Genomic DNA, 554,774 nt, shown 5'->3' with positions numbered 1-554,774 from the left:
GAAGGAATGTGATGGGAAGAGAGCCTGGGGGGAGCTTGCAAATCTCCAACTGCTTTGTAAAGACAAGAAGGGCCAGCACCACTTGGGAGCTCAGAGGAGCAAGATTGGTTGAACAAAAGGATACACAGAATAGATGCTATCAGCCAAACAAGCCAAATAAGACACACCTATCAGCATCCCTCCACTGCTGGCTCCAGCTCCCCACCCTGAAGTAGATTCAGCCTTCACACATCATCTTGGATACAGCATTCAGTGTCTGTCAGCACATATTTATTAAACACCTGCTATAGGCCCAGTACTGTGATGCTGGGAATGTAAACATGAAAAGAACACAAGCTAGTGAGGAAGGAAGACATATGAATATATGATCCCAACGGAATTAGCACTGATCTGAGAGCAGAGGCAAAATTACCTGGAAATGTCAGGCTAGTCTTCCTGTGGGCCTCATTTAGGCTAATTCTTGAAGTGTTCTAGAAAGAGGGAACAGCAAGTGAAAAGGTGTTGAGAGGAAGCATTTAGGGTGCTTAGTGACATGACTGGACATTAAGAGGTGGGCGTGTGTGTATGTGTGTGTTTGAGTGTGAGCATGTGTGCAGGCATGCATGTAGATTTATCTATGTGTTGGGACATGAGCCAGGACAAGCATATGGGCTGTCCTGTGAGGAGCCCTGATGCCATGTTGAAGCATTTATACTTGAGCTGTCCATTTACCCACATCCACAGATGAGCTACACTGTTGGGGTAAGTATCTGCTGTTTATGAAATCTTCCTTTACAAGATCACAGTGGTAATCTGTCTCATATCATAAAAAATTGGAAATGTGTGACTTGTCAGTGGTCTTTTTTCTTAAAAGCATCATTTGTGTGATCAACATAAAAACTCTAGCTCCCTTGAGCACAAGGGTTGCAGGCCTATTTGGTTTGCTTGCCGGTAGCAGAACACTCTAGAGAAGGCAATGGCAACCCACTCCAGTACTCTTGCCTGGCAAATCCCATGGATGGAGGAGCCTTGTAGGCTGCAGTCCATGGGGTCGCTAAGAGTCGGACACGACTGAGTGACTTCACTTTCACTTTTCACTTTCATGCGTTGGAGAAGGAAATGGCAACCCACTCCAGTGTTCTTGCCTTGAGAATCCCAGGGACGGGGGAGCCTGGTGGGCTGCCATCTATGGGGTCACACAGAGTCAGACACGACTGAAGCGACTTAGCAGCAGCAGCAGAACATTCACAGGTGGAACAATCTAAGTTTCCAAACTTACAAGTCCTCAGAAGGCAAGAAAAAAGAAATACAATTAGCATGTACTGTCAACATACTAAGTACTTGGTGGACTTCAGGCAGGCAAGAAAAAGGGAATCAACAGTCTGCCATGAAGCTTGAAGCCTTGTGACTTATCCTGAAGAAAAATTTCACACTCTGCAGTAGCAGCTGTGACTCCCAACCAAGCTGATAGTATGTGTGAGGTTTGGAGCAGCTTACATTTACACAAAGGGGACTTCCTGAATTACAGAGAAAATTCTAGGAAGCACTGTGGCATTAATGTACAGACTTGTAATGACTAGTTTATGCTCCCCCTGTGAACAAGATACAACATTCCTAACCATCCAGGCTTGAGGATTTACATACCAACCTTGAGGACTCCAAATTTATGTCTCTAGACCTGACTGCTTCCTTGAATTCCAGATCTATACATCTGGCTGCCTGCCCCCATCACCATCCAGATTTTTAATGAGCACCATTTTCTTGCCTCTCAATACATTCAAATCCAAACTCCTGATTTTTCCCTCTGAGCCTGCACCTCAGAACCCTGAAATTTCACTTTCATATAATTTTTATGTGTCACAAATATTTTTCTTTTGATTTTTTTCAACCATCTAAAAATTTAAAAGCAATTCTTAGTTCATAAGTTGTACAAAAATGGTAATGGGCTGAATTTGGTCTATGATGTAGTTTGCTGACTCCTAATGTTAGTCCGGAAGTTAATGATTTTTTATAGCTGTATTGAAATGTTTCATATTATTTCTAATGTGAATAAATTTCATATTATATGGGCTTCCCAGGTGGTGGTAGTCATAAAGAATCTGCCTGCCAATGCAGGAGTGTAATGTGAATAAATTTCATATTATATATATAGATGAAAAAATTTACTCACCTAAATTATACAATTCAGTAATTTTTAGCATATTCACAGAATTGTGCAGCCATCATCACAATCTATTTTAATATCATAAAAAGAAACCCTATGGTCATTTAAGAGTCCATTGCCCATTTTTGCTCACTCTATCCTTCTTACCCTGTACCTTGGCCTTAGGCAACTACTGATCTACTTTATGTCTCTGTAACTTTGCCTGTTTCTGCACATTTTATATAAATGGAATCATACAATATATGGTCTTTTGAATCTGATTCTTTAACTTTGCATAACATTTCAAAGTTCATTTTCATTGTTACATGTATCAGTACTTCATTCCTTTTATTGACAAATAATATTTCATTGTATAAATATACCATTTTGTTTGTCTATTCATCAGCTGATGAACATACAGGTTGTTTTCACTTTTTGGCTTTTATGAATAAGTCTGCTATGAACATTTGTCTACAAGTGTCCGTGTGGACATTCTGTAGGTTTTAATTTGGATATATACCTAGGAGTGGAACTGCTGGGTCATATGGTAACACCATGTTTAACTTTTTGAGGAACTGCCAGACTGCTTGCCAAAGAGGTTGTACAAATTTACATTCCTATCAGCAGTGTATGAGGGTTCTAATTTCACCCTATCTTTGCCAACACCTGTTATTGTCTTTTTGATGAGAGGCATCCTAGTGGGTATGAAGTGGTAACTTAATCGTGATTTTGATTTGCATTTCCTTGATGGCTAGTGATATTGAGCACCTTTTCATGTGCTTATTGCCCATTTGTATATCTTCTCTGGAGAAATGTCTATTCAAATACTTTTTAAATTTATTTATTTTGGCTGCCCTGGATCTTTGTAGCTGAGTGCAGACTTTTTTTAGTTGTGGTGAGCAGGGGCTACTCTTTAGTTGTGGTGAGCAGTGTGCAGGCTTCTCATTGTGGTGGTTATGCTTGCTGGCAGAGTACAGGCTCTAGGCACTCAGGCTTCAGTAGTTGCAACATGTGGGCTCATTATTGTCATTCATGGGCTCTAGAACTTGGGCTCAGTAGTTGTGGCAGATGGGCCCACTTGCTCTGTGGCATGTGGGATCATCCTGGACCAGGGATCAAATCCGTGTCCCCTGCATTGGAGGGTGGACTCACAACCCTCCAATGGACTTTCACTGGACCAGCAGGGAAATCCCCTTTGCTCATTTTAAATTTGATTGTCTTTTTGTTGTTTAGTTGTAAGAGTTCTTTATATATTTTGGATACATGTCCCTTATCAGATATGTGATTTGCAAATATTTCATTCCATTCTGTGTGTTGTCTTTTCACTTTCTCAATGGTGCCCTTTGAAGCACAAAATTTTAGAATTTTGATGAAATTCAAAATTCATTTAATTCTTTTGTTTCTCATCTTTCTGACATTGTACCTGACAACCATGTTTAACCCAAGGTATAATGATCTTTTAAAATTTTAAATTTTATAATTTTATTTCTTTCTTTAAACATCTCCAAAAGCTACCTAAATAGATCCTGTATAGTCGCCTATACAACTCGGCAAGATCTGATCTGTAACATCCTCTGACCTCATCTACTTTTGACATCTCTTTACTCCCCACCACCACACTGTGTGGCATGTGGGATCTTTGTTCCCTGACAAGGGGTTGAATCTTCGTCCCCTGCAGTGGAAGCGTGGAGTCTTAACCACTGGACCACCAGGGAAATCCTGGCATCTCCCTGCTTCTCACTGCACCTGACATTGGCCGCTGAGTTTGCCTCTTCCAAGCCATTCTAACCTCAGGGCATTTGTGTTTGTTGTTCTTATACCTCAAAGATTTTTCCTAGACATCTCCATATTTTATCCCTTTTGCATTCAGTCTTCTGTTCAAATATTGCCTTCAATAAATCCAGCCCTGACCACTCTTTCTAAAGGAGTAGCTGACCTCAGTCACTTGCTATCTCCTTATGACATACTACACAACTGTATATTAAAAAGCAGATTAGATATAAATGCTTTATTCTTTCAACATATTCCAGTACTATAAAGGTAGTGGATAGAATACCACTAGATAGAATAAATAAAAGCTACACATGAAAAAAAGAAAATCAGAGACTTCCTTGGTAGTCCAGGGGTTAAGACTCTGCCCTTTCAATACAGGGAGCATGGGTTCAATCCCTGGTTGGCGAACTAAGATTCCACATGCCATGCAATGTGGCCAAGAAATAAACAAAGAACAAGTGAATCAAAAAAAAATTTTTTTTAAGAGAAAATCCTATAAACACATTCTGAAGCCCCAAGAAGTTCTAGAATACAGAAATGTCCTCCTCTTTCACTAATACACAGGAAACACTGCTCTATTCTTCATAGCACACACCTCTATCTGACCTTATATGACTATATAGTTCATTCTGTATCTCCAGTACTTGGCCTGTGATTGGTGCTCTATACATGTTAATGCTACACTTAGAATCAACAATAATAGGTATTGAGTGTGCCCTTTGAAGGCAAAGCTATAGGCCAGAAGGAGGTAGGATGGGCAGGTAGATGGCAAGGAGGAATGGGAGAGATAAAGGGTAGGGATGTGAGGGAATGAGGGAAGGGTAGAGACAGAGCAGGACTGTGAGCTCAACCACCTGTCCTCTAGAGGCTTCCCATCTCATTCTACTAGTTGGTTCCTGTATGGTTTTTCAACAAAACTTACTATGTTATAGATAATCCTGAGTAGGATATGCCACATATTGAGATCATGGGAACTTTAGTTAGTGGGAGGCAAAGTCCCATTTTTATTGTTAGGGTCTAAATCTGAAGGACTCTACGGTGAGCAGCACTAACAGGTTAGAACAATTTAGAATAGTGTTGTCCAATATGTGGCTATTGAGTACTTGAAATGTGATAGCCTGAATCTGAGATGTGCTGTAAGTGTAAAATACACATCAGATTTTGAAGACTTGGTACATGAAAAGAAAGTAAAATATATTAATTTTAAAATACTGATTACATGGAATTCCCTGGTGGTCCAGTGATTAAGAACCTGCCTGCCAATGCAGGGGATACAGGTTCGACCTCTGGTCTGGGATGATTCCACATGGGCAGAGTAACTAAGCCCATGCCCCACAACTTCTGAAGCCTGAGTGTCCTAGAGCCTGTGCTCCATAGAGCCCATGCTCCACAACAAGAGAAGTCACCACAATGAGAAGACCATGCACCACAGATAGAGTAACCCCCATTCACTGCAACTAGAGAAAGCCCGTGTGCAGCAATGAAGACACAGAACAGCCAAAAATAAATGAATTAAAAATAAATACTTTATAAAAAAGAAAATATCGATTATATATCAAAATGATAACATTTAAAAATATTGGGTTAAATAAAATATATTGTTAATTTCACTTGCTATTTTTTTTAATGTGGCTACTAGAAAAATTAAGTTACACATATGGCACAAATATGTAACACAAAATGTGGTTAACATTATATTTTTATTGGATCATCCTATAATCCCATAGGAATAATGTCTGATACCTAGAAAGTTTTCAGTAAATACTGCCTAAATGCATTAAAGTCGGCTGTCTGAGAAGGGTCTTTAGACTAAGAATTGGCAGACTCTGTTTTCTCCAAGCAAACTGTACATTTAGGCAAGAACCTGAGTACGTGGACAGGGCTTAACAGTGAGGAAAATGATGGAAATGTGTGAGGCTGTTGATTTGCTTGAGATTGCTGTCTTTTTCTCCAGCTGTATTTATACTCTACTTCAGTGAATAAATACCACTTAAGCTGGGTTGGCCTAAATGTTTATTTCTTTGAGAGCACCATTTCTGAAACATAAGCACTTGTTTTATGGTCTGTTTTGAGAGGCAGATCCATATGATTCTTTTTTTTTTTTTTCATATGATTCTTCAAATACTGCTACTGCTCACACAACTTGCAACTTTGGAATTGGACCAATTCATTGGCTGCTGAGTTACCACCTCCCATTTAGAAATTGCTTCCCAAATATATTTTGTCTCAATTTGGGGAATAAGGACATCAAAGGAATTAAAGGGCTTGATAAATTGTATAATAGCCTTGTGCCCTTTAAAATAGTTCTTCAAAAAGTTGCATAGATCTCTTTGATTTTCTGCAATGAACAACTGACTCCCTCCTTTCTCCCATTAAATGGTGCTTGGGAATTCCCTGACAGTTCAGTATAAGGACTCTCCATTTCCACTGCTAAGAGCCTGGGTTTGATCCCTGGTTGGGGAAGAAGTCATATGGTGCAGCCAAAAAAAAAAAAAAAAAAAGTCAAAAAAAAGACAAAAAAAAAAAAAAAAGTCAACAGCTATCTTGACATTCCAGGTCCTTTAAGTGAATTTGAAGCACTTGTAAGCAATTCTAGTGCTCAGTTCCTGGGATAGTTGAAAAAATTTTTATTTCAGGTGGGTGACTTAAAAAAAAAAGAATATACAACAATTTGCACTGGAGTATGTGGATGTTGATTTCCAAATATATAATACCTTTTAAATATTAAATACTGATTTAGTAAAGTGTCCATAAAACATGCATTGTGAAATGTCCCCGATTCTATATGACCCAGATATGCAGGGACTACATCAGTTCTCCTCTTTGAGGTGTTGGGGAGGCATAGTTGGTAGCACACCGAGCTGCACTGTGGCTTGTTGAGCCAGTGCTTCTGAAGACAGAGTAAACAACACCCTGTCCAGACAGTGCGGTTAATATGGAGCAAGATCAATGGTCCTTCCCAGTTATAATATTTAGCTCTTCCAGGTTAAAAAAAGTCATTGTTCAAAAACTAAAAATAAACTACTTAAGATTAACCATAGAAATGATTTCTGTAGTTGGGAGAAAAATTAGGAAAGAAGGTAATGTTCTCTGGTGATACTATAATGGTTTCAAAGTAAAGGTATTTAAAGCTCTTACACCAAGAAAAGAATAGTCTTGGAAAACAGAGAAGTGAGACAAAGGAAAGATTCTGCAGTTTGCAGGACTTTTTGCTTTGCTGTAAGTGAACACTGTGTACCTAACAGGCACAATGAGAAGTAATGTTGTCTGACACATCTTTCAGATTTTAAATCTCAGACACAGTGCATGTAGCAAATCCTATAATTTCTAGTGTTTACCTTTCAAAATTCAACAACAAAAATAAGTAGAAGCTTAAATTAGGATTTCCAAGAGTTAAGAATACCCTCTCGGGGGATGGAAAGTTCTATCCGGGGGTCTGTGGTAACTGCTGGTATAGACAAGGCAGAGTTAGAATGAAATCCTTTATTTAGAACATGCATTTCCAGTGTACTATTTATTACTTTAACTCTCTCATCATACTTTCTCATTAGAGGATCATCTCAGCAACCAATATATAAAAGGACACAAATTTTTAGTGATGTAAAGCCTATATTATTGAGCACCACTCTTGGAAGATAAGCGTATCTTACCTGCAGCAAAGGCATCAGCTGCAAACCCAGTGCTTGCTCATAGAGCAAGTTCAGCTCTGCACAACTGGAGAAGGAGAGTTTGGAGGTGTAGAGGTAATAGTGCACATGTCTGAATGTGGAACCATCTCTGTCGATGAACAACCTCTGGTTTTCTGAAGAGGTCAGTGCTGAAGCCTCTTTCCATAGCAGGGAGTCTGGGAACTGAGCGAGTTTGCTTCTGGGAACCGAGAAATGCCAGCCCCCAACATTGAAATGAAACAAATCCTCTGCTGACTCATGAGGCATACCAGGCTCCTCCTAAAGGGAAAATGAAGAGATCTATGCAATAAAATGAAATAAAAAGCACCCATATTGGAAAGGAAGAAGTAAAATTATCTCTATTTGTAGATGATGTGATCTTGCAATAGAAAATCCTGAGGAATTCACTAGGAAATTACTAGAAATAAGTCCAAGAAGGTTGAAGGGTGCAGATCAATATAAAAAATCAACTGTATTTTTATATGCTAGCAATGAACAATACAAAAATGAAATTAAGAAAACAATTCCACTCACAACAGTATAAAAATGAACAAAGTATTTAGGAATAAATTTAACAAAAGAAGTATAATACTTGTACTCTGAAAACCCCAAAAACATTATTGAAAGATAATTTAAAATACCTAAATAAATGGAAAATCTTTCCATGTTCATGGATCAGAAGACAATATTGTTATGGTAGCAATACTCTTGGAATTGATCCCTATGAAACACAATCCCTATGAAAATTCCAACTGATTTTTTTCTTTTGCAAAAACTGACAAGCTGATGTTAAAATTCATACCCTACTATTGGCCAACAGAGGAAGAATGATTTTCTCCTTGCCTGGAACAGCTCAACCAATGAGACACTGTCACAACTCAGCCAATGAAAAGTCACTAAACTTCAAACTCCCAGGTTCCTCCAGTGTATTTTTTTTTTTTTTAATTACAGCCCTTCCCAACTTCCCCTTCTCCTCTACAAAAGTTTCCTCTCTTCCACTTTACCAGACTTGCATGTGGTTCACCATAATTGCATGTCCTAAAGCAGTTCTTTACTGTTCCCCAATGAACCTGTTTTACTGGTTAAAAACAAAACCTAATTGTTTCAGGTTAACAAATTCTAGGTAAAAATTATGCATGCTGAAATGATTGGGGTGCAATGTACCAATATTTCTAATTTATTTTTAAATTTATCAAAAGATAAGATGAATGGATAGAGGATGAATGGTTAAACAACTACAGCGAAATGTTCGTTGTAGAATCTAGGTGGTGGCTATATAGTTTCACTGTAAAATTCTTTCAAACTTTCTAAATGTTTCAAAATCTGCATTAAAATACTGGGAGGTGGGGGAGATTGTTAAAATAAGGTGGTTGCTCAAGGGAGGAAAAGTCCATTTCTCCAACAAAAACCTGCCATCTCCAATTTTGACATCTGGGTAAAGAAAATAAATGCATGCAATGAAGAAGGGAGTGAGGTTCTTTTCTCTCATAAGAAGCCTGGTGTAAATGTTCAGATATAAAGAACAATTATACATGTCATGTTTGAGGCTAGAAGAATTAAAGGGGACATGAAGAGAAGGATTATAAATTGTAAAATGGTGACAATACTCTCAGAAGCAGAGGTGGAAAAACCAATCTAATAAGCTAATCTAAACTTTTAAGTCATGGCCTTTCTAAACATGGCTAAGGCTGAATATGACAAGCTGAGAGAAAGGATCCCACCTAGACCAGAAAGCATAAATATGCACACAAACACGATTTTGCTTTCTATTCTCTTTAAAGGTGATGAGCTGGCCCTACAGGGGCTTGTAGTTCTTCAAAGACAAAAGGCTTCTTGTCAGATTGACTGCAGGAAACAGAGTAGCCCGTAGTCATCACTACTCCGTCCCAAAGAGTGTCTCTCTCTTCCCCACACTGATCCCTCACCCCTAAAGAAGATCAATCAGTTGATCCCGCTTCCAAATCAATTTCTAGAACTAGAACTACCTCATGATCTACAGACAGGACCTCAACTCCTCAGAGCCAGGGTTTCGTATCTGGAGCTTCCCATCATGCCTCAGAGAGCTGCCCTCCAACCCAATCTTTCAGATCCCCCCACCCGCCATTACGTTCACCCACCAGGCCACCGCCTTGCCTCAGAGTCAACGTTCCCCAAGAACTGAGATTGAAGACTTTTACCCCGTCCGAGGCACAGCCTCACCTTTCAAACCTGGAGTCCCACACCCCATCCTCAGAGTTAGAACACTTCAACCGTCAAAGCAGGCACATTCTTCTGACTCCTCAGAACTAGCCCCCAGACCCTTCAAAGCTGGGGCTATATCCGCCCTGTGTCCCAGAGTCAGGTCCCTAGCCCTACAGCCCTAATCCTCGACCACATCGCACCCATTCGCTGTTTTGGTGCTTTTGGCGCCCCCGCCAGGGCGGGCTCCATACCATGGTCCAGGCTCCAGAAGCGGGTGGATAGGCACGTGACCACGACAATAACGGACCTCGGGAGTGCGGCGGCGCGCGGGGCAGGGCGGGGCCTGGCGGCGCTGGGCGGGGCTTGGCGCGCGGCAGGCGGTCTCGAGGGCCGCGACAGGTGAGCGACGCCGCGGGGCAGGCGGGCAGGGATGGCGGAGCAGTGGGAGCTGGACGAGGAGGGCATCCGCCGCCTGGGGGCGCTGACCATGGAACAGCCCGGTAGGGCCCTGCTGGCAGGGTCTGGGTCGGGAGCACGGGGTTCGAAGCTGAGGGGAGCAAACTGAGGGCGAGGCAGAGGAACCTGAGGTAGTCACGGGGGAACGGCGGCGGAGGAGCGGTCTCTGAGGTAGAGGAGCGCTCCCTGAGGTAGAGGGGGCCCCCCTAAGTTAGAGGAGCGGTCCCTGAGGCGAAGGAGGGGTTACGCTGAGGTAGCGGTGAAGGAACTGCAGTTACCGGGGAATCTGGGGCAGAGGGCGAGAAATTGAGGGAGGGGAGCGGAGTCTAAAAGAGAGGAGAAACTAGGTTAAGCGGACTCTGAGGCCAGGAACAGAGAATTGGACTAAGTGGAAGGAAACTGAGCCCCAGGAGGGGCTACTAATGGGAGAAGGGAAGCGCTGTGAGAAGTACGTTTGAAGTTGGGGTGCTATTGGAGGAGACACGAAAGGTTGATTTTGGCAGTTCTGGAAACTTCCACCCCAACTTGCTTGATTAGGGTGAAATAGGAAAGGATGTTCCTTGATCAGCCAGCCCTCTCTTCGTCCAGTCTTCTGCTCTAGAACTTGGCCATTTCCTTGATCCATCTGTATGTGTCGCCTCATGAGACTCAGAAAGGGGCCTGAGGTAAAAGGAATAGTAGCTGATAGATCGAAGCGTTAAGATCGCTTCGTCCTGGAGGTGAACCTGGCGGAGTGACTGCTGACCCCACCTTTGACCTGGGGTTTGATTCATGCAGCTTGCTTTTCTAAGTTTTTATGGAGTAGAAATGTTGTTAAAGTTATCAGTGTTCCTGATTCAATTTTGTTCCTTTTCTTTCTTTCTTTTTTTACAGTTGAGTAAAATTAGGTTTAGACTCATGCTCCAAGTCAAACAGCCCTAAGTAATGCAGCAATGGTTTATTAACCTAGACTCTGATTCCAGAGCCTGTCCTCTAACCACAACAAAATGTTGCCTTTCTTGCTTTCTCTAGTACTTTTAATTGGGGGAATATGCAATAATTTGGTTTTATTTTAATTTATTTAAAATGTATCAAAATTAGTATATGCTGGTAACAAACACTACATGATGGTTTGGTGTGCATATCAATAGGTTCATGTAGATAGTTCAGGTTTTTCTTTTCCAAACCACTTTGTGCTCCCCTAATTTGTAAAGCTTCATTGGCTTGACATACTGGTGTACCTTTCTTTCTTTCTTCCTCTCCTTTGTTTTAAAGAATTTATTCAATTTGATTGGGGGGGCACATATGCCTTCCATTATCCAGCTAGAATAATATGTGGCAGGATTTTTTTTTTTTGGCTTGTTTGCTTGTTTTTATAATATGTGAATAACAAAATTAATTTTGCTCATTCTGACAATTCAAACAATACAAAAGTATCTGAAGTAAAAAAATATTCTTCCCTCTCCCTCCTTCTATAACTTTTCCATTGTTTTTACAAACATATTCCTTTTTTTCTTAAGGGATAGAGCATATATATCAATATGATTTGGCAATTTGCTTTTTTACTACCAATAAAACATAGATATCTTTTTTCTTTCTTTCTTTTGGCTGCCACTTGGCTTGTGCGATATTAGTTCTCCAACCAGGGAATGAATCCAGGCCTGGGGCTGTGAGAACATGGAGTCCTAACCAGTGGACCGCCAGGGAAGTCCCATAAATGGTGTTTAAAGCCATGGGGCTGGATAATGTAGATAGATAATAGAAGGTTTAAGACTCAGCCCTAGGGCATTTCAATGTTTAAAGCTTAAATAGAGGAGAAGGAAAGTGATGTTTTGGAATTTACTAAAGGGTACTGTGTCAAGTAATTCCCTGGTGGCTCAGTCAGTAAAGGACCCACCTGCAATGCAGGAGACTGCGTGCAGCACAGGAGACCCAGGTTTGATCCCTGGGTCTGGAAGATTCCTTGGAGAAGAAAATGGCAATCCACTCCAGTATTCTTGCCTGGAAAATCCCGTGGACAGAGGAGCCTGGTGGGCTACAGTCCCTGGGGTAGCAAGACTTAGCAACTAAACCACCAGAGGAGTCTGTGGGCTGCAGTCTATGGGATCACAACAGTTGGGACAGGACTTAGCGACTAAACCACAACCACTGTAATCAAGGAGGGAGTGGTCAGAAGTGTCAAATGCTATTGACAGGCTGAGCAACCTAATGCAGAGAAGTGTCTGTTAGATTTGGCAACATGGAACTCATTGGTAACTAACTAGGGAAGAGTAGGGAGGAAGCAAGCCAGGTCAGGTTGGGATGAAAAGGGATTAATATGTGAGGGAAAAGAAATAGAGAAGATAAGAACCTTTGCCGAGAAATTTGGCTATAAAGGAGAATGCATAAGTGGAACATTAGCTAGAGGATATGAAGTGGAATTAACAAGTTTTTAAAGACATGATATACTAGAGCATATTTGCAGGCTAATGATAATTACTAGGAAGAAAGATAAAATATGCAATTATGTACTTTTTGGTTCCTAAAAATAATTCTGTTAATTAACTTATTATATGGGTACTATAATAACTGTACTATGAAAAGTAAGTCTTGAGCCCCTACCCCCCTCCTTGGCCCCACCCAGTTTTCCTTCCTGACAGTGATCATTGTTACTAATATTTTGGATAGCTCTCTCTACATATTCTCTACGTATATGAGCATTTGTACTTTATAATTTTTTATTATGGCAATTCATAAGTATATCCAAGAGTAGAGATGACAGAATAGTGAACTGCCATCAACCTAATATCAATAGTTATCATCAGTTCATGGCCAATCTTCTCTCATCTATACCCTGCCTATCATCTATCTACCCTCAGTCCCCTGAGATTTTTTTTTACTGTGTTGAGTCTTTGATGCTGCTTGTGGGCTTTCTGTAGTTGCAGAAATTGTAGGTTACTCTTTAGTTGTGATGCAAGGGCTCCTGATTGTGGTGGCTTCTCTTGTTGCAGAGCATGGCTCTAGGAGCACAGGCTTCAGTAGTTGTGGCACATGGGTTTAGTTGCCACGAGGCGTGTGGGCTCTTCCAGGAGCAGGGATGGAATCTGTGTCCCATGCATTGGCAGGTGGATTCTCAACCACTAGACCACCAGGAGAGTTCTGTGCACTGTCTAGTTTGAAACAAGTCCTAGTCATGTGACTTAACCCATGAATATTTTAGTATTTGTCTTCAAAAGATTAGAACTCTTTTAAAAGTCGCATATAAAACCTAAAAATATTTTACAGTAATTAAAAAAAATAACTTATTTTATTTTTGACTCTGCTGGATCTTCGTTGCTGTGTGCTGGGTTTTTCTAGTTGCAGTGAGCAGGGGCAACTCTCCAGTTGCAGTGCATGGGCTTCTCATTATGGTGGCTTCTTTTGTTGTGAAGCTTGGGGTCTAGGTGAGTGGGCTTCACTAGTTGTAGCATTGTTTTCTTAATATAATTATAAACTTATGGATTTAAATAGTTTGGTATGTTCCAGTCCCTTGCAGTTATTATAACTGATGCTGAGTTTGTCCAGAATTTAGCAGTGGGAGATCTTTCATGTAGATTCCTGAGGCCTTTTTTATTTGTTTTATTTATTTGAAACTCTTTCATCATTATTATAAATAAGCTTTATTGAAGATTATTAATTCAGTTTATAAGTGAACTATATAAATGGTTTTCTATAAAGGGATTACTTGTTACTATCAATAAAACATGTTTTTGCCCACTGGAGTTATTATAGCCTATGGAGTAAAATTGGAAGATCATTCTGTTATTCTTGACATCTATAACGTGCAATGTTTGATTTGCTCTACAGTCTATTTGTCTTCACTCTATAACTGTTGAAACTGAGTGCATAATCTCTTAAGACCTGTGTGTGTTAGTCACTAAGTCGTGTCTGACCCTTTGTGACCCCATGGACTGTAGCCCACCAGGTTCCTCTGTCCTTGGAATTCTCCAGGCAAGAATACTGGAGTGGGTAGCCATTCCCTTCTCCAGGGAATCTTCCTGAGCCAGGGACAGAACCCAGGTCTCCTGAATTGCAGTTGGATTCTTTACCATCTGAGCCACCAGGAAAGCCTAAGACCTGTACTTCAATGTAAATCATCAAAGAACATCTGTCCCAGTGGCAGTTTAGCATTTGATTGATAATCCTAGTTCCCTTTAAAAATGCTAAAATGTCTGCTTTTTGAAATAGAATACAGTGAAAGGCATGTGAAATGCAGCAGGGCAGTGAATGAAATCATAACTGACTTTAGCTTTTGCCCCATGGTAACAAGATTCTCAGTGTATTAGGTCATTGCATACTACAGAGCTACCAATATGGTGCTCTTAAAGTTAGGATTTTTTTTTCTTGAGATATAATTCATATCCTGTAAAACTTAAAGTATGCATTTCAGTATCACTTAGTACATTGTATAACCATCACCACTGTCTAGTTCCACAGCCTAAAAGGAGACCTCATATTCTTTAGACAGTCAGTCCTTATTTCCAACTCCTGGCAATAAGTGGTCCCAAGCAATCACAAATCTGCTTTCTGTCTCCATGGATTTGTTTGTTCTAGATATTTCATATAAGTGGAATCATACAATATGTTGCCTTTTGTGTCTGGCTTCTTTCTCTGAGCATGTTTTTATTAAGGTTCATCCATATTTTAGCAAAGTGCTTGATTCCTTTTAAAAATTATTTATTATTAATAGACTTTAATTCTTAAAGCAGTTTTAGGTTTATAGAAAAATTGAGCAGAAAGTACAGAGTTCCCATAACTCTTCCTTCATCACACTTTCTCTATATCCCCTTCCAGTTTTCCTGTTATTAGTATCTTGCATTCACGCAGTACATTTGTTATGGTTGTTGAACCAATGATAATACATTATTATTAACTAAGATCTGTAGTTTACGTTAGGATTCACACTTTGTGTTGTACAGTTCTGTGTGTTTTGACAAATATATAGTCATGTGTATGCCATTACAGTATCAACAGAACAGTTTCACTGCCTGAAGGGTCCTCAGTGTTCCATCTGTTCATCCCTCCCTCACCAGTGAACCTCTGGAAACCACTGACCTTTATCCTGTTGCCTTTTTCAGAATGTCATGTAATCATGTAATCATACAGTATATAATCCCTGGGAACCAATGATTCTTTAAAAATAAAAAAAAATTCTTTTCACTGATGTATAATTGATATATAATATTAACTTAGTTTCAGGTGTACAACATAATGGTTGATGTTTGTATACATTGCAAAATGATCACACCAATAAATCTATGTAACATTTATCATTTTACATAGTAACAAAATTTTTTTTTCTTAGAATGACAACTTTTAAGATCCAGTCTTAGCAACTTTCAAATATGCAATGCAGTATTAGTAACTAGTCATCATTACTGTATATCACTGATATTTTTAGTGTTACCTTTTTCAGAATATTATGCAGAATATTTTCAACCTGATTTCTTTCATTTAGTGATGGGGAAACAGTGGAAACAGTGTCAGACTTTATTTTTTTGGGCTCCAAAATCAGTGCAGATGGTGATTGCAGTCATGAAATTAAAAGACACTTACTCCTTGGAAGGAAAGTTATGACCAACCTGGATAGCATATTTAAAAGCAGAGACATTACTTTGCCAACAAAGGTCCATCTAGTCAAGGCTATGGTTTTTCCAGTAGTCATGTATGGATGTGAGAGTTGGACTATAAAAGAAAGCTGAGCGCCGAAGAATTGATGCTTTTGAACTGTGGTGTTGGAGAAGACTCTTGAGAGTCCCTTGGACTGCAAGGAGATCCAACCAGTCCATCCTAAAGGAGATCAGTCCTGGGTGTTCATTGGAAGGACTGATGATGAAGCTGAAACTCCAATACTTTGGCCACCTCATGCGAAGAGTTGACTCATTGGAAAAGACCCTAATGCTGGGAAGGATTGGGGGCAGGAGGAGAAGGGGACGACAGAGGATGAGATGGCTGGATGGCATCACCGACTGGATGGGCATGAGTTTGAGTAAACTCCGGGAGTTTGTGATGGACAGGGAGGCCTGGCGTGCTGCGATTCATGGGGTTGCAAAGAGTCAGACACGACTGAGCAACTGAACTGAACTGAATGTGTATTTAAGGGTGCTCTATGTCTTTCCATGGCTTGGTCCATAAGTGATTTTATTGCTGGGTAATATTCTACTATATGAATGTACCATAGTTTTGTTTATTCATTTACTTATTGAAGGATATCTTGGTTGCTTCTGAGTTGTGGCAATTATGAATAAAGTTGCCATAAACATTTACATTCAGGTTTCTGTGGGGAAGTAAACTTTCAACTTACTTGAGTAAATACCAAAGAGCTATATAATTGCTAGATCTTACAGTAAAAGTCATGTTTCAGTTCAGTTGTGGCTCTGACTCTTTGCGACACCATGGACTGCAACACTGCAGCATGCCATCTTTAGCTTTGTAAAAAACTTCCAAACTATCTTTTTTTTTTTTCAAACTATCTTTTAAAGTAGCTATTCCTTTGCATTTAACTAGCAGTGAATGAGAGTTCCTATTGCCCTCATGCTCTAGTCTGAATATTTGTGTCTCCCCCCGAACTATTCATGTGTTGAAATTCTAATGCCTAATATGATGGTATTAAGAGGTGTGTCCTCTGGGAGGTGGTTAGGTCTTGAAAGTGAAAGAAAGTGTTAGTCACTCAGTTGTGTCCAACTTTTTGCAACTCCATGGACTGTAACCCACCAGGCTCCTCTGTCCATGGAATTTTCCAGGCAAGAATAATGGAATGGGTTGCCATTCCCTTCTCCGGGGGATCTTCCTGACGCAGAAACTGAACCCAGGTCTCCCGCACTGTGGGCAGATTCTTTACCATCTGAACCACCAGGGAGAGAAGAGAGAGAAGTCGCTCAGTCGTGTCTGACTCTTTGCTACCCGATGGACTGTAGCCTACCAGACTCCTCCGACCATGGGATTCTCCAGGCAAGAATACTGGAGTGGGCTGCCATTTCCTTCTCCAGGGGATCTTCCCAACCCAAAGATCGAACCCGCGTCTCCCGCATTGGAGGCAGACACTTGAACCTCTGAGCCACCAGGGAAGCCCTCATAAAAGAGTTTAATGACTTTATAACAGAGACCAAAGAGAAAGTTCCCTTGCCCTCTTCCACTGTGTGAGGAAACACGGAGAAGTAGGCAGTCTGGAACCTGGAAGAAGGCTTTCACCAGAATCCAGTCATGCCAGCACCCTGATCTTGGACTTCCAGTCTCCAGAACTGTGAGAAATAATTGTTTGTTGTTTATAAGCCACTCAGTCTAATTTACATTTTTCAACAATTCTCAAAATTTTTGGTCTCAGGATTCCATTACACTCTTATTTAAATATTATTCAAAGAGCTTTGGTTAATGTGGATTACATCTGCTTATATTTACCATATTTGATGCTGAAACAAAATTTTTAAATATTTATTTGTAAGTCATTAAAAGATAACCATAACATACCCATTACGTGTTAACATATATAATGTCTTTTTAATGTCTTAATTGAAGACATCCATATTCTCATATCTTCCTCTGTGTTAAATATGAGGTTGTTTGATTGAAATATATATATATATATATATATATATATATATATACACACACACACATACATGAAGTCATGCCTTATATAGATATATAGTTGAAAAAGGGGAATATTTATTTAGGGTATGTCAGCTCTTCACTGCTGCGCACAGGCTTTCTCTACTTGCAGAGAATGGAGGCTACTCTCCAGTTGCAGTTTGTGGCTTCTCATTGCAGTGGCTTCTCTTGTGGAGCACACGCTCTGGAGTGCACAGGCTTCAGCAGTTGCTGCACAGAATCAGTAGTCATGGCTGGTGGGCTCCAAAGCACAGGCTCCATTGTTGTGGTGCACAGGTTTGGTTGCCCTGTGTCATGTGGGATCTTTCAGACTAGGGATCCAATTGGTGTCTCCTGCATTGCAAGATGGATTCTTAACCCTGGACCACCAGGGAAGCCCTCCCAAAAGGAAGAAGTATTTAAATATCCTTTTCGGTGAATTTTCTTCTTTGCTATGACACGATAACTGAGCAAATGGTAGTTTCTTAAAGGTTAGTTGTATCTGAAATATAAAACCATATCATGGCTTTTCCTGTGGGAGCCGCCGGGTTGAGAGGAGCGTGGCCTTCTCCTCTCCCCGCCATGGCGTGTGCTCGTCCACTGATATCAGTGTACTCCGAAAAGGGGGAGTCCTCTGGCAAAAATCTCACTTTGCCTGCTGTATTCAAGGCTCCCATTCGACCCGATATTGTTAACTTTGTTCACACCAACTTGCGCAAAAACAACAGACAGCCCTATGCTGTCAGTGAATTAGCAGGTCATCAAACCAGTGCTGAGTCTTGGGGTACCGGCAGAGCTGTGGCTCGAATTCCCAGGGTTCGAGGTGGCGGGACTCACCGTTCTGGTCAGGGTGCTTTTGGAAATATGTGTCGTGGGGGCCGCATGTTTGCACCAACCAAGACCTGGCGACGTTGGCACCGCAGAGTGAATACAACGCAGAAGCGATACGCCATCTGCTCTGCACTGGCTGCCTCAGCCTTACCAGCGCTGGTCATGTCTAAAGGTCATCGTATAGAGGAAGTTCCTGAACTTCCTTTGGTGGTTGAAGATAAAGTTGAAGGCTACAAGAAGACCAAGGAGGCTGTTTTGCTTCTGAAGAAACTTAAGGCCTGGAATGATATCAAAAAGGTTTACGCCTCTCAGCGAATGAGAGCTGGCAAAGGCAAAATGAGAAACCGTCGCCGTATCCAGCGCAGGGGACCCTGCATCATCTATAATGAAGACAATGGTATCATCAAGGCCTTCAGAAACATTCCTGGAATTACTCTGCTTAATGTAAGCAAGCTGAACATTTTGAAACTTGCTCCTGGTGGTCAAGTGGGACGTTTCTGCATTTGGACTGAAAGTGCTTTCCGAAAGTTAGATGAGCTGTACGGCACTTGGCGTAAAGCAGCCTCCCTCAAGAGTAACTACAACCTCCCCATGCACAAGATGCTCAATACAGACCTTAGCAGAATCTTGAAAAGCCCAGAAATCCAAAGGGCACTCCGAGCACCATGCAAGAAGATTCATCGCAGAGTCCTGAAGAAGAATCCACTGAAAAACCTGAGAATCATGTTGAAGCTTAACCCATACGCAAAGACCATGCGCCGGAACACCATTCTTCGACAGGCCAAGAACCACAAAATCCGCATGGATAAGGCAGCAGCAGCACTAGAAGCCAAATCAGATCAGAAGGGGGTTGAGGGCAAGAAGCCTGTGGTGGGAAACAAAGAAAAGAAGGCTGTTGGCGATAAGAAGCTGAAGAAGCCTGTGGTGGGAAAAAAGGCTGCAGGGACCAAGAAACCAGCAGCTGAGAAGAAGCCCACAGAAAAGAAACCCACCTCAGAGGAAAAGAAGGCTGCTGCATAAACTTAAAATTTGTTTATACCATAAATGCCAAATCATTTTGGACAGCTAATTTTGAATAAAGACCTGAACAAAGAGGCAATGAGAACATGAAAAAAAAAAAAAAACCATATCATGAACTTTTTGTACTCTGTTACATTAAAATCCATTGGTACATTAACATCATGCATCCATCATTTGAAAGATATTAACTCACTGACTTATGTAGATCTTCCAAATATTGACAAATTTCATTATATAACATTAAAAAATCATATTTGTTAATATCATCACAAATTTCACTAGGGAGAGCTTTAGGTTTTGGAATCTGTCAAGTTTATGGTGGCAAATACAAGTTTATCAAAATTCTAATTTCAGCTTGGAAGCTCATATGTTGACAACAGTTACTATTACTTGCTTTGACTGAAGTGACAGTCTCACTTTCTTTATTTTTAAGAAAATGTCTCACAGCCATTCAAGTATGTCAGAATTTTATAGTAACAGTAGTTACCTCCCCCCAAAAAAATGGCTAGTTAAGCTGGCATCTCAAAACCCACACAAGTGTTTTCCTGCTAGGCATCTAGCATACATCAGTATGCAGCAGAAATACTTCATGCATACCTCCCATTTAGGAACACAATATAAAAGAGATGTACTCAAGGGTCAAGATTTACTAAAATTAACCATTTTTACTGCTTTTTCAAGGGCATTCTTAAGAAAAAATGGCTCTTTTTTTAAACTGCATGCATATAATGGTGAAGAATACAATACTATGACTAAGTAAAGTTTGATGCCACTGCCTCAAGTCATTCTAAGGCCTCAGTAGTTTTTGCTGTTATACCCTACGTGCAAATATCAGCACAGTAAAAATAGTTGTTAATGTTTTAATATTATTATGAAAATAATTTTTTAAAATAGTTTTGATTTTGTGGACCCCTGTGCATGTCTCAGGGATCTCCAGGGATCTAGGGACGATGTTTTGAGAACTGCTACACTTTGTTATGGAGAAGGCAATGGCACCCCACTCCAGTACTCTTGCCTAGAAAATCCCATGGATGGAGGAGCCTGGTGGGCTGCCATCTATGTTGTCGCACAGAGTCGGGCACGACTGAAGTGACTTAGCAGCAGCAGCACACTTTGTTATGACGTCTTTTAGCTTTTGAAATTTGTTTTGAAATACTAAGTTAAAGGTTTCCTTTGTTTTGTGGATGTATCTTTTTGGAGTGCTTTCATTCTTTAGGGATGCTATTCTGTTTTTGTTCTTTTTTGTTTTAATAACCTCATATTCAATTTGACTATAAACCTTTTCTGTGTCTTTGTTAAAGTGCTTTAGGTTTTCTATACTTTTAGCTGGGCCAGAATAACTTTTCTAGTTTCAGGGTTTGGAGCTCCCTCTTCTGTTGTGTTCACAAAGTACGAAAAATAGGGCTTTAAGCTTCCTGAGATCTGCAGTTTCTGCTTTCCTCCCGGACTTGTATCTAGACCTTCTCTTTCTTTTGAACTTCTTGTCTGTATTCCATTCAATGTGGATTCTGTTCTGATTATTTCTCTCAGGGATGAGTCTTATCTTGAAAAGGATCTTGTTTCATGTTTTTTTATAATTTATAGGGCCTAGACTGCTCCAGTACCTAAGAACTTATTTCGGTGCAGTTCCTTGGCAGTCACCTGCAAATGGGATTCTGCAGAACCTCCTTCCAGTTTTTGTTCCTGTTCTCATTTTGGCCCACCACACTTGCCAGTGAGCTCCTATTGGCAGTTTAGAGATTCTCCTCTTTTCAGTGCTGTCAGAAGTCTAGTTTGACATACATGTATGTATGTATGTATATATACACACACACACACATATACACACATAAGTACACACACACATATATTCTTTAAAAGCAAAAATAAACAAATGGGACCTAATTAAACTTAAAAGCTTTTGCACAGCAAAGGAAACTATAAGCAAGGTGAAAAGACAGCCTTCAGAATGGGAGAAAATAGTAGCAAACAAAGCAACTGACAAAGAATTAATCTCAAAAATATACAAGCAACTCCTAAAGCTCAATTCCAGAAAAATAAACAACCCAATCAAAAAATGGGCCAAAGAACTAAACAAACATTTCTCCAAAGAAGACATACAGATGGCTAACAAACACATGAAAAGATGCTCAACATCACTCATTATCAGAGAAATGAAAATCAAAGCCACAATGAGGTACCATTTCACACCAGTTAGAATGGCTGCTATCCAAAAGTTTACAAGCAATAAATGCTGGAGAGGGTGTGCAGAAAAGGGAACCCTCTTACACTGTTGGTGGGAATGCAAACTAGTACAGCCACTATGGAGAAGAGTGTGGAGATTTCTTTAAAAACTGGAAATAGAACTGCCATATCACCCAGCAATCCCACTTCTGGGCATACACACCAAGGAAACCAGATCTGAAAGAGACACGTGCACCCCAATGTTCATCGCAGCACTGTTTATAATAGCCAGGACAGGGAAGCAACCTAGATGCCCATCAGCAGATGAATGGATAAGAAAGCTATGGTACATATACACAATGGAATATTACTCAGCCATTAAAAAGAATTCATTTGAATCAGTTCTAATGAGGTGGATGAAACTGGAGCCTATTATACAGAGTGAAGTAAGCCAGAAAGAAAAACACCAATACAGTATACTAACGCATATATATGGAATTTAGAAAGATGGTAACAATAACCCTATATGTGAGACAGCAAAAGAGACACAGATATATAGAACAGTCTTTTAGACTCTGTGGGAGAGGGTGAGGGTGGGATGATTTGGGAGAATGGCACTGAAACATGTATATTATCATATGTGAAACAGATCGCCAGTCCAGGTTTGATGCATGAGACAGGGTGCTTGGGGCTGGTGCACTGGGATGACCCAGAGGGATGGGATGGGGAGGGAGGTGGGAGGGGGGTTCAGGATAGGGAACACATGTACACCCATGGTGGATTCATGTCAATGTATGACAAAATCACTACAATATTGTAATTAGCCTCCAATTAAAATAAATAAATTTATATTAAAAATATAAATAAATAAATAAAACACAGTCACACATATACAGACACAAAGTCACACTTTTTTTCAGTGTCTTTGAGATCTTTCCATACAAGCATCTACAAATCTACCTCATTCTTTTAAATGATTATATAATAATAATTAGCATGTATATAGCACCATGTGTCAGGCACTATTCTAAGTTTTGTATACTCTCTCTCTCACACACACATACATATATATATGCGTATATGTTTATGGGCTTTCCTGGTGGCTCAGCAGTAAAGAACTCACCTGCCAATGAAGGAGATGCGGATTCAATCCTTGGGTCGGGAAGATTCCCTGGAGAAGAAAATGGCAATCCATTCCAGTATTCTTGCCTAGGAAATCCCATGGACAGAGGAGCCTGGTGGGCTACAGTCCATGGGGTCGCAAAAGAGTTGAACATGACTTAGAGACTAAACAACAGCAACAACTATATATATACAATACATATAGTCATTAAATCCTTACAACATCTTATGAGATAAGTAATGTTGTAATCTTCATTTATCACATAATGAAATGGATGCACAGAGAAGTTAAGTGACTTTTACAAGGTCACAGATCTAGTACATTGTTCAGTGCACTGCTACTTAGGCCATCTAGTTCTGCTCTTCTACTGATGAGCCCTTTGATGATTTTCTTTTTCTCCTTTTGCTTCCTCTTTCTCTCCCTTTCTTCTTCCCTCCTTCCCTCTCTTTCTTTCTTTCACTATCCTAAAACTTTACTGCAATTGACATCCTTCTGGTCTATATCATATATCCTGGCAAAATGCTGTACTGTCTATAGGGCTAAATCCTAGCAGTGGGATTGCTGAATTTGTTGTTTGTTTTGAGAACTTTGGGAGACTCTTACTACGTCATTCAGGGTACTTAAAGAAACTCAAGGTTTCTGTAAAACCAAGTCTTGATGTCATTGCATTAGACCATATTGCTAATTTTAAAAGGAAGATCTGCTCTTCTTATGAGCCTTGAATGTAGGACTTTTCACAGATGAGATGTGGGAGAAAGGAAGGCCTGTTTTCAATGACTCTGCTCTTTTTCCAAACAGAGATCATAATATATCTACTGATGATCTCTTTTCAGAACTGGTGGAGTCTCTTTCATTGCAGGGATCTTATGCTGGAAAAATCCATTCCATCGGCGATGCCTTCAGAAATTTTAAAAGTCTCCGATCCTTAGATTTATCAAGAAATTTGATCACTAGCCTGAAGGTAAGTTCTGTGTTTTATGACCAGACAGTTTTTTGTTTTTTTTGATGGGAAGAAGTAAAAGAATATCAGCTTGGGGAATATCCTTTTAAATGTTTCCAAACTAAATTTTGTTATTCACCATAAAATTCTTTCAATTTTGCTTTATGTTTGACATTTAAATTATAAGATAGTGGGAAAAAATTTCTTTTATACTAAAAGAAAACTGTCACTTCCTAGGGAAATAGTTATGATTCTTAATGTGTGTTAAAAAATTATGAGGAGCATTGTTAAAAGTACAGATTCTTGGAGATTTTCTGGCAGCTAGGGATTAGGACTCATGTTTTCACTGCTGAGGGTATAGGTTCAATCCCTGATTGGGGAACTAAGATCCCCTGTGTGGCATGGCAAAATAAATAATAAAAACTAATAAATAAAAAAATATTAATAAAAATACAGAGTCTTAGTCCTTATTCTGAGAGAGAGAGAGTCTGAGTTAATAAATATGCAGTGGGTCCAGGACATTTCCCAAGGGATTCTGATGATGTTGATGCATGGAACATATATGGAGAAACACTGGCCTAGTTTGCTACTGTGAGTTTTTTTCAGGAGGGGGAGAAAATGATGGTCTTGAAAACAAAGAAAAACTTCCAGGCCAGGAGATGGTGGAGCAGAGGACAGTTCAGGAAAGTAGGTGCTTAAGCAGAAAGTGTGAGGATTAGCAAACACAAAGCAAGAGCTCTACAAACATAAACACCCTCACACACAGAAATGGAAATTTTCTTTTCTTTGTGTAGACCCCCAGATAGTATTTCTTCCACCGTTCCCTTTTTGCCCAGCTACAAGTCTGTCTTGATAAAGCCCTTCTTTGCAAGACTGAAGGTGAAAGACTTACAGATGCTGTCTAAGATTGGTTACTGATCGGGATTATTCTGCTAGTTTTGCATTTTTTAGGGGAAACTTTTCAACAACACAAATCAGACCTGATCTCAAGATCTGAAACTAAGGGCCCTGAAAGAAGAAATCCAAGCTAGATCAAATTTCCAACTAGGATTCTAAGAGCAGAAATTCCAAGTTAAACTAGGTCTTTAGAATCTTAGATAAGAGCCCTTTGTATCTGGCTCACCTATTTCAGAAAGTATTAGTACAGAGTTATTTAGGCCTCCTCTTCTCATATGTATTTTTACTGTTTGTTTTTTCAGACTAAAAAGACTGAGTGAACATTGCTATCATTTGCTTTTGCACTCCCTTTTTTTCTACTTCTGTAAATTGCCTGAAAAACTGTTGTGAAGATTAATCAAATTAGTACAACTAATCAAAAATTACATATATAAGACTCCTGGTAGTGTTTGGCATATAGAAAGCACTTAGTAAATGCCAGTTTTCTAGATTTTTTTTTTTTTTACTTCTGTGATTTTTCTGCAGGTATTCATCTCTAGCAGCTCCAAATCATTTTGCTTGCTTTTTTCAAGGGGGAAATCTTTTGTGTTTATTTCTAATGTAGCATTGAGAATACATGAATTTATGCCAGTGGGGAAATGTGAGAGGAGGATTGGAATCGCTCCCTTGACTATTATACTGAGACATTAAAAGATTACTTGAGCTGGGACATTAGATACATTTAAAGATGGCCCTAATGGTGTGCTACCCTGAGAGTGATGCCAAAAGCATTGATAAATATCCCTAACCATTTATCCTTTCACAATGTAGCAGTTAGTGGAACTGAAAATAGCCAGAAAGAAATGCGTTAAACTGTAGGCAGGGTTCAGTTCAGAAATGTTTTGAATATATCCTTGAGTTTTCTAAACTTCCTGCAATTAAAAAAGGTTAATTTTAAATGAGAAAAGAATATAAACATTATTTTATAAATAGGTGATGGAAAATAATTTTACCTTTCTGAAATAACTCTCAATGACAGAGTTCCTTTTATGGTAAGCATTTTTAATATTAAAAGTGTGTGACTATACATATATGTACATGTTTTGAAATATTGTCCTGTAATTTAGTGTTGGGCCAAAGCACCTAACTAGCTAAATACATGAAAATTAAACAATTAGTTTCAATAGTAGGTTTTAGTAAAGGAGAAAAACTGTGGCTTTTCCTCTCAAGTGTCCCAGTTCTGATTGCACTGTTGCTAGAGAAGTGGAGGGGGTGGGGTTGCTAAGTCCACAGAGAGAAGAGAAGAAGGAAGAGCATTTCTACCAAGAGGAACTGACTGATCGGAGGATGCGGCGCTTGTGTGGTGGCAGTAACCCTGAAGGGGAAAAAGGGGGCTCCAGGTTGGTCCAGGAGTGAAGACTTGGAGATTGCATTGTTTGGTTTTGCCATGTAGTTCTTTCATCCTAAAAGTGAGGTCTTGAGATATTAATATAAGAACTTATACATAGAATACTTTGGCCTCCTGATGTGATGAGTCGACTCATTGGAAAAGACCCTGATGCTGGGAAGGATTGAAGGCAAAAGGAGAAGGGGGCAGTAGAGGATGAGATGGTTAGACAGCATCACCAACTCAATGGATATGAATCTGAGCAAACTCTGGGAGATAGTGAAGCACAGGGGAGCCTGGAGTGCTGCAGTCCATAGGGTCACAATGAGTCAGACATGACTTAGTGACAGAGCAACAACAAAATACATACACACTTAATTTTTTTTCCATACCCTTTCCTTAGAACCATCTCTCTTTTGCCTCCCTCCCTCTTGAGGGCTTTTTGGGTCAGGAGAGTGGTTGTAGCAAGGGTGAGAGAAGTGCAAAAGTGACTTGGCTTGGCTACTACCGGGAAGGATTAGATTGGAAGAGTGACGAGAGGCAACAGAAGTATAAAACTGACTGCAGATATTTGAATGTCAGAGCTTATAGAGGAGGAAATGTATGATATCAGTGAACTATTTAATGTATAGCTACACCCAGTGCCCATGGGCTGCAGCATTCTTATTCTCAGGCAACTAAATGGGAATTTCAACCCTGCCTTTCTCATGGGTGACTCAGGTAACTGTTTAAGGATGGAAAGTAATATTTGTATTTCTACCTTTATCTGTGAGATTCCTAGTCCTTCCCAACGTGCACTTTCATAATGTGGTCTTTTCCTTGCAGGGCATCCAGTATTTATGTTCACTCCAAGACCTGAATTTATATTATAACAACATTCCTTCATTAGTGGAGGTGTCCCGCCTACAGCCTTTACCCTTCCTCAAAGAACTAGATTTGAGACTCAATCCTGTTGTCAGGAAAGATACAGATTATAGGCTCTTTGCTGTCTATACGCTACAAACTCTGGAGAAACTGGGTGAGACCCTCCTCCCTTGTTCTTTGTCCCAAAATCTTACTTTAAACCAGCTGCCTCCTAACCTTTTGGATGTTGGCCCAGAGTGTGCACTGGCAGGATATATTTGTTTATTAGTCAATATTTATGTAACTTTTGTGTTGGCAGGATGTATGACGAGTCCTTTTATTGTTTATTGAATGACAGTCTATGATTTTATCAGTTACTTCCAGCTTTAGTTTTCTTCAGTTGATGGTTTCACCACCACTTCCTCCCCAACAAAAAGTTTCCAGTTTGACATTTATTTTTCCAGGTGCCCCAACTTTGTAACTACATTAGCAGTAGAAAATGAATATAGCAACTTTTTGAGGCTTAGTTGGCAAGGAACAATACGTAGTCCTTCAAATGAGTTAGTCTGTATTTCTTTATAATTTTATTCTCATTGATATAAACTTCTATGTTACATGCTCCTGGGAAAGTTATAGGGAAGTTAAGTAAAGTCTTTTAGAAATGGTGTGACTTTCAGCCTTTAAGATTAGGCCATTTGAAAAAAAAAAAGATTAGGCCATTTGGATTGTTTGCTGCCCAAACTGTACTTTCCTGTAGCGATAGTTACACTTAGGTGACAGTTGTTGCTATGGTGTCCCTGTAGTCTCCCTGAGTTACTACTTACTCCAATGACAACATAATAGCATTATTCTGTGACCCGTCTACACAAAAGATGAGATTGATCTTTAGTTTTTACTCTGTGAATATGCTTTTCTGACCCACTACTATTTACTCCAAAAAAAGAAATATGCTCAGACCACGGTTTTTTCCTCCAGATGACCGAGCTGTACGAGAAAGTGAGAGAAAAGCTGCCAAGCTGCATTTTAGTCAGTTGGGCAACAGTGAAAATTTTCTTTTAGAGGTGGAAAAAAGGTAAGATTTTTACCAAAAATTTTTTTAGTTTGGTTCTGGACAGAGAGTAGTGAATTCCTGCTTAACTTTCTTCGTTATCCAGCAGAAATCTCTACAAGTTATAAGAATCCTCAGATCAGAAATCAAAGTATCTATGCAAAATTTTCAGATTTATCTGAGGTGAGAATCTGGCCCTCAGTGGTACATTTCTGCTTTCTTGAACCACTGGGTCTTCTTTGGATATAATTGTACCTTCTCTAAAGTTATTGTTCAGAGTTTATAGATAGGGATTTTATGGAATTACTTATTCCCATAAATGTTTGCCAGCCCTTTCTTGGTAGAGTTATAAATCAGTACATGGTCTTTTCCTATTGAATTAGGAGGATTACATTACCATGGGCAGGCTCGTTAGAGATAAATTTGTTAAAGAATGATAAGGGAAGCATTTTTGCACAAAACCAAAAGTAAATGGCCCTTTAAGCTCTAAAGTATCTGAATGGTAGATTTTTCCATTTTTTATTATTAAAATTTTGTCAAAATAAGGTACCATATCTTCTACCCCCAAATTCATGCTTTTTAAAAAAAGTTGTTTTATTATTTTTGAAAAATAGAAGTTTATGATAAACAAATAACACAGAAGTGCAGGAGAAAAAGTCAGAATCACCCTATATTTTGCTATTAAGTTAACTACTAGTAATGTTTGGTATACATCCTTTCAGACATCTGTGTACCTATATACATATGTAGATATATTATTAGTACTTTTTTCCTGATGATAGAAGGAATGTGTATTTATTGTGAAAATATGGAAAGTAGAAAAAAAACAATGTTAGCCACTTTTAATCACACTACCCAGAAAGAAACACTAATTATATTATGGTAAATATCTTCTTAGTTTTAGGTATATGTATATGTGTCTGTGTATTTTGTCTGTGCATGTTTATATATTATAGCAACATAAGACCTTATATATCATACAATCAATATATAAATATATTAATAATAAAATAATAAATATATTTATTTTATAGCAGTTTGCTTCCTATACATACCATTTTAAATTTGATAAGATATGAAAATGTCCACACAACACTAAATATTCTTCCTCAGAATGTTTTTTCTTTACTTCTTTTTTATCTTTCCCCTCCACTAGAATATAAGCTCCCTGAGAACAAAAACCTTGCTTGTCTTGTTTACTGCAGTATCCCTAGTGCCTAGAACAACGTCTGGCCCATGAGCGGTGCTAAGAAATAGTTTGCTGAATGATGATTAAGTGAAGTCCATGCCTGTTGGCCTGGGATCCTGCTCTTTCCTGGTGACTCTGCCTGTCTCTGTTCTCATCATTATATGTTTTGTAATTTTACCCTCAGAGAGCAGCCTTATTTCTCTATTTTTTTAAGTTCCCTATTTTTAAAAATATTTGTTTATTTTTGGCTATGCTCAGTCTTCATTGAGCATTCAGTCTTCATTGCTGCTCGGACTTTTCTCTAGTTGCAGCAAGCAAGGGCTACTCTATAGTTGTACTGTGCAGGCTTCTCGTTAAGATTGCTTCTCTTGTTGCACAGCATGGACTCCACACACAAGGGATTCAGTAGCTGTGGCTCTAGAGCACAGGCTCAATAGTTGTGGTGCATGGGCTTAGTTGCTCTTTGACATGTGGGATCTTTCTGGATTAGGGGTCAAACCTGTGGCTTCTGCGGCAGGTGGATTCTTTACTCCTGAGCCACAATGGAAGCCCGTAAGTTCCCTATATTTTAAAGTCCAGGTTAATTTGTTGTTGTATATTCGCTAAGTCTGACTCTTTTGCGACCCCATGAACTGTAGCCTGCTAGGCTTCCCTGCCCATGGAATTTCCCAAGCAAGAATACTGGGGTGGGTTGCCATTTACTTCTCCAGGGAATCTTCCTGACCCAGGGATTGAACCCAGGTCTCCTTCCTTGCTAGTGGATTCTTTACCACTGGGCCAAGTGGGAAGCCCTGAGGTTAATGAGATTAAAATTTACATAGACTAAAATTCACCTTGCTGTAGAAAGAAATGGAATAGTTCTTAAAAATTATTTGTATATATACTTTGTAAATTAATTCCTATTTTAAATGCATTGGAGTACCTTGTTCCTACAGAAATCCAGAGGTGAGTTAATATATAACTGAATAAACTTCCTAGTGAGGCAATTATCACCACTATATTTCTGTTTAGTTACCTTATAGTGATTGCAAAAACAGAAGTAAAATGTTGCTCAAGTGTCCAGAATTAACATTAATACTCTATAAGCTCTCCAACCTTGGGTGACGAATTTTTCTTTTAAGCCTTTCTGAGTCCCAAGTCCCCCAACCTATAAAATGGTGATTATAGATTAATGAGAGAGCTTTTATGATTAAATGAAATGATGAGAGTAAAGTGCTTGGCTCATAGTTTAGGCTGTCTTTACTTAATGTATTTTCTAATCTGTACACACCAGTCTTAACATACTATATCAATCAAGTGCAAACACTCACCTTTCTTATTTCTTTTTCAAACTAATGGTTATAGTTGTCTGCATTGTAATTCTTGGTAGAAGAACCATCCTTTTTGTATCCTATGAAATTTTTAATTCAAAAGAAAATATTTTAATTTTATAATATAAAATATTACTCCCTGAGTCATCTAAGTTTATGTCAAGAAAACAGAGTATCTAAGTTCGGAATTTTCTGGCTTTCATGCTTTCAAGGGTGAACTGTAGTGTCTTTCTTTCTCATTTCCCAATGAAAATACTATGACTTTTTAAAAAATAGTTTTAACTGAAATATTTATGAAAATAATATGTTCTGGAGCATTTGGAAAAAAAAAATGATCACCCTGAAATGTTTTTTTTCTAAATAACCTTTACTCATGATCTCAGAAGCTTCTTTCAGTTTTAAATAAATTATTTGATGTGACAGCTCTAGGGAGAAGACAGTAAAAAACTGTGTAACAAATGAGAGCACTGCATCAAAAGTCAGCACTGATAGTAATAACAGAATTGAAACTGGTAAGTTTTCCCTTTCTGACCACAAAACAATTAAAACATTAATTGTTTCTGTTTTTATGGCCAATCTTGAGTAGGATGAAGACACAATAGTTGAGAAATAACATAGATTTGAAGCAAGCATAAGATTTACCAGTTTGTGTTTTTCCTTCTTTCTCTCACTGCCAGAGAAGCCCTATTTACTAAGCAGGCCTAAGCCAGAACCCATCAAAGTGTACAAGCTGTACTCAGAGAGTTCAATTTCACTTACATCACTTTATATCATTAGTACATCCTGAAAATTGCATTGCCAATCCCCACAGGATTCATTAGCCAGAGACTCAGGACTCATCTGCATCAGTGCAGCTCACACCCTTAGCCTCTTGGCGTCTCCCCCTTGAAACTTTGCAGCTGCAGAATCTATTTGTGCTATATTCTTGGGAATTGTTGCCTGTAAGCTGTATTGGTAATCCAACATGAATAAAGTGGTTATGCTACATTCATGGTCATGCCACAGGCTAGAAGAAAGCTTTCCAATAGAGAACTTGCATGCAGTGGGCCCATATGGATTAATTTGGCACTCATCAGATGACCTTTCACTTGAGAAAATTTTTTCTGGCTTGAGGTGTCTGTCCCTTTTTGAAGAGTCTATTGAATTATATACAAACTCTAAAAATTAATCCTTAAAATCTCAACAATAATTAATAGATTAATGATGTAGTTTAGACACGAAGGGTTTTCAGTTTGTAATATACAGTATTTTATTTCCTGACTTTGTATCTATCCATGTAGACATTAGTTGACAAGTTATTTTCATGCAGTATTTCGTGGTGAAATAAGCCATAGTGAGGTATGATTTTTATTTTTCTTTCTTAGAGATCTCAGCACATGTAAGTCATGGACCATAGATTGCTCTATTTCATTTTAAATAGCATTTTTTATATTTCAAAATTGATGAAATTCTATTGTAGTTATTTTGGAAAGTACTGAAAAGCCCAAAGAACATTTTAATCATTCAGAAGACTGTCCCCTAAAGAGAATCTCAGTTAATTTGATAGACAACTTTCCTATCTTTTTTATAAGTATAAGCATTTATGTATCCATTTCCGGAAAGACAAAGATACACTGAAGCATAATTTGATTACATTTTTTGTATGAGCTGAATTAAATGTCATTTATATCATTACATGTCATAAGCACACACAGTCACTCTAGAATTAAAATGTTTGAAAGTACACAGCCTTTACTGAGAACAAACTGCTTTACTAGACACGGGTCCCATTTCTAAAGGTGCTCAGAAGCTCCAGCTGTTGCTGGAATTTTTTTTTTAATATTAAATTTATTTTGCTGCTTTGAAACATTAAAGATCTTTGCTTTCTGCTGAAAATAATGTTTTGTGCTAGATCCCTGGGGAGTGTTGCTTGTAAGCACTGTTGGTAATCCAGTATGACTAAAGTGGTTATACCACATTAATGTTTGTGCCACAGGCTAGGACAAAACTTTCTAGAAAATATTTCCCACTAGCGCAGCTGTTCAAACAGTGTTTCCCACCAGTCATTTAGGATGGCAGGGAATCTTCACTGTCTTGGATCCTCATCCTGGTCTCTTCACTGCATAATTTTCGACTGTTTCAAAGTTCCCTCTCTCTTTTCCCATACCCCTAAAATAAGCATACCTAGGCTGTGCCTTCAGATTCTCTTCTTTCTCTACTCTCTGCCCTATTAAGCTCATCTGTTTCCACAGCTAGCTTTATTTCCTCCCTGTTGATGACTCTTAAACATATTGGTCTAGCTTTGACAACTTGTACAGTTTCTCTGCATCAGTTCCCCATTTCTTTTTTTTTTTTCATTTATTTTTATTAGTTGGAGGCTAATTACTTTACAGTATTGTAGTGGTTTTTGTCATACATTGACATGAATCAGCCATGGATTTACATGTGTTCCCCATCCCAATCCCCCCTCCCACCTCCCTCTCCACTAGACCCCTCTGGGTCTTCCCAGTGCACCAGGCCCGAGCACTTGTCTCATGCATCCAACTTGGGCTGGCGATCTGTTTCACCCTAGATAATATACATGTTTCGATGCTGTTCTCGAAACATCCCACCCTTGCCTTCTCCCATAGAGTCCAAAAGTCTGTTCTGTACATCTGTGTCTCTTTTTCTGTTTTGCATATAGGGTTATCGTTACCATCTTTATAAATTCCATATATATGTGTTAGTATACTGTATTGGTCTTTATCTTTCTGTATTACTTCACTCTGTATACTGGGCTCCAGTTTCATTCATCTCATTAGAACTGATTCAAATGAATTCTTTTTAATGGCTGAGTAATATTCCATGGTGTATATGTACCATGGCTTCCTTATCCATTTGTCTGCTGATGGGCATCTAGGTTGCTTCCCTGTCCTGGCTATTATAAACAGTGCTGCGATGAACATTGGGGTGCACGTGTCTCTTTCAGATCTGGTTTCCTTGGTGTGTATGCCCAGAAGTGGGATTGCTGGGTGATATGGCAGTTCTATTTCCAGTTTTTTAAGGAATCTCCACACTCTTCTCCATAGTGGCTGTACTAGTTTGCATTCCCACCAACAGTGTAAGAGGGTTCCCTTTTCTGCACACCCTCTCCAGCATTTATTGCTTGTAGACTTTTGGATAGCAGCCATCCTGACTGGCATGTAATGGTACCTCATTTTTTTTTGATTTGCATTTCTCTGATAATGAGTGATGTTGAGCATCTTTTCATGTGTTTGTTAGCCATCTGTATGTCTTCTTTGGAGAAATGTCTGTTTAGTTCTTTGGCCCATTTTTTGACTGGGTCATTTATTTTTCTGGAATTGAGCTTTAGGAGTTGCTTGTATATTTTTGAGATTAATTCTTTGTATGTTGCTTCATTTGCTATTATTTTCTCCCAATCTGAGGGCTGTCTTTTCACCTTGCTTATAGATTCCTTTGCTGTGCAAAAGCTTTTAAGTTTAATTAGGTCCCATTTGTTTATTTTTTCTTTTATTTCCAGTATTCTGGGAGGTGGGTCATAGAGGATCCTGCTGTGATTTATGTCACAGAGTGTTTTGCCTATGTTCTCCTCTAGGAGTTTTATAGTTTCTGGTCTTACATTTAGATCTTTAATCCATTTTGAGTTTATTTTTGTGTATGGTGTTAGAAAGTGTTCTAGTTTCATTCTTTTACAAGTGGTTGACCAGTTTTCCCAGCACCACTTGTTAAAAGGTTGTTTTTTCCATTGTATATTCTTGCCTCCTTTGTCAAAGATAAGGTGTGCATAGGTTCATGGATTTATCTCTGGGCTTTCTATTCTGTCCATGATGATTATATTCTGTCTTTGTGCCAATATTGTCTTGATGACTGTGGCTTTGTAGTAGAGTCTGAAGTCAGGCAGTGTTGATTCCTCCAGTTCCATTCTTCTTTCTCAAGATTACTTTGGCTATTTGATTTTTTGTATTCCATACAAATTGTGAAATTATTTGTTCTAGTTCTGTGAAAAATACCGTGGTAGCTTGATAGGGATTGCATTGAATCTATAGATTGCTTTGGTTAGTATACTCATTTTACATATTGATTCTTCAATCCATGAACACGGTATATTTCTCCATCTGTTTGTGTCCTCTTTGATTTCTTTCATCAGTGTTTTATAGTTTTCTATGTATAGGTCTTTTGTTTCTTTAGGTAGATATACTCCTAAGTATTTTATTCTTTTTGTTGCAATGGTGAATGGTATTGTTTCCTTAATTTCTCTTTCTGTTTTTCTCATTGTTAGTGTATAGGAATGCAAGGGATTTCTGTGTGTTAATTTTATATCCTGCAACTTTACTATATTCATTGATTAGCTCTAGTAATTTTCTGGTAGAGTCTTTAGGGTTTTCTATGTAGAGGATCATGTCATCTGCAAACAGTGAGAGTTTCACTTCTTCTTTTCCTATCTGGATTCCTTTTACTTCTTTTTCTGCTCTGATTGCTGTGGCCAAAACTTCCAAAACTATGTTGAATAGTAGTGGTGAGAGTGGGCACCCTTGTCTTGTTCCTGATTTCAGGGGAAATGCTTTCAATTTTTCACCATTGAGGGTAATGCTTGCTGTGGGTTTGTCATATATAGCTTTTATTATGTTGAGGTATGTTCCTTCTATTCCTGCTTTTGGAGAGTTTTAATCATAAATGGATGTTGAATTTTGTCAAAGACTTTTTCTGCATCTATTGAGATAATCATGTGGTTTTTATCTTTCAATTTGTTAATGTGGTGTATTACATTGATTGATTTGTGGATATTAAAGAATCCTTGCATTACTGGGATAAAGCCCTCAGTTCCCCATTTCTGTTGACCAACTATTAACATATACTTGGAATCACCACTGAATAATTTTCCAGCCTCTCACACTAACCATGTTAAAAACTCAAACGAAAAAAAAAAAAAAAAAAAAACTCAAACGAACCCCATTTCCTCCAGCCCTAAACAGCTCTCAGGGTTTCCTTAGTGTTACCACCACTTTCCCATTACCCAGGCTCAGAATCAGAGCAGGGTATAATTCTCTCCCTCCCCAAAATCCAGTTTGAATGTTCATACCATAGAGTATGATTCACAATTGACAAGCTTTCTTTTCCCTTTCCTGTCTCATAACAGCCATGTTTAATATCTGTCATTCACTGAGTATAAACTCTAGGCCAGGCTATGTATATAATTTCATTAAATCCTCACAACAACCTTGAAGGTGATTATAATTAAACTTGTTTCATGTGTGAGGAAACCAGGCCCAAAAGAGGTGAAATAATTTGCTCTAATTATACAGTAAGTGGCAAAGATGTGATGCAAACTCTGGTCTGTCAGTCATCAAAGTCCTCTTAAATATTATACTGTGCTGCCTCCTAGTTTCTTCTTTATTCAGTTCGTTTTGTATTTCCTGTCAGATTAATTCTCTTAAAACTCAGCTGTGATTATTATATTTGCCTGCTCAAAAACTTGCATGGCTCCCACTCATAGCTGAAGTTAGAGTCCTCAATCTGACATACAAGGCTCCTCTAAGTTGTAGCTGCGGGATTTCCCTGGTGGCTAAGACTCTGCACACCCAATGCAGGGGGCCTGGGTTCAATCCTTGGTCAGGGTGCTAGATCCCACTTGCTGCAACTAAAGTTTCCATGTGCTGCAACGAAAATCAAAGATCCCATGTGCAGCAGCTAAGACACAGCACAGCCAAATAATTAATTAAAAAAAAAAAAAAAAACTGCTGGAGCTTATCTCTTCAGCCTACCCTGAAACCTTATCTCCTGTTTCTCAACTACAATATACGATGCTTCAATCAAGTCAAACTACTCTCTCCCTTTTCTCCCTTCTGCCCCTAAACTAATGCTGTCCCTTCTGCCCTCAGTGCTTGAATTAAAATCCTTCTCTTTATGACCCAAATCAAAGTCCATTTTTGATTCTCATCCAACTTTTTTTTCCTTTTTTCTTTTTGTAAACTCACAGAAGTTATCTTCTGAAACATATACTCTGGAAATAGAAAATTCAATCATTTCCTGAATCACTTGCAATATAAGATAATGAGACAAACATGAAAAAGCTAAATAACACAATTTGAGGCAGTGCATGTGAAAACGTTAAATAAATGATACAGATCAGTATTCCTCAAACTCAGTGTTGTGAACGCCTAGAGCAGGGATAATCTCAGAGGTCCACAGGCAGTGTGAGACCCTTTAATTCATGTTTTTGTTTGATGCAGTTATGGAAAACATTTAAAAGATGTAAGAGCAAAAATACTCCTTTGCAGTATTAGCCTGCTATTTGAAAAAATACTGTTTTTTTTAGAATAGTTTTAGATCCACAGCAAAACTGAACAGGAAATACAGGGTTCCTATATACCTCCTGCCTCTACACATGCATAGCCTCTCTCACTACCAACAACAGGCATTAGAGTGGTGCTTTTGTTACAACTGTTGAACCTACATTTGACACATTATTATCACCTGAAGTCCTTAGTTTACATTAGGGTTCCTTCTTGGTAGTGTACATTCTATGGGTTTGGCAAATGTATTAATATAATCACATGTATTCACCATTTTAGTATCATACAGAATAGTTTCACTGGCCTAAACTCTGTGCTCACATAGTCATCCCTTTCTCCCCTCTTACCCCTGGCAACTACTGATCTTTTTACCATCTTTTTTTTTTTTTTTCAGAAATTTTTATTGTGGTAAAATGTGTGTAAGATTTACCATCTTAACCATTTTTAAGTGAACAGTTCACTGGTATTAAATGCATTCATAACATTGTGCAACCGTCACCACCAGCCCTCTGGAACTCTTTTCATCTTGTAAAACTGAACTACACCCATTAAATTATATATCCCCATCTTACCCTCCCTGTAGCCCCTAGAAATCACCATTCTATTTTCTCTCTCTCTGATACTGACTGCTCTGGGTCTCTTATAGAAGAGAAATCATACAGTATTTGTCTTTTTGTGACTGGTTTATTTCACTTAGCATAGTGTCCTCAATGTTGTTACCCTCTTCCAACAACACAAGAGATGACTCTACACATGGACATCACCAGATGGTCAATACCAAAATCAGATTGATTATATTCTTTGCAGCCAAAGATGGAGAAGCTCTATACTACAGTCAGCAAAAACAAGAATTAGAGCTGAGTATGACTTAGATCATGAGCTCCTTAGGGCAAAATTTAGACTTAAATTGCAGAAAGTAGGGAAAACCACTAGACCATTCAGGTGTGATTGAAATCAAATTCCTTATGATTATACAGTGGAGATGACAAGTAGATTCAAGGGATTAGATCTGGTAAACAGAATGCCTGAAGAACTGTGGATGGATGTTTGTAACATTGTACAGGAGGCAGTGACCAAAACCATCCCAAAGAAAAAGAAATGCAAGAAGGCAAAATGGTTGTCTGAAGAGGCCTTACAGATAGCTGAGAAGAGAAGCAAAAGGCAAAATAGAAAGGGAAAGATATACCAAACTGAATGTAGAGTTCCAGAGAATAGCAAGAAGAGATAAGAAAGCTGTAAGAGAACAATGCAAAGAAATAGAGGAAAACAATAGAATGGGAAAGACTAGAGACCTCTTCAAGAAAACTGGATGGGCGCAATCAAGTAAACGGCAAGGACCTAACAGAAGCAAAAGAGATTTAGAAGAGGCAGCAATAATACACAGAAGAACTGTACAAAAAAGGTCTTAATGACCCAGATAATCACAGTGATGTGATCACTCAGCTAGAGCCAGACATCCTGGAATGTGAAGTCAAGTGGGCCTTAGGAAGCATTACTATGGACAAAGCTGATGGAGGTGATGAAATTCCAGCTGAGCTATTGCTAATCCTAAAAGATGAATCTGTTAAAGTGCTGCACTCATTATGCCAGCAAATTTAGAAAACTCAGCAATGGCCACAGGACTGGAAAAGGTCAGTTTTCATTCCAATCACAAGGAAAGGCAATGCTAAGGAACATTCAAGCTACTGCACTATTTTGCTCATTTCACATGATAACAAGGTAATGCTCAAAATCCTTCTGGCTAGGCTTCAGCAGTATATGAACCGAGAACTTTCAGATGTACAAACTGGATTTAGAAAAGGCAAAGGAACCAGAGATCAAATTGCCAACATCTGTTGGATCATAGAAAAAGCAAGGGAATTCCAAAAAAAAAATCTGTTTCACTGACTACACTAAAGGCTTTGACTGTGTGGATCACAACAAACTGGAAAATTCTGAAAGAGGTAGGGATACCAGACTACCTTACCTACCTCCTGAGAAACTTGTATGCAGGTCAAGAAGCAATTAGAACCAGACATGGAACAACAGACTGGTTCCAAATTGGGAAAGGAGTATGTCAAGGCTGTATATTGTCACTCTTATTTAACCTATATGCAGAGTACATTATGTGAAATAACGAGCTGGATGAATCACAGACTGGAATCAAGATTGCCAGGAGAAGTATCAGCAACCTCAGATATGCAGATAATACCAGCCAAAAGCAAAGAGGAACTAAAGTGCCTCTTGATGAGGGTGAAAGAGGTGAATGAAAAAGATGGCTTAAAACTCAACATTCAGAAAACTAAGATCCATGGCTTCCAGTCCTATCACTTTATGCAAATAGATGGGGAAAAGTGGAAACAGTGACAGATTTTATTTTCCTGGGCTCCAAAATCACTGTGGAAGGTGACTGCTGCCATGAAATTAAAAGATGCTTGCTCTTTGGAAGAAAAGTTATGACAAACCTAGACAGCATAGTAAAAAGCAGAGACATTACTTTGCTGACAAAGATCCATATAGTGAAAACTGTGGTTTTTCCAGTAATCATCTATGGATGTGAGAGTTGGACCACAAAAAGTGCTGAGCACCGAAGAATTGATGCTTTTGAATTGTGATGCTGGAGAAGACTCTTGAGAGTCCCTTGGACAGCAAGGAGAACAAACCAGTCAATCCTAAAGGAAATCAACCCTGAATATTCATTGGAAGGACTGATGCTGAAGCTGAAGCTCCAATACTTCTGCCACTTGATGCAAAGAGCCAACTCATTGGTAAAGATCTGATACTGGGAAAGATTGATAGCAGGAGGAGAAAGGGGGGACAGAGGATGAGATGGTTGGATGGCATCATTGACTCAATGGACATTAATTTGAGCAAACTCTAGGAGCTAGTAAAGGACACAGAAGCCTGGTATGCTGCAGTCCTTGGAGTTGTGAAGAGTTGTACTTGACTTAGTGACTGAACAACAACAGCAGCGTCCTCAAAGTTTATCCACGTGGTAGCATTTGTCAGAATTTCCTTCCTTTTTAAGGGTGAATAATATTCCATTGTATGTATAGAGCACATTTTGTTTATCCGTTCATTTGTCGATGGACACTTGGGTTGCTCCCATGTTTTAGCTATTGTGAATAATGCTGCTATGAACAGGGGTATACAACTATCTCTTCAAGACCCTGCTTTTACTTCTTTAGGGTATGTACCCAGAAGTGAAATCACTGGATAATGTAGTAATTTTATTTTTAATTTTTTTCAGGAACTGCCATGCTGTTGTCTATAGCCACTGTACCATTTTACACGCCCAGCAACAGTGTACAAGAGTTCTGACTTATCTACATCCTTACCAACACTTGTTATTTTCTGATTTTTTGATAGTAGCCATCCTACTGGGTGTGAGGTGGTATCTCATGTCTTTAATTTGTGTCTCCCTGATGATCAGTGATGTTGAGTATTTTTGTGTGTGTGCTTATTGGCCATTTGTAAATCTTCGTTTGGAGAAATGTCTATTCAAGTCCTTTGCCCACTTTTGAACCAAGTTGCTTTTTTGTTGTTGTTGAGTATTAGGAGTTCTATATATACTCTAAATATTAATTCTGTATCAGACATGTGATTTGCAAATATTTTTCCCATTCTGTGGGCTGCCTTGTTACTCTGTGTGTATTGTTTTTAGATGCACAAAATTTTTAATTTTTCATGAAGTTCAGTTTGTCTGTTTTTTCTTTTATTGCTTTGCCTTTGGTGTCACAGTGCCAAATCCAGTAAGTATTTTCTTTATGTTTTCTTCTAAGAGTTTTATAGTTTTTAAAATATATTTATTTATTTTTTATTTATTTGGATGCCCCCGGTCTTAGTTGGGCCATGTGAGATCTAGTTCCCTGACCAGGGTTCTAACCCTAGCCCCCTGCATTGGACGACTAGAGAAATCCTGAGTTTTGTAGTTTAATATATTACATTTAAGTCTTTGATCCATTAATCCATCCAGTTAATTTTTGTGTTTATGTTAGGTAAGGGTCCAGCTTAAATTTTTTGCATGAGGGGTAAGGGACGGGTAGCTGCTTCTTTGCTGAAAGTGAAAGTCGCTCAGTTGTGTCCGACTCACTGTGACCCCATGGACTGTAGCGCACCAGGTTCCTCGCCATGGAATTCTTCAGGCAAAAATACTGGAGTGTGTAGCCTATCCCTTCTCCAGGGAATCTTCCCTACCCAGGGATCAAACCCATGTCTCCCACATTGCAGGCAGATTCTTTACCATCTGAGCCACTAGGGAAGTCCAAGAATACTGGAGTGGGTAGCCTATCCCTCTCCAGGAGATATTCCTGACCCAGGAATCAAACCTGGGTCTCCTGCATTGCAGGTGGATTCTTTACCAGCTGAGCTACCAGGGAAGCCTTAGCTACTTTGCTAAGAACTGAAATTAACCAAAATTAACCCTAATTTACCTTCCATGTCTTCTCCCCAGAAGTTGCAAGCCTTCAGTAGACTCCAGAATTCTAAAATAGTTATATCAGAGAATTCTGCCAGTGCAGTTGCTGTCTAGGGGGGAAACAGATGCAAGATGCTTCTCACTGCCATTTTCAGCTGTCGCCACAGTTTTGCCTTTTCCAGAATGTCATTTAACTGGAGTCATACCGTATGTAGCCTTTTCAGATTGACTTTGTCTGCTTAGTGATATGCAGTGGTTTCCTCCATATCTTTTCATGGCTAAATAGCTACTTTCTTTTTAGGGCTTAATGGTGCTGTGGTCCATGGGGTTGCAAAGAGTCGGACATGACAGAGTGACTGAACTAAACTGAATATTCTATTATTATTATCTGGATTATTTATTTATCCACTCACCTATTGAAGAACATTTTGGTTGCTCTCAGGTTTTGGCAATTATGAAAAAAGTTGCTATAAACATCTATGTGCAGGTGTTTGTATGGATATAAGCTTTCAACTCCTTTGGGTAAATACCTAGTTTTTAGTTTTGTAAGAAATTGCCAAACTGTCACCTAATATAATCTGCTTTTTAAAATATCTTTTTACACACTGAGTTTCTTAAACTGAAATTTCTCAAACTAGATTGATAGTCTCAGGGTTTATGAGAATGTTGAGTTTGAGAAACACTAATGTAGATGGGCATATGCTATAGAGGCTCAGAGTGTACTAGGAGCAAATGGGGAAAGATTTTGTGACAGAAATTCATTTCTCTCTCATATAGAAATCCAGATGTTGGCAATCTAGGGCTGTTATTGGGGGTTCTAACAGATGAATAAGCATATAGTGGGAGGCGACTAGCTTTCTCTGGTGCAATGGATGTAAGAGCGATTCAGCAAACAGGTGTCTATCTCCTGGAAAATTCCTGTGTTAGAGGCTAGGCATATTAGGAAATGACACAACAATGTCAGAGCTTCAGTTACTCCCACACCAGAGAGATTTATCATAGCTGATTAGGTTACAAGTCAGGCTGAGACATGAGTTGGACTTTGGCAGAGATAAAGAACTGTGGGGGAGAGACACTAGCAGTTGACCTGGGTAAAGCCTTCCCAAAAAGGATACATTTAAGTTGGGCATTCAAGTAGAATTCATTGGGCATAGTTGGGCATTCAATGCATAGAAAACAGAAGTAGAAAAAACAGGTGTGACAGATTAGGAAATTGACTCAGTTTGTGACTCAGCTTGTGACTGGGGGCTTCTCAGGTGGTGCTAATGGAAAAGAACCTGCCTGCCAGTGCAGGAAACATAAGAGATGTGAGTTTGATCCCTGATTAGGGAAGATCCCCTGGAGAAGAAAATGGCAACTCACTCCAGTATTCTTGCCTGCAGAATCCCATGGACAGAGGAGCCTGGCAGGATACAGTCCATTGGGTCGCAGAGAGTTGACACGACTGAAGCGCCTTGGCACGCATGCATGCACGTGACTGGAGCTAAGGTGCTTGATTAAAGCCAAGTTGCAAACGGTCTCTTTATGAAACATTTTCATTTTATTCTCTTGAAAATGGGTGACAAAGATGTTTTAGGTCGTAAGCATGATTAAATGTGTAATTTAGAGCAATAACTCAAGATTGATTTAGTTAGATGGGCAGCAACTAAAGACAGCAGTCCAAGTGGGAGATAATAAGGACCTGTCCTGACATAGGACAATAATAGTGTGAATACAAATAAGAAGGTACAGATTAATTAAATCCTTGAGAACTGGGACTTCCTTGGTGGTCCAGGGGCTAAGACTCAGCACTCCCCATGCAGGGACCCTGGTCAGGGAACTAGATCCTGCATGCTACTACTTAAAAAAAAGGTCCCAAATGCCAGAGCTTAAAGAGCCCATGTGCTGCAACTCAGACTCCACACAACCAAATAAATAAAAATAAATATTAAAAAAAACTTTGTACTTCAAAGGACACTATCAAGAAGGTAAAAAAGCTAGGAAATTCCCTGGCAGTCCAGTGGTTAGGACTCTGTGCTTTCACTGCTGTGGGGGGATGGGTTCAATCCCTGGTGGGGGAGCTAAAATCCCAAATGCTGCATTGTATGACCACAATAATAATTAATTAATTTTTTTTTAAAAAGTAAAAAAAACAACCCACAGAATAGGAGAAAATATTTGCAAATCATATGTCTGACAAGGGTCTGATATCCATTGTATATATATACACATATATATGTGTGTGTGTGTGTATATATATGTATATATATATATATATATATGTAGACTCTTAAAAAATCAACAGCAGAAAGGCAAACAACCCAATTAGAAAATGGGCAAAAGATTGAACAAACATTTCTCCAAAGAAGATATGCAACTAGCCAACAAGCACATGAAAGATGTTCAATATCACTAGCCATAAGGGAAATGCAAGTCCAAACCACAAGGAGGATAACATTTCATATCCACTAGGATGGCTAGAATCAAAAGGACAGATAACAAGTAACAACAAAGATATGGAGAAATTGGAACCCTCATACATTTCTGGTGGGAAAATAAAATGGTGTAGCTTCTTTGGAAAACAATTTGGAAGTTCCTCAGAAAGTTAGAGTTACCATTTGACCCAGCAATTCCACTTCTAGATATATACCCAAGAGACATGAAAACATATGTCCACACAAAGACTTGTGCAGGAATGAAAGCAGCATTATTCATAATAGCCAAAAAATCTATCAACTCATGAATGGAGAAACAAAATAAATGGCATATCCATATAAGGCATATTTTTCAGCCTAAAAAGGATTGAAGTACTGATACATGCTACAATGTTTGTCCTGAAAATATACTAATTGACAGAAACTAGATACAAAAGGTTAAATATTGTATTATTCCATCTTCATGAAATGTCCAGAATAGGCAAACCCTATTTGATGTTTGCTAGGGGCTGATGAAGAAGAGAGAATTAAGAATCACAGTTAATTTGGCCTGTTTTGGGGTGATGAAAGTAGAAGGTGGTGATGATTGTACAACTTTGTGAATGCACTGAAAATCACTGAATTGCATACTGTAAAATGATGACTTATATGGCATGTACATTATACCTCAATTAAAGATTCCCCCCTCCAAAAAAAGTAATTCTATAGAATTTGATAATTGACATTTGAGATAAGTGAGAGAAAGCCAAAGAACAAGTTTCTATCTTGAGGGATTAGGTGCATAGTAATGCCAGTATTAAAATGAGGGTTAGGGTTGGAGGTGGGACATCAGCAGAAGTAGGCCTGGAAGTAAAGATTATGAGTTTAATTTAGAAAATGTTTAGGGTACTTCCCTGTTAGTCCAGTGGTTAAGACATTGCCTTCCAATGCTGGGGTTTTGGGTTTGATCCTCGGTGAGGGAGCTAAGATCCCACATGCCCCTTGGACAAAAAGACGAAACATAAAACAGAAACAATAGTGTAGCAAATTCAATAAAAGACATTTTTTGAAAAGAAAATATTTGGGATTTCCCTAGTGGTCCTTTGGTTAGGACTCGGCACTTTCACTGCCGGTGCCCAGGTTCAGTCCCTGGTCGGGGAATTAAGATCCCACAAGCCACGCAGCACAGCAAAAAGAAAAAAGAGGGAGAGAAAATACTGACTTTTCAGTTGTCTGTAGAGGACTCTTTGGGGAGCAGTTCAAAAAACTTAAGTCTAGACATGAAAAGACAGATAAGAGTTAAGAGATTTAGACTTAGGGTCATCCAGATTTGAGTGATAGCTGAAACCAGAGAGAAGTTATGGTAGCATTCAGCAAAGAGTTGGGACCTCGGGAGATTTGTTTGAACCAAGAAGTAGGTTGAATTAAAAAATACAAAACAAAAACCTGTGAATCTAGAAAAGAGCATTAGAAAGATAGAAGGAAAACCAAGATGGAACAAGGTCTCAGATACCTGGGAAGTTTGTGGTATTCTGTAGGAAAGGGGTAAGAGGAGCCCTGAACCCAAAGTCACAGCTTACTAACTGCTCTAATTTCCCACTAAGAATCAGATTTTAAAACAGCGATTTCTGCTTCACCTTTTTTTTTTCTGTGTTGCAACTGCAAAGGAACCAAAGAACATAAACTTTGAGAGCTATGTCACTTTGAGAAATAAAATTATGTCAAGTACAAGGGTAGAAGGACATTTTGTACTGAAATAGCAGGACGTTTCATTCCCAGAAGGCAACTCAGAAGTAAGAAGCATTGTAGAGCCCCAAATGGACTGAGGGGCTGGATTTTAGAAAGGCTGGCTTTATTTTCATTCTGGGTTCTCTGTTGCCCTGCCTTATGGTAGTTTTCTACTGCCAGAGCCTACACATGGGAACTAGGTGAAGAGCACATTGTTTGACTAAGGCACAAATGTTTGAAACTATTAATATCTTAATTCTTATATACAATCCTACTAAAGAAAAAAGCCTCTCTAAACAAAAATCTCTTATTTTTATCCATGAGTCTCCCAGAAGACTCCAAATCCCAGAATTCTGCAATTAATGTTTTGATCAAGGATGTGCAAAACTTTTTGTACAAGTGTTACAATCTAATAGAAATCTTAACTAGCTCCTATTGAGGTGGCCAGGACTAGGGTATAGTTTTTATTTGCTTTTCCTTTCTATTTTTAAAGTTGCTTCTCTAATAATAGGCCCCCCAAAAAATACTAAAGAGAGACCTAAAGATTTGGTATTCTTCTTTATGAAATAGGTCTTGATTAGTCTTTTTCTTTCTATAAATGAGGAAATCAAGGCAGAAAGAAGCTGGTTAGAAATTATAAAGCTGGGGCTTCCCTGGTGGCTCAGTGGTAAAGAATCCACCTGCCAATGTAGGAGACTTGAGTTTGATCCCTGATCTGGGAAGATCCCATATGCCATGGAGCAGCTAAGTCCATACGCCGCAACTACTGAGCCTGTGCTCTAAAGCCCAGGAGCGGCAACTACTGAGCCTGCATGCTGCAGCTACTGAAGCCTACCTGCCCTAGAGCCAGTACTCTGCAACAAGAGAAGTCACTGCAATAAGAAGCCTGTGCACCATGACTAGAGAGTAGCCCCTGCTCACCACAACTAGAGAAAAAAAGCCCTTGCAGCAAAGAAGACCCAGCACAGCTTAAATAAATAAATGAACAAAATTTAAAAAAAGAAATGACGAAGCTGATTTGAAATGATGAATCACTGCAGACTGCTGATTAAAGCCCTGGAGATGCCTGATGTCAGGAGTCTATTTTCAGCCATCTCCCCCTGTAGCTGGAGATTGTTGAAATGATGTCAACGTTTATTGTATGTTCATTTCAGAAGTGTGCAAAAATATTTGACTTTTTAATTTTTCTTGAGCATTTCATGATTTATGAAACCTTTCATATGCATTATCTTATTTTAACCTTACCTCCACTCTGAGAGATGGAAAATTTAGATTTTATCATCACTGTTTTATAAGTGGAGGGATTGAGAGAGGTGTAGCAGTTTGCCCAAATTCACATTTTTTCCAAGTGGTGACATAGTACTAACTCTCAATCTTGTGACTTCTAGTATCTTTCCATAAGACACGTTGCCTTTAAAGTCTGGTCAGTGCTTCATTGTATGCCTTTTCTTTTAAAACAGACTCAAACAAAGGACTTTTTATTCCCTTCCCTAACCGGGAAATAAAGGACTCCCTAACAAGTTCTTCTGCAACCCAGGGCAGTGTTATACCAGATGAGAAATTAGACCCTTTCCTATTGGGAACACAGGTAATGTATTCACCCTCCTGCTAGATCTATTGACTAGTCAATGATTAATGCTAATAATCCAGTAGATTCTCAGTTACTTGTGAAATTCTAAGAGGACTTTAAGGTTTTTTTCTCTTTTTTAAAAAAATTTTATTTGGGGAAAATTGCTTTACAATGTTGTGTTAGTCTCTGTTGTACAACAACGCAAATCAACCATAATTATACATGTATTACCTCCCTCTCAAGCCTCCCTCCCCTCCCCTCACTCCCCCCTCTAGGTCATCACAGAGTGCCAGGCTGGGCTCCCTGTGTTACACAGCAGCTTCTTACCAGCCGTCTGTTTTACACATGGTAGTGTATATATGTCAATGCTACTTTCTCTGTTCGTCCCCCTCTCTCCTTTCCCCACTGTGTTCACAAGTCCATCCTCTATATCTGAGTCTCCATTCCTTCCCTGCAAATAGGTTTATCAATGCCATTTTTCTAGATTCCATATATATGTGTTAATATATATTTGTTTTTCTCTTTCTGCTTGCTTCACTATGTATAACAGGCTCTAGTGTCATCTACCTCACTCAAACAGACTCAAGTTTGTTCTTTTTTATGGCTGAGAAATACTCCATTGTATATATGTACCACATCTTATTTATCCTTTCAACTGTTGATGGACATGTAGATTGCTTCCAATGTCCTAGCTATTGTAAATCGTGCTGCTATAAACATTGGGGTACATGTGTCTTTTTCAGTTATGGTTTTCTCAGGGTATATGCCCAGCAGTAGAATTGCTGGATCATATGGTAGTTTTATTCTAAGGTTTTTTTTTTAAGGACTCTCCATACTGTTCTCCATAGCGGGTGTTTCAATTTACATTCCCACCAGCAGTGTAGGAGGTGGAGTGTAGTTGATTTATAATGTTGTTAGTTTCTGCTGTACAGCAAAGTGAATCAGTTATACATATATCCACTCTTTTCTCAGATTTTTTTCCCATATAGGTCATTATAGAGTGTCAAGTAGAATTCCCTGTGGTATAAAGTGAAAGTCACCCAGGCATGTCTGACTCTCTTCGACTCCATGGACTATATAGTCCTTGGAATTCTCTAGGCCAGAATACTAGAGTGGGTATCCTTTCCCTTCTCCAGGGGATCTTCCCAACCCAGGGATCAAACCCAGGTCTCCTGCATTGCAGACAGACTCTTTACCAGCGGAGACACAAGGGAAGCCCAAGAATACTGGAGTAGATAGCCTATCCCTTCTCCAGCAGATATTCCCAACCCAGGAATCGAACCAGGGTCTCCTGCATTACAGGTGGATTCTTTACCAACTGAGCTATCAGGGAAGCCCCTTTATTTACAAGACAGAGTCACAAATGTAAAAAACAATTTTATGGTTACCACGGGGGAAAGGAGGGGAGGGATAAATTGGGAGATTGGAATTGACATATACACACTAAGTAGTGTGACTCTGTCTTGTAAATAAGTTCATTTGTACTTTTTTTTTTTTTAAGATTCCACATGTAAGTGGTATCATATGATATTTGTCTTTGTCTGACCTAAGAGGATTTTTTGATGAAAGCATGTTAGACACTTAAAAAGGAAAGCACAAGACAGGATGCAAAGAGGCTTCTCCATTAATTTTAGCCTCCCCTTTCCCTCTCGCCTAGTACCTGATCAAATGTACATATAATTTTAGCACATTGTGTGCCAGGCATTTTGGCACTCAAGCAGGAATACAGCTGTTACAGATTTGGGCTGATTTTCAGTTTTCTCCTCTCTTCCCAGTGTCTCCATTTCCTGTTACCTGGCTTCTTTACATTTTCTACGTCTTAGCCTTTTAATTACTGGATTCTTAACATCTCAGGGATGGCTCTCCTGCTTCTTGGGCAATGAAGAGGCAGAGATCATGCAAGATGGGGGAAGAATTCAAAAAGTTTTTAGAGAAAAAATTGGTGGGAGTCCATTACTTATTTATATGAATGAATATGATGCAGGAAGCAGAATCAATGACTTTATATTCAACTTCTTTTGTTTGCATTTTGTTTGATAAGTTATTGAGCAGTAAATTTGCTGAAAATATCCAGAAGGAGAAAGAAAAGAAGGAAAGACTGATTAATCCACAATTTGGATAATCAATGCTATATACAAGGAAAAAGTAAGATTTCCTTTCAGGTTGAATTTTTATAATGCCTTCATTTTATAAAAGGACAGATTAGCATTTAGTTGGTTTCTTTGTTTTTGGAGATTCTCCTTGGGTAATTTAGGAACTACTTCAATTACCATTTTTTAAAAAACTTGGTATTGTTTTAAAGAAAATGGAGACAAAAGTATACTCTATATCTACATGCATGTGTGTGCTCAGTCGTGTCTGATTCTTTGTGACCTCAGGGACTGTAGCTTGCTTGCCAGGCTCCTCTGTCCTTGCCACTTCTTCCTTCAGGGGACCTTCACAACCCAGGAATCAAACATGTGTCTCCTGCATTGGCAGGCAGATTCTTTACCGATGAGCCATTGGGAAAGCCTTACTCTAATTTACAGTTAACATTAAATAGCACTTTTTATATTAAAAAAAAAAAACAGCCTTTTACTTCGTTGCAGCCGAGAAAGCAACATGGGTCACCAGCAGCTCTACTGGAGCCATCCGAGAAAATTCGGCCAGGGTTCTCGCTCTTGCCGGGTCTGCTCAAACCGGCACGGTCTGATCTGGAAATACAGCCTTAATATGTGCTGCCAGTGTTTCCGCCAGTATGCGAAGGACATCGGCTTCATTAAGTTGGACTAACCGAACTTCCTTAGATGGCTCATCCAGCACATCAACCTTAGGTGGAAATGATACTAGCTATTTGTATACAAAATAAAAGTTTTCAAAAAAAAAAAAAGTTTTCAAAACTTCAAAAAAAATAAAATAAAATAAAATTTAAATAAATAAATAAATAAAACCCCAAAACTTTGAAATAACTTCTTGAAGTGAGTGGCAAGAGGAAATTGAATAAATAGCCTGCTTTATGTCCTCTTAGTTTAAGAAATAGGAAGTAGGATTTCTTTCTCTGTGTAACTACCGAAAAGATACTGAATACTTGAAGATGGTTTTTTAAAAAGCAAACTCTAGATGGCTTTCTAGATGCAAAAATAGGAAGTCAAGAGATACCTGGAGTAACAGGCAAATTTGGCCTTGGAGTACAAAACGAAGCAGGTCAAAGGCTAACAGAGTTTTGCCAAGAGAATGCACTGGTCATAGCAAACACCCTCTTCCAACAACAAAAGAGAAGACTCTACACATGGATATCACCAGATGGTCAATACCAAAATCAGATTGACTGTATTCTTTGCAGCCAAAGATGGAGAAGCTCTATACAGTCGAGAAAAACAAGACCGGGAGCTGACTGTGGCTCAGATCATGAACTCCTTATTGCCAAATTCAGACTTAAAATGAAAAAAGTAGGGAAAACCACCACACCATTCAGGTATGACCTAAATCACATCCCTCACGATTATACAGCGGAAGTGACAAATAGATTCAGGGGATTAGATCTGATAGACAGAGTGCCTGAAGAACTGTGGAGGTTCGTGACATTGTATAAGAGGCAGTGATCAAGACCATCCCCAAGATAAATGCGAAAAGGCAAAATAGTTGTCTGAGGAGGTCTTACAAATAGCTGTGTAAAGAAGAGAAGTTAAAGGCAAAAGAGAAAAGGAAAGATACACCCATTTGAATCCAGAGTTCCAAAGAATAGCAAGGAGAGATAAGAAAGCCTTCCTCAGTGATCAATGCAAAGAAATAGAGGAAAACAATAGAATGGGAAAGACTAGCGGTCTCTTCAAGAAAATTAGAGATACCAGGGGAACATTTCATGCAAAGATGAGTGCAATAAAGGACAGAAATGTATGGACCTAACAGAAGCAGAAAATATTAAGAAGAGGTGGCAAGAATACACAGAACTATACAAAAAAGATCTTCATGACTCAGATAACCACAATGGTGTGATCACTCACCTAGAGCCAGACATCGTGGAATGCGAAGTCAAGTGGGTCTTAAGAAGCGTCACTACAAACAAAGCTTGTGGAGGTGATGGAATTCCAGTTGAGCTATTTCAAATCCTAGAAGATGATGCTTTGAAAGTGCTGCACTCAATATGCCAGCAAATTTGGAAAACTCAGCAGTGGCCCTGGGACTGGAAAAGGTGAGTTTTCATTCCAATCCCAAAGAAAGGCAATGCCAAAGAATGTTCAAACTACCACACAATTGCACTCATCTCACATGCTAGCAAAGTAATGCTCAAGATTCTCCAAGCCAGGCTTCAACAGTATGTGAACTGTGAACTTCCAGATGTTCAAACTGGATTTAGAAAAGGCAGAGGAACCAGAGATCAAATTGCCAACATCCATTGGATCATCGAAAAAGCAAGAGAGTTCCAGAAAACATCTACTTCTGTTTTATTGACTACGCCAAAGCCTTTGTGTAGATCACAATAAACTGTGCAAAATTCTTAAAGAGATGGGAATACCAGACACCTGACCTGCCTCCTGCCAAATCTGTATGCAGGTCAGGAAGCAACAGTTAGAACTGGACATGGAACAGCAGACTGGTTGCAAATCGGGAAAGAAGTACATCAAGGCTGTATATTGTCACCCTGCTTATTTAACATATGCAGAGTACATCATGTGAAATGCCGGAATGGATGGAGCACAAACTGGAATCAAGATCACTGGGAGAAATATCAATAACCTCAGATATGCAGATGACACCACCCTTATGGCAGAAAGCGAAGAACTAAAGAGCCTCTTGATGAAAGTGAAAGGAGAGTGAAAAACTTGGCTTAAAACTCAACATTCAGGAAACTAAGATCACGGCATCTGGTCCCATCACTTCATGGCAAATAGATGGGGAAACAGTGGAAACAGTGACAGACTTTATTTTTGGGGGCTCCAAAATCACTGCAGATGGTGACTGCAGACATGAAATTAAAAGACACTTATTCCTTGTAAGAAAAGCTATGACCAACCTAGACAGCATATTAAAAAGCAGAGACATTACTTTGCCAACAAGTAATGTCTATCTAGTCAAAGCTATGGTTTTTCCAGTAGTCATGTCTGGATGTGAGAGTTGGACTATGAAGAAAGCTGAGCAATCAAAGAATTGATGCTTTTGAACTGTGGTGTTAGAGAAGACTCTTGAGAGTATCTTGGACTGCAAGGAGATCCAACCAGTCAATCCTAAAGGAAATCAGTCCTGAATGAATATTCACTGGAAGGCCTGATGCTGAAGCTGAAGCTCCAATACTTTGGCCACCTGATGCAAAGAACTGACTCATTGGAAAAGACCCTGATGCTGGGAAAGACTGAAGGCGGGAGGAGAAGGGGACGACAGAGGGCGACAGAGAATGAGATGGTTGGATAGCATCACCGACTCAGTGGACATGAGTTTTGAGTAAGTTTCGGGAGTTGGTGATGGACAGGGAAGCCTGGCATGCTGCAGTCCATGGGGTCACAAAGAGTTGGACACAACTGAGCTACTAACTGAATTGAGATGGCTTTCTACTTTGTATAAATCCTTGCTTAATTATGCCTTAGATTAATTTTCAGCCTATTATAAGTCCCAGTAGCTCCTGTGCTTGATGCTTAGCTTTACCAGAGGTAATATAAATATGTGAGTTCTTTAAACAGAAATAAGTTGGGAAAGGTGGTACCATCTAAACTCTATGCTGAGTTATCAAAAACAGAGAAAATAGAATATCTCACTGTTTAGTGTGAGATATCTAAAGAGTATTTTATCTTTGCAAGGCATCTCTTTATCTGCTCCAAAACAACTCTAGAAACTCTTTGCATTGTGGCTAGTTTAAAGAATTTTTTTTCCCCAATTTTATTTAGTTTTTTTATTTTGGTCCCTAGTTTGCAAGGATGGACTTGCTTACTAACAGGGAAGTGTTCTGAACCCTTCCCCCTCTCTGTTCTAGTTAAACTCATGTCTGAATGCCCACTGACACTTTTCTAACCTTTAAACCTTTTCTTTTTAGATGCAGGAAGTGGCAAGAAGAGAGATGACAAGTGAGAATAACCAGGAAGATGGTAAATATTTTGCTTACAATATTTTTCTTCATGCCAGTCAGAGAAATCTAAATGTGATGGGATTTGAGAGAAGATGGAGGGAGATGTCTCTGTCCGGGGGCACTACACGATGAATTCTTTTCTGCTGTCATAAAGGGCTGCCCTGAATGCTTAGTGACCTCTGAGGTTTTTCTAGTTGAAGAGACGATAGTCTTGACTTCCTTTATTCTTGACTTTTTGTATTGACTATTACTTGTTTCTTTTACCTTTCTTGACTTCTTTTGGATTTATTATGTTTTTATTCACCAATTTTTCTTTCTGCTAATTTATAAGTTATACACTTTTTCTGTGCTTTTGATCTTATTATGCCCCAAATTATAATATGTGTCCTTAACTTGTTCAATTTTAAAATTAATCAACACCTTAACACTTCTCTTGGAAAATTCAAAGAACTTAAAGTACTTTACTCCTTTTAATCCCTCCTGATTAGTGTATTATTATTATGGATTTTAATTATATTTTTAAAAACTCACTAGATACTATTTTTATAAAGTCAATGTTTATTTAAGCTTATCCATATATTTACTACTTTGTTTTGCTTTTTATTTCTTCTTCTTCTTTTTTTTTCTTCTTCTTTTTTTAATCCTAGACTTCCCTTCTGAGATAATTTTCCTGTAGTTCATAGTACATCTTTTAGAATTTTCTTTAGTGTATGTCTACTGGTAATGAATTCTTTCAGCTTTTGATTGTCTGAAAATGCCCCTATCTCACTATAATTCTTAAAGGGTATTTTGGTTGGGTATAAATTTCTATGTTGGCAGTTATTTCTTTCAAAATATTGAAGGTATTCCACTGTAGTCTGTCTTTTATGGTTGCTTTTGAGATGTTAGCTAGAAATTTGTCACTCCTGCAAGGATAATGTTTTTTTCTTCTGGCTGCTTTTAAGATTTTCCAATTGTGTTTGATTTTTTTGTGATTTCACTATGATGTGTGAATTTCTTTTTATTTATCTTGTTTGGTATTTATTGCACTTGAATTGGTACATTCTGTCTCATTATTTCTGCAGAGTGCTTCAAAAATAATGTGTCCTGTTTTTTCTGTCTTGTCCCTCTATAACTCTTGATTAAGTGAATATATGTCAGAGACTTTTACATTGTCCTCTTTGCCTCTTATTCTTTCACATAATTCATCTTTTTTGTTTGATCTACATTCTGGATAATTCCTTCTGACCCATACTTTAAATTCATTCTTTTCAGCTGTGTCTAATCTGCTGTTAAGCTTGTTTGCTGAATTCTTAATTTCACTAGTTTTATTTTCAGTTTTATAAATTTGATTTGGTTCTTTTTCAAATCTTCTGGGCCACTTTTTTTTTTTTAATTAATTAATTTATTTATTTATTCAGTGGGTTTTGTCATACATTGACACGAACTGGGCCACTTTTTATAAGCAGAAATTTCCCAGATGTTTTATATCTTTAAACATAGTAAAAATAGCCATTGTGTAAGCTGCATCTATTAATTCCAATTTTTGTGTGCCTGTGTTGTCTGTTTTTTCCTACTCATTCTCACTTGTCTTATTTCCTTTTTTGTTTGCTTTGGCTAATTGCTGGATATTATATTTTAAAAACTATTTGTAGGAATGGTTTAAAGTCTTACAAGGTATCTTTTCCAGATTAGACTTTCATTTGCTTCTACCAGTTAGCTAGGGGACTATCAATCTGGGATCATCTTAATCCATGCTCAAAATTTGAGGTTCCCTGGATCACCCAGATAATGCAAACCTGGATTACCAGTGTATAAGGGCTAGTTTATTCCAAGTTTACCTTCATTCTGAAAATTGTATCCTGCTTAGGTTCCCATCTTAATGTTGGATAGGTGGTGAGGAGGTGGTTTCTCATACTCTTTACCTTGGATGAATCCTGGACTAGGATTTTATACCTTTTACCCTAAATCTCCTTAGAGAAAAAGTGACTTTAAGTGCTAGTGTCATCTATAAGAGTTATTGCTGTTTTCTAGATTTTGGCCTAGAAACTCCTCACTAGCTTGTTAGCTCTTTAATGCTTTTAAGGCTATATATATGATCCCCCTTTTTAGATATCTTCAACAGGAGGGATAGTCTGAATTATTTAATCTCATTACATGTTCTTAGATTCTTTTTCTTACATAAAAATATTGTTCTCTAACATTTCTTCCACTGTATGGACTGGTGCTTAGTAAAAACATTGATATTCTTAAAGATTCTATAGAGATAGAAAGTTCCACTGTTCTAAGTTAATGTGACTAACTCAGGAAGGCCTTCAAACATATGAATATCTGAAAACCCCAAAGAACACAGAGACTTCTCTCTTTGTCTGATGCTTTAGTTGCCCCACTCTGAAGCTTTTCAGCTTTCAGCTGTATCAGATTCTGATACAGCTGGCTGAGAGAAATGTTTTGGAATTGGTTTAGGGGTTTTCATAGGTTTTGCATTTCCTGTCATTTAATTGGCTTATGATAGTGGTTCCCATGGAGAAGGCAATGGCAACCCACTCCAGTACTCTTGCCTGGAGAATCCCATGGAGGGAGAAGCCTGGTGGGCTGCCGTCTATGGGGTCTCACAGAGTTGGATACGACTGAAATGACTTAGCAGCAGCAGCAGCAGTAGTTCCCAGTGTGTGAACCTGTATCCTCTGGGTGGAGATTCGGAGTGGGAATGGGTTTAGCTTTATTGTGAGGAGTCTGTGAAATGAGAGACCTACCAACTGTTGTCCATAGACTGAATACATAAGACCCCAACTTTTGTCATGTGGGGGTGCACCAAAATAGTAGAAGTGTAAATATAGAAAACTCTGACACTACAGTTTTTGAAGGAAATTCCTAGGAAATTAGGTTGACATAAAATTTATCTCCAGAATGTTATAGTCTTTACTGTTTACACAATGTCCAGCATGTTTTGTTGTTCTTTGTTGTAGGAATCCCTCCATAATTTTATGCTACCACTTATAAAAATTATAAACCATCTCTTCCTGAGAACTGTTTTTTTTTTTTTTTTTGTAGACAAGAGTTTATCTAGTGAACAAGGCTACTCTAAAAATTCTCACTGTCTTTTTTTTCCCCCGCTTGGTGATGGTTAGAAATCAGACGCTACTCACCTCATCAGTTGACAGTTCGATCCCCAGAGAAGATGGCTAAAGAAGGGTACCGAATATCTTTTTTGGACAAGTCTTCAGGTTCTTCTCCAGAAAAGGACTTGATACCAAAACCTGATACTTATCAGCTTACCCATGATGCCTCATTGGGTAAACGCCTGGATGTGGGTGATTCTAGCCAGATTCATCCCTATCAGTTACCTTCAGATGTTGGTCTAGAAAATTATGATAGTCACTATTCTCAAAATCTGTCCCTTCACGGAAGTATTGGTAAAAGGCCTCAGAGAAACAAGAACTACCGAGAATATAGCACAAAGCCTTCAAATAACATGAAAGCCACCACATCCCACTCCTGTGGAGACTTACTGACTTCTCTGTCAAACCCTGACTCCAGCACTGGAAGGCTTTTGAAGCTTAGTTCAGGTAATAGCTTCCTATCAGTTTGTAGGCCTCTTTTCTTTAATAGGTGTAAAGATTGAAGTTTAACTGCATATTTTGGAATAAATATTTCTTACATTGGGGAATTCCCTGTCAGTCCAATGGTTAGGATTCTGTGCTTTCACTGCTGAGGGTGTGGGTTCAGTTCCTGGCTGGGGAACTAAAATATCCTGCAAACTTCATGGTGTGGCCAAAAGTAAATAAATAAATCGTGACCAGTAGTCAGAGCCTCGAGAAATCTACAGGGTATGAGTTTAACAAGATAGATATATTAGAGAAAATTCGTATAAATGCAAACTTGATAACTATGTGTTATTTCAGTTAAATAGCATCCTGGGATATATTTCTGGTAACATTTAGTCTTCTCTGGTCTCAATCACTTCTATTCAGAGTTACTTTTTCAGAAAAAGCTAGTTTTAAGAAAGTAAGTGTTGGAGACCACTCTTTAGTTGTGTATTTATTCAACAAAATGTGTTAAATACCTACTATATGCCAAATGCTATTCTAGCTCTGTAGATAACATAGCAAACAAAAGTGAAATTCCATGTGTATTTTTGCATTAGTAAAAAAGGTCCCTACTTTCATGGAAATTCTAAAGAGGTAAGACAGATGATAAAATAAATTATAAATATAGAAGCCAGCTTATGATAAGTGTTGTGAAGAAAAATAACATAAGGGTATTAGAGAATGGCTTCCCAGGTGGCTCCAGCAGTAAAGAACCCTCCTGCCAATGTAGGAGACATAAGAGACATGGGTTTGACCCCTGGGTCAGGAAGATCCCCTGGAGGAGGGCCTGGCAGCCCACTCCAGTATTCTTACCTGGAGAATCCCATGGACAGAGGAGCTTGGTGGGCTATAGTGCATAAGGTCACAAAGAGTCGGACACGACTGAAGCAACTTAGCACGCACACGTGCACATAGCACTTATTAGAGAGCAATATGAAGGAGGTAAAGCTTTAGATGGAATGATCAGGGAAAGCTTCTCAAATGAGAAGTAAAAGTACAGGCTTGAATAAAATGCATGTGAGTCATGTGGATAACTTGCGGGGGGGTGGGGGGAGAGAAGTTTTAGACAGTGGAAATATTAAGTGCAAAGTTCCTGAAACTGGAACATGCTTCGCATGTTCAAGGAACAATGAGGAAGCAGGGCTGCTACAGCAGAGTGAGGTAGATGAGGTGTATAGATAAAGTCAGATAATCAGACATTCATTCTGGGTCAGATCAGGAGCTGTTGGAGAGTTTGTAGCAGACAAGTGACAACTAACTTAAAAATTACTCTTGCTGCTTAGTTGAGAATAGACAATGGGGAGCAAGGACAGAAGTTTCTAAAATTCTAAAAGATCAGAATCTGGATAAGAGATGATGGTAAAAAAAAAAAAAGAGAGAGAGATATGATGGTAACTTGAACTAGAGAGAAAGCAGTATAGGTGGTAAGAAATAGATTCTGAATATGTTCCAAAGATAACACTCCATGATTTGCTGCTGGGTTGAGGATGAAGTATGAGAGAAAGCAAGTCAAGTGTAACTCTCAGGTTTCAAGTCTGAATAAATGGAAGGATGGAGTTACCATTTACTCAGATGGAAAAGAGTATGAGGAACAGGTTTTAGGATAGACACCAAGAGTTGGTCTTAGACATGTTGAGTTTGAGGTGCCTATTAAAACTTCTCAGAGATGCCAATTTGATAATTAGATATATTAGTCTGGAGTTCAGGGAAGAAGGTGGGGCTGGGAATTAAAAGTGTGTGGATGGCCTTAAAACAGATTGGGTATAATCTCCCCAAGGGGGTAAATATAGATAGAAAAGATATCTGAGGACTAACTTGAGTCCTCCAACAATTAGAAATCTCGTTAATGAAGAGAAACCATCATGGAGAGCAAGAAAGTGGCAGCCACTAAGTAAGAGAAAAGAAAAAAGCCAAAGAGGGAGTGGTAACCTAGAAGCCACATGAAAAATGTGTTTCAGGAAGGAGAGAGTGATAAATACAGTGTCAGATGTTTTTAATAGATGCCTTTAACACTTCTGGGACTGAGAAATGATCATGGTATTTGGCAATGCATTGGTGGTGGTGGTTTGGTCACTAAGTTGTGTCTGACTCTTGCAACCCCATGGACTGTAGCCCCTGCCAGATTCCTCTGTCCATGGGATTTCACAGGCAAGAATATTGGAGTAGGTTGTCATTTCCTTCTCCAGGGGATCTTCCCAACCCAGGCATTGAACCCATGTAGTGAGCAGCTCCAGGAGATGTGTGATTAGTAAAAGGCTTGTTGAGGTCAATTAAAGAAAGAATCAAAGGAGAAGCAATAGAATTACCAAATATATACACCTTCAAGGAGTTTTGCAGTGAAGGGGAGCAAAGATGTGGAAATGTAGCTGGAAGGGGGATTGGATCAAAGAGAACATGGTGGAAATGACCTAGTAGAGGGAAAATTGTTGATGCAGGAGAGAAAAGGGACAATTAGAAAAAACAAAATAGGGGGGTGGTCTAGAGGAGATGGAATTTAGTCTACCAGTGGAGAGTTGGCCTTGGATTGAAGCACAGACAGTTCATATATTACAATAAGAAGGAAGGCAGATAATTTATAGACCCAAATACAGGTAGAATTGGTAAATTTAGTGGTGAGATCACATAAATGTTTTCTTTGATTGCCTCTGATTTACTCAGAGAAATAAAGCACCTGAGAGCGAGGAGGGAGGAGAAAGTGTTGGAAGTTTGAGGAGAAGAGATGTGAAATAGTGATCTCAAAGAATAGGAGAGTAAATTGATTAGGGTAATGTAGTAAAATAGCTGGGCCCAGTTAAGATAGTGGTTATGAACTTAAAGTGAAGATGGTAGAAAGAGATGCATATTGTTCTCCAGTCACTTCCCACTGCTCTGCTGTAGGTTTGGAGTATGTACACAGAGTATTTAACCAGATTTGGGGTTTTGTGAGGTGGATAGGAAGGGAGAATCCATACAGTTGAGAGTATATACTAGGGAGAGGCCATTGTGATCCTTGGACTTCAGACAGGGTAAGGAAGGAAGGGAGACATGAAAGAGTTGAAGAGCAGGTTCATCTCCTGGCCTGTTTCCTTCACAGATCTGTATGCTGCAACCCATTTCAACAGTGATCCTGCTCTGGTGGTGAATGTAGAGCAACAATTAGCCACCAGCATCAGTGATTTAACACAAGCACGTGGTTCTTTTCCAAACAACTCCGTCCTGGGAGACTCTCTGAAGACACTGCTATTGCCTACTGGGACATCAGAAAACAGAGAGAATTTGACCAAGAGGTCATTAAGCCCATCAAGAAGAGGATTCAGACGGAAAGAAAATATCCTTGCCGCCCTGAATACAAAGCATGGTTTCAAAGATGCTACAGGCAGTGAGGCAAGTGATGACTTGTTTATGCTTGTATAAAAACACATCAGGTCCAAGATTAGAATCGGGTTCTGTTTTGGTGGTGGTAGTTTCGATCAAGAGTGATAGAAATTCAAAGGGATTTTCAGAGGTCAGTGGGTAATACTGCCAGGCCAAAGCCTGTGATTCTTTTGCCTTTGGGAAAGTCATTTCCCTTCTGCTGCATTTGTCACAGGAAGAATGGTCCCTAATCTACTTCTAGAACATAAACATGGGGGCGAAGTACTTCGATAATAAGTGGACAGAGTTTACAATAGGAAAGAATACACAAGTTGCCAGGGGCTCAGGGTTGGTTGAAGAGTGATTTCTGTTTCATTGTGGCTTATAATCTTACCATGTTTACACATTTGCTTTGGCTACAAATGACTAACTTGCTAGGGACCTTTCTTCTGAAAGCATTGCTTTCCTGTCCAGAAATTAAAATTATTCCAGTTTTTCCCCACAATGAATTAGATTAAGATGATGAATTAGATAATCCAAAAGATTTTTAGCTGAGAGTTGGCTCAGGGAATGAATAACAAATCAAAAACCATTCCCACATATATTATTTAATTCATTTTATAAAATTATAGTTTGATAGTATTGTTCTTACTCATTAACTAAGTTTTGTCACTGCTTTTGTATATATCCCTCCATGGAGAATGCTGTCTTTCCCCTCTCATCTATCTGAATATTAATTTTTCTCCAGGCTTTAATTCCATCATGAAGCCTTCTTCTCATTAGTTAAAAGAACTATAGCTCTCAGGACATTCTCTTCCCTTGAACCCATAGTCTTAGTCATACAAATCTTTTGTCATTTAATGACTTACTGCCTTGTGAGAAAGCAAGTTATTTGGTCAAAACAACTATTTCTAGTTATTTTTGTTTCAGTTGCTGGAAATCTTTCCACATCGACATGGGCTTATAAAGGGATTTTGTTGTTATTTGGTTGGTTGGGTTTTTTTAGCTTTTAAATACTTTCTATTCAGTTTTTGAAACTTTGGAATTGGTTATAATTTTTATGTACCAAAGGGGGCAGTCTTGTAATACTTTTTTGACTTTTTTGTTTTCCATCTTCAGTCACTGATGCCTATTGTTCTAGACAAGAGCACTAGTGTTAATGTATTTAGGGTAAAGCCATAGCAACATTTAGGATACTTGGGTGCTATATTAATAAGATATGTTCTAGGAAATTTTCTCACCTCTATTTCATGTTATATTGTTAAAACAGCAATTAAAATCTCAATGCACTTTTCTGGACTGTCCTAAAAATTCCCATTTCTTTTTTCCTGTTACATACTGTATTTCTTTATATGAAAAGTTATAAAAGAGCTGCTTGAATATAAATATAAAAGAAATACACCGTTTAGTTTCTAGAAAGGTATAAATCAGAAGAGCGCTTAAAAGTTGTTTAAAAAATAATCCCATATTTAAAAAAACACAAAATTAAATCAAATATGAATTCTTGATTAAAAAATTTATTTCTAACCAGCTGACTTTAGAATCACAAATTATAAAAATTAAATTTTAAAAAATAAGGCAAAATTTGCTGAAAATTAAAAGTAACAGAATTATCCCAAAGTTCATAAAAAATTATCCCACTCTCACCACATTATGAAAAGTGAAAGAAAATACATAAGGCATATGTGTGTTTCTAAGTTGCTTCATGATGCACACACAGTATTGCCAATACATGAAAAACCAATGACAGTTAATATCCATTTTTCACAAGATCCTCTAAAGTGGCTTGTAGTGTAACCAGTCTTTCTATGACTTTTCTTCCTAATAAGATTAACTTCTTAAGGACTTCATCTTTTACTTTATATGTTCACAGACCTTATATAGAACTCTCAATGCACATGATCAGTGTTCAGTACAGATCTGCTTAATAAATGTTTATCTCATTTATAATGCTTTCCCTTATTAATCATAGGCCACATGTGTGACTCAAGTCATAAATATCACTGTCTGGTGTTCTGTTTCATGGTTGTCAGATATGACAGCATAAGCTAATTAATCATTTATATATTTTTAATATCAAAAGAGCCAAAGGTTGAGAAATAATTTGGGTGTTTTTAATATGTAACAGCTTCCTTGAAGTCCCTTGAGAACTCACAGAAAAGATTGATCTGTCCAGTAAAATTCACAATTTTTTTTTTAATTTTTGAGAATTTTAATTAATTTATTTACTGGCTGCACTGGGTCTTCGGTGCCGCTCATGAGCTTGTTGCAGTGTTTGGGCTTCTCATTGCAGTGGCTTCTCTTGTTGCAGAGCACAAGCTCTAGGGCATGCTGGCTCAGTAGTTGTGGTACATGGGCTTAGTTGCCCTGTGGAATGTGGGATCTTCCTGGACCAGTGATTGAACCTATGTTTCCTGCATTGGCAGGTGGATTCTTAACCACTGGACCACCAGGGAAGTCCCCAGTTGTTTTTTAATTCATTCAGACATGGCTAAATATATAGACATATACATCATATCTGAATGAATTAAAAACAATTTGAAGTTCCACTGGAGAGAGAGCTCTACCTATGCATCTGTATACATAAGATTCTTACTGAATAAAAAGTATCTTTAGTACTGGGTCCAACAATAGCATTTAACATAACACTTAAAATGTTATAGTACAGTTAAGTTTATTATATATTAATATACTAAATATAAGCTTATGAGTTATAACTTTTATTAAATTACTCCCCATTTTATTTTATAATGTAATACCTTAAAAAATGTTCTGCAGTTTAATCTTTGCATATTACATAACATAATACATTGAGCCATAGACATAGGTGTTAAAACATTTTTTGTTCTCTTCTGAAAATCTCCATAGAAAATTATGATAGAAGATACTGTTTGCTTTGAAATTATCCTTGTATATATTATTGTATTTGTCTTAGACATAAATAATATTCTATTCAAATCTGAACTGAAAAATGAAGTCAACTTTCTCTTTTGCTTAATGTTAACCCTTTAAATGTCTGGGTTTTTACTTCCCTTATTGTGTAAGAATGACAAATGGTTGGGTGTTTGTTTTTTTTTTTTTTCTTGAGCCTCTCTCTAGTGACCTGGGCAGTTTGCATGGTTTGCCAGGAAACCACAGTCCCCCGGTCTCTGCCAGAACCTCCCATGTGGCCACTGTCCTCAGACAGCTCCTGGAGCTTGTGGATAAGCACTGGAATGGCTCCGGCTCCCTCCTCCTCAACAAGAAGTTTCTCGGTAAAGCGAATTCATTCTCAGTTCTCAGAGAAGAGCTCAGCCTTGCTTCTGCTCTACATTCTGATAAAAGCCACTCAGCCCCCTTTACTTGCAGGGGAAATTGTTCTCAGGATCACTTACCAAAATTTGTCAGCCACACAGTGATTGACAAATATGCATTTTTCTTACAATCATCTTTCCTGTTTTTCCTTTTTTGGTTGCACCGTGCAGCTTGCCAACTCTATGCAGGCTCTTAGTTCCCTCACCAGGGATTGAACCTGGGCCCACAGCAGTGAAAACACCAAGTCCTAACCACTCTACTGCCTGGGAATTCCATTCTCTGTTTTCATAAGCACTCTTCTGTCCTGTACCAGTTGTCTTGTTTTCCTGTAACTTTTTTTTTTGGTAGTCTTTAAGTGATGATGTACAAAATAAAGTGTGGTCATGTTAATGATTACCAAAGGATTTTACGATCCTTGGGGAAAAATAATAAATACAATAGAAACTGAGTTTAATCATCAGAGGTCTGAGATGCCTATGGAAATGTTATGATTTGTAAAACTCTAATGACTAAATGACCTGGACTCTTTTTCAGGACTTTGTTTTTAGGAACTTGGGGGGAAACAGTTTTGCAAATATTGTCCCCATGTGCCTATTTGTTGCTTAATAGTGGTGATAAGAGTTTAAGTAAAAACTAGGAACTTTAAGGGCTTCCCTATTGGCTGAGAAAGTAAAGAATCCTTCTGCAATGCAGGAGACCCAGGTTTGATCCCTGGATCAGGAAGGTCCTCTGGAGAAAGACATGGCAACCCACTCCAGTATTCTTGCCTGAAGAGCTCCATGGACAGAAGAGCCCTGCAGGCTGTCCATGGGGTCATAAAAGAGTCAGATATGACTTTAAAGTTGAAATACAGATGGCTAACAAACACATGAAAAGATGCTCAACATCACTCATTATCAGAGAAATGCAAATCAAAACCACAATGAGGTACCATTACACGCCAGTCAGGATGGCTGCTATCCAAAAGTCTACAAGCAATAAATGCTGGAGAGGGTGTGCAGAAAAGGGAACCCTCTTACACTGTTGGTGGGAATGCAAACTAGTACAGCCGTTATGGAAAACAGTGTGGAGATTTCTTTAAAAACTGGAAATAGAACTGCCATATGACCCATCAATCCCACTCCTGGGCATACACACCGAGGAAACCCGATCTGAAAGAGACACGTGCACCCCAGTGTTCATTGCAGCAGCACTGTTTATAATAGCCAGGACATGGAAGCAACCTAGATACCCATCAGCAGACGAATGGATAAGGAAGCTGTGGTACATATATACCATGGAATATTACTCAGCCATTAAAAAGAATTCATTTGAATCAGTTCTAATGAGATGAATGAAACTGGAGCCCATTTGAAGTAAGCCAGAAAGATAAAGACCAATACAGTATACACATATATATGGAATTTAGAAAGATGGTAACGATAACCCTAATATGCAAAACAGAAAAAGAGACACAGATGTACAGAACAGAATTTTGGACTCTGTGGGAGAAGGCGAGGGTGGGATGTTTTGAGAGAACAGCATTGAAACATGTATACCATCAAGGGTGAAACAGATCACCAGCCCAGGTTGGATGCATGAGACAAGTGCTCGGGGCTGGTGCACTGGGAAGACCCAGAGGGATGGGGTGGGGAGGGAGGCGGGAGGGGGGATCGGGATGGGGAACACATGTAAATCCATGGCTGATTCATGTCAATGTATGGCAAAAACCACTACAATATTGTAAAGTAATTAGCCTCCAACTAGTAAAAATAAATGGAAAAAAAAAAGAAAGTTAACAGTCACAAATTGCATAAAAATAAATTAAAATAAAATAAAGTTGTTTAGGCTTAGCCTTTTTTTTTTAATATCTAAAGTGACATACAGAAGAAAAGTCTTAGCCCAGTTACTTTCCTTCCCACATTGATCCTTTGCTCTTGTTTTGTAGGAAATTATCCCCAGGAGCCACTCATCAGTGATTAGAGAATAGCACAGAGCATGCACTCATGAGAGTCTACTGTTGTTTGTCCATAGATGTGGGATATAGTTTTTTAATCTCCATCATGAAACATCTCTTACAGTTACTTACTAAATTCTTGTAAAAAGGAGACATTAGATTACCCTATTTGTCTGACAGAGCTGGTAGTTATTGACTAGGAATTCTCTGCTTTAGCTTTTAAGACTGGCCCGTGTGCCCAACCTGAATTTTTGGCAGGTCCTGCCCGAGATCTGCTTCTGACCTTGGTAGTCCCTGCACCTTCTCAGCAGTGGTGTCGCTCGCATCCGGAAGATACATCAAAAACCTTCCACAGGAGGGAGATGGAACTGAAGGAGACAGGACAGCTGGTCCCTAATGACATGGTATGCTGCTCTCATCTTCTTTTCCTACTCTTCCTTTATTAGAAAAGGAAGAAGCAGCAAGGCTAGAACAGCTCTGTGCCATAAAGACCATCATCACCTGAACACCTAGATGCTTATGAACTGAAATGTAGAAAAGTCAGTCTGTGCAAATCAGGAACACAAGACTTGCAGGGACAGCTTGGAGGTTCTTCAGGGTTGACTCCCTAATCCAGAAATTCTAAGGAAAGACTTGAAATGGAGGGAAAAAAAAGACTTAGAGTGAAAACATTTAGGACTGTGTTCTTGAAGGTTATGATTTGATTCAGATGAGGGAATTAGATGTCTCTGGGATTGTCTTTCCTCCCTTCTGATGGAGAATCCTAAACCAGGGGCCACTCCCTAGAGCATTAGGCTTCTGGCTCTGGGAGGGAAAGAAGGGATTCATTTTCTTAGACTTCCCCCCAACCTTTTCTTAACATTAGAGGATTTTCAGACATCAAGTTTATTTTCTAGAAACTTTAAATAGGTGAACTCATAATGCTGGCCACTTGTCAAAACAGCCACTTGTTTTGTAATAGTAGTGGATAATTCACATGTGGTAAAATGCATGTGGTAAGGTTCTTTGCTGCACTTGAACTATGTTTACCAATGAATTAAAATTCTAGTGAGAAAGAGAGAGGCTGACCTCCATTCGGTTTATCACTAAAAAGAGCAAAAATTCTTTCAATCTTCTAAAAACACTTTCCAGAATTTCAGGTTCTTAATGTGTTTGTATTTTGTTTTCTAATCTAAAGGAAAGTTTGAAGCAAAAACTAGTCAGAGTGCTGGAGGAAAACCTCATTTTGTCAGAAAAAATCCAGCGTTTGGAGGAAGGTGCTACCACTTCGACTGTCAGTGGGCACCCGTCCCACACTTATGGTAAGTCCAGGAAAGCAATGTGTGGTGCATCTCAAGACAACATTTTGTTTATAGATGACCCATTTAATAAGTTTTGTCATTCAGAGCTCATATGGCTTCCTAAATGGAAACAATCATTTTGCCTCAGAGTTGTAATGCAGGTGACTTGAGTTACCAGAAGAAGAGAGTTTACTCTTTTATAAGTGTAAAGTATTTACAAATGTTATTATTGTCATTATTTTTTGCGAATGACACTTGTTTTTTTTTTCTGATTATAGCAGATCATGTTCCTTACAGAACGTTTGAAAAATATAAGGAAAATAAAATCTCACTACCCAGAAATAACTACCATTAGTGTTTTGGGTATATTTTCTTTCACCTATATCCCTATACATATATTTTTAACTCAGAATTAAAATTTGTGTTTTGATTTTTCAAAACGAATTTACATACAACAAAATGCACACATTCTAAGTTTGATGAGTTTCAACGTAAATGTATACTCATTTAATTCCATCCAATCAAAATACAGACCACTTCTCTACTCTAAAAAGTTCAACTCTGAAAAAAAAAAAAAAAAAGTTCAACTCTGGTGCATTTAGGTTCCTCTACTATTGGCCCTCGGCAGTCTACAAGCTAATGTTATTCTACAAGCTAACGTTATTAATTTAATAGCATAGGCATTTCCTCTAATATCACATTAATATACCATATTTATCTATTTAGTCCTCTATATAGTTGTTTTTAATGTTAGTTATTATAAATAAAGCTGTCATTATTTATATTATAAATAATTAAAAGAATTTCCAAACATTCAAAGACTTGAAATAGAAGAAAAGACCCTGGAGTGAAAATGCTTCTCTAAGATCATCTTCTCTCCTGATGGAGCTGAGAGTCCTAATATTTATGCTGTTATAAATAATGCAGCTATTAATATCTGTGTATATAAATCTTTGTTAAAAAAAAAATCTTTGTGTACACTTTCTACCAGTTTTCCTAGGAGACATTCCTTGAAGTAGAATTAGTGGGTCCAAGGATGTGGACATTTTTGAGGTTTTTGTTACATGTTGCCAAATCATTCCTAAAAAGGTGGTTTCAGTTTATACACACATCAGCAACAAGTATGTATTTGAATGCCTTTTCATTTCACCCTTGCCAACACTGAGTATTATATATTTTTCTTCATTATGACAGGTGAAAAATAATATCCTATTGAATTTGTGATTTGTTCTACTTTATTCTTAGTATAGTTTAGGTAGATAAAAGTCTACCCTTGACTTTAAACTTCTAGTTCAGCACACCAAAACAAACATTATGGGTATTTGGATATTTGTATGAGAAATTTGATTTGGAAATCAGCATTGAATTTCCAGAGATGAATCTCATCTCTCTAATATTTATAAGCCTGAATAATCAAGACATCAGTCTCCACTTACCTACACTGAAAATAAATAGGTGTTTATTCACTAGATACTTATTTTCAACCAGCCGTGAGGCCCACTACTCTCTTTGGATTACTGGTGATAAATACAGCTGTTGCAGCCCTGATTTCTACCTTCCAGAACCTTGCTACTCAAAGTGTGAACCAGAGATCGGCAACATTACCATCACTCAGGGATTTGTTACATATATAGAATACTTGGCCTCACCTCAGACCTACTGAATCAGAGTCTGTTTTTTAATAAGATTCCCCAGGCAATTTGTAAGCATATGAAAATTTAAGTACTGTTCTAGAAGACTGACTTCCTTAAGATCCATAGTTCTTGTGCTTTCACTACCTTATTATTGCAAGCCTTGGTAACATATTTGGAAAGCTAAGTATGAATACCTTGGCCACAAATTCAGTTTCTGCAAGATCAAGTGGTTGAATTTTAATTCAGATATGTCTTCTGCTAAACTGTATATTCTTGTCACTATATCTGCTGTCTTCAAGAGAAGGAATGGTGAATGGAGTGTGGAGGTGGGTGCAGTGGGGCCTCCAATTCTTCAAGATGCCCACCTGTTCACTCAAACTCTGCTCAAAGACTAGCCGCTTGGAATCCTCTCACCCCCATACACTGTAACCTTTGTAGATGATCTTCTGCGCAAAAACCAACAGCTGAACATGCAGGTGTCTTGCCTGAACCAGGAGCTTGCCCAGCTGAAAAAGCTAGAGGAGACCGTGACTCTTCTCCACGAAAGTCAGAGGTAGGATTGGATCCTTCAAGCTGGCTTCTGGAAGCAGATATTTACTTTCCTTTATCTCCTTTGTTTTACTTGGCAAGTTAATATCTATATACTTTCAAAATTAACTATATTCTGCATGTAAACAACCTGTATCCAGGCCAGTTAGCTCAGGGGTCAAAATACTGCTTTCCAGAACACACCAGGGACTAAATATCGTTGCTGGCACTGCTGGGTTACATCACCTCAATAATAAGTAGTTTCTCACTGGATCCAACAGGACCCTTGTTTGGGTCAGCTAGCTTTCCTCAGTCACAATGTACCCCTAAAACCAAGCCATCTTGCTATTCTGAAAAATGTCTACCTGTTCTTGGTCCTAGAAGAAAGGTCAAGCACACTCAGAGTGATAGGGAAAGAATCCAATGTATGTGTTCTCTTCAGAGGAGTTCAATAGCATGAGGCTCTTCAAAGAACAGTTTCCCCAGGCTACAGGCTAGACAAATCAGAAGAAACCTCAAGACTATTGCTATATTTAGAGAAGCCCTTGAAATTTTGATTTGCCAAACACCTTTGCTAAGACCATCAGTGAAGCTTAAATAGAAGAACTCTATTCCCCAAGCCTTCAGTCCCTAACTTCACTTCCTAATTTTCCTTGGAATAGCTTAATATAAGGAGGATTCAACCCAGATCCATTCTGGCTGACTTTTTAAAAAACTTCTTTTCTAATTATTGCAAACATATACAGAAGCATGTGTGTGTGTGTGTGTTAGTGGCTCAGTCATGTCCGACTTGTTTCAACCTCATGAACTGTAGCCCATCAGGCTCCTCTGTTCATGGAATTCTCCAGGCAAGAATACTGGAGTGGGGAGTTATTCTTTTCTCCAGGGGATCTTCCTGACCGACCCATGGATTGAACCCGGGTCTTCCGTGTTGCAGGCAGATGCTTTGCCATCTGACTATATAGGGGTATAGGTATACACCCCATACCCCTATACTATAGGAGTATAGTATATACCCCTATACTCTGTATAGGGTTAGCCCATACAAGAGTATCAGTCAGTTCAGTTCAGTTCAGTCGCTCAGTTGTGTCCGACTCTTTGCGACCCCATGAATCGCAGCACGCCAGGCCTCCCTGTCCATCACCAACTCCTGGAGTTTACTCAAACTCATGCCCATCGAGTCGGTGATGCCATCCAGCCATCTCATCCTCTGTTGTCCCCTTCTCCTCCTGCCCCCAATCCCTCCCAGCATCAGGGTCTTTTCCAATGAGTCAACTCTTCGCATGAGGTGGCCAAAGTATTGGAGTTTCAGCTTCAGCATCAGTCCATCCAATGAACACCCAGGACTGATCTCCTTTAGGATGGACTGGTTGGATCTCCTTGCAGTCCAAGGGACTCTCAAGAGTCTTCTCCAACACCACAGTTCAAAAGCATCAATTTTTTGGCGCTCAGCTTTCTAGTGAATAGCATAAATTCATGTTTATCACACTTGGGTATGTACAGAATCACCTGAAAACTTGTTGAACTACAGAGTGCTGGGACTCACCCCCAGAGTTTCTCATTCTGCAGATCTGGGCTGGGAACTGAGAATTTGCATTTCTAGTAAGTTTTCGGGTGATGCTGTTGCTCCTGGCCTGGGGACCACACTTTGAGAACATTAAGGTTTATCTCTTTAGTGATGTACAAATGGCTATATTTTAGAGTAACTTGAATTAATTCTTCTCTGTGTTGTTAAACCATCACTTCAATATATAAGTTCAATTTGTTTCATTTTTCTATAAGGAATATTTTTATTATTTTGATTTAATCCTGAGTACAATTATGTTAAACTTACATGATCCCAAAGTCAGATCTACAAAATCAGATAAATTCAAACAAATTTAGCTTCCTTACCTGTCTTCTCTATCCTTTCCTTCCCTCCCACTAGCCTTCCATTGCAGGTGTGGGTGTGTATTTGTATTCCCTCTCTATTAAATAAAAAGAGGCATAATGTTGCTTTAACATTTTACCTTAGAAATCATTTTATAGTGATGTTTAGAGTAAGTTCTCACTCCTTTTTATACATACATAGGACTCCATGGTGTATGTAATTAATCCTGTGCTGATGGACGTTTAGGTTGATGGTATCTTGCTGTTACAAATAGTGCTGCAGTGAATAGCATTGTGCATACATCTTTTTTGGCAGGGAGGGGAAGTCTCTGATAGCTTCTAACATTACATGGTAATGCAGAGTCCAAGAATACAATTATGACTAGCACCATTAGTTTAATTGCTGAGGCAGTATAGGTTAGAAGATCTGGGAATAGGAATAGAAATTGCAGGCCTGGTCAGGGGCCAGTCTCCTTGTGTTTCTACTTATTTCATCACGAAAAGTGCTTTGGAAAGAATAGAACAGTCACTATGTAAAATGTGTACTGTGTTATTGCTACAGTCAACCTGGAACATAATCAAACAGGACTGTAATAAAGAAACTGTTGGCCCACTTTTAAAATAACCCACTCATAAGTCGGATAGTTCTTTCTATTTAAAGATGTTACTTCATTTTACATTTATCTTTAGCAAACATTTCAGGTCTGAATGACATCTACTTTGCTTTTATGACTCCACAACTGTCTTTTTCCCCCGTGTCTCAGATCCCTGGTGGTAACTAATGAGTATCTGCTGCAGCAGCTGAATAAAGAGCAAAAAGGTTATTCTGGGAAAGCACTCCTGCCTCCTGAGAAGAGTCATCATTTGGGGAGATCATCACCCTTTGGGAAAAGCATGCTGTCTTCCTCCTCACCAGTAGCACATGATATGGGTCAGTATTTAATACAGACTGTTTCAGACTCTGTCCCAGAGCCTAGTCTATGGAGCTAACACTGTACACCTTTTTTGCAGCTTGTCTCTCAGCCCCAGGGGGCTCTCAATGTCATTACCACTAGTATGGTGGTATTTTCCCACAAGATTAAGAAAAAAATCTTAATTACACTGTATTGGTCTTTCTTTTTATTTCTCTTTTTATCTCCTCCCATCAAGTCATTCTTTCCTTCTGCCCACATAAATAGTTGGCACTTAGTCCTAGGCATCATATCACATAGGAACACTTGACTGAAAATGTCAAAAAGGAAAAAAACACTAGATATTTTTCCCAAGTGTCAGTTGAAACTGTGTAGTAGGAAGTTAGAAAAGAATATCCATGGCCAGGTATGTTTTGTGTTAGAAGAAATTTCAGAGAATCTCTATTGATCAGTTCATCAAATGTGTTTTGGGTTTCCTCCCATCATAGTTAAAGGTGACAAGGTCTTATGTTTTCCCTGGAGCAGCCAACAGTTTAGTTTTAGTTGTGTGATGGAGTTCAAAGCTTCCATTGGTACCAAACAGGCCTAAATAAAAGCCTAGAGAGACCCTGGAAGGACAGAGAGTAGGTAATTCCTACTCTGGAGAATTGGAGGTGTCATTGAGGACTTGTTTGAGTGGAAGATGCAAAATGAATATAATGGTACCAGGTACAGAGGGGTGCAGAGCCTCCTAGACCAAGGGTACAGGGTAGAAATGTCTGGGCCCCCAGGGATCACTGGGCAGGGAAAATGTAGGTCATGGTGCCATGAAGTGTGTAACTGGGAAACTTCCTAGCTTTGGAGGGAGGTATGATGTCAGGAATATGTCCCCTAAAGAAACAGTCTTTCAACCAAAATCTTAAAAATTGGAATGGAAGATCACCAGGCAAACATAGGGTTGAAGGCAGAGGCAGTGGGGAGAACTGCAGAGAGAAATAGCGTAAGTCAAGGCCATGAAATGGGAAGAAAGTCCAATCAGGGGACAGAAGGCCCGAGAAGAAATACATACCATCTGTGTTGCATGGCTCCTTAAGGATTTTAGATTGGGAAGGCAGAGGGGTAGTAGATTTGTGTTTGAGACGCTTTCTCTGTAGAAACAGTGGATTGATGTCTGGCCATGTGGAGTGGGCTGGATCAGAGAGGAGCTAGAAAGATGAAAGAGAAGGCTGGCTCAGTCCAGACCAGAGGTGCAGCCTCTGACAGTTAGCTCTGAACTCAGCATCCACTTTATACATGAATACCTGGTATTTCAGACTGAGGATCAATCTTTTCTTTAATCCTGATTGATTAGGCATCAATGGGAAAGGATAATGAAAGTGATTCTTGTCTTTCTGCTTCAAAGTTGCCCAAGTAGCTCATGTTGCCAGAGAGCTCTAGAGAGTGAAGGACTGTCACCCTAACATCATATTGTACTTTTCTTCATCTTCAGGGTCATGTCAGAGAGAGAGGAAGGTGGAAAGATTAGACACTTACTTGCTCCCCTTATCCAGGTGCTGTGCAGGGAAGGAGAGCTATGCTGTAATAATGAGACATGAAAGTCACAACTAAGATCACACATCTCTAAGTTAAAATTTACAGACCTTTTGACTTCATGTGGGTTCCCAAAAGGAGCATATGCAGTGGAGCCGTAAGTTTGTTTGTGCAGCATGACTCTGAGGGAGCTAAGAGTGAGCTCGTTTTCTGTGGAAGTGTCAGTAAGGACAGCCCCCCAACCCTGCTTTGCTGGTCCTGTCCTGGCTCCATTGAGAGGCCTCCAAAGAGCCTCAGTCTTGCCCAGGTGGTGTAGCCTTAGGCAATAGCCTGATGGCCCTGTGTTGTCCTGTTTCATGGTCCCAACCCCGTGCACAGGCCAACTTACTTGACAGCCAATAAGGTTTAGGGGAGGTGGGGACAGGGATAATGTGCTTCTTTCTACAACCCAGGCTCACTTCCTTCTCCTATCTGATGATGCCAACCTGGAGCCTGTTCAGAGTACCTCTAAGGAGAAGCAAAGAGCCTGACCAAGACTAAATCACCTTCCATCCTATTTTCTATTATCACCTAAAATGGCCATTTACTGTGCTAGGCCAGGCTCCTCTCTAGGTTTGCTGGTCATTCCTGCAGAAGTCAATTATGGTTCTGATTTTCCCTGTGTGGCTTTGGTCCAGAGGGCAGCAGTAGATTGGTGGCATCAAGGGAAGGGCCAAAGTGTATTGCCCTATGGGGCTAAGTGGGCTCAACATGAAGCAGGGGAAGTCCCCTGAAGCAAGTATCAAATAGAAAATAAGTGGAGAAGAATTCCTCACCCTGGACCTGGGACTGTTGGCAGAAAGACAGAAACAAGGCTGGCATGGAAAACAGGTCCTCAGGGAGGTTCTATGCCCAAAAGGAGAGGCAGGGCCCCCCTGACAGGTTTCAACTTCCTATGAGCTATACATAGTGGGTTCTGACAGCTCCATCCCACAGATCCTAACCTTTCTTCCTTGCCCAACTGAGTTTGCTAGCAAGGATATCCAAACCTGTCCACCATGAGGAGCTGTGGGGAGTAGAGCAGTGATAACCAAAGGGCTGCAGTGGCATTGTTTGGTCAGTTGCTGCCAGGAACCAGATTCTATTAGACTAAAGGTTTTCTGGCTCTGGGTTGGCCTTGATTTCTTCCAAGTTCCATAACCACTTTTCAAGAAGAGGAGACTTTACTCCTACAAGGTGGAGTTTCAGGACTCAGCCAATTCACTTTCTGGGCTCCCCTAAGCCACACTGCCAATCACAGGAGGGGCCAGCATGCTGCTCCCATACATACTAGACAGTCATCTCACCTGCAGCTTAATGGCCTGGACCAGGCCAATTTGCAGGATTTGGGTTTCACTCCTGTTAGGCTCATTTAAGTAAACTTGCAATTTAAACCAATTCCCCAAGGCTGGAGGAAGCATTCCTCTTACTACTTGCTGGTGGGAGAGGGAGAGCTCTCTGAAACTCTTCTCTGAGCAAGGCAAGGTCAGCTGAGTCAGGAGATCCCACAGCTGTCAGCCATTAGGCAAGGCTCTGCTGTGATCAGGTGATGGTCTCTGCTCTCTAATTTTCACTTAATCCCCAGAGTCTCTGTTTCAAGTTTCACTACCCCTCTAAACCCCTGCTCCAAGTGACTTTGGGCTCAAGGGACTCTGGGGCCACCTGGGGCAGAAACATCCAGAACAGCTCAAGGGATGAGGAAATAAATAGTTGTGCTGCTTTGCTTTGTTATCTGAGTCAGGAAAGAAAATATTTGTGAATATGTGCTTTTTAAGCCTTTTCTAGCACCATTGCTAGAAATGGACAGTCCCTAAGTTCATCGAGTCTACTTGTCAGCAGAAAGGAAGGAGAGTTTGCCCCAAAGCCTTAGACTAGGGAGTAACTCTGTTCTAACATTGAGAACCTAGAGGGGAGAAAAGGTTGATCTGGAAGCTCCCAGGGTTTCTCAGGACCAGAGAAAGACACCCCTTCCCACCCAGCCTGGGGTGGTTAGCAGATGGGAGGGGATCAGCAAGAAGAGGCCCTTTCACTGTTGGACACCCTGCTTGCCTGTCAAAGGCTGATGTTGAGTGCCAAGTTCTATCACTGGGCCTCCAGCATCATTTTTGGAAATCAGTGTTGGGGCTTGCTGTGTTAGAGCCTAGCCAGGGAGACAGAGACATGCTTCTGGCCTCTATACTGCAGAAGCTCCTTCACTCTTAGGGCCTGAGTTTCTTCCACTATAAAATTGGGTGTTGAACATCTACTGCCTAAGGGTCTTTCTGGTCTTGCATTTTCTGAACTTCTGAGATGCAGCCCAAAGTGACTCACCTTGGTGGCCCCCTGAAGTGGAGGCCTGTCAGCAAGCTTAGAGCTGAGGCCTGGCACTGGGCCCCAGTAGTGCTTAGCCCAGGCTGAGTTTGCTGTCTCATCCCTCCCCCTGCTGCGAAAGCAGAGAGGCCAAGACTGAGGCCCTAACTGCGGGAAAGCAGGCATGCTGTCAGAGCTCTGGGTCAGGGCTGAGGTAAAGGCTTTTGATTTCCCTCTGGAGCATCCCCAGGCAGCCTGGCTTGGTGCTAATGGAAGGGGTCTGGTGTGTGTCTCTTTCTGGGCAGGGCTGCCAGTGGAAGAATCAGCAGTGTGTGACATGGAGGGGGTTGATGACACTGAGAGGTCGTCGGGATGTGAATGTCATTACCCTTGTTGTCATATACCTGAACAGTCCATATTGGTACAAAAGGTGTCTTTATTGAGGTTCGGGAAAGAATTAGGCACTTGGCCAGAGCAGCAGCTTAAATATGAGGCAAGCAGGCAGGGGGTTAGCCATGCCCGGGGCTAGGTTGGGTTGGTGAGGCTATAGGTATAGACTCTCCTCAGACAGAGAGGCTGAGGAGGAAAGAAAAGGGGGAAGGGGACGCAGAGCAGTCTGGGTCAGAGGCCTGGTGGGCTGGCCCTGAAGGGCTAGGCAGGAAGCGCTGGGTGGCAGATCCAGCAAGGAGGGGACCGGGCTCTCTTGCTCCACGTGCCCCTTAGGCCAGCCAGGCCTGAGCCTCTGGCAGGGGCAGTCGCGCTGGGGAGGGCCTTCCTAGGCCTCACTTCTTCACCTTGGCATCATAGGTACCTGCATTCTTGTAGGCACTCACGTAGCCACTGTCATCCAGGATGTCCTGCCGCCCAGCAATACCCTTGCCCTTGCCGCTCTCATCAAAGCGTTCCTTGTGGGAGCCCGTGTACTTGCTGGTGTCAGTCAGCCGTTCCACAGCACCCCCTGTTTTTGCTTTCTGTTTGAACAGAGATCCCCCCAGGGGTACCTGGTTAGAGAGCCCAGCCCTTCCAACCCCAGCCAAGATTCCTACCCCCGCCACCCGTCAGTGGTCACTCAAGATCATCAGGGCACTTACAGTAACGCCTACGTTGGCTGGTTCCTTGCCTGCCACCAGCTGGCAGATGGCATCAAAGGCCTCTTCCTTGCTCTTCCCCTTAAATCGCTTGGGTGCCAGCTCTTCTAGGGCCTTCTTGAACTCCTCGTAGTTGATGACCCGGGCAGACTTCGCCCTGCCAGATATGTGGACACCATGAGTTTGCCCCCTGCTCCACAATCTCCCTGGTTCCAGCCCCCCAATTCCCCTTCTGGTAACATCAGAAGCAGGAAATTCCTGGGGCTCACTTGACTTTGGAGAAGACGATGTCGACATCGGTCCCTGTCACAGCCTTTCCGTCAGCCACCTTGCAGTCCTTGCACAGCTTGGCCCAGTTCTTGCCATTCATCTCGTGCCCACTGGCCTTGGGGTCACCATGGATGGCAAACTTGCGGAAGCTTTCCTCCAGCCCAGCCACATCTGTGCTCGCTGCCATGCCACCCTGTAGGGACCCATCTCGGTTACCTCCCAGCCAAGTTCTTCCCCCTTCCCCCAAGGTTCAGAGTATCACTGCCTCTAGCTCAAAACCTGCAAGGTTGAAGTTTCAGGCACTGTGCCACACACTCTCAGAGCTGGAGATGGAGCTGCCTGAGAGGGGCCGGTATTCAGTGTCTGACTGGGCCCCAGAGCCATGAGGAAGAGCACTGAGAGGAAAGGTCCTGTCACTTAATGCCAGCCTTGGCTCAGAGTGGAGTTCAGAAGATGAAATCATGATCCTTGCACCAGGCTGGGAACAGAGTGGCACTGTCCAGAAAAACTATGAGGGCAGCAGCTGGGGCTATGGCTTTGTCTGGCCCTGGCACAAGGCCTGCTTGAGTGGAAGTGAGGGTGGCAGATCAGGCCCCCTCCCTGGGAGTTTCATGCCAAGCTGGGTCAGGCCCTGGCCAGACTGCTGGTTGGGCAGGTATTTAGTGAGGACGGTGTCTCTGTCAGGGTCATGAGGACTCAGCCCAGGCTGAGAAGGGAACCAGAGCACAGTCAGGGGTGCATGCCCCAGGCAGGGGTGCAGCTGGCCCAGCTGGGACCTTGTTACTATTTGCTGTTAAACAAAAACATGAGGGAAGGGGGAACTTGGGGCTGGCCTGGCCACAGTTTGTGAAGCCTGGAGACAGTTGCTAAGGGAGGGTGGTGCTGCTTGGAGAATGTTGCTAAGGGCAGGATGGTGTAAGGGCGGCTTAGGGAGAAGCTCCCAGTGCTGCTGGGCTGGGCTGGGCTGGGCTGGAGAATGGGCTTACGGGTGGGGCACACCAGCACTCCCAGCACCTGGGGCACAACCATGGCTTCCTGGCCCCTTGCCAGCCACTGGGGTTGTAACCTCACAGTTTGTGGAGTTTAGGAGGAGCAGGAGATTGTGGGGGGCTAAGCTGAGTGGGGGTTGTATTGTTATGAGCCCTGGTCCTGTTATCTTCACACCTACCCTCTGCATTGAAGCACACTTCCCGCATGTCTACACTTTCACACCTTCAGCCCTCCATGGAGGCCTCCTGGCCACACCCTGAGCACCACCACACCAGTCCACACTCCACAGCTGAGAGCACTCAGCCCTGGCCCTCCATGCCCTCGGCCTTGTCCCCACTGACCACACCCTTAACCTGGTACTCAGACTTCCCTGACCACACCAGCCCTGCACTCAAGTGTCCCCCACAGCCCTCACTGCAGTCCCCTGACCACACCCACAACCCCGGGACTGAGGGCCTGGACCATTCCCTCAGCATTCAGCCCCCACACATACACTAATAGCCCTGTATCAAGGTCCCCCAATAATACCCTCAGCCCTGCACTGAAGGGTCTTCCCTACACTTGCCCACAGCCCCCACTGCATTCCCCGACCACACCCTCAGCTCTGCACTGAAACTCCCTCCATGTAACAGCCTGGTACAGAAGCCTCCCTGACCACACCCTCAACGCAGCCCACCTTTGTCCATACCCCGGAAGCCCTGGAACTGGGTCCCCCCGTCCACACACCCAGAGCCTCACAGCTCACCCTCTCTCCATACACCTGCAGCCCCTGACCACACCCTCTATAACCCCCTTGTCCACACACCCACAGACTTGCGTTTCCAGACTCCCAGGTACTATGCTGTGACACCCCTGTGTTGAGACTCCCATCTCCTCCACTGCAGTCTCCTGACCACACCCTCAATTGTGTCCTCAGCAACTATCTTCCACCTCTCCCCTTTATACTAGAGCCTCGGGTGACCACAGCCTGGACTCCTGCCTGCCTAGCTCCCTTCCACTACCACTGGCCTTAACACTGAAAACCCTCTCCCGATCAGCCCACTCACCCATCCCTAAGTTGTGGCTTTGGGAACTGAGAGCACCCACAGCTCCTACATTGCAGCGACTCTGTGGGCCCAGGCTCCCCTTCAAACAGCACTCCCCTTCCCCGTCCCTGCACTGCAGTCTCCCACCAGGGACCTGGAGGAGACCGGCACTTTGTTCATTAAGGGGAAAGTCTGAGGGAGTTTGAGCGCCATGGGATGCTTGTCCCAGGGATCTTAGCAGGACCCTGCACCCGTGCTCTCGCTCCTGTCTGTGGGAAGATGGATTCTTGGTAATGGCAGGCTGATCAGGTGGCACCAACTCACATTCCCTAGTCCCAGGGGTCTGCAGGCTCCTCTGGGACAGCTGGAGTCATCAATCAGCAAGCAGTTGGGGGTGGGGGTGGGGTGGAACACTTGGGCCCAGGGCAGGGCCGCTCAGTTGGTGTCCTCAGCTCAGGACCGGGGTTGGGACCGCTCCCAAGCCGCTCCCACCCCAACCCCTTCTTATCGTGCTGGATACTAACTAGAGTGGCTGGCGCCGGGATTTCCTACCGTTTTCTACCTCGTGGCTGCTCCTACAGTGCGCGTTCGATGGACAGGACGCAGAATGAACCGATGGTCGCAGGAGACTTAGGCGACTCCGCAGCTCTGCTCCCTGCCGGCTCTGGGGCGGGACTGCAGCCCGGGCGGTTCCGCCGTATTATCCCTTGTTTCTTGGTCTCCATAGAGACGGCGAGCCCCACCTTCGGGGCTGTCTCGGCTCGAGAGTGACCAAGGTCACACTGGCTCCACCTACCCGACCCCGCCTTCTCCCGGCTCCGCGGGGGGCGGAGCTGCTGCAACAGTCTCATCCCGCTGCTCCCCGGGCAGCTCTGTGGCGGGGGAAGCCAGACCTTTGTAGTTCTGGCGGTCCTCGGAAGACCCACATCCTGGCCTCCGCCCGAAGTTCAGAGCTGGTCCCCACCTTCAGGGGAGATCCAGCTTTCCAGAGCAGCAACCAAAAAGGCCTTTGGTGGGGGGCTGGGCGGGGGCAGGAGGGGGACGGGCCGGGCCGGGGCGGGGGAGACGTGCAGAGGAGTGAGGAGGTCCCTTCCCTTAGTGACATGGGGTCTAGAGCTGGCTCAAGACCACAACTCTCCAATGAACGTGTAGCATCCCAGGTCACAACTCTGGGTCACTGGGGGCGGGAGGGGACAGTGAACGAATCCTGAGTGCTGCGGGATCTACACTGACGTCGGTCTTGCGGCCGGGGAAAAGCTCCTGGACCTCCTGGGTCCGCGTCCTCATTCATTCCGACCCCACCCCGGTATTAGCCTCGGCATCTCTGCTTCCGCTGCTGCCTTCCTAACACAAAGGCTGCTTTCCTCTTCTCTCCAAGTGCAAACCCTATCTTCAAGAAAAACAACCTCCACTAGGGAGCTTCTAGGGCCTTTCCCAACCAGGAGCCTGGTACTTGAGTTTCTCCATATGACAATCTGGATGGCCACCCAATGTGGGGGACCCACCTCACCCTCTGCTCCTAGGCCAACAGGCAATGATGCGGCTCCAGGAGGGCCCGTGACCCCTGTCATTAAGAAAGTGTGCACCAAGTCCGCAAAAGCATAAAAAAGTTTATTGGAGCATCACAGCTGGTTGGGCGGGTATTGCTGAGTAGTGGAGTGGGGAGTGGGGCCGATCCCGCCGGCCCTTAGGGGCCCCTAAAGTGCACTCGGTGCGGCGGGGGTGAGGGTTTTGCATAGAGAGTCGGTCCCGCCGCTCCTCCGCCATCCCTGCTTCTCCGCCCAGCTAAGCCAGATCAGCCTCGGGGCCGCCCCGCACGCGGGGCTCGCCGCTGCTCGGGCTCACGAAAACAGCGGGCGCACGTGCCTGCAGCGCCAGCCCGGGCTCTCGGGGCCTACCCACCCGGGCGGCCAGAGCGGCGCTGCCTAGGCGCGTCTGAGCCACTGGGATCTCGTCCAGGGACTCGGCAGACGCCGAGTGATAGGCTCCTGCAGGGCTGGCGTCCGCGGAATCCGACGACGAGCTGGAGCGGCGGCCGGGGGTCCGGGGCCCTATGGGGTTGGAAAAGAACGTAAGACTAGGAGCTGCCACTCACTAAGGGCCCTACCTTTCCCTCCCTTGGAGCTCCCCGAGCAGATTCCCGTCAGAAAGGGGCGCTCACCCGGCAGCCTGGGCAACTGGGGCTCTCGGTCCAAGGTCCCAGAGGTCGGTACCTTATACATGCGCCGCTTCCTCTTTTTCTGCAGAGACAGGGGGAAGCCTGAATAACCCTTCCCCAGACGTCACCTCGCCAAAAGACGCGGAGGAGTGGAAAGGGGTAGAGGCTTCTTTCCCATCCCCTTCCACCTGGGCAGGAGCCCAGCACAGCCCCCCCTACCTGGGGTCGTATCCGAGGGGGCAGAGCGAGAGTCTCTGGGGAGGAGGGCGGTGGAGGCTCCACTTGGCCGCGGGTGGCAAGGAATCGGGAGGGACTGAAGGGGAAGTGCGAGGGTAAGTGCTGGATGCTGTTGTTCCTTCAAATACCACCCTGTTGGAGGTTCTAAAATAAGCCTCCCTTCCTAACTGGAAGGAGGTATTGATCTGTCCAAGGCCACATTGGGCTGGACAAAGACCCATACCTTGGCTTTGGCCTAACTCCTTTCTCCCACCTCATTGCCACGCCAGTGGGAGATGTGAGGTGGCCTTTGCCCAAGTTGCACTCACTTGGCATTCACTTCGGCAGGCCTGGCCTGGCCAGAGGGCTCTGGGCGCACATGGCTGAAGGTCCGCATGTAGAGCTCCATCTCCTGGGGAAGGTGGAGGTGAGGGAGGCTGGGAGGCCAGATATGGGTCCAGGGCCTCCTGGGTCCTTAGGCCCACTCTGTGTAGGACACACACCCCCTTACTGTTCTCTCTGGGAGGTGTGGGCGAAGAGGTCTAGGGCTGTTCTCTAGGCTTCCCAGTTATGCTGGGAAAACCCCAATGCAGAATGAGGCTTAAAACACCTGTGTTTGTACCTTATCCCATCCCCATTGTTTTCCTCACTTCAGTCAAATTCCACCTCCTCCGGGAAGCCTCCAGCCTCATAGGTCCAATGTACCTGGTCTAGAGCTGCTCTGGCCAAGTGGGGGCGGGGCAAAGAAGGACTCAGAGAGGCCTCCTCCTGCTCCGGGCTCCTTCTAGCTCTTCAATCTCTGAACCAACTTTTTTCCCTGGTTGGGAGACCTGGCACTTCACACACTCACATATGCACCCGCGGCTGCAAGGCTACATGCAGAGATCTATGGCTCCCTGAGAGCTGAGTCCTCAGCGTACCAGACACAATCTCAGCTGCTGGAGGGAAGTGGGGGGATGAGTGGTCTCCCCAACTTCTGTTGGTAAAGGTAAAGTGGTGGAAAAAACAGCGCCATGATCCCACCTGGGACCAGGCTTATAGGTGAGTTCTCTGTCTTGTTTAGTTGCTGATCCTCGCCCTGACCGTTGGAGCAGCAGATCCAACGCCTGAAAGTGAGGCCAGGAGGTAGCAGGAGTGGCCTGGGCTTGCACCCTAGCACGCAGCATGCGCCCCTCCCGCGCCCAAGAGGACTGCAGGTGAGGAAACAAAAGCCAGAAAAAACGGCCAGAGATGGGAACCTAGTGAGGGATGTGGGGCGGAGCCAGTACGAGGCCCCGCCCCCATCGGGCTGGGGGCAGGGAACCGGACAGCTGTCGCTGGCTCGACAGTTGTTTCCATGGAGACCCAGGCGTCCTGACTAATGCAGAGAAGACACTATAACAGCAACGCCGTCTCTAAAACAAGCCTATGTTTGGGGGCAACGGCTTCAGAGTGAGGCCCCTCCCGCATTCCAGCTCAGGGTGGGGGTGGGGAGGCTGCCTGCAGGACAGCCCTAGCAGGTCTGGGGGACGAGCCCAGCCAGTCATGGGTTGGCTACACAGATGCGGAGAAGGAAGCCCCAGGCAAGCCCTGTGTGCAACATCTGCTCAGGCTGGCCCTTTGGAGTGGAGTGTGGGGGTGCCAGCCTGAGAAGAGGAGCCTTGGGAAAGGGGAAGGGGTCAAAGCCCAGTCGCAAGGACTGGGACATCAAGGTAATCCTTCCCCTCTTCACCAGTGTGGACTTAGCACCCCTCCAGGGCCCAGGAGAGAGGAGGCAAAGCCTACCCTGGTGCTCCTGGGTTCCAGAAGGGGAGGACTGAGGGCAGCAGTTGTAGAGGATCATCTCAGAAGCCTGATGGGTCATAATGGGACAGGAGCCAGGCCCTAGCCAGTTGGGGAGGTTTGAAGGTGCCACACCAGGGTGTCCCCATTCAAACTCCCCTCCTCACAGCTGTCCCTACAATCCTCCCTGAGACCTTCAAAACATGCCCATTCCTGAATGGTATCATACATGGCACCTCTCCACCTCAGCTCTCCTCTGTTCAGTGGGACAAGCACACCCCTGCTCCCTCTGCGAAGGTCTCCCTCAGGTCATTTTCAGATGATATTAAGTGCCCTGGCTGCTGGCACATCTAGCCTCAAAGCCTAAGCAGGCAGTAACTGCAGAGCCAAGGCCCTGAGCCTTTGAGTTTGGGGATCCCAAGACCAGCCCAAATGGGCACGGTTGTGAAGCTTGAAGTCTCCTGCCTACCTCTCTGAGCTTGTCTCCTCTGTGAAGTGGGGTGATGCCCACTCCCAGGATGGCTGCCACTGTGCTTACACGGGTTCAGGGCCCAGCACTAGGGCAGGTACACCGCAGTGTGGGAGGAGTTGGGGGAGGTTTCTCCACTAACAGCCATCACTCCCCCAGGCCTTCCCACCCCGTGGCAATGGGAAGAGGAGAGGTGGGGTCCTAAACCCTTCCTCAGTCCACCCACCAGGCTGTGTTTGTGTACAGTTGCCATGAGGACTTTGGATCCAGAACTCAGCCTTCCCAACAAGGCCTGCCTGGGCCCCCTGCCTTCCCAGTCCCTAGGGGCTCCAAGGACAGGACCACCCCACCCCCAGCTGTTGACCTCAGGAAGCCAAGGGGCGTGGGAATGGGGATAGGCTGATCAGCAGCTGGGCTGGCCAGGCCCCGAGCCTGGGCTGGAGGATTCCTGCTTCAGAGTGTGGAGACCTTAACTCTTCCTAGACCCAGCTTTTTTAATCTTTCTTGGCCTCAATTTGTTCATCTGCAACATCGGGATAGTAGCATGATCTGCCTCATGGGCTGTTTCAAGATTTAAATGGGGTAATGGGTATAAAGGCTCAGGGTCACAGGTGGAGAGAACTAATGGCTCCATCCTGGTGACCCAGTCCTTGGTCCATCCCTCTCCTCCTTCAACCCCACCCTGCCCACTTCCAGGCTCCCACTTTCTGTACCCTCCAGCGCATGCTTGGAGCCTTTCCCCTGGGGTCAGGGAAATTCAGGGCTCCCTCTGTCTGTGCCCACACTTGAACAAGCAGGCACATACTTGGTACATACTTGCCCTCACCCCTGCTGCCTCCAGCACCCCCTCCCCCAGCTGCTATTCCAGGCCTGCTTCCCTCTGCCCTGTCTTGTCATTGACTACTTGCTGTGTAGCCCACCGCCCCTCCCACCCCCCTTTTCCCACTCCCTCAGCATTCTGGGACACTTCTATACCTGAATGGGCCGCATCTTCAGGGGACATGACTCGAGCTCCCTGTGGGCCCCCTTTGCCTCCTGTGGTGGACGATGCTGCACAATGTACTCATAGGTGGTGAGCTTGTGCCACACTGAGGGGTGAAGATAGGGCTCAGTGTAATGGAAGAGGAACCCTGGGGTTAAGAAGGTGAGGGAGGGTACCCAGCCACAGGCTAAAACCCATTGTGTCCATATACACTAAACCACAGAGTGAGACGCGTCACCATTAGAGAGCCAGCACCAGGAAGGGGCATAGTTTCAGGGCTCCATAGCCCAAACTGGGTAACTTCCTCCAGCCTAGGGACCCCATCCCCTGCAAGGCAGGTGTGGGTGTGTATGTGAGGCGGGGTGGCACTTACTGAGATAAATGTGGAAGCAGAGAAGGTGGCCGAGCAGGGCTGTGGAGAGCAGGCCCAGAAGGATGAGTAGGGCAGCCAGAGCCAGGATGGCAGGAGCCTGCGTCTCCACAGGGGCGGCAGGCAGGAACACGAACCACACATCTGTGTGATTCTTCAGGACTGCAAGGCACGAGCAGACTGTGCTCAGCCAGGGCTGTGACCAGTGACCAGAGCAGGCTAGGGGGTGGGAGTGGGCCTGGAACCCAGACTGACCTTCAAAGTGGCGGTTGGTACGCAGCCGCATGGGGTTGACAAAGAACTCCACAAAGACATAAGTGGCCACCAGCACGAGGAGCAGGACGCCCAGTAAGGCGGATGCCACACTGTGTAGAAAGAGCCTGGGCCCAGCCACCGGCAGCTGTCAGCACCCAGGTGCTCCAGCTGGGCAAGGGCCCAGAGCTCAGAAGGGCCAGAGGTTGGGAGGGGGAGCTGGGCCTCTAACCCCACAGCCCTAACTCCTCAGGAAGCCGAAGGCTTCGGGCAAAGGTGAAGACAGGCAGCCACCCCCAATAGGCTCCCCACCTTTCCCTGGGCTAGGAGGAGAAAGATTCCAAACCTACCCTCAGCCCTGTCAGGAGGAAACCATGGAGAGCCTCACCCTCAGACCAGCGCACAGGTCCCCCAAGTACCTCCCATCCTCGACAGGCCCCGTGTGAAGGGTCAAGGGCCCTGGTTCACACACTTCAACACGCATCCCCAGGCAACCCTGTGGCCCGGATCTGGCTCTCACCGGTAGTTCCTCTCGCCCACACAGTTGTTGAGCCACTTGCAGTGGTGGTCAAAGCCGCACACGCATTTGTTGCAGGCGCTGCAGTGCTTGGAACGCGCACTCCTGCGGTGGGAGGGGGCACAGAGCGATCGCGGGCTTACCCCACCCTTTGTTGACCATCCTGGCCTGGGGGTTGCCGGTTCTGTGCCTGGAGCGGGTCACTCACCCGCGCCTAAGCGGAGAGCAGAGCGCGTCTATAGGGAGCGCGCGCGCCCTCTGGTGTCGAGCACGGTGGGGCGGGACACCTAGAGCAGGCAGCGCCTCTGAAGAGGTGGGGAGGCGCGGGAGGGAAGGGAGGTGTACCCAGGGGTGAGAAGAGTAGACAGCGTTATACTGTCCCCCTCTGGAACTATGCATATGGGTGATGGTGGTGTGAAATGCAAATGGAGGTTCCTTTCCAAGCAAGGACCCCTTTTGCCCAGTCAGGACACAATGCAGGTATGGGGCCATGTAGCAGAAGAAATCAAGGCTGCTGGACCCAGGACTTGCATTGCTCTTCCTGACATCGCCATTTTTTTTTTTGAGTCTCTGCTTCTCTGCCAGACTGTGGGAATTTTTCTGGCATTCTTCCAGAAAACTCCAGTCTATCTGGTTTAAGCCAAAGGAGCCAAAGGGAGCAGGGCAGGCAGACATCTGGGTGAGCAGCAAGCAGTTCACCACAGGGGATAAGATGAGGGGAGGCCAAGTTAGGGATGCAAGTGAATCTCCCTGCCCCAGGGAGGAACCAGGAAAGCCCAAAGGAGAGTGGAAGGATAAGTTTCAATCCCCTTTCGCAGAACAGAATGGAGCCCTGGAACAGGGAGCAACTGCCAGAGCATCCACTGAGGAACAGGACACTGACTGGTGTCTAGTGAAGGAAAGGATTGTCTGATGCCAAAGTCCTCAGCATCTTAACACCACTGGCTCTTTCTCTGTCCTGTGGACAGAACCCCTTCAATAAACTGCCTGGATCTTAATATTAAAAGTTTCTTGGAAAAAAAAAGTTTCTTGGGAGGGGGGCGGAGCTAGCCTTGAACCATACCCAATCCCAGATCCCCTTCTTAAGGCTGAGAGACTGGGATGCTCCAGGGAAGGGCCTAGGGAGGCAGCCTGGACCAGCCAAAGGGTTTGGGCTCTGTACATTCTAACCCCTCAATGTGACCTGGAGTAAGTCATTTGGCTTCTCTGGGCCTCAGAGTTGTACATAAACAAGGATAACAGTATATTGGCTCCAGCTCCAGGCAGGCTGGGTTGTGAATCTGGCTCTGCTGCCCAAGAGCCATATGACCAACCTCAGCCTTTCGGAGCACTGGATTCTTCCTCTTCTGTGAAGTGAGAAAGATGTTACCCACCCTGCGGGGTGGTAGTTCATAAGCACTTAGCACATGATAAGTACTTGGGTGTTAGCTTCTGTTAGTTCCGGTCCCTGCCCATACCTGAGGATGCTAGTGAGAGACGGGGGTGGTTACTGGCAGAGTTAGTCATTAGCAATGTTTGTAGCAGTGCCAAATGTTTCCTACTTTAACTGATGGAAATGCTATTCCTCATCTTCTGCTTCCAGGCACCTTCTCCTCACCTTCTCCTTCACCCAGTTCTCTGTCACTCCACCAAGATTCTTGACTGTGTGAAATACAAGGGTTCTGAGGCTTCAGGATGACTGCAAAGCCTGGGCATGCCCCTGTCTGCCTTGAGCTCCCACTGGCAGTTCCCCGGGAGCACTCATCAGCCACACACACCCAGTCCACATGCACTCACACATCCACGTCGCACAAGTTGCAGTGTAGGTCTTCAATGACGTGTGCATGTTGGCTGCGGTTGAAGATGGGCAGAGGCCCTGCATAGCTCTTGTCCCGCACATTGGCATCTGCTGGATCGATGGAAACAGCAGTCAGGTGCACCACGAGGTGGCCAGCAAAGATGGCGCCCATGCACTGGCCCAGCAGGTTAAAGACTCACTCCACACTGCTGGCTGAGAGCCCACCCCTGCTTCCTGTGGCCAAAGAACTGTTCTCTACCTGTATGCAATTCCCCGGTGCAGAGACTCTGCCTGTGCTACCTCCTATCTCCAGGCCCCCAAGAGCCTCCTTATCAGACATCTCTAGCATACCCATGCCCTAGATGGACGAACTGATGGGGCTATCTGGTAATGGAGCTCACAAACCAGCACTTCTGCTGTTGAGGAGACCAACCACAGGGCCCTGGCCTCACTGCCCCAAACCTGGTGCAGACCCTGGCTGGTCTTACCTCAGAATCTGACCTGTTTTCAGATTCTGAATGGTGAAATAAGACTGAAAGAGATAGTTCTCTAAGATTGAAGGACCCACAATATAAGTTCTAAGCTCATTTATCTTGCTTCTGAGAAGGATGCAAACATCCCCTCCCAGAAGCCAGGCCAGCTGGAGAATCACTTGCAGACAGAGTCTCATAGACCCACTGCCTCCCTAGTCTAGAGTTCAGGTCCTCGGAATCCTGGGGCTGAATGTCTGGGATGGCCTGACATGTGTAAGGGCTGGCCAGTGGGCACAAGGCCAATTCCTGAAACACAGATCTTCCAGGATCTATCTGCTCAGCAACTGGACCAAAGCCTGGGCACAAGTATGCTGACAACTTACTGCAAAGTGAATGTGTAAAACTTTACAAATAGATTCCACCCAGTCAGCTATCCACCCTCCATCTATTCATCCATCCATCCATCCTTTTGCTAGCCAGTCAGATATCTCTCTATCATTTATCCTCCATCCATAAGCTATCCAACCTCCTTTTTTCTTCCTCCTCCCAGCAGCCAAATTTTCTTACACGTCTGCAGGAGCCAGGCTCCGCCCTAACATGCTGTACCAGAGCTGACAGAGATAATCCTGTGGCCCACCACAACCTCTCTATCCCTACAGCCCTGGCTCTGGATCAGGCCTTCACCTCTTGCTTGGGCTATTCCATAGTCTCTGAACTCTGCTCCTCCTGTCTGGGTCCCCTTGAGTGTACTCTTCACTTGGCCCTGAAGTGAGCTCTAAAAAGCTTAAACTTAAGGCCTTGACTGCTTAAACTCCTGCAGTGGCTTTCAATGGCTCTCAAGCTAAAGTTTACTCTTCAGGTTCAATACTCATGGCCCCTTTCATTCTGGCTCCTCTCAAACCTCTTGGTATTACCAACCACTACTCCTCACCATTCCAGCCTCTTTTCAGACACACTGAGGTGGGCAAACATTTAGTTTCCTGCCTGCTTCAACACTTCTCCCACCCCCCACCCCCTGGTTCATTCATTCAACTATTTACTGAGGTCTTTCTCTACATCGGGCACTGAGGCACATGGCAGGAACAAACAGACCTGGTCCCTATCCCCAAGGAGCCCACAGTCTTGCAGGAAACACAGATGTTAATCGAAGAGTAGGTTGATTGTGATAAAGAAAGTTCATGGGACTATGTAAGTTTGTAACTGGGTGACCTCATCTGGTCAAAAGGGATATGGAAAGCTTCCCTGAGGAAGTATTATGTCAGCTGATACTTGGAGTGGCACAGGAACCAGTAAGAAATATAAAGAGGAAAGGGGGGCCTGGCTGGGTGCTGGGAGCAAGCAGAGCCCCAAATAACGGGGTGGTTGATGTGTGTTTCCAGCTCAACTCATTGGTACCATGCCAGAAAGAGAGCCTATGTCACCAAATTCTGGCTTTTCAAAACCAGAAATCTGGATTTGTGTCTGGATATATGAGGCATCTCATTTTTTTAATTTTTAAAATTTTAAAATGCTGACAAGGAAATAAGTAATTTTTAAAATGTACCTGCTGAAGAAGCCCTTCAGATATGTCTATTTAGTGTGTTCATTATCACTCAATTTAAAAAAATCTATAGGCCCAACTGGCCCATGGACTGCTGGTTCTTGACTTCTGACTTAGCTGGGTATTGGGGTGAAGAGAGGGGCTAAGGGCTTCCACAGAGACCAGTGTTGTCACAGCAGAGAACAACAGAGGAAATAAAATAAGAAGATGCTAGGGAAATGGGCAGAGTCAAGAATGTGGAGAGCCTTGAGGATCTTGAATCTTATGGCAGGAAGAAGCCATTAGAGGGTATTAGCTGGGGAGTAACTTTATCACTTTTGTTTTTTGAAAGGGCACTTTGGCTGCAGAGATAGAGACAGACTGGCTGGAGTGATAGCATGTGCAGGGAGACCTGTTTGGAGATGAAATGGTCATCCAGGTAAGAGAGGCAGCTGGCAGTGGGGAGAAAAGAGGGCAAATACAATACCTTTTAGGAGGCAAAATCAACAGGACCTGATGACTGACTGGATACAGATGATGAAGGGAAAGGGTGGAGCCAAGAATACCTATCGAGGCCAGGAGGAAGGAAGGTGGGGAGCTGAGAGCAATAGGAGCGCATCTGGGCCCTCGGTGATGTTGGGCTAAATGGCCCTCCTCCTGCACCCACAGTCTGCTGTATGAGCCCTACCCTCTTACTTACCACGTGATGATCTCCACACTACTAGGCTTTCCTCCAGTTGGAAGCTGAGCACCGAGAACTGGGGCCCTGTGTTCTCATTCTTGCAACCCTAGGGGCCAGGCCACTTCTAGGCACAAGGTGAGTGCTTGGTACACACAATGACCCTACTTCATTCTTCAGGGGCCCTAAGGGAGACTTCAGAAGGAAGGTAGCTTTGATGGGAGGACACAGAACCATTCAGGCCAAGAAATGGGAGTGCCAAACCAGGTGGTTCTGGAGCCTCCAGCATTGCCCAAAGCAGTAAATATGGAGAAGACAAAACCCTCAAACCATCCCACTTGCCTCTGAGCCAGGCTGCCTGGGCAGTCCTCCTGGCCTCACTGGATACCAGCTATGTGACCTCAGGAAGTCATTTAATCTCTCTAAGCCCCAGTTTCTTTCTTTTTTTTTTTTTTCCATTAAAGTCAGGGGAACACCTTCCTTACAGATTATTATGAGGATTGAATGAGATCATCCATATACAGGGTTGGCACAGTGCCTGGCACATATAGGTGCTCAATAAATTCTAGTTACTTGTGTTTATTATTATTTGCTCTAATTCTACTCACTCCAAACCATGTGGTTATTAATCAGGTACCTTGATGGCAGAAACCCAGGTAGTCTTGAGTGAGTGGCGCACCCATTCCAGCTCATGGGAGGAATGTCCCATGAAGCATTCTACTTAGTAGTATTGAATAAGCCCTGTGGGTTACCTCAGAGAAAGTCTAGTTTTCAGAGTTGTCCAGAAAGTCCCCCTGTGACACTGCTGGCATCTGAGACCAACAACCTTCTCTAGAGTCTTTCTCCACTCACCTGCCCTTGTCACCTACCAGCCAAGGGCTCTATGGTTTCCCAAGAGAGCATGCTCACATTCATGGCTCATACATTCTGGTGCTCACACACACATCCGGTGTGCTCCCTGTCCCCTGCCTGGGAAGCAGGCAGGATCCTTCCTGTCAGATAGAAGAGGAGGCTCAGATGTGCAGTTGGCAGAAGCTGTTCAGCCCTGTGCAGCCCTGCAAGGGCTGAGTTGAAGGGTGCTGAGTCTACGCCTGAAACTTTCAAATTCATCCCTGTTAATTCCTTTAGCTCACCCTAGACTACCTTCTCGCAGAGGCCCAAGGAATTGTCTCCACGAAGCATACATACCAGGGCACATTCTCATGGGCACCCTCTGGACTGGGGCACATAGCCACATGCTGCACCTTAATCCTCTGTTCCTGGGGGTTATGGCCAGGGCAGGGACAGTCACATCATCAAGCCCAGGCAAGTGCATGTTTGTCACAGTTCCCAGGAGTTTCCAGGGCATCTTTATCCCTCCTCTTGTCAGTTCAACCTTCCTTACCCTAAAAGAGTCTGATTTATAAAATCAATAAGCTCCTAAACAGTCCTGGGTATGGCATAATCATCTCTGTAAATAAAACCATATTTTAAATATACCAGGAACTTAATATGTAAAGGAGGCTACCATGATTCTTTCCAAAAAGTGAAAAATTATTTCATAAATGGAACATCTCTTTCATCCTTTGTTGAGCTCTGGACACAATTAGCTTAAAAAGAGCTTTAAGGTTCTCATCTATAACTGCTCTTGTGGTACCTCAGTTGATGAGGTTCCCATCTGTGTGGGGCTTTCAACGCGCCAAGGTTCATTAGGTCTTTTCCCTCATCCAGTCAGGCAGAGAGGTCAGATGGGTGTTGGAGGCCAGCAGGTAGGCAGCTGAAGCCCGAGGCAGAGACAGGACCTATTTGCATTGTCTGAGGCTCTGGAACCCAGCTTCAGGCCTTGCCCATGTCCCTCCATCCACTGTCTGCACTCTCCCATGTACCAGCCCCATACATTCCCAAGGATACAGCATAGCCAGCAGGCACCCAGTGGTGAGGCAGGAGGGGAACTAGGACCCCAAAGCCAATCACAGCAAAGAAGAGGTACAGCAGCCAGGCCACAATCTGGAGTGGGTGCGGGGGCCAGCTCCACCCATTCCGGCGGGACCGCTGGCCCTGCAGCTCCGGGGAGGGTCCGCTGGCCTGTGCAGGTGCGGTCCACACATTCTTCTCAGGGGCCGTCTTGTTAGAGGGCTTGTTGCAGATGTTCATCTCCAGAGGGAGAAAGAGTAGAGACAGCATTAGCCTGAGGAGGCCCAGGCTGGAGCCCAAAGCCCTATGCCTGCAGTCAGGTTTCAGCAGGAGGGGCAGGTTGGAATGTGAAGCTCTCTCCCAGTTACTCTGCAGGGGAATCCAGGACCCTAGCATGAGGAGCCTGATACGGGAGAAGGGCAGCAGAGTGCTGGCCTCAAAGCCCCAGAGCGAGCTCTGGCCCCAGCCCTAGCCAGGACAAGGTAGGAGGGTCCAGGGTTTATTTAGGACACAGTGTGACTGCCTGTTACTCAAAGTGCTCTGTTACCACAGCCATCAGAATTAAACCCAATAAGACATGTTCTCATCTGGTAACAATATCAGGCTGGAGCCAGAGTGATGAGAACACATGCTGATTCTGTTAGGATTAGTCACCTCTGTCCCGAGGCCCAAATGCAAGTGTCAGAGAGGGCCCCGGTATGCTCTGCTAAGGGAAATAGGGAGTGGAAGTACTCAGGAGAGGGGATCTGGCCTCTGGTCCTAGCAAACATATACATGTTCTTTAAGGACTGGGGGACCCTGAACCATCTCCCCTGTGCATCAGATAAGCTGCCCGGGGTTCTTGGCTGAAGAGAAGACAGCACACAAGAGGGAGGGGAGGACTCCTCACTGGTTCCCTCCAGCAGTGGAAATGACCATGTGTCTCTAAGTAAACCTGGGCCTAGTGCAATGAGAACCAAAAGGTGAGCTGATGCCTTCTGACTCACTTGAGGGAGCTCAGGGAAAGACAAGCACTGCCCAGAGCCAAACCACCAGATGGCAGCACTCTTCCACCCCCATCCCACCATCCCTCCGCCCAAGAGCTGGCCTGGTTGTCAAAGGCTATGTGCGGAGCAGACAGGTGGGCCGAGTATTACAGGAGAGAGAGCCCAGCCCCCAGTGTCTTCCGAACCTGAGGTGAAACCAGAGCCGGGCAGGCAGTGCCCCACTTGGGCAGACAAGCCAGCTCGGAGCTCTTGGTGGGAAGATCAAAATCCCTGGCAGCTGGACTCTCCTTTCAGGAGCCCATGCCTTTTGGCCAGGGAGTCTGACTAAGACAAAGGGTATGGCAGGACCCTTTCCCCCACCAACACATCTGCCTATAACACCTTCCTCACTTCTCAACCCAACAAAATGTGACTTGATCTTCAGAGTCCACTGCGAGCACCACCTCATCCAGGAAGCTTTTCTTGATGTTCCAAGTGAGTCAGGGGATCTTCGCACTCAGTTTTTATTGGGCAAGTCACTTGGCCATTTGGTACACTTTGCCATCTCTATGTCTGCCCCCCTGTTATGCCAGCTTCCCCTAAGGGCAGCAATGGTACTGTGATTCATCCACCTCTGTTCCCCCACATCCCCTCCCCCAAACATGCAGAACATACCTTGTACATAGAAGGTGCTCAGTAATGTTTGCTGACTTGAAAGCATCTGAAATAAAAGGAAATATGGGCACAGTAAATGATGTGAAATCCTGACCCACTCAAAGCGTCCTGCCCTGTTCTGCCCTGCCTTCAATCTGTATAGTCACCAGGCACCCACACCCCTACCCCATCTCCCCCCGCCCCATGGCTATTACCCTAACTGCCAAACGTTCACACTCAGCCATTCTGCCCTTCATACCACCCAAGGCCCAGGGTCTCCCGCAAACCAAACCTGGAGATTCTGAGTAGCCTCATCCAAAGCTAAATGGAGTGACCCTAGTTTTCTCCCAGGGACTCAATTGCTGGAATCCTTTGGTCATTTGCTTTGTCTTCAGTAAAAAGCAATGAAAGGTGGGAAAAGAACCCCAGCTTTGGAGGAAGCAGATCTAGGTTCAACTCCTGGTTCTTTGCTTACTAGCTGAAGGGCTTGAGTTTCTTCATCTGAAAAACAGGGGTAGAGATGCCCACCTAGGGCTATATACAGATCAGCAACATGCATTGACACATAAATGCTTCCTAAAGGGTAGACATTATGATTACCCTAAATAGCCCTCTGGGGTATCCTCATCTCTCCAGACTGAGGAGGCTACTACATCTGATATCCTATGAGGTTTTATGAGGTTTGTGCCCAAAGTGACGGGGTTGATTGAAGTTGCTTTCTTAAGTCAGTAGTCCCAAGGAACACATTGTCATAAGAGCTGAGCCACTGGGTTGTCATTCTAAACTTCTCAGATTTGATCAAAGATGACAAACGTGATCAAGAAGCTGGGGTCACTTTATTTGGAATGTCCCCAGAGGTAGCAAATCTTTGTTCTTGATTTTTGGAAACAAAGGTCATCAGGTCAAACCCAGTGAGTAAGTACAGTTGAGCTGGGCAGTTCTGCTCAGGAAGACAAATCTTTGTGGCTCCAACACAGGTTCTCTGGTGACCCAACAGGGCAACTTCTTTGAAGGGAACCCATCAATTGGGGTTCCTAAATCCTGACTTTCTCCTTGCCATCCTCACTCCTGAATAGCCCTACACCTTGAGGTAGTTTATAAAGAAAGAAACAGAGGCACATGGCTGGCTGACATGTCCCCACTGCTGGAATGGACTGGCAGTGGCCACAGGCACTCCCCAGTGCTCCTGTGTCCCTGATGCCTGAGGCAGGAGAAGTCACCATTTGAGGCCAGGGGCCTACCACCAACAGCCTTAGAGACTGCTCTGATTCCAAACCCCAATACCCTTGGCCCAGAGAGTACCACTTGTATGAGCCCGTGGATGGGGGGTGGTGCTGTTGGGTCTAAGTCCCCTGCAGAAGTGGCAGCACTCTGGAGCAGACTGAGCTGCCCGGGGGACATGCCACCTGCATTGAAAGTCTGAGCCAACCCACTCTTAACTGATGACATTTTCCCTTATGGAGTTGGTGGCCACAAATTATTTTGACCCCCCAAAAAAATTTATTAAAAGGGCTCTGAGGTAGGAGAGAACAGGAGATAGGGCTTTAAACATGGATGGGACTAAGCACTCTCATCAGACCCAGGGACTTTTCTGGCTGTCCTTCCCCTCTTAGCACTTCCCTAGGAGATCAGACTAAAAGACGTGTCGTCCTGCTCCCAGACATGGCCAGCTTGTGCGCTCATATCTTGGCCCAGCCCCCTTGTGCGCTAAAGATGTAAACACCTATGAGACCAGGTTCCTGCCCTCAGAGGATTGCTTTCTGCGGGCCCAGACAGGCTCAGACAGATATCAGGGAAGTGGGTGAATGGGTATTTTGGCAGCCTAGTATGACAGGACACAGAGTGGATGGGTTTGGGGTCAGAGAGCAAAATTCACATAGAGAGAGAGAGATGAGCCCTGGGAAGTTGCAGGGTCAGATCCTAGGTTGAAACCAAGTCCCCCTAAAACCAAGTTCCCTTACTGAAATTGTGATTAATCTATCTAAAACTTTGTTCCCTTTTGAGTCTCCTGTAACTTCAATCTTGTGCTAACTGAAAACTAAACAGAGTCATATGACTAAAATTACTGAAAACATGTACTAAAATGGCTACTATAGATGTCACCATCAACACAGAAACTCTGGTTTTCTCTCCAGTGCAAGATGAACTAACAGATCCCTGTGCCATGGACCACCTGGATAGAAAATCATAAACCAGAGACTAGAATATTCCGGAAACTACGATTAAGACATGTCACAAAAATGTCATAAGATGATGATTAATCCCAGCCTCTTTGTTCTTTCCCTTAAAAAAAAACAAAAACAAAAAAAACCTAACTCAAAGACCACGGTGCAGTGGACCTGAGGCATATCTCCCACTCCCTCGCTTGGCTCTCACTCCCTGCAATAAATGCTGTACTTTCCTTCACCACAGCCTGGTGTCAGCAGATTGGTTTTGCTGTGTGTTAGGCAAGCAGATCCAACTTCAGTTCCGTAAGAAGGTGATGATAGGAGGCCAGGTGAGTAAGCTTAGGTACTACTGAAAGAGCCATGGGGAGTCACAGAAAATTTAAACAGGGGAATTGACATAAAGGTGATGGGTGTTATAGAAAGCTTTCTATTCACAGTGGGAAGGAGGGCATGAGCAAGAAGAGAATGGACTTGGGGGAAGTGACACCAGAGCAGACTGGCCCAGGGAGGGCAATCGCCCAGCAGCCCAGTGCTTTGGGAGGAGATGGGCGGGAAGTGGGGGTGAAGCCCACAAGTTCCCCACTGCCTGCCCGATGACCCACTGCATCTTTGGTGGGCTGACAGGTATGTGGACCTTGATAAAAGATTCTCAAGTACCTTCAGCTGCCATAGAACAAACCACAGAGTTAAGTTGGTGGAGACAGAAAGAAGGCAAGAACAAAGAGGCCCGCCCCATGGAATGTTAACAACCAAAGGTAGTCACTGGCCTGGTAACTGGGGCTCAGCTGGCTTCTGAGGTAGGCTGAAAGGGCTATGCAGGTCTCTCCCTGTCCCAAAAAGGTGAAGGCCATTGCTGGGATGACAATAATCTATGTTAACCTTCACTTTTACGCCTAAAATAGCATTTGCAAAATAATGTTAGGCTACTTTAACTCATATGCCTAATTTAAGTGAGGAAAATCTTACCATTTCAAGTTCTCATTATGAACTGGAGAACAGTTACCTGACTAGTTCACTTCTTTCTTGCCCACCTCTGCTCCCACCAAAAAAAAAAATATTTAGGAATGTTGTTCTGAGATTCATGAATAGTGCTGTCAAAAGAACCAGACTGAGTTGAAAAGTACTAGCCCTGGAGAGTGTAGGAATCCCTGCATTTTTGCAAGATGTCTGAGAATTTCAGGAAAGAATCTACTTCATTACTAAAGAGGGTTGTTGGCGGAGGCCACAGAACTGGAAAGGTAGAGTGACGGGATCAGAAGAGAGGTGACAGGGCTAATTTGGAGTCTTGGAGGTCCTGGAGAACTGACATACCAACAGGGAGAAACATGTTGGAGCAAGGGAAATGGGTTAGGGCTGGAGACAGAGCCTGCTTCTGGTCCTTGCATAATGCCACAGATTGAGGAAACTGGCAGGCGAATTTCACAAAGCCATCACTTTGGATCACTCCTTTATTTTTCAAAAAGGTTAGTGGAAAGCAATTTGGTAATGTCTATCAAATTTGAGGGGGCTTCACAGGTGTCACTAGGGGTAAAGAACCCGCCTGCTAATGTAGGAGACATAAGAGATTTGGGATCAATCCCTGAGTTGGGAAGATCCCCTGGAGGAGGGCATGGCAACCCACTCCAGTGTTCTTGCCTGGAGAATCCCCATGGACAGAGGAGCCTCGCGGGCTACAGTCCATGGGGTTGCAAAGAGTCAGACACGACTGAAGAGACTTAGCATACACGCACACACACACACATGCACCAAACTTGAGAACACTTATACCCTTGGGTCCAGACATTCCATTTCTAGGTATTTATCTTATACAGATGCTTAAAAAGTGCACAGAGATTCATTGCAGTCATGTTGGTAATAAGGACCAAAAGAACAATATAAAAAAAATATATGGCGCATCCACACAATGGAATGCTACATAACATCAAAAATAAGGGATGAAATGACTTTTGATACACAGTTAAGTAGAAGCTGAAACTCCAATACTTTGGCCACCTGATGTGAAAAGCTGACTCATTTGAAAAGACCCTGATGCTGGGAAAGATTGAAGGCAGGAGGAGAAGGGGACAACAGAGGGTGAGATGGTTGGATGGCATCACCAACTCAATGGACATGAGTTTGGGTAAACTCCGGGAGTTGGCGATGGACAGGGAGGCCTGGCGTGCTGCGGTCCATGGGGTCGCAAAGAGTTGGACACGACTGAGCGACTGAACTGAACTAAGTAGAAAAGCAAGATGTGGGGTGGTTGTAAAGTGTACCAGTAAGTGAAAGCCAAGGTGGATGGATAGATATCTATGTTCCTATATGCACAGATTCTCTCTGGAAAGAAATGCAAGAAAGCAAACACACAGGTAGCCTGTGAGAAGGAGATCTAGCGGCTAGGAATGAGAGAGATCTGTTTTTACTATGTACTCCTTAGTGCTGTTCGGATTTTTTTTTTCCACCATGTGTATGTACTACTTTTGAAACAAAAAGTCAAATAAATAATTGAAGGGTGTCATCTCCTACCCTCCTGGCCCCAGTGGGCTTCCATGTGGACCAAATGTGCGCGTGTGATCTAGAGCTTAGTATCACACCAGACAAACAAGGAAATCCTGCCTAACAACCATGCAACAAAAGAGCACTCAGTTGTAGTTCAATGCCTTCTCATTCTCAAAGGCAGTTTTGAGTTGTTCAGCTGAAGAGCTCCCTATGAGCTGTTGGCGGTTTTGTCCAAGCTGGAATCAGACAACCAGGCGGCACCATAGAAGAGCAGTGGGGCAAGACCTTGCTCCAGTTCTCGGCTGAAGGTCAGCTAAGCTTCCCATGACTCCAGAACCCAAAGGGAAGGTGCACGCCACAGGAAGGTTTCACTCCCAACAATCTTTTCTTTTGCTAGAGGATTTATGGTTGCGTATGTGTGCTTTTCTGTGGATATTTTGAAACAAGTTTTCCATTTTGTTTTTTTGTCCCCCAGGATCTACTTCTAAACCCATTTTCGGCTGATTCATATCAATGTATGACAAAACCCACTGAAATGTTGTGAAGTAATTAGCCTCCAACTAATAAAAAAATTTTTTTAAATAAAAAAAATAAAAAAATAAACCCATTTTCACTGAGATCTGACCAATGCCCAATTTCACCACCTAAAGGAGGGGCTGAAAAGAAAATTCTGCATGGGGCACACTGTTTTATAGCAAAAAATGTCATTTATAAAAAAAACTTTCAAAGGGCAAGTACTTTGTTTATCAGAATTCCCCAAAGGTGCCAGAGAAGTCTCTGGCTTTAAAATTCTGGGAAGTGCTTATGTGAATAAGAGACACACATCACAGAAACTCCCAGAAAATAAATTGGAGCTTCAGGCCTTTCTCACAGACCTCTCCAGTCATTGGTCTCAGATGTGGCTGGGCTCCTCACATCAACAACATGCAGAAGTCTGATGCTAGGGCAAGAAAAGCTTGAAACCTCAGTCATTTCTGAGTTGACGTGGTCTGCAAACATTTCCTGTGCCATTTTCCTCCTGAAGCAATCACTGCAAACTGTTTGGGCTTCAAGTTAAACCAAGAAAAGAGGACAAGAAGAAGGGAGCAACACGGAGCTGAAATAAGGCCAGTGAGCAGAGGCAAGGGTTGTTGGTTTTAACCAGGAAATCAAATCCCATGATTGTGGAAGCAAGCCTTGAGGAACACCCACCAAGAAACAGTCATTTAGAACAAAGTTGTGACAGAACAAAGTAAGAAAAACAAAGCAAAACCTGACTAATTAAGTACCAATGTTGCTTTTATTGAATCTCATGGTGATTATCTGTTTATAAACCCGTCTCCCGCTGTGAGTCACCAGTTTTCCAAAAACAGGGACCACCCCTTACTCATCTCTAAATCCAACTCTCCTTCAAGAAGGGAAGTTAAGCCACTTCTTACCATTTCTGCTGCCATCACTCTATTCCAAGCTCCAATCATTGCTCCCATACAGTGTCTCAACAACAACAATAACCATTACTAGCCATTTAGAAGGCACTTACTCTGTGCTACCGCTTTAAGTGTTCTGATGGAATCTGCTTATTATCCCTTACAACTCTCTGAAGTAGGTCCTATGATTTCAAACTGTTCTCATAGGCCTCTCTAGTCATCGGTCTGAGATGGGGCTAGCCCCTCACTTTCTCTCTCATAAACAACATGCAGAGCAATGTGCCCCTTTCACAGAGGAGGACACTGAGGCTCAGAGAGACTAAATAAGTTCTAGGAGGCACAGCTACGCTGGCAGAATTAAGATGACCCTCAACTGACTTCTGGTATGTCCCTGTCACAACCACATTGCCCACAGCAGCCAGAGTGAGGTGAGATTTTCAAAACTTAAAAACACTCCTCAGTGGTTTACTCCTCCTGCTGGGATAAAGTTGAAAGCTCCACCACATACTTCAAAGTGCCCCTCACCCTTTCCGTTCCTCTGTACCTGCTGCCTCCAGATCTTTGCATTTCCTTTTGCCTCTTCCAGAACACCCTTATCCTGATCACAATGCTGACTCTCAACCTTAGAGCTTGGCTTAAAAGTCACATGAGTGAGGGGATTCTCCCTGACCTCCCTCCATTTCAGCACTAGACCATTTAACCTGACCTGAAACCACTTTAGTCGTGTATCTGGCGCCTGCTCCCCGCAACCCCCGCCCGACCCCTTCTTAACACAGCCGGTTCTGGAGAACTGCGGCGTCCTCTGTGGGGCCCTTGGTGGCCCCGCGCCTGGCAAAGAGCCTGGCACATAGCAGACGCTCAATGCAGATCTGCGAACCTGATGAATGCTAGAAGGAAGCCGGGCGCCCTGCCCAGGACCTGCAGCCCAGGCCGCGCGCGGGCTCCAGGCGAAAAGCTCGGCCGGGCGGCGGCAGCTCTGCCCCCCGTGGCTCAGCTTCGAGGTGAGAACTGCACAGGGGGCTCCTCACCTGCGCGTCGTCTGCAGAGCCAGATCGGCCCTGCCAAGGTCACTCAGCGGCTCAGCGCCAGCGCCCGGCCGTCCACCCACCCCAGAGCGGCCGCGCTTCAGACTCTCGCGGTAGAGACGGTCCCTGGGACCGGGCGGCGGTGCGCCCCGGATCGGAGCCCCATCCCGGGACGCGAGGCGGAGGTTAGGCCCGCAAGTCCTCCGGCTCCGACTCGAGCGGGCTGGCTGTATCACCCGGCCAGGCAGACGCTGGCTGGGCCTCGTCCGGCGCTGGGCCCGTTCCCCTGGCAACGGCGTGGGCTACGGCGCCCCACAGCGGCCAAACCGCGCTGCGTCACGTCGCGCTGGCACCCGGGCTTGGGCGGGGCTCACCCGGACCCCCTGGCGCCCCACTCTCCATTCCTTTTCAACATTCTTCCTCAAAAACACACTTTTCTCTACCCCAAATCCACAGCTTGTCTTCTCGAAATCCTAACTTGTCCTGTAAGCGTTCCGCTCCAGTTTCTCCCCTGAGCCCATCACTCTTAGAGAGACGCTCAGCCGGCTTGCACACTTTAATGAGAGTATGTGCTGGGCATTGGACGTACCCTGGGGAATGCCCACGATATCCCTGCCCTTCAGGGAGATAACAGGCTAAGAGGAATACATATCTAAAAGCAAATAAATATGAAGGTGGTCCGTAATATAATATGTGAAGTGTAAGAGCTCAAAATATCTCCTTTCTGGGACTTCCCTGGGTCCAGTGGTTAGAACTTTGTGCGCTCATTGTTGAGAGCCTGGGTTCAATCCCTGGTCGGCTAAAGTCCCTGCTCAGGGAACTAAGGTCCCACAGACTCATGGTCTCACTTTTGGCACCATGTGGCCAGAAGAATAAGTTCTCTTTTCTTTATTTCCTTTAAGTCAAGCATAAATCCTACTGGGATTTCCGATATTCCAGGCTGGAGGGAAATTTGGTGTTGATCTCTACTAGGTGCCTCTTTACCCAGTTTATTCCAAGGATTCAGAATCTCCTGCAGCAGCAAACACTGTGAGAAGCACTCTGGTCATGTGTCCTCTCTAGTACTAAGGCCACAGTCATTGACCCAACCCACAGGACTTTGAGATTTGGGCTTCATGGGATCATGCCTGCTGCCCTGGGGTTGCTGGGGAACAGGCACCTGCCTTCTCTATTCCAGGGGCTGCAGACTCTCTTCCCTCCCTGCTGAACTTGGTTTCCCTGAGTGTGCCCTCTCCCCTCCACTTGGGGACACTCAGAATGGACCCTCTCATGAGCTCAGGCTTTCTCAAAAGATAGGAAGAGGCTCTGTCTTTCACCAGCTGCCCTGTCCATATTTCTAGGCCGTAGGAAAGTGAGCAGCTGGCTGGCTACCTGCTCATCATGGGCTGGACAGAAAACACCCCTATCCTTAAAATTATCAGTCACAAGCATGCAATAAAAGCAACATAGCAACTCCTGCTTGGTCATGTGCTGATTCTGGGTCCTATACATGTGTCTTTATCTGTCTACCATATAAATGCTTGTTTCCAGGACTGATAAACTATATGGACTAAATATCAATGCTACCCTGGCCTCAAAAGTACAAGACAACTCAACTCTAATCTGGAATTGTAGAACTTAGGGCTGAAGAGAGATGGTGCCCCAAAAATCAAGGTGGAGGGTGAGCCATTATATACCCACAGGGAAGGGAGGGACCGGAGAGTCAAGCCACCAAACCCTGGGTCCATCTGCCTCCAAGGCACTGCTCCTAGATGTCCTGTGCATGCATGCACGTTAATTCACTTCAGTCATGTCTGACTCTTTGTGACCCTATGGACCATAGCCCACCAGGCTCCTCTGTCCATGGGATTCTCCAGGCAAGAATACTGGAGTGGGTTGCCATGCCCTTCTCCAGGGGAGTCTTCCCAACCCAGGGATCGAACCCAGGTGTCTTATGTCTACCTGCATTGGCAGGCAGGTTCTTTACCACTAGTGCCACGTGGGAAGTCCCCCCTAGCTGTCCCATGAGTATCTAAATGCAGCACATCCCTATATGCCCTTTTTGTCCTTGCCACAAACCTCCTTCTCCCTTTAGGCCCTCCAAAGGGCACCACTACCCACCCAGTCTCCTCCTAGTCCTTGCGCATCTAATCCAGACAGTCCCCACAACCAGCCAGTTCCTCCCTCCGAAATACGTCCTCTGTCCATTCTTCCCACTCCACTCTAGCCCACAGCACCAGCTTCCTCTGTGCTGTCTCTGCAGCAGCCTTCTGTCTGTCTCCCTAACATCAGCCTGCCTGCTTCCAGTCCCTTCTCCTCTTAGCTGCCAGGCTTTCCATTCTTTCTGATCATTTGCTAAAGTGGGTAGTAGCCTGAATAATGGCCTCCCAAAGATGCACATATCCTAATTTCTGAAATCTATGAATACGCTGCCTCTCAAGGCAAAGTGTACTTTGCAGATATGAAAGGGTCTTGAGATGGAAGAGAGTATCCTGGATTACCCAGGTGAGCTCAGTGTAATCACAAATGGGATGGTCAGAGTGGGAGGAGACGTGATGATGAAAGCAGAAGTCAGAGAGATTTGAAAACACTATACTTCTGGTTTTGAAGACAGAGAAAGAAGCCATGAGCCAACAAATGCAGGTGTCCTCTTGAATCTAGAAAAGGCAAGGAAACATTTTCCCCTAGAACCTCCAGAAGGAACCAATCAGCTGACACCTTAACTTTAGCCCAGCGATACCCATTTCAAACTTCTTACCTCCAGAACTGGAAGGTAATACACCTGTGTTGTTTTAAGCCACTGAATTGGCTTCCCTGCTGGCCCATGGGTAAGCAATCTGCCCCCAATGCAGGAGATGAAGGTTCAGTCCCTGGGTTGGGAAGATCCCTTGGAGAAGGAAATGGCAAACCACTCCAGCATTCTTGCCCGGAAAATCCCATGGACAGAGGTGCCTGGTTGCTACAGTCCGTGGGGTCGCAAAGAGTTAGACACAGCTTAGCGACTGAACAACAACAAAGCCACTGAATTAGTGGCACTTTGTGGTATCAGCAACAGGAAACTAATACAGTGGGTTTCAAATAGGATTAAGTACATGTATCTTTAACCAATGAAAGCTGTTTCATTTTTTTAAAATATTTATTTATTTGGTGGCACCAGGTCTTAGTTGTGTTATGCAGGATCTTCAATCTTCATTGCGGCACGCGGGATCTTTAGTTGTAGCATGGAAACTTGGTTGCGGCATGTGGGATCTAGTTCCCTTAACCAGGGATCAAACTCACACCCCCTGTATTGGAAGCACGGAGTCGTAGCCACTGGACCACCAGGGAAGTCCCAAAGCTGTTTCATTTGAAACAAAAATGACAGCCCAGATAGCTGAGTGACTCCAGGCCAAGCTCTCTGAAAAGAAGACTTCCTCTGGCCAAATCTGAGTTTTAATAGCACAGGCAGTTTGATGGTGTCCTGATTCTGTCATCGTGGTGTGGTCACCAGTCCAGAACCTGACACTGCCCAGGGCATCACCTACCGAGGAAGGCCACACTTTGCTAACACCACCTCATCAGTCTTCTGTTTAAGTTACCTCCAGGGCTTTCTTTGCCCTTAGGATCAACTGAAATGCCAAAGCTTGGCTTCCAAAGCCCAGCTCAGCTAGCTCCTATCCACCTCCTCATCCCTGTCCCCTGATCAGTGCATCTCCTGCCACCCAAGGCATTCACTCCCACCCCCCGGCCCTTTCCCACAGCATTCCCTTTACTCAAAGTGTAGTTGGTCTCAGCTCCTCCTGCCCTACTCTGGCCAGTTTCTATGAAAACATGAGGCACATTTTTCTGGGACAGAAGTCATCCCCTAGGGCAGGACTTGTTCTTGTCCAGAGTGGCTGTCCCTGACTAGCAAGACAGGTCTGCCCATGGTGAACAGCCCAGGCTATAGAGACAAAAAGACCTAACTGTGGTTTAAAGAACTTGTACACATGTGTGTGAGAAGGTTCCAAGCTCACTTACCTGACTCCTAGAATTGCCAGAAGAGACCCCGGGGCAGTTCACCCCAACCTGGGCTAGACCCACAGCCCATCCTTAATTAGAGTCAATGTATCCCCAGGCTTCCTGGGACTTGTTTCTTGTCCCAGGGCATATCAATGGTTACCTGTTTCAATCCCAGCTTTGCCAGTCGCTAGCTCAGTAAATTCCCCAACTTCTCTAAATCCAGTTTGCTCCTATGTGAAGTAGCAGTAACAATAGCTCCTTACTGGATAGGGCCATGATGAGGCCTGAAAATGTGGTCCTGCATATGAAGCATATAGAATGTTCCACTGGTAATGGACACTGTACATATAATCTAGACCCGACTTGTCTTTCTATCAGGAAATGATGCTCTCCGTTTCATTAACTAATGGAGTTAAATTTTAATTATCAGATTCACTGGTGGGATGTGGTTAGCCATAGATCTTGTTCTCTGGATCCATTTTGTCTGAATCACAGTACCCTTTCCAATGGGCCTTGGATGAGTCAGCCCATTTACTTGGCTTGTCCCCGTGGCTACAAGCACCTCTTGCCCTGGCAAACATAGAGGCCTTGTGACTGTTGCTCTTTCTACCTCCACTGTGGGCTCCCTTCCCCATCAGTCCATTCTCCTGATAGCTTGGGGCTGTAAAAAAAAAAAGAAAGAAAAGAAAGAGGGAAGAGGCCCTGCCCTGGTGATCTAGTGGTTAAGAAGACACGGGTTCGATACCTGGTCTGGAAAGATCCCACATGCTGTGGAGCAACAAAGCCTGTGTACCACAACTATTGAGCCTGCACGCTAGAGCCCATACTCTGCAAACAGAGAAGTCACGGCAATGAGACACCCACGCACTGCAAATAGAGTAGCCCCTGCTTGCTGCAACTAGAGAAAGCCCACACATAGCAATGAAGACCCAGCACAGCCAAAAATAAAATAAATAAATGAAAAGAAGGAAGGAAGAAAAAGAAAGGAAGAAAGGAAGGCGAACTGATTATTTTACTTCTTGCTACCACTCTCAGTGACTCTCCCTGCTTCACAGGAAGCAGCATCTCCGTATACCATGAAGTTAGGATAAAAACCTCCTCATTCACCACGGCCTCCAAGACCTCCCTTACCCCTTGGCTCCCTCTGACCTCTGCAGCCTCCTGGCTCCCCTCTCCTCAAAGGACCAGAATCCCTCTTATATTAGGGGTCTTTGCATGTGATGTTCTTGCTACCTGGAACATCACCTCCTCCTAGAAAGCTTTCTCCAACCGTCAGAATAGAAGAGGCCATGAGACTCTGCTTTCTAGTTCCCCCTGTGTGTCGCGGCTCCTTGATTGTGTAGTGATCTGATTTGGGGCTGTCCTCCAAACACAGGCAGAGACCACAAGGGCGGGAGTAGTTATCTAGCTCACCATGGCATTCCCTGAGCATGGAGCCTGGAACACAAATGCATTCAATAGGGGGAGGAGCCAAGATGGCGGAGGAATAGGACGGGGAGACCACTTTCTCCCCTACAAATTCATCAAAAGAACATTTGAACGCTGAGCAAACTTCACAAAACAACTTCTGACCACTAGCAGAAGACATCAGGCGCCCAGAAAAGCAGCCCATCATCTTCGAAAGGAGGTAGGACAAAATATAAAAGATAAAAAGAGAGACAAAAGAGCTAGGGATGGAGACCCATACAGGGAAGGGAGTCGTAACAGAGAAAGTTTCCAAACACCAGGAAACCCTCTCACTGGCGGGTCTGGGGGAAGTTTCAAATCTCAGAGGGCAACCTAACGGGGAGGAAAAATAAATAAAACCCACAGATTACATGCCTAAAAGCAACTCCCAGCAGAAAAGTACCCCAGACGCCTGCATCCGCCACCAGCAAGTGTGGGCGGAACGGAGAGGAGCGGGCGGCATTGCTTAGGGTAAGGACCGGGTCTGAGTGCCCTGAGGACAGTCGGAGGGAGCTAACGTGAGATAGCAACTTAAACTGTCGGATAGCAAGAGAGAGAAAATTAACCAGCCCGAACACACTGCGGGCCCGTTTGCAGAACAAAGGAAGAAGTGAGCGATCCCAGAGAAGAGCTTGCCGGCTGCAGGCCAGCCCATCCCCCGCTGGAGGCGGGAAGCAGGGGAGAGGGGAAAGGGGCAAACTCGGCCCCAGAGACGGCACCCCTACCAAACTGCAAACAGGCCTCCAGTTTCTAACCAAAGACTTCCTGAGATTCTGGATGGTTGACATCCTCTGGGAGGGTCGCGGCTAGAGACCAGACACAAGGAAACTGAGGCTGGGCCTGCGGAGGGCAGAAGGCGCACCGCACCCGGGGAGAGTGCGCCCGTCAAGCTCCTGGCTGCCTGAGCTGCTCCGGCGGGGAAGGCACAAAACGCAGGCCCAACCGAGTCCGCGCTTTTGTGGAGAACCCGAAAACTGGAACGGCACGCAACGCAGGACCCGCTCCCTATAGAGCAGCCTGGAGCCTGAGCAGTATAGAAGGGGAAAGCACACACGCCCGCCGTGAGCAGGGCAAACCCAGTGTGGCCGGAACACTGCGGGTCCCCCCCACACACACCAGTGACATTTGTCTGCAGTGCCCCTCCCTCCCCACAGCAAGACTGGACAAGCGAACCCAAACAAGAAACCACCTCCGCCCGCTTGTGTCAGGGCGCAAATTAGAGACTGATTAGACCGGCAAACAGAAGCCAAATAAACAAAGGGAACCGCTTCAGAAGGGACCGGTACAACAGATTAAAATACCTGTAGGTAACACCAACTACACCGGAAGGGGCCTATAGATATCGAGAAGTGTAAGCTGGAACAAGGAGCTATCTGAAACTGAACCCAACCCACATTGACTGCAACAGCTCCAGAGAAATTCCTAGATATATTTTTACTTTTTTGTTTGTTTGTTTTTTTAATTAAAAAAATTTTTTTCTTTTCTTTTTAAAATTTTTTCTCTTTTATTTTCTTTTAAAATTCCCTATTACTCCTCTGTTACTCCTTAACTTTCATTTTCATTTTCATATATTTTTTACTATTTTTTTAATTAAAAATTTTTTTTCTTTTTTTTCTCTTATTTTCTTTTAAGGTCCTCTATTACTCCTTAATTTTCATTTTCATTTCACTATAACCTTGTGGAAAAAAAAAAGAGGCCCTATTTTTAAACCAAACTTCATATATATTTCTTAATTTTTTTGTGTTTTTGTTTTTAATATTGTATTTTTAAGAGTCTAACCTCTACTCTAGATTTTTAATCTTTGTTTCTCAGTATTTTATATCAATTTTGGACATTTAAGAATCCAATATTCCCTACCCATTTTTACTCAGGGGTGTGATGATTACTCTCTCCCCCTTTTGACTCTCCGTTTTCTCCCCCAGATCACCTCTATTTCCTCCATCCCCCTTCTCTTCTCAATCCAATTCTGTGAATCTCTGCAGGTGTCTGGGCTACGGAGAACACTTAGGGAACAGAGAACTGCATAGATCTGTCTCTCTCCTCTTGAGTCCCCCCTTTTCTCCTCCTGCTCATCTCTAACTCCCTCCTCCCTCTCCTCTTCTTCATGTAACTCTGTGAACCTCTCTGGGTGTCCCTCACTGTGGAGAATCTTTTCACCATTAACCTAGAAGTTTATTATCAGTGCTGTATAGTTGGAGAAGTCTTGAGGCTACTGGAAGAATAAGACTGAAATCCAGAGGCAGGAGACTTAAGCCCAAAACCTGAGAACACCAGAAAACTCCTGACTACAGGGAACATTAAGTAATAAGAGATCATCCAAAAGCCTCCATACCTACACCGAAACCAACCACCACCCAAGAGCCAATAAGTTCCAGAGCAAGACATACTACACAAATTCTCCAGCAACGCAGGAACATAGCCCTGAGCGTCAACATACAGGCTGCCCAAAGTCATACCTAACACATAGTCCCATCTCAAAACTCACTACTGGACACTCCATTGCACTCCAGAGAGAAGAAATCCAGTTCCACGCACCAGAACACCGACGCAAGCTTCCCTAACCAGGAAACCTTGACAAGCCAATCATCCAACCACACCCACTGAGAGAAACCTCCACAATAAAAAGGAACCACAGACCACCAGAATACAGAAAGGCCACTCCAGACACAGCAATCTAAACAAGATGAAAAGGCAGAGAAATAACCCAGCAGGTAAAGGAACATGAAAAATGCCCACCACTTCAAACAAAAGAGGAGGAGATAGGGAATCTACCTGAAAAAGAATTTAGAATAATGATAATAAAAATGAACCAAAATCTTGAAAACAAAATGGAGTTACAGATAAATAGGCTGGAGACAAAGATTGAGAAGATGCAAGAAATGTTTAATAAGGACATAGAAGAAATAAAAAAAGAGTCAATTAAAAATGAATAATGCAATAAATGAGATCAAAAACACTCTGGAGGGAACCAACAGTAGAATAATGGAGACAGAAGATAGGATAAGTGAGGTAGAAGATAAAATGGTAGAAAAAAATGAAGCAGAGAGGAAAAAAGACAAAAGAATCAAAAGAAATGAGGACAACCTCAGGGACCTCTGGGACAATGTGAAATGCCCCAACATTTGAATCATAGGAGTCCCAGAAGAATACAAATGCATTCAATAGATGTTTGTTGTATGAATGAAAGTGGGAACAAACAAATGAAAGGATAGTGTTACTTAACAGGAATTCTTTTGTGAAGCCTTTTGTAAATAATACCTGTTGAATTATTTTTGGTGTAAAAATGGACTTTCCTATACTACCGTCCCTTCATCATAGTAAATCTGTTATTTCCACACCCCTTGTAAAGATTTTTTTTTTCCTTCGCTACTTTGAATACATTTTCCTCCCATTAACTTTCCCTTCTTGAGTAGCTTTTGCGACCACTTTGTGCTTTAAGAAAGGAGCGCTGTTTGGTGTATACAATATTCTCTCAGCTTCCTTGGTAAGAAGACTCTGGCAGCTTTCTCACTGTTGACACTAACTGGCACAGCTTGGAACACGATGTCACCCCTCCAGAACTCTCGCAGACCTAGATAAAACTTATTCTGTGTCTCCGGTCAGGAACAAGGTGTTTGGAAGCAGCACTTTATGCAACAGAGCTGATGCAGGGCCATCCCTCAGAGGCAAAGGACGTGAAAATGATGGTGTGTGGAGAATGTGTCCACAGAGTCCTAGGAACTAGTGATTTTAAAGCTTCTTTGGCAGTATTTCAGTTTTTATTTTATATTTCTTAGAAAAATAAAGGCTTGTATTTACTACATGTGTTATCTAATATGCAGAAAGGCGGGTGGGGAAAGGTATCCTGTGTTGATAAAGATTTCCATGGCAGCTCAGTCAAAGCTGCCCTCTTTGCAACTGGCCACCTGGCCCTGCACATGCTCTCTGGGAGCAGTTTCGCTCTTTGGCGTATTTTTGTTTCCTCATTTCTATGGGGGAATGGTGCATACATACAAAGTTGTTGACTGTTCTTACTTTATTTCAGAAATGTGCAAGGCTGAGGCACCTGAATTTTTCCTCAAATACTTTAAAGCAAATTATGTGGCGGAACCTCTCGTGCCTGCTCCCAGAGGAATTTCCTTTGAGTGCTCCCTCATATCTCAAAAGCTTATGTAACCTGACACAATTATCTAAAAAGCCTTGGAATCCGAAAGAACAGAGATCTGAGCTAGGAATGAAGGTCGGAGCTGAGAAAGACATGTTCTCCCCTGCTTGGGGACTGGGTCATACTTCACCAAGACAGTGCTCAATTCAACTTCCAAAGAAAAATCTTAACCCCTTGACCAGGGGTTGTACTTGCTTATTTCTCGGAACAAGGAATCTCTTGACAAGGTGCTCAAGGGGCATTACAAAGCCTTAGACCTGGCTGGCAGTTAAAAATATTTCTATAACCATCTCGAGCAGCTAGTCTTCCCAAGATGAAAGCAAGAGTGGCTTGGACCCCTTCCAGAGGATAACTGACTCAAAGATCAACCCATCCTGAGAGTCAGGGTCTCCTGCCAGCAGTTAGAGCTGAAAAGCGGGTGGGGGTCTGGAATCCACATTTTCACCAAGTAGTTAGTCCAGGTGATTCTGATTCAAGCCCAGCTCTGTTCCCAACTCTAGAGAGAGAGAAGGAGAGGAGGACACAAACTGTAAGTGCAGACCTAAAATCGGGGCTCCACAAGGAGATGACTCCGTTGTATACCCAAGAGCTCTTGGGCCAAGAAGCTTCTCTTTCTCCTTTTTGTTTTCACTTTTAGAAATCCCAGCCCTGCTTGCTATTTGCATACCAGCGGTGAGGGACCTCCAAAGAGAATAGGCACCACTCATAGGTGGTTGGCTTTTCAAGGAATTTGCTGGAGAAAATTGTAGGCAAGGCAGTGAACAAAACTCTCCTCCATCTGGTTTCAGTTTATTAAAAAAAAACAACACACATAGGCCTCCTACCAGCAATCAGAAAACAGCCACAGCTCCCCAAGTAGGGTATTAGCCACGAGGGGTGGGACTGAATTATGTATATGCAAATGAATTAAACCAGCCAGCCAACAACAACTAATTTTTGTATCTTTTGCAGTTGTTCTGCCAAGAAAGGCCTGAATCAGGGTGATGGAAGCTGTAAGGAAGCAAGTTTTGGAATTAGTTTTTAACAACTTGCCTTAATTCTACCATTGGGAGACATGTTTCTAATCCAGAGGCAAATTTTATTTTTATTTTTTTATTTTTTGGAACAGAGAAGGGCTTACTGCAGGGCCAAGCAAGGAAAATGGGTGGCTCATGCTCAAAATCCCTGAACTCCCAGAAGCAAATTTTAAAAGGTTGATAGTCTTTTGCCTGGGTATTGCCCACTGAATAATGCCAACCTCCTTGGCTGACAGGGGACAGTGCTGCCTGATGGCTGGGGAGCAGAGCCTCTGGACGGCTGAGTAATCACTGAACCTCTTGTATATAGAATTGTGGTGCCTGCTTCATTCGAATGATGTGAGGATAGTACATAAAATTAAGTATGAGGAAGTTGAACACAAGGACTGGCAAGCACGCAGTAAATGTGGCAGAGGATTAAGAATAAGTCAGAGCTGCACTGCAGGACTCAAGATGACCAGTTTCACCTGGAGTCAGCCAAGCTCGCCCAGTAAGTGTTCTCAGCTGAGACTTGCCTTTCCCCTGGGACTGGTCCAGAAAACCCTTGAGAGCAAATTCTCTTAGTGTTTCCCAAGCTCAAGGGCACTAATCCCCAAATATCTGCCTTCAATCCTGGAAGTAAAGAAGTTCAGGGGAGGGTGCCGGACAGAGTTTGAAAATGCAAGTGATCCTTCTGGCTTCCCGCATGTCCCCATTCCTTCTGCCCACTAAGCAAAGGGCCTGGCTTCCCGGTGCACAGCCAGAGGAGACAGACAGGGCACGTGTTCATGCCTGGGAAGCTGACAATCTCCCAGGCTCTTGTACCACCTGAGTGGTGTGCTGGGGACCACAGGCACCCAGCTGCCTCTGGGCTCAACCCTCGCATGTCCACGAGCACTTCAGGCTCAGTTTGTCCAGACTGCTGTCCCTCGCAGGGATGCACCAACAGGACGCCCAGCCTCCCCTCGTGCCTTTTCCCCAAACCCATTTCCGAGCCAACCAGGACAGGGTCTTATTCGCTCAAGAACTTTCCCAGCTCTCCTTTGCCCTCAGAATGAAGTCAGAGGTGGTGAAACGTTGTTGTTTAGTAGCTAAGTCATGTCCAACTCTTTTGGGACCACATAGACTGTAGCCCGCCAGGCTCCTCTGTCCACAGGATTTCTCAGGCAAGAATACTGGAGTGGGTTGCCATTTCCTTCTCCAGGGGATCTTTCTGACCCATGGATTGACCTTGCATCTCCTGCATTGGCAGGTGGATTCCTTACCACTGAGCCACCAGGGAAGTGCATGGCAAATGTAGCTCTGTGTTAACACAGTTCTCAGTCTTCGAGCTCTGGTATACCTGAGTTTGGATCATGGGGCTAGTCCAAGATTCAGACTTAGGTGAACCTGTGTTTGAGGCCCTGAACAACTTTCTTAGCCTCTGGAAGCCTCAGTTATATTTTATATTCCTTGAATATAAAATAGTAATGAGGACACCCACTACAAAGGGCTCTTGTGAGGCCTCTGCACCCAACCCAAGGCTTGGGACAGAGCAAGAGGTTTGGAGGCCAGTGCATGGAATGAAGATTGAAGATGAGCTGGGAAGGGTGTGGCTCCCAGAACTAGAGAAGATGATGAGACCAGTTTTGGACATGCTGAGTGTAATGGGCCTATGGGTGTCCAGGGGAGGCATCCAGGGGCAGATGGACATGTGGGCCTGGAATTAAGCGTCTTGGCTGGAAAGGAGCGTGGGAGTCACCAACATGTGAGTAGGAAGATGAGCTCATGGTGGGGGAGGGACCGAGCATGAGCCCTTCACAGCCAGAGGTTCACCCACAGGGAAGAGAAGCTTATGAAGGAGGCCAGGAGGGAGAGCCGGACAGGTAGGAGGGAACCCAGTAGCTGTGGCTTTGCAGGTGCCGAAGGGAGAAAGGGCCCAGGGTACAGAGGAGTTAACTGAAAGCAGAGATGTGTCCTTGGTATTTGAGGACTAGCTTGTCATTCACTGGTGACCTCTGGCGCGGCCAGGAGCCGGAGCTGACTCAGAGCTAGAGTGGGAGAGAGGAGAGTGAAGATGGTGACTGGAGACAGTTTTCGAGAAAAGCAGCCGAGAAAGGGGGCGGGTGTTGTGGGGAGGAGAGTATGAGAACAATGCTTGGGGAAAGGGATACAGGACTGAGGGAGAGAAGTTCTTTATGGTGGTTCCCAGGGGGAGAGGGCAGAGCCAAACTGGGGTGCCTGCTGCCAGAAAGGACCCAGTGGTTAGTTGTTATAGCCACAGTGCCCAGCACGGGGCCTGGCACACAGTAGGAACACAATACAAGTTTGCTGTCTTTGAGGATGGGGAGAGATGCGGTGTGGAACTTGGGCAAGGGGGTGGCCATCGGCAGAAAGAGGTTCCTCTCTGCCATTGTGTAGGAGGGGGGAGTGATGGGGTGCCAGAGGTGAGCAGAGAGCAGGGCCTCCTTGGGATTCTGCTGCCTCTGAACCTGACCACAGAGGAAGAAAGGGGTGATAGGGAGCGCTTGGCTCCAGAAACGCAGTGTGTTAAGAGAACAGAAAGTGAGCTCTTAGAGACTGCCACTTGGCAGGCCCCATCCTGGATTTCTGTTCCTCCCATCCTCACATCCAACAGTCACCTTCACTTTATCCCCTTCAGAGCCGTGCCCTCCCCCAAAGGCCAGCAGATGGTGCCAGTGAGCTGCTGGACTCAGCTGGAGCAGACGAGCCAGACTGCCAGCCCCCAACCCACCTCATGGCCCTCCAGAGCCTGGGGCATGCTGAAGGTTTGGCTCACCAAGTTTCTGATTAAGGAGTGGGGTGGGTGGTGAGGGCAGGGGTGAGACCAAGGGAGACTGTGGGTTGAGGGCCTAGGGGTGAGGTGGCTCAGGGGCTCTGCTCCTTCCGGTTGCCCTTCATCTCTCTGCCCCTGCCAACCCTCCCTTATCTGCTGGGGCTCCTGCCCTCTGCTCCCCCTTCTCCTCCTTGGAGGGCCCTGCCAGCCCAGACTCCTGGTTCTGGCAGAGGCTGGTTCTCTGCCCTTGGGCAGACACAGCCTGGCACCAGGCCTCAGACAGGGCTGGGCCAGCCCCTCCCAGCCATGACTGCCTAAACCACCTTCCTTCTACTTCCAGAATGTCTCCACCTGGTGAGAGGTAAGGAGTCAGCTGCCCAGGTGGCTACAGTGAGCTGGAGTATAGGTCCTGGGAGGAAGGCCTGGCCTAAGAAGTAGGATGAATTTCTGGGAGAGAGGGGTGTTAAATACGAATGTGGAAGATCATCCACGAGACCCAAACCACACAAGACAAATATTTCTGTCTAAGGTGGCGCAGTGTCCCAGAAGCTGAACTGGAAACATGCCCCACCCATCCTAGCATCCTACACTCCACAACCAAAGACAATTCCCTGAATTCCTCTCTCAGCAAGTCTCTCTCCCCATCCCAGGCTTCCCAGTGGGTCAGGGTCCTTCATGGTTCTTTCCCAGGAGTGTAGGATCTTGTTTCTCAGACTCTCCTCACCTTGCTTTCCAGCTTCCACCTCCCTACCCTTTTTTTAAAAATTTATGTATTTAGGCTTCGCTGGGTCTTTGTGCGCATAGGCTTTCTCTGTTATGGCGAACAGGGGTTACTCTGTTGTGTTGTGGAGGCTTCTCATTGCGGTGGCTTCTCTTGTTGTGGAGCACAGGCTCTAGAGCGCAGGCTCAGTAATTGTGGTACGCATGCTTAGTTGCCCAATAACTTGTGGAATCTTTCCAGACCAGGGATCAAGCCTGTATCCCCTACATTGGCAGATGGATTCTCAACCACTGGACCACCAGGGAAGTTCTCCAACTCCCTGCCCTTTGACTCCTACTCTGGCAAGCTCTGGTACTACCTGTGTGGCCTTAACCTTGAAGGCTGCCTGAGACACCCCCGCCCCCCATCCTCTCCTCTACATCCCCTCCACAGTCCCAAGGGACTTAATGGTCTGAAGCTGCAGAAACCACACTCAGACTCTCAGTAGGGTGACTAAAGCTGGGAGGGTGTGGGTCCCACAACCCAGAGTCTACAGCTCATATTGGGATGCCAGGTCAAGGTTGCTGTTTCCACCTGTGAGACTGGGCCACAGGTTCAGAACGATAGGAGTCAGCACATTTTGGAAAATTAATGTTTCCCTGAGTTTCCCAAGAATGACGCAGACCAAGGGAGTCACCAAAAAACACACATACACAAATGTGCTTACATGCATATACAGGGTCATGGCACAGGGACAGACATATCATTTGTGTATGGACAAGCTATGGAGTCCATGGAAAGAGTGTACACAAATATAGGCATACACAGGTATACAAGGTCATGTACCCCGGGTCAGACACACATATCCTTCCCAGTCCTGCCTCCCAGGGCCAGGGCTAACTTGTCATCTGTACTTACAGTAGAAGGAGGAAGAAGTAGAAGCTCAGAAGTGGCTCTGGGAAGGACCTCTTAAGTAGGTCTGTCTCCCTGCTCCTCCTGAGATAACCCTGGCTCACCAGGGGGCCATGCCTGGGTGGCAGAGAAGGCTTCGAGGAGGCATTGCCTTGAAGCCCTGGCACAGAACCTGAGCATCTAAGATAGAGAATGGGCAACATAATTGGGAGGGGCCCATGACCCCCCCTGCCCCAGGACCTAGTGTGGGCATGGATGAGGCACTGGGCAAGGGTTCAGAAGGAGCAGGGACCCCCTGCACCATGGGCTGACCTACCGACCTCAGCACAGGGCCTGGCAGTGAGGTACTGGCGCCACTTTCCTGTGCTGGCAGAGCCTGGCAAGGATGCCAGCACAGGGTGCCAGCCACCGGGGTGGGCAGAGTGAGGGCCCACAGGGCCACACACACACACAGACCTTCATACACATAGGCAGGGAAATGCACCCACACTCACTCACTTTATACCCTGGGGGATCCTGGGAGCAGGGCAGGGATCACCCTGTCCTAGAGGCTGCCCTCCCTGACTCCCCGGGTGTCCCCGTTGGCCTGGCTCTTGGGGTCCCTGGGGTTGGAGAGTGGGCTGGAGTTAATGGGAGGCCTAGATGCTTCCTCAGAACCCCCCTCCACACACTCACGTCCACACATGTACACTTGTGTGGCAGGAGGAGGTGGGGGGAGGCGGAGTGTGGGGAGGGGGTTTGCTGCACACCCAGGGCTGGAAAGTGGAAGGAAGTGGGGAATGGTGGGGCAGAGACTCCCAAGAATCTGGTCTGTCACCCTGCTCCACCCAGCCCCCAGCCCCAAATAGGTCGGTGGCCGCGGGTAGCTTCGGTGTGAGCGTGTGTGCTAGGCACCTGCGGCAGCTCAAGGCGTGGTGTATGCACCGGCGTTGGCCCAGGCTGTCAGGTGAGGGCGGCTGGTTCCCCGAGGTGTTCTGGCAGGCCCGGCTGGCCGCGGAGGTGCGGTCAATGTGAGGATGGAGGTTGCGTGTGTCCTCAGGTGTCCCGAGCAAGTGTGAGCTGTGGATGTGCTCATCTGGCAGTCGTGGCTCAGCGGACCAGCGCAGGAGTGAGCGCATGCCGGCCACTAGGACTAGACCTACCGCACCTCTCTTTGGCACGGCCAGCGGCAAGTTGAGCAGTTGAGCAGCAACTTTGGGACTTGGTTCCGGCTTCTTCGAAAGAGGATCTGACCGCGGGGGCGGGGCAGAGGGCGGGAGGTAGAGGTGGGGGCACCTGCCCTGCACGGGGTGCCGGCAGAGAAGTAAAGGAAAGCCCCGCCCCTTCCCCGCCTCCGTTCCGCCCTCGCCCCCGCCCCCGGGGCTCTTTAAAAGCTCGGCCCGAGGACGAACAGAGAAAGCCAGTATCCCCTCCCGGTCCTGGCTGGTGTCCTGCTGCACCCCCGCGTCCCAGCCCCGAGTCCCAATCCCTGCTCTCCAGCCCGGTCGCCATGGAAAGCTGGCCCTGGCCGTCGGGCGGCGCCTGGCTGCTCGTGGCGGCCCGTGCGCTGCTGCAGCTGCTGCGCTCAGACCTGCGTCTGGGCTGCCCGCTGCTGGCGGCGCTGGTGCTGCTGGCCGCGCTCGACTGGCTGTGCCAGCGCCTGCTACCCCCGCTGGCCGCACTTGTCGTGTTGGCCGCCACCGGCTGGATCGTGTTGTCCCGCCTGGCGCGCCCGCAGCGCCTGCCCGTGGCGACTCGCGCGGTGCTCATCACCGGTGAGTGCGCGGGGCGCGGAGCGCGGCGACTCCCGGTTCGAGGGCGGGACCGGACACCCAGAGGGCTCCCTGTGGGCATGCCAAGGCAACGCGGGACCCTCAGCCGAGAAGTGGGGAAGCCTCTCACCCCTGGGTTCAGGGGGCCAGCCAAGTAGGAAGCGCAGGGCACCTCCCCAAGTCCGGGTTGACTACCTACGGCTTTGGGGAGTATTGAAGGGAAAAGGAGGCAGGGAGTGGGCAGGTGCGCAGGGGAGACTGCCAAAGGAGCCTCCTGGAGCTTGGGGTTTATGCTATGTCCCTCTCCAAGACAGCAGTCTTCCGACAGAGGACACTGCTCTGAGGGACTAAAGAGAATCTTCACCGCTTTGAACTCTGCCTAACATCCCCACGTGGGAGGTCCTGTCTCTTCCCTGGGACCAGGAGGAATAGGCTTAAATGGAGAGTTGGGACCCCCTTCTCCCAATTGGCTGGGCTCCTTGGAGTTCAGAAAAGCTTGAGGTCATCATGAGGGACAGCTGGACATTCAGCCACCCCTCAGATCCCACCCCCCAGACCCAGACTGTGAAGGAGTTGTCCAGAGTCTGCACTCATTACGCCACTACCATTCCTCCTGGTCCTCTGTGCCTGGCAAAGAGGTGAGGTCTTAGAGAGCTGGGCTCAGGTGCCTCTGGCCACCTTGTTGAGCTCTTTGTCTGGAACAAGGAATAAATCTATCACCAGAAGGAGGAAAGGAGGAGCTCAGACCCAGAAGTGGAGAGGGAGAGAAAAGTCAGGGGGCACTACTGTATAGCACACTACGGGCTCTACTGTATTGGGGAGGGGGAGCCTGGTCTGTCCCCTAACCCCCATGGCTTTGGACAGGTGCTCGGGATTCTGCTCTCTTGCACTGGTGAGTGGCTTCTCAGAGACCTCAGTCCAGTAGGGGGCCCTGCATGATCAGATGAAGCTGGGAAAACTTCCCAGAAGAGCCCATCCTTGATCGAGCTGGGCCTCAGAAGATAGGTGGAGATAGGTAAGAGTGTGGAAGGTGTTTTGGATCAGACAAAGGGTGTGGGACGGAGGCTTGAGGCAGGAATGAGCATGGCCTGGGGGGGAGGGGGGCAGTCAGTAAGCAGTCTGGCTGCTGAGATGTAGTGAGACAAGCATTTGTTTCTTGGAAGGGGCCTTGAATGCCCAGCAAGAAGCCAAAATGTGCTGAGGTGAAGGTAGCAGGAGGGTTTGAGCTTCAGTAAAGATGGTGGAGATAGAGGATGGCTCAGGTTGGGTGGGAGAGATGTGAGTTCAGAGTAGAGTGAGAAGTTTCAAGGGACCCCAGTTTTAGTGGTTTGAGGAAGGAGAGATGACAGACCTCCTGGTATGAAAGCAAAGAGCTTCTGCCCCCAAGGACAGGGCAGCTCCCCTCCTGCCTTCCAATTAGTGAGTTTAGCCTCCTCAGGACCCAGGTCATCTTCAGATACTAGTGACCCAGGCAGTCTTTCCTGGGATCTCACCTCAGGTCCTTGTGCCACTACTGTTACATCTCCTAGCCTTGAGCTGGAGAGTGAGGTGAGACTGAGTCTTCCCTCAGTTCTGGTTGCAAAGTCCCGCAATGGAGGAGGGTAAGCAGACTGCCCAACCCACCCCATCTAAACATCGAGAGTTGACCTCCAAGCTTCCCAATGCCCCTAAACTCTGGGGTTTCTTCACCCACTACTCACTGCAGTACAAGTAGGTGACCAGGCCCTGCCTCACTTGCTAGGAACACTGTGCCTTGAGCCTGCCAGAGCTGCCACCCACCCCTCCCTGGGAATGCTCCTGAGAACCCCTAGCCGAGGCTATTGGGGAGCTCAGCCCTGGGGTCAGGGTTTGGGTCGAGCGACTGGGTGCTTTGTGTGCACATGTGTGCACTGCTGGGCAGTACAGGTCTCATGGGAGTGAGCCATTGTTGTTCATGCCTCTCTGCAGGTAGGTTGGAGGTATGCGTAGGTTTCTGAGTGTGTACAGGTGAGCAAGAGGGTATGAAAGGTGTGGGGGATTGTGTTGGGACCTCAGAGCTGAGGTTCTGGGAGGCCTTAGTTTCCCCATGAAGGGCTTGTCTGCTCTGGATGGGAGGTTAGGCAAGTGGGGACACACACACACACACACACGTGCTCACTCCCCTCCTCCAGCCAGACTTGCCCAGGAAGCACCCCTCAGCTGGGGCTGGCTAGGGGGCTCCCAGCTACACAAAGCCCAGCTTGCAGCCCCCTGGCTTTGTTTTCTCTCTCCACAGAGAGAAGAGGGGAGCTGGTTGTGCAGAACCACTTTGTAACCTCTGATCAGCAGGACCACCATGGGGGCAGGCTCTAAAGAGCTTCCTTCCTCACTGGTCACCCCCTCGCCACACCCCCTCTTATCGACCACCCAAGGAGCTGGATTGGAATGGGAACAATCAAGGGAGCCGGAGTTTATTAGACCCCTACACTGGCTCTGCCTCGTGGTTTATCTCTCTGCATACCAAAACCAGGAAATTAAGCCTCCAAGAGTGGTAACTGACCTCAGATCACATTTGATGGATGTGGGAAGGGATTCTAATGCAGGTCTGTTCTTGTCTTCATCCACTGTGACCCTGTCCTGGGGGCAAGTTATTTGAGGCTCAGAGAATGTCCCAATGTTGCCATTCACTGGAATTCCAAGGGTCAAGCATAAGGTGGATATGGGCCTCCAGCTTGCCTGGAGCCTGGAACAATAGTAGAGGGTGCTGAACTGGAAAGGAAGGTGGAGCTCAGGTTGTACAGGGCCTAGATGATGGGAACAGAGCACTTTGGCTTTATCCTAAGGGCTGTGAGGAGCCTTGGAGAGATTTTCAGAAGCAGAGGGTATTGTCATTTTGGGAAGGATCCCTCGGGCTACTTAGGCAGAGAATGGATTCAAGGGGACAAGGTGGGACAGGACCAAAAAGGGGGGCTGCTTCAGTGTCCAGGTAAGAGGAAGAATGCTGGGCAAGGACAATGAGAAACGAAGGGAGGCTGGGAAGTAATATCTGCACATGCAAGCTGAGGCCTGATCTCAAGCAGACAGAAGGACATCAGGGCTGAGGCTGGGTCTCAGCTGGGACTGGCTGACCTACCAACAGAGTCCTGACCTTACTGTGTGCCAGCTGAGTGACTTTGAGGGAAGCAACTTAGCATTACCAGGTCTCAGTTTTCTCATCTGTAAAGTGGGGATCATAAGCCACGTTTGATAGGGTAGCTATGAGGGGTCAGGGAGATGACAGCTTTGAAAGATTTGGTCCTCAGGAGCTCAGCCAGAGGGTCCAAGCCTCCCAAAGATGGGCCTAGGAGGGGAGGGCTGCTGATGCTGCGAAGTCTGGAGTCAGAAGCCTGGATCCCATCCAGGCCATGGTGACCCTGGGGTGTCTCAGGCTGAACTGGGCCATAGTGGAGTTCACTGGCTGTCCTTCCTTCCCTGACCAGGCTGTGACTCTGGTTTTGGCAACGCGACGGCCAAGAAGCTTGACGCCATGGGCTTCACAGTGTTGGCCACCGTGTTGGATCTGAATAGCCCTGGCGCCCTAGAGCTACGTACCTGCTGTTCTTCTCGTCTGAAGCTGCTGCAGATGGACCTGACCAAGCCAGCAGACATTAGCCGTGTGCTGGAGTTCACCAAGGTCCACACCGCCAGCACTGGTCAGTAGGCTCAACTTCGCCGGGAAAGGGCATGGCCGGGCAGATGTGAGGGGGCCAGGATTGGAGGTGTGCTGCAGAACTGACCCGCAGCTTCCCTCCTGGCTCCATGCCCTCAGGTCTGTGGGGCCTGGTCAACAACGCAGGCCAGAACATCTTTGTGGCGGATGCAGAGCTGTGTCCAGTGGCCACGTTCCGCACCTGCATGGAGGTGAACTTCTTTGGTGCACTAGAGATGACCAAAGGCCTCTTGCCACTGCTGCGTCGTTCGAGTGGTCGCATTGTGACCGTGAGCAGCCCAGCAGGTGAGGGTCCTCCTGCACTGGAGCAGAAAAGATGCCTCTGCTGGGCGGGGAGAGATACTGGAGTCCCTGGCCCAGGCTGAGGCATCCCCCACTCCCAATCCATCCCCAGGAGACATGCCGTTTCCATGCTTGGCTGCCTATGGGACCTCCAAAGCGGCCTTGACGTTGCTTATGGGCAACTTTAGCTGTGAACTTCTGCCCTGGGGTGTCAAGGTCAGCATCATCCAGCCTGCCTGCTTCAAGACAGGTGAGGCTCAGGGGTTTGGGGGTGGGGTTTGTGGGGGGAGGAGGAGGAAGGCAGGGGGGGTGTGGTCTTCTCTGGAGTGGGACCAGGTCTGAGGAGTGGGCGTGACTTTGGCTGGGGGCGGGTCTCAGGTTGTGAGTTAGAGACCTGGGTCTGGCTTTGGCTTCCCTCACTGACCCCACTCTGGCCTTGGCACTCCTTCCGCAGAGTCAGTGAAGGACGTGCACCGGTGGGAAGAGCGCAAGCAGCAGCTGCTGGCCACCCTGCCACGAGAGCTGCTGCAGGCCTATGGTGAGGACTACATCGAGCACTTGAATAGGCAGTTCCTGCACTCTCTGAGCCAGGCTCTGCCAGACCTCAGCCCGGTGGTAGATGCCATCACCGATGCACTGCTGGCGGCCCAGCCACGCCGCCGCTATTACCCAGGTCATGGCCTGGGGCTCATATACTTCATCCACTACTACCTGCCTGAGGGCCTGCGGCAGCGTTTCCTACAGTCCTTCTTCATCAGTCCCTCTGTGCCGAGAGCACTACAGGCTGGCCAGCCTGGCCTGACGTCTGCCCGGGACATAGCCCAGGACCAAGGCCCTAGACCAGACCCCTCTCCCACTGCCCAGTGAGCAGGGCGCACGTAGAGCAGCTCCAGCAAAGGAGGCTCCTTGTGCCCTTGCTCCTCTTCCAGGTATTCTGACGCCCAGGTCTGCCCTAGAGCCTGGCCCAAAGGACTCCAACCCCATGCACTGCCGATGCCACAGGCCAGGCCTGGTGAGATGAAGGCTTTCCAGTGAATCTCTGGGCCTCTCCTGCTTCATGAGCCCAAACAGACCCTCCTGGGCACAAGGCTCCACCATGCAGAACCCAGCTGGATGGGGAGTTTAGTTCGAGGCTTAACTAGAGCCTTAGCCAGGGTCCCACAGTGCCTCTGCAAACTAAGGCGAGACTAGGTACGTTGGGGACCCCCTCAGGATTATTTCTTGGCACCAGTGCCTCAGTGCTGTGATTTGAAGGGTGAATCCTGTTTCTTGACTGGCTCAAGGATTAGGGCCCTGACCACCCACCTCAAGCCCCCCAAGCCACAGGGAGGTTACATACTCACCTGATTGCCACTTTTTGAATAAAGACAAATTTTTATATCTCCTAGAATGGGGGAGATGCTCTGTTTGCCTAGGTGACAGGCTGTGGCCGTGTGACAGACTGGGAACTGCCTGGGCAACCCCCAGGGCTCAGCATGGGGGCCGAGGCTCTGGGCACAGGACCTGGTTTACATCCAACCCCCTTCAGTGACCTTGGGCAGATCACATATCCATAGATTTCCTCAGAGTGAAATGGGGGTAATGACCCCAGCCCAGGGAGTTGTGGTGCTCAGTGAAGCAAACAGGGAGCCCTGGGGGCCCTCTAGAGTCAGAAGCCCACTCCATGGGCTTGTTGGAGCCTCCAGCAGAGAAAGGGGCCATCTGCCACCGACCTCCCGCCCCCCAAGGAGCCTGGCTGCACAGGGACAAGGCCAGCTGAGGGCTGCCACCTGAGGAAGGGAGATAGAAGGCTTGGGTGGGGGGGGGGTGGGCCTCAGGAGGCCTGAGGCAAGTTGGGAATCTGGGAGAGGGGCCAGGGCCCAAAGAAGACAGAAGACTGCTGGGCTTAGAGAAGTTTTTATTATCTTGGAAGGGCAGAGCTACTCCCTCATTTCCCAAGAACACACACACTTTATCCTGGCCATGGCTCTGGGGGGCCCACTGAGGGAAGAGAAGGTTCACGCTGCCCCCAGGGGTTCTCAGGTTAGGGAGGGACACAAAAGTGACCACATGCTTCTCAGACACGTCAGCGGCTGTAAACACAGGGCTGAGGGGGCCTCCTTGCCCTGGAGGTGGTGGCTTGGTCCATCCTTAGTGTGGGGAGCAGGTGCCCAGCCCCCCTGCAGGCCTAAGAGCAGTCTCGGAGAGGGTCAGGGAAGCGGGGCAGCCACAAGGACAGTGTGCTACCCCCAGGGCAGGTAGATGAGCCGTGAGCTTTGTCACAGCACACACATATACACACGCACTGTGGGGAGCCTTTGTCCAGGGTACTAGAAGATAGGGATATAGTTATCAATCTTGGCGCGGTGGCGTTGGGCGATGCACTCGGCAATCCACACAATGTTGCGACACTCCTGCTCCTTGAGCTTCACAAAGGCGTAGAAAACACCAAAGTGGAACTGGTTCAGAAAGGCCAACTTGTTCAGTTTCACCTGCAGACAAAGGAAAGAGTGGTGTGCAAGGGGCTGGGACCGGAGTCAGGCCTGGGCCAACAACCCCTCCCTTCGACAAGCAGGCCCAGCACTCACCTCGTGCTCAAAGAATCGGTCCTCCAGGGTCTTGTCTCCAGGGTTGCTGCCCGCACCTTCAAAAAGCAGCTTGTACTCCTGACCCGGGAGAGCGGGGGTGGGGGGTGAGGGGGAAGGGAGGCGTGAGCACAAGGGTGCTGTTGGGTGTGGGGTGGGCATGTGGGTGCCAACAGACCTGCCCCCCGTCCCACAGTCAGGGCACTCACCGGGTAGTAGTCGGCCACGTTCTTGACCTGCTCATAGTCATCAGCTCGAGCCAGCTGGGCCAGGCCCTCCGGGTAGAGCCGTCCACAATGTGGGAAGAGCTTGGCACGGTCCTCCTTGGACAGCTCTGTGCCGAAGGAGTTAATGGTGATGATGAAGGCGCGGCGGTCTGCTTCAAACTGTGGGGCCAGTGCACAGGTGCCGGAGAGACAAAATGGGAGAGAGGCAGTAGCCAGTCAGTTATCAGGGCTTCCCCACGCCAGGGCCAGGGCACCAGCAGGCGGGAAGGGGGCAAGCACTCACCTCCAGGATGGGGCACATGGCGTCGGCTGTGGTCCCGCCCAGCAGGGTGCAGAACTTGTAGAAGGACTCCAGGTAGGCCTGTGCAGGGCATGGGGCTCAATCAGCCTAGGCAGGGAGACTCGAGCTGGGTCTGCCAGGCTTCCCCCTCATAGTTCCTTTCTTCCCTCCCCAGCTCCTTTCATGGTTAATCCAAATATCATACCAGTGGACTGGCCAGGGCAGCCCCCATGTCAGAGCCCCCAAAGCAGTCACAGATTTTCACTGTGCATTAGCCAAGCAGCAGTAGCTTGCTGCTGCCTCCCCCACCCAGCAGCGACAGAGCAATTTCTGATCCACTGTCTGCCTCGTGGTGCAGTGCCCCTCACACCCTCATCGCACAGAGGATCGGGCTCAGACAGGGGCCCTGTCTTGCCCGTGCTTCTCTGCCTGCCTTTTCTCCAAATCTCCCCTCAGCCTCAGAAAATCACATGTTGACGGGCTAGTGAAGAACGGTGATTCCTGAGAGCTCACGGAGATGGCCTGGATTGGGTGCCCCAGCCCCGCTCAGCACCCCACCTTAAAGAGCACCTCCTCCTCTTCCCATCCCCTAGGCAGCCACACAGCAGGAACCAGACTGTCAACCCAGCTCCTGGTGAGGGATGGTTATTGCCTGCGTGGATGTCAGCCCTGCAGCGCGATGGCTGGACACTCGGGCTGCCAGCGGGAACAAGTACTTGCTGCCCAGGCAAATTGGATCTGCTGGGCATAAGGAGAAGCCAGGTCAGCCCAGGCCTCAGGTCCCTCCCAGGACTAACTCCTCAGACCAGCCAGGCCCAGGCTTCCTTCCCTGAACCTCTTCGTGTCAAGGAAGGGGGGCATAGTCTCATGACCTCTGGGGAGCTTCCTCTGCTCAGATCCTCTGGGGTCCCAGCCACAGGGACTCTGGCTCCACAGGCTTCTGAGCTGGGGGTGAGAGCTGGGGAAGCAGGGGAAGCTTTCTGTGTGGAGGTCTGCCCTCCAAGCTGCAGAGAACATTGCACTTACTGATATGGGCACAGGTTCTACTGGGCTGAGAGAGGAAGTAAGAAGAGACCCAGGGGTCCACGAGCCCAGGCCAAGCCTGGCCAGCAGCACTGGGCAAGCTGGGCTCAGGGGAAGACCCAAGGGGACCACTGAGTCACAGGAAACAAAAGTCTAGAGCAAGTCAAGGAGTAAGCAGCTTGGGAAGGGAGAGTGGACCCCAGCACAGCAGAGGACTTGGGTGATAGAAACAGCTGCCAATCCTACCATGGATTAGTGGCACTAGTCTCCCCTGGGACCATCCCCAGCCATCTCCTTCCCTATGACCAGCCAACTTGGGTGTGTCCAAATCTCAGGCCTGTCCCAGAGGGACCTACAGTTCCTCTCCGTGGGGGAAGCCACCAGCCTCTGCCAAGCTGGGCTGACCCTGAAAAGACGGACCCCAGGGTGGTGGAGGCTCGTGGAATAGGCCCAGCCTTTCTTCTGGAGGCTGAGCAGCTGAAGAAACTGGCAAGACCCCAAAGGCCCAAGTACCAAGGTCACCTTCCCGCCCCCACCCTGTCCCCTGGCGTCTGCCAGCCCACGTCTACTGCACCAGCTGCCCACGGTTCCCACCCGCTACTGGGGGTCCGCGTAATCTCCCATCTGTGGCTACTGGACTGGGACATGGCCTGACAGGCAGGCCTGGCATGGTGCCCACAGCACTGGGTCGGTGTTTACAAGCTGGTGCCCAGGCAGCCCTCGCCAGTGACTCCAGCTAGAACCAGTCAGGCCTGGTGAGGGCATGGGTGAGGCCGAGGGGACAGCCTCACCCCTCACCCTGCCTCAGGGCAGGGAACCCGGCGAGGAGCCAGGAGCACTGCAGGGGGGGTGGGTTGTGAGCACTAACACACGAGAGCCAGCTCTGACTGCCTGCCCCCACCACACCCCTTGCCCCACCCTCCCCACCTCCCAATTAGCAGACGAGAGTACTTGCTTTGCAGACAGGCTGAGCCACGCGCATTGCACAGTGCTGCCCAGGGTCTAGCCAGTGGCTGTGGCTTCAGGCAGCCCACCCCACTTCTCTGAGCCCTCAATTTCATCTTTCAACTGGCATACTGATGCCTACCTAGCTCCCAGAGCAGCCCTAAGGAGTACAGAAGCCAACAGCCTTCCTACCTCTCATCTCATCCCCACTAGTCTGTCCTCCAAACTCTGATGATACTCTGCCCTGCTGAAAATCTTTGCTGGCTGACCCTGCCTATAGGGTAAAGTCAAACTTCTGGCCTGACATTCAAGGCTCTGGGGGACCTGATTCTGTGCCTGACTTGATCCTTTCCTTCCAGATCTATCTCCCACTGTCCAGCCGGAACCAGTACTTCCACAGCGAACTGCTTGCCACTTGGCTCGTGTTCCACACTGGCTTCTGCACGTGCTGGCCCTGTGCCTCCACTACTACAACCTCCAGGTGGGCCCTTCACCCATGGCATACCCGCCCTGCCCTCTGGCCCAGACCCCTGCAGCGAGACTGGAGGGCGTGGGCTCAGGCTGCCACTGTCTTGGCCACCTCACTCCAAGCAGGGCAGGAGCAGAGCCTCGTTGTAAAGATCCAAGAGACAGATGTTCTCAGGGTTAGGTCAGCAGGGCTGTCATCAAGTGTTATCTATCTTCAGGCCCCCTTCAGGGGCTGCCCACTGCTGACCCATCAGAGGTCCTCACTATGGCCAGAGCCCAGTCTGCCCCAAACAGTCCTCACTGGTCCCTGTCCAGCACCCTTCTCTGGCTCCCAAGCCTGCTCCTAACCTCTTTGAGCCGGGGCAGTGCTGACCCAGGAATCCCAAGCCCACTCTATTTTCAAGGGTCATCACCTTGTGCATAGCCTGATGGGAAGCAGAAGGTGGGTAGGGTTGAAGATGGTGGCATGTGGCACTGGCCCTAGACCCGGGAAAATGAGAGGGACACAGGGACCTGGCTACACCTGGCTGGGTCCCTCTCCCACCATGCTCAGGTGCTCCTTGCTGGCAACAGTCCAGGTTGGGTGAGCCTGAGAGTTATGGCCTGGGTGGTGGCCAATGACCCTCCTGGATGCAGGGGGAGTGGCCATCCAGGAGCCCTAGCCATCCCTGCTGATTTTATCTGGGCCCGAGGGACAGAGAACCTGTTCCATGCAGTCTTGTGCCAGTCACGAGAGCCAGAAAGTGAGCAGATAAGCCCCTGGGAAAGGAGCCCCATGTGCTGTCCCAGCACCCCAATAAATCACCAGCCCACCATGCCCATGGGCCCCACCAACCTACTTCACCACCACCATCGGGCCCAGGGGCAATACCTTGTAGAGCGTGTTGCGGATGATCTCGATGTTCATCTCATCGAGGTCCTGCTCTGAGATGCAGTCCTGGAAAAAAGCCGCTGGGGAGGAAAGACATGGTATGAGGGATGGGCGAGCGGACTCTCAGCCTAGGCAAGAATCCTGCTGATGTTCAACTCCCCCTGCAGGGCACAGAGGACCCCTGCCACAAGGCCCATCTGGCTGGGAAGTGGGGGGTGGGGGTGGGGGCACCAACCTGGCCTAGACTATTGCCTTAGAAGTGACCGAAGCCATACTCCAGGCCATGTATACTGACCTGAGCTTCTCTTGCCTTCTTGCTACTAAAATTGATTTATAAGGAGGCGGCCAGCCATAACATGATCTAATCGCCTCTGGGGCAGACCCAAGCTCAGATCATGCCAAAGACAGGCTTGCATAAGAGGCCGTGACATCCTCCCTTCTCCAGGGGCAGCTGTGGATTCAAGGCCTGGCGCTCACTTCTCTGCATCTCCCAGGAGGGCCTGGGGCCCACATGTGGAAAACTCCTTTTCCTCAGAACAAGGCCTGAGTATGACAGCTGGGTGGGCAGGGACCAGGGACCCAGGGAACCATTTTAGGGCTGGCATTAGAGGCCAAAGCAGAAGAGAGCCCTTTGATCTTCCGGGAGTTCATGGACTCACTGGTCTGTTTCTTCTTTAGAGATGGAGAACCTGAAGAAGCCACCAACAGCCTAGAACTAGCTCAGAGTTATCATGAGATATAAGATATTGTATAGATAAGACCAAGCAGGTAAGGCCTATGCCTCTTGGTGCAGGACCAAGTGCAGCTTTGGGCCCAGTTGTACAATCCTGGCAGCTTCCTGGAGGTGGTGTGCTGGGGACTAGGATGCTGGCTGTGAGGACACTAGCTGGCGATAGCCTTAGTGCCTCCTCTCCAGCCCCCCTCCAAGGCAGGCAGGAGCCAATGCTGCCTAGGCGGGGCCCTGTAGGAAGCTCCCAGTTCTCCTTCCTTCCTTGGCTTCTGACATGAACTCTGCATCCTGCTGGACACTGCCTGACTTGGCCCCTGGGACCTGCTTGGTGGAGCAAGTGAAGCTGTTTGCGTCCCTCCTCTGCCTCATGGGCAGCAAGTCACTACAGCCCAGCTTAGGGCCACAGTCTGTCAGAGCTCCCAAGACTCGGAGGGACCCAGGCCCCCTGAGCTCAGCCTTCCTCTGCATTCTGAGCAATCAGCCAGATTCATGAAATTAGATCGTCTGAGTCAGGCCCTGGGGGTAGTCTGCCTGGCCCTGTGAAAGCAGCAGGAAGGGAGCAGAAGGCAGGGCAAGGAGAAGAGAATGGGAGGCAAGGCAGACCGGAAGAAAAAGGTAAGCAGCCATGGGTGGGCCTTACTTTCTGGCTCCAGGCTGCCCCCAGGGATCCAAAAAACCCCACCCGGAGGCACTGACATTGATGCCACTGCCCGCCTCTCCCTCCTCCGCCAGGGCCGCTCACCCAGGGGCGTGTCCACCAGAATAGCATTGTACAGCTCAGCGGGTGTCTGTGCGATGTTCACGGCCTCCATCTGCTCGAAACTGCCGAGCGGGTGGCACTTGGGCACAAGCTCGGCGATAGAGCGCTGGTGCAGCGTGCCCGTGATGAGCAGGATTACGTTGTCGATCATGTAGCTGTAACTGCGGGAGGGAGGCACACAACAGCACGGCGCCCGTGAAGTCCGGACACGATGCCGTGCCCATCCCCCACGCGGTGCTGGCTCAACCCCTCAACTGCAAGCACCTCCTCAGGCTCTTCTCCCTGTCCAAGGGTGCCCCTCCTTCAGCACCAGAAGCACAGGACAGACACGGCCCCTCCCTGAGGGATGTGTGGGGGCACTTCATGCCCTACGAGTGAGCGAGTAACGGGGAAGCAGGTCACCAACTACCCTCTGGGTTTTAACCAGTGTTTTGGCAGGACGTGGGAAGCATGGGTGTGCGGAGGTGGGAGACACAGGCCAGCTTGGGGAATGAAAGAACTCAGAGATGAAAGCATGTTCTAGGAAGAGGGAACAGCGTGTGCAAAGACCTGGAGGCATTTGCTGAGTGGCAGATGCATTCGAGGAACTGAACTCTGTCAGGGCTGGCAGAGGGAGGGGAATCAGGGCGGTGCTGCCAGCCGCCTGGAGCCTAGAGGCAGGTCCCATGGGCCCGGCTGAGGGTCCTGACTTCATCTGGAGCATGAGAGGTCCACCAGCAGGATACAAGCAAGAGCAGCACAGTCACTCTGGCTGTTGCGGGGAGATGGGGGTGGGGCGGCGGGGGGGAGATGGCCAGAGGAGGGGAAGGTTGAGGAGTTGGGTAGGAAGAGGCGTGTCTAGGGAAAACCAGAGACGAGCCAGTGGGAGGCCCCCGCTAGAGTAAGGCCGCAGGTCAGGCTGAGACGAACAGGCAGACAGCTGTCCTGTGCAGCCCACTGCGAGAACAGGACGCTGCTTCCTCCTTTACGGCCTGAGGCCAGTGCGAGGCATCCAGCCAGGATGGCCTGGAGGAGACCCGGAAGGAGCTGGGGCTCAGGTCTGCGCCCCCCAGCCCAGAAGGCCAGTGCGGACAGTGCACGGGCAGCAGAGAGCTGGGGCCTCTGGGTTCAGACTCGGCCAGGGGCTCTGCCTCTGCCCATTAGGACAAGACCACAAAGGGGCCGTGGCCCAGAGCTCTTGTAATCACCTGCATGAGAAATGGGGTGAAGAGGGACAGAGGGCCCCAGTCAGGCTGCAGGAGCCACAACACTCCTACGGCTTGTCACCAGTGATGAGCTCAGGGCATGCGGGGGACCGCTCTGGGGCCAGAGAGGGACTCCCACTGAAGAGCGGGAGCTGACCTGGAGGCTGCTGCCCTGAGCACTGAGCACAGACCCCACTGAGCTGTCAGGCGGGCCACCAGCTGTCCCGCGACAGTACCTTGAGCACCCAGTGTTGAGACTGTCCAAGGTAGGAAGTGGCCCCCAATTCCAAGGGAAGAAAAGGAGGAAGGTGGTGGCCTAGGCCTCAGCTCAGGGCTGGCTACTGGGGGAGCTCCCACAGGGCCTGCCAGGAAGGCGGCAGGAGAAGAAAACCACAGTTCCTGTCCCGACCTGACCCCCACCCCCCTGCTTGCTACACACTCCCTCAGCTCCCACCCAACCCAGCGCCCTGCTATGACCTCTGCTCTCCTGGGCTTGGGGCCAGGCAGCTGCCCTCTCTCCGCCCCCAACCCAGCTGGGTCAGCTGCAGGATGTGTGCTGAGAAGAGACAGGCTTGCCTCCTCAAACCGGGGGCGGCAGACAGAGGCTATTCGCAGCCACGAGCCGAGGGGCCCAAACGGCCAGCCTTCTGTCCCTGACCTGACCCAGCTGGCAGCATGGAGGGACTTCGAAGAGAACCCGCTAGGGTTCTGTGCCGTGGTTGCCAGTCCCAGCCCGCATCGCCCCCTACCCTGCACAGCACACCTATCCTGCCCCTGCTGCCTCCAGAATCGCATGCACCCCCGGACCCACAACACTCCACTTGTGGCCCATCCAGCCCCACTGATACTCCCTAAGAGAGCCACAGAGATCCCACGCCAAACCTGAAGGTGCTCTTTCACGCTCTCACCAGATTTTGGACAGGCAGGCGGGGAACACTACAGCTTTGAGCTGTACTATCCAACCGGTTGATCCCACACCACCAGCATCAGCAGCCCCACTGTCAGAGGATGTAAGGCGCAGGGATTGCAGGCCGCAGGCCCTGTCACCCCATGAAGCAGAGGAGCACAATGTCCCTTGGCCAGTGTCCACATACCTCCACCCATGTCCAGGTCCCCATGCCCTGACTCTACACTCCCCATCTTACCGTGTCTTCTTAGAGGACTCTCCACAAGTCAGTTTCCTTTCTCTAAACCTCCCCATTCCTTGTACCACAGAGTATTCATGTATGTTGAGCATGGGGCTGCCATCAGGGCCCTCCTGACCTGGCTCGGAGGTGAGCCCTGTGGGAAGACTCCACTGTCTGGCTTTGTGGCCGTCCCTCCAGTGATGTGGAACAGGCCAGCTATGATTCACCGACAGCAGATGTGGGGGCTGGTGATAGCCCACCGCCGGCTGCCCGCAGACTCCTGCTAGAAGTCCTGGCTGGGCACCAAGGGAAATGCTAAGCCAAGTAAAGCCCCCTACTTCCTTCCAAGGCCCCCCTTCTATCTAGGTTAGGCCAGCCTTGGACAACCCTGCTCCAGGCCCAGCAGCTCTCTCCCCCAGGTCAATGACAAAGTTGCTATGGCAGCAGCCCCTGCTCCTCTCCCCTGCCCAATGAGAGCCAGGATCTCCTTTTGTGGGATGAAAGGAGGCAGGGCAAGGCAGAGATGCTGCTGGCCCAGCTGTCTGCTTGTCCCCCAAGGTGAAGGCTTTCAGCAGGCAGGGAAATCCTCCTCCTCGTCGTAGTCTGGCTTCAGCAGCTGCCTCCTTGCCCCCAGAAAGTCACTCCCCCGGCCCTCCCCCTACTCGGCCTTAATAGGACAGAGTGAGGTTCCAGCTGGTCAGCGTCTCCCTCCAGAGGAAAACAGCTGGGGAGCGGACAGGCATCCACCCGCCAGGCCAAAGAGGCCCTCTTGGGGTGGGAGTGGGGCAGTCTGTATTCCTCTGCCCAGAGGCCTTCCTTCACCCTGTGCCTTCAAAGAGTCAGCTTGGGCTGACAGACGTCTTGGGATGGAGTTCAGAAAGCCACTTCCTCCAAGAAGTCTTCAGAGCCCCCAGCCAAGCCCCGTCCCTCTGCTGTGCCCTCTGGCGCCACCTGCTGGAGCATGATGGCTTAACTCCCACGGTCTCATCATCTTGGCCCTCCGGGCCAGGTCTGATGCTGGTGAGCAGGCCATGATGACTACGCACCCCAACCAGCTCATCCAGTTGGCCCATCTACAGCTCCGAACAGAGGCTGCTAGTAATCGTACTTGTGCTCAATCACATCTGGCTCCTACTGAGCCCAGCCCCAGTGGAAAGTGAAGAGATATCAAGCTATGGCTTCAGGCCTGGAAAGAAGACAGGCCTTAACTGTCAGGCCTTAGTTTCCCCTCTGCAATCAGGATGAGTGAAATACAGCCCCCAGCAGAGTTGGTGAGACCCTGACCCTCACCTTATTAAAATCCTGCCCCTCTCCTGAGGTCCATTTGGGTCCTCCCACTCAACCTGAGCCTTCTGGGCATCACAGAGCACTTGTACCCTCTCCATCAGGCTCAGGAGAACAGTGTCATTACTCGTTGTCCCTCAGGGCGGGAGCGAGGCACCCCAGCCTACAGAGACCCTGCCATCAATTCAGAGGTGGTAGCTGCAGACAGTGAAGGCTGGGGGGCCAGAACTGGGAAACCTAAGGATACCTGATGCCTGCTGTGACCCAGCAGAGCCCAAGGCTTGAGCAATGTGACCTGGGGACAGTGGCAGGTGTGTTGACAGGCATACTGGGCATTTGAGGTCATAGTTCTGAGACAAAACTTCTTTCCAGCTGCCCTCACCTGGCTGGTGACACTGAAGCCCCTGGCACACCAGACTATGAGACCTCTCCTCCCCAGATGGTGCGGGTCACCCAGGCTCTGCCAGTGGGTGCCCTGGGCTGTAGGCAGGTGCTGCCCACTGGATGGCCCGCTCCAGGGAAACTCAGTTATCTAAGGACAGAGGACTTTGAGGCCACCTGCAACTCCCCAGAGACCAAACACTCATCCCACAAGCCCCTCTCCCAGCTCCCCTTCTGGGGCCTACTCTCCTCTGGGAAGCCGTCATCACATGGCCCAGACTAAGGTCCCCTCCAAAGCTAAGAAGCCCTAATAAAGGCTCTGTCCCATGTCAGACATGCAAGTGAATGGCTGGGCCTGGAAGGAGCTGTTGGTGCAGTATCACATGTTTTCACCATGAAATTGAGCTGAGTCATCTCAAAACCACATGACTGGTGATGGCATACTTCAGTGGGACGTCTCTCACTCAGGGCCTTTCCACTGAACATGAGGCAGCTGCCCCCACTCTGGCCACCCACTCTCTGAGTGGCTTATCGAACCCCATCTGACCCTGGAGTTCTCTCAATGAGGAAGCCTCCTGTGACCCTTCGTTCCATCCATGGCAGCTGCCCACAAGCCTCCCCAGAAACTATCTGCACCACCACGAGCACCCATTCCATTGCATCCATATATCTCCCTCCCTCCTGGCACTGGCCCAGAGCTCACACTGGTCATGTGTGCTGGCTGAAGGCTGGCTGGGGTCTACAGAAGCACTGGATACTGTCTCTCATCTTGGGAGGGCAGAGGAAGCCTTGCCCAGCTTCTGCCTGCACATCCTCAGTGACAAGGAACTCACCTGCAGAAGCCTGCCCACCATCCTGGGGCAGCTCTAAAGGCAACTAAGAGACTCTGAAGGCTGGAGCGAAGATTAACCTCTGTGCAGGTCCCAACCGCTGCCCTAGCTGGGCCAGCTTTGTCTGTGGACAGCAGTGGTGTTGCTCCTGCAAGCCTCAACACCCATGATGGGGTATCTAGCTGATGCTCCCTTTTCTGGACATGTCTAGGGTATCTCTTTCCCAGAAGGTAACAGAGCCAGGGGCTTCAGGCTCTAGCTGCTCGGGACATGTATGGTTCCCTCAGCCTTCCCCCAATTCTTCTTTCAAATGCCCTTTGCCTCAGCCAAACAGCCATCTCCTCAGAGAAGCCAGTGGTGAGTCCCCAGGGTGGGGGAGGTCCCCTGGACAGGCCCCTGTGGAAGGCTTCACCTCTTTCTGCAACACTCCTTATTCCTGGAGTGACTCGGGGTGGAGGAGGTTAAGAAGGTGGAAAGGAGGAAGAGGAGGTGGAGGAGGAGGAGCAGCCAGGGAGGCAGGAGTTAAATCAAAGAGACACCACGAGAGGAAGCAGACTGCTGGAAGGAGGTAAGACGGATGTGGCTCCTAATTAAGCCTGGAGACCTTGGCCACATCAAAGTCAGCAGTGACCTTAGCCAGGGCCTTGTGGTGGAATGACGGGATGGCTGGAAGTGGGCTGGAGGCTCAGGATGGAGGTGGTGAGAGAACAGAGAGTGAATGTAAAAATTCAGGCCACACGGGATGGGCTTTTAACGGTGAGAGATCTGAGCCTGTTTTAGATGCTGTTGGGAAGAATGTGGAAGTGAAGAGGTGGGCCATCTACCCAGAGAGAAGGCTGGAGACAGGAGATAGATGGTGTTTAAGATGGGGAGGTGGTCTCCCCACCTTGAAGGAAGCTTGGGGAGCTGCAGAGTGCTGAGTGGGAAGAGCAAGCAGCCAGCTAGGCAGGGACAGGCCAGGCCAGCTGAACTGATGAGCGTGCCTGTCTGGCAGCAGGGAAAATCCACCAACACTGGCTTCCCCGGCTCCGCTCCCGGCAGCGGAGGTGGGGGCGGGCGCCTGCAGGCTGGAGGCTGCTGGGCTTCCTCCAGGGCTGGGGAGCTGCCAGCCGGGCGGGACCATGAGCTGGGCGGCCAAGAGAGCTGCGGATGTTGGCAGAAGAGCGCTCGAATGATGGATCAGGGAACCTCAGCTGCGGAGGGAGGACAACCAAGACAGAAGGGGTGGTGGGGAAGGAAGCGAGGTCCAGACCCTGCTGAGTCCGGAACCCGTGTCCCACGAGGGACTGAGAGTAGGCTGGAGGGCCTGAAGGCCGTGGGTAGAGAGGGGGTGCCTGACTCAGCGGTTTCAGGGGTGGAGCGGTTCCAGGTGGTGACATGGTCTTGGGCAGCCATCACAGGGGTGGCTGAAGTGGAGACTAGAGGAGTGGGTCACTGGAGATGACGAGGTCATAGAGCGAGCAGCCACAGGCTCAGAGGGGCTGACACGTGGCTGCTGAGTCCTTCCTGGGAGAAAGCAGGAGTGAGGGGATGGGACACTGTGAGCCACAATCACCCATGAATGGAAGGGGCGGGGAAGTGACGGTCTGCCCCAGGACAGCGCTTGGCCGCTTCAAGCACCCTTGGTGCCTGCAGCCAACCTCCAGCAAAGAGCTGGCGGCTGTGAGGCCTCAGTCACGCTCATAGTCGTCTCCAGTTTCATGGCCTGGCAGGCTGAGATCAAGTCTCCGAGGGCACCAAGACAGGCCAGGCGGCACAGGCAGGGGGCCAAGCCGGCAGCAAGATGGATGACATCTGCCCTCCGACCGCTGGCAGGAGGTCAGCCTCCTCTGGCCGGCCTAGCTGGCAGGGCCAGAACTTCACCAGGAAGCTGAGGGAGCCCTGTGCAAACAAGGCGAAGGCTGGGCTCTGGTAATAAACGCACTGCTTCCTGGTATGTCCTTCGGCCCTGGCCTTGGGGTGAAGGCCACACAGGCCCAGGCTAGGGGCTGACTGACAGACAGGCACTGCAGTACAAGCCCCAATGCGGCAGCACAAGATCCACCCCTCCTCTGGCCTCCGGCCCACAGGACCATGCTGGCTGTACACTAACAGAGGCAAGGGCGGTGTGATCACAGACCCAGCCAGGACAGCAGGGCGGCCCCCCCGGAAGGCGGCCGGGGGCCAGGAGAGAGTCTGAGCCCGCGGGTGTCCCAGGCTGTGACCCCCACCCCAGGACAGGGCCCTTTCGGCTACAGCCCCTACTTGAGCAACGCATCTCGAGCAAACAGCTGCTTCTGGCTGGGTCTGGGAGGCAGGCTTCCAGCCCTGTTCCTGCAAGTGTAGGTGTGGCAGTGTGCAGATCCACGGTCTGGGGGTACCACCATCAGGGAATGGTTAAAGCTAGCCAGTACACAGAAGAGTAGCTGAAAGGCTTCCCACAACACAAGCGTACACTCCAACAACGTGGGGTGCACACCTGTACGCCAGCCACCCTCGCCTCTGTCCACCACCTGCACTGGGCAACCACCTGGCATGGGCCATCTCTTTGTCCACCAGCCCCTGGCTCCTGGGCCGCCTTGGCAGAGGGGCCTCTCTACCTTCCTGTTCCCACAGGCGCACCTGGCAAGCAGAGGCTGCCTCATCCAAGTGCCTCCCCAGCCTGGAGGACCCAGGGTCCTTTCCTGTCATCTTCTCCAGGAGCTTCGTGGACGTAGGCCTGCACCCAAGGGTTAGACCACAGGAAATCTTGGCAGCCAAGAGTCGTCAGGACAGGGGCCTGGGCCAGAACTCAGAAAGGCGGCCAGGTGCTTAGCACCCTCCCCACCCTGCCCCCGCTCCCCGAGACCCAGGGCCGTGGGCAGAGACAACAGATGACCTGCAGCCCAGACAGGGCCACAGGGCCTAAATGGTCCCTCTTCAAAACCTGACTCTTCAGAGCTCTGCCCATTCCCTGACCCAACCCGGCGGGGTGGGGGCTGGGACCTGTGAATATTCAAGGTGAATGAGAGAAATGGCTCCTGTCACCCCTTGTCTCTGTGACACCAGGGGTATAGGGGAGGCAGCTTCACCCAGCATGGCCACATGGGACACTTGTGCCACCTGACTCCCAGACAGCAGGAAGTAGCTGGTGACCCATTTTATAGGTGATGGCCTGGGCTCAGGGCTGTTGAATGACCAGCCTGGCCACTCAACCTGGGAGGACTCTGCAGGCAGAGGAGGAAAGGCACTCTAGAGGATGCTCACGTAATGAAGTCCAGAAAGCTGGCAAGCGGCTCATACGCATGGTTCCTCATGTGACGGAACTCCACCACCATCTTCTCCTTGAGCCGGTCGTCAATGACAGACACTGTCAGTGGCGAAGCCTCGTTGGCCAGGAAGTTGCCATAGTCAGTGCTCTGCAGGTGCAGCTTCAGGTCTGAAACCCAAGGGTGGAGGCTGAGAGCTGGCCGTGCTGAGCCTCCCCAGGATCCCAAGTCCTCGTCCCCACCCCAACTCTGGGCCCCAGCCCCTCCCCGGCCGTTGTGTCCTGCTGCTACCCTGACCTCCCAGCCCCACCTCCACCTCCCTGTTGGCTCAGAGCCTACTCCAGGGAAGTCAGGCCAAGGCCCTGAGATGCTCCAGACCCTTGTGCCCTGAGCCAGTACACTGGGGCCCAGAGTCCAAGCACAAGTAGAAGCATTGTTCCTCCAAACGACAAGAAGGCCTGGGAAACCCCAACCCAACATGCTATTCACAACCCGCAGCCTTTGAGGCTCTCCTGCCTGGTGGGCTCCAGGGGGCCTAATTTAGTGCAGAATGAGACATGGGCCCTACCCTCCAAAGCCTCAGAGGAGCAAGCCAACATACCCTGTGGCGGAAATGACGCATATGAAATTAAGGACATGCCCCAGGCCACGGGTAAAGTGGAGAGGGAACTACGGCAGGGCGGAGGATGAGGGAGCACTCCAGGCTGGGCCAGGTAAAAAGCAGGGGCAGGAAAATGCAAAGGCAACAGCTGCAGGATGGCACGAGCGAGGAGTGGCCGAGGGCAAATGAGGGGTGTGAGTAGGAGGCAAGCTGGGAAGACAGACTGGCCGTGCCCGAGAAGCAGCTGCAGGCAGATAGCCAAGCCCACAGGCTCTCCTGAGCTCTTCTGAACAGAGGTGAGGGAACAGGGACAGAGGTGAGAAGACAGAGCAGAAGGGCCCTGGGGAAGCAGACGGGTGAGTCCAAGGGGGACTGTGGCAACACCCAGGCTCCCAGCTTCTGCTCCTGCCTCCCGCCCCTCAGTCTCTTCTCCATCCCACAGCCAGAGCGCTCGGACAGCACCAGGCAGAACCCCCACCGCATCTGCACCCTTACCTCAGGGCCTCTCCCTGTCCCCCTGCTAGAAAGTGATGAGCTCTCCTCCAATGCCCCTCTCCAGAAGCCATTTCTGAAGCTCTACCACTCTCTTTCTTCACTTGTGCCACTTTTCTTTGTTAACACATCACATCCCACCCAGCACGGGGCACACAAACCATGATTGCAGGGACTCTGGGTCACTGCAGTATCCTAGAGCCAAGAACCAAGTCTGTTCTGGTGCATTTTCATGTTCAGTAAATTACTGTGGAACAAACAGAAGACTGGGAAGAGCATTGGTGAAGACAGCAGGAGGGTTTGCTCCTGAACTCTGAAATGCAGGACACTGCGGTGGCCATGGCAGCACCAAGGACAGTGGCTGAGAAGGAAGCTGTGTGGGCACGTGCAGGGGAGTGTGGATTACGGCTCGACAGCAGAGGCTGGCTTCGGCATGCTTCCTGTCCGCTGAGGGGGCTGCCCAGAGGAATGAGAACAAGGGCCACACCTGGGAACACTTCCACAAGCGCCCCTGCCATGTGTCCGCGGGTGGACAGGGCCATGCTATCCTGGGATGCTCAGAGAGGAAGGGCGAGTGGGACACATCATCACTCCACAGACTGAGGGGACCCCGCGGTGCCCCTCCGCCTGTACCCCATTGGGAGAAGAATGCTCCCAGCCCAGAGTCAGGTGTATCAGAGAAGAAACGGAAGAATGCATAAGAGGGAGGGCGGGAGGGAGGGGTGCTCGCCACTGGGGTGGACTCTTGACACCTGCGTCTCTCGGTGGCCCCTGGGTGGCACACAGCACTCATGTTCCTTTGTGGTTCCTGGGCGCTCAGAGTGAACTTTAACCTTGGGACGCCTGCAGGGGGCCTTCCTCTGCTGTTTTTACCACTGCTCTATTATTCACACCTTTTCCCATGCCACCCAAAACGGGGGCAGAACTGAGGACAAGTCGGGGCAGGGAGAAGCCACCAGACCCTGCTCTGCCCCAAGGACCCCACACCCCTCTGTCCTTGCCCCAGGCCACCCGCCTTGGCCCCACTCTTCCTGCTCCTCACCTGTCTGGCCAAGGCCCACCTATGCCTGAACAAGGCATAGGTGAGAAGGTGCTTCGCTCAGTAACGCTCGACTTGTTGAGCATTAACCATCCGATTGGTACAGAAAAACTCTTAACTGAGGGGTTTCACTGTATTAGCAAAAGCCGGTATTTCTACCTCTAGTAATAGGTTTTATATGCTAGATTTTAATATGCTTGGCTCTGGATGAGTGCATACAATTTTTTTTTAAAGAAACATGGTTTACTTGCACAAAATTGGTCAGTTTTGAGAGCCTGTTAATACTCGCAAAGTGGTTTTGGTTGTTGTGAAACAAATGGTATGAACTGGTCCCTCTTATTTTCATACTGAAATGAACTCTACTTAACTTATCAAGTCATATGCCATGTGCCCTGCTTTTATATACTTTTATCTATCAGTAAATACTGTGATACTTGAAAAAAAACTAGTGGGCAGGAGTTCTGGCCTGAGCACAGCAGGTGCTCCAATCCCCGCTTGGGGAAGCCACAGCGCGGACAGCAGCTGGAAGCCCAGTCCAGCATATGGTGTTCTGGGTCAGACGGTCTGGCACGGCAGCTGGCGGCTCAAACCTGTCCATTTATCCATGTTTATCCATCCAGCCACCGTAGCCAGCAAAGTCCTTCTCGGGCGGTGAGCCTCCTGCCTCTCCAGGTCCCAGCTGGGACTTGGAAGCCAGACCAGATGCACAGGGCAAAAACCAGGGTTAGGGCCCCTCGTGCCAGTGGCCCCACTGTTCTCTGGGACAGTGAGTTTGGGTGCTGGACCCCAGCCCAGTCTCCTGATTCCTACCCTCCACAGCACCCAGGGGCTAGGCCTCCCATCCACACCACCCCCTGCTAGAAGGCTTCCCCACGTGCTGCGCTGCCCCTCCACAAGAGCCGCGCAAGCTCTCCAGCAGCCTGAAACCTCTCTGCTCCAGCTTCACCTCAGCGGGGCTGCTCTTCCTGGGCAGGCCCACTCCACAGCTCCCCCACCAAGCACCCTCTCTCCTCTCCAGCTCCCACCAACTCCATTTAATGACTGGCACTGATCAGGTGGGAGGCAGTATCCCAACCCCAAGTGGGAAACAAGACCCTACCTGGAAACAGATGGGGCCCTGCTGAGTACTCAGCCCCAGGCCAGCAGCGACCTGTGTGCTGGACCTCCCAGCCATGCCCATTTCTCTGTTTTGGAAAAAGGCAATCAGAGGGAACATGACAGGTGTCCAGAATCCCACAGTCAAGTATAGTGGGGCGGGGGACTGGGATCAGGCCTACTGGGTTCTCTCCACCCTCAACTCCAGTCCCATTCCTCCCCCAACCCTTACATTTTTCACCCTTCTACCATGTCCCTTGGCCCAGATGGGCCTTTCAGATATGGACCCAGCTGCTCAGGCAGACCTTCGTTCCAGAAGAGCTAGTGGCCCCCAACCCTTACACTTTTGACCCTTCTGCAACCCAATCCAGTACTCTTGCCTGGAAAATTCCACGGACGGAGGAGCGTGGTGGGCTACAGTCCATGGAAACACGAAGGGTCGCACACAACTGAGCAACTTCACTTTCCACTGGGAAGTGGCCCGGGATGGGCCTTTCGGATATGGACCCAGCCACTCAGGCAGACCTTTGTTCCAGAAGAGCTGGCAGGTTACAGAGAGGTGAGAGGAGCCAGGGCACGCCCCTGCAGAACCTCAGAGGCCACCTGGACACTCACTGCCCACCTGACAGAGGCCCTGGACTGGCATGAATCAAGGACAACCCCTCTGACATCACCTGTGGTGCTGGCCATTCCCAGAGAAGACGGTACATGTAAGAAGGCCAAGCTGACGGGTGGGCTCTCCTCTGCATGCCCCCCGCCCCTGGGGCTTCCCATGGTCGTTAAAGCAAATATCCTTGTGCCTTGGCTGCTGCGTTCTGCTGACACTGCATCTAGGGACTTGGCTGCTGGAACGCAGACGGCCGGGTGGTTTCTGCTGGCGTTTGTCAGATGAGAGCAAACCCGGGAGATTCTACTGAGACTCCTGCCCAAGGCCTGAGGAATCTTCCTTACCAGGAAACTCATGTTTAAAAGCCCCCAGTGACGCTGTCAAAGGGCCACTCCAGACCACGTTCCCTGGCCAAGCCCCACTTTCCCCTGTGACCAGGGTGAGGGGACAGCCCACCAGCCAAGGCGGCGACTTGGAGGCTGGCAGGCTAGCTGATCTTTTGGCTCGGACCACACAGGGCTCTTGAACCAGCTCTGACCCTGTTGGAGAAACCTGGCACCCAGGCCTAGTGGCTGGCAGCCCCAAGCCCTTTACTCAGTCCTCAGGGCTGAGACAAGCCCATTAGAAACCATCCCCCTCAGCCCTCCGGCTTCCTGCTTTCTCTGAGAGATGTGGAGGAGGTGTGACCGGGGGTGGGATCAGAACACAGGGGGAGAGGCCTGGAACTTGTTGAGAGCTTCGTGGGAGACTCGGCCACCCAGCCATGGCCCAGCCCCTGAGGGCAGACAAGGACGCCAGGGGCTCTGGGAAGGCCGGGGCTAACTCTGTTCTGCGCCCTGAGCTCGGCAGCCTGAAAGCCTCGGTGACAGGCCCTGAGAGCCCCAGACATGCCTGGGCTGAGGCTGGAGCAGTGTTCTGGTTAGCACAGACTCGGGGGACCACTCTGGTCTACCCACAAGCCCAGCTGTCTACCCCAAATCCTCCCATCCGTGGCCCAGAACCAGGAATGTCTGGCCAGCTTGGGATCTCTCACAGCAAAAGACTCCCTCAGAGGCCGAGTTCTCATGTCCAAGAAGATGCTGCTGCTGCTGTCAGGAAGTTCTCTCTGAAGTCTGACTTGAAGCCCTCCTCAGAGGAGGCAGATCAGCTCAGTTTCCCAGTGCCTCCAGCCTCCCCTGAGGGTCTGGGACTGCTCCTCAGGACCCCTCAAACCCACCCAAGACCCCCCAGACCTCCTCTGCTTCCCAGTGTTGCTGTCCTGATGTTCTGTGACTGTTCTCCCAACTCTGCCTCCAGGGCCACTGAGGCCTCCTCACTGCTGTGGGGCTCTCTTGCTGGCCTCCTGTTCCACATCTTCACTCCCTGTTCCCAAGCCCACTCTCCACACCATCACCCGAGGGCAGTCTTCCAACTCCAACGTGTCGCTGTCACCTCTGCTAGCAGCCCCTGTGGCCCCCGGCCAGTGAGGCCCCACAGCTGCGGCCCCAGCACTGCCTCTGCCTTCAGAGTTGTTCCCCAGTGAGGGTGACCGCCTGTGAGCTCCGCTCTAAGGCAGCGCTCCCGGGAAGTGCACAGGGTGCCCGAGAGAAGCCCTGAAGTCCAGGAAACAGGGCCGCTTCCTCAGGCCCAGAGAGGCTGGGTTGGGAGGGCACACCCCCAGCATGCTGAGGTGAGAGTCCTGCCCTCCCTGCTCCACAGGGCTTCCCATCCACCCCAAGGTTGCCTGTGTCAAAGACCACTGTCTCTGCTCCAGCAGGATCAGCCAAGCTCTCAGAAGGCACCCAGGCGGGCTGTAGCCCAACGCCCACCTGATGTGGCGGTTCCTCCCAGGGCCCTGCCAGACTCCTGGAGGCCCCACAGCTGCTGCCTGTCCCTCCACTTCCTGCCTACTCCAACCCAGGTCCTCCAGGCCAGGACCCCTCAGAGCAGAGCCTGGCCTCAGCTAGCACCTCTGATTACCACTCTCACCCTGATTAGCAGGAGGGCATGGGGACCCCTAGCCTGTCTAATGCTCTCTTCTCTCTGAAGGACCAAGTATGGGCTTGGCAGCCAGCTCCAGCCAGGCCTTGAGAGGTGGCAGCAGGGCAGCCCTGCCTCCCACCCACTTCCTGAAATCTTTCCTAGATCCTGCCAGCCCTGAAAGTCATCTTTTGGCCTCACCAGGGCTCCCAAGTGTGAGCAGTACATGGTGTCTCCAGTCCCTAACCTCTGCAGCTTCTCCCCAAGGGCCTCAGCGAGGCAGGGAGGGAGGGTCTTGGCCCAAGCCAGTGGTTGGTCTCACGCTGCCCCACGGGCCCGGCAGGCACAGAGGCGGCCCTGGCACAGTCCGCAAGGCGGGGCAGCCCCCGACTCTCGACTCACCCATGGCCTCATGGCCCACGGAGGGGCCCTGCTGGCCAGCTGGCCACAGCCGAGTGTGAGAGGACAGTGTGTTCCCAGACTTCACTTCTGCTTTTCCAGAGGTCACTCAACGATGCTCTCCTGGGGAGCTCAGGGGTTTTCAGGAATTGAGGCCTGCTGAGTGAAACCAGATGTACAAATACACTCCCTAGAGCCCAGTGTGCCCATCCTGCCACTCCCTGCGAGAGTGGCGGAGCCCTGGAGCCTGTTCCACCACTTCCCTGAGCCCAGGTGAAGCAGCTGTTTTGAAGGAACTGGCTCTGAGCTCTTCCTCCAGTGCTCGTTCGGCCCCACGGGCTCACTAATGCTAAAACTTCCAGAGCTCAAAGCAGCGACACTCAAATAGACGGACAGATGTGGACAGATGGCCAGGCTGGTGGCTCAACAGAGCTATAACTCCCCCTTGGCAAATGAACTGTGTTTAAGTCTCCTCTCCAGGCTCTGGGGTGGGGTGGGGGGGTGGCGGCGGGAGGGAAGAAAGGGGAACCTCTCTTCTTTGCATCAGCTCCAAAGCAGATGTAGGCACTGGCTGGCTGGCGGTGCAGGGTCAGAGTGCCACATCTGGAACTCCCAGTGTGGGAGCCAGAGCCTGCAAACCATTAACCCTGGGTTTACCTGCAGCGCAGGCTAAGCATCCTCTTACCCCCAGGCTCTGCCAGGGCCCATCACAGCTTCCCTGCCAACCTCGTGTAAGTGACCAGCCCTGTGTTCCAACTCTTCCTATCAAAGGCCAGCTCTTCCCCCTCCTCCCTCAGATGTCAACTGCCATTCCCTATCCAGAGCCTTGGCATTGCTCCCACCCCAAACTGAGGTGCCCACGGCCTCTTGCTGGCCCAGGAAAAGGTCCATAGACAGCTACAGCCCCATTTCACCAGGTCACTGGTTTCAGGACATAGTTCCTTAGGTGCCTTAGTGGGACGAGGGGGAGAGACCCCAGGCTTTCAGGCCACAGTGACCTGAGTTTAAATCTTGCCCCACAGCTTGACCCTGAGCAGCTGGTAGAATCTCTGGACCCAGGCTCCTGGCTGTCACCTGGTGAAGGGGCCTGCAGTGCCAGCTTCCCAGGGTGGCCACTGAACAGGAATGGTGCTGCCCAGAGAAAACCGAGCTCTGCACAGCAGTCTCTCTCTCTCCTGGCGGAGGATCTCACCCAGGGCTCCCCGACTGACAGGACTGGCCCCAACCAGGTGGTCTGTGTTCTGACTCTGGGCCATTGCTCAAGCTGTCCCCCTTGGCATTCCACAGGATACCCTTGCCCTTCCTTCCCATGGTCCTGACTTTCCCTGGGGGCTCTGCTGTGTCCTCTCCTCGGGGGCCCTTGTGTAGTGCGGGCATGCACGCACACAGGCCACACTCTGCTCTCTCTAGGGGAAGGATGAACAGAGTGGGCTCAAAATCTGGGACTCCAGTCGCTAAGCCCATGCCCCACCTCACCTATGAGCAGGATCACACAGAGCTCTGGGCGGCCCAGCCCCAGGCACCTGGACAGAGGCTAGGACCCAGGTCTGCACCTCCGACAATATGGTGAGCTACTGCCCCGCTGCCCTCGGGAGCTGGTGCAGCCAAGGACAGCTCTTGCTCCATGGGAAGCCCCTGGGCCAGCGGGCCAGCAGTCTCGGGAAGAACCTGGAGACTACTGCTGGCACGGTCACATGCAAGTTACTGGGTTTCAGCTGGCATGAGGCAGAGACCCTGCAGGAGAAGGACAGCGAGTTCTCCTTCCCAGGTTCCTAGACTAGCATTTTGTCTCATCCGTGGAGGCCTTTCAGTGAGGTGCGGCATTCCCAGAGGGGGGATGGGACTGATCTGTAGCCATGGCCCAGCTGACACTGGGGTGGGTGGCACCACCCACCCGCATATCAGATACGGGGGTCTGATAAGCAGGAGTGTCACTCCCTGGTTTAGGAGGCAGCAGGATGTCTGACTTGGGTTCACCACCCTTCTCCCTGCTCCGAGACAGGTGGCAGGTGCTGGCAGAGCACATTTAATTACCCTCATGCTCTCAGGAACACCTCGTCCCTGCGGCTGGGAGAATGAAAGCATCACTCACAACCCATGAGGAAGTCAACCCATCCGACAGTCAGGAGGGTGCCAGGCGGGCGACGGTCCCATGTGCCAAAGGGAGGGGCAGAACTGGTTACGGCTGCACCCAGGGCAAGTTCCAAGAAGCTCTCTGCTGACTGAGTGGAGATCCGCCTGGACAGCCCCTCACCAGGACATTCCCACCCAGGGCTCCCCGGAACTGGCATGTCCCGAGACACACAGGGCTTGGAGGGCGGCTTCCCCTGTCGCCCTCCCCTGAGAATCAGACAGCCCGCCTCACCCTGGGAGGCAGGGGCCACACCTCTGCTGCTGCCTTGTACTTTGACCCTGAGCAGGCTCTTTCTTTTCCAGGCTCACCACCTCAGTTATAGAGCCTGCAGGCTAGAGCGGACCTGGGGCTTCTTGGCAAGAGCTTCTTTGCACTTTCCCAAAGATGTAAGTCTGCCTGGGTGTTGAATGAGAAGAGGGATAGAGGTCCGGTGTGGCCAGGTGCCAGGCAGCCCAGGAAAGGCCAGCTGTGGCAGGGTGCTTCTCAAAAGCTGGCCTGTGCCCATGACAGGCTCCTGGGTCCACTGGTCCACACCACCTGTGCCTTTGCACGCAGCATCCAGCTTAGAGGTTAAAGTATTGAGGGTGGGGAGAAATGAGTGAGCTACAAGCCATGACTGGCAGCCTTGGGCCCTGTGTGTCAGGTCATGGGTCACAGCTCACCTGTATTCCTCGGCTCCCAAACCTTAATTTCCACACTGGATACCACATGGCAAGACACCTGGGGGGATGGAAAGCGCCCCAGAATCAGGGCCTCTTTCACCTGACCACCCCTTCCCAAGTGGGAGGCTGAGCACCAAGAGGCACAGTACAGGCAACCTTCAGTGAATAAGTGAAGGAAACCATCAACAAATCTAGAGAGATGGAACCGGAGGAGCCAAGATAGATGTCAGGAGGCCGTAAGCAAGGCCTTGCGCCTCACCTGGACCCAGTTTCCCTGGGAAGCTACGAGGGCTGGATAAGGTTACTTGCAGGGGCCCAGTCAGCTCTGATATTCTACTCTGATCAAGCCTGGATCTCACTGACTCTCTGCAACTCCAGTTCCTGAGGGCCACACAAGAGCTCAGGGTGAGCCCAGTGGCCTGGCTACCCCTGAATCAGCCCTTGCAGAGCTCACAACAGGTATGGGGAAGGCCCGGGGCTGTGGAGCAGCGGCAGACATGAGAGGCCAAGCTGAAGCTGCAAAGATACCACAGACGCCTCCTTGGAGGGGAAAGCCCCATCCATCAGCCAAACACGAAGCCTCAGCTCAAGTCAAAGCCTAAAAACCATTGCCTGAGTGGCCAAAGCGGGGACAAGGTCTGGGCCGGGCCAGGGTTGACCAGGAAAGTGGGGCCTGGTCCTCCGTGGGGGCTGTTTCTCCACACATCCCTTTACCTGCCATAACTCTGCCCGCCCAGGACCACCCACACTCACATGGTGGTCGGGGGAAGTTGGGCAGCTGCACCCTAGGCCCTCGAGCTGCAGGGTGAGCTACAGGGTGCTGGGTGCAGACAGGCAGAGCAGGTGCCAGGTCCGGCCCACGTGGCCCTTCAGGGCCTTGATTTTCCTGCCTCTGAGAGAGGAGGAACGCCATTATTCCCATGCAAAGTAGATTTTTTTTTTAAATCATCTAAGGAGTAGGTGTTGGCTGAGGCAGATGCCAGGGAGGCCAATGGAAAGACTACTCCAAATTGGGGTGCAAGGTGGAGAGTTGTCAATTACCTGATAACCTGACTGTGTGTACCTATACCCTACAGAGCCTGGGGTGCCTGATTTGGTCTCTCTCAGAGTCACCCTACACACATGTCCCTGTTTGTGCCACATGCACCCCTACATGCCCCCCCAAAGTGCTGAAGAAGGCTGGGAGGAGAGGAGTCTGTCCTGAGGATGAATTTTCCATCTCCTGGAGGAACAAGAGTAGCAGAACCAGTGTGGAGGCCACCCAGGGAAGGATGGTGCTTCTGGGAGTCTGGGGAGCATGGCCTTGACTCCTGGCAAGCTCAAGCTCCTGCCTGGTGCCCCCAAGACCCTTGGTTCATAGCTGGCACAGTGTGCTGAAGCTGCTGCTCCAACTCTGAGGACTTGCCAGTGTGACCCAGGTGGAGGTAAATGAAGACAACTTGGAGATCAAGCCTGTAGCGGTCTGCACTGGGCACTATGGTGGATAGCATCCCAGGAGAATTCCCTGGCCTTCCTCTTCCTAACCCAGGAAGCAGGGGCATAGGGAAGTGAGGGTGGAAAGAGATGGACAGGAGACACTGAGCCATAAGCCCTATATAACCTGGGAAGGCCGACTGGGAACTTGGGTGAGGGAAGTAGGGCCCAGGGCAGAGTCCCAAGGGACAGTGGCTTGAGGTAGATGCTGCCCAGAGAAGCAGAGGAGATGCACCAGTGGGTCCAGCCACAGCCCCTTCCCCCGCCCTCAGATGGGCGGAATGGTCCTGGTGCACCCCCTTGTGGCCAAAGGGAGGATGGCACTGTCAGGAGTCCCAGGCTCGGCTCTGGATCCCTGCAACTGCAGCAGCCTTGGACTCCAGGTCCGTATTTCCCCTGCGTGAAATGGGGGGAGAGGCTGCGGGCACCTGCAGAGCCATACAGAAATGGAACAAGAATAGGACTGGGGTGGACGTGAGTCAGGAAAGCCAGAATGGAGACAAAGGGAGCCTGAATCTGGTCATGAGGGTCTGGTCTGTCTTGCATCAGTGAAACAAGTGGCCGTCTGAGGGGTAAGAGTGAAGAGGTTGCAGAGGAAGCCTGGGCATGTTCAGTCCTCTACACTCTTCTCCTCCAGTTCCCCCAGACCATCCCAAGCCTCCAAATCCCTTAATTCAGTTCTCTGCTCCCTGTCTCTAATGCCTAATAATATATCCTTTTTTAAAAAGTGCTTAATAACACAAAAGCAGAACAATCTACAATATGGTGCACTCCTTCCCCATACCTCACATCCTAGCCCCCTGCCAAAACCAAAACCCCCTGGTCTCTCATTCAATCACACAAATACCTACTGAGCATTCACGCTGGCTAGGCACTGTGCTGTTGAGAACTAAGAACATGTAAGTGATTCGTTTCATTTTACAGATGAGCAAACCAGCTTCAAGGCATTAAATCACAATGGACAGCGTCACACGGTTGGCCAGAAAGGGAGCCACAGTCTCCTGCTGCCTGGCCTCACACACAACTTAAGGCAGGCCCTGGTGACCCAGAGAGGCCCTCGGGTCCTAACCCTGAGCAGCACAGGTGATTTACAAGAGAGACCATTGCATCATGTGCTCGCACCTGTTCATTCTTGATGTCAACCCTCCTAACAAGCTGGAGCATGTCTGACAGCTGAGCCCAAAGCACAAGAAAAGCTACAAGTAGGAAAAGATGTCTAGTGTGCTGTAGTCGACACTGCTGACCACATGTGGCCAGGGACAAACTACTGGATGCAGACCTGGGCCCTCAGAGACTGTGGCTCGGTCCCATTTCATTTCATGTCTAATGGCCCTAATTCGAGAGAAGCTCTGTTATGTTCAGCGTAAGCTGCTATGAAAGCAAGAAAGCAAGGGGGGTTACGCATTCCAAAAGGAGGTTATGCAAAATGTTTAAAATCTGGATCTTTCCTTCTCTGACATCCAAAAACCCTGGTCACCCAGGAAGTCTCATCTTCAAGGGTACTGAATGGCTGACATTTGCCTGTGCTGCGGTCACTTCAAAAGGCCCTGAGGTTCAGACACTGGCTCCACCTCAGAAACCAGGCCCAAGAAATCAGTGAGAAAACTGAGGGACAAGAGTGTTATCACCCACCAGAGCAAGTCTGACATAAACTCCCAGGGCAGGGCTTCTGAAACAAGGGTTATCAGTTCCTGTGTGGACTGTCTTGACCATAAACAGCTTCCCAGATAAAATCAAGCTACAGTATACACCAGTATACAGTATACACCAGAAGATGTAATCAGTGAAGAGAAAACAAGAAGTGGCGGGGCGGGGGGGGTTGGGGGAAGGCAACAGGAAAAAGAGAAAAATGGACAGGTGAGAGGTGAGCTGAATATGGATGGGGCTCTGGGGCTCTGCTCTGAGTGACATGAGGGCCTGGGTCCTCTGGACTCTGAGTCTTCTGGTGTAAGGAGAAGGGAAGGGGCTTGATGGGGGCTCCCTAAGAGTCAGACCAGCCCTACAACGCTGTGAACAAAAACCTGGAAGGATGCCCTAGCATCACCAGCAGGGGTCTCGGCTTGGATGGCTGATGGGTTAAGTGCCTTCTCTTTGCTCACCTATATGTTCGAATTTCTCTTATTTTAGATATCTTCAGCAGATGTTTTAAATGATAAAACGTTTGTTCACTACACCACACCTGAACGATGGAAGAGCACTTAAAATTAAAGACTGACATGTTTCCCCTCCCAGTCCCTCCAATACTTCTCTACGGAGGCTGCCACTCCAGGTTGGTTGTCTACGCTTCCAAACACATTTTCATGTGCACATTACCTGGTATTATACTAAAATGGGACTATATTACACCAACACTTTGCAACTTCTCACTTAACAAGATATTTCTAAATCAATCTTCATGGAACATCACACTTTTGAGCACCTGAATAGTATTCCACTGTGAGTACAGACCATGGTTTATTTAACCATCCCCTGTCAACAGCAATCCCTCTGGTTCTAACAGGTTGCAGTTAGTTACCTACAAGGCTGGTGTGGACACCTCTGTACATGCCATCCTGTGCTCACCTATGGGATGCGACCCTTTAGGTGGGTGTGTAGGATCACACAGTACCTACACCTGCAGTATTTAAACAAGGCAGTAAAAGCTTGTTCCTAAAAGATCTATACCAAGTTACCCTTCCACCAACTCCACTTTTGGAATTTTTTTTAAAAATTATGTTTAGGACTTCCCCAGCAGTACAATGGTTAAGAACCCATGCTGGTATGATCATCACTGGTATAATCTCTGGTCAGCAGGAGAAACTGAGATCCCACATGCCATGACGCACAGCCAAAAATAAATAAGTAAAAATTATGTTTAGTTAAAAAGATGATCCAAAAAGAAAAACAGAAGGGACTTCCGTGGCAGTCCAGTGGTTGAGCCCCTCGGCCTCCACTGTGGGGGGCACGGGTTTGATCCCTGGCCAGGGAACTAGGATCCCACTAGTCATGTAGCAAGGCCAAAATTAATTAATTCACTTTTTTTTTTAAGACACCTACATTAAAAAAAAAAAAGTAATAAAAGAAAGAAACCACCCTGCCCAGTCATGCAGGAAGGAGGCACGGCAGGGGTGTGAAGGGGAAGCCCTGGCTGTGGCTCTCTGTGCTCTGCTCGCCAAATTAGGCTCCATGCCAGGTATGCTCCTCAGGGCAAGCTTGTGTCCCCTTGGCCCGGCGTGAAGGCTGCTCTCCAGCCTCCTGGCAGGACTTGTGGGCAGGACGAGGCTTCTAAGGGAGTTTGCCCTGGTGGCAGGCCAACAGATGGCGTGGGCCGAGCTGCCACTGGCCAGCATGCTGATGACTTCCAGACTGGAATCTTCAGTGCTGCTTCCCTGGAGCTCCAGATCCACACAGCCACCGCCCTCAGACACGCAGACTGAGCGCTTCTGAGACAGAGCACCTCCTCCACCACCTGTCCATGCCCCAGACCTTCTCCCCTCCTGGTGGGCCCCATCTCAGAAACAGTTCCAGCACCCACCCAGACATCTGAGATCAAAATCCTGATCTCTAACCCCTCTCACCCCTATACCTAAAGCAAACTGGCCCAATCTTGCGGGTCTCATGCCCTAAGCTGCTCTCTGACCCCATTCTTCTGCCCACCTGCCACTCCTGCCCCAGTTCAGCCCCATTCTCTCACCTGGAGAGCTAGGATAGCGTATCCTCTAGCCTGGCTCCTCCTAAACCAAACTTCCAGAGCCCCATATCCCGTTTCTAATCGCATCACACCACCAACCCTCACCCCCTTCACAGTCCTCCCATCCTCCATGTACTGAGGGATCAAGTCCAAGCTGGCTCATGGTAGCAAGACCTCCCTCCTGCCCACCCCTGGCCCCCATCCCTGCCCTGGGGCCTCGTCCTCTTGCAGCAGCAGTAAGCTGGAGAGGAACAGTCTAGTCCCCACCACGGATCCGTGCCAGCTCATCAGTCACTGGGCATGGGGGGAAGGGGTCTCTTCACACAGCAATGCCACTGGCCAGGGCAGCGGGGAAAACACAGGCCATCAAACACTGAAGGGAAAACTTCAGGTGTGTGTGGGGCCCTCCCGGCTCAAGAGACTCGATGTAGCCGTGGCTTTGGTCCATGTGCTAACGCTCTCCATGTGTACACCCCTCCCCTGAGGGCCCCCCACTGGAGCTGCTCTCTCATGCTTGTGGTCATCGGGTTGCCAGAACTGTGTCCTCTCTCCCTCTGGATCACATCTGGCTCTAAGGAACTCTGGGCTGAGCTAAGTTTGTCTTGCTGTCTAAGCCATGGTCACCCAATTTCATCAAACCAATATATTCTCCTCTGACAAACAAAATGGAACATACAAAATGTTTCCAGGCAAGAAAATAAACAGAAACTCTTGAGCAAGACATTTCCCACACACTGACCCTGACCTAAGTGAGGGATCTCCCTCTTACTCTCTTTATTACAACTTTCATCCCTCCTCAGCCACATATCTTCCCAAGGCACCAGAGGCCTTCGATGAACCAGCCCGAGGCAACTATCCACCCTCAGCCCTGCGTACCTCTGAAACGTGCTCTATTCTCTTCCTAGTTCCCAATTTCTCCTGATCTATGCAGTTTGATGTTTCTGAAACTGCAAATGCCTTCTTCCTACGTCCATGACCTGGGTACTCTTTTGTGTGACAGTTTTCCTGAGATATAGTTCATATGTCATACAATTTTCCCATTTAAAATGTACAATTCAATGGCTTTTAGTATATTCAGAGTTGCACAACCATCACAATTAATTTTACAACATTTTCATTGCCCCAAAAAAGAAGCCCTGTAAGATGTTACTCCTCACATGCTCCCACTGTGCCAAAGTATGCCTCATGCCTACTGGACATTCAGCGCTATCTTTTTAAAAGTCTCTACTGAATTTGTTACAATATTGCTTCTGTTGTTTATGTTCTGTTGTTTATGGCCATGAGCCCTGTGGGATCTTAAGCTTCCTGAACAGGGATCAAACCCGCACCCCATGAGTTGGAAGGTGAAGTCTTAACAACTGGACCGCCAGGGAAGTCCCTCAATTCTGTTTTGATCTCCACCAGTCTGTCCATTAGGTGTACGTGCCCCCCAAGCAAGGCCTGTGTGATATGTTTTCATTACTCACTCGAGGTCCAGCATGGCACCCGCCTCCCGGAAGTGACGAGAAGGAATGACCATAGTGGGAGCAGCTGGCTTCCCTGATTACTTACTTGGCACCAGGCCCTGTACTTACACGCCACTAACACCTCACAGCGATTCTATTAATGCTCTCATTGTGCAGCTGGGGATAAACCACTTGCCTAGGGTCACAAAGCCAGTAAGAGGCTGAGCTGAGATTCATCAGTGAGCTGAGTTTATCTGTCAGCTCCGCTCTCTCCATCCACTGTCTCTGTCCATCCACTCTGTGCCTGGCCGTCAGTTTCCAGCCCCGCTCTTCTCTGTTCTTATCAAGGTCACCGACGACCTCTGAACGGCAAACCAAATGGAGAGCTGTCTGACTTTATTTCAATATCCAGGACACCTGTGTCAGTCACCACCCCCTTCTTTCTCTCCTACCCACCTCTCAGAGGATGCCTTTGGCCTTTCTGGCAGGACCATCTTTTGCCCCATTCTTGCTTAAAGGAAGCTCTTCCTGGGGGCGGGGGGGGTCCTCATCATCTAGGGTGTCTACTCTTCTACTCGATTCCCTCTTGGGGTCAGTGGCCACACTTCTACCCTGATTCCCCAAACTCACACCTGAGCAGCAAAAATAGCCTCCACCTCTTCACCCAAATGGCTCACAAATCCCTCAATCCCATCTTCTTCCTCTTTCTCCAAACTGTTCCTTCCTCATTCCTCTGTCATTTCACCTGCCACCTACATAGGTGCCTAAGCCAGGGTGGAGACATCAGCCTTGACTCTTCATTCTTCCTCAGCCTCCTTATCCAACCCTCATATCCTATTAATTCCCTTCCCTATAAATTCCCCCACAATGCTCCCTGCCAACGTCTGAAGACATCTTCTCTGCCCTGGGTTACTTCTAAGACCCTGCAGACTGTTCTTCCCACCTCCAGTGTGGCCCCAATGCCTTGGAAACACTTTTCAGACTGCAGGTACATTCCAGAGTACAAAGCAAGTAGCCTTACCCTCCCATCTCCCGTGTTCAGGACAAAGCCCTTCCTGCGGGTTTTGCAGTTCTTCAAAGTTAATCTCTTGAGACTTCCCTGGTGGCTAGTGGCTAAGACTTTACACTTCCACTGCAGGGGGTGTGGGTTTAGTCCCTTGCCAGAAAACTAAGATCCCACATGCCACAAGGTACAGCCAAAAATTTTTAAAAAGCAGCAACAACAAAGATAAACTCTTTCCAGCCACATTCCTGGCCACATCACAATTAGTGCTGAATACCTAACTGTGCCACTAATAACTCATTAGTGCCACTCCTGGAGACACCATCTATGTTTGCATCTGCAGTTTGATGTGACTAGTGACTGGCCAAGACCAGCCTGGAGTCTCACTTTCCTCTTCCTATATAAGACTGCCTCTTGTGAAATAATGTTGAAATGCAGAAGAAAATGCTGTAATAAACAGAAGGCAAGTGACTCAGGACAGAGAGGGATAAAGTGCTCTGGAAGACAATCAACAAATCAAGCATGTGAGCTCTTTGACCATGATCCCTGAGCATCTAATTCATTGGCTGAGGAAAACTATCCTTGGGACCACCAAACTCACATGGAAGCTGAGAAAATCACAGAGCTCCTCCTCCTGAATGTTAATATATTTCTTTACAACAGGAAGGAGATGTGCTGAATGGTCCAAGTGTCAGGGAGAGCCCCCATTCCAAATTAGGAACTCACATCTGGTACCCATCAGCTGAGTTACAGCTGCATAATCCAGCAAGTCACATGCTTTTTCAGTATTTTCCAAGTTTCTGAATAAGAAGAGAGCTAATTCATTGCAAAATCCTGGAAATAATGACCAACTCCGCAACAATGAGAAACCCCTGGACTCAGATTATGGTCCCTAAATATCTTTTTTCCTATAAAAAGAACCAGGTTGCCTAAGAGAAATGATGACTCTAGGTCTGGATCAAAAATGTACAAGATAACATTACAATATACTGTCATCTTAGCAGTAAGGAAGATTACAGGCTTATGTCAAAAAACTTATACAATAGGCAGCATAATTGTATCAGCTCCCATTGGCCAAAGGACAATTTGAGCATCCATAAAGTTAAAAGACTGAAGCACAACAAATATATTAAAAGCCTAAGTGTGTTATGACACTAACCAAACAAAAAGAAGAGTAAACAAACCTCATTAGTCATCTTTGGAGAATGTTGGAAAACCAACTCATTATTTTGGAAGCTAGTAAATAAGGGAAAGAATCAAGTATTTATCTTGCCTCTCCGATACAGATGGTATTTCAGGGTAATCAAGTACTAGATTCAAAGTACTAGAGGGTTCAAAGTACTAGAACTTTCCAGCTTTAGAAGGAACTCTGCTAGCAATTGCAGAAGGAAACATAAAATTAAAATATCACCATTTTGCAACCACTAATGAAATCACGGTTCTAGGCAATAAACATCAATGATTCCTTTGTCATAAAAAGGAGAAACAACTAAACAGAAACAACTCTCAATAGAAGCACAAACACTACCTATTAAATATTGCTTTTAACAAATAACCAGATTCTAATTAAGTTTCTTGATCTAACTACCAATTAACAAAGGACATGTTACAGCAGAGATAAAACAAACAAAACTGAGATGAAGGAAAATCTATAGAGAGGTGGGAGGGGGGTTCAGGATGGGGAACACATGTACACCCACGGCTGATTCATGTCAATGTATGACAAAAACCACTACAATATTGTAAAGTAACTAGCCTCCAATTACATTAATTAAAAAAAGGAAAATCTATAAATTAATAGATTTTATAATAAAATATTAAAAATCTATAATTGACCCAGCTCCTTCAACAAATAAAAGGAAAAGTGAGAGAGAAAACCTATATACTAAAAGACTTGTGATAGCATCAATTGCTTGATTGATGGATCATAACTGAACTCCAAGTCAAACAAATTGTATTAAAAAATCATTTGAGACAATCAGACAAATTTAAACCCTAAATGGATATTTGATGACACCCAAAACTAATGTTTCTTTTAAAGGAGGAATAATAGGGTTGTGGTTATGTTAACAAAAAAAGTCATGATCTTTTTAGAAACACCAAAATATTTATAGCTGAAATGATACACTGCCTGGGATTGACTTCAAAATAACTGGACTGGGGTGATAAATGCAGCTATTACCGACACAAGATTGATAAAGGTAACAAGAACTGAACAACTTGTAATTAGGTGTCTACTACTTACAGGTTCATTATACTATTCCCTCCAATGTATATATGTTTAAGGATTTCCATAGTAAATGAAAGAGAATAATAAGCACTTTTTAAAAGGAAAGGGGAGATTTTGGATGGCACAGCCAGAGCCTCATCCATACTTGTATTTCCAGCAGCCAGTCAAATTAATAGCAATGTTTTTAGGCTGAAGCCAAGGTCAAAGCTGAGGGTTCAAGCTCAGAACTATGTTAATACCTGGAACACCTACTTGGCTCTTTTATTTGGCCCAGAAGCTTGCACAGAGTAAGCCTTCAGGAAGTGTGTTTTTGAATGAAGAAATGAAGACACAAACATCAAAACAGTACTACACATATTCCTCACGATCTGAAACATGTTCACTTAGTCACATCCAACCACCTTAAATTCAGCCAGCCTCTGCAGGTGGTGCCCCAAGCCACCACTCTCTCTGCCCCCACGTCCAGTGCTGAGGTGCCAGGGGCTTCCTCTCCTGGGCTCACCCCAATTTAAAAAAAAATTTTTATTTTATTCGTTGGCTACAACAGGTCTTAGTTGAGGCATACAGGCTTCCATAGTTGTGCTGGGTGGGCTTAGCTGCTCCAAGGCACGTGGGATCTTAGTTCCCTGACCAGGGACTGAACCCATGTCCCCTGCACTGCAAGGCAGATTCTTAACCACTGGACTACCAGGGAAGTCCCTCACCCCAATTTTTTTAAACCAAGGGTCTGAATTCCCAGATTTGTGCTCTCATCCCCCAAACCCCACCAGCCAGGACTCCTTTTGGTCCCACTGATGGCCCAGCTATTTCTCCCCAACATGCTGGTCTCTCTGCCTGAAATGCTCCCGCCCGGCGCACCCCACCTCATCCCCACCCCAGCTCTTGCTCAGCTGGCTCCTCATGGTTCACACTTCAGCTGGAAAATCCTTTTCTCAGCAAGGCCTTAACCAGCCCTCTTTAAAGAGAGTTCACCTCTGATTCTCCATCCCTTCTCCACTGACCTTTTCACAAGCATCACCCTTAATATTCCTTTGCTTTGCCATAGCAGTAATAGCAGTTAACACACTGACTACTTACCATGTGCCAAGTGTTTTACAGGGATTATCTTTTTTTTTTTTCCTAAACAGTTCTCTTTATTTATTTGGCCACACTGTGAGGCATGTGGAATCTTAGCTCCCCATCAGGGATCAAACTCATGCCCCCTGCATTGGAATGCAGAGTCTTAACCATTGGGCTGCCAGGGAAGTGCCTACAAGAATTATTTTGTTTAACCTTTACAATTGCTTCATCAGTAAATATATATGTATATATAATTTTATTTATTATTATTACCCTTTTGCAATTGATGAAACTCAGGACAGAGCAGTTACACCGGCCACAGAGCCATGAAGTAATAAACCCACGTTTGTAACCACTCTGATACACTGATTGCTTGTCTTTTCCTGGCCCCTTTTAGTCTCCACCCTCAGACTATAAGGGAACAAGAGAACATTATTCACAAAGTATCTCAAACCCTACTACAGTGCCTGGCATAAAACAGGTGCTCCGTAAATATATGTGGAATGGATGAAAGCATTCAAAGTAATACTGTGTTAAAAGGAAAAAAAAAAAGTAACACTATGTCATTTCTCTTTCTCTATCTCTGACCCACCTCCTCTTCCCCACAAGTCCCTAGGCACAGGACCCAGCTTCCAAAAGGTATTAAGCATATGCAGAAATACTTAAGAGCTGGGAAGAGCTTCTGTGACCACCCAGCTCCATCCCTCAGTTCACCAAGAGGTAGGACTTTCTCCTACCTCTGAGAAGAGACAGGCAAGGTGGACAATGGAGGATACGTGGACTTCAGAGGTCCGAAGAGACTGAGTTCTAGCAAAAGAGGTCAGTAGCAGATGCTCTGATGAAGTGGAATGCAGGAAGGAGGGCTAGGGTGTGGTGGAGGGTCAAGAAGTACCTGCCCTACCTCGCAGAACAAACACCCACTCACCACCCAATGCCCCAAGCCTTCTGGAAACTGTCCCATTTCTAAATATATTCATTGGAAGCCTCCTCTCCTCAGGATACACCTACGGATCTCACCAGGGACCACAGGCTTCCTTGGTCTCTCCTTCCACCTTCCTCCCCACTCTTTCCCTTTTCCCTGGAGAAAAGGAGGCAAAAGCATTCAGCACCAAAGGGCTGGAGGCCAGGCCTCTGATGTGACCTTCAGAAGGCCTTCTTGTAGAGGACAAGAGGAGTTTCTGGCCACTTCTTCCTGCCTCTGGTTATCTCCAGCCCCTGAAATTCCTGAGCATATCCAGCAGAGTCCCAAGAATCTCAAACTCTATGTTAAGTGATTTATAGGAAAGCAGCACAGATACCACAAGAGCTGCAACTGGATGGAGGGGGCCAAAATTCCAGCCTAGCATGGCCACAAAGGGGTTCTAAGATGGACTGGTACAGGGTCTGGGCCTTAAAGAGTAAGAATCACTGGGCTTCACCAGGATAAGAAAGAACAGAGGAAGTGGCTAACGCAAATAATACTGAAAGGAGCTAACATTATCTATCTCAGTGCTTGTTGCTGAGCTAAGTGTTTTATACATAACAACTTGTTGTTATCTAAGGATTTGGTGAGAAAGGCACTGTTAATGTGTCAGATGAAGGATCCAAGGCCTAGAGGTGTTGAATAACTTGGCTAAATTAGGTGATTGAGTAACTGGTGGGGCTGGGATTCAGTCAGATTTGAAAGTCCAAAGTCCATCACAAAACGTGCACCAAAAGTTGGGAGTGGCTTACATGAGGGAAAGGAACATGTGTGAAAGAGTGAGGGAATCCCTGAACGTCACACTAAAGGACTGGACAGTGATCCACAAGGGGACCATGTGTGAACAGTGCTGTAGGAAGAATGGCCTTATGTGTTTATGGAGGATGATAAAAGATCTTCTGGGAACTCTGTGCCCCCAGAAACTCTACAGGGGTGGGGCAGGAGGGCAGCAGCAGGAGAGAGGAAAGCCTAAAAAAGAAACAAATTTACCAAATGCCAGTTGGTAATCTATGCTGTCCACATTCAGATTTAAGCAAACAAAGATGTTCCTCCAGTCCCAGTCAGTCCATAAAATTCCCATTAAATACCACTGTGTGCCAAGCCCTGCCCTGTGCGGCCTCCCTGTTTCTCCTCTGTTTGCCACAGTGAGGACAATGAGGTTGCTGGCAAGTTCCTACAACCCAGCACAACCACTCTCATCAGGGAGGTGAAAGACATTTTTTGCACATTTACGTTAAAACCATAATGCCCACAATTGTATCTGAACTTCAGTAAGTTTTAAAATTTTAAAGGACTTATTTTCACATCACTGGCCTAGTTTGCAAGGTCCATAGTAACTGGTTTTTTGTTTTTTTTTTAATTGAGCTCACTTTTAACCTCAGTAAATTTATGAGAAAATTTTCTCCTGAAGGTGAATCATCCGGCCATCTTCCCGCTCCAGCTACCAACCAGAAGGCTAGCAGTACCTCTGTTCAAGGCATATCACCTGGAGGTCAGGGATGGGAACTCACAGCCCAGCCACTGTGCCCTTCACTACCACCGAGGGGGCAGGGGTGGGAAGCGAGAGGAAGAAGAGAAGGCTGGACTCAGGGAAGTTGCTACTTCAGTAAATCTGATGCTGTGCCTCAGGGAGTCAATTCCACTTTGGAGCTGTGCGTCCTGGAAAGGGAAACTCCGCTTCTCACCACTCCTGAGATAAGCAACCCTATCTCAACGCATCCTCATGGAGGGGGTGGGAATTATTGTCAGATACACCTGTATGAACTTCCAGACTTTCAGGGCTCTCCCAAACACTGCCTTCAGGAGACTGCTCAGCCAGTGCATCGGCGACGGAAGGAAACTCTAGCTAAGCTGGCCCAGCAATTCTCCCGAAAGGCTCACTCCGCAGGAAAACACAATGATCCCAAAGGCCTTGGTGTACGTGTTGGGAGGGAAAGCAGGGGACTTTTTTCCGATTAGCTTCCATAAGCGCTGCCAGGAGACAGATCTTTCGCTACGTCAGGGGAAAGAGACTTGTATGAGCACATCTCGCAGCAACTAACCACTCCCAAGAGGCCCTCTCTTCCAAACTACACGTCGGGCAAAAAGGGGGAAGAAGTGGCCCCAGCAGAGGCGAACCACTGCGGTTCTTAATTAAAGCTTCGTTTGCGTTTGGGCCTTCACTGAGCCGCAGTTTGAGGTACATTCCCTTCCGGCGCACCCATCAGCCCCCGGATTCCCAGCAGGCCTTTCAGGCCCAGATCCGGCTCCCCGACCTCTAAGGCCCTTCGAGCACCCCCAGATTCCCCTCCCAGACCTCAGAACCTTCAGGCCCGGCTCGATCTCCTTGCCTGCCTTTCGAGGCCCAGCAGCCCGGCCCCCGCGGCTCACCCTCGAGCGTCTCGCACTGCACCAGGTTGAGGTAGTCCGCCTGGCTGAGCACCCCAGCCTTCAGGCCGCGCACCAGTCCCTCCAAGTAGCCATTGTCCACGTTGAAGTAAAGCTCCGGGAAGAACGACATGGCTGTAGCGGGGCGGCTGGACCGGAGGGCCCGGACCGGCCGGCACGCAGCACAACTCTTAAGATCAGCTGACGCGGCGGCAGCAGCGGGCTGTCAAGTGCGTCAGGTGACGCGCAAGCGGCTCACGTGACCACGACGGGGCGGGGCTCCACTTCCGGACGGTTTCGGCGCAGAACGCTTGCGCAGGTGTAGGCTGGGGGCGGGGGGGGGGGGGGGCTGCCCTCTGGCGCCTGCGCGCTGAGGGGAGGCGGGGGCGGCCGTCCTGCTCCCTGGAGAGAGCGGGTTGGAATGTTCCAGGTCAGCCGCTTGGTGGCGCCCGTGAAGCGGGGATTCGATTGGGCCTTCACTCTAGATTTCCTGAGTCTGGTACACCCTGGTGCTGTGGCGGCCCCAGAAGTAAAGATGGGAATGGGCGGCCCTTCTTATGCTTGGAAATATTCCAAACTGTTGAGCCATCCTTCCCCTGAGAGGGACTGAGGTCGGGTGAGGGCCAGGCTTCGCTAGGGGTCACGCGTCGAGTTAGCCGCAAGCAGGCCCTGGCCTGAGGTTTGTTAGCATGCTGGGAGGTACAACCCCTCTGCCGCCCTGTGCCCCCTTCCCCGCATTTATCATCAAAGATTCTCAAGAGCAGGAGCGCGTCCCTTCTCTGTTTCTCACAGCGGCGCCTGGCGCTATAAGAGCTCGCATGTAAGTGACTCGTGATGGGATAACGCAAGCCCTGGAGTAAGGGGGGGGGGGGGGGGGGGGGGGTGTGGTGTCGTGGCTTAGAGGAAGCTTCGCCCCTGCCGTGACCTCCCCCGCCTCCGATGACGGTCACGTTCGAAATAACGCACAACCCTGGGATTGGTCCCATCCTTTTATTGGTGCCCCCCAGCCCAACCCGGACGTCGACCAGCTAGGTGCGGCTGCAGGGGTTCGTGGTGGTACCCAGCTTGCGGCAGTAGCAGAAGGCGTTGAAGAAACGGCAGTAGCAAGTGGCGCATGGGTCGCAGCAGGGTACCTGGTGTCCCAGACAGGATTCGTGCAGCCTTACGCAGCGACGTGGGGAGCGTGGCTTGCGTCCTTCCGGATCTAGCACCTGCAGGGTTTTGGGAACATGGGCCTCCAAAGGCAGGTTCAGGGACCTGCCCTGATCAAGTTAGGAGAGGAGTGGAGCTTGGGGAGGGATGGTCTGCAGTGTTGCCCCAGGTGAGAGGGTCAAGTAGATAGAGGTTGACGCCCCCAATTTAAAGACTGTGGCCACACCCCTTGCCCTGAGCAGTTACCTCTGCTAAGGCCTTGGCCTCTGCCTCCTGCAGCAGCGCCTCTTCGGCCTGTTCCTCCGTTGTCCTCTTCAGCAATGGCTGCAGGCTTAGGCCTGAGACAGGTAATGTGAGGGCAGAAACCCCCTATGCACAAGACACCTGCCTCCCAGGTCTGGGATTGGGGAAGGGGAAAGAGACTAATACAAGGCAGAACAATTTGTGACCAGAGGGTGTCCAGGCCCCACCCAGCCCCATCACTGCCCACACTGACCTTGGAGCTCTAGAAATAAGGCTTCGTCAGGCCTTCCGATGCCCTCCAGGGGAGCAGAGCCCATTTGGGCCCCCTGCATGGTGGGCATTGCCAGCAACAGGGCACAACTCAGCAGTACTGCGGTCAGCATGGCCTGGCTGAGTGGGAAAACCCACCACTTAGCCCCTCTTCATCCCTGGAGCACCCTCTAGGTGCCCTATCCCAGACCCCTAGAGAGTAGGAGTCTCAGCCCAACCTGAGGACTTACCTCTGCTTGCTGGATCCTCGTCCCAGGAGTTGCTGACCATTCCGTGTCCCCGGCTTATATGGCAGGATCTAATGAAGGGCCCACACGTGACTGCTTCCTGCAGCCAGGGTATGAGGGGCCCTCCCCAGAAGGTGGGAGAACAATTCAGGCCTCTCTGACTGGAACCAGGGCTCTACAAGAGGGGTGCCCATCTCCAATTTGGAGTGAGGGTTCCAGGAGCCCATCAAAATTTGGGAACAAGATAGGGTGCCCAGGGCCCCCAAATTTCTGCAGGAAAGGGACCTGGGGGATGGGTAGGCTGGAGTCATTAGCAGTAACAAGGCAGGCAGCCCTGAACGCTTAATTTAATTTGTGGCCCTGGAGATGGTCATTCAGACCCTATGCATGGCATGTTTGCTTTGCTTCCAGGAACTTGGGTCAAGGGCACTGAAAGGGGGGTGATGGGCCAGTAGCCAAAGCTGGGTGGGGTTGGGGTGCAGACCCAGACCCTAGGTTTTGGAGAGGAGTAAGGAGGGCAAAAGACCACTCAGCCAAAAGCAGGCCCTCTACCTCCCTCTCTGGATCTATCTCTGCTCCCCCTTCCTCCAGGCTTCTCCAAGATCCCACCCCTGCTCCTACCCCCACACCATTTTCTGCCTGCGGTTCCTGGAAACCAAGGTGACCGAACAGACTGTTCCCTCCCCAGGTGGGCGAGCAGCTTCGAAGTAAAAAGCTTTCAGACCGCCTGCTTCATTAGTGCTAATAGCTGCTCCTTTCCGCCCTGTGTTGTCAGACTTTTGCCCACGCCTGGTCGCATCAGCACGAGGCGAGTGTGAGGACTGCTCTTTCATAGAGACGGTGGGACGCACGGGACTTCCTGCCACAGCCTCCCCTCACCACCACCTCCCCAAAGGGCACTTTATCACACGCTTGCCAGTTGGGGAAAGGGATGCAGGCTGAATCAGCTTTCAGGACTCAATGTACAACCTGAACTGACCGAAGACAGCAGGAGGATGAAGAGGCTGTTGGGACTTGCAGCCCAGGTTCACATGGGCTATTCTGACCAGGCGAGGCCTGAGGAAGTCCTCGAAAGTGGTTGGAAACCATAGGTTATCATCTGGAGCTCAGTGGCTGTCTTCATTTGGGTATGTGGACACAGGGTATTGGTCTCAGGGACTGCCGAGGTCCCTGGCTAGGTCCGATGGGGAAGACAATCAAGAAAAACAACCATCAAAACATAGTGGAGGGACTTCCCTGGTGGTCCAGTGGTTACGACTCCATGCTCCCAGTGCAGGGGTCTTGGGTTTGATCCCTGGTCAGGGAACTAAGATACCACATGCCACACAGCATGAAAGTGAAAGTGAAGTGGCTCAGTCGTGTCTGACTCTTGCTCAGTCGTGTCCGACTCTTTGCTTCCCTGTGGGCTGCAGCCTACCAGGTTCCTCCGTCCAGGGGATTTTCCAGGCAAGAGAACTGGAGTGGGTTGCCATTTCCTTCTCCAGGGGGTCTTCCCAACCCAGGGATCGAACCCGGGTCTCCCACATTCCGGGCAGACGGTTTACCATCTGAGCCCCCAGGGAAGCCATGCCACACAGCATGGTGCCCCCCCAAAAAATACAAAAACAGAATGACCAGAGAAATATAAACATTGGATATTTAAAGATATTAAAGAATAATTGTTAACTTTTTTACTTGTGATGATGGTACTGTTCTCATGATTTTTTCAAGCATTGTTCTTTTTTAAAGAAAAATAATGTATTTAATGATAAAATGATATGAAATATGAGGTTTGCTTCAAAATAATCTGAGGTGGGGGAATAGCAGGAGGTGATGTAGATGAAACAAAATTGTTAGTGGAGTTGGTAATTGTTGAAGGTGGGTGATGAGTACGTGGGCCTCATTATCCTGATACTACTACTTTTGTATATATTTGAAAATTTCCATAATAAACATTTGTTGATGCCCTTTCCCACCCCATCCTCCTCCTGCCCTCAGCTCAGTTTTACCCAGCCACGTTCCTAACACTGAATTGGCCCAAAGCATGATCTATGGGTTTCTAGTTACAGCTCTATATCTCTATTTATGTCTATGTGTATCTATGATTTGTGCATCAGTATTTAAAGTTAATATTCCATTGGCTTATCAGATTTTATAAGTTTTACAAGTAATCAGCCTTTGGCTTGATCTTTCAAATTTTGTTAAAGTTCCTGCCTTTCTATCATTTTTTATTTTCATAGTATTTGTTAATCCTTACATTTGTCTTCCTTCCTGACGAACAGCGTTGCCTACACCTAGTAGTCTACAAAGGCTCCTTGGGAGCCCTTTCCATCTGCTGAATACAAACACTGCATGAGTGATTTTTCAGGTCTGGAACTGGCCTGATGTTCCCAAGACAAGGCTTTTTGGCAGAAGGAGCTTCAGAAATGTGTGACATGTCCTGGATGGAGGATTTGGGAGACCTGGGGAGATACAGAGACTACTTCATGAGGCTGGGGACAGACCCCAGGCATCGGGACCCTGGCTTCAAGGAGGAGGAAGGAGAGAATGTGAATGCTCTGTGCCAGATATCAAGTGTAGGGACAAAGAGGGTTGCTTGAACCCTGCGTGTCGCCTCTTTTTCCTCCAGCAATTTAGTCCTCACCCCAGGGGTGCTGTTCCTGCAATATCCTGCAGGGAGCAGCAGAGCACCCACTGACACTACCAATCTAGCTTTATCCTATACCCAGATCCCCAACTGGAACACTTCCCCCGCCCCCACCCCACCCCCAACCCCATGGCTCATCTGTAGGGCTTCCCTCCCTCTCTGTTTCTGTCTCCCTCCCTGTCTGTCTGTCTCTATGTGTGTATATATATGTATGTATGTGTATATATATATATATATGTAATTTTTTGACTGAAGTATAGTTGATATAATGTGTTAGTTTCTGGAGTACAGTAAAGTGGGTCAGTTATACATACATATCTCCTTTTTCATATTCTTTTCCACTATGGTTCATTACAGGATATTGACTGTAATTCTCTATGCTATACAATAGGACCTTGTTGTTTATCCATTCTATATATAATAGTTTGTATTTACTAGTCCCAAACTCACAATCTAACCCCTCCTGCCCCCCACTCAGCAACCACAAGTCTGTTCTCTGTGTCTGGGAGTCTGCTCCTATTTTGTAGATGAGTTCATTTGTGTCATATTTTAGATTCCACATTTAAGTGATGTTCATATGGTATTGGTTTTTTCTCTTTCTGATTACTTCATTTAGTGTGATAATCTCTAGGTCTATCCATGTAGCTGCAAATGGCATTATTTTGTTCTTTTTAACGACTGAGTAATATTCCATTGTGTATATATACCACATCTTTATCTCATTTTTCAGTGGACATTTAGCTTGTTTCCATGTCTTAGTTATTGGGAGTAGTACTGCTATTGATGTAGGCGTGCATGTATCTTTTTGAATTTTAGTTTTGTCTGGATATATGCCCAGGAATGGGTTGCTGGATCATATAGCAACCATATTTTTAGTTTTTTGAGGAACTTCCATACTGTTACCCATAATGGTTGTATCAATTTACATTCCCACCAACAATGTAGGAAGATTCCCTTTTCTCTACAACCCTCTCCAGCATTTGCTATTTGTAGGCTTTTAAGATGACCATTCTGATCAATGTGAGGTGGTACCTCACTATAATTTTGATTTGCATTTCTCTTACAATAAGCAGCGTTGAGCATCTTTTCATGTGTGTATTGGCCATCTGTATGTCTTTGAAGAGATGTATATTTAGATATTCCAGGCTGGTGTCTCTTGAGCCCTCACCTGAGGGGCATTCCCACTGTGATCAGGAGCCCCTAGGTGGGAGAGTCGTGTTTGTTGCACGAAAACCAGTGCTTGCCATTCTCCCATTCATTCAGGAACTGTTTGAGCGCATGCTTCAAAACCAGCACTGTGCCAAGGCATCTAGACTTAAAGGCTAGGTCAGACACCGTGATGACCTGAAGCTCCTGATTCTGGGGTCAACCAAACTTCATGGGTTTGCCTATTGCCATGAAAGTGTAGGCTGAGGTCAAGCCAGGGAGAGTGGGGCATGGTGCCGGGCCAGCTTTTGGATGGAACACCCTTTCCCCTGACTGTAAGAGGGCTCAGGCCCAGAGACACTGATTCCCCCTCAGACCTTGCTCTAACTCCCTCTTCCTCTCCCCACACAGGCCTCCCCTTCCATGCAGATGGTGGGGCCTTAATTGGAGGCCCGCAAAACAGCTGAGCTGTGGATGGAGTGCTCAGATGAAACTTCTGAAAAGGTCCAAGGAAGACAGATAGGACCAGCCAATATGACTCATAGCATGTGACTTGCAATTTGGACACATGGGCCCCTCCAAGGTGGCAAAGGGCATTCTCAACTCCAGCTTCAGCCCCTTCTGAAGACATCTGCAAACCCCAGTGTCCAAATCTCCAGACACCCAGAGAGGTAACCAGTCCCTCCTCCTCCCTGCCAGGTCCTACTTTTCTGAGTACAATCTTCAGTCTCTGGAGATGTTGCAGGACCCTACCTTCTGTCTCAGTAGAAGGTTATCCCTGCCCTCAGTATATCCAAAGCAGTACACCAGCCACCACACTCCCAAGAAATCCACCAAAGTGGTGGAGAGCTTGTTCCATTCCAAGTGATAAGAGGACCCCTGAGTACAGCAGAGTTTCTGGGGAGTGAAACTGAGTCCCCAGCAACCCTCCACAGAGGCATGGCACTATTGGACTAGGGAGGGGGCACTTGGGATGTCTCCTGAATTGTTTCTATTTCACCCCCATAGAATGGAGCAACCTGACTCTGTAAGGATGTTTAGTGGCTCAGCTGCAGCCCTGGGAGCAAAGGTGATTGCGCAGCAGGAACTGCTCGACTGTCTGGAAATGATTCTCAACTTAGCAACTACTCTTTCTGCTAAAGACCCAGGGATCCGTCTACCTGCTCACCTCTGCCACTCATTTCCTTGCAGGTAAGAACAGAGGCTACAGGAAATCTGGACATAGGCAAAAAGATGCAGCCTAGGGTAATGGGCATAGAGGTATGACGGTACCTGGCTTGACAGGTTCAAAGTGAGCCCAAGATCAGCTCAAGAAAGCAGAGAGAGCTGCAGCGGCTCCCAGAGTCCTCTGGACTCACTCCTTTCTGCAATTACCCCTCCTCATCCCCTCTGCCTCCAGCTACAAAGAAGGTCTAGGAGGTGTAGGTATGGGAGCTGGGAGGGGATTGAGTCCTGTTGGGGAGCAGTCATCTGGGGGTGTTGGATGGAAAGGATAAACTTCCAGCTGAAACCAGACCCCCTGGGGCACATCTCACCCAGGCAGCAAGCCCTTGCCTGGTATGGGGGGAAGAGCTCATAGGGTGGCCCCCACCAGCAGCCCCACTGGTCACCACTTCCCAATTTTGCCTCTGTAGGCCCTGCATTAACTGTCTCCACAAAGCCCTGGGTAGGGGTCCTCCTCCCAGCTCTGGCCAAAGGCAGGCATTGTGTCAGGACCTGTCATAGAGGCAAGTTTTCCTCCTGGCCTCGTCCGTTCACCTGCTAAGGTTTACCTAATGTCCCGTAGCAAGACTCCTGTTCCGTGTACTCTCAGTGGGACATGGAACTGCCCAGGCGGCACTAGTGGTAAAGAACCTGTCTGCCAATGTGGGAGACAGAGGAGACACAGATTTGATCCCTGGGCTGGGAAGATCCCCTGGAGAAGGGCATGGCAACCCACTCCAGTATTCTTGCCTGGAGAATCCCATGGACAGAGGAACCTGGCAGGCTACCGTCCTTGAGGTCACAAAGAATGGGACACGACTGAAGTGACTTAGCATGCATGGAGAACATGGAACTAAACATTATCATCCCCGTTTTACAGATCAGAAAGCGTTAAGTGACTTAGCTTTGATTACTCAGCTAAAGAAGGGCTGGTCTGCTTTCCCTTCTGTCTCTCATGGCCCGGGGTATGTTTTAGAGCTGGAGAAAAGGCATGGTTATTCTGTGTGTGCACTCATGCCAGGGCAGGCTCAACCCTCAGGTGTCTCCCCACACACACCTCCTGCTTGTGGGAACTTCCACTCACCTATAGTGCTGCCCGGAGTGCGAAGACGAAACCAAGCCAGCCTCTCCCGTGGGCTAGGTTGGCTGCCAGAGCTGCGCTGAGTGTCCTTTACTCTCCATCACATTTCTAAGTAACTCAGGAATCAAAGGAGAAATCACAAAAGAAACTAGAAATGTTTCAAATTGGATGATAATTAAAAACAGTGTATCAAAACTTATGGGAATGGACTCCCCTGGCGATTTCAGTGGCTAAGACTCCCTGCTCCCAAAGCAGGGGACCTGGGTTCGATCCCTGGTCAAAGAACTAGATCCCACATACCGAAAATAAAGATCAAAGATCCTGCGTGCCACAACTAAGACCTGGCACAGCCAAATAAAGAAATATTTTTAAAAAATTTTCTAAACTCATGGGAAGCATCTAAAGCAACGCATATTTAAGTAGATTTACTAGAAAAGAAGACTGGTTGAAAATTAATTACATAAGCTTCTTTAAGTGGGGGAAAGATATTTTCAATAAACAGTGTGGGAGCAAGTAACTGTTTTACCTGTACCTTTACCTGCCTTCACAAAAATTAATTTGAGATAGACCATCAACATAATTGTGAAGGTAAAACAAAGATTCTAGAAAAAACATAAAATATCTTCATAACCTTGGAGTAGGCAAAGATTTCTTAAACAGGACAGAGTACTAACCATCAAAAGCTAATAAATTAGATTTATAAAAACTAAGAACTTCTGGTCATTAATTAAAGCTAATTAAGAAAGTAAAATGATAAAACACAAACTGGGAAAAGAACATTACAATGAATGCATAGACTAAAAATATGACTCAAAGAATTCCATAGTCATTAAAGAAAAAGGACTTGAACCAACCCTTCACAATAGAGGATTTCCAAATGGCCGACAAGCATGTGGGAAGGTGCTCAACATCACTAGAGAAATGTAATTCATAGAGAAATCTGAATTAAAACCACAATGAGATATTGCTATATACTGACTAGATTGGCTAAAATTTAAAAGATTGACAGTACCAAGCATTGGTAAAGATATGAAATAACTAGAACTGGTAAGAGGTAAATAAGAAAACTGTCACATAGCACAGGGAATATAGCCAATATTTTATAATAACTTTAAATGGAGCCTCATCTATAAAAATACTGAATCACGACATTGTACACCTGAAACGAATACAACATTGTAAATCAACTATACTTTAATTTTTAAAAGTCTACTATAAGCTACTCCCTACCTGTGGGAATATAAACTTCCTGAGACAAGTACTGATTTCTTGACAAATATGTTATTACTTACAAGTTGAGTTTTCTGACCATGGAGGTAGCTACTGGGAAGGCTTAGTGGGCCATGCATGCGTACTAATTCTCCTAGCCAGTATTGCTTGTCTATGTTAAATACTACTATGTACATGTATATGTTTACAGGATACCACTAGAATTCACTGTATGTACAACCTTTCTGTTAATGCAGTTTGGTTAGTGGTGATCTTAATAACTTAATTCAAAAGGAATCAGCATAATCACTGTTTTTTGTGTATGTGTATGCACTTAGTGGTGTCCAACTCTTTGCGACCCCATGGACTATAGCCCACCAGGCTGCTCTGTCCTTGGAACTTTCCAGGCAAGAGTACTGGAGCGGGTTGCCATGCCCTCCTCCAGGGGATCTTCCCTAACCAGGGGTTGAACCTGCCTCTCTCCTGTCTCCTGCATTGGCAGGCAGATTCTTTACCACTGAACCACCTGGGAAGCCCCAATATCACTGTTGGGCAACCATAACTCCCAACATCAAACTTTCTCAACTGTTCTATTTAAAAATCTCAGAGGGAGAGGATACTGAACATGCTTTTATTTAATCAGGATTGATGAAATTATACCTTTTAATTAAGCTAAATTGGTAGTTTAAAATTCTATATTAAATTTGTTAACCATAAACTATAATGTGAAATAGTCAATATTTTGTTTCATATTTAATGGCATTTGTTTGACATAATAGGATTTAATATTTGTAAGGTTTCATGTGAATTACTTTTCTGCCTGCACTGATATTGTGAAAGCCACAATATCAGTAATCTCTTCTCTGTAAGGTTCAGTTCAGTTCAGTCTCTCAGTTGTGTCTGACTCTTTGTGACCCCATGGACTGGAGCAAGCCAGGCCTCCCTGTCCATCACCAACTCCCAAAGCCAACTCAAACTCATGTCCATCGAGTTGGTGATGCCATCCAACCATCTCATCCTCTGTTATTCCCTTCTCCTCCTGCCTTCAATTTTGCCCAGCATCAGGATCTTCTACAAGGAGTCAGTTCTTCACATCAGGTGACCAAAGTATTGGGGCTTCAGCTTCTGCATCAGTCCTTCCAATGAATATTCAGGACTGATTTCCTTTAGAGTGGACTGGTTGGATCTCCTTGCAGTCCAAGGGACTCTCAAGAGTCTCCTCCAACACCACAGTTCAAAAGCATCAGTTCTTTGGCGCTCACCTTTCTTTATAGTCCAGCTCTCACATCCATCCATGACCACTGGAAAAACCATAGCCTTGACTAGATGGACCTTTGTTGGCAAAGTAATGCCTCTGCTTTTTAATATGCTATCTAGGTTGATCATAGCTTTTCTTCCAAGGAGTAAGCGTCTTTTAATTTCATGGCTGCAGTCACCATCTGCAGTGATTTTGGAGCCCCCAAAAATTGTTTCTCACTTAATAAAGCAGAAGTAGATGTTTTTCTGGAATTCTCTTGGCTTCTCTAGATCCAACAGATGTTGGCAATTTGATCTCTGATTCCTCTGCCTTTTCTAAATCCAGCTTGAACATCTGGAATTTCACAGTTCACATACTGTTGAAGCCTGGCTTGGAGAATTTTGAGCATTACTTTGCTAGCATGTGAGATGAGTGCAATTGTGCAGTAGTTTGAACATTCTTTGGCATTGCCTTTCTTTGGGATTGGAAAGAAAACTGACCTTTTCCAGTCCTGTGGCCACTGCTGAGTTCTCCAAATTTGCTGGCATATTGAGTGCAGCACTTTCACAGCATCATCTTTTAGGATTTGAAATAGCTCAACTCGAATTCCATCACCTCCACTAGCTTTGTTCGTAGTGATGCTTCCTAAGGCTCACTTGACTTCATGTTCCAGGAAGTGGCTCTAGGTGAGTGATACACCATCGTGGTTATCTGGGTCATGAAGAACTTTTTTGTATAGTTCTTCTGTGTATTCTTGCCACCTCTTCTTAATATATTCTGCCTCTGTTCGGTCTGTACCATTTCTGTCCTTACCTCCGTAAGGTTATCTTCACTTAATGCTGGGCAGAAAACATGAAATAAGAAAACTGTGGTGTGTTTACTTTTTTGTGGTGTTTACTACAGCTGACCTTCCACCTAGCAAGTTTACTGTTTGATACAAGCCCGAGAGAGATGAGTGTAATGTTTACTAGAAGACACGTATATACAGTGTTCCTAGCAACTTTATTCACAAAGATTAAAAACAAAGAACAATCCAAATATCTATCAACAGGAAAATGGGTAATTAATGGTGTATTCATACATCTGAAAACTACACAGCAATAAAAGTGAATGAACTGCTGTACACAACAACATGGATGCATCTCACATACATAAGGTTGAATGAAAGATGTCAGCCACAGAAGAGTGAATATGGTATGATTCTACTTACAGTCATTCAAAACCATAAACTATAATAAATGGTGATACAGCTCCATAGTGATTAACTTGGGGCATTATGGACTGAGCGAGGGAAACTAGGAAGACTTCTGCAGCACTGGAGGTGTTTTCTGTCTGGGTGGTAGTCACACGGGTTTCCTTTTCACTGTGGCTTCTTCCCACACTTTGGACTTTGGCATGATTCTTACTCATACTTGAACCTCTCTCGTTGCACCTCTCCTCACAGCAGCTTGTGTTGTTTGAAGAGTTCTTCACACCTTAGACCAGAAATCACCCCCTGGAGGTGGTGGCAGTAGGTGCCAGGAGAAAAAGGGTACCTAGTGTCTGGGTCTGGAGAAGGCAATGGCACCCCACTCCAGTACTCTTGCCTGGAAAATCCCATGGACGGAGGAGCCTGGTGGGCTGCAGTCCATGGGGGTCGCTAGGAGTTGGACACGACTGAGCGACTTCACTTTCACTTTTCACCTTCATGCATTGGAGAAGGAAATGGCGACCCAGTCCAGTGTTCTTGCCTGGAGAATCCCAGGGATGGGGGAGTCTGGTGGGCTGCTGTCTATGGGGTTGCACAGAGTCGGACACGACTGAAGTGACTTAGCAGCAGTGTCTGGGTCAGTGCTGAAAACTGTTTCCCCAGCTTGTCCTTACGTGTGTTTGTCTCATCTCTTGTGACACTTGTTTTCTTCCCTGTCCCTGGGGAAATCTTCAAGTTGTAGACTTCTGGGATTTGCAGATTTTACAGTGTGGTTATACTTCTAGTTTTGTCTGTAGCTTATTTCTCCTGGGGAAAAGAAAAGAATTTCCTAAACTCCATACGAATGTGAAGAAAAGCAGTATTTTCCTGGTTGTCATTGAATTTTTTTTTAACAGTGTAAAAAAAATGATGTCAATGAGATGACAGCAGTTGTAACGAACAGAAAGCTTGATTCAAACTGTCTTAAGTTGTAAACATAATGTTTTGGCTTATGTAATTGAATACTCCAGAAATAGGGCTTGTTTCAGTTGAATGTTGACACAGTGCCTTTTGATTATTTTTTTAAATGGGTCATTTTATTTATTTATTTGGCTTCACGAGGTCTTAGTTCTGGCATGCAGAACTTCATTGCAGTTGTGGGATCTTTAGCTGCAGTATGTGAACTCTGCATCCTGAAAGGAAGAAGGTAGAGAGTAACCTCAGTACAGCTTTTGCACAGTTGTTCATCACAGGAATGCTAATGAGCCCTGGAGTTTCCAGCTTCACAACCCCCTGGCCTCCTCTGAGCCATACCCTCAGCTTCCTGCCCCCAGCCTCAAGGGGCCCAGCTCATGCCTGCCCTTCAGTTTTCTTCTTCCTGGGAACTAAGGCCTCTCAGTGACTCAGCTGGGGCCTGCTCCCTGGGGTCAGCAAGAGGAACTGCTGGCTCTTGGGGCCTTCCCCTTGTCAAGGGGAGAAGGGAGGAGGGCCTCAGGATTCCCTATTGGGTGAGAGTCAGCCTCCCCAGGCCATCACTACTCTTCAGAAAGGTTGAGCCAACTAGGGGGCTGCCTGGACACCATGCTTGGTGGGGTGTGGAGGGCAGCACCTTCTATCTTGTGAGCTACATCATCATTCAATTTCAATATCATAAATGGCATAGCAACCTCATCTTATGAGCCCCCTGATGTGATGCAGTAATCGTCAAACTAGTATTCTTACCAGCATGGTTTACCACGAATCTGATCTTGAGGAAGCAATCAGGTAAATCCAGAATACTATATCCAGTGCTAAAACTGGCTTTGACTCTTACAAAAAGTAATCAGACAAAAAGGCCGAGTGTGGGGCAGAGAATACTCTTCTATATTAAAAGAGACTAAAGAGACCTGACCACCAAATATGTAAACCTTGCCTCCTGAACTGAAATAAAAATGCTAGAAGGGACACTCTTGAGACCAGTGACTGAATGGCCGTTGATTTCCTTGAATGTAATGGTGGTGCTCTGATGGTGTAGAGGGACTCTCAGCCTCAACATTTTGGGGCCCAATAATTCTCTCTTCTGGAAGTTTAGCAGCGTTTCTGGTCCCTGCCCACTAGGTGTCAGGAGCAGCAAAACCGTTCAGGTGCAACAAGCTGAAAAGTCAGAGATGTTTTGGGATTAGCGAAAGCGAAAGCGAAGTTGCTCAGTCGTGTCCGACTCTTTGGGACCCCATGGACTGTAGCCTACCAGGCTTCTCTGTCCATGGAATTTTCCAGGTAAGAGTACAGGGAATCTTCCCGACCCAGGGATCGAACCGGGTCTCACGCATTGCAGGCAGACTCTTTATCGTCTGAGCCACCAGGGAATCCCGTTTTGGGATTAGCTAGGAATAAAAATTCCCAGGTGGTGCAGTGGTAAACAATCTGGCTGCCAGTGCAGGAGACTTGGGTTCGGTCCCTGGATTGGGAAGATTTTGGAGGAGGAAATGGCAATCTATTCCATTGTTCTTGCCTGGGAAATTCCATGGACAGAGGAACCTGGCGGGCCTGCAGTTCATGAAGTCACAGAGATCAGACACAACTGAGCACACAGAAATGAAGGTTGCCTCTCGTCATGAGAAATACTTTAAAATGGTTAAATGGTGAATTTTTTCTTAGTTAAAAAAAAAATGTAAATTAAAAAATGTCTCTGGTCCAGTGGTTAAGACTCTGTGCTCCCAGTGCAGGGGGCACAGGTTCAATCCCTGGTTGGGGGACTAAGATCCTGCATCCCACATGCCGCATGGTACAGCCAACAGCCAAAAAAAAGTCTCCGTTTGACTTTGTCAGCTATCCCTGGGGGACAGAATCACCCCTGGCTGAAACCACTGGTGCAGAGTACACTGCTGGAGGGGGTAAGGGTGGGGTGGGAGGGAATGCAGGCCAAAGGACTGGGGAGGGAAATACCTTATCTGTAACTTACTTTCAAATTGCAAATGCAATAAAATGTTAACCATTGGCGACACTAGGTGACAGGTGTATGCATTGTTCATTTGACTATTCTGTCAACTTTCTATAGACTGATTTTTTTTCCAAAACCTAAAGAAAATAATTCAACTTGGAATTTTTTGTTTACAACATCCCAAGGGAGCCCTGACAGGTGCCAGCTGCACAGCCTTCTTTCTGGCACTGTTCTCATGAGTGCCTGCCCTGGGTGAGCGGCTTCATGTCCTTCATCCTCCGAGGGAGGACTCTTTCCGTATCTCTCTCACTCCCTTGCTCCCTCCCTCCATCCTTCCTGCCCTATCTCACCCCCAGATTCCTTGAACATACTGACGTGTCTGCTGCACACCCACCCATGGAAAGAATAGCATCCTGTGACCCGTTGCACACTCAGCCCGGTGCTGAGGCTGGGCTCTGTCAGTTCCTTGGTAGTGAGTGTTCTCTCCTGTGGTCACTTTAAAACACAGTCATGAAATTCTTTAGCATTTAGAGATGGGGGTCTATGACCCATCTCCTTGAATATGGACTCTGCAGCTACTTAACTGATAGAGTATGGTGGAAATGACACTGTATTAGTTTCCAGATCTAGGCCTTAGAAAACAAGCATCTGCCCTTTTTTGTCTCCTCTGAGATGTTGCTACTGGAACCCAGCTGCCATGCTGTAAGGAAGCCCCGGCCACCCCATGGAGAGGCACATGTGAAGGGGAGCAGCATAGAGTGCCCACTTGAAGGCCCTGTGAGTTATCTTCGACATGGATTCTCCTGCCCCAACTATGTATGTGTTGGGAGGAGGGGGTGCAGGATGCAGAGATGAACTGTCCCCACTGAGTTCGGCTCATTTTGTAGATTCGTGAGCAGACTACATGCTTGCGGTATGTTTTAAGTTACTAATGTCAGGAGTGGTTTGTTTGCAGTGATAGATAACTGATGTATCCCCCACTGGGGGCAGAGGGAGCGGAAGGGGCCAGCTCGCTATCCCCACAGCTGGGTCCTAAATCAGTGCTTATTCCTTCAACGAGTACCTATTGAGTGGCCACCAAGTGCTAGACACTGTGCCACAGGGTGAGGAGTTAGCAGCGAATGAGGTGGACCTACCCTGTCTGGTGGGCACAGCTCAGGCACAGAAATGAAACAACTGTAGCCTCAGCCTGAGAAAGGGGGAGGGAGAACTGTCTTTCGGGGGGCTGGGGCGGGGGGCGGGTATGTTATTTCTAAGCAGAGACCTGACTCTGGAAAAGGAGTCACCCATGCAGAGAAGCAGAGAAGGGCAGATGGAGTACCAGGTACCTGTTCTGGCCAAGGTCGCCAGATTTGGCAAATGAAAAATAAAACATTTAACATCCAGTTAAAGTTGAATTTCATATAAACAGCGAATAGTTTTTTAGTGTATATTTATGTGTGTGTGTGTGTGTGTGTGCGCGCCCCATGCAATATTGGGGACATTGTTATACTGAAGAGTTGTTCATTATTTATTTGAAATTCAGGTTTGACTGGGAGTCCTGTATTTTATCTGGCAACCCTAGTTCTAGGGGAAAAGGAGAGGAGGAAAAAAATGCTTCCGACTTCAAGGGACAGTTCAGAAAGCCAGATGTAGCACACAGGCAAACAGCACCCAGAGGCATGAGAGATAAAGGTGAGTAGGAGCAAAGTCATAAAAGGTCACCTTGCTGAGGTCCGTCTTGAGTTTCACCCTGAAGCAGTGGGGAGCGGTGGGAGGGTTTAGAGCAAGGGAGAGACACAGTAGTTTTGTATTTTAGAGATTGCAGGCTACTGTGTGAGGGGGTGGGAGCATGTAGGCAGGAAAACCAAGAGAAAGGAGTCTCTTGCCCTGCAGTGCTCCTCCTCCGCATTGTCACCACAAAGCCATGAGAACACTGGTGGACTAATCTCCCCACTTTATATTTTTTTTTCTACAATATGTTTTCTTTTTTTTTACAATGTGTTTTAAGCCATAAATTTCCCTTAACCACTGCCCCAGGATATCCCACAAGTTTTGATATGGTTAGGTTTTTTTTTCTTTTTTTTTCTTTTTTTTTTTTTTGAATTTTTTATTAGTTGGAGGCTAATTACTTCACAACATTTCAGTGGGTTTTGTCATACATTGATATGAATCAGCCATAGATTTACACGTATTCCCCATCCCGATTCCCCCTCCCTGGTTAGGTTTTATATCACTTCATTCAGAATATTTTCTAATTTCCCTTAATATGTCTCTGACGTATGGATTCTTTATGTGTGTTGTATGATTTCCAAATATTTAAGATTTTTCCATGTATCTCATTGTCATTTATTTTCATTTCCTTCCACTGTGGGCAGAGGACATACTTGGCACATTCTTTAAATTTTATGAATATCGTTTGGTGGGTGAACATATGGTCTATCATGGTGAAGGTAGCACGTTTGCTGGAAAAGAAAGTGACTGCTGCAGCTGTTGAGTTTCATCCTCGTAAATGTCACTTCCAATCAGGGTGGTTGACAATGTTCTGCTCTTCTGTGTGTTTCCTTATTATTTAGTCCAGAGCTATTCTGTCCTCTGATGGTGTGGGGTGTAAAACGCTCCAGTGATTGTTATAGATTAGCCTAGTCCTCCCCTGTTTTGGTCAGTTTTTTTCTTCAAATGTTTTGAAGCTCTATTGCTGCACACACACACACATGCATGTATGATTATTATGATTGTAGCCATAGGGAGTTCCCTGTGTAGCTTGGATAACACTCATCCCCTTAAACGTCCACCATGTCTGATAGCATTACCACCACCACAGCTTTCCTAGGCTCACTGCCAGCTTAGCATATCTTTATCCATTCTTTACTTTCACCTGATTTGTGTCTTTATATTTAAAGTGAGCATATTTATAGACAGCATATATTAATAGTTGGGTCTTTTCTGTTCACTGGAGGATCTCTGCCCTTTAGTTGGTATTTTAGCACATTTACATCTAATCATTACACACATTATTGATATGGTTGACTTAGTTCCAGGATTTTACTACTTGCTTTCTGGTTTTCCTCTGTTTTCATGCCTCTGTTCCTGTTTGGATTGTGGAGGAAGAATACACCATTTTTGGCACTCTATCCCAATCATTTATCAGGTGATGTGCTAATTTTGAGTGATTTTTAAAAAATTTTATGTATTTATTTACTTGTAAACATTTATTTATTTGACCGTGCCAGGTCTTAGTTGTGGCATGTGGGATCCAGTTCCCTGACCTGGGATCGAAGCTGGGTCCCCTGCATTGAAAGCATGGAGTCTTAGCCACTCATCCACCAGGGAAGTCCGTTTGAATGATTTTTAGAACTGGAACGAACTCTGCAGCAGGTCCAAGGCTACAGTATGAACAGTCCTGCCACTTATGTAAAACAATAAGGTAGATTCCATCGTGGAGGAAGATGCTATAGGGAGCCTTGGGCAAGCCCCAGCAACATTAGAAGAGTAATTGCTGACCTTGGAATTGACTGAGTTCATGACTCTGGGTGGTCATGTGACCATGTGGCTAGAACTGTCTGTCATGAACTGGGTGCTGGCAGACCCACAGAATCATTAGGTTGGTCAGGCCAGGCATCCAGTCCATCATTATTCAGATGTTGTATATCCCAGATCAAGCTTAGGCAGATCCAAATAGTATAACTAATCTCTATAAACAGATGGCTCAAACACCAGTGTTGCCTAACACTGTTGCCCTGATGCCTCTTGCATAATCTCACACCCAAACATTATGTGGGGTATCCAGAAAATGGCTAATAGAAGGGGAGAAGCCCCAAGCTTGGTTCAAGGGCACATTATCTTGGTATGAAGGAGACAAAATGAACTGCTGTTCCATTACACCCCCAGCTGTGAGAGGAAGTCTCCCCAGTGGAGAAAAATTTGAGCAGTGCACGTAGCCAGAGGTGATAGCGGGAGCTGCTTCATGGGCCTGAGAGCTGTTATGTCACAGCCTGCTCGAAAGGGCCCCACAGTTGTTTAATGCTCTGCTGTTGCCATCTTGAAATTCATAATTGTTCTGAGCAAGGTGCTCTGCACTTTTATTTTGCACTGTATCTCACAAAACAGGTCCTGGGCTAAAGATTCCAAGACAAGTGCAGAATAGAGGACCCATAGATGATAAGACTGCCTTGATCTATACGTGCCATGATGTGTGTGTGTGTGTGTGTGTGTGTGTGTGTGTGTACGCACAGCAGAATGCTACTTGTTAGGTCCTCAAAAATGATGAGTATTGTCACCCTCTGTTGATGGTGACTATGATGATGATGATAAGAGTTATTGGACTCCTCCAGCATTGTTCTTTAGACTTCATTTAAGCCTGATTAACTCACTATCCATGAGCCATCCCTCTGTTTTGCTTCACTGAAATGAAAACAGTGAAAAAATGCAAAGCATTTTTTATTCAAGCAGTGTCTTTGACCCTCAGGAGCTTAACACAAACACATACCTAGGCTTTCAAACACCCACTAAGGTTTTTGCACACTCTTCATTCAACCCTCATCCAAACAGTTGCATCAACAGTCCCTAATATCCCATCCCACCCCCAACCCACCTGCAACAGAGTCTCTCAGAATTCACACAGATAGGCACCCATATACTCCCAGGTCATCTGGGTGAGTGTGGGTGATGTCTGTACGATTCCACCAGTTTGGTCTGAAAATTCCTGCCAGGGACAGCTGATGAGCAACCCTATCATCTTCATTTGAAAATTTCTATCACAAATTAGAAATTATGCGTGCCCTGGTGGCTCAGATGGTAAAGCATCTGCCTGCAATGCGGAAGACCCGGGTTCAGTCCCTGGGTCGGGAAGATCCCCTGGAGAAGGAAATGGCAACCCACTCCAGTATTCTTGCCTGGAAAATTCCATGGACTGAGGAGCCTGGTAGGCTACAGTCCATGGGGTTGCAAAGAGTTGGACACGACTGAGCAACTTCACTTCACTTCATGATTTCTAGTGCCTAAGAAGGATGAGAAGGTTTGGCATCTTGAAAGGGCACTAGATATATTTCTATAGTTTTCTAGATTTCCAGGGAGAGCCAGAGGTTGTGATTATGTGAAAGCTTAGCAAGGAAACAGGTGATTCTGTGCCCTTGTGGAGTTTGGAGTTTGGGAATCTGGCACTGGGGATACAAGGGCCCTGGTTTAAGGAGGGCTGCCTATGTCAAGGGGAAAACCAGCAATTCCACCACCACTCATGATACAACATATCTGGGGGTTTAGATTTTAAAAGCCAGGGCCAGGAGAGGGTGGGCATGAAGGACGGTGTCACCTGCTCCTTTCACATTTCCTACAAGAAAGAAAGCCCTGCGGAGACTCCTGGCTCAGTAAATGAGTCACTGGCTTTATAAGCCAAGAGAGATGGAAGACAGACTCCAGGAAACAAGCAAGGAGGAGGCTTGGAGAAGGTTTTCAGCTTCTGTGTGAAGCTGTCAAGACTCTATGCTTTTGTGGAAACTGGAGAAAAACAATAGTGAGACAGTGAGAAAGACTAGAGAAATAGCAAGGGACCAGACAGGGCTCAAGTGAGAGCCTGTGCATTGGGGCAATTTAGAATGACTGATGAAACCAAGTTGGCAAATTATCCAGGCAGCTTTAGCGAGGGAGAAAATCCCCCAGAGTTTCAAGGCCCCACAGCCAGTCCTAATCCAACAGAACTCACAGCCACTGAGCAAGTCATCGCATTTGTGCCAGGTGACAAGGAGGAAGATTCAAGGTGTGAGCCACTGTGCTGAGCCTCAAAGGCTTCTTGACACCTAGAATAGGACTGTTCAGACACATTGAAGGTCAGGCTAAATTTCAGGCAGAGGCCTGGATCAGAGAGAGCAGGACTCCTTGGAAGAAATGAATGGAGAGCAGTTTGGGGAACAGAAGCACAAGAAAGGACTGGATGGATCCTTTCTCTTTTCTCATTTTGGATTATTTGTTTGCTTAGCCAATTTAGGGAGGTACATCTCCTAAGTGCCAGGCAGTATATTTGACACTTTGTTTATTTTCTGAGCAATTCAATTCGCCAGTGTTTACTGAGCTCCCTGAGGAAGTGAGCTGGGCCCAGCCACAGAGCAGGCAGAGGGCACAGCAAGAGCGAAGGCCCAGAGATGGGAACTCACAGAAAAGTCTCAGGGAAGAGTCAGGAGTCCCTTGGGGGCCAGAGTGGGATGAGCTAGCTGAGGCCTTAGGGAAGACCGAGCTGATCTTCCGACTCGAGCCTGGTGGGGAGCCGGATGAGTCCTGGAGAGATTCTGGCCAAGAAGCGAGGCCAGGTGGGGGAGGTCCTCCCTCAGCACATTCTCTTCCATGTGACTCTGGGGATATTAATAATTAACCCAGGGGCCCACACAGCTGCCACCACTGCCCTCAGGCCCTCCCTGTGTGACATCCAGGCCACACTCCCACTGCACAGCTCTGTGGGAGAAAGGAGTCTTGTTAGACACTTTAATCAGATGTGCTGGCCCGGAGTCCCCCTCACACCAGTCTGCCTCCTGGGATAGCCTCCGCCAGCTCTCTGGGCTTCCAAAGAGCCTGGGCTGATGGCCGCCTTCCCCCCAGGCTAGAGACTTGCCAACTCTCTGCTGGTCAGAGCCCTTTGGGCCCTCCAGGATCCTGACTCAATTCAACAATGACGTCTTGGGGAGCAGGGCAGCCCTGGGAGGGAAGGTAAGCCTCTTGGTCCCCATCCCAGCCTGGCCACAGATTCACTGGCCTCAGGCCTGGCCTTGCTCTCTCTGCAGCTTGATGACTTTGGAGATCTAGGGCCTCTGAGTGTGGGAACTGGGCACAGAGCCTGTTGACCCGATCTAGAACTAGCCTTGGTGTCGGGTACCTGGAGAGGAGCAGGTTACCCTTTGGGGAGAGGAAGCAGACAAGGGCTGTGGCGGGAGAAGCACAGGGCATTGTGAGAGCAAAGAAGAGGTTGCTGACCTGGCCTGGGATCCAGAGGAGGTAGTATCTGAACTGAGACCTGAAGGGTGGACGGGAGGCACCAGGTGAAGGAAAGAGAAAAAAAGATGCTAGAACAGCTTGTGCAAGGACACGGGGACATAGGAAAGCAGGATGTATTCAGGGAACAAAGAAGTTCATTCTGGCTGGAGCTGGGACCTCATAGGGAGGAACTAGCCAGAGAGTTAGGACCAGCAGGGAAGCGAGAAGGGACAGGGCCTAATAATGCCGGAGCCATCCAGCGGCTCTGTGGGGAAAGGACCAGGCTGGGTGAAACCAACGGGAGGACTGCAGGTGGTGCCTTGGCCAAGGGGCAGGGAGGATGGGGCAGACCTAATGGCTGAAGAGGTGTCCGGGGAAAGGCCCCCCAGACTAACCTGAGAACCTGGGAGGGAGAGCAGTTCTGAGAGATGGGGTCGGCTTTACACAGTGAGTTTGGGATGCCCAAGGGTCATCTTAAGTGGGGAAACAGCACAAGAGATGGGGAGCCAAGGCTCAAGGCATCACTGTGGAACAGAAACAAAGGCATGGACTTTGTCAGGATGGGCTGGGGAAAAGAATCAAGGATGAGGGGAGGGGGCCTGGCACCCTGTGAAGACCATGGTGGAGCATCAAGAGATGTAGCCAGAGCAGCAACTAGAAACCCAAAAGGAGCAGTCACAGCAGCCAGAGAAGTTTCAGAAGAGGGGGGCGTATCATCCATGATCAGCACCGATCAAGTCAAAGGCAGAGAGGACTGAGAAGCTGAAGGTCAGGGAACTTTACAAAGAAGCTTGAGCAGTGAAGGGGGGTTTAATGGTGGTAGTGGGCTTCGCCAGTGACCATGATATGTAATCAGGTCTGAGTGTGAGCAAGACCGCTGCATAGTGCTGAAGAACTTGTGCACTGCACACTCCAGTGTGCACACCTTTCCACAAAAATGTAACTTGGGATAAATGGGCACCCCCTGGAGTTTGGTGGTATTTTGTGAAGCCTGTTTGTTACTGCAGTGTGGAGACTTCCCACACGGTGGCGCCAAAGACCAACACCATATATCTCGGGCTTGGCTAGGGCAGGGTAGGGGTCGGTTTGATGAAGATGGTTGGCCTCCAGGTCGTCATCCCACGTGTGGTGGGTATTGCCGGATGCCCAGTGGCTAGGACCTTGCCCACCTCGACGCCCTCCAAATCTCTGTCAGAACAGTTCTAGCAGTAGGAACTCAGAAGTAAACTATGCCTCACACACTGTAGCCTTTGCCAGGGGGCCTGGCCTGAAAGGGTCCCAGGGGAGCAACTCATCCCATGATCTGGGAGAGGCATGGTCATCCCTCCCACTTGTCCCTTAGGAGAAGGGAGTCTCAGGAAGGAAGGAAGAGCGCCTTGCCCAGCCTGAGGGACACAGTCACCCCACCCCACCCCACCAAGGCCCTGCTCACAGGTCCCCCTAGAGGCCAAAGTTGGCTCAGCAGGAACAGTGGCAGAGATGGCCCCACCTGGGAGAGAGAACCCAGGGAAGTCACCTAATGTGCCTGGAGTAGAAGCTTACCCCCACCTGGTGTAGCGGCTGGCCTGGAAACGCCTGAATGCATGGCTAAGTGGCCATGGTGTCTTTGAAAACGGTGACATGTTTACTGCAAAACCATTCTTGGAATAAGTAAATACAAAGAATAAAATAAAGCCGGGTGAAATTATGCCCAGAGATGATGACCACTGCTGGCACAGGGATGAAACTCCTGACGGCTCTTGGGTGCAGTGTATGCAGGTTTGAGCCAAGGAGGCTCCTACTACTGGAGAACGGACTGGCTTTTCTGGTGCCTTACCCCAGCCCTCTGTGACTACTGTGTTGAGCACTTTTCCCTATTCAGAGATACAAAACCCTCACTCCCTATTATGCCCAACTCTCAGACACACACAGTGGGCAGGAGCTGTGATTGGAGGTGGTCCAGGCTGGGACTGAAGGTGAATGGAGTTGGTGGTAGGAACAGGCATACCTGCAGCCCAAGATTTACCCTCTTTCAAGCCTACAACTGCCCCCACCACTCACTGAAGTGCCTTAGCAGAGCATGGTGTTCTGCTCCTCCTCTCATTTGACCTCTTGGTAAACCAGTTGACCATCATCACCTCTGAACTGTCTCTAGCCTTGATCCCTCTTTCCTCTGTGCATGTGTCCAACTGCCTTCTGGCTATCTCCTCCTGAATGGCTAGTCCCCAGACCCCTCAGAGGCCCCCTGCCCAAACTGACCATATCACCTTCCCATAACCTGCCCCTCCAGGCCTCTCCACATCATTGAAAAATACCATCATCTACCCATCACCCAGACCCAAAACTCTGGCATGATCTAGAATGCTGGCCTCCCTAGACCTCACATCCCATCAGCCCCCAGGGCTCCATTCTACCTCCTGAGCCTCTCTCTCTACTGCCCCCATGGCCCAGGCCACCATGACTTTAGCAGGGAAATGATAGCAGCCACCTTGCTGCCTCTACCTGTCCCCCCTAAAGACTGCCTGAATGACCTTTGCAAACCAAAGGCATGACCACAGAATTCCCCAGCTTAAAGCTCAGGCTCTCTATCACCCTCCATACTCTTTAGCTAGTGCCCAAAGCCCGTCACCAGGTGCCCACATCCCCAGCACATACACAATTCTCCCACCACACTTTCTGCTTCCTGCCAGCAAAGGAGGCTGCTCTTCCCTACTGCACCTTGAACTCTGCTGTGCTCTCTCCCCAGACACTCCTCTGAAGACCTGCCCATTGCCTGCCTGCCGAAGGAGCCCCAACAAGGGGCTCCTTGTTGGGGCTCCAACTTGCCCTGTCCCTACAAAGCCCTTCCTAACCAGCACACACACATTCTCCCATACAGATCAATGTGCACACAGACACAGTCACAATCACTCGCATTGGTGACATAAGAGGTGTAGAGACTCAGGGGTGATCTGTCCTCATTGACAGTGAGCCCCCGAGCTCAGGGACTGGGGGGCCTGACCTCTGTCCCCTTACTCCTGGTACCCCCAGGGCCAAGCATACACGGGGTTCCACGAAAGCTTCCTGAGTGAGTATCTGGTGAATGAATCAGTGAACATGTACTGAGGTGTGTGACCACAGGCACCTTGGGGGGCAGACTTTTTATTCTGTCCCCTCCCAGCCATGGTGGGGGTGGGGCAGGGTGAGGGAAGCTTCCATTTTTCTGGGTTTTGGGGCTTGAACTGCATTACTTTCAAAAGTGGAACTAGCTGTGCCATATGTGAGGAACTGGGATTCACTATGGTTCTCACCAGCCTCTGCAATCTATTAGGGGGATTTTTTTTCTCAGAGCAGAGCCCGTCCCTCCAGGAATGAAGACAACAATTCTGGGCTCTGCCCTAGCTCCCAGCCAGCGCCAGGAGAGCTCTATTCAGGGAATGAGCCCGACTCAGAGCCGAACAGATTAGGATTCAGTGAGCTGAGCTGAAGCTCAGATTCCACCCCTTCCTCTGACCATAGAAAGAGGCCTCTGTGAAATGGGTTTCAGCTGAGTACTTCCTCCCCTGGCTCACTGGTTACTGGGGCGAGGCCTCTGGCACCCTGTGATTCTCAGACACTGTCCCTCCCTCAGGACCCCTGAACAGAGTGGGAGAGGGCCAAGTGAAGCCTCGGTGGTCCTGTCTGCTGGAGGCAGCCCCATCCATCCATCCCTGGCAGGAAAAGGGTGGGGAACCAGGACTGGTCACAGACAAGGACAGTAGGTGGTGATGGGTCCTCAGAAGGGTGAGTGGGAAGCCAGAGGACACAGGTTTCTGGGAGGAGGTGACATTTGAGCTGTTTTTCAAGTGAATAAGGGAGAGGAGCATCCATGGAGAAGGCAGGCTGGGAGAGGAGGCCAAGGCCAGAGAGGAGGGAGCATGTCCAGGGATCCTCAGGGAGGCTGATGTGGTGGAAACAGAGCAGGAAGGGCTGGCAGGACAGGTGGGAGATGAAGTCATCTAGGCCACATCTCTTGTGTCTTGGAGGCCCCACAACAGTCTGGATTTACCTTGAGGACGTTGGGGAACCAGTATGACCTCACTTATGATTTAAAAGATCATTCGATATCAATTGCTGGAAGCCTCGGCCCTTATCCATTTACGTCATCCTCGGCCGAGTCTCCCTGCTGTCCGCCGTCGTCTCGTCTTTTCTCACCACTTTCATCATGGTGTCCTTTGCGTCTCAGCTCTTTCCGAGGACCCGGAAGCACAATTTTGTGTCAGCTTTCATCAGTTTCCTCACAGGGGCCTGTGCCTTCCTGGCCTTGTTGCTGCACGCCCTGGAGATCCAGAGTCTGCAGATGAAGCCCAGCCCCCCGCAGTTCTCCATACAGTGGCCTTACTACGTCCTGGGCTTCAGCATCCTTCTGTTCACGGTGGCTGGTGCCATCTGCCTCATCCAGATGAGCCTGCCCTAGATGCCATTTGTTGCCCATTTCCCAGAGTACTGAGGACACCCAAGAGATCTCGTACCTGGAAAACCTGGATAGTCTGGGAGGATAACTGAGCTCCACACAGAAGGAGATGCTGCTGAAGGAAGAAACCATTATCTAGACCCAGTCTGTGCCCTGCCCTTCGTCAAGCAGTGCAATTGCACACGTGTCAGTGTGTGTGGCTCCTCAGTCTCCACCAGTCTCTGCTGTTTTTGATGAGGCTCTTGAGTGTCAAGTCAGCCCCTCCCTTTTCCCTACTCACAGTGATTCTATCCTGTGTGTGTTTGATATTTGTTAAACATTTTTTGAATTCTTCCTGAGCTTTCTGAGTGATTTTTTTGGACAAGTGTTTTCAATAAAAAGAGGGGAAAAAAAATAAAAGATCATTCGAGGAAATTCCTTGGCAGTCCAGTAGTTAGGACTCCATGCTCCCACTTCAGAGGGCCTGGGTTTGATCCCTGGTTGGAGAACTAAGATCCCACAAGTAGCACGGCACAGCCAAAAAAAAAATTCAAGTTGTTAGGTACAAAGGAGGAGGCAGGAAGGCCAGAAAAGGCCTCATGCAGAAATGTGGCCAGATACCGGACAGAGAATGATTGACTGTGAAGAGCAAGGGCATCGTCTGTTAAAAGTGGGAATTTTCTGGAAGTGGAATTCCAGACCAAGAAAGACTTCCTTGGACAGTGCCCTGATAAGCCCCTACAATCACTGCTGCCTCATCAGTGTGTTCGTGCATGTGAGCTAAGTCACTTCAGTCATGTCTGACTCTTTGCGACCCCATGGACTGTAGCCCGCCAGGCTCCTCTGTCCATGGGATTCTCCAGGCAAGGATACCGGAGTGGGCTGCCATTTCCTTCTCCAGGGGATCTTCTCAACCCAGGGACCAAACTGTTCTCTTACGTCTCTTGCATTGGCAGGCTTAAAACTCAACATTCAAAAAACTAAGATCATGGCATCCGGTCCCATGTGTTTACTTCAAGGCAAATAGATGGGGAAACAATGGAAACAGTGACAGACTTTATTTTCTTGGACTCCAAAATCACTGCAGATGGTGAGTACAGCCATGAAATTAAAAGATGCTTGCTCCTTGGAAGAAAAGCTATGACAAACCTAGACAGCATATTAAAAAGCAGAAACATTACTTTGCTGACAAAGGTCCGTCTAATCAAAGCTATGGCTTTGCCAGTAGTTGTGTACGGATGTAAGAGTTGGACCATAAAGAAAGCTGAGTGCCAAAGAGTTGATGCTTTTGAACTGTGATGTTGGAGAAGACTCTTGAGAGTCCTTTGGACTGCAAGGAGATCCGACCAGTCCATTCTAAAGGAAATCAGTCCTGAATATTCATTGAAAGGACAGATGCTGAAGCTGAAGCTCCAATACTTTGGTCACCTGATGTGAAGAACTAACTCACTGGAAAAGAGCCTGATGCTGGGCAAGATTGAAGGCAGGAGGAGAAGGGGATGACAGAGGATGAGATGGTTGTATGGCATCACCGACTCGATGGACATGAGTCTGAGCAAGCTCCAGGAGTTGGTGATGGACAGCCTGGCATGCTACAGTCCATGGGGTCACAAACAGTTGGACACAACTGAACTGAACTGACTGAGCGCTACCTGGGAAGCCCCAAGCAATGGCACCAGGACAACTATGCCACTGCCGCCCCAGGGACCAACATGCTACCCAGCCCTGAGTCCTCAGTGAGTGAGTGCCGAGTGAATTAATAAACAACAGAACAACCTCTGGTAGCAGGAGGAGGGGTGCAGGGAAGGAGTGAATGTGAAACATGTTAAGGGAGTAGGATCTATAGGACTAAGAGGCCGATTTGAGGTGGGGTGAGAGAGGGGGATGTCAGGGGTTCATCCATTTACTCCTTCATTCACTCTCATTCAACAATGGGAATGTTTTGAATTCATGAGCCAGGGACACTGGTGATGAGGAGAGCTGTATCACCTACAGAGCTTAGAGACTCACAGTGAGCACACAGGAGCACACACGCTTCCTGGTGGTGACACAAAGGCATGAGTCCATAGGACATGGGGACAGAGAGTACCAAGGAGAGGCTGTCTTCAGAGAAGATGGGCAGAGTTTGCCTTGCTGTGAAGATGACTTTACACGTGGGCAGGGACCAACTGGTGCCAGTTTTGAGAGCTCCAGAGAGCCCCAGCCTCGCTCAGGTGGGAGCCTGGGTGGACAGTGGTGCTTCACAGAAATGAGAATCAGGGAAGAAAAGTCCCTCTGGGAAGGTCATGAGATCTGGTGGGTCATCCAGGGGCTCAGAACAGGAGCGGGCTCCACACAGAGGAAGGCTCGGGATGTTCAGCAGTGGATGGATGAAGTCCTGTGACTGGATGATATTGTAGGGTGGGGGAAACAGAAAGAAGGACCCAGTCTCTGGAAGCAGTCCCCAGGTCTACTGATACAGAAAAAAAGGGTGCTGCAAAGGAAGGCAAAGAAGAGGAGCTGGAGAGGGGGGAGAATGGGGTGACTTGTGTCTCTGGTAAGAGCGGGTGAAGGAAAGGATGTCAGTGCCCCTGAGGGCCCCTGCCGCCCCCACCCTGAACCTCTGGATAGTCAAGACCAACCCTCAGGAGGAGGGGAGGCAGATATTTAGAAATCTCTTAAAATCCCTCAAACCACTTCTGTGTATGACTGTGCAGCCTCTAAAGATGATGGACTACAGAGTGAAGCCTGACGGGTGGGAGAGCTTTCAGGGTTGGAGAGGACCAGTGTTATTTTACTGAGGGGAAGGGTGGGGGAGTGGAGCTGACCCTTTGAGTCCAGTGTGAGGTCAGCCGTGAGTTCCACCTCAGCCCACTCCAGGGGAGAGTCAGCATTGTAGCCCCTTACTGGAAAAGAGTGGGTTCTGGCCCCCTTGGCCAGCAGGTACCCAGATCTTGCCAGGATCCTCACCCATGCTTCCAGAGTGAGCCTGAGACTCCACAGATGCAGGTGCCCAGGGAGTGGTGAACACGTGGCCTAGCTAAGAGCTCAGACTTACTGGCCAGATGGTGGCAGGAAGGGCAGCCTGTGCCCAGAGCAGGGAAACTGAGGCTGGCAGAGGGGCAAGGCTGAGGGGCAGCGTCCAGACCTGGAAGGTGTCTGTGTGAGGAGCAGACTTCAGGCCTTCCTGTTGCCCTCCCCGAAACTGGCCCTGATCGTTTCTTCCAGCCAACCCAGCAGTGGCCGCTCCAGGACCTGTTTCAGATAGAGGGGCCTCAAAGGTCTCTGGAGCCCACGGGATCTGTGGTGGTACCAGGCAAGCCAGGCTCCCTGGGGCACTAGGTTTGGGGGTCTGTGTAGGAAGGAATGTCTCCTTCCTGCCTTTGCTAATAGTTCTCCGAAAGCCGCCCAATTCCCGTGGATCCCGACCCCAAGCGCTGAGCACTCCCACCGCCCGCGTATCCTCCAGGATCCCTCTCGTCTCCACCCTGCCCGGTCAAGCCCGTGGACGCTGCAGGCCACCCCCCTGCCGGGTTAGCGGAGAGGGCGGAGCGAGCCGCGGGCGCCTCCAGGGGTGCTAGAGCCGCGGGCGCGCCGGGGGTGGGGCCCAGCCTGCCAGGGGAGGAGCGGGGCGTCTGGGCGGCAGGCGGCGGAGCGGAGGGAGGGGCGGGCACCGGCGGCGGCGACAGCGGCAGCTGCGGCGCGACCTGACCCGGCAGGGACGAGTGCACGGAGAGCGCGAGGTCCGCTCAGCCAGCGCAGCCATGTGAGTGTCCCCGCCGTTTCCGGGGTCCGTGGCCCGGGCGGGGCTCGGGCGCGGCGGTTCTGGTGCCTCCCCGCGTCTGGGGAGTCCCGGATCTGCTGCCCCCGCTGCGGCCCTGTCCCGTGTCGCCCCATCCCTGGGACCCAGGCCCCACGGTGTCGTTCCTACCCTCCTCTCGGGCGCGGAGCTCGGCCACAAAGGCTACCGCCTCAGGGCCTGCCGCACCCGGCGCTGCCGCCTCCCCTCCCACGGCCAGGCCCAGGCGGCCCGTGCCATGGGGCTCTGGGGTGGGCCAGGCCTGAGGGTGGGCCTTAGGCGCCAGCCTGGGTGCTGGCACAGACGCTCACCGGGAGCCCCGCTGCCCTCGCCGCGGGAGAAACTGAGCTGGGAATGGGGAGAGGGCCCCGAGGGGCGCAGGCCCGCCTACTAGATGAGCTAATCTCTCTGGCCCCACTGGCTGTACTAAGCCGCTTTGGGGCCCGACCCGAGGTAGCCAATCTGGCCTTGGACTGGACTCTTCGCCCAAATGTGGCAGAGGCTAGAGAGGATCGCCTGGCTCTGTGGGGGAACAGACCCTGTACCTGAAAATGAAAGGCTGGTGTGGGGACTCTGCAAGCAGCCAGGCCTGGGCACCCTGCAGAACCGGTTTGGGGAAGGGGCTGCTCACCGCGGCTAGGGGTCTGGGTAAGCCTGGCTTTAGCACCCTCTATTCTCCTCTCCCCGAGACTAGAGTCTGGCCTCAGAGATTGACCCATCTCAGCCAGTTCTGGGTTGCTTTCTAATACAAGTCCGGGTTGGCTGGCCAAGCACCTACTGTGTGCAGTCTAGTATAACAAGAAAGATGGGCCATCTATGGGGCTTGCCCTGGGCCTGTACTGCCCAATTGTCGGCACAGCCTTCTGAGGACGGTTAACAGACAATCTGGAAGATGCAGAAACTGGCCCAGAGAGGTTAAGTAATATTCTGAAGATCACACAGCTGGTTTGGAGAGAAGTGGGAATTAGACCCCGATCTGAATTATTGCCACTGTACTAACCACTTCCCTGGCATGGAGGGTAGAGATGGGGTTGGGGGAGAGATGAGAACTGGAGTGTGAGGTACAAAATAGTCCAGGGAGACAGGAGACTTATTTCCCACTTCAGCCCGCCCTCCCTGTCCTGGGTCCTGTGGGGCAGCAGTTACAGAGGGGTACCTGGAAATGGGTGGGGGTGAGGGGAGCACACAGGGCACCGGGCTGGGTCCTCCCTGGGTGGAAAAGCAGGCAAGGAGGACGTGGCTGAGTCACTGCGGGCCCCTCGCTGGCTGCAGCTCCGACTAGCGCCTCTGCTAGGCCCAGCCCGGGGGAGGCCACAGGCTTCCAGTGCGCCGCCGTCCGGGGAATGTGACCAGCTGACCAGGGAGGGGGCCGGCAGGAAGTGAGGCCACCGGGCCGCCTCCGCCCGGTTCCGGGGTGGGGGGTCCCAGGCCGCACCGCGGCCCCTCTCCCTCCCTGCTCCCGCAGCTGCGGCATGACGTCAGCAACCGGGTTTGGGGCAGTTGCCATAGAGACAGGGGCAGGCTCTGGAGGGACCCCATTCTTCCTCGTAGCCGCCCCTGGCCCGGGTTATTTTTAGCATCTGTTTACCTCTGTCCTGGACGGCCCTGCGGTAGGGCGGGGCGGGCTGGGGGACTCCCGGGAAAGCGGCTGGCCTGGCATTCCTCTGAGCTAGGCAGCACAGGTGGCAAGACCTGCCCCACATAAGTGCAGCAGTTTCGGCCTGAAGAGGGGATTGAAGGCTGTGGGATCTGGGGCCACGCAGGCGACCAGAGTTCCTTTCTTAGCTGCTCCAGCTGGCCATGCCACAGGTTCCAACACCCTTGAGACCTGGGTTCTTTCCCATGTCCAGAACAGACTTACGGGCTGGCGAGAGTCTAGAGAGTCCCCTGACTCTTATTAGCCAGCCCCTCCTCCAGTTGAGGTGGACCCTTTCTCTTAGCTCAAGAGGTTCAGCTTTTCTTCCCGCCCCCGGCAGGGGAGATCCTGCCTACTCACCCCCTGGAATTGTCACTTAGATTAATATTCTGATGGTCATTTGGACCAGCAGTTACACGTCCTGGTCCCTGTGGCAGAAGCCCAGTCAGAGAAAGAAAATTGATGGGAAGGTCAGCCTCCTCTGAGTCCGCCCTACCCACTCAGTTCCAGACTCCCAGGGATCCCCTACCGTGTCCTCTGGGGCTGCGGGTGGTGGTGCAGAACTCCACTTGCTGATACAATCAGAAAGGAAGGAAGGGAAGAGGAAACTGACCATTCAGTAGGGGAGTTGGGGGGACAGAGACTGGAAATGTACCCCTGAAGTAGCTCAGAGCATTCCCAGTTCCATCAGTCCCCAGCGCAGACTCAGCTCCTGCCCGCCTCCACTGCTTTGGTGCAGGGCATGGAGGACACCGCAGTGAGCAGAGCAGGCAGGCCTCAGCCCCCAGAGCTCACAGTCTGGTTAAAAGACAGACCCTAAAGGAGAACTGACAACAGAATTATGTGACCTCAGGGATCAGAGAGAGGAAGCTATGAGGCGCCTACAAGGGGGAACCAATTGAGGGCAGGCTTCCTGAAGGAAGAGGTAGTACGGTAAAAGAAAAAAGAGAGGGAGCTGGTCAGGCTGAGAGTAGTGGGAAGGGGGTATAGGGTCAATGAGAGTTGCTGCTTATAGGCCTGGAGAGAATTCACGGTAGCTGGAACAGAATGACCTTGAGGGAGCAGAGGACTGTGAGGGGAGGAGGAAGGTATGTGAGGGGAGGAACAGAGCCTGAAGGTCTTGTGGGTCATGTTAGAGAGTCTGGACTTTATCCTTGGGGTAGGGGGATGCCCATGGATGTTTCACAAGAGTTCGACTAGAGGGATGTGAAAGACATAGAGTCCTGGCCCTACTACTTAACAGCTGGGTCATCTCAGGCAGATTAATAATTGTTAATAACAGCAGTTAATATTTACTGTGTGCTTACAATGAGGTATTGTGTCCACCCCAACTTCCCTACCCCACATGCAATTCTCCCTTCCCCGAAAACTCCCAATAGAGGAAGTATCTCATTTCATCCTCCCAACAGCCCTTAGAGATAGTTGTTATTATTACTGTTGTTATCCTCATTTAACAGATGGATATCTGCAGCCCAGAAAGGTTAGGAAATGTCTTGCCTGAAGTCACACAGCCAGTTAGCCTCAGGTTTCTCATCTGTGAAGTGGGGCTAATAGGACTCATCCCATAGGGTTGTTGTCAGGATTAAATGAGACGATGTTTATTAATTAAGTACAATGCCTGGCATAGAAAGCACTTGATAAAGGACAGTTTTTAGTATTGTCAGGTGACTGGCGTTTCAAGAGGGGTAGTGCTGTTATTGAATGAAGAATAGATCATGGGACTTCCCTGGTGGTCCAGTGGCTAAGATGCCATGCTCCCAATGCAGGGGGCCCAGGTTCGATCCCTGGTCAGGGAACTAAGATCCCGCATGTCGCAACTAAAGATCCTGAGTGCCGCAGCTAAGACCCAGTGCAGCCAAATAAATAAAACTAAAAAAAAAAACCAAACAAACAAAAAAACAGATCATTGTGGGTTAGCATGGAGACAGGGAATTCATCAGGAAGCTGTTGTAGGATTCTAGGTGAGAACCGGTGATGGCTTGAACTTGAGTTCTAGGTGAGGGGGTGGATGTGACGGGACAGATGCCAGAGATGGCAGGAGTGGGTGACTGAGTAGATGTGTGGGTGGGTAACAGAGACTGAGGCATCCAGGATGATTCTTAGTTTCTGTCTTTAACAACTGGATACATAGATGATGGGCCTGTCATGGAGAGAGAAGGGAGAGTCAGGTTTGAGGAGGAAAGTGGTGACTTTAGTTCGGGGACTTGAAATTCAGCACATCCCTAGTAGCCCACTCCAGTTTGTTACTCAGCTTCCGGGAGGCATCAGGCAGGCAGCTGGATGAACAGGCCTGGTACTCAGAAGAACGGTTTGGGCAAGGAAAAGAGAAAGAAGCTGGGAACCTTTAGATGGCATTGAGCTGTGGGAGAGGTGCCCAGCCCATAAGTGGGGAGGAGGATAAGCATCATTCAAGGATGGGGAGAAAGACAGATACCCTGTGGGAAAATAAGAAGTGCAACCAGAGAGAGAGGTAGAAAGCCAGGGGCGTGTTGCCTCTTGAAATCCAAGAGAAGGAAAGGCTTGAGGAAGAGGAAGAGAACTGCCCAGTGAAAAACTTTGCTCGGATCAAGCAGGATAAGGACTAAACATTGAACACGCAATTCAGCAATGGGGAAGTCACTGGCAACCGTGTCATCTAGACCAGTCGGGAGTGCAGGGTACAGAAACTGGACAGGGTAGGAAGAAGAGTGGGTGGGTGGGGAGAGGAGGTGGAGGTGGACACACCTCTTCAAGAAACTTGGCTCTGAAAGAGCCAAATAGGGTGAGGGGTGGGTAGCTGGAAAGAGACTGCGAGTCCACAGAGGGGTCATTTCTTTTTATAGTTGATTTATTTAAAGTTAGCTTTGTATTGAAATAGAATATTCACACAGAAAGGGTACATGCCCTAAGTGGACAGCTCACAATACATTTTCACAAAGGAACACACCCATCCAGGATCAGGAAATAGAACCCAGATTAGGAAACAGAACATAATCAGTACCCTGTCAGCCCCCTTGTGCTCCCTTCCAGTCACTACTCCCCAGGGCTAGTGTCACTGCTATTAATAGTCACTACTATCTATTGACTTCTGCCACCATAGGTTAACTGTTTTTGAACGTTATATCAACTCATACATGTATCCTCTCTTAGTATATGTGCTGCCGAAGCGAGCACACATGTATCCTCTCTTGTGGTCTTGCTTCTTTCACTCAACCTTATGTCTGTAGGGTTCATCCCTGTTGTTGCATGTAGTTGTATATTGTTCATTCTTTTTTGTTGTTGTTGTTCATTCTTTTCATTGTATAGCATTCTATTATATCTACCGGTGGGCATTTGGATATTTCCAGGGTAGTTTTCACCTTTTATGTGGGAATGACTGGAACTTGTTTGAGGTTTGTGGCAAAAGACTGAAACATCTTCCATGGGAGGGGAGAGGGATGGCTAGGGCGACACGTGAGGATTTCCCACGTGGGAAACAAGAGCCTGGCTGAGGTTGAGACTTGCTCTTTTCCAGCCCAGCTGCTGTGCCAAGATCTCTGGTGGCTCCCGCTAGCCTGAGTGCAGGTGCAGAGAAGGCAGGGGGTTGGGTTGCCCAGGGTTGGTTTCTGCCAGGTAAGGGAGTAGTCCAGAGTGCCGGGGATATTAGCAGGCGGGCAAGCTGGAGGGGTGGCTGCAGATCCAGGCTGGGGAGAAGGCTGTGCCGGGAATGTGGGAGGGAGGTGGCGGGGAGAAACGAAGCAGAGGCAGCTTGTGAGCTTTGTGCAGGGCGATGTCTGTGCAATCACAGCTGCATCTCCAGTGACTAGAGTAAGATTGTTACTTAGTAAATAGTTGAATAAATGAGCTGAGAGCTTCAGGAGGTCTCAGGTAGAAGGCAGGTGAGATGGGGGTGATGGAGAGAGCCTGAAAGTTGTGGTCAGTGTGGTTCTGATTCAGGAAGGGGGGCACTCCAGAGCCAGGTGATGAGGCTGGGGTGTTGTGATGGAGGGTGGCTGCAGGGAGCAGAGAGTGGTGGGCAATCCACAGGAATGGATAGCTGCCAGAGTAGGGGGGCACAGCACTGTCTTCAAGGAGGGAGGGGGAGATAGCACTTCTCAAGATCCTGGGACATCTTGCATCTGAGTCTGTATCTGGGGGTGGGGGTGACTGACTGTAAATGCAGATGCCTGGGCCCACCTCAGTCTTTTGGGGAGAAAGTAAGCCCAGGACGGCTGAATGGAGCATCAGGGAGCAGGAGTGTTTACAGGGTAGGGGAGCACCTAGCTCCTCTGAGGGGATGAGATGCCCAGTGGACCCTGGGCATGGTGGCCTCTATCCAGGCAAGAGTTGGATGGGGATAGTCAATGGAGAGATACTGGGAGCAAGAAAGGGCGAACATCAAGGGGATTCAGCCCATGCAAGCTGGGAGCCAGAGGATGGGGCCTCTCTCCTAGGAGGCAATTTCTGCTGGAGAGCAGGCGCTGATCAGCAGTGGGACCTGATCCTCTCCCCATGGCCTGGGGGTGGAGGGAGTCCCTCAGACTAAGCACCACTTCTGTGGGTGGAGGGATGGGGGTGGTGCACGGTGCTGTGGGACTATCTGCCCCCAGTTCCTTCTCTTCCTTCTGAGGGCAGCAGCACATAACATGGGGTTGAACCTGTCGCCCACTTTCAGGTCCGCCCTTCTCAGCCTCAGGGCTGCCTCATGCTCAGTGCCTCTCTTGTCATCCTTCCGCACAGTCCCTCCACTCAGCACCCGCAGCCCTTACTTCTGCTCTCTCAGAAGACCTCACATACTCAGAACCCCATCTCTCAGCCCTCTGTACTCAGACCTCTCTCAGCACCCTCCAACAGGCGCTCTATGAGCCCCCTGTGTTAACTACACTTAGTTCAGCCCCCACCCTGTTGTCTTCACTGTTTATCCCTCCATATACACCGCCACGCTCGACTCCCCTTACCCGCACTCCAGACCCGGCTCAGACGATCCCCGCCAGTCCCCAGCCCGAGGGGAACCCCAGTCACCCCTCCCAGAGGCCAGGGGGGCCGCGGGCCCGGTGCCCCCCTGATCCGGCCGGTCCCGCCCCATCCCGGCGGTCTGAGTCAGGCGGCAGGAACTGGGCGGGGGGCGGCGCCGGGAGGAGCTGAAGCCAGGAGCCAGAGTCTCTGGGAGCGAGCACGGAGTCCAGCCAGGCCGGCACCGAGGGGCCCTGGGCCGGAGTGGACTCGGGGGGGCCAGCGCGGGGGTTAGGGGGCTGTCCCGGACCTACCATGAGCGCCAAGAAAAGAGGTAGGACCCGGTCTGGGGCTGTGGAGGCTCCGGGGCTGTCCCAGGGGCGTGCGGGCCGAGTTCTGGGCGCCTGGGGCGCGGGGTTCGCCGGATCTGTGTGGGGCTTTGCCAAGGATCTCTTCCCGCTAAGGTCCGGGCAAAGGCGGCTGTCTGTGACTCAGTTTCCCGATCCGAGTCTCAGGGAAGAGGAGGGGGCGGGGCCCTTCTCGGCACTGCCCCTCACCCTGGGAATCCCCGGGCTCTGGGCGCCTCGGGGCGGGTGGCGGCTGGAGGGGAGCAGCTTCCGCGGGGCGGGCGGGTCTGGGGAGCCCAACCTGCGCAGGCCGGGCCTGCCAGACCGCTCCGCTGGGCTCCAAGCATGCACCCCGCCCCGCCCCGTGACCTCCCGCGGCCTCTCGGGGTGCGGGCGTGGGAGCTCCTGGCCCCACTTGGGGGAGGAGGTCAGGGGCAGGGCTGGGGAGCCCGCCCCACGCCCGGGTAAACAGACGCTTCCGCACATTCTTTGCGTGCCCCTCCCCTTTCCTGCCCCTTCCCAGCCCGGGGAGGGTCCCAGCGCGACCCCCCTTCCTGCCCCGCGCGGCAGGCGGAGCCTGCACCTCTGCAGGAAGTGGGGGCCGAGCCGAGGCCACGCTGAGTCTGAGACCGAGTCAGCCGCGGCCGCCCTGTCATTAGGGCCCAGGCCGGTGCGTTTTGGCCTGCCGGCGGCAAGCAGTGATATCCAGAGGGACTGAGAAACAGAGGCTGGGCTGCAGGGAGGGGGCTTCAAGGGCCTGACTGGCGCTGGACACCCGCCCTCGCCACCCCCAGGGAGCCCCGCGCGGACTCATTCCATGATGTCCCTGTCGGTGCGGCCGCAGCGCCGCCTGCTCAGCGCCCGGGTCAGTAGGAGCCAGTCCTTCGCAGGCGTCCTCGGCAGCCAGGAGCGGGGGCCCAGGTAGGCAGCAGAGGGGGGCTGACGGGTCCAGAGAGGTTGGCCGGGTTGGAGTGTGCCAGTGAGGGTGTGGGGAAGGACTTCTTGCCTCTTTCTGAGTGCAGTCTCTTCTTCAGGAGCTTCCCGGCCTTCAGTCCCCCGGGGCCCCCACGGAAGCCCCCAGCGCTCTCCCGGGTGTCCAAGATGTTTTCAGTGGCGCACCCGGCCCCCAAGGTCCCGCAGCCTGAGCGCCTGGACCTGGTGTACACTGCACTCAAGCGAGGCCTGACGTAAGCAGTGCCCTCCCAACCCCTTGTCCCAGGATCCCTCCCTAAGGCTTCTACCCCTCCTGCTAATGGGAACTTTCCCCAGCCTCACTCCCTCTCCTCACTGCCCCTTCCTTGGGCAAATAGAGGCTGGAGAAGTAAGAGAACTCTGTGGTCACCGTTTACCCAGGGCCTATTTGGAAGTGCACCAGCAGGAGCAGGAGAAACTCCAAGGACAGATAAGGGAGTCCAAGAGGAATTCCCGCCTGGTGAGTGAAGAGTTGGCATCCTGTATGTCCTGGATTACTGCTCTTTGCTCTTGTGGTGTTGGAGGGCTGGGCAGGGCCAGTGCTGGCTAACATCAGGGCTGTTTTCTGGGGTGACGCAGTCCAGGTGTGACTAGAAAAGGGGTATCAGGCAAAATTGCCTGATAGGAGCTTTCTCTCTTCCGCCTTCCCAGGCTGCGTGCACTTTCTGCCTGTGACCCAGTGCCTGCCCCCCTGGGAACTTCCAGTGGGGTGGGTCAAACCCCGCTGACATGGATCATGTTGAGATTAGGTTTTGGTGGTCCTGAGCAAGAGCCATGGTTTTTTCCGGGGAGCAGGTCAGGGCTTCGTGGAGAAAGAACCATTTCTGCTGGGTCTTGGAGAATCAACAGGAGTTCCCTGTCAGGGGGAACCAAGCATGAGGAGGCACAGAGTGCTCGTCCTAGGGATGGTCACAAACACAGTGGGCCAGGGGAAGGGTCTCATAGAAGAGGCAGGGGGAAGAGTGCTGGAGTGGTCCTGAGGACCAGATCTCTGACACCTGCAGAGACCAGGCATGTGAGAGGTAGGCCGGTTCCTGCTTTGACTGGAATGGCTGTGGACTGTGGTGTGAGAGGAGGAAGCCCGGGAGGGAAGGGTGCTGGATGCTCTGGCCAAGCGGGTGCCCCTGCTGGAGTTCTTCCCCTACCTCCTAATGTGCCCCCCCCCCCTCACTTCCTTGCAGGGCTTCCTGTATGACCTGGACAAGGTGAGTGTATAGAGAATGGTGTTGGCAGAGGTTGACTCAGGTAGGTAAAGGGCCCTGGGCCTCAGGCTTCTAACACACCTTTCCCCCAGCAAGTCAAGTCCATTGAACGCTTCCTGCGACGGCTGGAGTTCCATGCCAGCAAGGTACTGGTGCGGCATACGTGTGTGTTTGCAGCCTGGGGTGGGGGGTCGGGTTTCACAGGGAGAGCGGGTGATGGTAGGCCCTGGTGGAGGCCCTGAGGGAGCAACCCCAGCAGTGAGTCTCAGTCCCCCTCTGCCACCCCACTCTTCTACCCAGATTGATGAACTGTATGAGTCATACTGCGTGCAGCGGCGTCTCCGGGACGGCGCCTACAACATGGTCCGTGCCTACAGCACCGGCTCCCCGGGGAGCCGCGAGGCCCGGGACAGCCTGGCCGAGGCTACTCGAGGGCATCGCGAGTACACAGAGGTGAGGGATGTGTGCCCCTGAGGCTGAGGCACAGGGTACAGTAGAGTTGGTGAGAGGGGACTGGGTTTTGACTTCTTCCTGTCGTTCCCCCCCCAACCCCCATCTCTCCATCCAGAGCATGTGTCTGCTGGAGAGCGAGCTGGAAGCACAGCTGGGCGAGTTCCACCTTCGGATGAAAGGTACTGAGCAGTGATGCCGACTGGCGGCCAGGGGAGGGAAGTGTGTGCCTGAGACCCCTCGACCCAGCTCATCTTCTTCTCCCTGACTCCCAGGGCTGGCCGGCTTTGCCAGGCTGTGTGTTGGCGACCAGTATGAGGTAGGAGGATGGGAAGGGAGGGGCTGGGATGGCAGGGTCGCAACGTGGAAGTCTGCTTCATCCTGCCTCTTCCCCTAGATCTACATGAAATATGGGCGTCAGCGCTGGAAACTACGGGGCCGCATAGAGAGCAGTGGAAAGCAGGTGTGGGACAGCGAGGAAACCGTCTTTCTGCCTCTGCTCACGGAATTCCTGTCCATCAAGGTGATGTCTCTGCCCAGGACCATAGGATACCAAGATCCTGTGACTCTGTGACCCATGATCCCTTTGGACCTTCATGACCTTGAGACCCTTAATGCTTGTGACCCCCACCTGGTTCCTTGGCCCTGTGAATGTGTGACCCCTTGACCTTCATGATCCTGTGATTTCCCCATGATCTTCTGACCTGGTGAATATTTGACCCCTGAACTCCCATGAGGCTGTGACCCCATGACCATAGTGACTACAGATTTGGACCTCTGATCCCTGTGCTCCCAGAATGCTTCAAGCCTCATGGACAGTCCCATGACCCTGAGACTGTGCAAGTTCAGACCTCTGATCCCCCACAATCTCATGACCCCTACACCCTTATGACCCCACCATGCATTCTTGGCTACAGGTGACAGAACTGAAGGGCCTGGCCAACCATGTGGTTGTAGGTAGCGTCTCCTGTGAGACCAAGGACCTGTTCGCTGCCTTGCCCCGGGTTGTAGCAGTGGATATTAATGATCTTGGCACCATCAAGCTCAGCTTGGAAGTGACATGGAGGTTGGTGGGGTTGAGGGACTTGGAGAGAGGGCTGGGATTTGTGTCGTCTGCTAACAGCTTCTTTCCTCTCTAGTCCCTTCGACAAGGATGACCAGCCCTCAGCTGCTTCTACTGTCAACAAGGCCTCCACAGTCACCAAGCGCTTCTCCACCTATAGCCAGAGCCCACCAGACACACCCTCGCTTCGGGAACAGGCCTTTTATGTGAGTCACATCCCAGGCTCAGCACCACCTTCCCCAAGAAGAGGTGGTCCTGAAATGTCCTTTCCTCTCTCCCAGAATATGCTGAGGCGGCAGGAGGAGCTGGAGAATGGGACAGCATGGTCCCTGTCATCTGAATCTTCCGATGACTCATCCAGCCCACAGCTCTCAGGCACTGCCCGCCACTCCTCAGCCCCCAGGCCCCTGGTGCAGCAGCCTGAGCCTCTGCCCATCCAAGTTGCCTTCCGTAGGGCTGAGACCTCCACTTCTGGGCCCATGGATGAGGAGGGGGCTGTGGCCCCAGCCTTGGCCAATGGGCATGCCCCCTACAGCCGGACTCTGAGCCACATCAGTGAGGCCAGTGTGGACGCCGCCCTGGCTGAGGCTTCAGTGGAGGCTGCAGACCTAGAAAGTCTAGTCCGGGGACCTAGCCCACCTGCGTGCCCAGATCCCACCCATGGGGAGCACCCTGCTCCTGTCCCTCCTGCCCTGGATGCTGGCCATTCTGCCACAAGCCCCACTCTTAGTACAACAGGCCCTGCCCCATCTGCTCACCTAGGGTCGGCTAACAAGACCATAAATTCTAGCTCTCCTGAACTGCCCACCCACACCACTACAGGCTCCACCTCTAGTGCCATAAGCCCTACCCTTAGTGCTCAAAGTCTCACTCACTCTACCACAGCTTCTACCCACAAGATGGTGGTCTCTATCCTCACTACCACAGGTCCTACCCCCAGTACCACAGGGCCAGTCCAGACCACCACAAGTCCCACCCACAAACCAGCGCTTGCTACCCTCACTCCTGCAGCTCCTAGCCCCAGTACTACAGACCCAGTCCAGACCACCACAAGCCTCAGCCACACTGTCACAAACTTGACACACACTGTCACAAGCGCTACCAACAAGCCCATGGGCTCTGCTCTCATTACTGCAGGCCCTACAGCCAGTGCCACAGGTCCAGTGCAGACTACCACTAGCTCCACCCACGCCGCCCCAAGCCCCACCCATGCCACAAGCCACTCCCACATCACCACAAGCCACTCCCACACTACTGTGAGCCCCATCCATATCACTACAAGCCCCACCCACACCACCACAGGCCCCACCCACACTACTGCAAGCCCCACCCACACCACCACAGGCCCCACCCACACTACTGCAAGCCCCACCTATACCACCACAGGCCCCACCCACACTACTGCAAGCCCCACCTATACCACCACAGGCCCCACCCATACTACTGCAACCACTACTCCCAAAGCCAAGATGTCAACTAACACCACTACACCCAATGCCAAGGACCCAGTCCAGAACACCAGGAATCCCACCCATTCTGTCACAAGCCCCACTCTTATAACTGTAAGCCCCTCCACTATTCTAGACTTTGCCAAGCTCTCCAGCTCTTCTGCAAATACAGACCCTCCCCACCTAGGCACTGACCCCCTATCTGGTAGTTACCTAGCCTCCACTCCTTGCACTCAGGCAGACCCCGTAGCCCCCAGCACCTCCCATCCAAGTCCTGCTTGTTCTAGTTGGGAGCCGCTCACAAGCCCTTCGCCGGACCCCCCAGAAGCCATCTGTCAGAGCCCAAGTCTCCCTCCCTCACCCCTAGCCCCTTTGCCCCAGTATCCAGACCCTGGAGTGGCCAGAGCTTCTCCGGCCCCAGTTCCAGGGGCAGCTGGAGGGGCTGGGGACAGGAGGCTGGAAGAGGCTCTGGGGGCCCTGGTGGCTGCCCTGGATGACTATCGTGGCCAGTTCCCTGAACTGCAGGGCCTGGAGCAGGAGGTGACCCGGCTGGAGAGTCTGCTCATGGTGAGGAGGGCTGGACTGGACTGCGGTGGTACAGGGAGGGCAGCCATGCAGGGGCAGCAGCTCTGATGCCCTTCAAAACCCCAGCAGAGACAAGGCCTGACTCGGAGCCGGGCCTCCAGTCTCAGCATCACTGTGGAGCACGCCCTGGAGAGCTTCAGCTTCCTCAACGAGGATGAAGATGAAGACAATGACAGTCCTGGGGACAGGTGAGAAGGGCGAGGTGAGGGGGAAGAAGGGTGGTGAGTACCAGCTGAAGGAGAAAGGTGAGAAAGGGGAACAGGTGAGGTGAGGCCAGGTGGACCACATAGAGAGCAGCAAGATGAGAGGTGGGCGGGAGGAGGGGGGTTCCTGGTGGGTGCCTCTGTGTTCACCCCACCTGTGTACTCCTTGTGCGTCCTTGGTGCCCATGTTTTCAACCCCATCTGTATCCCCAGTGCTTCTGGCCACCTTCCTCCTCATCCCTGCAGTGTCTGCCTCCCCCGTCAGTCCCTGTCAGCTCCTGAGTCTCCAGCTCCTCCTCTCTTCCTTGGCCTCACCTTGAACCCACGCTATGAACGAGCCCTTTCTGTGCCTCCCTGTGCGTCCTGGGTCCCTCAGCATCAACCTCCTCTGTCTGGATCCCAATCTGCCCAGAGACCCAGGCCCCTTGGCTCTCTGTCCCGGAGTGGCCTTTGCCAACTCCCAGTTGAAGATCTTGCGCGGCCCCTCTTCCCTCCGATGCTGCACAGGTTACGACCCCGTGCCCCGCGCCCCTTGGGCCACAACCTCTCGCAGTCCACTTTGTGTAGGCCATCCCGCCTGCAGCCCTACTCCCGCCCGTCCTGGCCCCAGCGATCCTGGCGGTTGTAGCTGGAGGGGGACCTGGGCAGATGGGCTCTGGGCAGATCCCTGCTACCCCCTGTTAGTCCCAGCCCTTTCCTCCTTCTGGAAGCCTTCCATGAACTTGCCTGTTGTCTGTTGTTTGTATGTCATCTGTTCTGTTCTGGGATGTGGGGAGCTTAATAAAAATTCACTGGTGACCAGATGATGATGTGTGCTCCTGGGGCGGTTGACCCCATCTTTCTCTCAGGCCCCCAAACAGCCTAGCACCTGGGGCTGAGGACAGCCTCGACTCGCCCACTGCCCGACCCCTCAGCACAGAGTGTCCAGCTCTGGATGCTGCCTTGGTCCAGCACCTGTATCACTGCAGCCGCCTCCTGCTGGTGAGGCTAGTGGTGTTCCCCCGACCCTCCCCTGGTAGCTGCTTCCCCCAGGGAGCCCTGTGCCTCACTCATGGCCCTTCACCCCTCCTCTGAGTTCCACTCCCCAATGTCCCAGGGCCTGGCTCTTGCTGAATGGAACACCTCCCACACTCTGGCTCCCCCAAGCCTCTCCCGATGCATGCTGGGACTTGCAGTCCCCGGTCTCCATCCTCTCTAAGCTCTGCCTTGAGGTCTGAGCTACTTGGCCACCCCTGTTCTCCAGAAACTGGGCACATTTGGGCCCCTGCGCTGCCAGGAGGCATGGGCCCTGGAGCGGCTACTGCGGGAGGCCCGAGTGCTTGAAGCAGTATGCGAGCTCAGCAGGCGATGGGAAATGCCTGCCACCTCTGCCCAGGAAGGTAAAGGCTGTGTGGGTCCTGGCTCACGTGTGTCCCGGAGCTCCCGCCTTGCCCTGCCCCACCTGCACGCCTGTCTCACCACCCGCCTGCTCTGTTGCTGACAGTTTCCTGCATCTCCTCACAGTGGTGCAGTTCTCGGCCTCTCGGCCTGGCTTCCTGACCTTCTGGGACCAATGCACAGAGGGACTCAGCCCTTTCATCTGCCCTGTGGAGCGGGTGCTCCTCACCTTCTGCAATCAGTACAGCGCCCGTCTCTCCCTGCGTCAGCCAGGCTTAGCCGAGGCCGGTGAGTGGGCTGCCGGCCTGCCCCCTCTACCCTCCTTTCTCAGATCCCCAGTGATGGGACCTTAGGGAAAGCCAGGTCAGCCCACACACACACGCTGAGTTGAGTACTGGGAAGAAGTAACAAAGGCACACGCCTCAGCCAAAAGGGCCCAGATCAGACAGGGACTTCCTGGACGTGCACCAGGGATGGGGCACCCTTCCCTCTGATGACCCAGGTCCCTCCACTCCCTGAGACCTGCAACCCTGCCTCCCACAGTGTGCGTCAAGTTCCTGGAGGATGCCCTGGGCCAGAAGCTGCCCCGGAGCCAGGCAGGCCCTGGAGAGCAGCTCACCATCTTCCAGTTCTGGAGTTACATCGAAGCCTTGGACTGCTCCTCCATGGAGGCCTATGTAACTGAGACAGCTGAGGAGGGTGAGGCAGTGGCCCTGGTCCCAAAGTGACCTGGCCCTGTGGGTGGGTCTGAAGGTGTAGATTCAGGACACAAGAATACAAAAGACTCTACCCCCAGAGGCTCTTTGCCCTGCCACCTTGTTCCAACTGACACCCCCTCCCCCACTGCCCAAATTCCTTCTTTCAGTGTTACTGGTGCGGAATCTGAACTCTGATGACCAGGCTGTTGTGCTGAAGGCCCTGAGGTTGGCACCTGAGGGGCGGCTTCAAAGGGATGGACTCCGGGCCCTCAGCTCTCTGCTTGTCCACGGCAACAACAAGGTCATGGCTGCTGTCAGCACTCAGCTCCGGAGCCTGTCGCTGGGCCCCACCTTCAGGGAAAGGGTGAGAGTTGGGCAGGCCTCCCTGGAGGGCGGAGGCTGGGGTCCCACCTGAGTCCCGCACTGAGTTTGCCCTCCCACCCTTACCCAGGCCCTGCTGTGCTTCCTGGAACAGCTGGAGGACGAGGATGTGCAGACCAGAGTGGCCGGCTGCCTGGCTCTGGGCTGCATCAAGGTGACCCCTGCCGACCTTCCCCCCCGCCTCCCCCGCCTCCCCTCCCAGCTCCCCGAGCCCTGGGCCCTGAGCCTGCTCCGCTGGGCCCACCTCAGTGCTCTCTCCCCTGGTAGGCTCCAGAAGGCATTGAGCCCCTGGTGTACCTCTGCCAGACGGACACAGAAGCTGTGAGGGAAGCAGCTCGGCAGAGCCTGCAACAGTGTGGTGAGGCTGGGGATCAGGAGGCACGAGTCTAGTTGAGTTCTAGGACATTTGGCTGCTGGGAGTAGGGGTGAGATGGGGTCAGGGGCGGGAGGGAAGGGTGGAGCTAGGACCACTCCTGACCCCATCCTTATCCATTCCAGGAGAAGAGGGACAGTCTGCCCACCGAAGGCTGGAGGAGTCACTGGATGCCCTGCCCCGCATCTTTGGGCCCGGCAGCATGGCCAGCACAGCATTCTAAACTCCCCACCCAGCGGCCCCCACTGCCCCTACCCCGCACCTTCAGGGCTTACCAGGCACTGGCAGGGAGGATGAGGGCTGGCTCCAGACATCCCTCCCTCACAGATTCCTATCAATGAAAATCTAATATATTCTCCTGTTGTCCTTGGGGTTGGTGGAGTCAGTGCCACAGTCAAGTGCCTCCCAGCCTCGGCTCAGCACACTTGCCATAGATCAGTGTCCTGGGCCTGGCCATCCTGCCTCTGCCCTGCCCTTGGTTTTGTATTTTATTTACAGAGTTTTACAGAAAATAATAATAAAAAAAAAAAAGCAGAAATGCCTTTCCTACATAGCCTGGACTGGTGCACTCCTAACCTCCTGCTCCAGCATCTTCTGGCTGTGGCCCTGACACTAGTGTGTCCACACACCAACCGTGACAGTACCATGTGCTTTTGTCCTGGAAATCCAGATGGAAGAAGCCCAGAGGCTGGAACTGGGCTTGGAAAAGAGGGCAGAGGAAGAGGGTGGTGGAGTGTTGCTGAGGAGGCCCGGCCTGCAGGTGGGTGTACCCTGGGCCTGGAAGCTATGGGACTAGACTGGAGCTAAACTCTGGAGCTGGCCTAGAGAAGGCCCAAAGAGTGCCAGTCCTGGGAATGGCTCCCCAGCAGCAGCTGGCTTGGCTGGGAGGCAGAGGAAGGAGGCAGGAAGAGACGGTGTGGTGGTGGCTGGAGCTTCTGGCCACCAGGGGGCAGCAGAACCCCGTCAGGGAATGCCAGGCTTCTGGGTCTTTACTTCAGCAAAGGCAGCTTCCTACAGAAGGGGCTGTGCCCAAGGAGGTTCGTGAGCGCTGGGTGGGTTGAGAGGAGGTTCTTGCAGAGGGGAGAGCTGGGGCCGGGGAAGCAGGTGACGTGGGTGGCTGCCCTGTGACTCTCTTAACAGTAAGTCCCTCCTGTCCCTGAGCCACTGCCTCTGTAATAACAAACCTGACTAAACCTTGTGACCTTGCCACAGCTGGCAGACTCGTGCTACTCTGGGGAGAGGGCTCACGTGAGTTTAATAACCCCAGAAAGCTAACGAGTTCAGTGGGAGGGACCTGAGGGTAGGGTGGGACTGTAGGATGGCAGGTCTGTTCTTAGGAGGACTGGAGGGAGGCCCACACTCAAGGCTGGAGAAACAGGTCTTGCACCTTCCCCTGTCCCGTCAGAGCTTTCAGTGGCGACAGCGCAGGGGAAGGCCTTCCCTGGTCCCTGAGCCCACTCTGGCGTCCCCGTAGCACAGCAGCGTGACACCCTAGGGACAGTCTGTGTGCCTGCACTCAGGAAGAGCCAATGAGGTGCCAACAGTCCCCCCCCCAGGGGTGACCCAGATCCCCAGAGAGCTCTGCCCCCCTGTGTTTTAGAGCTGTGTATGAAGAGGTTTGGCTGGGCCTTTAACCACCTGCTGGGGAAGCTAAGCTGAGCAGAAAAAAAACGGTAACAGGAAGGAGCACAGGAAACACCTGTGTGTGGATGCAGGTGGCTCATTCCAGTTGGGTGGGGGTGGGCGCGGGGGTGGGGGCAGGCCGACTGCCCTCAGCACACGAGCTGTGTGTTCCCTCTGTAACTGTGAAGGGCGGTGCGGGAGAGATGGTCAGCTCAGTTTTGGGGGGATGATTGGCTGCAGTGGTAGGGAAAGGCAAACAGTTGATAGAGACCAAGCCAGCACCCAAAGCTGGCCACAGGCTGGGCCTGCTGCAAGGGCCCCTGAAGCAGGGTTGCAGGCCCAGAACCACCCCTAGAGCCCCTCAGGCCTGAGGCCCCACAAGAGCTCCACTGGGAGGACAGAACTGTCCACTGACATCCAAAGCGTGGCCTGTGTGGTGGGGAAAGAGGAAGTGAACACAGGCCTAGCAGGTCCTGGGAAAGTGCAGCGGGGTGACTGGACCAGCAGTAGCTCATGGCTCAATCCACAGGAGAGGACAGGGCCTGGGCAAGAAATGGAGGATGGAAAAACACCCCTGCCAGGGGTCAACAGGTCACTGGAAATTTGAGTGGCCCTACATCTCTAATTTCCAATTCTGGGAAGGGATAGGGCACCTAACTCTGTCCTCTACAAGGAGAGCCCTGAATCCTAAGCCTCATATTCAACTCCAGGTGAGGGTGGATTGGAGGGTCAGGGTGAGTAGGAGCTAGAATTAGGGCACTGTGAGGTACAACGGAAGCACTGTCAAGGCGAGACAGAAAGAGCCTCGGGCCTTTGCCCCATCGAGCCTACCCAGTTCAGAGCAGTGGATCAACCCCAGAACAGCCACCTAACCCCTCTCCATCAGTTACTTAAAGTCAGGCTGTACGGCCTCCTACGCTCAGGCCCACGTCTATGAGGTGGCGGGGGTGGGGGGCAGGGGAAACCCTTGTCCTCCCTTCTGCACACCCTGCCCTCCCCCAGCACACACAAACCCTCACAGGTGCTCCCATAGGTCTCCCCACAGGGCAAGGCTGCTCCCAGCACACCTCCTCCCCTGCTGTCACACAGGTTCGGAGAGCCTCTCACTCTGGCGACTCTGGACAGTTTTGAGCCTGCTGCCTCTGGTGACGGGAGGCTGATGACACCACCAGGAGTCCGATGCACCAGAGCAGGGAAAGCCTGTGCCCAGCTGTCCTGTGGAGCCTGTGCCAGCCTCTGTGAGGGGACAGAAGGAAGTGGGCCTCCAAGGTCTGTGACACCCTGAGAAACGCCCCATCGATCAAGTCCATCAAGGCCGCAGCCATGCCCTGGCCACCACTGCTGGGTCTCTCCCCGGGAGAAACTTATAAGCCCGCGCTGCAAAAAAATGGACCAGGCTGAGGTAGTCCAGGATGCAGTTTATTGGGTCGGTGGGCACCGGATCCCCCCCCACACACCACCTTTCCTTTCACCCTCTTCCAACCTTACCTTTCCTGCAGTCTCCTACTGTCCTTCCTCATGTATTCAAAGCTTCAGAGGACCAAAAAAAGAAGAAAGAAAAAACATGTTGGTAAAGGCAAAGAGGCAGATGGGTTGGCACGTGGGAAGAGAACTGCTTCTTTGTCTCGCCCACAAGCGGGGCTGCCTTCCTTGTGTGCTTCTGCCTGGTGTGTGGGCACAGTTTGCTGAACCCTGGGCATATGACATGCTCCCCCCACCCCTGGCATCCCTGGAGGACCCTATTTAGGCCATCTCTTGGCCACGGACAGAAGGCTCTTGGCCTGACTGCCAGACCTGGCTCTCCTGGTCTGACGTAATATAGAGGGTGTGCTTGGGAAGAACTCCCAGACCTGTATGAACTGCTAAGGAAAAACATCTATCATTTGGAAAATAAGACTGTCATTGACCTGCAGGAAGGGGCCCCTTGTTTCAGAAGGCTGCAATGGGGTGATGGTCACAGTTTGAGTTTGATATCAAGGGTCAAGTCTCATTTCTCTCTGAAGACACCCAGAGCATATTGGATCTGCCAAGAGTATTGACTTGGAGAAGCTAAATAAGCAACTGAATTGCCATGCTAACACCGACGTTTCTAGCTGTTTGCTCTGAATCTCCCTACAACTTTCTCTTCTTCCTCCTCAAGCATCCTCTTACAAACATCACTCCACAACATTCCATTCTAGGCCCCTTGCTCCTCTCTTTTGAAACATACTCCCTGAACCACCTTATCCATTTCTCTGGCTTCCATCTATATGCTGAGGCTGTATGCCTCATGGCTGTGATTCACATGGCTCTCCCCTCATCTCCCGACCCTCATATCCAACTGTTGACTGGACATCTTTTGAAGAGCATGCTCAAAATCAAACATCTCAAAACCTGCTTCTCCTCCCGGAGTCTTGGGGTTACCAACTACCCAGGCACTCAAGCCACACAACTGGGCCTCACCCTTGATTCTTGCCCCTATACCCTCATCCCAACCATCAGAATCTTCGCAATTAAATGCCCTAAATATTGCTAAGTTCTGTTTCTTTTCATCCCCATTGGCACCACTGTTTCCAGACATGTTGACCTCCTAAACACTAAAACTGCCCCCTCACGGGCTTCCTGCCTCTGGTCTTGCCCTTCTTCCATCCAGTCTCCAAGGGGCAAAGTGATTTCTAAAAACAGACCCATCACTATAGTCTGTTTCTCTTAGGGAAAATTCCAGCCCCCTCAACCTGGCTCACAAAGGCTTTTAAGTGGGTTCCTCTCTCCAGCCCCATTTCTGCCACGTAACTTCTCAGTCTGCATTGGACCTCACTGAACCATCCTTGGGGCTTGCTTGCCCCTCTGTGGTACACTCATCTTGCCTTGCTAATGCCTGGTTACCTGATAGGCTTCAAGCTGAACATCACAAATTTCCTCAGGAAGCTTCCCTTCCACTGTGCTCCTGTCATAGGAGCACGTGTTTCCCCTAGTACAGTTTTAGGGGAATCACACCCCATTGCAATCACTCATTTACACCTCCAATATACACACCTGTAAGTATTTGCTGACTAGTCAGCTAGGTAACGCATACCACCCAAGTCTGGGAAAGATCATTGCTGCCTTCCTTGTAGAGCTCAGTCCAAGTTTTTTGTTTTGTTTTTAAACAGCTTTATTGAGATTTAGTCCATATACCATACAATTCATCAGTTTAAAATGTACAATTCAGTAGCAGCTTTTAGTGTATTTAGGGTTGTGCAATCATCACCAAATCAATTTTAGAGATTTCATCAACCTCAAAAGAAATTCAGCACTCCTTAAGTATCATTCCCAGGATCTCTGCATCCCCTTCCCTTTCCTGCTCCCCAGCCCCCAAGGCAACCACTAATCTACATAGATTCTATAGATTTGCCTGTTCTGGATATTTCTTTCTTCTTCTTCTTCTTCTTTTTTTTTTTTTTTGGCTGTATCACCTGGCATGTGGGATCTGAGTTCCCTAATTAGGGATTGAACCCATGTCCCCAGCAGTGGAAGTGGGAATTTTAGCCACTGGGAGGTCCCTGAATATTTCTTATAAATGAAATCAGGTTAGGTCTTTCCAACTTACTCAGTTCTAAAATTCACCTGAGAACTTCCCTGGAGATTCAAATTCAGAGACCAAGGAATCTTTGTTTTAAACACGTGCTCCAGGCAATTCTCTGTTTAATCAGGCTGCATCTGTCTTTACTGTTCCCAGCAACTAAGGCCAAATACATAGTAAGTGGTCAAGAAATAGCTTTTGATGCATATCTCTATGCAACTTAACACAATCTGAAAACATTGTGAATATGAAAGAACAGTATATGTTTAGTGCAGAAAAAGTCTGGATAAAAACACCCCTCAGAGTCCCCTGTGAAATGTAGCTCCTTAGAATGCACTTTTACCACTGGGTTCTCAAATAAGGAATGGAATGGAAGCCTGAGCAGGGGACAATACAGGGAGAGAGAACTGAGGTCAGACGAGTGGAGGAGACAAGTTGAAACCCCAGGGGCCAGAGCGGGCAGTTAGAAAGGGGCTTGTGGAGTGGCTGAGGAGTTGGGATTTACTCCTAGGATACTGGGGACTCATGCATGGGCTTGAAGTGGGGGAATTTTGTGATCCAATCTGTGGTTTGGAAAGGTTGCTTTGTGTTGAGCGAGGAGGCAGGGAGCAGTGAGGAGCCTGATGCTAAGCCAGGCAGGGATAGAGAGGAGGTTAGAGTGAAATGTTCAGAAGGTAGAATGGATGGGATTTGGAAACTGATGGGATGTGGGAGAGGAGAGAATGAAGCTTAGGTTTCTGGCCAGTGTGGTGGATGGATGGGGGTATCTTTCATTGTAAAGGGGGAGCCCTAGAGAAGCAAATGAGGAGAGTGACAAGGCTTCTAAGGGTAGCCTGGGAGCCATCCAGGAGGAAGTGTCCAGAAAGAAGCTAGACGTGTAGATCTGGGCAAGAAGAGAAACATGTAGGCTAGAGGGAGAAGTTTGAGAGTCATCCTTGCTTCACTGTGAAGTCTCGTATGACCACAGTGATATCTAGTGACTAATCTGTTCCTCCCACACCTGCTACTCATACCCTTTTACTTGCTTCTCTACCCTTGACTTTTACCTATTAATACTCATGAGGGTTTAGTGTCTCCAGATTAATACAAGACAAAACATGAGGCACTTGAGGGCTAGGGGCATCCTCTCTCTCCAGTAGCACCCTAACCTTGAACATAGACCTGGGCATAGAGCAGTTGATTCAGGACTTGCGTGCGTGTGTGCATGCTCAGTTGCTTCATCGTTTCTGACTCTTTGTGACCCCATGGACTGCCAGGCTGAGCTGATGGCCATGGTCTTTAATTAATTAATAGGGCTCCTGAGCCACCTGGGAAGCCCTATTCAAGGTTTGCTTACAGATTAGTAAGTCGTGATTCCAAATACCTCTTCTATTTACTAAGAGCCTGAAATTTCCACCATTAAAGCTCTCCCTTTGGGTTAAGGCACTGTCCAACTTGTGTGGAGGGGAAGAAACCTTTTTACCTCTAAACAAATCACATAAAATTTGGAGGGGGAGAAAATGAGGGAGCAGAGAGGTCCAGAGCTCACCTGATAGACCTCCCTTCCTTTTCCCCCTCCCAAGCACTCCCTGAGCTAAAGCATCAAGTACAGAGGATCCCTATAAAAATGGAAATATTACCTAATAGAATGAGGAGCTCAGAGTGGCCAGTGAAAGAACAGGAAGAGAGAGGGTGGGGCTGGAAGATCTGAGTACTCATTCTGGTTTTGTCAACAAGTTACTGGACAACTCTGAGCAAGTCACTTCACTTCCAGAGTTAAGGGACAAAACTGTGGCTGGCTCTTCAAAAAGAACTGTGAACATCAATTAACAGGGCAGGCATGAAGGTGTTTTTTAAAATGAAAAGTGAACAGATTAGGTGGATTATTTAAGGGTGATCAATGCACATCTGAAAAATGCAGGTAAGAGCACAGAGGACAAAAGTAACCTACTGCTCAAATGTGAGATGTAGGCCCAAGCAAAATCCTTTAGACTGTAGAGAGCAATAGTTTGAGCTGGGAGGTAAAATAGAATTTTCATAGGGTTCTGAAGAAAGCAGATATCAATAAGGAAACAAATTCCTGTGGTCTGGATAGGAGATGATATAGAAGGGCAGGTCTTTAAAATTTAGGAGAAAGTGGTTGGCCTTGGCAGTTGAGATTGAAAGCTTTCCAAATATCTTTTTTTTTTTTTTTTCCTTTTTATTAGTTGGAGGCTAATTACAATATTGTAGTGGTTTTTGCCATACATTGACATGAATCAGCCATGGATTTACATGTGTTCCCCATCCCGATCCCCCCTCCCGCCTCCCTCTCCATCCCATCCCTCTGGGTCTTCCCAGTGCACCAGTCCTGAGCACTTGTCTCATGCATCCAACCTGGGCTGGCGATCTGTTTCACCCTTGATAGTATACTTGTTTCAATGCTATTCTCTCAGAACATCCCATCCTCGCCTTCTCCCACAGAGTCTAAAAGTCTGTTCTGTACATCTGTGTCTCTTTTTCTGTTTTGCACATAGGGTTATCGTTACCATCTGTTTAAATTCCATATATATGCATTAGTATATTGTATTGGTCTTTATCTTTCTGGCTTACTTCACTCTGTATAATGGGCTCCAGTTTCATCCGTCTCATTAGAACTGATTCAAATGAATTCTTTTTAATGGCTGAGTAATATTCCATGGTGTATATGTACCACAGCTTCCTTATCCATTCGTCTGCTGATGGGCATCTAGGTTGCTTCCATGTCCTGGCTATTATAAACAGTGCTGCGATGAACATTGGGGTCCACGTGTCTCTTTCAGATCTGGTTTCCTCGGTGTGTATGCCCAAGAGTGGGATTGCTGGGTCATATGGCAGTTCTATTTCTAGTTTTTTAAGGAATCTCCACACTGTTCTCCATAGTGGCTGTACTAGTTTGCATTCCCACCAACAGTGTAAGAGGATCCCTTTTCTCCACACCCTCTCCAGCATTTATTGCTTGTAGACTTTTGGATAGCAGCCATTCTGACTGGCGTGTAATGGTACCTCATTGAGGTTTTGATTTGCATTTCTCTGATAATGAGTGATGTTGAGCACCTTTTCATGTGTTTGTTAGCCATCTGTATGTCTTCTTTGGAGAAATGTCTGTTTAGATCTTTGGCCTATTTTTGATTGAATCAAAAATCCAAATAACTTTCAAGGTTTAGTATCACTATACCCTCATCCAAAAGAATGGGATGACTTACTGTCCCCCCAAAACTCTTGTACCCTCTTATGCCCTTGATTATGGCTCTTCACCTTACATGCCTTACCTTGTTAATGCCTTCTGAGCTTTTGCGTGCCTGTGTGCTCAGTCATGTCTGACTCTTTGCGACCCCATGAACTGTAGCCTGCCAGACTCCTCTGTCCATGGGATTCTCCAGGCAAGAATACTGAAGTAGGTTACCATTTCCTCCTCCAGGGGATCTTCCCAACCCAGGGATCGAACCCACATCTTCTACATTGGAAAGGCACGTTCTTTACCACTGAGCCACTGGGGAAGCCCTTCTGATTCTATTAACACCAAGCTGAAACGAGATGCTCCTGGGAAATGATTTGCTCCTTTATGAGTCCATTTCTTCCCATTATCACAGTTATGCATTAATGTGTTTTGGTTTTGTTTTCTAAACTTTAAGAGCGGGAAACACATCTTGGTTCATCTTTGTATTCCCTGTGCCTAGAAAGGGAGCTGAAGACAGTATTCAGTAAATCTTTGCTGAACTGGATTATACCTCACACATGTCCTCAGTAGACACAGAGCAATGGGAGTGCTCAGGTGTAGCTTTAGGTCTTATCCCGCAAAGTGGGCAGGAAGAGTCTTGCCCATTGTTACTCAGAAAATCAGCACATCTCTCCTCAATTCATTGAGTCTCTTGCTTAATGAGTTCCCCAAAATATATAAATGACCACGATTATTGCAAGCTTTACCTGGGGACAACAGTGGGAGCTAAGGAAGATTTGGAAATAGAATTGTTCTTCTGAGAATAATAGCACAAAATACACTTTCCTCAGAAAGAATGGCTTCCAGGCCAAGAAAAGTGTAGTCAATAAGTAATTCAATTAATTAATCCTATTAATTAATTAAAGACCATGGCCATCAGAAGGCAAATTTGGGAGTGAGGGTAGGTTAACAAGAGCATACAAAAAAAATTACAGTTTACATTTATTGTATGATTATCAGTGGCTTGAACTATGCCTAAAGTTTTACTTGGATTTTCTCATTCAATCCTTACCACTTTGTGAAGAAGTGTTATAGAGAAGAAACCTGCAGTTGTTACTAATTCACTTAAGATCACACAGCTAATAAGAAACCAAGACAAGATTCATATGCCAGATAGTATGACTCCAGCATCTGGAGAGGATGATATTAAACATTTACATTATATAAATTACATCTCAACCTAATTAACTGCTTACTGAAGATTTCTGGTAATATGGCTTCCCAGGAGGCTCTCCTACAGGGAGAGAACATACCTTTTGCCGGCATGTGAGCACCAGTCCACCTCTCAGTTAGTAAAATGTCACTTGGCTTATCCATCAAGCTCCTGTGAACCTGATGAGTCTCTAAGAAAGGAATCCACTCTGGAGGCTGAGGGCCAGGTCTTAGAACCTGGTGACTTCACTACTGCCACGAGGTAAGCCGACAGCCTTCTGCTGATTATGCCCTGAACTCCTGTGGACTACAAACCTGAGATAGTCCATGAGAAGAACACTTTCTTAAATCACTAGGCGGTTTTAAATCACCACAGTTCTCTCCGGGTGATGAAGTCTGGGATACTACTACAGGCAACAAACTTGTCCTTATTTTTATCATCCCAACCATTCCCCAGGCTCTCACCATATTACTCTTCTCAGCCTGTTTCTGTCCTGCCTGAAACAGACTATCCTTTTGGACTGGCTTTCCGTCCCTTGATCTTTAGGGCCAACTTCATGCACAAAGTAGGACACATCACCATTTCCTGCAAGAAGAAAACATTTCCTTTTGTTCTTTCCTAGTGATTCTCAGCATTTTCTCAGCCATGTTAGAGCAGCACATGGGATCTTCATCTTCAGAGAGCAGAGAGCAGGCTCCAAGGCCACTTGGACCTCATTCTGGTTTCTAATTGATGCCTCAGAGGTCCTATAGTTGTAATGATAGTTGATACAGTGTAAATATTAGTAGTTGTCTTAGTCTGTTCAGGGTGCTTTAACAAAATACCACCAACTGGGTGCTTATAAACAGCAGATGTTTACTGTTCACAGTTCTGGAGGCTGGAAAATCTGAGGTCAAAGCACCAACATGGTCACATTCTGGTGAAGACCCTTTTCCTGGTTTACAGCTGGTGCCTTCTGGCTGTGTCCTCACGTGGTGGCAGGGGCTCGGATCTCTATGAAGCCTCTTTTATAAGGCACTAGTCCCATTTCTGAGGGACGTAAGCACCTCCCAAAGGTCCCACTTACTAATACTGTCATATCTAACATTAGGATTTCCACATATGAGTTTTGGAGAGGACACAAAGATTTAGACCATAGCAGCTGTAAAGATAATTGTAAGTACAGCTGAGGTTTTTTTGTCATCTAAATATATTGCTTTATATTTACCGACATTAAAGCTTTAGATGATATTCTTGAAGCTTAAAGATAAGATGGTATGAGGCAAGGTCTTAGAGAAAATAAATTATATTATTACAAGTACTAGAAGAAAAGAAGCTAAGAATTGAAGTGTAAATCAGCTTTGTTTCTAGTATGCAGTTCCTAAGTATACCAGGAGCTTTTTGGAGTGGCAGGCTGAAAAAAATACAAAATGCAAATATGCCAGAGATGTCTGATAATTTTTCTCAAAAAAAGTTTGCCTTTTCTTTATGCCTGAGTCCTCAAGTGTACATGAGATAACTGAAATAATTTGGTTTCTAGAAAAAGGGGTCACATGTAAATTTTCCAAACATTTCACACATTTCTAGAATAGTTAATCACATAAGGCAAGTACCTAAGACTAGGTGTCAGAAAACTTGGGTCTTGATTCTGAGAAATCAAATTATCCCTTTTCTTCACGTCCATACCCAATCAGTTAAACGTTGCTGGAGGAAAACCACACACTGGGCCAACTGGTTTAACTTTAAACTCATGGTCAGGACTTCCCTGGCAAGTCCAGTGGTTAAGAGTCCCCACTTCCACTGCAGGGGGTGTGGGTTTGATCCCTCTTAGGGAACTGAGATCCTGAATGCTATGTGACCAAAATAATAATAATGAACTCTGTGGTTACAAACTTCAAATGGGTACCAATACCACCAAGGCAGTCCCACTAGGAAAACTGCAAGCTTGTTTTACCTCTCCCCTGCATTTGCATCCATCTTCACCCTTGTTACTCTAATTTCCACAGTGGAAGCATCCTGTTCCTATTCAGGGTCAAACCTCCCAGTTTCCTTATATTATTTCATGAATTTCACCCTCATTTAAGTCAAACAAGGGAATTTCCTGGCGGTCCAGTGGTTAAGACTCAGTGCTTTCACTCCTGTGGGTCTGGGTTCAACCCTGTAAGATCCTGCAAGCCCTGCAGTGTGGCCAGAAGAAAAAAAAAAGGCAAGAATTTGCTCTCCTGTATCACTCCTAATGACAAATAAACATGCTATAATCCTTTCATCTTGTCATCCTCCCTTGACATCATATCCTTCCACATTTATCCCTGAATTTCTTTGCTCCTTTTGTAGCTAAACTGCTTTCATGTTTCTATGTGTGCTGTCTCTATTTCCTTACTTTCCTGATCATGCTTTAATCCATTCTGCTGCCTGCTCATTCGCTTCAGTTGTGTAGGACTCTTTGCGACCCTGTGGCCTGTAGCCGGTCATGCTCCTCTGTCCATGGGATTCTCCAGGCAAGAATACTGGAGTGGGTTGCCATTTCCTTCTCAGGTCAACCCATTCTAGTCAGGTCCACATCTCTGATTAACCAACATAAATCAAGCCAAACTCACCAGTGATAATCACCAGTGACTTCAAAGGTAGCCAACTCATTCCAATTTTAGTATATGTGCTGCTGAAGCGAGCACCCAAGGTAGCCAATTCAATATAGCCATGTTTCTGGCCCAAGATGACCTCTCAACAGCACTAAACGCAGTTAACCATTCCTCTCCTACCTGAGTCCTTCTCTGCCCTTGGATTCCAAATTTAACACTCAGTGGATTTCCTTCTGTCTTCCTGGCGGTTCCTTCTCAAGTCTCTTTCTCCATTACGTTATCTTAAATGCTGGGGTGCCTAGGATTTGGCCGTGGAACTTCTCTTCACTTTCCTTCAAGTCAGGGGTCATATAAACTGACAGCACTTGTGGGTGGCTTAATCAGCTTATGCAGTTTTAAAACATCTGATACAGTTGCCCACACCTGGAGATTTTACACTAAAAAAAAAAAAAAATCCAGATTTCCTTTAAAAAGAAAAAACAAAATAGGCGTCAGTATTGGGCTAACATTTTCATAATGGAACAGTCAGCTCAATGGAGCAGCAGCTGTTCCCTTGACGCTGGGTCCGTTTGTTCCCCCTTCATTCAAGGTAAGGGAATTAAAGATACAGTCCTGAGCCAGATTCGGTTCTCCTCCTGAGTCACAAGAACATCTTCCAGTCAGTCTTCAGGGAATTTTATTGCTGGTTGGGTAGAGCCTGCAGGTGCATCCTCGGGAGGGGGAGGGGCAACCGCACAGTGAGGGGCTTAAGGACTCCGCCTACAGAGAGCTTAACAGTTCTTAGGCAAAAACAAGAAACGTACATTTTCAAATACACAATTACACTGCGCCAAATAGCACCCTTTTGGCAAAAGACTGGTACGATCGTTCGTGTAAAAGCATCAAGTCTGGCCTTCCGCTGGCCTCTCCCGGCTGAAGTGGCCTGGGCACACTAGGAGAAGGCCCTAGCCCTCTTCTCTCACACCCAGTATTAGGAAGCCCTCTTGTAGGGCAGAGAGATCCACAGGACAGCCCTGCTCGTCTTGGCTCGCGGGCGAAGGATTGTTTCTGAGGACTTCGGAGTGAGAGGGGACCCGCCCGGCCTTACCCGTGGCGGGCTGCCTTGCGGCGCTCGGAGGGCGGGTCCGGCCCGGCTAGGGCGGAGACTAGGGCGGGGCTCCGCCCAAGAACCGCCTCAGCCCCACGGCCTAGTCCCGCGCGCGCTTCCTCCAAACACCCTCCCCCCGCCCCACGTCCGCCCTTTCGGATTCAGGGCGGGAGACTGCATCTAAGCAGGTCAACTGGGCCGGGATCCTGGGCCTCCCAGAAGGGACTGCCTCCGCCCAGGAAGCCCCACCCAGCTGGAGCCCGGACGTCGGGCTCCCTAAGAGCCCACGCGCGACCAGTCGAGGTCGCGTGCGGCGTGACGCGACCCGCAGCGCGTCCCGTGACGCCATCGCGCCCGCTTTTGAAAGTTGGCGCCCGGGGCCGCCTCCCATGCTGCCCTGCGCCAACCCCTCCCCTCACCTTTCCTCCCCCGCCCTTCACTCGTCGCCCGGCCGGCCCCCCCACCCGTCCCTTCCCTTATCAGCACCCGCGGCCCCGGCAGCGCCGACGCAGGCGCACTGCACCGCGCCGCCGCCATTTTGTGTCCGAGCCTGTGGAGCGATTAAACCGTGCGCGGAGCTGCTTCTTTGGCGGCAGCGGCGGCGGCGGAAGCCGGTGCGGGTGCGCGGAGCTGGCTGGGGACGCCGGGTGGCCGGAGCGGTGGAGCGGCAGCGGAGCGAGCGCTGCGGGGGGTGTGGCGCGGAGGTAAGGGGGCCCCGGGTGGAGGAGGTTTCGCGGGCCGCCTCTAGGTGTCACGATGGGGCCGCTCCGGTCGGCGCTGGCTGCAGCCCGGCGCCAGCGCCGCCGCCGGGGGGTGTTTGTCTCCCTCTACCGTCCCTGCTGCGGCGCGGCCGCCGCCATTGCCCGTCTCCGCCGCGGCCGGGCCGGGCCCCCCTCCCCCCCCCGACGCGCCCGCTAGGCCTCCCTCCTACGGAGCGCTAGGCCTCCGGCGGTGGCAGCGACAGAGGCCCGCGCGCTGGCGACTCCATTTTCCTTCCTTTGTCTCTGCCCTCGAGGCCGGCTCTTGGCCCGGCCGCGGCCCGCCCTCTGCCCTCCACCCCTCCCGCGGCGGGTGGCCTCAGCCGAGAGGCGATCTCTGTGCCCGGTTTTCCGCGACCCCCTCGCTCAAGGGTCGACACAGCCACCGCGCGCGCAGCCGAGTCTCCGTGCGGTATGGGTGTCAGGTCCTTGCCGACGCCTCTCCGGCTGCCCATCCTCCAGCCTGCCCGGTCCCCGGAACCTACCCGGCGGCCTGGCGAGCGTCCCCCGCCGCCCGGCTGCTCCGCGGTCGCTCCCAGTCCGCGCGTCGCCGCCGCTGGTCTCCGTCTCCACCGAGTGGCGCAGGCGGCGCTGCTGCGGCTGCGAGTAGAGGGACCCCAGAGCTGCCGAGAGCTCCCTCTGCAAGGCTGGCTGAGCTGCTCGCGCCTCGACGCCGCCTGAGCGGGCGGGGGGACGCGCGCTCGCCGCCCCCGCCGGGCCCCACTGCGCCCCCAAACTAGCGCCGGGCTCCTCGCGCGATCCGACCGGTGCGGTCCCCCACGGTGGGCAGAAAGGACACAAGTTCCCCAACAAGTAGTTTTTTTCTCGAGCTAGGGTAGGATTCTCGTTGCATTGATAGCAGCCTGACTTCATGCGCTAAGAGATCGCAAAGGGTTCAAGACTTAATTTCATTCTGATCTCAAGTGACGTGACAAATTCCTGAATTTGGGATTATGGGTTGGCTACGTTGATTGAGGCAACTCTTTGAGTTTCTGTCTCGCTTTGAAACTTCCTGATGATGACTTACTACTGTACTTAGGACCTGATGCTTCAGGGTTAGGCGAAGGCAGTTCTGTCGCGGGATTGTGCAACCCGAGCTAAAGCGCCAGTAGGGCAGAATGAATTTGTTCTTGACTCCACTGGTAATTTGCCCATATGCTGAAATATGAGGGTTGGTGTTGTAATTGAATCCTGGGTCACTAGTTGCAGTTGGTTTATAAATATCTACGCCTAATGTAACTACTCTTTAGTAGCTGACTTCCTGTAGCCCTGAGTTCAGCAGTAAGTAAACATTCGCGTGTGGAGCGTCTTCCTGCTTTCTTTGAGTTTAGATCAACTAGAAAAGTTATAATTCCAGGTTCCCTTTAGGCAGTAAAAGATGTTAAACAGAGCATGTATGTTAAATTCACTCTGTCCTTAAGTCCTCTTGCATCATTAAAAAGCTTCCTGTTGAATTGCCAGGTTTCCCCCCTCCCCCAATATGCTAGCTAGTACCTTAATATCATATCATGCAGCAGTTGCTTTGGAGAGAGGAAAGAAAGTCTTGATTAACTGACGGGGCAGGGAGTGGGGAAGGAAAGCAGGGAGGCTATGTTAAATTTATAAGAAAATTAAAACAGCCTGGTGCTAAGCATAACTGACCAATCTGCTGTGTGTAATCTCTAGAATTTTGTGGCAACTGCCTCCATAGGGAAATCTTTTCAACATTACTTCTTTGAACCCTATAAAATGTTCCTTCTTCCTCTCCAAAATAAGATTGCACTAAGTAACTATGTGCAGTAGTGTTGATGGAGGGTCAGTCTTGAGAATAGAACCACACTTAATTGCCTATTACATTAGTCCATTTGTATAATTTATGGCATTGTAATTTTCGTTTTTGCTTTCCTTTTGAAACTGTGGATGGCAGGTGGCATGTTTCACTTAAAATAAGCTCCACACGTGTTAAATCCAGCAGGTCTGTGGTTGAGTCAGGAGGGAAGCTTGTTTTCCCAGGTTAGCATTGTGCTCCACAGACCATATTTTGCTTCTTGATTTCAGTTGTCCTATATAGAGTCACCAGCTTCTTGGTTTTACACATCATTTATTTTGTTCTAAAGGTATAGTTCTTGTCCACGGGGTTGCTATCCTTTGAGATTTCCTGTATGCCAGGATTCATACTTTGTTGTTTATTTGGTTTTGTGGGGTGTTGGTTTTTTTTTTTTCCATGCCATGAGGCATGCAAGGACCTTAGTTGTGTCTTTTAACCCGTGTCCCCTGCAAGGGGAGTGAGGCGCCTTAACTACTGGACTGCTGGAAGTCTCCTTTGTTTTTATTGGAAAACGATGTCTACAGAGAGAATAAATTGAGGACCTAAGATTACCCAAAGAAATGTATCACTAGATGAGAAAGATAACAGGAATGTTTACCTGTATAGGAAAATACTGCTTATTTAAGAGTAGTTGTAAAAGTTATCCTTAATGTGCGTTAAAATCCTAAGAGCTTTAGGATTTTGCTTTAAAGAATATACAAAAATGAGGGCACCCACCAAGGACTTCTCTGAGTGGCTTGGGGAGTTCCTTATCAGTGACAGAAGCCACCTGTGGCTGACTAGGGTTCTGAGGAGTCCTGTGGTAGAGCTTTGTGGAGTGGTGCCTGCTGGCAGAATGTACCTTGGGAAACTGGTTTTTTGCTTCAGGGATGCTACTGGCATCAAATCCACTCCACATTATCTACTTTATAGGCTCTATGTCATTTTTTAAAACCAGATACCTAGTTGACCATTGTCTAACTTATTTATCTATGTTGGTTTCAGATGACTAGAAACGTTTTTTGCAAAAATGTAGGTCCCCCTTCAAACAAGTAAGATATATCATGATTTAATGCATTGAGAAAGAACATACAGGTTTAGAAAGAATAGTGATAACAATACATAACTTTGAGGTACCTGGTTCACACATGTGTGAATTTGGCACACCGTATTTATTTTTTTAAACGTCCCCAAACTTTGTCTAGTTGCTGTGTTCAGCTCTTCCCTGACTGTACCTTTGCATTTTCTCAGTGTTTAGTATTTGAATGCAAAGATGTGGCTATTGAATATAGACTGCTAATATGTACCCCAAGAATAATGGTTTATTTTCTCACTTGATCTTATTTTTAGTTACCCTTCCAATTTTTAGGGGCATAAAATTTCATTCCTTTTGAGGCACCTTAGTGACAATATATGAATCCAATATAAAAGTGTTTCTTGGACTAAATACACTAATTATCTACTTATGTTGTTATAAATTGCCTTTTCAGCAGAGAAGACTTTTCTTTAGCTTCATCTGATAAAGTATCATATTAGTTTTATGAGATGAATTCCTCTTAATTGTACCTCATATACCAGATTCTTTGGAAATGGTTACATTTAGCTCTTTAAGAGTAGTGTCCGTCCCTGCCCCTGCCATGGAGTTAAGTACCACTCTACCATTGCCTGAAGCTTGACAGTCCATTTATTTTTATTTTAGGGACAGAATTCTTAAGTAGCAATTTGACTTTTAAAAAGTGTTTTGTTATTTGTCTAGGAAAAGGTATTTCATTGCTGTGTTTTTAGGACTTTCAAAGGTCAGTGAAAACTCCCTCCATAGTTATCTTATTACACTGAAAAATACAGTCTTGAGGTTTAAACTAACTTAATCAGTAAAACCACTACTTAAATAGTAATAGTAATGTGACATTTTAGCAAGTATACTGTTTTTTTCCCAATTTTATCTGTTTTCCTCTTGCTTTCATTTTGCTTTTCCTACTATGTCTGCATTTGTGTGTATTTGGTGTCCATAAAATGATTTGTGCTTCTGTTTCAGAATGATTACAGACCTGGATCCAAAGAACAAGATGCAGTAGTGGACAGATTGCAGACCAGAGGCTTGAGAGCTGAGTTCTGTTTTCCCTGCTCAAACTGACTTTGCAGCCACGGAGAGGTAAATGCTATTTCCATTTCTTGGACTTACAAATAGGAGTAATTAAACCTTCCTGGGGTTGGAGGATTTGCTGGATTATTCTTGAGTATAGGAGATACAGGACAGTGGATAATTGAGAGCATATAAGCTTTATATTCAAGGAATACTCCATTTGAAACTCTCTTTGCACTGCCATACACTAGCTGGCTGACACTGGGTAGATTACTTAACCTTTCTACTCCTAAAGTTCTTAGTTGTGAGAATAACACCAGTTAATGAGGTTATTATCGGAGTTGATGCAAATGTGTATCATCCTGAGTATCTACATCAAAAGACCCCAGGATATGGTGGCTGCTATTCTGTCGAAATTCTTGAACTGTAGATTTTGACTCTTGGCAAATGACCTCAAAAGTCCATGGCTTGTGGCAATTTGTAATTTTGATAAGGAACAGATGGAATCCTGTGCTTGGAGAAGCTGATGTCCTAGGTAAAAATTGTCTCCCTAAATTTGAGTTAACCTAGCTAACGACCCATGTTTATATCATAGTGTTACAGTCCTTATAAATAATTTTTTTGGGGAAACATTTGCAAGGGTCACTTAAAATTTACTTTAGTCTATTATTTCTGCTATGAAATATAATGAACAGTACAGGATACTTGAAACAGGCCTCTCATAAATGTCAGTGTCTACTAGACTTGGGATCTCATTAACAATAAAGAAGGGTTCTGGGTGTGAAAAATATCTCTTCTCAGGCTACTGGGAAGATCTTTCTTATCCCTAGAAAATGTGAAAATAGTTTAATTGCACTTGTGTAATGGTGAAAAAGAGTGTAGAGGTGAGAATTACAAATGCCGAGATTAGATAAGCTTATATGAATGAATCATCTAAGTGACTGCTAAGATTTTTCTTACAAGTTATGCCTGGAGCAAATAGAGGGAGGAAGGGAACAGGAGTGAAAGCTCTTCTTCCAACCACCGTTTTCCATCTGGGCAGTGTGGTGCCTGTGGATGGGAAGGACAGGCTCTATGTGCTGGGGTTCTCTTGCTCCAGAAGTAACCTACGCCCTGTGGGTTCTCTAGTGTTGACAGGTAGTGCATACTAATGAGCTGCTTGAAAAGAGAAACAATACTGATTTGAAAAGCTATTGAGAAAACTAGCCTTAAGAGTTTGGGGAATGGGATTATAAGAACATTTTGATCACTTTTAAGTATTATGGCTAGTTTAATTATTTAGATCCCTGGTTCTCAAACTGGGATATGAATACCCGTAGGGTACAAAGTGGTATGATTCCGGGGTACTTGAAGCCACAAGATAAACATGACTCATCTTCTTGGAGCTTCAGTTGTGCTCACTGAGGGGGCGGTGAGTTAAGTAATTTAACTGGTAAGTAATTATAAATACTTTTACATTAAAACAAATATATATTTTAAGAGAAGAATGTGAACTCTATGACTATCTAAGATAAATAGATCATGGGGCATGAGTGCCTGGAGTGGGAAACCCTGTTTATAGTGAAAACATTTGAGAAGCAGTACTTTTGAGCTGTGTAAGAGCTTTACCATCCAGTTCCTTACTTTGTCCCCTGTAGCATCTACTGTAGAATATAGAAGTTAAACTGTATTAAATGGAGCTTGTTTACTTGCGTGCACATTCCTGTATGTGCCCAGCATGCCCAAGAGTTCTGTGCATATTGGTCAACAATTCTAGATGGCTGGACCAGGTCATCAAGACCATTCTGATGTAAGAATTACAATTTAAAAGAAAGCAGCAATGAGCAAAATCAGGTCTGAAACTATAAATTCTATACAACAATTTTGAAAATATATTACCTCCAACATAGTCATTTTTACTGATTTTTGGCCCTTCCCCATTCAGGTTAGTTAGAGTCATAATAAAAATGGCTAAATTCTAAGCTGTGGACATAATATGACTCCTAATTATTCAAAAGCATCTCTTCTTAACTGTCTTGTGTGTTTTACAGTTTCTAAGTATTGTTACTAGAGTATTGTTCTTAATGTAAATGGCACTTAAGAATTACATTTTCTCTATTGATGATGCCTGCTCTTTGAATATAGATTTTATATTTGAACTTTAATGGTTCTAGGTATACTGAAGTGTGACTATCTCTGCAGTGATATAAATTGGGTCAGCCCAAATATTTAGATGTGTTCTAAATATCTGTAGTATTTATTTATTGAACACTTGTAATGTGCTTATTCCATCCTTTGAACACATACCTTTCTACTTTGTGCCAGGCATGCATTAAGTACTGGGGATTTCAAGAAGAGTAAGAAAAAGATCCTTTTCCTGAGGGGCTTAAGTAGAATATGGGGCAAGAGATCTATAAATGTGTTGTTGGTGCTGTGATAAAACTGTGTTCAGCGTGCGGGGAGGGATGGTCAGTTATAGAAGTTAGTGAAAGATGTTAGGATAGGCTTTCTGCAGGAGAGACCTTGGTCTAAGTGTATCAGGAAATACAAAAGAAGCATAAAATTAGATTTTAATCTTATTAGGGCACCAAGGCTTAACCAGCATGCAGCTTAATAGCTGTATGGCCTTGGGCAAGTTCATTAAGGGTGAATTCTTTGTCCCTTCCTTTCCCTATTTGTAAAATACATATCTACTTTATTGGAGGCTTCCGACAGTTAAATGAAGGGGGAAATATATACAGTTGACCCTTGAACTGCTGGGTCCACTTATATGTGGATTTTTTTCCCATAGTAAATAACTACAACCCACAGTTGGCTGAATCCACTGATGAGGGAACAGTGTATATGGAGGGGTAACTATAAATTATATTGAATTTTAAACTATGTGGAGGGTCAGCATGCTGAAACCCCCATTCATTGAGAGTCAGCTATATGTTTGTAACTAACTGTAATGTGCTACATAGAGGTAAAGCAGGGATCTTTAGACATTAGCAGTAGTTGATCATTGTATATATTTTACATTAAATTGATTACTAATGACTACCAGACAAGAGAAGACTCTTGAGAGTCCCTTGGACTAAGAGGAGATCGAACCAGTCCATCTTAAAGGAAATCAGTCCTGGGTGTTTATTGGAAGGACTGATGCTGAAGCTGAAACACCCAATACTTTGGCCACCTGATGCGAAGAGCTGACTCATTTGAAAAGACCCTGATGCTGGGAGGAGAAGGGGACAACAGAGGATGAGATGGTTGGATGGCATCACCGACTTAATGGACATGAGTTTGGATAAACTCTGGGAGTTGGTGATGGACAGGGAGACCTGACATGCTATGGTTCATGGGGTCGCAAAGGGTTGGACACGACTGAGTAACTGAACTGAACCACTTAAGTGGGACTTAACAAAAAATTAATCAGAAAATAAATAGAGAAGTAGACAAATGGATAAACAGGATCAAATTCCATGTTGGGAGTGATGTTTGACAACCACTGAAAAAAGCTGATTGGAAAGACTAGTGCTTATGAGAAGTTTGAGGGTTTTTTGAGTTTTGTTTTGTTTGTCTTAATATAGTACATGGTGAGGGGAAGAGTAGGCAGGGATGTAATACAATGTGATAAGTATAGTTAACACTGCTGTATGTTACATATGAAACTTAAAGAGTATGAATGTTTTCTAAACTTTCTCTGGGAAATACATATATCATGAAATACATGTAAGTCAAATCTTACGCTTTATACCTTAAACTTACACAGTGCTATACAAGAAGGAAGTGGCAACCCATCCAGTATTCTTGCCTGGGAAGTCCCATGGACAGAGGATCCTGGTGGGCTATAGTCCATGGGGTTGCAAAAGAGTCGGACACGACTTAGCAACTAAACAACAATAAACAACAGATACAACGATTATGTCTGAATAAAACTGGGAGAAAAAAATTACGGTACAAAAAATAAATTGTTACGGAGGAATAGTAAAGAAAAACCTAGACAGTAATAACCTGTAGAATATAGGTTATATTATATATACATATGTATATACATATATATATGTATATATACATACATATGTGTGTATAATATAACCTGGTACATAGCAAGAGCTCAATAAATAATTGTTTGGATGAATGAATGCCCAGGGTAAAAGACTAAATTGATAGGCATCAAAACACTGGTCAAAACAAATTGCAAAATAAACTGGTAGTGTGAGGGTGGTTAGGTTTGGTTTTCTGTAGTTTTATCACATAGTTATTTTATAATGCAAATAGGTTTTTTTTTCCCCCTCAGAATTAACCAAAATTTGGGAGTGGCAACATTCAATAATAGGGAAGTTAATTAAATTACAATACACCTCCTCTGTATCTCCAGATTAAACTAGCTGCAATAAAGCCCGACCACTATCCTGTGCCATTTTATATAAGGGACTTGAGCATCCACAGACCTGGGTATCTGGCCAGAGACTGGGGTGGGGGTGGTGTGCTGGAACAAATCCCCTGTGGATACCCAGGGACAACTGTAATAGAATGTCATGCAACTGTTTTATTATGTATAGAAATATATTGAAATGGAGAGGAATTTGAGACACACTACATAAAGCAAATTATCAAATAGTGTGCACAGTGCAACAAAAATGCACAGTATGATCTCGTATAAGAGTAAATATGTGTATAAATGGGGAGGAGACTATGGATATAAACCAGCATGTTTATGTAAAACGTAGAAGTTTATATATTCTTACTTATCAGAATTTTCTCCTTTTATCTGTATTTCATAATTTTTATTTTTTATTTTTGTATTTCAATTTTTAAAGGGAAAAAGGAATAGGACATAGTACTGAAGCTTTCTGATAAATATAATGAAGTAATAAAAAGTAGTTTTTTCCTAGTAAAAGTAGGCTCCAGAGCCTTGCTGTAACAGTTGCAGAAGTGCAGGCAGGAGTGGGGCACCATGGAGAAGGCAATGGCAACCCACTCCAGTACTCTTGCCTGGAAAATCCCATGGACGGAGGAACCTGGTAGGCTACAGTCCATGGGGTCACAAGAGTCAGACACGACTGAGCGACTTCACTTTCACTTTGGTCCTAAGTATCTTTATCTTGCTGAACTCAACCAGCAGAATGCAGGCCTCTTTTTTTGTTTCACTTAATGACCTGGGGCATATCTTGTGCTTTTATTTATGGTTTTATAGTTAAGCAAGCCTGCTTCATATGCAACATTCTGATAGGTTTCTTAAGCAATCGTTAACCTGCAGTGATCTCCCAGAGTCCCCTTGGTTTTCCTCTCTATCTGTAATCCCATCCTGGGACTTCTACAACTACCAGTGTAACTATCCTACTCTATCCCTATCAGTGTAGGTTACAAATATGCAAACCACAGTAAAAATGTCTATTATCAAAAAAAAAAAAAGAAGTGGGGTGCCACCAGCCATGTATGTGCCCAAGTTTTAGAGTGAATTGAGGTTGCAGTGGCAGTTCTTAAAATTTTCCTCTCAAATTGGATCGTAAATTTTTTTTGTATCATTCGCGTAATGTTTAGTTTCATTCTTTGATAGAGTAATAATGATATACCAGCTTCCCCAACAAGGAAGGAGATAGAGTCCTGAAATGTCCTAGATTAGTGAGGGCCTTTGAAGAAAAGAGCAGATAGGTATCTTGATGCTTTGTGTGCAGTGGGGAGGGAGAAGGGGGATTATTCCCTGACTTAGAGCAGCCTTTCTAGTTTAAAACATACCCTTAAAAAAATAAATAAATAAATAAAACATACCCTAATGGAGGTGAAGGAAGAGCCAGTCTAGTAGACTGAATCTTATGTATCACTTTTTTGCCTGATACAGGGATTCCTCTTTAAATTTCTTGGACTTCAGATGTAAAGCCACTCAGAATGGTGTACGTTTATTATTAATTATTAGCCATTTCTATCTCAGTAGGTTTCAGAGACTTCTGCCTGATTTCTCGGTTATGGAAAAGGGGACTGTAAAGCTAGAGAACCGACTGTTGTACAGCTTCACTATATGTAGTTGTTAAAATTTTCTGATTTTTTTCTTTTTTTTTTAAGCTGAGACATGGTGATATTTGTTCCCTTCTTAGTTTTGAGAATGAATCTAATTGATAACCTAGAAGTCTAGCATTTAAAGCCAGGTGAAATTTTAAGTCACTATATAGTCCTCAGGGCTTCCCTGATAGCTCAGTTGGTAAAGAATCCTCCTGCAACCCGGTTAGATTCCTGGGTCAGAAAGATTCACTGGAGAAAGGATAGGCTACCCACTCCAGTATTCTTGGGCTTCCCTTATGGCTCAGCTGGTAAAGAATCTGCCTGCAATGTGGGAGACCTGGGTTCAATCCCTGGGTTGGAAAGATCCCCTAGAGAAGGGAAAGGCTACCCACTCCAGTATTCTGGCCAGGAGAAGTCCATGGACTGTATAGTCCATGGGGTTGCAAAGAGCTGGACACGACTGAGTGACTTTCACTTTCGAGATCAAACGAGATCGGGCGCGTTCAGGGTGGTATGGCTGTAGATGACTTTCACTTTCATACAGTTTGCTCATAATACAGATAACAACCCTAAGAGGGAAAGTGATTTACCCAAGGTCACGAATGTAGGACAAGTACATCTGCCTTTTTTTTATTCTTCAGACTGGCTCTGAATAGCCTCTGGGTTTCATGGAATATCCTGCTGCATTTGGTTCTCTAACTAATGTACTTAAGGTACATTTGGTTTTTTAGATCTCTTTTAACAGAGAAACACATTAGTGTATGTCAGTAGAAAAATAAATTTTATTTATTTATTTTTTTAGAAAAATAAATTTTAAGAGACTACTATACCTTACTGCTCTCTGGTGTCATACACCTGTGCACTGGCATACCTTAAGTTTTCAGTGTATATTTGTCAGAATTTTTAAAAATATTGCCCCACACCTTAAAGTTTGTTCATGTGCACAGTGTATCACTAGGCTCTGGTGTTGCTAATATTAAAGTTTGCTATCTAATACCAGGAGTGTTAAGATTTTGAGCTCATTCATCTCTTTCTTTATAATCCAGGACTTTTTCAGAATCCTCCAGTTTAATTCTCTGTCATAAGAACAGACTGTCCTTGGAGACAGACTTTTGTTTGTTTGTTTTGCTTTTTGGCTGCACCGTGCAGCATGCAGGATCCTCGATCCCTGAAAGTGAAAGCATTAGTGGTTCAGTCGTGTCAGACTCTTTGGGACCCCATGGACTGTATAGCCCACCAGGCTCCTCTGTCCATGGGATTCTCCAGGCAAGAATACTGGAGTGGGTTGCCATGCCCTTTTCCAGGGAATCATCCCAATCCAGGTATCAAACCTGGGCCTCCCACATTGCAGGCAGATTCTTTTACCATCTGAGCCATCAGGGAAGCCCCCACTTAGTTCCCTGACCAGGAATCAAACCTGCACCTCCTATAGTGGAGCTTGGAGTCCCAACCCCTGGATCACCAGGGATGTTCAGCATCTCTATTTTAGTATAGCTCAGTTGGACCACTAAAAGTTTGGAATTATTTCAGCCCACTGCTTTTTAGATAAACTCTAGTATAACAAAACTGTGTCACATATTGTAAAGTATGCAAGATACTATATACATTCACAGATTATGATACAGAGCTGTAGTAATAGAGGACACACTAGTTGTTTTTAGTATTTCTGTTTTATTTATATCTTACAGCTTTCTACTTGTTTAAATTTGTTGTTGTTGTTATAGGTATATGTTGAAACTATAATAGCGACTTTGTTTTCTGTTGCAAGTAAATTTTATCTTTTAGTACTTTTTTTTCTTTCTGGCTCCTTGGTAGACAAGGCCTTTGATCCTTCTCCTATTCTTTTCTTCCTCTGTTTGTTTCTGTATTTCTCAGGAGTAACCAAGTTAGCAGATTACTTCTTTTTATAATCTAATAGTAGTTCAAAGTAGCATTTTGCTTCCTTTATTGTTTAAACTTCTGTCTCTGTTCCTATAGGTATATATGTATATATCCTCTTTCTGTTTTTTAGATTTCTTTTATTCTGTTGAATAGCACTTTATTATTCATATTTTGTGTTATACTCTTTAGTCACTAAGGATATCTTACTTTTTCATGTGACTATTTCTTGATCTTTGTTCGAAGATGGCATATTGCCATTTATTAATACTACTATTACTATACCTTTGGTACAGACATGGCTGAATTTAAGCTGTTGACTTATTTAATCTTGACCTTATAGGAGATACCATTTACCAGATAAAAATGGTCTTAATTTCTACTGAGTACCCTTCATGAGTGAGTTCTGGGTTATAGAGACCCTAGAGCAGTGGCCGTATGATCGCTGAGACACCCTACAAAACCGTGAATCCACTCTGCTCTGTGTGTCTATTTCTCCTTCCCTGCCCCTTTTTTCCTTTTGTCATATGTTGAGTTTGTCCATACCATCTAGAGTGATTGTTTTATATTATTGCTACCCACGATAGAGGTGAAATTTTAGAACTTTCTTCTCGAGTTGTGCAACAAACGAAATTATTTTAAAGAATGAACCAGAAATTCTAATAGTAGAAAACTATGGGTATTTGAATAGTTTTGATTTATGTCAGCCTGCATTTAGGGTGAATAACGATTGTATTAATAGGTCAGTCACTCTAAAGTGAAAGCAAATGCTGTCAGAATCACCTGGGGGCCTTTTGAAATAAGGTCTCTCTCTCTCTCCACACCTACTGAAAGTCTCTAGGATCTGTGCATTTTAAATCACATCAGGTGATTTAAACCAACCAGGTTTTTGGGAACCACTGCTCAGGTAGAATGGCCCCCAGATCCATAGGTGTACTTACTAGATGTTTTGTATATTTTATACTGTGTGTATAATTTATTCCTTTTTATAACGTAATTATTTGTTCAAAGTGCTAGACTTGCTGTACATCCCTAGCCTTTCTTATATTTTCAGTGATGAAACACTGTAGGACCACTGTAAACAGTCTTAATTCTGAGCTGCTTTTAGGAATATCGGCCTGGAGCAGGGCAAGGAGAGACTGTGGCCCCTGACATAGTCACCCTTGGGAGACTAGGGAAATGAGAGAACAAAGAGACATGAGGCATTAGGTTGCTCTATGCCAGCATAAGTATCATTCAGGCTATAGAAGGCAGAGAGGGATAGCTCATGTTTGGGAGGCTACCTCCAATCCATACTGTGGCACTAGGATGCTGACAGCCAGAAAAGCTTTGTCTTCTGTTTCGTGTATAAAATGTCCAATGAGTGAAATAAACAGACTACTCTTAATGAGGGTCTTAAATTTTCTCCATTTACTATTTTCCTTTGCTAGAATGTTCCTCTCTACTATAGTTTGTCTGGCAAGGTCTATCTCATCCTTTAAGATCTAGCTTTAGCAATTTCTCCTTAAAGCCCACCTTCACCAGCTTGAGCCATCCTTTTTGCTGCGTGGTGGAAAGCAAGCGTTAACCTGTTACAGCACACGCTGGATATAGCTCCTGTTTGTTCTCTTTGTCTCCCTGTCAGATGAGGAGCTCTCTGAGAAGAGAGCTATGCAGTTAGGACTTTTTTTTTTTTATTAAGTAATTAAAAGGGAAGTTCATTTCTGTGTACCTGGCATCAGTGCCTTTTGATAAAAGAATTATTATTGGTTTAGCACTTGTTCTTTGTAGCAAAAGAACTCACCTCCTATAGTTGTTTCACTGTTGCCATTAAAAATATTTTATTATGTATGTATTTCCTACATTTGAAGCTCTCCTTAGATTTTGTTTTTCAAGTAGCTATTAGAATAATTGTTTTGACTGTTTCTTTTAATATTAACAAATGAGGAGAAGGATTGTTAAAAACTGGGGTGCTCTTAACCTTTATTACTTAAGAGATACAATTTTGTTTCCCTTTTAACTTCCTCTCCCCTCCCCTAAATGCCCCAGCTGTTCTTTTTAAAGTTGACAGCACATAACAGGGAAGAGAAGGGTGTATATGTGACTGAGTAGGTGAGTGCTACTTCAGATAAAGGCTGCTTCTGATTATCTTGAAATAAATGGTCACTGATACTTTTCTGCTTCTCAGATTGAGTCATCCTTTCCACCCAGCTCCTTCCCATTCTTTTCTGTAGTCTGCAGCTTTCCTGGCACTCAGTATTTATGGGCGTGATACCTCACTTTATCTGCAGCTGTCAGATAAAATGATGATGGATATATTTCCAGGAACAGGAGAGTAAAATAGTTATTTTTACTCTATTTTAAAATAACTATCTTACTGTCCTATTTTAATTTTTTAAACCTTAACTTTTGTTCCAAAGGGGTAAATTATTTTTGGCTAGTGTTCTGCATCCAATAAGTCAGCTTTTCCTTTCACTCTCAGGAGACACTGGTTACTTATTTGTAATTGGTTTTTTCCCCTTGTCCTAATGGCACTTAGTATCCTCTGCAGTCAGAATGGCTACAGTCCAAGGGGTTGCAGAGAGTCAGACCTGACTGAGCAGACACGCCCACGCCCCACAGTGGGGATACTGGGCTAGGTTTTTCAGTCTGTCATTCTTGTGATTTGGAGATCTCAAAAAGAGAAAGCTACAAAGTGTCTCTTTTCTTCTCTGTGTTCTAATGATGTCTGATGTTTTGTATTGAGCAGTCTGAAGGCAAGTTGTTAGGTGACCCCCCTGTTAGATTGTTTCAAAATTGCTGTGGCTTGTGGAAGCTCAGTGGGGAGTTGGGGCTGCTGTTTCCTACCAAGAGTGTAGACGGTCTTCTGATCTGCTCCAAGAAATAAACTGGGGTTTTTAGCAGTCAGTTGTCCCTTGTAGAAAACAGTAGTGTATTAAACAAAAGTTTTGGTGATTTTATTTGTAAAGTGGACTTCTCGAAATTATCCTTTACTGTCTTATTCTCAGTGCACGTCTTATTCTTAGTACATGTATATTTTATAATAACCATTCTCCCCAAATGACTATGCAGTGGTGAGTATGAAAGGTTATTTTGGTAGTTTCCCTTTGAGAAATAACCTGACACATTTGCTATAAAGCTATATTATCAGGTGATAAATTACTAAGCCTTAACATCTTCAAAAATTAGTGTATTCACAACTGGCTTTTATTTGGGGGGCAATATTTTTAAAACCTAAATCTACACTTGTATTGTCAGGGCTTACTTTTTTCTTTCTGAGAAATGATAGAAACATAGCAATGAAGGATATAAATTCATATAGTTAAGCTTCCACTTAGCATACAATGTTTTGTTTTTTATGTTCTCTTCCTGCTTTTGTTGTGTGCAGGAACCATTTACACATGTTTCATATGACAGTGACACTAGTACTGAATGTCTGCTGCTTACCTAACACTGTTTTGTGTTCATTGCTGTAGAATATTCAGAAGTGAAAGGCATAGTTCCTGCCCTTGACAAGCTAATAATCTATTAGGGGAAAGACAGGTACACAGAACAGTATATTCAAATAAATGAACAAAATAACAAAACCAAATTAGAGTGAGTCTGCTCTAATCAAGGTTGAGAAATCTTTGAATAGGGGATGACTAGACCTGGAAGAGACAGGACAGTAGGCACTTGTATGGAAGATGCACCAAAGGTGAGGTTGGCTGGTTTGAAAGGATGGTAACAAATCATACAGAGCTCTGGGAGCGAAGCCAAAGAGATTGGAGTTGATTGAGTAACCCTCAATCCTCATGAGTTTTTGTGCCTCATTTCAGGAAGATTTAGCCTGGCAGCAATATGCTAGACAGACTAGTAAGAGACCAGCCTAAGAGGCTGTTCTGTTCCTTTGACTCTTTTTCTCTTTCATTCCTGGATTGGATCCATCACCAGATTTCTGTCAACTACCTTGATTCTAAAGATAATTGGTAGTTTATCAGAGAAGTAATTTTTGTGAGGAAAATTTATCTAAGGTTTGTGATTAGAATTCTAAGAAAACTGAAAGGTCATATATTCAGCTAACATGTGTTCCTTTGCCTTCTGGGGTGACCTATAAAGATACAGAAGAGTACAGTAGCCAGGTTTTGCCCATGTTGTTTTATTTAATCTTTACAACAGCCAGTGAAGTGGATACCATTATTATCTTTGTTTTGTAGGAAGGAAAGTAAGGCACAGAAGGGTAGTGTGTTTCACTCCAGGTCACACTCCTAGTAGGTGGAAGAACCAGAAATGGGATTCAGGTCTCTGGCAGGAAAGCCTAGCTCTTAATGACTATTCCGTTCTATTTCTCTCCCCGCCCCCCCTTTTTTAGTATGGAACAATCATTTTCCTCAGGATTATATTAAAACATGATTTTTAGTATCTATGTGATATTGTTTTATGGATGTATCATCATTTACCAAATTAAGCTTTCCCCTATGGTTGTAATTTTAACTTGTTTATAATTATTTACTCTGATTAATAATGTCCTTATAATCTCTGATTATTTCTGAGCATAAAATCAGAAGCTAAATTATTGGATCACAATTTGAATATTAAAAATTCTTAACTCATATCACCGGTTATCTTGCTGATTTTTTTTTCTGTAGTTTACTTAGAATATTATATTAGTTTCAGGTGTGCAACATAGTGATTTGATATTTTTTCAGATTGCACACCATACAAAGTTAATATTTTTTATTCTTTGTAACTTTTATTTTATAACTGGTGGTTTGTACCTCTTAGTCTTATTCACCTGTGTCACCCACTCCCAGCTCACCTCCTCTCTGGCAGCCACTAGATTGTTCTCTTTATCTATGAGTTACCTTGCTGATTTCACTGCATTGAGAGTTATCCTTTAAAATAGTCTTAAAGTTTAATAGAGGTACAGTGCTGTCACATTGTTTTAATTTGTATTCTTGTTAATGTTTAGACTTAGTTGTGTTTTTGTTTTTTTATTCATTTACCATTTGTATTTCTTTGAGTGATCTACCTGTGTCCTTTTCCCAGCCTTTTTTGGTATTTGTCTTTCTCTTATAAAATTTATAACTACTAATATAATAAGGATATTATTATTAATCTTTTGTCATATATACTGCAGATATGTTCTTTTTGTCCATTCAACATGTTTTTGTTTTTACAATTTTTGGGTTTTTTTTTTTTTAAGCTTCAAGGTGGTCAAAATTTCAACAGTTTCCTCTATGCTCTCCTATCATTTAGGAATCTTAAACATAAAGCCTTCCAAGTTTGGTTTTCAGATTTGGCTTGTGGGATCCCAGATCCCCAACCAGGGATCAAACCTGAGCCCTTGTCAGTGAGAGCATGGAGTCCTAACCACTGGGCCACCCGGGAATTCCCATGTCTTTTTTGTTTTTGTTAATGGCTCCTTACCTCTTACGGCAGAATATATTCCAGATGGATCAAAGGTATAAGTTACTATAGCTTAAATACTGCACTCATTTATAGTTTTTCTGGCACCTTTTATCAAAATAATTCTCTTTTCCTTCCTGATTTAATTTTTTAAATATTTATTTGGCTCCGCTAGATCCTGGTTGTGGTATTCAGGATCTTTGTTGTGGCATGCAAACTCTCAGTGTGGCACATGGGATCTAGTTTCCTGACCGGGGATGGAACCTGGGCCCCGGCCTTGGGAGTTCTGATTCTTAGCCACTGGACCACCAGGGAAGTCCTCTCCAAGTAATTTTTAAAATGACAACTTTATATACGCTACAAGTTGTTTCTGAATTCTCTATTCTATTTATATTGGCTGACTGTGATAGTGACAGTACTACACTATATTACTTATTGTGGCTTTATACTGTGTTAATATTTGGAAATAAAGGATGGCCTTCATTTTTCAAAAATTTTATCACTATCCTCAATATCTTATTTATTTTTCAGCCATATTTTGAAAATTATATGAACTAGAAATAACTAAAATCTTTATGATGTTTGGCCTTTCTGATCATGGATATAGGATAGCAGTGTGCCTATTGAGTGAGGTCTTTTATGCCTCCTAGAAGGGTTTTGTGATCTTCAAAAAGGTCTGCAAATTTTGAATTGAGGTTGTGTTAAGAATGTTGTAAGTTTATATTTCTATATGTTTTTCTGAATTTCCTATTTATTAATTAATAGTTATATATAATTGTAAGTTTATTTATAGCTCATCTTGTTCCACAAAGAAGTTGAAGAAATGTATAGAAAATATAAATAGTCAATGATACAAATTCAAAACCCCAGAAAATACAAATTAGAATAAAAACTTATTACATAGTTTGAGAGGGAAAAGATTCATAAAGGTGTGGCCAGCTAAAATAATGGTAACATGATCCTGTTACATAGGTCTCAGAAAGAAAGAAAAAAATTCCTTAGTTGTGGAGGAGGAAATGGCAACCCACTCCAGTATTCTTGCCTGGAGAATCCCGTGCACAGGGGAGCCTAGCAGGCTATACAGTCCATGGGGTCTCAAAGAGTTGGACATGACTTAGCAACTACACAGATATAGAAAACAAACTAATGGTTATCAAAGGAGAGACAGAAGTGTAATGGGACAAATTATGTGTGTGGGATTAAGAGATTAAAAACTCCTATTTATAAAACAGCAGCAAGTTTATATTGTATCAGATAAAGAATTAGAGCCATTATTGTATGATAACATTTGGTGGAGTATAATCTGTAAAATACTGAATCACTGTGCTGTACACCTGAAACTAGTATAATACTGTAAATCTACTGCAATTAAAAATAAAAAAATTTTAAAATTAAAAAAAAAAAAAGAAACAGGTAAATTTTCCACAGAGAATTGTTAAGATTGTATTTTCTGGATGGTACAAATCACCAGACATTTAATAAAGGGAGTTTCTATGAAAAAAAAAAAATTTCTTAGTTGAAGCAAAGCTTTTCCAAGCACATAACTCCAAATGAAATTTCTTCCATGTATACTTTAGTGTAAGTAAAGGGCATAATGTCAAAATAAAACTTGGTAAGTACAGTTCTGTAAGGAATAAGACCAAGTGACCCAAGTATATCCAGCTTTCTGGTGGTCTGGCATAATTTGGGTTAAAGCCTAGAATAGAATGCTGAATTCCACAAAGAGGTCAAGTCAGATAAGGACAGAAAAGTCTCCTTTGGATTTACCAGTTAAGGGCCATTACTGGCTTCAGAGCAGTTCAATTGAGTATTGGGGAACAGAAACCAAACTGGTGAACTGAGGCGTGGAAGAGATGTAAAGGAATAAGACAGCTACTGTGAGGTTGATCAAGGGGGAATAGAGAGACAGCAGATGCTAAATTGTCAAGTGGGGTTAAGGGGAATTTTAAGAGAAAAAGATTTGAGCAATAGAGAGCTGATACAGCGCTGACAAGCAAGAGGGGAGGAGCTGATCCAGCAGGTCCCCTTAGGATGCAGGTCAGGCTGGTGGTGTAGGAGCATAGGCAGACTTCTGGATCCTTTGTGGAGAGTCTGGGCCTGTGTATCCTTCCACTCAACCAGAGTGGAAGCGTGTGTTTTTTTTCACAGTGAGAGAATAGTGGTGAGCAAGAGGTACTCAGATACCAATTTTCCTGTCTTCCAGGTTCCTCACCCTCATATGCCAGTTTTCACCCTGCCTCAGTCTAAGGGAACCCCCTCTTGCCCCATCTTCTACCCATAAGTTGATGTGATCGAATGATTTAAAAAAAAAAATACTCCCAAGCTTCAGTTTTCCCCCAGGATTGTAGAGGGTACAGGGAAGGATCTGTTCTTCAGAGTTCCATTTCTTGTGTGCTACTGCAGCCCAGAGGACTAAGCCATTTTGCCAAGCTCATTTGGTTGGTTAGGGATGATGAGGGTTTAGAGTCTGGGTTTCTTTCTTTTATTTAGCTGTGCTGCACAGCTTGCAGGATCTTAGTTCCCCAACCAGGGATTGAACCTGGGCCATAGCAGTGAGAGCACTGAGTGCTAACCCCTGGACCGCCAGGGAATTCCCCCATGTTTCTTTATTCCTTATCCAGTGCCACTGAGTTGAAGGTGATAGCCAGACACCCACAGAAGAAAGAGATCCTTTAGGCATTGAAACTGTGGAGTTGCACATGTGGATTTAGAAGACCTCTGGGTTGAGACAGCTGAAGTAAAAAGTTCATGAACTGAATGACTACAGAGAGAGGAACAGAGTTGATGTTGCTCAGAGTGGCTGGGGGAAGAGCTCTCAGAAACAAGGGAGCGACCTAGGGCAGCAGGAGCCAAGAGAGAAGAGAGGCTGATGAAGTAGGAATGACTTTCATACTGTTAGATGCCAAAGAAAAATTGAATTTGAGGATGAGGGGAAGGCCTTCAGGTTGGCTAGTGTGGTTCCTGGTGAATGGTGCTTGTGTACCAAGCAGAGGGACCGGAGAGGGCTGAGTTGGGAGTGGAGTCCTTTTTAGTAAGGTGTTCAGTCAGGTATTTAAAATACCACAAAGCCATATACAAGTGTATGTAAATTTTATGTATATAGCCTCATCTATATTTAAAAATACATCTCCAAGAGATGGGGAAAAAAATGAGAAAATAGCATCAAAGTACTAGGTAATTAGGTGTAGAAATTGTGAACAATTTTTTTAAAGTCCTGTTTGTCCTTCATTTTTCAGACTTCTATAAATAAGCCCCAATATACTTTGATAATCTGCAAAAGTTTTGTCCAGAGGTTAATGTAAACCTGTTCTTAATGACATTGGTCCACTAAAAGATTTGACAGCACCTAGAAAGCACACCTGACTCAAGTAAGCAGAGAGGCCAAGAATATGACAGGCTCAAGAGAAACTGAGTGGAAAGCGGGAGACACAGCTGAGCCCGTGGAAGGAGGGAAAGGATGGATCCAAACCACCAATGGGGTGAAACATGTAGGATAGCACAGTCTCCAGGGAGTGGGGAGAGAGACACTCCCCCCCACCCCAAGCCTATTTAGGTTAGTTACTGACTGGTAGACTCCTTCCCTTCCCCTCCACCCCACCAGAGGAAGTAGAGCAATCCACTCCTGGAAGGCATGCCCTGAGACTTCCAAGCCTGAATGGGAGAGGCTGGTGGCTTGCTACTTTGTGTCTAATTTTTCTCTGTAAAAATAGAACCTACTGCTATAAGACCCTGAATAGATGGTGATGTTCATGGACCTTATGCCATGTGTTTTTTCATGGTGAGAGGATACTCTTGTCAGGTCAATCCCAGGCAGCCATAATTGGTTTCAATTTGATTCCTTTGCACCAATTCATTTTCTGCCTGGTTTATAATTCCACAGCCTCCTTTGGGTTGGATCTGGTTATTTACAAGAGATTTCTAGTATTTTAAGTTCTCAAATTCATGGTGGAGACAAGGTGGATTTTTCAGTGTTATTCAGATTGTTGTGTGCTACAAAATCTCACCGAGCTCAGAGATTAAATACTTTTCCTCCACCAGTTTTATTATTGAGGATATCTGAATAACCTGGGGTTAGGTAGTGAATGTAGTGAATCTGTGGCCGTAGCATTTACAGCATGTAAAATTTTTGTTTTTTGATACTTTTCCAAGAATGTTTCCATCGTGGGTGTGGCTTTCTTTTCTCTGTTCTTAACTCCAGCATTGAAGTTATCATCATCTGTTGGGGTATTGATTTCAGGCCATCATGGCCTGGGAAGTTTTGGGGGTTGGTTTTTTTTGTTTTGTTTTGTTTTGTTTTGAAAAAATGAGGCAAGTAATAGTATAAAGTAGTGCATCTAAAACTTTAATATATGACACCATTTGGGGATCTGTTAAATTGCAAGTTGTAATTCTGTGGGTCAAGGGTAGAGCCTAAAATTCTGTTTTTAGAAGTTCCGAGGTTAAACCAGTGTTCCTGGTCCTCAGGAGCACCTACCCACATGTGGCTGTTGAGAATTTACCATGTGACTGGTTCAAATTGAGATGTACTGTAAAATTTATACCAGATTTCAAAGGCTTATTATAAAAAAGAAGGTACAGTATCTCAACTTTTTTTATTGATTCCATCTTGAAATGATAGTATTTTGGATATATTGGGTTAGATTACTAAAATTGACTTTGTTTCTTTTTACTTTTAAATATGGCTACTGGAAAAATTTGAATTATATGTATGTAGCTCACATTTCTATTGGATGACTCTAGTATAGAACATTCTTATCCCAAGAATGATATGTCTGAACAGTAGTGGTTATATAAAAGAAATTCTAGCTGGGATCATGCCTAAAGTAGTCTTTCACTATCAGAAATATAAATAAGATCTTATAAAAACGTTAGCACATTGATGCTCAGACATTTTTCATTTGTAGGCAGATTATAAAGCACTTCACAAATGTCCCTTGACCCTCATGTTCTGTGGTAGCATTTTGTTATGTGTGTCCTGTTAATGGAACAGATAGTAAGAGGTCTTTGCATCGAGCATTGTAGTATACTCTTGGTTGTTGAGTACAAGGAGCTAAGGAAAGTAGGTGATGGTAGAAATCAGGGAAACCCAGCAACCCACAAGGTTTTCCATTAGGCTTGGTTTTGTTCTATGCAGATAGTGAGGTTTGTTGAATCAGTCCAAATATGTAGGATTGTTTCAACCCTGGCTTCTTCCCTCAAAGAGTTTTAACAAGCCCACTGGGGAAACAGATTATTTTGGGAAAAATTTAAGTGCATAATAGTGTGGTTGTTTTATCAGCAGATACATTCAAGGAAAAATAATGGCTTAAAGACCAACCAGTCATGAATCTGAATAGATTATCTGGGGTCAGTACATCTCTCCTCTTTGCAAATAAACAGATAAACTTTGTTGAAGAAATCAAACACTGTTCTTTATGAATCAAGTAAGTCTCAATTTTTAGTGCTTAGAAAGCATACGTGATTTCCATTGACAACCAAACGAGTATAGTTTTAATATTGTGTCATTCAAGACCACCCAATCTATGGCCACAACCAACACATCTTTTTTCTATCACTTTCTATTCTTTGCTCTATTTGTATGCTTTTTAAGCATGTGCATGCAGACATGCACACACGCACCGTGTTGCCTTTAAAAGTCCTGCCCATACTGATCTCACACCTGGCCAAACCTAGTTTCTTTTACCCTGAGCCATTGTACCTATTCTGTCTGTTGTTAGACAATAACTCTTAAAATGCAGGATCAGGTGTGCATAATCTTAGTCTTTGTACTACCTTGCAGGTGGTCCTGACTTAAGGAGCCTTCTCTGACTGCTAATACGGATAGTGTTAAGGTACCTGAATTGAAGAAACTGGTCTCTGATAAATGTGGCAGAACCTTTGTTTGAGATGAGAGCAAGAATACAAAACACTTTAAATTTTAATTTTGAGTTAACCTTATGTATACTTGTCAGTTTTGTTAAGTCAGTTTTTTGATAGGAATTGGACATTGCTCAGACTCATTTTACTCTTAGATACCTGGGTATTCTCAGCACTCACAAGATGTAAGAGCCAGAAACTATAAATCAAAAAGAAGCTGATTTTTCTATTTTCTTTTATGTATTCAGTTAGTATTTATTGTGTTCTTACTAACCTGGGCACAGTGCTAAAGGGTAAAAACTACTTGTTATATAAATGGTTTCTGTCCTTAACAAACTTATGGTCTTATAGAGAAGAGAAATACATGAATATATTTCAGGTATGAGATGATGGTGTGAGACAGTAGGTGGAGGTGTGTGGTAGCTATAAGCAGGGCCATTGGACTCTGGATTCAAGTTCTGATTCTGGCTCAAAGAAAAGCATGACGAAAAGGCATTCTGATGACTTGTTTTCTAAGGGAGAATTTAGCTAAAAACAGGTCCCCTGCCAGATGTAAAAAATGTGTAAGATTTAAACCAGTTTTGTTAATAACTTTAATATCAAATATCCAGTCAGAGTTGAATCTCATTGTCTCATGGCATTTTTAAAAAACATTTGTTGGTTTGACTCAATACAAACAAGATCCATAGATAGTGTTTGCTGTATCTCTTAAGCTTCTTTTGTCTATATCAGGGTTTCTCAACCTCTGCACTTACTGACATTTGGGGACCAATAATTCTTTGTTGTGAAAGACTCACCTGTGCAGAGCAGGATGCTTAGTAATGTCTCTGGCCTCTACCCACTAGATAGCACTAGATACTGGTAGCTTACGTGCACAGGTAGTGACAACCAGAAACATGTCCAAGTCAAGTTGGGTCACTCAGTCATGTCTGACTCTTTGCAAACCCATGGACTGCGGATGCCAGGCTTCCCTGCCCATCACCAACTCCCGGAGCTTGCTCAAACTCAAGTCCATCGACCATCGAGTTGGTGATGCCATCCAACCATCTCATCCTCTTTCATCCCCTTCTCCTCTTGCCTTCAATCTTGCCCAGCATCAAGGTCTTTTCTAATGAGCCAGTTTTTCACATCAGGTGGCCAAAGTATTGGAGCTTCAGCATCAGTCCTTCCAGTGAATATTCAGGACTGATTTCCTTTAGGATGGACTGGTTGAATCTCCTTGCAGTCCAAGGGACTCTCAAGAGTCTTCTCCAACACCACAGTTCAAAAGCATCAATTCTTCAGCACTCAGCTTTCTTTATAGTCCAACTCGCGCATCCATACATGACTACTGGAAAAACCATAGCCTTGACTAGACGGACCTTTGTTGGCAAAGTAATGTCTCTGCTTTTTAATATGCTGTCTAGGTTGGTCATAACTTTCCTTCCAAGGAGCAAGTGTCTTTTAATTTCATGACTGCAGTCACCATCTGCAGTAATTTTGGAGCCCAAGAAAAGAAAATCTGTCACTGTTTCCACTGTTTCCCCATCTATTTGCCATGAAGTGATGGGACCAGATGCCATGATCTTAGTTTTCTGAATGTTGAGTTTTAAGCCACCCTTTTCACTCTCCTCTTTGACTTTCATCAAGAGGCTCTTCAGGATACAGCCTTGACTTACTCCTTTCCCAATTTGGAACCAGTCCGTTTTTCCATGTCCAGCTCTAACTGTTGCTTCTTGACCTGCATACAGATTTCTCAGGAGGCAGGTCAGGTGGTCTGGTCTCCCATCTCTTTAAGAATTTTCCACAGTTTGTTGTGATCCACATAGTCAGAAACATGTCCAGGCCTTGCCAAATGTCTCCTGGCATAAGAATCACTGATCTGTAGGTTCTCCCTGTACCCTTGACATTTTTTTTCCTTCCTGGTGATTTCTTTACAGAAAACAATAAGTAGTTATTCCTGCAGTTTCCTTCAGTCTGGGTTTCATGAATTTCATCCCTGTAGTGTAAATTAATATCCTCTGTCAACCAGTTTCCTATTAATTGGTAGTTGGATCTAGAGGTTTGATTTGTTTAGGATTTTTTTGTTTTGTCTTAAAAGACTACTTCATAGATGGTATTCCCGTCTTCCACCAGGAGGTGCATAATATCTGTTGTTTTTTTTGTAATATTAACAAACATTGGTGGTCTTTTTTGTTTTAAAATGTATATATTTTCGTTTAGATAAATTTTATTTTAAATAACAATCTGTGTTCTCCCTTAATAAAGGAAGGGGAAATGGAAGGTGAGGCGGTTGAAGCCATTGTGGAAGAGTCTGAAACTTTCATTAAAGGAAAGGAGAGAAAAACTTACCAGAGACGCCGGGAAGGGGGCCAGGAAGAGGACTCTTGCCACCTTCCCCAGAACCAGACTGATGGTGGTGAGGTGGTCCAGGATGTCAATAACAGTGTACAGATGGTGATGATGGAACAGCTGGATCCTACCCTTCTTCAGATGAAGACTGAAGTCATGGAGGGTGCAGTCGCTCCAGAAGCAGAGGCTGCCGTGGACGATACCCAGATTATAACCTTGCAGGTTGTAAATATGGAGGAACAGCCTATAAACATAGGAGAGCTTCAACTTGTGCAAGTACCTGTTCCTGTGACTGTACCTGTTGCTACCACTTCAGTAGAAGAACTTCAGGGGGCTTATGAGAATGAAGTGTCTAAAGAGGGCCTTGCAGAAAGTGAACCCGTGATATGTCACACCTTACCTTTGCCTGAAGGGTTTCAAGTGGTAAAAGTGGGGGCCAATGGAGAGGTGGAGACCCTGGAGCAAGGGGAACTTCCGCCTCAGGAAGATCCTAGTTGGCAAAAAGACCCAGACTATCAGCCACCAGCCAAAAAAACAAAGAAAACCAAAAAGAGCAAACTGCGTTACACAGAGGAGGGCAAAGATGTGGATGTGTCTGTGTATGATTTTGAGGAAGAGCAGCAGGAGGGTCTGCTGTCAGAGGTTAATGCAGAGAAAGTGGTTGGTAACATGAAGCCTCCAAAGCCAACAAAAATTAAAAAGAAAGGTAAAATAAGTTTATCCATTATATTCTCAAAACCATTTTGGGATAAAACACATAACAGTACATATGCAGATTATATTAAATGGATTTATTTTTTAAAGATTGTGATGTGGGTATCAATTTTTTTAGCCAGTCTAAAAGAAGTTTTTTCAGATTGAGTCCTTTTTTAAGTCCTGAAAAGAAAGTAAGAAATCTATTGGTAGCATGAGATAATTATGACTAAATATGACTTAATTTGGTTTAGTTACAAAAAGCTAACAAAATACATCTGTAGCAGTTTAAGCTTAGGATTAATCTTAAAAATTTTGAAACCCTGCAACAAGTAAGTGTTTTATTTCGTATATAGGTGTAAAGAAGACATTCCAGTGTGAGCTTTGCAGTTACACATGTCCACGGCGTTCAAATTTGGATCGGCATATGAAAAGTCACACTGATGAGAGACCACATAAGTGCCATCTCTGTGGCAGGGCATTCAGAACAGTCACCCTTCTGAGGAATCACCTTAACACACACACAGGTGGGTGCTGGATAAACATGTTGGGGACTACAGCTTAGCAAAGGCTTAAACTTGAGTTTTAAATATCTTCTAAGCTGATTCCAGTGGGAGTAAAAGTGATAAGACTTCTTTGTTCTTTCTTATGTTACCCTTTTTGTAATCTTGATTTATTGTAAGCAAGTGGACTTATGGGCAAATGTAAAGAATTTATGGGAAGTAATCCAAATTATATAAGGATGGTGATTCAGATAAAGATTTTTTGCGGTAGTTAACCAACCTATAATATTTCCTGAGGACACCACCATTGTGTTGCTAAAGTTTTAACAACAATGACAAAAACTAACCCCCCAAAATCCCAGGCAACAATTGCCAGACACTATGAGGAAGAACATTAAAAATAGAAATGTGGTCCTCCTCTGTAAAAACCATAGTTTCTGGTTGTTTTACCTCAAAGAATAAGCTATAGTTCATAAACCCAGAATGAAAAATTTAAGACACCGTTCCAGCATTTCAAACATTTGTTCATTCATGGTCCACACATACTTAATATTCTAATATTAGCTTCATGTAGACTGTGGTCAGGTTCTGGGGTCACTAAAGTGGAGAGACTGGGCTGAAGCTCTCCTGAGACTCTCTTCTGGGCTCTTATACACTTACAGTGTTGATATTTGGCTCCAAGTGCTAATAGAAACTTCTCTCACCTGATTCTTCATGCAGAATAGCTTTCTTCTATCCAGATTCTCCACCTCATTTTATATGATGACTCTTGTTTTCTCTTTGATGTGTTGGTTGTCTGATGAACATGATCAAGTAGGGGTTGGCTTATAAGCAGTATGCTGTGCCGTAGTGTATTTGTTAATGTGACTTAGTCACTTCTCACCAACTCCCTAGTTTCTACCCAGACTTGACGATGATAATATGTTTTATTTGGTAGTTTGAAAATCCTAAGGAAAAGGCAGAAGACTGCATAAAAGCAGCTGAACACATTATAGGACTGCCAAAATGGGAGTACCTTGATGTGGGCACTGTGTGTCATGGTCAAGTCCTCAGCTTTGAAAATAAGAAATTTGGCTATTTAGGAGTGATTTGGCAGGACTAATTCATACTAACCAAATCCTCAAGAGTCAGGAGCATAACAGAACATCAGTTTATGGTGAAGAATGCACCTTTTTATTTTGTAGATACAATAGTATTGCATCCTAGGGGGGCCTATGTCCAGATGCTGTAGCAATTGAACGGTGGCCTGGTGAGCGTGGACCTTGAGCGGAGGGACACAGTCGGTCATGTGGCAACCTGAGAAATTCAGGTCCCGCGGCGGTGTCTGCTTGTTTCTAATTGCCATGCTTAGGTCTATCGGAGGCAGGCCTCTTCTTCCCCCTTCGGTAATGCTAAGTAAACATTGGAAATTGTTTGTTTTCAGCTTACCGTGTCCTAATAGGAATTGATATTGCTTTCCTTCTCTTGTTAGTTGTTGTTTTACTTACCTGTCTGTACCACCAGAGTGTACATTTTTCATACATAAGAACTCTATCCTTCACTCTTAATCTTTAGTGGTACTAAAGAAGCAAACTGAATAAATGAACATTCTTTGGAATTTTCTAGTAATTACTATCATATCCAAACACATTGCCCTCTCCAGTATTCTCAATCTCTGGGAAAATCATTTCTGCAAATGGCTGGTCCCATTCATAACATCGTGAGTCTTCCTAATTCCATTCTCAAAGGTAGCCTGCCTTTGATTTTGGTGTTTGAGATTACCTTGCTGTTCACTTCTTACTCACAATTCCAGATGGTAATAATAACAGCCTATGAAAACAGTACTGTGTTCTGCTGTCAGCTTTATCTCTTTATTGTGAATATTACTTGGTCATAATATTTCCAGTGCAGTGTTCAGAATATAAAGTGCCTAGAGAAGATCTACTAAAGTAATGGTACATTATGGGGCTACTATGGGAAGACATATTAAAAACAATAAGATTATCTCAGTGAAAGGAAAAATAAAACAAGAAATATGGAAGATATAGTATTAGTTCAAAAAATATTTAAATATTCCATGATTTAACATTCAGATCACAGAATATTAGATTTGGATATTTGAAAACAGTCTGTTTAAATCACATAACATAAAAGGCAATACTGCTTTTAAAGCCTTTGGTAAATCTCTAGAATACCTTATGAAACCAAATTAAAATAGAAAACATGTTATTATATTTCTATTTTTTTTAAAAAAGAAAAAGTTGGTCAATATGGACAGCCCACTGGTTCTGTATATATAATTTCAATACAGTAATTTTTGATGTGTAGAAGGATCTTGAATCAAAATAACTATTAATTCTGTGACCTCTACTTGATAGACATTGAGGTTTAAAAGATGTGTTCTGTATTTTTTTAGATGGGTTGAAACAGATACTTCTATTAACCCTTAATCCATAGTGATCAAAATATTCACAAAATAGGGATAAAAAAGATTTTGTATTCAAAGACAGCAGACTCAAAATGGTAATTAAGAGAAACTAAACTTTAGTTTGGCATGTGTTTTTAATATTTTGAGATTGGTGTTGTAAAGTCAGCTGGGCTCTCACCCGTAGCTTTTGGAGCTACTCTCAGGCACGGTTGGTGAGATAACCAGGGTCCAGCCTCATGCTGCAGTTGTGCCACACATTGAACTCTGTAATTAACCATGTCCTTGACTTTCTCTTATGTCCTCCTTTCTCTAGGTACTCGTCCTCACAAGTGCCCAGACTGTGATATGGCCTTTGTGACTAGTGGAGAATTGGTGCGGCATCGTCGTTACAAACACACCCATGAGAAGCCATTTAAGTGTTCCATGTGCGATTACGCCAGTGTAGAAGTAAGTTCAGTGTAGATCAGCTCCTTGTTGGTTCCTTGTCTTAAGAAGACAATGATTCCTGTGTGAGGATAGTTTGTATCCTCATAATATAAGATAGAATATCTTACTAGATGACTACCACTCCTCCTCCCCACCACTAGAAAAAAAAATTCTGTATTGATTGTGAAAGGTTTACCCATTAAAAAAAGAGTACTAATCCATGTGTTATTAATGTTACAAGCAAATTCTACCAGACTTCAGAGAAATAAGTCACTATACCAAGAGTATTTTAAAAATGGAAGATTTCATCACCATAATTATTTGAGGTTACCTTGTTACCCAAACTGGATTAGGATAATTGTAAAAAGAAAACTGTATCTTTTTCTCACAGAAAAGCCAAAATTTTAAATAAATTAACAGATCAGATGTAGTAATAGATTATTACTAAAATGTGATTATTAAATAGAATATATCTAAAATGCAAGAATAATTCAACATTAGGAAATTATTGGTGTGTACTACATTGAGAGATTAAAGAAAAACCACATAATCGTTTCTGTAATTGAAAAACTATAAAATTTGATACTTGGTGCTATTTAAAGTTCTGGCAAGTCAAGTGTAGAAGAAGATGTCTTTATTATGAGGAGTATCTACTGGAAGCCTATAGTAAACCCAGCCTAAGTAACTTTGGAACAAGATACCCATTCTCACAGTTAGAATTTCAACATTGTATTGGAAATCCTAGATAATAGCATAAAGTAAGTAATGAATTATAAATGGAAAGACAAAACTGTCATTTCTACAGACATATTTTCTTACGTAGAAAATCCAAGAGTATTGGCTGAAAAACCTAGAACATTTGAGTTCAGTCGAGTGGTCAGATCCAAGATATAAATACACAGGAATCAGTGACTTATACAATACCAATACTAGAAAACAGGTTCAAATTCTAACAGCAATAAAAATGGCCTGGGGGTAAACTGAACAGCAAAAAAGCACTTAATTCCTGTAAGAAGAAAATGTCTCAGAATTTTTGGAAGGACATTAATAAATACAATAAATATATATTTCAAGTTGGTTCTGAATTTCAACTGGAAGTGTATATATGAATGACTAAAAAATTTTTGAAAAAGGAATGAAGGGCTTTTGCTATTGGCTATGGTAAAACTATATGATAAATGAAGACAGTGTGATATTGGAGCAAGAAAAAAAGAGTTGGCTGAAAAAGAATAGATCCTGCAGTATACAGGAATTTAATATGTGATAAGTCCTAGAAAGAGAACTATTCAGTATTACTGTTGGAATCGTTCTTTAGCCTTACAGTGTGTGAAATTTTTACTGTGTAGAATACAGGGGGATTTTAGTGTAAAACTGGAACACTATTTAGAATTTTCAAGTCACATGTTAGTATTTGAAACCCTCCTTAGAGTCACTCTTTTCTTGGAAAGGTACCAATTGAAGAGGAAAAGCATAAGTCCAAAGGGAGGAAGGTGAGAGGCCGCTGGTGCCTGGCCTGTCTGGGAAGTGCTGTTGAAAGAAAGACTGAGGGGAATTAAAATGCACTTATAAATTTGGATTCAAGTTTTTTAGAAACTTGATCCATAAATTAGCATGAATTATTTAAAAACTATTCTGGATAACTTCAGACATATAAAGAAGTAGATAGAATAGTATATTACACCCCCATGGACCTATTACCTGGCCTAAACTGTTAATAGTAACTCATCTTGACTCATGCCCTATCCGTTTTACCTTCTTCCCTTAGATCATGATAGGGATTTTAGAGGCAACAGTTAAAAAGGAGGAAATACTGTCCTTTAGACTTTGTCTGTTACGAACTTCAGTTTCCAAAACCAAAGCTTTTGTGCTTGACCCACGGTGTTCATGTCACAACCTATGGTAATACAGGTTTAAGAGGTTTTGTTGCTTTTGTATTTCAGGTCAGCAAATTAAAGCGTCACATTCGCTCTCACACTGGGGAGCGTCCTTTCCAGTGCAGCTTGTGCAGTTATGCCAGCAGGGACACATACAAGCTGAAAAGGCACATGCGGACCCATTCAGGTAGGACTTCTCCGTTCCTTGTATTAATGAACCACTTTCTGGTGGATCCCATTGGCACCCTGTGAACCACCACATACCCCTATCAGTTACCCAAATGGAAGTGGGCATGAGAATAGTATATAAATGACAAATGTTCTCTGGCATACCTTCAGAGTTCATTGCTCTGAATATACACTGGAGAATGGAAATTTTTTACTGTGTGAAGCCTGGGTAGATTACCTAACCCAACTTGTCAGTTTTCCAAAGCACAGTCTTTTTCTAAAAAGAAAAACTTGCAGGTCCTCCTGCCATCATCCCGTCTATAGCAGTAGAAACTACTCTTATTAACATGAAGGACTCTGTGGCAGAACTGGGCAGAGCAGAGGTGTTGGCCACAGTTTGGGACTTCTTATTCATCTCTGAAGATAGGCCTGAGCCAGGCAGTGGGCCTGAGCCTCATCCTTCCTGAGTTAAGAACTGTAGATCCTCTGTGGCTTGGCATATCTGCCACCTGGTAACCCTCCAATTAAATGGTAGTTACTTAGTCATTTCATCTAATTTATTAATTCTGTTTTTTTTTTTCTTTGAAGGGGAAAAACCTTATGAATGTTATATTTGTCATGCACGGTTTACCCAAAGTGGTACCATGAAGATGCACATTTTACAGAAGCACACAGAAAATGTGGCCAAATTTCACTGTCCCCACTGTGACACTGTCATAGCCCGAAAAAGTGATCTGGGTAAGTCAGTTAGCTAGTGGCAAATGAAAAATAAATTTTGACAAATCTATGAAGATAATGATCACAGGTTACTTCCTTTTCTGACTTCATACGTTTTGTTTGTTGTGAATGGCCTGCTATTTAATAAAAGTCATTGTTTATGCTATTTTCTTCTGTCTCTTCTTTCTCTTACTGAAGCTACACAACAAAATTTTTTCCTGACTGTAGCTTATCTATAAATAAATGGCAGCTATAATGAGAGAAAAGTGTATTTTTAATCAGTATCCTTCATTGGTAATGTTAAAAGTCCCCAAATATGGAAGTAACATAGTATGGTTCGAACTAAGGTCAGTCCATTTCAGTTTTTTGTTTTTTTTCCAGAATATTTGTACTTTCTTTAGGTAATTAGACTGTTGTATTGATTTGGTGATAGCTATAATTCTGTACATAATTAAGCTAGAGTTAATGTAAAGGCAGAGTTTAGTGGTAGAAATTTTAGTATAACTCATATACTTAAAGATAAGGTCACCTGAATATCCCTTTGTGTTTCTTATTTAAAATAGTTAAAAATAGTGCCCCAGTCTGTTCTCTGTTCAAAATGCATCGCTTCCTGCAAAATAATAATGTATTTAGATAAATTGTACCTTGCAGGTTGTCTTTATACTTTGATTTTACTTTTTTACTTATTTGATCTTCACAGCAATCATATGAAGTCATCAAGGCGTATTTATTCGAGCTTTGTAGGTGATAACCAGGTGTTTTGACCAAAGTGATACAACACAGCTTATGAGTGGCAAAGCTGGACTTGAGTATTCTGGAACCCTCTCAAGCTGTTTCTCACACTGGGGCATGTATAAGGACCCAGGTCATATCAGGAGCATACCAAACCATATCATAAATATGGCCTGTCTTTCTGCACGTTTTGAGTAAAGGTTTTGAGTAAAGTTATACAATTGAACTAGTATCTTAAAACATTTTTCCAATAATATGACTATATTGAACAAACTGGAGACTGACATAAAACATTTTTAAGATGAAACTGTGAGCTTGAAGTAGAGGACATGTAGGATTCCACGTAAGATCCAGTGGGTCATGTGTTCATTCTACTCTAGTGTAGAAAGGATTTTAGAAAAATTTAAGAAGTACTGTCCTCAGATAAATGAAAGAGTTTTACTGTTCTTAACGTATAGAAACTAAAACCTAAACCAGTAATATCATAGCACTGTGTGAACTGTTAGGCCACTGTTTGGATTATTCGATTTTTTTTTTAAGTTATTCACTATCCTGATGCAAATGAAAACCATGAGTGTTTTATACTTGCATGATAACCTCTTAGACCCTACATAATAAGCTGTTTATGAGGTAGTTAAGGAGCTGTCAAATAATAGTTATCTCCCCAAACCATTCCCAAACAAGTTTGTGTTCCCTCTTTAAAACAGGTCTGATTTCACATTAATATGCAATAATTAAGATTCATCACCTTGGAACACAGGAAAGCATGGGCTTTGGAGGCAGACCTACCAGAGTCAAGATTCACCTCCAAATACTTAACTGTTCTAATAAGTTTTTTTTTTTTAACTGATATGTAGGAATAATTCCAACCTTACAGAATTATTATTGTAAATATTTAATAAAAACATATGAAAGTCTTTCACATTAACTGTTAGGTCTCTATCTGAGGAGCAGAAGTTGAGTCTAAGAATTATTTGAAATGATATATGTATGTATAAAAAGTCTTCATATAGTGAACACGTGTAGAGAGTAAAAAAGTGAACCATCACTTTCTCTTACCTTATTTCCATTCCCCAGAATTAGCCCTCTTTGATGTGAGGCTTCCCTGGTGGCTCAGTGGTAAAGAATCCACCTGCCAATGCCTGGAGGAGGAAATGGCAACCCACTCCAGTATTCTTGCCTGGGAAATCCCACGGACAGAAGTGCCTGGTGGCTGTAGTCCATGGGGTCGCAAAAAAGTCACATACTATTTAGCAACTAAACAACAAAAGTTGGAAGTGATAGCACCTTGATTGAGCAGATGGTTAGCACCATAAATTCTTGATCCTAAACGCAGCTGGGCTCCTCAGTATTCCAGCTGTTTGTCCTCATCAGTTGTGTTCCCATTCTCCTCAGTGAGTGTGTCCCATTAATTCATTCCACAGATGTTTGAGCACCTGCTATGTGGGAAGTACTATGACAGTAGGGTAAATCATTAACTTTGTTTAAACCTCTAATCTTCCTTCCCTTTTCTCTTTGCCTCCTTGGTCTCAGTATATAACTTCTTTTCTTACTTTACACACACAGGAAATGCAGCAGGTTGAAACTTCAAATTTCCCCTTTCCACATGTGTAACTTACCTGCATTCGTCCTCTTGCCCCATCAGCTTCTAGAGACTGTCACTGTTCGTGTCTGTGGCCTGTCCCTTTGCCCTGATCCCATTCTCCTGTGTTCCTAGCAACTTTTACATGGTCAAGTATTGCTTCTTTACCTTCACTTTCATGTTCTCACTCCTTAATCTTTCCCCTCAACTCTAAATGTCCTTACTTCTCTGCTTTTTTTTTTGTCTTCTGTTTCTAGGTTTTAGCTCTTTATTTCCTTCTCAGCCAGTCCTCATGAAGAGTTATATCGCTTACAGTCCTCTCTCCCTCAGCTTCCTTCCCATCTGGCATTTCAAATTCAACATGTTCAAAACTGGGGTCTAAATCCCCTTTGTCCCCTTGTCCCAAAGACAGACACACAGCTCAGGCTTCAGCCCTGTTCCACTTACTCCTTGTCTCAGTAAGTGGCTCCACCATCTGCTCAGTTTTCCAAGCCAGAAACCTGAAGGTCATTCCTGATACCCACCTTTCTCTTCCTCACTCTGGTCAGTCACTGAGTCCTATTGATTCAGTTTCTTGGGTCTCTTGTCAGGTCCCCTTCCCTCCATACCCACTGCCATCTCCAAACCACCACCTTCCCTCACCTGTCCAGTTTTAACATCTCACCTAGTCTCTCCATGTCTGTTTTTACTCCTTTTTTTTCCCCATTTTCTGTATAGCAGCCAGAGTAATTATACTCAGAAGCAGAAAGAAATGTGTTCTTAACTTTTTGAGATGTTTGTGTTTTCACAAGTTGGACTGGGCTTTGTGTTTTGCTTTCAGGTGTCCACTTGCGAAAGCAGCATTCCTACATTGAGCAGGGCAAGAAATGCCGATACTGCGATGCTGTGTTTCATGAGCGCTATGCCCTCATCCAGCACCAGAAGTCACACAAGAACGAGAAGCGCTTTAAGTGTGATCAGTGTGATTATGCTTGTAGACAGGTAGGAACCTTTATAGTTAGAAAACGGTTGATGTCTCATCAGTGTTGGGTTTTATCAGAGGGTTTTTACCTGGTGGCTCAGAGGGTAAAGTGTCTGCCTGCAGTGTGGGAGATCTGGGTTCGATCCCTGGGTTGGGAAGATCCCCCGGAGAAGGAAATGGCAACCCACTCCAGTATTCTTGCCTGGAGAATCCCATGGACAGAGGAGCCTGGTAGGCTACAGTCCACGGGGTCGCAAACAATTGGACACGACTGAGCGACTTCACTTTCACTATATGAAAGTAAGTTCAGGACTTGAGAGAAGGGATGAATTTGGTACTGGGGCCTGATGCCTGGGAGTGATCTACCGAAGCAGCCCAGCAGAAGTGAGTGTATCTGGTAGGATTTGGGGAAGCAGTTTTGTACCCCAGTAAGGTTTACATCATCCTCTCAGTAAGCAGTTCTGGGCCTGGACCCTTGGAAGAGAAAGGTTTTTAGAGCTACACATGCAGGTGGTGCGGGATAGCAGCCCTACAACAGGCTCTGAGACCTTCCTTCACCCCATTCTCTTTCAGGAGAGGCACATGATCATGCACAAGCGCACCCACACTGGGGAGAAGCCTTATGCCTGCAGCCACTGCGACAAGACCTTCCGCCAGAAACAGCTCCTCGACATGCACTTCAAACGCTATCATGACCCGAACTTTGTCCCTGCGGCCTTTGTCTGTTCTAAGTGTGGGAAAACATTTACACGCCGGGTAAGAGTCAGAACTTGACTTCCTCCCTTATAGTTCTTGATACCATTCATGTTCTCGATCTTCTGTTGCAAAGCAGGGCAGTTTTCTCCACTGAGATTATAGAGATAAACTATCATTTGGAAAGGGTCAGTCATCCCCACCCCACCACATCACACCTGTCCATGCGTGAACTCTTCCACTGATGGGGAACTCAGTATTTTTTAACAGGTCTGTCTTCACTTAGGGTCATGTTAGTCAGGTCTGCACAGGACAGGGAGCTTGGTCTGATTCTCCCGTACTCAGAGGACCTAACCTCATCTTCTGAGCAGCTCTCCTCTCCCACCCACCCTTTTCTCTCTCTCTACCCACTCCAGATGGAGACCATTTTCCCTGAATGGGAAGAGTATGTTCAGGACACACTTAGCAGATACTAGAACATTGAGACTTAATATGGATAACCACCCCCCAGTTGTTGTTTTTTTTGTTAAACTAAAAGAGAACTTCCAATTTTAATCTTACCTTTTTTAGTAATGTGAACGAGGATTTTGTTCCTTTTGTTAGAATACTATGGCAAGACATGCGGATAATTGTGCTGGTCCAGATGGTGTAGAAGGGGAAAATGGAGGAGAAACGAAGAAGAGTAAACGTGGAAGAAAGAGAAAGATGCGTTCTAAAAAGGAAGACTCCTCTGACAGTGGTAAGTGACTTTTGTTTCTTGAGTTAGTTAAATGTGGCAGGTTTTGGTGCAGAGATTACAGTGTATTTTCGTAAGGACGTGCTGGAATACAGAGATAGGCCATTCTCTCATGCTTCCTTTAAACCTCTAATCTTCCTGATGTGTGTATATATTTACAACAGTAGTTAGCTTATTCCCAGAGCAAATTTTTCTTTTTTTTCTTATGGTGTTCCATTGCTTGATAAGATATGTTATGTTCAGTTAAAGCTGAAGCAAAATTAATATCTTTATACTCACTTTACTCAGATTAGTGATATTTTAAGGCCAGCAGAGTTTCTTTTCTATGTTCATAGCTTTTACGTTTAGGAAGCTGGTCTAGATTTGAGCAGTGAATCTAATGGACATGAAGAAGGTTGCTTAAGCATCCTGACCAACTTCTGGTTTGACTGCCTGTGTCAGCCTAGCCTTGAGATGTGTTGATCAAATCCGTGAAGGTCAGCCTTTCTCTTCCTACCTTAATCTCCCCATTTATAATTTAAAACTTTGCCTGTTTTCCTACCATTGATGTTCTTTGGGGTGTTAATCATGAAATCCAGGCAGAAGGTATACGTGTTGAGGTGCTAGACTCACGAAGGGGGTGGAGAACAGAGTGTTGGTCATGTAGGAGTCACATTTGACGATACAAACTCACTCCAAAGTGTTAGGTTTTATAATGTGGATACTTGGGCTACTGGCACCTAGTTGAGAAGGCACATCAGTGGCTTCAATATTTAAGACTTGTGGAAAAGGATGTAGAGGAGTTTTGTTTTGGGGAATGTACTTACAGATGATGCCTAATGTATTTCTAAGAAATTCTCATTTTGTCTTCTGCGTTGCTTGTCAGAAATAGTGGGAAACGAAATGAAATTTCTGAAAACTGAATATATCTGTCACTTTATTGGTTTTATTATAAAATTTGTTCATGAAAGTACTAGGTCTTTTATATTTAAATATATAAGAAATTTGTTTTTTTATCTTAATAAGGCCTCAGTTTTCTATTCATAACTTTTTATGGGGGAATATTTGTCTAAGCATAAGAGTAATTTATTTTTTGCTGCCTTCTTAAGTGGAAAATCTATTTTAAGCGGTATCTTCAGTCACTGGGTTTTAAGTGAATGCCTCCTTTAAAATGTCACTTTGCTTAATTTTCTTTTTTCACTTTGTTTAATTTTTATAAAAACACATCACACTGAATCACTGTGGAATCCGTTTGTTTGTTTGGCAAAGAAATTGAGTGGACTATTGGGAGGTGCCAAGGAATGTCAGTGGGCCTCAAGAACCAGCAGAGATGCCCAGATAAACTTGAGCTTCAGGATACCTGTAGTAGCTCTTGGTTGCAGGGCCTTCTACTGCCACAGACATACCTTTTTTCTCATGGTACTGCCGTGTTCACTTCTGTGGTTCATCTCCCAACAAGACCAGCAACATCTCTCAGCTGCAGAGTTTAATGACAGTCCCTAATAGGTTTCTGTGGCTCCTCCTTTTGTCTTCTGCACTGGAGAAGACAGGAGGAGGACTTGCAGAGCTTTGTTTGGGGCCTATTGTCTCTTTATCCCAGAATGTTTGGACTGGTGAAGGCCAGAATCAGATTTGTTCCCTCCCAGAAGTTCTGCCTGTTGGTCATCGACAGAAATTGACCACCAGAGTCTAATGCTATTTTCAAGGCTTCTAACCAAAATCTCTCCAATCCAATAAGCTTTTGACCCTATTAACTTTCTTTGTGTGCTTCTCCCACTGCCCCCCCTCCCCCACCTCAGTTCTGACTGAATTTGTTTAGCTTTCTAGGCGTTGGGCCAACTTAGGCAATAGGGGGCTTGAATAAGTTCAGTAGGGAAGCATGTCGTTCTTGACACGCTGCCACGTACCAGTACGTTCCCCACATTTTCACTTAGGATTTCAGTCACTTGACAAGGCATTTTGTCCTGATGATCAGGCATTTACCCACAGATTTCTAAATTTAAACATTTGTTACGAGCGAAAGAGAGTGTGCTTGTAACCTGTGCTTCTTGGAGGAAGGCAGGCAGGATATCTTTTGTGCCGTGGCAATGGGGGAGGGGTAGCAAGAGCTCTTCAGTTGCCTGCAGGTGTGGGCAGCAGAACACCCCCAAACTGTGGTTATTTGTGCCTTATAAATCACTTTAGTTTCTCTCTGTTTCTATAAAATGAGGGTAATACCTCTTATTTAATGAAGCCTATATGGAATAATGGAGAATTTTTATAAACTCTGATGTGTAGTGTAAAAAGCATCTGTGATGATGTGGTAGAATGTAAGTTGCAGAGCACAATTACAGGCATTATCTCTTTGTGATCCTTGAGAGTTCTTTAGAGATTACACAAGGAAACTGAGGTTCCGTGTGGTTATCATCCCAGCTCACACACTTAGGAGATCTGAGACTCAAAACTATATTATCAGGCTCTTCATCAGTGTTCTTTCTACAATAGTTCCCTCTCCTTCTACGTGGTAATTGCTTTAGGGAGAAGGTAAGGGAGTTAGGAGGACCCACTGGGTTTGGGACAGCTGGGAATTAAATCCCAAAATTTGACCTTAACACTTTTCCTGGTAAATAGGACCTCACGGTGCTTCAAGAACTTTATACACACAAACACACACACATCTTCCACCACTCTTCAGGGGTCCATCTCAGGCTTAGTGTCCTGTTTTATCCGTGTATAGTAGGTAGAGGGAACATTTGTTCATTTTCAGCTTAAAACACCACTTGGCAGGGGTGTTTAATATAACTGGTGTAAGTTGGAGTTGCCTTTAAGAATTTAAAACTCAATATTCTGATATCTAAAGCTGAAAGAATATCCAGTCCACATAAAATATGAATAATGGTATTTAAGTTGGTTTGCTTATTAATTTAGCATTAATACCAGTTTACTTTCTTTAGTGCTGAAAACAAAAATTCCAGTGAAATGGAATTTTTAAATGGACTATTAACAATGAAAATAAATATTTAAGTAGACTTCACAGAATATGTGATTATTTGTGTGTTGCTTTTCCTTCCGCCACTCGTCTCTTTGCCCCACCACCTCTTCTTCCTGATTTCATGAGAAGAAAATGCTGAGCCAGACTTGGATGACAATGAGGATGAGGAGGAGCCTGCCGTGGAGATTGAACCCGAGCCAGAGCCCCAGCCAGTGACCCCAGCCCCACCACCTGCCAAGAAACGGAGAGGACGCCCCCCTGGCAGAACCAACCAGCCCAAACAGACCCAGCGTAAGTTGCTTGTTTCAGCTCAGTAGGCTGGCGTCCTCTCTTAACATGTGGGGAAGCCAGACGGGTCCTTTTTCTTTGGGTAGATGGGAACCGAGCCATGAGAACAAGTTAAGGTCACACTGGGAACAAATTCTCAGGAAGCGATTTTTTAGTTTTTTATTGGGGAACATCTGAGAAAGTCTCTAGAGGCCTGTTAAGTTTTAGCAAGATAAAGTCCAGAGTTGAAGGGTACTTACTATGAGATGGGTACTGTCGGTGTGGGAGGGTTTTACAAAACAATTAGTCTTAGTCAGCTGGCAAAATTGACATGGTAATGAATGTAATGTATAAGAGCCAAATTTTAAAGGATGGAGGAATAAAGGGATTTCCATGATGACAGTGTCCCTCTTAAGAAACCCAGGTCCATGGATTCTGTTGCTGGCTTCCTGATTTATGAGAGGACATTGGGCAGCAGTCCTGTACTGCACATGGCTCTTGTAATTGCAGGCTCTAGGGAGTCTCAGGTCTTTGTTCTATTCATGAATCTCCTAAAAGCTGGCAATTCTTTTTCTTCCTTCAACAAATGCAGCATTTCATCTGTTTTTTTAATATGCTCCTTGAGCCCCATGTCTAAATGTCTTATTACAGAGGGGTAGTTGGGGAACTATTTGACCTACAGAGATTTGAGTGAACAAACTGGTGGTAGGGCCCTCGGTGTTGCACAGCTTCGGATGCAAAAATGTCAGGTTCTGGAACTTCTCTGGAGGTTCAGTGGCTAAGACTGCACTCCCAATGCAGGGGGCCCCGGGTTCGATCTCTGATCCAGGGAACTAGATCCTGCATGCCACAACTAAGCTTGTGTGCCACAACTAAGACCTGGCACAGATAAATTTGTTAAAAAAGTCAGGTTCTTTTACTATAGGTAGGTTATCTCTAAAACAGACCTGCCTACATCCTATACTCTGAAGTATTCCTTGTCTCGTGCCATCTGCATTTTTTGCCTGTGTCACACTGACTATTGTGAAACCCTAATTTATGAGATAAAAGGAAAACTTAAGATTTTTAATACATGATTTGGGAGGCATATGAAGAGGAATGTCAGTGCTTTGTCTTTTGGTACTATCTAGAGTATTTGGGCTTTGTGTATGGCCACATTATAGGTTATTAAGTCTTTTTTATTGACGTTCTCTGTATCGAAACTGAGGCTTTCCAGTGTTGCTGACTTTTCATTTAGTGTCAAGTCTGAAAAGACCCTTGCAATTCTTGGGGGCTTTAATGGAGCATTTGTTTTCTTCATGCTCTTCTTTGCCAGCAACAGCCATCATTCAGGTCGAAGACCAGAATACAGGTGCAATTGAGAACATTATAGTTGAAGTCAAAAAAGAGCCAGACGCAGAGCCTGCGGAGGGGGAGGAAGAGGAGACCCAGCCAGCTGCCACAGATGCCCCCAACGGAGACCTCACGCCTGAGATGATCCTCAGCATGATGGACCGGTGATGGCGGGGCCTCGCTCCTTGCCAGAACTGCTCTGGGCTGTGTTTAAACGGCCTGCATCTTACTTTTTCTCCCTTCTTTCTTCTTTTGGCTTTGGGAAAAGCATCATTTTACCAAACATACTGAGAACTAAAACTTCAAGGATGATGTTAGAAAATGTGATTTAACTAGAACTTGCTGTTTGATGTTAGCAAATCATGGAATGTTCTGAGTCCCTGAGGGTTTACTGTGAAGTGCTGAGGACAGTGTTCACGCCTCCCTGGTTTTCTTAGATGGAAACAGAGACATTGAACCCTCTCTCTTGCAATGGTAAACCACTCCAGAAACCACCACCCGGTTTCCCAGAGTTCTTACGGTCTTCTTCCCAGGAGAGTTTTTAATTGTAAATGCAGACTTGGGAAGGACTTAGACTTTTAAACTGGTTTTTGCTTTTGCTTTTCCCTGACTCCCTTTGCTTGGAGTCAGCTGCACACCAGTAGTATGGCATGCTACGATTGGTTTCTGTCCTGAAGACTTTGCCTCTTTCTTGGCAAAGTTTCTGGTATGGTCAAGCTTGTAAATAACTTTTTTTACATTTTAATCTTTTCCATTAATTACAAGGTTGGAAAGAAGTGCAGTGTAAGAAAACCCAGCATTTTAATTACTTGCAAATTAAGTTACTACAGACGGTAGTTTGTAAACGTTGACGAGGAATTGGATCACAATCATGTCGCAGAACAGCACCAAGACTGCTGCCCGCTAGTGACGGACACCCACATGGAACATCATGATTTCCAACCCATGGAGCCAGCATTTGAACCTTGTACAATTAACTTTCAGTTATGATTTCCCATCTACATTTCCTTTGCTTTGTTCGTAGCTGAGTTTCGTGTTTTATAAATCCTCTGTTGAAGCAGAAGGGTGATTATGAGTGGGTCACAGCAGCTCTTAAAAGCTGGGCCAGGAAATTTCACTAGGTCAGTAATTTAAACTTTGGATCTTCAAAAAAATAATAATGTGAAGCAAAACCAACTCAAAAGTGATTTCTTGCACATGAACTGTCACATGTTTAAAATGTGTTTTTTAGAGAGCCTCAGTCTTGCTGATTTCAAACACTTTTTTCTTCTGTGTATTGCTTTTAAGAGAGCCATCAGTTAGCTATCAGACTCTAGGTTGATGCATTTTGTACTTAGCTGTACTGTGTGATATTTTTCATTATTTTAGGACGCCAACATGAGACCTGTAATAAAATATGTAATGGGGTTGAAAGCTGGGGAGGAGGATCTACTGCTGTACAGCTAATAAATCATAACGGATTAACAAGTGCTCCGAACACCCCCACTTGTGTGATTCCTGCCTAACCAGGGGCCCAGAGGGGTCAGTGTGCATAACTTCAGGCAGCGCAGGCCTCTTTCAGAAGCAAGCTGTGCTTCCAGGATGACCAGCTCTGTCTAGCAGATGGGCGATGATGTTGGCAAGTGATGGAATATTGAGGGCATCCTGCTACGAGTTTTATTGCCCCAAAAGTGTACGAGTAGAGATGTGAATCTACACAGCTGCCAGCCCCCATGATCCACATAAAGAGTGGATTCCCCGTGGTAGAGCAGGTGGACAACAGAGCTTAAAGGAAAAGGGGCCAATGGGAAGCTCTGGCCTCAAGATCTCAGCTCAAGATTTCCCTGGTGGTACAGTGGATAAGAATCTGCCTGCCAACTCAGGGGATTATGGTTTCGATCCCTGGTCCAGGAAGATTCCACATGCCGCATGGCAACTAAGCCCAGCACCACAGCTGCTAAAGCCCTTGCACCTAGAGCCTATGCTTCACAACAAAAGAAGCCATTGCAGTGAGAAGCCTGTGAACCTCAACGGAGAGTAGTCCCCACTCACCACAACTAGAGAATGCACTCACGCAGCAACAAAGACCCAGCAGAACCCAAATGTGAAAAGATTAATAAGTAATTTTTTTTTAATTGGCTCACGGAGGACTGGGATCAATGCATCAAGCTTTGCTAAATGCAGGGGAACAGAGAGAAACTGGACCCTAGAGAAGTTCTTCTCTAGTCTGCCCTAGAGAAGTTCACTTGGAAGGGGAGACCGATATGCCACTACCAGACTGTGGGGAGAGAGACCTAGAGAGCATAGCTCCCTGTTAGCACCTGGGAAGCAGGATGGGAAGGGAATGTGTTAGGGAGTTTCTGTATTGGTGAATTACCATCTTGCTGTTGGCCATTTCTGGGCAGATTGCTCTGGCAGGCCCATTTTAGGTGAAAGCTTTGGCCACAAATTACAGGGCTTTTTGGTTACTGAAGTAGAGTTGATTTACAATGTTGTGTTCCTGCTGTCTAGCAGTGTGATTCAGTTATATATACATTCTTTTTTTTTTTTTTTTAAATACTCCCTTCCATTTTCGTTTATCATAGACTATTGAATATAGTTCTCTGTGCCATACAGTAGAACTTTTTTCTTTTAATCCATTCTATATATAAAAGCTTGACATCTGCTTGTTTCAACCTCCGTCTCTGTCCTTCCCTCTTGGCAACCACCAGTCTGTTCCCCATGTCTGTGATTCTGTTTCATAGATAAGTTCATTTGTGTCATATTTTAGGTTCCACATATGAGTGATATCATGTTGTCTTTTTCTGATTTACTTCATTTAACATAATAATCTCTAGTTGCATCCCTATTGCTGCAAGTATTATTTTTCATTCATTTTTATGGTTGAGTAGTACTCCATTGTGTGTATATACCACATCTTCTTTATCTGTTGATGGACATTTAGGGTGTTTCCATGTCTTGGCTATTGTGAATAGTGCAGGTATGAACATCGGGTGTATGTATGTGTTTGAATTACAGTTTTGCCCAGATATGTGCACAGGAGTGGGATTGCTGGATCATTTGGTGATTTTGTTTTCTTTGGAACCTCCACACTGTTTTCCACAGTAGCTGTACCAACTTACATCCCCCACCAACAGTGTAGGAGGGTTCCCTTTTCTCCACACCTCTCTAGCATTTATTGTTCATATATTTTTTTATGATGGCCATTTTGACTGTTAAGAAGTGGTACCTCACTGTAGTTTTGATTTGCATTTCTTTAATAGTGATGTTGAATATCTCATCATGTGCATATTGGCCATCTGTGTTTCTTTGGAGAAATGCCTGTTTAAGTCTTCTGCCCATTTTTGGACTAGATTGTTTAATTTTTCATTGTTGTATGAACTCTTCATATATTTTGGAGATTAAGCCCTTGTTGGTTGCATTATTTGCAAATATTTTTCCCATTCCATACATTGTCTCTTAGATTTTTTATGGTTTTCTTTCCTATGCAAAAGCTCATAAGTTTGATAAGGTCACATTTGTTTAGTTTTGTTTTTATTTCTGTTGCTTTGGGAGACTGACTTAAAACATTGGTACAATTTATGACAGAATGTTTTGTCTGTGTTTTCTAGGAATTTTATGGTGTCTTGTTCTGTTGAAATCTTTAAGCTGTTTGAGTTTATTTTTGTGTATGGTGAGAGGGTGTGTTCTAACTTCATTGATTTACATGCAGCTGTCCAACTCCCCACTTGCTGTAGAGACTTTTTCTCATTGCATATTCTTGCCTCCTTTGTCAAAAATTAATTGTAGGTGTGGGTTTATTTCTGGGCTGTCTGCTCTGTTCCATTGATCCATGTGTCTGTTTTTGTGCCAGGTTTGATTACTGTAGCTTATAGTACTGTCTGAAGTCTAGGAGGGTTATGCCTCCTGCTTTGTTTTTCTTTAGGACTGCTTTGGCAATTCTGGGTCTTTTACGGTTCCATATGAATTTTAGGATTCTGTGTCCTAGTTCTATGAAAAATGTCATGGGTAATTTGATAGGGGTCGCATTAAAACTGTAGATTGCTTTGGGTGGTATGGACATTTTCACACCATTAATTTTTCCAATCCAAGAGCAGGGGATATCTTTCTATTTCTTTGAATTATCTGCAGTTTTATTTATTAATGTTTTATAGTTCTCATCATATTTAAGTCTTTCACTTCCTTGGTGAAGTTTATTCCGAAGTGTGTTGTTTTTCAGTTCAGTCGCTCATCAGTGTCCAACTCTTGGCAACCCCATGAACTGCAGCACGCCAGACCTCCCTGTCCATCACCAACTCCCAGAGTCCACCCAAACCCATGTCCACTGAGTCAGTAATGCCATCCAACCATCTCATCCTCTGTTGTCCCCTTCTCCTCCTGCCTTCAATGTTTCCCAGTATCAGGGTCTTTTCCAGTGAGTCAGCTCTTCCCATCAGGTGGCCAAAGTATTGGAGTTTCAGATTCAACGTCAGTCCTTCCAATGAACACCCAGGACTGATCAGTTTTAGGATGGACTGGTTGGATCTCCTTGCAGTCCAACGGACTCTCAAGAGTCTTCTCCAACACCACAGTTCAAAAGCATCAATTCCGCTCTCAGCTTTCTTTATAGTCCAACTCACATCCATACATGACCACTGGAAAAACCACAGCCTTGACTAAACGGACCTTTGTTGGCAAAGTAATGTCTCTGCTTTTTAATATGCTGTCTAGGTTGGTCATAACTTTCCTTCCAAGGAGTAAGCGTCTTTTAATTTCATGGCTGCAGTCACCATCTGCAGTGATTTTGGAGCCCAGAAAAATAGCCACTGTGTCCACTGTTCCCTGTCTATTTGCCATGAAGTGATGAGACCGGATGCTATGATCTTAGTTTTCTGAATGTTGAGCTTTAAGCCAACTTTGTCACTCTCCTTTCACTTTCATCAAGAGACTCTTTAGTTCTTCACTTTCTGGTATAAGGGTGGTGTCATCTGCATATCTGAGGTTATTGATATTTCTCCCAGCAGTCTTGATTCCAGCTTGTGCTTCATCCAGCCTAGCGTTTCTCATGATGTACTCTGCATATAAGTTAAATAAGTAGGGTGACAGTATACAGCCTTGACTTTAAGAGGTATTGATTTTTGTACATACCCTTTCTGATGTTTCATTGTTGGTGTAAAGAAATGCAGCCAATTTCCCTATGTAATCTTGTATCCTACTACCTTGCTGAATTCATTTATCAGTTCTAGTAGCTTTTGTATGGAGTCCTTAAGGTTTTCTATATATAGTATTATTTCATCTGCATATAATGATAATTTTACCTCTTCCTTCCAGTTTGGATGCGTTTTATTTTTCTTGTCTGGTTACCATGGCTGGCACTTCCAATGCTGTGTTGAATAGAAGAGGTGAAAGTGGGCATTGTTGTCTTATTCCAGGTTTTCATCGGAAGGCTTTCAGCTTTTCACCATTGAGTATTATATTGGCTGTGGGTTTGTCATAAATAGCTTTTATTATCTCAAGGTAATTATAGGGAGCTTTTCTTTTTTTGGCCACACCCCATGGCAAGAAGCACTTCCCTGACCAGGGATCGGAGCCATTATGTCCCTGCATGGGAAGCGTGGAGTCTTAACCGCAGGACCACTAAGGAAGTCCAGGGGGTTTTAACCAGAATTTGAACTTACCAGTTTTCAGTGAAAAGTAAGTAACAGAAGACTAGATGTGTGAAGTCTTTGGCTGGTTGGTAGTGTTCATGCAGTTGGAGCTCCCAGAAAAATTGGTATCATCCGGGACTGTGAACCAGGCAGTCAGCAACTTGGATTGAATGTTAGTGGCCTGAGGCTGTCAGGGCATTTGGTCTCTATCCCATGCATGGGCTAACCCCTACTGCCACCAGGGAGCAGAGTACCTGCTACCAGAGTTATTTCAGTGGGCAGGCAGCGTTTTAAAAAATTTTTAATTGGAGTATAATTGGTTTAGAGTGTTGTGTTAGTTTCTGCTATACAATGAAGTGAATCAGCTATATGTATATATATATGCCCTCCCTCTTGGACCTCCTTCCCACCTCACCTCCATCCCACCCACCTAGGTCACAGAGCACCGAGCTGAGCTGCTTGTGTTTTATAGCAGCTTCCCACTAGCTAGCTATTTTTATTAAATTTTTTTAATTATAGAGAATTCCCTGGTGGTCCAGTAGTTGGGACTCCATATTTCCACTACAAGGAGCCCAAGTTCGATTCCTGGTCAGAATACTAAGATATTGCAAGCCATGTGGCGTGCCCCCCCCCAATAAATTTTTTTTAATATAATAGAAAATCTCTTAATAGAACAGCAAACAGTTTATCTGTATTTTTAACATAGCTTTTCTATTATTGTATACATTCAAACTGTTTACAAGCAGATTGGTTTTGCTTGGGGAGGGGGCAAGAAAAATGACATTCTGATGCAGATAAGGCTGAAAGGGGATTCCCTCCCTACCCCCCTACCCCTCCTCACCATTGGCATATCCCCATGATACATCCTGTGTGACTCCATTGAATGTAAAACCTTCTCCCAGTACTCCACACCAGAGAACTTTTGACAGGAACCTTGTGGCACTTCTGGGAGCTGCAGCCTGGCCTCTTATCCTGTACTACTGGAACAGGCGGGGCTTATTCCTCATTATGAGCTTTTAGCATTTCTTGAGCGCCTACAGGGTGTCATGCTGTCTAGAACACACAGACGGTCTTAACAAATTGAAGGCTTCTCGCCCTCTTGAGTCACTCACTCGTGGAAGCTGAGTCCCATGTGTTCACTAGGCCTCTGATAGCAGTTACATTTGTTCATCACTGCCACTGTGACAGCAGGCAGTTATGGAGATGTGTGGCTAGCCTAGCACTCCTGTCCTAATCTCCAGGCTGATCCTGGTTTCCTCCTCCACAGCCCTCTGCTTGTTCCCATAGCACTCACTAGACAAGGGCTGATGCTAGCAGTGTGGCTGTTGGTCTTGAGAATCCCGCCACCTGGGAGCAGCTCGAAGCCTTTGGCATTTATTCCCTCTTGTATTTCTCATTCGAATCATTCTGGACAGAAAAATCCCAGGGAGGGAGGTTTTCTGTCCTTCTGTTCTGGAGTCTTAGGTTTGTCACAGTAAGACTTGGCAACTGTGAGTATTCAATGAGTTCCAGATACATTGTGAGCACTTCTCTTAATAATTAATCTTTACACTCCAAGGTAAATTCCAGCTTAGAAAACAGGAACTGGAAGCCCTAAACAGAAAGATGACGTGATTTACTCAGTGTCAAACAGCTGTTAAGTGGAGTCAGGACTTGAATTCAGGCAGCGTACCTTCAGAACTTTCATTCCTGACCACTTGGCCATACTGTGTGTGAGCTCAGGCCCTAGAAGCAGTTGATGGGTTCTGTGGTCTTCCAAGAGTCTTAACTTGAACTCTCTCTGCTCAGATTGGGAGGCAGCAGAGCAGGACTTCCTCTTGCCTCTGTTGGCAGGAACTTAGCTCCCTGTCCAACTGAGCCCATCCCTGTGGCCCCTGGGCTGCCACACCTGAGCCTGTTGCTTTAAGGGAGGTGGCTTCCTGCAAAGTTTTTTACGATTCAATCTCTACTTTCCACTTTGTCCTAGTCGTTGGTGGTCCTCAGCAAAGGGAGATGAGATTTGGGCTGGGGGAGATGCTGCTGATGGTCAGATGACTGAAAAATGCTCTCACTGTCTCCAGGCCTCAAGGTGAGGAGGGGTAGCAGGAGGTGGGAAGAAACCAAGGGCCTGCGCAGTGTCTCTCACCTCTCAGGTTATTTCACCCCATCGCGCTGAGCAATGGGCAGGGCAGAGGGTTGTTTCTCTTCTCATAGAGTTTAATTAGATTGTAATGGAAGAAAAAGGTTAAATCCCCTCCTGTGAACTCTCCAAAATCTAGGTCCCTGGTCTTCTATAGGGTATCATGCATCCCCATGACCTGAGGGCCACCTAGTCCTGCAGACAGTAGCTTTCCTCTCTGCTTGTGGTTCCCCCTCCCAAGCTCTCTCCAGCTCAGGGAGAAGGCAGACATGGGAGGACCCCCACATCCATCGCCTTTGCTCATGAGTCACTCCACTCCTCCCTGCAGTGGCACCTTCTGGCCCCAACCCACCTTGAACCTGATGAAAGCAAAGGACCTCTGCCGCAGAGATGGGCATCTGGGCCCATCTGGTGTTTTTCCCACCCTTTCAACAGTTCGTGTCTCTCCGACGTGGTGAGGGACTCCAGATTAGGAGCAACAGATAGGGTCCTCAAGGTTAGGAGGAATCCAATGGTCCTTTCTGAACAGACGCCCAGACGCCCTATGTATCCTGTCTGCGGTCCACCTCCCTCGCTGGGCTGTGGAGGGGACGGGCCGAGGCGGTCGGCAGATTCCCCGAGCGGGCAGCGCCCCCTGGTGCTCGCAGAAGGGACTGTAGCAGGGTGGAAGTAGGGGTCTAGGAACAGAGAGGCACGCGACGTGCGAGACCCTCCCGGGCACACCTCTCCCTTCCCTCCTCAGATCTACCTTTACAGAGTAGCGACGGCGCGGGCGGGCAGCTGGCATCTGCCCACCTCCTTCGTACCCGCCCTGCATCTCCCGGCCCGCGAAGGCCGGGCGGGGAGGAGCCGGGCCGGGGGCGGCCCGGCAGGAAGCGGTGCGTACCTTCCGCTGCAGGAGGAGCAGGTGGCTGCTATGCGGCCGGGCCCCCAGGCTTCCTGTGCTCGCCCGCCGCTGCTACCGTTTCTCGTCTGAGTTCCTTGGGCCAGCTCCGGCCGCCGGGCCGGCCGCATGGCCCAGACCCCCGACGGCATATCCTGCGAGCTGCGAGGTAAGCGCCGCTCCTCTCCTACGTGGCTGGGAGGAAGCCGTGCGGCCCCGGAACCAGTGGCCCACCCAGAGTCCCAGGGCACCCTGCAAGCGGTTCCCTCTGGTCCTCAGGAGGGCTTGGCGGCCCAGATCCACTCCACTCCTTCCTCGCTGGCCCCGTAGATGAGCCCAGGCTCCGTAGCCCTGTACAGACCACAGACCGTGGGCACGAATTGACCTCCATGGCAGGACCCATCTCCCAGCAGGCTGCCCTTCCACAGGCGAGATCACCAAGTTCCTGTGGCCCAAGGAGGCAGAACTGCTGCTGAAAACCTGGCTGCCAGAGCGGGAGGGTGCCGAGCAAGGTCATGTCCTGGTATGGCTGGGGCAGAGCCTGCCTGGGAGGGTCACTGGGGCCCAGGCAGAAGGAGCCTCTTGCCCTGCCCAAGGTGTGAGACACTCTCTCCCCTCAGGCGCTGCTCCGATGGAGAGCCTACCTGCTCCACACCTGCCTCCCTCTGAGGGTGAGTCCCAGCGGCCCGGCCGCCGCCCCCTTGCCCTCCAGCAGCTTTCCTGAGGAGGGTTGCATCTGCGGTGTCCATCCCGTCCTTGTGGACTCCGCCCTTCCAGTAGCACTGGGCTGCCATCGTCATCAGGCAGGACTGGAGTCCAGGCAGGTCTGGCTCTGAGATCCAGGCTGCACAAAGGACTGGGCTCCCAACAGGGTGGGGATTGCGCTTTGGTCGGAGCTCACCCTGGCACTCCATAGGTGGACTGCACATTCAGCTACCTGGAGGTCCAGGCCATGGTGCTGCAGGAGACACCCCCTCAGGTGAGACCCCTAGTACCCCACCAGGGCCTGTAGTCTGGTCTTGTCCTCCATTCCCCAGCCCCCACAAGGAGCCCATCCCTCACCCTGGAACCCATCCCTCACCCCACCCCCACCCCCAGGTCACCTTTGAGCTGGAGTCCCTGCCTGAACTGGTCCTGGAGTTTACTGGTGTGGCTGCCCTGGAACAGCTGGCCCAGCACGTCGCTGCTGCCATCAGGAAGGTCTTCCCTCGCTCAACCCTTGGGTGAGGCCCAGCAGCTGACAGGGCTGGCAGGGAAGGGGGGCAGCGAGGGGTGCCCTGGATGTCGCTGTGGGGGGCCTCACTCCCAGGGCCTAGAAGTTCCTTGCCCCCTTCTCCTTCATCCCCCTCCTCAGGAAACTCTTCCGGAGGCCCACACCCCCCTCCATGCTGGCTCGGCTGGAGAAAAGCAGCTCCTCAGAAGCCACCTCACCCAGCAGCCCCTGTGGTAAGGGCCAAGGCGGGGGCCACGCAGGGCTTCCAGCTGACCCCCCCCCTCCTGCATGACCCCTGGATGTGAAGGGCTCAACAAACTGAACAGAGCCACTCAGCCACTACCCAGCCTGGGGCTGATTATTCTCCGTCTCTGACCTTTTGTCTCTCTCTTGCCCCAATTCCTGCCCCATCACACCCTTGGCACCAACCCAGGGGGCTTCTCGGAGACATACGAGGCCCTGTGTGACTACAATGGCTTCCCCTTCCGAGAGGAGATTCAGTGGGTGAGAGGAGGGCCCTCTCTGGGGGCTCTGGAGACATCCAATTCCCCTGGTGCTTTAAGAAGTCCCCACTACCTCTTGTGGTCCCAAGCAAGTTGGAGGTACTTTCTTCCCACCCAGGATGTGGACACCATCTACCATCGTCAGGGCTGCCGCCATTTCAGCCTAGGAGACTTCAGCCATCTGGGAAGTCGGTGAGTGTCCCACTAGGGCTGTGAGGAGAGGAAGATTGCATGAGCCACATTCCTGGCCTTAGCTTCTGTAACCTAGGATCTGGCTGGGGGATCCTGAGCTCTGCTCCTGCCCCTTCTTCCGCTCAGGGACCTGGCCTTGAGTGTGGCTGCCCTGTCCTACAACCTCTGGTTCCGGTGCCTCTCCTGCGTGGACATGAAGCTGGTGAGAAGCATAGGGGAGGGCGGGGAGGGGGGGTTGGGGGGCCAGTGGGCAGCCCGCTGAGCTCTCTACCCCCACTCTGGTTCTCAGAGCCTTGAGGTCTCAGAACAGATTCTGCACATGATGAATCAGTCATCCCACCTGGAGGAGCTGGTGCTGGAGACCTGTGGCCTGAGGGGGTAGGGGGGACAGGGCTTGGGGAGGGGAATCTGGGGGTTTGGGTTGGAGAGACTAGTGACCTGGGGAGGAGCGGGGAATCCAGGCTCAAAGCTTCACACCTAGGGTGTGGTCTGGTTCCCAGAGACTTTGTCCGACGACTGGCCCAGGCACTGGCGGGACATAGCAGCTCGGGACTGCGGGAGCTCAGCCTGGCCGGGAACCTGCTGGATGACCGAGGTACACCTGAGCCTGGGGAAGCCCTGGGGGCTGGTGCTGGAGGCCGTGAGACCCACATGGCTACTACCCTCATCCCGCAGGTGTGGCTGCCCTTAGCAGACACCTAGAGAAGCATCCTGGAGCCCTGAGGAGACTCAGCCTAGCGCAGACTGGGTTGACGCCGCGAGGTAGGCAGGCCTGAGGATGGTGTGGGGTGGTGGAGCTGGGAGGTGGGGTCTCCTGATGGTGAGCCCCCCCCACTCCTCCATCACCAGGAATGAGGGCTCTAGGCCGGGCACTGGCTTCCAATTCAGCCTTTGACTCTGCCCTGATCCACTTGGACCTTTCCGGGAACCCCGGGGCACTAGGGGCTTCGGAGGACCATGGGGTGAGTGACTGTCTTCAGGGAGGTGACTGGGGATGCCGCCGCAGGCAGTGAGGTGTCGCCGCAGGCAGTGAGGTGTCGGGAAGCTCTTGGTCGAGTGATCCTTGACTCCTTCCCATCTCCATCCTCCCGCCAGGGCCTCTATAGTTTCCTGAGCCGTCCTAACGTTCTGACGTTCCTGAATCTCGCAGGCACCGACACCGCCCTGGACACTGTGAGGGGGTGGTCAGTGGGGGGGTGATTTGTAGGGCTGGGCGGGCCTGTGGCCGAAGGGGCTATTGAAGTAGGGGACGCTCAGTCCTCCGGCCGGTGTAGCCCACACCCTCCTCTCGCAGCTCTTCGGGGCGCTGTCCCGCGGCGGCTGCTCCAGCCTGGCGCACCTCGACGCCTCAAGGAACGTCTTCTCCCGCACGTAAGGGGGCGGGGTGGGAGGGGCGGGACTCTTCCGGGCCCCGCCTCCCCGCGCCAGGACGCCCACTCAGCCCACTCCCCACCCCAGGAAGTCCCGGGCTGCGCCCGATGCCCTGCAACTCTTCCTCAGCCGCACCGGGACGCTTCGGTACCTGGGCCTGGCGGGCTGCAAACTGCCACCCGACGCACTCAGGTCAGTGTCCCATGCCCTCGCCTGTCGGCCAACACCCAGGCTTCGCCTCGCCACCTCACCCTGCTCTTATCACACCCTTGACCTCCTGGGCATCCTTCCTTCTTGATGTTTGCGCTCTGCTCTGGGGACCCTTCTCCCAGCTTCCGCTACCCCCTGTGACACCCTCTCCCAGGGCGCTTCTGGAAGGCCTGGCGCTCAACACGCACCTGAATGACCTACACCTGGACCTTAGCACGTGTGAGGTGAGCAAACCACCCGAGCGGCGGGACTTGCCCTTGGGGCTTGGGCTGCGAGGTGGGAGCGCTGGGCCGTTGGGCTCCTGATCCTCCCTACCTGTGGCCTGTTGGCCTGAGCACGCTCCACTTCCCACCTTCAGCTGCGCTCGGCGGGTGCTCAGGTGATACAAGACTTAGTGTGTGATGCTGGTGCAGTGAGCTCCCTGGATCTGGCAGATAATGGTGAGGCCGCCCAGAAACCCATCCTCCCACCACCCACCAAATTCCCACCCCCCGCAGCTTCGCCTTGTGTGTGACCCGAGCCACCCCCCAGGCTTTGGCTCAGACATGGTGACTCTGGTGCTGGCCATCGGGAGGAGTCGGTCCCTGCGACACGTGGCGCTTGGAAGGAACTTCAACGTCCGGTGCAAGTGAGCCCGCATCCCCCTCCTGGGCCTCCCAACTGCACCTCACCACCCGGGTCTTCTGCCAACTGCTGCCCCCGCCCACAGGGAGACCCTGGACGACGTCCTGCACCGGATTGTTCAGCTCATGCAGGATGACGACTGTGTGAGTTCACGGGACCACGTGGGATCCTCAGGCAATGGACCCTGAGACTCGTCCTCCTTGCTGGCCCCTGACTCCAACTGCAAATGGCTTTCTCTTAACCCCAGCCCCTGCAGTCTCTGTCCGTGGCTGAGTCACGGCTGAAGCTGGGCGCCGGCGTCCTGCTCCGGGCCCTGGGCACCAATCCTAACCTGACAGCCCTGGATATCAGCGGCAACGCCATGGGGGATACGGGTGCCAAGATGCTGGCCAAGGCGCTTCGGGTCAACACGAGGCTCCGGTGGGCGGGGTCACAGGGGTGGGACCAACGGGGGAAGAGGGCGTGTATGGAGGGCCTTACTGGGGTAGGGCTGAATGAAGCAGAGCAGGTGGAGCTCAGGGGTGCTAATGCAAAGGCCAAGTGGGGTTGGGAGGGCCTTGCAGGGCTTCGCCCCCGACTAAAGCCCAGCCCGGCCCAGGTCTGTGGTCTGGGACCGAAACCACACATCTGCTCTGGGCCTGCTGGACGTGGCACAGGCCCTGGAACAGAACCGCAGCCTGAAGGCCATGCCTCTGCCTCTGAACGATGTGGCCCAGGCTCAACGCAGCCGTCCTGAACTGACAGCACGGGCCGTGCATCAGGTGGGGCTTCCCTCTCTCCCTGCCTGGCTCTGTGCCTTGGTCCTGCCCTACCATTTCTCAGTCTCTCTCATGCCCAGATCCAAGCCTGTCTCTTGAGGAACAATCGCACAGACCACACCTCTACCGACGGCGCCTCCCGCCCGAAGCCCCTGGGTCTGGGGTCAGACCCCTCCGAGCAGGTCAGAGTTCCCCCACTCAGCCTTGAGCACCAACAGACTGTAGGGAGTGGGGAGGGTGGTGGCCACTAAGAGACCCCATGAGTCTGAGGGCAGCCAGCATGCATGAATCCTGCTGTCCCAGACAAGTCCTTCTCCTTGATCTGCAGTGGAGCTGATAGCTCTTGAAATAGCTCCCTCAGATAACACTACTAGCTGCCTTTTGAAAGCATTTTTTTTTTTTTTATTTAAAAAAAGCTGGGCGTGGGGAGGCTACTGCACACAGCTGATTTGCGAGATATTATTTCTCCAACTAAGGAATGAACGCAGGCCCCTGCAGTGAAAGCATGGAGTCTTAACCATTGGACCACAGGAAATTCCCTTAAATCATTTAAATAGCCTCCCTAGTTAAAGACAGGAGGTATTTTAAATCCTCAATCAGTTCTCCCCATCCCCAACTATAGCCCCACCTGTGAATTCCCATTCACAGGGCCTTCCCTCTCTGTTGTTGCCCAACCCAATGACCCTTTTTCTGGCTTCATCTCCCTCCACTTCTTTGCTTGGTGAGATGTTCCCCATACACCTGTTCCCAAATCCCACTTCTCTCCCAAGCTCCAGAGCCCAGGCATCTTGACAACCTCAGAGCTTCACATTCCACAAGCGATCTCGTCATTTCCCACAAAACGCTTCTACTCTGGAGCCCAGCCTCACTGGTGCCCACACGCACCCAAGTGCTTGGACAGAGCTTCAGTCCAGGTCTCTCTCGGCCACATTGCAGCCCCCATAGACCTTGGTTCCGCATCTTGACCCATTCTCAAACATACCACTCCTTACTCCCACCCAACTATCCTTTGCTTCCCCCTTGTCTCTCTTCCACAGCTCCTCACTCGCATTTCTCTCCATCCCTCAATCTGTCCTCTAGGTGGATGATGAACAGATTGAGCTTCTAAAACACTGACATGACTAACCACTCTTTTCCTTCCTATTCTGGACATTTAGGAAGTATATATAAAGTCCCTGCAATGAATCAAAGGAGACACTGCTCTCCCTTCTTGAACAGATAAGGTTCCCAAGTGGCTGTCCTGATGGTGTCAGCTTCAGGACCTCACCCACCCTGCGGAGACCTTGGGAAGGGGGCAGTCAGGATTTGGAGACAGGGAAGGGACCAGGCTGCAGTTGAGCCCTCTTGCCCTCCAGGAAGTGAACGAACTGTGTCAGTCGGTGCAGGAGCACGTGGAGCTGCTGGGCTGTGGGGCTGGACCCCAGGGTGAAGCCGCTGTGCACCAGGCTGAGGATGCCATCCAAAACGCCAACTTCTCTCTCAGCGTGAGCACTCCCTCCCACTACGAGGACGCCTCCCTCTTAGTTAGGGGTCCACTTGCAACTCCTTTTCTTCCTTGGCCTCCAGATTCTCCCCATTCTCTATGAGGCTGGGAGTTCCCCGAGCCACCAGTGGCAGCTGCGGCAGAAGCTGGAAGGCCTCCTGGGACAGGTGGGAGAGGTGTGCCGCCGGGACATTCAGGTGAGATAGTGCCCTGGCCCCGGCCGCCCCTGCTCCCTGTATGCAGCCTTGACCCCCATCCAGAGGTGTGACTGTGGTGTCCCGAGTCTGTGGTGACCCCCAGCGTTCTTTGGGGTTTGGAGCCCCAAGCCAGTGAGGCTGGGCCCCGGCCACACGCTCACTGTGCTCTGACCTTCGACTAGGACTTCACTCAGGCCACACTGGACACAACAAGGAGCCTCTGTCCACAGACATTGCAGGGTCCCAGGTGGAGGGAGCAGCTAGAGGGGGTCCTCGGGGGCTCAAGGGGTCTCCCAGAGCTGCTCCCAGAGCACCTGCTGCAAGATGCCTTCACTCGGCTCAGGTAGGCTGGATTGGGCTGGGCAGGACTGGGCTAGACTGGATAAAGACAGCACACTAACCCCTGTCCTCTGTTGCCATCAGGGACATGCGCCTGTCAGTCACAGGGACCTTGGCAGAGAGCATTGTGGCTCAGGCTGTGGCAGGTCTGAGTGCAGCCCGGGATCGGCTGGTAAGCAGGAACTGTGGGCTTATACACACACACCTGGTCACTGCCTTGCAGGGGCTCTGTAATGTCTTGAGCAGGGATTATGTGCTTACACAGACTCACGGCCACTGCCTCACAGAGGTTCTGTAATGTCTTCTGGGGTCATGTAGCCCAATATTTCGGGGTTCTCTTAGCACTGATAGGACCTTGGCTGAGGCCCTGCCTCTCCGTCTTTGGGGTGCCTGGTATTGCAGGTGGAGAGTCTGGCTCAGCAGGCAACAGAGGCAGTGCCCCCTGTCGTACCGGCACTGGATGGAGACGAGTCCAGCCCCCTTGGGCCTGGGGAATTGGAAGGTCTTTTCTTTCCTGAGGAGAAAGAAAAGGAAGATGAAGAGGAGCAGAAAGTAGGTGGTCCCAGAACTCTGGGCCTAGAACCTTAGATCTTTCCATCTTATTCTGGGGTACGGACCCCAGGCTGAGTTTGTGCCCTCCTCACCAGGATGAAAGTCCTCCACAGAAATGGCCTGAATCCCTCCACTGTCTTCACGTGGACTCCTCCACTCACAGTAAGTCAGGGCCCCAGGGGAAGAATTTCTCAGGTTGGACTAAAGTTCCATTAGATAGACCTGGCCACCTGGACACAATATATTCATCTCTGCCCTGGGAACTCCTTGACCCTTGAGTGGGCCAGGCCAAGACCCCCGTGCAACTATAAAGTTGGGGTCAGTTAGCACAGGGTGGGACCTGAGAAGACCAGGGCCAGGACACAACCTCCTTTCGACTCCTTCCGTACTCCACCGCCCCCTCCCTTCCCAACCCGCGGGATGCGCATGCCTGGCGGCATCGCGGGGCCGCGCGCCGCTCGGGGCCGCGCTCAGCACCACGGACAGCGGCGGCGGGGGAGGGGCGGGCAGGGGGGCGGGCGGCGTAGCCCAGCCCCTCCCCACGCCTTGGGCGGGTCCCCCGCCACCCTAGCGCCGACGCCGCCGCCGCCGCCACCTCCCCGGTCTTGGCGCTCGGTGCTCTTCTGGTGCGCTCCCCTCAGGTGCTGCTGAGGAGCCGGAGCCCGAGCTGGCGGCTCCGGGGGAAGATGCAGAGCCGCAGGCGGGGCCATCCGCTCGTGGCTCGCCGAGCCCCGCCGCCCCTGGGCCCCCGGCCGGCCCGTTGCCTCGCATGGACCTGCCACCCTCCGGGCAACCCCTGCGCCATCCGACCCGGACCCGACCACGGCCGCGGCGCCAGCACCACCATCGCCCGCCGCCGGGGGGCCCCCAGGTGAGCGCCCTCCCCCCACTCCAGAGCTTGTGGAATTGGGGGTCTCAAGCGGCCCGTTCGCTTTTACGGGTGATGGCGGGCAGGGAGGTGGGTGGTGGGGGCCCAAGACCACCTGGTCACGCGGCAGAGTTCTGGCGGCTTCCTGGCCACCCCCTACCTCAGGCCATGCTCGTGCGGGGTCACGAGTGTGTGGATTTCGTTGGGGGGAGCGCCTGGGGTAGGACTCTGCCTCGGGTTGGCCGCTGCACGGGTAGATGTGTGAGAGGGGGCATCTGTCTTACCCTCCCTCCCCCAGGGTTACTGAAAGATGCTGCCCCCCCACCTCCCGTGGGGACAGTCCTGCGTCTACCGCACGTCCAGCGCGGGTGTATGTGTGGGCTGGGTACTGGCGCGGGCCGTGGGCACAGGGCCGGAGGTGGGGAGGAGCCGGCTTGAGGCCCCCCAGAGGGTCTGACGCAGCAGCAGGCGCCGCTGAGCCGGCAGCAGGCCGAGTGGGGTGGGGGTGGAGGGTACTGCAGGGACTGTTTGGAGCAGAGAGGGTGGCAAGTGGGAACGTGCGACCCAGGGGACACTTGGGTTCTAGTCTGCTGGTGACCGGGTGGTTTGGGGTGTTTAGGATACTCAATGGGACGAGAATGGGTGTGAGCTGTGTACATCCAGGGCCAAGTACAGGTGAGGGGGGTACGTGAAACCAGCATCTCTGCCCAGCCGCTGGACAGTGGGGGAGCTCGTATCAGCAGCTCCAAAGGGTCACAGCAGCTCCAAAGGGTCACTGCAGCTCCCAGGTCCTGGAGTTGCCCAGAGCCTGCCGCGGGACAAGGAAGGTGGGGAGAAGTCACAATTGAACTCAGCCCTCAGCCTTAACCCTGTGGTGTCCCTCAGGTGCCCCCAGCCCTGCCGCAGGAAGGGAATGGGCTCAGTGCCCGCGTGGATGAGGGTGTGGAGGAATTCTTCTCCAAAAGGCTGATCCACCAGGATCGCCTGTGAGTAAGGGGCATTTGCAAGGGTGGGGGAGAGGGTGGGCTGCTCCATGGGCCTTCCCACTCACTGCTGGCTGTTCCCACAGCTGGGCCCCGGAGGAGGACCCGGCAGCCGAGGGGGGTACCACCCCTGTCCCCCGTACACTTCGCAAGAAGCTGGGCACACTCTTTGCCTTCAAGAAGCCTCGTTCAACACGTGGGTCACGACCTGATCTTGAGACCAGCCCTGGAGCAGCTCCCCGCTCTCGAAAAACCACACTCGGGGACTTGCTTCGGCCACCAGCCCGTCCTGGCCGTGGTGAGGAGCCTGCTGGGGCTGAGGGGGGCACCGGCAGCCCAGACCCAACCCGCAGGAGTCGCCCTCGATACACCCGTGAAAGCAAGGCCTACTCCCTGATACTGCTCCCTGCTGAGGAGGAGGAGACAGTGGGTGCCAGGCCCGACAAGGTGAGGCCTGGTGACCATGAGCGAGGGCTCCCCTGGAACGGTGGGGGCAGCGGGCTCTGTCACCAGTTGGGTGTCTCTGTCCCCAGCGGCGGCCCCTGGAGCGGGGAGACACAGAGCTGGCCCCATCCTTTGAGCAGCGAGTACAAGTGATGCTGCAGAGGATCGGCGTGAGCAGAAGCAGTGGGAGTGCCGAAGGCAAGAGGAAGCAAGTGAGTTGGCAAGGGATGCCGTGGGCAACGAGGCAGGTGACATGCGGCTGGCTTTATGTGGGTGATTTATGTGACCAGGAGACTCCTGACAGACAGGTCTGTCAGATTCACCCTTTCTTCCCTCTTGGTTTCCATTCTGACCCAGGCCACCAGTATCTATTCCTTGCAGTGGGGACAGTCCCATTCTCTGCAGATTTAACAGAAATCTGACTTTTCAAAGTCATCTTCATTTGAAACAGCAAATCCTCTAGGGGACTTGACTCCTAATCCTGCCTCAGGGCCCAACAGGGCCTCAGCCCTGGTCACTGCCTTCATCTCACCGCTCTCAACCCCTGTTGCATCTCAGGACCTTCACACAGGCTCCTCTGTCCCCCACTTCCAGCCTCTCACCACCATCCAAGGGCTACACAAGGTCCCTCCCTCTTCCTCCATCTGTTTCCCTTTGGGCCTTCCTTGACTCTACACCCTGCTAATGCCACCCTCTGACCACAGTTTCTAGCAAGAATCACCACCCTATGGACTATCCCTATAACTTTGCAGGAAAATTAAAAAACACATATGAAGTGAGACTCAGCTTGAAGTTAGAAACACTAAGTTATAGAAAGTGAATCACAGAACTGAGAAGTTACTTTATTTGTGTGTTTGTACTTGCATATACTTCTGTGTGTTAACTGTCCGCCACCACAGACTGAGCTCCAAGACCAGGACTGGGTCTGCCATGTTCTTGCCCAACCCATGGTGGCTGTTAGTGGCAGTTACAAGAACAAGAATAAATAAATAAAACAAGGCTAGCATGAGGGTGGGACAGGACTAAGCTTGACTTCCCTGTTTCCCACAGAGCAAAGATGGAGAGATCAAGAAGGCTGGCTCGGATGGTAAGTGGGACCATGGGCTGGAACAGTACATTTTGGGGGAGGAAGAGACAGTCCACAAGGGATTTGCTCTCCTGGGGGAGGAGGAGTAGAAGCCATGTTTTTTCTTCCCCTCACCAAGGTCTGGTGCCTAAGCCCCTGACCCTGCCTTTGCAGGTGACATTATGGACAGTTCCACAGAGGCTCCTCCTATCTCGATCAAGTCCCGCACCCACTCTGTGTCTGCTGGTGAGTGAGAGCCACAGTGCTGGGGAGCATGTGGGGACAGATGAGCTGCAGGGGATTGGACCATTGCCTGACCCAGGTCTTGGCTGACACCCCTCTCCCCACAGACCCTTCATGCAGACCTGGGTCAGGGAGCCAAGGGCCCGAGTCTGCCACCTGGAAGACACTGGGGCAGCAGCTAAACGCCGAGCTCAGGAGCCGTGGTTGGGGCCGACAGGATGGTCCGGGCCCCCCGTCCCCATGTCCCAGCCCAAGCCCCCGAAGATCCAGCCCCTCCCCAGACAGCCTGGGCCTTCCAGAGGATCCCTGCTTAGGCTCCAGGAATGAAGGTAAGCAAATACCCCAGCTTCCACTCAATACTGGACTAGGGACTGGAGGAGTCCCCTCTGGGAACTCAGACCCTGAAGGTGGGAGGCAAGGGCTGGAGCAGGGGCGGCTGTCAGGCCCACATCCTGACCCCCCTGGCCTCCCCCAGATGGCCGGCTGAGGCCGCAGCCCCGCTTGGCAGGGCGACGAGCAGTGTCTGTGCATGAGGACCAGCTCCAGGCCCCTGCTGGTGAGGGGGGAACGCCTCCCCGTGGGCTGGAGTACAAAAGGAGATGGGGGGAGAGGGCTCCCTTCGTGGCTCTGGTCCTTGAAGGGCCACCAGTGTCCTGAGGGGTTGAGAAAATTGGAGCCAGAAGGCTAGGAGCCACCACTGCCGGGGGTGGGAGGGGAGGGGAAGGCGGAGGCTCCAAAGGCAAGTGTTGGGAGCGGGGACAGTGAGGACAGGCAGCCGGCCCTCAGCATCCCTCCCCAGGTCTGTCTGTATCCCACAGAACGGCCCCTGAGGCTACAGCGCTCCCCTGTCCTCAAGCGCAGGCCAAAGCTTGAGGCGCCTCCATCTCCAAGCATAGGTAAGGGGGGCCAGGGCCAGCTGGGAGGGCGGCAGGACTCCTTGGTTCAGTCCTAACCCTTCCTCTCTCCCTCTTTCTGTGCAGGATCTGGCCTTGAAGCCGAGCCTCTACCCCCCCAGTCTACAGAGCCCTCCAGCCCACCCTCCCCAGCCACAAACCAAAGAGGCGGCGGCCCCAACCCCTGACCTCTTCCTTTCTGCCGCATGAGATTATTTTATTAAAAAACTCGAAGGAAGCTGGTGTGGAGCTCTGTTTATCCACCCCCAGGCCTGGACCTGTGCACACATCCTCCCACGAGCCCTCACACCTGGGTCAGTTCAGAGTCTGGCTGTGGCTCCATCAGAAAGTGCAAGGCCCAGGCCACGAGCTGGGGAGGGAGCCTGAGAAGAGAACCGAGGCTTTAGGTCAGGGGGGACGGGGACAGGTAATGAAGACAGTAGGGGCAGCCCCAGGCACTCACCTGGCAGCCTGGACCTGGGCACACAGGGAGGGGCAAGGTGGCTTGTACTCATACTGGAAGGCAGAACCATCACGATGCCTCTCTGGGGGGTCCTGAAGGGGACATGGTGTCTGAAAAGGGGCCAAAAAGGCCGCTAACCTCATCCAAGGCTGCCCCAGCCCCCAGCCCAGCTCTACCCAAGGTCCACCCCCTTCTACCCTCCAGCTGTGGGGGCTGTGCTCACCCAGACACAGCTGGACTCCAGGGCTCCCTCGGTGGTTCTTGTCCTTGGAGAATGCTGCCAGGTCTTGGGGGGTAACCCAAGCTCTTTGAATTCCAGGCTAGGTTTCTGGGCCCTGCTTACATGGGCCTGGGGTACACTGGGGGCACGGCCAGGGCGTGACAGGCTTGGGGTGCAGCTCAGGAGTGGGGTGTTGGGTACATAGCTGGGATGTGGGGACCCGGGGGGCAGGGAGCTGCCCTTCTGCACTGGGTCTGGAGCAGCCAAGGGCAGAGGAGGCAGAAGGCTGACGCTGGCACTGTTCTCCTTTGACAGCAGCTGGCTGGGTAAGGCAGGGGTTCCTGAGGAGGAGAGGGACTCACCATGGGCACAGTCCCCTCAGCTCAGATCAGCTGAAGGACCTGTGAGCGGAGGCTTGCAGGGACTGTGTTCACCCCCGCCCAGCTGGGTACCCTTTCAGAGTCCAGGCACCTAACTGATTGACAGCAGCAAGAACATGGGGCCTGAGCATCACCTTACCTGAGGAACTGGGTGAAGAAGGAGGGGAGGAGATCAGACTCAGCGACAGGTCCTGCAGAGCCAGGTGTGATGGGGATCGCTCAGGGCCTGGGGGAGGGGGAGGCTTATCAGCACTGGGGGCACTGGGCAGGCAGTACCTCCCTCTTGACCTCTCCAGTCCTCCTCACCCTGTGCCCTCTGACTTGGGCCCAGAGAGCTCAGGATTTGCTGGTCATTCTCAGAGATGTGCAGCCGTAGGCTGGAGACAGTGTACACAGCTTCTCCCTGTGGGATGAGAACGTTCAGTCTGCACCCTCGCCCAACTTCCCAGGCCGACATTTCCCAAGAGAAGCCCCAGACTGACCGTGGTTCTGCAGCGAGAGGCAGCCCAGGGGGTGATGGGGGCTGCTGTGTCAGGACCTGCCAGCATCAGACAGCTCTCAGCCAGGCGCACTAATGCCTTCTGATGCTCCTGGTCCACCTCTACCTCATTCAGAAGCTGGGACAGTGAAAGACCTAGGGGCAGGGGGTCAGAGAATGGGCTGAAGCTCAGAGGAGGAGGGGAGGCCTTACTAAGGAAGCAGTGGGGTTGCCAGTTACCTGCATTGGAGGAGGTGGACTCTGAAAGGTGCTCCCTAGAGAAACAGAGGGGACAAGTCTGAGGAACAATCCTGAAGCCTACCTACACAGATCTGTCACCCCCTGACCGAACCACACCTCACCCAAGAAGCCAACCCCACACTCACTCCAAGCAGTCATAGAGCTTTTTCCGCACATCTGGGTCCTCGTTGCTGGAAAAGAGGAGTGGTAGGCAGTCACTGTTCTCCTTTATGAATCACAGCCTGGTCATGGTGAAAGGGCATAACTCTGTGAAGCTATGAGCCATGCTGTGAAGGGCCACCCAAGATAGATGGGTCACAGTGAAAACTTCTGACAAAATTTGGTCCACAGGAGGAAAAAACGGCAACCCACTCCAGTATTCTTGCCTGGAGAACCGCATGGACAGTATGAAAAGGCAAAAAGGTATGACACTGGAAGATGAGCCTCTCTTCCCCCCACAAGGTTGGAAGGTGTCCAGCATGCTACTGGGGAAGACCAGAGAGCAATTACTAAAAGCTTCAAAAAGAAGAAAGTGACTGGGTCAAAGTGAAAACGATGTTCAGCTGTACCTGGTGATGAAAGTAAAGTCCAAAGCTGTCAAGAATACTACACAGGAACCTGGAACATTATGTCCATGAATCAAGGTGAAATGGATGTGGCCAAGTAGGAGATGGCAAGAGTGACATCAAATCTTAGGTAGGAATCAGTGAACTAAAATGGATGGGAATGGGCGAATTTAATTCAGACCATTATATCTACTACTGTGGGCAAGAATCCCATATAAGAAATGCAGTAGCCCTCATGGTCAACAAGAGAGTCTGAAATGCAGTACTTGAGTGCAATCTCAAAAATGACAGAATGATCTTGGTTCATTTCCAAAGCAAACCATTCAACATCACAGTCACTGATGCCGAAGAAGCTGAAGTTGACTGGTTCTATGAAGACCTACAAGACCTTCTGGAAGTAACACCAAAAAAAGATGACCTTTTCGTCACAGGCGACTGTAATGCAAAAGCAGGAAATCAAGAAATAACCAGAATAACAGGCAAGTTTGGCCTTAGGGTACAAAATGAAGCAGAGCAAAGGCTAACAGAGTTTTGTCAAGAGAACACACTGGTCATAGCAAACATCCTTTTCCAACAACTCAAGAGACAACTCTACACATGGACATCACCAGATGGTCAATACTGAAATCAGATTGTGTTCTTTGTAGCCAAAGATGGAGAAGCTCCATAGAGTTAGCAAAAATAAGACCTAGAGCTGACTGTGGCTCAGATCATGAGCTCCATATTACAAAATTCAGGCTTAAATTGAAGAAACTAGGGAAAACCACTAGGCCATTCAGGTATGACCCTAAATCAAATCCCTTATGCTTATACAGGAGAGGTAAAAAACTCAAGGGATTAGACTTAATAGAGTGCCTGAAGAACTATGGACAAAGGTTAGTAACATTGTATAGAAGGTAGTGACCAAAACTATCCCAAAGAAAAAAAATGCAAGAAGGCAAAGTGGTTGTCTGAGGAGGCCTTATAGATAGCTGAGGAAAGCAGAGAAGCAAAAGGCAAGAGAGAAAGGGAAAGCTATTTGCAAATGAATGCAGAGTTCTAGAGAACAGCAAGGAGAGGTAAAAAATAAAAAAAAAAAAGCCTTCTTAAGTGACCAATGCAAAGAAACAGAGGAAAAGAACAGAATGGGGAAGACTAGAGGTCTCTTGAAGAAAACTGGAGATTTCAAGGAAACATTTCATCTAAGGATGGGCAAGATAAAGGACAAGAACAGTAAGAACCTAACAGAAACAGAAGAAATTAAGAGGAGATGGCCAAGAACATACAGAAAAACTATACAAGAAAGGTCATAATTCTCCAATAACCATGATGGTGTGGTCACTCATCTAGAAATGAACATCCTGGAGTGTGAAGTCAAGTGGGCCTTAGGAAGCATTACTACAAACAAAACTAGTGGAGATGATGAATTCTAGCTGAACTATTTAAAATCCTAAATGATGATGCTGTTAAAGTGCTGCATTCAATATGTCAGCAAATTTAGAAAACTCAGCAGTGACCGTAGAACTGGAAAAGATCAGTTTTCATTTCAACCCCAAAGAAGGACAATGCCAAAAAATGTTCAAATTACTGGACAATTGCACTCATTTCACATGCTAGCAAGGTAATGCTCAAAAATCCTTCAAGTTAGGCTTCTGCAGTAGGTGAACCAAGAACTTCCAAATGTACAAGTTGAGTTTCAAAGAGGCAGAGGGAAAAAAAAAACAACAAAAAACAAAGAGGCAGAGGAACCGGAGATCAAGCTGCCAACACTGGATTATGGAGAAAGCAGGAGAGTTCCAGAAAAACATGTACTTCTGTTCATTGACTATGCTAAAGCCTTTGTGTGGATCACAACAAACTGGAAAATTCTTAAAAAGATGGAACTACCAGACCACCTTACCTATCTCCTTAGAAATCTGTATATAAGTCAAGAAGCAACAGTTAGAACTGGACATGAACAACTGGTTGGTTCGAAATTGGGAAAAGAGTACAACAATTGATATGCAGAGTACATCATGTGAAATGCCAGGCTGGGTGAATCACAGCTGGAATCAAGTTGGTTGGGAGAAAAATCAATAACCTCAGATATATAGATACCACTCTAATTGCAGAAAGTGAAGAGGAACTAAAGAGCTCGTGATGAGAGTGAAAGAGGAGGGTGAAAAAGCTGGCTTGAAACTCAATATTCAAAAATCTAAGATCATTAGCATTCAGTCCCATCACTTCCTGGCAAATAATAAGGGGAAAAGTGGAAGCAGTGCCAGTGTTTATCTTCTTCAGCTCCAAAATCACTGTAGACAGTGACTGCAGCCATGAAATTAAAAGGCACTTGTTCCTTGGAAGGAAAGCTATGATAAATCTAAACAGTGTATTAAAAAGCAAAAACATTACTTGCTGACAAATGTCCATATAGTCAAAGCTATGGTTTTTCCAGTAGTCTTGTATGGACATGAGAGCTGGACCATAAAGAAGGCTGAGTGCTGAAGAACTGATGCTTTGGAATTGAGGCGCTGGAGAAGACTCTCTTGGAATGCAAAGAAATCAAACCAGTCAATCCTAAGGGAAATAAACCCAAAGGACTGTTACTGAAGCTGAAGCTCCAATACTAAGGCCACCTGATGCGAAGAGCTGACTCACTGGAAGAGACCCTGATGCTGGGTAACACTGAAGGCAGGAGAAGGGGGTAGCAGAGAATGCGATGATTAGATAGCATAACCAACTCAATGAACATGAATTTGAGCAAACTTCGAGAGATAGTGGAGGGCAGAGGAGCCTGTTATGCTGCTGTCCATAGGGTCACAGAGTTGGACACGACTTAGCAACTGAACAAAAACAACAGGAACTCAATGTTACTAAAGCCCCAAGCCCTCAAACCCACAAGGCCTATGGCAACGCCAGCCCGGCCCGGGTGAAGAGTACAGTTGGACAGTGGAGGCATCACTTACCAACCAGTCACCTGTTCCCGGGGTTGTTCCGTGGGCAGCAGAGCGAAGCTGTCCACCTGGAGGTAGAACTCCGCAGGCTGGAGGGGTGAGTTCAGGGACCGGGTCTCAGGAGTTTTCAGGAAATCAGGCCCAGTAATCCACCCAAGCCAGCTTCACCACTCACCGTGTCTCCCTCGGCGACCTGGACGCGGACCTTGCAGTCCCGCAGCAGCAGCATCCGGCCTTCTGTCCCTCTGAAGCCGAACTCCTTCTCCTCCCTGCGGCGAGCACAGTCCTCACTGCAGCGCTCGCCAGAACGCAGCCCTGCCCGCCTGGGACCCGCCCACCTCGGGCTCAGGGCTCAAGGCTCAAGCTCTCTCACCCGACTCCAAAGTTCCCAAGCTCCGCGGAGCCTCTCTCACCAGTCTGAGGCGTTCAGGGCCTCACCCGTCACTAGGCATCGGATACTGTGGGTCCCGTCGGATATAAGCAGCATAGCCTCCGTGTCGGGCGGCTCAGGGACACCGGACGGGCTCTGGGCCTTGGCCTCCAGCAGTACCTGAGGGCGGCGACCGGCGTCAAACCCACCGCCTTGGGGCCCCGCCCAGGTCTCAGGGCTCTGAGAAGGGTGTGTGCGTGGGGAGGGGGGGGGGACTCACCTTGAGCAGCTGCCCCGCCCGAGGGCTTGAGAGTGCCTCTGACCCTAGAACCAGCTCTCGAATCCAGGGTCGCAGGACCAGGCCCCCAAAACGTGCCATTCCGCCGCTGTAGCCCGCAGAGAGCCTCTAGCCCGCGTTTTTCCCGTGCGACGCTGCCCCGCCTCGCCGCGAGAGGGGAAACGCCGGACGTCTGGGCGGGACCAGCGGTCGAGGCCCCGCCCAGGAGCGTGCCCGCGCGTGCGCACCAGCGCGTCTCGGTCCGGAACTTGGTTCAATTGGATTCCGTCCTATTTACGCTTACTCGAGCATCTCTCAAACTAGCGGCGCGGCGTTGGGGCCGTTCTTCAAGTCTCCTGTGGCGCTGGGCAGGAAGGAGCCAAGAACTGGCTCCGATGGAGAGGGAGAGCTCTGGGACCTGAGGCTGCAGACAAGCATGGTCCGAGCGAGTGGCTCAAAGCCACTTCAACGCCTGTGACCTCAAGGAGTTCAGCAAGTATTTGTTGTGACTCCACTTTCCTCATCTACAAAATGCGCAGTCTTGTTAGGCCAGTGGAAATAAAAGTACACAGTATTCAATAAACACAACTTCTCTCACTCTCCCCTCGGATTGGCCAAGCCCCTCCCCTAGACTCCGGAGACGCTCGGACCGTAGCGTAATGACGTAAGAAGACGCAAAGACTCCTCCACCCCATCTCCGTTTCCTAGGAAACGTGGACTCCGCTTTCCTTTCTGCGTCGCTGCCCCCTTGACGTCACGGTTCGGATAGGAGGGCGGGGCGGCGCGGGCGACTGGAGGGGCTGTGCACCTGCGCCTCGGCGGGCCGTCTGGGGCAACGTCCCCGGCCCGCCCGGCCCCGCCATGGCCAGGCCACAGAGGACTCCGGCACGCAGTCCCGACAGCATCGTCGAGGTGAAGAGCAAAGTAAGGGCCCCTCCAGCTCTGGCTCCGGCCTCGGCCCTAGGAGCTTCCAATTCCCTCATTCTCCCCTTCCTGGCTCCTTGGTCCCCACCACCTTTTCCTCTTCTCCATCCTCCCCGTCCCATTTTCCGGCTTTTCTTCTCACTTTCCCCCATCCATCCTCCTTCCTCTACTGCCGGTCTCTGGAGTCCCTCTGTGGCCTGGGTACGTGGAGGGCGGGGAGTAGACCTTGGACAGCGTCCCATGTACTGGAGCTGAGGTCTGTGTGCCAAGACCACGGCTGTTGTGAAGCCCTGTCTTTCCCACCTCTGCCACCTTCGGACCTATGGTGAGAAAGGGCACGGAGTCCATTCTAATCTCTTCTCTCCTCCCACCCCGTCTCCAGTTTGATGCTGAGTTCCGACGCTTTGCTCTGCCTCGCGCTTCAGTGAGCGGCTTCCAGGAGTTTTCTCGGTTGCTGCGTGCAGTACATCAGATCCCGGGCCTGGACGTGCTGCTTGGTTATACTGATGCTCACGGCGACCTACTGCCCCTCACCAACGACGACAGCCTGCACCGGGCCCTGTGCAGTGGGCCCCCACCACTGCGCCTGCTAGTGCAGAAGCGGGGTGAGGAGGATGGGGTACGATGGGCAGCCTCTGTGGGGTAGGGTGACAGGGCAGGTCTACCAGGGTTAGTCTATGCCCAAGGTATCCAGGCTTCACCCTCTGCATTCCCTGCCCTTGGCCTGACCTCCAAGTGGCAAGAAATAGCTACAGTGCCCCCTTCCTCAAAGAGGCCTGGGTCTGATGGAAAATGGCCCAAATGGGAGAGCAGGGTTTCTGATCTCAGTGCCCCCCTCTCCTGCAGCAGAAGCTGATTCCAGTGGCCTGGCCTTTGCCTCCAACTCTCTGCAACGGCGCAAGAAAGGGCTCCTACTTCGGCCAGTGGCACCCCTGCGCACCCGGCCACCGCTACTGATCAGCCTGCCACAAGATTTCCGCCAGGTTTCTTCAGTCATAGATGTGGACCTACTGCCTGAGACCCACCGACGGGTGCGGCTGCATAAGCATGGTTCCGACCGCCCCCTGGGTTTCTACATCCGAGATGGCATGAGCGTGCGAGTAGCTCCCCAGGGCCTGGAACGGGTTCCAGGCATCTTCATCTCCCGCCTGGTACGAGGGGGCCTGGCTGAGAGTACGGGGCTGCTGGCAGTCAGTGATGAGATCCTCGAGGTCAATGGCATTGAGGTAGCCGGGAAGACCTTGGACCAAGTGACGGACATGATGGTCGCCAACAGCCACAACCTCATTGTCACTGTCAAGCCAGCCAATCAGCGCAATAATGTGGTGCGTGGGGCATCTGGGCGCCTGGCAGGGCCTCCTTCTGCTGGGCCTGCTGAGCCTGACAGCGACGATGACAGCAGTGATCTGGTCATTGAGAACCACCAGCCTCCCTGTTCCAATGGGCTATCTCAAGGGCCTCCGTGCTGGGACGTGCATGCGAGCCACCTACTTCCTGCTGCCCGCAGCTCTCTGCCCTCCCTGGATGATCGGGAGCAGGCCAGCTCTGGTTGGGGGAGTAGCATTCGAGGAGATGGTAGTGGCTTCAGCCTCTGACAGGGAAGGATGCAGCCCCTTGCCACTCCAGGCTCTGGGACATTCCAAGGACTTTCCCAGTGGGAGGTTTCAGCGTGTTCAAGGGCCCTCTCAGTCTGGGGAACATTAAAGGTTTTCTACAAATGCAGTTATGGTCATTCTGTTTCCCAGTCCTAGCCTCCTTCCTGATCCCACAATCTTGCCTTCTGCCCTGGACATGTGGCAGAAGTGAGTGTGATAAGGGCATCAGAGAAGCCTTCCTGTAGTCACGCCGAGGGAGGAATGCCAGGTTTAGCATTTTTAGGGTAAGAAAAGCGCTTATGGAAACAAACCCCACTGTGTACAAAAGGTTTAATTTTGATAAAGGGTTACGGGGCTGGGATGGCCCTTCTGCAGCCACCAGCGGCTGGGAAGAGGGCTCTGGGGACACTGCCCCCCCTCCACTACTCCTGTCTTCAAACTCCACTCTATGATGGGGCCCAATCCTGCCCTTAGCAACCATGCTGCATCCTTCAGTAAGACCCAGTCACTGTCCCCATAAAAAGCCTCAGGAATCCATCTTCACAAAGACTTTGGGGCGGGAAAAGATCTTGATGGCCTCCTCTACCTGCACCAGCTTCCGGTCCAGCTCAGCACGGTGGCTCTGGGCCCTCAGTGAATCCGCCCCCGCAGGCAGCAGCACCAGCTCTCGCAGCAGCTGGCTCTGGCCTACAGGGGTCCCAGGAATAGTTAAGTGCTGGGCAGGGGTGCACAGTACCTGGCGGGTTCCCCAGCCAGCTCCCCTTGCCCGCGTACTCACTCTGGAGCAGACTGCTCAGTGTCTCCAGCCGCTGGTTCTCAGGCATGCGAGTGTGGCCAGGAGGCATGGCTGGGTCCGGTTGGCTGTGCTGACGGGCCTCAGCCTCCCGCCGCCATAGGTCCCTGCGCTCCAACAAGCTGCGATGCACAGACCCAGGGTTGATGATCCCAGGCAGATGTAGGCTTCCACCCTCCATAAGTGCCCCTTCCCAGGAGTGGTAGGACCTACTAATGGGGCACATGACCCTTCTGCGTGGCATTGTAGTGCTCCTGGGCTTGCCGTTGCTGCTCCAGCACCTGTGCCAGGACTTGCAGCGAGCGAGAATGCCGCCGGGGGGCCCTCTTGGCAGTGCGGGCATTGTGGGTAATGAAGTCCACACCCAGGCCTGGGGCCTGCAGGACATGGCCAGCATGATGAAACAGACAGCACTGTGTGGTGCCCCCGAATCCCTGCCCCACCGCCCAGCCCCCACACATCCTCTCACCTTAGCATTGGGACCTGGTGGGGTTAGCTGGGGACTGGGGACACGGGGTGGTGGGAGCCCAGGGCCGCAACGGGAATGGGCCCGCAGGAAGTGGGCTGGCTCAGTTCCAGAGGCAGGGCCGGGCTCCTGGAGGCCAAGGCAGGGCAGAGGGGGGGTCAGTCAAGCTGAGGTCAGGGTCTCAAGCCATAAGACCATGCCTCTGTCCCTCTTGCCTTTCGGGATCTTTATCACCAGTCCTCTGAACCTGGCCTCCTTCCTCTTGAATAAGTACTTCCTCCACATCAGCATTTAAACCTGTGTGTTTTTCACATCCCTCAGAAAACAAATATCCCTCCCTCTACCTCAGTCTTGGCTTCAGCCATCGTTCTCTTTTTCTTTTCCTCCTAGCCAAGCTTTTCGGCTCTGTCCCCACCAAGGCCACCAACAGCTGGTCTCCAAGCCCCCAAATCCAGGGTCACTTCCCTGGTCTCGCTGTCCTCAGCCTTGTCCTCAATAACTCCTGGGTCTAATTTCTGAGATCCAGACCTGATTCTCCATCTGCCTCTTGGACACATTCCCACTCCCTGGGAGCCCCACAAAAGCTTCAGCTTCAACACACCCACATATGACCTTGTCTTTTTTCTCAGTCCTGTCTTTCTCCTTCTCAGACCCCTGGATAGAGAAGTGGCACCACTAGCTACCCCAGACAGAATCTTACCACCATATATACCCCTGCCCTTCCCGTTGTCCTTAGAAATAAAGGTAAAAAAAATGGATTTATGTGGCCCTTTATGATGTGGGCCCAGGTGACTTCTTAGCCTAACCTCACGCTCTTCTTCCCACATAGTGAACTGAACACAGCATCCCCACTGCCCACACTCCCTAAGGCCCTGGTGTTAGGACCAGGGACCCTGGAACTAGGAGGTTCCATCTCTGTAAAATGTTCTCCTCCATTCTCCCCTTGCCTAATTCTGATTTGCTCCTCAGAATCGCCCAGCCATCATCACTTTGGAGAAAGGCCCCAGCCCCACTTTGCAGCAGAACCAGCTCTTCGTCCCCCGTGACCTCAGCCCCCTGTGGTTTTTCTCCCTCCTCAAAACTCAGGTCCGAGTATAATGTCCTGTTGGCCAACAAGATGGGCAACACTTGGGGCTCCCTGAGGCAGGTACCTGCAGCTGAGCCTTGACACGCGACTCCACTTTGTCATACTTGGGTGAGCGCCACAGGGCCTTCAGTGGCCTGGACTGGCCCTGCTCCCGGCTGTGCTCCTGCTCACGGAAGCGCCTCTGGATCTCCCTGATCCGCCTCATGTTCTCCTTCTCATGGTCTTTAGGGTCCTTCCCTGGAGAAAAGATGTTGCCCTATACACAGCCCATACAATCCAACTTACCCCAGTGGACACACAAGCCCACACCTTGCCTCCCTGACATAAAGTCCACCACATAACCTTGTTCCCTTCCTCACACCATAATTATCTTGTGTTTCTGATGATTTTATACATATTTGATTAAGAAGTATACTATTAATCACCTTGCATATCCTATTCACCTCTTCACTTGTTTTACTGTCTCCCACCTTGATTCAATGATGCTCTTCTTCGACCTTGTTCTCCTAGCACCTACAGGGCCCGGAGCACAGCAGACACTCAACAACAACGATGCATGAATCCATGAAGCTGAGCTACGGGGTTTTCCGGGGTATACCTCATTTAGTCCTCTCCTGCGAAGACGTCGTGCATTCCCCCCTCCTTCTACAGTTGGGGAAACAGACACTCTGAGAGGTAAAGCCCGAGCCCAGAGCAGGGAAGGGGAAGCAGCCGTCTTTTGATCTGTTTTGACTTCAGAGCCGCCTCGCTGTCCGTTCTGACCAGAACTTACTCTTGGGAGAGGCCCCTGGGCCCAGGGAGATACCCCCGAGCTGCAGCAGCACGCCACCCACGCCGCGACGGCCACGCTCCAGGATTTCTAGGCCTCCCGGACGGATGCGGGGGCCTCGGGGAGGAGTGGCATCTAGGTCCGGGTCCGTGTCCGGCGTCAGCAGGTCCAGCTTCGGCGCGTTTCCCTCAAGGCGCCCTTGGGCTGAGAGGCCAGACGGGCGGAGGGCGGAGTCAGTGGTGGAGCTGGGCCCAACCCTTGCCAGGCCGCTTTCACCTCCGCAACTCACCCGAAGACGGCCTCCGGTAGTAGTCAGGACAGAGTGTAGGGTCTGGGGGGATGGGCCCCGAGATGCGGGACGGACCCTCACACATACCGCCGTCGTCGTCCTGCAAACGGTGCACCTGAGGACTGCCGGGCTACGCGTCTCTGGCGCCAAACCCCGCTTCTCAGCCCAATGCCTCCTCCCTGGGCCCGGGCCCTAACAGCAGCCGTGCCCTGCCTGCGTTCCTGGCTCCCACCCCGCCTCCCGGCCCCGGCCTGCGCTCGCCACCTCTGCTCTCAGCCCACCTCTCTGCACCGTTGGCTCCTCACTTGGGCAAGGGGCTCAGCCGACAGGTTTTGCCGCCCACTGCCGCCACCCGACGGGTTTGCTGTTGCCAGGCAACAGTGGTTTCCGTCCGTGAGGTCAGTGGCCAATGGCCCTGGCGCGAAGCCTTCTGGGGCTTGTAGTTCCAGCTGAGGGTGGGGTGCAGAACGACTGTTAGTTGCCCTTCCCAACCCGGTCCTCTCCGGGGTCCGCTCAGGGTCTACTAGTCTGGCCCCTCAGGATCCGCCCTCCACCCCCGATGCCCCTCAAGCAACCGTCGAGGAGGTGCTGATCCGCCGCAGCTATGGACTCCGCAGGGGCTGAGAAGCGGCCAGGGGCCCAAGAAGGGACAGCCGTGGGGCACTCACAGCTTACAGAGGTGCCTTGTGGCCATGCTCAGAATTCTGAGGTGACCATCGGCTGTCTAACCTTCAAACACTTGGCCATAGCGCTCTAATAGACCAAACTGCAACTACCCTCTAACTGCCAGGCCAGGTTCCACAGGCTGGGAGGGGCATGGGCTGGTGCCCTTCCATCCCTATTTAGTGTCTAATGGCTGGTCCCTGTATCCTTTGGCTGGCCATGGTGACCAGTTACCTATGTGTCACCTCTAGTGTCCCGTGATGGGAGACCAGTGCCTGGTGCCGGCCCATGAGGCCTGCCAAACCCAGGGTGAAGATAAATGTCCAATAAGACCCGCCTCAGAGCCAAAGATCCAGGAGGAGAGACTCAAGCTGGAGGAAGACAGGCACAAGCCAGAGGTGGAGGCACTGGAGGAGAGAGGTCCCAGGCCTATGGCCTCCAATGTGAGGCCCAGTCATGGTCCGAAGAGGAAGCCAGTCAAGTGAGGGGGCTCTCAGAGGGAAGAGGCTAGGGGCTGGGGAGGTGGAGTGGGGGTGCCTCATACCCCAGTTGGATTCCTAAATGGGGCCTTACAGCAATGTCCATCATTATCCCCTGCCACCACCATCATTCCTCCCCTCTTCTGTCCCTCCAGAGCCCTGATGTAGGGAACATCCAGAGTGGAAGTCTCAAGGCCTGGTAGGGGACTAAGCTCCCATGATCTCTGGGTCCCGGTCCAGTCCAGGGCCTCAGTGACCAGGAAAAGGACAAGGATCAGGGCCTGGGGAGGTAGGCAGGCAGGACTGTTCCCTAGGACAGGGCACAGGAGCCAAGGCTGCAGGCTGGCTCCTCAGGCCTCCTTGTTCCCCAGCCTCGCAGGCCCAAGCCACCAAGCCCATCCTAGGGTGGAGAGTGAGCTGCCACAGGGGCTGTCGCTGCAGAGGGAGGAGCTGGAGAATAACCAGAGTGAGCCCTCACCATCTGCCAAACAGCACAAAAAAGCCAAGAAGCGCAAGAGTCTGGGAACCCCAGTGCTCCCAGTAGCGGCCAGCACGGTGTCGGCACCCTCAGTGACCTCGGGGCCTGAGCGTGAGTGGCGTTTCCTGAGCCTTCCCCTTTGTCCCCGGCCGGCTGTACCCCTGACGTGGCCCAGCTTGGCACTCCAGCTGCTGCCCTGCCCCGGGTTCTTGTAGGAAAGGCCCAGCGCCTGCGGCCCCTGTACCAGTACATCAACTATTGCAACCCTGAGCTGAACCAGGCAGGGGAGGGGGACAGGGAGACTGAGGCTGAGGTGGAGCCTGAGTCGGAGCTGACCGTGGTCCCCGAGGAGGCGGGTGTGGAGCAACTGCAGGCTTTGCTGCCAGTGGCAGGTGAACTGGGCTCCGACCTCACTCTGCCCTGCCCCAGTATGTATGTGCCCCCCACCCACACTCTGGTTCCCCTGGGGGAGGAAGCCAGTGAGGAGCCTGGGGGTCTGCCCAGCTTGGGGGTCAGCAGTCGCCTCAAGGCTGAGATGGACAAGTCAACCCAGGTGGACATCAACAAAATGCTAAGTGTCTGCAATGCCCCGCTTGTCCCCCCACTCTCTCCTCAGTACAAGTGACTGTCCTGACCCCCACCCCATGACTCCCCTCCCTCCCAAGCTTGAGCCAGAGCAGCAGTCTAAGGCCTAAGGCCCTCAGGTGGAGGGGGGAACTCAGCCCCTGCCCCACCTTGGGATCCCAGGTTTGCTAAAAATAAACGTTTTTCCTTTTCTTAGACTGTGATTCCCCAAATAAGATGCCTGAAGAGGGAGTGGCTGGGAAGAAGGGTGGAGGGTTCCCCAGTGCAGTCACTGGATCGCCTGGGAATTTGCAAAAGTATAGATTCCTGGGCACTACCTCAGACCTAGACTTCTCTAGTGGCTCAGCTGGTAAAGAATCCGCCCGCAATGCAGGAGACCCCGGTTCAGTCCCTGGGTCAGGAAGATCCCCTGGCGAAGGGATAGGCGATCCACTCCAGTATTCTTGGGTTTCCCTGGTGGTTCAATTGGTAAAGAATCTGCCTGTAATACAGGAGACCTGGGTTTGATCCCTGGAGGATGGCATGGCAACCCATTCCAGTATTCTTGCCTGGAGAACCCCAGCCTGGCGGGCTGCAGTCCATGGGGTTGCAGAGTTGGACCCAACTGAGCGACTAAGCATAGCACAGCACCCCAAACCTAACTGAATCAGAATCTGTAAGGGTGGGGCCTAGTCTGAGCATTTAAAGTTTCCTCAGATGAACCTGAAGGTCAGACAAGGTAACACCTGGGATGAAGAAGGGTGGTAAGGAAGAGCCTGGGGAAGAGAAAGGAAAAGGGCTGTCAGGTCATAGGAAGCGGGCGCATGGCCTGGCCTTGCTCCCTGTCTCCCAGGGAACAGGCCACAGGTGGTGGGGTGACTGCCACTTTGCCTGGAGGAGTGAAGAGGCAGCTCTCCACCAGACTCCTGAAGGAGAGGGCGGGGTGGCCTTCCAGGAAGAAGGCTTGCTGGGAAGAAGCCTCACTAGTATGGAAGACAGCCCCCTGGAGGAGAGTTCGCTGAAGCCGATGCATGGCCATCAGACCAGGCTGGGTGAGCCTGGGAGGGATAAGGTGGGATGTAGGCAACAAGGGATCCTGGGCTGCTATTCTGGAGAGGTTGCCTGGGCAGCAGCATGAAGGGCAGAATAAGGAAGGGAAAGCCTAGGGATAGAGAGGTGAGGAGACTGTTGCCGCTGTCTGCGTGAATGTGAGTCCTCGATTTGGTTGGTGGTTGGAAAACAAGCAAGAGGTATTCTGGAAGTTCTCTTCTTCTTGCTGTAACTTTCACTGAGCTGCACTTTCACTGACTCGGAAAAACTACTTTGACTCTGGCGAACCTTCTGAGTAGTAGACCCTGGTAAGTGATGCTAGCCTCCTCCAGGAGGGGGCGCTGTAGGACAAGTCTGGAACCAGCTGGGGACTCCCGTCACCTCTGGGAACCAGAACCCTGCTGGCTTCCTTGGCCACAGGCGTCTAGGCCACTTCAAGGTACATCTCCTCCTCGGGACCAAGCCAAGAGATACATGATGGTAGAGTTGTCTGAGGGATGGCCATGGACCCAGGCTCTGGGGAGTAACAACAGAGGACCTGGGACCTCATAAAAGTAACTCTGCCCTAACCCATGTTCAGTCTGCACCAGGACTTCTGGGAACAATCCTCTGTAAACAAGAGGTTTTGCTGCAGAGTTCTATAAAATTTAAGTGCCACTGTGGGTCAACAGCATGGCCCTTTCTTAATAAGGGCATCTCAGTCAGATGCAATGGATGAATGTGCTTTCTTGGTCAATTCTCAAACTTACAGGGGGAATCTCAACATCCTATTAACACAGAGAAGGATGACCTGGAGCTGAGCTGGGAGGAAGGGGGCAGCTTCTCCTTCACTTCTCCCAGCATCCTGCCTAGTGGGGTTCTCTCTACAGTGCTAGTTCAGGCCGGGCTGAGATTCCTGTTGTAGAGAGGTGGTGAACCTGGATGGGTCCCAAGCAGGGAGGAACAGTGCCTGGCACTAGAATCTGAGGAGCCACAGGGGAAGGAGTACTTCAGAGTCAGGCTCTGTAGTCAGAGGACCCTGACCAGTTCATGTACCTCTGTCCCTCTCTGCTCTGGATAATGGGAATATTAATAGTAGTATCTCGTTGAGTGGTTTGGATATTAAATGAAATAATACATGTGAAGTGTCTCTCCCGGGGGCCCATCACACAGTAAGTACACCCCAACACTAGTAACTGTTATTTTATCTCACAAGGTCTGAAACCAGGACAATGTGGGAAAACAGGTGACTCCTCTAAGGGCAGGAGGAAGAGGGAGCGCCCTCTCTGAGCCTTTCTCTTTCTGGCGAGGAGTCCAGAGCAGGGCAGAGGGAGGGAAGATTAGAGAAGGGGAAAGAGTCTGGTCCAAGTTTAATCCTGGCAGAGGAAACAAAGGAATAGAGGTATTCTTTCCACCATGACTGACATGCTTAGGAGGCTCTTCCTGTGACGAGAACAGGATCATAAATGCAGAGCTGGAGACTAGCTGGCTAGGCCAGGCCGTGCTTGGCTGGCCTAGCCAGAGGGCAGCACCTTCATCAAGTTCATGCCGTCCAGCCTCCCTGGCCCCCACCCCACCTCTCCTCTCCCAGGGCTCCCCTGGAGCCAACCCCTTGGTTTCAAGAATAGAACCCCTCCTGACCTCCAGCCCAGGGAGACCTCAGACTTTCCTACTGTCTCTTAAACATCAGGCCCAACTGGGCCCCTGCAGTCCTGCAGTCTTGAGTCCTGTGGAAAGACTTGAGCACCGAGGAAAGACTTCTTGCAGGGATTCAGCCACAGGGAATAGGCCAGAAGGGGAGGGCAGGCAGTGGTAGGAACCTGGGTGGCCCGCTAGACAGTGAAGGATCCAGTGGGTCGGAGCTGCCCCAGAGCCATGAGGAAAGAAAAATACAAACCATCTACAGCAACAACAAGCCTTTCATTATTAAAGAAACCCAACCTACCAAACAGACAACCACCACATGCCATAGTGTCAGACCTTCTGATTTATTAACATTTCTCGTATGTCCCAGAGCTCTCTCCCCCTTGGCTCCTCTCTGCCAAAGCAGGGGCCCTCTGCCCGGGGGCAACAGCCCCTGAAAGATCACCTGCTAAAGAAACCCCCTCCCAGCCAGGGAAGGGGTAGCCTGGAGGCCGGAAGGGCCTGGTCATGTGGAGAGAGGGCAGGTGTGGATCCCCGAGGGATGACCTGCCGCCCTCACCATTCCTGAGGTGCCCCAGCCCAGGAAGGGCATGGCAACAAGGCTTCGCGTCACTTCTCAGGCCTGTGGCATCAGCCAGGCTGGCTCCTTACTGTGCTTTCTCATCAGCCTAAAACCACAAACAGGCTGCAGAAGCTCCCCCCCAGTCAAGCTTCTGCCGGCCCTGCTCACAGACCCGGGGCACTTCTGCCTTGCGCGGTGTGCCGGCCTCTCATCCCTGGCAACAGAATGCCACCCCCTCACCAGTGGGGAGTTCCCCGGGGCCACCTTCGAATTCACTGGAATTCAACTCTGCCCAAGCGGACCTATCGAATGAAAGATACCGTCTGTGCTACCGCGAAGCCCTCCCGTCACAGCTCCTGGTCCTGCCCTGCCCGCTGCCGGGAGCCCACGAGCAGGCTCACAGGTTGTTCCGCTGGAGCGCCTCGCACAGGTTCTGGTTGGCGTCGGGCTCCTCTGCCAGCACCTCTACCGCCTCCCACTCCCCGGATCGGCTTGACCGTTTGATGGCATCCACCACACTCTGCATGTAGAGCCCGTCCTCGAACGAGGCGGCCATGGAGACAGGGGTGTGGTCCCACGTGCGGCGGTCCCCCTGCCCCTGGAAGGACTGGCGCAGAGCCTGCACCATGTAGACCATGCCCTTCAGGTAGAGCAGCGGGACGTCCTGGGCGCCCTGCTCGGGCAGCCCCGCACCCACAGCCAGCGAGTCCCTCAGCAGCAGCTCCTCGTGCGGGGCAGAGTTCTTCTGCCCGTAGAGGTCCGCGCCCCGGGCGACCAGGCGTCCCGCGGAGCCCACCACCATGACCTCGTGCACAAAGGCGCCTGGCATGTTGAAGTTGAGAGTTACTGTGCTGCACACACCCCCGCCCATGAGCATCTGGAAGAAACAGAAGTCATCGCTGGTGACGTGCCGGATGCCGCGGATGGCCGCATTCTGCCTCACAAAGGTCTTGAGCAGCCCGTGGACCTTCTCGGCTCTCTGGCCGGTAAGGTGGGTCAGCAGGTCCACAAGGTAGGTGCCCATGGTGTGCAGGCCCCCGCCGCCCATGAGTTCATCGCAGATCCAGCCATAGTTGGGGCTGAGCAGGCTCCCCGAGTAGACGCGTGCGTCACAGATCATCACTGCGCCCACGTAGTGCTCGGCGATCAGCTGCTTCATGCGCACAAAGGCGGGCAGGAAGCGCAACACGTTCCCCACGAGGCTCATCAGCTGAGGGTAGTAGCGCGAGGCCGTCACCATCCGGAAAGCGTCCACTGAGGTTGCCGCCTTCTCACAAACCACGTTCTTCCCAATACCTGAGAAGAAAACAACAGGAAATCTCAAAGATCCAGGGGGTTCACACTGGGAAAAGAAAACCCATTTCTGGAAGGCAGATGACTCAGCAAAGCCGGCTCTGAGGCTAGGCGGTGGCCTAGGACAAGAGAAAGGTGATCGGCCTAGAAGAAAATGGTACCCAGGGACTGAGCCTAGAAAAAGAGTTATGGGTTCGAGAAAGAGAAGTTCTTAAAGGGAAATGAAAGGAGTAGAGGCAGAAGGCGCAAACCCAGAGTGGGAGGTACAGAGAGGTGGTACCATGGTTAATATTACGTGTCAACTTGGTTAGGTTATGGTGCCCATCAAATACTAGCCTAGACATTGCTGAGAAGAACCCTTTAGAGCTAATTAACATTTAAAGCAGTAGATTTTGAATAGAGCAGATTACCCTCCATGTGGGTGGGCCTCAACTCATCAGATGAGGGCCTTGGAGGGGGGGAACAAACGACTGACGTTCCCCATAGAGGAAGAAATTCCACCTCCATATTGCCTTCGGATTCAAGTCTGTAGCATCAACTCTTGCTAGAATTCAGATTTGCTCTGTGGATTTCAGATCTACCAGCTCCTACAACCAGATAAGCCAATTCTTTAAAATAAATCTCTACCCTTTCTCTCAATATACATCCTATTGATTCTGTTTCTCTGGAAAACACTGCCTAATAGAAGTGGGCTGGAGAGGTGGACGTGCTTATCTTATGTTCATGCATTTATTAGATCATCAGGTTGGGGTAAGAAAATAAAATATATATTCTAGGGGATGGGCTTGGCACTCTCAGTTGTAATTGCAAAAAGGATTCTGAAGAGTCCCTGCAGACTGTCCTCAAAAAACACTGGTCCAACATGTTAGTGTAGTCAAAAGGCCAGAAAATGCTTGGCTATAGTCAGAGGGGAAAGGGAGAGAAAACATCCTTTCTGTCTCAAGCCTGTTCTAAGTGCACCGCAGCTGGAAGGCACCCAGGGAGCAAAACAAAGCTAGACAAAGCCCTGAAGAGAGAGAGCAAGAGGACTCGAGCAGCTCCCACACGAGGAAACGGAAAGGATGAACACTCTTCCACATCACAAGATGAAAGCTCAGGAGGGTACGAATGGCCACAAGACACTGATTCTTGGAGCATTTCTGTCAACTTGGTGTGGTTCAAGTAGAAGAAAGTCTTGTGCTCGTATCTTCAATAGAAAAATTTAAAAGCCTAGGAAGTGGTATGGACTAGACACACACATAGTTTTTGGGTACAGCAAGCTGGAGAAGGGTGAAGACATCCAGTTATTCCATTATTCATTCCACAGACACTGCCCTCGGGGTGCAACTCAAACTCTACCTCCTCAACTCCTCCAAGAAGTCATGGGGTTCTTGAGGGAACAAGCTCAAGAGTCTGGTACAAATGGCAGGATAAGGGAAGGGGTTATCCCTAAGGACGCAGATATTCCAGGGAGGTGTTACCCTAAGGGGGAAGGACATCCAGGCAGGGAACTGCACGGCTCCCAGGAGCGGGGATTCCTACACCCTGAGTGTGTACCAGGAAACCGGCTGGAGGGGTTACACGGGGTCTGTACGCAATGGAGGAAATGGGATAGAGAGCTGGTAGCATCACTCACAAAGACAGTCAAGGTGGAGAAGGAAATGGCAACCCACTCCAGTATTCTTGCCTGGAAAAGTCCATGGACAGAGGAGTCTGGCGGGCTGAAGTCCATGGGATTACATGACTGAGCATGTGTGCACAAGGGTGGAGGGAAATGGGTTGGTAGCAATAAAGTGGTAGAACTAAAAAAAAAAAAAAAAAATTAAAAAAAAAAAAAAAGACAGTCAAGGTCAGGGGTAGGAGTGGGGATGGAATCCTGTCCCCGAGTTTCTCCATCTCAGACAATGGTGACGCCACTCTCCCAGTTTTTCAAGCCAAAATCACTGAAATCACTCTCACATCCCACTTTCAATCATCAATAAATCCTGCTGGCTTGGCTTGGCTTTCAAACTACATCCAGGATCTCACCAGTTCTCACTACCAGTACTGCCACCTGCCTCATCCAAGTCACCACTCTTTTTCACCTGGATTATTGCCATGGCAACATAACTGGTTTCCCTGAGTCGTTTCTTAACACAGAAGCCAGGGTAACTCTGTTGAAATTTAAGATGGACCAGATCATATCTCTGTGCTGCATCAAACCCTCTGCTGGCTTCTCACCTCATTCAGAATGAACCAGAGTCCTTACAGTTGCCTAGCCACAAGGTCATACATAGATGCTTTGTACGCCCCTCTAAAGTTTTCTTTTTGATCCCTTTGCTTCCCGTGGTCCCTCTCCTATTCATTCTGCTCCAGCCACTGATGTGAGAAGAGGGCTGCTTCTTACATGAAGACCTGGTGGCTGGGGAGAGGCGCTGACTGCTAAGCAGAGATGATGGGCAGGCAGGGCCAGGCCTAGTCGCTGTGCTCAGGACACAGAGTCTTGGGCTGGAATCTCTCTTGATGCTTACTCTCCTGAACAATGTTCACATTCAGGCTGCTCCTCCAGTGCCATCCAGGCTCCACTCTCCCACTGCACAGGCACTTCCCGGTTGGCAGAGTAGTCTGCAAGCCTGGACACCTGTATCTTGGGGCAGCCAGGTCAAGATTATGCTTTCTCCGGGTATGTGTATCTCCAGTAACTCTGGTGTCATTCCCTTGGTCCCCTGAAAGTTTTCTCAGTGTTTTCAGAGGGGGAATGGCCGGGACACAGATAATTTCTGGTGGCCCACTGCAGGGTGTAGCTTCTGATGGATCTGGTTTCCATTCACAAAGGCTCGGGGGGAACTTAGCTGGTCACCTTGCAGTAGAAACAATGGGGACCCAGGACAGCTGACTGCCCAGAAAGGGCATTCATTGGTGCTGAACTCAGGCTCTGGACCCAGACACTGGGATTCAAAGTCTGGTTCTCTCACTTGATTGCTGCATGACCTGGGACATTTCTAAACCTCTCTGGGTTCTGATTTACTATGCTGTAGGAGAGTCACATTTACCATGCAGGGTAGAAGAGAAGAGTAAGTCAAATGAGGCGGTATATGTAAATGCCCAGCCCAGCACTGTCATTGGTACAGTTTATAACCATCACCATGGGAGACTCAGCAGATGTTATAAATACAGGAAAAAAGGGCCCACTGTGACCTAGATTTTATGACTCACACAGAAGCTACATTTTCTAGGCCAATAATACTGATTTTCAATATTTTAAAATTTTAATTTTTAAAAAGGTATTTAAACATCAACATGAACACAGACAAGTTTTCTTATTCAATGTATTGTGTATCAGGCCTCTCAGAAAGCTGTCCAGCCCAGCCTTTCAGAAGCTCACATCCTGACAAAGCCCACAGTGGATAATCTGGTGCCTTTGGCCAGTCCTTCCCCTCACTTCCTGCCCTCTCCCCGCCACCCTGACCCTTGAGAATCCCACATGGCCTTTGCCGTCTATGCAGACGGAATTCTCAGGTGTGAACTCCCAGTGCTGTGAACCTCAGTGCTGTGGCAAGGAGGAGCACATGTAGATCAGGCGCCTGTGACATAATTCAATCGCCTCCTTTACAAAGCTCTTGAAATCTCTTGTTCTTCTCCAAATAATAACAAAAGCTTGACAACAGGTACTGGCGGGACCACCAGGAGAACGGCTAGCCAAGTGTCACACGCCCAAGGCAGGGAGCCGCGTGCACAGGGCAGGCGGCCTGGGCAAGGGGACAGGCCCGTGTACTGGGGTCTGGAGCTGGAGGGGGGCCCTGTGGAGAGAGTCGCCCCCGACTGCTATCACTGTCTGCTCCTGGAGGGTCTCCGATCTCCCCCACACTTGAGGGGTTTTAGGATTAGGGACAGGAGAATCACAATACTGGGGGAGAACCTGGTCACTTGGCTGCTGAACACACGACTGACAAGGGAAGTAATGAGAAGTTAGGTTCTCAGATCCCCCGCTGTGAGAGCTGCTTCTCTGGCCAACCCAGAGTCTTCCTGCTTTGACTGTGCACAGCGGGAGGTGGGGGGTGGATGCGGGGGAGGAAAGGGGGCAGGCTGGGAGGAAAAGGACTCACGTGGCTGCTGAGAGTCTGGTGGTGATAAAACCAGAATCTAAAGGCATCTCTCGTTTCATGCCACGAGCAGTCAGGGAAGGAGGAGAGATCTTCCCGAGGCTGAACGACAGGAAAGCTTCTGAACTGGGGACCCAGCAGTGCAATCAGTGTGGGGGCTAAAGGCCATCTTGAGTGAAACAGGCCCCTGCTGGCCACAGGGTGTGTACCTTGAAGAAGATACTGGGGGTGCCTCCAGAGACAGTTTACTTAAGTTTATCTAGCTTTCCTGTTAGAAAGTCGAAAGAGAGGTTAGAGAAGCTGAAAATCACTTTTTGTCTCCATGGAATGGGGAAGTATGGATGCTGAGTGCCATTAGCTCAGATGAAATCTGCAGGTTGAACAAGCCTCTCCCGGCTCACACTCCCCAGACGACCCAGGAGTGAAGCACGCCCGAGAAACTGTCCCAGACCACGTTTTTGTTTCTCAGTAATGCACCACAGCTCTGGGACAACACCACTACCCCTCTCTGTAGAGGTGTGGGACTAGATACGTGATTTCAAACAGCAGGGGAGAGGAGCAGCCCCAGAAAAAGCACCAGTTTCATGTTTTACAAATCCATGGATTCTGCCTTTAAAAACAAACAAACAAAACAAAAAAGGTTCTGCTACTTAGAAAAATAAGTTTGAAAGCCACCAGACAGAATCACTGCTATCCACAGCCCACTCTCTCTTGGGTCACAGGCCCTGTCAGCTCCCTGGGTCACAACCAGCAGACTGGGCTTGCACGGCCAGAATTTGTGACACTGTCATTCAACCAGCGTGCCAGGCCCAGTGCCAAGCTCTGGGATATATCAGGCATGATGGCTACCTTCAGACAACCTACACTTTAGTGGCAGAGAGCACCATGAATCTAATTATCATGTGAATATATGCAGAACTGCCCTTGTGATCAATCCAATAAAGATTATATAAATGTTAACACAGAGTCCAGAGCAAGGACATGATCTGTACTGGGGGCCAGAGAAGGTACCCCAAGGGACTGGTGTTCTTGGGAGTAAATTATCTGGGTCAGGCTGCTTGAGGAATGATCCCTTGTTATCTCAATAGCCCATGGGGAAAGGACTGGCAAACCCAGTGTTTTTCTAATGAAGTACACAAGTGCTAAGAAGCAGGCACAGAAAATTACCTTCTAGCGATGGACTTAGGAAAACATTCAACTGTAGCAAAAATGTTGGGGCACTTTGTACATTAAAATTTTTTGGAACCACTTCTAAATTGAGAAAGGAAACATAGAGTCCCTCCTTCTCCTCTAAGGAATTCACGGGAAAGCCACAAGGATGAAATCTGAGGTGGAAGAAAATGAAAAGTCAAATAAAGGTAGAAAGTAAGATGCCACAGGGCCTTCCCAGGTGACAGTAGTAGTAAAGACCCCGCCTGCCAATCAGGAGACATAAGAGACACGGGTTCGACCCCTGGGTGGGAGAAGACCCCTTGGAGGAGGGCATAGCAACGCACTCCAGTATGCCTGCCTGGAGAATCCCATGGACAAGAGGAGCCTGGTGGGCTACTGTCCACTGGGGGGCAAAGAGTTGGACATGACTGAAGCCACTTAGCAAGCATGCATGCAAGATACTATAGAAAAGAGCTGTGAGGTGAAAAGTATATCTCTACAGGATAAGTCCAAGCATTAGTTTTAGAAAAAAAACTTATAAACTTATTAGAAAAACACTAATAAGAATGAGGGAAGAAACAATCTTTATGGCCTCAGAAATGACATAAGAATACAATGATCTAAGAAACTGAGGAAAATGTGATTTTCCCTACAGCACTAAGGCTTAGTGAGATGCTGTGACCTTAAACGTTTCTGGGCCTGGGTTTCTGTAACTGGAAATGAAGATGTTGGATGAGACCAGTGGTTCTCAATCCTTAGTGTGGATCAGAATCACCCAGAATGCTTGTTCCAAAATTGGTAGGCCTCACCCACTGAGATTCAGAAGATCTGGGAAGGGGCCCAGAATTGGGATTTATAACAATTTCCCAGGTGATGCTGCTGCTGCTGGCCCAGCATCTCTGAGAAAGGCTGGACTAGATACTCTCTTTATTGTTACTGCAGGTCCAACACTTCTGACTTTATGTCTGTGAATTTCAAAAGAAGAAAATACAGTACTCTGACTGGCATCAAAAGTTTTAGAAGAAGAAGAGTCTAAGTCATAGATTTGCTTTATAGCTGCAAATGTGGATAGGTGCTGCATGCCTCACTTAACTGCTTCTCGTCTCTCTGACTTAACCTTTTACAATGCTGGGCAACGCAAGAAGGATCCTTCACTCAATAGAGACTTGAGACAATTACGATTTAACTTCTCATGGGTTCAAAATCTGGAAGAGCTTATCTAAAATTAGAGTACTTCAACAACTATCCTGTTAAGTAAACATGTCTTTTTTCCCCCCTGGTTCTAAAAAGATTGAGGATCTAAAGCTTACATCCTTTAAATTAATTAATTAATTAATAGGGCATGTGGGGACCTTAGTTCCCCAGACCAGGGACCGAACTCATGCTCCCTGCAGTGGAAGCGTGGAGTCCTAACCACTGGACTGTCAGCAAAGTCCCTAAAGCTTATATCCTTAATGAAACATAAGAGACACAGCACCCATAACAGAAAGGGTAGAAAAAGAAAAAGAAGACAGAGATATGTAAGTGGGAAAAACAGAAAAATATCCTCTCATGCATATATAGAGGGACTCATACACAGGAATACACAGGTGGAACAGCAGTGGGGGTGTTCTGGAATGCTGACTCTGAGCCCTTTTAAATATACTGCATTTTTATAACTATCAATGTGTCTATTCTGTTCTTCATCTAAACAGTGTACAAGAATCAGATAGGCGGCCCCGCGAGCAGTTGCGGCGGGAGAGCGGCGGGCCGAGAGCGTGAGTTGCTCGCCCAGGGCTGCCTGCTGTCCCGCTGCCCTCCGAGCGCAGCCATGTCCGAGGAGAAACCCAAGGAGGGAGTGAAGACGGAGAACGACCACATCAACCTGAAGGTGGCCGGGCAGGACGGCTCCGTGGTCCAGTTCAAGATCAAGAGACACACGCCACTCAGCAAGCTGATGAAGGCCTACTGCGAGTGCCAGGGCTTGTCAATGAGACAGATTCGATTCAGGTTTGATGGACAACCAATTAATGAAACAGACACCCCAGCACAGCTGGAGATGGAAGACGAGGACACCATCGACGTGTTCCAGCAGCAGACAGGGGGCTCCAGGGTGGCCAGCTGCCTCTCAGGGAGTGGCCTCTAGAGCCCCCATCCCCTCGTGGCACTGTGCTGTGTTTGCTATTGAACAGTGGACGTGTGGCCAAGCCCATCAGCAGGGAGGCTTGGACACCGAGGACATTCCCCAGAAGGACTTTGCTCTGATGCACTTGAGTGCCACGGTGGTGATGGTCCCCAGCCTCCCTAGGCCCACCACCTGGTACCTGTGTTTGGGTAAAATGCGTGGTGAGGGACTTGGGCTTTGTTTTTACTTTTTTGTTTTTTCTCCCTCCTATGACATTTTCTCCAAGCTTGTGGCCTGAATGCCTGCTTTCTGTCTAGACGGGGCTCTCACTGCAGGTGTTGACCCCCCTCCTTCCAGTCATGGAAAGAACTGTCACTACTCTGGGAGTGCTTCTGTGGGACGAGTTTTGGGGTCATGGTTGGTATGGGAGATACACTTTCACTTACTGTTTCTTGCGGGCACAGGTTTTTTTAATGCTAAATATTAGAAATGTAAGCTTTGCCAGAATGTAGTAAAGTTGAAGGGAAAACACTGGAATGTTTCTTAAAAGGTAAGAAGTTCTTCAGTAACACGGCCCTGGGCGGGGTCTGGGGTCCCGGACCCATTGCCACCAACTGCCGGTGACACTGCTTGGACACAACAAAAATGGGCTTTTCCCCTTTTCTTAACAGAGAAGAAAGTAAGTCCCACACGTCTGCTGTGGTCACAGTGCCAGGGCCTCAGATTTCCTCCAGTATTTGCTTCTGATGAGTAACAATGGTCTGTATGTAAACAAGGAAGATAGAATATTGCTGATTTTGCTGTTATGTTTTTGTGTAAAAGAGCTGCTTCAAAGTGTGGCTACAAGTGAGAGATGCCTCCGGGTTCTCCCCGAGGACCGTGCTCTGCTCCCCAAGTTGGTATGGAGCTTACACGTTATGTGTGATTTCAGTTCTGTGCATTTTGGGGTCTGTTTTGGTTAACCTCCGATGGTTGTCCTGTTGCCCTTCCCTGCGGACTCACTCCTGTCTGACGGCCCCTGGCTGCCTATTCAGGTCACCTGGGCAGGACAACCACCATCATCTCCTGCTTGCCTGAGACCTTGCTGGAGAAGTCTGCACTTCTTCTGTACCTTGCTGTTTGGGCACAGGCGGGGTGTCTGCGGCTCTTTTGTGTTTATTCCCCAATTTGTACATTATTTGTTGTCCTTTACTACTGTCAACAGTAAATATAGTTTGGTAAAAAAAAAAAAAAAAAGAATCAGATACTGCCAGAGCTTTACATTACAGGAAGAAAGAATGGGTCCTGCTTTTGAGAAATTAACTTAAATAAAGTCCCCCAACCCACAGAAAAGTTTTTCACATTTGAGATGACTTAGAATGCTTAGTTTCATTTCTGAGCTACATTCAACTCAGTGAATATCTGAACATTTACCTAGTGAACATCCAGAGGAGACGCCTACTATTTATTTTTGATATGAATTTAGCTTAAACAAATCTGTTCTTCCACTTGGGACAACAGGAAAGCCAGGCTTTCCCCTGTAACGCGATGGCAGTGTCTTACTTGGTCAGTAAAGGGAGGCAGTCATATCATGCTGGAAAGACTGAATGATACCTTCATTTCACAGGGGCCTCCAGAGGTTGACAGGGACAGAAATAGGACCAGAAGTGGGGTCTGATGTCAAGGTCAGTTTGGTGCTCTGCCTACAGCAGTTTATGCACTCATATCCAGTCATTTGGGAAAACTAGAGCAGTTCTCATGGCCTCTTCCATATGAGCTAAAGCTAAGTCAGAATTCTCACAAAGAAAGAAAGCAAGCACACAGGGAGTTAACCTCATGGTTGCAATAGGCTCGGTGACTCCTTTGGGGCCTAAGTGCGCAGTGCCTCGTGGCAGATCCAGTCGACATGGCTCTCTTAGCCCAACCAACTTGGCCCTGGGATCATGTACCTGCAAGAACAGACCAAGGACCCGCATTCATACCTTCCTCCCTCCTGACAACAGAGGTGTGGAGACAGGGCTGATGGTTTCACTTCACTGAGGGCTGGGATACAAGACCCCAGAAGCTGTCCTTGTTTATATTAAATGGCCCGATTTCCTATACGAGGAAAACACCTGGGAGGCTTGTGCCCAAAGAACTCCAGGTCTCCTTTCTCCTTACACAGCTAGGAAATGGCCTCTGTGGGAACCTGAAAGTTCAAGAAGCTGGCTGAGAGCCTCTAGAACTCTGCCTCCGCACACACCCTCACCAACCTGCACTCAGGCCACAAGGAACGGTGAGAAGTCAAGAGACCATGGTAGCTTGATTCCCTTGAACCAGCCCTCTGTTAAAGTGCTGACTTTAGTCTACTTCTAAACTCAATCTGGGAGCATGATCTGCTCTAAAAATCTAGGGCCAGTGAATAGCTCCAAAGTCACAACACCCTCAGAGAGAGCCCTCTGGAAAAGACAAACCATCTATAATTTTTGGTCAAAACTTACATGCCCCAAATCAACAACCAGAGAGAGATGCTTGTTCTACTCACTTCAATGAACATTTATCCTTTACAGCCCATTGGGTTAGAGGTGACAGACACTCTCTTATCTTCAGACGACAGGAAAGACAAGCAGTCTTGGATCCTGCACCACGGTGGTGGCCAGGAGGAGTGGTGGTCAGCCTCATGACATAGCGGTTCCTGGACCCAGAGATCTCTGGGTCAGAGATGGACACCTGGCTCCTGTCCCCTTATATACAACAATTACTCTGTCAATTAATTATATGCTACCCGAATTGTTACTTAAGTCTTTTCTCATTTACCTGGCCATGTGTGTTAATTCCAGTCTCTGTGTTACTTCCAGATCGGAATGTGAAATCTGAAAGCAGAGACAGCTCTATCCCAACACTGCTCTGAATGTCAAGAATGATACCAGGCCAGTGGCTAGCACACAGATTTTTTTTTTTAAAGAATTGCTGGATGAATGTTGACTGGTTTATTTCCCTATTAAATTAGGTTCTTTTTTTTTTTTTTTTTTAATTAGGTTGTTATTCATGTAAGACAAAGGCGAATTTTTCCTACTGTCCACAGGAAAGAGCAGCCCGACAGGAATTGCAGGCGAACAGTTCACCAAACCACACCCAGCCAGGGCAGGAGATGGCCAAGCCCACTGCTTCCCGAGGGAGCAGGGATGCGAGCAGGCCAACCTGTGGGTTCCGCTGGGGAAACACAGCGCATTCGGACAGCCTTCCTGCCTCTGGCATACACAACTGCAAAGCATGACAGGAAGGGTGTGTGCTCAGTCTAGTCAAGGACTGACAAAATATGGGAAATGGCAGCCTTGATACACACCCTCTTCTTTCTGTGGTGCTGTATGCCACGGAAATGAAGTACAAATGCATTAATCACAGCCAATTCCCCCGGGCCCAGGTCTTTGGATTCTGATTTCACAGAAGCGAACTTTACAATGCCTGAATGTAATCATCTCCCGCCCCTGTGATAGGCCAGCTCTGAAGGCATCTGCTTAGTTTTTGCTTGGGGATGTACCTACGGGAGGTGGGAAAGGCTGTGTCTTTCCCAGACATTGGGGCATTTCCTCTTGCAGCTGTAAGGCCTACCAAAGTGCCCCCTCAGCATTGCTTCAGGGACGAGAGGTGTCCCAGACCCAAGCCCAAGAGGGCCTACCCAGGCCCAGAGAAGAGCAGGGATGCTCAAGGACCCCCGAGAGGGAGGCGCCATCTGCCCATACCTAGAGCCTTCACAGATATCTGCCGGGTGAGCGGAGGGGGCATGTTGATGCACACCAGATCCACGTCTTGATGCAGCAAGACGTCATCGGTCCGGCTGGTGTAGAAGGCGATGTTCATCTCCTCAGCGAGCTGCTTGGCCTCCTCCTCGGTCTTCCCCCACAGGGCCTGCACCGTGAACCCCTCTGCCCGCAGCAGTGGGACCAGAACCCGGGCGGAGCTGCCGGTCCCAAACACACCCACGCCGGGAAGCATCTTCATGCCGCCTTCTTGGTTCACCAACTCATCTCCTCACCAGAGGCTCCGGCATGAGCACCACTGTCTCGCAGTCTCGGTCATACATGGCTCCTGGAATAGCAAGCAGGACACTGGCGATTAGGGGAGGGCATGCTCAGCAGAGGCAATTTCCTGGGATGATTTGGAAGCAGCAAGTTCTCTGCCACGCAGGACAAGAGACACACTGCTCCATAGGGGAACGCTGCAGAAACTTCTCCCATGGAGACTAAGGATATTAGCAGTATCTGTCTACTAGGAGGAGGAGAGATGAAAAATAAGTACAGCTGTGTTCAAATTCCTGTCCTGCTATACTTAATTTTCTGTGTGACTCTGGTCAAACCATTTAACCTTCAGGGCCTTAACTGTACAAGTTCATGGTTCTCTAATACTATATTACAGAAAGAAAAAGGAGTGTTATTATATTACAGTTAAAAGACAAAAGAGAACTACCTAGGTGCTATGAAAGTGAAAGTGTTAGTCTCCCAGTCATGTCTGACTCTTTGCGACCCCATGTACTACAGCCTGCCAGGATCCCCTGTCCATGGAATTCTCCAGGCAAGAATACTGTAGTGGGTTGCCATGCCCTTCTCCAGGGGATCTTTCCAACCCAGGTCTCCTGCATTGCAGGCAGATTGTTTACCATTTGAGCTACCCGGGGAGCCCAGGTGCTATATACATTATAATTTTAAAGTTTATGGTAGCAAACATAGGAAAATGTTCACTAGAAACCAAAATACCAACAAGAAACTACCAAACAGGCAGCAGCAGCAGTGCTAACAACAAGGATATTTACAAGGATATTTTTATATAAAAATGTCCAGGCCAATGTTGACCATGATAGTGAAAAACTGGGAAATGAGATACATATTCAATCACAGTAGTGGGTCAGATCAACAACACTATGGAGCCACTGAAAACCACGAGTAGAAGGCCCTCAACGACCTGAAAGACATCACCATGTATTCCTTGAAAGGGGGAAAACAATACGTGAAGCACGACATCAATATCCTTTAAAATAAACCCAAAAAAGCACAAGAAAAGTAAATATGTATGAGACTATAAAGGATATCTACATCAATGACCATACTCCACAGAGAGGACGTAACTGAAGGACCTAATTTAATAATGGTTATAAATTGATAGAACTGTGAATGATTTTTGTTTTATGAACTTTGCCATATTTTCAACAATGAATGTGTCTTACTTTTTGTAGCATTTTCCCTTCTGATTACAAGGATTATAAAATGAAAAAATGAAGTACTGCATTATGTGGACACAATGCAGTACTTGGGTACAATCTCAAAAATGACAGAATGATCTCTGTTTCCAAGGCAAATCATTCAATATCACAGTAATCCAATTAATCATGAGTAGAAGGCCATGGACATCACCACATAGTCAATACCAAAATCAGACTGATGATATTCTTTGCAGCAGAAGATGGAGAAGCTCTATACAGTCGGCAAAAACAAGACTGGGAGCTGACTGTGGCTCAGATCATGAACTCCTTATTGCCAAATTCAGATTTAAATTGAAGAAAGTAGGGAAACCCACTAGATCATTTGGGTATGACGTAAATCAAAACCCTTATGATTATACAGTGGAAGTGGCAAATAGATTCAAGGGATTAGACCTGATAGACAGAGTGCCTGAAGAACTACAGACGGAGGTTCGTGACACTGTACAGGAGGCAGTGGTCAAGATCATCCCCAAGAAAAAGAAATACAAAAAGGCAAAACGGTTGTCTGAGGAAGCCTTACAAATAGCTGAGAAAACAAGAGAAGCGAAAGGCAAAGGAGAAAAGGAAAGATATATCCATCTGAATGCAGAGTTCCAAAGAATAGCAAGGAGAGATAAGAAAGTCTTCCTCAGTGATCAATGTAAAGAAATAGAGGAAAATAATAGAATGGGAAAGACTAGAGAGCTCTTCAAGAAAATTAGAGATACCAAGGGAACATTTCATGCAAAGACGGGTACAATAAAGGACAAAAACGGTATGGACCTAACAGAAGCAGAAGATATTAAGAAGAGGTGGCAAGAATACACAGAAGAACTATACAAAAGAGATCTTAATGATCCAGATAACTACCTACGATGGTGTGATCACTCACCTAGAGCCAGACATCCAGGAATGAAAAGTCAAGTGGGCCTTAGGAAGCATCACTACAAACAAAGTGGAGGTGATGGAATTCTAGTTGAGCTATTTCAAATCTTAAAAGATGATGCTGCTAAAGTGCTGCATTCAATATGCCAGCAAATTTGGACAACTTGGCAGTGGCCACAGGACTGGAAAAGGTCAGTTTTCATTCCAATCCCAAAGAAAGGCAATGCCAAAGAATGTTCAAATTACCACACAGTTCCACTCATCTCACACACTAGCAAAGTAATGCTCAAAATTCTCCAAGCCAGGCTCAGCAATACGTGAACTATGAACTTCCAGATGTTCAAGCTAGATTTAGAAAAGGCAGAGGAACCAGAGATCAAATTGACAACATCCGTTGGATCATCGAAAAAGCAAAAGAGTTCCAGAAAAACATCTACCTCTGCTTTGACTACACCAAAGCCTTTGACTGTGTGGATCACAACAAACTGTGGAACATTCTTCAAGAGATGGGAGAGAACACCAGACCACCCTACCTGCCTCCTAAGAAATCTGTATGCAGGTCAAGAAGCAACAGTTACAACTGGAGATGGAACATTGGACTGGTTCCAGATTGGGAAAGGAGTATGTCAAGGCTGTGTGTTGTAACCTTGCTTATTTAACTTATATGCAGAGTACATCTTGCAAAATGCCAGGCTGGATGAAGCACAAGCTGGAATCAAGACTGCCGGGAGAAATATCAATAACCTCAGATACACAGATGATACCACCCTTATGGCAGAAACCAAAGAAGAACTAAAGAGCCTCTTGATAAAAGTGAAAGGGAGTTGAAAAAGCTGGCTTAAAACTCAACATTCAAAAAACTAAGATCACAGCATCTGGTCCCATCACTTCATGGCAAATAGATGGGAAACAATGGAAACAGTGACATAGTTTCTTTTCTTGGGCTCCAAAATCACTGCAGATGGTGACTGCAGCCATGAAATTAAAAGACTCTTGCTCCTTGGAAGAAAAGCTATGACCAACCTAGACAGCACATTAAAAAGCAGAGACATTATTACTTTGCCAACAAAGGTCCGTCTAGTCAAAGCTATGGTTTTTCCAGTATGTATGGATGTGAAAGTTGGAATACAAAGAAAGCTGAGTGTCGAAGAATTGATGTTTTTGAACTGTGGTGTTGGAGAAGACTCTTGAAAGTCCCCTGGACTGCCAGGAGATCAAACTAGTCAATCCTGAAGGAAATCAGTCCTGAATATACATTGGAAGGACTGATGCTGAAGCTGAAACTCCAATACTTTGGCCACTTGATACAAAGAACTGACTCATTGGAAAAGATCCTGATGCTGGGAAAAGACTGAAGGCAGGAGGAGAAGGGGACGACAGAGGATGAGATAGTTGGATGGCATCACCATCTCAATGGACATGAGTCTGAGCAAGCTCTGGGAGTTGATGATGGACAGGGAAGTCTAGCATGCTACAGTCCATGGGGTCGCAAAGAGCTGGACACAACTGAGCAACTGAACTAAAAGAATGAAACCAAACAAAAGTCTGCTTGGAAATTACAATGAGATTCTGATGTGTGTAGGGAATGGGGTTCCCTCTGAGGCAATCCCTCAGGTAAGCCAGTGGTCCCATTCTAGCTGTGTGTGGGGCCACTGGTGACCCCAGATCCACTGAATCAGACTGTGGGGATGAGGCTACGTCACATCACTTTCTTTTTTCTTTTGATTCTTATTTTACTGTGATAAAATACACATAAAATTTACTATGTTAGCCATTATTAAGTGTACAGTTTAGTGGAATTAAGTACCTTCATACAGCTGTGTAACCATCACCATCACCCACTTCCAAAACTCTTTTCACCTTGCAAAATCGAAACTCTGTCTTAACAGGGAGTGACTTCTCATTTCAACAGTGACTTCTCATTTCAACAGTTAATTAACAGTGACTTCTCATCTCAACCTTTCCCTCCAGCCCCTGGCAACCACCATGTCTCTATGAATCTGACTACTGTGCGTAGGTACCTCATAAAGTGGAATCACAAAGCATTGGTCCTTTTGTGACTGGCTTATTTCACTTAGCATGTTCTCAAGGTTCATCCATGGTATAGCTTATGTCAGAATTTCTTCCTTTTTCTGAGGTTGAAAATATTCCACTGTATGCATATATTACATTTTGCTTATCTATTCACCTGTCCATGGATACCTGGGTAGCTTCCACATATTAGCTACTGTGAATAATGCTGCTGTGAACATGGGTATACAGGTATCTCTTCCAGACTTGGCTTTCAATTCTTTTGGGTAGATACTCAGAGGTGGAATTGCTGGATCACATGGTAAGTCTGTTTTTAATTTTCCGAGGAACCGCCACACTGTTTCCCACAGATCCTGCACCATTTTATTTATTTTTTAGTATTACTTTAAAATTTTGCTTACTTATGTATTTAGGCTGTGCTGCATGGCTTGCAGGATCTTAGTTTCTCAACCAGGGATTGAATTGGGGCCTGCAGCAATACAAGCACCAAGTCCTAACCACTGGACCACCAGGGAACTCCCAAAGTCCTGTATCATTTTAAATAATAATTTTATAAACACATAATAGTCCCTTAGCCTATCTAATATCTTTAAAAAAAAAATCTGACTACTTTTTGATCTTGATGCTACAAATCACAACTTTTGAAAAGTTGTATCCAAATGCTGGCTATCCAAATGCTGTTCTACTTTTATAACATTGCTTCACTTGCTCCTCCTCACAAATCAGAGTCATGGGCGTTCCTTTTGTAAATCCATAGTAATTAACTACTTCACTCCCCAACTGTGAGCACTAGGGATACATACAGCTCTTCCTTCCCGTCCATGATGCCCTCCCACCTTCCTGGTCATTTCTGGGGGCAGCTTTCAGGCTCCCCTGCCCCTTCAATGCTAAGGTTCTTGAGATCCTGTCAGAGGCGCCCTCTTCTCTTCTTGCTCTACATGTTCTTTTACTACTCATGTCCCAGGCTTTAATTAGTATACCAATGACTTCCAAATCTGAAGCCAAGCCCAGCTTTCTTTCCAGAGCTGCACATACCCATGTATTCTATGCTCCACAAAACCCACATGACTAACCTGAACAGAAGCAGTAAAGTAAGACGGTGAGAACACAAAGTGAATACATCTACGGGTCCAAATCCTGGCTTCTCAGGAAGGGGAACACATGTAAATCCATGGCTGATTCATGTCAATGTATGGCAAAAATCACTACAATATTATAAAGTAATTAGCCTCCAACTAATAAAAATAAATGAAAACAAAACAAAACACAAACATTTGGAAACAAACAAACAAAAAAAATCCTGGCTTCACCAGTTCTGAGCTGAATGCAGTGTTTTTCATGGGAAAAGCAGGTCTAATGCTGTTTAGCTCAAGGGGTCTTTTGAAGATGAAATAAGATCTGGTTATAAGTGCCTAACAAAGTGTCTGGTGTATGAAGTGAAGTGAAGTGAAGTAGCTCAGTCGTGTCCAACTCTTTGTGACCCCATGGACTGTAACCTACCAGGCTCCTCTGTCCGTGGGATTCTCGAGGCAAGACTACTAGTCAGCATTTAATAATTATCATAAACCTTCTCTCAAACATTTTCTCCCTCTATTTTCTATTTCATGGCATGTCAGCATCACCAATTCTGTTCTTCAACCCATGTGCAACCTCTTTATTCCCTCACCTGTACAGGTAACTCATCATCAAGCCTTGATGATCCTCCCTCTTTATCATCTCTTAAATCCACCCCTTCCTGACAGCCCTTCCGCCACTGCCCTAGGCTAGTCCCCGGCGCCACTCACCTGGATGAGGCAACCACCTTCTACTTGATCTCTCCTGCTTCCATCCTTTCCTTCCTTCATCCATTCCTCATACTGCAAAGGGATTTTTCTAAAATGCAAATGGAATCACATCACTCCCTTCCTGTTTGAACACTTCAATGACTTCCCAATGGACTCAGTATGAAGTCCAGATGCTTTAGTATGACTTACAAGGGCCTGCAAGATCCAGAAATCTCAAGACAGGTCTAGTTTTGTGTAGGGTCACTTTCAAGGGTTATCTCCAAATAAGATGAATTTCAAAACACACACCTAGAAAACCTAGTAGGAAGAATGATCTGTGAAATTACTAGCTATAAACCAGGGAAAAGTTCTGGAGATAGTTACTCAAAATGAAAACAATTGCTTCAGGTTAACAGATGATGAGTGTAATTTTTCTTTCTGGGAAAATTAAACAGTGGGGAACAGTTGTTCATTGAGCCGCTTTTAGATCTTATTAACATGGTAAGTTTGTACATGAATGTTCACAGGAGAATTAAACATAACAGCCAAAAAGTAGAGACAACCCAAATGTCCATCAACTGCTGAATGGGTAAACAAAATCTGATTAAGTAGTACTATTCAGCCACAACAATTAATGAAGTATTGATGCAAGCTACAACACAGATGAACCTTGAAAACATTATGCTGAGTCAAAGAAGCTAGTCACAGAAGATCATATAATATATGACTCCACTTATATACAATGTTCAGAATCGACAAAACCATGGAGACAAAGTAAATTAGGGGATGGAGAAAGAACGGAATTGGGAGGTACAGAGGCCTAACTATTCTTTGACACGTGGTTATCTACTTGTTCCAGCCCCAATTGTTGAAGAAAGTATTTTTTTCCGCCAGAATGACCTTGGTACCTTTACTGAAAATCAGTTGATCATAAATATATGGGTTTATTTGTGGACTCTCAATTTTATTGATATGCAGATTATATCAGATATGCAGATGTCACCACCCTTATGGCAGAAAGTGAAGAACTAAAGAGCCTCTTGATGAAAGTGAAAGATGAGAGTGAAAATGTTGGCTTAAAACTCAACATTCAGAAAACTAAGATCAAGGCAACCAATCCTATCACTTCATGGCAAATAGATGGAGAAACAATGTAAACAGTGACAGACTTTGCTTTTTGGGGTTCCAAAATCACTGCAGATGGTGACTGCAGCCATGAAATCAAAAGATGTTTACTCCTTGGAAGAAAAGGTATGACCAACCTAGACAGCATATTAAAAAGCAGAGACATTACTTTACCAACAAAGGTCTGTCTAGTCAAAGCTATGGTTTTTCCAAAAGTCATGTATGGATGTGAGAGTTGGACTGTAAAGAAAGCTGAGTGCTGAAGAAGTGATGCTTTTGAACTGTGGTGTTGGAGAAGACTCTTGAGAGTCCCCTGGATTGCAAGGAGATCAAATCAATCAATCCTGAAAGAAATCAGTACTGAATATTCACTGGAAGAACTGATGTTGAAGCTAAAACTCCCAATACTTTGTCCCCCGATATAAAGAACTGACTCATTGGAAAAGACCCTGATGCTGGGAAAGATTGAAGGCAGGAGGAGAAGGGGACAACAGAGGATGAGATGGTTGGATGCTATCACCGACTCAATGGACATGAGTTTGAGCACGTTCTGGGAGTTGGTGATGGACAGGAAAGCCTGGCATACTGCAGTCCATGGGATCGCAAAGAGTCAGACATGACTGAGTGACTGAACTGAACTGAATTTTATTCCATTGATCTATAGTCTGTCCTTACCCCAGTATCACCTTGTCTTGATTACTTCAGTAAGTTCTGAAATCACTAAGTGTGAGTCTTCTGACTGTTTCTTTTGAAATATTATTTTGGCTATTCTGAAACCCTTGCACATTCCTATAAGTTTTACAACCAATTTATCAATCTGGGATTTTGAAAGAGATTGCTTTGAATCTACAGATCAATTTGGGAACTGTTTTCATCATAATAATCTTAAGATTTCTGATTCATGAACATGGGGTGTCTAATTTATTTAAATAATATTTTATAGTTTTCACGGTATAAGTTACACACTTTTTTATTAAATTTACTTCTGTTATTTTATTTGATGCTATAGTAAATGGAATTGTTTTAATTTCATTTTCAGATCCAGCTTTTCTTTTGCTTCTGCTGTAGATATAAGTGGACAGTGTGAAGTGTCTGTCTCTGTTAGGGGTTGGTTTGCTTGTAGAGCCCACAGGACAGCATCCTATACTGCTTGATCCTACCTGAAGACAACTGTGCCTTTGTGAACCACGGAAATAAGCAAGATCTGAGATGCCTGTGACCCCAAACCCCTGTCAGCTTCCTGCCTCCTCCTGTGTCTAACTTTCTGGGCTGTAGAGTTTTGTCTCGTTCCCTGAACTCTACTATTTCTACTATTATGTCCGTGGTTTCCCAGCCACCTCTGTTTCATCTTTGCTGATAATTCTCTTGCCCTTACAGGCTTCCCTTCTAGTTAGAAAACAGGTCGGTCACATACTACCTTCTACTGTTTTCAAGTCCTGAATTCCCTTTAGCTATTTTTGTCACTTTCTGTATTTACAGGTTTTTGGGGGGTTACTTACAGGTCATGGATATTCTGGGACCTTGAAAGTGTAAACTCTGTAGTGCTACATAAGTAAGATTCTGCTTAAGTTCTCTGGGTCATTCATTATTACAACAGCTCTAAGGGCCAGGGAGCGACACAAAGCCACCAAAAGCAACGATGTCCATGTCCTCTCTAAATTCACGCCCAGGGCACACTTCCTCCTCTCTCACATCTCATTTTTCATGTTCTAATTATATTTGGGTGTATATTTGCACTGGTGGCTTAAAACAACAGAATGGATTAGAAGAAATGTTAATAATCTCTGTTTTATTGACACTGAGTCAAAGGACAGCTTCACCAACACCAATAAATAGAAGGGCAAGAGCTGGCCTCTGAGGAAGCCAGATGGCATGAAGCTAGGCAGGCTTGACTAGGTGTTTTCCTGCTCCGGTAGACAGTGCTGGTTTTCCACATTTATTTCAGTGATTACCCTTTCTCACTCCTAACATGGCCTTGTTGCTTGCCCCTAACATCCTTGTACATACCTTTCATGTGCCTCCAAAGATCTCCATAAACCTAGCCCTGCCGAGCTCACATGCATTCCAGTCACCACAGCCTGGTCAGGCACGAAGCAGGGAAGGCGCCTTGACAGGACTGACCGTGCACGCTCCAATGAGGCCGCACGTTATAGGGAAGGCAGCACAGAGGTCAGAGGCGTGAATCTGCAGCTAGCCTCGCCTGGGCTCAAATCCTGGCTCCACCTCCTCCCAGCTGGGTGATGTCCGGTGAGTTTCTTAATCATTCTGTGTCTCTGTTTCCTCATCAGTAAAAGGGGGTTAATTGTATCTACCTCATAGGGGACTTAAGGATTAAATGAGTCAGTATTCACGAAGCATTTAAAATAGGGCCTAGCCATCATTAAAAACCCTACAAACAATAAATGCTGGCGAGGATGTGGAGAAAAGGAACCCTCTTGCACTGTGGGTGGAGATGTAAATTGATACAGACACTATGGAGAACAGTGTGGAGATTCTTAAAAAAAAAACAAAACTAGAAATAAAACTACCATATAATTTAGCAACTCCATTACTAGGCACATATCTTGGGAAAACCAGAATTCTAAAGACACATGGACCCTAATGTTTATTGCAGCACTATTTACAACAGCCAGGACATGGAAACAACGTAATGTCAATAGACAGGTGAATGGATAAGGAAGTTGTGGTACATATATTCAATGGAATATTGCTAAGCCATAAAAATTGCAAATTTGAGGCAGTTCTAGTCAGGTGGATGAACCTAGAGCCTGTTATACAGAGTGAAGTGAGTCAGAAAGAGAATGACAAATATCGTGTATTAACGCGCATATGTGGAATCTAGAAAAATGGTACTGATGAACCTATTCACAGGGCAGCAACAGAGACGCAGACATAGAGAACAGACCTGTGGACACAGCAGGGAGGAAGAAGAGGGCGGGATGAGATAGTAGCAGTGAAACATACACCACCACATGTAAGACAGATAGCTGGTGGGAAGGCGCTATGTAACACACGGAGCTCAACCCGACGCTCTGTGACAACCTAGAGGGTAAGATGGGGTGGGGGGTGGGAGGGATGCTCAAGAGGGAGGGGACACATGCACACCTATGGCTCATTCATGCTGCTGTACAGCGGAAACCAACACGACACTGTAAAGCAAGTATCCTCCACTAAAAATAAACAGGTAACATCTTTATGAAAATGAATAAAATAGGAGCTGGCACATCGTAAGTCACTACATGGATTTTTTGTTTGTTTGTTTATTTCTTTTTTTTGTTTTGTTTTCTTTTTTTTTGGATTTTTTTTTTTTTTAAGCTGTGTATGACTGACTTAGATATCTCCTCTTCAAAAGCATATAGGAATAGGAAGATAATATTCTAGGCTAATATGTAGTGAGTGCAATAGGCCAGGCAGTGTTTAGTGTAAAATATACAGTGTTTAGTGTAATATACAGTATTATCCCTCCGAGGCCACGCCACCCTGTCTTGCAGATGAGGAACACAGAATCTTGGAGAGGCAAGGTAACTTTTCCAGGGCTCCACAGCTGGCTTCGTGTAACAGACCTGCCACAAGCCGCTTTGAGACCTGGAGCAGGTTACCGAGCTTCTCTGAGCCTCCAGAAAAATGGAGGCTTGTGTGTGTGGAACAGCTCTTGCATCCTTAGCGACAAGTGTGAACCAGGAAAGTTCCTTCTGCTCCCTGGCTTGGCGACCGCGTGCCTCAGCTCCGTCACTCAAACCAATGCTGCTCTGTTCACACATCACACCTTTACTGAGGGCCCTAACAGGAAGGCTGTAATGAATAAAAGATGAAAAGACATAGTCTTCATTATTTCAGAAGCAACCAGTCAGAAAGGGAGCAGGAGCCAGAGCTGGCGGCGCAAGTGCTAATCCAAGGAGTCTGGAGGTTGACAGGCGGGTATGCTCGGTACCTTTGGTCTGTCCCACCTTTGCCACCTGATCCCCTCTGCTCTGCTCTGCCCCCCATGGATAAGAAGGTCGGTCTCTAAGGACTACATCACATGGGCTCCAGGCCCTCTGGCTTCCATCTGGGTTCAGCCAATCTCAGGAGATCAGAGCACAGCAGGAAGGTTACAGGACTTGCCTCTCTCCCCACCAGGACGCGGCTCTGGCAGGGGCTGAGATCCCTGACCAAGGTCAATGCCTCAGGAGGATCCCTCTTCCCACAGTCACGGACTTTTCTGGGTTCTGGTACCCCGCCCTTCCCTCACTGCACTTGAGGTGGTACCAGGACCAGCTCCCACTGGTCCCTGCCGGTCCCCCGGTGCGCCACCATCCCTCGCAGGCTTCCCTCACCACTGTCACCATTGTAAATGATCCCTCCCTTAAAGGCGTTTCAGTAACTCGCTGAATGTGCTGGCTGTTTCCTGCCTGGACCCTAACTAATAACAGTAAGCAACGGGAAACACTGAATGTTTTTTTGAGGTAAGTGGAATAGAGTTCAGGACACAGACACCGAGAACCCGTTCAGATAAAAAATAAGAGATAAGGAGGGTCTGATGGAGGGAATGAAATGGAGCAGAAAGCTATCAACAGGACTTGGGGTTATGAGGGGAGAGGAAAAAGCCAAAAACGGCATCAAATTATAGACCAACATCCTCATGAACACAGGGTCAAATCCTTAATAAGCCATTAGCATCATCAATATATGATGACCAAGAGAATGTAAGACTGGTTCAATATTCTAAAATCAATTAGTGTAAGTCAACATATCAAGCCATTAGATTAGTTATTAAACTGCATTAATTAGGAATGCAAATTAAAACATTTATCACAACTACACACCCATTGGAATGGGTGAAATTCAGAAAATATATCAAATACTGATGAGGATATAAAGTTCATGAAAATGAGAAATGGTTTCATCTCATCCATCTTCTTTCATCTCCCTCTGCTCCACAGCGCCTCAAAGTTTACTGACAGGATATGGGGCTATAGCAAAGGTAATCTGCTTGTTTTCTTCACCCCTTGGGACGTCATTCAAATGAACCAGAGGTAAAAACTCACTGAGAAAGAGGCAGTCTACCTTTCTGTGCCTGCTCCTCTAGTGAGGTCTTTGATGAGAGGAGAATTATAACAGAAGAATTGAGAAATGTTGTTTTCTCATGTTATCCTTTATTTATCATGTCATGTTATCCTTTATTTATCCAAAACAACTCAAGTATACCCTTAAGAATGCTTTTGACTGACTGAAGGTTTTTTCAAGGGTCATTACTTGTTCTGGGATTTTGTCTTCCTGATGCCATTAGAATTATCATTGAGAAGCTTACATATGGTGGAGCCTGGGTGGTTCCATCCAAGCTATATAAAAACCTATCTATTATAGTTTTCCCTGTAACTACTATTTTTTAATTACAAATTATGCTTTCTCTTTTTCAGGGTCAGGTTTCAAAAAGAGCTATTAGAGATTTCTAGACAGTTACTGCCTTGTAATAGTATACTTACCCTGCAAGCCACACAAATGCAGTCAACTGATTTTCAGCCCAAGTATTATATCAATTCAATGGGGAAAGAAAACTCTTTTTAAAAAATGGTGTAACAATTGGATATCCATATGGGCTTCCCTGGTAGCTCAGCTGGTAAAGAATCCACCTGCAATGCAGGAGACTCAGGTTTGATTCCTGGGTCAGGAAGATCCCCTGGAGAAGGGGTAGGCTACCCACTCCAGTATTCTTGAGCTTCCCTGATGGCTCAGACAGTAAAGAATCTGCCTGCAATGCAGGAGACCTGGGTTCAATCCCTGGGTTGGGAAGATCCCCTGGAGGAGAGTATGGCAACCCACTCCAGTACTCTTGCCTGGAGAAGCCCCATGGACTTGGCAGGCTACAGCCCATGGGGTCACAAAGAGTCGGACAAGACTGAGCAACTAAGCCCAGCACATGGCAAACAAAAACCCTTGACCCTTCTTGTCTCACTGTGTACACAAAAATTAATCCAAAATGAATCAAAGACCTAAACGTAAAAGCCAGAACCACAGAGTTTCTGGGGTTCTCAGGTGGTGCTAGTGGTAAAGTTGTCTCACTGTGTACACAAAAATTAATCCAAAATGAATCAAAGACCTAAACGTAAAAGCCAGAACCACAGAGTTTCTGGGGTTCTCAGGTGGTGCTAGTGGTAAAGAATCCACCTCTCAATGCAGGAGCCACCAGAGATGAGAGTTCTATCCCTGGGTCAGGAAAAACCCCTGGAGTAGGAAATGGCAACCCACTCCGGTATTCTTGCCTGGAAAATTACACGGAGAGAGGAACCTGGCGGGCTACAGTTCATGGGGTGGCAAAGAGTCAGACACGACCGAGTACGCACCCACCACACACAAAGCTTCTAGAAAAACATGTCAGAGAATATTTTCAAGATCACAGGATACGTAAAGATTTCTTAGACAGAACACACAAAGCCCTAACCCACTAATAAACTGTATTTCAAAATGTTAAAAGAATTTCTGCTCATTACAAAAACACATATATACGGAATCTAGAAAAAATGGTACTGAATAACTTATTTGCAGGGCAGTAATAGAGAAACAGACATAGAGAACAGACTTATGGACGTGGGGAGAGGGGAGGAGAGGGTGAGATGAATGGGGAGAGTAACATGGAAACTTACATTACCATACATAAAATAGATAGCCAATGGGAATTTGCTGTTATGTCTCAGGAAACTCAAACAGGGACTCTGAGTCAACCTAGAGGGGCGGGATGGGGAGGGAGATGAGAGAGAGGTTCAAAAGGGAGGGGATAAATATACACCTATGGGTGATTCATATTGAGGTTTGACAGAAAACAACAAAATTCTGCAAAGCAATTATCCTTCAATTAAAAAATAAATAAATTTAAAAACATATGTATATATATAAACCCTCTTAAAAAATAAAGTAAAAGATGTTTTCCATTGTAGGCATATATATATATATATATATATAACATTAAAATCATGAAAGTAAGAACTACAAATTTGAGCTTACTATGAAAAACTTCTAAATGATTTTCACTATCCCTTTATTTTTACTGTTGTGATCTTTTGGTAAAATATTATAAAAATATAAATTAATAAAGAGAGTACACGGTCCAGGAAAAAAAAAAAACACGGGGACTTCCCTGGTGGTCAGGTGGTGAGGATGCCATGGTTTCACTGCAGGGGGCATGGGTTTGATCCCTGGTCAGGGAATTAAGATCCCACATTCCTGTGGCAGTCACAAAAGAAAAAGAAGACACACACAAAAGAAGAACCTGATTTTCTAAAATGTCAAGAGATTAGATTGAGTCACACCAAAGATACAAAAACAGCCAATACGCATGTGAAAGGCGCTCCATATCACTAGGCATCAGGGACATGCAAACTAAAACCAAACCTTGCTAGAAGGGAAAAGGTAAAAAAAGAGAGAGGGAAGAGACTAACAATCCCAAAGTCTGGAGAGGATATGGAGTGACAGAACTCTCACACATTGTTAGTGCCACGCCAGTGTGAAATAGTACAGTCACTTTGGAAAATTGACGTTTTCTTATAAAGTTAAAGATACATCAACTCAATGACAAAACAACTCCATGTAGATACTTACCCAAGAAAATGAAAACACATGTCCACAAAAAACTTACACAAAATATTCTCAGCACCTTATTCATCTTAGCCCTAAATTGGAAATAACCCAAACGTTTAGGAATAGGAGATTAGATAAATAAATTATGGTATGGTCTCATACAATGAAATACAGAAAAAAGCAGCAAAAATTAAGGAACTACTAATGCATGCAACCACATGCATGAATCTTAAAAATATTACTTTGAGTGAAAGACGTTAGGCACACACACCAAAAAAAAACACTCCTTACTGTAGGATCTCATTTACTTGAAGTACAGGCAAACTTACTTATTAGCAACAGGATTCAAAAGTGATAGCGGGATGGTTGGTGGGTCGGGAGGTGGAGCAAGGATGTGTGGAACTGACGAGAAAAGGGCACAAGGAAACGAATGAGGATGGAAATATTCTATATCTTGCGTTGCACTGTGGTTATATTTGTCACAATTCATCACGTTGGATACTTACGATCTGTATATTTAATTGTATGTAAATTATACATCAATTTTTAATCACTGTAAGTTATGGCTGAGGATATAGAACAACCTATTTGTACCATGTGGATTTACATCTATAATCAAATTAAATGGACGTATATGAATTAAGTCTCTTTCCTTTAAACACAAAACTTGAAGCTGTTTGCACACCAGTGACTATTCACATAGCTTTACATTGTATTTACAACTATTTGCACTGTATTAGATATTGTAAGTAATTTAGGGATGACAAAGTATACAAGAGGATAAGTGTATGTCATATGCCATTTTATATGAGGGGCTTGAGCACCCGTTGAGCACTTTTTCTATGTCCTAGTGGTTCAGACAGTCAAGAAGCTGCCTACAATGCAGGAGACCCGGGTTTGATCCCTGGGTCAGGAAGATCCCCTGGAGAAGAGAATGGCAACCCTCTCCAGTATTCTGGTCTGGAGAATCCCAAGGACAGAAGAGCCCATTGGGCTACCGACCATGGGGTTGCAAAGAGTTGGACACAAAAACGACTAACACTTTGAGCATCTGTGGATTTTGGAACCCCAAGGGGTCTTGGAACCAACCCCACCCTCCCAGATACCGAGGGAGGACTGTATAAAGACAATGGCTGAAGCCAAGCAGAGGCCAATGATCTAGTAAGTGTGGGCACTTGCTGAGGATCAGAAGGTTGCCCTTTCCCACAGCCAACATCACATTAGGCAAGCTGCTGAGCTGCCGGGGTTAGGCATGTCCTCACCACTCACAAACAACTCATACTCAGGAAGTGAGGGCTGAAAGAGGGGTTCTTCTCCGGTATTGCTGTAGGCAAGCCAAGGAAGGATGGCTGTAAGTGAGAAATAATGTGTAACAGGTTGTGGCTAAGGCTGGACAGGTTGGGCAACAGGTTGGCACATCACATGGGTAGGAAGCCCAAGCTCAGCTTCCATCCCCACCACACCCCAGAACCAGCCCATGGCTGGAATTCCCCAGCGGGGCAGCCTCAGGGCACCCTCGACAGACTTGGCGGCGGGCCTCTGCCCTCTCAGACACATTCCCAGGTGCCAGGGTCAAGGGACTTGTTTGGGAATTAGACTTTTCTGTGGATGAATTTCTTCAGTAATTGTATCTTAATATAAAATACTCTAAAATAAAGCACTGTGGCCAGCGATGAGGCCAGGACCCTAATTATTAAGTGAGCTGGGTACTCAGTCTAACTTTATTTGTTTGTCGGGCCACACAGCTCGCAGGATCTTACTTCCCCAACCACGGATTGAACCCATGCCCTCAGCACTGAAAGCACAGGGTCCTACCCACTGGACCACCAAGGAAATTCCCAACCTAATTCTGAAGCAGACTGTGGCACTGTCTATGTTTCTTCCTACCTCTCTGGCCACTTCTCTGCTCGTTCCCTGTGATGACGACTGCGGTAACCACGGCTCTTGCCTCAAGACTGATGAGTCTATTCATATTCACTCATGGCTCTAAACAGGATCTATTCTCTGATGACTTTCAAAGCTGCCAGCCAGGTCCTCTTCCTTGAGCTTCAGACTAGTATAAACCACCACCTATCTGACGTAAATTTCGATTTGGTGTCCAGAACTAAACTCCTGATGTTTCTCCCCACCAAACTCACTGTTCCCCACAGAAACTGGTAACACAAGTTTTCCAGCTGTTTAAATCAAAACCTTGGAGTAATCTTTGATCCTTCTTTTTCTCATACTTCTCATCCGATCCATTAAAAACATGTCTTAGTGGCTGTCTCTCTTGAAAACACACCCTGAATCTGAGCACTTCCCACTACTCTGTTGCCACCGCCTTAATTCAAGTCACTGTCCTCTCACCTGTGCCGCGAGTGCCCACCTGGTCTCCCAGATTCTACCCTGCCCCTTCTCGTACTGTACCCCCAGTCTACTCTCATACAGCACTGAGGGTGACGCCATTAAAATATAAGTCAGATCAAGCCACTCCTCTGTCCAAAGGCTGCATAGGCTTTGCATCTCTTCCTGGGTCAGGAAGATCCGCTGGAGAAGCACCAGGATACCCACTCCAGTATTCCTGGGCTTCTCGTGACTCTGCTGGTAAAGAATTTGCCTGCAATGCAGGAGACCTGGGTTCAATCCCTGGGTTGGGAAGATCCCCTGGAGGAGGGAAAGGATACACACTCCAGTATTCTGGCCTGGAGAATTCCATGGAATGTATAGTCCATGGGGTCACAAAGAGTCAGACACGACTGAGTGACTTTCACTTTCACTTTAGCATAAAAGCCAAGGTTCTTCCTCTGACCTACAAAAGGCCTGTCTGCCCCCATCCTCTTTTTGACTTTATATCCTATTTCTCTTTCCCTTGCTCACTCTACTCCAGTCATCATGGTTCACTGCTGTGTGTATCGAAAACATTCCAGGTACATCTCTGTCTCAGGGCCTCTGTGCTGGCGGTTCCCTCTACTGTACAGACGAGATCCACTGGGTCTATACACTCCCTCACTTCCTTCAGGTCTCTACTCAAATGCTGTCTTATTAGAAACAGGTTTATCCTCCCATTGTTGGTCTCCTCCTATCATGCCTCCTAGAATGCATGCTCCTTGAGAAAAGGGAATTTTTTGCCTGTTTTGTGTACTGTTGTATCCCCAAGTTCCTAGAACAAGGCCTAATATGTAGTGGGTACTCAATAAATATTTGCTTGAAAAATGCCAAAAAATTCTAGACCTTGCTCCTGTACAGTTAATCAATAAACCAAGATATATATACTGAACTCATCAAAACTGTAAGTAATTCTGTATGATCTTGGGGTATGTTCACAAATGTAATATAAAGACAGTACTTATGCTGATAATTAAATAGTTTGAGACAGAATCTGGTTTAATGGTTTAGGAAAGAAAGCATCATATAACAGAATAGCTCTGCCTGCCAACTGGGATTAGGAAAATGAGCTGAGGCTCTCAGTCTTAAACTACAACTTGACCTGTCAAGAGGGTGCCTGCAACCCAGAACTGTCTCTCCAACTACCCCACCTCCTCACATAATGTGACTCATGCTTATCTGTTAGCTCAGTCCCCTTGTAGTCAAGCTTCCTCCCTCTAACAGAAGCATGTATGTATGTCATGCTTGACTGTATGTCAAGCCTTGCAGGATCCCAATGACCTAGCACGTAGGGGCTATGTTCAGTCAAATGCCAACAATCATGAAGGGAAAGGAAGTGATAGTGGACTCAAGTGATGGTGATGGTGATTCCAACCTGACCATCTCATAAGGAATCACTCTAGCTGCAGTGAAGCTTTCCTGTCCCCATGGCCAGTCTACCCCTATGTCCCACCAACTGGACATCCGAATGTCCCTTGATTTCCATCCACTGCTCTGGTTCCATGAACCAGATGGTTCTCCTGAACTGGCCATTTCTTCCCCTAGCCTCTCTAGGATAAAGCCCAGATTCCCTGATGGGCTGTCCCCAGCGTGGGTTGGACCTTTCCCCATCTCTCCACCTTACCACTTTCCCCTTATACTGCACTCAGCATGCTGGCAGCTACCACATCTAACTCCTTCAGTTTTGCTCTGAGATTCTGGTCCAAACTATTTGCTCTGCCTGCAATACTTTTTTCTTTTTATTTCCTCAGAATAACTCCTTCTCAGATCTGTTAAGTCTCCACTTAAACACCACTTCTTCACAGAAGCTGTGCCTGAGCTCTTTCACAGTGCCCATCACGCTCCACTGGGGTCTGTCATGATGTCAGGAGGCCGCCTGTCTCACAGACTGCTGTCACCAGGACAGAGCAGCGCCCGACACTGGGTGGGTGCTGAGTGAAGACTGAGGAATGAGTAAGCGTGAGAACGCACAAATCAAGAAGTCAGGTCAGAGCCTGTGTGGCAGCTGCACCAACGAGAAGGCAACAGCTTTTCCTGCTCAAGTCCTTCTTTTCCTGCCTATTTTAAATAAAATACGTTTTAAAATCTTAAAGAGTATAAGCTTGATTTTTTTTGGCAAGGCTGGGGGCTTGTGGAATCTTAGTTCCCCAACCAAGGATTGAACTTGGGCCTTGGAAGTGAAAGCAACAAGTTCTAACCACTGGACTGCCAGGGAATTCCCTGAATACAAGCTTCTTTGAATGATGCTCCAAAACTGATATGATAACCATCACCCTAGGAGGGGGGTACCTACCATGTTAACATCCAGTTGCAAAGAGATCTAGATTTACAACATAAGAGCATAATTCATGAGCACACTAAAAGGAGACAAAATTAAAATGTAAAGGTAAATGTTAAGTTTAATTCTCATTTTGCAAAACCCAGGAATTTGGTGGGGGAAATAAGTAGCCTTTCATGCAGTTATCAACATCAGCCATGTACTAAGAACAAAGAGACCGCCTTCTGGGCCACCCCCCAACACCTGGAACTGAGCCACTCTGGTAGACACACTGTCGTTGCATGGCCAGTAGAGCTGGACCCAAAGAGGAAAGACAACCACACCTCAGCACTGGAGCTCAGGCAGGAGCCGAGGGGAGTCTGCAGCCGGAGTTCCGAGCTGCATTTTCACAGCCGAGGGACTACCTGCGGTACAGTCAGAGCTCCCCATGAACCAGCTTGTATTCCCAGTCTGGAAGCGTAACATGCTTTCTGCAGGGCTGCTTTCAGATAAAAGAGAAAGTATGTCTTTACCTACATTTATGTTTCCACTGAAAAATAAAAAGTCTAACTAAACAAACAGGTATTGAGTTTTACAAAGGAGTTATGATAAATGCTTTGGTCCCTGGATCTCAAAAAATCCAAAGATCCTGTGGGGAAGGTTTCATTTTCCTACAATTTGTTTAAGTGTCTTACACGGACTCAGTGACACAGACGTTGCTGCCTTCTTACTGACTGCAAAAACACGACAAAGGAAAGAAAGGCTACTCCCCCAACTCTGCAAGCTGACATGGAGGTAAATAGTTAAGCAGCCACCTGATATCGAGAGAGCATACCCAGACCTAGCCAAAGACGCCAGGTCCCAGTCTCTTCGTTTGCCCTCACACAGTGTCCTAGGAGGGACATTAATGAAAGGCCTAATGACCTGTCTAATGAGGTATAACTACCCAGTGTACAAAAAGGTCAGCTAAAATTGAGTCATGAAGGCGACGTAAATTTAACCAACACCCACAGAGGTATCTGGATCACCACCTGGTCTGAAAGTTAGTTTCAGCTGATGGTTACAGTCAGAAAAAGTACTTTGCTACCAGTTATATTAAATATTGCTTCTGAAAGTCTGGCAATAACAAGATGACTATTTTTCTGAGACTCGCTTTAACAGCAAGTTCTAGACTGACATCGACCTGAAAAGTCCATCCCCACCCCTACTCTCTCACAGAGCAATGTCATCTAAGCCTTCAATTTCACTCTGACCTCCACGCAAACGTTCCCAATTGGCTCTGCACCAACCTATCAGCTTCTTCCAACCCAAATTTATCTTTCCTTTCCTTCTGTGTTCCCTCACCCCCATTTAATGGCATGATACCCAGTCACCAGAGTTCTTTCCTCATTCATTCCCCAGTATCTGTGAGGGCAACAATGGGTCAGGCACTGTGCCATAAGGTGGGGCACAGGGCAGTGATCCAGACAGGCCAGGTCCCTGGAGCTTAGTTTCCATTTCTTGCTACACCCACAGCTGAATACCAAGGAGTGATTTGACAGAGGGAACACGATGACAACGGCATGTGACAAAGACCCCGCCTTTGCCGAGGTAAAGTACACTTGGCCACGATGCCTGTGAAGTACCCAGCCCTAGAGAGAGGTGTATTTTACATTTAATCCTGAGAAGACAATGAGTTTTTAATTATACTCATAAAACATTTTTCAACATGAAAACCTAACTCACTGAAGTTTTGTGTTTTCTACCTTCTATATGGATACAAGTATCCTGTTGGTGTGAAAATGGCTATTTCTATGGCAGCAAGAGACACTTCAGAGTTACTTAATCTGCCTTCCTTCAGATTTCGGGTATAGGGTGTTCTGAGGGCACCCCGGAGCACAACAACCCTGACCGGTGTTCTCTAACTCTAACATGGCTTCTGGTCACCAGGAAGGTTAAGGAGGTCTCCTGGGAGTGGAAATGCCTGGTGTCCTTCACAAACATCGCCTGCTTGGATGCAGAAAACTACTTACCAACTAGGCCATGATTATGCTCAGCTGTAGTTTAACAATGTTCTCGCTATTAAATGTGACATGTAAAATAATATAATCTCAGGACAGTCTTTGCCATACCAACCCCCTTTTCCTGTTTTCCTTTTGGTTAATGTGTAATGAAGGAGGCTGGTTATAAAATACAGAATGTATCTGGGATATGCCCACCTGAAAATAGCCATTCCTTTTAGGATTTTATAATTTTCTGATTATTGTTTAAATGATGCTCAGTGTCTTACTATTGAGACTCTAAGGTCTTTCAGGACCAAGACTGTGTAATTAAGGAGATCACAGGTCCCTGAAACTTAACACTTCAAGGTATTTTGCTAACATTCCTATAATACTTGAAGGCATTTAAATGTTCTTTGCACAACAATCTTAGCATATCAGGGATATTAAGCAGTGAAGGGGCTTCCCTGGTGGCTCAGTGGTAAAGAATCTGCCTGCCGGTGCAGGAGACATGGGTTCCATCCCTGGTCTGGGAAGACTCCACATGCAAGGAGCAACTACACCTGAGCACCACAACTATTGAACCACATGCCACAGCTACTAAAGCCTGGGTGCCTAGAATCTGTGCTCCGCAGCCAGAGACGCCAGCGCGATGGGAAGCCTGTGTGCCGCAACTAGAGAGCAGCCCTCACTCACCACAACTAGAGAAAGCCCAAGCAGCAACAAAGACTCAGCACAGACATTTAAAAAAAAAAAAAAAGCAGCGAAGGAAGGAGAAACAAAGACAGTAATCTTGAAAGAATAACCACCATGACCAGGAGCAAAAACAGCCATTTGAGCACAATATTTTAATTTTGAAAATAAGAGCTGATGAGAAATACTATGTTCAACCATTGCCCCCACTGCTTCAAACAACAACCACCACCACCACCACCAAGCTTTGTCCCCTTAATCCCCGGCACAGGAATATGAGTGCAAAAGGCTGACAAGTAACAGGAAGTACAGCTGATGTCTCTACCATCCCCCATCTCCCTGACAATGAGAGGATGCCTGGATGACAAATACATATCTCACACGCTCTGAGAGCCACCCCCAGAAAGGCCCCTCTGAGATGATAACCATTTCCTAGCAGGAACCACCACTGGGCTGCAGAAACCATTAACCGCGTGGAACATCCTCTAATCTGCTGTGGGATGCAGAAATACAAAACCATCTATCAGCAAGCACCAAAAGAGACCCTAAGGGTCAAAACTATTCATCAACAAGCACCAAAGAAAGTCTGAGAAAGCAGTATAAGAGCTCTATGGTCACCTTTCAAATACATACAAGCAAATTCATTATCCTAGGGAACTGCACTGCTGTTTGGTTCGTAACACCTGAGTTAGGAAACACAGGAGCTTCCTGGTCCCTGCCATCATTCTCCCTCCACTTAAAATAAAATTTATTTGGCTGTGCCGGGCCTTAGGTGCAGCATGCAAACTCTTAGTTGTGTTATGTGGGATCTAGGGGCTTCCCAGGTGGCTCAGATGGTAAAGTGGGGTCTAGCTCCCACACCAGTGATTTAACCTGGGCCCCCTATATCGGGAGTGTAGAGTCACAGCCACTGGACCACCTGGGGAATCTCCCTCCACCACTTTCAATTCAGTCAGAGAGCAAGAAGGGGCTGAAGGCCAGGAGAGACAAAACAAGTTCAGTATCATTCTTTACACAAGCAAGAAACTTTTAGGAGGGTTGTTTTTTTTTTTAATGTTCACTCACGATAGAAAATTACTATGTGTTCTTCTTATATTCTTTTTTGCTAGGCTTTACATCCGTTTAATGTAATCAAATTATATGCACAACTTTGTATCCTGATTTTTTTCACTTAATATTTTGACATAAGCATTTTTCATGTTATCACAGTTTTTAAGGATTACTAATTATGTGAACCAGCTCTTCCTTTCTCTAGTGTTAGACATTTCTGTCATTTTTAAATTGTTTTGTTATAAATTACACAGATTAAAAAACTAGGGCCCAGTAATTATATGATTTGGGCTTCCCAGGTGGCTCAGTGGTAAAGAATCCGACTGCAATGCAGGAGATGCAGGTTCAATACCTGGGTCAGGAAGACCCCTGGAGAAGGAAATGGCAACCCATTCTAGTATTCTTGCCTTGGAAAGCCCATGGAGTGAGGAGCCTGGTGGTCTACAGTCCATGGGGTCACAAGAGGGCTGGACATGACTTAGCAACTAAAACAACAATTCCATGATTTGCCTAGCATTATCATTCTAAGCAAAAATATAATTTTGAAAGAAAGAATAAAGATTTTGAGATTGTAAAGCAATACAGTAAATCTCAAAGCCAAGTAGGAAGTATTTCCGGTTATATTTTGGAATTATCTATTCTCATGAGAAATTGAAAGTTGACAGTTGGGGAGGAGCACAGTTATCCCAGGCCAGAAAGAAAGACCGTGCTCAGTACTTAGTTTCCACTCCTCAAAGCCTTCATTCCTAATCTTTCATGGCAGAAGACAGACAGGAACCCTTACAGATGCTTCTGGGAATGGCTCTGAGAGGTGGTGGGGACTGAACTATCGTCACGGCAATCCTGGATCCCAAAGAGATGTGGCATTTTGTCATTGGGAACCTTGAAAACTGACAGTACCTAGGACAAAGGCATTACTTGCAGCTCCTCTTCTAGGAACAGGAACTAAAGAGCACATGCTAAGGGTAAGGTTTGAGTGTATTTGAGTAAAGCAGGAATACTCACTTCTTCCTTCTTAATCTTTAATCCTGCTTCCTAAGTGTTCATTCCCATCACCATGAAACTGAAATATTTACTCCATTTGTCACTTCCTTTGTCTGGATTTAAAAAGATGGTACATTAACGAGCGATTCCTGACCTAATGGCTAATTCATGAGTGAATGTTAGTGTGCTAGAAAGTCTTACTGTTTTCATGTTTTTCTCAGTATCTTTTCTCCATTTTTATTTTCACGAGCCCAACTTTATGTGAATTATCTTTCATTCCCCACTTTTAAAAACGCCTGACAACTAAATTTCCAAGTAATCTGGACTTTTAGGCTCTCTTGAAGTTTACTTATACAAAGCTGCTTTTTTTGTATGTATGTCCTGGGACTTGTTAAAGCGTACTGGGACTTCCCTGGTGATATAGTGCACGGGAGTCAGCCTGCCAATGCAGAGGACATGGGTTCGATCCCTGGTCCAGGAGGATTCCACATACCTCAGAGCACCTGGGCCCGTGCGCCACAACTTCTAAGCCTATGTGTTGAAACTACAGAAGCCCACACACCTAGAGCCTGTGCTCTGCAACAAGAGAAGCCACAGCAATTAGAAGCCAGTGCACCACAACGAAGAGCAGCCCTCTCTCACCCCAACTAGAGAAAGCCTATGGGTAGCAATGAAGACCCAGTACAACCAAAAATAAATAAACTAATTTAAAAAAAGAGAAATGCGAAAGGTCCTCCTCCCCCCCAAAAAAATAATGTCCTACTACTATACTGCATATAAATTCTCAAAAACAGCAAAACCTCCAATTTTTTTCTAGACACTGTCTGATTTCCATAGTGGATTTATCCTAGATTGAAACTCCTATTATATATACACATGAGTGACTTATTAGGCATCAGAAGGACTCCTCTCCTGCTTCTAAGTGACTGGTCACTGATTCTTGTGTTCTGTGAACACCAACTTTATATTACAACCTCCCATATCAGATCACACTGTGCCCCCATTTCATTTCTCCTCTTATTGTATAAACAGAGAATCAGTTCAGAGAAAGTAAATCCTGTTAGCATTACTGGTTTATCTGGTAAGTTAGCCTGTTAAATACTGTTGATTACTTTATTACAGGCCAGATTTGATAACTGCCCTCAGCTGCCCCAGAAAATGGAATGGATGTTAAGTAATTATTTGTCAAAGGTTCACTGCCATAGTGATGAAGAAACACTTTGAGAGTCTCTATGCCCATCTTTCTTATCTGAAAACAAGTCTCTTTCTCATTAGAGGGGCTAAAATAATGCATACACATCCACAGGACATACTCATCACATTTAAGCCGTATCTTCTCCAAATGCTCATTCAAGGAAGTATTTGTACTGACATTTAAAGCACCCTCCCACACCCTCTCCAGCACTACAGATGGTAATTGCTCCCTTCTATCCTACTTGGATTTTGGCCTACTTGTCTGTCTTCTATGTGGGCCAATGCTAAAGTAATGAGGGTTTCTACAAAGAATACAATGATTTTCACAAAGGTTTTCTGACAGGATTTGGTTAACAGTGCCAATGTTCCCCCCAGATCACATACCTTTCTCTCGAGTTATTTATACAAGTATTTCCAGAGATAGAAGAAAAGTCAATAAAATGCACAGCCATAATATCCAGAGTTACGGGCCAGCACTGATTTATGAACAAGAGAAGAACAAAGCTTTCTTAAAAAACTAATTTGATCTATTAACATTATCATAGTTTCAATGTACCTTCTCTTATCACTCTGAGGGGGAAAATAAAAAACCTGCTGCCATATCAAATACACAGTGAAAATTAGTTCTATCAAGTGCCAAACTGACTTTGATGATTAGAATCAGGGACCACCTTTTAAAAATCACGCATTTCTTTTCCCCGTATTACAAATCTTTATGTCTTTTGGGAGAGTACTTTTTTCCTTTGTTAAAATTTAAATTTTTTTAATTGAAGTACAGTTGATTTACAATGTTGTGCCCGTCTCTGCTGTAGAGCAAAAGTGACTCAGTTTCACACATTTACACATTCTTTAATATTCTTTTCCATTACAATTTATTCCAGGAGACTGGATATAGTTCCCTGTGCTATGCAGTGGGGCCTTGTAGTTTATCCATTCTAAATATAATAGTTTGCCTCGACCAACCCCAAACTCCCAGTCCATCCCTCCTTTTTCCCCTCCCCCATGCCAACCACAAGTCTGATCTCTATGAGAATCTGTTTCTATTTTGCAGATAGGTTCATTTGTGCCATATTTTAGATTCTGATTGCGAATCCTACTTCTAGTGGGTTCCAGTTATTACTGTAGAAATCACATATTTGAATTTTCCCAGCAAGTAAAAATAACAGATCAGATCCAAAGTACTCATTCTATAGGAAAAGTAGAACAACCAGGTGGTATAGGAAAGCCTCTCACAACAGAAGCTTTAAACTGTAAACTGTGTGTGTGTGTGTGTGTGTGCGCGCGCGCGCGCGGGATGGGGTCCTCCCACCAAAAAAAAAAAGGTGAAAGTGTTAGTCTCACAGTTGTATCTGACCCTTTGCAACCCCATGGACTGTAGCCCACCAGGCTCCACTGTCCATGGAGTTCTCCAGGCAAGAATACAGAAATGGGTAGGCATTCTTTCTCCAGGGGGATCTTCACCACCCAGGGATTGAAGTTGTGTCTCCCACACTGCAGGCAGATTCTTTAATGTTTGAGCCACCAGGGAAGCCCATTAATCCAACAGAACTAACTGTCTGCTAAAAAGCCTAGTCCAAAAGCAGTAACTTTTGCACATTTTCTGTAAAATGGATGGCCTTAAAACTCTTGTTCCCTGGTGCAGCTTTTCAGAAGGAAAGGAGTTTCCTTATCAAGAATGTATCTAGATTCTCTTACTTCCACCTTCTCCATATCACAATAACACATGAAGTGTCTTTCCTAATTTAAACAGCTGTTCCTTTCAACTGAAGGGTCACAGATTCACGGCTCTTCGATCTCCAACCTTTGTGCCCCACAGCTTCAAAGGTCTTCTGTGCCCTGTGCCACCAGGCTCTGGATATTCAAAAGTCACCACTTCCTTCCTCCTGTGTCCTGCCCTCAGCAATGACACCGTGGGAACGCTGACGATAAATAACGTTTATAACCTTCCTTGGTGTTTCTCCAAGGCAGCTTTAAACTTTTCTATTCCTGTCTGGTTCTTTAGATTCTGCAGTAAACGCTTCACACAACCATTCACAAGTCCTGATCTTCCGGACCCCTCTTTCTCCGTCGCCATTCATGTGATAATGCCTTGAGAATACTTCACCTCACCTTTTGTCTCCGCAAGTCCATCCGCTTCCCTCTTGAGCTTCAGAGGTAAGCCAGGCCCAGAGAGATGTGGCCAGCGGACACTCCGGGACTGGCTGAGCCACCCGCACCTTCTGGAGTGTCCCTTCTCCCACCTGCCACCTGAACTCTCTTTCCTTAAATAAAGACATGTCCCCTCAGGTCCCTTCTCACTGTGAAAGACGATGGACCAGCTACGCCAAGTGCCCTTTGTCTGAGGTTCCCATACCTCATATCCTTAGCCATAAAGCGGCGGTCCTCACACAGGTAAGGGGTGCTTACAGGTCGGTGCTCACAGGTCGGCAATGGACAGGAGAGCCTACGTTTTCGCATCCAGTAAAGGGATGGGTTATGGCCAAGGTCCTTCCAGGAGCCAAAATTCTACAATTCTACGACCAAACCTGCAGGTCCTATCTCTGAGGTGAGAGGACCAACTCCGGGGCGACTCCCGAACTCCGAGCCCGCGCTGGCAGTTAGAACGGCCCCCTCCAGCCCCGGCGCTACGTATCCCCGCCTCCGACCTCGGGCGCCGGGCCGCCGAGGAGGCCCGGCCAGCGCCCGCTCGCCGCCGCGCCATGCCCTTCTACATCCTCACCCGCCGTCGCGGGCCGCCTCTCACCTGGCACGCTGGCATCCCCCGCCCTGCGCCGTCCTGGAGACCATGGGCCCGGACGGGTATCGGCAGCCGCTGGCGATGCGTGAGGGAGGCTTCCAGGGACGCTCGGGCCCCGGAATCCAGCGCGCCGCCACGGGGAACGCGCCGCCTGGTTTCTAAGGAACCGGGGTCTCTGGAAAAGCAGGGGCGGGACGGCAGGAAGTCTGCGCATGCTCCATGACTGGGAGGACCAGCGCTGGGCGGGGCCGTGTCCAGGAGCTACGCATGCTCACTGGCTCCGGGCGGAGGTAAAGCCGTCTGGCTGGAAGCCCTGGTCATTCGTTTCCGGCGGTGGAGGCGGCGGAGGGGATGGTTTCCCAGCCTAGGCTTTTCCCCAGTCGGTCGCCTGGCTGGAAGAGCAAGGAGGTTCTGCGTACTGTGGTGGTCCTTGGTTGTCTCGGAATGAAGGAAGGTCTGCTGCTGGATGACATCTATCTTTGCAGAACAGCAGTTCTCTCGAACTCGCCGGACTTCCCGGCTTTCTGACTCCTAAAGACTCGCTTTTTCGTGCGTATCTGGGCTCCTCTTCTTTTGGATGTTCTTTGGTTGTTCTTACATGTCAGTGCTTTTCAAGACTGCGGCCTTAGTCCCCCTTGATCTCTTTACTGGAACCGGTTTTCCGACCAATAAATACGACTTTGTAACGAGACTACCCTTTGTTTCACCATACTGTCTGCTAGAGCAGCGAAAATAACCTATAAACCTTAGCATAAAACAAACTACGCTGGAAATGTGTCTGGAGGGAAATGAATTTACTATGGCTTTACTTATGGAACCAGGACATTTGTGCTTAATCTAATACGCCACTCTTCCTTCTACACTAGCTTTTCCCTTTGCTCAGTCGTTCAGTGGTGTCTGACTCTTTGCAACCCCATGGAGCCCACCAGGCTCCTCTGTCCAAGGAATTCTTCAGACCAGAGTGTTAGAGCGGGTTGCCGTTTCCTACTCCAGGGGAATCTTCCCGACCCAGGGATCGAAATTGCGTCTCTCACATCCCCTGCATTAACAGGCGGGTTCTTTACCACTCTGCCACCTGAGAAGCCCCCATACTACACTTGATCTTAGCCAAAAGGCCGAGAAGCGAGCTTTTCCCTGTGAGTCCTGTAAAATGGCCTTGAGTGAAGCATTCTGTAGTAATGCAAGTTTGGAAAATACTGGATTAAGCTACACATCTTAAGACAGAATCTTTAGAGCTTTTAATTAGCAGGTGATGTTTGAGCATCCATGACAGTTTTTGCTGTTTACTAGGGCACAGAATCCTTTTCCAATTCCAGGAAACATGTTTCTCTGAGATATGGATTTATATGCTCTCCAGCAAACCTCCTCACCCCAGTGACTTAGCCATCACCAGTTCCCTGTATTATTTTGCACACAATTGCCTTGTCTCTTGCTAATCTCCCTCACGTCAGTTCACTCATCCTGTGATGCTAACATCCGCTAAGTATTTCTCAAACCTGCCTTCTTGTGTTTGACCTTGGCCTTTTCTTTGCTTCTAGTCTTACTCCAGGTGAACAGAAGCATCATTGATTTTATCCCTCCTCTGCATAAAACCCTGGTGCCTTGGGGGCAGGGGAGGCAGCTTGAGGCAGAAGCAAGCCTGTCACACCAGGGTACACCCTCCTGGAGGCAGGGCCGTCGTGTATGCTGTGTGCGCCAAGCCCTGCTCTATGCATGCTGTAATCCTCTATTACCATGGAGCAGCAGAATTAACCAAGTTAATGGGGAAACTGAAGATGAGAAAAGTTAATGTCCCAGGGTCACCCAAACTATGATTTTTCAGCATGAGTTTTTCCCTTGAACTGAAAGGAAGCTAACCTTGATACCCCTTAAGAGTTTTCTGTACAGTGTCTGGAGTGAGCATATTTGGGATGTATTAACATCTTATTTGGGGACTTCCCTGGTGGTCCAATGGTTAAGAATCCATCTTGCAATGCAGCGGATGCAGGTTCAGTCACTAAGATCCCACATGCCATGGGGCAATGCAGCCCATGTGCCTTGGAGCCCCGTGCACCACAACTAGAGAGTCTGCGCCACAGCAAAGATCATGAGTGCCGCAACTAAGACCTGGCACAGCCAAATAAATAAATAAATATCTTATTTTGAGGAGAGGAGGTCTTATGGCCCACTTTTTTGAATTTGCTTTTTGTTTCAGATGAAGGTTGTTTCGCAGGAGAGAATCAAAAGCGTGAGTACCTATGCTCTTTGGGGTCTGGCAAAAGTCTTCAGGGTCCTTGAGGAAACACCAAGGGCCTGGGCACTCCCAACAGATAAACTGGGAAGGGGCCAAACCTGCCAGGACAGCTATGTTACACTAGGGATGGTCAATCCCAGTAAGACTCACAACAGAGACTAGACACTCATGACTGCTCATGGATGTGTATTTTAATAAAAATAATTCTGTCAAAATACAACAGGAGTTTTTTCATCTCTCAAGTACAATTTAATAGGATGTTTTGTGTTAGAATTCTCTCTAAACCCTCCCACACCCACAAGTTTCATGCTAATGCCAAGTATCAACTTGCGAGGACAAAGGCAGAACCAGTGTGCACAATGTGGAGGACATCCGAGTCGGCTGTAGTTACTAATGGAGGAGAGAACCCTATGCAAAGAGGCGGCGCCTGAGGCAGCCAGAGTCCACGATCTGGCCACAGGTCTGGGTGCACGGGACTCGCGGCCAAGTAGGGCTCCGCTGCCCAGCTGCCACACGGTGTGCATACCTGAGTTGTGAGCAACCAAAGGAACTTTCAGCTCTGACAGATCTCTGCCTCATCTTTGTGCTTGCTTACGGGCTAGGAAGATGCTGGGAGGTTGGGAAGTCCCCCTTCTCCATCTCTTGGTGTCCCTGTTCTGCCAGCCCACGTCCAGCCACAGACCCAGGTGGGTGAAGGACAGGGGTTCTGGCTATCGTTGCATGTCCGCCAGTTTCTGCTCTGGAAAAGAGCGACCATTTGGTGGAACAAGAGGAAAAGGTAAGAGGGAAAGGCTGCTCCCCCAGAGTTGAATGACCCAACAGAGCCAGGTCTTCCTCCTGCCTCCTTGGCTGAAGTCCAGTTCTTCACCAGGACTCCTCCCAGGTGCCTGCCCCACTCTTGGCTCCTGGAAGTAGGCTGGTAGGACTGGGTGTGTAGCAGGGGCTCCGCTGGTTGGCAGGCAGGCCTGGACTATCAGCAAGACAGTGGGCTCAAGCAGCTTGATTTTGGTCCTCTCCACGGCTTGTGGGGCAAAGGCTAATGTCCCAAAGGTGAGCTGTCCAACTGGGACACAGTGCCCCTTTGGAGAGGAACAGAGTAAACAACTTGGACTCAGCTGAAACAGTGAGATAAGGCACAGAAAATGGGGAGGTGGCCATGGGCACTGAGCGTGAGCCAGGCGGACACCCAACCCCGAGCAGCACACAGCTGTCCTGAGCCCTCCGGGGCCCTCTCAGCCGCTCCACAACCCAAGCCCAGGCACCCATCCCCACCCCTGACACACCCCTGAAGGTACCAGCTGCTCAGACATTGCTGGAGGCCTCACCAGCCTAATCCCTCGCCTGCCATTCAGCTTTAGGACTCAACAGTGTTGTCCAAGCCACAGGGATGAGCTTAGTCCCAGTTCTGCCCCCGTCTGTTGAGTGTCTTTGGCCAACTCACTTAATCTCCTGGGCCTGTTTCCTTATCTATAAAAGGAGAGGATTGGTGGAGTAGATGGTCTCTGAACTTCATTCCAATTGCAAAAGCCTCTGGTTTTAATTCCCAGTCCTGAGTGCTTCCAATCATTTTAACAGCCTGATTTTTCCAACCCATTGGTTTGGGAGCTGGGCATTCCCAGGTTTGCAGAGGATGAACTTCCTTCACAGACAGGACACCACCTTCCTGATGCTTCGTGGTCTCTGGGCTGCCAGCCGGGGCCCCAGGGGGGACCAAGAAAAAGCAGCAACCTTCAGGGTGTGTCCCGGGACAGAATTCTGGGGGAGCACAGGGCCGAGGGCCCTGACCCCATCACCAGCACTTAGTTCAACTCAATTATTTCTCTTGTCCAGCTGTAGGCCCAGCAAGTCCCAGTGGGCACCTCAGGCCACTTCCAAACATTCCAGTATGCACTGATGGAGAACCCAGATCCAGGCAGGGACTGGAAGCTTGACTTCTGACCTTGCCCCTTAGCAGGGGCTGTCCGTGCATTCCCTCCCGCTGTGAAGCAGATGGGGAAATCCCTGCCCCTCCTCCTGCTCCTCTGGGAGGGCACCTCCCTTTCCTTCCCGTGGGCGGTCAGTCCTCTCCACAGATAGCCTGCTCAAGTCCTGGCCTCCATCTTAGCCCTTCCTCTCCTGATTCCCTGATGGCAGTACTAAGACAGTTTCTGACCCACTAGCTGTGAGGATCCGTCGGACATGGACAGTGGGACATCTGTCAAGTCCATGAGGTCCCTTCCTCTAGCCAGCAAATACTCATAACAGTCTTTCCTAAGAATGACTGGGGCCAAACTGCAGGGAGCTGCCTGGCACAGCTACAGTGAGGCTTGGCCTGGGGGGTCAAAGGTTCCATCCACTCAGGCGACAGGCAGTCCACAAATCTGCCTCCACAAGGTCCTGGCTTCTCAACAGGAAGTGTTGATTCCATCCAAGCTGTGCAGAGACGATGAAGACCCAGGCAGGAAGAAGGCAGCCCCTGTGCCCAGGGACCTCCCTGTAGGAGACTCCCTCCCCGCAGCCTGACACACAGCAGCTCTCGGGTCGAAGGCAGGTAGTTCCCAGGCAATCAATTTAGAGGAAATGAAGTATTTGGCCATCTTAACAAGGAAAGGCGGGATGATGAAAAGGGAAGAGAGAGAGAGAGTCAAGGCAGGCAGTGAGAGGCAGGGTAGGATGGTGGACAGCGTGCTGGCCAAGCACCCTCTCCTCCCTCGCTTTGCTGTTAGCCCTGGGCCAAGTCATCTCTTCTGTGGCCCCTTGGCCCTGCTGTTCTCTGCTCAGTTCAACTCTCAGAGACCTAGGCACCCACACCTCTCGGATGCTGCAAACCAGCTTAGCCTATCCTGCCCACTGTGAGGCTCCCAAAGCCTACTGGGCTTTCCTAGGCTGCAGCTGGGCCTGTAGTTCAACAAAGGGGAAGCCTGAAATAAATCCCTTGGCTGAGGTGACAGAGATGATTCTTTTTTGATGAGTTGGGACTCAAATAAAAACATGGTGTCTGGACAGCCTCACCCAAGAGGTGCTGGACCACTAACACTACGATAAATACTGTGTCTTTTTTTAATATATATATTTATATATATAATCTCATTTTTTTTTACTTATGAAAATAATAAGCTATCACCAACGTGGATAGGCTTCATCACTAAATTAGCAGAAACCAGCTCAGCACAAACTCTCCAGAGATAAATACTGGTGGCTCAGTCAGGAGGAGGGGAAAAAAAAAAAAAAAAGATTAAAAAACCCCAACCTCTCCTCAAAACAACCCCCCTCTTTTCAAAATAGAAGGTGCTACATCAAGAGTAACCAGCCAATACTGTGTCATAGGCCACTGCACGTGAAGGGGGGAGAGAAAGAGAGACTGAAGGTGGGAGAAAGAGAAAGGAAGGGAGGAAGGGAGGAAGGGAACAGAAGAGGCCAGGCAGGAGGAGTGGACTCTGCTCGTGGCTTCCGGGTCCCTGCACCAGGTGCCGATGGAGGGCAGGGCTGCTCCAGCCCTGGGGCCAAGGGAGGGCGAGGCGGGGCCAGCCAGCGTGGTCAGCTAGTGCAAGTAGTCGTCGACTCTGGCAAAAGAGCAAGATCCCAGGCCCGCTCGGGCCATGAGCCGTAGACACTCAGATGCCTGGCCCAGGGCGAGCACCAGCGGGGGCTGTTTTGGCAGGTTCTGAGACTCTGTGGGGAAGAGACAAGGCCTGGTCACTGCCCTGATCAGGGCTGAGCCCAAGTCCAAGTTCCTTTGGGAGCAGAAGGTGGGGGGAGTGGACAGAATCTCTCGGAAGAGAGAGTTCATATGCCTCCATGTGTGTCCAAACCACCAGGCTATGGCCCTGTCAACAGCCTGTGGACCTGAGCTTTCTTTGGAGCAATGAGCTGGCCTGGGCCCAGGTCACAGTCTAGGGCCCACTGTGATCTAGCTGGCCAACTCAGTTGGGCAGAGGGAGGTCAGGGTTCTATCACAGGAGCCCAAGAGTCCTGTGGGCCACCAGACAGCCTCTGGGCAGAGTTCGCTGCCCTGATCTGGACAAACAAGGAAGGGGTGACGGGGCCACCCCAGGCCCTCCTGGGACAGCTTATTTTTGTTAGCGCCACTTACCTAAAATGGCGCTGTTGAGGGCGGCACACACAGGCTCCCTCTGGATGGGGTCAAGCTGCTGGCCAACTGGACAGCTCCAGGGGTCTGAGTAGGCAAGCAGGCTAAAGGCATCCTAAGGAACAGAGCACTTCTGAGAGGGCTGTGGTACGCACCACCACCCCCCATGGCTCCAGGGGGATACGGGGCCCTGCATGGCGTCAGGGAGGGCACAAAATACCCCGATGTCCCATTTCCCACTGCAGTCTTGTCTAGAGCTCACGCTCTCCTATTGCTGCTGCTCCCAGTGCCTTCCCAGTCACCATACCCCTGTACTACCAAACAGGAGCCCATTCTGTACGAGGGCCTGGCTTGCTCCATACCTGCAGCATCTCCGTGTGGGCCAAATTCTTGCCATACTCCCGGCCCAGCTGCTCACTCAGTGCCTGCAACTCGCGGCCGAACAGGATAATTCTTTCCGTGGCTGCCTGATTGCCCCCGCAGAGCTGCCGCCGCGGATGCCCGTCATCTGCACCCAGAGCCCAGCAGGGGGCACATCGGGAGGGCACAAACAGACAAGGGAGGACTAGGGTGGGGACCCCAAAGAGAACATGGCAAGAAGGACCTAGGTTGGGGATGGGGGTGGGGGTGCCCTTCTGGTGGAGGCAAGCGAGGGCTTAGAGGCGCAGGGGGGCCACCCCGAAGCTGAGCTGTTCTGAGTCTACCCAGCACAGGGTCTAGGGATCAGGCAGGACTTGGAAGCTTTCCCTCTCCCACCCTGTGCAGGATGCAAGGGGGTTCATAAGGCTACCTGCTCTCACCAACCCCCTCTAGCCACTACTGCGGGAACTTGGCCTGGGCAGCAGGCCGAGGTCTTCCCATCACAAACACCCACTTGTGACGGCTACAGAGGCAGTGGATCAGCCTGCCCAGCCCCACCCCAACCTCCAACGAGGGGAGACCCGGATTGAGCACGGCCACCTGCGGAAGAGGGGGCGGGCGAGGGCACGGCCTTACCCATGCTGGACTCATCCGTCTGCAGGTCCTCATGCTTGTAGGCACCGTTGACGATGCGTGTGGACATGCTCTCTAGCACACCATTGGGGTAATGCTCCGCCTCCATCTCCATCTCACTGTCGCTGTGGAGAAGGGTGGAGATGGCAGCTGACTAAGTGGATATGGTTGGTGCAGCCTGGGTGGGCCCTCATTGAGGCTTCAGCCACAGGCTGCTGTGGATAAACTGAGGTCCCTAAAGGGCATGAAAGGATAGCTTCCAGGTTCTCAGGCTCCAGCACTTGGGCCCTACTGTGATGCCAGCCATCCCCAGGGGCTTGTCACCTCATTCCCACTCCAGTCCCGACGCTGCCTCTGTGACCCTCGCCTCCCCAGCCCTCCTCTGAGTTGGCACACCCCTTCTAAGCACCCCTAGATCCCCAATGACCAGGGCAAGTGAGTCATGACAGGCATGTCTGGGAGCTAAACCCGGGTCAGCCTTGAAGCATGCCGGGGCGCTGAGAGCCACCTACAGTCTGCAGTTTATAACCTCTACCGGCCCAAACTGTCTGGCTGAGAGCTGAGCCCAGAAAAACCTCCTTTAGTATAGACCCCGGGTGTTCTGAGAGACCTGGTATCCTTGGAGGCAACCACATTCTCAGTGCCAGTGCCTCTGGAGAAAGATGGGGCCAAGGGAAGCGGCAGCTGAATCACGAGCTAGACGGGAAGCTGGAGCCAAAGCCTGGCCTGGCAGGTCCACAACTACTATTCCAGGCACAGGGCTGGCAGGGAAGTTGGGGATACAGGGCAGGGGGGTGCTCACAGGACAGGCTGCAGTGGGCACAGAGCGGGAGGAAGAAGCTGAACAGAACAGGTACCTGGTCTCCTGGTTACTGGTACTGCTGTGGGGCTGGGACTTGGTGGAATCTGTAGAGTTGGACTCGGAGTAATTCACTGAGGAGGGAGATGAGGAGGATGAGGAGGATGACGAGGACGAGGAGGAGCTGGGTGCAGGGTATTTACTGTGGTTCGGTTTGCTCTTGGAGGAGGCGACGCCGTTGCTGCAGCTGGGACTATCTGCTCCTAAAAGCCAGGGGACGGTCAGAAGAGGAGGGCCAGCCTGCTGCCCAGCAGGGGCCCGGGAGTAACTGCAGTGGTCCCGTTTCCCATCCCCCCCACATCCGGCAGCAAGCCCCGAGCCCATCCTGGGGAAGGGTGTCTGGATGGCCTCGCTTCTCCACACCAGTTCTTCCCAGAGCCCTCCGGAGAGCGGCTGACCTGTGTTGTGCGTGTGGGAACTAGTGGGGCCGTGTCGGGGACTGAGGCTGGGGGAGCCAGGGTAGCTGTCCTGGGACTTGGGGCTTCGAGAGCTCAAGCTGCGGACCTCACTGTCCGTCCCGTTCACCATCTCCACAAACTGTCGGCACCTGCGGAAGGAGCAGAGCAGCCATGCTCTGGGCTTGGTCTGGGTTGCATATTCCCACCACCCGTGGGGCAACGGGAGGGAGCTGGCAGGGGCCCAAGCTTACTTAAGCATGAAGAGAAGGTTGGGATTATGCTCCAGCAGCCCTGGGTAGAAGCGCTGTGTGGTCTCAATGGCCTCCCCCACTCGGCCCTCCAGCACCAGCTTCTGAATCTCTGAGGAGAGAAAGAGCGAGGCAGTGAGAGCGCGGCCACAGACCCCCACACGTCTCCGCACTGCCAGGCCCGGGCACAGGTCAGCCGCCAGTCCAGCGGGCAGGCTCAGGGCGGCAAGCCCCCTGAGATGCTCACAGAAGAGACCGAAGAAAGAACCTGGCCACCAGGCCCACAACAGATCCTGGTTTCTGTCAAGTGTCAGGGAGTCCTCAGAGAACCATGGGGAGAGGGAGGAGTGGGGGCCCCCAGCCCAGAAAAGCAGGAGGGTGAGTTCGAAGGCCTGCTCCTATGGAGTACAGGTTGCCAGGGACCTGGCAGGGGGAGAGGTCTTGGCTATGAGAGTGTAATCTGGGGGTGGGTGCCTGGGCAGCTCTGTGGCTTGACAGGCTCCTCTTCAAGCCCAGACTCCTCTCCTCAGGCCTCATAGGGATGGCAATGGGAGTTCATGGTCTCTGGGCCAGGGCCCGCAGGTTAGTGGTCTTCAGGGGCTGCAGCAGCCCCTGCTGAGAAAGGAGATCACCCTCCTCATGCTGGCAGCTCCAGCGTTGACACCTCTCAGGCCCTTGGCATCGTGCTCCTGTCCTGGGGCCTGGTGCATCTTGCTGGGAGGGACTTCTGGGTCTGGGGCTCTTCTCACTCACAGACCCCAAGTCTGGGATCCCTTCCCGTCTGCCAGGCTGGGCACAGATTCTCTGGGAGACACAGACACACCCACACGCACAGAGACAAGAGGCTCAGAGAGACGCAGGCAGGCACACACAGACACACGGTCCACACACCCCTGCTCTCCCCCACTCTCCTCCCCTCGCTCAATCTCTTTTCTGGGCTGTTTCCTCTTTCCCCGCACCCTCCTTCCACAAAAGAGCCCCAAACACGCAGTAGGCAGGCCAGTACGAACACCAGGAAAGCTTCCTTGGGTTCCTTCAAAGGCAAAGGGCAGGAGCAGAGGTGGGAAGCAGAGAGAGTTCTACCACAGCGGCCATGGAACATCAACCTTTCCCGTCTGAAAACTTCATCCCCTCTCTGGCCAGGGGCAGGCAGCATGACTGAGGTTGAGTAAATGGTGGACAAGGCAGGGCAGTGGACTGGTAAGATGCAAACATACTCCTTCCAGAAGACCATGAATGGGGGGCTGCATGGAATCCTGAATGCCGGGGGAAGCAGACAAGCATGGAGGCGGGGGTAGCCAGCCACACAGGGCCCAGCTTGCAGCCGGCCATCCAAGCGTGCGTTAGGATGCCTGCACGGAGACATCCCCATGCTGGGACGGTCCTCGGGGGCAGTGTTGCCTTGAAAGAGGGACAGAAGCAGGGCCAGCCCAGCCCAGGGCTGGGTGGTGGGCTGGTCTTCTGGTGAGGATCTGAGCTGAACAGACTCCAGACAGGTTACCTAAGGCTGCCACAAGCCAAAGAGCAGGGACAGGTGAGGGAGGGAAGGTAGGAGCAGAGGACAGTCTCCTTACTTTGTCTGTTCTTTATGGATGCTTGTTCTTCCTGAATCGGGGTTTCAGTCATTCGGGCAAAAGCCGTGGCCGTGGCACAATACCCATGATGCACCAGGTAAGACGAGACCATGCTAGAAAAAAGGAAACGCTCAAGGTTGACACTTAAGAACTACATTTCTCACTGACCCCCTGGGGGGACAGACTATCTCCCTAAACATATCTTAAAGATGCTACCTCCACAGAATGAGAATAAAGGGGCTGAAACAAAATGAAAACTTCCCCCAGGGCTCATGCAGTCAGGCGGGGGGAGGGGCAGGTCACCAGAGCTGTCCTCGCTGCTGGAGGAGTGGCTGCAGTTCTCTGGGTTATGCTGCCCACAAGCGGGCCAGTGTGGTAAAACGAGTACACACGGAAGCACACACCATCTCCTCACAGAAGCAGCCGCCTCCTGTGACCTGCGGCAAACCCAGAGGCTGCTGTGCAAGCCTCTCTGAGGGCTTCCCGGAAGGGCGGCCAGCCAAGCAGTCCGGCAGCTGCCCAGATGGGGATGAGGCACGCCACGTGCGTGCCTTCTCCAGACACAGGAGCTCCTGTGGAGGCACCCCACATGCCTGGCAGAAGCATTCCAGCTCAGGTGAGCCTGGCCCTCAGGAGCGCTGGCTCTAGAGGGTGATGGGGAGCTAACCCACGACCCAGGTTACTCCACAATACACCACAAATCTAAGGTCCAGAAGCCACGGTTTCAGGCAGTAATATGGCCAAGAGGAACACAGTCTTTGGGAGATGGCCCTGAGAAACCTGATGCCCAGAAACCATTTAATCCCGCCTGAAACTGGCACATATAAGCAGCGGCACACATGGAGCCCTCGTGTCTGATGTGCACGAAAGTGTGTCAATGGTGTGTATGCATATGTGTATATGTCAATGGTGTGTGTATATGTCAATGTCATTACTGTAACTGCCCAACCAGAATGTCTGTAGGGCTGTTCTGTGGAAGGCACAGAAGTTCAGCTGAGTGTTCCCTTATGTTTTAGGGGTAAATGAGATGATCCACATAGAGTGCCTAGGCACAAAGCAACAAGTCAATATATACGACCTCTTATTATGAAATTATGTATTCATAACATTTTCTTACAAATAAGAATTATAATAATTATACTATTAAAAACACAAGGGCAAAAATTCTTGACAAAATAAGGTTCAGATGAGTCCATACACATATCAGAGGCCACTAAAATGTATAGTCCCCTTGACTCAGTAATTCTACTTCTTGAAAGGATACCCAGAAAATAATCTTAAATATAGAAAACTCCTAATGTATAAAAGGGAGACCTACACAAGCAAAAGAGAGGAAATAACCTGAAGCTACCACCAAGGGAAGCCACCCAAGGGGCTTGTGGAAAATGTGTCTGTGACATAATATAGCCATTAACAATGCCCATAAAGTGAAGTTATATGAAGTCACAGGATTTGGGTTATATGAAATACTCAGCAAATACTACCTATGAACACACACAGGCACACAGATACATACACATAAACAAATACACCCATGTGCTGAAGCCAGGCCCTGTCAGCTGAGAGCCTCAGCCCCTCCCCCACACAGCTGGGGCAGCTCACCCCTCCCCTTGCCTGTTCCAGCAAGCCTACTGTGGGGACTGGCACCATCTGGCCCTCCAAGGAGGGGCTGCTTCTAAGTTCTGGGGCTGGGGACAAGATGGAGTCGTGCTGCTATTCCTGAGAAAGCTCTGGCCACCTACCCTCTGCCTCAGTCCTCCCACAATATCCATCCCTCAAGAAAGAAGGCTGCATGAAGAACCCAGTGTATACCCACCCCCCACCCCCTGGACTCTAGGACCCTGGCATCTACAGGCCAATGACCCGGGCTAGGAGGAGACCAGCCTTCCTCTGTCCATCCTTGACAGCCAAGCCAACAAACTAACCCACCTCCTGGCAGAGTGGGTACAGCTCATTGCCCCACTCGGGCCTGCAGCTGGCAAGTGGCAGAGAGACCTGTATCTGACCTCCCTTGGGATTCTCTGTGGACCTTTTTTCCATCATAGGGAGTATCTGTCATGCCATGACTCTGGCCTCAGGTCACTGCTCAGGGTTGGATCCACCTAAACCTCTTGCATCTGCAGCAGTGGTGGTGGGAAGGGAGACCTCCCTAGGGCCCTCCTGGGTTAGGGGAGGGCTCTCTTCCCACCACCACTGCTGCAGATGCAAGGGGTTTAGGTGGATCCAACCGTGAGCAGTGACCTAAGGCCAGAGTCATGGCATGACAGATACTCCCTATGATGGAAAAAAAATCCACAGAGGAAGAGGCCACAGGGCATCTTAGAGGACATCCTCTGCAAAATGATCTGGGGAAGGGAAACAGCCTGCCAGTGATATCACATCCAGGGCCTTCTGATCCAGTGGAGGGGCAAAGGCTCAACCAGGAGCAGCTCTGGAGAAGTGAACTAAGAGAAGGACAGGAGAGCAGCAGACAGAGTCATCCTAGGAGTGCTTTCCAGAAGGAACGCTACCCATTAGCGTTCACAAGAGCAGCTTGCAGCAGTTCAGGGGTCTATGGGAGAGTGAGGCCCCTGGGAGGGGGCAGGGCAGGGAAAGGGTGGGGGCGGGGGACTCACTTCTGCAGCACCGCCTGCCACTCGCCAAGCCGGGCACTGATGGGGAAGCAGTGGACAGTGCCCTGGACCTTGGCACGCCACTCCCGCATGTAGTCCTCAATGTCAAACAGGAAGGGCTGCTGCCCAAAGTTGGCGTCCACAATCTCCCCGGGTGTCTGCAGGCCTACGGTGGGGTAGAGGTTGGCCTGAGGAGGAGAATGAAATGTCAGTTGGGCCCTGAGGGCAAGGGGGGGCAGCAGGGCCTCACCTCATCTCACCCCGCCCAGAGCAGGGAGGCGCTGGCTCCTGCAGGCCACTGCTTCGGCTCTGAGCGAACTGCAACATGGCTGGGGGGGTGGGAGGGGCAAGGCTAAGCCAAGTGCTGCCCACCTCCCGAGCAGAGAACTACTCCCCCAAAGTTAGAGGGGAGAAAGCAAAAGAAAAGCCAGGCTCAACGCGGAGTCTCCTTCCCCGCATTAGAAGCTGTAGTATCCCCAAAGCCCAAGGCCCCCATTTGGGACTCGGCCAGGGCACACAGAGGCAGGCCGGGCCCCGCCACCCTGCAGGCGTGCCTGTGAAAATCTGCTGTAGGGGTGGGTGATGGCTCCTCTCAGAGCGATCAGGACCACAAAAAAAGGGGTTCTGAGGGGGCAGGAAGGGATGCGGGGAGACAGGAAAAGAGGGGAGGAAGGGGAGAGTAGGGCCAAGGGTGTTAAGTGGTTTGGACCCCCTGACACTGGAAGAGGGTAAAGAAAAGCCCTTCCTGTCTGAGGCTCACTTAGAGGAGGATCTTCTGGCCAGTGATGTCTGGGCATGTCCTCTTGGTGTGGGGCTCCCCGCTTCCCTAGCCCCTGCCTGGACCAACTTCTACCAGGTCACTCCCTCACGCCTCCTATGGCTCCCATGCTACAGCCCAATGTCTCGGCAGCCTCCTCCCCACTGTCCCCGGGCTCCCAGTCTTTTCTTCCACCTTCCATCCTCAGGCCCTGTATCATTCCTATCACGTGCTGTTACCACACTCTGGGCTCAGCCTTTCCAGCACTTGGCAGAGAGTGCTGTCACACTCACATCTGAGTGTTTCATGTCACATCTCCACCACTAGACTCTTCCCCACTCAGGGTCAGAATTCTCCTGTATCTGTGTGCTTCACCTAGGACCACAGCCCACCCTTTGGGGACTCCAGGCAGGAGGGAAGGATTTTGACAGACAGAGGTGCTGTAGTCTGAGCTTGAGGAGGGCCCTCAGATCATGAGGGCATTTCCTATTCCTAGAGCGTCACAGGGGTGCCCAGGATCCCTAAGTAGGCCCCAGGGCCAGCAAACCCTTCCTCCTTCCAGAACCAGCCAGGGCACACAGCCAGGCCAGACTCCCACCATTCTGGGTGGAGGCCCTGCATGTGACAAGGCCCGGGATGACTCATAACTGAGAAGGAGTGGGGTGCAGGAGGTGGGGGAGCCCTGAACTAAGTCAGCAGGAAAACCTGACCCTTTACCCCATAAAGCTCAAGTCTCTGGCTCAGGGGTATCCTGCATGGTAGCAGGCTCAGTCCCCAAGGGTGCTGGATTTCCTCAGGGATCTCAGATGGGGATGTACACGGACCCAGCTCCCTAACACTTCAGGAACAATTTTCTATACCCTGCCTGTGAGTCCACTGGGTATAACCCACACAGAACTGATTCAGACGAACTGAGCCATGGAGCTACCTCATCTCTGCCTACACTGTGCCCCACCCGCTGGCTGCCTCTGGAAATGCCACAAATCATGGTCACCTACTAAGAGTTGTGGAGGAAGACCAGGCCTTGCTGCTGGAGAGAAGGCTGGCAGGGCCCCTTACTGATACTTTCAAGCTGATGGCACAGCACACACCGCTGGCTGGGGAGAGGGCAGGACCCCACTGCGCCTGCACTATGCCTGTCAGCCCCCAGGGGCCAGAGCAGAAGACCCCACAGCAGTACTTACCGGGAGGTCTGTGAAGGCTATACCTGCGGAGGGAAAGGAACAGTCATCAGGCCACATGGTGGATTCCCACACCTCTGTGGGCCCCCAGAGGGCCTGTCACGATGGCTGGGGGAGGGGCTGGTCACCACATCTCCCCTATGGTGGAGGGCCAGCACGAGCCAGGGCCTGGTAGGTTTACATCCTGGCCAGAATGAAGTCTGATATTTGGGTATTTGTCCACAGCATTTCTATCCTCTTGGGGAAAATCCGCTAGGAAGGACCAACACCCAAATGAGAGATACTAAGGCCTCTCCAGGCCTGACCACACTCTCTTGATCCAACACATATTTAAATGGCAACCCACTCCAGTATTCTTGCCTGGAAAATCCCGTGGACAGAGAAGCCTGGTAGGCTACACTCTCCGTGGGGTCGCAAAGAGTTAGACACGACTGAGCAACTTCACTTTCACTTTCACTCTGTATGCCAGGCTCTTTTCTACCCATTACCTCATCTGATCCATAGACCAACTATGGTGCTAACTAAGGGAGTGCTTAGTTAGGTGTTAACATCTGGTGCTTAGACCAACTAAGGGAGGAGGCTTTCTTATCCCCATTTTACAGATGTGGAAAGCCAGCTTCAGCAGTTAAATGATTTGCCAGCAGTCATAAAACCAGCAGAAACCAGTCGTTCGTACCAACACTGACAGAGAAGTGGCGACAGAGAGGGTGGCAGCTACCCATCTTCAGCCCCTATTTGCCCAGGGTCCCCAGAGATTCTGCGCTGACAAAGCCCAGGTTAATACTGGCCTGTGTACCCTCTGAGCCTTCCTGCCGAGAAAAGAGACTGTGTTTCTAGGGACCCCAGTCCGGAACAGGAAGTGAGGGTAGAGGGGAGCAAGACCTAAAACATATCAGCAGGCCCGAGCAGGAGAGGGGCCTTGGTATATAAACCAGAGCATTCATGTTTTGCAGGTTGAGAAGTAACTCAAAGCCAAAGGAGACTCTCCCGAGGACTCACAGTCTGCCTATTTTTTAAGATAAATTCTTATTACATCGTCTAGAAATTCCTAAGCTTTTGGCTTGAGAGATTTTCAAACCACAGACTACTCAGAGGTCCCTGTCTTCTCCCTCAACTCCACCCAGAAAAGAAACTGAAATCCATCAGGACAAAAGAACAGGGGAGGGTCTGAAGACACGCCTCCCAGGAAGCCTCGGGCCAGAATCCTGACAGCTAGCCAGTGCATCCCATGTGCTTCCTCTGTGCTGGGCACTTGTTTCACCTCTTACAAGGAAGCATTTAATATTCAGAAGAGGCCTGGAAGGTGTATACTGTCTCTGACACTGGTTTACGTATGAAAAAACCAAGGCGCAGAGAAATGTTTACATTCTTTATTGGGCTATTTTGCTCCTCAGTGAAAGAAGTTCATAAACCAATGACCTGCCTGCCTGTGGCCACTGCCAGCCCCATGTGCATAGTCAGCGGTCACAGAACCAGCAGGATAGACTCTGGAAGCCCCTCAATGTCCACCCACTCCACCCACCAGATCTGCCCCCATGGATCTCTGTGTGGCCGGGCTACTGCTGCTGGGCTCCCAGGCTTGTGGGGAGGCCCACAGAACTCTGGAAGAAGGGGGAGTCCAGGCTCTATCAATTACCTGCTGTGTGACCTTTGACAAGCCACCCAATCTTTCTGAGCCTATCTGACAAAAGAGGGTAATGATACACCCAACACCCCAAGAAGAAAGGAGAAACAAATTCTCTGTGAAAGCTGCCTCGTAAACTGTGAGGTCCAGGTACAAGCTGGCTGGACTTGCACCACAGGGCAAGGCACCTGCCAAGCTCCTGCCCAGGGGATGACCTACCCAGCTCACCTAGCTCTATCTCACAGTGGCACTTGAGAAGGCATCCAGGAGGATGTGGAGAGAGGCTACTCCACCCACTATTGCACTGGACAAGGGCAACACTGCTTCCCACAGCCCTGCAGGTCTCCAGGAGTCTCCACAAAGCCACTGTGATAGCAAGATATGAGATGGCCCACGGGAAGATCTGAGAAGTCCAGGCAAAGATCCAGGATGCAGAAAGGACATACAAACCTGCTGATGAGACGTACCCTGAGCCAAAGACACAAAGCTAGGGGGCACTGAGGCCGAGGGCAGAGAGAACCTGCATAAAAACTACTCTAGGAGCTTTCCTGGTGAGCTGCTGGTTAAGAGTCCATACTTCCACTGCAGGGGTCTGAGTCTGATCCCTAACCAGGGAACTAAGATCCCAAGGTTTGCAGGGAAAAAAAAATTACTCTGGAAGCACAGGGTGAGACATCAGTCTCCATTCACTCAGAACATTCATTTGTCCTCCCGTCAAGTATTTGCTGAGACCTCGCAGGAGCCAGGCCCTGCGTGAGGCACTAGGGAAACCAGCTGTAAGCCTGGCCCGAAGAGTGCTGCCAACTCCAGCAAGAGAGATGGTGTACAACTAGTAATGACACAGACAGCTGACCAGTGACACACAGGGCGAGTGCTGTGACAGAGGACGAGGGAGCAAATAAAAGGAGCAGGGCGGCTGGAGGCAAGAATTGTCACTCTGTTTCTCTAAAAGGAAAAAGGTTCTGAGGCGAGAGAGCAGTCACTGGCTCACTGATCCTGCGTGAGATTCTCAAGCACATCACATTGACATGCTGGCTTCTGAGAAGAAAATAAGGTCATTAGAAGAGTCACCAAGTGGTGTATCACTGAGAGTTCACTGACCCTTCCTTTAAATTTTGTGATCTAGAAGATGCAGAGGATAGGTCAGATTCATTTTTTAGTAAGGTCTCAGCAATATCCTTGTGGGCAAGACAGAAAAACTCGAGCTTCAGAATAACATAGTGAAGTGCTTCTTAAATGGCTGGTGTCTACCTGGACAAGCTGTAGGCTGAAGGGCTCAAATCCAGCCTTGTCCTCTTCCAATATTTTTATCAGTATCTTGATGAAAACACACACAAACATGCTTACCCAAACTTAGGATAACACACAGTTAAAGACTGTTAACATGTAGCTGTTAACATATAGCTGTGGTGTTGGAGAAGACTCTTGAGAGTCCCTTGGACTGCAAGGAGATCCAACCAGTCCATCCAAAGGAAATCAGTACTGAATATTCACTGGAAGAACGGATGCTGAAGCTGAAACTCCAATACTTTGGCCACCTGATGCAAAGAACTGATTCACTAGAAAAGACCCTGATGCTGGGCAAGATGGAAGGCAGGAGGAGAAGGGGACGACAGAGGATGAGATGGTTGGATGGCATCACTGACACGATGGACATGAGTTTGAGTAAGCTCCGGGAGTTGGGGATGGACAGGGAAGCCTGGTGTGCTGCAGTTCATGGGGTCGCAAAGAGTCGGACATGACTGAGTGACTGAACTGAACTGAACAGCTGAAGAGGATACCACATATTGGAGACAGGATGAGCAAGACCAAAGCAGATCTTGACAGACTAAGAAAACTGACAATACAGACCTAAAGGAAGTTTAATTATGAGAAGTGTAAGGTCTAGCATGGGGTCTATATAAACATGTACTACAGAGGTAAGTTTTTAAAAACAGTGATAGGGTCTGGCTGACACTGAGGTGGCCATGAGCTCTTTAGGGATCTACACTGACAAAGGGTTGAGGGCCCAGAGGAGGGAGGTGCAGGTGCAGAGAGAACAAGTATGTCCCAAATGTCGTGTCCCACGGCAGGTGCCATGCTCTGAGAAAAGTGAGGACAAGCTGAAGAGAAGTAAGGAGGGCAGGTGTTCAGAGGAGAGACGCAGGACTGGACCTGGCCTGGAGCAGCAAGTGAAGCAGGACTTGGGCAAGGACTGAGAGCCCGTAACAGTGGCCCCTGGACTCTGACAGCAGAAGAGTCAAGAAGCAAGAAATGGTTGGAGTCCAAGAACAGAGTGGGGAATGAGGCCTTGCCCTGGAGCAGCAAATTCCTTCCAGGCTGGATACCAGCACTTGTGGCTAGATGGCCATGGGTCAGGGGAGGGTTTCCTGGACGTGCGGCTGGGTCAGCTCTGCGGCATCTGGGCTATGCTCCTGGCTGCCCACTCCGGGCTGTGGCATCTGACTGCCCTGCTGAGGAATGCTGGCTCCTGATCACCTGCCACAAGTAGACCTGATTTCCACGCAGGTCCCCTGATTTTGCTTGGGCTTGGAGAAGCCACAGAAGGGATGTGGGGAGTGGCAGCCACCTTCTGACTGCCCCTGAAACTAGGGGAAGTGAGCCTCCTCTGAGTTGGGTTCAAAGTCAAATGCCCAACTCCCTTTTGTGGAAAAGCCTCTGGTCAACCTGGCTGGTATGGTTCTGCCGGATTAGAGACCTCTGCAAACTCAGGCAGGCCTGCTCAGCAATTAGGTACCACCTCACGGCCACTCTGTCTGTGGGTTCCGCTCCCTCAAGGGCCAAACAGTACCCACCCCTACCAGGGCAAGGTGTCAGAACAGCCGGAGTTCCCCTCTCTCTGAAGTTCTATCCTAAGTTTCTCTGTGTGTACAGGACTGCTCTGCAAGGGATCCTCCACCTGCCTGCTGCTGCTCCTGGGTTTCTGACTGGTTGATGGCATCACTAATCCAGCTACTTTCCTAGGTTCCCTTTTCGCCAGTGTGCCCCACCTGTCACCAACCCATGCCGCGCCACGCTGAGGCCTCTGCAGGCCTGTTCTCCACTGTCTGCACCCATCACCACGGCTGGGTCTCAGGCCATCTGCCTCCTCCTCAGCCCTTACTCCAGTCAGTTTGTCCTTCTAAGTTTAACCAAAGGGACCTTTTCAACATAATTCTGTCCAAGCTGCTGTCTGTTAACCACAAAAAGGCCAGAAGAGACCTGGCCCCATCTGACTCCAGCTTGTCTGTTTACCTCCTGTACTAGAGCAGCCCTCACTGTGGCTCCATAGCAACCAGCGCCCGACAGAAGGGCCAGCCAAAGTCTGGGCCCAGGCAACTGGCAGAGAAATCACTTCCACTGTCCAGTATGTACTAGAGCCCCTCAAACTTCTTATCAACCCTAACCCTGCTCCAGTGAGTGTCACACAGGCCAGGAGCATGACCATGACATTACTCTCCCTCAGCACTGACCCAGGCTCAATAAATGTTGTTGAATGGATGGATTAGCAAAAGGAGAACCCCTATACACTCTTTTCCCCTTTCAAGGCTCCGATGCTTAGAAAAGGCTGAAGTTCCCCAGAGCTCAGCAGAGGATATACGGCATGGCTCTGGCTTCAAAACCTGGCTTCGTCAACCAAAGTGGCTCCACATGGCAGACCCACCCAGGTCCCCTATGTACCCACCAAGGCTGTGGCCATTCTTGGTGTAGAAGCAAGTGCCGTTGATGAGGTTGACGCAGCACCCAATCACATCTCCTGTAGTGAATGTGGGACCATAGGGCTGGCCAGTCCCCGAGGAGCAGAAGGAATGCCCATCATCACCATGGTAACCATAGGAATGTTTATCCCAACCTGTGGAGGAAAAGGGAGCAGGAGCTTAGGTGAGGTACTTGAGAGAACAAGAAAGTCAAAGAAGCCCACTCAGTCTGAGCTCCAGCTTCCAGCACCTCACCAGCACACCTGGCCTCTCAGAGCTGGCTGTAGGCAGGGTCTGGCTGTGTTAAAAGAGCAGTGAGTTCAGCAAGTCACTGCTCTGAGGAGCTGAGGCAGCCGTGCCAAAGAAAGCCCAAGCTGGGGTTAACAGGAACCAAAAACATGAGTGCCCTGGAAGGGACTTACCAGAGGGCCATGAAACAAGGAGATGACTGGGGAAAGCCTCATGAAGGAGAAGGGGCTTGAACTGAACTCTGAGGTATATCATGGTTGCTTCTTTAACGCTTTTTCAAACTGAAGTATTATTTACATGTAATAAGATTCTTCCTTTTTAACTGACAGTTCAACAAGTTTTAACAAATATTACCACCACCACTACCAAGATATAGAACATTTCCATCAATCCAAAAAGTTTCCCTCATGCCTCTCTGCAGCCGAGTCCATTTCACTCACCCCTAAGCCTTTGGCAACACTGATCTGATTTGTTCCTATGGTTTTGCCTTTTCCAGAACGTCATATAAATGGAATCACAGGGCTTCCCTCGTGGCTCAGGGGTAAAGAATCTGCCTGCCAACGCAGGAGACATGGGTTCAGACCCTGGTCCAGGAAGATCCCACACGCCACGGAGCAACTAAGCCCAACAGCGAGACAACTGTCGAGCCAGCATGCCACAGCTCGAGCGCTGCAACCACTGAGGCAGTGAGCCCTAGGGCCCACGCTCCGCAACAAGAGAAGCCACTGAAATGAGAAGCCCGTGCACCACAACTAGAGAAAAACCTGTACAGCAATGAAGACCCAGGACAGTCAAAAAAATAAAAATAAAACAATGGAATCACAGAATATGGAGTTTCTTGTGTCTAGCTTCTTTCACTTAGCATAATGCCTTTGAAATTCATCCACATTGTTAGGTGTACCTGTATTTTGTTTCTTTTTATTGCTGAGTAGAACTCCATTGTATGGACATACCACAGTTTGTCAATTTACTGGTTGATGGCATACAGTTGTTTCTAATTTTGGGCTAATATGAATAAAGCCCTAGATATCTGTATACAGGTCTTTGTACAGACACATGCTTTCATTTCTCTTAACACTTAGATGGGGGACTGCTGGGTCACAATATAAGTATGTGTTTTACTTGATAACAAACTGTCAAACTGTTTTCCAAAGCGGCTGTACTGTGCCGCATTCCTAGCAGCAATGTACGAGTTTCACAATCTCACCAGCACTTGGTACTATCAGTTGTTTTTCGTTTCTTCTTTTTCTCTTAAGACATTTTAATAGGTACGCAGTGGCTGTAATTTGTATTTCCCCAATGTCCAAGGACCTTAAGCATCTTTTCATGTACTTCTTTACATTCAGTTTATTAAAAAATTATTGATCAATTCAAATCTTTTTTTTTGTTGTTTAATTTATATGGAACCATTTGAAGTCACTCAGTCGTGTCCGACTCTTTGTGACCCCATGGACTGTAACCTACCAGACTCATCTGTCCACGGGATTTTACAGGAAAGAATACTGGTGTGGGTTGCCATTTCCTTCTCCAGTAAATCTTTTTAAAAAAACTGGTTTGTAAATCTTACTGAGTTGTAAGAGTTCTAGATATATTTTGGATACAAAATGTGTTTTACAAATATTTTCTTCCAGTCTGTGATTTGTCTTTTTCATTTTCTTAACAGTATCTTTCCAAGGCCTGTTGGCATTTTTAAAATCATTTTTAAAATTTGAATATAGCTAATTTCCTGCTGGGATTCTGACTGGGATTGTACTGGATCTACAGATCAACTGGAGAGAATGGGCAGCATAATAATATTGATTATTCAAATCCATGAACATGGTATACTTTTCCATTTATTCAGGTCTTCTTTAGTTTCTCTCAGCAGTGTTTTGTCAAATTTATCACTAAATATTTCACTTTTGATGTTATTATGTTACTTTAAAATTTTAACTTCTAATTGTTTCTTATATCAAAATATATTATATCAAAATATAATTAATTTGGGGGGTGGGAGGATGGGGTCAAGGTTTCTTTCTGGAGTGATAAAATTGTCCTAAAATTAGAGTATGATACCGTTGCACAACTGTGCAAACATGCTAAAAAACCACTAAACTGTACATTTGATTTCTTTTTTGGCTGCACCATGCAGCATGCAGGATCTTCAGTAACCAGGGATCAAATCCATGTTCCCTACACTCCATGTGTGGCGTCTTAACCACTGGACTGCCAGGGAAGTCTTGAACTACCTACTTTAAAAGACTAGACTTTGTGGGATGGAAATTTTATCTCAATAAAGCTATTAAACACACAAATGTATTGATTTTTTATTTATTCATCTGGTATCCTGCATTTTTGTCAAACTCACCAATCAGTTCTGGTGGCTTTTGTAAAGACTGCAGTGCCCGCTGAAAAAAGGCTCCTAAACAAGAAACCGCGCTTCCCACATACAAAGAACATATGCGTAATCCAGAGAAAGCATCAGAAGCACCAGACTTGAGGCCACAGGCCGAGTTCTCAGCATGGAGTCTCCCAAGACAGGCTATTCTGCTTCAGTGGCTGAAGCTACTAGAAACCCAAACTTCTGCTCCAGGGGCCTTTTGCCAGGGACAGTGGTGGGGCTCTCTCAATGCTGTCTGACCAGCACAGCCTTCCCTAAAGCTAAGCCCACTGCTTATCACCTCCTGAGGCCATTGGCTGTCGGGGGAAGACTGTCCAGCAAAACCACTGTCCATTCTAGCTCTCCGCAAAGAATCCTTGTAGGGGGGCTGGCTTGCTGTTTCTATCATTCCTCTCAGAACTACGCCCACAGTTGCTGACTGATGCCCACCAAGTTCTCTCTTTTGCCAGTGCATAAAGGATTGCCAATGCTTGCCCTCTGAAGATTTCTATAACATTCTTTGGTCCACCCCTAGTATACTGCCCACATTCTTTATCAGTCCTGGTTCCTGTTGAGCCTCTCTGGTCACCAATCACTGTTTCTGGGGCTGTCCCTGTCTCACTCACCACTTCCTAAGCCTCCCTTCAACCCTTGCCATCAGGAATCTGAGAGATGAGAGATGACACAGGTGTGTGCATACACAGGATGTGTATTTGTGTGTAGTGACTAGTTCCAGTACACTTCTTTCTCACACAAGGATGATCCTGTGTGACAGATCTTTTATGCAGATTCTATAGTCTAGAAGATAGAAGACACAAGCTGGAAGGTTTTCTTTTGTTTCTTTATTTAGCCTTCTCCAACTGAAGCAGCGGGTACTCTTTAAAAACGAATACAAATGCAACCATTTGATTTACTGAAGCTAGTGAAATCATCAGCAGAACTGTTTCCAACTTAGTCAATGACTCAAGGATATTTGTGAGCTATTTCTGTCTCAGTGTATGGGAGCTCAATAGTGATCGCCAAAACAACAGATGTTTATATTTTCAAAGACCTAAAATAAAAATTTGAGTATTTTGAATACTTTTCTTCAAAGATAAACTATGTAATTATTTTGACAAACCTACCATAGAATTTTTGGATTTTTAACTCAAGCTACTCAAGCTATAAATACGGATTTTAAGTTTTTAAAAACTAAAGAGCTCAAATAAAAACCCAAAATATCCATTTAGAGTCAGTTCAGGATTCACCATCATCTCAGTTTGACTGAAAAATAAATACATTTTCCTGTTTTGCTTTTCTTCAACCCTCAAATGAATTTTTATTAGTTATACAGATTTGCCCAGAGGAAGAAAATTCATACTTAATGTGAAGTGAAAATTGCTCAGTTGTGTCCGAATCTTTGAGACCCCATGGACTATACAGTCCATGGAATTCTCCAGGGCAGAATGCTAGAGTGGGTAGCCATTCCCTTCTCCAGGAGCATACTGAATAAGGCCTCTCAAAGATGTCTAGGTCCTAATCTCCAGAATCTGTAAAACATGCTACTTTGCATGGCAATAAAGATTTTGCAGAAGTGATTAAGTCAAGGCTCTTGAAATGGGGAGATGATCCTGGATTATCTGGGATGGGGAGAGTACAGTAATGCAGTTATAAGGATACATGTAAGAGAGAGGCAGTGGCGTCAAGTCAGAAAAGGTGATGTGATGGTGGAAGCAGAGAGAGAACAGAAGATGCTATTATACTGCTGGCCTTGAAGATGGAGGCCGGAGGCCAGCAGCCAAGGTATGCAGGTGGACTCCAGAATTTAGAAAAGGCAAGGAAACATATCCTCCCCAACAGCCTCCACAAAGACTACCACCCTGCTGACACCTTGATTTCAGGACTTCTGTCCTCTAGAACTGTAAAAGGATTATTTTAACCCACTACTATTTTAACAGCAACAACAGGAAACAAATACAGTCCGCTATGGCTTGCCTGGAAAATCCCATGGACAGAGGAGCATGGTAGGCTCCTAAAGTCCATGGGGTCGCAAAGAGTCAGACACGACTGAGCAACTTCACTCACTCACTCACAGCTACAAAAGAAGCTTCTGAGCGTCTGGAATGATCAGTGCAGAGAAGCAACACCTCCGCTACTTGTCTCCTGCTCTGCAAAGCACTACGAAGTTAAAAGCTTTTCAAAGAAGATCACAGAGCTGTAATGTATCTTCAATAGAAGCTATCATTTCATAGCCAATATTTTTTCCAAACACCATTAAGAGCTTGCATGTGTGTGTGTGTAAGATGTGTATGAATGCACGTGAAAGGGTTTTTAACATGGGTTAAAAACAGAATGTGAGTATATGGCTCATTTAGTAACAGTAGCTGCAGCAGCAGCAGTTTGGTTTAAGACCAATGTGCCACTTTTCCATCTTCTGGAAAGAACAGGCATCATCCAACTGTTATCGCTTAGTTAACAAAGGCCTGCTCCATGGAGTTGACAAATGAGGGTGGTGGGTGGTGTGAAAGGGGCAGAGAAGATGTAACATCTAAGTAAATCAGTGAGCAAACAAGAAAACACCTGGTACAGAAAACATGCTCTGAAAAAAACTGAGCCAGATGATGAGCTGGACGTGGGAGTGGGGACGAGGACTGGCCCCCGAGCAGAGGTCAGCTTGACGAGAGTATCAGACGGAAGAACTTCCGAGGTAGGAGGAATGAGTTCAGCATGTCTGAGAAACAAAAAGGCAGCCAGCGGGGCTGGAGCTGAGTGAGACTGAGGAAAAGACTGGGAGTGGAGTCGACAGGGCTTGCTGAACGTGGGCGCTGACGGCATGAGGGGAAGTGAAGACGACTCCCAGGTTTCTGTCCTGGGCAAATGGGTGGATGGTGGTACCACTAAGAGATGGGGAAGATGGGACAGAAGGAAGAGATCTTCAGGACATGTTAAATTTGACACGTCTTATTAGACATCAAAGCATCTGGGTGGCAAGACAAGGCAGGTGAGATGACTGTGGCTCATCCCAGATGTGGCAAGGTTGCCATGGGGAACACTCACTAAACAAACAGTGGCGTGGACAGAAAACTTAAAATGAAGTCACTGGAGGATTTTCCTATGTGCTATCCTCATACAGTGGCTTTCTGTTTTTCCTTTGGGAGAAAAATTCAGGCTAGTCAAGGACTAGAAAGGGCAGAACAAACACAAGAGAAAGGTACCAGAAGCCCAAAATAGATGAGGACATGTTAAAGGGCACAAAGTTACTCTAAATGGATTCAGTCACCCCGCCCTCAATGAACCTTCTCCCCAGGGCTTGAGAAGTTGTGCAGCAGACAGAAGGGCTCCCCAGGAGGCGCTAGTGGTGAAGAGCCTGCCTGCCAATGCAGGAGACGTAAAAGACACGGGTTCGATCCCTGGGTCGGGACCGCACACATATATATACACACACACACACACACACACAGAGCAGACAGAAGCTGGACTGCACACACACAGACACACACACACACACACAGACACACACACACACAGAGCAGACAGAAGCTGGACTGCACACACACAGACACACACACCACCCCCCCCCCCAGAAGCTGGTACTACAAGGCCATTCTTGAGGTATCGGGCAGACAGAAGAAAAACTGTACGGCCAAGGCCTAAATGCTGTCACATGTTCTGCAGTGACTCTGATCTGTGTTGTCAGTCTCAGGCTAAGGTCCTAAGGAGGAGATCTGGCCTCTGTTAGAAAGAGACACTGCAGTCCTGGATGCCAGGGTAGTTCGTGTGGCCTGAAGGGCCTCTACGGTCTGCTCCTGCACACAGCACTGTCCCTTCTCAGGTGGCAGACCCTGGGCCATCACTCACCTTCTCAGACCTTGGTTCCCTTCTCTACAAAATCAGGGGGAGCAATCAGACACTGCTGTCAAAGGGCCCTAGGTATCTACTTATAAGAACACTCCAAGAGTCCAAACCAATCAGTAAGTACGGTAATCCCCATCTGAGGGCTGAGGAAACCGAGGCACTGAGAGGCTCCACGAAGGCCTGCGGTCTTGTAGATTACACTCTCAGAGGCTTAGATCTCCTAGCTTCCTTTTTTTTTGCGGGGGGGGGCTGTACGATGCAGCACGTGGGACCTTTAGTTCCCCAACTGGGAATGGAACCCACGCCCCCGCTCAGTGGAAGCATGGAGTCTCAGCCACCCACTGAACTGCTAGGGAGGTCCTCTGGTCTCCTATTTTCTGAGGGACTTTCAAGTAGGCTCCAAGCAGGTACCCATGAGAGTGAAGGTGAAGCCTCCTCCCTCCTGGGGTGGTCCCCGATCCAATCACAGGGAAGAGGAAGATGCTCTGAAGACCAGAGTGGGCTCCATCAGCACAAACTGCAAGGAACCCCAGGCTTCTGAAGCCTAGGCTCAGCCGCCTGACCAGCGCCACTCCCTGTAGGCGACTGGCCGGGTTCCGTCAACTTTTAAGAAGGGACTGGGCGCCAGCGGACTGGGACCACGCCGCTGGCACCCAGCCCCCAAGTCTGTGGGAACAAACAGCAGGATCGGGGAACAAGGAGTGCCAGGATATGTCTGCTAGCCCCCTTCACTGGGGGACAGCACTCCTTTTCTCAAGAGGTAGCTCCCCTCCTGTGCCAACCCTAGGGCTCCAGTGGGGAATGCTAATCCTAGGGAGCCTCCTCCCTGACCCAAGCTGGACCAGTAAGAGATCTTCTTGCAATTTCTGTACAAGGGAGCTGGGAGGAGAGTGGGCTTCAAAGCCCTGTGCTGCCATTGTTTCAACCTCGTGTAGAGAGCCAGTTTGACAGACTAAAGCTAATAAACAGCAAGCAGACAAAAGACAGGGAGAGAACCTGAAAGACTAAATCCTGGGTGGCATTTGAGTCCCCAAGACTTTGCGCCTCTCTCTGCCCTGCTTGAGGGCTGGCTGACCCAGCTGGTGAGAGATGGGGTTCTCATCTCTTTGGAAACAACCAAAGTTCTCTGACTAAAGGGGCCACAACCAAACATCTTTACGTTGCCTAACATGTGGCCCACAGTAGGTGCTCAAGAAATATCTGTTGAAATGGAAAGGGAAACGGGTCGAGGGCTGGCAGGACACCTGAAGTACAAGACCCAGGGGTCAGACCATGCTGATGGACACCACCCAGGAGCCACCCTGGGCTCTACTGAGACCTTGGTTATTGCGACTTTCCTTTTTAAGAAAAGCAAAGTAATCGGAGCAATCTGCCTGGATCATACCCCCATTTGTATAGACTAATGGTGAAGCCACATCCGGAACCCCCAAAGAGGCTGCAGACCTGGCTCATCCCCTGGGAAAGTCCTGTAACTTTTCTGGGTTTCAGCTTCCTCACCTCTGAAGTAGGGCAGCTGATGTAAGTGTCCCTGCCAGCTCTGGAAGAATCCATAGTTCTTAGTCCTCCTTCCCATTAGGAGGGTCTAGCAACCATGGTCTTTCCACAACCTCTGCCTAGGTGAGTCTCCCCTGCAGCCCTGTCAACCTCAGCTCCAGGACAGACTTCCTCCCACCCCCCATTCCTGGCCTGGAGCCAAAGTCAGCCACTTTCAAAGTGTGGACCCTGGCAGTCACCCCTCCCTGGGTGGGCCTGGTGTGAGGCTGGGATGACGAGATCAGGAATGAGGGTTATCACCCTCGCCACAAGGCCAGGGTCAGCTGTCTCAGAGGATAGTAGGCTGTGAGGGCCAGATGAGAATGAGGGGGCTCAGCTGCCCTTCAGGGAGACAGCTCCAGGGGCTTGGGGACAACAGATGCTGGTGCTGCACAGTGAGCGCCACCCAACTAACCATTCTTCCCTCTCCAAAGAGAACAAACTCTGTCCCTCCCACAGAGAATGGATGGGTCGCCAAGCTGGCGCCCGCACAGAAAAACCCATCCCTGCCACGTCAGACACCTACCAGATGCCAGTGATGCAAGGAGAAGCCACGCCACATTCAGGCCAGAAGGCAGGAGGCCCCAGGCGTCCCATTCTGATACTCTGACACCACCCACTTCCCCCTCCATCATCACCCAAGGGGAACTCCCAATCACAGAGGTACGGGGGTGGCTGAGGACAACGCTCATCATCTCGGCACTCCCAGAATGCCATCCCTGGTTACAGTGACCTCGAGGTGGGCGACTCCCTCTAGGGGTGCCAGGAACTCCAGCACGACTGCTCCAAGAGCCCCTCTGCCTGCCACTCCCATCTGCCAGGGACACATTGAGGGCTCAATCCCAGGGGAACTAGGAAGGGAGGGGACGCCTACTGCCACGCGGAGAGATTTCCACATCATCACCACATTAGCACCGAAGCCAGGAGCGGGGCTGGTGTTGTGCCTGCCTACTAGGCTCTAGTCCTGGCCCACAGCTGACCAACACACAGACTCCAGCCCAGGCCTCATAAACCAGCCTGAGCGCTGGCCCCTAGGGCACCAAATCAGCCCTCTCTCCTCAACAAACAGATCCTGATCATCACTGGACTTTGAGATCAGGAAGACTTGGGTTTGAATCCCAATTCTGTCACGTCTTAGTCCCCTGAGTTCCCTTGGCCGAACTCTTTCAGGGCTGACAATGGACATGGAAAACCAGCCTGCAGGAGGCCCTCCCTGGCAAGCTTCCCTGCCCCCTCTCTCTTCACCACCAGCTCCCTGGTCAAGCCTGGGCACTTCACATTTCCTCTTCCTCCTGCCTTGAGGGAGTGAGCAGGAATGGAGCCAGCTTTCCTAACTCACAGCCCACCAAGGGCAGCACCAGGCCGGCTCCACTCTTACTGGTCCCCGGCTTCCTGGGGAGGTCACCTGGCCCTCAGAGCACTTGGCCATGCTACTCGTGGGGTTGGCTACAGAGGGAAGGCACTGGGCTGGCTTGGCCAGGGTGCTTCCGAAACCTGGGGTTGCTGTGGGGAGAGCGCCAATGTCTTACGAGATCCCCTGGCAGGGCTACTTCTCAAGCATGGTCACTCACTCAGGGTCAGCCCTCCCAGGAAATCCATCAGATAATTGTTCTTCCGATAACCTGAAATATCTTAAAAAATCTGATGGGACCCGCAGCCTGGAGCAGGTCGACAACAGATAATGGGAAAGCGAAAGAGATTTTCTCATTCAGCAAACTTTCTGTGAGGGCAGCATCAGAGAAGCCTCATCACAGTGCTCACAAGACTGTTACCCCAAGCTCTAGGAACCTTAACACCAAGAACAGGACCAACACAAGCCTCAGGTGATGCCTCTGACAGCTCCAGACTGAAGGGGCCAGTGGGGCCCTGGAGGGTCTTGTCTTTATGGCAGCTCAACATGAAGACCAAGGCAAAGAGGGCAGGAGGAAAGGCTGTCTCTGCAAACAGCTGTGACACTAGCAGTCTGTCCTCGTCGGGGCGCCCAGGCCCTACACTGAGGCAGATCCAGGTGTCAGCTGAAGCCCTGGGGAGGCTGAGGGACTATGCAGCCAGCATCTGCATGTGAACGGGCCTTCCACGGGTTGTACCTACCCTCAGAAACAGATACCCAATCACCAGGAGAGGCGCAGGGACAGCCAGGATGGGTTGGTCTGGCCAGGACATGGCTCAAGTGGCATGGGGCACATTTGGCAGGGCTACCTGCCCCCACCTCAGGCTCCCAGAGGACAAGCCAGGTCTCTCATCCATGCTGAATCAGGCTAAGGAAAGGGGTGACACTCTCCCCCTAACCCTGGCCTTGGTATCTCTCCTCTGGGGTTGGGTTTGGCTTGCCCTTCTTGCCACTGAACTTCCAAACATCTGGGCAAAGTCACTGGACAGATGATCCCTGGTAAGGTAAGTACTTGTGACATCCTGCACCTGCTGCCACATCCTGAGAAGTGGGCATGGGTAAAACCCTTCCCCAAAGAAGGCCCAGTGTGATACTGTACTATTTCCAGGAGCCCTACATCCAGACTCCTTCAACCCAGCACTAAAGAGGAGGCAACAAGAGGCTGAGCAGTAACTGGTCCCACTCAGCTCTTCCCTCATGTGGCCCCAGTCTCTGGCCAGGACAGACGACACTCGATAATCTCTGTTTTCAGAGACTGACAAACTCAGGTTTCAGAGCTGGCTCCTGCTGTCGATGAAACCTTTTATCTCAAAGGACTTAATTTGCCCTGAAAAACACAGCCTTCAATCCAGAATTTTCACTTCTGTGCTACAGAGAGGTGGCAGCTAGTACCTGGAAGAAGACCAGGACACTGCAGACTAGAAATCCCCAGGCCCAGGAATAACTTACTTGTTACCTTAGTTGAGGGAAGAGAGGCCCATAAAAAAGGACCACGGGCTTAACTGGCTACGGGGCCAAGGGCACCGCCGGCCCAGGCGGGGCTGCAGGGAAGCGGGGAGCTCTGACACTAAACCAGCTCCACAGCAGGGACCGGGGAAGGTCCTGTGGCGCCAACACCATTCGCTCCAGCGAACCACCAGGAGCTCAGACCACCCTCTGCCTGGACCGCCCAGGGGAAGCTGCTGCCAGAGCTCCAAGGTCTCTAGGTTTCTCTCCTTCCACTCCCGCCAGGGTCATTTCCCAAGGATATCTCAGAGACAGAACGGAATGAGAAAGGCAGCAAGGGGATGAGACTCACCAAGCGCCCAAACCCCAACCTATCTTCCCACAGCCCTGGTCCCGGGAGCTGCTCCAGTGGCTTCCGGGCCCCTCCTGGCTGTCCTCCTTCCCCAGGCCGGGCTGCCTTGAGGAACCCAGAGGCATGAACACAGGGCCAGCACCTGCCAGGTTCTCCACTTCACCAGCCTCAAGGGATACTTGCTGGGGAGGCTTGCATGGCACCTACCATCAAGCCCGGGTTCTTGAGGCCTGTTCCCAGGGGCATTGCTGGCATTAGGAGGGGTATCCCAGATGCCCAGGGGCACCCTGATGATTCAACGCACCCAGTGAGAGGGAAGCTCCACGAAAGAGACTGAGCAGCCCCAGGGCAGACCCCTGGGAAGCAATGCAGATCCTGGGGTGGAAGATGCTCCAAAGACAGGCGGTTATCAATGGTGAATACGAAGGGGGCTCATGAGCTGTGGGGAACAAGGAACTCAGCCCACATGGAGTGAGACAGAAGGAGCCCTCCATGTGGTGGGTACGGACAAACAGCATTTGTAGACTACTGGAAACCCTCCTACATGCCATCTGCACAAAGCCACCTGCTACTGGTACCTGCTCTGAGCAGACACCTTATTCTGTGTATCTTCAGGCGCACAGAGAGGAAGGATGTCCAGCACTCTGTTATTTATTGCTGCGCCCTAGCACCTGTCCTCAGGAACCTGACAGGGACCCTCACTGGTCTGTCCTGATCTCTCCTATCTGCTGCCGCTTTCCTGTGGCACACGCAGATACGAAATATCAGCTGTGTGCAGAAGGTGTCCCGCCCAGGAGAAGCAGGGACACAAACACTCCCAAGGGTGTGCTCCTGATAGCCCACTCTGACTAAGGAATGGGCGTAGTAAGGTCAGCTCCAGGGAGAGGAAAAGATGCTCACTGGAACCTGAGGATCGTGTGGAGCAAGCAGACAGTCCCTCCGCCATCCCTCCCACTACGCCCTCTCCTCTCTCCCCCACCAAGTCCCGGCTGCCAGGTGCCATCTCCTTCAGGAAATATGCCCCCATCCCCAACTCCCAGTTGTGGTTCTTCCAGTTGCTTCTCTGGAAAGAAGATGCCCCAATGGAAGGGATGCCCCAATGGGCCTGCGATCTCTTTTGAGGGGTTGTAGTGATGAAGGTAATAGATGCTACCCCAAGAGAACATCTGCCTCCTCCACAGAAACGGCAAGGAGGAAATAATTAGCTGTCCAGCTCTGCTGCAGATGAGGCTGCCTAGTAACACAGCCTAGTCTCCCCGGCCCTGTCTGAGGTATGAGACACAGAAGGAAGATCTGTCCTAGCCTCGCCCCCTTCAAAGCACCTGAGCCTGGGAGGAGTCCAAATCCCCTCTACCCACGCCCCTGACTTTCTTCCTGCTTCGCCAACCCAGGGATCCCAGCCCATGCGCTCTGCTGCCAGCTCAACAACGGAAGGGTGGGGCTGCAGGTACACTCACCTGCCCACAGATCATCCTGACTGGCTTCAAAACCATTTAGCCAAGGGTTCTGACAGTCTTATTTTGGCCACACCTGTTCCTTGGTTCACACTTAAGGAGGCCAAAAACACCTTATAAAAGATAAACATCAAAACTTCGACATCTTCCAACAGAAACCTTTGACCATACAAGCTACAACATGCCCATATGTTCCCGGGGAAAGACTGAACACAAGGCCTCATTTGAGAGGCGCTCTCTGTTACCACCTGCTGCCAAGGACAAATGAGACCCCCTGGGTGGCTTCCCTCTACCTCTGACAGCCTTAGAGGCAAACATGTCCTCCCTGAGCTAGTACAGGAAAACCTGTAAGAAAATACTGAAAACATCAACATCCCGACTTTGGTTGCGATCCATCTGCATTCTCTATAATTCAACTCCAGCTAATTCACTAAACATGTCTACTTAAATACGGAAAACACAGCACTGAAGAGAAAATGTCGTTTAGAGTACACCTAACTCCACTCTGATGCACAAACACCCATTAAAGAATTTTAAATGTATAGGTACTTTCTTCCTCAGACAGGAAAAAACTTTATCAATAACAATAAGCTAACACTTGTGAATCCCCTTTTCCTGTATCCGGCACTATTCTAAGCACTTTAAGCACTCAATCCCCATAATCATCCCATATGTGAGTTAAGTACTAGCATCACGTCCAATTTACATATGAGGAAGCTGAGACCCAGAGCAGTTAGGTGACTTGCTCCAGGAAACACAGCTGCCAGGATGCAAACACAGCATGACTCCCAAGTCATGTTCTCAGCCACTGAGCTACACTGCTCCAGGAGCCAACCACAACCCGAGGGCTGGCTCCCTCACACAAGCAAAAGTGAGCCAGCAGCTGGTTCAACCATACTGAGCCCCAACACACAGGAAAGGGTAGCCAGTCAACCCCCAGGCACAATCAGCGGCACGACAGGGCGGTGCAGGGAGGCTGAGCTCCAAATGAAGGCTTCTAGCCCAAGACAGGCTGCAGGCCAGGGGGCCCTGACTCAACGCTGGTTCCAGAACCACACTTGGCTTACTGCAGCCAGTGCATTGAGGCAAAGCCCAGGGAGATGCAGGATGCAAATAGGGCTGAAGGGATCGGGCAAGACTGCACGAGGGCTCACAAGCAAGGAGGACACCTCCAGGGCAAGAAGGACATCTGCCAAGGGGCAGAGCAGGAAATGTTTGCAGGGTGTTTGGGGTCCCACACAGACCTGCTGGTGTGCAGCGTGTGTGGAGGGTAAAGGTGGCAGAAAAAGGTGAGCAGGGCCCACAACACCTGTGTCTGATGGACAGGGAGGGGGTCAGAGGTCCAAAGCAGGCAAGGGGCAGAGTGTATAAGGGAAACAGAACAGAGGCCCAAGGCAGAGAGATTAATCAGGAGGCCATGAAAATAGCCCAGTGGAGAAGCTATAGAGGCTGGAGGCGCAGTGGAGGAGGAATACAGAGGCAGGCCAGGTTAAAGAGATGCTTAAGAGTAGTAGAACCACAGGATGAGGGAAAAGGAGGGAGGATCCCACTCAGGGGCCTGGGTGGACAGTGACTGTCAACAGAGACTGGGAACACAAGAGCATCTGGGTTTTGCAGGAAGATGAACCTCACTCTGGGGCAAGCAGGTTCACCGTCTACTGGACCTTAAGCAAAATGCTGAGGTTTCTGAAAGTGCAATCTGCTCAGAGTGGAGAAAGGAGTGAGTTGTACACTCTTGCCTGGAGGGCCCTTCAGCTGCCCCTTTACTAAACTTTCAGGACCTGGCAAAGCACCATCAACCATTCAGGAGCCACAGAGTCTGCCGGGTCCCTCAAGGAAGGAGAACACTGCCTCCAGTGTCTCCATACCCACGTCACCCAGCTATTCTAAGTTCTAATCAAGAATAAGACCCATATGGGAAGGCCCTGGAAATCCAGTGGTTAGAACTCGTGGTTAGTGCTTTCACTGCAATGGCCTGGGTTTGATCCCTGGTCTGGGAACAGAGATCCCACATGCCACACAGTCCAGACAAAAGAAAAGAATGAAAGAGACTCCCACGGTGGTCTAATGGCTGAGACTCCACGCTACCAATGCAGGGGGCCCGGGTTCAATCCCTGGTCAGGGAACTAGATCCCACATGCCTCAATTAAGATTTCACAGGCTGCAACTAAAGATCCCACATGCTGCAAGTTAAGACCTGGGGCAGCCAGACAAATAAAAATAAATATAAAAGAATAAAAGAAAAGACTGATATGTGCATGCGTGCACACATACACATACACACACACACACACGAATACTACTCAGCCATAAAAAAGAACAAAGTAATGTCATTTGTAGCAACATGGACAGATCTAGAGATCATTATACTAAGTGAAGTCAGAAAGACAAATATGGTAAGACATGACCTAAATGTGGAATCTAAAATATGATACAAATGAGTTTATTTACAAAACAGAAACAGATTCACAGACATAAAGAACAAACTTTCAGTTACCAAAAGGGAAAGGAGGGGTAAAGGAAGGGATAAATTAGGACTTTGGGGCTAGCAAATACAAACTACTACATATAAAATAAACACAGTCCTACTGTATAGCACAAGGATTTATATTTAATATCTTATAATAAATCATAATAAGAAAGAATATGAAAAAAGGAAAAAAAGACAACCTAAAGAATAGAGGAAAAAAATCAGCAAATCATGTAACTGACAAGAAACTTATATCCTGAACATATAAAGAGCACTTACAACTCAATAATAAAAAGATTAATAACCCAACTTAAACAGTCAAGTCCCATGGTGCGGCAAAAAAAAAGCAAAAGATATTTAATAGACATTTCTCCAAGGAAGACAGACAAGTGGTCAATAAGCACATGAAAAGAGGCTTGATATTATTAGTCAGGGAAATGAAACAAAAACCACAATGATATACCACTTCATACCCACTGCTGCTGCTGTTTGTAAGTGCTCAGTTGTCTCTGACTCTTTGCAACTCCATGGACAGTAGCCCACCAGGCTCCTCCATCCATGTAATCTTCCAGGCAAGAATACTGGAGTGGGTTGCCATTTCCTACTCCAGGGGATCTTCCCGGCTCAGGGATCAAACCCAGGTTTCTTGCATCTCCCGCATTAGTAGGCACTCTTTACCACTAGCACCACCTGGGAAGCCTCACACCCAATACGGTGGCTATAATCAAAAAATCAGATAATGACAAGTGTTGGCAAAGATACGGAGAAATCAACCCTTATACACAGGTAGTGGGAATGTAAACGGGGCAGCCACCATGGAAATCAGTCTGGTAGTTCCTCAAATGACTCAACTGTGTTACCATATGACCCAGCATTTCTATGCCTACGTATAGTCAAGAGAAACAAAAACATGTCTGCGCAACAGCTTGTATACAAATGCTTATAAAAGTATCAACTGTAACAGCCAAAATATGGAAACGACCCAAATGACCATCAACAGATGCATGGATAAGCAAAATGTGATATATCCATACAGCAGAGTATTATTCTGCCGGAGGAAGGAACGAAGCTCTGATCCATACTACAGTGTAGATGAACCTCGAAAACATTATGCTAACTGAAAGAAGGCAGTCACAAAAGGCCACATATTATGTGATTCCACTGATATGAAAGCTCCAGAACAGGAAAAGTTCATGGAGACAGAAAGTAGATCAGTGGTTTCCAGAGGCCAGAAAGAGGGAAAATCCAGGAGTGACTATTAACGGGTATGGAGTTTTTATCTGGGATGGTGAAAATAATCTGGAATTAGATAGTAGCGATGGCGACACAACTTTGTAACTATACTAAAACCATGGAATTGTATACTTCAAAGGAGTGAATTTTATTGGATGTTAATTATACCTCAATTTAAAACTACATAGGAAAATGAGATTGATAACCGTGATTTTTCTTTTTTAATAATTAACAAAATGGATTCAATTAATCTAAAAGATCAATCATGAAGGTGTTTTTAGGTTCTGATAATATTAATCACAGTCATTTTCCTATAAACTAAGAGAACCAGATGGGCAAAGCAGAATATATTAAAAGCAATGCCGCAGGAAACAAGCTGTTACTTGAACCAGCTAACAAGAGAGGAAGAGGACACAAAAAATGTCCTCCCTCCGCAAAAAAAAAAAATGTCCTCCCCAAAGACCAACTGGCCCTGATGGATTCACTGATAAATTATTCTAAACTTGCAAATAGAAAATAATCTACGTATACAGTAATGAAAATAAGGAACCCCTCCCAAAGACCTAGTAGGATTCTTCTCAAATAAACCAGATATATTGAGTTACCACAGCATACACTCACAGGCATTTATAAATTTAACTGTCCACATCTAATGAAATGTTTCCAGTTCAATATTTTAGGACAGGGAAAGGGAGTCTTTTTATTAAACCATAATCTACCACCTCCTGAAGCTCCCTGACACACCTGAGCTCTTACGGTTCCTACTGCCCAGGAGCCTGAGTCTGGCCTTGACCCGTTCGAAGGCCTCCTCTAAATTAGGTACTCCTGAACTAGCAAGTCTGATTGCATCTTGCCTCTGCTTAAAACACTCTGCAACTCAGCCATAAAAAAAAGAACAAAATAATGCCATTTGCAGCAACATAGATGAACTGAAAGACTGTCATACTGAGTGAAGTAAGTCAGACACAGAAAGATAAACATCATGTTACCACTTATATATGAAATCTAAAAAAAAAAAAGGGTCCAGACTTCCCTGGTGGTCCAGTGGTTAAGACTCTGAATTCCCAATACAGGAAGCACAGGTTCAATCCCTGGGTGGGGAACTAAGACCCCAAATTTCACACTGATGCCAAAAAAGTGGGGGGAAATAAACCAATAAAAAATAAAGGATACAAATGAATTCATTTACAAAACAGAAGTAAAGTCATGGATAGAAAACAAACTTATGGTTACCAGGTGATAAGGTGGGGGAGGGATAAATTGGAAGACTGGGACTAACATATACACTACTATATATATGATAGATAAATAATAAGAGCCTGCTGTGGGAAGGGGGTTCAGGAGGGAGGGGACTCATGCATGCTTATGGCCGATTCATGCTGATATATGGCAAAAACCATCACAATACTGTAAATTAATTCTTCTCCAATTAAAATAAATTATTTTTTTAAAAACCTGCTGTATAGCACAGGGAACTCTACCCAGTACTCTGTAATGGCCTATATGGGAAAAGAATCTAAAAAAAAAAAGAGTGGCTACATGTACAACTGGTTCACTGTGCTATACATCTGAAACTAACACACCACTGTTCATCAACTACACTCCAATAAAAATAAAAAAAAAACAGTCCTGCAGCCCCCACTGCTTATATATATAAAAGTCTAGGCTCCTTGCCATAGTAATAAGACTCTTCCCTCAGCTGGCTCATCCTGACTGTTCCCAGAAAACCAGCCCATCACAGCAGGCAACTTAAGAGATCCACTCACAGGCCCCATAGTATCACTGCCCAAAACCATCTGGCAAACTCCTATTTGCCTCTAAATGCCAGGGTGAAATAGCACTTCACACTGTTGTGGAACCAAAACCATCCCTACCACCACCCTCCACTAAGTATGCCTGTATCTATTAAGAGATACATCACCCCTCTAAGATCTCATCTGGAGTTAACACCAAAGTCTCAAATTCTAGACACAGCTAAGGCCACCACCTTCGCCCCCCTCCCACCAATCATACATCTAAACGGTCCAAATAGCCTTCATCTCAACCAATGGCCTCTTAGAAATGAGACGCATCTGGCAGGAAGGTTTTAACTACTATCATCCTCCATCTCTCACTTCACCACCAAAGTACATGCAAGTAGTTTCAGGTATAACCACTTTTGAATGATGATATTTCTGGTTTTGGAGAACATATGCTCATCACATATAGACAAACACACACACACAAAGTGACCCCAGAACATGGAAAGAACCAAAGGGGATTCTGATCTTCCAAACGCAGCACTGAGGTGAACAGTGGCAGGCCCCCATCATTCCTGAGAAGCAAGGGAGTGTCTCCCCTCTGTCCCTACATCTGTCCTGTGCTAGATCTGCCCAGCCACTCAGCCAGTCCTGTATCCAAGAAAGTCAGAGGCATCCATCATTCCTAGGGTGAATCCCTACCTAGATGCAACCTGATTCCTAGTTTCCACCTTATGGAATAATCAGGGAGATGATCAGATATGGCAGGAAGGAAAACCCTCAGGAGCTGGCAGGCAGAGTGAAAACAAAGACAGGTGCCATATGCATAGAACACCGAAGCTCCTTTCTCTTGCCAAAAGACAGATGCACCAGTGAGGACGTAAACAAGGCGCTAGCTCTCCTGATGTGTTAGTGCGGGAACTAACACCTTATCCACTGTCCCCAAGCCCCTTCTCACTACAGAGTCACCTCCTGCGCCCAGGCAGAGTGTGACTTCACAACAACATTGCATTAACAATGTCAAAGCATGTGACCCTCAGCTGACCTCTAAGCAGCCCAGAGGGGTCAAAAGCCCCATCTTACGAACAAGACAAAGAGACTAAGCCAGCTCCACATGGCTCCATCTCAGAGTTTCAAGTCCGTTCAGGCAGCCCTAGAACCCCTTCTAACCTCATATGCTCCACTCCATAGATCCTGAAACCAATGGCTGTGTGAAAACGGTTCCTGCTAAAGAAGGATGAACGTATGGAACCCGGAATACCATGTTTTGCACAGGGTAAAGTACCGCATCCCGAGACCAGCTGAAAGACAGGCGTGAGGGCTTCTTGATGAAGGGGCTTTTGGTTATTTTCTTTATTTATTTTTAAAACATAATATATTCACAAGAAAGAATATTTGAAAGCTTCAAAAGGGAAAAATTTTCTTCCCAGTCCTCTCCCCAGTCACCCTGATTCAAGGGACAGCCGATATTTTAAGTTTTTCTTTAACTTTCCAAAGATATTCTATGCATGTACAGACAGATATAGTGATGCACATTTTCCCTTTTTTTTTTAAACATTTGGTAGCATAATATACACTGTTCTATGCCTTATATTTTTCACTTAACAATACATCCCAGAGATACTCCAAAGCAGCACCTGAAGAGGCTCCTCATTCTTTTCATGGCTGCACAGTATTCCTTCACATAGATTAACAAAAATTCATTTAACCAATGTTCAGAATTGCTTAAAGTCCCACTCAATAACAGATTATAGTAGTTAATTTTGTGTAATGAACCTACAAAAGCCTCTTTTCTCCATAACCAAAGCCATGCAAAAGTTCAAGAGCACATTTAGTGCAAGACAAAGATTAAGAATCAGTTTACCCTTGACGGGAAATTATCTTTCTAAGCTCCCTGTTCACAAAGAGGCAGAGCTATGAACACTATAGATATATCTAGTTGGCCAAGGCTAGAATAACAAACATCACAGCTGCATACTGCACAAAGAGGCCAAACATGCCACACACATTCTGATTAATAACTAAAGGCCAGTTTTGCTCAGATTGAAGCCATTTTTTTAAAAAAAGTCAGATTCCTGACAACTGTAATCAATCCTGAGCAAGTCAAGATTTCTAGTGCTTGAAAGGAGTCAATTAGGAAAAAAAAGCCTGAGTGATATTAAACACAGATTGGAAAAAAACCAGAAGGTTTAAGTGGTGTTCCCTCTGTGGAAAAAGCCAGCTGCCTTCTTTGTGTTAAAGGCACAAAAACTAGAGAGGGCCTGGGCAAAAACATAGGGACTTTGCCTGCCTACCTGACAGAGTCAGGGCAGTGTGCACCTTGTCACTTAGGCCACTCAAGTGACAAATGAATTTGGGACCATCTTCTAGAATCCACTAGCTTCTGGTAGAGGCTTTTGTCCTGTCAACTGTGCCTAGCCCAGGCCTGGGCATGAGCTACTGGGCAGAAAACAACTGCAAGGGCGCCTGGGTGGTCGAGGAGGCCCACCGGCAGGGCCCAGAGAGCTCCTTTATAAATCTGAGGTTGCTGACTGTAAGCCTAAGTCTCACGCACATCCTACTTATTAAGACACTGCCTCAACTGTCTTCCACGTGGGAGGTCCCTTAAGGCTTTGGCCACTGACATGGTAAAGTAAAAACAGGACCAAGGTTGATGGCAGCCTTCCTCTCCAAAATGCCAGAGTCCCAGGCTGGTCAAGCAAAGGCCAATGGGAATGAGGGCTACCGAGGCGTATCCCTACAGGGAGCAAGCTCAGGTCGCTTGGTACTGACTGTAAACAGTTCAAATTCCATGAAGGACAATCACTTGCCAGTTCATTTTTGGAATGGAAGCCCATGCCATCCCGGCCCAGTGGCTACCTTTTAGGATCCTCCACCCAATGGCTTGGCGGGTAGGCAGCCAGCAAACAAAGTCCTCTCCAGCCTGCTGGCTGCCACCATGACTCTCATCACAGAATGGATCAAGAGACTAGAACAAATGTTCTCTTAGCCAGTGACTCACCAGGAAGTCTGTTCATGTTGACGCCTTGAGCTGAGAGTCCTATTCCCATGTACCTTTGAAAAAGCACACACACAAACATTTTGGTTAGCAAATGGTTATGCATCTCCCTTCTCAAATATTTCTTGGTAAACGAAAACCAGGAAAAGCAATGAATGCAGAGACTCCTTTAACACACTAGTGGATCTTGGAGAACTTCTGTATTTTGATTTTCTAATGGAAATCTCTCAATGCCTTAAGCAGCTGGAAAAACAGGAGGTAGTGTCTACAACCAGGAATCACTGGCTTCAGTTTCAGAGGAAAGTTTCCTGGAATCACTGCTTCCTGTCCTTTGGCTTCTGACTCCTAGCTAAGGCAGCAGAATCTATTCCCAAGAAGTACCTAAAGTAAGTAGTTCAATCCTACAGAGTGTTTGGCAAAATAACGCAAGATTAAGCCACAGGGACAAGCCCCTCTTCAGCAAGAACCCAGACGTGGAAAATGTACAGCCAGCTGGATCCATATAGAGCCATAAAGACCCCTCACACAGGGTTTCTTCTCTGAGGTCTCCAAATTAACTACCCTTGCCCCACACATTCACCACTGGCCTCTTTAATCATCCCAAGCTGAAGGTGATAGTGTGTGAGGCCCCGGAGACCCACCCTCTACTCCTTCCACCCAGGAACCTAAACAACTAAGGCAGCCACAGCCAGGTGGGACCCGTGCTGGGCAACTCTGTCAAAGATATCTCAGTTGCACTCAGAGGGAACGTCAGAAAAGGGAATTAACAGGTTTTTTTAGTCTATATACTTGTAGTATACAAAGACACAGTAAGGTATTTCCCCAAGAACTCAGAAACTAGAGAAACAAGTCACCACCATCGAAGTGTAAAATACTAGAAACCCACACACGATGCCTGATGTTAACCACATATGAGCATCAAGACGTAGCTGAGATGATCACAACAGTGAAAACACCAACCAAGATGGCTAAGGTGTAACTTCTGGTTGCATAACAATGTGAGTATACTTAATGTCACTGAATTGTTCACTTAAAAATAATTAAAATGGTAAAATTTATGTGATGCATACTTTACCACAATAAAAATGTTTTTCTTTTAAAGCAATCACATGGGGTTGCCTTATTTTGACCATTTCCAAGTAGCTGGAAATTACATTCCAACTGCTCCCTGTTGTAATTGTGCAAGGAACCACCTCACATACGTTTCTCCATCTTGGACTCTTCTTTTCCTCTCCCAGCATCGTCCATGAACCATATGGACCAGTACCCTAACACTACCAGAGTCCCCACCACATGGCGCTCCAGAACCTGCGAGCCTTCCATCTGCAGTAAATGCCCCTTTGCCCTTCTCTGGCTGGCTGCAACAATGGGTGTTGAAGGAGCAGGAAGGCAGGCTCTAACCTACCCACTTTCCCCTGAAACCAGCTTTCGCATCTTTGTGGGCAGAACCCATGAAAGACACCAATCAACACATGGCCCTAATAACTGGCCTGCAAGGGTTAGGGGAAAGGAGAGGGAAGGGAAAAGAGAAAAGGAGAAAGAACAACACTTCAAAGAAAGGTTTCTATGGTTCAAAAGGATTGAGACTCTCAAACTGCCTGTTACTTCTTGCCAGAAGGAGACCTTCGACGACCATCAAGAGCAAAAGCTGTGTAAGCCTGCTGGCAGGATTCCCATTAGGCTAGAACCTGCACATCTTCCCAGAAAAATAGCAGCCCAAATAATCAGCTTCCTGACTTTACATGAGAGAGGCTGCCAAGAGTTGGTCTCCATTCCCTTTATGCCATCGCTGACCAAACAGCAAATGACCCTGACTGCCCTGCAGTCATCAATCAACATATGCAAGTGCAATAGAGCCAGGAGTTTGGAGTTTTCCTAACTTAGATGCCAGGTCACTTATCCTGCCCTGTTTTAGAGCCCAACACCACATGCGATCCCACCCCTCACATTCAGGTTTCCTGACACTAAGATGAAGGCTTAAGTGTTTGAAGCACATATGCCTCCTGGGTGACCCGACTGTTTAGGGCTACTGCAAATAGGGGAGGTCAAGGGTCATCCAGGGGAAGTATGCTTGGCCACCAGCAACAGAGCTCTGGTTCCACAACTTCCCAAGAGAACAGGGAAGGCACATGCACTCAAACACAAGTTGCTTAGGTCTCTCGACAGGAGAAGCCTCTTCCACCTCCGGCAGCTACCCCTCAACACCTTCCTATAGACTCTACCCCACAGCTGGGGCAGTGTTTACCAGTGGATGGCCTGGAAGCCTCTGTACAAACCCCAGGGTCATCTTGAGAATCTGAGTAGGTAAGCTAAGGGTATAGCACCCAGAAGAGACCAGTCTCCACACTTGAATGTCATGCCCCTGTGAGTGTCACTGATACAGGGAGCAGCCCCATAGGACCCTAACTTGAAATGTTCATATGAAGTCAAGCTAAGTCAGAGCTCAAAGGGAATGAGTCTCAACTCTTCAAACACTGTGTGACATTAAGTCTTTCCACAAGTATGATGTCTTAAAATTTCAAAAATATGCAGCCTTCGAGCAAGTATTCATACACTTTAAAACTGTTATCCAACCAGTTTAAGATAAGCAAAGGGGGGAAAAAAACTATAAGGACGCTAAAAAACACTGAATTGTACACTGTAAGTGAGTGGGCTGTATGGTATATTACTTCTCAAAAACACTCAACAAACTAGGCATAAAAGGAAACAATCTCAACATAATAAAAAGTCTTATATGAGAAAACCACAGCTAAAATCGTATTCAATGGTGAAAGACTGAAGACTTTTCCTCTAACATCAGGAAGAGGAAAGGTGCCTGCTTTTGCCACTTCTATTCAACAGAATATAAGAAGTTCTAGCTAAAGCAATTAGACAAGAGAAAGAAATAAAAAGGCATCCAAATTGGAAAGGAATAGGTAAAACTATCTCTGTTCACAGATGACATGATTCTATATGTAGAAAATTCTAGATTCCACAAAAAACTGTTAGAACAAATTCAACAAAGTTTCAGGATACAAAAACAACACATAAAAAGCAGCTGTGTTTCAACACACTAACACTGAACAATCAAAAAAGGAGGAGAAAAAATAATTCCATTTACAATAGCATCGAAAGAATAAAATACTTAGGAATTAACTTTGCCAAGATGGCAAAAAGCTCATACACTAAAACCCCTAAAATGTTGCTGAAATTTAAAAATACACAAATAGTGAGCTCCTTGGCAGTCCAGTGACCAGTAGGACTTAGCCTTTTTGCTACAGGGGGGCTGGGTTCACTCCCTAGTTGGGGAACTAAGATCCCACAGGCATGTGGCATGGCCGAAAAATACATTTTTTAAACTTAAATAAATAAGTAAACATAAAAAGACACAAATGGAAAAACATCTGCCCATACATGGATTGGAAGCCAATATTGTTATGATGTCAGTACTACCCAAAGCAATATACAGAAGCAATGCCATACATTGAGGGTATTAAAAAAAAAGTTAGAATCGTATTTTTTTAATTTCAAAACTTACGAAAGCTACAATAATCAAAACAGTGTCGGTACTGGCATAAGATAGAACGGTGGATGACTACACAACCCTAGTGTCCAGTTCATGCACTGTGGGCTCTTTGAGCACTGTAATCTGGTAAAGAAAAGCAGGCCATCCTCGAAGGCCTGGATCTTGGGACATGTAAAAAGGAATGCCTGTTTTACATGGAATTACCAAGGAGAAAGGAGGTGAGCATTTGCTTCCTTCTTGGTAAAAGGTCAGGCAATGCTAAGAACACTCACAGACACAGGCTGCCAAGGTCTCCTGGGAGGCAAGAGGGGCCCTCGCTCCCCAAGCCAGTGACTAGAATAGACAGAGCTTAGCTCCTCGACAGTTCACATGTCCACCAGGGCTTTCTTTTCAAGCAGCAGGATACATCTGAGGAGCTTGCAGGAAAAGTTATTTACCTCCTAAAACAACTGAAAGTAAGCTAAATCCATCTGATTTTCTCCTTTCTTCCAATTCGGCAGCGCAATGAAGAATATCATGTGTCTATCATATTAGACAGCCAATAAGTACAGACAGACAACCGACAAGCTACCGTGGTAGGGAGGCCATCAGTCGGCCTCCACCTTCTCAGTCTTTATCCCTTCCTGCAAAAAAACACGTGAGCCTGAAGAGTGACTCTGCCTCTCTGTCAGGCTCCAGAGAAGAGGGCAGCAAGTGGCCCAGCTTGAGCCAAGCTGGGTGGGGGTCCACCGGAGAGCAGGCAGAGGAGGCGCGGTGGCAGCCGTGGCCCTTGCAGACCACCGCCAGGCCCGCCCTGAGGCAGCAGAGGTAAACTGGGGCCCTCAAGACGACCAGCCTTGAGAATGGACTGGCGGTTTCCGGGGCCTGAGCTGCCCCCCGCCCGCTCTGCTGACTCCCCCACAAAAGCAACAGTCCACTGGATCCACTGCAGTCATGCGCAGAGTCGCGAGCACACTCGAGGCGGCTTGCATTCTTCTCCTTTCTCTTTAGTTTTCCAGATTTTCTACAATTAACATAAATTACTTTGAGAGTCACAGAAAAAGTCATTTTCAAGAACCAGCTGATGGCTGCACACTGAGGAGGCTGCTGGCTCTCAGCCTCAGGCTCTCCCTGGGCTGTCCCAGCGCAACATTTCAATACCAGGGAGACACAACGGGGGCCTGGGCCTTCGTGTCAGCTCCTCGGTATTCTTACTTCCCTGAACCTTGACAGGAGAGTGGAAACTGCATGAGGAGAGCACACTCGCAGAAACAGCAGAAAAGGGTCCAACTCCATGCTCAGCAGAGAGCTGGGGCTCTGGCTCACATGGCCCCTGGTGCATCCCAAGCCCCTCCCAGAGCACACCCTCAGGAGACCCGTGGACACGGTGACACAGCCTCAGCACAGCTCCCACCGACTGGAGACTCTTCCGTGAGCCAGGCAAGCCTGGGGGTGGACAAAGGACAGGACCTTAGAAAGCAGGCCTCTGGACTCTCCCACCCTCCGGAGATGTACAACAAGGCCTGGAGGGAGGAGACCACCCTTTGCTGCAAGTCCCCACCCAGACAGGAAAGACAGCTTGGAGCACTCCACCCAAAGAACCCCTTTGGCAATGTCTGACATTCCCTTCCTGCCTCCTGAAGAGAAGCACACGAGGATTCTAAGTGACAGGGACACTTGGCAGCTGGGCTCCAGAGACAACACCTCAGACTCTGAAGCCTGGTCTCAGACACTCCAGCCTAACTCAGGACTAGGAGTCTTGGATTTCACCCCACAGCTCAGGTTTCTTGTCAGAAAAAGACAAGTTGGACTAACGGTCTCTTAAGTGCTTTCCTACCTCTCACCTAGAGACTTCAGCTCTTGGCCGAATAACGTTTGGGTACTGTTCCAAGTGTGCTGTACCCAGATACAAGCCCAAAGTGGGGGAGACCCTTGGAGCTGTGATCAAAAGCCATCAAGAAAAGACACCAAAAGAAAAGGAAATTACAGATCAATACACCTTCTGAATGGAGATGCACAAAATTTCAACAAAACTATAGCAAACCAAATTCAACAACATTAAAAGGATTAATACCATGACCAAAGGGGATTTATTTCAGGAAGTCACGGGCAATTTAACATAAGCAAATCAATCAATGTAATAAACTACATTAATAGAACAAAGAAAAAAAAAAAACCACATGATCATCTAATTGACAGAAAAAGCATCTGAAAAATCCAACACCCTTTCATGATAAAAACACTCAGAAAACCAGGAACAAAAGGGAACTTTTTCAACAAGATAAATGGCACTTAGAAAAAACTCACAGCCAACATACCAAATGGTGAAAGACTGAAAACTTTTACCCTAAGATGAGGAGCAACATGAGGATGTCGACGTTTCACCATTGCTATTCAACACTGTACTGAAACTTCTATTCAGATTGATTAGACAAGAAAAAAATAAATAAATAAAAGGTATAAAAATTGGAAAGGAATAAGTAAAACTATTTCTATTTGCAGAGGACATGACCCTACATATAGAAAATCCTATATCGAAAGAATCCCAAATGATATACAGAAAGCTTACTAGAGTTAATAAACACCCAAGTCGCAGGATACAAAATCAACACACAAAAAGCAGCTGTGTTTCTATATACTAACACTGAACACTTAAAGGAGAAAATTAAGACAACAATTCCATTTACAATAGCTTGTAAACTATTGTAAATAATATTGTAAACAATATTGTAAATCAAACTAACAAACAAAACCCTCAGGAATAAATTTAACCAAGGAGGTGAAAAGGCTTGTACACAAAAAATTATAGAACACTGCTGAAAGAAATTAAAGAAGACAAAAATAAATGGAAAGACATCCTGTGTTCATGGACTGGAAGACTTCATATTGTAGATGGAAAGTGTTGTTAACACACTCTAAGTTGGCCTACAGATTCAGCACAATCCCTGCCAAAATTCCGACAGTCTTTTTTGTAGAAGTGGAAAAGAGAACCCTCAAAATCCATACAGACTTGCTAGGGACCCCAAGTCGCTAAAACAATTTTAAAGAAAGAACAAAGTTAAAAGATTTCTATTTCCTGATTTCAAAACTCACTACAGAACTACAGTAATCAAAATAGTGTGGCACTGGCACAGGCAGACATATAAACTAGTAGAAAAGAATTCAAAGCCCAGAAGTAAATTTATACAGTCAAATCACTTCCAACAAGGGTGCCAAGTCCATTCAATGGGGGAAGAATAGTCTCCTCAACAGTTGGTGCTAAGACAACTGGATTTCTACTTCATATCTTGTATAAAGATTAACTCAAAACAGATCAATGATCTTAATATAAGAGCTAAAACAATAAAACACTTAGAAGAAAAGATTCATGACAGTGGTTTAGGCAATGGATTCTTAGATATGACACCAGAAGTATCATATGATATGATACGAGCACCAAAAGAAAAAAACAGATGAACTGGACTTCATCAAAATTAAAACTTTTATGCATCAAAGGTCATTATCAAGAAAGTGAAAAGAGAATTCCCTGGTGGTCCAGTGCTTAGGACTTCACACTTCCGATGCAGGGAGCATGGGTTTGATCCCTGGTTGGGGAACTAAGATCTCACAAGCTGTGCAGGAAGGTTAAAAAACAAAAAGTGAAAAGACAACTTGGAAAATGGGAGAAAATATTTCTAAATCATAGCTTTATGAGCATCTAATATTCAAAAATATACAGAATTCCTACAACTCAACAACAAAAAGACAAATGACCCAATTATAAACTAGCCAAAGGACTTTTTTTTTTTTTTGGTAGACATTTCTCCAAAGAAGATATACAAGCGGCCAATAAATACATGAAAAGATGCTCAACATTACTAATCCATTAGAACTGCAACCAAAATGAGATACTAATTCACACATAAGATAGATACTAATTCACACATAGGATGGGGAAGGAAATAAAGAAGGATAAGAGGAAGGGAGAAAGGAAAAAGGAAGTTAGTTATTGGTGAAAAAGTAAAGAAATTAGAAACTTCACACATTGCTGGTAGAGATATAAAACTGTATAGCCACTGTGGAAAACAGTCCAGTGATTCCTCAAAAAGTTAAACAGAACAATCAAGCAAAATTTTTTCTTTTTGTGGCTGCACAAAGTGCAAAGTCCCAATTGCTCAGCCACCAGGGAATTCTTAAGTATACACTCAATCAAGCAATTCTTAAGTATACACTCAAAAGAGCTGAAAAGACAAACTCAAACAGATACTTGCATGCCATGTTCATTATACCATTATTCACAATAGTCAAAGATATAAAAAGCTCAAGTGTCCATCAACAGATGAATGGATAAAGAAAATGTGGTAAATACATACAGCCATAAAAAAGAATAAGATTCTGACACAGGTCACAACGTAAGATAAACCTTGCAAACATTATGCTAAATGAAATAAACCAGACATAAAAGGACAATGCTGTATGATTCTACTTATATGAAATATCTACAATAGGCAAATTCATAGAGACAGAAAGGAGACTAGAGGTTACCAGGGGCTGGGGCGGGGGTGGGGGGGTGGTGGAATGGGGAGTTATTGCCTAATGGGTACAGAGTTTCTGTCTGGGGTGATGAAAAAGTTCTGGAAAACAGTAGTGATAGTTGCACAAGTTGAACACAACTAATACCACTGAATTTTACACTTAAAAATGGTTAAAATGGCATGTTTAATGTTGTATTTATTTTAGCACACACATGGGAGTCACCAAAAACACCCATATGGCCCTGCAGGCCAGCACTAGCCTCATCTGGCTTTTCTGGATGAGACAAGCAAGGCTTGGCGCAGAGCTTAGTGGAAAGCATCAGCGTACCCAGGCCTCGTGTCAGGGCCAGAAGAAAGAAGTCCCTCACCATAAGCACACAGCAGATAATAAGAGTGAAGAATATAGACCTAGCTCTTTTTTTACTTTTATCAACTTCCCCTTTGAGGGAAGGTGGATTTTATAGGCTGGCAAGCCCAGAAACACTTTTTTAACAAATGTTACATTAGATATATGAATCAATGACTATGTGACCCGAACTTTTTTTTTTTTTCTCCAGCCACGCTGCACAGCTTGAGGGATCTTAGTTCCCCAATCAAAGATCCAACCTGGCCTGGGAGTGAAAATGCTGAGTCCTAACCACTGGACCACCAGGGAATTCCCTGAACATTTTACATTTAAGCTCCATCAACTAACTGTCCCCAGGCCCACAGAGCTCTGGTAGGATGTGACAAGGGGGAGAGAAGGGAGAGCTCCTCAGCCCCAGGGCTGAGATGGCTCTTGCAGGCTGCAGGAAGGCAGTTCAGCCGCCGAGCCACTCAAGGCAAAGGGTCCGTCACCACTCCCCCATCCTCTGCCTCAGCCCTGCAAGGCGCTGCTGGAATCTCACCAGACAGTTTCACCCTGACATCTAACACCTTAGCCACAGATCGGAAGGCTGGCAATCTTGCTCATGTCAGAACCTGCCCCAGACAAGAAATCAACGCCTCCACATCAGAGGGGACCTCTGGGGTCATCACTGACTCAATGGACATGAGTCTGAGCAAACTCCAGGAGATGGTGAAGGACAGGGAAGCCTGGCGTGCTGCAGTCCACAGGGTCGCAGAGAGTCACACACAACTTAGTGACTGAACAACAACTGGGGTCGTGGTTACAAAATGGTCCCTGGGAGACATTTCAGGAAAGACCCCAACTGATACTTAGTTCTGAAATATTTGATGCTGGGGATTTTAGTTTGTGGTCTGATGGGCCTGCTTAAAGCCACAGTCCATCAGGACACTTGTACCTCATGTACAAGCTGCTCCTCCAGCAGTCATCCTTCTACCCTGCCCCTCTGTCAGGAAGCCACCCAGTGACCCACTAAGCCCAACTCTGTGCAGCCCACGCACTCCCCTGAGAGGAGGGGTATTACAGAGACGAATGGACCCAACCCAGCAACTTCCAAGGAAGACCAAATCTGAAAGCAAAGGAGCCATGAGACAGGACGTGCTTGCAGGGAGGAAGGTGGTTTTGAATGTGCGTCAGGAGACCCTCAAGCATCCACCGCCACCAGCACCGTCAAAGCACCCAGAGAGCCCATGAGACAGGAACAGGCAGAACAGACCCCATGGGTGGCTCTAGGCAGGTTATTCCTAACCCTGGATTCTGCCTCCTTCCTTAAAGAATTTCTTGGGAAACTCAAGGACCAAGCCTTGAATTTACAGAGCTTATCATATTCTAGAACCAAATATGCTGCCCTTAACTGTAATAGCCCATTGGCACCCCACCTTAATATGAGCAGGTTCTTCCCAGACCCCCACAACCCATAAGCTCCAGACGCTAACCTCTCTGTCACTGTGCAATTACAAAGCTGGAGCAGAGCTGAGTGTGGACACAGCAAATGCTCTTAGGTACTCAGATAGTACTCTTAGCTCCCTAGTTATAGGTATCCATCCAGAAACTGGCCTTGAGTTTGCTTGTTTGTAAGTTAGCATCTTTTCATCATTCTCAGTACAGGGTTTTATTCAAGTAGCCTGCCATTACCTGGAAACTAAGTCCTAACGATTTTGAAAGCATTGAATTCCACTTAATAAACCCCCTACCTGCTTATAGTACCCGAAATCATTTTCTGTTCTCTGCAATGTTCCCAAATGATACAACATACATAACGGCAATAACCTGCATTTGTTTACTGAATGTACACTGAAAATGTACACTGAAAAAAAAAATAAAATGTACACTGTGTCAGGTGTTGCAAGAGTATTCTTTTTTTTTTTTTAAGAGTATTCTTTTACAGTTAAAATAGACTATAGGTAAAATAAAAATACATTTTGGTTTAAAAAAAAAAGGCAAGGCATATATAACTACCAATAAACTCCTGGCACAACAGTTGATATTAAAAGAGAACACTGTATAAAACAGCCCATGCCAATTTCAGACACATGGCTTTGTAAACTGGGTTATAACCAATTCTACTCAGCAGACCATCGCCTCTACTCCTTTCCCCTTGGTTCAGCCTCGCCTCAGCAATGTCCTCCAGAAGACAAAAGTTGAGCCCTCAAACCATCGGGGCACACTGTCTTTCTCCTCTCTCCATCTCTTCTCATCTGAAATTGTCTCTGCCCCAAGGACCAGTAGGTTTCTGTATCATATGAAACTCTGACAAAAAGACAGTACCTGCCTGATGTGCTGGGCAGTAAGAAAACTTCTGGGGCCCTGTCTGGACAAGAATGAGCGCTGCTGTTGGTCCAGGACGTCTTCCATGGAAGCTGAGCAGACAGTGCAGATATTTGAGCCTTGACACCTGGCGTCCATAACCTAAAGTAAACTTCTCTGAATCCCAAGCCATCTCTAAGGTCCAAGAGGCAGGAGAGGCAGAGAGCATGTGAAGAACACAAAGACTTCCCGAAATAGTCCAGACCACATTTTAACCAGTCCTTTCCTGGCAGGGGGGTTGGCCCTGTTCCAGCAGCAAACCTCTCACCCCAATGCCTCTTTTCTAGCAACAGAGTCACAACCTCACATTTCAATTACAACAAAACACCAAGGATCTTGGAGCTAGACAGATGCAAAATTTCTAGGGAGGCAAAGGAACATCCTTGCATTTAGACGTGGTGCTACCTACCCCACTCCTAGTGATCAGTCCCTTCTTTCTAACTGACCTCTGACTATAGAGACCCACTCTGGGGCCCCTGATTCCTTCTCAATGGTCCCAGAGTAGGATGGCACATGGTGCCTGAAATGCAGAGCTGCTGAGACCATCCTCCTATTTGCTCCACTCCAAGGAGCTCCGGCTGCCCTTCTAATGGGAAATCCCCCTTGCGTGGTGACCTATCCAGGGAACAGACCAAACATGCCTGAGAACAAAAAATAATGGGGGTGTGGTGCAGGGGGTTGGGGAAGGCGTGAAGTGAATTTTAGAAATTTCTCTACTGGCTGATCCTTGACAAGGAAGTCCCCAGTTCTGAAGAAAGAAGCCACACGCCCCACTCTCAGCTCAACCGGTGGAGCCTGGGCGGTGACATATAATGGGCAGGGAGGTCTCAGGGAAGCCCAGAAGTGCTCAGGGCAGGAGTAGGTCTTACCAGAAAAGTGGACACGACGTGGACTCCAGTCTTCTTGCTCTAGGCCAGATCACACCTGAGTACACCCACCCAACTAGACCTGGGCTTTAACACCCAACACACGTCAGCGATACAAGGCTCCAAGCTGCTCCAGAGCCTCAATATGCTGGGTCTCCAGAAACAGTGCCACGCGTTACTAGGGAGAGATGCAGTCAGTGTCTGCCCAGGAGGCCATCAGCACCGGGGGACAGTCAGCGCAAACAAGGTACAACCACCATCAGCAGCCGCCTTGGGCAAAGACAGCACCAACTGCTCATGATCGGCAGGACAAGACCTTCCCCAGGTCCACAGATGGGCACCATGATTCTCAACCACACTACACAGCACAGAGACGGGAGTGGGGAACCCCAGGGTGAGGGGCCAGCCACAGGCTGCCTCTCACTGGAAGGCCTGTGCTCAAGTGGCTCACCAAACCAGAAACTTGGCAGGTGAGGTCTTAATTGGGTGAGCAGATCTCTGAGTCTCCATGGAAAATTATGGACAGTGTTGCCTTTCAGATGGGACTTAACTCAGAGTACCAGAGAATACCAGCACACACAGAGGCCTTTCGCCTCTGAGAAGTCACTCTGGCTACCAGTTTTCAACCTCCTACCTCTGCATCCCACCAAACAGGAGAGAGGCCAGCCAACAGACAGAAAAGATAACTGCTGTAGGGAAGCCATGGCTGGAATCAAGGACCTAAAATCACTAGCCCACACCAGACGGGGATCTCAGACAGCGGGACCTGGTGGAATCAGACCAGTGGAATCTCTTCTCCCCTATCCAGTCTCAAAAATGCAGGCAGATCCAAAGTCCTCATACATTGCTGTCCTCAGGATAAGTCCAAGCTCCTTGGCCAAAGCACACTGGTTAGGTATTTCTGACCTGGCCCCTGCCTCTCTCACGCTCCATGTGCCACATCTTTTGATGCCCTGCTCCCTCCAGCTAGGGCCTCGCTTCTCGCTTTGTCTACCTGGAATGGTCCAACCTGCCCTTCCAGATTCAGCATCATCACCTCTTCTATGAAGTTTTCCCAAACTCTCAGGCACAGGAGGAAGCCCAACTTCTGGGCCACCCTTGGGGACGGCACACATCATGGACGGGCTTTTGCTACACCATCCTGTGAGGTCACGTGCACGGGCATATCTGCCTCCTCTCCAGATGGGCCTCGGGCCTATGTTCCTGGGGCCCAGGCCTGGGACTGGGACAAAACGATGTGTGCTTCGCTGTGATGTGGAGAATTAATCGATGACCACACTGCTGACTGGCCAAAGAAAGTCAGCTATGAGTGCAAGGAAAGGCAGGCTGGCTGTGGCCGGAGGGCCACAGGGCCTGAGCACCAGCTGCAGAGGAGAGGAGAGCCCCCCACCCCCACCACTCCATCCAGTGCCCTGGCCCAGGCTTGCTGTTCTTGGGCAGAGCCACTCATCACATGTCAGGAGGCCGCCGCCGCCGCTGCGGGGATGATGTTACAGTCTATTTTGAGGGTCACACTGGACCATCTGTCAGCCCAGCCAGCCACACCCTCCATGCGTCATCACTAAGAGCCGGAGACACCCAAAGGTCCACAAACTCTGCCTGAGCACATCACTCCCCAGGGACCCTCGGTTTCAGGGCCTCCTTGGCTTCCTAACAAGATCAACCCAGATGCCCTTATCTCCTGGCACCAGTGGCAGGGCTCTGATGTCTCCTCTTGGGGTTCCCAGCTCTGGTGACTCGGCAAAATGCAGCTGAAACCCGTCAGTGTGAGCCCAGTTCTTAGCTCAAACATAACCCCTTCCTTCTCCAGCCCTCCCTTGTATGTGAGGAGTGCCCAGAGGTCAAGTCAGTTACCAACCAGGCTCATTTTAAGTCCAACAGGTCTCACCTGCTGAGAAACTCCTACTCATCCCTCAAAACCATGCCCAGGCTCTGCCTCCTCATGCAGAGAGCCCTCCAGTCCACCCTTTCGTAGGTAGGCCGAGGGCTCTCTGAGGACCAGGCTGGCCTGTGCAGGCTTTCCTGTTGTTCTCCCCGTACCAGGCATGCACTTGGCACACAGCAGGTACGAATCAATACAACCCCTGAAATGAAATCTTTCTAACTAGACACGCTTGAAAGTGAAAGTATAGCTGCTCAGTCACCTCTGACTCTTTGTGATCCCGTGGACTGTAGCCCGCCAGGCTCCTCTGTCCATGGAACTCTCCAGGCAAAAATACTGGAGTGGATTGCCATTTCCTTCTCCAGGGGATCTTCCCAACCCCTGGAATCCCAACCCAGGGACCAAACCTGGGTCTCCCGCATTGCAGGCAGATTCTTTACTGTCTGAGCCATAAGAGAATCAGACACACTTCGTGTATTCTTCTACAAAAAACATCTTCAGAACAAAGGCCTTTCTGGAAAACAATGACAATGATGACTGGGTTCATCAACACCCTTTAAAAAGGGGGCCTGTCCCCAAATCTACAGAAAAACAGGTCTACAGATTCGGCAGAATGGTAAGTCAACAAAGCCCAGTCCAGAGCATGCCACACTTCTCTGGCCCACTCAGCACCAAGCACCTTTCAGCTCTCTAAGAACACTAGGACCTCCTAAGACTCCGACTGGACATTCTCTCCACCCCGGGGAAGAATGCAACAGGGAAAGGTGGCAGGAGGGTGGACACACATGTCTGGGATCAAGTGGAGGCACCTGACAAGTCAGGCTACTCCACTGCGCACCCTAAGCCCTGTGGCCAGGGTAGGTCACCAAACATCCCTGGGGCTCAGGGCTCACCCATGAAACAGGTACATCATCATCCACTCCAGCCACTTTCCAGAGATGCCATGAAGATGGAACTAGATAATACAGGAAAGCTACACAACCGGTTAACACCTGGGTCGTGGACCAAACCCAAGTCAGAAACACACCTTCAACACTGACGGCAAACAGGAAACAAGCTGATCGTTGTCTGCCCTGGAACAGCCCCTGGCCTCCTCAAAACCACACCTGGCCCGTCTGGCTATATTCTAGCCATGAGAAGGCTTTCAGGAATTCCATAGAGGCCATAGCGGACATTTGTACACATTTCCTCTGAAAGCGGTCAACTAAAGCAGGCCACCACAAGCATACGTGACTTGCGACCTTTCTAAGACTGAGGTTTCCAGGTCAATTTCACAGCTATATTTACCACATGTAAAAATGCTAGGAAAAAAAAACTGCTAGGAAAGCTGGGAGAAGATGTTCAACTTTCTGCGGATTTGCAGGCAACACCAACAGCATGACAATCTGACAAGACACGGGGTCTTTTACAGCAAGATCCACTTATAACTGAAAGGTTAAAAGCCAGGTGAAGGAAACCAGCTCTCTGCATTTAAACACTCCCCTTCTGAAAAACTATTCTCTCCTTTTACTAGCTCACCTGTTATCCAAAATGATCCACTTTCCTACCTCCAAGGTTAGGACATGCCAATCCACTTCTCTGGCAATGTAAGACTGAAGCACCAACGTTTCAGTCTACACTGTAACTATTTTTGCCATGTTTGTTTCATCTTAAGAGGCCATTCTTATTCACGTGAGTTCGAGCACATTAAATGTATGTGCTTTTATCAGACGGTGGAAAGGGAAAATAGAAGGTTCAAAGTCAAAGTCGCTCAGTCATGTCCAACTCTTTGTAACCCCATGGACTATACAGTCCATGGAATTCTTCAGGCCAGAAAACTGGAGTGGGTAGCCTTTCCCTTCTCCAGGGGATCTTCCCAACCCAGGGATTAGAACCCAGGTCTTCTGCATCGCAGGCAGATTCTCTACCAGCTGAGCCACAAGGGAAGCCCAGGAATACTGGAGTGGGGAGCCTATCCTTTCCGCAGTGGACCTTCCCAACCCAGGAATCGAACTGGGGTCTCTAAAAAGCTCGGATAGGGACTTCCCTGGTGGTCCAGTGACGAAGATTCCATACTCCCACTGCAGGTGGACCTGTGTTCGATCCCTGGTTGGGGGGCTAAGGTCCCACTTGCCACAAGTAAGACCTGGCACAGCCAAATAAATAAATATATTTAAAAACAAATAAATAAAGAGCTCTGATAATATAAACTTCCTATCTGTAAATTCACTACATGGGGATAAAAGTAAAAGATGTAATACCTCGCCATGGTCAGAATTTCAGATTCTGGGATTAAAGGTAGCTCAGATGCTGGCCTAGCTCCCCAGAGGACAGACAAGCAGATGGAAGCCCCATTACTACCCACAACCACAGAGCCCTCCCAGGCAGGGATGTTACAACTTCACTGAGGAAGCAAAGCTCCAACTCTGGCAGTCTTGGCCCTAGCAAAGACCCCTGGCCATGCATTTTGCATGTACCACAAGGGGGACTGTCCCTTGAGAAAGGAAGTACTTTGAATGCTCAAGAACACACATTCAGAGTTGGAACAAAGGTCACTGGTGGGGTTGGCAAACCACCCAAACCAGACCTAAGGTTTGATGAGGAAAATCTTTCCAAGACAGCTAAAATCATTTTATTTCATAACTTAAACAACTGCTTTGTGATAATCACCAGAAAAAAAAGAGGAAAACTAGGAGAGGAAAAGGAAGAGACATGAAAAAATTCCCCTCTGATTTCCTATATCTGCTTAGATCACCCTAAACTAGGGAGCCTCCCCAATGCTGACTTTAATGAGGACCTTCCTAAAGCTGGTCCAACTGGTGTTCAAGTCACTGGACTGAAAAACAAGTTTATGAGTAGCAAGGTCACCTGATTCTGACCATGTCCATGCTGTTTACCCTAAGATGACAGGCCAGTGGTTGACACAGCTTTGATGAATGCTGCAAAGACTCTACTATCCCTTTGAAGTCCCCAGGGGCCTCTACATGACTAAATGCCATAAAAAGGAGCCTTGAATATAGCAACAGTGTGAAAGGAGGGAAGTGACAAACACCACACAACAGTGGGGGAACTTCATTCCGGACGCTGAACTGTTAATGTAAACTTGTTACTTGTTTCCCTGACTTGTGAGGGAAACAGTCATTACATCATCACCAAAGAGAAGCCCCTCTTCTACAAAATGTACCTACTTGCCATCAAAAGCTACTGCTTAGACCAGGTCATGACCACAGCCGGGTAACAGGTACCCACTACTCAACCCTTTGCAGCCCAGACCCATGCAGCTCAGCAGCTCATGCAGGCACAAGTGTCAACCAGGAGACCTCAAACTCTGACCACAGGGAACAGCTCCGTGCTGGGGGAAAGGTGGTCAGGAGGGGCTTACCCATCTCTTCCTTTGCTGACAATCTTCACCTCAAAGTAATAAATGCCACAGGCAGCAGGTATGGGGTGGGTAGCACGCACTGACGCCGCATCTTTGTGATTTTTGCCATGACCTAATAGAGGAGGGCAAGGAAGAAATTTCAGCAGAGGGAACTACAAATGGAAGCCTCATTCCTCTCTGCTCCATGGCAACTTTACCCCTTCATTGCCAGAGAAAGCCCTTGCACTGTCCAAGAAATAATTAGACAACAACTAAGCAAATACATAAACCTCCCACCTTTGGTTCACCTCCTCCTAAGCACAGCAGCCCTGCCTGGGACTCTGTCCACCACAGAAACCACAGGAGGGTACATGCAATGTGGGTGCCTTCATGAGAGATTTCCTAGTGCTGCTGGCAGACTCTTCAGGACACAGGCAGTCCACTTGGAAGAGTAGGGGAGGGAGAGGCAGCCCTGGAAGATGCCCCCACGACTTTGGGCAGAACCTCAGGCCCCGTCTGGGATGTCTGGCAGGTGAGCAAGCTCATGGACCTCTGGCCGAAGGAGGGGATGTGACCACCCCTGTCTTCAGACACTTTTGAAACTAAGCAGTGGTAAAGGGCTCAGCTAGAGTCCCTGGAGCTACCTCAGGACAAGCAGGAAGGCCCTGGGAAGAAGGTCCAGCCCAGAACTGGTTCGGACACCTGTTGCGGTTCTCCTGACACCGGGTGTCTCAGGGCAGAGCAGACAAGGCAGTCAATCCCTGGCCCGGTCAGCTCCACTACCCTAGACACCTGCAGGAACTAAGGCCCAACCCGGAGCACCCGAGCTGGTGAAGGGACATGATGGAGCACCGGCTGGGCAGCACAGCTACCCCGTAGACACTCTGGCATTTTCCTCCCCTCGGCCAGAAGGCCGATACCTTTATAGTGGACGCGGAGGTTGCCCTGGGAGAGGCCGATGTAGTTGTACTTGTCCTTGGGGCTCCAGGAGCGCGGCAGCGGCGTCTCATGCTGGTTGACCGCGGGATACAGGCGCTGCAGGCGCCGGCTCAGTTCCTGCTCCCCTGGGGACGGCAGCCCGCACCCAGTGGCCCCGCCGGAGGAGTCTCCAACCTGCGGGCTCCCAGCTCCCGGGTCCGCCGTCGCCGCCGCCATCTTGGAGGGAGCTGCTATTGTGTCACTGGGGGCGGGGAAGAGCAGGACCAGATCCGCCCCGCTCAGCCAATGACCAGCAAGCCAACCCGGGCCGCAGGGAAACCGAGTCCCAGTCCTGCAATTTGCTTTGGACCTCACCACCCCTCGCCACATTTCGGACTCCACTCCCCATAATGCAGAGCTCTCCAGGAGCGGACCAGCTCAGGCTGGTGAGGATCTCTGGGAGATGTAGTACAAACCTGCTCGGCCATAAGCCTGCTCAGCTGAGACATTGAGACACCGAAAACTACAGTTCCCGCTGGCAACGCAGCTCCGGTCTCTCAGTTCACCTCCCTCCCCCGTGGCCTCTGTTTATCCCCCAGCCTCAGCTCTGGTCGCTAGGGTCATATCCGCTGTAATGCTTGACTCTGAGGGGACCCTCAGTCCCTATTCCCCGTCCGAGTACACCTTTGCTGCTTGGCTTTCCTCCCGGCGCGCGGGAGCCGGATTCGGGGGCGTGACACAATCCTGATCCCGCCCCCGCCGATGGGCTGCTGGGATCTGGTCGCCATGGTGACGGACTGTACACTACCACAGCTTCCCAGGCCGCGGGTGCGGGCTGCCAGGCTGCCCGGCTGCCCTAGGGTCATGGACTCCCCGAACTCGCAATCCCTGAACTTCCCCACCACGTCGAGGTAGGCGCTTGGCGGTCTGAGGCCGGAGAGGAGGCCTTGAGTACTTCCAGAAAGAGAAAGGGTACCTGATTCAGACCTGTGCACCTCGTGCCTCTGTCTACTGGTGTGGGGCTCCAGCCCCACAGAAACAGTGGTACAGAAACAATCTCAGATGATTTGTCAGCCTAGGAAGGTGGTTACATTATAGTAAAAGGGGAAAGTGAAAGTCACTCAGTCGTGTCCGACTCTTTGCGACCCCATGGACTATACCGTCCATGGAATTCTCCAGGCCAGAACACTGGAGTAGGTAGCCTTTCCCTTCTCCAGGGGATCTTCCCAACCCAGGGATCCAACCCAGGTCTCCCGCATTGCGGGCAGATTCTTTACCAGCTGATCCACAGGGGAAGCCCAGTAAAAGGGGAGGCGCACTTTATCATTAGTCACAGCCAGCTTTTTCGCGTTGAGCGTGCATTAAGTGCCAAGTGCTCCATACACCATATTAAACCCTCACAGCAATTCTATGAGGCGGTAATATCACCATTTTACAAACATAGAAATAGAAGTCTGAAGAGATCATGTGTTTTATACATGTTTATAAGTCATGGAGCTGGTATTTGATCTCAGCCATGTGAGTCTCTAGATTTGAGCTCCTAGCCACAGGATAAACAGCCTCTTTACCCACTGGCTGAAGATAAAAAAGCATCTCTAAGCAGCCCAAGAACATCTCATAGCCTCAAGGTAGCTCCTGCCTGTATTCACAGGTGCAGCCTCTGGACACTGCAAATATGATAATAAGCTCCTATAGCCAGAGAAGCCACAACCAAATAAATATTTTTTAAAAAATAAAACACTAGAACTCCTCAGAGGATTATGTGTTTAAAAAAAAAAAAAAGGATGGATGCTGTCTCCATCCTTCCTTGTAAGGAAACTGGGCTGAGTGAAGTTAAATTACATGCCCAAGAGGGTTCCTGTTAGAAGATAGATGTCAGCCTCTGGGTCCTATCATTTAGTTAGTATAGGCTCAAGACTCTCACCCTGACTTTTGACTCCAGACTCTGTACTTTTTGTCCTATAGCACCTGCCTTTGGTATCACACCCCTAGAATGTGCTGGTAATGTACATACAATGGTCATTAGAGCCACAGATGAACGCTGAAGGAAGTATAGGCCCACGTGGTTTTATAGGTTCCTGATAAGGGGTGTTATGCCACTACAGGAGTACATGAGATTCCAGTGATGAGGAGAATGTTTCTGGGAATGTGGGAAAATATTGTGAGCCCAGAATCGGAAGCTTGTTGACAGCACCTCTGGGAATCTGTAGGCAGCACTGGGAAGACCCAGAACCTGGCTCGGAGGAGAGAGGAGGCCATGTCTTGTGGTTCTGAGAAGGGTGGACGTGCACTCCCCATTCAAGGCTCTGTCACCCACCACCTCCTTCTCCTTCTCTGTGCAGAGCACAACTGCGGCCTTTAGGAGTGTCCATAGATGATTCCCTCATCACAGAAACCAAGAATACCCAGAAACGCAAGCTTTCTCAGAAACGGAAGACACTGCTGGTTAGTGGCAATTTCCTGTGGGATCTCCAAATTATGATCCCCAGTTAGGGGTGTGTGGGTCAGAGGCCAGGCCCACCAGCCTCTGGGGTGGGAGCATGCACACTTGCCACACCTCACCTGAAAATTCTTCCCAGACCAGCCCCTGCCCACAGATAACCTTCTCTTGCAACACAGCATTCTGGAGTGGACCTCATTTCTTCATCCAGCCTACAATGTGCCAGGTGTTGTGCTTGGTGCTGGGACGGTCCCACCAGATCTGTCAGGGTCTTTTAGAAGACCCTGTATCTTTTTTGTCTTTACACCCCTAGTGCCTGATGTAGTACTTGAGTGGCTGCTATAATGTGTGCCATAACTGCTGTGAGTAGGTGTGTGAAGGCAGTAGCAAAGGACGTTCATCCACTGTGTTGTTGGCTCTGCACTGGAAGTAGGGACTCTGTCAGTCTCAGGACAGTGTCTTCCTCCATTCCTGTTCTTTGAAGTTTTTATATAAAAATGAATGCTGGGGAATTCCCTGCCAGTCCAGTGGTTAGGACTCTACACTTTCACTGCAGTGGGGAATGAGTGCCATCGCTGATTCTCCCCACAAATTTTAAAAAATGGTATGTTATTAAGATTTAGGAGTTTTTGTTGATATGATAAGATTGTTATTACTATTTAATCAGCAAGCAGCCATTGTCCAAAAATCACAGGTGAAAAAAACACGTTTGAGCAAACTTGTAAGTCCAGCTCACAGTGGAGAATTGTGGGCTGTGGTAGTTTTCCACCACACACTTGGGTGAGTGTGTCTTATGTAGAAGATGGGATGAGCTGTACCCTTTGTGAGGCTGGGGACTTCAAACATCAAGAACCTGATATCAGGGCGAGAAAGCGGTAGTGTGGACTCTCAGCGGAGACCAAGCGCAGGCACAGTACCGCATGATCCCGATTACTTGGGGCTCCCTGCCCCTTCAGCAGCCATCTACTCAGTGGAAGTGGGACCAGGCTCTCACTCCCTTTATTTTGCTCGTCGGCAGTGATACCGTACTAAACCACCAGGGGGCGTTGCACCCTCCGGCAGTCCCTCCGACCCCCGGGGCCACCCTTCCCGTTTTCACCTGCAGGGGGAAGCAGACAGCACAGCTCACGCGAACACCGCCTTCCAAGCACCCGCTTGCAGAGGCTTTACCAGCTGTTTGATAACCAGACCAAGAAAGCAGCCTATGCTGGGAAACCAAAATAGGGTAACCCCGTCTTCTCTTGACAGAAACGGCAGACAGAACGCGAGATCTGGCCTCTTTTATTTTTTAAGTCTCCCAAAATAAGCTAAATTAAGCTTTATTTCTATGACTAAAGTGGTTTTGTCTTCTCAGGGAATTTTCAAGGCTGGTCTCCCTTTGTTACTGTTCTTATATTTTCTGTTCGTCTTTCTTGAAGTATGGTTACTTTACAATGTGTTAGTTTCAAGTATACAGAAAAGTGATTCCATTATACATATATTCTTTATCAGGTTCTTTTCCATTATAGGTTATTATTACAATTACATAGTAATTATTACATTATAGGTTAGTAATACAAGATATTGAGTATATTTCCCTGTGCTATACAGTAGGTCCTGTTGTTTACCAATTTATATATAGTAGTGTGTATATGTTAATCCCCAGATCCTAATTTATCTCCCCCACTCCCACTCTGCTATCCCCTTTGGTAACTGTAAGTTTGTTTTCTATGTCTATTTTGTAAATAAGTTAACTTGTATCATTATTTTAGATTCCACATATAATTGATATTATATTTATCTTTCTCTGACTTGCTTCATTAATATGATACTCTCTAGGTCCATCCACATTGCTGCAAATGGCATTATTTCATTCTTTTTTATGGCTGGGTAGTATTCCTCTATATATATATGTACCACATTTTCTTTATTTTGAGCTTTAAACTCTTCACAATTCTGTTTCATCATCTCTTCCCCCTCCCATGCTGTGTTTTTATTTATTCAACAAATACTTGTTGATTTCCACTGTGTGTCAGGCACTGGTGATACAGTGGTAAGCAAGACATCTACTCTGTTTCTGAGAGAAGATGGGGGTGCGATGATGGGAATAAGTGGGTGTTGGGATTGAAAAGAGTATCAGGGAGAACCCCTGAGATCCTAAATATGAATAGCCAGCCTGGAGCATTCTTGACCCTGGCAAAGCATGTGTGAACATATACACCCAATAAGTAGCGTTTCTGTTTTTATTATATCATGCATCCAACTAAATCATGCTTCCTGAGATATTTATTCCACAATATTTGCTAAATGCTACTTAAGACTATGAAGAGTGTTAACACAACACTGTAAATCAACCATACTGGAATTAAGAAAAAAAAAAAAGACTATGAAGACTATGAAGTGTGATGCCATCAATTCTGGAAGTACAGAGATAGGTCAACCCAAACCCCAAGAGGCTGGAGTCCTCCCTGAGACCTAGCAACAAGACTTACTATGTACTTTCCAAAATATTTAGGGAAAGGGTGGATGATTGCAAGATTGAGATAAAATAGGTAGAACTAAGAATGCAAAGAAGAGCCCAAGGAGACAGGGGCAATTTCCACCCTAAGAGGGTCAGGAGCCAGCTACCATTAGTCTGGAAGGACTCCTAGAACCTGGATATGTGGGATATGGGAGGTAGGCTTGGCCTCCATCCCAGAAGAACCTGGAAGCTGGGCTCAGGGCCACAGAGCAGGCTTTAATATTGAATTCAATAATTCAGTTTTTTTTTAATTTCAAAGTAATTTATGCATTGTAGAAAATTTTGAAAAATACACAATTATAGATACAAAAGCACCCATGGGCCTATCATTACAGAATAACTGCTGGTATTCTTCCTTCTTTTCTGGTTTTTTATCTTACCTGGTTGTGCTTATTCCCTAATTTCAGGCTTTACTTAACTAACCTTGCTATAACCCATGTTAAGCCTCTTTGTAAACATTTCATGGCTGCACAATAGTCTTCTACTTTTAGATACTTAGAGAGTTTTCTGATTTTTTTCATAGTCATAAGTAAGGCTTTGAGGACCTTATAATAGAGCTGCCACTTCACCTCTATGCCCTCTGCACTGGCCAGCCCAGACCTCAGCCTCAGCTGGCCTGCTCTCCTTGGGCATAGGCCCGTTCATAGCTCTTGAAAAATGTTGCTGTTTCCCTGAGGTATTGGTGCTACCCAGGTAGTGGAAGTGTGGAGTCCTAAGCACTAGACCACCAGGGAATTCCCATAAGGACCACAGTCTTAATTGTGAACCATATTAAGAGATGTTGTTGGGGAGGAAAGACCCAGGAGTGGAAGGAGGAGCCTGGAAAAGAACATCAGGAAGGGGAGCAATGTTGTTATGGTAACCCCGCCTGTCCCTTCTTATAGTCCGGTTCGTTCTCCATCGGTGGCCACCTGTCCCCATGGCCCAGATACATCAGTGACCAGACCATTCTGCATAATCGAAAGCCCTGTTCAGATGACTACCGGAAGCGGGCAGGGTAAGCCTGGGTCAGCCTGATGGTGGATAGACTGGGCCCAGAAACAGTACAGGGATGTGTGCTGCCACAGTCCTGTGGGGCATGAGGGTCCGGCAGGGTGTCCATGGCATCTCAGCTCACCACCCCCTGCAGTAGCTTGCAGCAGCCCCTGGGCACAACCAAGCCGAGGTACCTGGAGCAGCTTGAGAACTACCTGCGCAAGGAACTCCTCCTGCTGGACCTAAGCACGGATTCTGCCCAGGAACTAAAGCTGCAGGTCAGAACCACAGAAACCCTGCAGGGAAACCTTACTCACCAGGACTGGGCACTTCAGATTTTCTGCAGAGACCAGCCTTCCCCAGCTCTTTTGGGTTCCCCATTCCTGGTAAGAGAAACAGATTCTATGGCACAGCGTGAGCAAGCAAAGTGACCAGGGTGGAACCAAAACTCTCCTAAGGCTTTGGCTTCTTGACCTGAGTAGGTGGCCTGGATACTGTCTCCAGTCCCTTCTGTGATCCACAGCACCCACCTTGGGTCATTCAATATCAGTGAATGGAGCCTGAATCTTGACAGTTGGGCAAGCTGGGGTCATAAAATGTCCACGAGCCCAGTCACACTAGCCCCAAGCTTGAGGAACTTAGCCAAAACAGAGAGAAATCTGGATGTAACCTAGACTCTGATGCATATCAGGGAAGTAATCACCCAATTCCTGCTAAAACGGAAATGATGATGAGGAACCCCGCAATTCTGACTTAGTCACTGCCACAAGCATTTGCTGAGCACCATCTGTGCAAACTCTGGATGGGGCCTAGATATGGCCTCATGAGCTAAAAGGAACCTCGCCAACAAGGAAGCAGAAGCAGAAGCAGAGAGGGCATCCAGCTTCATAGCAGTGGAGCTAGGACTCAAACTCAGGGTGGGTTCTGGAGTCTGTGCTCATTCCAGTACACAATGTTGCTTCCAAAAGCTTCCTGTGTGTCCAGGTAGGACAGGAAATCATGTCTCATTGGAGGCTGGAACGCAAGGTTAGAGCCTAAAGTGCTGTAAATGGGGAGGGGTGTTGGTGAGAGGCCAGCTGAAGCACAGTGAATGGAGGAGGTTGGCTGTCTGGAGAGCCAGAGAGGGGGTGCAGGTAGAGGGGGAGGTCCTGACCCAGGCTGCCTGCCAGGTCTCCAGAGAGCAGTTTAGACGGATGGACTCAGCTCCCGGACTGTGTGAGACCCTAGTGGTGCCTGTGGCATTTATTTCAATGTGAATCTACTGGCAGCTTCATACTAGAACCCTTCTAAGTTGAGCAAAGAAACACTTAGGTCCCACTGAGGGTGGCAGCTCTAGGCCAGGAGATGACAGTTTCCCTTTTCTTGCCAGCCTTACAGAGAGATCTTTGAATTCTTCATAGAGGACTTCAAAACATACAAGCCATTGCTGTCCTCCATCAAGAATGCCTATGAGGTGATGCTGGGTAAGACTGCAACCTCTCTGCCTGGGCCGAGCCTGGCAGAGGCACAGAAGATCCTATTTTGATCTTCTGGGTTCTGCAGGGGTCTGGGGTACCTACAAACTGGGCTTTGAGGTCACCAAGCCGTCTTGCTTACACTCTTCTGTGACAGGACACCCCAGGGCAACTGACTGCCGCCCATTCTTGGAAGCGTGGTGGGGCGGTGTCTGTGGGAAACAGAGCATCTTCCCTGTTGAGACTGAAGCCCAGGAGGGAGCGTGTAGTTCAGGGAAGTGAGGGCGCTTCCCTCCCCAGGCTCAGGAGATGCTGGGCACGGCACAGCTGCAGAACTAAAACTGTGCAGGGAAGGTGCCCAAGTGAGACCCTGGTCCTCATCTGGCCTCCGCCCCTGGTTGCAAATCAAGTGCAGGAAGTTCTTAAGCAGGGAGTATAGACTTCTTTGAATGGGAGTATAGACCTTGAGTTTGCAAGGGACATAGTTGCTCACTGTGACCTCAGATCAGTGTCTGCTGGCTGTTTGTTCTCCATGGCCCCAAAGGGACTCCCCTACCTGTCCCTGCTTAGCCCACCAGAGGGAGAAAATTCGGGCTCTGGAGCCCCTGAAGGCCAAGCTGGTCACTGTGAACGAGGACTGCAATGAGAGGATCCTGGCCATGAGGGCTGAGGAGAGAGATGAAGTCTCCATGCTGAAGAAAGAGAAGATGAATTTGCTAAAACTCATTGACAAGAAGAATGAGGAGAAGATCTCATTGCAGACTGAGGTGAAAAGGGAGTAATGTGGTGACCAACTCCCTGAATTCCTGCCACCCCACCCCAAGGGTGACCTTGAGGCCTTTGGCACTGGTGTGACCCCCTGGCTCTCTCCACCCTTCTACCTGGAACGACATACAGAGCCACCACCTGCTCCCAAACCCCGCTTCCACATGCTGTCCTCCTCCTTGGCCCAGGACTGCCTCAGTGTGGCCCTCAGTACTAGCAGAGTCCTACTCCTTGGCTGCCAGACTTTCTCCACAGGAGGAAGCTTCGGCACTTTGACAGGAACAACCAGTCTCCTCCCCTTCCTCCCTTTCTTGTTCCCAGGCCCTGGTAGGGCCGCCCAGCACCCACCCATCCGCTGTGGTGACGAGCTGTCCAGAGACGGCCCCTGACCACAAAGCCATCTCCCCAACAGGTGACCAAACTGAGGAAGAACCTGGCTGAGGAATATCTGCACTACCTCAGCGAGAGAGATGCCCGCAAGATCCTCATCGCAGACCTGAATGAGCTACGCTACCAGAGGGAAGACATGTCACTAGCCCAGTCCCCAGGTAAGCCTGAGGTGGGTTTCTGCCCTGCTGGAGGAGTCTGATTCTCACCACTCACTCCCATGTATTCATTTCTCCTGATATCTGCTCCTTCCATGCTCACTCCCAGTGAGAGATGTTCCTGCTGCCACCAGGGTCTGTGGATTTTCTGAGCTGGCCTGAGAATCACAGACTTCTTGTTTATGTAGGAAACAATCGCTGGCAGTTGAGGCAACCTAGACTCCCCAAGGGCTGCACAGGCCTGGTACTCCATGTCCTGGGCTTCTCTATTTAAGCTCAAAGTTCTACAGTGGTAGCATGATGGAAAGACCCAGTGGTTCCCATGCTGGGAGAGCCGGAAGACCTGGGACATGCCCTGAGGGACACTCAACCCTGTCCTGGGCTACAGGCCCCAGAGCCAGGGTGATGTGAGCTGGTGGGCCTCCTGGCAGGTGTCTGGGGGGAGGACCCCGTGAAGCTAACAGTGGCTCTGAAGATGGCCCGGCAAGACCTGACCCGCACACAGATGGAACTCAACACCATGAAGGCCAATTTTGGAGACGTGGTGCCCAGGAGGGACTTTGAAATGCAGGAGAAGACCCTCAAGGAACTGCAGGAGCAGGTGCTGGTGGGCAGGCAGGGCAGGGCAGGGCCACACAGGTGGGTAGCAAGGACCAATCACCCTGCCCACAGCTGGAGAGCCTGAGAGACGACTACGAAGAGGTCCGCAAGGAGCACGAGATGCTGCTGCAGTTGCACATGAGCACACTGAAGGAGCGGGACCAGTTCTACTCCGAGCTGCAGGAGATCCAGCGCACCTCCACACCACGACCAGACTGGTCCAAGTGTGAAGGTAACGCTGGCCCTTGGGGCCCTAGGGACTGCACAAGTGTGTGGTCTGGACTCCAGCTCCCTCCCCAATCCCTGCAGATGTGGTGGCTGGAGGACGAGATCGCTGGCACATGCTGGCCGAGGGCAAGAACAGCGACCAGCTGGTAGACGTGCTCCTGGAGGAGATTGGAGAGGGGCTGCTCCGGGAGAAAGACTTCTTCACTGGTCTGGTAGGGGAGTCTCTGGCCTCGGGGAATAGCCAGGCCTCACTGCTGAGAAAACTTGAGGTTCTGAGGGAACGATGTGGGGCTCTGCCCTGCTTGTTGGTGGGGCTACAGCTGGGCCCAGAGATGAGCTGACATGGTTTCTTTCAGGGTTATGGGGAATCCATTCCCCCTTTCCTTCGGTTTGATGGCATGGTGGAGAACAAGAAGCCAACCAAGAAGGAAGTGGTAAAACTCCTCAAGAATGCCTGGAAGGAACGTATCACTGAGGAGCAGGTCAGATCTCTCCATTTTAGCCCGGCATGGCCGCCTGAATCCTCTGGCGGTGGAGGGCGGATGCGGACAGGGGCGGGGGGTGTTCCCTTGAAGCACTAGGGAACTGGGAGGAGGGCCAACCAAGCAGTCTTCCCTCTACCCTGCAGAAAGAGAAGTTCCCAGATTTCTTCTTCAGTTTCCTGGAGCGCCACTTTGGGCCTGGTGATGCCATGGCCTGGGCTTACACCATCTTTGAATATATCAAGCTCTTCCATACCAATGAAGTCATGAGTCAGTTCTATGCAGTCTTGATGGGAAAGGTAAGCTTGGGCCTGGCGCTCTACCCTTTGTCCCCAGCATAGGCCAGCTCTGTCCCTGTTCCTCTAGGAAACAGAAAGATAGTCAATGCTTCCTCCCATAGAGGAAAGAGAGTGTGTACATCAAGCAGATGGAGACCATAGCACAGCTGCTGAAGGAGATGACAAACATTGACAGCCAGAATGAGGGGCTACTAACCGTGGAGCAGTTAAGGTGAGAGACCAGTTGGGTCACCCCAAACTCCAGCCCAACATGCCCTCTGGCCTGGTTCCCAGTGCAGGGGGAAGGGGAGCCTGGTGGGAAAAGGCCAGAACCTCAAGGCATGCTGCCCTTCTGAGCACTAGTAGGACTGGCAGAGGGGTGCAGGAAGATGGGTAAGCAGGCCTCTGCCAGGCCCATCAGCCCTCGTGTCTCCCTACAGTACTGTCCTCAGGAGCACCTTCCCCTTTAAGAAGGATGAGAGAATTCAGGAGTTGATGGAGACAGCGGGCTGGCATCCCAGCATCAGCAATGCAGACTTGCTCGACTACCGCATGTTGTTTATGGAGGTGGGTCGGGGCCCAGGAACTTGCCCAGCCCCGACCTAGCTTCTGCCTAGACTCTAGCCCGTGTATCTTCACCCTGCCTTGTGGCCCCTTCCCAGGATGAGGAGGGCCAGAGCGTGCCCTTTGTGCAAAAGCTGTGGGAACAGTACACGGTGGAAAAAGATGAATACTTAAACGAGTTAAAGCAGGAGCTGGGCCTGGAACTGTGAGTGATCCTGGGGCCCACAGGCTGGGCCACAAAGTAGCACCTCCAGCCCCTGGGTCTCCCTAAGCACCAAGCTTGCTGCTGGGCCTTACATACCACTCAAGCCTAGGAGAGGGTATCCTGGGGTCTGGGTAGAGAGTGGAGGGTCAAGGTCTGTCTCTCTCTTTCTTTGTGGGACAGCAAAGAGGAGGTGACCCTACCCAAGGTACGTGAGGCCCTGATGAACATTGATCCCAGCCTGGACAAGCAGACCCTGAACCACTATTTGAGGCAGGCCTTCCAGCTCCCTATGACAGAAATGCCAGAGGAGGGCGAGGAAAGGGAAGAGGGCATTGTGACACAGCTCCAGACTGCACTAGAACAGCTTCAGATGAATGACATTAGGCGTATGGGGCCTCGGGAGCAGGAACCTGCAAGCTAAGGCCACTGGGGCAGCCTAAGTGCTCCCATGCTGCTAACCTCTGATTGTTGTTATAAAATTCTTTGTCTGAACCCATGCTATTCTCTAGGTTATGCTGGGGAGTCAAGGGGAGGGGCTTGGTCCCTGCCTGGCTGTCCCAGGACATGCATCAAAACACAGCATATTCTGTTTGTGACACTTTATTGATGCTGAGGGGTGGGGAGGAAGCCTAGAAGTGTATGTGGGGCCAAGCAACCCCAGGTGGGGACAGGGCAGGTATGGGTCCTGGTCCCTACTGGGTGGGGAAGACAGAGTTGCCACTGAAGGCACAAGGGATGAGCAGCTGCCGGTACTCCAGGGGCAGGTGCCGCTCCACGAGCACATGCAGGGAGACTCGGTCAGTGACCAGGCCCTGCCTGCAGCAGAGGACAGAAAATGAGAGAATCAGCACCAGCATTCCCACACCCAGCACCTCCCTGCTTCCATCCGCTTACCTTCGCAACAGCAGCTCCAGGTCCTCTGGCCTCACAGTCTTGCGCCCAGCATGAGCAGCAAATACCTCCAAGTCTTCACAAAGATGCTGGAAGTACTTGTCCAGGCTGCCAGGAAGGTTGGGGTAGGACAGACTGTTCATGATCTGAGGGGCTCCTCTCCCCAACCTAAATGTCAAGGACTCACCACTTTTCCACCATCTCCACAGCCTTCTTCTCCATGGGCATCTTAGCATAGAAGCTAAAGAGTTTTGCATAGTGGTTCAGTCCAGCCTTGTAGGGATCTTGACGGGGTCTGGAGCCAGGGATTCGGGGCCTGGGAGGAATCCTGGCCGACAGACGCTTTGGGAGTTCTGAAGGTAAGCTGGAGACAAGAAGTGAACAGAGTTAAGCTAAATGCTCCCTTAAGAGGCCCCTAATCAAAGATAAGTCTTGCTGGCTCCTGCCAAGATTGGGGTCCTTGTGCTCCTTGGCCAGCCTGGGCCTACAGTTCCAACCAATTCTGGGGGGGCAATGGAGATGCAGGGCTATGTAGAAGCCTGGTCTTTCCCTGGGGCCCTGATGCTCCACAAACTGGACACAATGTCCCCGTCTCACCTCATCATACAAACCACTACTTGCTCAGGCCCATGATCCTCAGGCTTTGGCACAGACACCCCCCCTCCCCTGCCTCACCACCAGCCCATTGCTGCCTGTCCCACTCTGCTAATCCTCCTCCAGGAAGCCTTCTCTGACTACTTATTGGCCCAGGTACTTCCCCCTGGCCAGGCTCTTCTAAGCCCCAGCAAGCAGCACAGGATGACAGATGTGTTCTCAGTGAGCCCTGCCCAGCCCACCTCAGGGTGCTCTACTGGGTAACCTCTGCATACGTACAGGAAGAGTAATAACCCTATGGTGCCCAATGCCAACTTCAGTGCCTGCCCCCTTCTAAGAGGCCCGTGTGGAACAGGGTCATGGGATCTTACACTGCAGTGCTCGGTGGTGGAGCTGGCTCAGGAAACTGAAGTTGCCTGGCCTGAAGCAACTCTGGAGTGCTGGGGGCCAATTGTGGACTTGCTGCAGAGGAAGCGCAGGGTTATAGGAGGCTCAGGCCTGACCATCTCACCCAACCCTGAAGGCCTGCAGCTCCCTTATCCTGTTCTTTGATGGTTCCATCTAGCTCCGGCCAAGCAAGGTGCCCTTCAGAGTTTCCTGGCCCCAGACTACCTGAGCCCAGAAACACAAGCCAGGTTAAGTCCCTCCTCCGAGGCCAGGAACACAGCTGTCACTTACCCACCCACTCCCTGATCCCTCCACTGGGCCCCTTACCCGACCTACCAGAGGTGTCTTCATCCTCTGAAGCTCCTTCTGGCTCCTTGGCCTCAATAGCCCCCAAGGATCCCACTGCTTCTGTCACCTCTGTGTGTCCTTCAGGCTCTTCTGCCCTGGCAGATTCTTGTTCTTCTGCTGCCTTCTCCACTTCCCTCACACTCATGCTTTCTTCCATACTTTCTTCTGCTTCCTCACCTACTCCATTCTGTAAGGGCTCTACGCCATCTTCTCCAGAGATACTGCTGGTGTTTGGAAAGCCCATAGCAAGGGCATCAACCTCCTCCACCTTTCTTGCCAGAAGCTGGGCTGGTTTCCCAGGACCTGAATCTAGGGAACAGAATACACACTAGCGAAGCAGTAGGCCAGGGCTGTAGCACTGCAAAGGGTAAAGATGGAGTAGTAAAACCCAGCCTAGCCCGTCAAGGAGGGAAGAAGGCCAGAGGCAGAACCAGGGCACTGGTTTGGAGTATCCTGGCCCGACACTGACTTTGCTATTGAATGAACGGATCAAGAGCCCTCCAAAGGGACTTGCGGGAGGGGGAGGGCATACCTATGGGCCTGAGGAGGGAAAACCACCAATGCCAATTCTTGCTCAAGCTAGGCTTGACTCCAGGGGCATGCCCCACATACTCACGGTTGTTTTGAAGTCCAGGCCCACTGCTCCGTGTCCTGCGACTGGCAGCCCCCTCCACTTCTTTTGTCCCAGAGTGAGAGGGACAAGGCAGGGAGTGGTGTACACTGGGGGAATGGTCAGCCAAGGGCTGGGAGAAGGGCTGGGTGTCCTCCAACACTATGTCCGTTGGCACAGTAGCAACAGGAGTTCTGTGGCTCTCACCTGGAAATCAAAGGCCAGGTGGCACTCAGAATTTTGCCCACCTGCTGCTACCCAGTCACCAGGGCCTAAGTAGTAGGTCTATGAGTCTGCCCAAGTGGCCCTCAGAAAGAGAAGACTACTTAGTACTCAGCTTAATCTCCCTTCCACAGCTCTCCTTGCTTACCTCCCTGCTTCTCAGCCTGGCATTCCCAGGCTCCAGAGCTCAAAAAAGTGAGTTTGCCCCACTCAAACTGCTCACCCATGCCTCCATTCTCCACTTCTCACTCAGATCCCTCTGCCAGAAACCGTTCTCTTGCCGTGATGAACTTCATTTGTTTTCTGGAATCAGGCTCCCAGGTCAGCTCTGGCTGACCAGCTGATCCTGAAACTTAGCCCTCTTCAATCTTCCAATAAGCTCCAGCCACCATATCACACCCCTTTCCTACCCTCAGTCCTATAGCTCTTCAAGGATACAGGGTTCTGGAAGACTGGACTAAGGAGGGACTAAGAGGGACTAAGAGGGACTAAGAGGGACTGGACTAAGAGGGACTAAGACTGGCCCCACAAGATAAGTGGCAACTTGTGGAAAGAAACCAGGAAGTCCTCCTAGATCTACTGGCCAGGACTGCTCACCATTCCTGACACAAAGGAGAGAGAAGCAACCTTGGACTCAACAGCACCTCCCATCAATCATGGGGTGGAAGATTTCCCCATCGACTAGAAGAGGAAAATCTCAACCTTACCTGGAGGAGCCACAGGAAAGGAAGTATCTCGCAGATCCTGCAAAAATGTACCCACATCTACCACTCGGCGAGTAGGAGGTCTTCGAGCTAAACCAGGCCTCTTCACTGATTGTGGCTGGACAGGCACGGCAAAGGTCAAGTTGAGAGAGCTGACGGGAGGGATAAGGCACAAAGGAAAGTAAGGTACCTGAGGCCTAACCCCCTTCCCCTGCTCCAGAAATTCCCCCAGCTCCCCTGGTGCTCTCTTCTCTTAGAACAGCCACCATGCTAGGGCATGGAGGAATATGGTCAGATTCCCTCCTAGTCAGCACCTCCTTTCCCAAGCCTCTCTCCCAGCAATTCCCAGAATAAATAGGCAACAGCACCTGGTGAGGGAAGAGGCATCAGCATTCTCACGAGGCTCTACAGAAGATGTAAAAAGAAACCATAAGTTACCAGGCCTCTCAGGCCTCCTCAGTCTCTCCAGAGGACAGAGAGGGTGGCCACAGGTGTTGTCCAGGACCTCACCTTGGGAAAGATGCCCCCAGTCCATTCCTTGTTGAAACTCTGACAACCTCAGCCTCTGCTTCCTTCTGCCAGGAGCCAGCAGACCTGGAGCCAGGGTTGTGGGGGGCTCAAGTTCAGGAAGTTGCAGCTCCAGGCTACAAGGACGGAGCTTATCTCAGACAGACTAGGACACCCAATTCTGGCTCTCGGGGCCCCCCAAGAGACTCCCTGACCAATAATGCCCCCAACAGCCCAGTCCAAGGGGAGAATTGACTGTACCTGCCCCGACTGCTTTCCCGTCTGGAAGGCTGGACAACCTGTGGTGATGGCACCAGCTTCACCACTGCCTCTGGCATTACAATGGAAGATTCTGGAGCTGTAGAAATAGCAAGGAGAGGACTTCCCAGGTGGTGCAGTGAGTAAGAATCTGCCTGCCAATGCAGGGGACACAGGTTCGATCTCTGGTCGGGAAAATTCCACATGCTGTGCAGCAACTAACCCTGACTGGCACAACTACTGAAGCCCATGCACCCTAGAGCCTGTGCTCTGCAGTAAGAGACACCACTGCAATGAGAAACCCACGCACTGCAATGAAGAGTAGCCTGCACTTGCTGCGACTAGAGAAAGCCCACACAGAGCAATGAAGACTCATTGCAACCAAAAATAAAGAAATAGCAAAGAGAGCATGAAGCTGGCAGGGCAGGCTACCCTAAATGAGGGATACCATGGGGCTGGAGCCTGATTCTCACTGCAGGCCAGTGCTTGCTCACCAGTTAGTATGATGTTCTTCAACAGAGTCCGGGGTGTCTGTTCCTCCAGGTGTCCACTGGCTTGAACACGGGCCAATCTGTCAACAGACTTTGGGGAAAAGCACCAAGCAATCACTCTGTTCTTTTGCCTTGAGAGTCCCTCCAGGTGGGCTCCAGAGCAGAGCTAGAACTCAAGGGCCCCCTGAAGGCAACCAGAGCCCTATAGTGGTCAGTGGGTAGGGCACTTACCCTGGCTGTATGAGAACGACGCTTGGCAGTCATCTTTGTTTGACTCCTCAGCCTCCTAGAGGAAGGTGTTTCAAGCAGGTCTCTCTGGGCACTGTGTAAAGACCAGCAACTGTGAGAACCGTGTAGGAAAGGGGAACAAGGGGAATTAGAGAGGTATCTTCATCTGGGATCTTGGCTGAAGTCTTCTACCCTCAGGGACAGGGACCCAGAAACCACTTGCCCCTCCCATAGCTGTGTTCCCAGTCCTGTGTCAACAGGGTTGTGTATGAAAGGGAGCCGGAGAAGAATGGGAAGAGAAAGGAAATATGACGACCCAGACAGAGGGGAAGGGCTGAGGAAAACTTCACAGAGGTGACTTTGGCAAAATCAGGGGTTAACCACACTGATAAGCAGAACAACTTGAAGAGTATCCATTCTAGACATTAAAACAAACCAAGGATATTTAAAAAAATTTTTAACCTCTTAAGTACTCTTCAGGGTCGGAGAGCAACCTCCACATGGGTCACTCTAGTCCTAGCTTTTCCACTCCAATCCCCTCTCAGATTCCAGAACTACGTAAATGTTCCTATGGCACAACTCCCACCTCGTCACTCATAGGTGTAAAACCTATAGTGAATGGCTTCTCATTGTCAATAAAGGAACTGCAGCGCCCTAGAATGTCAGCAGACGCCATCTTCCACACCCTCTACACCATGAGCTCACCACCGCCCTCACCCACTGACACTCCCACCACATCCAGCCAAATTCCACCTCCCTAGCAAAGCATGGTTCCAGTTCCTGCCTCCCGACTGCTACCCAAACTGTTCTCTCCAGTTCCTTTCCCATCTTTCAGCTGGGAACGAACCGCCTGGGAGGCAGTTCAGGGCAGATGCCTGGACAACTCTGGAAAACTGGCCTAGAGAACAGAGCAGAAGTCCAGATTCTGAGCAAATATCCTTCGCGTTCAAAAGCGCACCCCCCCCCGCCCCCCGCCAATGACTCCTGCATAATTAAGTTCTGAGGTCCTGAGCGGCCTGGAGGCTCACGGGTCGGGGCACAAACAGACGACCCGAGCCCAGCGGGGAGAAAGGAGCCTGGTCTGAGTCCTGGGCTCTGCTCTTCTCCGGAACTCAGTTTCCCTCTCCCAACTGAGTCAGCGCGGGACCCCATCTCCCAGGGCCTCTGCTTGCTCTTGTGCTGGGGCAGCGCCCTCACATACCCAGACCGAGTACTCCGGGCTCGCCGCGGTGTACGCGGGTCCGCTGTATCCAGCACCCGCCGTAGCAGTGTGCGTGTCGTAGGCTCGCTGTCAGGGCTGAAGTTGTCGGCCATCGCCTCAGTTGCCCACTTTTCCAACGGCTTGGGTATCCACAGCCGTCGCCTTCCCGCCGCCACATTTAAGCCAACTCTCGCGATGCTTCCGAATTAGGTCAACTCTCGTGAGGCAGCCGCACAGCCCCATGGGGATTGCAGTTCTAGTCCTGCAGCGGCCTTCTCTCGGTGTGTACAGTGGTGGTTGCAAACTGATTTTGCAGGCATCCTTACCTTGTGTGTTGTGTTCAATTGCTCAGTCGTGTCCAACTCTTAGCGACCCTGTGGACTGTAGGCCGCCAGACTCCTCTGTCCGTAGAATTTTCCTGGCAAAAATACTTGAGTGGATTGCAATTTCCTCCTACAGGGAGATCGAACATGCGTCTCGTGAGTCTCCTGTATCTCCTGCATTGCAGGCAGATTCCTTCCCACTAAGCTACTGGGGAAGCCCCATCCTTAAGCCTGAACAAATATGGGCACCATTTGAACCCTCGGTTTCCTTAGGGTGATACCCACCTAATAAGGGTGTGTGTGTAATGACTCAAAGAGATAATGTTTAACTCAGGATGTGACATATAATAAGCCAGGCCACCAAAAAAATAGTAGCTACTATTGTTAGAATGTCTCTCATTCTCTTCTCCCTCTCCGAAGATGAGAGACACATTTGGGCCTCTAAAAAATTACTGTATTCTATATGTGACCTGGTCAAATTTGCATTTGCCAACCAATGTGTCTGTATCTATCACAATAGATCAGTTTTCAGGCTAGGAGGCTAGTGAACTGTTTGTGATCCAGCAGAGATGTTAAAATTTCCAAACACAAGCAATTTCAAGATGAATTCCGGCTCTCAAAAGTTCTGTTAATATTGGATACTCCGTTACCATATTTTCACCAATTGATAGCCCCATTGCTCACATTTCTTAAGTTTTAGTGGGAACTGAAGTAGAACTTGAGTTATGCATTTCCTGTGGAGTTTTCCTTCATGATCCTAAATTGAGTGTGAAGTATCAGATACTGGAAACAGGCATGGGCACATTTGTGTTTGTGTTTAAATATAGATTAAAGAAAATATAGGATTTTTGCATCTCAAAATAAGAGAACTGCGGAGGAAAATCATATCAATATTCCCTATGAAGGAAAGCTACGCTGCTCAAAATAGCCTGGAGTTAAAACTCCCCTCGAGGTCCTCCACACCATTCTATACAGAATAAAGAACTTTCTCCCCTGAAGAAAGGAATGGGCATTAAGATTGATTACGTTCAGCTCCCAGCTGATCCCAGTCTCTGGCCGGTCTCAGAAATTCCTTACCCCAGTTGTTCAAAGCTAACTAATCAAAAATAATCATGAGGAAAAACAGACCCCCTCAAAATGATGTATCTCCACATATATATGTATATATGTTTTCTATATATACCTATTCTCTTCTTGATTTAGCCCAGCAGCCCACTAATTGGACTGCTGCCCCTTCTCACCTCATTAAAGGTGATCTGTTCCTGTAAAGTGCCAGTCTTGTTTTTTTTTCTCCGAACCTTGCCTTCTCTAACTCCCTTACCTTACACCCTGTCATTTAGACCTGACCTCTGTGATGGCTTCCCTTGTGGCTCAGCCAGAAAATAATCCACCTGCAAAGTGGGAGACCTGGGTTTGATCCCTGGGCTGGGAAGAACCCCTTCAGAAGGGAAAGGCTACCCACTCCAGTATTCTGACCTGGAGAATTCCATGGAGTCGGACACAACTGAACAACTTTCACTTTCACTTTCTATGTTACCTGACTTAATTTGCTAGCCCTTTGCAGGCACTTTTCCACCATCACTATCAACCTAAGTAAAATATTTATTTATTATTTGTAAAGTCTTGAACTGGATGATACACATGTTTTTCACATAAAAACCTTTAATGTTTTTTCACATAAAACCCTTTTCAAAACAATTTGAGAACAAGCTTACTTTGGCATAGTATTGTTTGCATAGATTCTCCTTACTGTGTTTCCATGATTGATTATACTTGTGTGTGTGTGTTAGTCGCTCAGTCGTGCTGGACTCTTTGTGACCCCATGGGATACAGCCCACCAGGCTCCTCTGTCCATGGGACTTCCCAGGCAAGAATACTAGAGTGGGTTGCTATTTCCTTTTCCAGAGGATCTTCCCGACCCAGGGATCAAACACGGGTTTCCTGCATTGCAGGCAGACTCTTTACCATCTGAGCCATGAGGGAAACTTTGTGACTTTATATTTATTACTTGTCAAAAAAGAAAAAGGGGGAATTCCCTGGCAATTCAATGGTTAGGACTCCGTGCTCTCATTGCTGAGGGCCTAGGTTTAATCCCTGTTTCAGGAAATGAAATCCCACAAGCAATGTGGCATGGCCAAAAAACAAACAAAAGAAAAAACCCCCTAAAACTAACAAACAAAAAAACTAGGTTCATGGGACCAGACCATGTGAGGTCTTAACAAGTTCTGCAAAGGAGTTTGAACAATATTCTAAATGCAACAGGCCACTGGAGGGATTTAAGCAGATGTATTACATAATCATATTTTCTCTGGCAATGATGTAAAGAACAGATTGCAGGGGAGGCAAGATTGGAAGTAGGGAGACATGTGACAAAAGTTCTTGCCTTTCTCCAGAGGTGACAAGATAAAAGGTGGCCAGGGCAGTGAGGGTAGAGAGAAAACCATGTGTTGCATTCCAGATATCTTTTTCAGTGTAGAATACTATGTACATTAGAAGTCATTTTATGTACTAGAAGGTAGAGTTCTATAAAGCATAATCTTCAATGATCTGTACACAAAGAAATAACATCAACTTGACCTCTCACCAACTTTTTTTGAGTAAGGTAGGTCTTGAGACTGGTAGGAGTAGAACCATATCGGTAACTGTAGGACAATGAAAACGTATAACAATACAAAGATCTTTTGCTGAATTTTATCTCTACTGCACACATTTTATAAACATTCAAACATATAACAAAGTGTGTATTCATGTTTTAATAGCTGTATAAATGATTCACCCAAATGAATGCACATGTTTCAGCATGAGCTACACATACTAGAGAATGCGTTTCTGAATCTAAATTGGTTCAAGCTGTGGCCCTCAATAGCACTGGCCAGGAGGGATGGTTCTGTGGAATCCACACAAATAACAAAGGATCACATTGGTTGTAAACAGAAATGCAATGGTAATGTTTGGGTGTTGGAACTAGAAAAATAGTTCTTCCCCCCCCTCCCCCACTGTCCTGTATGCTTCTAGAACATTTTATGTATGAGTTTGTTTTACAACAAATAACAAACTTTTTAACAAAGTAACAGTTAACTTGGAGTGCTATTGCTCTCTTCTGCAGTTAACTTAGAGCGCTATTGTTCTTTTTAAAAGGCCCGATCTATTTCTTTTTTATATCAAATAATTATAAATAACATATACTTGGCTTTGAATGAATACCTGTGGTTTGTAATCAGAAGAGAACAAAATGAGGAGGGAGTGTCAGGAAAAACGGAGAAGAAGGGCAAGAAGTAGGAGGAACGGAGAATTCAGCAGAGGAGGGCTAGCTTACAGGTAATTCTTCCGGACAAGAGCCTGCTTCCTTGGTTTTCCAGTCTCTCTTGCCCTTTAGAACACTTTCCCCAGAGAAGTCGAGGGAATCGGGAGGTAACTTGTTACAAACCCTATCCATCCTTTCGTTTCACACCCTTCCCCTTCCAACAGTTCGCAGTCGCTGTCATAATAAAATCACAAATCTTTTAAGTTGGCCTGGTTTGGTTATCTTTCTGAGCTTCTGCCATTCTGTCTCTTTAAGGGCGGAGCCTAGCTCCTGCTTGCCTCAGGGCGTTACAGGCTGGAGCCCAGGGAAAGAACCAGCTGCTCCTCCCTACCCAAGCTTTCGTGGATTTTTAAGTGTTCTTTTTTTTTGTTTTTTGTTTTTTTACGTTACACAACTTTGGGGGTCGTAGTTCCCGGAACAGGGATGCGACACGTGCCCTATGCTGTGGAAGCTTAGTCTTAATCACTGGACCACCAGAGAAGTCCCTCATGATTTTTTTCTTCCGGGGCCTCCGCCTCCGAATTCCTCCTATCTTGTTCATTTTTCTTGGAGCGTTTATTTCTGTAATTAGACATCCATTAGCGTGCTTTCACACCTATTGTCCAAGTCCGACCCTCAGTCCCTCTACTCCGTGCACTGTGTTCCGCACACAGTAGGCACCCAGTGATGACTGTAAGTGATCATTGGTCAGTAAGTGAGTCAACGCAAGCAGCGTCTAAGTCGGTGGGAGTCTCCAACGCAGACAAAGAGGCTCCTGAGGCCCCAGTGGGACGCTGAAGCCCTTCCTCCCCTCCCCCGCAGGAATGCCGCGAACAGAGCTGCTCAGGGTTGGGGGACCGCTTCCGGCGTACAGCACAACCTAGTCCGAATCCTGATCAGCTTGCAACCCGACCTTTCCCTTAGGCGGCGCTCCAGGCCGCTGCCGCCAAGTTTAGCGCAAGGCATTGCGGGATTTGTAGTTTCCCTGGGCACATGCCAAGAGCGCATGCGCACTGCCAAGAGGCGCGCCGCCCGACCCCCGTCAGGATTCCAGGTCCTTGCGAAGGGCTCTCCAAGCGACAGAGCTCCAACCGAATACGCCTCTTTAGTCCAGCGAGGGTGAGCCGGGTAGGTGAAGAGTCCGCTCTACGTGGCTCGTCGCCGTTCACTGGAAAGCGGCCGGAATAAGCACGCCCCCGCTCCGGAAGTGAGCCGCTTCTGGCGCAGTGCATTGTGGGGGGCGTAGTCCTCCTCCTCAGGCGGTCCTTCGCGGCGTCCCCGGGGCCCACTCCGGAGCGCAGGCGGGCGGCTGGACCGGCGGCGCGGCGCGGGCCGGCGGGAGGCGTATTCTGGGCACGGGGCGCTGAGTTAGGCCGGCTGTGCCGGGCGGCAGTAGTGGGAGGCCGCCCAAGGCCTCGCGCGGCGCCGCCCGTCGAGGGGCGGGCGGCGGCAGACAGACCCGACCGTCGAAAAGCTCAGGAGGCTGGTGGGCCGGGTCGGGCCGCGCGGCGCAGCCATGCCTGGATTTACGTGCTGCGTGCCGGGCTGCTACAACAACTCGCACCGGGACAAGGCGTTGCACTTCTACACGTTTCCCAAGGACGCTGAGCTGCGGCGCCTGTGGCTCAAGAATGTGTCCCGTGCCGGCGTCAGCGGGTGCTTCTCCACCTTCCAGCCCACCACGGGCCACCGTCTCTGCAGCGTTCACTTCCAGGGCGGCCGCAAAACCTACACTGTGCGGGTCCCCACCATCTTCCCACTGCGCGGCGTCAACGAGCGCAAAGTAGCGCGCAGACCCGCGGGGGCCGCAGCCGCCCGCCGCAGGCAGCAGCAGCAGCAACAGCAGCAGCAGCAGCAGCAGCAGCCGTCGCCGTCCGCTTCCACTGCCCAGACCACCCAGCTGCAGCCTAACCTGGTATCTGCTTCTGCGGCTGTGCTCCTCACCCTTCAGGCCGCTGTAGACAGCAGCCAGGCTCCAGGATCCGTGCCGCCGGCGCCCACCACTCCCACGGGAGAAGACGTTAAGCCCATCGACCTGACGGTGCAAGTGGAGTTCGCGGCCGCAGAGGGCGCAGCCGCCGCCGCCGCTGCGTCGGAGCTAGAGGCTGCTACAGCAGGGCTGGAGGCCGCCGAGTGCCCCATGGGCCCACAGTTGGTCGTGGTGGGCGAAGAGGGCTTCCCTGATACTGGCTCCGACCACTCGTACTCGTTGTCATCAGGCACCACGGAGGAAGAGCTCTTGCGCAAGCTGAACGAGCAGCGGGACATCCTGGCGCTGATGGAGGTGAAGATGAAGGAGATGAAGGGCAGCATCCGTCACCTGCGTCTCACCGAGGCCAAGCTTCGCGAAGAACTTCGCGAGAAGGATCGGCTGCTGGCCATGGCTGTCATCCGCAAGAAACACGGAATGTAAACTAGTTCCCTTTTGGCCCTCCGGATTCCCAGATCCCTGCCAGCTTAGAGGGACCTGAGACCACCGTTGTTGAACTCCCTCATACTCCTGGGGCACTGTGTGACAGTACTGAGGCTTAGGGCAGCTGGACTCTTGCTGGTGACCTAGTACCCTCTCGTTTCCTCCTGAAACAACGTCCTGAAGTCTGAGACCGCACTGGGGACACCAGCAGTTATGACTTTGTCTAGCCATCCACACCTTCACTCCCTAACCCCAAGTTTATATTGCAGGTTCTGATTAAGCAGAGGCTTCAGAACCACTGAACTTGAAACTTATCCCATAGGGATGCAGATGGGATGCTGGAGGACTATGGCTTTGGGAAGACAACACCTTGAGTTTGGCTGGCAATCAGAGACAACTCTTCTGTGTGTAGTGATAAGAGATCCAAGTAACATCAGTTCTACTTTTTTGTGCTTTTCCTTCCCAGGTGCAGCCTGTGGTTCTGATGAGGACTGGCAGATCTGTGCCTCGGCTTCCTAGGACCTCCCTCCCAGGAGGCCATCTACAAGGGGATCTAGGTGACCTGTTGATGGAAATCCAGCCTGCCAGGGACTTAGGTCTATCCTGTTATGTTTGCTACTGGTTACAAATTCTATTTTCTGTACAATTAGTCAGACTAAAGTTTTCACTGTGTTTGTTTGGCAAAACGAATTAAACAGAAAGTAAGGTTTTTATTTGGGTCTCGCCATTTTATTTTTATAAGGACTCAGCTAAGGATCCTTGAAACATGGGGAGATGGACTTCCTGATAGGCCTCCCCCTTCTTCGCCTTGGTCTCTAGGATCAGGCTGACCCTGGGAGCAGAGATGCTTCGGTGACCAGGTTTCTCCATAAAGGGGCCCTAACCCTCATAAGGTCTTCGCAGAGTACCAACTCATCCTGAAGAGTTTGGAAATTGCACCAAATGATCCTGGTTTGTCCGTGGGTTAGCTCCCTCTGTGCTTTCAACTGGGGAAAGAAGTAACTGAGAACTAACCTGAATTGTGGCACTTCCCTGGGGGTTTTGAATTCCTTAAGCATTTTCAGCTGGAATTGAATTTTGCTTACTATTCTCCCCTTAGGCCTAATACAGTGTCTGGCACACATGGGCATGCAGTTACTTAAATCAGTGAAGACCACAGCTGGAGCCAGCCATGGATTCTTATAAGGAATATGGATACCTTTGACCTTGGTGCACTTTCATTGTGAAGGAGGTGGATCCTCAGAGGAATTTAAGGATGAGTTGGGATTTGTCATCTCATGACTCATTTTCTTGGCTGTTAGCATCTTTATTTAGACTGGATGTTGTAGTGACAAGGTGACATTTTTATCTGTGGTTCCAAGTCATTTAGCTCAAAGCTAGCAACAAATGCCTTTAAAGCTAGCAGTGTTTAACATGGGTATTGGGGCACAAATGATACTTACTGGGCTCCATAAAACATGATTCTTTTCTCTGTTACTTAAGGAAAAAGTCACTTACCTGGGGGCTTTCCCTGTAGTTTTGAACTGGAATGACTCTAAAATATCCGTCCAGTCTCTGCTCTCCTTCTGGCCCCTTGGCATTGAATTGAAAAACAAGTGTCTGTTGGGGAGGAAGGGTGGGAGATAGGTTGTGCAGGTGCCTAGTTGGGGAAGGGACTGTATCTCCCTTCCTGGGGTTAGTTCTGGCTGGTCATAAGGTGGTGGAAGCACAGCAATACCCTTCCAGGCCACCAGGGACTGTAGCCCTTTATGCGCAGCTGTTGGGTCACTCACTCAGCTGTCCCCACCCGCCTTCATTAGGAGTGAGGATTTTCCCAGGCTCCAGCCATGCTCATTAGTGTATCCTTTAGCTCCTGTTTGCTGAAGGGATTTAAGACTTTTCAACTTTGGGTCTCTTGAATCTCTCAGCAGCACTCCCAGGACAGAGTGAGAGGAGCCAAACTGGTCAGGATTCGCTAGTGTCTGGATGTGATGAGCGCACAACCTCTGGGGTGTTTTATCTTCTAGGAGGGAGGAGGACAGCTCAGAGCAAGGGAGGCCCTAGATACACCACAAGCAGGGCAATGCAGTCTCCCTGACTGAGTAATAAGAGAAGAATCTAGTCAGGCAAAATAATACAGATCTGGGATTTAATGAACAGAAGCCTGGTCTGGTCTTACCAGCCATCCCCAGGTGGAGGGGTAGGGGTGATGGTGAGGATCTGTGACGGTATAAAATTTCTGGACGAACAGGAGTACTGAGAGATCTCTGACCAGGAGAAACCTTGTCTCTTATAAACTTAACCTGTGGTCCCCCAGCTTAGCTGCAGAGTATTTCCCCAGTAGGCCTGACCCGAGACACACCTTACTTCAAATGTTTGTGTTACCCAGGAAACGACAATGAAAATGGGCGTTGAAAGAAAAGGGTAATGGGCGGGAGGGAGATTATGGACAATTTAATCACTTAAATCACGGGGAAGGTTTGGGGGCGCCAGTTACTTATCTTTTTTCATTAATAAAACCAAGATTCTTAGCTGCCCTGCCTGATGCAAAACAACAACAAAAAAAAACTTGTGAGAATGCTTTTTACACCCTAACTGCAGAAATCTAAGAGTAATCTTGTTTTCAGCCCAGGAAAGCCGCGCTTGCTTGAAACCAGCTTTGGGTCCAACTTGCACCCGACAGGGCGCAAGAATGTTGGGACAACAGAAGCTGTGGGTTCCGCCCCGAGTAGCCCTGGAGCTCCACTCGGAAGAGCCGCAGAGGCGGCCACAGCACCTAAGGGGAGGGGGGTTTGCGAGCGGAAACAGCTCAGGGGCCCAGGGAGGGGCGGCTAGGCCAGTTCGAGAACAAGCCGAGCTCCCACGGAGGCGGGGCCAACACCGAAAGGCCGCGAAAGCTGGGCGGGGCCGGACCAGCTGGGATTTGGCGACAACCGAGGCCTGACCCCAGCCTGGCGCCAAGCTTGGGTGTTCCAGAGGCTTCCGCTAGACCACAATTCTCAGGGGCTCGCCCCGGCGGCCTCCCTCCCTGACTTAGCCTCACCTCCCGCGCTGCGAGCCGTGTCTGGGCCTCGGCGCATAGGACGTCGGGAATGGTAGTTTTCTCCTTGCGCACCTATACCAGAAAAGAGCACGAGGAGGACTGCGTTTCCCAGAGTGCAGCGGGGTGGCAAGGGAAGGCAGGGGGGAAGGGACAGACGGTCGCAGACCGCGCTGGGTTGCCGCCGCCGCTGCCGCCATCGTGCCAGCCCCTCGGGTGAGTGTCGGGGCTAGCGCGCCGGGGCGGGGGCTGGGCCGCAGGAGCTGTGCTCCGGGTCGCCTGGAGCTTCTGCTGCAAGTCCCCGGGCGGCCCCTCCCCTGCCCCCCCCCCGGCGGCCCCAAAGCCGCGCGGGGCCGGGGCCATGTGTCGCGCGCGGCTCCGCCTCCCGCCGGTCCTCTGAGGCGGCGGCCGGGGGGAACACAGGAAGCCAGGAACCTATTTCGGGCGTACAGTGCAGGTGGCGGGCACACTGGACCGCTCCGAGGCCAGGCTTTTTCTCTGGTATGGACCACCCAGATGGGGCGCTCCGGGCCCCGCCCCGTCTGGCCTAGCCAGGCCTGCCCGAGTCCCGCAAACTGCAGGCAGGCTAGCGGGCGGACCCCATCCCCACGTCCTGCCGCCAGCCCGCCAAGGATCCGGGGATGGGTAGACGCCACCCAGCCCGTTCCGGAGTCAGCACTGGGTAAGGGCGCCCGCGTGCAGCAGCCCTACCCTCCTCTGGTTCTGAACCACAGCTCGGCTCGGATGTAGGTGAGCGCTCACTTGCTTGTTTGCCGGCTGAGAGTGCACGAAGCCTGTCTCCCGCTCCGGAACTCATGCGTAGGTTCTTCTGCGTGGAGGGCAGGGTCAGGGAATCTGGCGCGGGAGGGGCTTCCACGTGGGGACTTAACCCCCGGCAGCCTTGGAGAATCTGGCCTGAGGAGACGAGGCGGCTCCGTACTCGTAGGCTCAGCCCCCGCCCTTCTTTCTATTAGTGACCAGACCTCAGCCGTGGGTGGGTTGGCCGCCTGTGTTAGTGGAGGGAGGGAGGGAAGAAGCCATGGAGGTGAAGCTGAACATGTGAGCCTCCAACACATTGTTAGATATCTTCAGTACAGCCTAATCCTCCCATCTGCTGCTCCCAGAGTTGTCTGCTCTTCTCCCATAGAGGAGGATGATTCCATGAGGATGGTAACAATAAGGTGGGGTTTGAGGGGAAGGTACAATCCAGGTCTGAGGTCAGTGAACCTAGTGCCAAACGAGGCTGGGCTGCAAGGGACATTGAGGGAGGGTCATACTTGGGCTGTGAGGCCCTTCTGAAGCCTGGGTGGCAGAACTAGGGCTGGAGACTGCAGAAAGTCAGGCTTCCCTCTCTTGCTTGCTCATTCTCCAACGTCTGAGCAACCTCTGAATAGGCAGAAAGCTGGTTGGGCCTTGGGAAATTGCCTTTAATGAAAGCACCAGGTCTCCATCGAGTTCTGGAGGAGGGGGAGTAGCTAGCCATAGAGTGGTCCTCAGGCTGGCTTTTTGAAGGCCCTTCCTGACTGTGTGATAATAAATTAAGGGATGAGTCCAGAGAAGACCATGGGATATGGGGAAAAGACAGTTTGTCAAGCCTTGAATTTTCTGACCCAGTGCAGCTAATGAGCCACAGTTCTCCCAGGTACTAAAGAAGCAGCAAAGTCTTTGCACATCTGGCCTCAGCAGCAGGCAGGTCTCTTAGGAGAGGTGAGTTAAGCCCATGATGCACCACCCTTGGAATTTTTTTTTTTTTTCTTGATTATTTCCCCAGGTAGTATTTTTCTGGTCATTGAATCAAGCCTTGGAATTTTTCCTGCAGTGGCGTTTTCCATGGTTAAGGAGGATAGGCAAGGATCTGTCTAGGTCTCACCCAGGCCTGCTTTCTCTTTGTCTTTCTCTTTCTCCTAGCCCACATCCTAGCCTACGAGCGTGAACTAGTCAGGTTCATTCAGCAAGCTCAGGAGAGGCCTGGTTTGCCAGTGGACGTGGGCAACAAGGAGGGACTACCCACAGGACACAAGTAGGATCAGTGTGATTGGATGTCTTCATGCCATAAGCAGTTGTTTCAAGATCTTCTTGAGATTGTCTGGGTTGCTTCTTTCTAGGACACTGGTGTCAGGTGAGTTAGGCTTTATGGCTATGGATTAGTTCACAGATTCCAAAGCCCTAGGTGACTTGATCACAAGGGTTTTCTTTGAGGTCAAAATGCTGTTGTTCTTTCTCATAGGTTACCTGGGAGGAGGGATTCAGGTCCCTCCCTCTCATTCCACACCTTAAGTTCCATATAACTTCTGTGTTTGGGGTCAGTCATCTAGCCATTGCTATGCATCCTGACCCCCATAAGTCCTTGACCTTTCCAGAATTTGGCAAGCTGTCCGTGTCTCAGAGCTCAGAGATAAGAGGAGAACACCGAGGTTGTCCACAATCAGTATGCACCCTCTCTAGTCTTGCACGGCTGACTTTGGAGGTGGGGCCTGGCCTGGGACAATCAGGATATGGCTGCGCAATAAAGGGTCAGGCTGTGAGGAGACTGGGTTCTCAACCAGCTCAAGACTATGTCCCTTGCTGACGTGGAACTCACCTCTCTGAGCCACATTTCACTTTATTCTGACTTTCCACCTGGTGGGTTGGGATGGAAAGAATGATTTATGTGAAAGAATGCTCAAATTTTAGGATTGGAAGGCACCTTATATCAAAAAATTCCAGAATCCCTTTACTGAGGCATTAGTATCTCGCTTGAAGTTATTTTTTTCTCTTCTCTCACCAATGATGCATTTTACTCAGCCACCATTCTTGCGGCCCTTTCTGTATGTCAGGCTCTGGGCAGAAGCTGGAGGTAGAATAATGAGTTCCTACCAAATTCCGGTGCTGGGGAAAGGAGGTCACAGTAGTCAGGGAGACAGAATGTTGCTATTATGTATTGAAGTCTAAGTTGAAGAGACCCACAAGGGACTCTTGGCCCTTTGCAAAAGGCGGCGGGGGCGCTTTCTGAGTGACAGAACACTGAAGAGTAAAGGCTGTTAGTGAGCCCCTCTCCTTTCCAGTGCCTGAAGAAACCAGGGAGCAAGGTATCCCTCATGATGCTGGGCCCAGGAATGTCTGGGATCCCTTGAGCAACTTGGCCATCACCACTCCAAATTGCTGTTGCTGTTGAGTCTAGATAGATCTTCTAGTCTAGTCTAGTTCTAGTCTAGATAGATCTTCACCAGCTCCTCGTCCCTCAGAGGTCTCTGCTGGGTGTTCTCCCGGTATGTGAGAATCTCACCAGCATTTTGTGGTCCATGACCTCCTTCCCTGCCTGAACCTGGCTTGGTGCCTTCTACTAGACTCTTTGACTGAGACCCTTTCAGGTCACTTATTCAAGTGCCCAGTGCTCTTGGAATGATATCTATCAGGACATCTTCCCAGAGTGAAACAGAGGCACCCTCCCCAGAAGTGAAAGGGAGTGGTAGTCCTTTTGGAGATTGGGGAGTGGATCCAAAAAGTTCTCCACAGGATGGACGTTGAATGTTAGGCAGGATTTCTGTGGACAGCTTGAGCTGAACCTCCTGATGGGCCTGTTTTTGAAGTTAGTATTTTTTTTTTTTCTGATGGGCCATGAGAATGTGTGTGGCGGGTTGGGTTTGAGTGGTATTGGAGAAGACTTGAGAGTCCTTTGGACTACTAGGAGATCAAACCAGTCAGTCCTAAAGGAAATCAATCCTAAATATTCATTGGAAGGACTGATGCTGAATGAAGCTGAAGCTCCAGTACTTTGGCCACCTGATGTGAAGGGCCGACTCATTGGAAGAGACCCTGATGCTAGGAAAAATTGAGGGTAGAAGGAGAAGGGAACGGCAGAGAATGAGATGGTTAGACAGCATCACAGACCCAAAGACATGAATTGGAATACACTCCTGGAGATAGTGAAGGACAGGGGAGCCTGGCGTGCTGCGGTCCGTGGGATCGGAGTCAGACACCAGTTAGCAACTGAACACCAACGCCTTCCCCAGTTTTGAGATTTTGTGATTTCTTGCTTTGACCACATATGGCAGGAGTTCCTGAAGACTCTTCCTGAGGGAGGTGCTAGTGTGCGGGTTATCCTTGTAGTGGCTCCAGGAGTGACTGATGCTGCTGGTCAGCACCCGTACCACCAGGTCTGTGTGGCGCCATCTGCATTCTCACTCTGTCAGCTGAAATGTGTCTTCCTGGGAGGAATCACTTGTTCAGGTCTGACTGTGACTCAGAAAGGTGGCCAGGGAAGAGGGACACAAGAGTACCAGGGTTGGCACTACCCTGGGCCTTTGTTTATTGCTGGTACCTGCTATATGCCAACTCCTTAAGCACTCAGGCTGGAGAAGGGTCTACCCTGGTGAAGGAGAACCTCCTCTCATGAGAGATGTGTCCAAGGAACCTGGGAACTGAGGGTAGTTTGCCTCAGTAAACGAGGAATTCAGGAATGTTTGTTTCCTAAAGCCTCAGGTACTCCATCAGAGCCACTGGGTCTCTCCAGGGCAGAAACTGCAGCCCCCTGGAAGGACATCTGTATAGAGACATTGGTTCCACTTGCAGAGGTGGTTCAGGCCCAGGTCAATGCACGGTCTCATTTGTAGGTTGTACACCTACTGTGACAGGTGGAGCATGCACTTAGAGGGTTTCCCTTCTGACGGGCATAGAGCTTGCCAATTTCAAAGGGGAAGAAAAAGCCTGGGCTCCATTCTTCCTTTTTCCATCTATGCTTCCTGCTACTTGACATAGGCTCTCAACTGTTCCAGTCCAGGCCAATTTTGTAGACATTTTCATGCTGGCTATGCCCCAGTGGCCTTGCATGGTCTTGAATTCTTAACCTCTCAAGAGTCTTGGTTTCATCTACAAAGTTACAGTAATCATACCAGCTTTACAGAGCTGAGAGGCTGGAATGAGAGAACACATGTATTAATAACTGGTTTACAGGGGTTTGACTGATGGTACATGAAGCAGCAAGTTCATGGATGGGAACTGTCTAGTAGGACAGGGCCCCAGAGATCCCTGAACCACTTCGGAAAGGGGGATTCTTAGGAACTGAGTATGGGCAGAGCAGAGTGACTAGAATGCTGATGTCAGGATTCAGCTTCTGGGCCAACCAGGGCAACCTGAAGCCTCTGGAGCCCTCTCCAAATAGAAGAGAAGGCCCTTAGCGTGCTGGGGGCACCTAGACCGCAGGGGTCTGCCCCAGGAAAGGGTTCTGTCTTGGGCAGCAGACCTTGGCTGATTTCTCTCCCAACTGCCGGCAAGTGAGTGGTCAATGAGGCTGTTGCCAGTCCTGGGTCAAGGCTATTCCTTAGTGTGGTGTCCTACAGGAGGCTGATTACCCTCCTTCCCAGCTCTTGACCCAGTGTTCACCTTGTATCTTCCAGCTGAGTCCTGCTTTATATCCACAGTTGATTACTCCTAACATCGATATAATTACTGATGAAGACAGGGTCAGAGGGTCCTGCCATGAGGGAGAGGAGAAGCAGGCTAGCTGCCAGGCCTTTGATGTGTGGTCCTGTGCCTCCTCTTCAGCCACAGTTGTCTCTCGGGTGATCAGAACCTTGGGAATTGGGGTGGGAGGGGCGGGCCAAGCACCACTTAACACACACCTCAGACAGATGACTGGGTGGAAGGCAAAGGATTGTTTCCTGACAAATTGGACAGAAGGTGTGGGTGGAGGTGAAGTGGGTCACCTGGCCACTTAAATTGAACAGGGTTTTCCCAGAACACACTTCTCCAGAGAAGAGGGCCTCGGTGAGGCACCTTGCAGACAGGGACAGGGGTGCTCCAGTCAGGGAGAGGGACCATTAACAAATATGTGATAATCTCATGCAGAGATGAGTGCTAAGAACCTGAAGCAGGATGATGCAATGAGTAACCGGGAGGTCACTTTAGACTGAATGGTCAGGGAAGGTGTCTGTGAGGAGGTAACCTTTGAGTGGACACACATGTGACAGGGAGCTAGACACATGAAGGAGGATCTGGATACATCTAGGAGGGAGGATGATCCAAGTAGAAGAATCAGCAGTTGCAGAGCCCTCCAGTGAGAACAGACTCAGGATGTTCCAAAAATAGGAAAATGCCCAGAGTGGCTGCAGAGGACGGGGAGGAGTGGGTGGCCGGAGATGAGGATGGCTAGCTGGGAGGCCAGGGCACCCAGGGCCTGGAAGGCAGGGTAAGTGGTTGGGATTTTATCAGTGGTGAACGGGAGGCTGCTGCACAGGACACACCACACTCCTCAGGTCAGTTCTTCCCTTCTGGCTGCAGCCCACAGCCTTCCCTCTCACTGTTTAGTCCACGCCTGTGCTCTGGATTTAAGCCAAAGTTGTCTGTCAGTTCTACCTGTCGGAGTCCTTCCCAGCCTCTGCCTCAGGGCTCTTGAGGACTAGCAGACAGTAGATGTGAAGGTCGTAGTGCTGAGTTGGTGCTGAGTTCAAGGATCCCACTATAAGCTTGCACATCTGGTGTTCCCTGTGGGCCTCAGTGATAGGCTGTCTAACATGAACATCCTTCTGTTTGAAAGTGTAGAGTTAGTAATGAATGTCCTCTTCCTCTTTCTCGTCTTGTCACTCTCCTGACCCCAGTCCTGCCCCAGATCCAGCTAGGCCCACGGTTATCTCTGCTTCGCTGAGATGGCGGAATGGGGTTGTGACTTTGAAGGTTTAGGAAAAGGGTGAGATCATCCCCCATGAAAACATTCATTGTTTAGTGTGGCAGTCTGCCTGGTGCCTTTGTTTAGAGGCAGAAGCCCTGGTTCAAGCCTGTCTTGCCCCTTTCAGAAAAAGCCAAGGTTAGAGATCAGGGCTTCAGCCCTATGTGTCATTCGTTTTTATCTCCAGACCAGTTGTCACTGGAAGTCTTGGTCCTGGAGCCCACTAAGCCTGGTTCCATCCATTTCCACCTTTTATTAGGTTCGTGACCTTGAGCAAGTTTAGCTGACCTTGCTGGGCATTGTTTTGCTCATCTCTAGCATGGGAGTTGACTCACAGGGTGTTAGAACAAAATGCATGTAAAGCCATGAGCACATTTCTACACTGAATAGGCATTAGTGAAAATGAGACATCAGTTGGACACTACTGTTTCAGGTTTCAAAATACTGGAAACACTGACCCAGAATTTGAGAAGCAAAATGAAGGGGTGGTTTTTTTTTTTTCTGTTACCCAGTGGGATCTCCTGGGCTAGAGCTTTTAAGCTGATGTGTATGACAGCCTCAGGGAGTATGAACGACTTGAAGTCATTGACAGGACTGGGGCATCTCTGCCTCTGTGTGGATTGATTGGGAGCGGGCCGCAGTGTATGAGACATTCTTAGAGAGTCTTTGCACCCACAGAGACCTAAGGGTCAGTGAAGGCTGACGCTCAGTGGGTGAGAGGTCACCGAGATCATTTCTGCTCCTCGAGGAGCCTGGCCTCAGTCAGCCTGAGTGAAGCAGGAGGCGGTGGGCAGCGGCCCTCTCAGAAGAGCTATAGGAGAAGCTGTCATGAAGGTCAGTCCCCAGTCTCACTCGAAGCTGCCCATCAGCCTTGGCATTGTGTTTCTTTCCAGGCTATTCTTTCCACAGTAAATATATTAGAAGCAAGGCCGGAGCTGGCTGGCCATCCTGGTGAACCCCCAGCCCAGCTCACCCCTCCCCTGTTGTCCCATGGGGATGGGAGGTGGCCCCCGCACCCTGCTTCTTTTTCTAGGTTCAAGAATACCACCTCCCACCTACAGGGTGAAAGCTTTGTGGAAGATGTGGAGTCGAACTGGAAGTCCCATAGTTTGCTGGACTCTGTGCTGGGAGATTGAGGGGGTGGGATGGGATGTGGCAAGAACCACATCTGGGCTGTGTGGGAATCCTCACAGCCCAGAGCCACAGTGGAGTGGGCCCTGGGTGTGCTGATCCAGGCTTGCACATGGGGTTGAGGGTCATCAGTTGAGTCTGCAAAAGAAGACCCAGATGGGAGGTATCTGAATGGTGACGTGAGGGGAGGGCAGGCATCCCAGTGGGAGGACTCACCTGTGCAAAAACCCCAGGAGCAAACACTCTCAAATTCCGGTGTGTTTAGGTGTGGTGCTGGATCAAGTTAGGAGAGCATGGCTGAGGAGTTAGGGGCAGGTGTGGATAGCCACCTGTGGGCCTTCAGGTGTTTGACCTTGAACCCAAGGGTGAAGGGCTTGTAGAGGAGGGACATCGCCAGCCTTGTGGCTTAGAACTCAAGGACACAAAATTAGCAGAAAATAAGCAGTGGCCTTGACCAGAGAACGCAGGATCAGCACTGATGTACTGGGGAAGTTGGGGCCACAGGCTGAACCTTGGTTTTGCCACCTGTAAAGTGGGCTGATAGTGAAATTGACCACATGACCACATGATTACTACACAGAGGTAAACACATCAGGATCGAGCAAGCCTCGAACAAGGTTGCTGTGGGCTTCAGTGGCATCACTTGACATCTCTAAAGCAAAGTATTCAATCCACACAGCTTTGATGGTTCCTGCTCACCCTTTTTGAGCAGTCCTGTCCCTCAGGAGAGCTCCCTCTGCCCTGCCCCCTCCACCCTACCAAAGGGTTCTTCTGTCCCTTTATCCCTCCAACCTCTTTACTCCACCTCTGCTTCTGCCAAGTCGTTTTTGTGTTAGAAACTTATCACACCATTAAGAACAATGTTGAGAAAGGAAAAAACACCTCACTTCCTTCACCTCAGTGTCCCACCACACGGCGCCACTTTTCTTTGGATAGCTTCTGGTCTTATTTCCCCTCACCCTCCATCTCCCGCTTCCCAGTTTCCTGCCCTTATCTCTTCTTGTGTCCCCAGGCACGTGCCCATGTTGTTTCTCCCGACTGGCACACTCCAAGACCTGCCCTGAGGGCTGCTGAGAACAGTGCGAGATGGCCCTAGTTCATTCCTCCAGCTTTCCCCTGCCCCAGAGGCCTTGGGGGGCTCAGCAGGCATCTTGGGAGTGTGACGTGGTGGGGTTGGGCTGTGATGGCTGAGCCAAGCTCAGTGAGTCGTCTGGCGGAAGGGGTAGAGATGCGCGATGCGGGGCTCTGTCATGCCTCCAGTGACCCGAGTTTGCAGGCGGTGCTGTCACAGTCTGACCCCTTGAAAATGTGACCAAGACAGAGCAGCTGCGCATCCTGTGTTTTTCCCGCTTGTTCTGTTTCTTGGAAGAGAGCAAGCTGGGGCACTCCTTGTCCCAAGCAGGCGCGGCTGGGCCCAAGCTTTCTCCTCTGCTTCTTTTAGACTTTCCTGGACATTTAGTCATCCCAGCACCGTGCTGCTATTTTTAGTGCCACCACCTCCTAGGGAACCTAAAATAAAGCTGGCTCAGCTTCCTGGCCCCTCATTGGCTGGAGTGTTGGTCACAGGCTGGGAGATTGGCTGAATTGGGAATAAGCTACTACCCACTTCCACTGTCCTTCCTCTGATTCCTCTGGCCTAGGGTGAGGTCATAGGGGCCAGAGCAGACCAGCACTAACCAAGCTGAGTCAAGAGCTTTACTAGGTTCCCTTAGTGAGACTCCACTGGCAACAGCAGGGTTCCACCCCCTTGTAGAGAAGAGGGCTGAGGCCCTCAGGACGGCAGTGACTTGCATCAGATCCCACCACTGCCAGTGGTTGTCTGCCGCGGTCAGACCCACCTCCCCACAGCTTTGGTTCAGAGTCCCGTTGTTAGGAGACTGGGTGGGTTCCTGTGCAGTCAGAAACAGCTGTAGGACAGCAGACCTGCTGTCGTGGATGCTGCAGTGAGATGCGCTCCACTCTATCCAGGAGGAGCCTACCGAAGCCTGAGTGGCTTTTTTCTTCTGGGGCTTGGATTTTTCATCTAGCAGCCTTGGATCCCTGATATCTGTAGCAGGGAGGGGTGGAGGGGGTGCGGCTCCCCTCTTGCTCGGAAACGCGAGAGGGGCAGCCCTTCTGATGGAGCCAGTGCTGGGATGGGGTGTAGAGACATGACTCATTTTCCCCTCCCAACCTTCCTTTGCCCTCCCAGCATTTCTGTTGTCATCTGTGATCCTCTGAACTCATGGTCCCAGCTTTGCAGTTGGTAGATATAACCTCTCTCGGTGATGTAATGATGTCATGTGGCCTCAAAGAAATAAACTTCCCCTTAAGACAGAGTGAGGGAGGGTCACTTGCTGTCTTTGTTGCAAGTGGGACCCTGAGGAACCATTTCTCCCTACTCTGACCGGGTCTTCTACCTGCCAGTAAGGCCCTGGGGTAGTGTTAAGGGCCGGAGTGCTGCAATCGAAGACACTTAACTCACAGACATGAGGAGTTCCTGACCTGCAAAGTGGGAAGAATAGCGGTAACTGGCTGTGCAGGCTGTTGAGAGGATTAAATGAAAAGAAATGGGAAGAGTGCTTAGCTCCTCCTCAAAAGCTCATCCTCTATAGTAGTTGCTCTGACCTTCCTTCGTCTGGGCTCCACCCTCAGGACCCATCCTTCTCTATGATCCTGGCACCAGGAGGGTCTGAGTTGTCCACCTCTGGGCTCCCTGCACTTGTCTCTATTGAGGGATTGCTTATGAGTTCCCTGGGTTCTCTCTGTTCTCCGGGGGAACAGACCTTAATACAGCACTGCCTGCTCAAAGAGGTCTGGGACGGTGGGGATCAGTGAAGAGACTGACTGGCTACCTGCTGCTTCCATGGTACCAAGGTACCAACGCTTCCCTCCCTGTCTTGCTGGACTTACAGGTCTCAACGAGGCCGGGTGACGCTCCAGAATGGGAGACAAGCCAATTTGGGAGCAGATTGGATCCAGCTTCATTCAACATTACTACCAGTTATTTGATAATGACAGAACTCAACTAGGCGCAATTTATGTAAGTCTTCTGCTCTAGTACCAAAACAGGATTCCAGGGGGTCAATTCAGATGTGGGGCCAGTGCCTCCAGTTCACAAGTTCTGGCACCTCTCACTGGATTGGCTGAGCCCTTTTATCTGAGCTACTCTCCACGGGGTAGGGGGCTTAAGGCCTAACTCAGCTCCCCGGGCCACATGGGCCTTTCTGTCATCTTCTGCATGAGTGACATTCTTAGGTGACCTAGTGGATCTACATGAGTGGTACCATAGACAGCAGGTTCTGGGCTCACCCTTCCATGGTCCTGGGAGTGCCTCTGCTCCAGACCTGGCAGTGGCGGACAGAGGCTAGGGCTTCTGGTGCCCCCTGGAGGCAGCAGCTGTAAGAATCATCAGTGTACCTCAGATCGCTCCTGGAGACCCCGGGCCCAGTGTCCTTTGAAGAGCTAAAAGCCCCTGAATGCTCATGGGAGGTGGGTGTTTCTTGAGAAACCCTTCTATGTAGACATTTTTTACTGCTGTGTTAATGATGTTGATATACACCAAGAGTTACTTGTATTCGACCCTGCCCAAGACAGAAGTGTGATTAATCAAGCCATGCCTAGCAGGTTGGCCCAGGATAGAAGTGATAGGAGTCATCACACACAGACTTGCAGCCTGATGGGCTGTGGGCACACTCCTCTGTCTCCCTCAAAAAGTCAGGGCCAATTCAGACATTTTGAAGAAAAGAAAGGGATGTTAGCGGTGGAAGGCCACATCTGGCCCAGGTAATTGATTGTCATTATCACAGGTAAAGGGTTTTAAAAACTCAAACTGGTCTGACTGGGATCTTTGGCACTTCTGTCTTGTTGCTTTTGAAATCAATTAAAGCAGGTCTGACCCAGAGAAGAGTTAGCAAGGTCTTTAAGGAGTACTTTATGTATGTCATTTTACGTAAAGCTCAGCATGTGTTCCCTTTAAACATCAGGAAACAGATTCAGGGTGGGGAAATAAAAAACTAGTTTGCCTAATGTCAGAGCTGCTAAGTAGTAGAGGCACCTTTGAGCTCTGCCCCAGGAGGCTGTGGTAGGAAAGATGGGGCAGGGAGGCAGTGAAGCTGCGGGTTACACGTTGATGGTTGGGAAAGTCCCAGGAGAGGCCTTGTCAACCTCCATCCCTCCCTGACCCCATGGAAAGGGCCTCTGTGGAACTGACTCTGGGCTCTAGAGATGGTGTTGAACATAGATGTTTCCTAGTTATTTCTTTCTTTCTATTTTTCTTCCAAGTTATTTCTGATGATTATTCTGGGACTGTTGCTGACTGCCCACACAACAGGACGGTTTTTGCCTGAGCCTTGGCCACATATGGCCAGCCTGGAGCTCATCCATATCAAAGGCTATACAACTTAATGGAAAAAAAGTGGGAGATGAGCTTACTTGTTAATAAGTTTGTATTTTGTTACATAGTCTTTCAGAGCTTGGGCTCTGTGATACTGGGGTGTAATTAAAGTTGTTAATCATCTGAAGTTTGGAAGTTACCCTCATTTCCCTTCTTTACAGACAGGGAAACAGACATGGACTCATGTTCCCCAAGCAGGACCCTTTTTGTGGTCTTTTCAGGGCCTCAGAGATATTCCTTGTGCTCTGAAGCTCTGACCCCAGATTTCCTGGTTTTCAGATTGATGCATCATGCCTTACGTGGGAAGGACAGCAATTCCAGGGGAAAGCTGCCATTGTGGAGAAATTGTCTGTAAGTAAGGGCCAGGGCTGGGCTGCAGGCAGCTCCTTCCCCACCTTGCTGGCCACAGCCCACCACCTATTTTTTCTCTTGCAGAGCCTTCCATTCCAGAAAATCCAGCACAGCATCACGGCGCAGGACCATCAGCCCACACCAGACAGCTGCATCATCAGCATGGTTGTGGGCCAGCTCAAGGTAATGGTGCTGCTGCCTTGCAGCGCCACTGTCCTATTCCTCAGGGACACCCAGACAAGTGATGCCTAGAGCTTTGTAGCTTGGTACTCTAGCCATCAGCCACACGGGGTGATTTTTAAATTGCATGAAGTAAAATGAAATAAAATTAAAATGTAGTTCCTCAGTTGCATTAGTCATATTTCAAGTGCTCAGAGTTATTCCTGGCTGCCTATTGGGCAGCACAAACCTAAAACATTTCTGTTCTTGTAACAAGTCCTATTGGAGAGCACTGGTATAGAGGCTTCTTGGAGAAGGGACAAAGAGATCCAGGAACAGGATAGGGCTGTGATCCCAGCCTCTGGGCCTTTGTACTGCCCCAAGCTGTAGGGGAGCCTTCTGCAGGCAGCTGACCTTGAACTGGAGTCCATGCTACCACTCCCCAAGCTGGCTGCTGGCTCTTCCACCTGCTGAACAAAGCAGATTCTTGGAACTCCTGCTTCTCTTTGCATTTCTAGTTCCACTTCTCAAGACCTGTTAACCTTCAAAGCTTTCCTGTGGTCCTTTGGTGTCTCTGCCCGTCCACCCCACCCCCTTCCAGGAACTCCTACTTGTTGAACTCTAACAGACTGAAGACAGATTCTTGATTTCCAAAAAGCCTCTCCTTCTTCCCAAAGCAGGACAGATGAGCTGCCCCTTAACCAGGTTCCAGCCTCCTGGGCATGTGACATCATGGTCCCCAGAATATCAGACCCACATGCCTTCTCTCTAGGCTAGGCAGGGCTTCCTGAGTCCATTACAAGGGTGGAGGGAGAGGGGGGCCCTCTAGGCCTCTCCACTGGACCTGGGTGGACCTGCCTTCTGGCCTGGTTTTCCCTGTCAGTTTCTCCTGCCTGTCCAAGATACCCTGCCCAGAGAGTGTGCTCAGATAGGCCTTGGGAGTGAGGAGGTCTTTTCCAGGGTCTCAGGGCACACGTTCCCAGGCTGAGGTCAGTAAGCAGTGCCTCTTTCCACCTGGCTTCAAATTCTTTCTGGTGTTTCTGTCCAACCCCCAAAAGACTGATTTGCCTCCTTGCTGATGATAATTCCTGGAAAAAACAGTGATGTTAGAAACACAGCTGGTTAGTTAGGCTTCTACCTCAACTAGGCCTCATCCGGGTGTTCTGCAGTTTGACTGGAGGTCTCTCACCCTTTTTTTGTTGCAAATATTATACGTTATGTGACAGGAAACAGATTACCTGATAGGGATGCGTTAGTTTTTTTTTTCTCTGCAGAGCTGTAATTGGTGTGAGCTTGGTTTTGAGCCTTTTCTTACGTACAAAGTCATTAGTAGTATCTTCTCATGGCTAGACTAACAAAATCAGACACTAAGACTGTTTAGTTTTTAGACTACCATGAGTTACATGATAAGTGCCACAGAACTCTTTCAGATTGGTCACTTGTGCCCAGCAACATGGACTCAGAGGTGCTATGTTCTCTGCTATATTGCTGTAGCTAACTGGTGAATTGTTCTGCCGTTTGAATGTACATAGCAGTGTGAGCTGCCACCTCAGGTTCCCTTTGTGCCAAGTTCAATGTTACATACATTATGTCAGTTCACAATCATGAGTACCCCGGGCTCTCCTAGGGTTTGTGTCCAAGATAGAAGGACCTGATTGCAAAGTCAGCATTCTCCTCCAACTGAACACCCTTCCTGTTCCTTGGCCAACTTAACTGAACCATTTTCTCTCTCCTCACAGGCCGATGAAGACCCCATCATGGGGTTCCACCAGATGTTCCTATTAAAGAACATCAACGATGCTTGGGTTTGCACCAATGACATGTTCAGGCTTGCCCTGCACAACTTTGGCTGACCTCCTCCCAGCCAGGCACTCATGCTGTTTCCTCCTCCCTCCTCTTCCCGATACTATTCACACTCCTCCAGATGCTCCAAATATCATTCACAAATGAGCAGGGCCGCGGTGGGCGTGGGCGCAGTGCGCTGCTGCTACCGAGGTGTTGTGCATGATGTTTGGACGCTAGACTAGTTGCATCTGACAGGAGAAGTTTGTGTTGTACCAGCGCATGCCTTGGAAAGACTTAAGTAATGCAAAAGGTTGTCTTTTTTTTTTTTTTTTTTTTTTAATCTACTGACAAGTTGCTCTAGTAACCCAAAGAAGTGAAGGAGAAAGCAGCTGCCTCACCGCCCAGATATTGATTTGTTCAGATGTTTCAATGCCTCATGATACAATAAAACCACGAAAATTTTCTTAACAGTTTAAATTGTTTGAATTAGTTGAATAGTGGGCTGGGCATCCATAATTACCCTGCCTCATTGGCTCTCTCATGTCTCACCGTCCCACCTCTACGCCCACTCAGCAATACCTGTTGCAAGGAGAAAACACCGAAGCAGCATTCTGAGCTCGGCAGCACTCTGAACTCACTTCTCTTAGAGGCCCTGTAGGGCATAGTGTTTCCTCCACCTGGCCTTGGAAAAGTGAGCTGCAGACAGGGAGAGCTCAGGTCTGAACAGAAGATGCCCTTGAAGCCTCAGCAGTCAGTTCTGACATCTGTGACCTCTATATTGGGTAGGGTCAGGGCTCTAATGACAGGTGAGATGATGCAGAATCCCACCGAAGATTGAAAAGCCTTGGCAAGAATGGTCCATTAAGCTCAAGCCCTCTGGACTGAGGGCTCAGCAGGACCAAGTATGAGCAGGCATTTGAGGGAGAAGGGCCTGTTCTAGCCACAGAAGGGTCAGTATCACATCCAGCATGCCCTGTAAATCCCAGGCCAAGCAGAGGGCACCTCTTACCCTGTACCATCTGCTTTGGATGTCACTACCAGAATGGGAGTGCCTCAAACAGCCCGCCTCCAATGCCCACAGAGCCAGGCCTGCTTGGGTTGGAGTATAGATTTAAAACTATGAAAGAAAGCATTCTGAGTTTGAGGGATTCAGGTTGTAGGATTTCTCATGCCTGAGACCTCTGCAAGGCATCTCTAGGCCTTCTATTCCCTCCCTGACCACAAACACAACCTCACACTACTATCCTCAAATCCCAGGAAATCTCAGCTGTTGGGGCAGTTTCTCCTCCTTAGTTTTGGGGACAGACTTTGCCTAGTATCAATACAAATCCAGCCCTTTAGCCCTGAGACTTTGGTGGTGTAAAACTGATGGCAAGGTAGCAACCAGAGGCCAGAACCAAACCCTGTATTTGGTCTGGTGCCCTGTTTGGGGGTTTAGGATTGGTGAGGGCACCACAGCTTTGCCTGACATGCACAGCTCCCCTTCCCTCCTGCATTCTGGATGGAAGCCAAGGACTTCCTCAGACCCCCACTGGTAGCCTAGCTACACTGGGCACTGGGCTGGATGGTGTGCTGTTTGAAATAACAGCATACTCAGGAGGTTTCAGTGGGACTAGTTTCTTGGCTGCTCTGTATTTGGGGGATAGAGGTTGGGGAGAGAGGTAGAAACCTGCTGCCTCTTAAACCACCCTGTATAAAATTTGCAATACAGCTTTTCCATGTACCTGTGCCTGAAATGTCTGCAATAAAGAAGTGTTTGTAAACCATGGTTTCTTTCTTTTTGCCTGACGGTGCAAGGTCATGCAGGGGGATGCTGGGAGACATTAGGGAACAAGGTGATGTTTGTGGTGGGACTATCTCTGCCCTTGCAATTCCTGGGTCCATGAATTCACAGGTCCCTTTAGACCTTTCCAGGTGACTCAGTGGTAAAGAATCCGCCTGCCAATGCAGGCAGATGCAGGAGACAGTTTTGATCCCTGGGTCTAGAAGATCCCCTTGGAGAAGGGAATGGCAACCCGCTCCAGAATTCTTGCCTGGGAAATCCCATGGACAGAAGAGCCTGGCGGGCTATAGTCTATGGCGTCGCAAAGAGTCGGACGCGACAGCACGCTCGCCCGCTCAGGCCTTGGGTTACACTGACCCACTTCCTAAAGTAGAAGCCTAAACTTGCCAATTCAGCTTGTTCCTAGAGTATGTGAGGGATTCGGCTTAGGCAACAGAGTTGACCCGATCTAGGCCCATCATGAGTCCATGCTCGGAGCGGACATGGACTGGGTGGGATATTCTGAAGCAAGTAGGGTTTAGGGCGGCCCAGAAGGTGGACATCTGCTCTGCCTCAGGCCCAAGGAACTCCCCCGACCCTACTAGCGCAGGGGCGGGCTTTCTGGAGGGGCGAAGCGTCCTCCTCACGAGCCCGGAACCTTTCTTCTCCGCCCGGCTCAGGTTCCGGGAGCTGAAACTCGGGCGGGCCGGAAGTGGAGGCGGTTGGTGGGGTTGGCGGGGCTCGGACGCAGCGCGGGCGGCGGTTTGTGAGCTTCGGGTGGATCGAGTATAGGGACCGGCGTACCACTGTTTGGCCCTGCCGGGGTTGTGCCCGGCTGGACGGTGCGCGGCGGCAGTGAAACGAACGCGGCGCGGACCCAGGCGCCGGCGGCTGGGCCCATGGCCTCCTCTTGCGCGAGCATCGACATCGAGGACGCCACGCAGCACCTGCGGGACATCCTCAAGCTGGACCGGCCGGCGGGAGGTGAGCCGGGCCAGTGGGGGTGGGCCCCCATGAGCGGGCAGAAGGGCGGCGCGGGCCTTGGCTGCCTTCATGGCCCTGGGGTCCCTCAGGACCAGCTCCGCATCCTTCCATCTGGTGTGGGCAGATGAGGGTCGGAGGGTCGGAGGAGCGTGCTTACCCAAGCGCGCAGACCCCCGGATGCGATCCTTCCCCATCCCGGAGCTGTGCCGCTCTGCCCTGTCCTTCAGCATCTCGGCTGAAGGTGAGGGCTCTTCTCTGAATCCGCAAAGCCCACCAGATGTCCTGGCAGCGTCTCTAGTGTTCCTGCGACTGACCTGGGTTCCATACCCTTTTACCATAACATAGTTCAGAGGCCTATCTGGGCCCTGTACACCGAGTTCTGGGTCTAGAACTAAACGCTGTGCTGAGGAGCACAGCAACTTGCCCTTCCTTCTGGAATGCAGACTCTAGGCCTGCGATTTTAAGACTAATTTTCTGGAGGAAGGTGACCAACCAGTTCCTGTGTGCTCTCTGGGATTAGGGCAAATCACAGGTTGCACAGTGCTGATTGGATCAGGCTGCAAACATTTGCAAGCGGCAGTTAATTTCCATTCATTTCAAATTTACCTAGGTTTGCTGTGGTACCTCCAGAGCTCCTCCTGCCCTCAGTGAGCTCCTAGGCCACAGAGTTAATGAGGTGTAATATAATGTTCTTCCCACTGAGAGAGAGAAGTGTTTTGGTTCTATGAGGAGGATGGGGTAGGTGGGGTAGAGGCTGGTCAATGCCTGAGAACAGCTGAGAGAAGAGCAGTATTTAGGCCAGGACTTATAATACGGAGAGGGACTGGGGTGTCAGGAAAGACCTTCTACAGAGAGGAGATAGCATGGGTGAAGGTACCAAAGTTTCATGGCAGATTCACAGACCTGTGAAAAGTTGTAGTGGTCGAGAGACTAGCTGGTGATGGTGGTGTGGATGTGCAGCAGCCAAAGCTGAGGATTGTGTTTCCTCAGACCCTGTTGTTAAACCTGCTGGAAAGCCCAAACTGGCTCCTTTTGGACACAGGCACGGGTCCTCATTGCTGGGTTCAGCTAATCTCTGAGAAAATCCACCTGCTGCCTGAAACCATCAAGTCCCTTTCCCCAGGCCTAGAGTGTGTGCTCCCTTGACTTTCGGGCTTGGCGTGGCCCTCTCATGCTTATTAACTGCCACAAAGGTTTGATGGAGCCTGGCATGGGTAACATGTAGCTTGTTTGTTCTCATACTAGCCTCCCTGGAAGGGAAAGTGGTCACCTTACCTCAGAGCATCACTCACTCTGATGCAGGTGAGGTGGCCTGTAGTTTTTCCTCTTGGATTGATACTTGAGTCCCCTGTTTGCCAAGTAGTACTTGCTTGTCTCCTCTTACTGGAGGACAGTGTGAGACCCCAGGCTGTTTTGTGACTAGAAACTTGCCCGATTCCTGAATATGAAGCCCTAGTCTCCTTGCCACCTGGGAGTTTTGGAGTAGTGTTTGAGCCTATGAGACTGCTTGAAATACAACTAATGGTAAAGCCAATGGTAAACAACTGAAATGCTATTTGTCCTCCTCATACACCCTACCCCATAATTTCTCTCCTCTTTGGCCAGCTCCTTCACGTCCATAGTGGTTTCTTCTGAGCCCATGCTGTGTGAGGCAGTCTCCTTCCTTTCTTTCTTCCACATCTTAATCATGTCTTTCCATGCCTTAGGAGCCCATCCTCTCTTCCCCAGCGCCTCCACTACTTTGGTCCAGGTCCTGATATTTCTTACCTGGATTCTCAACTATCTTACATGTCACTTTAGAACAGTCAGTCCTCTGGCCACAGCAGATCATGTCACCTTCCCATTCAAAACTCTTTTGTAACCCACTGAAAAAAAAAATAAATAAATAAAGGGGAAAAAAAAAACCTCTTTTGTGGCTCTCATTACCACAGGGAAAATCAAAGCACCCAGCCTCATTCCTGAGACCTCTGCAGCCTTGTTTTCCCTCCATCCTTCCCATGTTTGTGTGTTCAAGCCACACTACTACTGTAAAGTCTGTCCTGACTATTCCTCTGCCCTTCTTCAAGTACAGAGAGTCCTTCTGTACTGACCCAGGCCTGAATATTAACTGGCCTCAGAGGGTTCTTGATGACTTACACCCCTCCCCCAGGTAGAAGAGCCTCATGCTCATCCTTGGTCCTAGCATACATTGAGTTCACCGTCAGTGCTTATAGAATGAATTGAATAAAGGGCCCTCCTCCCCACTGACATGCCTTGTTGAGTGTTCCTAGAGCACCTCATGATTCTTGAATGGAACCCTGCAGAAGGAGAGGCCAGTGGACAGGTGGAACAAACTCGTCAGAGTGGCCCTTTCTGCCCCTAGGCCCCAGTGCAGAGAACCAGCGACCATCTAATGCCTACAATGGAGATCTCAATGGGCTCCTGGTCCCAGACCCCCTCTGCTCAGGTGACAGTGCTTCAACAAACAAGCCTGGTCTCCGAGCCATGCCACCTATTAACCTGCAGGAAAAGCAGGTCATGTGAGTGTTTGGGAGATGGTAGTGGTGGTGATGGGGTCTTTGAGGCATTTGCTAACTAAAGGCATAAGGTGGGAGAAGAGGGTCCGGCAGTCTCTGCTGCTTCCCCACAAGACGGCCTGGGGTAGAATGCTCCACTTGGATGAGGGCCACGGACAAGGGCTTGGCCTCAATCTGAAATTTGGGCTCCTGGTTTAGCATGGAAGTAGGACCATTCCCAAGGAGGGAGGTGAGCAAGAGAAGCTATGGATTTGGGGACCAGTGAATCAGGCAGAGCAGGGCATCTGGGGCTTGACACTTTCACCAGAGTGGCTGCATCCTCTCCCCTCAACCCTGCCCATTGAGACTTCGGGTGAACAAGAGTCACGCTTGTGCACCCCTCCCTCCAGCTGCCTCTTAGGAGATGACAGTTCCACTGGCATCGGAATTTTGGCCAAGGAGGTGGAGATTGTGGCCAGCAGTGACTCTAGCATCTCAAGCAAGGCACGGGGGAGCAACAAGGTGGGCACCAAGATGTTGTGGCATGCATAATGGCTGGGGCACTGTTAGGCTGTCCCTCCCCTATTCCATGCTGCCAGTTCCTACGGGGATTATCCTAACAGACAGATAGTGTGCCCCAGTCTCAGGAAGCCAGTGTTGGCTGCCAATCTTTGTGGGAATCTGACCCCAAGAGTTGTGCATGGGTGGCTGGGCTTGCACATATGGCCTGTCCTGTTCCCAGGCATGCTGGGGGCTACTTCAGCTCCAGGAAAGCTGCCCCAGCCCTTGACTTCTGTGACCTTCCTCACTCTTGGTTCTCAGGTGAAAATTCAGCCTGTCGCCAAGTATGACTGGGAGCAGAAATACTACTATGGCAACTTGATTGCTGTGTCCAACTCTTTCTTGGCCTATGCTATAAGGGGTGAGTAGAAGCAGTACAGAGGAGGAAGGTGTTCTGCTTGAAGTCCCAGAAGGGAAGCTCTGCGGTTGGGTCACTCAGCCCCCACAGACTGTAGAGGTATGATGGCAGGCTCGTCTGCGATGCCCCCAGCTCTGCCCAACCCTCTGGAGCCCAGTGAGAAAACTGAGCGTCAGACTGGTAATGGCAGCGAGAAAGGCAAGGGCAGGGCCACTCTGTTGCCACCTGGTCGTGAGTACTTATTCACGGCCTACCACTCTCCTGATTCCAGCTGCCAACAACGGCTCAGCAATGGTGCGAGTGATCAGTGTCAGCACTTCAGAGCGGACCCTGCTCAAAGGCTTCACAGGCAGCGTGGCTGATCTGGCCTTTGCACACCTCAATTCCCCACAGCTGGCCTGCCTGGATGAGGCAGGCAACCTGTTTGTATGGCGCTTGGCCCTGATTAATGGCAAAATTCAGTATCCTTTCCCAGGGTGGGATGGGGGACTGGAGAAAAGTGGGTGGAGCTGGGTCTGCCAGACCCACCGCATCATCCCTCCGACTAGCCCTTAACACCCTGCTCAGAGAGGAGATCTTGGTCCACATCCGCCAGCCAGAGGGCACTCCACTGAACCACTTCCGCAGGATCATCTGGTGCCCCTTCATCCCCGAAGAGAGTGAGGACTGCTGTGAGGAGGGCAGCCCAACAGTGGCCCTGTTGCATGAGGACCGGGTGAGGGGGCTGGGCCTGGGGGGAGAGGAAGGGGCTGAGTAGCAGTGGGGTAGTCATGGGCTGAGCACTCACTTCCCGGTACCTGCCAGGCTGAGGTGTGGGACCTAGACATGCTCCGCACCAACCACAGCACCTGGCCGGTGGACGTCACCCAGATCAAGCAGGGCTTCATCGTGGTAAAAGGCCACAGCACAGTAAGCCTGCAACCAACTGCCTTTCCTACCCTCTCGCCCCACCCCACTGTGTCCCTCATCTATTTCCTGGACCCACAGCTGCCCAGACAGCTTTCCAGCACTCTGCCCATGGGACCTCTGAGCACAGAGTGACCCCCTCCTGTGGTGCTCACACCTGACCTGTCTGTACCCCCCTGGATCTGGGCTTCTCCACAGGGCTCCGTTCAGTCAGTCTTTCATATACACATGCAGATCCCCTGTGGGTCAGCCTATTTCACTTCCATCCTCACCTGAGGAGGACTTGCTCCCACCTCTAGCTGGTGGCAAAGCAAGGCTTTTTGGGTTCTTCTCAGTGCTTGAGTGAAGGGGCCCTCTCACCTGATGGGACTGTCCTGGCTACTGCAAGTCATGATGGCTTCGTCAAGTTCTGGCAGATCTACATTGAGGGACAGGATGAGCCACGGTAAGGCAGAGCCTGAGGGACTGGGCTCCCCCAGGTAGGGGATCAGATCACCCACTTGGGCCCCTCATTTACCGCAGGTGTTTACATGAGTGGAAGCCTCATGATGGGCGGCCCCTCTCCTGCCTCCTGTTCTGTGACAACCACAAGAAACAGGATCCTGAGTGAGTGAGTGGGCAGGCCGGAGGGTGGTGGGCTGGACCGTGGGCTACCATAAAGGGCCCCGTCAGCCACTCAGTGCCTTGCTGCTTTGCAGGGTCCCTTTCTGGAGGTTCCTCATTACTGGCGCTGACCAGAATCGGGAGCTGAAGATGTGGTGCACGGTGTCCTGGACCTGCCTGCAGACCATTCGGTAAGCAGGGGCTGTGGGGCTGGGCAGGGGCGAGCTTGCTGATATGGGTTCTTTCCATCCTCAGTCTCATTCATCCTGCCTCATCCCCCCATCCAGCTTCTCCCCAGATATCTTCAGCCCCGTGAGTGTGCCCCCCAGCCTCAAGGTTTGCCTGGACCTCTCAGCAGAATATCTGATCCTCAGTGATGTGCAGCGGAAGGTGGGCTGCAGTGGGGGCAGAGCGGGTAGCATCGGGGGGATGAAGGTGTGTGTGGCTCATCTGGGGCCTTCCTATACCCTGAACTCGGCTGTGACCTTGCCGCCCATGCAGGTCCTCTATGTGATGGAACTGCTGCAGAATCAGGAGGAGGGCCGGGCCTGCTTCAGCTCCATCTCTGAGTTTCTTCTCACCCACCCAGTACTGAGCTTCGGTATCCAGGTTGTCAGTCGCTGCCGGCTGCGGCACACAGAGGTGCTGCCTGCCGAGGAGGAGAACGACAGCCTCGGGGCCGGTGAGCTGCTCAGGGTCGGGGGTCTGTGTTGGAAGGCAGGGGAGTGCTGAGGTACAGAGTGTCAGGGGCTTAGTCATCCACTTCGTCCTTGTAGACGGGACCCACGGAGCAGGTGCCATGGAGTCTGCAGCTGGTGTGCTCATCAAGCTCTTCTGTGTGCACACTAAGTAAGCGTGTTGGGAGCGGGCCGCCTGTGCCTGGTCAGCCCCTCCCTACCGTGCTGCCTCTGACTGTCGTCTTCTCCCTCTGCTCGTCCTGCAGGGCATTGCAGGATGTCCAGATCCGCTTTCAGCCACAGCTGAACCCTGACGTTGTGGCCCCGCTCCCCTCACACCCTGCCCATGAAGACTTTGGTGAGTTAAGGGTGAGAGGGAAGTAGGTTTTGACCGGGGTGTGAGATCTGACTAAAGTGGCAGGCTTCCCCACAGCATTTGGAGAGTCTCGGCCCGAGCTGGGCTCAGAGGGCCTGGGATCGGCCACTCAGGGCTCCCAGCCTGACCTCCGACGTATCGTGGAGTTGCCTGCACCAGCCGACTTCCTCAGTCTGAGCAGTGAGACCAAGCCCAAGCTGATGACACCTGACGCCTTCATGACGCCCAGCGCCTCCCTGCAGCAGGTGTGCTTGGGAGGAGTGGGCCTCGGGGAAGGTGGTGCCTGGGGATGCCCTCCGCGGCCACAGCCCTCATTCTCCATGTTTCCCCAGATCGCTGCATCTCCCAGCAGCAGCAGCAGCAGCAGCAGCTCCTCTCTCACAGCCGTGTCTGCCATGAGCAGTACTTCGGTCGTGGACCCCTCCTTGCCCAGGTGAAGTGAGGGGCAGGGTGAGGAGCAGGGGCTGGTGCCAGGTGACGCCAGGCTCTGTCTACTTAGACCTCATCCTCCTGCCACCAGGCCACCTGAGGAGCTGACCTTGAGCCCCAAGCTACAGCTGGATGGCGGTCTGACCATGAGCAGCAGCAGCCTGCAGGCAAGCCCACGTGGGCTCCTGCCCGGCCTGCTCCCAGGTCCAGCCGACAAACTGACTCCCAAAGGGCCTGGTCAGGTGCGTGTGTGGGTGTGTGAAGTGCAGGGTGGCAGGCGTATGAAGGTGGGGAGGCTGGTGGTGATCTCCCAGTTTCCTGTGTGCTGGTCCTACTCTGCCTCAGATAGCCCATGTTTCCCCTGAGGGTATCTTAGCCTCCGGTGTCCCTGGAGAGCAGCCCCTCAGCCTCTCTTCCCCCCTCCTCTCCTGACTGTGACCATTTATGACTTGTGTCCCCGTCCTCCATGCCCCATCTCGCATCACTGCGCACACCAGTGCATCATCTCCATACTTGTTTTAGCCCTACCTCCCACCATTTAAGTCTTATCTTGGCCCCCTCAGGTGCCTACTGCTGCCTCTGCACTCGCCCTGGAGCTGCAGGAAGTGGAACCCCTGGGGCTGCCTCAGGCTTCTCCCAGCCGCACCCGCTCCCCCGATGTTATCTCCTCAGCCTCCACTGCCTTGTCCCAGGACATCCCTGAGATCGCATCTGAGGCACTGTCCCGTGGCTTTGGCGCCTCCGCTCCTGAGGGCCTAGAGCCAGACAGCATGGCCTCAGCAGCCTCGGCACTCCACCTGTTGTCCCCAAGGCCCCGGCCAGGGCCTGAGCTTGGCCCCCAGCTTAGCCTGGATGGGAGCCCTGGGGATGGGGATCGGCATAGTACCCCTTCCCTCCTAGAGGCAGCCTTGACCCAGGAGGCCACAGCCCCTGACAGTCAGGTCTGGCCTACAGCCCCAGATATCACTCGCGAGACCTGCAGCAGCCTGGCCGAGAGGTGAGGAGCTTGGAGGGTAGGCGGGGGGAGTGTGCCAATGGTAGGGGCTTCAGGTAGAGTCATCCACCACTGACTTGGCCTGGCCCTCCCCAGCCCCCGGAACGGCCTCCAGGAAAAGCACAAGAGCCTGGCCTTCCACCGACCACCTTACCACCTGCTGCAGCAACACGACAGCCAGGACGCCAGTGCCGAGCAAAGGTAGGTATCACCCTGCACCTTTCCTCTCCCAGGAGGGCTAGCCAGTGGGCAAGTGCCTATCTCTCTCCTTCCTCTTCCCCCAGTGACCATGATGACGAGGTGGCCAGCCTCGCCTCTGCCGCAGGGAACTTTGGCACCAAAGTGCCCACTCCACGTCTTCCAGCCAAGGACTGGAAGACCAAGGGATCCCCTCGGGCCTCACCCAAGCTCAAGAGAAAGGGCAAAAAGGATGACGGGTAGGGGGGGTCCCGGGGCCAGGGAGGGGGTGGTCTTCAGGCTGCCTGCGTGACGTGGCCTGAGGTGCTTCTCACCTATGGCAGGGATTCATCCTTGGGATCCCGGCTCACAGAGCACCAGGTGAGTGAGTAGAGAGAGTCCCTTTCTGCTTCTGGGACTCCTGCCTGTGGGGGTGGGGGTGGGGTGGCCAGACCTTCCCCTGGTCTGATGTGGAGGATGAGCAGGGCAGGCATCAGGTGACTTTTGGTGTTACTGGCAGGTGGCAGAAACCCCTGAGAACTGGCCGGCACTGATCTGGCAGCAGCAGAGAGAGCTGGCACAGCTGCGGCACAGCCAAGAAGAGCTGCTGCAGCGCTTGTGTACCCAGCTTGAAGGCCTTCAGAGCACCGTCACAGGCCACGTGGAGCGAGCCCTGGAGTCAAGGCACGAGCAGGAGCGTATCCTTGGGGGCGAGGCGCAGCCGGGCGGAGGGACAGGGAGGCAGCCGTGTTCTCAGCCCAGGACGGTATGTGGGACCTCCTCTGGGTCTGTTCCTTAGCGACAGCACAGAGCGGCGACTGGAGCGGGCCCTGGCTGAGGGGCAGCAGCGGGGTGGGCAGCTGCAGGAGCAGCTGACGCAGCAGCTATCCCAGGCACTGTCTTCAGCGGTAGCAGGGCGGCTGGAGCGCAGCATACGGGATGAGATCAAGAAGACGGTTCCTCCGTGTGAGTTTCACATGGAGACTTCTGGGTGGGCCAGATTCTAAGGGCCCTCTCCCTGTCAAACCTCATCTCATGGCTCGGCCCCTCCCTCCTTCTCATGTCCCAGGTGTCTCCCGGAGTCTAGAGCCCGTGGCTGGCCAGCTCAGCAACTCGGTGGCCACCAAACTCACAGCTGTGGAGAGTAGCATGAAAGAGAACATCTCTAAGCTGCTCAAGTCCAAGGTGCTGTAGGGCCCAAGATGAGGGAAGTGCGTGGTGGGCATGAGCTCAAGACTCAACTTAGCCCCTCCTCCACCCCTAGAACTTGACAGATGCCATTGCCCGAGCAGCCGCAGACACGTTACAGGGGCCAATGCAGGCCGCCTACCGGGAAGCCTTCCAGAGCGTGGTCCTGCCTGCCTTCGAGAAGAGCTGCCAGGCCATGTTCCAGCAGATCAATGACAGCTTCCGACTGGGCACACAGGAGTGTGAGTGGGATCTTCTGCCTCAGGGAGGGAGAGGCCATCCTCTTCTCAGTGTCCCTCTCACGGCTCCCATGGTCACTTTTCAGACTTGCAGCAGTTGGAGAGTCACATGAAGAGCCGTAAGGCACGAGAGCAGGAGGCACGGGAGCCTGTGCTGGCCCAGCTGCGGGGCCTGGTCAGCACCTTGCAGGGGGCCACGGAGCAGATGGCGGCCACTGTATCTGGCAGCGTTCGGGCTGAGGTGCAGCACCAGCTGCACGTGGCCGTGGGCAGGTGGGTGGCCTGGGCATGGAGCTAGGTGGTGGGTGTGGAAAGGGCCAGACTCGACCACATATTGACCTCGTCTCCCTCACTTGCCTCGCAGCCTGCAGGAGGCGATTCTAGCACAGGTACAGCGCATTGTGAAGGGCGAGGTGAGTGTGGCTCTTAAGGAGCAGCAGGCCGCCGTCACCTCTAGCATCATGCAGGCCATGCGCTCAGCCGCTGGCACGCCTGTCCCCGCTGCCCACCTCGACTGCCAAGCCCAGCAAGCCCATATCCTACAGCTGCTGCAGCAGGGCCACCTCAATCAGGCCTTCCAGCAGGTAAGCCAGGCACTGGGCCCAGGTAGAGGCCAGTGTCTCCTGACAAGAGCCACATTCCCCGTCAGACTTCGGGTGGTCTGGCAGCGGACTTTCCTTGGTTCTCTTTGCCTCCAGGCCATTTCCCTTGCTTTTCCCTCTGCGTGGTCCCTGGATCCCTTTCTTTCTACCTCAGTCCAGCTTCGTCACCACCCTTCTCAGAAATCCTGATCCCCTAGAGAAACAGCAGCCCTTCAGTGCTCTCTCTGGGCCCCTGAGCAACTCCCTCAGGATGCCCTACTCCGTAGTCATCCTCTCCCAGGCCACATAGCCAGACAAGCAGGCATTCCATCTTGACATCAGCTATAAACTCTGTTCTCTACTCAGGCCCTGACAGCTGCTGACCTGAACCTGGTGCTATACGTGTGTGAAACAGTGGACCCAGGCCAGGTTTTTGGGCAGCCACCTTGCCCCCTCTCCCAGCCTGTACTCCTTTCTCTCATCCAGCAACTGGCCTCTGATCTTGGCACTCGAACTGACCTCAAGCTCAGGTGAGTGGGAATAGTCGGGGACTAGAGCTGGGGTGAAGGTAGGTGAGCACTTCAAAGCAGAGACTCCCACTCCTACCTGACTCCCCTCCCCCGAGTTCTCCACCAGTACCCTCTGCCCCCACCCATCTCAGGCTTTGAGACCTCCATTGTCAGCAGCCCCTCTGGGCCTCATTGCCACCAGGGGGCGTTCTCCTCTGCTGGAGGCCACCTATAGCCAGTCTTATTCCTCCATCCCCAGCTACCTGGAAGAGGCTGTAATGCACCTGGACCACAGTGACCCCATCACTCGGGACCACATGGGCTCCGTCATGGCTCAGGTGCGCCAGAAGCTCTTCCAGTTCCTGCAAGCGGAGCCACACAACTCACTTGGCAAAGCGGCCCGGCGTCTCAGCCTCATGCTGCACGGCCTTATGACCCCCAGCCTCCCTTAGCTAAGCCTCCTTTGTCCAAGGTGAGGTGGCACTGAAGGCCAACAGACAGGCTTAGGCCAGAGTAGGGTCACGCCTGCCCGTTACCTGCTCAGGCGCCCACATTTGGAGAGTTTTACGGGGATAGCACTGGCTGTGGTCTGCAGGGTGTGGTAGCCAGCAGGTGTAGGCTGGGCCCAGGGTGGGTATTGTGCCTTCTTGGGTTCTGTCATGCCTGGAGCATAACCCCCGAGATTATGACACCACTTAAGTTGAATTTTCCATGTTCCTTTTTACCTCGGATTTGGGTCTTTTTGTTTTTGAAAAAACATTGAGAAATTCAAGTAAATGCTTTTGGAATAAAATGGAGTATGTGTGTGCTTTTCATGTGTCTTTGGTGTGACTTTGATAACTGCCCTCTCTTAACCTGCCCCCTCTTTTCTTCCTGTGCGGAGCTCTGTCTAGGCCAACCCATCCCACGGGGCCTGGACACCACCCTCATCTGCCCAGCTACTCTCCCAGATCTCTCCATCTCCGAGGCAAGGGCCCCCCAGGGTCAGCTCAGCACCCCACTATGCTCCTGGGTTCTCCTCTCTGGAGTCCCTCCCTCCTCTTTTGCCTATTGGAACTGGGGTGGAGCTTCTGGGTGGCTGAGCCCCGCCCCCCATCCAATCACAGTGCCTCCTCCCGGAGGCTGGGCCGAAGGGCTGCCCTCCAAGCTGCTAGCCCTGTTAGTAGGCTCCCAGCTGGGGATGATGCGCTGCTGCTGCTGCTGCTGTCACCACCGGCAACCGCCCTGTGCACTGGGGCTGTTGCTGTTGCTGCTGCTGCCGCCCCTCGGTGAGTGCCCAGGCCCAGACTGTCCACACACCCTCTCCACAGGCTGGGTATAGGTTGTGTGGGAGCTGAGGCACAGCCTTCCTGAGTGCCGAGAGCCAGGGTGGAGAGGTGAAAGGGCTCCAGGGAGGGAAGAATGTGATCCAGTGACTGAAAGATGTAAAGTGAGGGTTGTGAACTGAACCGTAGTTTCAGAGGGGAGAACCCCCAAATTCCACAGTCTGATAAGCAGAAGCTTGACCTCTTGCAGGACTCCCAGACCAACCCCAGGATCTCTGAGGTCCTCTCCTAGGGTTGGGCCTGGATCTCAACTCCCTCTATCCTGACCCATTGGGAAACACCTGTTCAGGGAGGTGTCTAGGCTGCAGAGAAACTGGCCTTTGCCAGGGGCCCCGTCCCCCTTACCCATGTCCATGCTCCTTCAATTGGACTGTTCTCACCCGACCTGGGGCCCAGAACTCGGAGAAAGCCAACCCCTGGGATGAGACTTCTTCCCCCACGCCCACCTATCCTGTCTGGGTCCTTCTAGAAGAGGGTGGAGGCAGGTGGTCCCCAGGTGTGCCCCTTGGTTCCCTAGGGTGCCCCTTTCAAGCTGAGTCACGTCCCCAGAAAGCTCCCTGGTAAACAAGCCTCTGGGAGTTGGGGGGTTGAGGGTGCACTGCCTCATCCTGTCAATTAGCCTCCACCCCCACCCGCAGTCCCTGTATCTCCCCTGGCAGCAGCCACAGCGGGCCCAGGCCGCTGTGACACCATATATCAGGGCTTTGCCGAGTGTCTCATCCGCTTGGGAGACGGCATGGGCCACGGAGGCGAACTGGAGACCGTCTGCAGGTATGGGCAGGTGCGCGGGCAACACCACCCTTGGGATCTGAACCTTTTCCCTCCCATCCCAAAGCCCCCCCTGCCCCACCTAATTCCCCTAACTCCATACCCTTAACAGGTCTTGGAATGACTTCCACACCTGTGCCTCACGAGTCCTGTCGGGCTGCCCGGAGGAGGCAGCTGCCGTGTGGGAGTCACTACAGCAAGAAGCTCGCCGGGCCCCACACCCAGATAACTTGCACACTCTCTGTGGCACCCCTGTGCGCCTTCAGGAGCGTGGGGTGGGCCCAGAGACCAACCAGGAAACCCTGCGGGCGACAGCGCCGGCGCCCACCCCGGCCCCCACGCCCCCGCTGCTGGCAGCTGCCCTGGCGCTGGCCTGCCTCCTGGGGCCCCTGGCCTAGCCAGTCCAGTTGGGTAGTGGCGCCCCCGCCTCCAGCCCTGCTCTGGTGGCTGCCGTCGGCCTCCTCAGAGCACACTTGGCTTTCATTAAAGGTATTTATATTTGTACTAAGTTCCTTCCTTTCTTTCTGCTGAGGCCCGCTCGGCTGGGGTTGAGGCCTCCAGAAACTGATCCCCAAGATAACGTGGGCGGGGCCAAAGGCTGCCACAGGGGACTCAGTCTTTTTCCTCACAAACACTCATTTCCCAGGGGTAGGGCAGAGCTTTCCACTGCCAGCAGGTTCCAAGATCTCTGTCCGGGAATGTCTCTCTCTCCGTTCTCCCAGGCTGGCACTCCTGTCTTCCTGCCCCTCCTGTCCTGGCCTGTAGGGGCCTTGTGAGGTGGTAGAGCATTCCCATCCCCACTCCCAGCCAGTCCACCCCTCTCCCAGTTTCCAGGCTCCTGACCATCTCACCTCATGCTCCCTCTGCTGAACTACCCCCTTAGCCTTCAAGACACAGTTCAGATTAAGTACCCTTTCCTCTCCTTCTCTGGGGTTATGGCTCATCTGAGGGGAGCCTGTTCCAGAAGACGGGGAACCCCTGTTGGAGTCTACCTTCAAGTCTCTGAGGTGATCGGGAGCGGCAGAAACTGGGTCACAATGAGGGTTCTTCTGGCCTCTGCTCTGCACAAGCTTGTTCTCTGAGAAGAGGTGTGCTGCATGAGGTCAGAGAAATCCTGGAGGACTTTCTGGAAGCACAGATGAATGTGCCCTGTGTGAGGAGCCCCTGTTCTTCATGGTGGAGAAGAAGAGCAAGAATCAGCATGAGCAGAATCCTGAGGGAAGAGGAAGGCCTCAGAGAGGGGGAGACCCTCTACCATCCCTGCCGGGACCCTCTACCAAGTTCACCCCCACATGACTTGAGTGAACACTGCTATGGCCTCCTCACTGGCTTCTACTTTATTCTCCATTGAACAACTGATCCCGATATTAAATTCCTTTTCATTGTCTGCAAGACCCTATGTCAGTCAGCTGTGTGTCTATGTAGGATGGTTTATTCAGTCTACTGAGTAACTCCCACTCTATAGTAGCACAGAGGAATGATCTACCTGCTCAGTCCTTGGGGTAAGGGGAGGTTTCAGAGAAGAAGCATGATAGAGAGTGATAGGTGGTAAAGAAGACAGAGTTACAAATGGTGGAGGAGAAGTGGGGCTGAGTTGGAGAGGACTTTATAAGAGGGGCCTGAGGAATCAGCTGGGAGGGGAGGACGGGTGGAAGTCCGGGACTTGTCAGGCCAGGTTTGCACTAAAGCACGTGCTGGGAGGTTGTTGACCCTAGGACAGAATCAGGCCTGGTAAGACCCTTGCTTAGGCTCCAGGGTGACAGGAGCCTCCAGAGACCTCCACTCTATTTCATCCAGAGGAGCCCTACTTCAGCTTCCCAAACACCCTCTCATTCCAGTTAGCTAAGATGCCTCAATTAACTCACTCTGCCCTGTCTTTGCTCCTGTACTTCCTTCACCTGTACTTTTATCCCCACTTCGCTCTCCCAACCATTCCTTACCCATCTTCTGAAAGTTCAGGCCAAAAAAACCCAGATCCACCCCCTGCTGACCACCAGTATCTTCTGGAAGGAAATGCCAGACTTTTATTCCTCTGGATCCTTATACATCTATTCTCTGTGCTCAGAATTCCCTTCCTTATTTTCTCCTGGCAAACTCCTACTTCTTGTTCAGGATCCCCTCCTCCCTATCCCTGAATCCAGGCTGAATCAGAAGCCTCCTTCAGGTCCACACAGCTCCCAGGCTTTCTTCTGTCTCAATACTGATGGCACTGGCTCACTGGCTTGTTACCGTCTGGGTCTAGGTCAGAATTCCCCACCATGGATTCCCCCAAGGGTCCTCTTTGTGTCTCCAGCACCCAACATAGGGGTGGGTATAAAGAATGCACTTGTGGGAGTGTGTGGAATGAAAGACAGAATCACTAAAACCTGCATAGGAAATGTTACAGTCAGCAAGAGCTTGGCCTAAGAATGACTTCAGTATGGAGGGTGTGTCCTCTTTGGGCTCTTAACCTGAGCATACTATTGAGAGGGATGGTGCTGGAGCTCCAAACCCCAAAAATCTTCCCAGAGCTACTTGAAGTGGGAGGCCAGGAGCAGCCTGCTTCCAGGAGCAGGGGCTCTGTTGTGTTGGCCAGCCATCAAGGGGATTACCATCCTCCTGCTGTGACCTACTTTCCCCTGGTTTTTGCTCCCTAAATCCCTGCTCTTCCCTGGAATTGAATGACCTGGAGTGTATGCATGGGGTTGGGGGTGGGGACAGAATCTGCTCTCTGGCCACGGGCTTAAGAGCTTTGTGTGTTTTATCCCAGAGCTGGAGAGAAGGGGTGGGCTGATAGCCAACTGGACTGGGTCCTAGACACAGCTGCCCAAGGCAGAGTATCATGGTAATGGTGCTTCTCACATTTGCAGCTCTGCAGACATGGAATAGCTATTGTTCAGGGGGAAATCTGGGGGCTAGATATCCTGAGCCCAGTCCCCCTCGCATCAACGTACCTCTTTATCTCAGGGCTCTGGAGTTCTTCACCAGAGCCCAGCACCTGCCCACAGCTTGCTCAATAAATATCTATTGAATTAATTTGCTGAATTTCTGTAAAATAGAGGTGTGGATTTCTAAACCCCATTAACCTTGGAATTCTGTATTATTTTCTATCCTCACGATACCTGTGGGGGTCAGGATTTTTATCCCCATTATACAAATAAGAAACATGAGGCTAGAACTTCCCCTGGTAGTCCAGGGGTTGAGAATCTACCTGCCAATGCAGGGGACACAGGTTCAATCCCTGGCCCAGGAGGATCCTACATATCATCCGGCCACAACTACTGAGCCTGCATGCCTAAGAGCCTTTGCTCTGCAACAAGAGAAACTACCACAGTAAGAAGCCTGTGCACCACAACAAAGAATAGCCCCCATTTGCTGCAACTACAGAAAGCCCAAGCACAGCAACAAAAACCTAGTTCAGACTACATAAATAAAATTTTTAAAAAAGAAAACAAACAAACCAACACGGGGTTTAGGGAGGGGAAGATATCTTCCTTAAGTTCATGCAACTGTGGAAGTGTCGGAGCTGGGATATAATTCCATTTGTTTGGCCCCTAAATTCATTCCTTGAAGCATCACACTAGACATATGGAAATAATTTTTAAAGTTTTTTTTTTTTTTTTGGCCAAGCAGCTTGCAGGGATCTTAGTTCCCCAACCAGGTATCAAACCTGCACCCCCCACAGTGAAAACACAGAGTCTTCCACTGGACCACCAGGGAAATCCCTAAGAGTTTTATTTTTTTAATCTTTTATGAAGCCCTAGGACATAAAACAGGCCATGTCTTATGATGTTGATATATGTTTAGGTTTAAAGTATAAGATTAACTTATACAGTCAAAGACAATTCCATGTATGAAATAAGAGTTCTATAAAAATTTTAATAAACTGACTAAAATGAGGAAGATGTATGGAGATTACAATCTCTTTACTACTTGAAAGTAGTCGTGGCCGAGTGGTTAAGGCGATGGACTAGAAATCCATTGGGGTTTCCCCGCGCAGGTTCAAATCCTGCCGACTACGGTATCTTTCCCTTATGATGATTCCTACTGGGGCATAGCCAGTTTAGAAAGAATGCTATTGTCTTGAAGAAAGAACCCAGATTCTTTTCCAATCTTGCTCTTTATAATTTCCCGGTGAAAAGTTCCACATTGCACTCCAACAGTAATGGTAAAAATACTATTTTAAAAGGGGGTAAAAAACCCTTTATTGAGACATCTATTAACATTTTCTGCTCCCTACCCCCAACTGGGTTGATTGTAGATAATTCTAATCCTACAGAATTGTTAATGGTAACAATTTTTTTCTTTAATCTACTTGCTTTGCAGGATATATCAATACTTAAATTCAGTCAAAATAACAACATTTTAAACGGACAAGAAAAAAAAAAGTTACTTCTGTAGTTGGCCCCAAACTAATTTCACCGATTCTTAAGTTAACTACTTCCAACTTCGCTGTGATGGAGGTCAAATTCAACACATCTGAGTGCCTGAATTATTTTAACGGCAGTTTAAAAAAATATAGATTTCTTAATTACATTTAGACCGATCCTTTGCGGAGTTCCAGAGACACTTCCAGAAACCCCTTAAAATGCACTACGTCCCCAACCTCGCACTATAAAGCGCCCTCCACGTCAACCAGGATCTTGGAACTTTCCCCCTACTACCCACGGTGCCTGCCCAAACCTAGGGTCGAGACACCTGGAGATACAGAGACACTCCCTCCGGGAAAAGAGAACGACCCTGTACTTAAGACGTTGATTGGCAGGACAGGCTCGGAGCGCAACCAACCGCGTAGCCGGCTCTCCCGAGCCCGCCTCCGCCCCGCCCCGTGGGAGGCTGGGATTTGTTTTGGCGTCAAGCGCGCGCTGTGATGACGCCACGACGCTGACGCCTGAGGATGGCGGCAGCGGTGGTGGCCGTGGCTATGCCCGCGGCCCGGAGAGGGTCAGCACAGTCGCTCAGACGCCGAAGAGCCCGCCGCCCGCGCGAGGTGAGGCGGCCCAGCTCAGGGCGACGGCCCCTTGGGCGGGAGGGGCTGACGAGCTGCAGCTCCGGTCGCTTTCTGGAGCACTGGGCCCATTCCTGCCCAGCCTGGAGCCCTCGGCCCATGCCCGAAGTCCTCGGCCCATGCAGGCTGCGCCGGGGCCTACGGGACTGCGGAGCAGGCCAGGCTGTGGCTGCTTGGGGTCCCCAGTGTCCACCACTTAACTGGCTTTGAACATGCTGCTGTGCTGGGTAGCGCGTCTCAGGGCCAGGTGGACGTGGTCAGCTGACCTGCCTGCTGGCCAACCGGTCGGCGTTGGTCAGGGTGAACTAACCTGGTTGTCCTCGCTGCCTTCTCGTGTCTGGCACCCACTCCACACCTCCTCCTTTGCGACTGAACGCCAGGGCTGGGAGACAGCTGGTCGCTTCCTTATTCAGGCTGGGGAAGAGCACACCCAAGTCGAGCCGGGTTTGCTTTGCAAACCAGTTATCCCTCTACTTTTATAAGGGGAAATCCTGCTCCCCATGTTCACTCCCTCTCCTTGAAGCTGTGAAGTGCTAATTCCCACTTGAAAATCTGAATAAGTCCTTTCATTGCCTAAAACTGGCCTCTTGGTACCTACAGGATAAAGGCCAAGCCTCAAAGCAAGACGTTCAGGTCTTTTCATAATCTGGTAGAGGCATAACCCCGAGTCAACACCTGGGCCCTTCTGTCTCCTGTTTACAGTTTGGTGTTGAAAGTATGTGAATCTGCCCTTAACTTCGTGTTTTAATACCATTTTGCTTTAGAAATGCAATTTTCTCACTTTGCAGTTCTCTTCTTTCCCTCCAGCAGTATGGAGATTTTACATCTGTCCCTTAAAATCCACCTTAGATTTAATTTCCCTGGAAATGCCTCCCTTCATATGTAACTGTTGACTCCTCTGTACTTCATGTGACTACTTTTGGAGTTTATTGTGTTGTGTCATCTGATAGTTGGCCTGGGGCCTGTGTCTTCTGTCTGCATCTCAGTGTCTGGCTCTGCTGGCATAGGAGCTAATTTGGCTGTGATAGGTTGCTGATTTAAGAATGCATACAAATTCAGCTATGCCCCTGAGCACATGTCAGGGGCCACAACCTGTGATGAGCAGAGCAATGTGTATGTCCTGTTTGCACATGCACATTTATGCATGTAGTAGATGGTGTAGCCTTGGCAGCCTTGATGGTCTGAAGTCTCCTGGGGTGGTTTTTCAAAATACAAATTCAAGAGTTTCATTCTCTTTTTATTCAGGGTGTCTGGAATCTGGTAGGAATCTTTTTTTTTTTTTTTTTTAGGAATCTTTATTTAAAAAAAAAAACAAAACAAAACACAAAAACTCTCCATGTGGGACTTCCCTGGTGGTCCAGTGGCTAACTAAGACTTTGCTCACAATACAGGGGGCCCAGGTTTGATCCCTGGTCAGGGAACTAGATCCCACATGCCACAACTAGGTTTGCATGTTTCAGCTAACAATTCAAATTCTGTAACTGAAGATCCTGCATGCTGCAACAAAGATTGAAGATCCTGTGTGCCTCAGCTAACACTCAGTCGGCACAGCCAAAAAATACCTCAAAAAGCAAAAACCTCCTTAGATGACTTTACTATGCTCCTTGCTTGAAGATCTTTGTCATCACACCAGGAAACGGTTGCATCTTTGTCCAGTGGGAAGGGCTAGCTGTGCCTTGCGGCACACACAACTGTTGTAGTCTCGTTGTATCTTGGGGATGCAGGATGATTTGGTGGTTAGAAGTATGGGCTTTGGAAAAAAATAGGTTCAGTTCTTGACTTTGATGATATCTTGAGGTTCTTTGAGTCCTAGTTTGCTCATCCCATAATAGGAGTTATCACGCCTACTTTATGTGGTTGGAGAGAGGAGTGAGAGTGCATATAAGATGCTTGCTCAGTCATGTCTTACTCTTTGCGACCCCATGGATTGTAGCCTGCCAGACTCCTCTGTCCACAGTATTTCCCAGGCAAGAATACTGGAGAGTGGTTTGCCATTCCCTTCTCCAGGGGATCTTCCCAACCTAGGGATTGAACCCTGGTCTCCTGCACTGCAGACATATTCTTTACCATCTGAGCCACCAGGGAAGCCCTTATATACGACGCTTAACACACTTGGAACTCAGGAAATGAAAGCCACTGTTATTACTAATGGCTATTCTTCCCAGAGTTCATCCCTTGTCAAAAGGGGATCTCATCTTAGTAAGCCTGTTTGCTCTTCAGATGGAGACTTGTGTAGGAAGCTACCTTATGTTATACATTTCCTTGAGATAATTTCTAGTCATCTGGCAAAGCTTTAGCAAAACTGTGCCTCTACTGAGGGTAGTTGCAGTTGGCTGTTCCCCTGGAAGACATTTGGATTGCTGACTCATTGGAGGGCGGGCTTGCTAACTCAGTAAGTGGTCCAGGTCTAATTGCAGTTCCTATTAAGTTGTATAAATGAGAAAGTGCAGCTTTCAGGAAACCTGTTTGTTTCTTAAACTGAGCTGGAGCTGTGCCTCACTTGGAATGGACTACTTTGAAGATACTAGTGTCTATGAAATCTGAACTAATACATACTAGGGTTCCCTGTCACTCACAAGTTCATAGTTAAGCGAGTGAGACTTCGGTTTAGGCTTTTATTTTACTTAATAAGTGTGAGCACTTTATGTGGGCAGCTTTGATCTTCTTCAGTGCTTCCTAAGTGTGAGATACGAATTGGCTGTAGTTGTGTCAAAGTATTGACCCTTAAGCTCTTAGATAGCTGAGAATAGCTCCATTGACCCGGAGCGCACAGAGAAGTATTTGAGAAGTACAGCGCTGAAAGAAAGGAAACAATTCTGCTTGTTGAGAGCTGGAGAGAGATTTATTTATTTGAACTTTGTTTTCTTCCAAGAATCTTACTCAGTGAGTATTAAGCCAATTTGTGTTGGCTTGGTCATCACTGAGCTAATTCTTGGTACAGCCCTCTGTTGCCATGGCATCCCATGTGATGCTAAAGTAGAAAAATGTGCTGTTTTCATTTGCTGGAGGAAAATGATCACAAAGGGCCCCCTTCTAGTTTGCTGGCCTGGAAGTGGCCTAGCAGGGTAATAAATCAGGGGACTCTTGATGTGGAACCATCTGTGCTGTAAGTTCCTTGAGAGCAGAGGTCATAACTGCCTTCTTTTTGTCGGTCACAGCCCCTGGCAGAGTTCTTGGCCCTCAGCAGGAGCTCAGGAAATAATTGTGGGTTGAACTTTGGGATTTTGGAAGGAGACCCCCAGGTACATTGCCAGAGGCTGTATTTCTGATGATGGGATGGGCAGTTGGTGGGATGTCTCAGATGCAGTTGTGGGTCAGGATAAATGAGGACATGACAAACTTTAAAATTTTTCATCTCAGCCCTAAAGCAGAAGTCTTTGCTCATTAACTATTACCATGTAGAGCAGTGGTGCGTAGCTGGATTTGCTAAGCAATGGGGTCCTGAGTTATTGTATTCCAAGAAGTTGTAACTATTCTTATTTTGAAACAGTGTTAAAAGTTAAAGCATTACAGGAGTGAATAATGAACTGTGTCTTTAGATGCAAACACTAGTCATTTAAAAAAAATAATTTGTATATTTGGTGTATATTCCTCCAGTTTTTTTCTTATGCATTGCCAGTCTATACATTTGTACAGTATGTTGTCTTTTCATTTTTCATTTCCTTTATGGTTTCCTTTGCTGGGCAAAAGCTTTTAAGTTTGACTAGGTCTGATTTGCTTATTTTTGCTTTTATTTCTGTTGCCTTGGGAAACTGATCTAAGAAAACATTAGTACAGTTTATGTCAGAAAATGTTTTGCCTATGTTCTCTTCTAGGAGTTTTATGGTGTTTTGTCTCATATTTAAGTCTCTGAGCCATTCTGAGTTTATTTTTGTGTAGGATATGAGGATCAGGGGTTTTTTTATCTAAAGTGATAGACTCTTGCCTGCTATCCTTGCTTGCCTTGTGATGGTTAGAAGTGCTGTGTTCAGTTCAGTTCAGTCACTCAGTCGTATCCGACTCTTTGAAACCCCACGGACTGCAGCATGCCAGGACTCCCCATCCATCACCAACTTCCAGAGCTTGCTCAGACTCATGTCCAATGAGTCAGTGATGCCATCCAACCATCTCATCCTCTGTCATCACCTTCTCCACCTGCCTTCAGTCTTTCCCAGCATCAGGGTCTTTTCCAGTGAGTCAGTTCTCCACATCGAGGGGCAAAGTATTGGAGTTTCAGCTTCAGCATCAGTTCTTCCAATGAATGTTCACTACTGATTTCCTTCAAGATGGACTGGTTTGATCTCCTTGCAGTCCAAGGGACTCTCAAGAGTCTTCTCCAAAACCATGGTTCAAAAGCATCAATTCTTCTGCGCTCAGCTTTCTTTATAGTCTAACTCTCACAGTCATACATGATTACTGGAAAAACCATACCTTTGACTAAATGGACCTTTGTTGGTAAAGTAACGTCTCTGCTTTTTAATATGCTGTCTAGGTTGGTCGTAGCTTTTCTTCCAAGGAACAAGCGTCTTTTAATTTCATGGCTGCAGTCACCATCTGCAGTTATTTTAGAGCTCAAGAAAATAAAGTCTGTCATGGTCTCCATTGTTTCCCCATCTATTTGTCAGGAAGTGATGGGACTGGATGCCATGATCTTAGTTTTTTGAATGTTGAGTAAGTGCTGTGTAGCAGTTCCTTATTTCTGGGATTCCTGAGAGATAACTGCCTATTTCATTTTGATACCCTTTCAAAACACGAGAGCGGAATATAGATATCTTTGCAGGCAAGAGGTTGTGAAGTTTTGCCATGGAGAACAATATTACGAGGTGTTACTGAAGATGGCTGGGCGCCTATGGGCCCCGGCCTGGGAGACATCCACAGACTCCTGTGGCCAGGAAAACTTTCAGGATCCATCCTTGTCCCCTGCTGCGAGGCCCCTGGGCTCCCCACAGATGGGTCTGGCAGCTTATGGACAGACTGTTTTGGAGTTCAGATAACAATCCGTAAGACCCAAACAGACCCAAGAGCATTGGCTTCCTCTGTTGTTGAGGACACTTATACAGGCGCCCAGAAACCGTGGCTCTGGTCTAACCACCAATCTGGCCTCTTCCTGCTACTTGAAAGTTTCTGAGGTTCTGGGATTGTTGCCCTGCAGCCAAAAGAAATCTGAGAACCGGACCACCTTTTGCTCAGTGTTAACAAACACTGAGTGGCTGTCCTGAGCTCACCACTTTGTTGGGAGCCGGAGAGTTCTAGAATCTGAGAAGTGCCCTCTTCCCTCAAGAGGCTGACAAGTCTGGTGATCTTGACTTGTTACATCTAGATCTAAACATCACCTAGAACATAGCAGTGAGCAGCATGACCCAGATCGTACCTGGAATGGAGGTTTCAGAAGACACGCCCCTCAGAAAAGATCCACGGTAAAGGTTCTTTGATTCACCAGCTGAGTGGTATGAGGAGGGATTGCGGCCTTGACTTGGTGAGTCTGAGCTTGGCTGGGCCCCAGGCACTTCTGGAGTCTTTATGGTTTGGCAAAAGGAGCTCTGGATGGAGAAACAGATTTTGGTTCGGTGTTGGCCATCACTGTCTTGAGTGGCTTCAGTAAATTTCTGCCTTTTTGGCCTGTCACGTCTGTAAGTGAGGACAGTAGTGCTGAGTGCGCACGCCTGCTGCTCACCCTTACCTTCTGTGAGGAGTACTTTGACTCCAGCTCAGAGCTTCCCTTATGGCTCAACTGGTAAAGAATCCGCCTGCAGTGCAGACCTGGGTTTGGTCCCCGGGTTGGGAAGATCCCCTGGAGAAGGGAAAGGCTACCCACTCCAGTCTTCTGGGGTCACAAAGAGTCAGACACAGCTGAGCGACTTTCACTTTTCACTTTCAGAGTTGAAAGTGTGGAAGCCGACTCTACAGACATTGGTGTCTTGAGGTGGAATAGTGACTTGTGAGAGCTGGTATAGTGTGACCTTCCTGGGAGGTCACTTCCTCAGACTTTCTTCATTCACCGCCACCCTGGTCACTCTGCTGGGAACACATACATGAGAGCTAAGGACAGGAAAACTCTGCCCTGCTTCCCAGCAGGAATTTTCCAGCCTCTTCTCTTGTGTTTGCCATTTTCACCTAACCGCTGTGGAGAGAGAATTTAGCAGGGTGATTGGAGTGTGGAGCAGCTATGATGATCTAGAGATCATCAGCAATCCCCCTTCTCAGAATCGGCACCCTCTTTTCTCTACTCTCAGTCTGGAGTTGGGAAGGTGGAGTACTAGCATCAGCCTATCTTTGAAACGTTTCCAACTGGAACAAATGTGAGAGAAATGACGTCTCAGAAAGGAAGAAGGAAGGTCAGAGAGGGATAATCCTTGACTGTGTTAGTGCTGACTTGAGATCCCTGCTTAGCCTAATTTAAAGTGAAAAGTCAGGCCTTTTCTTTTGTAAACCTTAGTTTTTCTCATCAGGACCAGACTAGGTATGCACATTTACACCATAAGAGCCAGTGGGAATATCTGGAGGCAGTTATTTATTTTGTGGCTCTAGGGTTCTGCCTCCCCACTGGGAAGAAGTGACATTTGAGGAGCTGTGCTGGGGTCACCCATGCAGTTTGTCTTCTTTCTGCAGGGTGGTAGGTGTTCCTCACCATGTGGTCTTAGGGATCTGGGCCTGTGTTCTGTCAGGAATCCTGGCCCAAGAGCTTTTTTTTTTTCCTGAGCTATAGCCCTTTACTGCAGTCTTATATTTTTCTCTGAAGAAAGAGATGAGTCTGCAAAATTCCAAAGTCCACAGTTTTTGTTTTGTTTTTTTGCCGCACCTTACAACTTCCCTTACCAGGGATTGAACCCGAGCCCCCTTCAGTGGGAGTGCGGAGTCCCAACCATTGAACCACCAAGGAAGCCCCAAAGCCCAAAGTCCTAATCTTTGGCCTCTGTGAAAAAGAACCTTGTTTATAAATGCCTTTGTTTAAATGTGATTTCCTAAGCTCCTATATGGGATCTTCTGGGCATTGGAATGAGAAAAGCCTTGTGATGGTTGAGGACGCTTTTCTTCTTCTGTGAGGAAAAATGATAAGTCATTCTGAGAGTCTTATTGACACGCTGATTAAGACCTGAGCACTTAATCTCTGGTCTTTGTATCTGATGGGCTGATTGGTAATCAAGGTCTTGAGTATGTTTCCGTGATGAGCTTGTTCCTGGGGAGACTTGGCTGCATCATCAGTTATCACCATCTTGGATTCAGATCCCCCCTCAGGGTCTCCGTGTGGGTGCTCTGTGACTCTCGTGGTACCCCAGCACAGCCTCCCTGGGTCTCTCTCTGCTGCCTTTCCTGAAATCATTTGCAGGCTTTGAAAGGGGCTGCAGGTGGGTGTTGGTGTTGCCCCTGGGCAGTTACAGAATCTCTGACCCTGACCAGCTGTTTTCAACCATTAGATTCTACATCCAGGCACCCCACTTCAAAACATCCGGAAGTGAACCTTTCCCACTGCTTCCCAAGCCCATCCTTCCTGCTGCACTTCTCACCTTCTGCCCAGGATCCTGAGTGACGGACTGGAGTGCCGTCCTTGCCTCCTTTGACCCCTGTGTCCAGCCTCCAGTCCCTGTCAGTTCTCCTGCTTACCGCGCTCCGTTCCGCCCCACGGTCTGGGCTTCCACCCTCCTCGCTGGCCCTTTCAGTCCACCTTGACCGCCACCCCCCCCGCCCATTTCAGCTTTATATTTCTTTGGAACCACAGAATCACCTCTCCTTGTAAACCCTTTGGTAGCTTCCTGTCACCTCCCAGGAAGGTCCTGGCTCCTCGCTGTGACTTGTGCTGCTCTCCACAACCTCATTCCCACTGGCCTTCTAACGCTGCAGTGCCCAGTCCTGTCTTCGCACCGCCACACTCCCTTCCCAGGCTCGGGGCGCCGCTCTGGACCTTTGGGCTTTGAGTGTGTTATTCTCTCTGCCGGAAACAACACGCCCACTTTTCCTCACCTGACTCATTCTCACTTCAAATCCAGCGTGGGGGTCACCTCCTCCACGAAGCTTCCCCTAACCCCTGTGTCATTCTATATGTGTCCCCTGTTGTTTCTTAAGCCTAGAACTTACAACAAAAGTTTTGTTGAAATTCCCAGTTTTGATGTTTTGCTCTTCATTTATACTGTGAGTTTATTGACCATGCTTTGCCAAGTATTTCCCAAGTATTAGCATACTTTGGGGTATGTTAAAATATAACCTGCATTGAATTCCTTATTCATTCTTGTATCCCTAGTAGATGTTCAGTAAATGCTTGATCTGAGTTGATCATTTTATCCCCAGTTCTGTCTGTCCTCAGGAACAGGACATTCGCAGCTTTTTTCTTTCACCCATGAGGCCCTCATGTAAACTTTGAGAAGGGAAACTTGGATAGAAGCACCCTCTGGAAAGTGGTACTTTAGCACTTCAGCTTCTCCGAGGGCCCCTCTAGCCACATGGTGTTGTTAATAGTTGGAACATCTTTGTCTAGGAAACAAATGGGGAAGGCTCCTGGATCCTCTTCCCACAGAAGCAGAGTGCACCGATCCACAGCTTCAGTCTCCTCTGGATGAAGTTGTTAGTGTCCTTTCTGAGCTCAAGTTCCCCTCTGCCTCTTAAATGAAGCCCAGGCTAGTTTGGTGGCCCCCTGGTGGCAGCGTGCTAAGGCTTGTGGTCCCTATTTCACTGGGATTGATTTTATCCAGTGCTGGGACTTGTGTGGCATTTTAGCCACACAAGGAACAAGGTGTTCAACTACTTGGGTTAAGATGGTACATTAGCAAAGTAGTGGGCGCAATCCAGGGAAGAGTGGAGGTAGGGTGGAGACCCAGGGCAGGGGGGGGTGGTTTATTGTAGTGGGGAGGGGATCAATCCCTACAGAGGGCTTGAGGGGCCAGGAAAGTATCCATGAGGGAGGAAGTCTTGGGGAAAAGCAGCTTTCCTCGCCCTAGTGGGTGATAAGTGTTGGTGAATAGGCCTCTAACATGCCACACCCTCATTTCAGAAAAGATGAGTCAGAGTAATAAGAGGAATGATTTTAACCTTTAAAAAACACAGGACTTCAGCTGTGATAAGGGGCCCAGGGAGAGCAGCGGGGAGGGTGGAGGCAGTGACAGCTGAGCCTGGTTCGTGTTCCTGCCCCTCTTTGAAGTTGAAGAGCAGCTTGAAAAACAGACCCAGGGAGAGGTCCAGCAAGACCATGGAAGTCACACCCAGTCTTTCATCAAGGTCCTCCATGGCATCTGGCCTCTGAGCACTCGGGCCAAAGCCATCCTCCTTTCCAGGGAACCATATTAGGATCATGTCATCAGGCTAGGTTTATCCCGAGATGGAGGGGGAGGGAGTCAGGAGGATGGCTGGGGTCCTTTTGAAAGTGTCCCTGCTATGCTGAGTTGTCCTTTCTTCCATCCGTGTAGGTGTAGACGGGGCGCTGCCTGCAGAGCAGGTCCTGCCAGCCTCGCTAGGGAGGATGCCCCCGTGTCCGTGATGGGCTGTGGGACAAGCAAGGTCCTTCCTGAGCCGCCCAAGGATGTCCAGCTGGATCTGGTCAAGAAGGTGGAGCCCTTCAGTGGCACTAAGAGCGATGTGTACAAGCACTTCATCACAGAGGTGGACAGCGTTGGCCCTCTCAAAGGTGGGTTTCCAGCAGCCGGTCAGGGTGCAAACCCCGGCCCTGGGGCCCCCACCACTGGCCACACAGAGCCTCCCTCGGAACCACCACGCAGGGCCAGGGTGGCTAAGTACAGGGCCAAGTTCGACCCCCGTGTGACGGCCAAGTACGACATCAAAGCTCTGATCGGCCGAGGCAGCTTCAGCCGAGTGGTACGAGTGGAGCACCGGGCCACCCGGCAGCCCTACGCCATTAAGATGATCGAGACCAAGTACCGGGAGGGGCGGGAGGTGTGTGAGTCGGAGCTGCGCGTGCTGCGCCGCGTGCGCCACGCCAACATCATCCAGCTGGTGGAGGTGTTTGAGACACAGGAGCGCGTGTACATGGTGATGGAGCTGGCCACTGGCGGAGAGCTCTTTGACCGCATCATCGCCAAGGGTTCTTTCACCGAACGTGACGCCACTCGGGTGCTACAGATGGTCCTGGACGGCGTCCGGTACCTGCACGCGCTGGGCATCACACACCGAGACCTCAAGCCGGAGAATCTGCTCTACTACCACCCTGGCACCGATTCCAAGATCATCATCACTGACTTCGGCCTGGCCAGTGCCCGCAAGAAGGGTGACGACTGCCTGATGAAGACCACCTGTGGCACGCCTGAGTACATTGCCCCTGAGGTCTTGGTCCGCAAGCCCTACACCAACTCTGTTGACATGTGGGCACTGGGTGTCATCGCCTACATCCTGCTCAGTGGCACCATGCCCTTCGAGGATGACAACCGCACCCGGCTGTACCGGCAGATCCTCCGGGGCAAGTACAGTTACTCGGGGGAGGTGAGTCTTCCCCATCTCAGGGATGTTGGGGAGGGCCCTGGGTGGGTGGGGGTTCCTATCAGGCAGCCCTTGATCAGGGTGGACGTGCTCTTGGGACCATGTTCGCCGGGCCAGGCAGATGATGTAAAAATAATGAAGTGAGACTAATAGGGTATGTTAGTTTGGATTCTCCAAAAAGTGAGCCCTGAGACAAGGACTTGGGAGCAGATAGTTTAATTGGGATGTGATTTCAGTAAGCACAAGTGACAGGTGGGGATCGTGAGGCAGAAAGAGAGAAACAGTTAGAGGTACAAGGAGAAGTGGACGGCTGCTGTGGGCCAGGGAACTCAGCTTCACTGGGGGCCCTGCAAATAATCATGCAGAACGTGCTCAGAATCGTCCTGCTGAGGGGCAGGAAAGAGGGTGGGTTTTCATCTGCTGACCATTGTATGAGTTGAGCATTTCTTCGCTGAGGCTTTAAATCCCTGGCACTTCCAGGCTGTTCTGCATGTCAACTAGTGGTGGAGAAAGTCCTCAGGCGAAGGAAGCAGAGAGATTCAGGCACTGGCAGTGGGAAGCTGTCAGCTGAGAGCACGGCCACTGCAGGCGAGCCCAGAGGTGGGCCAAGAGACCGCAGAGCAGGGTGTCCCCCACATCTGCTCCAGCGGCCTTGGGCGAGCCAGTGACCATGCCTTCTCTAACAACAGCTGCTTCTCACCTCAGCCCGGTTTTGCCACAGAACAGGGAGGACTCCATGCACCCAGACATTCCAGTTTTTTTAAGAGAAGCCAGAAAATCTGATCTTAAAATGTTGAAGTATAATTTAAGCAGTACCTCGTGCTTAACCCAGCAGATGCTTACCTCCTGGCCTGAGTCAGCCGGGCGGCCTTCTGTTTTGTGTCTTTGGATCCACTGATAACCCTAGTGCCTGACAGGGTCTGTTAGGTTTCAGCACTGCTGGAAGCCGGAGGGAGTGCGAGAGAGTGAGAGCGAGTCGGTCCTCAGGCAGGGTGCTGACCGGGTCGGAGACAAGGCTCGCCCCAGGAAACATGGGGCACGGCAAGCTGGACAGAATGGTGCGCTTGGGGAGGCTGTGAAGAGAAGGACGTGGGGTGGCTTTATGTGGGAGGTGAGGTAAGCTTTGCTGATGGTAGGATTCTGCCAAGGCAGGGAGGGGCCCTGCAGAGTGCCCCCCACGGTGTTCCTCCCAGGCCTGCACTGCTGTTCTTGCCTCCTGGACAGTCCAGAGAGAGCAGAGGAGCAGAGGCTGCAGAGGACCAGCCCCTTTCTGCAGCCCAGCTTTCCTTCCATGAATGTTCCTCCCTAGCCTCAACCGGTTGGCCCAGAGCAGCATTTCCTACAGGAGTCGCCCTGAAGCCTCATGAAGGCAAAGTGCCCTAGCGCTTGAGATCCTATGCCATCATCTTCCCTGGCAGCTTCAGGCCATGGTCGTGGTCAGTCAAGGACTTCCTTCCTGTGGGCCTGGGGGCTGGCCTTCCCTGGGTGGTGGGGGGGGTCCCCAGGTCATACTTCAGGGTGATGTGAGGAAGAGAGGGAAGCTGTCTTCTTCAACTCTGCTGACTACAGATGAAGGAGAAACGGTGACATTTTCTAGCTCTTCCCTAAAGTTTTTCACATTTTCGTTCTTGTTGCAAGTGGATTCAATAGAGCAAACACCCCCTGGCTGGGAAGCCCCAGCTGTGATGGGGTGGTCACAGCAGGCACCGCCCTGGTCACCCTCTGGGCAGGGTTTCATCACAGGTCAGAAGACCCAGAGTCCACCTCACAGGGCAGTGTTGTGCCAGGACCCTGCCTGGCTTGCCCTTGGAGCTCCGTGTGGTGTAGCAAAGCTACGGAGGGAGGGAGGTTTCCCAGAAGTTGCCGACAGAGAAGAGACTTTGCAAAAGTCTGTAGGTTTGCCCAAGAGTTCCTGATTCTGGCAATTGTTGATCAGGCAGTTTATCTAATGGGAGCTTGCAGAGTCTTGCTAACTGGCTATTGATTGCCTGAGGGTGAAAGAATGACAAATGAATGGGGTGGGGATTGTGGGCACAGACTGGGTCTCAAGTCTCTGCTTCCTGCTCCACTGCAGTCACGTGGCTTGAGTTGGGCTCCCAGTGTGAGGGGGGCACTACCCAGTCATTAGCCCCCACTACCCTTCATCTGTAGCTGAAAACAGTTCCCAGTTCCAGAGGCAAATCCCTGGGCAGCCCTGGTGGCCCCTGTCTATTCCCAGGAGATTGGCTAACCCCAGGAGCAGGTTCCACCACCAGTGCAGAGAGCTCTGGGCTGGGAGGAGTTTTTCCGGGATGTTCGCTAGGGAAGCAGGCCTTATCATTAGATCAGGCTTTGAGCTGGAGACCAGGCATCTTTCTGTCCTTGTCCCCATGGACAAGAATGTCCATGCCTGCCCATCAGTGCACCGGGGAAGACATAGACAGGAAGGCCTGTTCCCCATCCCCAGGAAACCTGAGAGTGCCTGGGAGAAAGGACGAGGAATAGGGAGTGAGCACAGAGTGGACCCTTGTTGGCAGGCACATTCCAGCAGAGGCCTGGCAGTCTGGAACATGGGCCACGGGGCTCCGGTCAGGTGGTAGGACTGGTCCCCCTTCTTAGCACTGGGCTCTGCCTCCATCCTCACTAGCCACCTATCTTCTACTGTGTGATGGTCATTCACCCTTATGAAGGCATGCTGAATAAGAATGTGTTTCTGAGTCAGAAAGAAAGACATTCTTACAGGGGGGTTTCCATCCAGCTTCCTGTGCAGGTAAAGGCCTGCCCACTTTGAGCTCAGCAAGTTCAGAGGTGTGCGTCTCTCCGGACAGGAAGTCCCGTGGCACTCGGTGCCTTTCTGAGCGGCACCCTGCCCCCTGTGGTGGTTTCTCACGTGCCAGGCCCTCTCTGCTGTGCTCATTTCTGGTGGTTTCTGGCCCTGAGCCCTCGGGCAGACTCAGTGGTTTCTGTGGGCCGGCATAGAGGACATCCTTCAGCAGGCGGGCTTTGAGAAGGTGGAAGCTCAGAGAAGGGGATGTTGCTGACTCTGCCCAGAATAAACTGGAGATGATTGGGAGCAGTAGAGCAGAGGTAGACAGGGCCGGGCCGGGCCTATGTGTGTTGCCGGGAGCTCTGTGGTGCCAGGGATTCTTTGGAGATTCCAAGCATTAGGTGGGAGGGTGGCGTCTGGGTGTTCCATAGCAGGGAAGTGCATCGGGAAGTGCTATGGGAGACTTGAAGAGGAAGACCCACGAGGCTGGTGGAATAATCCCCATTTGGAATGAGGAATCCTGGTGCCCTGGGGGTGTTTGGGGCAGATCAGCGATTCCAGAGAGTGGGCCCCACATGGTACACGTGAGCCGTAGTTAGGGAAGGGGAGTTGTGGGGCAGAACCCTACCGCAGAGCTGCAGGAGGAGCATCATCTTACAAGGCAGATCTAGAAGGGACCTCCAGCTGCCTTCTTACCCGGAAGGTGTGTCTAGCCCTGCTTTGAAAGCCCTGCCTGGGGCCCAGCAGTGGAAGGAGGCACACAAGTGGGGCCTCCTTCATACCTGCCCCACGATGCTGACACTCTGGATGCTCCAGCCCCCAGCCATGGTCCCATACTCCCCTCCATCCAGGTCTGAGATGTTTGCTCCTTTCACTCCTCACACTAGGCTTTTGCTCAGGACTTTCCCTCTGTTCCTAGTGTCAACCTAAGAAGTTTGACCAGCTCTCAGTTATTCAGTTCAAAGATTGCTTCCATTAAGAATAGTGAAAAAAAAAAAAAAAGAATAGTGCCAACCCTTGCCATCGTGTAGCCTGCTGAGTACCAGGCACAGGGCTGAGGGCGCTACACCCAGCATGTCTAATCTCTACAATAATCTTGCCAGTAGGTATAATCCCCTTGTTTTACAGATTAGTAAACTGAGGCTAGTGAGGAAGTAGCTTGTCCAGAGCCTCACAGAGGGTGCCAAGACGGGATTTGAATGTAGGCCCTCTTGGCTTCAGAGTTCTTGGCCTTCCCAGACCCATAGTCTGCTTTCCCCAGTACACGTGCGTCAGCATGTTGCTGGAGTCTTCATTTCCTCCCTCTTTCAGGCCATCATCTGTGGACATCTCTTCCCTCCCTGGCCTGTAAGTTTCTGAGGACAGCATGTGTATCAGCACATCTGCTCACGGTGCTTTCCCCAGCTTCTCTTGAGGGCAGCACCAGTGGTTGTCAGTGATGCCCTGGGCAAGGACCCAAACGGAACTGTCAGGCAGACAAGGTCACTCCTGCTACCTGGAGTGTTCTCTTCTGGGGCTGGACCCCAGGAAGAAGTGAGGCACCTCTTGGAGATGCAGTTAGGGGGTTGTTGGCCAAACCTGCCTAGAAGCAAATGCAGGGATCTTGGGAGAACAGAGTTCTGGGAAGGAGAAGGCTGTGGCAGGTGATTTAGAGAGGAGAAATCTGAATTTTTATCCAGTGACTGGAGGTACTGGAGTGGAGAGGGCCAACCTGGGGTCGTGTTGGAAATGATAGGGAGACATGTTGGCCAGATACGAGGAAGGCCTGTGTGAGTCTGAGAGCAGGTTGGAGACACAGTCACCTTGAAGGAGCTTCCTCTCACAGGAGGCCCCAGGAGATCTGGTGCAGCTGCTGCTAAAGGAGTGACACAGAAGGTGAATCACCGCCTGTAGACCATACTAGAGGGCTGTTATGGTCCCACCGACTTGGAGATGCTGTGATTCACTTGACATGAAATGTGACATTGTGGGCCTAATGTCATTACTTTTGTCAAGAGTTCTATTCCTAGAGGCAGGATGGATGAAGAGGTTCTTGTGGGACGGATGACAGAGTGAGGCCATCAGCAGCTTTGCTGTCTGCCACATTTAGCAGCTTTTAATTGTCACCCTCCTCTGCTTGGGCAGTCTGTGAGCTGTGGGCGGGCCCAGGTGATGGCTCCAGGAACAGGGGGGCTTGGGCAAAGCTCCTCCCAGAGCCTTGCTTAGGAGAGTGAGTGCTGCCAGGCAGGGGCCTGAACCCCGGTGGGAGAGGAAGCCCAGGTGCCGCTCCCCAGAGCATTGTGCTGGTGAGGGGCTGGCTCTCCAGGGGGGTGTCTCTGGGCTGCAGGCTGACCATCCATCCCTTTGGGCCAAGGGACACCTGCTCAGGGCCAGCGAGTTGCGCCCTGTGGTTGTCTTACCCTGCAGAGCCCTGCAGTAGGGTGAGTGCCCAGAGCAGAGTGGACGTTTACGAGCCCATCCCAGCTCGCCACCGCACCTCACAGTAACTGAGACACGTGCCGTTCTCCCCTGGGATGCCGAAGATAAAATGAGGTGTGGAGCGTGTGGTGTGTCCTGGTGCTCTCCAGGCGGAGGGGGCCAGAGCCTGTGGGGCTGCTCGTGCAGCCTGCTTCACATGCTCCAACAGGGAGCTTCCGAGGGAGCGGGGTAGGGCCTTGCCCGGGAGCTGTGGAGAGGGCGGCCAGGGGCCATGCGAGGGCTGGAGATTGGACGTTCCAGGCAGGAGAGCAGGATGCAAGGAGGCAGGTGGCGGATTTCCAGGCTTGTGCTTGGATTCTACTAGACGCTTTTAATTGCCTCATGTTGCCGCTGTCCATGTGGATAGGGGCTCATGTGTGTCCCTGGGCCACCACCGGCTCCGTGGAGCCCCGCCGTCTTCTCGCTGCTGTTGCCTTGGTTACACACTCACCTCCTGTGCTGGCAGAAGCAAATGCCTGTCTCCCCACATTGTTGCACTGAGCCAGTTTAGCCAAAATACTTTACTCTGCCCACCTACGGCACCTTGTTACCCCAAGGTCCTTTCATCACTGCTGTTTCCCACCCCCTGCCAAGGTCTCTTCAACAAAGGGGTGTATCGTGGGTTGTGTTTGGAGTGGCTTCTGGTGCCGCATCTGTCCCCTCCCTCTCTGCTCTTCCCATTGTCTGTCTCCGCCTGCAGAGCTCTGCTGTTTCACAGGCCCTGTTGTTTCTAGGCCCTTGAGTTTCTCTGGGAGCTGCTGGGGTGGTTGCGCCCACATTCTGACCTCTTTAAATCTGCTGTGACCTCCCACACTCATCCCCCAGCCACCCCCACCGAGGTGGTTAATGATGACCTGATCCAACCACCCCGCATGGCCATACCTCTCCAAGCTCTCCTTCCTCAGAGGTTTCTGCCTCCCAGTGTGAGGATGATGCCCAGACCTGAGCTTCGCTCCAGTGGGACCCTGAGTCACCTCATCTCTTCACTTCTCCTGCCTGCACACGTAGACCAAGTACCTGCCCTCAGCCGAAGCATTTGTACTCAGGGTTCCAGAGACACAGACCTCTGGGGACAGAGGCCACAGTATGGATGACATGCTAACAGCCACCAGGATTCAAACTCCCTCAGAAATTGTTAGAATGGTAGGAAGTTTTACAAAAAACAAATGCCAGGGTGGGCCTTGGAAATCACTTCACTTTAGCAGAACTCATGTGTGGAGATAGAGGAGACCATTATGCAGCTGGCTCTAAAATCCAGAACCTTTTAGGGGCTGTTCCAGGACAATGGTAAAAGCAGACATCACTTGGTCACTGACACAGGTTGTCAACATCCTCGATTCCAAGGCCAGCATGCAGCACCCTTCCTCACTCTTGTCTTGCGCCCTATCGCCCCCCTGTCCCTGTCCTCACACTGTGGATTCTGGGCAGGGACACGTGGGGGTGCAGGATTTCATCTCGTTACTCATCTTGAGTTTAGAACACAGCTTTAGTAACCTTTAAGTTGTCACGCCTTTTCTCATTTTATTTTTATCTTTGAGATTCTCTGCCTCTTTTAAAACTCTCTATTATCTTCCTTCTTTTTCTCCTGTCAGACTCCTTCCCTCAACATCTTTCTCTGCTGCTCAGGTCCCCCTACCCACATCCCACCCCAGCGTGGTGGGTTCTCTCTGGCCTGGACGTTCAGACACCAGGATGTGAGTGTCTTGCCCAGAGGAGGAGGTGCGGGCTCTATCACCACACAGTGTCTAATTATGCCGATTTTTTCACAACGCCTTTCCTCATGGTCCACATCAGAGTGTGCTGTTCTTGTCACACTAATAGTTCTGCTCTCCTGAGAAAGCCTGAAGCTCCACTTCCCAGGATTTCCCCTGTGCCCTTTGCTCTCATTCAGGCTCACGTCACTCCAGGAAGGGGCCTCTGAGGCTGGTAGTGCTGGATCTGAAAACACGTCTTGAGACAAAGCTGAGGGAAGAATTGAGTCATGGCAGCAAAACCCAGGCTTCTCTCCTCCCTTCTTCCCCCAGCAGCTCTTTCTGGGCCTTCCTCCTCTGCCAGGGAACCTTCCCCAGAGTCGTCATGGGCTGGAAAAGAGCGCGTGGAGGTCAGGACACCAGCACAGCTTAAGTGTCAGAGGCTCTGCTTCTGTTCCTCACATGCAGCCAAGTGGGGAAAAAGATGGGGAGCCATCTTCTTAGAACCCAGGCTTCAAAACACTTAGAACTCATTCAGTTCCTCCATTTTAAAAGTGAGGAGGCTGTAGGTGGACCTAGGATGCAGGTCGTGGGCATTCCAGCCCATCACTTCAGTCTGTCACCCAGATGCCATCCCAAAGAGACACTGGACCCCTTTCTCCCCTTGCTTGAGAGCGGTCAGACCCACTTTCCAGAGGGAATCTTGGGCGAGCCCCGTGAGCTGGGCCTGCTGCTGAAAGGAAGCATCTTCCTCTTTCCTCTGCGGCCAAGAGAACTGTTTCATCCTTATTCTCGTGCTTTAGCCCTTGGACTTAGCTACTTGGTTGTAGTTCAGGTAACATCCTCGCCAGGCCCTTGTGATGGTAGGCTGGAGCAAGTGAGTGAGGCTAGGGCGGAGGAAGTGTACCCTCCGAGCCAGAGCGGAAGCCCTCTCTGGTCTGGTGCCCCCTCCAAAGGGAGCGTCAGATTCTGCTCTTGAGTGTCACCAGGAGGGAGCGGTTCTGCAGAAGCAGGGCCATGAAGAGGGGCGAAGTTGGTAAGGGAGTGCTCATGCGTGAGGCCCTCTCTCCACCCTGTTGGTTTCTGTGCTGTTACAGTATCGGGAGTAGGTATCTGAATTGCAGGGACTCTGGGGGTTGGAGTGTAAGGAGAAGGGTGGCTGGTTGGCTGCTCAGAAACAGGGTGGGAATCAAAGGCTTTTGGATCACAGTGTGGGATGCATGAGACAAGTGCTCCGGCCTGGTGCACTGGGAAGACCCAGAGGAATCAGGTGGAGAGGGAGGTGGGAGGGGGGATCGGGATGGGAAGAAAAAAAAAAAAGAAACAGGGTGGAGGTGATGCCCTTCTTCCTACAACCTCTCCTTGTCGTCCTCGGGGCCGGGCCCCTCTCCCACACAGCTCATGAGAGTCTGGACAGAAGTGTGGGGGCTGTCACCCGGAGGACTGCAGCTGTCCTCTGGTCCCACAGCAGAGGGAGACTGGAGTGACTGGGGCCAAGGCAGGCTGACACTGTGATGTTCCCTTCCATGCCTCTGCCAGCCCAGAAACCGGTGGAAGCCTCTGGGAGACTGGCCAGTGGTACCTGGGGCCTGTCCCTTCTGCCACCCACCTGAGGCCCGTATGTGTCCTTGATCTGGCCCCAAGTATACTGAGGCAAGAGTTCCATCCTTTACCCACAGCCGGCAGTTAGAGCTGTGGAAACTGGAGGGCATGACAGTTTGCGTTTTTTCTGTTTCTCGTTTTGACTGCACCATGTGGCTATACAGGATCTTAGTTCCCAGACCAGGGATCAGACCCGTGCCCCTTTCTGCTGGACTGCCAAGAAGTCCCATCTCATGTTCCTTTTCTTTTTCCTCACTTGGCTGCATATGAGGAACAGAATGCTACCTGGCCCGTCAGTCAGATGCTGCCAAATATGCTGCTGTGGCTGCAGAGGCCTGAGCATGTTGGGGAGGCAAGTGGGTTGGTCTGCAGGTGTTGATCACTTTCTTAGGAGGTGCTGAGTTTGACTTGGCTAGAAGCATGGCCAGGTGTGGGTGTGGAAAGCCTTGCTTTTCCTTTGTGAGCCCTGTTGGAGACCTCAGCGGGACTTCAAGGGGTCACTCTTCTGGAGGTCAGCATAAGCCCCTGCTCCGCTGTCAGAGGGCTGGCTTGGGGACCACCTTTCTGTATTGGGCCTGTTTGGCTTCCCACTGCAACGTCCCTCAGTGTGTGAGGGTTAGGCTGGGTGCCCACTGCACAATATGGCTCTCAGGACGGGATGGCTCGAGTCACATTGCCTTAAGGGACCCACCTGCTCAGCTGCTCACAGCTCTTTAGATTGGGGACAGGGGCGGGGGGGGGGGTGCTGCCAGCAAGGGTGTGCTGGCCCTCAGACTAATGAGCTCATTGGCATTCCTCACAGTGCTGTCCATACACAGTAATTGGAGAGGCGAGCGCCTGCGGGGAGGAGGAAGGGCCAATCAATTGGGCTCACTTTGGTTCTAACGGCAACAAGCAGCAGGAGGTGATGCCTGGTGTGAGCTGTGTCACTTTGGAGACAAAGATGCTTAAGCCCCCAGTATGGGTCTGGGGAGAGGCGCCTCTGAGACCACCCTGGACTGGTCCGGAGCTGCAGGGGACCTTGGTGTGCCGGGGTATGGATATGAAGTGGGGGGTGCCTCCCATCCATCCGTGTTCAGGCTCCTGACTTGTTTGTTCTGTCATTTGAGGAGGATGGGTCTTCTGGCTAGAGGAGTCTCTTCTGGATAGACTGGACAAGGGCCAGGGGCAGAGTCCACGCCCCAGCCCTGTTTGGCTAGCCTGTGCTGCTGCCCTGTCTTGGAGCTGTCCCACCAGCAGGCCAGGCTGAGTGGCAGCACGCTCCCCAGTGATTTTTCCTTTTCTTGGAGACCATAAAAGGGCAGCACAAGCCCAGCCGTTCCAGCTCCGGGTTTGCTCTGTCCATCCGTGGCCACATTATGCCTTCATTTTTCTCGCTCTCAAATGAGTGACAGGGCTGCAGATGGTCTGGGGTCTAGTTTGGCTGGCCCCTCACAGTGGTTGCTTGTGTTCAGGTGGCAGCAGCAAGCCCTGGGCTTTCTGGCACTGTGAGCCTGCAGCTGCGTGGCAGCTGTCCAGTCCAGTCCCCCTGCATGTCGGCCTCAGTATCGGAGCCCCAAGCTACACAGGCCCGCCTGCAGGGAAACTGGACCAGGCTGCCGGTGTGGGAGGGCTGTTGCTCCCTGCTCTCCCTCACTGCTCTCAGCACAGGACTTAGGGTCCCTAACTGCCCACCTCCTGAAGGCCAGTAGCTCCCCAGGAATCACTGGGAGCTGACCCACTGATGAGGAGGACCCTGGTAGGTAGCTGTTTAGAAACCTGGGCTTTCGGTCACTGTCTTCCAGTTTGGCTCAGTAGAAGTTGATTTGAGATTTGCCTTCCAAAGGGCAAGTAATGATAACAACTCCCAAGTCGTCCCATCCCATCTTCAGGACTCCAGATGGGTCTTTTCTTTGTCTCCTACCCCTTCCACCCACTGCCCCCCTTCCCCCCACCAGTACATCAGCATTGGTGCGGAAGGGCTTGGGGAAGAGTTGGGAGCTCAAAGAAGCCAGAAGCAGGGTGGTGATGGTGTGTAAGAGCGTCTGCTGGGTGGACATGCAGCCGCCCCAAGTGTGGCCTCTCAAACTTTCCTGAGTCCCTTGGTGTGTGTGTTCAGGGGTTCCTTAAGGTGAAGGGCACCATGGGGGTAGACCAGGCAGACCACCCTCTCACCTGGCAGAAAGGAGGGTGATGGTCTCCCTGACCTCCCAACCAAGCCATCCGGAACAGGCTCAGCAAAAGTCCGAGACACCCACCGTTTGCAGAGTGTCAGACCCCGTGCCAGAGTACTCCCGAGAGAGGCAGGGACTCAGAGCCATGCTGCTCGCGCCCTCCTTCAGCAGAGTAACTTGAGGGCCTGGGCCTCTGAGCCCCATGTCCTAGAAGCAGCTGCAGGAGAGAGTACCTATCAGGTGCCATGCATGGGTTGTTTACTCACTGAGCCTCTATCTGCTGTGTGCCTCTTCTATAACCAGCAGTAGGCACTGGTGATTAGCTGAGCATGGTCTAATGAGCACAGTAAACTTGAAGTTGTTGGAATAATTGTTTAGCACTGGGGGCTAAGAGGGAGTATGAGCAAATGTCTTTTAACCTGAGAACTGGGGATTTAGCCAGGTGAAGGGTTGTGCAGGCTGAGACCTGGAGACAGATGACTGCTTGGTGTGTGGCTATGATGAGGCAGCTGTGGGTGCATGTAGCTGAGCAGGCTTTGTGCTGAGCAAAGAATACACTAAGATGAGGCTGGCACAGGACACTGCCAGGAGTGCAGTGTGACTTAGGGAAGTCATGCAGACATGAGAAGTGCGCCTGAGAAGGGTCCTGGTCCCTGCTGGGCTCCCACCATCCCTCTGCCCTCCCAGCAAGTGAAGAAATCTAGTTGCCTTGAATGTTTTCCTCTTCTCTCCTTGGCTGAGAGGCTGAGGCTGATGCAGAGAATGCAGTGGTCATTTTGGCCACTCTTTCAGTTGGAGAGAGGACAGGCCCTCTCTGTAAGGACTAGGAAGTGGCCTGGAATGGGGTGTCCCGGGATGGGAGCTAAAGTGCAGCTTAAGATGTGGTGGAAGATTTGGTCATTCTCATTAGATCCCCCTGAGTTGTAGTGTCCTAGGGTAGGATGGGTGGTCTTGACTGGGGCCACCTCCTTGAACCAGGCTTTGAGTCCAGGGCACCTTAGAAGTTTGTTTCTTGGGGAGGGGTGGGTCCTTCTCCTGTCACACTCCATGTCACCTGGAGAGTAGCCTCTGCTCAGCACTGGGTGGGAAGGGGAGGCTCAGAATGACCTACACGGGAGGAGCGGGGCGGTGCCTCTCTCTGGGGGGCGGGCCCAGGGCTGCTGGACAGGTCTTGAGTGCTGTGTGGGTGACATCTTCGTCCTGGGGAGGGCAGTGTTTAGTGTGCTCGCTCTAATGCTTGTCCTTGGCCTCTAGCCCTGGCCCAGTGTGTCCAACCTGGCCAAGGACTTCATTGACCGCCTGCTGACGGTGGACCCTGGCGCCCGTATGACTGCACTGCAGGCCCTGAGGCATCCGTGGGTGGTGAGCATGGCAGCCTCTTCGTCTATGAAGAATCTGCACCGCTCCATCTCCCAGAACCTCCTCAAACGCGCCTCCTCACGCTGCCAGAGCACTAAATCTGCCCAGTCCACGCGGTCCAGCCGCTCGACACGCTCCAACAAGTCCCGCCGAGTGCGGGAGCGAGAGCTGCGGGAGCTCAACCTGCGCTACCAGCAGCAGTACAACGGCTGAGCCGCCAGCGGGATGCAGACACGGTGGGCCAGCCTGGCCACGCACTGCTGGGCCCAGCGCCCTCTCTAGAGATAGACCTGCATGGTCCAGGGTAGGTGAATGGCCCCAGCCCCTTCTCTGTGCCTTCAGCAGCCCCCATCTTCACCCTGGGCCTGAACCTGGTGCGACAGAGCGGAGGGAGTCCTGGGCCCTATGAACCCTGAATCTGATTTGGCACAGATGCTCCTCTTGGTGGACAAGTGCTCTGGTATATATTGGGGGAAGGGCGGGACCTGGCCTTCAGTCTCACCTCTTTCTTGGCTCTCCCCCAGACCAAAGGGGCATGCATTGCCAGGTAGAGGGTGTCCTGTGGTCTCAGGACTCTTTGGGACAGTAACTTCTGGAACTCCCTTTTCCCCTACCAAGCCTTCTCCCTGACCCCCCGCCCCCATGTTTCATGGCATCCTGACCCTCATGATTATGCTCTAGTGAGAGGCCCAGGTAGGCCCATAACTTGTGCCTTGGCTGGACTTTCAGCCCCTGGATAAGTCTAAACAGTCTTCCACCTCCCAGTCCAAATCTGTCTTCCTTCCCGGTGTCCCCAGGGACCCCTCCTGGCCCCAGAACTTGCCAGGATCTCTCGTGGGAAGACCATGGAGTGGTCCTTGGCCCTCTGGACTGTGTGGGTGTGTTGGTAGCAGGCTTGCTCTAGGCTCCAGCCTCTGACCTTGAGGGTTCCTGCCACCAGCCCACCACCCTCAGTGCCTTCTTTGCAGAGCCTACTATCACCTCACTCTCTCCCTTGGATGCCCGTTCTTTCTATTCCCCAGGTGCCTCCTTCCCAACTGTGGGGAGTTAAAAGGAGCCCCACTGCTGCTACCTGGGGGATGGGGGCACCTGGGTCAAAGCAAAGGACGGGGGCTTCTGAGGGAGAGCCCCATCCGGGTTCCAGCATCAGCCCTGGTTCCAGCCTTGGTGCTGCGGGTTGCTGCCTCACTTCAGGCGCTGCTCTTCCCTCCTCTGCAGCTGCACGAAGGCGCCATCTAGTGTCAGGCACAAGTGTGGACCGCCTAGGAATGCCCACTGTGCCCTCCTTTTATCCTTCAAGAGGAAGTGGGAAGGAAGGAGGGTCCTGGGGCTGCTCAACTGTCTCCCCTTCTGCTGAGCTTCTGTTGCAGCTCCCCCTGGAACTTAGCCGTACTGTGTGACCTGCCTCTGAACCCTGAGTGCCTGGGGGCACTGCCCTCCTCATGGTGGCCTTGCTTGGTTCACCCTGTCCCCGCTTCTTTTCACAGCATTACCCTTCCATTCTGGGCCCCACTGTATCTCCGTCCGGAGGGAGCCCCATGAGAGGTGGGTGAAATTGGATGGCTGCTTTCCCAGAGGTCTGAGCAAGACCATCCCCCATCAGTCTTGTGCCTCCCCTCCACCACAGACCAGGGGGCCCGGAGTCCAAGCCCCCTCCCTCCACAGCTGCTCTCTGCAGGTGGGGAGGAGCCAGGGCCCAACTTTAGCTTTAGCTGGACTGCGGGTCCCCTGCCAAGCAGGGAGGGTTTGGCTCTCAGTTCCTCAACTTTTTGCATGTGCCACCTTCAGTGGGACCCACACCTCAACTTTTTGCATGTGCCACCTTCAGTGGGAACCACGCCCAAAGAGACCACTCTTGGCCATGTCACCTGTGCCTTGTACACCCGTTCGTCTGTCTCCAGTGCTCCTTGCACAAGGCGGTGGCAAGCCCAAGTCCCATGGCCTCAGAAATCCCCCCACTTCCCCAGGTGCCTCTGGGGATTTATTTCCTATTTTGTCCAGGATGCACCTGGTCCTGAGGGTAGGACAGAGGGAGTTTAGAGACTTGGGCCTTTGTGATGCCATGGACTGTGGATGGAGAATGTGTAGTTATTTATTTTGTGTACTCAGTCTGTAAAGGTATCCTCTGTACTCAATAAACAGGCTGCCTTCCCCAGGGAAAGCTGCCCCTTCATTGATAGCACGGCCTTCTTGCTGTGGACCAAGGGGTTGCCCAGGAGGTGGCAGGGTGGTAGGGGGAGCTCAGCCCGGACATAGCTAGTCTAGGAGGTTCTTGACTCCTCAGCACGTGTTGGGCCAGAGGACAGAGTTCACTTGGGGAGTGGGACCTCCAAAAGCCTCTCCTTTTCCCTGAACCAGGAAGACAGAATAGATAGCAGGACAGGGGGTATTTATTGGACCCCAGCGGAGCCTGTGGTGGGTTCAGTTGTAGGCTCTGACCTGATTGACTCAGGCACTGAACCTGCTGACCTGAGTGCACGTGGCAGGCGTGGGCACACTGCAGTCACTGGTGCTCCAGGAGATAGTGTCAGTGAGCACCCATGTGTTCCCCTTCTGGCAGACAAGCAGGCCTCCAGAATCACCCTGGTCGAAGGAGAGGGGAGAAGTCTGCATGGGGAGTGGGGGTACCACAGGGAAGTGCAGAGAACAGGACAGGGGCCCAGCGCTCACCTGGCACAAGGAGGCCCCTGCACAGATCATGGAGCTGGTGATGCATGAGCCCCAGTACTGCTGGCACCATCTCACGGTGACCAGGGGCAGAACCAGCCACCGCAGGTGTGCCCGAGTCACACTGCCTGTGGGCCGGGCAGGGGTGGTTAGGCCCCAGATGGCTTACCCCTACCCTTGCCTTCCACCCAGATTTTTGACCCAAGTTCCTACCTACACCACTGAGGCACCCAGCCGGCCATGTGAGGCCTTCAGGCAGTGCCTCATTTGAGGAAGCCAGGCAAACTGGTGAGATGCACATTGTGTACTGGGCTGGGGAGGCGAGTGTCAGTAATGTGAGATCATTGTTCATGGTGGTGGGATTCCAGGAAGGGGCCATGTAGGATGGGCGTGGGCACAGGTCTCCAGGGTGATGGGTGCCAGGGGTTAGGCCAGGCATCCTATAAGTTCCTCACCCCCACAGCCTACACACCTACACTGCCTACCCTTCCTTTCCCATCTGCAGCCCAGGCACTCACCACGAGATGGACAGACTTGCAAAGGCGGAGCCCCGGATGCTCGGTCGTACTCACCCAGGATGACAAAGTGGCAGCCAGGGCTGCAGTGAGAGTGGGGTTGGGCAGCCAGAGGGAGGGCAGAGTGACGAGAGAGGGGCCTCCAGAGCAAGGCGGTGGGGAGGTGGGGCAGGGGCGGGGCAGGGAGAGGGGAAACACACCCACGGCATTGCAGTGGGCAGCCGTGACCACCCAGGACTGGCCAATGAGGGACCCACTGCAGAAGCAGAAGCCTTTGCTGTCCTGGGGTCAGGGGTTAGCAGTGGGGGTGGGCCCAGGCTACACCCAGGCATGAAACACCTGAGATCCTGCCCCACCGCCAGGGTCCTGCACCTGCCGGGACACCTCCCAGGGCCAGGAGCCCGGCACTGCATTCTTCCCATTGACCGTCCTCTGGCTGAAGTGCAGTGCTGGTTTAATGGCAGGAACGCCGCAGCCTGGCCATTTGACTGGAAAGGACCTGCTTCCTGCATCCCAGCCCATTTCTCTCCTCCTGGGTGCCCCCAGGCTGTGTCTCCAAAGGGGTCCAGATCAAGAGGGCTCTTAGCGCACTGCTCCTTCTCTCGTGAGCACCTCTGGGCCTCTACAGCAATCTCAGCTGCCCTATCCAACCAGCCCCAAAGTCCTGTCCATTCTCCCACATCTGCCTCCATCCTACTCACACCAGCTCTACTCCACCCCCCATCCCAGGCCATTCTCCCTGACCCAGGTGTATGTAGTCCCCTTCCTTCCTAACCTCTCCATTGACTCCAGACCTCAGCAGTCTGGACCCCACATACAGCCAGATGGCTCTTCTTAAACTACACATCCACCTTTTGCTTTAAAGCTTCCTAAACCCTCCCCTGCTCCTGGACCCGGCCCAAGCTCTGGTCCCACTTGGGAGACTGGCCCCTGCCCACCACCTCTTGCTTTCTCCCAGCCCTGCCACATCATTTTTCCTTTGCCCACTCTGTCTACCTGCTTGCCTTCTAGCCACCCCAGCCCCTTCTCTGAGTCCCTGAGCAGGAAGCCTGGGCTGGTATTGGGTTGCCCTAAGGCTGTTCAGTCAGGGCTGGGCCAGACCCACTCACCCCAGGAGGAGCCAAGGAGGACCAGGCTAAGGGTCAGTCTGAGCAGCAACATTACAGCAGACTTGAGGCTGAGAACTGGGCCTGGCCTTATGGGTCTCCTTGTCCTTGGGCCAAAGTCCCAGGAGTGAAGCCGAGCAGCTCCTTTCCATGCTGCGTCAGCAGGAGGGTTCTCCTGTGTCAGAGCCCTCCACCCAGGCCTTATCAGGTAGAGCCCAGGTGTGAGGCTCTCACCTCCTCCATCCCCCAAAGCCTGGCCTCTGATTGGCTCCCCACCTCACATCCCAAGTGTTGAGCACCAGGTACTAAGGGCTTGTGCTTAGCCTTAATGGTGACCACCTGGTGGCTGGTATCTACCTATACCAGCTCTACTGTGGAGAGCCAGAGCCGGTGGCCAGGACAGGGCAAATCCTAACACATCATCTCAGTGATTCCTTATCAACTTGGAACGGAAGTCATGGTTTGCTCAGGGAGGTGGTGACTCTCCTGCCACACGGTGTGTTTGGACCCAAAGCTTCATCTATCTGGTTCCAGAGCCCACACTGTTCATGATGCTATCTCGGAAGGGTCTTGTGCACAGGAGGGCAAGGTATGAGCTCTTGGTGACTGACCGACCCTGGATGGAGGCCAGGGGTAGAAGGGTGACAGCCATCAGACCTGACAGCGTCCAGGCCTTGGGCTCCCATGGACAAGCCCTGGTATCTACAGCCCCTTCACTGAAGAGCTCCAAGCCGAGCCTGAACTGCGGGAGAGAAGACACCCGTGCGCAGAGTTGCAGTGGGTACGTTGGTTTGCCTCCTAGGAGTGTGAGCACTGTGGTTGACTCAAGAACACATCAGTCAAAACAACAAGAAGAAAACAAATAAGTTAATTGTTGACTGAGAGAAGGATAGGTGATAAAACAAATATAACAAAATACTAATTGTAAAGTCTGTGGTGGGTATATAGGTGTTCAGTGTGCAATTTTTTTTTTTTTTAAACCCAAACTCTCTGATGGTTTTCAGGGAGAAGCTTTTTTTTAATATATATATAATTTTATTTATTTTTGTCTGTGCTGGAGCTTCGTTGCTATGCAGGCTTTTCTCTGGTTGTGGTGATCAAGGGCTACTCTTCGTTGCAATGCCTAAGCTTCTCATTGAAGTGGCTTCTCTTATTGTGGAGCACAGGCTGTAGGACACATGGACTTCAGTAGTTGCGGCACATGGGCTCGATTGTTGAGGTTCCCCAGCTCTAGAGCACAGGCTCAGTAGTTGTGGCCCATGGTCCTCAGTATGGAGGATCTTCCTGGACCAAGTAGCAAACCCCTGTCTCCCACATTGGCAGGCAGATTCTTTACCACTGAGCCACCAGGGAAGCCCCCAATGTGCAATTTTTTCAATTTTTATGTTTATAAAAATAAAAATCTTCATAATAAAACACTGAGGGAAGAAGCACAATCAGGGACCTAGGGATGTCCAGCCTGCAGTAGGCTTTCCCCAGGGATTGGGCAGATTCTAGCAGTTCCAAAGCTCCAGGGGAATTCAGCCATTCTCTCCCAGGGCAGGATGCTCCCACCGGCACCTAGCACCTGGGTGCTCAGCAAAAGTCTGCTGGATAAATGTGTCATGTCATCTCTTCCCATGTGAGCCCTGTGACCCCTGGCAGTCAGAAAACAGAGTCAGTCTCCCTCATCATAGCCCAACAAGTGCAAACAGAAGCTCAGCATTGTGTTAGTACCTCAGGTCTGCCTGGTCATCAGAGGGGTTTCACGGATAAAGGCCTTGTAGGAGTGTGCTTGTGAGAACTTGCCCTTGGAATCAGGAAGCAGCTCCTCCATCAGCATTTTAGCCATAGTGGGGCAATGGGGGTGGGGGGTCTGACTGGGAGCTGTGGGCTTTGTCCTTGGTCACTGATGAGGCAGGTAAAGGCTCTAGGTGGGGGCAGTACATAGAGCCTTTGGGGTTGTACAGCGGTCTCCAGTGGACCAGAGGGCAAGAGCCAGGCATGGGAGTGGTAGGGGGAGCCTCCATGGTATGGATAGGGGGCTTTCCACCTTGAGCCTGCAATGCTTGCCAGGCTGGGGTTCTAGAGGGGTAGATGATTAAGGTGGTGAGTGAATGGTGCCCCTCAGGCCAGACTGCAGCCATGGGAGGGAATGGCCTTTATGGAATGTGGCTAAGGGAAACACCTTAGCCACAGAGCCCTGCTGGCTGCTTGTTCCCCTCCACCCAAGAACGACACAGTCATCTGTCAAGGTAGGTGTTTGTGTTTTCTGGGTTTATTCCTCTTTGTTCCAAGCTCTAAGCCTCAGCCTACTTCACTCCACATCCATGGCCTGCACAGTTTCCTCCACCAGCTCCAGAGTCAGCGGCACCACTGTCTGGGACAGGACAGGTGTGGTCCCAGGGGCAAAGCGGTACTGGCTGGACCTGGGAAGAAGCAGGGATGACCCCTCAAAAGGGGCCCATCGAGTGTCCCGCCCTCTATTTATAGCCCTGTCTTCCCTCCCTACCACCCCATCCATCCACCCCTGGGATTCCTCCATCCCCGGTGCTCCTACCTCTCTATAGGCTTTGTGGGAGAGCTCAGGGCTCGCAGCATCTTGGCGCCGGCCGCGGTGATCACACATGCATCCACATTGCCCCCAGAGCCCAGGTCACCCAGGATCCCTGCAGTGATGGCTTCCACCAGCAGCTCCTGCGCTGCCTCCAGCTGCAATGATGTGTCAGTGAGGCCTCATGGACCCTTCTAGATCACCCTTAGGCTATAGCCTGGAGGCAGTTCATCTTGAAGCCAGGCCTCATTTACTGACACCCAAACTCCCCTCTCTCTCGCCCTACACCCCCATCTCCACCCCAAGCTCCTCTACCCTGGTTTCAGTTTCCCCCTGTACCGTGACCCCGTATTCCCACTGCCCCCATCTTCACAAACTTCTGAGTCACACTTGTGGCTCTGCTTCCACTGGCCTGTTCACCCACCCCCAATTCCCCACTCACTGCCTTTTCTTTCTGGGCGTTAGCCGCCTATAAAGTGACATACATATGCCTTCTGCTTCCATCCATCCCAAACAAAATCCAGACCCCAGACCCCACCTGCTGTTCCTCTCTCCTCAACTTCAAATGGCACTCTGAGGTTTGACTTCTGAGGCAGTCCAAGCTTTGGCACTGTTAGAATAGCACCTCACCCTCACTCCACTGGCCCCTCAGTCTCCACTCAGTCGTCACCTCCGAGAAGCCTTCCCCGACTAGGCCAGGGTTCCTCTGCGTTTCCCCGCTCGCGGGTGCACTTCCCATCAATGCTCGCGTAATGTGGTGGTGGTGGTGGGGTGGGGCAGGTGTCACTCACCGTCATGTTCGGCTGGAACCGGTCCTCCAGCACTGCTATGGCCGCATCCTGGCCGGATCCTGTAAGCAAGAGGGGCATCTGAGATCAACTGCGGCCGCCCAGTCGTGGGAAAAACGCTGAGGTCAGGGTCGCACAGCAAGGTTCGAGGGGAGCGGGCAGAAGCGCTCACCCAGGGCCGTGAAGGGCAGCCGGCTGTAGGAGCCATGGGGATGCACGCTGTAGAGCTGCGGTCCTGTGAAGTCCACGCCGCCCACGATCAGCGACGCTCCCACATAGCCCTGGTACCTTTTCGCCGAGTGGGTACGGTCAGCGGAACGCACCGGAGGCCAGGTCCCGCCCCTCCACGAAACCGCCCCTGCGTCCGAACCCCGCCCCCTCCCGCGGTCTGGCTCCCCATAACTGACAGCGCTCCTCGCTGTCTCCCTCTCAGCTCTTCTTAGGCCCGCCTCTTCCGGGCTCTCGGACCTCGCAGCCCCGCCCTTCCTCCGGTCCTGTGTCCTCTCAGCCCCGCCCTCCCCGCAGCTGCCCCTCCTGAGGGTCAGCTTAGACCCGCCTCAGCACCGGAAGAGCGTCTGGCGCAGCATGCGTGTGACGGTGGCCACGCGGGACTCGCGGCCCGTGGACAGTGCGTGTAGCTCCATGTTGGACGCCGCCATCCGCGTGGTCATCTCGGCATCCGCGGCTACTCCAGCCCCACAGCAGCTGAGGGAGGGGTCCGTGAGGGAGTTGCTGGGAAGTGCTGGCACCCGGGATGGGAACGAGGGGGTGGTTCTTGGAGGGGGAGAGTTAGGCGGGGGAATGCTCACTAGATTTTGGGGGCGATGAAGTGGATCTTTTCGCAGATCTTGTCCGCGACGACCGAATCGTTAGTGGCCCGTGTATCCGCGCCCAAGATGACCCCGTCCTGGGGGTGGGGGGCGGGGAGGAGCCGTTGGCCTAGTCCCCACGTCCCATTTCCCGCCGCCCCTCTAGGCCGCGCCATCCCAGCTCCCTGCTTACTTGGAACACAAGGCCTGCAATGGTGGTCCCAGTCTTGCGTGCGTGAGGGACCCGGAGCCCCGGGAGGGAGCGTTGCAAGGCTGCATTTCTGGAAACGGAGAGGAGAGGCCCAGGTTTCAGTTCTTCTGGGACCCCCATCACATCCCTCACTTCTGTCCCGGTTTCCCTCACCTCCTGGGGTAAACCTGGGAACCCAAGTCGTTTCAACACACGTACCTTACCCCACTCTCGCCCCCAGGAATTTTAAAGATCCTGGGGTGCTCACTCCCGGAAGCCCTCGCTGAAGGGCATAGGCAGCTGGGGAACCAACCATTCCCGCCCTCACCTCTCACAGTTCTCGAAGGAGAAGCCCCTTTGGGGCTCTAGCACTGTCTTCTGCATCTCCAGATGGGCAGGGGGTCAGAGGAGTGGGATCAGCAGGAAAGAAAGAAGGCGGAAGGCTTGTCCTCTGCCGGGCTGCACTATTGAGTTTCCCCCTTTCGCTTTCACCTTTCCTCAGAGCATGCTGGTCCTTTTCTGCATCTTCTCTTTCACTTTCACCTTCAGCTCTGGTCTTCCGCAGCTTAGGAAGAGGGGAGATGTCCCTTGCTTGGCACTCCAAGCTGCTCCTGGGTCCTCTGTCTGAACAGAGGGACAAATTTCTCCTCTTTGGCCATTGTCCAGCCTGAGCCCCGGGCTCTGCCTACCCTGACCCCACCTCTAACTTCAAGTCTCAGCGCCCTAAGGCTATCACATTGACCAGTTCTCTGTTCTTATTATTACCTGTCTTCAACAGCATCAGTCATGGCTGCCTTTTTGTCCTTCTCCCAACTCCTGCCTCTTGTTTGCTGCCTTTGCCTTCTTCCCAAAACCCAAACACTGAGGCTCAGTCCTCTCGGCCAAGGTGATGCTGATCTGTCTTCCATGTTTCAGATGCGGTCCTCCCTCTCTCAGGAGGGGCATCATGGTTGTCCCTCAGGTGGCCTGTAGACATGCTGGGCTCTGCCCCTGGCCAAGCCTTATTTCACCTCCCATAGGACCCTTTATCTAGCCACTTCTTTCTCTGGATTACTGCTTGTCTCAGCTAGCATCCTCTCCCCGCTGGGCACAGCACTGGGCTCCCTGATTTCCCAATTCCTGCCCCTCACCCTCCACCCCAGACTACACTCCATGTTACAGAGAGGGGGCTCTTTTCTAGGTTGGAAATCTGGTCACACTCTTTCCCTGGTTAAACCCTGTATCAGTTGCACACAGCTCTTAGGCTCAAACGAGTCTTTACAGCCACCCTTCTCATTCATTCCATCTGATCTCTGCATTGGCAACACCTCCTCTGGGAAGCCTTTCCTGACCCACAAGACTTGCCACCTTGTTGCTCTCTATACTTTTCTCTCATATCACTTAGCTCGATTACCTAAAAATTAAATCTTCACCAGGGAAGTGACCTATTTAATGGCTGTTACTCTTCTAGATTCTGAACTCCTGTGCTTCTGTCACCCACCTAGGACTCAAAAGCCTCTGTCCAGAGGCGGGGTTTCGCCTGCCCTTTTGGGAGCTAGGAGGGACATTTCAGATCTTCCACATCCTGCACCCTTGGCTCCATGTATGCCCATTCCACTGCTGTGTGTGCAGCTGCCTCCAGTCCCCATGCCCAGAGCAGAGGCAGGCACAGGCAGGCTACTTAAACAGCTCAACCAGCAGTTTGCGCATGCTAAATCGCTTTAGTCGTGTCCATCTTTTTGTGACCTTATGGACTGTAGCCCGCCAGGCTCCTCTGCCCCTGGGATTCTCCAGGCAAGAATACTGGAGTAGGTTGCCATGCCCTCCTCATGGGAAGGTATACATCTCAAGGTGCCCAATTCAGTCCCAGGCTTTAGCAAAGCTCTTCACTCCACAAAGCACCAGGCCTGCGGCTGCGGATGAATGCATCCTTTGTGAGGACCCTAGTGCCTTTCCTTCAACTCACAACACATGTCAGGGCTTTTAACAGCAAAGGAATGTCTTTATTCAGGGGGCATGGGCTTTGGGCTGGCAGTCGGGGGTACAGCAGTGCTATTTCGGTAGGTACCCAGCAGGATGGCATTGATGTGCTCCAGTGTCTGATTGCTGAAGACCATATTGAGGTGCTGTGTCCCAGGCAGAGGCAATAGGTGCACAGGCTGTTTCTGGCGGCCCTGCCAGCGGGCACAGAGCTCGGTGCTGCGCGTGGCCACAGTGTCATCACCATCCTCATATAGCACATCCACGGGGTCTGTGTAGGGGAAGCCGTGGTCATAGATGTAGGTGCTGGGCGTGGGCAGGCCTATGCCATACAGACAGTACACTTCCACGCCAGGTGCTGGGAGGCCTGCCAGCAGGTCACGTGACTGGAGCCACATGTACCAGCCTTCCTCAAAGTGCAGGTCTGTAAAGAAGCGCTGCATGTGACGGCTTGTGTAGTTGATGCTGGGGGTGGAAATGAACACGTGGTCCTCAGGCCACGTCTGCCTGGCAGGAAACATCCAGGGTGACGTTGTCGTCATGCGCTGCTCCTCTTTCAGCTTGATGCTGGACATGATTGGGATGCCCTGGTTGTCACCTGGGGACAGAGAGCAAGGTGGGGCAGGGCTATTCCAGCCGGCAGGCCCACAACTTGCCCCCCAGCCCAAGCTCAGCTGGACACTCAATCTTGTCCTTGCCCAATCCAAAGACAGACTCCAAGTCCTAGACTACTGGCCTAGCATTCCGGAGGTGCTCATGTGTACTTGTTAACTGCGAAGCCCCGATGGCACCTCTGACAGGGAGAGCTGGAGGCTTCAACAGGAGGGTTGGGGAGCAGTGCTTCCTGAGGACGGGAGCGTGAGTTGGGGGATATAGTGCTGGCAGTTCTGTCTCAGGCAAGTGTCTGTTGACCCTTATGGCCTGTGCTGCATAGGGCTCAGAGCTGTGTTCTGGGAAGGATGAAATGAGACCCATCTCTGACACACATTGATGTGGTCTGGGGAGTGTTTCCTTCACTTCAGCTCCTAGGTGTAAGACCATGTCCAGCTGTGTTCAGCCTACAGTAGGTGCTCCACATGAGGTATCTGTCCTCGGGGAAGAGCAGGAAGGGCTCCTGGGGTCTGGCCCTGGCTTTGGCAGATCTGCCATGGCCTGGCTTAGGGAAGATCTGTGTGCAAAGCAGCTCCTGGGAGCTGAGTGGGTAGACCTGAGGCCACGAGGAACAGACCTCAGTCAGACTCAGCAATGAGTCAGATTGCTGGGATTCACTTCATCTTTGTTTACCTCCCCTTTGTCATCGCTGAGACAAACTCAGGAGTTTGTCTAACAGTCCAGGCTGGGCTCACTGCTCTCCAAGGACAATGAAACGGGCTATTTCCCAGAGGTGGTAGACAACACCCCCCCTAGCTGGGCATTGTGAGAAGAAACAGGAGTAGGGGCAGGCCCATGGTCAGCTTCTTTCCACCACCGCCCCCCCCCACATCCTGTGGGACCCAAGTGATCCCAGGCCCTCTCACCTGAAGCTAAGACTAACATAGGCTTGATGGAGCCACCCCAGGGAGCCCCGAGAGAGATGAAACCATCGATGAAGCGGTCCTTCCAGGTCTGGGGTTGGCGAAGTAAGAAATAGAGCAGGTGCAGGCAGCCAAGACTGTGCCCAATGAGGAAGACGGGCTTCCCATACGTAGCATGCATCTCCTCCACCAGTCCAGCAAGCTTCAGGTAGTACTCCTCCTGCTGGCCTGCAGGGGGGTGGGTGGGTGGGTCAGCATGGCTGGAGGTAGGGGCGTCCGCCCTGCCCCCCAAGCCCCCTAAACATAGAGACACTCACTAGGCTCCAGCCGCCAGTCGTAGGGGGCGGCCCGCACTGTCTCATCCCGCACGTACCCATTGTTGACCAGGTTCTGTACCAGTGTGTGCATATAACCTGTGGTGGAGGCGGCGGCATCAGAGGCTGTGGCCATGGCCCCTGCAAGCCCAACACAGCCTAGAGCCCAACCCTCTCCCTCAGCACACACACACCTGCCAACTTGCTGCTGTCCAGGTACTCAACAGAGTAGGTCTTGCCAAAGCCGGGGACACGGATCTGTACACCGGGAGCATTGGACACCCTCCCAGAGCTGCGATTGTACACAACCCTGGGGGCAGTGGGACATTGAGCGGACCTGCGGCCAAGGAGCAGGGCAAGGGACTAGGCCAGAGGTGACAGCACCCACCTGGTGTTGTCAATCCAGCAGTCTACCCCAAGGGGCAGGAACATGTTGAGATCTAGCCAGATGGTGAAAAAGTCCTCCGTCTTGCGGTAGCACATCCAGTTCACCACACTCGGTTTATCCAGCTTGGCTTCCAGCTGGTTCCCCAGGCAGCCGGGCACTGCGGGCACCAGCCTTCACTCTGGACCCCACCCCGACAGCCCCACCCCTTCCTCTCCCATACACCATCAACCCCCAGAGACTAAGGACAAGATCCTCTCTTTCTGTTCATATCCCCTGCTCCATCTCCCCAAAGTCCAGACTCCCCCCAGGGAGGGAAGATCCAGGGGCCAAGGCCACTGACCCCTGCCTCCACAAAGCAAACAGCTAGCATGATTCTCCATCTCTGCCAAAGTCCAAGAGGCGAACAAATAGTGTGGGGAGCGGGGACAGGACCTGACAGGCCTCTCCTGCTCTCCTGGGCTGGGCACATCGTCCTTGCCGGGGTGGGGGCTGAGGAAGGAGCGGTGGGGAGGGAGGGGGGCTGGACCCAGGGTCTGGCTACAGCTACAGCTGACCACAGCTTGTAATGCCCTGGCCAAGCCCTCTGGCACACCCACCCTCCACTCCACCCACCTGGGGGAAGACACCTCGGAGACACAGGAACAGAAGGGGTGGATTTCTCCTCAGGACAAGCCTCTGGCGCCTCCAAACACTGAGGCAGGAATTGGGGCTAATGCATGGGCAGAAGGGCGTCGGCAGGCTCTGCTACCAGGGGCGGGGGCCCCAGTTCCCCAAGGGCTGGCCGGGTATATCAGGGGCCTGGTGGGGGCTTACCGAGGATGACGGGCCGTGTGTGGTTACTGAGCTCGGCCTTGGGCGTGGTGTGCGGGGGGAACAGCACATTGAAGAGCCAGAAGGGGGCAGCTGGGGGGAGCAGCAGCCCCAGCAGCAGCAGGACCCACTGCCGCGGGGAGCCGGGCGGCCCCATTCCAGCCCTAGTGCCTGGTGCCCGGTAAAGCGGTCCTGGGCTGGCCTTATCTGGAGTGGGGGTGGGAGGGGCCCCAGGGCCAGTGGGAGGGACAGCCTGGCCAATGGGGCTGGCCAGTGGTTGCCGGAAAGGGGCATAGCGTCAGGGAGCTGGCTCTGGGCCTGGATTCAATTCCGCCTTCTTCCCCCGTGCCAGGGGAAACAGAGCTGGGGCAGCGGGAGGCCCAGAAGTACACAATGTTTTATTGAAAAAAGTCAGGCTTCAGCTGGCTGGTTCCATTCAACTTGGCTTGGTGGGGGTCCCCGCCCACAGGAGCTGAGTCAGATCTTCCTGCAGGCGGGCTGGGCCGGATCCCTCCCTCGTCACCCTTCCCCTCCTCTCTGATGGTGACATCCAAACAATAAATATGCAATAAATAGCGCTCCCGGGCCAGCTGCCTTCAATCCCCACATCAGCCCCCACCAGTCTTCTCCAGTCAGGACAGGCATCTTGGCGTGCTGGACGGGCAAGTCCCCGAACCTCTCAGGGTCCTGAGGGACCTCGGATCCATCTCCATGGCCAGGTCTGGGCCCAGGCTCCAAGGAGACCTAGTAAAGCTGGGTCCAGGGTGAGGCCAGGCAAAGTGGGGCTGGCAGGTGGGTGCTGGAGGGAGGCTGTGTGTTACCCTGGACACCTTCACTCTAGGCCACAAGTCTGTACTGGGCTCAGGAGTAGATGGTGATGACTTCACGGCCACCACCACGTACCAACAGCACTCGTTCGAGGCCCTCGGTCAGCACCTCCAGGAACTCCATGTCTGTGGGGCATCAGTCAAGGAAGCCACACCCAAGGAAACACGCAGGGAAGTCTGGCCCATCAAGCAGAGCTGGGGTACCCTGCAAACCCTCAGGGCATCCAGGGACAGGAGTGCCCATCCTGACCTCATACACTGCCCACCTACCCACCAAAGGATCCAGTTCTCATCACCCTCGCTGTTCTTGGGTGGGCCGGGCATGTTCAGTAGGACCAGGCGGGCGTCATGGGAGCGTGTGACAATGACTTCATTGAGCTTCACGGCCGTGTGCATGCGCCGCACATTAGACTGGTCCCTGCAGATAACGTGGCTGATCATGGATCCCACCCCTGGACCACCCCACCGGGCTTATCTGCCCACACCCCACCTCCGCCCCCAGGCCTGGATACGGCTGGGTCCATTTCTGCTGCACTCACGGCTTAATATGCACCAGTTCCCGGAAGTTGTCGGGCGTGTGGCTGGGGTCCCAGGGCTCCGTGGCCATGTACTTGTCCCGGGTCCATGTCATCTGGATCTTGTCAGTCCCAGCTGCAGACTCATCCTCCTCATCCGAGTACAGGCTCTCCAGCCGCAGGGCTGAGTGCCGGTCCTTGACTAGCTGGGCCTGAGGACAACCAGAGGAGGTCGCCTCAGCGCCGTGGGGGGCCAAGCTGGCCCAGCGTGATCACCCAGCCTCAGGGAAACAAGGGGGGCTGCAGTGAGTCATTCTGATGCTCCCACTTGATGGCCTCTCCCAAGGCAGGACCCTGCCCTGAACCGAGGAAGGTCACTGACCTCTCGTTCCCGCTCTGTCTTGGTCAGCCTCATCTGCCGCAGCATTTGGGAGCGCTGCTCCATCATCAGTGTCCGCTCGTAGGTATATGCAGAGATGTCGCTGTTGTGCTGGGGAGTGGGTGAGCCGTGAAGACCGGGCTATGGGGGTGGGGCAGGGCATCCACGGGGCTATGGCGGGCAGGGGTCTCACCATCTCCACCACCTCCACCTCTGCCTCGAGACGTAGGTGGTATAGGAAGATGGCCAGATCCTTCTTCATCTGGATGCTGTTGTCGTCCATCTGGGCCACCGTGAAGATGCGCATCCGGCATTTCCTCCAAACCTGGGCCACGGAGGGTGGTGGTTCAGGCGCACCCCCTCCCTGCACCGGCCCGGCCCCTCGCACCACGGCCTGAGCGCCTGGCCCACCTTGTGCTGGCGCAGCAGGAAGGGCAGGAGCATGAGCATGCCGCCGTCGTGGACAATCCACCACACGTCGATGTGGCCCTCCAGGTAGCGCTCATGGTTGCTGGGGTAGAAGGCGATGTTCTTGGGCACGAGCAGGGCCAGGTGGGCAGCCGTGGTGCAGCGCACAGTGTCTGGGGAGGAGGGGCACTGTCGATTGTCAGCCCATGACCCTCTGGCCTCTGCCCTCGCTTGACCCCTGGCCTCTGCCCTATGTGGTCGAGCCCAGGCCCTGAGTCTCACACACCAATAAAGGTCTTCCAGGCGCGTGGGTCCTCACTCTGTCGCCAGCCGTAGGGCCAGCCCAGCACCACGGTGTTGTGCCTCATGCCTCCCAGGCCGCAAGACTGGATGAGGTGGGCCAGTCCCTCCCGCACCTTGCTGGCCACCACCACCTGGCAGAAGCCCTTCACCTTCTCAATCTCCATCATGTTCTTGATTGTCTGTGGGGAACATACCCGGGTCAGAAGGCAAGGCCATCCATGTCCCCTCTGCTGGGTTCCCTGCCCAGGCCCCAGGGTACAGAGCTGCTTGGTGGTGGGGGAGGAGATGGGGGCAAGCTGCCCACCCAGAGACCATGCTTGCAAGATGGAACCTTCATACCCACCTGGCTCCCGCTCTCAGCTCTCGCCTGGCTGGCCAGGACTGGTCCCCTCCCTCTCTGCACCAGCTACAGCCCGGACATCTCCAGTCCGGTTCAGGGTCCTCCCACCCCCGACTCCCACCCCAGCAGTACCTGCTCAGCAGCCTGGGCCTCGCCGTAGCTCTCCAAGAAGCTGCCCTGGATGACAGAACCGACGATGGTCAGGCCCTTGCCAGCTTTAAGCTGGGAGGCGAAAGTGAGGAGCCGCGGGTACTTCACGTGAAGGTCCTCATCTAGCTTCAGCAGCACCAGTAGCTGAGGCCTGAGTGGCCGGATGGAGAGGTGGCCTGAGACTAGGGCCAGAGGTCTGCAGGGAGCCCAGCTCCCTCCTCTCTTGGCTCACAGGCCCCCTCAGGTAGCAGTGATCCAAGGGCCTGATAAGCAGGACGGCACCCCTGGCAGTTCAGGACAGGGAACACGGACTAGGGAGGGAAGCCAGCACCTCGTGACTCTCCCCTCTCACAGGGCCGCCCCCTGAGAACCTCGACTGCCCCCGCCAGGCCCGGGTGACTCACCGCCAGTTCTTGGTGTGAGGAGGGCCCTCCTCTAGCCGCAACAGGGCATAGCGGGCGGCACTCAGGGACAGGCCTCGGATCCCATCGCCCCATTCCTTCTCAGCCCTGCAGAAGCCCCCGAAGGCTGGTGAGTCCCCCCCAGGACTTGTGTCCATGTGTATGTAGGATGGAAGGGACCAGGCCCAAGTCACAGCCCCCCAGCCCCAGTGCCACAGTGGCTTAATGAAGGATGGCTCAGCTCTCCACACCCAACTACAGCCCAGCCCAGCAGCCCTGAGCACCCGAGCGGGTGGCACCCGCACTCACCCTTGGTACTCGATGTACTTGTAGATCATGCCAGCGATGAGCATGGCGACCAGGGCGTAGTACCAGGAGGAGACAAACATCAAGGCCAGGCAGAGGCTCATGCCCAAGAAGGACAGTGCCCTGGGCCAGAGATGGGGGAAGGGCCAGAATCAGGGAAAGACCTCCCAGACTCTCACCAATAGAAACTGTTGCCCAGAAAGTTCAAACCCCATCCAGAATGGTTTCCCACAACCTGGCTCAGGGGCCCAGCTGGCACATACCAGTGATAGTACTTGAACCGAGGCCGCCAGTTGGGGGTCCTCAGGAGTGTCTGCACAGCACAGGCGAGGTTCACAAACAGGTAGCACATCAGGAAGAACCTGAAGCACAAGGAGCAGCTGGGACTGAGCAGCCCCCTTGGCAGCCAGGTACCTGATGTCCCGGACCCTCCCCAGGCTGGGCCTAGATGAGGAGCAGAGACTGTCACAGCTCTGCCCTGCGTGGTCAGGCGGGTCGTCTCAGCCTCACTTCGCCCACACCAGGGCCAGATGTGGATGGGACACTGCGCTGGGACCCGCAGAGCCTGGTCTGAGGATGTTCCAGGCAGAAGGCCAGGGGGCTGTGGGCAGGGGGAGCAGTTGTGGAAGAAGATGGTGTAAAGGAGAGTTCAGTGCCTGGATACAGCTAGACAAAAGCCAGGCCTCTGGCCTGGGAGACCAGTTGGATGAGGGGCTTTCATGAGTGTGGGGAGAGGGGGTCAGAGAACATGAGGAGGGCCATTTTGAGTCACTGCATTAGAGACACTTGAGGGACACTTCAGTGGGTGTGGGAGACCAGGACGGAAGAGGCCTACTGCATGAGCCCCCCAGGAAAGACAGAGGGCTGAGGGGAGTGGCTGCCCACCTCTGCCCTCAGCTGGTGGGTGAGCAAGGACAGACAAGAAGGCAGGAGGGCTGATGAGACAGGGCAGGGACTCTCATGGTAGGGGCAGTGCTCAGTCCCGTTAGGGTTGCAGGAGGAGCAGCCACAGCATCAAGGCTGAGACGCATCCTGACATGGGCGGTAAGGGGCCACCACCCAAGAAAACTGCAGCAAGGATAGTTTCAGGTGTGGGTGAAGCTGGGCGGTAACAAGTGGAGGTGTGTTGGGGGAACAGGAGAGCACTGACTCTGGCAGGCCTGGCTGTGGCTGGGGGCACAGCTTTGGGGCGAAGGGAGCTCAGTCAGTCCTACAGGCTGCGTGGGGTGGTAAAGGGTGGCTCGGATGTAATGGAACAAGCAAACGGAGCACCAGCTGTGGAGCAAGGTGTGTGAGGTGGGGCAAAGTGGCCCTGGCACTGGCGGAGGTGAACAGAGCAAGGACACGAACTGCCCCAGGAAACTGCTGCGTGTTTGCCACCTCCTGCAGGGCACTGGCAGATTCAAATGCCCAGCTGACTCCAAAACTTTAAAAGCAAGCAACTTGCAAATAGGTGGATGGGACAGTGGTGCCTCATCAAAGGTGCTGAGACTGCTGCTTGCCCTGTCCCTGCTCTGGGGGTCTCTCACAGAGGCACAAGGGACCTACTGGTCTCTTTAAAACATCTGAGTAAGCACTGGAAGGCAGAGGTTCAGAAGGCTGAGCTCTGCCAGGCAAATATCCCCCAACAGCCTGACCCGTCTCCCAGTTGTGCCCTCAACATTAGACAGGGTCACAGAGGAGTTGCTGGGCAGGGCTCCTGGCTAGGGTGTGGCTGAGGGTGCAAGGAGACTTTCCCAGGACCCTTGCCCTGCCCTGGCCCCCAGCTCACATGGATAGAATGGGGGCCACCATGTCCAGGGAGGCAATGAGGATGCCCAGCTCAGCGATGAGTGCTGTCAGGAGGAGGGCCCACGTCGGTTCACCATTTGCCTTGCCATGGCCGAAAACCTGCACACGCCAGGGGCAATGGGGTCAGAAGCGAAGAAGCTGGATACAAGTCACAGCCTGGCCTCCATCATCTCCAAGTCCCTCGGGCTCAAGTCACAGCCACACCTATCCTGACAGGTACTCCGCCCTCCAATTCCCCAAGTTTCTCCGTTGTGAGTGAAGACAGGCCTTGGGGCTTCTGGGCCCAGGCAGTTCTGCCAGCAGCAGCTCTCCATGGATGGCTGCCTGGCCCTGGCCCTTGGCAGGATAACATGCACCTGGATTGACTGTCTACTTCTCTCCCTGGCCAGTGTGCATGACTAGGAGCACCCAGATGGTGGGGGACTGTAAGAAGCTCACCCGGAGGAAAGGGATGATGTTGTCCTTGGCGATAGCCTGCAACAGGCGTGGTGCCCCAGTTAGGCTCTGCAGGCCGGCACCGCAAGTGGAGAAGAAGGAGCCGATGACGATGACCCAGGGCGAAGGCCAGGCTAACGTGCCCACCACCAGGTTTCTGCTGACACCATCGCCATACCTGCAAGAGCCGGGCTCAGACCATGCTCCATACAAGGAGCCCCCAAAACCCTGGCTGGGGCTGCCCAGTGTGAGGGTTGGCAGGGGTCAAGAAGGACAGCTACAGGGGCCAGAACTCTGGCCCTCAGCAGAGGCTAGTCCACCAGCCCCTATCCTTCCAGCCCAGACCCAATCTGATGTCAGCATCCTCTTAGAAGCCAAAGTCCTGGTGGGACTGACCCACCACTGACAACCAGCAGCCTGAGGACATGTGTGGGACCACGAGTATGAGAGGGCCTGCCTGGGGTCTGGGCAGCAGAAGCTGAGCCCACAGCCACAGGGAGGGGCCCAGCTCACTTACTTGTCCCGGAGGACCACACCCTCGATGCAAGCGCCGAAGAGAACCACGCTGCTGAAGTCTGTAGCCGCGTCAAGGAAAGCTGGACCTCTGTTGCCCCTGCTGTCCCCACTCACTCCCCACACAGGGCCCCAGGGCCCCCCTCGCCCAAGTCTCAGGACACCTGCAGCTGAGGTTTCATGTCGGGCACAAACAAACCCCTTGAATGTATGCATGTGTGTGAGGGGTGATGTATACATGCATGCATGTGTATACATGTCTGCACATGCCAGGTGGTGACTTAAATACAAGGAAGTGCCTCCTGCCTGCGCACCCCCCTGCCACAATGCCAGGCCTAGGAAAGGATACAGACAAGGGAAGTGGTAACAATGGCCAGAATGGTCCCCACTGGGATGGACTTCTGCGCGTCTCGGAGGTCCCCAGAGCGGTTGGAACCAGCCATGATGCCTCCAAAAACAATGAGACTCCCTCAGGGGCTCCCTCGGGAGTGGGGGCAGGGAGCGTGGGTGGGCAAGAGGGCTTACCTGTTACTGAGGGGAAGAAGATGCCAACCAGCACAGTGAAGGATGTGGCGATGTCAGCCACCACGTACAGGGGCAGGCTCTCCTTCAGGCCAAGGGCGTCCCTGGAGGGCAGCCCATGCTTCTCCACGACCTCACCCTTCTCCAGGTAGGCGCTCCATAGGTTTTCTGTGGGGGCAGCTGCATCACCACTGCAGCCCCAGGGAAGTCTGGGGCAGCCCAGCCAGGGGCTACAGGTGTAAGAGGTTCTGGGGGCTCAAGGGGGTGACCTCAGCCTGATGGCTGTGGTTTCAGCCACAGGGCCACTCTGGCTACAGGGAAGGACTGGCTGGCTGGAGTCTGGAAGGTAAAGGTGGCTGAACCGCCACTGTCGGCCACTGCCTGCCTCTGAGACAGAGGCCCTTTATGGCTCCTGTGAGAACTATCCCAGGCAGGGTCAGGGGCTGGTGGCTGGGGAGAGAGGGGCTGCCAGAACTTTCTGGGGGGCTGCTGCAGGCCTGGGACACTGGCCAAAACAGGCTCCGTTCAACCGAAATTTAGCTGCCAGGAGCTGGGCTGAGAGGACACTGCTGGGCTGGGAAGGCAGCCAGAACTGCCTCCCGTTCCTGAGCTGGCCATACAAGGGCGGCTCTGTGCTACCCTGTCCCTCCATGCTCGTTCCCTCCTTCTGCTCTGCTGCGGGGGTGGGGGGCGGGGGTGAGCAGGCGGAAGGGAGCACACACCCTGGAGTACACCAGCAGCTGCACCAGGGATGCCGGGGATCTCAGTCACATTGTTGAGCAGGAAGTAGGGGTCGCAGGCCTCAGCCGTGAGGTTGGGGCTGTGGCAGAAGAGGCTCCAGAGCTGGGTGCCCACTGTCTCATTGTCTACCACGGTCGTCTTGGCGCAGACATCAAACTGGTCCCGGGACAGTGTCCTGTTGCCCAGCATACATACTCTGTGGGACATGGAGGAGGTGAAAGCATCAGCAGCTGCTCAGCCCAAGACCCCAGCTTGCTCCCCATCCGGCAGCCTCTACAGAGAAGGCCATCCATGTAGGCAGGATGTCAGTGTAATGCCTGGAGGTACTCCCAGGTTACTTACGGAAACACAGGAGGGTCAAAAATAGATTTGATGCCTCCAGCATAGATGGAGAGGATGGAGATGATCACACAGGCCAGGAAGAGTGAGGCAAATTTGTTCACATACTTGACACCAACGAATACCACTAGGGTCATGAAGGTCAGGAAAATGGTCCCATATACCCGCATATTGTTCAAGGTGGCACTCGATGTGTCATGAGTGCCTGTTGGGTAAAAAATGGCGGCTGGAGGGGCAATGTAGGTCTGAAACAAGAAGACAGATAAAGGAGGTTCAATTTTCCTATGTGGAGTATGTGCTTAGTCACTCAGTCACGTCTGATTCTTTGCAACCCATGGACTATAGCCTACCAGGCTCCTCTGTCCATGGGATTCTCCAGCCAACAATACTGGAGTGGGTTGCCATTTCCTCCTCCAGGGGATCTTCCAGACTCAGGGATCAAATCCTCATCTCCTGCATTGGCAGGCAGATTCTTTACCACTTAGTTACTTGGGAAGCAGTGAATTTTATGTGAATTATATCTTAATAAAGCTATTATTTACAAAAAAGAAAAAAAAAGATCCGGACACAGGAGCTGAACTGAATAGCTAAATAGAAGTGGGATAGTTTGAGGAACAACAAAATAAATAATGATAGTATAGGATTACGAGCCAAAGAATAAAAATAAATATCCAGGAGTCCATACTGATATAAATACATGGTTGAATAAATAAACAAATGGAAAAAGGACAAATTTCCTTATAGAAGAAATCCAGATAATAAATGTAGGAACGTCAGAAATAGTAAAACAAAAATAAACTCCCCAGAATATCCAGGAATAGGCTCCATGCTACAGACAGAGGATCTGGAGGTGGAAGTAGGTAGGCAGTTCCTCTAAACATCTACTGTCTGTATACCCAGGGGCGGGCACTGGTTAGCCAATCCTCCCCATTGCCCCTCCCGCTCATTCCCCACCACCAGGGCAGTCCAGTGGGAGGCAGGAAGCTGAGTCAGAGCACACTTGGGGCCCACAGAGAGGGTACTGACCTCCCTGATTTTGTTAAGATGATAAGATGGATCTGAGAGGCCTTGGCACAGAACCCTGGAGGAGACAGAGCTGCCCAGAGCCCACATGAGCCCGGGAGACAGGCTCTGCATCACCACCAAGATCCATCATAGCGTTACATGCAGTAGTTCACAGACCACCTGCCACAGCTCAAATATTGCCTGGGCAACTGGAACATCCAGGGCCAAGGTGAAGACTGCCAGGCCCCTTCCATGCCCGATCCAAACTGGGAAAGGGCTGAAGGGGACACTGGCTTGAACAAAGATCTTTCTCCCTCAAAGAGGCCTTCCTCATTGTAAGCCGTAGATCTGGGCCAGACGTGAGAGTAGCATGAAGAGCCTGGGCTTATAGGAAAGGGGCTGTTCCAACAAGAACAGAAATGGCCAGGACTTAGCCTGACTCACCAGCAAGATCTCAATGGCCCCTAGGATGTACATGGCTGCCGCAAATGTTGTTCCCAGGTAGAAGCACAGGCCCACGGCACCTCCAAATTCCGGCCCCAGCGAACGGGAGATCATGAAATAGGAGCCCCCAGCTACAACAGAAAAAAGCATACACAGATCAAGGCTGGTTTTTCTTCAAGAGGGTTAGGTCTCCCATGACAACCCTTCACAACCATCCAGGGGCACAGGGACTGCTTTTCCTATTCACAAATGAGCAGAAGGTTTAGATAACCTTGCCTAAGATAGCATGGTTAATAAGTGGCCAGGCTGGGGGTGGACCTGATTTCATTTGACTCCAACACACAGCATGGGCCAGTGAGATGACTACTCTGCTGGGGCAGCTCTAGGTCCACAGCAAAGCCTCAGTGGAGTTAGGTCAGTCCCCACAGACTCCCCTGGCTGATTGTGTCCCATCTTAGCACACCGCACACCCTTCCCAAGGGCTAACTCTGTTAGCTCACCCTCCAGACCAGGGAAGGGACTGTATTTTATCTAGTTTTTTGCCCCTAGGGCCAGCCACAGGGTAATTGTCCTGGCTGACTCTCCGGCCCTGAATCTGTGCTTCCATCACAGTCTAACACCCCTGGCAAGACTGAGTCAACCCTGGGCCTCAGGGCCAGTGAGGGTGCAGGCGACAAGAGCCATCCCATGCTTCTGGTTGAAACTGCTCCTGATAAAACTTATCTGTGAAAAATCTGGGAACAAGGATCAAGAAGCTTTAAAAAGGCTACTCCTTTTCACATTATAATCCCACCTCTAGGACCTTCTCCTATTCATTGGAAGGACAGATGTTGAAGCTGAAACTCCAATAGTCTGGCCACCTGATGGGAAGAGCTGACTCATTTGAAAAGACCCTGATGCTGGGAAAGATTGAAGGCGGGAGGAGAAGGGGACAACAGAGGATGAGATGGTTGGATGGCATCACCAACTCAATGGACATGAGTTTGAGTAGACTCTGGGAGTTGGTGATGGACAGGGAGGCCTGGCGTGCTGCAGTCCATGGGGTCGCAAAAAGTCGGACACGACTGAGCGACTGAACTGAACTGAGGACCCTCTCCTAAGGAAACTGCCAGGGGCATGAACAAAGATCAGTGTGCAAGACTGTTCATGACAATGTTTACAACAGTGAAAAAGCAGAGAATAGGAAAATAATCACATAAATTAGATAATATCAGTCCTGTTTTAAAAAACCAAATAAACTGTTTTCAGCATGTGAGATACATACACACACACACACACACACACACACACACACGCACACACACAGAGTTTGGGGAAAACAATATATCTCAATACTTTATAAGACCCTAAAACCATGGACCAAAAGGCTAACTAACAGTTATGAACTCAGGTTGGTTGGATTACGGGTACTCTTCAATTTTTTTCTACATTTTTCTATACTTTAAATCCCTCTTCTGGTAAACATATATTGTTTTTTCCCTATTACTTTTTTTTTTTTTTTAATTCATCTATATTTGTTACAACTTTTTAAAGCAGAATGTGACTTGAGCACTGCATTTCCACTCACAAAACTTGCTCCAAGTTACTTTTCCAGCGGCTTTACAACATGCCTGAGCAGGCTTATAAGTTTGCTACTCTAAACAATATTTTTCTTTGGAAAACAAGCCCTATGTACGGACAGCGAATCCAATCAAGTTGGTTCAGCTTAACACACTAACTTCTAGAGGCCTGGCACATGCAGTCATAACTACAGGGGATGGAAGTTTTAAAAAGTATATCCCAGAAGATGAAAACTTGCTTTAACAAGTGTTTCTTTTAAACATCACGGTATATACTTCAGAACACTTCAGTGACAAAAAATTTTGGTCTACTAAACAATCCGCTTGATAGCTAAACACTTCAGACCACAAAGTTAACACAGGTTACACACACACCTTACAACAAACGTAACTACTTCCATCTGTTAAAATAAGCCAACATGAAACTAGGAAAAAACTAGCTCTGCTTTAGTGCTAAAAGTATCACAGTATCACACTTAGTATAAAGAAATCTTATCCTCCCCTTATGTAGTTACCATGCCATACGATTTTTAAACGTTAACAAAAATAAAGAAATACTTGAAAACATATTAGAGGGAATGGAGACAGAGTGCTGAACACACAGCCAAGCGATCCTCAGGCAGCGCTTAGTCTACTTCTTCCATGCGGGACGTGTCGTCGTCTCCTTCCAGGGGAGGCATTTCCTCCCTATTACTTTTATATTAATACTAATAAAACTGTTATTTGAAAAAAATAAAAAAGGATTCTAACACAGGAGACAACGTGAATAGCCAAATACCCAAAGTGGAATGGTGCAAGCAAAAAATTAAATGATAGTACTAAGATTATGAACCAAAGAATAAAATAAGTATCCAGGAGTCCATAGGGAAGGTATAATAAATACATGGCTAATAAATAAATAAGTGGAGCCTCTGAAAACCAAGTCCAGTCTCATCATCCTGGTGGGAAACCCTACAATCCATAGTGTGGGCCAGGCTCATTGACTTGGGCCACCAGGAACGCCCTATCATCTTCTTTATCAGCCCCAGCACCCCCTTTAAAAAATTACTTTTATACTAAAAACAAAACAAATCCCAAACAAATAAAACATAAAACAACAGCGATCTCAAATTCTATCAGGCAGGGATGCTCCTAAGTGGTGACACTTTCATGGAATCAAGGACTAAGACCCCACCAGAAAACTGTCTGGGGGCAGGGAATGAGTGTTCCTGGGCAAGTCAAAGGGGATTCTGGGCCCATTCCCCACCTCAGGCCTGAATGGCATGCACCCACCTGGAACCACACCATTGGTGGCAATGGCGCTCATGGAGATGGCCGTCAGCAAGGTCTGTGGGAAGGAGGGCAGAGGTGAGCAGCTCAGCTGGGCGGGCTCTGTGGGGCAGCCGTGGCCCTGCCCCACCACGATACTCACACAGCAGCAGCAGATGAGCACGATGAGGAGGGCCTGCAGCACGCCGGCCGTGCCCACCATCCAGGTCAGCCGCAGGAAGAGGATAACCCCAAAGATGTTCTGCAGGCAGGGCAGGTACACCCCCATGAGGGTGCCCATGCTGGGTGCCTATGGAGCAGGACGGGAGAGGGGAGACGGAGCATCAGAGGGGCCCCTCATTGCTTGGCAGTCCCCACCTCCAGGGTATTCTGCCAGAGAACAGGCTGGAGAAGGACATCCCAAGTGGAGACCTGGGGATACAGAGGGTGAGCTGACTGGATGTCTGTGCTGACCTTCATTAATGAAGAAACAGTGGGGAGTGGGAAGGTATAAAACCTGATTCTTTTCCAAACCCCATGTGCGAGCTTTTGAGCCTCACCTCCCCTTCATGGTCCTGCCACCTTCCCTTCCTCTCTTCTTTCACACTTCCAGAAAGTGAGGTCTATATCAGACCTCCACTTTCTCAGCCAGCAGGCCCTATGTTACCCAGGCCAGAGTCTAAAAAGTTGTTCCTGACCCCCCCTCTCTCCAACACCTCCATCCAGTCCAGAGGAAAGTAAGTCCTACCCAGTGTGCCTCTCAAGGTGCCCTGAGATCAGTCTACCTTGCTCCCCTGATGCTGGGGCGCTACACCTGGGGCACCTGGCCAGTGACTTCTTATGCCTGTCCGCCTATCCATGCTCCAGCCCACTCTGCTGCCAGAACAGGACTCTGAAAACCAAGACCAGTCGCATCATCCTTACTAAAACTCCTCTGCATTGTCTATACTGTAATCCAGTGTGAGCTAGGCTCCTTGGCCTGGGCCACCAGGCATGCCCCATACCTCTGTCAGTCTCAGCCCCTGACAACATCAGACCCTCAGAGCCTCTGAACCAGGGCATGTGCTAGGCTCTGCCTGGGATGATTATCCCTGCCTTACGGCCTGGCAAATTCCTCTTCAGTTAAACCTTCAGGAGACTTAACTGTTGCCTCTTCCAGGAAGTTTCCCCAGGTTGCCTTAGGTGGAGTTGGTACTTCTTCTTGCATCCCCTCAGCATCTGATATACCCTTCCATCACAGTGGTCATGACAGGTCATGGTAACTGTTCACTCGAATGACTATAGTGGGGTAAACTTGGCTTGTTCACTGTTCTATCATCAGCAGGCCCTGCAGGTGCTCAAAAGGTGCTCCTAAGCCCAGTGAGTGATGCCTTAGAAGGCCTCTGGGACAACCTATTGGGAAAGTCCTGCATATAAAGACTCAGGCTGGAGGGCAGGTAAGGAAAGTCTGTCTTAATGGGCACATCCAGGCAGGATTTCTCAACTACCTAAGGGCAGAGTAGGGGCTAAACAGGAGGCCAGGGCAGATGCTGAAGCACAGAGTTAGGGCTGGTGCCTTCTTGAAGAACTGAGCCCACATAAGAACAGCACTGAGTAGTGGGGTCCTAAGAGCTTCCACCAGAACCCCCAGCAAAGCCTGCTGCTGTAGAGCTGGGGTGGGAGAAAGAACTCCGTGGCCACAGGAACTCTTCTCCAGGGCCCAGGCCGGGCACAGGATCTGTGCACAGCCTAAAGGACCCCAGAAGGGCCTGGGAGGGCCCCAAGTAAAAACAAATGGTCCCTCAAGCTGTCCTGCACAGAGTGGGTGACGGATACCCCTCATGTGGGTTCTGACTGAGCCCTTCTCAGAGGCCCTAGACCACCCACTGGATAGTGGCAGCTCCCAGCCTCCCCATTCAAGGCTGAGTCACTCTGGGAAAAGGGGCAGTATGGGAAAGGGCAGGGCCGGAAATGCTTTCTGCATCTCTAAATAACCTCTGGCAGCCTCAGAAGGTCACCAGGCCACAGTAGAGTGGCTGCCATGGAGAGGCTGCCTTGGGTCTTGGTGTGGTCTGACTGGAGGCCCACCCTTCCGGCTTTAAGCTTTTCTTTTCTGAGGCCCCTGCTCACACCCGCCTGGGTGAGGACCACAGCTCAGTGGCCCCAGCTCCCTAGCTTTCTGCTGATTTGCTGTGGACTTGACAAGGCTCCTCCTTTCTCCATGAAACACCTACTAGCGCTGGGACACTCAGCCATCCTCTGCATCTTTAAACCCAGGGCCAGGGGAGCTGGCAGGTAAGCTTAGGCTGGACTCCAGCATCCTCACAGGCTCTACATAAGGCCAAGGGACCACAGCCCTTCACCAACCCAGAACACCTTGTTGAGATGTACTCTAGCCTTTCTTAGGGACCTTTTTACTCCCAACCACTGGCTTCCTGGACTTGGCCTGAAAGGACAGAGAGGAGACTCTTACCCAAGGATCTCACCCCTCACTGCAGGGCTAAACAGGGATAGCTAGAGATAGACAGAGTTCTCTGCTATCTGCAGTTCAGAAAATATCATCAAAATCACAACCAATAGGATAGAGTGGGGGTCAGGTCTGTGTGACCCCAAGATCTCAGCTGTCCTCTCTCAAGTGTGGGCTGGGTTGCCTCCGAGAAGAGTGACATGAGGGGTGCACAGCCACCTGGTCCTCACCTCCTCTCTCCTCACCCACCTCAGTAATCTCAAAGGCAAAGGCAATCTCAAGGGCAATCTCAAAGACCTGCCCAAATCTCAAGGGCAGGTCTGAGACTTGGGATGCGGTTTATTCCAGCCAAGGGCTCCTCCTGCCTGTGCTGACCTCCAGCAAGAGGTCAGCTAGTGCCAGACACAAGCTCCTTTCGGGTCACAGCTGCTTCCCAAACCTCAGGGAGTCAGGAGACATGGAGAAAAAAGCTGCTTTGCCTCTAAACTGAATACATCGGGGGGAAAAAAACAACCCAGCCTTCGGTTAAACAGCCCCATCACACAGGTTAGTGGTAAAGAACCCACCTACCAATGCAGGAGACATGGGTTTGATCCCCGGGTCGGGAAGATCCCCTGGAGGAGGAAATGGCAACCCACTCCAGTATTCATGCCTGGGAAATCCATGTATAGAGAAGCCTGTCAGGCTACAATAGGGTCGCAAAAGAGTTGGATATGACCAAGCGACTGAGTAACAACAAAGTTATCCTGAAGAGAGGATGACTGGAGGGCCAGAGTCCTGGAAAGTGAACAGGGATAAGACTAGGAGAGAGATAGGGAAGCCCCAGGAGGCAGTGTTTTACTTCTATCACCCTCAGTTGCAGCGCTCAAGGAACCCAGGGGCTGTTGGAGAGGTCTGCCAGTGCAGCCAACAAAGAGAGGGGCAGAAGGGTTTAGTCATCTGCTCTAGGTCACATAGCTCCAAGGTTCCTAGTTCCAAAGGTAACACCCTTATCCATCCTGATGGGATGCCAGTGATCTGGCATCCTACGCAGTCACATACCTCACAGGAAACCCACAAGTCTCCCAGTGTTATGTGTTGACCTTGTTTAGCTCAGTCACCTTAGGCAAGTTACTTAACATCTTTGACACTCAAGTTTCCTCACCTGTAAAGTGGGGATGATAATAGAAACTGCCTCACAGATTTTTTGTGAGGTTGATACGCAAGAACCCTGGCCCACTGCTTAGCATGATGCCTCACACACACACACACACACACACACACACACACACAGGCCTAAGTAAAGGCAGTGGTCGCTCCCACCATTATTTCTGAGGGCCTCCCTCATCCTCTGCCCTGAGGGGCTCCTCCTCAGCCCAGCCCTTGAAGCCTCCTTGAGGCCAAAATACTCAGTGCCCATCCTCCACGCTTACCACACCTGGCACCTACTTCCCTGGGATGCTAACAGCTACATGGGGAAACTGCCAACTCCATGGTGTTGACTCTGTCCTCCTAGGAGCAGCCTCTCTGTTGCCCCTGACCAGCTCACCTTGGCTGCTCTCCGACGGGCACCCTCTCCACTCTCAGCCTCCTCATGCTCCTTGGCGCCCTGTGTGAGGTTGGTGTAGCTGACGAGCTTGCCCAGAAGAGATGACACCTTTGGCCGGATGTCCAGCTCTTCCTGTAAACAGAGCCACAGGGCATTCTGGCAACGGGCCCAACTGGCACCAGGCTACCTGTGTGTAGCCAGCAGCCTGGCCTCTGGTCCCTTGCCAAGCCCTGAGGCAGGCTTGGGCTCCTGCCTGGGGAAGCCCAAGCCAGCCAACTGGGCAGGTGTGGGTGCCCCACCCCAGCACTCACTTCTCTCTGCCCCACCTTGGCTCAATCACTACCAGCCCATTTGCAAAACTACCTGCCTCAGGGGAAAGGGCAGGGCAGACAGGCGACTGGCACACTTCATCCTGCCTGTTCTGGCTGGCTACCTCCCAGCTATGAGTAGGCCTCTGGAACTCACATCTGTGCTCAACAAATAGACACCCTAGTGATCCCAGGGAAACAAAGAAATTAAAAGAGGAGTCAAAAGAGAGATGTCTGGGACAAGTGAAGTCTCTCTTATCTGCCCAAACTCTGAACCTCCTGGATGGTCTTCCCCACACCCTGTGAATAACCCACCTCAATCCCCAAGGTGGGATCCTAGCCCCCTAGCCCATCTTTGGGAGGGACCAAGTCAAGAGGCCTCCCAGGGCTCAAGATATGGCACAGCATCTAGCACAGCTTCCTGAGCACTGTGTCTCTACCTGCCTGTTGCCCACATTTAGTTTTTCCCTATCAATCAGCTCCTTTCTGACCCTACACACAAGGAGAAACTGGCTTGGAGTAAGAAGTGAAGATGCAGGTCTTTGCAAGTCTATAGAGACTGAAGAGCCTATGAGACTTCCACAGAATGTGGGTAGATGTGGGTCAGAATTTAGGGGCCTAAACCATGACTTCAACCCAGAGCCAGCTTCTGACTTGAGTCTGAAAATGATAAAATTCAAGGCCAAAGTCACAAAATTGGGAATGTTTCCAGAGAGAGATCCACTGAGGTTACAGATATGGAGAGAAGGGGCAAATTCAGTGAGAAGCACCAGGTCTTGGTGAACTTGATGGGGCTAGAGTTGGAGGAGTCAATCAGGAAGGACAAGGAAGAGTTCACAGGAGAGGGAAGAATTGTGGACTGTGAGAAGTCCCAGATGTGAAGGAGACAAAGGAAATCCTGGGTTAGAAATCCTGAGAGGTGGTGACCTTGCTGAGTGGCTGCATGGAAGTCAAAGGTAAACACTCTTGGAGGTAGTAATGAGGTAGAGACCTCTGGGAAAGCAGTTTCAGTTGAAAGGGCCAAGAGAACCGCAGCTTGGCTGCCAAGCGAGCGAGACAGACAAGCGGAGACTGGAGGAGGAGCCCAGACATAAAGAGGCACAACACCCAGCCGGCTTGCTTAGCTAAGGCTTAGGTCCTGACAGGTCCCTGCGCGCCCACACCCATGGCCCAGAATGGCTCCTCAGCTACCTCAAACAGTGCCAGGTTCCTGTCATGGTAGTCACTTCCTCTGGAAGCCTCCATGGGACAAAGGAAAGGGCTGCTCTCTTTATGGTTGCCATGTCCTGTAGAGAGAGAAAAACAGAATCCTGTTAAGGGACTGCCTACTGAGCTCCCAGCATGCACTTCTTCCCAGCAGGCCTGCTGTCATCTCTGTGGAGCACTTTAGGGACCAGTGTAACAATACTGGGCCTCAGTTTCCCCAACATACCCTGTCAGCCTCCTTGAAAGAGCCAGAATTGGCAGACTGGCCAATGATCAAAACCCAGCGTAACACTCATCTAGCAGGGGGCACAGGAGCCCCAGACGCATTAGCTCAGCACTGTTAACACCAAGGGGCGGAGTCTGCGGCAGAAGGGCGTGGCCCAGTCAAGGCCGGCCTTCAGACCACCCCTGAGACTCACAGTCCCGTTTTTTTCCCCAGCCCTTCTGGAATACCCAATGTGCACGGTGCCAAGGGCTCAGTGTCCTCAGGGCTCCCCCAAGAGCTACCCTCCAGATAGAGAAAGCCACACAGGGCGCCTTCTGCCGCCATGATCAGCCAGCCACCTGCTAGCCACCCCATCATGCACCGCACAGGGGCGGCATTCTTGAGGGCGGCCTGAGGCATGCCGGGAGGAGCAGCAAGCAGGAGACTGTCCAGTGTACGGAAGTGGGCGCCCAGAGCTGTCTAGGGTCATCTGGGACAGCCCTACAAAAGCCTGACCCCGTGGGTGTGGGACTGGGCAAGGACTGTAGGCAGGACTCGCTTGTTTACCTCCCTGTCCCCAGATACCAGCCGCTTGCCAGAGACTAGGCGAGTGGCCAGTCCCCACGTCTACCTACCCCCCGGGCCGATGAGGTAAGGCCTAAGCACCAAGGAGACCTCATAGAAAGGAGCCAAATGCACCTTCTTTTAATATAGCTGCCTCAACACTCAAAACTGGGCTGCTTTTTCTGGCCACCCAGCATTCACTCTTTCGTTTTCCAAACCATTGTGAGTCTCAATGGGTGACATTCCCAGCTTTCCATGAAGCAGGCAGAAGACACCAAGAGCCCTTTTCTCGTTGCTAAGGGAGAAAAAACCCTGCAGTTTGGAAACTGTGGTGGCAGTGACTGAAGGCCTCACAGCTGACATCTTGGTTCAAAGAAGCCACGTTGGTATTGGATGGCAATGACTACAGCAGCAGTGTTGGCCTGGTGTCCTGTGATGGAGGTGGCCAACAGAAGTGTCTTCACGGATCCAGACTAGTGGGGTATTCTGGCCATGCCTGGTTTTGTGAGAGCTACCTGGCAACCTTCTCAGGTTAAACAGCCCCCAATCCATTTCTCTTGTTTGCAGCTAAAAATACTGAATGACACCTCTTCCATTTGATATGTCCTCTTGCCATCAATATGAAACTTAACTTCTCTAAGCCAACAATCACTCAATAGGTGCTGTGCTATGGATTCTTTACTGCCCCAAGAGACTGACAGGTAAAGCATGTTGATGACAATTTCTGGGGCAAAATCAGCTGTTCCTTCCCACAGGATGTAAAAAGAGTACATCACCTTCTCTAGGAACCTGGACTAGCTAAATAAGTGAAGCAGCTCAGCACCAGAAGCTACAAGTATGTGTGTAGGTCAGTGCTAAGGGCAAAGTGGACAGAGATAGTGAGAGGTGAGGCCAGCCTACAGAATCACGTTAAAGCCTCGGGGTGGGAGGGGTGGTCATGTAGCTACTCAGACACCCTAAGACATTTGCTGTGCCCTTGATGCCCAGTATATGGATGGTCCTTCAGTAAGAAGTCACTGAAAACTACTCTTAGATTTTTGTGACAAACAAAAATATCTTCCCTGAATAAGTCAGAGGCTTTATTCTGTCCAAAAAAGGCAACTATAAGAGCTCATCTTGTTTCCCTTTCTGCCTTGGCTGCCAGGAATCTCTAAGCTAAATTTGTTTCTTAGATCCAGTCACCATCTGCCTCAGAGTCCCTGTCCCTTTCCTCTGCATGGTTTTGATCTTTCTTACAGTAAGAGTCCTTTGGGGAGGAATTTTTGTTGTCTGTCTCTTCTGACCCTTCTGTGGAAGCAGGTTGAAAGTAAAGGATAAATCATTTTAAACTCCTGCATTGCAGCATTCCCCCCCCTCCCACCACCATTGTCCAACCCTAACCTCGCCTCTCTTAAGGACTGCATTAGTGTCTAGAAAACACAGAGCTGAGCACATAGCAGTCCCCCCAAAATGCCTGTGGATGGTCCTGCAAGACCCAGTCAATCCCTTGTCCCTTCAGCCATGATGCCAGGGCAGCTCAGAGCCCTTCCAAAGGTTACCTTTAGTTCTCATAGCAATACTCCAGTAGGTATCATTTACCCTCTTTTCGTAACAAGGAATGCAAAGCTCAGGTTCAGAGGCAAAGTGACTCAGTGAGAGGGCCAAACTTGGGTCCCAGGATCCCCTAGATCCAGGTGAGAGCTGAGCTGTGGGTTCCCTACTCCTGCTTAGGAACCCCTTCCATCCCAGGAGGCATCCCAGGGTTGCGGAAAGGCCACAACTAAAGAGTGTCTGGGGTTTGCAGTTTGGCCATGATGTGTGTATCCAAGGCTCCTGGTGCTCAGTGGCCAGAAGCCAAGCTTGGATTCTGTGTGACGCAGGGCAACCTGCTTACCTTCTCTGTGCTGCCTTGGTTTCTTCTCCTATGAAGCAGAGCTAATAACATCCACTCTTCCAACTGCCCAAATGCCTCAGAAAAGGGACAGCCTGGTGCCAGACACCCAGCAGGGATTCCATGGAGTTCCCCAAAACCACCCCAGTTAAGGACAGCTCCCATGGGATTGTGGGAATTGGGGGGAGGTGGGGTCTAAGCAGTGCCTGGGTATCTGTACTGCCGTCAGCTATTCCAAAAATCCCAGGGCAGGTCTGGGCATGCCTGCCAGGCCAAAGCTACTCAGATGCCACCTGAGACCCTTGGTGAACCACAGCATGAAGACTGGGCCTGGGGGCTGCCTCTGAGATACACACATATGTGTGTTCTGGCCAGCAGCTGTGAATGCGCCAGCTGCAAGCAGGGATCCAGGTGACACTCCTGGTATCCCCATACAGGTATCTGCCAGGGGTACTCCTCTAGAACCTCTTCACCCTCTGCCCACAGGCCACGGTGGGCTGGATGAACAGGTCCATCTATGCCCTTGGACCAGAGGTATGGGCCTTGAGAGATTCAGATAACCAGGCCGGCAGGGGGGAAGAGGGGTCCCATGAGATGGCCCTCAGGGTCACTATTTGTGTGCCCCTGACCCTTTGCAGCCCCCAACTAGAAGGATCATAACCACTCACCAGGGTGCAGAATGTCCCCCATACTGCAGACACAGTCACGGATCTGGCTGAAAGGGAGGAAGAAGAGGTGGGGGGGACAGTGGGAGGAGCTGGCCCAGCCTGGAGGGACCTGGCAGGACTCAGCCAATGTGAAGGAGCCAGTTCCCTATAGTCCCCTGTGAGAGGCCAAGGCGGAGCCTGAGGCTGGGTTTCGCTCTGCCTACCTGCTGGTCCAAGCTGATCTTAGGGATGTAGCCCAACCCAGCCTCTGGGGAGAGAGCCTCCAAGGGCTAACAGAGGAGCAGGGATGGCTGCCGGCTATTGCTCTGTTCACTGGTACCAGGCTGGGGCAGGTGCTGGCAGGGGTTGAGGTGTGCACACCCTCACAAGCTGTCAAGCCTGTTAAATTTCCATGATGTCCAGCAGCCCATGCCACTGCGCTGTGCCATCTCCACACACAGGAGTCAAGTGACACACACAGCCATCACCCACATGAAGCATGGATCACCTCAGTCAGGTCCCCATCAGAGACAGATCCAAGTCAGATCAAGATAACATCACCTGACATATGCCACCAACACGCATGTCCCCTGCAGATCTCCATCATGGTCAGTAACAGAGCAAGCATTTGTCATCAGTCACATCACCGTCCTCATCACCGTAGCCCACAAGAATGTGCTATCCTGACCCCACTCTGGCTCTGCGGTACTCCACAGCTGTACACTTGCACGAGCACAACTACACATGCACATGCTGTGGCACACACACACACACACACACACACACACACACACACAGGTTCTTGGAGTGTTCACACAAGAGTGAGCCCTGCGGTACTCCACAGCTGTACACTTGCACGAGCACAACTACACATGCACATGCTGTGGCACACACACACACACACACACACAGAGGTTCTTGGAGTGTTCACACAAGAGTGAGCCCTGCGGAGCTGTACACTTGCACGAGGACACACACACACACACACACAGGTTCTTGGAGTGTTCACACAAGAGTGAGCCCCCCCCCCCCCACACACACACACAGAGGTTCTTGGAGTGTTCACACAAGAGTGAGCCCTGCAAGGACAGGGCCCTGGGGAAAGAGATGGTGAAAGTCAAGGGCAGGCACCTAGGAGAGGGAAGCCGGGTTTACCTTCAGGCCCAGTTTAACAGCTAGGTTAAGAGTTAGGACTCTGGAATCTCCCATCCTGATCTGAATCCCCTAGAGCAAGTTACATAACTACTCCATGCCTCACTTCACTCCTTCCTAATCGAGAGTAACACTACCTATCCCAGGGCGGGAAATTAGGAGGATTAAACTAAATTAGGAGGAGTTAATTCAGGTAAAGTGCCTAGACAAGCCTGGTCCCGTGTGAGTGCTCCACAGGTGTCCTCTGTAGCTACAGATGTAAGCTGGGATCCATGTAGCACTCAGGCAGTGCCCCACAGACCCCTTCAGGCTTCCCTCCGGGGGGACTGGGGTGCTGGGCGGCACACAGAAGGAAGGAGAAGGGGAGGGGAGCGGAGGAGAGAGAGGGCTGTTTTAAGGAAAGAGATGCTGAAGCACAAAAGTGTAGGCGAGACGAGAAGAGGTTAGGGGCGGTTGGCAGGAGGTGAGACGACTGGGGTCCCGCCTGGGGCTGTCGCTCCCAGCCGGGAAGAGCCAGAGATGGAGGTTCGGCTCTCTTCGCGCCGCGGGCGGCCCCGCTGGCCTGGCCACGTCTGCAGCCCCCGCCCGCGGCCCTCAAGGGAGGAGCTGGGGCGGGGAGGGAGGCCCGACCGCTACAGCAGGCGCCGGGGGCCCAGGAAAATTGTGTCTGCGCGCGAGGAGTTGGCGACTGTCTAGCGGCGAAGGAGTCTAAGAACTAAGTTGGGCCCTCATCGACGTGTGCGCGCACGGCCCGGCGTCTGTGCGCCAGCTGGCCCCGCATGGCCCGCTCCCCGCCCCAGCCCGGGACCCCACCGGGCGGGCCCTCACCGTCCGCGTCCTCCCGATCGGTGCGCTCCCCGTAGTCCACCCAACTCAGACCCTCGAGGTTGTCATAATCGCCGCGCCGCGGCCCGTCTACCGGCACCACGGTGAAGTGAGGCATCCCGCGCGCTTGGCCCCGCCGCGCCCGCCGCCCCGGCCGCCTGCCCGGCTGTCGCCGCCGCTCCGGGCCGGCGCGCCCCGCCCGCTCACATTCCTCCCCGCTGCGCTCACTTCCTCCGCCCGCCCCCCGGGCCGCCCCTCGGGGGCGGGGAGCAGGAGGGGCTCGGGGCCGGCTCCTCCCTGAGGGGGGGCCCCGGAGGAGTGAAACCCCCGGGGGGGCAGTACAATTCCATGCCCTGGGGAGGCCCGATTCCTGTGTGACCTCGGGTGGTGAGCCGCCGTCTCTGAGCTTCGGATGCAGTGCTTGTAAAATGAGGAAATGCTCTTGGGGCTGCTGAGGGCTCCTGAGGTGGGGCACGAGGTGAGCTTTCGGCCTAGTGAGCGCTCAGTGACGTTTCTGTGATGCAGGGCCGGGGAAGGGTAGGCAGGAGCGCAGAGCTCATTCAAGAACCGCCCAGGGGCCTTCTCAGCACCCTATCCCCATTTTCATCATCCCTGTCTTTCATCTCTCCTCCGCGTCCCTGGAAACCGAGGGAGCCCCAGGAAGATCCCATCCCTTCGCCCACCCCACAGTGCCTCTCTGTTGGAGGCTGCTGGGGGTATCCGTGCCCTTTCACTAGAGGCTGCTTCCTTCTTGGAAGTAAGGACACCCATTCCCCTCGCCCAGCCCCACGGGCCTCTTCAGACGCTGCATTGGATTCTTTAGCCAAGTTCTTTCATCTCAATTTTGTCTTTTTCTGTCTCACCTCCTGGGGATTCCTTTTTGTTATTGTGCAGTCGCTAAGTCATGTCCGACTCTTGGAGACCCTAAGGACTGAAGCACACCGGGCTGCTCTGTCCTCCACTATCTCCTTTTGCTCAAATTCATGTCCATTGAGTTGGTGATGCTATCTAACCAAGCCATTTATTTTTTTTTTTTCATTTATTTCTTTACTCTCAATTTTCTTTCACTTTCTATGCCATTGCTTCAGATAAGTTTATTCAGGTGGCTTTACTTTAACATCTTTATCTTTCTAGACCATTCTTTCAGCATTTTCTCTATCAGAAAACCTCAGTGCCCACCTCCATTTTTTCTCCCTTTTATGACTCAGAGGGTTTTAGAGTATCAGAATTAGTGGTATCTTTCCAACCTACCACAGACTCTGCATTCCCTGACCTTTGTCTCTGGGATGGGATCAGGAATCAGTCTCTGGGCCCTGCAGGAGGACCTGGGATCTGACCTCTGTTCTGGCCCCTACCCAACTCTCATCCCAGCCAAGACCTGTTGCTTTGGCCTGTCTTTCATGCCACATTCAGTTGCCCACAGTAGCAGCCTTCCAATGAACTCCCTGCTCATGGTAGAGCCATCTCTTCTTTTTCTTTTAAAAATATTTACTTATTTATTTGACTGCACCAGGTCTTCATTGCAACATGCCAGAACTTTAGTTGCAGGCATGCGAACTCTTAGTTATAGCATATGTGATCTAGTTCCTTGACCGGGGATCAAACCTGGACCGCCTGCATTGGGAGTATGGAGTCTTAGCTACTGGACCACCAGGGAAGTCCTAAGAGCCACCTGTTTTGAAAAGAAAGCCCAAACTCTTCTCTTGGCCCACAAAGCCCTGCTCCATCTGGCCCCTCCAGTCTCTTCAGCTTTATCTGTCCTCATCCTCTGCCCCAGCCTCAGCCTTTCTGGCTTCTTTCACTTCCCCAAACTCAAGGGGTTTCTGTGCAACACCTGTGCCTGACAAGATGCCTTTCTACCCACCCACCCCCACACCCATTTACCAAACTCCTTTGTATGGAGGGGGTCTCAGCTTAGAATACTGCTTCTTCTCCAGAAAACATCTCTGAAACATACCCCACCTTCCCACCACCCCCACTTCATCCTCCTGTGAGGCACTTTCCTTTCATAGGACTCACTGCAGGAAGAAGTATGTTGGTGGAGATCTTTAATGTTTCTTGTGTGTGGATTTCACACTGGCAGGACCATTTCAGTCTCCTCAACTTGGTATCTTCAGTCTTGGCCCCAACACATTTTTTGAATAAAGAACGAACAGGTGCCTCCTCCTTGGTCTTCCCTGATGCTCCACAAAATCTCCCCATAGTTCTCACCTGGCCTCTCGTCTCAGGGGTAGGGTCAGGTGCTATGTGGGGAAGATAGGCTACTATAGTCCAACTGAAACCTTAGACATTACGAGACTCTGTAGCTAGGATACAATTTCCCTCATACTATTGACTGGTTAAGTAGCCTGCACCATCAGGGTACTCATGGGCAAAAATAACAGGCAAAAAGAAACAGACATTTGACAAGCACAGACATTTCAAAAGAAAACATCTTAAAGAACAGTCTTTTGGACTTTGTGGGAAAAGGCGAGGGTGGGATGATTTGAGAGAACAGCATTGGAACATGTATATTATCATATGTGAAACTGATCGCCAGTCCAGGTTCGATGCATGAGACAGGGTGTTCAGGGCTGGCGCACTGGGATGACCCAGAGGGATGGGATGGGGAGGGAGGTGGGAGGGGGGTTCAGGATGGGGAACACATGTACACCCGTGGCTGATTCATGTCAATGTATGGCAAAAACCACTACAATATTGTAAAGGAATTAGCCTCCAGTGAAAATAAATAAATTAAAAAAAGAAAACATCTATTGGGGAAAGGATCAGAATACATGGATCAAAAATTCAAAATTAGCCTAATAAACATATTACAAAAGATAAGGTAGAATATTAGCCATATGAAACAAGAAAGTATAAAAAAGAACAAGCAGAGGGAACTTCCCTGGTGGTCCAGTGGTTAAAAATCTGCCTTGCAACGCAGGTAAAGTAGGTTTGACCCCTGGTCAGGGAACTAAGATCCCACATGCTGCAGGGCAACTGAGCCTGTATGCCACAAGTACTGAAGCCCGTGCACTCTACAGACCATGCTTTGCAACAAGAGAAGCCACTGCATGGCAATAAGAGAAAAGCCCCTGAGAGTGGCAACCAAGACCCAGTGCAGCCAAATAATAAATAAATAAATATCTTTTAAAAGAACAAGCAGAAATATAAGGTAGAGAAAAATATAATTGTCCCAGTGATCTATGGCTTCATAACAAATTACCCTAAAAGATAGTGACTTAGAGTGACAATCAACAGAAATATTTATTTGCTCACAAATCTGTAAACTGAGTAAGCTTGTCTCTATTCCACATGGCATCACTTGGGGCTGGAGGATTCATTTTGAAAATGATTCATGGGAATTCCCCATGGGTCCAGTGGTTAGGACTCCATGCTTCCACTGCCAGGGGCCCTGGTCAGGAAACTGAGATTCCACAAGCCGAGGGGCATGAACAAAAAAAAGATGATTCACTCACATGACCAGTAGATTGTTATTGGCTGTAGGCTAAGAGCTCAAGGGGACTGTGGACCAGGGACACTGGGTCCTTTATATGTGAACCTCTCCCTGGGCAGCTTGGCTTCCTCATAGTACAGTGGCTACAGTCCATGAGTGAGTAAGCATCCTAAGAAGCAGGACAGTCTCCTGGGCCCAGGGCTGGATGGGCACAGCATCACTTCTGCCATATTTTACTGGTCAAGCAGTTACAAAGCCCAGATTCAAGGGGTGGGCAGACATAGAATCCATCTTTGGATGGGAGAAGTATCAAAGAAATACAGGACCATGTATAAAAATTACCACAATGGTATGTCAGACAACACAATAGGTGATCTAATAGCAGAAAATTTTCATTGAGAATGAATCCATAAATTAGAAAGACCAAGTTAAGGAATTCTCCCAAAAGAAGAAAAAGAAGAGAGAGAGATGAGAGAGAAAAAGAAGTTCTAGTATCTGCACAATAGAAATTCCAGAAAAAGAGTAGAATAAAAATGGAGAAAAAGTGCAACATGAATGAACCTTGACAACATTAACTGTAGGAAACTAGATATAAAGGTCACATATTATATGACTCCATTTGTAAGAAACATCCAGAACAGAGAAATACATAGACACAGAGAGCAGATTGGTGGCTGGGGGAACCACAGGATCAGGTGCAACTGCTTAATAGGTAGAGGGTTTCCTTTTAGGATGGTCAAAATATTTCGGAACTAGATAGAAGTGATGGTTGTATGACATTGTGAATGTACTACATGCCACTGAATTATTCACTTTATTTTTAATTTTTTTAAACTTAATTTTTTATTTATTTGGCTGTACCAGGTCTTAGACACAGCACTTGGGATCTTCATTGCCGTGCACATGCTTTTATTTGCAGCATGTGGAATCCAGTTTCCTGAGCAGGGATCAAACCTGGCCTCCCTGGGAAGTCCCCTGTAATTTGTTCTTTTTCATTGCTGTGTTCTCTTCCATGGAGTTAATACCACACTGTTGATTTCTCTATTGTTGGGTTATTTTTCAGTTTGAAATTACTAAAACTATTGCTTCTCTAAATATACTTGTTCATGTCTTTCTGTGCACATGTGTGCAGGCCTTTCTGTTGAGTCTTTAGGGGAGAAAAATGGTTAAATCCTTGGGTACATGTGTCTGAATATTCATTGGAAGGACTGATGCTGAAGCTGAAACTCCAATACTTCAGCCACCTGATGCAAAGCTGACTCATTGGAAAAGACCCTGATGCTGGGAAAGATTGAAGGCAGGAGAAGGGGATGACAGAGAATGAGATGTTTGGACAGCATCATGGACATGAGTTTGAGTAAGCTCCAGGAGCTGGTGATGGACAGGGAAGCCTGATGTGCTGCAGTCAATGGGGTTGCAAAGAGTCAGACATGACTGAGCAACTGAACTGAACTGATATGTGTCTTTAACTTTAGTAAATAATGTGGAACAGTTTTTCAAAGCAGTTTTGTCAGTTTACACTGCCACCAGCTGGTTATGAGAAAACCTTATGCTCCACATCCTGAATAATACCCTATTGTTCATCTGTTGAATTTTAGTTATCTTTTTCTGTGACTTTTATTTTGCATTTCTCTAGTGACTAGTAAGGTTGATAGTCTTTTCATTTTCTTATTGGCCACTTGGATATCCTCTTTTGTAAAGTTCCTTTGCAAATGTCTTGCCCATTTTTATACTGGCTTGTCTGTCTCTGGATATATACCTTTTGTCAGTTATACATGTTGAAAACTTCCCCCACTCTCTGACTTGCTTTTTCACTCTTTTTTTATATTTATTTATTTATTTGGCTGTGCCGGGTCTTAGTCGAGGCACAAAGGATCTTTGATCTTCATTGCAGCAGGCAGGATATTTAGTTGCAGCATGCAAACTCTTACTTGCAGCATGTGGGGTCTAGTTCCCTAGTGATTGAACCCAGGTTCCCTGCACTGGGAGCCCAGAATTTTACCCACTGGACCACCAGGGAAGTACCTGAGATGATACTCTTTAAGTGGAAGACTCACTCTCCTAGATATCAACTTGTTTTAATAAATGGAACAGAATTCAAAGAGAGACCCACAAGTGTATGGACACAATTTATAACATAGTTGGCACTGTAGTCTCTCTGCTAATTTAAAGTTTCCATGGAAGGAACTTAGATCTGGCTCTGGCCCACCCTGTGGACTGGGAGAGGAAAGAGGCCAAAAGATAAGAGGGTCTGTAGGAAGCTGAGCTGATTTAGAAGCTGCAGTTTCTTTTCTTTCTTTTAACAACTTGATTCACACCCCTGCCCATTAAAAAAAAATCAGTTTAACAAAAATCAGAGTACCTTATCTGAAAAATGCTTTCTCTCTTGATATTTCCAAACACATTAGTTTATTCTATAAAAGGTATCATCCTGTTAAAAAAATTTTTTTTAAAACTTTTTGAGAGAGATTGGGAATGTACCCTCTGTTACACTCCACGATGGGATCAACTCTGAACTTGATTCTTTAGTGCTCTTCCGTTGGCTCAGGCTTTTAGCGTAAGAATAAGGTAAGGTTCTTCTGCCTTTCCAGAGACAGAGAGACAAAGCTGAAAGCCAATGGGAACCAAACATATTAAGCAGCTGGGGGTAGAACCTAAGACCCCTCACCAACCAATAGCCCATCAGACCCAACCCCTTTCCCCGTGAAGAAAGGACAGTCACACCTGGCTCTGTACTCGAAATGTTTATTCTCAGCATATATATGTTTGTGCCTGGATGACTAGAAGGGAAACTTCATGAGACTTTGCCACAGTGACCTCTGGGGGACTGGCCAGGTCACTAGAGTCATAGGATGAGGACTGAGAAGGTGGCAGCAGCCACAAGGCCTAGAACGAGTTGTGGGGAGGCTTTTGGGGGCCTCTGGAGGGCCTGGTTGGTTAGCCACTTGTTTCTCACCAGGTGTGTGGCCCGAGGCTTACTCTGAGGCTGAGTCAGGAGGTGGGAATGGCACGACCTGCCCACCTGCCTGTTTGGAAATTCATCCTCCAAAGGACTCTGACCTTTGTTCTCCTCTCTCACCTGAAGATGAAAGTCGGCAGTCAGTGGTTTCCACAGTGCCCCCCTCACCTGCTTAAACCACTGAACCCTCTTTTTGTCCAGCCCAGCATACCTGTTCCACTTGTCTGAAGACCCGCAGCAGGTTTCCACGAAGGACGCCCTGAAGCTCCTCCTCCCTCCAGCCTCGCCTCAGCAATTCCTCTATGAGTACCGGGTATGTGGACACATCCTCCAGCCCCTCGGGGAACCTGCGTGGCCACCAGCTGGCTAACTGGGGCTCCTCAGCCCCAATCCTGGCTGAGGGCCCACTGTCGCACCAGTCCCAACCACATATGGGAAGTTAAAGGCCGTATTCCTCAGGCTACTGAATGCAACTTTGGAAGCTCCTGGAAGACTGGGCTTCGGCAGCACTTACCTGCTGAGCAGATGCTCAGCCCACAGCACATCTGCTGGTCTGGCAGTGGAGCATGTGCTGGATAGGTCTTGAGAGGGGGTGGGGTTCTTAACAACTGTGATGCCCTGGAGTGGGAATGGGTCCACTGGACCACAGGAAGGACAAGGAGAATCCAGGAAACAGGTCCTGGGAGGGGAAAGATGCCTGGTGGGCTGAAAGACTGGAGTCTATAATGGAGGATGAAGGATGGGAGGACCATGGATGGGGAACTGAGACTAAGGGACTCCCCACTGTACCCCAGCCAAGACAAACCCCAGGGAAACACTCACCGGCCAGACCCATCGTAACTCCCGCTAATCCCGATGAACTCAGATCCCATGACTGCCCTGATGTGGTCAAAGTGATCTAGGGGATAAGGGTGGTGGTGGGTAGCATGAGGTTGGAGTTAGATCCTGGGACCAGCCCTGATCTGAGGAAGCTCAGCGTGGCCAGTTCCTCTGCCCAAGGCAATCCAAGACAAGACAGCTGACTCCATGGAGCTCCTAGCCTGCTGTGACTTCTGGAGTGGCCGCAGGCTAGACACTGGAGCCAGAGTGAACCTCAGGGCCTGAACTCCTTAGGACCTTTTCCTGCCTAGGAGCCACCATGCCTCTGGTTCCTTGACAACCTGGTCACAGGGCTCTGCCTGTCCTGTCTAGGGATATGGGAGCAAAAGAGAGACTCAGAAGCAGAGGCAGTTGCCTCCCCCCAAACCTGTTGCACTGGTTGGAGCCCCAGATCTGGGTTGAGGGCAGTGAAGAGCTGTGTCTGCTCCCCTAGACTGTTGGGAGGCCTACCCAGGGCCCAGGGTGTGCTGGAAGGCTAGAGCTCTCCTGATGGCCCGAGCAGCCACAGGCCAAGCTACAACTACACAGAGAATTGAAGTGGGGCTCACCTGCCACGGTGGACACATTAGCAAACAGGTTACACTGCAGCACCCCCAAGGACAGCGACACCATCACAATGCCACCATTCTTCTTCTACATGGATGAACAAAGGAACACTCAGCTTGCCCCTTCTGACCTGATGGCCTGCCACTTATGCCCTGGGGGCCCTGATAAGGCAAATGCTTAGTCCTCACAGGAGGGCTTGGGTGAGGCTTTACCTCTCTTGGACCCTGGGTGGGAACTGATTTGGCCTTGAGTTTCAGAGATGGGGGAGGGTTAACCAGCCTCAGGTCCAAGGGTGAGTGAGGACTGGACTGGTAGGTTTGCTCAGGGTCAAGGATCTTTGGATGAAGTCCTGGATTTGAGGGCTGGGGTGGCCGCTCACCAGAAGTTGCAGGATGTCATCAGGAATGTTAAGCATGTTGTCACACACAGCTTTGGCAGCCGAGTGGGAGAAGATCACAGGAGCTTTTGACATCTTCAGGGCTTGCTGTGCCAGGGCATGCGACCCATAGGACAAGTCCACCATCATGCCCAGGCGATTCATCTCCTCTATCACCTTCTGCAGGGACAAGTGGAGGATTTTTTGGGGGGAGGGGGTTGTCAAGAGGGATGCACATGTGTGCATACCTGTAGGGGGTGGCTGAGGTAGGGTATTGACAAAGAGTCCTTACCTCACCAAAGCTTGTCAACCCACTGATGTTGGTGTAGAAGAGCTGAAACTTGGTGGAGCTCTCTGCCCTGAAAGACAGCCAGAGGAGGGCAATCTAGCAGGCCACACCTTGGCCAAGAGAGCCTGAACATCCAGGCTCTCTGAACACCCGTCCCACCTCAGAACAGGGTGAGGATCCGGACCAGCTGCTTTCTGGGAGTGTGAGGGACCTGCTGAGAGTCCAGCCTCCTTCTGTGGACCCCTCTATCCTCACCTCTCTGGCACTTTCCCCACCAAGCATCTGCCGTTCCACCCCAGGCCAGGCAGTCTGCTCACCAGGGCGTGTTGCAGGTGAAGGTGAGCGTCAGGTAGCGAACTCCCAGCAGATAGAAACTGCGCAGCACAGAGAGGCTGCTGTCAAGTGAGTGACCACCCTCCACGCCAATAAGGCAGGCCAGCTTTTGAGTGCTGTTCAGTCCTAGAAGAAGATAGAGGATCAAGTGGTCAGAGGCCAAGGCCAGAACCACCAGAGTAGCCCCTGACTCCCCTCCCTTCCCCCAGCCCACCTTCGGCTGAAGTCACGAGCTCCAGTTCATTGTAGGAGTCACACATGCGGCGGATGAGGTCAATCTGCTCCAGCGTGAGGCGCACAGCATCCTGGTCCTGAGTCTGGCATGGGGCGTAGGCTGACCAGAACTGGTGGTTGGCACAGGGGTCCAGAATGAGATTAGGCTGGTCTCAATGCTGTAGGCCTACTACTTACTCCTCCTCAGCCCTCAAGGTACTCATGTGTGTCAGTGGTCCGAGTGCAGCACCACATGACCCATGGTACCCTGATGACTATTCAGCTAGCTGCCAGCAGCCCAATTGAAATTATGACACATCATTGCTTGCTGTTTGTCCACGGACTATGTGAATGCCCCAAGGGCAATCCACCATATTCTTTGTGGTTTCAGAGCCCCCACCCTCACCAAGGATTTTCCAGTCACTTTCTGTGTCTCCACAGAACCTGGGCACCCATGCGGCTGGCCTGTCTTGACCTCCAACACCCCTACACTCACTCCCAAGCAGCCTCATGATGGCACATAGTGTGTCCTGTGTCCATCAGAGGCCTGTCTACCAAGGTTTCTGTGGCCCCAGATTCCCCAGAGGCCATTATGTGTGTGTCTCTGGTACCTGTGCACCCACGAAGCCATCCCTGAGCTTGTCCAGGTTGGTCTGGCCGAGTCTGAAATTGCGCAGGTTCACACCTTGTAGCTTGTTCTGGAAATGCCGTTTCAGGAGCAGCGGCAGGTGGTTGTGGCTGGGGTTGTCAGGACAAAGTAAGAAAAGTAGGGGACATGGCCCCCAGGTCATGGGCCTACCCCACGTCCCCACCTCACACAGATGATAGTCCTGAAGAGCAGCTGTTAGGTAGGGGGTTCTACCAGCAACAGCGTTAATAGGGAGGAAGGCGCCCTATGGGGGTGGTGGAGAAGAGGAGTGTGTCAGGGAGCCTTCTCTCTAACCCTTCACGCTCTGGACCTCCTCTTCTGCCCAGGAGCGGGTTCAGCCCCCACCGGCCCGCACACCCCCACCTACGCACCCATCCACCAGCCGGAAGTCCCGCATCAGGGCCCGCGCGCGCTCCTGGAGACTCGGGCCTCTGGGAGTGCCTGGCGCTGTTGGGTTGCTGGAGGTGGCCGGCGCGGTCTGGGCGCTGGTTACCGGCCGCAGCAGCAGCCAGAGCAGGAGCAGCAGACGCAGCAGAGGCCGCTGGGTGAGCACGTGGGGACGCTCGAGGCCTAGGGGCAGCATTGCTGCACAGGGCCGAGCAGGCGGGCAGAGGCAGGTCTCGAGAGCTAAGAGGAGCCGGCGAGGGGCAGAGGGCGACAATGGGGTCCCGACCGTCGACGCTGGTGACCCAGCCACACTGCTTCGTGAGAAGCGACAGGAGTCAGTCAGGACGCTAGGCAGGTTAGCTCGGGGATCCGCAATGCCGCCGCCCAGCGTGGCCGCCAGGGGGCGGTAGGCCCTTCCCTCCCATCTAGGGTGGCGCCCCATTGGGCCAGGCCAGCCTCTGCCCGGAGCGCCCTCAGGCGGCGCACCGCGGGTTACCTCTGTCCTTGCTTCCTGCCCTGTACCCACCCTTCCCAAGCGCCAGGGACCTACTGATTCAGGGAAGAGGCCAAGGGGTGGACTAGGAGGGACCCAGGAATCTTCCCAATTTCACCTCTAGGCAGACAGGTCGCAAGCCCATGTGGGGTTTTAGCTGCAGGGGTATGCCTGCCCTCCAACTGGTTAAATATTCCATGAAATTCTGGGGAGAATTAAAATTTAAAAGAGTGAATTAGATCTATATGTTTTGACTGGCAGAAGAAAAAAATCCCCTATATATTTTTAACAAAAATGAAATTTAAGTATAATATTTATAGGAGACCATTTTGTTTTAGTGCATGCTCATTCACTAAGTTGTGTCTGACTTTTCTGCTACCCTATGGACTGTAGCTTGCCAGGCCCCTCTGTGCATGGGATTTCCCAGGCAAGAATACTGGAGTGGGTTGACATTTCCTTCTCCAGGGGATCTTCCCCAGGGATCATCAAACCCACATCTCTTTCATCTTCTGCATTGGCAGGCGGATTCTTTACCACATTTCGTATTAAAATTTACTTCTGGGGACTTCCTTGGTGGTCCAGTGGTTAAGACTGTGTGCTCCCAATGCTGGGGGCATGGGTTAGTGTTGTAGGGTGTGCCTCTGCCCAGAAAACAAAACAAAAATCCTGCCCCAAATTTACTTCTGTACCCATGTTGACATATACATACACAAAAAAAGACTCTGGAGGAATATACTTTAGTTAATAATAGCCATCTTGGGAAGAGGGTTACCTGTGTGTTATGTGTGTTAGTCACTCAATCATGTCCAACTCTTTGTTGACCCCACGGACTGTAGCCTGCCAGGCTTCTCTGTCCTTGGAATTCTCCAGGCAAGAATACTGGAGTGGATTGCATTTCCTTCTCCAGAAGAACTTCCTAACCCAGGGATTGAACCCTGGTCTCCTGCATCAAAGGCAGATTCTTTACCGTTTGAGCTACAGGGTAGTCCTAACCGTTTTAGGAAGGGGGTTACCTACTCCCTGGTGAATTTATGTCTCATCTTTTTTTGTATTTTTTCTTTAGCTTATCTGGCTGCATAGGGTCTGAGTTGCACATGTGGGACCTTCTAGTTGAGGCATGTGAACTCTTAGTTGCTGCATGTGGGATCTAGTTGTCTGACCAGGGATTGAACCCGGGGGAATGCCGAATCTTAGCCACTGGACCACCAGGGAAGTCCCTAGCGCATTATCATTTATGAACTAGGGAAAGATGTAGTGGCTAAGTAGACTGACTGTCTTAGACAGTCCCTGAGGAGCAGGGGGAGGGGTGGGCCCACCTCCAGAGCTGTCCAGCCATTAGAGGTCTGTGGCCCATTAAGTAGCCTGACATTCTGGCTCTGTCCAAATAGGAACAAAGATCGTTTGTGATTCAGGCAGGTCCTCTCCTTGGGAATCTGAGCCAGAATTCCCTAAAAGATCTCCAGGTGATAGACAGTGGGTCAGGATTGAGGTGAGCTACTCAGAGGGAATGAGTAAAGTCCGCCTTCCTGCAGCCAGAGCCTTCCACTGTCTTCTGGTGCTGAGCCAAACGCCCTGGCCTCAGGCCACTGCCAACAGGTCTGCCTTGAGTACCTGGTGTCTGAACTGCAGGGTCCCCCACCAAACCCCAGTGTTGGGGCCTGTACCACAGGCCCCACTACAGAGAAGGACAGCTCATGCTGATTCCATTTCTGAAATGTTTATTTTTGGGAAATGTTTGTGCTTGCATGAGAGGAAACTTTGTGGATGTCTGCATCTGCCAAAGTGACATCTGGCAGGATTAATGGATCACCAGAGCCAAAGAATGAGGACCAGGAAGGCAGTAATAACTGTGAGGCCTGGGGCTGTGTTGGGGAAAGATTTTGAGAATGACCGCATAGGTGACAAAATAGGATTCCCATGCCTTGGAGTTCTGGTTAGTTTCTGGTCTTGAGCCAGATTTTCTCTCTGCTGCAGATGCGAGAGGACGGAGCGGCAGGAGCTTCCCAGCTGCTCATCTGGGAACTCATCCTCCAAGGGACTCTGTCCCTTGTTTTCCTCCCGAACCTGGAGGTGGCAGTCAGTGGGCAGTGACTCCCGCAGCAATACCCCCCATACACCTGCTCAGAGCTCCTCTTCGGCCCAGCCCAGCATACCTGTTCCACCTGGCTGAAGACCCGCAGCAGGTTTCCTCGAAGGACACCCCAGAGCTCTTCCTCACTCCAGCCACGCCTCAGCAACTCTTCTATGAGTACTGGGTATGTGGACACGTCCTCCAGACCCTGTGGGAACCTATGTGGCCACCAGCCAGCCATCCAGCTATTAGCCCTCAGATCTGCCCCCTGGTCCTGGGTCAGAACCAGTGTCCTATATGTGCAGGGTCAACTGAACCCCTGCCCTGGTCAAAAATGGGAAATGGAGACTTGGAGAGAGTAAATGATTCAAGCCTGCTCTTCATCCTTCAGAAGGGCCCTAAAGCTCCTTGAATATTCATCAAAATTCATTGAATTGATCTATTAAGATCTATGCCTTTCACTGAATGCAAACTTTTCCTTCTGTTTATAAAAAGAAGAAAGGCTTTTGAAGAACTGGGTTGACCCCCTTGCATGCACAGACCCAACTGCAGGTAGAGAAGATGGTCAGCCCACCCCAGACCTTGCTAAGAGTCTGCTCAGAGGCTGTGGGTCTGCTGGCACTGGCTGGGTGCAGATGCTGGGCAGATAAGGTCTGTCTGGTTGGGTTAGCCAAATATGATAATCTAGAGTAGGGCCAATGGGATGCAGATAGACAGGAGAGCCCAGCAAACAGACCCTGAGAGAGGGGAGATACCAGTGGGGCCAGCAGACCTGAGGCTGTGGTCAAGGCCATGAAGACCATACTGTGGTGGGCACCGTGGCTATGAAAGCCCCCTGCGGCACATCCAGCCCAAGACAAGCCCACATGGACGCACTCACCGGCCAGCTCCGTCATAATCTCCTCCAATCCCGATGAACTTGGATCCAATGACAGCCCTAATGTGGTCAAAGTGATCTGAAGGATGAAAAGCCAGCAGTGTGGGACTTCCAGGATGGGGGTGGGGGTGAGGACTGGCCTCTGTTGATTCCCCTTCTTGCAACCTGTAGACCTGATGGGCCAGTTCCTTCATGGCCTGGCACCCAGAGCGCAGAGTAGAGGGCCCTGAGGTTTGGTCTGAAGTGATCCCGGCTGACTCCAGACTGGACTTCAGATTTGGAGTAGACCTCAGAGCCACCCATTTGGGCCAAGATTCACTCTGCCTCTCAGTTCCCTTGAGAACCTGTGAACCTCTCCATGGGTGGTGAGAGAGGAACAAGAAAACAACTGACAGAGACCCCAGAGACCTATGGAGCTGCCCAATCTCTTGACCAGAGGCACGGGCAATGTGCTTTGGAGCCCCTGCAGAGGTGCAGATGGGCAGCACCTGGACTCTGTGTCTGACTGCCTCCCAGATACCCATCAGCATCCGTTTCGATTCTGTGGCTCCAGTTCCACATGGCACTAAGAACTGTGTGCCATTCATTATTGGGCTTGGGGGAGTAGTTCCTATTGCCAACAGGTGGGTCAAACCCTTGGGGCCCTTCTGAGGTCATCCTCAAATTTGGGCCCTGCTTCAGGTCCAAATCAGAACTGTTCAGAGAGCGCAGGGTGAGGCTTACCTGCCACAGTAGACACATTGGCTAGCGGGTTGCATTGTAGCACCCCCATGGACAAAGACACCATCACAATGCCACCATTCTTCTTCTGCAGGGTTGGACAATGGACATTTGACTTGGCTCCTGGCACAACCACCCGCCTGTTCACTCTTTTGGCTCTCTGAGGAAGGTGTTCAGCCCTGGCTTTGAGGTCAGAGATGTCTCCTTTCTGGGTTTGTGTGAATGGGGGAGCCTCAGCTCTGGTCTGGGTGGTGTCTTGGCACTTGGTTTGTGGGTTTGGAGGAGTATTTTTATTTATTCTTTTAGCTGCGCCATGTCTTAGTTGTGGCACATGGGATCCTCCATCTTCCTTGTGGCATGTAGGATCTTCTGCTGTGTCAGGCAGGGTCTTTAGTTGCAAACTGTGAACTATCAGTGGCAGCAGGTAGGATCTACTGACCAGGGATCGAACCCAGACCCCCTGCCCTGGGAGCACGGAGTCTTAGCCGCTAGACCACCAGGGAGGTTCTCAAGGAATGTTTACCACCTAGAACCCCCACCGAGAGTTCGAGAGTTCAGGGGCTGTGTGTTTTGGGGGCAGAAGATCTTTAACCTGGGGTTTGAGGAAATTGAGGGAGCAGAGGCTCAGGTTCAGGGGCTACTGGTTCGGACGTCTTGCTTTAGGTTTGCAGGCAAGGGCAGTCTCTCACCAAAAGCTGTAGGATGTCATCAGGAACATTCCGGGTGCTCTCACACACAGCCCGGGCAGCCGAGTGGGAGAAGATCACAGGTGCCTGCGACACTTCTAGGGCTCTCCGTGCCACGGCGTCTGAGACGTGGGACAGGTCCACCATCATGCCCAGACGGTTCATTTCTGCCACCACCTTCTGCAGGGACAGGTTGGGGAGAGGGTGTCAGGGTTGCATTTGTCTCTGGTGCATTTATCTGGAGGGAGCAGGTGGGGCTGTGCATTTACATGGGGCAGGGTATGGAGCCAGGGTCCTCACCTCACCAAAGCTGGTCAGCCCGCTGACATCGCTGTAGAAGGGGTGGATGCCCTTAGCTGAGCTCTCTGCCCTGCAGGGTGGCCAGGAGGCAGTCTGACTGGTGGTCATGACTCAGCTACAAGAAGCTAGACAGAGGTTCTGTCGAGCCCTCTACACCTGCATCTCCCTGGAGCTAGAGGGGGGACCCAAGCAGGGCTGTGCGTGGCAGTAGGAGGGCTCTTCGGGGGATCCAGTCTTGCTGTGTAGACCTCCCCACTCCAAGTTCAGGGCCAAGTCCCGGGGGTGAAGCTTGGTGTGGGCCCCAGCATGATCTTGGGCAGATCCCTGCCTCACTGGGCCCATACCATCTGCACCAGGCTCACCAGGGCGTGTTGCAGGTGTGCGTGAGTGTCAGGTAGCGCACACCCAGCACATAGAAGGTACGCAAGACGGAGAGGCTGCTGTCCAGTGAGTGGCCACCCTCCACACCGATGAGGCAGGCCAACTTCCGGGTACCATTCAGAGCTGGGGGCAGGTGGGGCAGATTGTCATGGTCAGAGACATGGGTAGCTTAATCAAGCCCCTGACATCCACCACCACCCACCCGTCTACCTTTAACTGAGGTCACAAGCTCCAGCTCAGAATAGGAGGCACACATGCGGTGGATGAGATCAATCTGCTCTAGGGTGAGGCGCACAGCATCGCGTTCTTGGGTCTGGCATGGAACGTAGGCTGACCAGAACTGAGGGAAGACCAGGGGATGGTTTGGGTAGGAGTTCCTTTAGAACTTCTTGGGCTTCTCACCACCTCCACTGCTGGTGCAGCGTTCCCTGTGCCCAGTGTCACGTGTGATGCATGGCTTGTTCCGTGGTACTTGGATGCCCATCATGTCGACTCACTGTGACCCCTGTTAGCCCCCAGCATCCGTGTCATGGCACTTTCTAGGTTGCTATGGTAACTGAGTTCCGATGTGACTAACCCGCGGTCTCTGAGGCCCCCAAACTCCCCCACATTCCCCCAGAGCCATGGTGGCACCTTGTGTGTCCCCTTGGTACCTGGGCACCCACGAGACCGTCTTTAAGCCTGTTCAAGCTGGTCTGGCCGTGGCTGAAACTGTGCAGATTAACATCCTGTAGGCCCTTGTGGTTAAACTGCCTCAGGACCAGGGGCATGTCGTTGTGGCTGGAGGGAGGTCAAGGCAAATGGGTGGGCTCCTTCGGGCTCAGGCCAGCCAGGGGATTCCCCCACCTAACACTGTCACATAGACTATACTAGGACCAGCTGAGGCCTGGGCTGAGGGGGTTCCCACCAGAGAGGGAGTGACAGAAGAGGAGAAGGGCACCCATGGATGATGGAGAGGACACCCAGGGGTGGTGTGAAGGAGCCGCCCCACTAGCTCTGCATGCTCTGGACTTCCTCCCCTGCCCAGGGCCAGGCTAGCCCCCCACCAGCCCCCACGCACCCATCCACAAGCGGGAAGTTCCGCATCAGGGCCCGCGCACGCTCCCCCAGACTTGGTGTGCTGGTGGTGTCCAGTCTGGTCAGGGTGACAGGGGCATCCGGTGCTGTCTGGGCGCGGGTTACCAGTCGCAACAGCAGCCACAGCAGGAGCAGCAGAGGCCGCTGGGTGAGCACGTGGGGATGCTCGAGGCCCCCACTCGGCATGCTGCACAGGGCCGGGCAGGCGGGTCTGAGAGCGGTGGGGGTGCTGGGGTTCTGCCAGTCAACACAGATCATGCAGTGGCACAGCCTCTGGGAGAGGGGCATGGAGGGAGGGGACACAGAGTCACAGGACCCTGCGACCCCTGTGCAGAGAGCCGTAATCCGCAAAGTACGGGTGCCATGGGGGCCCGAACTACCCTCCTGCCCTCTGCTAAGAGGTGGCTCTTGTGGGCTAAGGTGGCCTCCACCTTGAGCCCATTCCCCTCCCATCTTGGGTTCCCTCTGCCCCCGCCCCTCTCCCGACCCCTCTATTCCGAGGGGGCCACCCTAAATTGCTCTCCCCCTGCCTCTAACCTTGCTGTCCAAGAGAGAGTCCAGGGCGCTTCTGTGAGAGAGTGGCCTTCAGCCCCAGGCAGCCCCTCCCAGGAGCACAGCTTGTCTCCATCTGTCTGCAGCCTGCCCCGCCCACCCCAGGGCCGCGTGCCAGTGTCTCTGTGTCCCCGTTGATCTGGGCTCCCAGTTTCCAGGTGCTGGGCCACATGGGGTGGGTGTGAGGGAGGAGATAGTTTTTAGAAATGGAGGGTTAACCTTGTGGATTCTAGATTCAGGAAGGGCCCCTCTGCCCCCGACCTTCCGTCTCCCCCTACTTGACTCCCCAGCGTGCGTGACCATTCTCAGGAGACTTCAGCCAGCAACTGGGAACTGTCAGGGGCACCCCTCCCCCATTTCCCCCAGTCACCCTCTGGAAAGAGCGCCTTCAGGAGTTGCTGCACTTCTCCAGGGCCTCACTTGAGGAACTTTGGGGATGTGAACCGAACAACTATCTGGGAAGGGTCAAGGACCCTTTTACTCACCAGAGCAAGAACCTGGTAGGTAGGCTATTGAGTGGAAGGAATTGAAGTCACTTCCATGACAGGAGATTCCCCACCCCAAGAAGCTTCCTCCCAGGGTTGTGGGCTGACCTGCTGGCCAGGATCCAGGATCCCTCCTACCTCAGTGTGGAAGGCCTGGCACCTGGGTTCTGCTGCTACAGTCGCTGTATCTCATGGGCCTTGTGGCTCTAGCTCTCCCAGAAACCACAAGGTCTAAGTTCCTGTGCTTGCTCCGAGGCCCCACCCAATTCCTCATTTCTAGTTTCAGGCCCTCACCCTAGCTGACTCCTCTAGGAACAGCCCCCCTCCCACCACCACCACACACATACACTGAGGATGTGCCTTCTCACAGAAGCTCAGCCACTGAGATGCTTTCGGAACTGTGCCCAAACTCCTTCATCTCCAGCCTCTCAAATTTCTGCTCTGATCCTTGGTGCCCCATGGAGCTGTTCGGCCTTTGGAAACTTTCCCGGGTGGCAGGAGTGACTAGCTTAGGGGTAGGGACCTAAGTCTGAGTGCTGGAGACCCTAGAAACCTCTCTAAAAATGAAATGAGTAAAACTCTTCCAGCAGAACTAGAGGTCCTGGTCTACCTGTGAGGGGAAGGGTCCCTGCTTGTGTATATTTCAAGGCTCATGTATATTGCATTTGACATTGCCCAGTGCCTACAGGCCAGAAGGAAGGGCACACTGGTGGTGCTATGTTGGAGGTGAGTCTGCCTCCTGCTCACTGCAGCCTGCAGAGCGTGTGTCCCCTCGGGCTCTGCCTCAGAGAACAGCAGGGTGTATCCCTGCCCTGGGCACCCAAACTCAGACCTGGCTCCTTTCCCTCCCCTTGCTGGTCAGCAGCCCCCAGAGTCACTCTCACAGTGGGAAGAGGGAGGAGAAATTCTTGGGCTGGTTTCCAGGCAAAAAAAAATATGAGTTTGGGGGATAAACAGTTCATTCCACTCTTGATAGACCTCCAGGAAGTGCAGACAAACAGCAGCTGCTGACAGAGGAATAAAAAGAGAAAATTTAGCCTTTTTTTTTCTTTCTTTTTTTAGCTATTCTGCAGGGACCAGATGTCTAGACAGGCTGTTTTGACCTAGAGGAGGTAGGCACCATTACTGTAGAAGATTAGCCAGGCAACAAATTTTCTGTAACGTTCAGCTTCAGTCCTTAAACAGGCTGGCGCTGGTGGCCATGGCCTTGAGGTGACCATATAAAGCTGATCATGGAAACACACACACATGTGCATTCTTATATACTCAGGGGCATGGGAGTACTCACACCCAAGTGGCAAGCAGATTTTAGCCAACAAAGTGACATGTCGTTCCCTTAACCTCACCAAGGCATCTTCATGCCCCGTCCCTGCCAGGGGCAAATGAGCACACTAGCAAAGTCTTGTCCTCTAGGAGCCCCCCGGACACAGGGACAGTTTGGGGGCAGAGGTTATGACAGAAGTTTTCCAGGTGCCGCCGACAATGGGCGGAAGTGAAAAGAGGATGGAGGCAGAGAAGCCCAGGGCCTGGCTCCAGAGCTGACCTGAATGTCATCCATGATACCCTCTACTCTCTGCCCACCCCTCCCCTTTCAGGGCATCTTCAAGTTCTGCTGATTCAACCTCCAAACATCTCCCGGGTATGTCTCCTTTCCATGCCCACTGTTCCTTCCCCAGTACAGGTCATTTTCATCTCTCACCTCCTTCTGGTCTCCCCACCTCCAGTTCATTTCCCACAGAGCAGGCATACCCCATCTCTCTTTGAAAAATCTGGTGCCATCCTCCTGCCCAAAGTTTTTCTGTGGCTTCTTGTTGCTCCTAAACCTAGGATTCCTTTATTTGACTTTCAAGTCCTGGGGAGTCTGCCCTCACCTGCTTCTCCAGTTTCAACAAATAACACAAACCTCTAAGATCCCCTGGAGAAGGAAATGGCAGTCCACTCCAGTAGTCTTGCCTGGAAAATCCCGTGGACAGAGGAGCCTGGTGGGCTACTGTCTGTGGGGTCGCAAGAGTTGGACACGTCTTAGCGACTAAACCACCACCACCACCACTCTGCCCCCTATTTTCTGGCCACACCAGCCATGCTGCCCCTCAGCCTCAAATGGTGGCGCTGTTGAGGCAGGGCCAGGGGAGGAAATCTTGCCATCAGGAAGGGTTGAACATACCGTGGGGAACTCTGCCACATCCAAACCCTCTTTGGCAACTTACCCTCTCTAAAAACAGGGACGTGAGTGAACCTCTCAGACTGCTCAGGTTCAGGTTTGCTGGGACCTCTCCCTCTTCCTCCCCACCCCACCCTGCCCCAGCAGTCAGAAGTGGTTGCCCCTGTTGGAGCTGGCAAGTGAACTCCCCAAGGCCACGACCACCACATTCTGGCACCTGGCACCACACCTGAGCACAGCAAGCACTTGACCAGCATTCAGTGAAAAGTGCGTTGACTAGGAGCGCAGGGGGCTGCGCCTTCCCTTCCTTCCCAGAACGAGGAGATGTGGCAGCAGTGACGGTGCATCAGGGAAGCCAGAGTTACTGCGTGCCCAGAGCTATGCTACGAGTTAGGAGCACACAGTGCATTCAGTCTTCACAATAGCCCACGAGGTAGGTTTTTACCAACCTTATATTTTTTTCTGATAGATTTTTTTTGTTTTAAAATTGAATTATAGTTGATTTGGGCTTCCCTGGTGGCTCAGATGGTAAAGAATCTGCCTGCAATACAAGAGACCTGGGTTTGATCCTTGGGTCGGGAAGATCCGCTGGAGAAGGGAATGGCTACCCACTCCAGTGTTCTTGCCTGGAGAATCCCATGGACATTGGAGCCTGGCAGGCTACAGTCCATGGGGTCGCAAAGAGTCAGACACAACTGAGCGACTGACACTTTCACTTTTTCACTATGGCTGATTTACAAAGTTGTGTTGTTTCAGGTTACAGCAAGGTGATTCAGCCACACATGCACACACAGATATGTGTGTATATTTTTTTCTTTTTCAGATTCTTTTCTGTTATGTGTTGGTGTGATGTTTAGTCACTAAGTTGTGTCTGACTCTTTTGTGACCCCATGGACTGTAACCTGCCAGGCTCCTCTGTCCATGGGATTTCCCAGGGAAGAATACTGGAGTGGGTTCCCATATCCTTCTCCAGGGGATCTTCCTGACCCAGGGATGGAACTTGCATCTCCTGCATTGGCAGGCAGATTCTTTACCACTGAGCCACCAGGAAAGCCTCTTTTCCCTTAGAGGTTATTACAAAATACTGAATATAGTTCCCAGTGCTATACGATAGGTCCTTGTTAGTTGTGTTTTATATACAGTAGTGTGTATATGTTAATCTCAAGCTCCTTATTTATCCCCATGCCTCCCAATTGGGGGCAGCTTGTAAGGACAATGAAACTAAGAGTCTATGAAGGAGAAATATCCTTAGTCTTCTGTTGTCTGGGGCTCTTTGGGACCCCAAGCCAGACCTACTCAGACTTTGTCTCTTCTGGCTCATCCTCTGTGTGTGCTCCAGGCCCTGACGGGCCAGAACTCTGAAGAATGACAGCCAGCTGTTTGGTCAAGTCTGCCATGTCTGACCTTGCATACCTCCTGTTCACTGCTGCCGGGCTCACCAGGGTTGGCTCTGTCTTCAGTGAGGAGAATTCATGGTTCATAAGGCAGGCACTTGGGGAAGCCAGCAGTGGTAGGCAGAGTAGCCCACTGGCCCTGGGGTGGAACCTTCCTTAAACCTGGCTGAGGAGGAGGACAGGTGTGGGGAGACCAGCTGCTGGGCAGGCACATGATCACAGTGGTGCTCTCCTGGCAAGTCAGATAGAGTTCTTTCGATGTCTCGACTTCCAGCTGCTACCTCTTTTGAGGAGAATCACTTCCATCCATCTCTTTTTACTGATATCCTTTTCTGATTACCTGCCGGTGCTGGCCTTTCGCTGAGGTGTGCAGTGAGAGGGTGGACGAGTCTCCAGTGATCTACCACATGTGCTGGCATAACACACAGAAGAGTTGGCTGTGGGGGCTCCAGGTGCTGGGAGCCAGCCCTGAGCAAGCAAACGTTTGCTCGACAACATACGTGAATGCTCATTTAGCCTCGAGTTCGGACTTGCTGTCTCTTTGTTCAGCCTAGCCTGCTCATCTTTCAGGCCTGTCAGACCCGTCCTCCACAACACCATGCTGCACACAGGACACCCTACCCCAGACCTGCCCGCCCCGCTCCCTGCTTTTATGTGGGAAGCTTGCCCTCCTCTGCCTGACTTCAGGGCTTGCCCAAACTAGTTCACCCTGTGAAGCTGACCACCTGAGTCCTCGCTGATTCCAAATCTGGCTGAACATAGGCTCCATCTGAGAAGTTTTTATTTCTTTTTACCTATTAGGGAAAACTTTCAAACTTATGAAAAAGTAGACAGAAGAGTATATTGAACCCCTTTGTACCCATTGCTTAGCTTCAACAGTTATCAACTAATGCCCTATCTTATTTCATTTATACCTTACCCATCCACTTTCATAGGATATTTTAAAGCAAATCAGGCATTTATTTCATCCATATTTAAGATTCCGTCTCTAAAAGACAGGTGTGTTAGTCGCTCAGTCATGTCTGACTCTTTGTGACCCCATGGACTCTAACCCACTAGGCTCTTCTGTCCATGAGATTCTCCAGGCAAGAAAACTGGAGTGGGTTGCCAGTTCCTTCTCCAGGGGAACTTCCTGAGGGACTCTTTTTAAAAGTCAGATCCTGGCAAAGGATCTGAATAGACATTTTCCCAAAGAAGACATACAGATGGCCAAGAGGTATATGAAAATGTGCTGAGCGTCACTAACCATCGGGGAAATGCAAATCAAAACCACAATGACTTGTCACCTCACACCTGTTAGGATGGCTGTTATCAAAAAAAGAAAACAAGTGTGAGAGGACCTGAAGTGAAGGGAACCCTTGCACACTGTTGGTGGGAATTAAATTGGTACAGTCACTATGGAAAATATTTTGAAAGTTCCTCAAAAAAAATAAAAATAAGACTATCAGATGATCTAGCAATTCCACTTCTGGGCATTTACCCAAAGGTAACAAAAAACACTAATTCACGATATATGCACCCCCATGTTCACTGCAGCATTATTTACAAGAACCAAATATGGAAGCCACCTAAGTGTCCATCATGGATGAGTGGATAAAGATGTGGTATATACATCCAATGCGCTGATGAGGGAGGTTGGCCTGAGATACAGGCCCAAACCCTGTATTCTTTCTTCTCTCCTAATATTCCCCTGCCCCAACTTTCCAGGACCAACTGTCCCCTTAACTGCTGAGAGAGGCATTCCACCAGTAACATCCAGCAACTCACTGCCATGGCACACAGCAGTCAGTGGTCTTTCTAGCACCTGCGTCAGATCACTTCACTCCCCTGCTCAAATCCTTTCCACAACTTCCCATCACACTTAAGAGTCACACTCTTCAGTATGGCTGATGAGGCCTACTGTGATCTGGCCTGTTCCTACTTCTCCAACCACATCTTTCATTCTCTTTCCTCCCTGGTCACACTGGCCCTTCTGCTGGTCCTAGTACACGCCAGCCTCACTCCTACCTCAAGGTCTTTGTACTTGCCATGTCCTCCTTCGGAAATTCTCTTCTTCAGCTCCTCACAGGATTCTTTCACTTGCATCTCCACTGAAATGTCAGCTCCTCAAAGAAGCCTTCCCTGACTACCTGGTATAACATAGCAACCCCTCATCGCTCTACCCCATTATCCTGTTCTACTTTTCTGTATAGCAATTATAATTTCTTGAAATTATTGTTTGTGTCTCCTTTCAGGTTGTGGGTGCCATGAGAAGAGGGTGTTCGATCATCTCATTCACCTAAACACCTCAGGCAACCAGCACAGCGGCTGGTATGTAACGGGTGCATGTCTACTTGCTAAGTTGCTTCAGTCATGTCCGACTCTTTGCAGCCCAGTGGATTGTAGCCCACCAGGCTCCTCTGTCTCCAGGCAGGAATACTGGAGTGGGTTGCCATGCCCTCCTCCAGGGGATCTTCCCAACAAACGGGTCGAAACTGCATCTCTTAGGTCTCCTGCATTGGCAGGCAGGTTCTTTACCACTAGCACCACCTGGGTACTCAGTATTTGTTGAATAAATGGATTGACAGATGGAATGGCATGTTCCCAGTCCTTCCTCTTTTCTCCTTACACACACACACCACACACACACACCCACACCGGCTCTACATTTCTTTCTTTTTTTTTCCGGCTCTACATTTCTTAAAGAACCTGCCTACATCCTGCCCCAATTTGCACAGGTGTCATTGCAGGAGTCGCATAGGTAGAAACTACCCCTAAGGGTCTTTTTAGAGGCAGAAGTTCTCAAAGGACCAGGAGCCCCATGTGGGAATATGCTTAAACGAAACAGGGAGGTTTGGGACCTGGCCTTAGATAACTTGGATTTCAAGTCAGACACTGTTACAGAAAAACATTTTATTGAGCAGTAAGGGACCCCGTTGGGGCCAGAAAGGGCTGGGAATAAAGGAGCATATGAGCCTTGGGGAGGGGTGGCTGCCACTTGACTCTCCATCATGTTCTTGCTCCAGGAAGCAGGCCTTCCTGGGTCTCTTTATCCTGCCTCCTGATCCAAGGCAGGAGGCTCTTTGGGAAGTCGCACATTGCTTCTTTCAGTTTTGAAAAGCCCAGCTCCCCTTGGTGTGTGGTGGCAGCAGCTGGCCAGTGGCTCAGGCAGGAGCCTGTGTGGTAGACAGGGCCCCTGCGAAGGCCACTCCACACTTCTCTCTGCTTCTGGGTCCTCCTTGGCTCACAGTGTGCAGATTGTTCTTTCTTCTGCCCACAAAGGGGCTCCCAAGAATCGAGCAAAGGAACATCAGGTTTTCTTCCAGACCAGCTTCAGTCCTGGGATGTTCAGAGGAGACTCTCAACTCTGTTTCTGAGGTTCCTTGTTCATGGCTGTTTAGTGTGGAAGGAGGCTCCTGGTTGAGGAAGGAAGGGTCAGACAGAATGGCACAGATTCTAATCTGTGGCAGTGGGGGTCACTGCAGGAAGCAGCATTTAAACCATTGCCCTCTCTTCAGAGTGTGGCTCAGCTGGCAAGCTTCTGCAGGGTCAGCCTCCTGCCACCATGCTGCAGTTGCTGAATTTTGGGGCTGGAGCAACTGAGGTCTTTATCTGACTCCACCAGAGCTTGTTGTCTCTTGGGAGTGCGGCTGAGGACTGGCTTCTCTGCTTCCACCTTGGCTGGGGTGGCCACAGGAGCATCCCCATAGGCCCGGTAGCCACCGACCAGGCAGTATGTCTCCCCGTGCCAGCCTACCTGCATTTCTCCACACCCTCGGTAGAGGACATGGTAGTGACCAGGTGTAGGAGGGGAAATGGGAGCCACGGCTGCTGCAAAGAAAATAACTGATCAGTCGCTTCTGCTGTACACAGTCTCCTGCCAGAATTTCCTCCCTCACCTCTCTCCCAGTTTCTGGCTGAAGCCCTCTAATCTGCTTGACATCCAAAACACAGCCTCTGCCCATCACCCCATGAGTCCCTAGAGAATGGACCTTGGCTGCCAAAGCATTTCCTAGAGACTGTGACTGCAGCCGATGAGGAAATCTGTTTGCCATTTCCAGAGAAAACCTGAAAATAATTGCAATCAGGATCCCCTCCATCTCTCCCTTCCACACCAGAGAAAATATTCCTTAAGGTCTGTCTTCAGTGGAAATGCATTTCAAGTTTTGGGAAAAGGAATCTAGTTTGGTAAGAACCCCTCCCACCTTGGCAGCCCCTCTTGGGCCCCATTTATATTGCCTGTTTTCATCCACACTGGACTCTAGCCCTCTGATACTTTTATCTAGATTAGAAAATACTGAGGCAGAGTGACAAGAAGATTCAGAATCAGATTGTGGGTACCAAGTCTAGACTCACATCAGCCTCCTGGGATACCAGCTCCTCAGCCCTCCAGTCTCATTAGCATTTCATCACTCCCCTGGGTTCTTCTGGTCTTTCCCTCAATACCACACCACTCTTTCCCCCAGTACACAGCAGCTCAATCTGGAATGTGTCGGAGGGGACCCATGTAGATGTCCCCATGACTGCATGAAGGTGCCTGGGTTTGAAGGTGCAGCTCAAGAGCCGCCCTCTTCCTCAAACTGTGCCATTTATCATTTGCCAGCAAAAATGCACTTGCCTCTTGCTAAGAGGCCAATCAGGAAAGGGTCTGGATGGAAGTGTCCTATAGCCCAAAGAGGAAGGCTACATTTAAAGACCAGGACCTTCCTGCTCACTTGCCCAGGGGTGACCTTTTGCTTATCCTCAGCAATGAGCACTGTGGGTCCCTGAAGGTGCCCCAGGGCACTCATATTACTTACAGTTGGGAAAGTGCTGAGGTGTGTGTGTGTGTGGGCAAGCCCAAAAGGAACACGTGGTGGCCAGGTGAGGCTGTGTGTACACAATGCCTCTTGTACAGATGTCCAGTCTCAGCCTACCTGCTGTGTTGCCCTCCCATGGGACAGAGGACAAGTTAGAGTGAATATAGAAGATTCGATCAGACATTCTCTCTTACACAGCCAAAGACTGCTATCTGGTAGAGGACTGGTAGGGAAGTTTCTCCAAGAGTAACACGTTTGCGCAGTTACCCTGCCATGGAAACTGTGATAAGGGCTGTGAGGTCATCACTACCCAGTGAGGTCATATAAAGAACATGTGACTTGAGGGGCAGGCTGCAGGCTCTCGAGGTTTTTTGGAGGAGAGCAGAGTGAAGGCAGAGAGGCACCTTGCCTGGCCCCTCATACCTGGGCCTCCCCATGCGTGCCCTAGTCTAGTAGTCACCCCCTGGGGAGCATGCCTGTGGGCTGGCACAGCCCCTGGTGCCATGAAGGGCAAGAGAAACCCACATTCTGAGATTGTCCTGAGAGGCAAAATTGACCTAAGAGACACTAGGCTGTATGTTACTAACCCCAAGAGAAACAGATTTGTGTGGACTGGGGAATCGGGGAAGGCTCCTTGGCAGTGGGCCTGAAGGACAAGTGAGATATGGACCCATGGGGAAAAGTAGGGAGTCATTCCAGTTTGAAAGAATAAAAGCAGACACACTCTTCTCAACTTGTTCTGCCCCAGATATAAATTCATAGCCCTCTCACATTTTTACAACTGCCAAGACTTAAACCAAGAGGTTAAGGGGCCTACCCGAGGCTACACAGGCAGTGGAGTGGTTCTGCTCAATGGTAGGTTCATATCAGGGTCCAGATACAGCCGATAGGAATGTGAGGACAAGCTCATCCCATTTCAAACTGACACTGAGAGATGTTAAAGGTGCAAAATGAGGGCCCTGATGACTTCACAAAGTGGGGGTGATGGACCCATTTTAATAGGAAATTCAAAACAAACTCATGACAAAATGACAACGTAAGCATTACACTCCCCTCTCCCTTAAAAGCAAAAATCATTATAGTCCCCCCTCTCTACCATGAAAAGATGAGATAACAGGCTAAGTAGCAACCCAGGTGAAAAACATGGTGAACACCGTGAAGAGGTGTTACTAAGACAGTTTGATCTGACTCAGAGAAGGAAAGAGACAGCTCTGCCCTTAGCCTGATCAGGTTCACAGGAAGGAACGTTTGGGGCAGCCTTTGGTAATGTGGCAATGTAAGATAACCTTCTTTAGGGGTTCCCTATGGCTGACCTTAAAAAAGCAAAGATGGGACATTTGTTTACTGGAGCTGTTGCAGAGGGGATGTGCCCAGGAGGTGGAGACGTCTTGGGCTATTATTTTAGAGCTTGGGCCACTCTGGTTGCAAACCACAGAAACCTTCCTTCTCTCTACTCCTAAATTGCTTGAATTGGCGGATGCATATTAGGACAGATGAAGTCAGGCCTAATTAGAGCAGACTGCCTTTGGGAATACTAGAAGGTAAAATGTGAAGGGAAATGTTCTGTAGGTTTGTCATGGCAGGTGGGCCAGAGTGAGACCACTGATTGTCCAAGGCTTCAGCGATTACTTGTCTGAGAGCATCCCTCTGGCATGATGCGGGTACAGATACCTTATCATAACTCAGCTGGGCACCTGGGGAAGGCAGAATACATGGTTTATTAACTTAAAAGGGTGGGAGACTCATCTGGAGATTCCACAAAACAACTTAACAAAGACTTGTATGTGGATTTTTGGACCAACCCTCAGAAAACTTACGTAGCTCTGGAGTAGGGCTCAGGGATCAACAAGCTTCCTGGGCAGTTGCACCAAAGTGGTCCACAGATAGTGACTAAATTATTGTCTATTTGGGGTTGCTTTTGAGAGTCAAAGTGAGCAATATTAAAAATTGCAGCAGGCATAGATATAAACAAGGAATATTCAAGGCAAACAGAAATGTATAGTTATTCTACATGTGAATCACATTTGAGAAAACTTAGTCTAGTGGTTAAAGAACACAACTCTTAGGACACAGACCAGATTCTGTCCTACTTATTTGTGTGATTTTGAACAAGTTCTTTCATCTTTCTGACTCTGTTTCCTCATATGGGAAAGACTGCACATTTAGCACAATATTCTCTTTTGGCAAAGGTTGCTCTGAGCCTATTTCTGTTCTCTGCAACTTAATCCTTTTCAGTGTGTGAGCAGTTTTAAGTTGTTTTCTTAAGTATTATCTCTTTCAACTGTTCCTTACTTTAGGCAAAGCTTATATAATGCTGCTAGGTTCTATAAAGCTTATAGAGCCTAGAAGATAGTGAGAGGATGCTATAAGCTTATTTTGCCAGTTTTATAAAAATGTTTAACCTTCTTTCCTCTTCCTCTGCAACCAAGAGATGAGAAAGAAGGCAGAGGTTGGAAATGCATACCAAGGAATACTTCTGTGTCAGTCTGCCTTTTATTCTTCTGCCACTACTTCCCAGAGAGATTTCACTAAGAGAGCCTAAGCTTGCCATGGCCATTGTTCATAAAGAAAATTTCCCTATTGCTAGTCATATCTCCTTTTCTTTCTTCTGAGGGCTTAATGGATTTTTAAAAAATTTGGCTGTGTAAGGTCTTAGTTGTGGCCACAGGGTGAGGCTGGGATTTAGCTGCCCTGTCCCACAGCATGTGGGATCTTAGTTCCCCCACCAGGGTTTGAATCCACATCCCCTGCATTAGGAGGCAGATTCTTAACCACTGGACCACCAGGGAAGTCTCCTTAATGGGTGGTTTTGGGGGCAGGAAATAAAGTTTAAACAAAAACATCAACTGAAGGAGTCTTTGTCCTAGGTGTAGTAGTTTGGAGTGTGAATTTTCTCAGAATCCAGTGAATTGTGCCCCAGGTACAAACTACAGAAACATCACTTATTGTTAGAAATCATGACATGATACAAAGCCAAAATTGACTTTATTCTTCGTGTGAAAGACTACAGAGAGCCACGTTCAGTAGTTCACCCTTCAGTGTTGACCAGCAGCTGGAGCCTTCAGAAGGTGACTAAGCAGCCCAGAGCATCCTGCTGACAAGTGTGCTCACCCACCCAGCATACAGGGAAAGATCCCTGTTATGGCATCATATTTAAGTCTGCTGCAGTAAGGTCTCCTGGTGCAAAGGCTCACTTACTGAGGACCCTAGACCTCGAAGGCTTCTCCTCCGGCGAGCTGCCAGTTCAATCTTCTGAACCAGGCTCACATCCCAGGGATGGGTCACAAAGCTGATGACTGTTCCTGGCACCTCACTCCCCACACGGCCCACCCTCCCTGCTCTGTGGATGTAATCCTGCAGGGTGAGAGGGAAATCATAATTGATGACAAGTTCCACCTGGGTGCTGTCCAGGCCCCGAGAGGCGATGTCTGTGCAGAGAAGTATGTCTCGGGAACCCTTCTGGAAGGACTGGAAAATACCTGCCCTCATGGAGGCTGGCATTTGTCCCTGCAGTCTTAAGTGTTGGATTTTGTGGTCATCCAGAATATATCCCAGCCAGTTCACAGTGCTGGAGCTGTTACAGAACACGAGAACAGTTCCTGCAGAGCCATTCCTGTGTGTTCTGCCATGCTGCTTGAGGATATGCACTAACTCAGTCACCTTCTCTGCTCCTTTCAGCCTCATGAATGTCTGTTTGACATGAGGCATGATGCAGTGGAGCTTGGAACTGGTAATGGTGGTTAGAGAGTCTAAGCTGGCAACTTTACTCAGCAGCTGGCCTACACCGTCGGGAAATGTGGCCCCGACCAACACTAACTGAGCTTTGGGATTGAAAGGGTCTTTTAAGTCAGCGGGGCCTTCTGCTATGTGACTCTTCTCCAAGATGTAATCCACCAGTTCCAGGAAACTTTCATCCAACAATGTATCTACCTCATCCAACACCAAGAAAGACAGCTGCGCCAGGCTGATTAGTTGACCTTTCAGGGCTTTCCACAGAGCCCCCGGCGTGGCCACCAGTACATCTGCTGGAGGATGTTTGGACAGTTGCAGCCTGATCCTACTCATGCCATGGCCTCCCCCTAACTCCTGCACCCGGAGGCCTAAGGAGCTGCCCAGGGGCTGGGCCACGGCCCGCACCTGTTCAGCTAATTCTCGAGAAGGCACAAGGACCAGGCCTCGAGGAGCAGGGATACGACTGGGGTCCAGGCTTGGCTGGCCCAAGAGCCGCTGAAGCAGAGGTAGCATGTAGCCGAGAGTCTTGCCACTGCCGGTTTCCGCGGCGCAGAGGATGTGGCGGCCACGAAGTAATGGCGGAATGGTACTCGACTGCACGGTTGTGGGCCGAACGACTTCGGGAGCAGCTTCTTGGAGTGCGCTCAGCACACGGGGCTCCAGACCCAGATCGGCGAAGCTGCCCTTGGACGAGAGGTTCCGCAGCGCTGGGGCCTCATGCTGAGCGCGCTCAATGGAGAAGTAGTCCTGGAGAGCGCGCCGATGCTTCCAGCCTCGCGAAGCGAGTGGCGCAGCCTCCCAACGGCCCAGCGTTAGGCGTGCGGGCTGGTTCAACTCCGGCCGCCGCGCCGAGATCAGCAGCGGGCCAGGTCGCACCAACACCGGCCGCAGGGGGCTCCGCTGCCTGCTCTGCCGCTGTTCCTGCCGCTTCTGTAGAGCCCGCGGTATGCGCACCACAGGCAGGGGCTCGTCGGGACCGCGGACTGTCAGGTCCCGTCTAGGCGCCAGAGGCAACTGAGTCACGAGCGACAACAGCCGTAGCTGCCGTGCTAGAGCCATATTCCCCTTGGTGCGGAAGAGGCGCACAACAGTGACGTCACGCGCGCGCCAAGGCCTCGCGGACGGTGGCCGGCGCGGCTCAGTAAGGCATGCGGAATTGGCGAACTGTGTGGAAGGAGGGAGGATCTGTAGAGTTCAGCAGCGGCGAGGTCTGTAGGTCCAAACCGGATGGTGACGTCCAGGCCCCGGCCAACCTTGGGGAAGGGTGCGCGATGAAGGCAGGACCGGGGTCCGGCGATAGGCGGCGATGGGGCCCTGGCATTAAGAACCAGGAGGGCTGAGGGCTTCTGGCGATCCGATGTCGGAACCCTACAATTCTCCTTTGTCGCCCTCACAGCTTCTGTGATGGCTTGTCCAGTTCAGATCGCCCCGTGTAAACTGTGAGGGTGTGGCGGTGTTTTCACAGATGTGCTCCCCTTGTAAGGTCTTCTAATACAAATATTTATTGAGAATCTGAGTGAATGGGGGCCGAGACCAGGAGTAGATCTAGGCTCAGCGTTTCCCCACCGCCCAGAGAGCAGAGGGCCCAGAGGGCAAACTGATGGACTTCAGCATATCATCTCTTCAGTCAAGAGAACTCATATCTTCGGACCTTTTCCGCTTGCTTTTCAGCTGAGGTTCATTCTTCCTTCTCTTGTCACCCTTTCCAACTTCTCATCCTGAAGCTTGGCTAGCTCCACCAGCTTTCAGGTTAGAAACCTAAATTACTTGAATAGTAGTGAGGAGGGTCCTGCTACAGGTATATGACTTGTCTCACAAAGCCATGGTCAGGCAGAATATTTTACCTGAATTCAGTTCAGGTTGTGGGAAAACCTTACACTATCGGTACTTCTTGAACGGACCCAGAAAATGGGCATCAGATTATCTCCTACCCCACAGATTCTGAGGAAGGGCCTGGGCCACACAAGAATCTGGCAAATGTAGCTACCTGAAGTGAGAGTACATACTGCAGTCTCAGCCTCTCTTCAGTGCCCATCCTCTATCCAAGGTTCTCAACAGCACACTGTTGATATTTTGGCCCAGATCATTCTTGGGTAGGAGATAAGGTAAATGTGGGTTAACTACCGGGAAGAGTCTTAACATCTGAAGAAAGAGGTTTTTGGGTTTTTTTAGCCTCTGCTGTACCGCCTGTGGTGCTGCCTGCAGTGCAAGTATGGAATCTTAACCACTGGACCACCAGGGAAGTCCCTGGAGAAAAGTTTTACTTTCATTAGATGCTGTTATAAAGATAAATATTATTATATTTCAAATAGTATTTTGATACACAATAGGCTTTTCTGGAGAGTTACCTGTTAAACAAGAGGAGGAGAGAGTTTTGAGTAATGACAGGTAGATAGAGTCACTGGATAGAATGGCGGCTCTTGAGTGAGAGTGATTTTTGCCCCCACCCTCCCCCCAGGACATTTAACAATGGCTGGAGACATCTTTATTTGTCACATCTGGGGAAATGCTACAGGCTTCTAGTGGGTAGAGACCAGGATATTACTAAATAGAGTACAATGCACAGGACAGCGCCCCCCCCCCAAAGAATGATCTGGCCGAAAATATATATCAACAGTGCTGTTGAGAACCTTGGATAGAGTATGGGGACTGAAGAGGGGCTGAGGTTGCCGCATGTACGCTCACTTCAGGTAGCTACATTTGCCAGGTTCTTGTGTGGCCCAGCCCCTTCCCCAGAATCTGTAGTGGGCATATTGATGTCATTGCTTGTCCTGCCCTTGGGATCAAGAAACCTTGGGGGGCCCCTGAGAGCCATAAGCACAGAAAGGGGTGATTTAAGGGGGATGGTACGGGAGAAGAGAACTTCAGGAAGAATAAAATTGTCCTCATGTGTTTGCGGACTGTGTCAGATGGAAAAGAGATGAAGTGTGCCATGGGTTGAACCATTCCAGAAGGCAGACTGGGACTGATGACAGGGAGTCAGATTCCGAATTTGACATAAAGACTGCTGTAGCAACCAGAAATGCCCAGATCTGTCTGGAGAGTGCTGGATTTTCTGTCACTGAAAATTTCTTGTACAGATCAATGACCATTGAGTGGTGGAATGATAGAGGGGAGTTGATACAAAGAATATGCTATGATATTGTGATTCTACACTACTTTAATGATTCTTTCCCAGAACTCAGAGCTCCTGTTCCTTAGCTGAAGGGCTCCTTGGATGTCTGATCTGACAGGTTTCATCCATTTACCTGTGCTACTCTTTTTTCAGATACAAAACAGAGAATTGCTTTGCACCGAGCCAGAACAGGTGCATTGAAAGAATTATCAGAAAAGAATAATACATAGGTATGTATTTGTGTTTGACTTTTGTCCAAATATTTGGGGCAGGGTAACTGGTTAGTGGCTGCTTTCTGATGCTCGAGCCCTTGCAATGTGATTACCTCAAAACGTCATAGGGATTGGAGCTTGTCTGAGCCTGTCTGTCTCTTCTCATAGCCCTAGTTTCTTACTGTGATTTCTTTTTTTTTTTTGGCCACCCTGCATGGCATGCTGGATCTTAGTTCCCTGACTGGGAATCAAACCAGTGCCCCGTGCAGTGGAAGCATGGAGTCTTAATCACTGGACCACGGGGGAAGTCCCTTTCTTATCATTTCTTTAGATATTCTGTAAATCCCCTCTTTCCCTCCTGGTCACAGCAGACATTGAGTAACCTCTAGTTGTTATTGAGATGGATATTTTACAAGATATTTTACAAAGCACTTTATCAGTTCAGATCAGTCGCTCAGTTGTGTCCAACTCTTTGCAACCCCATGGACTGCAGCACGCCAAGCTTCCCTGTCCATCACCAACTCCTGAAGCTTACTCAAACTCATGTCCATCAAGTCGGTGATGCCATCCAACCATCTCATCCTCTTCTTTTCCTGCCTTCAATCTTTCCCAGCATCAGGGTCTTTTCCAATGAGTCAGTTCTTCCCATTAGGTGGCCAAAGTATTGGAGTTTCAGCTTCAGCGTCAGTCCTTCCAATAAATATTCAGGACTGATTTCCTTTAGGACAGACTGGTTGAATCTCTTTGCAGTCCAAGGGACTCTCAAGAGTCTTTTAGAAATAAGAAAGGCTTACTTATTGTGGAAAAATCCAAGCTCCTGGGAGTGGTAGCCTCATGAGGTAATGTTTTTCTCAGAGCTGCCATGGAAACATATGTTGCCTAGTTACTCCCTAAATTTTAAAAGGAATTGTTCCTTGGGTCTCAGGTGATAGTGGTACATTCATTCATTTATTCAAGCAGTAAATATTTCCTGAGCACCACGTATGTGCCAGGTACTTTTCATGTGAACAAAACAGACAAAATTCCTGCCCTAGTGAGCTTTATATTCTGATTTAATTGACTTGAGGTCAGGCCTGGACATTGGTATTTTTTTTAACTTTTTATTTTATATTGGGGTATAGCCATTTAACAATGTTGTAATAGTTGCAGATGAACAGTAGAGGGACTCAGCCATATATATACATGTATCCATTCTCCCCGAAACTCGTTTCCCATCCAGGCTGCCACATAACATTGAGCAGAGTTCCCTGTGCTATACGGTAGGTCCTTGTTGGTTATCCATTTTAAAGATTTTGTTTTTTTTGTTTTTGTTTTACTCCTGTTGACTTTACCTTCAAAGTATATTTAGAACATGACCACTTCTCACCACCTTCGTAACTGTCTCTCCACATCCTGAGCCACCATCATCTCTCTTGTGTCTTGTCAGTCTTGTCAGTGACTGAAGAGTCTAACTGGTCTCCCTGTGTCTACCATGGCTTTTCATGCAGCAGTCACTGTGATCATGGGGAAATGTGATCAGTCATGCCACTCCTCTCCTTAGAACCCTTGCTGGCTCATATCGCGAAGAAGTAACAAAGCCCATAGAGCATACTATGAGGCCATTTGGGATCTCACCATCGTGTCCTATATGCTTACTGCTCTCACATCCATCCTGTATCCGATGTCCATTACTCTTCTTCTTTCTGTGCTCCACTATGTCGGCCTTTGTACTAGTCTTTTAACACATCAGACTTGCTCCTGCCCCAGGGCCTTTGCACTGACTATTTCCTCTGCTGTGCACTCTTCATTCCCCACTAGCATGAACGCTCTAGCAGAACAAGAATCTTTGTTTTCTTCTCCAATGTATCCACAAAGATTAGGACAGTGACTGGCACAGACCACACACTTAATAAATATTTGTTGGATGTGTGAATGAGCTTGCATTGTTTTTATGATCAGAGAAAGGGAAAACAAAGTACTACATGTTGGGAGGAAAAGGAAAGCCTGCTCTAGATAACAGAAGAGATTTTTCTTCATTTGAATTTCTGACTCTTCTTTCTTCAGGAATGATTGTCAACAGCCTCTCTCTGTGCTACCACAACAAACTCATCTTAGCCCCTATGGTTCGGGTGGGGACTCTCCCAATGCGGCTTCTGGCCCTGGACTATGGAGCAGACATTGTGTACTGTGAGGTAAGGGGCTCCTAATCCTCCCAGACAGAGAGCTTTTCCACAAGTGCAGCCTCCTCACTGGTAGGTGGGTGTGGTTAGAAGCTAGAGGAGGCAGAATGGGTGCTCCCTTCACAGGTGGTCACTGAAAGCATCAGAAGACAAAAAGAGGAGTTTTGTGAGCCCTGCCGAGGATCAGGAGCTTCGGCTGCATGGAGGCATTGTGGGACACCTGTGCCAGGTGGATAGATGAGCATCGTGTCAGGTGGCTGCTGTGGCTTCTGTAGGGGTTAATACATATTCATTATGTGAATGAGGAAGCTCAGTTTCAGAGTGAGAAGGAAAAGGACCAGATTCAGGCCAGAGAAACTGGATGGGGTTGGTTTGGGAAGCCATAGAATTTTCTGATAGCAATAGCTAGTGGGCCAGCTACTGGCCTGCTGCTTTGAAGAATATTATTAATAGTATTTCAGCTCCAGGTTTAGAAAGCATCTTCTAGGAAAAACAGAGTTAAAGGAGTAGCTGATATTGGATACGGACTGTGAGCAGTGGTTCTCAGTTGGGCATGTGAGCTTTCTCTGCAACCCTGAATCCTGCTATGTCTCTCTAGTGGGGGTGAGAGGTTAAAGAAACTACCCAAGTACTTCTGACATTTCCATCTTTAAGAGCCATCTGTGGAGGGAGGACTGTGGCTATAAGAGGGCTACACAAGGAATCCTTGTGCTGATGGATCTATTCTGTGTCAATATCCTGGTTGCAATATTGTTACTACAGTTTTGCAAGATGTTACCATGGGGAGAAATTGGGCAGTGGGTACACAGGATCTCATGTTCAGGTTCAATTGCATGTGAACCTCCAATTATCTCATAATAAAAGGTTTTATTAAAAAGAAAGGTGTAGAAAGAAGAGAGGGTCTGGGACTTCCGTGGAGGTCCAGTGGCTAAGACTCTGTGCTCCCAATGCAGGGGACCCAGGTTCAATCCCTGGTCAGGGAACTAGATCCCACATGCTGCATCTAAGAAACCTGCATGCTGCAACTAAAGGTCCTGCATGCTGCAACTAAGACCCAGTGAATCCAAAATAAATAAGTAAAATAAATATTTTTTAAAAAGGAAAAGAAGTGCTCGCTTCGGCAGCACATATACTAAAATTGGAACGATACAGAGAAGATTAGCATGGCCCCTGCGCAAGGATGACACGCAAATTCGTGAAGCGTTCCATATTTAAAAAAAGAAAAAGAAAAAAAAAGGAAAAGAAGCGAGGGCTTAAGAGGGAATTTGGGAAGAATAGGCCCTTTACCCAGACCTGGCTCCTGTGGAGCAGAGTCAGACAGGCAGGCATGCAGGCCAGCTGGCCCCTGCTTGTGGTGAGTAGATGGATCTCTAGGAACTGAGCCCTGAGAACTGGGAAAGGCACAGCATGGTGCCTGGTGCCCCCTGGTGGATCCAGAGTTGCTTTGCAGGCCAGCCTTGTGATGCTCTGTGTTCACATGAGGTGACCCATCTGCAGGGTTAGTCAAATCACCTCACCCACCTCTCAGGACCTAGTGTGGGACCTCAGGCATTCTATATGTACAGGCACCTTCTTAAAAACCCTGCAAAGCCCTCAGCAGCTGTAGGTGAAGAAAGGATGAACCAGCTTGGCAAAGATTAAGGTTATTCCCCACCAAGGTCTGCCCTATTGATGGAGTTTGCTAGGGGTTCATCAGATGTCACATACTTATTCCTTTCTATAATAACAATGGATGGAGGACCTAGAGATTGTCCTACTGAGTGAAATAAGACAGACAGAGAAAGACAAATATCATGTGCTACCGCTTATATGTGGAATCCAAAAAAATTGTACAAATTAACCTATTTACAATACAGAAAGGGTCACAGATGTAGAAAACAAACTTATAGTTACCAAGAGGGCAAAGAGAGGGGGATACACTGGGAGACTGGGATTGACATATACAGACTACTATATGTAAAATAGGTTACTTTTATAATAAACCTACTATATGGAACAGGAAACTCTGCTCAACACTCTGTAATGACCTATATGGGGAAAGAATCTA

The 554,774-nt window shown here is 49.1% G+C and overlaps 34 protein-coding genes, 3 long non-coding RNA genes, 3 other non-coding genes and 1 pseudogene across 87 annotated transcripts in view; 23 read left to right on the top strand and 18 right to left on the bottom strand.

Annotated features, from left to right (window-relative positions):
* The window catches only part of KCTD19 (potassium channel tetramerization domain containing 19), a 25,453-nt gene extending 15,455 nt beyond the window's left edge, over positions 1-9,998 (bottom strand). The window contains exons 1-2 of the mRNA XM_043437167.1: positions 9,945-9,998; positions 7,546-7,842 (exon numbers count right to left, since the gene is read on the bottom strand). Coding sequence (XP_043293102.1) covers positions 7,546-7,842; positions 9,945-9,998 — 351 coding nt within the window. The remainder of the gene's footprint in view (positions 1-7,545; positions 7,843-9,944) is intronic.
* A 116-nt stretch (positions 9,999-10,114) lies between these two features.
* Positions 10,115-71,459, top strand: LRRC36 (leucine rich repeat containing 36). Its single transcript, XM_043436305.1, has 14 exons — positions 10,115-10,244; positions 23,755-23,882; positions 26,950-27,142; positions 27,943-28,039; positions 30,938-31,026; positions 46,764-46,891; positions 52,878-52,929; positions 56,021-56,458; positions 59,553-59,842; positions 62,901-63,066; positions 65,301-65,446; positions 66,220-66,343; positions 68,395-68,509; positions 71,118-71,459. The coding sequence occupies exons 1-14, from the start codon at positions 10,175-10,177 to the stop codon at positions 71,341-71,343; spliced, it is 2,262 nt and encodes a 753-aa protein (XP_043292240.1). The 5' UTR covers positions 10,115-10,174; the 3' UTR covers positions 71,344-71,459.
* LOC122420808 (60S ribosomal protein L4-like) lies at positions 18,313-19,645 on the top strand. Its single transcript, XM_043436306.1, has one exon. The coding sequence runs from the start codon at positions 18,367-18,369 to the stop codon at positions 19,633-19,635; it is 1,269 nt and encodes a 422-aa protein (XP_043292241.1). The 5' UTR covers positions 18,313-18,366; the 3' UTR covers positions 19,636-19,645.
* Positions 49,447-49,680, top strand: LOC122420809 (40S ribosomal protein S29-like). Its single transcript, XM_043436307.1, has one exon. It carries the CDS (start codon positions 49,475-49,477, stop codon positions 49,643-49,645), a length of 171 nt encoding a protein of 56 aa, XP_043292242.1. The 5' UTR covers positions 49,447-49,474; the 3' UTR covers positions 49,646-49,680.
* A 4,039-nt stretch (positions 71,460-75,498) lies between the features above and the next one.
* TPPP3 (tubulin polymerization promoting protein family member 3) lies at positions 75,499-79,166 on the bottom strand. Of its 3 annotated transcripts, none has more exons than XM_043436303.1 (4): positions 79,016-79,166; positions 76,438-76,631; positions 76,172-76,325; positions 75,499-76,051 (listed from the first exon to the last, which is right to left on the bottom strand). In XM_043436303.1, the coding sequence occupies exons 2-4, from the start codon at positions 76,623-76,625 to the stop codon at positions 75,863-75,865; spliced, it is 531 nt and encodes a 176-aa protein (XP_043292238.1). In that variant the 5' UTR covers positions 76,626-76,631; positions 79,016-79,166; the 3' UTR covers positions 75,499-75,862. The 3 variants fall into 3 exon arrangements, with proteins under 3 accessions (XP_043292238.1, XP_043292237.1, XP_043292239.1); XM_043436302.1 differs by having other exon boundaries at positions 79,006-79,162; XM_043436304.1 differs by having other exon boundaries at positions 78,978-79,118.
* An 877-nt stretch (positions 79,167-80,043) lies between these two features.
* On the bottom strand, positions 80,044-100,507 carry ZDHHC1 (zinc finger DHHC-type containing 1). 6 transcript variants are annotated; one of them, XM_043436528.1, is made up of 13 exons: positions 100,219-100,507; positions 93,431-93,639; positions 93,160-93,205; positions 91,517-91,759; positions 86,955-87,130; positions 85,182-85,283; positions 84,665-84,789; positions 84,413-84,571; positions 84,033-84,145; positions 81,157-81,239; positions 80,831-80,924; positions 80,615-80,693; positions 80,044-80,504 (listed from the first exon to the last, which is right to left on the bottom strand). In XM_043436528.1, exons 3-13 carry the CDS (start codon positions 93,166-93,168, stop codon positions 80,239-80,241), a joined length of 1,449 nt encoding a protein of 482 aa, XP_043292463.1. In that variant the 5' UTR covers positions 93,169-93,205; positions 93,431-93,639; positions 100,219-100,507; the 3' UTR covers positions 80,044-80,238. The 6 variants fall into 6 exon arrangements, with proteins under 6 accessions (XP_043292463.1, XP_043292464.1, XP_043292465.1 ...); XM_043436529.1 differs by having other exon boundaries at positions 93,502-93,639; XM_043436530.1 differs by lacking the exon at positions 93,431-93,639 and having other exon boundaries at positions 80,831-80,980.
* Positions 81,900-95,621, top strand: LOC122420928. Of its 2 annotated transcripts, none has more exons than XR_006263413.1 (4): positions 81,900-82,023; positions 89,300-89,386; positions 89,673-89,764; positions 95,551-95,621. It is a non-coding gene; the product is annotated as an uncharacterized LOC122420928 (long non-coding RNA). The 2 variants fall into 2 exon arrangements; XR_006263414.1 differs by lacking the exon at positions 95,551-95,621 and adding an exon at positions 95,274-95,402.
* A 12,050-nt stretch (positions 100,508-112,557) lies between the features above and the next one.
* Positions 112,558-122,235, top strand: HSD11B2 (hydroxysteroid 11-beta dehydrogenase 2). Of its 2 annotated transcripts, XM_043435599.1 has the most exons (6): positions 112,558-112,625; positions 113,402-113,528; positions 120,337-120,549; positions 120,666-120,851; positions 120,961-121,098; positions 121,303-122,235. In XM_043435599.1, the coding sequence occupies exons 2-6, from the start codon at positions 113,498-113,500 to the stop codon at positions 121,713-121,715; spliced, it is 981 nt and encodes a 326-aa protein (XP_043291534.1). In that variant the 5' UTR covers positions 112,558-112,625; positions 113,402-113,497; the 3' UTR covers positions 121,716-122,235. The 2 variants fall into 2 exon arrangements, with proteins under 2 accessions (XP_043291534.1, XP_043291533.1); XM_043435598.1 differs by lacking the exons at positions 112,558-112,625; positions 113,402-113,528 and adding an exon at positions 116,395-116,902.
* Positions 122,236-122,728: 493 nt separating this feature from the next.
* ATP6V0D1 (ATPase H+ transporting V0 subunit d1) lies at positions 122,729-160,271 on the bottom strand. The gene is made up of 8 exons (XM_043435597.1): positions 159,949-160,271; positions 136,748-136,919; positions 128,699-128,877; positions 127,227-127,306; positions 123,923-124,000; positions 123,622-123,798; positions 123,416-123,493; positions 122,729-123,319 (listed from the first exon to the last, which is right to left on the bottom strand). The coding sequence occupies exons 1-8, from the start codon at positions 160,076-160,078 to the stop codon at positions 123,158-123,160; spliced, it is 1,056 nt and encodes a 351-aa protein (XP_043291532.1). The 5' UTR covers positions 160,079-160,271; the 3' UTR covers positions 122,729-123,157.
* A 67-nt stretch (positions 160,272-160,338) lies between these two features.
* LOC122420792 lies at positions 160,339-175,620 on the top strand. Its single transcript, XR_006263379.1, has 4 exons — positions 160,339-160,765; positions 166,021-166,280; positions 166,618-166,800; positions 175,100-175,620. It is a non-coding gene; the product is annotated as an uncharacterized LOC122420792 (long non-coding RNA).
* Positions 160,974-161,887, bottom strand: LOC122420790 (agouti related neuropeptide). Its single transcript, XM_043436278.1, has 4 exons — positions 161,841-161,887; positions 161,594-161,730; positions 161,344-161,435; positions 160,974-161,156 (listed from the first exon to the last, which is right to left on the bottom strand). Exons 2-4 carry the CDS (start codon positions 161,721-161,723, stop codon positions 160,974-160,976), a joined length of 405 nt encoding a protein of 134 aa, XP_043292213.1. The 5' UTR covers positions 161,724-161,730; positions 161,841-161,887.
* Positions 175,621-185,414: 9,794 nt separating the features above from the next.
* Positions 185,415-186,172, top strand: LOC122421307 (annotated as a pseudogene).
* Positions 186,173-189,344: 3,172 nt separating this feature from the next.
* RIPOR1 (RHO family interacting cell polarization regulator 1) lies at positions 189,345-205,729 on the top strand. 4 transcript variants are annotated; one of them, XM_043436261.1, is made up of 22 exons: positions 189,345-189,501; positions 197,223-197,349; positions 197,463-197,615; positions 197,782-197,860; positions 198,582-198,605; positions 198,695-198,748; positions 198,903-199,055; positions 199,171-199,234; positions 199,328-199,371; positions 199,450-199,575; positions 199,970-200,118; positions 200,192-200,321; positions 200,397-202,130; positions 202,215-202,336; positions 203,200-203,332; positions 203,595-203,730; positions 203,855-204,016; positions 204,272-204,427; positions 204,594-204,790; positions 204,878-204,961; positions 205,075-205,165; positions 205,306-205,729. In XM_043436261.1, exons 2-22 carry the CDS (start codon positions 197,246-197,248, stop codon positions 205,401-205,403), a joined length of 3,993 nt encoding a protein of 1,330 aa, XP_043292196.1. In that variant the 5' UTR covers positions 189,345-189,501; positions 197,223-197,245; the 3' UTR covers positions 205,404-205,729. The 4 variants fall into 4 exon arrangements, with proteins under 4 accessions (XP_043292196.1, XP_043292197.1, XP_043292195.1 ...); XM_043436260.1 differs by lacking the exon at positions 189,345-189,501 and adding an exon at positions 196,263-196,415 and having other exon boundaries at positions 202,218-202,336; XM_043436259.1 differs by lacking the exon at positions 189,345-189,501 and adding an exon at positions 196,263-196,415.
* TRNAW-CCA lies at positions 192,894-192,966 on the top strand. The gene has a single exon. It is a non-coding gene; the product is annotated as a tRNA-Trp (tRNA).
* Positions 205,730-208,206: 2,477 nt separating the features above from the next.
* Positions 208,207-218,751, bottom strand: LOC122420793. Of its 2 annotated transcripts, none has more exons than XR_006263381.1 (3): positions 217,453-218,751; positions 215,179-215,299; positions 208,207-208,333 (listed from the first exon to the last, which is right to left on the bottom strand). It is a non-coding gene; the product is annotated as an uncharacterized LOC122420793 (long non-coding RNA). The 2 variants fall into 2 exon arrangements; XR_006263380.1 differs by lacking the exon at positions 208,207-208,333 and adding an exon at positions 213,354-214,029.
* Positions 218,752-218,832: 81 nt separating this feature from the next.
* Positions 218,833-261,897, top strand: CTCF (CCCTC-binding factor). 3 transcript variants are annotated; one of them, XM_043436264.1, is made up of 13 exons: positions 218,836-219,063; positions 222,939-223,055; positions 224,306-224,418; positions 244,296-245,085; positions 245,429-245,599; positions 248,296-248,429; positions 250,349-250,469; positions 251,039-251,188; positions 254,302-254,462; positions 255,016-255,198; positions 255,739-255,874; positions 258,951-259,112; positions 260,404-261,897. In XM_043436264.1, the coding sequence occupies exons 4-13, from the start codon at positions 244,305-244,307 to the stop codon at positions 260,586-260,588; spliced, it is 2,184 nt and encodes a 727-aa protein (XP_043292199.1). In that variant the 5' UTR covers positions 218,836-219,063; positions 222,939-223,055; positions 224,306-224,418; positions 244,296-244,304; the 3' UTR covers positions 260,589-261,897. The 3 variants fall into 3 exon arrangements, with proteins under 3 accessions (XP_043292200.1, XP_043292199.1, XP_043292198.1); XM_043436265.1 differs by lacking the exon at positions 224,306-224,418 and having other exon boundaries at positions 218,833-219,063; positions 260,410-261,897; XM_043436263.1 differs by lacking the exon at positions 224,306-224,418.
* Positions 261,898-267,992: 6,095 nt separating this feature from the next.
* On the top strand, positions 267,993-281,205 carry CARMIL2 (capping protein regulator and myosin 1 linker 2). 6 transcript variants are annotated; one of them, XM_043436253.1, is made up of 40 exons: positions 267,993-268,094; positions 268,474-269,197; positions 269,442-269,551; positions 269,649-269,699; positions 269,945-270,007; positions 270,127-270,251; positions 270,383-270,474; positions 270,675-270,745; positions 270,863-270,936; positions 271,063-271,138; positions 271,226-271,314; positions 271,437-271,531; positions 271,612-271,698; positions 271,786-271,898; positions 272,032-272,109; positions 272,231-272,307; positions 272,395-272,499; positions 272,672-272,741; positions 272,876-272,957; positions 273,049-273,145; positions 273,227-273,284; positions 273,389-273,561; positions 273,740-273,902; positions 273,980-274,081; positions 275,255-275,383; positions 275,466-275,579; positions 275,762-275,922; positions 276,003-276,090; positions 276,321-276,470; positions 276,566-276,632; positions 277,112-277,341; positions 278,224-278,324; positions 278,408-278,768; positions 278,855-278,977; positions 279,816-279,852; positions 280,006-280,077; positions 280,182-280,403; positions 280,550-280,630; positions 280,893-280,970; positions 281,055-281,205. In XM_043436253.1, the coding sequence occupies exons 2-40, from the start codon at positions 269,158-269,160 to the stop codon at positions 281,153-281,155; spliced, it is 4,206 nt and encodes a 1,401-aa protein (XP_043292188.1). In that variant the 5' UTR covers positions 267,993-268,094; positions 268,474-269,157; the 3' UTR covers positions 281,156-281,205. The 6 variants fall into 6 exon arrangements, with proteins under 6 accessions (XP_043292188.1, XP_043292189.1, XP_043292187.1 ...); XM_043436254.1 differs by having other exon boundaries at positions 269,439-269,551; positions 272,437-272,499; XM_043436252.1 differs by having other exon boundaries at positions 269,439-269,551.
* ACD (ACD shelterin complex subunit and telomerase recruitment factor) lies at positions 279,984-287,476 on the bottom strand. Of its 6 annotated transcripts, none has more exons than XM_043436268.1 (12): positions 286,877-287,476; positions 286,640-286,776; positions 286,402-286,495; positions 286,239-286,315; positions 282,895-282,939; positions 282,749-282,783; positions 282,513-282,568; positions 282,337-282,433; positions 282,170-282,256; positions 281,654-281,991; positions 281,431-281,522; positions 279,984-281,350 (listed from the first exon to the last, which is right to left on the bottom strand). In XM_043436268.1, exons 1-12 carry the CDS (start codon positions 286,973-286,975, stop codon positions 281,272-281,274), a joined length of 1,236 nt encoding a protein of 411 aa, XP_043292203.1. In that variant the 5' UTR covers positions 286,976-287,476; the 3' UTR covers positions 279,984-281,271. The 6 variants fall into 6 exon arrangements, with proteins under 6 accessions (XP_043292203.1, XP_043292201.1, XP_043292207.1 ...); XM_043436266.1 differs by having other exon boundaries at positions 282,513-282,664; positions 286,877-287,474; XM_043436272.1 differs by having other exon boundaries at positions 282,513-282,664; positions 286,665-286,776; positions 286,877-287,142.
* Positions 287,477-287,551: 75 nt separating this feature from the next.
* PARD6A (par-6 family cell polarity regulator alpha) lies at positions 287,552-289,519 on the top strand. 2 transcript variants are annotated; one of them, XM_043436275.1, is made up of 3 exons: positions 287,552-287,797; positions 288,180-288,402; positions 288,644-289,519. In XM_043436275.1, the coding sequence occupies exons 1-3, from the start codon at positions 287,735-287,737 to the stop codon at positions 289,390-289,392; spliced, it is 1,035 nt and encodes a 344-aa protein (XP_043292210.1). In that variant the 5' UTR covers positions 287,552-287,734; the 3' UTR covers positions 289,393-289,519. The 2 variants fall into 2 exon arrangements, with proteins under 2 accessions (XP_043292210.1, XP_043292211.1); XM_043436276.1 differs by having other exon boundaries at positions 287,587-287,797; positions 288,647-289,519.
* A 184-nt stretch (positions 289,520-289,703) lies between these two features.
* ENKD1 (enkurin domain containing 1) lies at positions 289,704-293,204 on the bottom strand. 2 transcript variants are annotated; one of them, XM_043436273.1, is made up of 8 exons: positions 293,078-293,204; positions 292,797-292,896; positions 292,511-292,711; positions 291,803-291,975; positions 290,655-290,780; positions 290,399-290,562; positions 290,171-290,307; positions 289,704-290,079 (listed from the first exon to the last, which is right to left on the bottom strand). In XM_043436273.1, the coding sequence occupies exons 2-8, from the start codon at positions 292,879-292,881 to the stop codon at positions 289,919-289,921; spliced, it is 1,047 nt and encodes a 348-aa protein (XP_043292208.1). In that variant the 5' UTR covers positions 292,882-292,896; positions 293,078-293,204; the 3' UTR covers positions 289,704-289,918. The 2 variants fall into 2 exon arrangements, with proteins under 2 accessions (XP_043292208.1, XP_043292209.1); XM_043436274.1 differs by having other exon boundaries at positions 293,102-293,119.
* A 100-nt stretch (positions 293,205-293,304) lies between these two features.
* C18H16orf86 (chromosome 18 C16orf86 homolog) lies at positions 293,305-295,304 on the top strand. The gene is made up of 4 exons (XM_043436279.1): positions 293,305-293,505; positions 293,711-293,940; positions 294,310-294,527; positions 294,632-295,304. Exons 1-4 carry the CDS (start codon positions 293,401-293,403, stop codon positions 295,039-295,041), a joined length of 963 nt encoding a protein of 320 aa, XP_043292214.1. The 5' UTR covers positions 293,305-293,400; the 3' UTR covers positions 295,042-295,304.
* A 2,674-nt stretch (positions 295,305-297,978) lies between these two features.
* GFOD2 (glucose-fructose oxidoreductase domain containing 2) lies at positions 297,979-338,870 on the bottom strand. Of its 4 annotated transcripts, none has more exons than XM_043436628.1 (4): positions 338,642-338,870; positions 325,707-325,779; positions 310,527-310,872; positions 297,979-299,511 (listed from the first exon to the last, which is right to left on the bottom strand). In XM_043436628.1, the coding sequence occupies exons 3-4, from the start codon at positions 310,783-310,785 to the stop codon at positions 298,613-298,615; spliced, it is 1,158 nt and encodes a 385-aa protein (XP_043292563.1). In that variant the 5' UTR covers positions 310,786-310,872; positions 325,707-325,779; positions 338,642-338,870; the 3' UTR covers positions 297,979-298,612. The 4 variants fall into 4 exon arrangements, with proteins under 4 accessions (XP_043292563.1, XP_043292562.1, XP_043292561.1 ...); XM_043436627.1 differs by lacking the exon at positions 325,707-325,779 and adding an exon at positions 316,720-316,807; XM_043436626.1 differs by lacking the exon at positions 325,707-325,779 and having other exon boundaries at positions 338,642-338,869.
* LOC122420975 (small ubiquitin-related modifier 3-like) lies at positions 306,440-308,061 on the top strand. The gene has a single exon (XM_043436630.1). The coding sequence runs from the start codon at positions 306,532-306,534 to the stop codon at positions 306,844-306,846; it is 315 nt and encodes a 104-aa protein (XP_043292565.1). The 5' UTR covers positions 306,440-306,531; the 3' UTR covers positions 306,847-308,061.
* Positions 338,871-341,041: 2,171 nt separating the features above from the next.
* RANBP10 (RAN binding protein 10) lies at positions 341,042-397,959 on the bottom strand. Its single transcript, XM_043437911.1, has 14 exons — positions 397,616-397,959; positions 396,717-396,828; positions 379,921-379,973; positions 358,848-359,015; positions 353,563-353,585; positions 351,625-351,809; positions 349,010-349,122; positions 347,439-347,547; positions 347,188-347,336; positions 346,788-346,992; positions 345,934-346,055; positions 345,300-345,445; positions 344,941-345,052; positions 341,042-344,519 (listed from the first exon to the last, which is right to left on the bottom strand). The coding sequence occupies exons 1-14, from the start codon at positions 397,848-397,850 to the stop codon at positions 344,389-344,391; spliced, it is 1,863 nt and encodes a 620-aa protein (XP_043293846.1). The 5' UTR covers positions 397,851-397,959; the 3' UTR covers positions 341,042-344,388.
* A 59-nt stretch (positions 397,960-398,018) lies between these two features.
* Positions 398,019-409,070, top strand: TSNAXIP1 (translin associated factor X interacting protein 1). Of its 2 annotated transcripts, XM_043437909.1 has the most exons (16): positions 398,019-398,524; positions 399,956-400,058; positions 403,438-403,550; positions 403,683-403,806; positions 404,898-404,991; positions 405,553-405,749; positions 406,160-406,295; positions 406,724-406,893; positions 406,965-407,124; positions 407,202-407,332; positions 407,477-407,602; positions 407,749-407,901; positions 408,003-408,112; positions 408,321-408,447; positions 408,543-408,649; positions 408,830-409,070. In XM_043437909.1, the coding sequence occupies exons 1-16, from the start codon at positions 398,376-398,378 to the stop codon at positions 409,068-409,070; spliced, it is 2,241 nt and encodes a 746-aa protein (XP_043293844.1). In that variant the 5' UTR covers positions 398,019-398,375. The 2 variants fall into 2 exon arrangements, with proteins under 2 accessions (XP_043293844.1, XP_043293845.1); XM_043437910.1 differs by lacking the exons at positions 398,019-398,524; positions 399,956-400,058; positions 403,438-403,550; positions 403,683-403,806 and adding an exon at positions 404,309-404,445.
* A 163-nt stretch (positions 409,071-409,233) lies between these two features.
* Positions 409,234-415,297, bottom strand: CENPT (centromere protein T). Of its 4 annotated transcripts, none has more exons than XM_043437914.1 (13): positions 415,091-415,297; positions 413,893-414,001; positions 413,665-413,752; positions 413,174-413,270; positions 412,916-413,049; positions 412,774-412,810; positions 412,409-412,557; positions 411,486-411,686; positions 410,858-411,178; positions 410,506-410,596; positions 409,731-409,904; positions 409,544-409,648; positions 409,234-409,465 (listed from the first exon to the last, which is right to left on the bottom strand). In XM_043437914.1, exons 1-13 carry the CDS (start codon positions 415,201-415,203, stop codon positions 409,342-409,344), a joined length of 1,743 nt encoding a protein of 580 aa, XP_043293849.1. In that variant the 5' UTR covers positions 415,204-415,297; the 3' UTR covers positions 409,234-409,341. The 4 variants fall into 4 exon arrangements, with proteins under 4 accessions (XP_043293849.1, XP_043293847.1, XP_043293850.1 ...); XM_043437912.1 differs by having other exon boundaries at positions 409,728-409,904; positions 415,091-415,296; XM_043437915.1 differs by having other exon boundaries at positions 409,728-409,904; positions 413,893-413,983; positions 415,091-415,296.
* A 4,435-nt stretch (positions 415,298-419,732) lies between these two features.
* On the top strand, positions 419,733-421,822 carry THAP11 (THAP domain containing 11). Its single transcript, XM_043437917.1, has one exon. It carries the CDS (start codon positions 420,213-420,215, stop codon positions 421,107-421,109), a length of 897 nt encoding a protein of 298 aa, XP_043293852.1. The 5' UTR covers positions 419,733-420,212; the 3' UTR covers positions 421,110-421,822.
* Positions 421,823-424,194: 2,372 nt separating this feature from the next.
* Positions 424,195-440,335, top strand: NUTF2 (nuclear transport factor 2). Of its 4 annotated transcripts, none has more exons than XM_043437918.1 (5): positions 424,195-424,344; positions 434,797-434,924; positions 436,557-436,628; positions 436,713-436,811; positions 438,527-440,335. In XM_043437918.1, exons 2-5 carry the CDS (start codon positions 434,826-434,828, stop codon positions 438,638-438,640), a joined length of 384 nt encoding a protein of 127 aa, XP_043293853.1. In that variant the 5' UTR covers positions 424,195-424,344; positions 434,797-434,825; the 3' UTR covers positions 438,641-440,335. The 4 variants fall into 4 exon arrangements, with proteins under 4 accessions (XP_043293853.1, XP_043293856.1, XP_043293855.1 ...); XM_043437921.1 differs by lacking the exon at positions 424,195-424,344 and adding an exon at positions 424,486-424,629; XM_043437920.1 differs by lacking the exon at positions 424,195-424,344 and adding an exon at positions 424,658-424,810.
* Positions 440,336-441,038: 703 nt separating this feature from the next.
* EDC4 (enhancer of mRNA decapping 4) lies at positions 441,039-452,224 on the top strand. Its single transcript, XM_043436791.1, has 29 exons — positions 441,039-441,318; positions 443,681-443,837; positions 444,224-444,335; positions 444,636-444,735; positions 445,004-445,193; positions 445,300-445,447; positions 445,537-445,641; positions 445,974-446,083; positions 446,161-446,244; positions 446,337-446,432; positions 446,529-446,631; positions 446,743-446,923; positions 447,018-447,090; positions 447,185-447,276; positions 447,352-447,539; positions 447,627-447,727; positions 447,815-447,965; positions 448,287-448,720; positions 448,814-448,918; positions 449,002-449,154; positions 449,239-449,275; positions 449,415-449,592; positions 449,705-449,860; positions 449,964-450,079; positions 450,159-450,324; positions 450,408-450,594; positions 450,686-450,905; positions 451,269-451,432; positions 451,671-452,224. Exons 1-29 carry the CDS (start codon positions 441,234-441,236, stop codon positions 451,861-451,863), a joined length of 4,185 nt encoding a protein of 1,394 aa, XP_043292726.1. The 5' UTR covers positions 441,039-441,233; the 3' UTR covers positions 451,864-452,224.
* NRN1L (neuritin 1 like) lies at positions 452,211-455,115 on the top strand. Its single transcript, XM_043436792.1, has 3 exons — positions 452,211-452,679; positions 453,375-453,507; positions 453,617-455,115. Exons 1-3 carry the CDS (start codon positions 452,211-452,213, stop codon positions 453,900-453,902), a joined length of 888 nt encoding a protein of 295 aa, XP_043292727.1. The 3' UTR covers positions 453,903-455,115.
* Positions 455,116-457,422: 2,307 nt separating this feature from the next.
* Positions 457,423-457,504, top strand: TRNAS-AGA. Its single transcript has one exon. It is a non-coding gene; the product is annotated as a tRNA-Ser (tRNA).
* Positions 457,505-458,353: 849 nt separating this feature from the next.
* On the top strand, positions 458,354-483,076 carry PSKH1 (protein serine kinase H1). Its single transcript, XM_043437214.1, has 3 exons — positions 458,354-458,473; positions 467,866-468,892; positions 480,793-483,076. The coding sequence occupies exons 2-3, from the start codon at positions 467,936-467,938 to the stop codon at positions 481,108-481,110; spliced, it is 1,275 nt and encodes a 424-aa protein (XP_043293149.1). The 5' UTR covers positions 458,354-458,473; positions 467,866-467,935; the 3' UTR covers positions 481,111-483,076.
* Positions 482,083-485,240, bottom strand: CTRL (chymotrypsin like). Its single transcript, XM_043437166.1, is given in 8 exon segments — positions 482,083-482,190; positions 483,346-483,480; positions 483,568-483,692; positions 483,778-483,966; positions 484,095-484,162; positions 484,276-484,361; positions 484,452-484,555; positions 485,189-485,240. Coding segments are annotated over 8 exon segments (867 nt in total).
* Positions 485,241-487,420: 2,180 nt separating this feature from the next.
* PSMB10 (proteasome 20S subunit beta 10) lies at positions 487,421-490,015 on the bottom strand. The gene is made up of 8 exons (XM_043437212.1): positions 489,834-490,015; positions 489,509-489,596; positions 489,316-489,413; positions 489,071-489,211; positions 488,679-488,794; positions 488,510-488,568; positions 487,725-487,876; positions 487,421-487,593 (listed from the first exon to the last, which is right to left on the bottom strand). The coding sequence occupies exons 1-8, from the start codon at positions 489,887-489,889 to the stop codon at positions 487,482-487,484; spliced, it is 822 nt and encodes a 273-aa protein (XP_043293147.1). The 5' UTR covers positions 489,890-490,015; the 3' UTR covers positions 487,421-487,481.
* A 1,450-nt stretch (positions 490,016-491,465) lies between these two features.
* Positions 491,466-494,784, bottom strand: LCAT (lecithin-cholesterol acyltransferase). Of its 2 annotated transcripts, XM_043437210.1 has the most exons (7): positions 494,494-494,784; positions 494,293-494,389; positions 493,681-493,837; positions 493,487-493,602; positions 493,296-493,391; positions 492,982-493,206; positions 491,466-492,062 (listed from the first exon to the last, which is right to left on the bottom strand). In XM_043437210.1, exons 1-7 carry the CDS (start codon positions 494,782-494,784, stop codon positions 491,488-491,490), a joined length of 1,557 nt encoding a protein of 518 aa, XP_043293145.1. In that variant the 3' UTR covers positions 491,466-491,487. The 2 variants fall into 2 exon arrangements, with proteins under 2 accessions (XP_043293145.1, XP_043293146.1); XM_043437211.1 differs by lacking the exon at positions 494,293-494,389 and having other exon boundaries at positions 494,494-494,723.
* Positions 494,785-494,868: 84 nt separating this feature from the next.
* SLC12A4 (solute carrier family 12 member 4) lies at positions 494,869-517,674 on the bottom strand. 2 transcript variants are annotated; one of them, XM_043437197.1, is made up of 24 exons: positions 517,471-517,674; positions 512,190-512,284; positions 510,691-510,822; positions 506,880-507,026; positions 506,741-506,795; positions 503,910-504,040; positions 502,464-502,705; positions 502,103-502,317; positions 501,384-501,548; positions 501,208-501,306; positions 500,863-500,920; positions 500,349-500,523; positions 499,891-500,009; positions 498,383-498,481; positions 498,123-498,242; positions 497,817-497,921; positions 497,395-497,563; positions 496,906-497,101; positions 496,623-496,792; positions 496,405-496,536; positions 496,215-496,322; positions 495,857-496,044; positions 495,602-495,735; positions 494,869-495,443 (listed from the first exon to the last, which is right to left on the bottom strand). In XM_043437197.1, the coding sequence occupies exons 1-24, from the start codon at positions 517,583-517,585 to the stop codon at positions 495,352-495,354; spliced, it is 3,261 nt and encodes a 1,086-aa protein (XP_043293132.1). In that variant the 5' UTR covers positions 517,586-517,674; the 3' UTR covers positions 494,869-495,351. The 2 variants fall into 2 exon arrangements, with proteins under 2 accessions (XP_043293132.1, XP_043293133.1); XM_043437198.1 differs by lacking the exon at positions 517,471-517,674 and adding an exon at positions 515,512-515,548.
* A 5,960-nt stretch (positions 517,675-523,634) lies between these two features.
* On the bottom strand, positions 523,635-535,431 carry LOC122421341 (dipeptidase 2-like). Of its 9 annotated transcripts, XM_043437201.1 has the most exons (23): positions 535,315-535,357; positions 535,177-535,200; positions 534,677-534,852; positions 534,123-534,412; positions 533,716-533,842; positions 533,273-533,402; positions 533,044-533,185; positions 532,682-532,751; positions 532,385-532,561; positions 531,699-531,783; positions 530,979-531,054; positions 530,181-530,316; positions 528,146-528,232; positions 527,519-527,688; positions 527,110-527,236; positions 526,500-526,629; positions 526,270-526,411; positions 525,956-526,022; positions 525,667-525,843; positions 525,290-525,374; positions 524,685-524,760; positions 524,074-524,209; positions 523,635-523,982 (listed from the first exon to the last, which is right to left on the bottom strand). In XM_043437201.1, exons 4-23 carry the CDS (start codon positions 534,395-534,397, stop codon positions 523,749-523,751), a joined length of 2,649 nt encoding a protein of 882 aa, XP_043293136.1. In that variant the 5' UTR covers positions 534,398-534,412; positions 534,677-534,852; positions 535,177-535,200; positions 535,315-535,357; the 3' UTR covers positions 523,635-523,748. The 9 variants fall into 9 exon arrangements, with proteins under 9 accessions (XP_043293136.1, XP_043293134.1, XP_043293138.1 ...); XM_043437199.1 differs by lacking the exon at positions 535,177-535,200 and having other exon boundaries at positions 535,315-535,431; XM_043437203.1 differs by lacking the exon at positions 535,177-535,200 and having other exon boundaries at positions 535,285-535,354.
* A 6,805-nt stretch (positions 535,432-542,236) lies between these two features.
* On the bottom strand, positions 542,237-543,693 carry DPEP2NB (DPEP2 neighbor). The gene is made up of 2 exons (XM_043437165.1): positions 543,627-543,693; positions 542,237-542,541 (listed from the first exon to the last, which is right to left on the bottom strand). Exons 1-2 carry the CDS (start codon positions 543,691-543,693, stop codon positions 542,237-542,239), a joined length of 372 nt encoding a protein of 123 aa, XP_043293100.1.
* Positions 543,694-546,475: 2,782 nt separating this feature from the next.
* DDX28 (DEAD-box helicase 28) lies at positions 546,476-548,310 on the bottom strand. Its single transcript, XM_043437209.1, has one exon. It carries the CDS (start codon positions 548,298-548,300, stop codon positions 546,663-546,665), a length of 1,638 nt encoding a protein of 545 aa, XP_043293144.1. The 5' UTR covers positions 548,301-548,310; the 3' UTR covers positions 546,476-546,662.
* A 209-nt stretch (positions 548,311-548,519) lies between these two features.
* Positions 548,520-554,774, top strand: part of DUS2 (dihydrouridine synthase 2) — a 32,808-nt gene continuing 26,553 nt past the window's right edge. Inside the window, exons 1-3 of the mRNA XM_043437164.1 lie at positions 548,520-548,990; positions 550,510-550,586; positions 552,612-552,739. Of these exons, the coding sequence (XP_043293099.1) occupies positions 552,614-552,739 (126 nt within the window). The 5' untranslated portion in view covers positions 548,520-548,990; positions 550,510-550,586; positions 552,612-552,613. The remainder of the gene's footprint in view (positions 548,991-550,509; positions 550,587-552,611; positions 552,740-554,774) is intronic.
* On the top strand, positions 553,836-553,942 carry LOC122421888. The gene has a single exon (XR_006263689.1). It is a non-coding gene; the product is annotated as a U6 spliceosomal RNA (small nuclear RNA).

Source organism: Cervus canadensis, chromosome 18, assembly GCF_019320065.1.
Source record: "Cervus canadensis isolate Bull #8, Minnesota chromosome 18, ASM1932006v1, whole genome shotgun sequence".
Classification (NCBI taxonomy): domain Eukaryota; kingdom Metazoa; phylum Chordata; class Mammalia; order Artiodactyla; family Cervidae; genus Cervus; species Cervus canadensis.
The sequence above is the reverse complement of the archived record's forward strand: the minus strand, read 5'-3'. Positions and strand labels throughout refer to the sequence as shown.

Coding starts and splice junctions, on each gene's coding strand:
- LRRC36 (XM_043436305.1), top strand. CDS start 10,175: ATGGCGGAGCAGTGGGAGCTGGACGAGGAGGGCATCCGCCGCCTGGGG. Junction 27,143..27,942: donor ACAAACTCTGGAGAAACTGG/GTGAGACCCTCC, acceptor TTTTTCCTCCAG/ATGACCGAGCTGTACGAGAA. Junction 63,067..65,300: donor CCTCAACAAGAAGTTTCTCG/GTAAAGCGAATT, acceptor AATTTTTGGCAG/GTCCTGCCCGAGATCTGCTT.
- LOC122420808 (XM_043436306.1), top strand. CDS start 18,367: ATGGCGTGTGCTCGTCCACTGATATCAGTGTACTCCGAAAAGGGGGAG.
- LOC122420809 (XM_043436307.1), top strand. CDS start 49,475: ATGGGTCACCAGCAGCTCTACTGGAGCCATCCGAGAAAATTCGGCCAG.
- TPPP3 (XM_043436303.1), bottom strand. CDS start 76,625: ATGGCAGCGAGCACAGATGTGGCTGGGCTGGAGGAAAGCTTCCGCAAG. Junction 76,326..76,437: donor ATCGTCTTCTCCAAAGTCAA/GTGAGCCCCAGG, acceptor CATATCTGGCAG/GGCGAAGTCTGCCCGGGTCA. Junction 76,052..76,171: donor CAGCCAACGTAGGCGTTACT/GTAAGTGCCCTG, acceptor CTGTTCAAACAG/AAAGCAAAAACAGGGGGTGC.
- ZDHHC1 (XM_043436528.1), bottom strand. Junction 84,572..84,664: donor TACCAACCGCCACTTTGAAG/GTCAGTCTGGGT, acceptor CGTGCCTTGCAG/TCCTGAAGAATCACACAGAT. Junction 80,694..80,830: donor CCCCTCGGATACGACCCCAG/GTAGGGGGGGCT, acceptor CTGTCTCTGCAG/AAAAAGAGGAAGCGGCGCAT.
- HSD11B2 (XM_043435598.1), top strand. CDS start 116,638: ATGGAAAGCTGGCCCTGGCCGTCGGGCGGCGCCTGGCTGCTCGTGGCG. Junction 120,852..120,960: donor GACCGTGAGCAGCCCAGCAG/GTGAGGGTCCTC, acceptor ATCCATCCCCAG/GAGACATGCCGTTTCCATGC. Junction 121,099..121,302: donor GCCTGCCTGCTTCAAGACAG/GTGAGGCTCAGG, acceptor CTCCTTCCGCAG/AGTCAGTGAAGGACGTGCAC.
- ATP6V0D1 (XM_043435597.1), bottom strand. CDS start 160,078: ATGTCGTTCTTCCCGGAGCTTTACTTCAACGTGGACAATGGCTACTTG. Junction 127,307..128,698: donor TCTGGTGGACACGCCCCTGG/GTGAGCGGCCCT, acceptor TTTCCTCCCCAG/CGGCTTTTTTCCAGGACTGC. Junction 124,001..127,226: donor TCCGCAACACGCTCTACAAG/GTATTGCCCCTG, acceptor TGCCCTGCACAG/GCCTACCTGGAGTCCTTCTA.
- LOC122420790 (XM_043436278.1), bottom strand. CDS start 161,723: ATGCTGACCGCAGTACTGCTGAGTTGTGCCCTGTTGCTGGCAATGCCC. Junction 161,436..161,593: donor CTTATTTCTAGAGCTCCAAG/GTCAGTGTGGGC, acceptor TACCTGTCTCAG/GCCTAAGCCTGCAGCCATTG. Junction 161,157..161,343: donor AGGCCAAGGCCTTAGCAGAG/GTAACTGCTCAG, acceptor AAAACCCTGCAG/GTGCTAGATCCGGAAGGACG.
- RIPOR1 (XM_043436259.1), top strand. Junction 202,337..203,199: donor AATGACAGTCCTGGGGACAG/GTGAGAAGGGCG, acceptor TCTTTCTCTCAG/GCCCCCAAACAGCCTAGCAC. Junction 203,333..203,594: donor ACTGCAGCCGCCTCCTGCTG/GTGAGGCTAGTG, acceptor CCTGTTCTCCAG/AAACTGGGCACATTTGGGCC.
- CTCF (XM_043436263.1), top strand. CDS start 244,305: ATGGAAGGTGAGGCGGTTGAAGCCATTGTGGAAGAGTCTGAAACTTTC. Junction 245,086..245,428: donor AACAAAAATTAAAAAGAAAG/GTAAAATAAGTT, acceptor TTTCGTATATAG/GTGTAAAGAAGACATTCCAG. Junction 245,600..248,295: donor TCACCTTAACACACACACAG/GTGGGTGCTGGA, acceptor TCCTTTCTCTAG/GTACTCGTCCTCACAAGTGC.
- CARMIL2 (XM_043436252.1), top strand. CDS start 269,158: ATGGCCCAGACCCCCGACGGCATATCCTGCGAGCTGCGAG. Junction 272,500..272,671: donor CTGCCACCCGACGCACTCAG/GTCAGTGTCCCA, acceptor ACCCTCTCCCAG/GGCGCTTCTGGAAGGCCTGG. Junction 272,742..272,875: donor TGGACCTTAGCACGTGTGAG/GTGAGCAAACCA, acceptor TCCCACCTTCAG/CTGCGCTCGGCGGGTGCTCA.
- ACD (XM_043436266.1), bottom strand. CDS start 286,975: ATGGCACGTTTTGGGGGCCTGGTCCTGCGACCCTGGATTCGAGAGCTG. Junction 286,496..286,639: donor GCCCTGAACGCCTCAGACTG/GTGAGAGAGGCT, acceptor TGCTCGCCGCAG/GGAGGAGAAGGAGTTCGGCT. Junction 282,434..282,512: donor CCTCTCGCTGCAGAACCACG/GTCAGTCTGGGG, acceptor CTCATCCCACAG/GGAGAAGCTGTGTACACTGT.
- PARD6A (XM_043436275.1), top strand. CDS start 287,735: ATGGCCAGGCCACAGAGGACTCCGGCACGCAGTCCCGACAGCATCGTC. Junction 287,798..288,179: donor TCGTCGAGGTGAAGAGCAAA/GTAAGGGCCCCT, acceptor CCCCGTCTCCAG/TTTGATGCTGAGTTCCGACG. Junction 288,403..288,643: donor CCTGCTAGTGCAGAAGCGGG/GTGAGGAGGATG, acceptor CCTCTCCTGCAG/CAGAAGCTGATTCCAGTGGC.
- ENKD1 (XM_043436273.1), bottom strand. CDS start 292,881: ATGTGTGAGGGTCCGTCCCGCATCTCGGGGCCCATCCCCCCAGACCCT. Junction 290,781..291,802: donor GTGTCAAGGCTCAGCTGCAG/GTACCTGCCTCA, acceptor CTTGGCCTCCAG/GAGCCCGGCCCTGCCTCTGG. Junction 290,563..290,654: donor CACCAGGTCCCAATGCTAAG/GTGAGAGGATGT, acceptor CATGTCCTGCAG/GCCCCAGGCCTGGGTGTGGA.
- C18H16orf86 (XM_043436279.1), top strand. CDS start 293,401: ATGGACTCCGCAGGGGCTGAGAAGCGGCCAGGGGCCCAAGAAGGGACA. Junction 293,506..293,710: donor GCCATGCTCAGAATTCTGAG/GTGACCATCGGC, acceptor TGTCACCTCTAG/TGTCCCGTGATGGGAGACCA. Junction 293,941..294,309: donor CCGAAGAGGAAGCCAGTCAA/GTGAGGGGGCTC, acceptor CTTGTTCCCCAG/CCTCGCAGGCCCAAGCCACC.
- LOC122420975 (XM_043436630.1), top strand. CDS start 306,532: ATGTCCGAGGAGAAACCCAAGGAGGGAGTGAAGACGGAGAACGACCAC.
- GFOD2 (XM_043436628.1), bottom strand. CDS start 310,785: ATGAAGATGCTTCCCGGCGTGGGTGTGTTTGGGACCGGCAGCTCCGCC. Junction 299,512..310,526: donor GATATCTGTGAAGGCTCTAG/GTATGGGCAGAT, acceptor TTTTCTTCTCAG/GTATTGGGAAGAACGTGGTT.
- RANBP10 (XM_043437911.1), bottom strand. CDS start 397,850: ATGGCGGCGGCGACGGCGGACCCGGGAGCTGGGAGCCCGCAGGTTGGA. Junction 396,829..397,615: donor CCTCCGCGTCCACTATAAAG/GTATCGGCCTTC, acceptor CTCCTCTATTAG/GTCATGGCAAAAATCACAAA. Junction 345,053..345,299: donor CCCACACGGAGATGCTGCAG/GTATGGAGCAAG, acceptor TCTGTTCCTTAG/GATGCCTTTAGCCTGCTTGC.
- TSNAXIP1 (XM_043437909.1), top strand. CDS start 398,376: ATGGGCTGCTGGGATCTGGTCGCCATGGTGACGGACTGTACACTACCA. Junction 403,551..403,682: donor GACTACCGGAAGCGGGCAGG/GTAAGCCTGGGT, acceptor CACCCCCTGCAG/TAGCTTGCAGCAGCCCCTGG. Junction 407,603..407,748: donor AACGTATCACTGAGGAGCAG/GTCAGATCTCTC, acceptor TCTACCCTGCAG/AAAGAGAAGTTCCCAGATTT.
- CENPT (XM_043437912.1), bottom strand. CDS start 415,203: ATGGCCGACAACTTCAGCCCTGACAGCGAGCCTACGACACGCACACTG. Junction 414,002..415,090: donor GCCCGGAGTACTCGGTCTGG/GTATGTGAGGGC, acceptor CGGTTCTCACAG/TTGCTGGTCTTTACACAGTG. Junction 411,687..412,408: donor CTTTCCTGTGGCTCCTCCAG/GTAAGGTTGAGA, acceptor TTTGATTTCCAG/GTGAGAGCCACAGAACTCCT.
- THAP11 (XM_043437917.1), top strand. CDS start 420,213: ATGCCTGGATTTACGTGCTGCGTGCCGGGCTGCTACAACAACTCGCAC.
- NUTF2 (XM_043437918.1), top strand. CDS start 434,826: ATGGGAGACAAGCCAATTTGGGAGCAGATTGGATCCAGCTTCATTCAA. Junction 434,925..436,556: donor CTCAACTAGGCGCAATTTAT/GTAAGTCTTCTG, acceptor CCTGGTTTTCAG/ATTGATGCATCATGCCTTAC. Junction 436,629..436,712: donor CCATTGTGGAGAAATTGTCT/GTAAGTAAGGGC, acceptor TTTCTCTTGCAG/AGCCTTCCATTCCAGAAAAT.
- EDC4 (XM_043436791.1), top strand. CDS start 441,234: ATGGCCTCCTCTTGCGCGAGCATCGACATCGAGGACGCCACGCAGCAC. Junction 443,838..444,223: donor CTGCAGGAAAAGCAGGTCAT/GTGAGTGTTTGG, acceptor CCCTCCCTCCAG/CTGCCTCTTAGGAGATGACA. Junction 450,325..450,407: donor CCGACTGGGCACACAGGAGT/GTGAGTGGGATC, acceptor GTCACTTTTCAG/ACTTGCAGCAGTTGGAGAGT.
- NRN1L (XM_043436792.1), top strand. CDS start 452,211: ATGTGTGTGCTTTTCATGTGTCTTTGGTGTGACTTTGATAACTGCCCT. Junction 452,680..453,374: donor GCTGCTGCTGCCGCCCCTCG/GTGAGTGCCCAG, acceptor CCCCACCCGCAG/TCCCTGTATCTCCCCTGGCA. Junction 453,508..453,616: donor GAACTGGAGACCGTCTGCAG/GTATGGGCAGGT, acceptor TACCCTTAACAG/GTCTTGGAATGACTTCCACA.
- PSKH1 (XM_043437214.1), top strand. CDS start 467,936: ATGGGCTGTGGGACAAGCAAGGTCCTTCCTGAGCCGCCCAAGGATGTC. Junction 468,893..480,792: donor AGTACAGTTACTCGGGGGAG/GTGAGTCTTCCC, acceptor CTTGGCCTCTAG/CCCTGGCCCAGTGTGTCCAA.
- PSMB10 (XM_043437212.1), bottom strand. CDS start 489,889: ATGCAGAAGACAGTGCTAGAGCCCCAAAGGGGCTTCTCCTTCGAGAAC. Junction 489,212..489,315: donor TTCATCGCCCCCAAAATCTA/GTGAGCATTCCC, acceptor CCCCTCCCTCAG/CTGCTGTGGGGCTGGAGTAG. Junction 488,569..488,678: donor GCTGCCCTTCACGGCCCTGG/GTGAGCGCTTCT, acceptor TCTTGCTTACAG/GATCCGGCCAGGATGCGGCC.
- LCAT (XM_043437210.1), bottom strand. CDS start 494,784: ATGCCCCTTTCCGGCAACCACTGGCCAGCCCCATTGGCCAGGCTGTCC. Junction 494,390..494,493: donor CACACGGCCCGTCATCCTCG/GTAAGCCCCCAC, acceptor CCCATGCATTAG/CCCCAATTCCTGCCTCAGTG. Junction 492,063..492,981: donor TATGTTAGTCTTAGCTTCAG/GTGAGAGGGCCT, acceptor CTCTGTCCCCAG/GTGACAACCAGGGCATCCCA.
- SLC12A4 (XM_043437197.1), bottom strand. CDS start 517,585: ATGCCTCACTTCACCGTGGTGCCGGTAGACGGGCCGCGGCGCGGCGAT. Junction 500,524..500,862: donor GGTGTGGTCCTCCGGGACAA/GTAAGTGAGCTG, acceptor CGGCTCTTGCAG/GTATGGCGATGGTGTCAGCA. Junction 497,922..498,122: donor AAGTACATCGAGTACCAAGG/GTGAGTGCGGGT, acceptor GGGCTTCTGCAG/GGCTGAGAAGGAATGGGGCG.
- LOC122421341 (XM_043437199.1), bottom strand. CDS start 534,397: ATGATCTGTGTTGACTGGCAGAACCCCAGCACCCCCACCGCTCTCAGA. Junction 533,403..533,715: donor ACGGTCTCGTGGGTGCCCAG/GTACCAAGGGGA, acceptor GTCTTCCCTCAG/TTCTGGTCAGCCTACGTTCC. Junction 528,233..530,180: donor TCTTCAGCCAGGTGGAACAG/GTATGCTGGGCT, acceptor AATTCTCCCCAG/AATTTCATGGAATATTTAAC.
- DPEP2NB (XM_043437165.1), bottom strand. CDS start 543,693: ATGTCTGATCGAATCTTCTATATTCACTCTAACTTGTCCTCTGTCCCA. Junction 542,542..543,626: donor ATGGGAGGGCAACACAGCAG/GTAGGCTGAGAC, acceptor TTTTCTTTGCAG/CAGCCGTGGCTCCCATTTCC.
- DDX28 (XM_043437209.1), bottom strand. CDS start 548,300: ATGGCTCTAGCACGGCAGCTACGGCTGTTGTCGCTCGTGACTCAGTTG.